The sequence below is a fragment of the Pseudorca crassidens genome, chromosome 2 (genome assembly GCF_039906515.1).
Source record: "Pseudorca crassidens isolate mPseCra1 chromosome 2, mPseCra1.hap1, whole genome shotgun sequence".
NCBI classification, from domain to species: domain Eukaryota; kingdom Metazoa; phylum Chordata; class Mammalia; order Artiodactyla; family Delphinidae; genus Pseudorca; species Pseudorca crassidens.
In genome coordinates this window covers 104,676,847-105,230,074 of record NC_090297.1, presented here as the reverse complement: position 1 = coordinate 105,230,074, position 553,228 = coordinate 104,676,847, and the positions used below count along the sequence as shown (strand labels likewise).

Here is a 553,228-nt window from a genome sequence, read left to right as displayed (position 1 = left end):
TTAACATCTCTACCATTGCAAAACGTTCCACTGAACAGACTAAAGACATCAGTGAAATGGTGGAGTAGGAAGCCCTGACATTCCTCTACTACTACAAACCAACAAAATACCTCTGTGAGAAATCCAGAAACCAGTAAAAAGACAACCACACCCCACAGGAACGTGAAGCCATCTTCATGAGAGTTGGCTACAGAATTTGCAGCTCTATCCACTTTCTCTCACCAGAGCCTCTCCATCATCCCCTGATCCACCAACACACATATGCAGCACATTTGGGAGGAAACACTCAACTCCCATCTTCTCCTTGGGAAGGGAAAGGAGTAGAATGTAAGTACAAATGACCTTCAGGGGACAGTCCAAGGGACAAGTGTCTGTCTTGCCTGTACTCCAGTACTGACAGGAACAAAGATGCCATGTTGAGGCATTTCAGAGCAAAGATATAAACCATGTACGAGGATGTGCAGCACTACAGACAGAAACTAGGTGGAGCCCCAGGATGGTGATTTACAACAACACCAGATAAGCTTCAACATTGCAGTGGGAGCTCCTGAATAGAAACAGGCAAATCACTTCAAAAAAATTGCATAAACAAGCCCAGAAAGGACACACAGACATTATACATTAAACACACACACACAGAGAAAAGACTTGAGAGATCTCCAGACTGTCTTGCCTGGCTGTGTGGAGAAAAACCGCCCTGTATGACACCAGACTGGGAGAGCTGACTGATGCTCTAGATGCCAAAATCCGAAATAGAACAACAACGACAGCAACAAAACAAGACATACAAACCGACAGGCAACCATGACATGTTTAAGGAAACAATTTCATCTCTAGATAATAAACCTAAAGAAAGGGAGTTATATGAATTGCCAGACAAAAATTCAAACTTACAGATCAACGAATTAACCGAGAGCACAGATAGACAACTATACAAAATCAGGGAAATGATGCATGAACAAATGAGAATATCAACAAAGAGATAGAAACCACGAGGAAGAACCAAACGGAAATTCTGGAAATGAGGAATACAATACTTTATTTGAAAAGTTCACTGGAGGGACTCACCCAGGCAGAAGAAAAAGTCAGAAAATTAAAAGATAGGGCTTTCATATTAGTGAAACAGAGGAAGAAAAAGTCAATAGAATGAAGAAAAATGAAGAGAGTCTAAGGGACTTAGGGGATACGATCCACTGAAACAACATATACAAATGGGAATCCCAGAAAGTGAGGAACAGAGGAAGGATCAGAGAAACTGTTTGAAGAAAAAATGGCCAAAGGTGTCCCAAATCTGAGGAGAGAAATAGACATACAAATTTAAGAAGCTCAATAAACTCTAATGTGGATATATCTAAAGAGACCTACATTAAGATATATAATCATCAAACTGTCAAAAGTCATGAATCAAGAGGGACTCTTGAAAGCAGAGGGAGAAAACTGAGTGTTACGTACAAGGGAGCTCCCACTAGATTGGTCAGCAGATCTCTCAGCAGAAATCTCTCAGATATAGAGAGTGGGATGATATATTAAAGTTATTGAAAGAAAAAAGTGTCACCATGAATATTACACCTGCCCAAACTATCCTTAAAAACAGAGGAGAACTTAAGACTTTCCCAGATAAGCAAAACCTGAGGGAGTTCATCACCACTAGACATATCTTTTTTTTGTTTGTTTTGTTTTGTTTGTTTGTTTTTTGCGGTACATGGGCCTCTCACTGTTGTGGTCTCTCCCGTTGCAGAGCACAGGCTCCAGATGCGCAGGCTCAGCGGCCGTGGCTCATGGGCCCAGCCGCTCCGCGGCATGTGGGATCTTCCTGGACTGGGGCACGAACCCGCGTCCCCTGCATCGGCAGGCGGACTCTCAACCACTGTGCCACCAGGGAAGCCCTAGACATATCTTTAAAAAATTCTGAAAGGCGTTCCACAAGTTGAAGTGAAAGGATGACAAATAGCAATACAAAAACATACAACAATATATAATTCCCTGACAAAGGTAAATATTTAGACAAATAAAGAGTGCCATACTATTGTGATGTAGGTGAGTTAACAACTTGTAAGTCTGGTATAGACTTTTCTTAAAAACAATTATAAATTTTTGTTAAGGATAAGCAATATAAAAAGAGGTAATTTGTGTCATAAATAAGATAAAGTGAGAGGGGGTAGGGATGTAAAAGAGTAGAGTGCTTACATATGATTTTTTCTTCCATTTATATTTAGTAACATGGGGGCAGGAGAAGTGGCTTAGCTGCTCACACCAAGATTCCTTTTACAGAGACAGACTATCTGAGCAGAGCTCTGAGATGAAAGGGAACCTGAGCTGGGGAAGGCACCACTTCAGCTACTCCATACAGCAAAGAAGAGAGAGAGAGAACACCCAAATTACATTTAAGCCTGTCAAACTTACCTCCTTGATTAATTTACAAAATATTTTTCCTCTAAGATTGTATATAATTTTATTACATACGATTGAATTTAAGTTGTTATCGGTTTAAAATAGGTTGTTACAGAGCGGGGGAATGAAGATGGCAGAGTAAGAGGACATGGAGCTCACCTTCCCCAACCAACACACCAAAAATATATATACATGTGGAACAATTCTAATGGAAAACTAACTGGAAACTGGCAGAACTGGTCCTATATGACCAAGGCTGCAGGAAAAATTCCCATGTAATCAGGTGGAAGAAAAGCATCGCATTGGGTTGAGACCTGTGCCCTTGGGAGGGGACTAAGAGGAAATGGGAGATCACAGGGGCAGGCATTTGCCCTGGGGAGTGAGTAGATTGAGCCATAGACTGGGCATCTCAGTCCTGGGGTACTCCAGGGAGGAGACAAGCCCCCTTGGCTACTTGGAGAACTGCTGGGACAGGTAGAAAGGCTGGAGGAGCCTAGACTCCACTCGAGAGGAGTGTGCAGGTGCTGGCTTGCTACCAGACTGGGCGGAGAGAGGTCTGCCCTAGGGACTGCCCCCTCTCTGGGCCCCCCAGTCTGAGCTGAGGGAACACACTGGACCCACTCACTCCAAGCCACAGCTTGGCACTGGATCTGGGACAACAAGGTCCTGGGAAAAGACTCCATCTAAAAGACACAGAGGAGACCCACAGGCCCAGGGAGAGGTCCAGTTGTGATGGCAACAGCCGTTGTTGGTGCTTTCTCAAACAGTGCCATAGAAGCAGCCCCGACTTCTGACAGCAACCCAGCTGCTTCCATTACCACAGCCACAACACTGGGATCCCAGGCCCAGGTGAAGAAATGCTCCAACCCTGCCCACTTCATGCCACAACCTTGCACTAAATCTGGGAAGACCACAACAGGGGAAAAGACTCAATCTTGGGTTTTGTCTGAACAGAGCTGTAGAAACCTGCACAGACAGCACATCAGACCTTGGTAAGTGCACAGGCACATGGAAAGAGACTCAATGTTGCTAATTATTATAGAAATGCAATTCAAAACAACGAGATATCACCTCACACCTATCAGAATGGCTATTATCAAAATGTCTACAAATAACAAGTGTTGGTGAAGATGTGAAGAAAAGGGAAATTTTATACACTGTTGGTGGGAATGTAATTTAGTGCAGCCACTATGGAAAGCAGTATGGAGGTTCCTCAATAAACTAAAAATAGAACTACCATATGATCCAGCAATTCCACTCCTGGGTGTATATCTGGAATAAATGAAAATACTAATTCAAAAAGATACATGCACCTCAATGTTCATAGCTTCACTATGTACAGTAGCCAAGGCATGGAAGCAACCCAAGTGCCCATAAATGGATGGTTGGCTTAAGAAGATGTGGGATATGTATATGCAATGGAGTATTACTCGGCTGTTAAGAGGAATGAAATCCTGCCATTTGCAACAATGTGAACGGACATAGAAAATATTATTCTTTGTGAAATAAGTTAAACAGAGAAAGACAAATACTGTATTCTATCACTTATATGTGGAATCTAAAATATAATACAAATGAATGTATGCTTAAAACAGAAACAGACTCATAGGTATAGAAAACAAACTAGTGCTTACTGAAGAGGAGAGGGAAGGGAGGCGGGGTAAATTAGGGGTAGAGGGTTAAGAGATACAAACTACTATGTATAAAAGAGATAAGCAACAAAGATATATTGTACAGCACATGGAATTATAGCTCTTATCTTGTAATAAATTTCAATGGAATACATTGTGTAAAAACACTGAATCACCCACCATGCTGTACACCTTGAAATAATATAATATTGTAAATCAACTATACTTTTCAATTAAAAAAAATTTTTTAACTAGCTGAAGGAAAACAGAAAAATCCACAAAAATGTGGAATAAAACCATGCACTCTTTAAAAGCCAGTGTGGTAAGGAAAAAATTATAAGAGAATTTGGAAAATATCTGGAGATAAATGAAAATGAAGCCACAACATCCCATCTCATGGGATGTAGCAAAAGGAGCACAAAGAGAGAAATTTATAGAAGTGAACACGTACGTTAAAAAGGAAGCAAAATCTCAAATAAATAACTTTACCTTACATTTCAAGGAATTACAATAAGAAGAAAAAAACTAAACCGAAATTCAGCAGACAGAAGGGAAAAATAAAGATTAGAACAGAAATAAATGAAATAGAGAATCAAAAAATAGTAAAAAAAAAAAAAAATCAATGAAACTGAGTTGGTTTTTTGAAAATATCAACAAAATTGACAAACCTTTAATGAGACGTAGTAAGAAAAAAGAGAAGACTCAAATATCTAAACTAGAAATGAATGAGGAAACATTACAACTAATGTCATATAAATAAAAGGAATTACAAGAGACTACTATGAATAATTATATGCTAGCAAATTGGATGACCTAAGAAATGGATACATTTCTAGAAACAAACAACCTACCAAGGATGAATCACAAAGAAATAAAAGATATAAATGGGCCTATAACTAGTGGGGAGATTGAAAATTAATCAAAACCTGTCAACAAAGGAAAGTTCAGGATTAGATGGTTTCACTGGAGAATTCTACCAAATATTTAAAGAATAAAACATCAAGACTTCTTAGTCTCTTTCAAAGAATTAAAGAGGCAGGGACACTCTCAAACTCATTCTATGAGGCCAACATTACCATAGTACCAAAACCAGATAAAAGATAACAAGGAAAGAAGACCACAGAGCAATATCTCTCATAAATATTGATACAAAAATCCTAAAGAAAATACTAGCAAACTGAATTCAACAACACATGAAAGGGATCATATTCCATGACCAAATGGGATTTATACTGAATGTAAGGATGGTCCAAAATGTGAAAAATCAATCCATGTACTAAACCTCATTAAGAGAACAAAGGACAAAAGCCATATGAGTATCTCAATTGATGCAAACAAAGCATTTGAAAATATTCAACACACTTTCATGACAAAAATGCCCCACAGACTAGGGAGGGAAGAAAACTACTTCAACATAATAAAAGCCATGAATAAAAAGCTAACAGCTAACATCATATTCAATGGGAAAGCTTTCCCTTTAAGATCAAGAACAAGTGGGCAAAGATGTTCACTCTTGTCATTACTATTCAACATAGTACAGAACCTTTAGCCAGAGCAATCAGACATGAAAAAGAAATAAAACACATATAAAATGGAAAAGAAGAATTAAAATAATCTCTGTTTGCAGAAGATATGGCCTTATATACAGAAAATCCTAAGAATTCCACCCCCACACAAAAAAACCCAAACCCTGTTAGAACTAATAGTGAATTCATCAAAGTTGCAGGATACAAAATCAACACTCAAAAATCAGGAGCATTCCTATATGTTAACAATGAGCAAACTGAGATGGAAATTTGGGAAATATTCCCACTAAACTACAATACTATAGCCTTAAAAAGTATAAAATTCTTAGGAATATACTTAACAAAGGAGGTGAAAGACTTAGACGTGGAAAACTGCAAAACATTGCTTAAAAAATTCCAAAGATGCTTCAGATTAATGGAATGACATCCCAGGGTCATGGAATGGAAGACTTAATATTGGTAAAATATAATAATTGAGAAGTCATTATGATGGTTTAGTACTGGCATAAAGATAGATATATAGACCAATGGTATAGAATTGAGAACCCAGAGATAAACCTTTCTATATATGGCCAAATGATATTCAAAAAGAATGTCAAGACTACACAATAAGAAGAATAGAGTCTCTTTAACAAATGTTATATGTTAACAAATATGTTAACATATGTTATGATATGTTAACAAATGTTATGATACCCATATGCAAAAGAATAAAGCTAGACACTTACCTTACACATGTACAAAAATTAACTCAAAATGGATTAAACAGCTAATTGTAAGAACAAAAACTATTAAATTCCTAGGGGTAAAGCTTCAGGACACTGGATTTGGGAATGATTTCTTGGATATGACACTAAAACCACAGGTAACAAAGTAAAAAATTGATTAAAAAGATGACAACAACAGGGCTTCCATGGCGCAGTGGTTAAGAATCCGCCTGCCAATGCAGGGGACAAGGGTTCGAGCCCTGGTCTGGGAAGGTCCCACAAGCCGCGGAGCAACTAAGCCCGTGCGCCACAACTACTAAGCCTGCGCTCTAGAGCCCGCGAGCCACAACTGCTGAAGCCCGCATGCCTAGAGTCCGTGCTCCTCAACAAGAGAAGCCACCTCAATGAAAAGCCCGTGCACCGCAACGAAGAGAAGCTCCCGCTCGCCGCAACTAGAGAAAGCCCGCGTGCAGCAACGAAGACCCAACACAGCCAAAAATAAATAAATAAAATTAATTAATTAATTTTAAAAACCCTAAAGGAGGAAGAAATACTACATATTACGTGATGTATTTAAAAAAGAAAAAAGATGACAACAACAAATTTTAAATCTGTACACCAAAAGATACACTCAAGAGAGTGAAAAGGCAATCTGCAGAATGGGAGAAAAGTTATAATTGCAAATCATACATCTGATACAGGGTAATATTCAGAATATCTAAGAAACTTCTTCAACTCAGCAATAAAAGTTAAATAATCTGGTTTAAAAATGGGCCAAGAGGTTGAATAGATATTTCTCCAAAGAAGATATACAAATGACCAATAAGCATATAAAAGAGTCTCAGTATAATCAGCAAGGAAATGCAGATCAAGCCACAATGATATACCACCTCACACCCATCAGGATGGCCACTATTAAAAGTTCAGAAAATAAGTGTTGGTAAGGATGCAGAGAAGTTGGAACCCTGTGAACAGTTAGTAGGAATGTAAAATCGTGCAGCTATTAAGGAAAGGAATATGGAGTTCCTCAGAAAGTTAAAAATAGAATTACCATATATCTAGCAATTGAGTTTCTGGATGTGTGTCCTAAAGAACTCAAAGCAGGATCTTCAGGAGATATTTGCACACCCATTTTCATTGCAGGATTATTCACAATAGTCAAGAGGTTGAAGCAACCCAAATGTCCACCAACAGATGAATGACTAAGGAAGTGTGGTATATACATATATGGAAGAGCATGCATGCTTAAGAAAGGAAAATCCTGTCACAGGCTACAACATGAAGAAACTTTAAGGATATTATGCTAAGTGAAATAAGCCAGTTACACAAAGACAAACGCTGTATGATTCTACTCATACTCAATATTTTAAGTAATCAAAATCATAAAAATAGAAAGTAGAAAGATGGTTTCTATGTGTAGGGGACAGGGGGTAGAATTAGCGATTTTTAGGTATAGTTTTAGTGCTGCAAGATGGAAAAGCTCTAGAGATCTGTTGCACAAAAATATGAATATAGTTAACACTATGGAAATGTACATTTTAAAATGGTTAAAACGGTAAAGTTAATGTTATGTTCTTTTAACCACAGTGTTTAAAACGTGTTATTGAACAAACTGCTTTACAAGATAATTTGTAAACCAATACAGGATTTTTAGAGTTCTGTCTGATTTTCAGAGGGCTCAATCAATTTGAGCACTTGCATTTTCTTTGATCTAACACAATTCTAAGAAGCCACCAGAAGTGGCAAAAAGGTGTGTATGTGCATCTATATATTTACATATAAATAAATAATATTTAATGTGTACATATATTTATCTTAATCACCATAATAGAACATATTTATCAACAAGAAAAATGTAAAAATTTGAAACAATGTTTATACCATGAATACATAAAGGAAATGGTTAAATAAAGAATTATGTGAATACTATAGAATATTATGTATCCGTTAGTAGGCAATGATCTACGTCTGTTATTATCAATGGCCTAGAAAATTATTTACAATATATTGTGTACTGAAAAATGGCAGTGTCAAAAATATATGAATAGTACGTACTATTTTTAAATATGACATACTTTCTATATTTTAATGGCATGTCCTAAGATGGAAAAAGCATCATACCTAAGAATTCTAAGTGTTGGGAAGAGTTTATTGGAGACATATGCAGATTGAGGATAAAGGAAAGGCTTGCATTTTCTACTCTATGTAATTCAGGGTTATTTCCACCTTTTACAATATATGTGCATGATTTTTGTAAATAAGGGGAAATAGATCAAAGCAGGCTATTTCCACAAAGCTTTGTGTTAACAAACAGATGCTGTAGAGTTTAGCCCAAAGACAATTTTGTTGCAACAGGAGCTGCAGAATTAGTGTTTTAATCAAGAAATACTCCAGGGGCCTAAAGGAAAATGGTATTGATGTGAAAATGATGATAAAATAGAATGAATACAGGAGATAGATCCCAACTGCCCTCCCCAGTTTAGGCTGCTGGGGGCTTGAGAAAATCACAGACGGAGGAAACTGTGATTTCTGATTTCCAGTCTGAACTAGGAGCTCAACACATTTGGTGATACCTTCATTTGTCCCTAGACAGCTCTCTGCTGAGTTCTTCTCTTCTTCATCTCCTTTACCTCCACTGTCCCTCACCTCAGCAGCTGACTTTACTGGGACCCTGAACCTTCAGACTGGCCCTGCCTTACTGGCTACTAACTACACTCACTGCTTCTCCTGCCTGCCAACCAGGTCATCTCCACTGTACACAGGCTCCTCCTTTGCTCCCCCCTGAGTGGGCCCCCTTTGAAGGGACCCCCCATCCTCTCCTGGAGGCTGAGCCAGGCTGTATATGGGGGTTTTCCTAACAGCGCTTGAGAATGGCCAGGACCCTTCCATCTAACAATCCTTCTTTTTTATTTAATTTTATTTATTTATTTTTTTTCAACTTTTTATGTTATATTGGAGTATAGTTGATTAACAATGTTGTGTTAGTTTCAGGTGTATAGGAAAGTGATTCAGTTACACCTATTCATGTATCTATTAGTTTTCAAATTCTTTTCCCATTTAGATTGTTACATAATATTGAGCAGAGTTCCTGGTGCTATACAGCACGTTATCTATTTTATATATAGCAGTTTGTTCATGACAATCCGAAACTCCCTAGAACCCTCCAGCCACTGTTGTGTTTCTTCCCTCTTTTCACATCCAACTTCTTGAACGTGTGGTCTGGATTTGTGATCTCCCTTCTGAATCCCCCTTTCACATCACAACCTTCTGGCATGTGGCTCCTCAGCAGTTCCCCTAACCGTTCACACTAAAGTGACCAAGACCTCCTTTTGTTAAATTCAGCATTTATTGAACTCTGCTCGGTATTTCACCTGTTGACCACAGGAGCTGCCCGGGGTGGGGGTGGGGAGGTGGAGTCTCCTCTGATTTTCTCAGGCTCTGGTGATACTCTTGCTGGCTCCGGTGATCTTTCCGTTTGCCTCAAGCGAGCTCAGCAGAAAAGTGGAAATGATTTTAACTGTGAAGTGGACACAACGGGCTTTAAAATATCCCACTCAACCCATGGAAAAATCAGGTGTGTCCTAAGGCCTATAGAAACAGAAGAAATGGCCCAAGATACAGTGAGCCTTTAACAAGTGCTCCGTAGTTCCTCTTATTCTTTATTCCTTCTCCTTTTCCCCAACCCGTTCTCTGCCCTTCTCCACCCCTCGTGCAAATAGCCTCGCTTTTCATTTTATTCTCGCGCACCTTCCCTGGATTCTTGCACGTGCGCCCAACGGCACCGCCCAGAAAACGAACTAGATGCATTGGACAGGGCGTGCACCTGCTGTGGAAATCCGCTGGACTGAGCCTGACCCAGCTTGGACCGAGGATGCCCTCCCACACGGGGGCTCAGGGAGCTCCGCACTCACTAGTCCCGCGCCTCTAGCGGCGGTCCCTGGAAGTCTGAGTCGCAAGGCCCCAGTGGCAGGGACTGACTCACTTGGGAACAGGCTCTGCCATGAGGTCAGTGAGGACGCTCCTCTGCCCAGGCCGTTCGCTCCCCTTGCTAGTCCTGCCCGTGCTCCTGGTTGACTCTCTTGGCAAGGATTTAATTTTTCACCCCGAGTGGGGCTTTGACTCCTATGAAATCACCGTCCCCAAGAAGCTGAGCTTCCATGGAGGGGAGCAGGGTGTGGCCAAGCACGTGTCCTACCTCCTGCAGGTAAAAGGCAAGAACCACGTCCTCCACCTGTGGCCCAAGAGGTTTCTATTGCCCCGGAATCTGCAGGTTTTCTCCTTCACAGAACAGGAGAGGCTCTTGGAGGATCACCGTTATATACCCAGCGACTGCAACCATATGGGCTTGGTTGAAGGAAATCAGGATTCTAAAGCTACTTTAAGTACATGCATGGGGGGTCTCCGAGGCATACTGAAAGTCAATGCCAACCATTACCAAATCGAGCCCCTCAGAGCCTCTTCCAATTTTGAACATGTCATATATCTCCTAAAGAAAGAGGAGGAATTTCCCAATCAGATCTGTGGCTCAACTGATGATGAAACAGTAGAGCAGTTGGCCGAGCATGAGAACAGGGCTAGGATACATGACTTTAGTGAGGCATATATGCACCAAAAGTACTTGGAATTAGCCCTGGTCTTTGATAACAGTAGGTATTTATATTTGAACTCCAAACTTACTCAAGTCATAAATGATGCCATTCTTCTGACTGCAATTGCAGACTCTTACTTTCAAGATGTCCGTACGAGAATACAACTATTAGCTATGGAAGTATGGACAGACAGAGACAAAATAGCACTTAATGCCCCAGTGATATCACAAGTTTTAGGCCAGTTTGTGCAATACAGATCACGTGACCTGAGTCGTCGGATTCCAGCAGATCGGGCACACCTATACCTTAAAAAACAGTTTAGTGGGGCTTCCCTGGTGGCGCAGTGGTTGAGAGTCCGCCTGCCAATGCAGGAGGCACGGGTTCGTGCCCCGGTCTGGAGGATCCCACATGCCGCGGAGCGGCTGGGCCCGTGAGCCATGGCCGCTGAGCCTGCACGTCCGGAACCTGTGCCCCGCAACGGGAGAGGCCACAGCAGTGAGAGGCCCGCGTATGGCAAAAAAAACCCAAAAAACAAACAACAAAAAAACAGTTTAGTGATGCGCTTTCACAGCACTGGGGAAGTGTATGTAGTACATTGCCTTCTGGATCTACACGTTCTATTCCAGATAAAAATATCCTTGGACCTGCCAGTTGGACGACTCATGCTCTGGGCCATAGTGTGGGAATGATCCACGATTACAAATACTGCCAATGTAAGGGTAGGCATAGTTGCATCATGGGCACTGGATGAACTGGGTTTAGTAATTGTAGTTATGCCGAATTTTATTCGCATGTAAGTTCAGGATTAAACTGTCTAACGGATATCCCAGGATTAGGTTATGTGGTAAAGAGATGTGGAAACAAAATTGTGGAAGAGAATGAGGAATGTGATTGTGGTTCAAGAGAGGACTGTAAAGAAGACCCATGTTGTCAGCCAGATTGTAAATTCAAAGAAGGTGCCCTGTAGCACTGGACGTTGCTGTCATAACTGTCAATTTCGTCCATCTGGATATACGTGTCGGGGGGAAGAAAATGAATGTGACCTTGCAGAGCACTGCAGTGGGACCTCAGCATTCTGCCCAAGTGACGCATATAAGCAGGATGGAACTCCGTGCAAGTACAGAGCCCGTTGTGTCAGAAAGGGCTGCCAATCCAGAACTGTGCAGTGTCCAAATATTTTTGGAGCTGATGCCATGGGGGCTCCTCTTCAATGCTACGATGCAGTTAATGTAATAGGTGACCAATATGGGAACTGTGGTATTTTAGGAGTTCGTCAGTATGAGAAGTGTCCCAGAGAAAAGGCATTATGTGGCAGGCTACAGTGTATAAATGTCGAAACCGTCCCTGATATGCAAGATCATACTATTCTAATTTCCACTCACCTGCATGAAGAAAATCTCATGTGCTGGGGCATTGGCTATCATCTAGCCATGGTACCTATGGGGTTACCTGACCTGGATGTGATAAGTGATGGTACCTTCTGTGGTAAGGAGCGGATATGTTTTTAATAGAAATTGTGTGAATAGCTCAGTCCTGAATTTTGACTGTTTGCCTGAGAATTGCAACGGCCGAGGCGTTTGCAACAGTAACAAAAACTGCCACTGCATGTATGTCTGGGCCCCTCCATTCTGTGAGGAGTGGGGGTATGGAGGGAGCGTTGACAGTGGGCCTCCAGGACCCCTAAAGAGGGAGGTGCCCGCCTCACTTCAGGTCGTGTCCATTATGTTAAAGCGCCTGATTTTCTTAATTATCTCAGTGATTGTTGTGCTTTTCAGGAAAATCATAGGAAGCTTATAAATCCAAAGAGAAAGAAACACCACCAATTAACACTGGAGCAGAACAATTCAAGACCAAAATGATCAAGAAACCAAAAAAGCAATCAGGCAATCCACTGTCACTCTATTACACAGGGTCATAAATTGAACAAGCTTCTCATTTATCCAAACACTTCTTCCTTCTTCCTTCAATTTATTTTACCTAATGTTCTTTGAGGTTTTGATCAGTAAATAAAAGGTATTCTTGGTTTGGAAACAAATCAGTGCATTTTTCTTTCCTGCTTCACTTTCCCCTTGGTTTGTGATCAAGTTTTGGATATCCTTAAAAGAATGCCCTAACAGCTTTTCGAACACAGAATGCTGTGCGTTTCATAGAATTACAGTGGATTTCAGAGTAGAGTCCTGTCTCTCAGTTCCCAGCAAACAAAACCATTGTCTGCTTTTCCTTCTGCCTCCTTCATGAAATCCTGTGTGTCTCTGCCCCGTGCTGAACCATAAATGGTAACTACCACATTTTATATATAGAATGCGATAGTTTGCAAGGGGTGTGTGTCCCTCAGTTAAGTATCTTCTGCTGTTATAGTCACTGTATGGTTCACTGTATCTCCGTAGAAGTGTGATCTCTGACTCAGTGTTTGGGTTGACCTCAGCTGGGTTGAGGACTCTAATCTACCGTAACTCTTGCATTGCACCACAGTCTACAAATGATGACAAGGTCTGTCAGTGTCCTGAGGACAAGGATCTTAACAGAATTCTGTGCTTTGGGTTTCTGCTTGCAGGGGCAAGTCTTTTGTGAATGTGTGCTGGGGGACATCTGGCCCCAGGTTTGCCACACCCCTAAGGAGATCAGAGGGGAGTGAGGAATACCTTCCATCCCAAGTACACCCAGGTCTGCCTCCAAGTGTTCTCCCCCACCCTTTTGCCTGGGAGGAGAGGAGGACTGAGTGGCCCCTTCAGAGGAGTCAGTGGCCACTTCTTGCTCAGCGAGGGTCTCGTCACCCCAGACCTGTGTGAGCCCAAGTGTTTTGGTCTTGTTCTGGGCTGAGTCCTCCTGCTGTTCCCTCACCTTCCCCAGGCAGCACTGCAGGTCCACTGTACCCCACCCCAATCTCCTCTTTTCTTAGCCACATAGTTCTTCTAACTAAAGAAGGTGTGGGAGGCTCACAATAAAGAGTGGTCCCCTTGGACTATCTGGGGACTCTTATTACTCAGAGGAGTAACACCGAAATAACCCCATCTTTGTGGTGATCATAATTTTAACATTTTTCAAGCTTGGCCATCATCAGAAAATATCCTAAAAAAAAAGGACATGTGCTTATAGCCTCAATACTGTTAATAGATTTGTCACTTCTCTTTTATGCTCCCCTCCACTAAATTTCACGTTTATTGCTCAGAAGCAGAAATATTTAGATACAAGGTATACCTTGTTTTATTGAGCTTTGCAGTTATGGTTTTGTTTTTGTTTTTGTTTTTTTTACAGATTGGATGTAAAACCCTGTAAAACCCTGCCTCGAGCTAATCTATTGGTGCAATTTTTCCAACAGCTATTGCTCACTTCATGTCTCTGCCACATTTTGGTAATTCTCGCAATATTTCAAACTTTTAAATTATTATTATATTTTTACGATTATCTGTGATCAGTGATCTTTGATGTTACTATTGTAATCGTTTTGTGGCACCACAAACTGTACCCGTATAAGACAGTGAACTTAATAAATACTGTGTATGTCTGGCTACTCCACAGACCCACTGTTACCCCATCTCTCTCCCTCTCCTCAGGGTTCCTCATTCCCTGAGACATAACAATATTGAAATTAGGCCAATTAATAACCCTACAACGACCTCTAAATATTCAAGTGAAAGGAAGAGTCACACATCTCTCGCTTTATATCAAAAGCTAGAAGTGATTAAGTTTAATGAGGAAGGCATGTTGAAAGCTGAGACACACTGAAAGCTGGGCCTCCTACACCAAACAGTTAGTCAAATTATGAATGCAAAGGAAAAGTTCTTAAAGAAAATTAAAATTGCATCTCCAGTGAACACATAAATGATGAGAAAGAGAAACTACCTTATCGCAGATATGGAGAAAATTTTAGTAATTTGGGTAGAAGATTAAACCAGTCACAACATTTCCCTAAGTCAAAGCCTAATCCAGAGCAAGGCCCTAATCTCTTCAATTCTCCAAAGGCTGAGAGAGGTGAGGATGCTGCAGAAGAAAAGTTTGAAGCTAGCAGAGGTTGGTTCATGAAGTTTAAGGAAAGAAGCTGTCTTCATAACATTAAAGTGCAAGGTGAAGCAACAAGTACTGATGTAGAAGTTGCAGCAAGTTATCCAGAAGATCTAGCTAAGATAGGTAATAAAGGTGGCTACACCAAACAACAGATTTTCAATGTAGACAAAACAGCCTTCTGTTGGAAGAAGATGCCACCTAGGACTTTCATAGCTACAGAGGAGAAGTCAATGCCTGCCTTCAAAGCTTCAACGGACAGGCTGAATTTTGTTAGGGGTTAATGTAGCTGGTGACTTTAAGTTGAAGCTAATACTCATTTACCATTCAAAAAGTCCTAGGGCCCTTAAGAATTATATTAAATCTACACTGCCTCTCCTCTATAAATGAAACAACAAAGCCTGGATGATAGCATATCTATTTACAGTGTGGTTTACTGAATATTTAAGCCCACTGTTGAAAACTACTGCTCAGAAAAAAAGATTCCTTTCAAAATATTACTGCTTATTGACAATGCACCTGGTCACCCAAGAGCTTTGCTGGAGATGTACAATGAGATAGATGATGTTTTCATGCCTGCTAACACAAAATCCATTCTGTAGCCCATTGAGCACAGGGGACTCTGCTCAATATTATGTAACAACCTAAATGGGAAAACAATTTGAAAAAGAATAGATACATGTATACATATAACTGAATCACTTTGCGGTACAACTGAAACTAACATGACATTGTTAATCAGCTATACTCCAATATAAAATAAAAAGTTAAAAAAGAAGTAATTTTAACATTCAAGTCTTATTACTTATGAAATGCATTTCATAAGGCTATAGCTGCCATATATATGGATCTGGGCAAAGTAAGTTGAAAATCTTCTGGAAAGGATTCACCATTCTAGATGCCATTTAAGAACGTTTGTGATCCATGGGAAGAGGTCAAAACATCAATATTAACAGAAGTTTGAAAGAAGTTGATTCCAACCTTTATGGATGACTTTGAGAAGTTCAAGACTTCAGTGAAGGAAGTAACTGCATATGTGGTGAAAATAGCACGAGAACTAGAATTAGAAGTGGAGCCTGAAGATGTGACTGAATTGTTGCAATTTCATGATAAAACTTAAATGGATGAGGAGTTGCTTCTTATGGATGAGCAAAGAAAGTAGTTTCTTAACATGGAATCTACTCTTGGAGATGATGCTATGAAGATTGTTGAAATGACAACAGAAGATTCAGAATATTACATAAACTTAGTTGACAAAGCAGTGGCAGAGTTTAAGACAATTGATTCCAATTTTGAAAGATTTACTGTGGGTAAGATACTATCAAGCAGCATTACATGCTACAGAGAAATGATTGATGAAAGGAAGAGTCAATCAGTGTGGCAAAATTCATTCTTTCTTATTTTAAGAAATTGCCACAGCAGCCCCAGCCTTCAGCAGCCACTACCTTGATCAGTCAACCACCATCAGTATTGAGGCAAGACCCTCCGCCAGCAAAAAGATTATGACTCGCTAAATGCTCAGGTGCTCCTTAGCATTTTATAGCAATAAAGTATTTTCTAATTAGGTTTGTACATAATAGACATAATGCTATTGCATACTTAATAGTGTAGTGTAAACATAACTTTTATATTCACTGGGAAACAAAAAAATTCATGTGACTTGCTTTATTGTGATATTTGCTTTATTGCGGTGGTCTGGAACCGAACCCACAATATCTCCAAGGTATGCCTGTGTATGTTTTATGCTTCCATCCTACTAATAAATGTTCTTAGGGTCTTACTTTTCACTCCAATTTGCTTATCAAGGTAATATTTTTGAAGACAACCCCCTTAAAAATGAATTATAGTACTTGCTATTATTACAATCTTTTCACACCTCTACATATGCATATTATTCAGAAAATATAGAAAATGGAAGCTAACATATATTGTGTATCTTCTATGTGACAAGCACTGTTGTACAGATTTTAATATATTGAGTTTGGTCCAGCAAACACATTTTGAGCACCACCCAAGTGCCAAGTGCCCAAGATAGAGATTAAGTCACATCCCTGTTCTTGAGAGTGGCATCTGGCCCACGAACAAATAATTTCCATACAATGAGGGGAATGCTATTACAAAGGAGGGGCTGGTTTAGGGCAGGGTTCACGGATGAGATAAAGCCTGGGATGAATGCACTGAAGGATGAAGAAGAGAGTTAATCATGTACAGACTTTTCAATTTAAAATTCTGTGACATAACTTCCATTGTGCTTCTTAAGCAAATCACCTGAGGCTTTGTAGCTGGCAGAGCTTGTCACAAATATGGAGAATAGATTGCCCAGGAAATGTGGAGAAGGGGAGAGTCCTCTATACCACCTGTCTCCTACATTGGGGATGAGTGGGTGGCCATAAACTCTATTGTCGTCAAGATAAGGGTTTCTCCAGACTGGTTGTAAAAGATAATGAACACCTCCTCGGTGACTCATTTCTTCTCTCACACTGATAGGATTTGTTCCAGTATCGTGGGATATTACAGGGCTTGCTTGCAACAGTACTCATGGTCAATATCTCCATCAAATATAATATGACAATGTCCAGGGCTGTAAAAATTTGCACCCTAGGGGGGCAAGGAGGAACTCTTCAATAGTTTCTTAAAATAATGAGGGGTTTAGGCTGTTTTCTCAGGATTTAGGACTGGAAAACATTTCAAGACTCTCCTCATTATATAATCACTTCAGATTTTTCCACATCCCTCTACCAGACTTTATTTTCACATTCTCTTAAAGCACCTTTTTAAAAAATCTCTTTCTCTGATTATTCCGTTAGGTACTCCCCACTCCCCTGCCCCTGCCTGATTGAGGTTCTTTTTCCATGCCAGTCTAACAGTACTAAAATGTTTAGCTGTGAAAAAGTAATTGACTTTTTTTTTGAATTTCCGAATTTTATTTTATTTTTACACATCAGGTTCTTATTAGTTATCAATTTTATACATATATAAAATATACATATATATGTATGTATATATGTATATGTCAGTCCCAATCTCCCAAATCATCACACCACCACCTCCCCTGCCACTTTCCCCCCTTGGTGTCCATACGTTTGTTCTCTACATCTGTGTCTCTATTTCTGCCCTGCAAACTGGTTCATCTGTACCATTTTTGTAGGTTCCACATATATGCGTTAATACACGATACTTGTTTTTCTCTTTCTGGCTTACTTCACTCTGTATGACAGTCTATAGATCCATTCACATCTATACAAATGACCCAACTTCGTTCCTTTTTATGGCTGAGTAATATTCCCTTATATATATGTACCACATCTTCTTTATCCGTTCATCTGTCGATGGGCATTTAGGTTGCTTCCATGACCTGGCTATTGTAAATAGTGCTGCAATGAACATTAGGGTGTATGTGTATTTTTGAATTATGGTTTTCTCTGGGTATATGCCCAGTAGTGGGATTGCTGGGTCATATGGTAATTCTACATTTAGTTTTTTAAGGAACCTCCATACTGTTCTCCATAGTGGCTGTATCAATTTACATTCCCGCCAACAGTGCAAGAGGGTTCCCTTTTCTGCACACCCTCTCTAGCATTTGTTGTTTGTAGATTTTCTAATGATGCTCATTCTAACTGGTGTGAGGTGATAGCTCATTGTAGTTTTGATTTGCATTTCTCTAATAATTAGTGATGTTGAGCAGATTTTCATGTGCTTATTGGCCATCTGCATGTCTACTTTGGTGAAATGTCTATTTAGATCTTCTGACCATTTTTGGATTGGGTTGTTTGTTTTTAAAATATTGAACAGCATGAGCTATTTATATATTTTGGAGATTAATCTTTTGACCGCTGATTTGTTTGCAAATATTTTCTCCCATTCTGAGGGTTGTCTTTTTGTCTTGTTTATGGTTTCCCTTGCTGTGCAAAAGCTTTTAAGTTTCATTAGGTCCCATTTGTTTATTTTTGTTTTTATTTCCATTTCTGTAGGAGGTAGATCAAAAAAAATCTTGCTGTGATTTATGTCAAAGAGTGTTCTTCCTATGTTTTCCTCTAAGAGTTTTACAGTGTCCAGTCTTACATTTAGGTCTCTAATCCATTTTGACTTTATTTTTGTGTATGGTGTTAGGGAGTGTTCTAAATTCATTCTTTTACATGTAGCTGTCCAGTTTTCCCAACACCACTTATTGAAGAGGCTGTCTTTTCTCCATTGTATATTCTTGCCTCCTTTATCAAAGACAAGGTGACCATATGTGCGTGGGTTTATCTCTGGACTTTCTATCCTGTTCCATTCATCGATATTTCTGTTTTTGTGCCAGTACCATATTGTCTTGATTACTGTAGCTTTGTAGTATAGTCTGAAGTCAGGGAGCCTGATTCCTCCAACTCCATTTCTCTTTCTCAAGATTGCTTTGGCTATTCGGGGTCTTTTGTGTCTCCATACAAATTTTAAGATTTTTTGTTATAGTTCTGCAAAAAATGCCATTGGTAATTTGACAGGGATTCCACTGAATCTGTAGATTGCTTTGAGTAGTATAGTCATTTTCAAAATATTGATTTTTTCCAATCCAAGAACATGTAAATCTCTCCATCTGTTTGTATCACCTTTAATTTCTTTCATCAGTGTCTTATAGTTTTCTGCATACAGGTCTTTTGTCTCCCTAGGTAGGTTTATTCCTAGGTATTTTATTCTTTTTTTTGGTAAGTGGGAGTGTTTCCTTAATTTCTCTTTTGGATTTTTCATCATTAGTGTATAGGAATGCAGGAGATTTCTGTGCATTTTATATCCTGCTACTTTACCAAATTCATTGATTATCTCTAGTAGTTTTCTGGTGGCATCTTTAGGATTCTCTATGTATACTATCATGTCTTCTGTAAACAGTGACAGTTTTACTTCTACTTTTCCATTTTGTATTCCTGTTATTTCTTTTTCTTCTCTGATTGCCATGGCTAGGAATTTCAAAACTATGCTGAATAATAGTGACAAGAGTGGACATTCTTGTCTTGTTCCTGATCTTAGAGGAAATGCTTTCAGTTTTTCACCATTGAGAATGATGTTTGCTGTGGGTTTGTCATATATGGCCTTTATTATGTTGAGGTAGTTTCCCTCTATGCCCACTTTCTGGAGAGTTTTTATGGTAAATGGGTGTTGAATTTTGTCAGAAGATTTTTCTGCATCTATTGAGATGATCATATGGTTTTTATTCAATTTTGTTAATATGGTGTATCACGTTGATTGATTTGCATATATTGAAGAATCCTTGCATCCTTGGGATAAATCTCACTTGATTATGGTGTATGATCCTTTTAGTGTGTTGTTGGATTCTGTTTTGTAGTATTTTGTTGAGGATTTTTGCATATATATTCATCAGTAATATTGGTCTGTAGTTTTGTTTTTTTGCAGTATCTTTGTCTGGTTTTGGTATCAGGGTGATGGTGGTCTCATAGAATGAGTTTGGGAGTTTTCCTTCCTCTGAAATTTTTTGGAAGAGTTTGAGAAGGATGGGTGTTAGCTCTTCTCTAAATGTTTGATAGAATTTACCTGTGAAGCCGTCTGGTCCTGGACTTTTGTTTGTTGGAAGATTTTTAATCACAGTTTCAATTTCATTATTTGTGATTGGTCTGTTCATATTTTCTGTTTCTTCCTGGTTCAGTCTCGGAAAGTTGTGCATTTCTAAGAATTTGTCCATTTCTTCCAGGTTGTCCATTTTATTGGCATAGAGTTGCTTGTAGTAGTCTCTTAGGATGCTTTGTATTTCTGCAGTGTCTGTTGTAACTTCTCCTACATGAATTCATTCTCCTAAATGACTTTCTAATTCATTAGAAATTCATTTCTGATTTTATTGATTTGAGTCCTCTCCCTCTTTTTCTTGATGAGTCTGGCTAATGGTTTATCAATTTTGTTTACCTTCTCAACGAACCAGCTTTTAGTTTTATTGACCTTTGCTATTGTTTTCTTTGTTTCTATTTCATTTATTACAGTCTGATCTTTATAATTTCTTTCCTTCTACTAACTTTGGGTTTTGTTTGTTCTTCTTTCTCTAGTTCCTTTAGGTGTAAAGTTAGATTGTTTATTTGAGATTTTTCTTGTTTCTTGAGGCAGGCTTGTATTGCTATAAACTTCCCTCTTAGAGCTGCTTTTGCTGCATCCCATAGGTTTTGTATCATCGTGATTTTGTTGTAATTTGTCTCTAGGTATTTTTTGATTTCCTCTTTGATTTCTTCAGTGATCTCTTGGTTATTTAATAACGTAGTGTTTAGCCTCCATGTGTTTGTGTTTTTACATTTTTTCCCCTGTAATTCATTTCTAATCTCATAGTGTTGTGGTCAGAAAAGATGCTTGATATGATTTCAATTTTCTTAAATTTACTGAGGCTTGATTTGTGACCCAAGATGTGATCTACCCTGGAGAATGTTCTGTGCGCACTTGAGAAGAAAGTGTAATCTGCTGTTTTTGGATGGAATGTCCTATGAATATCAACCAAATTTAGCTGGTCTATTGTGTCATTTAAAGCTTGTGTTTCCTTATTAATTTTCTGTTTGGATGATCTGTCCATTGGTGTAAGTGAGGTGTTAAAGTCCCCCACTATTATTGTGTTGCTGTCAATTTCCTCTTTTAGAGCTGTTAGCAGTTGCCTTATGTATTGAGGTGCTCCAATGTTGGGTGCATATATATTTATAATTGTTATATATTCTTCTAGGATTGATCCCTTGGTCATTATGTAGTGTCCTTCCTTGTCTCTTGTAATGTTCTTTATTTTAAAGTTTATTTTATCTTGTATGAGTATTGCTATTCCACCTTTCTTTTGATTTCCATTTGCATAGAATATCTCTTTCCATCCCCTCACTTTCGGTCTGTATGTGTCCCTAGGTCTGAAGTGGGTCGCTTGGAGACAGCATATATATGGGTCTTGTTTTTGTATCCATTCAGTGAGCCTGCGTCTTTTGGTTGGAGCATTTAATCCATTCACGTTTAAGGTAATTATTGATATGTATGTTCCTATTACCATTTTCTTAATTGTTAGGGGTATGTTTTTGTAGGTCCTTTTCTTCTCTTGTATTGTAGAGCTGGTGTGGTGGTGCTGAATTCTCTTAGCTTTTGCTTGTCTGTAAAGCTTTTGATTTCTCCGTTAATCTGAATGAGATCCTTGCTGGGTAGAGTAATCTTGGTTGTAGGTTCTTGCCTTTCATCACTTTAAATATATTGTGCCATTCTCTTCTGGCTTGTAGAGTTTCCACTGAGAAATCAGCTGCTAACCTTATGGGGGTTCCCTTGTATGGTATTTATCATTTTTCCCCTATTGTTTTCAATACTTTTTCTTTGTCTTTAGTTTTTGCCTGTTTGATTACTATGTGTCTTGGCATGTTCCTCCTTGGGTTCATCCTGCCTGGGACTCTCTGTGCTTCCTGAACTTGAGTGGCTATTTCCTTTCCCATGTTAGGGAAATTTTTTACTATAATCTCTTTAAATATTTTCTCAGGTCCTTCCTCTCTTCTCCTTGTGGAACCCCTATAATGTGAATGTTGTTGTGTTTAATGTTGTCCCAGAGGTCTCTTAGGCTGTCTTCATTTCTTTCCATTCTTTTTCTTTATTCTGTCCCATGGCAGTGAATTCTACCATTCTGTCTTCCAGGTCACTTATTCATTCTTCTTCTTTTTTTTAATTTTAGAATTTTATTTATTTTTTTATACAGCAGGTTCTTATTAGGTATCCATTTTATATATATTAGTGTATATATGTCAATCCCAATCTCCCAATTCATCACACCACCACCACCCCACCCCTGCCACTTTCTCCCCTTGGTGTCCATACATTTGTTCTCTATATCTGTGTCTCCATTCTTATGCCTCAGTTATTCTGCTATTGATTCCTTCTAGTGTATTTGTCATTTCAGTTATTGTATTTTTCATCTCTGTTTGTTTGTTCTTTAATTCTTCTAGGTGTTTGTTCTTTAATTCTTCTAGGTCTTTGTTAAACATTTCTTGCATATTCTCGATCTTTGCCTCCATTCTTTTTCTGAGGTTCTGGATCATCCTCACCAACATTATTCTGAATTCTTTTTCTGGAAGGTTGCCTATCTCTGCTTCATTTAGTTGTTTTTTCTGGGGTTTTATCTTGTTCCTTTGTCTGGTACATAGCCCTCTGCCTTTTCATCTTGTCTATCTTTCTGTGAATGTGGTTTTTGTTCCCCAGGCTACAAGATTGTAGTTCTTCTTGCTTCTGCTGTCTGCTCTCTCACAAAGTAACTGACTTTTTCAATAAACTTCCAGTAGGCACCAAGGGTAAAGTATGAAACTCCTTATTAGTTAAAATGGGTAGTAGGTGAGTTCCTGTCATCCTAAAGCTGGAGACAATTTTTGCTTGACCTCAAATGATGAAGCAGTGAAAAGCTCTACTATTCAACTCAAAATGGAGTTCATTGGTCATTTGAAGAAGAAGGCAAAGGATCATTGCCATCCAAGGTTCAATCAGGGAAACTGGAGTCAGAAAACATCCTGCAGATATGATGAAGATTTCTAACTGAAGTGTAACCTAGGTGTCAGCTTGGTGATCTAATTAAATTTGACTCAAATCCAAGTTCTATAGCTTTCCTCCAAAACTTCTCACATTTCCTTCAAGTTCTCAGGACTTACTTCTACAGAGTTGCACTCCGTTTCTAAGCTCCCTCAAAAGTAAGAACAAATTCTCTTTTGTTTCATATCAATCTGCTTCTGTAAGAAATCCACTCCAATCCTCTTGATCTTTCCTGTCCAGTGTGGTAGCTACTAACCACATGTAGCTGTTTAAATTTAAATTTAATTGACAAAATTAAATAAAATTTAAAATTCAACTCTTCATTTTCACTAGCCATATTCCAAGTGCTCAATGGCCATATGTGGTTAGTGGCTATTGCATTGATAGCACACTTTAGGACATATCAATCATCGCAGAAAATCTTATGGGGCATTTGTACTAGTGTGTCATGAATTGATGTGTGCTTACTGAATATTTCTGGATATATGTCAAGAGGTCATATTTCTACTTTCCATCAGAAAATTCACTTTGATCTAAACATTTTTAACCACTTTCTCTTTTCAGCAATGTACCATCTGTCTATAGAGATATATCAGTGTACATGCTTCCACTTGAAGGAGTTTCTTAGGAAGCAAAGTAGAATCATCACATAGATGACAATAAGATGCTTTCAAGTGGGTTTAGAGCATGAATTTTTCCAAGAGAAGAAGTAAAACATTTCTCCCTGAGAAAGTGGTAAATGTCAAAAAACCAACAAAAAACAAGCAACAAAAAAAAGTTAAGTGAAGCTTTTTTCTGGGAAAAAGAAAGATATGAGTGAGCTTGTTTGTTCTCTAGAAGAAAACATCTAAGAAGAAAAGGGGCAGGTTTGGAAGCAACTACTCTTTCTTAGGTCACTGGTCAGATTAGCACTAAAACCTCCTCAGCATAAGGTTATAGAGATGAGGTAGGCATGATCCCAGACCTGAAGTAGCTAAAAGATTTATTATGAATCAGGCAGAAAACAGAATTTAAATATAGGTATGTGCTCTTCACTAAGTGATGCTGGGAAAACTGGGCAGCTACATGTAAAAGAATGAAATTAGAACACTCCCTATCACCATACACAAAAATAAACTCAAAATGGATTAAAGACCTAAATGTAAGGCCAGACACTATAAAATTCTTAGAGGAAAACATAGGCAGAACACTCTATGACATAAATCACAGCAAGATCCTTTATGACTCACCTCCTAGAGAAATGGAAATAAAAACAAAAATAAACAAATGGGACCTAATGAAACTTAAAAGCTTTTGCACAGCAAAGGAAACCATAAACAAGACAAAAAGACAACCCTCAGAATGGGAGAAAATACTTGCAAATGAAGCAACTGACAAAGGATTAATCTCCAAAATATACAAGCAGCTCATGCAGCTCAATATCAAAAAACCAAACAACCCAATCCAAAAATGGGCAGAAGACCTAAATAGACATTTCTCCAAAGAAGACATACAGATGGCCAACAAACACATGAAAGGATGCTCAACATCATTAATCATTAGAGAAATGCAAATCAAAACTGCAATGAGGTATCACCTCACATCAGTCAGAATGGCCATCACCAAGAAATCTACAAACAATAAATTCTGGAGAGGGTGTAGAGAAAAGGGAACCCTCTTGCACTGTTGGCGGGAATGTAAATTGATACAGCCACTATGGAGAACAGTATGGAGGTTCCTTAAAAAACTAAAAATAGAACTATCATACAACCCAGCAATCCCACTACTGGGCATATACCCTGAGAAAACCATAATTCAAAAAGAGTCATGTACCACAATGTTCATTGCAGTTCTATTTATAACAGCCAGGACATGGAAGCAAACTGAGTGTCCATTGACAGATGAATGGATAAAGAAGATGTGGCACATATATACAATAGAATATTACTCAGCCATAAAAAGAAATGAAATTGAGTTATTTGTAGTGAGGTGGATGGACCTAGGGTCTGTCATACAGAGTGAAGTAAGTCAGAAGGAGAAAAACAAATATTGTATGCTAACACATATATATGGAATCTTAAAAAAAATGGTTCTGAAGAACCTAGGGGCAGGACAGGAATAAAGACACAGACATAAAGAATGGACTTGAGGACACGGGGAGGGGGAAGGGAAAGCTGGAACGAAGTGAGAGAGTGGCACTGACATATATACACTACCAAATGTAAAATAGATAGCTAGTGGGAAGCAGCCGCATAGCACAGGGAGATCAGTTCGGTGCTTTGTGACCACCTAGAGGGGTGGGATAGGGACGGTGGGAGGGAGATGCAAGAGGGAGGACATATAGTGATATATGTATATGTATAGCTGATTCACTTTGTTATAAAGCAGAAACACAGCATTGTAAGGCAATTATACTCCAATAAAGATGTTTTTAAAAAAAGATAAATACATAGTATGAATAAACTGCTTATCATAGTGCCTGACAGCAAGAAAGCACTTTGTACATGGAAGCTGGTGATAGTGGTAGCAGAAGTACCAACAGTGGCATTGTTACTGACCAGGGTTCTTGGCTTCCTTAATCAATAGAAATTCATCAGAGGCCAGACAAGAAATTCAGGCAAGGCTTTATTAGGGACCCTGCTGCAGCAGGGGGTAGCGGAGAACAAACAACAGGTCCCCTTGCTTGCTCGCTCCCTGAGTGGGGGCGAGCTTGTTCCTTACATGCGGTGAGGGTAGGGGTGTGTCCAGGGGTTGGGCTAGAGGGGTGGCTTAGGTGTTTTGCTCACCCCTTGGGTGGTGTTGTGTACAAGGGGCATGTGCAGTACCCTGCTTTTGCTCCTGACCCCCTGCTTTTGCTCCATGCTCTTCAAAAGTGGCAGTTGGGTTTTTTGGTCTCTTTGTATCTTTTGTCCAGAATTTGCCCCAACTGTGCATGCACATAGTTATTTTTAATCCCATACAGTTTCTTTGTATTTTGTTGCTTGAGGAGAGGTGTGTCAAGGTGCAAGCATTGCAGCACCGCAGCAAAGGGTCCCAGATCCCAGCCTGTCTCAGCATAAAGGCGTTCTTTTTATTTAACATCAAATGATGTTTGTATTTCTAAAGGTGGTAGAAGATGAGGTATTTAAGCACATGAGTGTCTATGTTGTTTGTTCCTAGTACATTTGATGTACCACTTTGTTACCAAACCCAGGTTCGGTTGCTTCTTGCACAAGAGCCAATAATTCGAGAGGCAAGTGTCAGTAGAAAGGAAAGGTGCTTTAATCAGAAAAGCCAGTAATCTAGGGAGAAGGTGGGCTTGTGTCCAGAGACCAACTCTGAAGATTCTGCTCAGCCATGACAGTTTTGAAAGGAGAAAAAGAAGGAAGAATCTCAATGAATCATTGACAGAGGAAGTTGGATTCTGCATCATTCCCCATTGCTTGCAGACTGGCTGACTCTTCAGATGTTACCTTGCCTGCGTGGTCAGACTGCAGGATTGCTAAGGGGACTGTTGAGAATAGAGAGCTTGTCATTTTTTAACTGCTTCATTCTTACTTCTTACTTCTTTTTATCTAGGAAAAGAATCAGCAAGTTAGACAAGACACGGTGTGCATTCAAGAGAGCATAAGTCAGGAGTTAGGTTAAATTGCCTAGTGAGCTCTTTCCTCTAATTAAGTTCTTTTAAGGTTAAAGGGGAACAGAAATGGGCAAACAGGAAAGGGGCAAAAGAGCTGTTTTCACCTTGAAACCTTGCCTGCTGTGCCTCAGCTGGGTTAGTCAATGTCCACCATTCACAGGTACAAAGCATAGCACAAGCAAAGGATCTATGTCAGTAATGAGTGTCGTGTTCCAAGATAGAACTGGGGCTTCTGCACCGGAAGCTGTGTCTCAATAGGGCCACAAGACCAGGTTGTGAGCACTTTTAAATGTCAAACTGAGCGGAGAGCTTATCTGAAAGCAACAGGAAGCCCCTGGAGATTTATAGGCAAGGAATGAAGTAGAACAGAAGAGTGGGGCAAGCAAGTGACAACAGTGTCATCTCAGTAGGGAGAGAGGAAATGCTATGTGACCACAAAAATGTCTGTGAACATGCACTGGGGGTAGAAAGACCCCTGTACCCACCAAGAGCATTGGAGTGCAGTCACACTGGCACAAAGTCCAAATTTCCTAGCTTGGCATCCCCTTCATCATCTGGGTCCTCTGTGTTTCCAGACATCTCCGCTTCTTCAGAAACCTCAGTTTCAGTGATGTGGCCCGTTCACCAGCCCACTAGCCAGAGGAGCGTGTGCCTTTCTTGATCATAGCTTCCCTGGCTTCTGGGCCCTGAATGTCTCCTTCTCTTCTACAGTGCTTGCTTGCCAGATGCCCTACAGTTAAGGCAAACGTAAGTGCTTGCTCTTGCTGCCACCATTCCTCTGCTCATCCGCCCCCTTCGCCTAAAATGTTGCCCTCCCCTTGCTACTGACTTTCAGCCCCCCTATTCTCAAGTTCCAGACAAGTTGCCATCTAACCTGTCCTGCATCCCCCTAGCCAAAACACCACTCCCTCCTTGTAATACCTAAAACTACCAATTTATGCCCCTCATCCACTCTTGTGAGGTCTTGAATTATAGCTGTTTGATCGTGCTACCAGTGTGGGAATTCTGCTAGTTGCTGAGGATGTCTGTTCCAATTATGTATTCCATAACCAGGGAGATTACTGCAGGATGGGCTTGGGGACACACTGGGTCCACTGTGAAGTAGTCCTGAGCTAAAACACCATTGATCACCCGACCTCCATAAACCCCTACTCTGACTGGCAGACCACAGTGATGTTTGGGGTCTCCTGGAATTAGTGTCAGTTCAGAGCCAGTGTCCAGTAATCCTCAAAGAGCTGATTACCTCCTTTCCCCCAATGCACAGTTACTCTGGTAAAAGCCCACAGCCCCTTTGGAGAAGGCTACGAGAGAGATTAACAGTATAAAGATTCGGCAGCAGGGAGGGATCCTTCCTCCAGGGCACTTAGCCTTCCCTCCGTTCAAGGGGAGCCAGGTCTTAAACTGGCTCAAGTGTGGGAATTGCTTCCTTTTGCCATCATAACTTGTAATTGCCTTTTGTTTGTGCGCAGCCATCATCCTGAGATCTAGCTGTGCTACTGGATGGTTTTACTACAAGTCCTGTTGCTAGGGATACTTCCAGAAGCTGAAGAACTGGTCTGATGCTGAGGTAAGAAATCTGGCCCTTGCTTGGAGAGGCTTCTCTAAAGCAAGGAGCCACCCAAAGCTCCAGGTATCATTCAACTCAGAGCCAAGGGTCCTTCCTTGGCATCCTGAGAAGTAACCTGGCTGGTGAAATGGAGAGTAGAGGGTTATGTGCTCAACTCCTTTAATTGTGTAAGCATTGATGGAGCATGTGCTATAGGCCCAGACCCTGGATGGGCTGCAAAGACATGAGGATGAGCAAGGAACAGCCTGCCCTCAAGGAGTTCACTGTCAGGGAGAAAGACAGAAAGACATAAATCCAAAGACGATGAGATGAGGAACTCACAGAAAGAACAACTGAATTGCCATACAAGATTTACCAGCAAGAGAGCCGTGTGTAGACAGCCTCAGAGCCACCTGACGGAGAGCGAAGCATTCCAGACAAATGCAAGGCCTCACTGTCTCCATAACCCAACAAATGTATTGGTTCTATTTCACTGAGGCTTTTCTAAGAGATACCCACATAGCCAGTCAGACTGAGTTACCTCAGAGTGTTGGGAGTCGTGCTGCTGTGTCTCTCAATTGTGGTTGTTAAACTGAAGTCACTGACCGGGAAGTTATGTGGGGAAATGAGGTGTGATCTGGGCCCAGAATGGCCTCAGAATCCCTGTAAATCAATAACTCAGAATGAGGAAGCACCTATCATGTGATAGCTACTGAGGATGCAAAGATCTTTTCTGGCCTTAAAAAGTGCAGAACTGGGCTTCCCTTGTGGCACAGTGGTTGAGAATCTGCCTGCCAATGCAGGGGACACAGGTTCGAGCCCTGGTCTGGGAAGATCCCACGTGCCACGGAGCAACTAGGCCCGTGAGGCACAACTACTGAGCCTGCGCACCTGGAGCTTGTGCTCCATAACAAGAGAGGCCGCGACAGTGAGAGGCCCGCGCACCGTGATGAGGAGTGGCCCCCGCTCGCCGCAACTGGAGAAAGCCCTCGCACAGAAACGAAGACCCAACACAGCCAAAAATAACTAAATAAATAAAATAAAATTTAAAAAGTGCAGAACTGATGCAAGATTGTGACATTTAAACAAAAAATTGCAATGCAGTATGAGCATAAGCGACTTTCCCAAGATTACACCGAGAATAACCAGCAGAGCAAACCCAGGGAAGTTGGCCCCAATGCAATGCTTTCCTAAGCAGATGTGAATGATAGCAAAAAATAAAAAAAGAGCCAAACACAGAAAGGGCCTCCCGGATTCTGTCCACTGAAAGAAGAAAAAGCTCATGGACAGCAGTGGACTTCTCCTCAGTTCTTGGGAAGCAACTTGGAGAAATCCTGGACAGATGTTTGTACTGCCTGTCCCTGGAGAGTCCAACACTAATCCTACCAAAACAAAGAAGAAGACATCTGGAGGGCTTTGGAATAATATAGACCTGAGTTTAAATCACGCTCTGCCACACATTAGTTGCAGCTCTACCTCGCTTTACCAGTTTTCTTCTGTAAAATGGGGATAACACTTTTATCCCATGGGGTTGTTGGGAGGATTCATGAAAAGAACTTGCAAAAAGCCTGTGGCACATGGTGGATGCTCAATTCAGGTTTTCAAGGCAAAAACGATCCACATGATTGATACCAAGCCTTACTTAGCACAGTTAACCACTCCTGAACCAGAGTGCAGAGAAGGTGCCAGGAAGGACCGGAGAAATTGACACCATGGCTGCTGTGCTCCTTGGTTCCTAGCTGGCATCTTAGTTCACAAGACTCTTGGAGGTGATGGAGGTGGCAGTTAAAACGACAGGAAGACCCGATCTTGGACAGAAGAGGCAGCGTTCTGAGTTCTAGCTGTGTGAACTGACAGGAAAGGGAAACATCATTTAAACAGACGGAGCCTGTTGCCTCTTCTGTCCCAGGAATCTTTTGTAACTGGTGCACTCACTACACATTGACTGGTAATCCAGCTTCCATGCATCACAAATTTAAAAGTCAAATGAAATTACAGGTATATGGATGGACCTAGAGTCTGCCATACAGAGTGAAGTAAGTCAGAAGGAGAAAAACAAATACCATATGCTAACACATATATATGGAATCTTAAAAAAAAATGGTTCTGAAGAACCTAGGGGCAGGACAGGAAGAAAGACGCAGACGTAGAGAGTGGACTTGAGGACACAGAGAAGGGGAAGGGTAAGCTGGGACGAAGTGAGAGAGTGGCATGGACATATATATACTACCAAATGTAGAATAGCTAGTGGGAAGCAGCCGCATAGCACAGGGAGATCAGCTGGGTGCTTTGTGACCACCTAGAGGCCTGGGATAGGGAGGGTGGGAAGGAAACTCAAGAGGGAGGAGATATGGTGATATATGTACATGTATAGCTGATTCACTTTGTTATACAGCAGAAACTAACACAACACTGTAAAGCAATTATACTCCAATAAAGACGTTAAAAAATAAAATTGAAATTAAAATTAAAAAAAGAAATTACGGGTATAAAAACATTCTGGTATTATCAACTGGTTGGTAAATTATCATTAAGCAGTCACCACATCTAATCCTGAGCAAGTTCAAAGGCAAACATGAGAGTAGCAACCACAGCCAAAACCATGTTTTTATTAAATTAATTTGTGTTATTATGTAGGCAGATCCTGTAACACAACCCCCAAAGAGCATAAAGTATATAGCTCTGTCTAGCTATAAAATGTGCATATATAAAATGATTTCTTTATTTGGGCAGTAAGTGTCTTGTTAGAGAACAGCACATTTTACAGTCAGTGGTTTCTTAGGTTTGTTGAAGTGCAGTATTATAATGTAAAATTATAATAATTCTATCCTCCTAACAACTCCCTTGTGTAGCCCTAATTATCTCCTCTATTTACAGATAAGGAAGAGAGGTGAAGTGACTTGTCAAGGTCACATACACTAAAAACAGGCAAGACCAGGACCCCAGGCACTTCCACTGACCCTAAAGCTCGTGCCCTTGCCTCGAGCTGCCTCCCCCTCTGAGGCCTGACACCTGTGACAGTTGTGTTTTCTCCCAAGGTGACAGGAAGTCTTCTGTGGGGCTTAGATCCCAAGGGGAGGTGGGGGCTGTGTGTGCCCATGTTGCCTGGTGCTCTAGGGTTCTGAAGTGAGGGCCGTGCTTTTCTTTTTTTTCTAATTTTTATTGAAATACAGTTGATTTACACTGTTGTGTTAGTTTCAGGTGTACAGCAAAGTGATTCAGTTTTACATATATATACATATATATATTCTTTTTTAGATTATTTTTTCTCATAAGTTATTACAAGATATTGAGCTCCCTGTGCTATACAGTAGGTCCTTGTTGGTTATCTATTTTACATATAGTAGTGTGTATATATTAATCCCAAGCTCCTAACTTATCCCTCCCCCACCCTTTCCCCTTTGGTAACCATAAGTATGCTTCCTAACTCTGTGAGTCTATCTCTGTTTTGTAAATAAGTTCATTTGTATCATTTTTTTAGATTCCACATACAAGAGATATCATATGATATTTGTCTTTGTCTGACTTCGGTTAGTATGATAATCTCTAGGTCCACCTATGTTGCTGCAAATGGCACTATTTCATTTTTTTTTTACGGCTGAGTAATATTCCATTGTGTATACATACCACATCTTCTTTATCCATTCCTCTGTCGATGGATATTTAGGTTGTGGGCTGTGCTTTTAAACTTCACATCTCCTCCTTGCCCTCAGCTCGAGTGTCAGTCGTATGGAAACGGAGCCCACCTGGCGTCTATCCTGAATTTAAAGGAAGCCAACACCATAGCAACGTACATAGGTGGCTGTCAAAGAAACAAGCCCATATGGATCTACCTGCATGACCTGCAGAAGGTAACCTCAGACTTGGCCCACAAATGGCCCCTTGGGAAAGCCAGGTAGATAGCCCCTCTCTGGGAAACAGCCCCAGGCCTACTGACACACAACAGGTTTTCTTCAGTCACCTGCCTCCGATTGATAGAGGCCAAAGCTTCAAGGTTAGGGAGGAAACAGTTTCCTCCACTTACAGACCTATCTAATTAAAGTTCTCCCACATCTTTGAACACAAAATTGCCAGCTCTTCAGAGCCTTTACAAAGAATTTTGTGGGGCTTCCCTGGTGGCGCAGTGGTTGAGAGTCTGCCTGCCGATGCAGGGGACGCAGGTTCGTGCCCCGGTCCAGGAAGATCCCACATGTCACGGGGCAGCTGGGCCCGTGAGCCACGGCCACTGAGCCTGTGCTTCCAGAGCCTGTGCTCCGCAACGGGAGAGGCTGCAACAGCAAGAGGCCCGCGTACCGCAAAAAAAAAAAAAAAAAGTTTGTGTAAGTATGTATGGGTATATACAAATAAACACACACACACACACACACACAGACCCGTTAGGAGACCAAGCTTAGTTAAACCCCCATTAGATCTTGAGTTAAAGTTGGAAACTTTCAGCTAAGCTTTTTGCTAGATGCTATCATGTTTTTTATGTTATCCTAAACTTTCTTCACTGGTCCCTCATTTTACCCACCTCAATACCTCATAGTAAGAAATGACATGTAAGGTTGCTGAGGTCTCTATGCGGGATCTGCAGTTTACAGATTCTTTGTGGGACTTCTATGTTAACCCAAAAAACCACAAAGAATACAAGGAGAAAACCCCCAGACTTTCTGTTTCTTTCTTTTTTTTTTTTTTGCGGTACGTGGGCCTCTCACTGTTGTGGCCTCTCCCGTTGTGGAGCACAGGCTCCGGACTTCCCGGACCGGGGCACGAACCCGAGTCCGCTGCATTGGCAGGCGGACTCTCAACCACTGCGCCACCAGGGAAGCTCGACTTTCTGTTTCTTGATAAACTTTGCCATAGATGTTACATATATTTTATACAATGAATTTTACATTTTTATATATTCACATTGCTATCAATCAGAGCTCTCTCATTCAGAGATAGGATAAATAGTTACATCAATTTCTACCAGATTTTTTTTGTAATTTAATTTTTTTACCTTCATGACTGAGGCTAATAAGCAGTCTAACAAATTGTGCGATGTCTCTAGTTATCAAAGAAATGCAAATTAGAATAACAATGTAATTTGACATCAGATTATTAGACTTTTGCTTTGTCTTAATGAATAATATTTTTAAGGATAAGGAGAAATTTCCCAGTAAATGAGGATGTAAATTCCTACAACTGAACTGTTTTTGGAAAGCAGTTTGGCAATAAATATCAATAACCTCAAAATATTCATGCCCTTTGGCCATTAATTCTACTTCTGGGATGCTAGCTTTAAAGAATAATTTTAAGTACAGAAACAGCTTTGCAAATAAAGTGGTTCATAGCAGTATTCTTAGCAATAATTGTAAATTGGAAACAATGTAAACATCAATCAATAAGAGAATTAGTAAGGTAAATTATGGTGCATTCTTACCATTAAAAAATGTTTGGAATGCAAGATGCTACACAATTGAATATATATTTTAAAGGCCACCACATTTTTCAGTATATAAAACTATTGTGATAGACAAAAATGATTGCACCAAAAGTAAATATAGTAAAAGATTAGTAATGTTTTCCTCCTAGAGATTAAACGGAGTGACTTTCTTATTTTCCCGTCTTTACACATTTCTGTGCTTTCCCAGTTTTTACAATGAGAACCATGTTTTACATGGGTCTGGGCTGTGAGCAGGTGGGCAGGCTGATGTGTACATGTCTCCCGTCTCCTGTCATTTGCAGGGGCAACAGTGGACGTGGCTCGGTGGGGCCACGTATATTTACAGAACTCTGTCTGGCAAGTCCGTGGGTGGGAACAAGTACTATGCTGAGATGAACGCCATGAACAGTAAGTTCTATTGCATCTCTTGCCAAATCGCGGCTCCTTCCCTTTCCCATTGAGAGCAAAGATGCACATTGACGCCTCTTTGCTCCATTTCACACCAGCAACTCTTTTTTTTTTTTTTTTTTTTTTTTTTTTTGCGGTACGCGGGCCCCTCCTTGTTGTGGCTTCTCCCGTTGCGGAGCACAGGCTCCGGACGCGCAGGCTCAGCAGCCATGGCTCACGGGCCCAGCCGCTCCGCGGCATGTGGGATCTTCCCGGACCGGGGCACGAACCCACGTCCCCTGCATCGGCAGGCGGACTCTCAACCACTGCGCCACCAGGGAAGCCCGAACACCAGCAACTCTTTTTTCCTACAAGGCAACGGCCTTGTCGCAGACATTATTTACCGACCATTTTACAATCTTTGCCATATCACCGTACCAGCGGTTCAGTTATCAATATATTCTTTAAATCCACTCACTTTTTTCTTTCTTTTCTTTTGATTTTTAATAACTCATTTTTAAATTGAAGCATAGTTGATTTACAATGCTGTGTTAATTACTCCTGTGCAGCAAAGTAATTACGTTCACTTTTCTTCTTAAATATGTTTATCTTAAAATTCTGTTACATACCATGAGGGGGAAATATGTCACATCTGGGGAAAACCAGGCTACAGGGAGTAAATATATGTGACTCCTTTCTGGCTTCTTTATAGTTAGGGTTCCGCGTGAGCCCTGGAAACCTCGCCTTTGCCTGGGTTATTTCCTCATTTGTTTCTCTGAGGATGCAGTGCCTGGAACCTCGGCTGCAGGCTGCACACAGTCTCTGCAGCCTCATTTCTCTTGCCTGCCTTCATTCTTTGCTTTTGTTTTGTTTTTTTTTAAGTCTTTGCTTTTTTAATGCTAATAAGCTAGGGTTTTCAGCCTTGGTACAAATGACATTTGGGGGTGGACAATGCTTTGTCTTGGGGCCTGTCCTCTGCATTGTAGGTTGAACATACCCTAGTCACTAACCAGCAGATGCCAGTAGCATCCACACAGACACAGGCTGTTACAACAAAAAGTGTCTTCAGACTTTGCTAAATGTCCCCTAGGGGGACAAAATCACTCCTATTTGAGAACCACAGCTAATAAGTGATATGAAAAGAAAACAGAATGTCAAAGATCAAAAGCACACTTGATATGAAAGAGAACATCCCAGTGGGTTTAAAAAGTCATCACAGTGTCACTAAGACTCCCCCACTAGCCAGGGGGTGGGTCAGGGACACAGCCTGGACTGAGGACTCAGATACTGGGGCTCAGGTGGAAAGGGATGTGGAACAGGGTTTACTGTTGTCTGAGGAATAAAGCTTATATGCACAAAAGAGTGAGAAAACTTTCTGACAGCAAAGGATGAATGATGGCCATGTGGAGACAACCTCTGAGGCAGAGCTCTAGGTAAACCCTCAGAGGTAAGTGGGTCATATCACAGACCAAGGAAGGACTTTCCACAGTCTTTCAGAGACTACAGCTGCTGCTGTTAAAGGAATAATTCATCTCAGATGGAAGGAACACACCAAGACCAATAGGTAGAAGTTACCAAATGTGGATTTCTATCCAAACTAAGGAAAAATATTTTGAACAATCAGCCCTGTCCAAAAACATACTGGGCTACCCCAGGAAGTAGTGAGGAACCCATCACTAGAGTGAACCAAGCAAAAGTGGACATTGTAGTTGTTGTTGTAGTTGCAGCATTAAAAGTGTTTAAAGAGGCTCACAGCACATGAGAGTCAACTGAGGAACATTTTAAAAATATGAATTCCAGGGATTGCTTCAGACCGACAACATGAGACTCTCTAGGACTGGATGCCCGACCGAGCTTCAAGGAAGCAACGGACCAGATGCCTCCCAAAGTCCCTCCCATGATCCTAAGATTTCACTTGGACAAAGTTCTCAGACAAAAATCTTTCCCCTGTCAGTCCGTGTTTACATCAGCAAATTTCCCAGCGACAAAGTTTCCTGTGTGGGGCTCAGAAGCCAGACGTCCACCTCAGAATGCCAGGCCATTGGACGCTACCCTTCCCTTTCGCCCAGCGCAGCTCTCCACTCTCAGAATACAGGCTCTCATGGCAGAAAAGTACAAGGAATGAAGCAAGGATTAGAAACTGGTGAAGGCAGAATGCAAAAGGACATTCCCTCAGCCTCGTCAATGTCACTTTATATTTGTATAACAGATTTAGCCTCACCAACTCAGTGGCTAAATTGTTTTTCTAAGATTCCCAAGTTTTTTTTAGGCCTCACACTCACATCCTGTGTGTGTGCCTGTCTGTGTGACTGGCCTTGTTCCTTTTTTCTATCTATTTAGAAAGACTCTGACCCTCTGGAAAATTGTATTTCATGGTGCCTCCTGACTTATCTACTGGTTCACCTTGAGATATTGAATAATGATAACTAGGGTTCTATAACTGAAAAATAAATTTCATATTCAATATAGTTTAGGTCAAAACCCTGGGCTTGGGGCTTCGCTGGTGACGCAGTGGTTGAGAGTCCGCCTGCCGATGCAGGGGACACGGGTTCATGCCCCGGTCCGGGAAGATCCCACATGCCGCGGAGTGGCTGGGCCCGTGAGCCAAGGCCGCTGAGCCTGCGCATCCGGAGCCTGTGCTCTGCAACGGGAGAGGCCACAACAGTGAGAGGCCCAAGTACCGCAAAAGAAAAGAAAACAAAACAAAACAAAAACAACCCTGGGCTCTGCATTCTGAATGCCTGGGGTTAGGAGTCCAGCTCCTGCTCTCAGTTGTGTGACCTTGACCAGATTTTTTAATTCTCTGTGCCTCAGATGCCACTCTGTAAAGGGGAAAAAATACTACTACTAATCATCGTAATATATGTCAAGTGTTTATCACGGTGCAAACTTGGCTCGTGGCTCTCGTGGCCTGGAGGGGAGAGTGCATCCCTGCACTTGCCCCTCTGGTGTTGAGGAATGGAAGAAGAGAGTGAAAAGAGACACCTCCCTAAATTAGTGCCCACAGGGGAGCTTGCTAACCCTCGGTTGTGTGATGCCTCATGCCATGTTCTCTTTGCCCCGCACCACGACAGTGCGCAGAATGCTTGTATTTCCATCTCATTTACACTCTGTGGCCCCGCTGTGGGGCCCGTGGCTGCAATAATGAGCAGGACCCATCCTCTATACCTCTTGAGAACCAGGCACATGAGGGGGCGTGCCTCACCCCGCCTTGTCTGGCTGTGCCCCCCATGCCCTCTCTCTCAGGGCTCTCATCCCAGCGACCTGACACACACTGGTACTGGTGTCAGGGCCAGATCTGCAAGTCAGAGCCAGGCAGACATCCAGCTGGGGAACAACTCATCATTCTATGGCAGACGACCCAGAATGACAAGTGATTCTGTGGAGCTTGGTTTCTGGAAGGGAAATAATTGGACCTCTCTTCAAAAATACTTCAGTCCTTCAAAAGTCCTTCCTCTCAGTCCTTTATAAATCAGTGGCCAGATGGGACATGGCTGGCTTCAGCAGCTTCCAATTCTTTGAACTTCAGGTGGGATCTTTGTATCTCCTCAGCTGTGGACGTCAGGAAAGATCACCGTCTGTTCCTTACAGCATCCTGTTTCATACGTGAAAGAGCCTCTTGTTTTCGGTTGGTTTATGTCAAGCCCTGCCTTCCCTCAAAAGCAGTGCTGGTGTACAGTGTCTGCAATTGTGTGACATTTAAATTATTTTTCTTTCTTTCTTTCCATTAGTACCTGTTTTAGTCAGGATTCTCCAGAGAAATGGAAGAAATAGAAGGGAGAGAGAGAGAGAGATTGATTTATCTTAAGGAATTGGTTCCTGCGATGGTGGGGTTGGCAAATCTGAGGTGCACAGAGCAGGTCAGCAGGCTGGACGTTCCTGTGAGTTGATGCTGCAGTCTTGAGGCTGAGGGTAGCCTGAAGGCAGAATTCCTCCCTCTTTTCCGTGGACCTCAGTCTTTTCTTTGAAGGCCTTCACTGATTGGATGGTTACTACATTATGGAGGGTAATCCGCTTTACACAAAGTCTGCTGATTTAAATGCTCATCACATCTAAAAAGAAAAATACCTTCACAGCAAAACGTAGACCGGTGTTTGACCAAACAACTGGGCACCACATCCTAGCCAAGCTGACCAGTAAAAGTATGTACCTTATCCATGGGTCCAAGCAAAACACCCCGAGGTCACTGATAAGCTCAATACACAATCAGACAGATTTAAAGGTCTGTTTATTTTCTTATAGATTTTTTGACTTTCCAACACTTCCTATGCAAGTACCTACCATAGAGAAAGAATCAAGATCCTGCCAGCCCTTGCTCAAGCCCCTTTCCTCTTCCTTCTCTGCCATGCTGGCGATCTGATCGTTGTCTCGGAGAGTATACAGAGCAGCTAGGACTGATGAGGCCCTTACTGCACTGACATTTTTAAGCTCAGGGACAGGGACGTCAACATTGGTATGACAGTATCTTCTAGCTCTAAATGTTCACCCCATAACCCCTTTCCATGGTACTCTCTTCCCCACCTCTAGCTGCCCTCAGCAGACGAGGGGTATGCATCTCCCACCGAGGAAAGAGCCGGGTCTTTGGCCATCCGGGAGAAAGAAACTCAGGAAAGAGTCTCTAGCCCTCTTCTGCTTCTGCATCCCTCTGCCCTCTCTCTATTGCCCTCATTCTCCTCAGCCACCTGCTTATTGTTCCATTTGCCATGGGGAACATTTACCAGCAGAGTCTCTACTAGGGTGATGTGGACCGTAAATTCCAGGGCCACCTTTTAACAGGTGGTTGTGTGCATAGAAGGCTGCTCTGTTGCACTTCAGTAGCGATGAGAGTGAAAAGGTGAAATACGACTCAGAAAACACACCCAAGTGTTTCTCCATTTCCTTCCTTCCAGTCTCTGCCTCCCACCCCCCCACCCCCTCAGAAGAGCTCCTCCCCGGCTGCAGCCCTGGTGTGATAAAGGAGAGATGGAGGTGACGTGCCTGGCCAACCTCGAAGCAGGCTTGAGTGGGTGGCAGTTTATTTCATTGTAAGCTCTGCAGCAGGTGCAGTGGAGCTGGCCTGGCCTTGGGTGCTCTTCCCTCTCCTGCTGCTGACAGCTCACGTGGTCTTGCTCGAGTCTCTTTGCCTTCCGAGGTTTGATTCTTTATGAAGTGGTGGCTCCAATACCGAGGAGGTCATTTTTTTCCTCCCTAGGTCAGGAATCTACTTGGCAATATAAGGCAAAACAGTATGGACTTGACAATTACAGAAAACATGGCTTTGGTGTGATCCCATGCCTGTTTTTTAGCAGGAAACGTCGCCAGAGAGGAGAGGACACGTGGCTTGGCCGTGCAGACCAGGCTATGCAGATGGCCACTCACTTCACCCACATGGCACTGCTGACTAGTAAACACAAAATCTTATACCCCAACCTGAAGATGATCCCCTATCACCTAGGCAGCCTAAGACTAGCTACCGAGCGCCGGCTGAAAGAAGAGAGGGGAAATGAAACAGAGCATTGGCCCTACCCACCTCCCCCTTCTTCTGTCCTTCCTTTCTTTTTCCTTCCTCACATCACAACCTTGTCACCATTTTGGTTGTCAAAGAAAAACATCAGAAGTAATGTATTGCTCCCCCGAAGCGTTAAATAGCTTGTTAACCTGAAGGATAAATCTCTTAACAGTGAGAGTTCAGATAAGGTGACAGGCAGATGGAAAAGGGTCATTCTTACAAGCATACAGTTAGGTTTGCAAAAAGCAGCCACCAACTCCCAGGAGGGCTCTGGGGCAAATCACTGTCAGAGAATCAAACAAAAGTATCAGATTCTATGATGGAGATGGTAAATAAATGGGGATTACCAGACTGACAGGAGCCATGTAAACCTTATTAGATTAAGTGACAGATTCTGTGGTATTACCTGTAAGAAGTGAAAGGATGTAAATGAAATGTGGATGACAATCCCCCCAAAAGGTAGAGGTTCTCAGTCTTTTTCTGACTATGACACATATGAGAGATAAAAGACACCATGGCTCACCTATCTCCCCTAATTCAGTTACACTTTCCAAAGGAAAAATAATACATCATGATAGTAAAGAAGTAGAGATGAACAAAATAAAAATCCAAAAAGTAAAAAACAGCAGATACACCAACACGAAACAAAAAGTAAAACCTAAAAGTCATTCTATAAATATATTAAAAGTATTTTAAATGTACTTAGAAAGAGTTCCAATTGAAAAGCCTCACCAACTGAAAACAATCTTGGTGATGTAGCAATAACTAAGCCCCCTCCCTGAAATTGCTGAAATGCCAACAATTTGCATGTACACGTGCACAGCGCAAGCTTTATTACCTTCCCATTGTCTTATCAGAAGGCTGATATGGTCCTTGGTCAACTCTAGAACTGTGCTGATTTTCATTTATGCATCTGGAATTTTAGTAATCCTTAATAATTCACTGAGTAGAGGTATATCATTCAACAAAATATTATTGAATGTATGCTATGTGCTAAGAACTCATTTCAGGAACTGGGAATCCATCAGTGAACAAAGAAGATAAAATTCCTTGCCATTTAGAGCATACACTTCAGCAGGGGTGAGGAGTGGATGTAGGAAAACAATTAACTAAACACATAAGTAAAGTACTATGAGATAGCGACAGAGGCTGTGATGAAAATATAAAGCCAGGACGTGGTATAGGGAGCAGGCATGTGTGCAGGTGTGTATGGAATAGTTAGTGTGCTTCTGGTCACAACTGACAGCCAGACTGTCTCAAGCAAAAAAGAGAATTTATTGGTTTATGTTATTCCACAGTCCATAAGTAGATTTGGGCTTCAGGCGTAACTTGACCAAAGGTTCAACAATGTCACCAGGATAAGGTTTTCTCTCTCTCGATATTTTTTGACGTTTTCTGGGAATTAACTTCATTATCAAGCCCCACCTCGTTGCAAGATGGCTGCAGCAGCTCCAGTCTTCACCTTATCAGGCGAGAACCACAGCCCTCAAACAAAAGCCTCCAAATCAAGCCTCACTGGCCAAGAGTCTCCTGCATGAGTTATGTGCTCATTCCTCAACCAATCACTATGGCCAGGAGGATAGAATGTGATGATTAACTTAGCTAAGTCATATTACATGTAACTTCACTAGAGCCCAGGGGTTTAGTCAGCTTCACCTAAAGGACAGGGCCAGGGCTTCCCTGGTGGCACAGTGGTTGAGAGTCCACCTGCCGATGCAGGGGACACGGGTTCGTGCCCTGGTCCAGGAAGATCCCACATGCCACAGAGCGGCTAGGCCCATAAGCCATGGCCGCTGAGCCAGCATGTCCGGAGCCTGTGCTCCGCAATGAGAGAGGCCACGACAGTGAGAGGCCTACATAACGCAAAAAAAAAAAAAAAAAAAGGACAGGGCCACTGCTAGCAGATATGGTGCCTTTGTAGGGATTATAAAAAGATGATGCCCCTCTGGGAAGACACTGCCCCATGGACCCACAGGACCAAAGCAGGCTGGATTCTAACCCCCACTTGCCCCCTTAGCCATATACCTTTGTGCAGTGCACAAGCTACACTGCCCTCATCTATGTGACCCTGCTGACACATGTGGGCTGAGTGCGGGAAAGGTGGTTCTCTACCTGGGGGCTAAGGGCCACCCTGTGGAAAACCCTGTCCTTAGACCCCACGGCAGGACCTCAGAATCAGATGTCTGCACTTCAATGCATCTGGACATGCATCTGATTTAAGAAGAAGAAAAATCAGGTCTATGTTGTTTCCCAAAATGTGCTCACTTATATAAGACTCCAGCCACAGCCTATGATAGTTTTTATAGTGGGAAGAGCAAAGGCTTTGGAATTAAGCCTCTCTGGATCTGACTGACTGCCTCAAACTGGCTGTATGAGATGGAGCCTGGAGTCTCTGAGCCGTCGTTTACTTTCTGTGGGGTTTGAGGATCAAACTAGTTAAAATGTGTAAAGAGTTTAGGATGGGGCCTGGCATAAGCATTAACAAATATAGTTGTCCTCTATGAAAGTCACGTGAGCTATCATAATTAGCTGCTTGACTACCATGGCAGAAACTAACATCCTCTGCTGGAACACGGGAGGACAGCCATCCGGGAGAAACCTTGGGTCCCAGAAAACTCTGTGTTATGGGTCTGCCTGGCATGTGCATGACCACATAGGAGGCAGTACAGTTGGCCTTCAGTATCTGCGGGTTCCACATCCATAGATTCAAACAACCACGGATTAAAAATATTTGAAAAAAAATCCAGAAATTTCCAAAAAGCAAAACTCAAATTTGCCGTGCACCACCAACTATTTACATAGCATTTACATTGTATTAGGTGTTATAAATAATCTAGAGAGGATTTAAAGTATACGGGGAGGATGTGCGTAGGTTATATGCAAATAATACATCATTTTATATAAAGGACTTGAGCATCCACAGATTTTGGTATCTGGGGGTAGGGGTGGGGATCCTGGAACCAATACCCATGGATACTGAGGGATGACTGTACAGACACAGGATAGTGAAGAAGGCACATACCAAGTCTTAATTTTTAAATGCAATACACGTTTCCATCAGACTTACTATATGTGAAGTCTGTAGTCACTGCATGAATAAAAACGGAGGAGAGTAATCTGAGAACATGAAGACTAAGCCAGAAGCCATTTATTTTAAGATTGAATAAAGGTGAAAATCTCTGTGATCTTGGGTAAGATGTCTTAGGACACAAAAAACAAGAACAATAAAAGAAAAAAATTATAAATTGAACTTCAAATGTTCAAATTTTGTCCTTAAAAAATACTATTAAAAAGCTAAAAAACATGTCACAGACTGGAATAAAATATTTGTTTAACATATATCTGAGAAAAGACTTGCAAATCAATAAGACAAACAACTCAGTATTTTTAAATGAGCAAAAGACGTGAACAGATCCTTCACCAAAGAAGATATACAGATGGCTGAAAACACATAGATGTTCAACATTACTAGTCATTAGAGCTCTGCAAATTAAAACCAAATGTGACTATCCCAGGAATATAAATGTGATTCAACCCAAGAAAATCAATGTAATACATCACTCTGACAGAATGAAGGAAAAAACCCAAATGGTGATCTCAATTGACGAAGGAAAAACATTTGACAAAGTCCATTGCCCTTTCATAATAAAAAAATCTCAGGAACTAGGATGAAAAAGAAACTTCTGAAACACGATAAAAGGCTTTTTTGAAAAACCTACAGCTAACATCATACTCAATGGTGAAGGACTAAACACTTTCCTCCAAAATCAGGCATGAGACAAGAATTCCTGCTTTCGCAATATTCAACGTTGTAAGAAGTTCTATCTGGATGAGTTAGACAATAAAAAGAAATATAAAGCATCCAAATTGGAAAGGAAGAAGTAAAACTATCTCTGTTCATGATTCTATATACGGAAAGCTATTAGAAAGTTATTAGAGCGAATAAGCAAATTCAGAAAAGCTTCACGGTACCAAATCAACATGCAAAAATCACATGTGTTTTCATACACAATCCAAATAAACAATGAACAATCCAAAAGGGAGATTAAGAAAGCAATTCCATCTTAAATAACAGCTAAAAGAATAAAATACTTGGGAATACATTTCACTAAGGAGTTGAAGAATATGTACACTGAGAACTAAAAACTATTGCTGAAAGAAGTGAAAAAAAGATCTAAAAGAATGGAAAGGCATCCCGTGTTCATGGATATGAAGATTTAAAATTGTTAAGATGTTAATACTACCCAAAGCAATGTATAGATTCAATGTAATTTCTATCAAAATTCCAACAGTGTTTTTTGCAGAAATAGAAAAGCCAATGCTCAAATTCACATGAAATTGCAAGGGGTCCTGAATAGCCAAAACAATCTTGAAAAAGAAGAGCAAAGTTAGAGTATTCACACTCTCCAATTTCAAAACTTCTGCAAAGCTACAGTAATCAAAACAGTATGGCATTGGCATAGAGATAAACATTCAAACCAGTAGAATAGAATTGAGAATCCAGAGATAAACCCATACATCTATGGTCAATTAATTTTAACAAGAGTGTCAAGACCATTCAATAGAGAAAAGACAGTATCTTCAATAGATGATGTTGGGACAAGTGGATTTCCACATGGAAAAGAATTCAGTTGGACCCCTACCTCACACCAAACAAAAATAAACTCAAAATGTGTGAATCACCTAAATATAAAAACGAAACCATAAAACTCTTAGAAGAAAATATGGCATAAATCCTCATGTCCTTGGATTTGACAGTGGATTCTTAGATACGACATCAAAAGCACAAGCTACAAAAGAAAAAAATGATTAATTAGACTTCATAAAAATTAAGAACTTTTGTGCATCAAACATTTCAAGAAAGTGAAAAAAAATCCTACATAATACAAGACAATATTTACAAATCGTATATATGATAAGGGTTTAATTTCCAGAATATACAAAAGAACTCCTACAACTCAGCAACAAAAAGACAAACAACCCAACTGAAAAAATGGGCAAAGGACTCAAATAGACATTTCCCCAAAGTGATACACGATGGTCAGTAAGTACATGAGAATATATTCAATACAATTAATCATTAAATAAGTGCAAATCAAACCACAACAAGATACTACCTCACACCTACTAGACTGGCTATGATCTAGAAAAACACAAAAAAGTGTTGGTGAGGATGTGAAAAATTGTACATTACTGGTTAGAATGTAAAATGGTGCAACTGCTATGGAAAACAATTTGGCAATTCCTCAAAAAGCTAAGCATAGAATTATCAAATGACCCAGAAATTCTGCTCCTAGGTATAAACCCAAAAGAACAAAAAACAGGGACTTGAACAGATGCTCGCACACTGACATTTATTGTGGCATTATTCACTATAGCCAAAATGTGGAAACAACCAAAGTGTCCATCAACAGATGAATGGGTAAAAAAATATTTTATATACATATAGTGGAATATTATTCAGCCATAAAAAGTGATGACGTTTTGGTACATGTTACAACATGGATGAAACTTGAAAACTAAGCAAAGTAAGTCAGCCACAAAAGGACAAATATTATATGATTCCACTTACATGAAATATCAGAATAAGGAAATTCTTAAAGATAGAAAGTAGGTTAGAGGTTACCAGAGCCTAGGGAGTCAAGGGAACAGGGATTTATTGCCTAATGGTTACATAGGCTCTGTTTGGGGTAATGAAAAAGTTTTGGAAACAGTGGTGATAATTGTACAACACAGTAGATAAAATAATGCCACTGAATTGTACATTTTTGAATTATTAAAATGGCCAATTTTATGCTATATGTATTTTGCCAAAAAATGTAGTGATGTAATATGCTCAGACCACTGAATTGTATACTTTAAATGTATGAACTACAAAGTATGTGAATTATATCTCAGGAAAGCTGTTTTAAAAAATCCAAAACAGGGCTTCCCTGGTGGCGCAGTGGTTGAGAGTCCGCCTGCCGATGCAGGGGACACGGGTTCGTGCCCCGGTCCGGGAAGATCCCACATGCCGCAGAGTGGCTGGGCCCATGAGCCATGGCCACTGAGCCTGTGCTCCGCAACAGGAGAGGCCACAACAGTGAGAGGCCCGCGTACAACACACACACAAAAAATATCCAAAACAACAGCAATGACAAAACCAAACGTGATACCACTACACATCTACTAGAATGGCTACAATGTAAAAGACTGTTAATACCAAGTGTTGGTGAGGAGGCACAGCAACCCTAACCCTCAGAGATTGTTGTGGGAATGCAAAATGGCGCTGCCACTTCGGAAAAAACACGTGGAGGTTTCTTATAACATACTAACAAAATGACTCAAAGATCCTTTCCTGGCTATTTACCTATAGCTCATTGAATCCTCAAAACAAAAACATACCACCTTACAGAAATAGTCTCTGAGATGGCAAGCTAGCTGCCCTTGATAATAAGTGGTAGAGCCAGGATTCAAACACAGGAGTGTCTGACTCCAAAGTCCATGCTTTCAAACACGATGCTGCAGATTAAACACATTCAATACTTCTTTCTCTGGCCCAGCCTTAGGAACATAGTCTACAGTCAGGTCTGCAGAGGCTGACCGCTGAGCCAAGAACAGCACCGCACTGAAGGTACAGCATTGTTTGCTCAGCGTGGCTGGGATCTATTCCCAGCGATGCTACTGCTGGCACAGATCTGCGTGTGTGGTCACAAACAGCAGAGACAGCAGGACTGGTCAGCACAGCTTCCCGTGATACAGTCACAAACAGGGATCAAGACGTCATATGCGGGCATGTCTGGCAGAGTTACTTTCAACAAACAGAAGTCAGAGTGACACATGAGGCAGAATATGGGACCCAAGTCTCAACAGCATCGGGGACGATTCCTATGAGAGGCTAAGGCTTAAACAGGACAGTGTAAAACACTGCTGGTCATTTTTTTAAAGATTTTTTTTGATGAGGACCATTTTTTAAACTCTTTATTGAATTTGTTACAATATTGCTTCTTAGGACAAAACTAATCTTTTCCTTAGCAAACTAATATGTGCAGAGTTGTATTTCCCTGACATTATTGTTCCTAAATAGTTTCAGTCACATATACTAATCATAACTTTTAACTGAAGTAATTTCTATTTCACAGAAAAAACTTGGGGTAGACAACTGGGGTTACACACCAGCATCTTCGCTGTCCTGCAGAGCTCATAAATACAATACAACTTTCTATAGCCATACTTTATACAACTTCTCAAATGGCAAAAATGAACACATTCTTTAATAGACCCAAAGATAGTCTATTAAAGTCTCTATATAGTTTCTCTGTGGCATATAAGAAGAAGCAAAAACATAGAAAGTTAAAATAATGCTTAGTAATTAATGTTTCAGTGCTCTGTCTTACTTAGAAATTTTGCAGTTATCCAATGAAATTTCATTTATTAATTCAACTTAATCCTAGTCTAAGGTTTTAACTTACCTAAACATTTTGGAAATTATCCTCAAGTTGACGTACTACAAAACATAATTGTTAAAATAAAATTTTATCAGAATAATGAGTCAATTTGGTGAAATACATTTTTCATATTTTTACATTTTTCATAACTGTAAGTATTAAGTAGAAATAATGACAGATTATTTGATCAGTAAATCTGCCTAAGTCTGGGAACAATGTACCTACAACAGAATAAAATCTACATTTATACTCATCTGTGATAAATCAGTGAAGACTTAGCTATTTTTAGTAACTAAAATTATTAAACTAGCTTCACTTGCCAAATATTTACCTAAATTGTGTGAACTTGAATTCTTAAAACATTTCTGAGTTATTCTGTGTAAGGATACTTTTTAAGTCTAAAACATTGAAAACATTAAAAGTTCAATTTCCTTATTTACTTGGAATTTTAGAAATATTCAGTTTATATATTTATATATATATATAATATATATATATTATATATATATAATATAATACTATATATATATTATTTATATATTTATTATAAGTTTATATAATATTTAGAAATATTCAGTTTATATATTTATCTCATTAGCTAATCAGACTAGAGATCCTTTAACTTAAGATAATTTATAATCTAATTTGTTAACACCAACCGGCAAGTAGGATAATTTACACCCTCACACAACTAGATGTAAAGATCTCTTGAATCGGATACATAGACATCCAGACTGAAACAAAGGGAGTTTACAACTTCAATTCTGGAATTTCAGCTATGAGTCAGAAAAAACACATAATTACAAAACTCACGGGTCCATTTCAAAGAGCTGTTCTCTTCTGCAAAATTCTTAATTACTTTGAGCTCCAGAGAGTCAACAGACAAACAGAAAAGACAAACAAACCAGATTCTCTGTCACCTCCCACCCAGTGAAATAAGATCTATCAACTATTAATCCATTTATAGAGATCATCAAATGAACAGACCATAAAACCAAACTCCTGATGGAAAAGGCCAATAAACTGGATTCTCTGTGAAGAAATGACCTGGGATACCCAACAGAAACAAAAATCTCTTTAAACCGTTAATTTATTTACAGAGATCATTAAATAGTCAGACCATAAATCCAAATTCCCAATAAGGAATAGTTCACCCCATCCCTCAAATATCGGTGACCTGTGCTCTGATTGCTGACTGCTGCTTCTCACCACAAAGGTGCAAACACAGAGGCCATTGTCCTCGTACCTCACTCCGTTTTTTACAACACCTCCCCTTTCAGCTGCAGTGACTTCCCAAAGATTTAAAGAGCAGGAACCCTTTCCCCCATCCCCCTTCATTTTTCTCTTTTTCCGCTCTTGGGAGCCAGACATCAAAGACTAGGACATTCAAAAGCAGCCATGTATGTGCGGAAAATTATTCATAGAAAGTGACTGTGTGTGCCCAGGGAAAGGCAAAGTCTCCGAAAACACCTGAGAAAACCTTAAGTTTACACCTCAGGCTGGTCTTTAGCACAGAGATAGCCTACAACAGTCAAAAAAAAAAGCAAAAACAATAACAAAAAAACACAGCAAACCCTGGAGAAGGGACAGAATCCAATTTCCAGAGCCACTGCATCGTCCAGTTTCAACCAAACAATCACAAGGCTTACAAAAGGAGCCTGGTATGTTTTGCTACGGTTCAGATTCTTTTGGCATTCCACAGTTACTCTGTGACTCAAATATCACTGTAGCTTTTCTCCTTCCAAACTAGAACAAGGCCTTCATTCTTTGACAGCCCTGAAACACTCAGCCTCAACTCCACACCATGTTACATAGAAAGTCAGCCTGTGTTCTCTCCCATTCACTCATAATTAACGAAGTACTACTTGGTGCCAATGACTTTTACCATAAATGCAAATGCAGCATGCAAATCTCAAGGCATTACTCAGAAAGTAATTAAGCATATTATACAGAAAATTTTCTTTTTCCCCAGATTATCAGCAAAATGAAAATACACTTTTAGAAGTTTTTTCAGAGAACGAGCAAACTCCCTAAATTAGTCCTATAAGGTACCAGGGGTACATGACTCTAGCTTAAGAAACACCTTTCAGTGTTTAGGTTCATAAGGCAAGTCTTTATATTCCCCCATCAGCCCAGGAGTTCTCTTCCTTCTTGTCAGAAGACAAGAACAAAACATTTATTTTGTTGTCAAACGCACTTGAGTTCTAATCCCAGGTATGTCAATTAATAGCTGTGTGACCTTGAACAGCTCATTCAATCTCTCTGAGGTTGTTTTTCTATCTGTAAAATAGAAAAAAAAAAAGGACTTTTTTTAGGATCATTGAGTAGATTTAATGAAATTGTTTGTCAAGGAAGGCATTAAATTGGGAGCACAGTCACATGTGTCCTATACTCCTGTAGCAAATCGTCTAAAGAAATAACACACTTGAATTGCTAGTCTCAGTAATATTATAACGATATCGCCTAAGGCAGTCATTGTCCTGGGATAAGAATCTAACAAATAGTTTTGGCACTTGATTAAAGTTCCTGCGATTCATGGTGAGCAAAGTTGTCACAGGGGAAGAGGTGGATCTTCTGCGTGAGCAGTTCTAGAACGAGGGAGACACGCTGTGCTCTGGAGAATGAGGGGATGGCCCAGCCTGTGGCTGACTCTATAAACTCCTGGAAGCAGCTCTCCCAACACAGTGGTTGTTCTTTGGGGAACACTGGCTGAGCATAAGAGGGGGACATGAGGCAGTGGTGAGCTGAGAGCCCAATCATGGGCCAACACCTGGACCAGAAGTGCTTTTCCTGTAGCAGTAGTCAAATACATCAACTGAACATACCTGACCACTCTCTAACAATCAGAACAGTAGGGAGACCAAGAACTGTAGCAGTAGACCAGTATCTGAGAGAGCTGTCTGCTCCTGTGAAGGATCCATGGACACCGGTGGCCTGGATGTTCAGAACCTCTGCTGATTTTTGAAATAGACTGAGTTTGAAAGGATCCTACTTGAAGAATTTTTTTTAATGGGAGCAAATATAAAGTGGCTTGCAAAATTTTTCACAGGAGAAGAGAGAGTAAATACAGCTTTATTAGGATTAAATTTTTCTGACTTCCAGTGTGATAACAGAGCAGGGAAATACCTTTAATGTGATTTTTTTAAGATTCTGCCTTTGTCTCAATGTCTCAACAGGCTAATCCTCTTCTTAGGACACAAGTGAACACAGTAGAGCTTGGGTTACAAAAACATGCCTATCGCCCACACTGGGGCCAAGCAACAGAGATGAGGGCTGACATGTGGAGCAGTCAGTGGAAAGCTCTGTTTGGCCAGACTGAAATGTGAGATGCTACAGACATAGAGGATAGACATGGGGGTGCGGGGTGGGGGTGGCGCGGTTGGGTTGGGATTTGTGGATTAACAGATGCAAACTATTATATAGAGAATGGATAAACAACAAGGTCTTACTGTGTAGCACAGGGAACTACATTCAATATTATGTGCTAAACCATAATGAAAAAGAATATGTATATATATATATATATATATATATACACACACAACTGAATCACTTTGTTGTACAACAGAAATTAACACAACATTGTAAATCAACTATACTTCAATAAAATAAAATAATGTGCAATGCTGAAAGAAGCTTCCCCATAACTCCCACTTGCACCCCATCTCCAGGGAAGAAATATTTAAATGTTGAGTGGAAATAGTACTGAAATGCTAGATAGAGCGGATATCAGAAAGCAAGAACAGAGGAGGCTAAGCTGGCTCTGCTCCAAAGCTGTAGGGAAATTCTTGGAAGCCCGTCAAACAATACTTGAAAATATAGACAGCTGCCCAATAATGTTGTAAAATTTCTCATAACTTCTCAGAGAACAGAAGGGAGAGCCTCAGCCTTATAGCAGTTTAGAGGATTGCCCTAATTCATAAGTCAAGTTGCTGACATACACAGGAAGAAGAAAAGAACTTTACGTATCCTGTTACAACCCAGCAGACTTTTGAAATGAGCCATGGAACAAGGTCCTGCGAGCCTGGACCTGGTCCTGACCTTGGAAAGGTCAGGCTCTTCTGGATCAAGTTCTCCAGAAGGAATTCAGAGAGAGCCATTATTGAAGAAATGTGCATTTACCGGAGAATTGATGGACCAACCAAATAGTCACTTTTAGTGAAAACTCAGGAGGAACAAGAAAAAGTGTCAATCCTGACTGTTCTTAGATAACAAATCAAAGAGCAAAGTTGGACCCGGAGGCACTTGAGGTTGAATTCCTGCCAACAAGGTCCTAAGGAATGGGAGAAACACGTCCCAACCTCAGGTCAATAATTTCCACAGAGAATGCAGTCATTTTCTACTGCTTAACAATTTATCACAAACTTAGTGGCTTAAAACAACACATTTGTTATCTCAGAATATCCATGGGTCAAGGGCTTCCACATAGCTTAGCTGAGTCCTCTTACTTGTCCAGAGGCAACACCCAGATCATAGGGGCCACCACAGCTCTCTGTCTTCTGACCCCCACAGACACTCAAACATGGTGGTCTGCTTCTCTGAAACTGACTAGAGAATCTCTCTCTTATAATGTAATATAAGCCCTGGAGTGACTATTCCATCACTATTCATCCTATTTGGTTGGCTAGAAGTAAGTCCCAGGTTCCATTTACATTCAAGGGGAAGGGATTACACAAGGGGTGTGACTCATTAGAGGTCACCTTAGGGCGTGTCTGCCATACACTAATACCATTCATTGTTGTGTATGTTTGTGTACATGTGCACATGGGCATGTCCACCTTGGTCTGTGTTGCCCCAGACTCAGACACTGAGACAAGGGTTCACATGGAATTGGGAGAAGATCCTAGGAAACCTGCAGGGGCGTGAGGAACTGAGATAGGGAAGGGAGGCAGCTAATAACGGGTGTGTGAATAAATTACAAACTATGGGCAATTTGAACCTTAATCCCTCTCAGGAACTCTGGAAGCCCGCCTGCTACACTTGCCTCAAACTTACCACACATTGGGGCAAGGGAATTGAGGTATTTATACACCAATAGCAGGCACTGAAAATGGTGAAGCCTGAGAGGATACAGGCAGAGCCAGACTGCAACTTTACAATCCCTAACGTCACAAGTGTGATCACTAGACTTCCACCCTGGTACTTAGCATCTAATTACCCTAAGAAAAAGCAAACAGAGAGGAGAGGAAGATGAAGGAATATGTCTGAACTAGTAAGTTAGTGGAATACCAGGTCTCTTCTTCTTATCTATCCCTTGGGGGCAGAATTTGTGAATCCAAAATTGTAAATATTTGTGTTACCGACCAGGGTTCTTGGCCTTCCCCAGTCAATAGAAATTGACTAGAGGCCAGACTAGAAATTCAGGCAAGTCTTTAAATCCGGGCCTCTGCTGCAGCAGGGGGAGCGGAGAACAAACAACAGGTTCCTTGCTTGCTCGCTCCCTGAGGGAGGGCAAGCTTGCTCCTTATATGGGGTGAGGGTAGGGGTGTGTCCAGGGGTTGGGCCGGAGAGGTGGCTGAGGTGTTTTGCCCACTGCTTAGGTGGTGTTGTATGCAGGCGGCATGTGCAGTACCCCGCTTTTGCTCCCAACACCCTGTTTTTGCTCCAGGCTCTTAAAAAGTGGCAGTTGGGTTTTTTGGTCTCTTTGTATCTTTTGGGTACAGAATTTGCCTCAACTGCGGCATGCACGCAGTTATTTTTAGTCCCATACAGTTTCTTTGTATCTCGTTGCTTGAGGAGAGGTGTGTCCAGATGCAAGCATTGCAGCACTGCAGCAAGGGGTTCTAGGTCCCAACAAAGGGTCCCGGGTCCCAGCCTGTCTCATTTGCAAATATTTTCTCAGGTGAAAATACAATGGGATGAGAACATTTTATTCACTATTCACAAGAACTTCTGGAAGAACTATTGAAGGCCAGAAATTCAGGCAGGACCATTCTCTGAGAGGGAAGCCGATAGAGCAAAAAACTATCCCTTCCAGGGAGCCATGCCAAACAGGGAAGGGAACTTGTTTGGAGCAGGAGCTGAAAAGATCCCTGGGCTTCCCTGGTGGCGCAGTGGTTGAGAGTCCGCCTGCCGATGCAGGGGACACGGGTTCGTGCCCTGGTCCGGGAAGATTCCACATGCCGCGGAGCGGCTGGGCCCGTGAGTCATGGCCGCTGAACCTGCGCGTCCGGAGCCTGTGCTCCGCAACGGGAGAGGCCACAACAGTGGGAGGTCCGCGTACCAAAAAAGAAAAAAAAAAAAAAGAAGATCCCTGAGCATGAGGGGTAGAGCAGGGACACAGCTGAGAGGGGAGACAGAGAGGACCCCTGGTTGGCCAGGCAGGCAAGGAGGGCCTTCGGGAAGAACAAGAATATCTAATAAGATTTCTTTAACTTATTTTTGAAGTATATAATATACACAAAAAAGTCTGCTTATCAAAAGTGCACACCTCAATGACTTTTCACAAACAGAACACACCTATGAAACCAACACCCAGACCAAGAAGCAAAGCATGACCGGCACCCTAGAAGCTGCCCTTGCACTCTGCGTCGTGGTCCGAATGTGGGTTGGAAAAGAATTTCCAGACACAATGCGGAATGTCAAGAAGACAATTTATTAGAGGGAAGGGTCGCTGCCAGAGCAGCAGGCCAACTTCTTGATAGGGAGAGTCGACCTTCAGCAAAGGTTTCTGGTCTGTTTTTAAAGCCAGGGAACCTGCGAGTCATCTGCTGACTGGGAAGAGTATGTATACTTTCAGTATGCTGAGCTGGAGAACAGCGGAGCATGTGCTAGGAGGGCTCTGGGACATTGCAATGGTCGCAGTGTGACAAAGTGACAGGAGTCCTGTAACTCTTGGTTCCAGCAATATTGGCCCTTTGAGTCTATCTTGTTCTTTGTCCTTGGAGCACCACACTCTGTTCCAGTCATGACCCCTCCCCAAAAAGGTAACCGCCAGCCTGACCTTGAACAATATGACCAGCTTTGCCTGTTTCATAGTTTAAATGGAATTGTACAATCTGTACTCATTTTTGTCTGGCTTCTTTCACTCAGCATTGTGTATGTGTGGCCGTTCACGTCATGCATAGTTGTATATCGCTCATTCTCATGCTGTGTAGTAGCGTATTCTGCAAATATGCCACGTTTTGTGTCCATTCTACTGATGATGGGCACTTGGGTAGTTTCTTGAAATGATTTAGTTCATGTTTTTGTGGGGTACAATGCAACCTTCTTCTCTGTCTCAGCACAAAATCTTTAATCAATGACGTGTGATATAAGGGGATTCTTTAAAGTGAATGCAAAGAAATGCCAGGTGCAGTGTTAGGGACAGTGTGGGGTAGAACAGAAGCCACATGAGAACCAGGCACATCAGGTTGACTTTTTTTTTTTTTTTTTTGATATCTTGAATGACTCATTTAGAATTCATTCAACAAAAGTGCATTCAAGTCACCTAGTCAGGCCGACTAGAACCAGGCAGATCTAGAGAGAGGTCTCTAGTGGAAATCTGTTGTATTTTTTCTTGTTTCTTTCCTTCTTGAGAAATTCCATATAGTTTGGAGCTGTTGATTATAAAACTCCACTTACGTATCAAGGGAATGGGTATGTGACCCAATAAAAACAGTTTAAAGTTTCTTTCTCTGGAATTTGAATGTTGAGAATTGAAATGTGTTTGGAATTGAGTTACCTAATGTACACCCTAACAGAAGGTTTGTGAATTCATGCTTCTGTGATTCCCAGAAGGTCCCCAGTTCCTCTCCTTCCCAAGGCTATAAATATTCCTTCTTTCTAGTGTGCTTAGGATTCTTTTGTTTGTCACCAAAGAACCTGAACTGTTGAAGCTCTTGTGACCTAAAATCTCTCCCCCATATGCCTACCTAAATTGTTTTGGAAATTTTCACATTAGTGATTCCTTGAGGGTCTACAGTGAAAATAGACGCAATACTACAGCTATTGTATGAAAGTATTGGGGAGGGAATCTCTAGTAAGCTAAAATTAATTACTGAAACATTAGTTGTCATAGATTTATCAGTTCTCATTTATCATTCCTTCATGAAGGGATAGAATATAGAATGGATAGTTTGGGGTTAGAATGAGGCAGTTTTGCACATGACACCCCTCCAGATGAAAATCTCTGGGCAACTGGGAGAAGGGTACAAGGGCGTAGGTAGTTGTCGGCTCAGTGGAAGGAGGCTGTTGGAGACAACTACCAATGGTCCTCTATATCCACAGGCTCCACATCCACAAATTCAACCAAGCTTGGACCAAAAATATTCAGAAAATAAAATCCAGAAAGTTCCAAAAAGCAAAACTTGAATTTCCCAGGCTCTGGCAAATTTATACATAGTGTTTACATTGTATTTATAGCTATTGACCTAGCATTTACATTTTATTGGGTATTACAATAATCTAGAGATGATTTAAAGTATATAAGGGGATTGCATAAGTTATATACAAACACTATGCCATTTTATGTAAGGGACTCAAGCATCTGCAGATTTAGGTATTCATGGGGTTCCTGGAATCAGTCCCTTGAGGATATCAAGGGACCACTGCATTGTCAACATACTGGTTAGGCCAGTTTAACTTATTGTATGTAGCCAGTAGTATGCCCTCCTATCCAGAACAAATGGCTCAGAAAGAATGTTTTCTGATTTTGTTTTTGTTTTATTTCCCCCCCAGTGATTCTCATGTCCAGCAGGTTTGGGAACCACAGAGTTAAATGACTTCTTATAATAACTTTGCATTAGATTTTACCTTGATATGTTTTTATTGCTCATTTTTAAGTGACATTAGTTTCCTGAGCTTTTAAAAGGTAGTGTGGTTCGGGGTAGATTTTCTACCTTTACTGAGCTCTCTCTTTTGTTTTTGTGCAGTGTTCAGAAATATGGCAGCTAGCGGTCTGAGATTTCCTGGCTCTGTTCCACTCCCCCGTGTTTACCTCGACCTTCTCTTTCCTTTGTAGCTGTTGTTCTTGTCCTACTCAGTTTTAATTCCACTCCCAGCAGTTTCTATTCAGTGTCCCTCCAATGCTGGAAAAGAGCTCTTGTTCTTACTAGAGTTCACATCCGGCTCCCACTTTGTAAGAATCAACTGTGCGTATCTCTTCCCAACTTTGTACTCATGTTAGTAGCTTGCAGTTGGCCATGGCAGGAGTATTTATACCATGGAAATCAGCAAGCACCACAAATTGGACTGTTAAACAATTACCAGCACACCACTGGCTATGCCGCTCTGGCTCTTGAGATCTTACTGGGGAGTTGGGGATTGGAGCTTGTACTCACTGGCACTGGGGTGGACAAAACTACTCCCATTTTGAGCTAATGCCCCTGAATTAGTCTGTCTGCTCTCTGGCAGTTTCTCATTGGCTGTTTAGAGGTTCTCTGGTTCTCCAGGTCCTCAGACACACCACTGCTGCCCACTGCTTTCTCCCTCACAGATGCCACAGCAAGTTTTATGACTGTTGGTTTATCCTCACCCACTTGTATTTTGGGGGTCACAGGGATTCGCTATCATTTAGTTTTATTGCAAATGTGTATGGGATTTTGGTTTTCCTCTACCTGTTTTGATGTGAGGATTCAGAAATTCAAAGACAATGCCACCACTGTATTCGCAGAATCTACAAGTTGGATGACTTCCAAGATTCGTTCTAGCTTTGAAATTGTCTGGGCTCAAATCACTGAAAACTCTTTTGTGAAACAGTGAATTGGACCCAGATCTGTCACTGGCCTCCCATGAACCCCCCAAAGGCCTCCTGGGGCAAGAGCTGGAGGGCTGTTGATCAGTCTCAGCAAAAGCTTTCATAGAAAATCCTTCTTAGCTACCAAGCCAAGCTTCCCCCTTTGAGCTTGATGACCTTTTACCTGCTTCACACAGACTCTGAATTTCCACCAGCTTCCTGGTCACCATTTAACTCATCAGATACTAAAGTAACACAATAAAACAAAACAGGGACTTCCCTGGTGGTGCAGTGGTTAAGAATCCGTCTGCCAGTGCAGGGACACGGGTTCCATCCCTGGTCCGGGAAGATCCCACATGCCGTGGAGTAACTAAGCCCGTGTGCCACAACTACTGAAGCCTGCTCTCTAGAGCCCGTGAGCCACAACTACTGAGCCCACGTGCCACAACCACTGAAGCCCGTACACTCTAGAGCCCATGCTCCACAACAAGAGAAGCCACCGCAATGAGAAGCCCACACACCACAACGAAGAGTAATCCCTGCTTGCTGCCACTAGAGAAAACCCGCGCACAGCAATAAAGACCCAACGCAGCCAAAAAAAACAAAAACAAACAAACAAAAAAAACTAAGTTTGAAATCTTTACTCTCCTCATGGACAGCTACTTTTCTGGAACTGCCTCCTCCAGAAAAGAAGATTCCAGGACTCAAGGTCAGGAAATATCTTCTCAGACTTAATGTCAGTTCCTCATTTGGCAAATAACATAATTTTCCACAGAACTGGACTGGAGAAAGGAGTAAATTTACCTTGAACATTGTGGAAAGGTATGTGAGATATAACTTTCAAATAATAATATTACTCTATTAGTCAGAGTTCTCCAGAAAAACAGAACCAACAGGATATACATATACGTGTATATATATATATATATATATATATATGGAGAGAAACAGAGAGAGAGAGATTTACTATAAGAAATTGGCTCATATGACTATGGAGACTGACAAGATCTGCAGTCAGCAAGCTGGAGACCCAGTAGAGCTGATGGTGTAGTTCCAATCTAGTCCGAGGAGTAGCAGGCTTAAGACCCAGGAAGAGCTGATGTTTCATTTTAACCCTGAAGGTAGGGAGAAAAACAACGTCCTGGCTGGAAGGTAGTCAGGCAGGAGGAATTCCCTCTTATTCAGGGGTGGGTTGGCCTTTTTGTTCTATTCAGACCTTCAACTGATGGAATGAGTTTCATCCACATCAGGGAGAACCATCTGCTTTATTCAGTTTATTGATGTAAATGTTAAACTCACTTAAAAATACCCTCACAAAAACACTCAGAATAATGTTTATCCAACATCCTGTGGGTCAGTCAAGTGGACACATAAAATCAGCCTCACAATTACTAACATTTATTGAGCAACATTTATTGATTGAGTACTTTCCAAGTATTAATTCCTTACAAATGATCTCATTTAATCCTCACAAGCTGTAAAATACTTTCAATTATTCTTCCAATTTTACAAATGAGGAGATTAAAGGTTGAGGTGTTAAATATATTGACTGAGGTCTCATAGTGAGTAAATAGCACACTATAAATAGCACACTATAAAATCTAGGATTTTATACTTTCCTTTCTGTTTTCCTTTCCTTCCTTCCCTCCCTCCTTTCCTTCCTTCTTTCCTTCCTTTCTTCTCTTCCTTTTTCTCTGTTTTCTTTCTTCCTTCCATCACAAATGATGGCCTCAAGAAATGAGCAGATCTTACTTCACATTAGCGAATAGCTCCTTATGTGTTGATTTCTACATAACAGCATTCGATTTGTAGCTGTTGACCCAAAAAAGGATGAATGAAAGCCTCTCATGAGGTAAGAAGTGAGAGAGTTTCTAATCATTCTCCCGTTCCATACTGTGCCAGCATCTCCACAAGAGGCATGAGCAAGATGGTGCTGTTTGAAAAGCTGTCACGTGGAGTCTGGAATGGATCTGCTGGGACTAGGGGCCACTGAGGGCTATGGTTCTGCCCAAATTAGTCAATTCTAGAAGTGGAGAGAGACCAACATTAGCTGTGGTGAATGGTCTGGGAAGTGTCTAGTGGGGGTGAGTCAGGCTCTGGAGAATGGGTGACCTTGCACAGATGAGAGGTATGGGAAGAAAGATATGAGAAGAACATTTCTTTGGGGAGTACACCATACAACATAATAGTGTATAAATAGAAAGTGAAGAGGGAAAGTGACTTTTAAATTAGAATAAAAGAAAACCAGTGTGGGGATGGGGGGATATTTGAAGTGAATTCGGTCACCCACTACCAGTTGGAGGTGCTTAGAGTTTTCTCTATTGATGTTATATCTTTTTCACCTTTAATATATCTGTTCAGAAACCATCCATAAGGATACACATGAAGGTGATAACCATGCTTGTGATGGAATCATGGTATGTTTTCTGTTTGCTTACCAGAATTTTTCAGAAATGAGTTTTGTCTTCATGTTAAGAAGAGAACAATCAAGGAAACTTCCTTTGTGGGAAAAAAAATCACATTTGCTGTCCAGATGTTTTGACTAAGAATACCAGATATTTAACAACAATTTTCAGGCATCAGAGAAGGAGTCCTAAGTCCTTGGCACCATCACTTGAGCAAAACATTTCATTTTTCTGTGCCTGTTTACTCCATTGAATGGCTTTAGTACTTGACTTTTTGTCTAGGTCCTATATCCTCATAAACAAACATGAACTGATTTCAAAATGAAGGGGGAGAAGTTTCCAATGGGCACAAGAGGAAATGTATTCTGCCCTCTCATCCTGGGCTTACAGGTCAGCCAAAAGCCAGACTAACCCAATTGTTATACAGAGAAAATCCTTTATCTCAAGTTACAATGAAAAATGACCTGCAGGTATAATGACTGTAGTTTGATTTCCTAGATTTTTAGACCCAGCAAAGTTGCAGGCTGCCAAGTTCCTTCTTTAAACTTCTTCGCCAAGTTCCTTCCAATGATTCTTCCTCTCATCTCTTGAAAGGTTAACAACATTCACACAACAGAATTTCCCTTGATTTTCCCAGGTCTAGCTAGCATGCATCAAATAAGATGCACAGGTTCTTTGGCAGGAAGAAATGTGGTAGTGGGCAGTGAGAGGAAGCTTCAGATAAGGCCCAGTGATATCTACAGATCCTTTTCAGCCTGTAGATAGTGGTTCATTTTCTCATCCTTTCCCAACACATAAGGGTAATAATAATATTCATTTATTAAACTCTTACTGTGTTCAGCACCTTGCAGGCATTATCCCATTTAACCATCACCACAACCCAATGATGCAGAACTATTATTCTCCACCCCTAGCAACTGAAGAAACTAATAGGAAACTGATTATAAGAAATTTTAAACGACAATTTCAGGTTATTCAAGTAGGATACGGAAAAGTTAAGATTCAAATCCAGATCTGCCTGGTTCCAAAGTCTATGTTAATACCTCTGTACTATAAGATCATGTAGCCATGGCTATGGAATTTGTGGTTTTACCAGTATTTATTCTCCCACTCTCAGCTCCCTCCCGACCCCACCTTGACAACCACTTCTATTTGTATCTGTTTTTATAAAATAGGTATTTTTGTTTTGTGAGTAAATATTACTTTACATTACATTAGCATTACCTTTAAGACACATCCACGTTGCTATTTGTGTGTTTAACGTGCTGTTTCTAACCATTTCATAGCACTCTGGGTTGTACTTCCAACCACATTTTACCCATTCTGCCTGCAGTGATGGACACCCAAATTACCTCCAACTCTCTGAAGAGTTCAGTTTTATTTTTCTCCACAGAGTACATTAACCATTAAATAATCTATCCTCTCCCAATTTAGCAGATATTAATATTGCTACCTCAGCTCTCTCTTGATTCATATTTGTATAGTATACTTTATTCTAACCATTCATTTTCAATTTTTATGTAGTAGTTGTGGTGCACGGGCTTAGTTGCTCCGCGGCATGTGGAATCTTCCCGGACCGGGGATCGAACCCGTGTCCCCTGCATTGGCAGGTGGATTCTTAACCACTGCGCCACAAGGGAAGTCCATTTCCTTAATTCTTTAAAAATACTACTTCATTGTCTTAGTGAGTCCAGTGTTGTTATTGAGAATTGCAATGCCACTTGACTTTTGTTCCTTTTCAGGTGATCTTTCTTACTAGAAATTTTTAGAATTTCCTCTTTTTCTGTATGTGCTCTAGATCCACTTTCTCCTTAACTCTCTTGCTTGTTCCCTGATAAGTTTTTTTCCAGACTGAGATGTGTCATCTTTCTTTAACTATGGAAAATGTATCTTTATTATTTCTTCCAATGTTTCTCCTTTGGGGATTCCCATTATTCAAATATTGATACTTCTACATTTATTCTTCCAATCTCTTAGATTTTTAAAACAATATTTTCTCATTTTGTTCTTTCTTGTTGGCCTTTTTTGAGAGTTCCCCAATTGAATATTCCTACTCACTAATTTTTTTAAGCTATGTTCCCATCCTGTAGTATTTCTCATCTACATAGTCTTTATTCCAGCATTATATAGAATTAGTTATACACGTAATTCTTTGTTGTGATTCTTATTAGTGCCCTGTAGTACAAAACATTCCTTTCCCTTCTTAAGGACACATAGGATGATTATTTTAAATTCTTGATCTGTCTGTTTCAAAAATTCTGTTCAGTGCGCTGTCTTCCTTTTATAGACCTCAATGTATCCTTATTTTGGCATATGAGTTCATGTCCCCTGGGGGTAATGGATACTCTCTAGTGCTGTGTGTTGTGGAAGCACTGAAGATCTGGCCCCAGTCTGTGTTCCTCAAGGCACATTTCAAATGAGTGGTGGGGATAAGCCCCAGACATTGCAGAACCACTGATGACCATCCTGTTTGCTGCCACTTGACCAGGAGACTCTCCTGACCAAGACTGCACAATTAAACTGCTGGGAAAACAACAGCACCTGGAGAAAATATTGCTGGGCCACCAGTTTGGGGTTTGAGAATGGAGGTTTGTTAGAATAATTGTCAGTGTATGATTGGTCAACCTGCAACTCTTTTCGTGAACAACGCACCGGGGTAGGGCTTTTGCAGTGTCTCTCCTCCCACTACCCCCTGCAACCATCCTTCCCTTGCAGGCTTCAGCCCTCATCCAACCTCATCCCTGCGTCTATCCCACATCCCTTGGTCCAGGGCATCCTTCAGACTCCTCAGGGATTTCTCATAGCTTTTTTTTCCTGAATTGTTCTTCAAATTTATGCTTTAGTCATTTTTCTAGTGTTTTTTGATTTAAGAAGAGGAATTCAACAACCTATGACAGTTTGCCATGTTGCCAAGCAGAAAAAAATTGGACTTGTTAAAATGCTATGCAAATATAAATTATGATAATAAGACAAATACATGATAATTATCTAACAACGAAATTCTGAGAGCTCAAAAAAAGAAAAGGAGATTACTTACGCAAATTGGTTATTTTGTGACATATTATTTGTTATTGACCTAAAATGACTGTGGGAAGTTAGTTTTGTTTTTTTTTTTCCAAACAGTTTAAATGTCTGAGAAGAAGAAGGCTGGACAATAAATGCTAGAGAAGCAGTGACAGGTGATCAGATGATGCCAAGGTTTTCTCTTTGAGACTCATGGGCAACTCCACCATCATTACACTGTCTTCCCTGTGCAAATATTGAATCTTTCCCTCTTGAGACTGGACATCATCTTGCTGGGTTTGCTCCCTAGATGATATAACAAATGCAAGGTAACTCCTGGAATGATGTAACTCAAACAAAACAATGAACACCAGTGCTCAATGTTTCTCTTCTGAGAAATCTCATCAGACTCCAGGCCCTTTCCCCTACTTTTCTCAGGACCTCTCAGCTAATTAGATAGGAATCTATGCACACTTCCTGCGGGCCTCAGTAGTCCTCCCTCACAAAACCCTGGAAGCTTTAGAATCAAAGGTCTGCATGTTAGCCCAGATAATCACAAAAGGCAAGACCTGGCAAAGGAGAGATTGGTTAACCAGTCACAAAATCATAAGTAGCTCTGACTCCTCCCCTCCCATAGCAGAATCCACACGTAGATGTGATGAGAGTCCTCGATCTGGAGATATAGCAGAGATATCTACTCCCAGCCATTGCCATGAACTAGTCACACACCCACAAGCCAGGTCACTTCACCTCTGGAAGCTTCAATGTCCAAATCAACTTAGAACTGTTGTGAGTACAGATTGCGTGTGAAAGCATTTCAAAACTGATGAAGTACCAGATATGCTTGTATTGAATTAGTATTATTATTAAATAAACAGGGTTCGTCTCCCCAAACATAAAGACTTGTCCCTAGGTCTACACGTTCTGTAGAAATAACTTTCCTCCACGCTTCCCGATGCCTAGAAATCTGAAAACTCCTTTCCTTTACATTGAGATCTAAAGTATAAATCTGCATGAGTGGGGATCTACTTCAATTTATCAGTCATAGAAACCTTGGCTAAATGCATCTTCAGGGCATTTGTTGAAATGAGGACTGTGAGTCTCTGAGGTAGAAGAGGCAGATGTAGCTAAAAATGGTAAATCTAGGTGCCTGGGAACGTTGTTTATTACAATTTTGCTCTCCTAAATCAGCTTTTTTGACAGAATTGCTTAAAAAACAAACATTGTTTTTGCAAGATTCACCCTAAACTTTCTAAACTTTTTAAACCATAATAATCAATTTTTCTGATTCCTAATGTTTATCTAGCACCTGACGCATTTTTTTTAACATCTTTATTGGAGTATAATTGCTTCCCAACGGTGTGTTAGTTTCTGCTTTATAACAAAGTGAATCAGCTATACATATACATCCTGACACATTTTTGATTAATCAACACTCTATCTTTCATCAACAGTTCAGCTAAAGAGCTGCCGTCCAGGAGTTGAAGGACCCCAAAATCTCAAAGCAAGAATAAAAATGTCTGTCCTCATTTAGAAAGTATCAAAATGTGAGTTTATGTAAGTGTTTGAGGGGTGTCTTCTTTACTATATTTCCTTCAACACTTTGGACAATTCATAGAAAAACCAATTACTTTATTGTGCTTGACTATAATTACTTGACTAAGTCAACTAAATTCTGTCCACTATGAAAAACTATCACCTGATGTTGTTATGCTATTATTTCCCCCAATTTATACTTCAAATAACATATTCCTGGTACTTCCTCAACCTACAAGCTTCCCTTATTCCAAAGAAACAACTTAATATTAGATTTAACCACATGGCATTGACATTTTTTCAGGTCAAAAATGGTTTAAGATTGGTGCAGATCATGCATAGATCCAGACAGCCTAGATTCAAAGCCCATTTAAGTCACTTGCAAGTTCTCAAACCACAGATGATTATACAGTTTTTCTAAACCTCAGTTTCCTCATCTGTAAAATGGGTGTAATAATAGTAGCCATCTCAGTTATGAGAATTAAATGAGATAATGTGCAAAAAGTGCTTAGCACAGTACCTGGCACACAGTAGTTTCTTAGTACATGCCAACTTAAAAGAGAGAAAGAAATGAAGCTGAACCATCCCATGTTTTCCCAATGCTTAGCACAGTGCTTAATCTGTTATCTATACTTAATAAAGTTTTTACCGGATTGGCTGGTTTTGGCCTTCAATTTTATCAAAATCATCTATTAGTATCCATAATTCTGTGTGACTATTGGGTGTTTTGGTCTAAGAGCCTAATGTTCCTATTCAGTTCCATCTATTTTCTCAGTGAATTGAGTGTTTGGGATGACCTGGAGCTCCAAATTTTAGAGGTCATAGGGAGGAGGAGCAGTTGTGAGGAGTGGCCAGTGATTTGGAGGAAAATCCTGTGGTTGTCAGGTTCTGTAAGCCAAATGAAAAATGTGTCTCAAGAAAGAGGGAGTGAGAATATGAGCCGTGTGCTCCTGAGAGGTCGAGTAAGCGGAAGGTTCAGAACCAAATGTTGGGTTTGGCAAAAAGGAAGTTACTGATGACCTTGACAAAAGGAATTTCAATGGAATGCAGGAGACAAAAGCCAAAATGGGGCAATTAAAGACAGAGTGAGAAGAAAAGATGTGAAACACTGAGAACAGAAAATACTTTAGTGACTTTCAGTATAGAGGGGAGCAGAGAGGCGATGGCACACTCGGTAGGACATATAGGGTCAAAAGGACATTTTTTTAAACATTTTTATTGGCGTATAATTGCTTTACAATGGTGTGTTAGTTTCTGCTTTATAACAAAGTGAATCAGTTATACATATACATATATCCCCATATCTCTTCCCTCTTGTGTCTCCCTCCCTCCCACCCTCCCTGTCCCACCCTTCTAGCTAGTCACAAAGCACCGAGCTGATCTCCCTGTGCTATGCGGCTGCTTCCCACTAGCTATCTATTTTACATTTGGTACTGTATATATGTCCATATATACACTACCACTCTCTCACTTTGTCCCAGCTTACCCTTCCCTCTCCCCACGTCCTCAAGTCCATTCTCTAGTAGGCCTGTGTCTTTATTCCTGTCTTGACCCTAGGTTCTTCATGACCATTTTATTTTATTTTATTTTTTTAGATTCCATATATATGTGTTAGCATACGGTATTTGTTTTTCTCTTTCTGACTTACTTCACTCTGTATGACAGACTCTAGGTCCATCCACCTCACTACAAATAACTCAGAGAAAACTATAATTCAAAATGAGTCATGTACCACAATGTTCATTGCAGCTCTATTTACAACAGCCAGGACATGGAAGAAACCTAAGTGTCCATCGACAGATGAGTAGATAAAGAAGATGTGGCAAAAGGGTAAAGATGGGATTGAATGCTGATAAGAGCAACCTAGTAGAAAGGGGAAAAATCAGGAAGAAGAGAAGAGACAATTGCAGAACCACAGTCTTCACACAGAGCAGAGGCAGTACAATCAGTGCACAAGTGGTGACATCAGATTTAAAACAGAGCAGGGATTGTTCCTCTAGATAAGAACTATAGGAAAGTAGAGTATGGGGTATAAAGGCAGGCAATTTGCTGAATTTGCTAATAAGAGATGGAGTACTTCTCTTCTGATGGTTTCTATTTTCTCAGTGAAAGAGGAGTCGAAGTAATCAGTTGAGAATGAGTAGAGGAGATGGGCTGAAGACAGAAGAGGAAGTGTGACTAGTCATTTGGGAGTGGGAGAGCAAATGAACTAGGAAAATGTAGTAGAATTGCCAGACTATGCTGAGGGTCCATTTGAGATATGCGGTTGTAAATGTAAAGCTAACCAGTTAATACCATACTGTGTTTTCCTTCAGCCTTGTTTAGCTGCTCAGATACAGGCACAGGGTAGACCAAGAGTGGGTTTAGGGCTTCCTTGATGGCGCAGTGATTGAGAGTCCGCCTGCCGATGCAGGGGACACGGGTTCGTGCCCTGGTCCGGGAAGATCCCACATGCCACGGAGCGGCTGGTCCCGTGAGCCATGGCCGCTGGGCCTGCGCGTCCGGAGCCTGTGCTCTGCAACGGGAGAGGCCACAACAGTGAGAGGCCCATGTACCGCAAAAAAAAAAAAAAAGAAGAAAAAAAAAGATGCAGATGTAGAGAGTGGACTTGAGGACACTGGGAGGGGGAAGGGTAAGCTGAGACAAAGTGAGAGAGTGGTATTGACATATATCCATTACCAAATGTATTGTAGATAGCTAGTGGGAAGCAGCCACATAGCACAGGGAGATCAGCTTGGTGCTTTGTGACCGCCTAGAGGCCTGGGATAGGGAGAGTGGGAGGGAGACGCAAGAGGGAGGGGATATGGGGATATATGTATACGTATAGTTGATTCACTTTGTTATACAGCAGCAACTAACACAACAATGTAAAGCAATTATACTCCAATAAAGACATTAAACACACACACACACACACAAAGTAAGCAGGGAAGATAGAGGTTATTAGAATTGTGCTGCATGAAATTAAAACTTTGGAGGTTGTATAGCGAGAAGGTCAAGAGTATGAGAATGGAAACTCATACTAGAGATTATCATACTAAGTGACTAAGCAGGACAGAGAAAGACAAATATCATATGATATTGCTTATATGTGGAATCCAAAAATAATAAAAATAATAATAATAAAAATGAACTTATATACAAAACAGAAATAGACCCACAGACGTAGAAAACCAATTTATGGTTGCCGAAGGGGAAGCGGGGGGATAAATTAGGAGTTTGGGACTAATACATACACACTACTATATTTAAAATATATAACCAGCAAGGACCTACTGTATAGCACAGGAACTATACTCAATATTTTGTAATAACCTATAAGGGAAAAGAAACTGAAAAATTATATATATATATATAAATAACTGAATCACTTTGCTGTACACCTGAAACTCACACAACATTGTAAATCAATTATACTTAAAAAAAAAAAGAGTATGAGTGTGGGATGGGAGGCTGAGGTCAAGTGGAGGACAAAAATCACGGAAGTGGGAACTTACGTGAGAGGGCAGCGTGGATGAATTACCTATGTGGAGATTCACATCTCCAAGAATGCTGAGGATTGAGGGTGGAAAGGAAGGCAGTGATCCCTGTGCTTCCATGTTCATGAACAAGGGTAGTGGAGCAGGACTGAATGTTGACTGCAAGAATGAAAGGCACTGGTTGGTCCAGACGGATGGCATGTGCTTGCAGAGAATGGGGCTTTTGAGAGGGGGGAGAAGAAAAATACTCTGGCGATATCAGCGAAGAGCAAAGAGGACATATGCCTTATTCCAAGCACTGCAGTACATTGGGTTCCTTTGGCCAGGGGTCCCATATTATGGAAAGCAAAGAGCGCAACCACCATGTGAGAGTTGCAGTCTGAGACAGAGAAAGAAGCAAAGGGCGTATTCAGAAAAAGGATTGGAAATAAGGAATTTTCAGTTGATGACAGAGCTTTGCCAGTGGCTCAGTGGAAGGGCATGGGGTGACAGAGCAAGGTGGGAGATTGGGTTAGAGCAGTAAGCACCAAGATGTATGGAGGCAAGAATCTAAAGATGATGGAAGACCTGGGAGACTTGGACTTCTAGGGGCAGCTGGAAGTTCTCTGTCTTCAGGAAAATGAAGTTGCCTCTGTTTCCCCTAAATCAGGAACCACTCTGACTGTTCTCTGTGCCCTGCACAGAGTCATAGTAGACAGAGGGGTTAATTGAATGAACTAATGAGTGAATGCATGACTCTTGTAAAAGATAGAGGAAGATCGGTGCAATGAGAGTGGGATGGAGGGAGAGATTCATTAGAAGATCAGAGGGCAGGAGCATTTTATTGTGAAGTAGAAGACCAAAGTGGAAAGAGCAGAATCTGGAGTCGAAAGACATGGTTGAGTGCCCAACCTGCCATTTACCAGCTGTAGATCTTTGGGAAAGCTGGATCACCTGTCCGCATATCACTAGCCTCATCAGTAAAGCAGACCTTTCCTCTTCAGGAGACCTTGAGCTGCAAATGACGATCACCTCTTTAGGGCTTCTGTACTTTTATTGTAGCACTTATTGCATTGCACTTGGAAATTGTATAGCGCTATACAAACACAAGAACGACAATAAAAACAGAAGAAATGGAGCAGGCTCTTTATCCTCTCTAATTCCAGCCCTTTGCCTGTATGCCCGTACCACTCCCAACTACTTAAAGGGCTACTATGAATAGATTCATTCCCTTTGGTTTTGAGAGATTTTCCTTATCATCACAATACATTAATAACAGCTAACTCGACAGAGAGCTTTCTCGACAACCAAGTGAGAGTAACTCAGACAAGGGTCCAAGACCAGGTTGGATTACCTTAGGATGTATTATAAGGAACACCATAGCCTCCTGAGGTGGCTGAACATAAACAAGGCTGCCACAAGAGCCCAAGAAAGGAGGGATCAGTGCCATCCTTTCCCATACATGCCCAGGAGCAGCGCAGGTATGTACATGTTGGAGAGATGATGTTTTTCTTTGATTTGCCCATGTTCTAAGTGAGAAGTTGTGCCCAGTTTTAGAAGCCACAGAGCCTCAATAAGCAGGGGCAGGGTTTCCGGAGGCAGAAGTCACTAGAATCCCAGTCAAAAGTTGGCAAGGCTTGGGAACAGCCTTAGAGAAGCAAGTTAACCTCTCAAGGTCTCAGTCACCTCATCTCTAAAGAGACAGCCCAGGTCTGTTTACAGAATTCCAGGATCCCAAACCTCTGGCACCTGCCGATGTCAGCAAGACACGTTTTACACCCCTAGCAGCACGAAGCAATGGAAATATCGGTACCAGGGCCCATGACATTCTCTCCACCACAGTTTGCACCTCTCCCCCCAGCCCCTGCTGAGACCTTCAGGACTCTGTGTCACCTGCAGTGTCAGTAAAACCAGCTGCTTCAAGTCACTGTAGTCAGATTCAAAATGGACGGAGGATAAGAAGTGTGTTTCTCTGCTCTCTGATTTCATGAAAGGGGGACATGAGATGTACAGATAAGAGTGTATGTGTGTGCGTGTGTGTGTACCATGTGCTCGTGCACAGAAGCACACACGCACTCCTTTTTTTTTTGCAAACACTCCCCAAGTCCAGCCCAAGGGCTCACAGTCTCCCAGCATTGATGGTAACACAGCTACCGCTAGCACCCGGACACCCCTAAACCATCCAGTGTACTTTAGGACTAGCCCTTTCTTCCTTCCCATTTCTACACTGCATTCCAAGAATATTTAGAGAAACACTTTTCGCCCAGTGTCTTCCCTTGCCTGGTGCCCAGGGAACCTGTGTGCGTGGATGTATCGGGTGGGAGGAGATGCCTTGAGCCTTCTTATTTTCTTCATGACTCCCCACCATCATCAACACTCTTCCCCACCCCCTGAGTACAGGCCTAATGTCCCAGCTCGGAATTTAACATGTTTTTCCATTTGTGAGGAAGGGATTGAAGTGGATTTGCTTGTCTCAATGAGCAACCGTTGGCTGTCCTCCAAGAGATAAACCCCAGTCCCCCTGACCTGCCCCCTCCTTCTGATGTCCTTGGTTCCAACACTTGGAATTATCATTCACATCTCCCTTTTGGTGTACTCACAGCTAATCCCATTTTCCATAGCCTGAATGGGTATTAAGAGTCCTCTTTATGGCTCTCCTTTTCTCTGTATGTCTATCCCCTCTAATCCAACTTGCATTCACTCTAAATCCACCATAAAGACGGCTCCCACCCCATGTGCTTCAACTGCCTTTAAAATAAGGAAGACCTTTGCCCTCCACTTCATGGTCCCCACCTGCTTTTCTCATTTGTTGTCCTCCTTCTCCCCTTCACTCTCTGCTCCAGGTGCCCTTACCTGTTCAATCACCCCCTGCTGTAGCACTGTCCCTGCAGCCACCCTCCAATTCTTCATCAGAAGACGCTCCACTTATCCATCAAGGTTGACCTCAAATTTAGCCCCTTCCATGAGGCCAGTCCTGATTCTCCCACACACAGGAAATCTCTGCTTCCTTTGAATTCCCGTGGGGTTTTGCCCATCTCCCTCTTGTGGCCTTTATCATATTCTGACTCTTGGTTGGGTTATATAGTATGTATGTGCTTATCTCATTCCTCCTACTGGTGGAGGAGGCCCCCAAGAACCTTGATCTCCGCCTTTCTCCGACCGTCCCCTTCACCCCACAGCCCTCCATAGCACAGTGCCTGGCACATAATAGCTAATTTTGTTTTTTTGTTGTTGTTGTTTGTTTGTTTTTTGGCTGTGTTGGGTCTTCGTTTCTGCGTGCGGGCTCTCTCTAGTTGTGGTGAGCAGAGGCTACTCTTTGTTGCAGTGCATGGGTTTCTCATTGTCGTGGCTTCTCTTGTTGCAGAGCACGGGATCTAGGTGTGTGGGCTTCAGTAGTTGTGGCACGCAGGCTCAGTAGTTGTGGCTCGTGGGCTCTAGAGCACAGGCTCAGTAGTTGTGGCGCACCAGCTTAGTTGCTCCACGGCATGTGGGATCTTCCCAGGCCAGGGCTCGAACCCGTGTCCCTTGCAATGGCAGGTGGATTCTTAACCACTGTACCACCAGGGAAGCCCTAATAGCTAATTTTGAAACACAAGAGAAGGAGGCGAGATGGAGTAAAGAAATAAAAGTCTGATGCATGTTCTTGAACCAAGCAACACCAGAACGAAACCAGTTCTAAATTAAATAAAGTGATTATTTTTTAGAGAAAGTACAAGATTAGATGGATACTCTTAACTCCAGTGGCCTGATGTTTCTGGAAACCTCTACATGTTAACTTTTCTTCAAGGCTCTGGAATCCATTTCCAAGTAATAACCCCCTACCAAGACATTTACAAAAGTTACAATGTGACTAATTCTTGGAAACTTTCCTTATGAATTGAGATTTCTAACTGGGAAGAGAGGGATGGAGTGAGCTTAGAGACGACAGAGGGAGAATGAGAATGAGAGAAAACCCAGCCAAGCACAGGACTGAGCTCTGGGTAGCCATTAGCTCTAGGTACTGGGAAGCTCTTCCACGAACATTTGAGAGTATAAACTCTAATTATCTGAGTGTCACCAAATAGGGCAGAGAACTAAACTTCAATTCTCTTTTGTCAGATACGAATAAACATTTATCACTTTGCCTCACTATCTTGTGATCACATGATCCATTTTGCCTCACAGCAGTCCTTTAAATTGACCTCTGTGATGGGAAAACGGGGGTTACAAGAAGCCCAGAATCCTGCGGATGACTGATGGATACATTCCATCCGGGCTACAATTCCTGTGGCATAGAGCTAAATGCATAAGCCTGCAGAGCCACCCTGTCACTCTTCCACGATCAGGAATCCTGTAGCCAGATGCAAGTCAAAGGAATTTGGTGGTACTCATGAGTGAAAAGACAGAATATTTCTAACAGATGAGAAACTGAGAAGTTACCCTGAGCACATCGCTTCACCAATGTGTGCCTTGCTTTCACCATCTGGAAAATGAAGAATACCTCTAAAGTAACCAGCTTTCAGGTGCTTTTTATGTGGAACAAATAGAAGGTGGGCTTGGTGAGTTCTTTACTTGTAGCTAGAAGGAGAAACTCCAGATCTTCTCCAGAGGGATTAGGAGTCAGGGTTGAAGAGAGGTGGTGGGTCCAGGAAAGAAACAGTTTTCTTCCCTCTTTACTGAATCTTTCTCCACTTTTTCTCTGCTCCAGTTTGGAATTGCCCTCTCTGTCTTCTGTATTTCCACAGACGTTGCTTGTTCCACATGTATTTAGCTATAAAAATGCCGGAGGGACATTTACTAAGGATAAAAGGGTAAATTCAACAGGAAAATACAATTCTAAATTTGTATTCATCTGATGTCTTTAAAATATATTTTTTAAAAAATGAATGAAATGATTGCTGTACTGTCTTTTGAGGAAACTAGCTAGAGCCCATTAGTGGAATTTTGATTGTTTTCTCTACTACACGTTTTCTACAGTCCCTGCTATCCCCTTGGCCAAAAGAGATGCTTGGCCAAAGGATGTGGGCATCCTTGCCCTGGAGGTCTATTTCCCAGCCCATTATGTGGACCAAACAGACATGGAGAAGTTTAACAATGTGGGGGCAGGGAAGTACACAGTGGGCATGGGCCAAACCCAGATGGGCTTCTGCTCAGTCCAGGAGGGCATCAACTCCCTGTGCCTGACAGTGGTGCAGCAGTTGATGGAGCACACGCAGCTCCCATGGGAATCTGTGGGCCGGCGGGAAGTGGGCACTGAGACCATCATCGACAAGCCCAAGGCTGTCAAAACAGTGCTCAAGGAGCTCTTCCAGGATTCAGGCAACACTGACATTGAGGGCATAGATACCACCAGTGCCTGCTACGGTGACACTGCCTCTCTCTATTCAGTGTTGCCAACTGGGTCGAGTCCAGCTCCTGGGATGGTACATGCTGCCAGAGGCATATGTAAGAAGGGAGCTGGGTTGGAGGCCAAATCCTCAGCTTCTCCTTTCCTTGGGTGGTTTCATTCAGGGAGGGAAGGACACCTTCTTCATACAGCTGCTGCGATCATCCAACAACCACAATGATAATAACCACTGAGACGTGTATAGCTTTATACAGTTAATCAGGGAGCATGTTCACAGAGTCATTCATTTGGTCCTCACAACAGCCTAGGAAGTGGCTGTCATACCTGATTTATGGGGGGAAAATGGAGGATCTAATATCTTACACGTAGTGCATGGCAGAAGCAAGACACCAAATCAAATTTGGTATATTTCCCATTTCACTCTTCCTGTTTCTCTAAGGTTTCTCCCAAGTCTCTGAGCGGGAAAGAGATTGGTGATGTTAAAAGATTTAAACAAGTTTAGGTGTTAGGGAAAAACACCCTGATAAAAATAGACCCAAAGAATCACAGGATAGACTATGACACAGAGTATTTCTACTTTCTCTCCCTTGCCTGGTTCCTAGGAGAGTTAGAAACCTAGGTCTGTCAATAATTGATGACAAGTCCCTTAACCTCTGAGAGACTCAGAGTTTTTGTTTGCCTACCTGCCTTACAGGCATTAAACAAGATATCAATGGAGATGTGAAAAAACAGTACCTGGGCAGACAAGGCCCTACCTTTACTAAGTTGGAAACCAGAATTTAAACTTTAGAAACCATAATAAACATTAATTATAAAATTAATTATGAAGTCTTGATGTTGGCGGTGACCCTAGAGACTATCTAATCCAATATTTTTCACTTTAAAAAGAGGCCAAGAAGAGTTTAATGGTTTGTCTCTGTTCATGCAACAAGGCAGTACAATTCCACACACCCATTCAGTGTTTTTTTTCAACTGCCCTGCGTAGCCTCGCCAACAATGATTCCATTGATTTGGCATGTTCTAGTCTCTACATCGTCAAACCTGTACTTGCAGTGCTTCTCCTGCTTGGCATTTGTATTATTACCTCTCCAGCAACCCCTACTACCGTCACCACCAATATGTCCAGCCCAGAATTTAGTTAGAGAGTAGAAGTGAAGGGCAAGGGACACACACCAGCCTTTAACCCAAAATCAGAGCCTATATTTGGGGGCATTAGCAGCTTCAAACATGTCATTTCAAATGAGTAGATTCTGCTGAATGGTTGGGTATTCCACAGGAGAGGGCTGCAAATGCATCCTTCTTTAACGTGATGTCTTGCGGGGGAAAAATTCAAACAAGCTATTAGGATGTGAATTGTTAATCTATACTAAAACAAAAAGCATATTTAAGCTTGAGTCTAATGGCAAATGCCAAAACAAGACAAGGCCAGCGTAGATGTGATCTCTGCTTCTGACCTGGCCATCCACCTGGGGACCCTCAGATGGGAGAAGGTGGTTCTGGGACTCACCAAGAAGGTCTGGACCACTCCAGAGAGACAGCAGGGTATGAGGGAAGGAAAGAGTGGTACTGGCTCAGATTGCCTGAGAGACCTCATTTTTTCTTGTCTTTTTTTGTTTTAAATGAAGGTAATTGAAACCAACAGTTAAGTACATACACACACACACACACACAAAAGGGTGAAAAGTAAAGAAAGTAAAGAAAATTTCCCTTTGACACCCCATTACCAACTCCCATAATTTAACACTGACAGTTTCTATGTATTCTTCCAGGAATTTTCTATATACCTGAAAGCATACCCTTATCTATTCATTTTTTAGCATTGTACACATTATTCCTCATCTCTATGATGTCTTAGAGGTCATTCTATAGATAGATAGATATAAGATAGACAGATAGATAGATATACACATAAGGTCACCTAAAGTCATTCTTTTAAAAGCCACATAATATTCTATTGATAGATATGCCAAACCTTAGTCCCATATAGATGGATATTTAGATTGATGTATGTTTTTGCAATTATAAATACTGTTTTAATGAACATTGTACAATAGCTTTGCACGCTCATGATAATATGTTCTAGGAATAGATTCCTAGAAGTGGAATTGCAGAATAGTTTGATCTAAAGGTTTGATAGAATATGCCAAATTGTTCTTCAACATGTTGTACTAAGGTGCATTCCTACAATATATATTATCAAACTTTCTAATCTTTGTCAGTTTAATAAGTAATATAATAGTATCATTGATTTTCCTTTGCTATTATAAGAGAACTTTGATATTTTTATGATGTTTATTGGCCATTTTTCTATTACATATCTTATGTTTCTTATGAGGCGCTTATATATGAATGAAAATAATCCTTTGTTGGCTTTATGTACTGTAAATACTTCCCCAGTTTGTCTTTTGAGTTTGTTTCTGATAGAAGGTTTTAATTTTAGACAGTCTAATTGACTGGTTTTTTCCTTAATGGCTTCTAAATACTATTCTATAGTTTCCTAATTTTATATACATATATAAATTTTGTTTATATATATTATATGTTTATTATATATTTTTATATATTTATGTATATAAAATTGCAGAGAAAAAATAACAATACTGTTTCGTTGGGGTTGGAGTTTGAGTTGTTATATAATCTTAAGAGAAGGTTCTTGGGTTTCAATGAATTTGGGTTGGAACCTTGACTCTGAATCTTTATCCTACCATCTATTAGCTGCGTGGCTTTAGGTAAGTGACTCAGGTTCTTTGGGTCTCAATTCCTTTGTCTATAAAGAGGAGATAACTGTATCTGACAGATAGGCTTATTGTGAGGACTGAATTATACAGAAATAATGGCTCTCAACACAGTGCTGGCATAAACCCTGGGGGCTTCCTCACAGTTTAGGTAGAATCCTAAAATTGCCGCCATGTTTCTCTCACAAACCCAAGTTTGAGGGCGGGCAGTACTATCAGATGAGAGAGGAACAAATAATATTCAAGACAACAATCATTTATTGAATAATCATCTGGCTACTATAGAAGTAGTTACTATGGTTCACCTACATTAAATGTGGTTACTTGACACTAACTCTTCTCAGAAGGAAGGTAATACCAGATTGTTCGAAGCACGTGGTTCAGGATCCAGTCAGAACCGGGTCTGAATATTTAATTCCGTATTCATGAGGTGGGTGACCTTAGACAAATTACTTGGATTCTCTAGAAGCCAGTGTCTTCCTTTGTAAATGTGGATAATTCCTGCTTCACTGGATTATTTTAAGGATTGTTTGAGGATAGCTCATGTCTATCTAGGATTTCAAATATTAGTTTCCCTCCCCATCCCTTGGCCTTCTATGATTTGAAAGAAATTTCCACTGTAGTACTATGAAGTGCTGTAAGGTGATCAGTACAAACCTAAATTATCTCCAGAAGTGCTAATTTATGAATGTTTCATTGAATTCAGAAACTGAATTCTGAATAAATGAGGATTTTACAGCTAGAGTCACAGAACGCTGAGTTTGGACATTGCATTTCAAATGTGTCATGATGAATTTCACTAGAACAAGTTCCATGGGGCAAGAATTTTTATTTTGGTTCAGTGATCTATCACCAGTACCTAAAATTGTGCCTGGCATACAGGAGGCTTTCAGTCTGCTTGAGATTTGGTAGTGATAATAATTATTTCTTGTCTCTCATTACAAGTCACTATGCCCTGGTGGTCTGTGGAGACATCGCAGTGTACTCCAGTGGTAATATTCACCCCACAGGCAGGGCTGGAGCTGTGGCAATGCTGGTTGGGCCCAAGGGCCCTCTAGCCCTCAAGAGAGGTTTGTAGTAAACAGTGTCTATGTGGCGCCGGGAGACTGTGCATGGCGCAGCCAAATACCTAGCTCCTAATTCCAAGTTGGCCCACCCACTATGCAGGGCCGAAATGTGGATCTGATGATGATATTGACTGTCTCCAAAAGACTGGACTGGGGAGCAGAGGGCAGGGAGGAGGGGAAGAGAGGGATCCGCAAGCTTGCCTCTTCTGCACCATCACACTTTGGGATAATGATGTGTGGAATGGCTGGCACTGGTGCTGCTGACAAGGACCCTTTGAGAGGTAAACTGACAACTGAAAATGAAAGAAGATAATTGAGTATAAAGTGAGAGCTTTCCTTTGAGACTTTTGGTGTCTATTCCAGATTTTTTTTAAGCCCATCTAGGTATGGAAATGGAAATATAAATCTCATTTATATAAAAGTGGCAATTCAATCAACTCCTTTTGAACACATGAGGGATGCTCGGTGGGCTCAGGCTTGGGCACGAGAAAGATAAAGACCAGGGGGCTGCTTGTATGTGGCTCTCCTATCCTCTCTGCTCAACGTGGGCTGCCTTGTACAGTCCCCGAATCCCTCTGTGTGCCTTTCCAGGGCTTAGAGCAACCCACATGGAGAATGTATATGACTTCTGCAAAGCAGATATGACTTCAGAGTGCCCACAATTGGATGGGAAGCTGTCCATCCAGCGCTACTTACGGGCCCTGGACCGATGCTACATGTTATACCATCAAAAGATCCAGAACAAGTGGGAGCAAGGTATGGGGCTCAGAGGGCAGAAGGTGGGGACCCTATTCACACGAGGCCAAGAGTATGTCCTAACCTCTTAAGACAAGGACTCTTTTCTCCTCTTCAAATGATCACAAGAGAATTGTTTCATGTCCCCTTCTTCTGACACCCTTTCCTGGGCCTGAGCTAAAGTCCCTTTGGAAGTCACCCAGAGTCAAGCATGAAATTGCCTCTAACTTGAGTTAAATGAAAGAAAGTAGACAATCCAAGTTCAAAGCTGAAGCCAGTGGGTGCCGGCCACCTGGGGAGGTACTGTGTGAATCAGAGTGACCACGTCCTATGGAGGCCAGGATTCGTTTCTGTTGAAGTCAGGAGTGATTTGACTCTTGGTTTATAGTTTGCCACCTTTTAAAGTCTGGTTGATGTTGAAAATTCTTACCTATATTTTCAGTATACTTAAGTGTTATCAGTGATTCTTTTCTTTGCCTGGTAGTGTTGGAAGTTGATTTTATTTTCACCTTACTTTCTGAAGTTCTCTGCTAAAAAATATGTACCAATTCCATAATCAGAAAAGAAACGAACCTTCTTTTAAAAATAAAGAGAAACCCATACACTTAAAAAATAAAGCGGGGGGGGGGGGTTCCTACCTGTTTAGCCATGCCCAGATGGGCATCTAAAAAAGGCAGGTTTCAGTGTGGGAAAAGGCATGTGCTGAAGCATCAGAGCATGGATGCTTTAGGGGTGTCCTGAAGCATCTTGCCTGTCTCTGCTGCACTGGGTGGGATGCTGGCTGCCTCCATGGGAAAGGAGTCGACTTGGACATCTCTGCCTCTGCCCAATAAAATTGTTATTGGTTAGTTGCTCTGGCATCCTCTGAATTCTTATGACATTCTAATTTTAGTCCTTAATCTCATATGGAATTTGATCAATGCCGCTTTGGATCTCAGCACCGAATTGTAAACTTTCCTAAGGGCAGGGGGTACATTGCTCTTCTCTTTGGAGTATGAGAGAGTCTGGAGTGTAGATCCAGAGACACCAGAACCCAAAGCCAAAGCCAGCTCTTTTCAAGCTGGGTGACCTTGGACACATGACTCATCTTCATATTTTGGAGACTGTTTTCTCCCCTGGAAAATAGAGAAAATAATACAGTACGAGGCTGATTTGAGGAATTATTTGTCATAGAGGTTGGCAATGGCAGATAGGAAGAAAATATTTGTTTCTTTGCCTTCTTTATGAGTAGAGTGCTTAGTAAAATGCTTGTAAAATGAATGAACAAACCTCTGTGTGTTTGCCGGAGGTAGGAGCCAGTTTTCTGGGAGACCGCAGCACAGTTAGATCTTGGAGAGTATGTCTAAGTGGATCCTGCCACATCCTTGCTTTCACACTTCTTCTTCCAGCTGGCATCGATCGACATTTCACTCCTGATGACTTACAGTTTGTGATCTTTCACACACCCTTCTGCAAGAGGGTCCAGAAATCCCTGGCTCACCTGATGTTCAATGACTTTCTCTTAGCCAGTGGCAACACACAGACCGGCCTCTATAAGAGGCTGGAAGCCTTCAGGTGAGGTCTCTTCATAAGAAGGAGGAGGCTTCCTCATGCCTTGAGTTTGGACCACCAGCCACTCCTGTGGGAAAAGACAACAATCCTCCAACACAGTAGAAATGACACCAAGTCCTCACGTGGGTTAGTGCGTTATTGTTTTCTCAGAGACCTCACCTTGTATCTTAGGGAGTACAGGGGCACTGCCAGAACCTCTAGATCAAGTGACTATAAGAAGCTTCGGCGAGTAATAAAAAGGGGAAAGGGAGTGTGGCTAAATTATTCAGGCAATAAACATGTTATGAACATCAACTATGTGTCAGACATCATACTAAACTCTGGGGACATAAAAGTGGATGTGACTCCATGATACCTGCCTAGAGGATCTCACAGTCTGTACAGAAAGAAACACCTAGAAGCAAATAATCACAATGCAGGATGGCAACTTGGGGAGCGTCTGGTCTCATTCCCACTAGCCATTGGCTTAATGAATGTCTTGCTTGTTGCCTCAAATCCCCGCACCTATGAAATAGAGATAGTCCAGCTCACTCCCCTTTGCTGTCGATAAAGCAGGGAGAATGCTGTTTATTGATGCGATACTCCAAGACATTCAGAAAAGAAGAATACAAAGAGTTCTCACTGGGAAGGGAATCTTTCCCTTTCTTCTTGGTATCTGTTCAAGTTTTGGAGTATTTTACCAACATCTGCCCCTGTTTCTAACTACTACTGCTAACCCTGCCACCAACATCCAAATTAGCACAAACACTGCTTCTAAGACCTACCCCATGGAAAAAAATTCTAACATATACCAAAGATAACAGCTTACTATCTCTAATATATGAAAGTCTCATCCATAACAAGAAAAACACACTAAGTAGAAAACTGAACAAAGTATATGGACAAGAAACTTCCTCAAGGAAGAAATGCACATAATCATATTTTTAAATGTGCATACCCATTAGTAACAAATATAAACAAGTTAATGTTTTCTTTAGATAGCATTTAAAATTTTTGTATACCCAGAATTGAGTCTATGAGAAAATGAGCAATAGTAAACTGATACAAAGATTTGGGGGAGTAATAGGAAAACATGAAGCAAAAGCCTTAATAGATGTGCATCTTTGGCTCAGTAATTCCACATGTTTAAAAGAACATGTAGCTATTCCTCAAAAAAATAAAAATAGAACTACCATATGACCCAGAAATTCTACTCCTGGGTATACATCAGAAAAACCCCAAAACACTAATTTGAAAAGATACACGCACCCCAACGTTCAGAGCAGCATTATTTACATTTGCCAAGGTGTGGAAGCAACCTAAGTGTCCATCAACAGATGAATGGATAAAGAAGATGTGGTACACATATACAATGGAATACTACTCAGTCATAAAAAAGAACAAAATTTTGCCATTTGCAACAACATGGATGGGCTTGGAGGACATTATGCTAAGTGAAATGAGTCAGACAGAGAAAGACAAATGCTGTATGATATCACTTGTAAGTGGAATCTAAAATACAACATACAAGTGAATATAACAAAAAAGAAGCAGACTCATAGATAGAACAAACTAGTGCGTACCAGTGGGGAGAGGGGGAGGAGCAACATAGGGGTGTAGGAGGTACAGGCTATTGGGTCTAATATAGACTCAAGGATGTATTGTACATCACGGGGAATATAGCCAACATTTTGTGATAACTGTAAATGGAAAGTAACCTTTTAAAATTGCATAAAAATTTTTAATGAAAAACAAATGTTTCCTAAAAAAAAACAAACATGTAGCTATTCTCTGTAGTATTTTAGCTAATGAGGACAGAAACGGGTCAATTGGTTAAAGTCGGGTACATCATATCATGGTCCATTTGGCAGCCTTTAAAAATAATGTTAGAGGGCTTCCCTGGTGGCACAGTGGTTGAGAGTCTGCCTGCCGCTTCAGGGGACACGGGTTCGTGCCCCGGTCCGGGAAGATCCCACATCCCACATGCCGCAGAGCAGCTGGGCCCGTGAGCCATGGCCCCTGAGCCTGCGCGTCCGGAGCCTGTGCTCCGCAACGGGAGAGGCCACAACAGTGAGAGGCCCGCGTGCCGCAAAAAAAATAATAATAATAATGTTAGAGAAGCTGACAATGTCATAGAGAAAATTAGTTAAGGAAGCATGCTAAACAGAATGTATCGCATGATTTTACTTTCCAATAAACTGTATAAAATTAGGAATGGATTCCTTAAGAAAACTATGACCTAAGTGCTCTCTCTGAATGGTAAGACTATTAGTGACAGTTTTCCTCTGTGTTTTCTGTATTTCCAAATATTCTATTATAAAAAACATGTGTCCCAAAGTCTTCTCTCCAGTAGCTGTTACACTTTTCCCCGTGCTGCATTCCTTCCCTCATGTGGCTTCTCGCCTGGCCTATTCCTCTGGCTGCCTCACAGGGGGCTAAAACTGGAAGACACACCAATAAGGACGTAGAAAAAGCATTTCAAAAGGCCTCTCTAGACATGTTCATCAAGAAGAGCAAGGCGTCCCTCTACCTCTCCACACACAACGGGAATATGTACACTTCATCCCTGGGCGGAGGGATGCCTGGCCTCACTTCTGTTCCAGTGAGTACGGCACGTGACCCCACCTCCTCTTACCCATGGCCTCTGGTCTGAGGGTTCAACCAAGTTTTGTTCCTCTTCTGGTTCAGAAGTTTTTCAAAAAGGAAAGAAAGAAGAAAGGAAGGCAAATGAAAGAAACAGGTTTCAAAGGTGTATGGGTAGGCAGATGTACCATCAGTATTAAACAGTGGTCTCCAAAGTGAAGTGCACGTACGATGCCAGGGGATGAGCAAGACCTATCTGGTGCAGCAGGAAAATAGTAGAACTTTTATGCATATTTTGATCTCATCCTTTAAAATCTCTGTACTCAGTAAAGCATGTTGGTCAAGAGATTCTAGCTTTAGAGCCCACAACCTGTGTTCAAATCTCTTTACCATTTATTAGCTTTGACCTTGGAAAAATATTTAACCTTTATGCGCCTTCTTTTTCCCAACTATAAAATTTGTACAATAGCAATACCTACCTTCTAAGGTTTTGATGAATGTTAAATGTCTGAAGCAATTAAAACAGTAATGCTCAGCAGGGGTCCAAGTGTTAGTTTTTATTTTTATAGATATTCTCTTTTGTGGATTTTACAAGAAAACACTTGTACTAGTACATGCATACAACATGAGAAAAATATATATGTATATCATTGGACTTGCTCAAATTATTCCTAATGAGGGTAGAATAAAAAAAGTTACAACTGCTGAAGCATTGCCAGTCAACATGGGAGCCTTGAGATGAGTCCAGTGGTCTGACCTTCACTTGGAGGTGCCTTCAGAGTTCACTGAATTCATCTTGGCTTCCTGGGTGGGGAGAAGTTCCTTTTACATCCCAGAGATTCAGTTATGCTCACTGTGGCTTCTGTATCTTAGACTTCAGCTGTTCTCCTCTTGGTAAGTTTTCCTCCTTCTGGGCCTACCCCCAGGGTCTTCCAGAAGCCCCTGTTTGTGTAGAGTGCCCAGAACCCATTGCTAGTTGCAAGAGGTTGACTAGACTGGTGGCTTCTTTGCAGTGCGGAACATAATGTTGATGTGTGGTTTTAGGTTTTGATTTCTTTCGCCGCAGTCACTCTGCCCAGGACTTGGCTGGCTCCAGGACTGGTGCCTTCTCTTAATGGCTCTGGCTTAGTGGAAAGTTTCTTTTCATTTCGGGTGCCCCAGGATGCTTCTCCAGGTGAGTCCAGTCTTTTGATCAGGCACTCCTGGCCAGTTTCATCGGGTAAAAGAAACCACTTTCTGCCTCACCACTACCAAGGCTCCCACCTTGACAGAATTATGTTGTGATTAAGAACAAAGGAAAGCCCTGAAGGGATTTAAGCAATAGAGTAAGTTTGTCTAGTTCATGTATTCGAAGCACTTCCCTGGTTACTACTTAGAGACTAGACTGATGAGAAACAAAGGTGAATGTGGGGAAACCTGTCAGATTGTTCCAGCAAATAGTCTAGGCAAGAGGTGATGGTGGTGGTTTGGTTGCAACTGGTTAAAGAGAAATGGATGGATTTGAGATATCCAGGAAACATTTGTGGATTATTTTGTGATGGATGTGATCAAGGGCATACATCTAAGCGCTAAACGGGATACACCTTGACTAAATGAGAGTCTGCCTGTATGTTTTGCTAACATTATATTTGCTGAGCTTTATCATTTCTTGACATTCTAAGCCATACATAGAGCACTTTCCCCTGGGGCGGGAGCTCCCACAGAGCCTGGCTCTCCATTGGACTTGTGATTGGTAGCAGTGATGACAATGAAGTAAGTTTAAGAGTCTTACTTTTGCTTCCCAGTCTCGCCGCACCCCCCACCCCCCACCGGAGAAGCTGGTATCCAGTACATCAGACCTGCCAAAATGTCTCACCTCCCGGAAGCATGTGTCTCCTGAGAAGTTTACAGAAATAATGGACCAAAGAGAACAGTTCTACCACAAGGGTAAGAAAAAAGGCAGAAAGAGAGGAAGAGAAGGCAATTTTTCTCAGATTCTATGCCAGGAGCTGAGAGCCAGGGATTCATCAGAAGTCTAGAATATAGTGGGTGAGAGTGACGACTTCTATCAGATATGATTGGGAGAAGGTTTGTTAGGTTCGAAAGGGGAAGAACTGGGTGGGGAAGCAGAAGACAGAGTTGGGAAGAGGTAGGAGGCAGCATGTGGCTTCCCAGCACTGAGCATAGATAACCACCCAAAACAGGATACTGGACAATGAAGTCCCCTGGAAGCCAGAGGTATGGTCTTTGAAAACACTATCTACGCAACAGTTGAAAAAGCCCAGATTTTGGAGCCGGATATCAAAGTCTAAGCTGAGCTGTGATAACTTATCAGCTCTTTATCTTTGAGAAAATTATTGAAGTTTTCTCAGTTGCCTCATTTCTAAAATCATACGAACTTTGCAGGATTGCCAAAGAGATTAATGAATGAATTAATGATAAATAAGTTATCGGCAAATATTACTGTCTTCTTTCAGCTACCCCCTTTCCTTACCAAACATAAAACAAAATAGTGCCCCCAAAAAGCAACAAAGGAAAAGTACACCAAAGCAAAAGTTAGGACTGGAGAAGCCAGATGGTCATTTTAAAATCAGGGTAACCATATTTTTTCAAGCAAAACTTGGGACACATGACTTGCCCTGAAAAGGAGACTGAACTTATGGAATTGAGAATGTTCCAGAAAACCTAGACCTAGTAGTCATTGATCTTATCTGGAACAGGGGACATGTTAGAGCAAAAAAGAAGCCAAAATAAAATAAAAATAGGACCTCTGAGATGAACGTTAATGGACAAAACTTTGAAATACTACAATGAATCAGAGTTGGAAAACTTAGGGCTAGGAAGGAAGTGTCTATTAGAAAACAGGATGCTCTGAGGTACACCTCAAGCTAGGTACCATTGGCAGAAGGACATGATGAAGATTTCAATGGAGGAAGGGCATGTCTACTGCAGAAAAACGGCATACTCCTATAGCAAAATTTCTAGTAGACAAGTCTTAGGTACTAGCTCCAAGAGAGCTGCCTCTGGTTCTTCTGATGGCCCAGTGCCCTACTGGGTGTAGACTAGGTGACCTCGCCACCCCTTGCAGCACAGCCAGGAGAGCTCCACGTGAAGGTCTAGGCGTCCCTATTACCATTTTCTCTTCCTCAACCCCATGCAGCCCTTTGTGAGTATTGCCTCTTCTCATTCCACAGTGAATTTCTCACCACTTGGTGACAAAAACAGCCTTTTCCTAGGCACTTGATACCTGGAGAGAGTGGACGAGCTGTATCACCGAAAGTATGCCCGACGTCTGGTCTAAAGGTGATGAGTGAAATTTTAGAGTGTAGGTGGCTTAAAGGTTTTCGTCTGGGTGACAGATGCAGTTCTGAGAGTGTGAACAGGCCAGAGAGGGTCCGTAGCTTCCAAAATGATCAGAGGTGGGGAGTTTGTACCACGAGGACCAAGTAAAACTCTTGGGGCTCTTTGCCCATGAAAGGCAAAAGCTGGGGGGAGGGGCACGTTCTTAAATCTTGAATCTGAAAAAAAGAGTCAACTTGTTTACCTGATCTACTCATGATAGGAAGCTCCCCTAGAAGCCTGATAGAAACAAAATTAGCATCCACAACAGAAGCAGGCAGGCTGTGAACCCGAACCTATGGAACTCATTACTCCAATGGGGCGAGTTGGTAACAAAGATGAAGAGCATCAGAGAAGGACACGCCAGTGTGTTGGAGAGACTCATAAGGAAACGGGGTGCTGGGGATTCTGTGAGAGGCAGAAGCCTTGGCTGGAGGGAACCTTAGGCTAAGGGGCTGTGAGCAATCGTCCCGTGTTGCGATTCCTTCTGGGTAGAAGAAGTGAGATTTGGGAAATAAGTGGGTAGGGGCATAAGGAGAGAAGAGTTTGATGGAAGTGGATGGAATCGGGAAGAGAAATAGGAGAATTCTTTATGGTACCTTTTAAAGGAAAATCAAAGATTCAGAATTAGAATCTTGTAGTGCATGGACCCAGATATCTGCCTTCAGTTAATCTTCCAAATTGGGAAGATAAGCAGAATGGAAGTGTGAGAAGCAATTTCTTTTACAACACATAAATCTCAACAGATCAGTCCCTGTGCCTGAATACTTCATCTACATTTTCCTGTTTTTAAATTTTCCCCCCTACTTTGGTATATGAAGGGGGAAGACTAAAAAGGTTTGCCAAGGGCAGGATAGGGAACAGGGAAAGATGAGGAAGAAGTCCTGGGTAAACCAGATACCCGGATAAAACAGGAAAACTGCAGGATAAAGGGTGTCCTCTGTTCACTCCTAACCACTGCCAGCGTTCTCAGCCCTGTGGGGCAACTGAAGTGTGCCTCTGGGATGTTAGGAGGTAAGCGAGGTTGGAAAGGGGGCCGACCGGCCAGGCTGCAGGGTATGGTTGAGAACGGCAGGCTCCTTAAGCAGACTCATCAGACTTTGGCGCTACCAGGGAGTCATCTGTTTGTTTGCTTATCTGTTGTCTGTTTGTAATATGGTTGTTAAGGGCAAGTCAGTGGCAAAGAGGGGGCCATTAAATGTGTCAAGCTAGTTCAGTCATCAGAAGCAGAGAGAGAGAGAGAGAGAGAGAGGAGAAAGAAGAGACAGAGGAAGAGAGAGAGAATTGGGATTTTTCAAGGGAGAGTTTCCAAATCAGGTTCCCTCCCTCTCCTGGTCCACATGCTTAAGCAGCATTGTACCAAGAAAAGAAAAGCTGGGCCTCATCCTTGTCTCACAGGAGCAATGAACCTACACCACTGAGATGTTAGCTGAAATAAAGATTGTATGTCAGTGCAGTGCTCTGCGGAGCTCTGCCTCTGCACTGCCCAGCCTGTTTTCCCATCACAGACAGGATGTGTCATGGGGACCCTGCCCACCTCCCAGCCTTGGCTTCCATGGCGTTGGGCTCAGGGCCCTCAGGCGTCCAGGTTTGTTGCTGGAAGGGCAGTGGAACGCCCCAGACCTCGGGATATCTTTAGGAGAGCCTGCCTCGGGTAAGGAGCAGGTATGGGGAAAGGGGGGATGCCCAGGGTGAGACTCATGATTGAATGTCCTTCTTTTGTTTCTTTATCTGTGGAGAGGTTCCTTGAAAAAGTACGCTATAGAATTTCTGCCCTCTCTCGATCGTATAAATGTCCCCCACTCTTAGCTGGTAAATAGATTGGATTGGACACAGCAGCCCCCAAAAGCACTGGCCCTGTAGAGTGAGGGGCCATCCTTAGGGGGTCCTTCATGCCTTTCCCTGCTGTAGTCACTGTCATGGGCTTGTGGTGCTAGAGGAGCCCTTTGTGAAAAGGGAGATGGAGGGATGGAGGGAAGGCTCAGCCTTGAATCACAGACCGGAAATGTGGCAGATCCGTTGTCTCCCACAAGATCCTGATAGCTTGCCTCTCCTTTGTTACAAGTTTGTTATTATTAAATTTCTGTGCTGTTAGTTCTTTCTTTGTTTCGTAGGGTTTTCTGTGAATTTCTAAATTTTAGGTTTGGTACTAAACTAATAGAACACAATTAAAAAGTAGGGAAGGAGGGAATAACTCCCATATTTCTTGGAAACCAGAACACAACCAGTGCAGCAGCTGTCATGCAGAGAAACCTGCTGGCCCTCCTGGCTCTGAGGTCCCACTCTCCCCACGCGCATGTACGCCCACAGCTGTGGACTTGCCGAGCGCTCACCTCACACCCTCCCTCTCTCCCTTCCAATTCCATTCTCTGAGAGGTACAGGGGGAACAAAGGGTGAAACACAGCCTCCACCGCCAGCTTCCTTCCCTGATCGTAAGACACCTTACAGACACCTTACAGAGCCAGCAGACAGGGGCCAGAAATGACTTCAGGATATGAGGATCAAAGCTCCTTGGTCCCGTGCCTTGTTGGTGTTACCGGCACAAGTGAGCACAGGGCAGAGGTGAATAGGTTACGTTTTGGGCTCCTGCAGCCAAAAACATTGTTTCAATCCCTAGCAGGAAACTCTTCCCTTAGAGGATGGTTTTTCCCTCTTGAGCTAGGGCACTGCTTCATCTAGGATCTTCTTGTAAAACAGCAATAGTTCAGGGGCGTGAAGTTATTTCAGTTATTAACTTATGTACTTGTAGAAAGTTTCCTCTGCCACCCCAGCAGGAAAGGGGCACTTTGGAGGAGGCAGGATGGCTTCTGTCAGTGGGGAGGAGGGCAGGCGTGGGCAGGCCGCCCTAGGGATAACAGGACACTGGGCACAGGGAGATGAGGTGCTGGGCCCGCCCACTTCACTGCTTGCTCCGGGCTGTTCGACTCACAACAGGCACCAGAAAATCCGAGATAAAGCCCTGCGAGAGCGCTAATCTTGCATCAGCTGACTCCCTTCCCAGGCCCTCTCCAGGTGCTCGCTGAACTCTTGTTCTCTTACACCAGCTGTAGCTGCCACCCAGCAGCCCGCCTTGGCTGACCCCCATTGCCTACTCCTCCTCAGCAAGCTGTTTGGGGGCCCTCAGTCTAGTTGGCAGCCCTGGCAGGACAATGTATGCCTTTCCTAGGATCTCTGGAGTAGTGTCTGTAGTCATGGGAGCAAAGCCCTTATTCACCTGAGTTCTTTTTTTTTTTAATTTTTATTTTATATTGGAGCAGAGTCGATTAACAGTGTTGTGTTATTTTCAGGTGTAGAGCAAAGTGATTCAGTTATACATATCCATGTATCTATTCTTTTTCAAATCTCTTCCCATTTAGGTTATTACAGAATATTGAGCAGAGTTCCCTGGGCTATACAGTAGGTCCCTGTTGTTTACCTATTTTAAATACAGCAGTGTATATGTGTCAATCCCAAACTCCCAATCTATCCCTCCCTCCCATCCTTCCCCCCTGGTAACCGTAAGTTCATTCTCTTAGTCTCTGAGTCTGTTTCTGTTTTGTAAATAAGTTCATTTGTGTCACTTTTTTTTTTTTTTTTTGCAGATTCTGCATAAAAGAAATGTCGTATGATATTTGTCTTTCTCTGTCTGATTTACTTCACTTAGTACCATAATCACCTGAGTTCTTGAGGCAGGAGACTCCAGACCTTGCCTTCTATCCACATAGTTTGCTGGGGGGTCTTTGTGGCCTGAGCAACCAGGACCTTCTGTGTCACCGAATGCCGCAGCCAGGCCTGCTGCCACTTGTGAGTCATTTGGACACTATGTGGGGGTGATATTAAAAATATTTAATGAGACTATCAAGGTGCTGCCCATACCGTGCATGCCGGCAGAATATGAGCCCTGGTTCAGCTGCAGGGCACCCAGGAGGGCACTGGTCATTGTCACCACTGCCCAGAGGTTTCCAGCCCCTTCCTCTCCCCCTCTTCACTGACCTTGATACTAAGCCCTAGGACTTCCTCTGGTACCTCCGGCATCTACTTCATTAAAACTGACTCCTGCTGGCTCTGAACAGAGCCCTCTCCCCCTGTTTAAGGTCAGCATATGAGGGAATGATTTTCCAGTTGCCCGGTCACCATTTTCACCCTAAGGTAGGCTACAATCATGCAGATAAAGAACTTACCTATGTGGGCAAAAAATCACCCAGGACAACCTACAGCAGGAGAGGACGGAGTGATGACTTGATAAAGGCATTGAGGCCTGTTAACGCAGCTCAAGCAAGAATACCAACATGTCACAGTATATTGACACAGATGTGGAGAGTGGTCCAGCCCACTGACCATGAGGCAACTTCTGGTCTCCAGGGGACATACTAAACACACACACACACACACACACACGCACACACACACATGTACGTACGTACGTACGTTTCTGAATCTCAGAGTCCCAGGAGCCAGCATTCGGAGGCCAGTTCCCTCCTGTCCCACTATTCGTCTGCCTCCCTCACTGAGCTTTCAGCAAAACTTCTGCTTCCCAGCCAAGACACACAAGAAGGAAATTCCACTCTAAAGTTAGGCGGTGCAGAGATGCCACAAACCACAGAGAAATGCGAAGGAGTAAACAGCACCAGCTGGATCTTGAACTTAATCTTGCCTTTTTAAATTTAGGAGAGTTTACGTGGGCAGCCACAGGACAGGGTGATACAGTGAATGTGTCCCATGCCTTCAAAACCTACCCACGTCTAGGAAGATATCTGGGGATGCTCAAGTAATTGGGGTTTCTAGAATTGTTTTGACCACCTCAGAGCACAGAATATGGTTTGTCTAGGGGCTTCTGAGAAGAGGCTGGGCGGCGGAAGATTGAGCTCAATTTTTAACTGATCAATCTCAGCCTACTTTTCTAGCTATCGATGGGCTCCAGCGCCCACCGCCCCCCCCCCGACCCCCACCAGATGCTTCTTGATCTCTTTCCAGGCAGAGAGAACGGGCTGTCTGATGTCAGGACACCCCACGTCCAGATCTGAAAGAACATTACCACAAGGGCAAAGGGAGGGCCGTTTGGAGCAGGGATTCTATGTAAGCGACTGAGACCTGGTCGTCTGCTCTTAAAGAAAGACACAGGGATGAAGAGACCAAGTGCCTCGGGCACTTCCCATACACCACTTTTTTAAGCCATTCAATCCTGAGAGGCGTCCTTATCCCTCTTACTGATGAGGGAACAAAGGCTTAGGGGAATTAAGCACTGTGCTCAAGGTCAAAGCAGCTCAAAGCCACCTTGCTGTTCGAGTTCAGGCCCATCCCCTTCCAGGTCTGCTACGGCAAGGCCCTAATACATGTTATGAGCTCACAGCTGAGGTCAGCACAGTGAGCGGTTACCGGTGGAGCTCTACCGACCTTCGGTTCAGTCGCAGCTCTGAGGCCACAGTGACGGGTTTGCTCCTGCCACTGTCAATTAGCTGCCCGGTTCTGGGCCTTCTTAGCCTGCCTTGTCTCCAAAACAGATGCTGCTGGGCGTAAGGTAGGAATGGGTCATCCCCTACAGACGGAGTAAAAAACCCTCAAAAGGTGAAACCCTTAGGATGCAGGAGTACCATTCTGCCATGTTTTGTGAAAATCATCTTTAAAAAAAAAAAATCAAGTAATATACTGCCCAGCCCATACTGAGCTGGCTTTGGGAACTCATCAAACAACCTCAGGCCCTGTGCCTCTACTCACACTTTCTTCCCCTTATGAAATCTTTCCAACTATCTCCTGGGAACCACCATCCACAGCTCCAATGACTTCCTCCGCTGCTCTCAACAGAATTCATATGCACCTGTTGTGGCACTTTCCTCACTGCTTCCAGTGGCCTCTGTGCGCTCTGTCCCCCCAGCAGATGGAGACTTCTGTGGGAGCAGTCTGAGCTTTAATCCTACTCCGCCAAGGCAGACCATCTAACCCCACGGCTGCCTGCGGATGCCCTCTGGTGGCTCTTCAGGGTAATGACAACACAAAGGTGCCCGGAAGAGTACGGGGTAGGCTCTTTATTGGGTGGTTATTGCTGTACGACAGGCGTCAGGTGAGACACAAGCAGCGTCAGCCCCAGGAATGTGGCTCTCCTCTCCCAGTGGGTGTGTTTCTTCAGAAAATCCCACGAGGCTGGGACAAGTGAGCCCAAGGTTAGAAGTGGAACTGGAACGCCTCGGTCGCGTGCTGCTTCCAGGGCTCCAGGCTGGGCAGCAGGGAGGAGATGCCCATGACGTGCCAGGTCTCCCCATCCGACACCATTGAGGTCTGGTAGGACAGCAGCTGCACCTCCGACTCTGCCAGGAGGCCTGGAAGTAGAAGAAACCCCTGGTTGGCACAGGGCTGGGGGGAAGGAGAAGCAAGAGGCTGGGAGCAGGCTCACAAGACTTGAGTTCCCAAGATCAATGTTGCAACGGGGGTGATGGTCTCAGAATCAAAGCGCTGAGACAGGGAACAAAGGGCTCTGCCCAGGTCCCTCGCTATTCTCCAGGCTTTAGGAACACCCTGGCCATCAGGCAAGGCAGGAGAGGGAAGATCAACCACAAAGAGCCAGAGCTGGACTTGCCAGCTGCCAGTTTTACCCAGACCATCAGCAAAGGGGAAAAGCAGGGGAAAGTTCCCCTGGGCAGCTGGCAACGATAGTGAAATTAGGCCCTTGGAGGCCTGTGGACACAGTCTCTGCCATACTTGGAAGTGCTCCAGAACTCCCAGGAGCCCGAGCGCCAGGGGACAGGAGCAGATCCAAGATGCCCACGACATCTGGAGGGGATGCCCTGACATGGTTTGTTGGATCAGGCTGGCCACCACCGGGCCTGAGGTCAGAAGGAAACCTGCAACTTAATTCTGAGCTCCTGGGATACAGCTCTACAGGCAGTTCTCAACTGTGTCCTTGCTGTGGTGAGCACCTGCCTATCAATAGGGGCTCTGGGGCCCTACCCCTGACGACCTTAGATAAGGCACTGAACCTCAGAACTCCATACCGGCTCCCCAAATGTCCTGGAACCTGCTGCAGATCCAGTGATGCCGGCAGGCATGGAGAGGGGCTGAAGGAGGCAAAAGTCCACGGAGCCCAGTCCCAGGACAGAGTCCTCAACACACACCCACCGCTGCCTCAAGGGCACCGGCCGGCCCGACAGGTCCCTCCTCACCAATCATGGTCGGCAGCATCGCAGGGTTGGAGGGGTGAGTCCTGAACATGAGCAGCGGCAGGCCCCGGTGGAGAGGCACCTCTGGTCTGAAGACAGCTCCGTTGAGTGCCTGCAGCACAGGCGTGGTGCCCTGGACCCAGCCCACGGCCTGGTAGGGGGCACCTGCCAGGGCCACGGTCAGGAGGCATTTCCCGCAGCCCTGCTCCCCTGGTGCAGCAGGGCTGTGGGAAGTGGTTACCTGCAGAGAGAAGGCAAAAAGGCACCGTGACGCCCACCCCCTTGCTAGGCCTAATCGCCAATTTATAGGGCTTCAGCCCTGCGGCCACGCCATGCTCAGCAATTCAGGGCGGGTGGCGGGGGGGAGAGGGCAGATGGGGAAGCCACAAGGGGCGGCAGAGGCTAAGAGGATGTGCGGCGAGCTCCCGGAGTCTGCAGACTAACCAGGAACCCGGGTGCCGTGGTAAAGGGGCACTGGTTGGAGAATCAGGGGCCGAGCACGCCGGGCTATCTCCCAGCTCCCAGCCGGGCTCCTCGATTTCCTCAGCTGTGAAGTGGGGCTACTGCTGTCCCTCCCACTCACAGAGCACTTATACACAAAGCACTTTCACGAGTATTAGTTCACTCGTAGCGATGCTCGGGGCCGGTGGTATCTGCACTCTGCAAGTGAAGAGATCACAGCTACTTCTCACAGGCAGACACTGTCACCTGCAGGACTGGCGCCCAGGGCTCCCGCTCGGGGAGCAGAGCTGCAAGGTGCTCTGAATGCAGGCGAGAAAAGCAGTGCTGACCCGGGATGGAGGGGATGGAGGGGAGGGGAGGGGAGGGGAGGGGTGCGCACATCGAGGCCGGACTCTTTCACCAGCAGCTTGGCATTCACCAGGTTCACCTCCACCTGACGGGAAGCATCCTTCAGGAGGCCAACGATGACGGCGGGGGTCAGGCAGTTCCCAGAGTTCTTCAGGGACAATCCTGGGGACCCAGAGAAGCCACCGTAAGGCCACTGTGTGTAGAACAACAAGGGGGTGGGCAGCACATCACTGGCCCCGAGCTCTGGGTCACGGCTCCTCACTGACCTGGGGGCCCAACTCCAGCCTGCCAGGCGGTTCTGCTTTCCTCTGCAGGCAGAGAGGTGGCCGGGGCGGGGGACACACGGGGGGGTCCAGGCCAGGACACCGGGGATGCTCTACACCAGTTTAAGAAGCTCTTCTCCAGAACCCGGCCTAACTCTGCTGCCCCGCACACCTGCCCCTGGCCTGTCCGCCCTGGCCTGCCTGTCCTTCCCCAAAGGGACACTTGAAGAATATCCTACCCTCATCCCTACCCGGCACTCAGGCCCTTGCCAGCCTCGGGAAATGGAAGCAGGAAGGGGCGACTAAAGCAGCTGGGCCCACTCCCCTGTCTTGTCTCCTTGAGGCCTCGGCACCCCGGCCAGCGAGGCCCCTGGCTCTGCCCCTGCCTGGTACCGGCAATGCTCAGGTTCTACCTGCCTCCGCTCCAGTCTCTCCCCAAGGGAGGGGATGCCCAATGGTCAACGGGGAGGACAAGCCCCTGCAGGGATCAGGGGACCGGGGCCCTCCCTGGTCTCTCAACCACGCCTGCACAGGGCTGGACCCACTGCACAGGCGGCCAGAGCCTGCAGAGGGGCAGACAGCGGGGACTGCTCCCGTCCCCACTCCCCAGGGGAGCAAATGCCCCTGCGGGCATCAGCCTGCCCGAGGGCCCACCTGAGGATGTCAGAGCACAAAATGTCCTCGCTGCCTGCCTCGTCTGACACCCCCGCCCCGGCTTTCACTTCACAGGTGAAGAACTCACAGCTCAGAGAAGGAAAAGTCCCACAGCAGGTAAGCAACAGGGTCAAAACCAGAATAAAATGTTCTGTTGCTTCACCTGGACTCCCTCCACCAATCCTACTGCCTCGCACGTGAAATTCCAAATCTTACGTAGGTCCCTCTTGCACCCCAAACATGCATGTCTTAAAAAGACTGCATCAACGTGATTTACGAAAATTAAGTATATCTCCCAATAACTTTTTGTACTCATCCTCGTCAGTAGCAAGCAAGCCATACTCAGACCAAACATGAAGCACGGAGTCATGAGAGCGGGGTCACCTCTGCGTCCCTCACTGGTCTGTGCCTGCAGCAGACACGCCCGGTGGGGTGCCGAGTCCATGCCCCTCTTCCCTCTCCCTCTGCAGAGTTCCCGGCTTACCCTGTGTTACCACCTGAATGGTCCCTTTGGGGGACCCAGCCCAGGCTTGCATCAGTGCCCCAAGAGCTTCTGCCAGACCAATCCAAGGCTTGGTGTGTGGAGAGAAGGCACTGGTGAGGGCCTGGGCGTTTACCTGCAGAGAGAGGGGAGCAGGGCAGAGGTCAGGAAGGGATGGGACAGGGCACACCTGCCCAACTCGGCCCCCAAGCAAGGTCTTACTGCTGAGACTCAGCTCCGCGTGGAGAGCCGGTGGCACGGGGCCACCCTTGCTTTGGGTGCCTGGGGGGTGATAACCTCCACTAGCCACCAACGAGGTGACAACAACGTGTTCCCACAGCTGAGGAGAGCTATAGAGCCAGAAGAGGGCACAGAAGGCTAAGACCACTTCCAACTGCCAGAAGGGAGTGGGAAGATGGGGAAAAGACACCTCCCTCTTCTCTGAACATGTGCCAGCGCCCCCAACCCACTCCACCGGAGACTTGTTTCTCCTGTGCTGGGGAAGGAAGATGGGTCTTTGACATAAAACGTATGGGGAGGGCTTCCCTGGTGGCACAGTGGTGAAGGATCCACCTGCCAACGCAGTGGACACGGGTTCGTGCCCCGGTCCGGGAAGATCCCACATGCCGCGGAGCGGCTGGGCCCGTGAGCCATGGCCGCTGAGCCTGCGCGTCCGGAGCCTGTGCTCCTCAACGGGAGGGGCCACAACAGTGAGAGGCCCGTGTACCGCAAAAAAAAAAAAAAAAAAAAAAATCACAATTTGTAAGGCTGGATTTATATACTTTTTTTTTTTTTGGTCCTGCCGCGCAGCTTGTGGGATCTCAGTCCCCCAGCCAGGGATTGAACCCAGGCCACGGCAGTGAAAGCGCAGAGTCCTGACCACTAGACCACCAGGGAACTCCCTGGACTCACACACTTCTGATGATCCTATCACTCTTTAAAAGTTGACTCCTGTGAAGTCCACCACAGGCCTGCTAGGCAGTTGAAGAAGGCAGAAGCCACATAATCTTCTGACGTTGTAAGTCTACGGTCTGGCTGGCTGGACCCCCAGCAGGGGCTTGATAACGAAAACCAGCTTGTTCTGTGTCAAAATGTTTATTCCATCTTGTGGCTCTGAGTTAAGTATCTGGCCACTTATGCTGAGGCAACTTGTAAAGAGAACCATCTAAGAAAGATTCAATTAGAAACCCGGGTTGGGGGCTTCCCTGGTGGCGCAGTGGTTGAGAGTCCACCTGCCGATACAGGGGACACGGGTTCGTGCCCCGGTCTGGGAGGATCCCGCGTGCCGCGGAGCAGCTGGGCCCGTGGGCCATGGCCGCTGAGCCTGCGCGTCTGGAGCCTGTGCTCCGCAACGGGAGAGGCCACAGCAGTGAGAGGCCCACGTACTGCAAAAAAAAAAAAAAAAGAAAAGAAAAAGAAACCCGGGTTGGATGCAAATCAGGCAGCTCTAAGATGTAATGAAAAGAAAACACGGACGCTTCTATTCCTGTTTTCATAAAGACACAACTGGCAGAGAATTAAAGAAGAGACTTGTGATGACAGAAACAACCAAGGAGGCGGGACCCCCAGCAGACCCTTCTGTGTAAGGGGCATCCTGGTGTGATCGCACCCTGCGGCCGGGTCCCCTTTGATCCTCTCCGAAGGGCACAGAAAGGGCAGTGAGTCCCAGAGCTGCAGGGGGAGAACTGAAGGGCCAGGCCACAGCTGGGGTGTGAAAGCCTGCAGCAGGCAGCAGGAAAGTGCTCATCTGAGAAGCCCCAAAGGCAGGCGTCACGCTTGGTCAGGTGCCTGCACAGGCCAGGCCGGTGCTTCCCCCAGGTCTGCTGAGTAAAAGGAGCGTCTGTCTTCTCTAGAAGATGAGTGGGAGCCTCCAGGAAGAGCCAATGCACTGGGGCACCAACCTGACCCTAATGCTAACCTGTGCCTCACGTCAGAGCAGAACTGGAGAGGACCCGGTAAAGAATGAGGGACAGAGGAGTTTCCCATGTAACAAATATGTCTTTCTTACAAATGCCTACTCTACCCCACCAGCCGTTGTGGCTGGAGAGTTCAATTTGCCTAAGTTTAAAAATTTGACTAGGAGATGTGACCCCTTAAGTAAGAAGGGGACATTTTGTGGGCCCATTTGACGGAGCTGGTGTTGAGTCCCCGTCATGAAAAGGCCTGGAATGCCACCACTCCCTGAATAACTCATAAGGGCTGCACCGCTGAGGGCTGTACCCTGCCTTGTGAGTGGACAGAAAAAAGAAAAGCCCAGCCCAGACTGGGTGGCAATGGTCACGGTGGCCCAAACCTCGCCTGGGTCCCCACCAGCCTCACGGGGGAGGAATGAACTGCTCAGAAGCCCACGGCATGCAAAGGGAGTGAGAAAGCGTGCCCTGTCTTGAGAAGCCCACAGACACAGTGCAGAGAAAGGGTGCAGACGTGGATGTGGATGTGTCTTTGTTGACCATCGAGCTGTGGCCACTGCCAGGCTGTCCCAGCCTGCCCGTCGCACCTGCGAAGGCTGCCCCCGAGGAGCCCTCCTACGGGACAGAAGTAGGCGCCTTTACTTTCTCAGGGTGTAGAGGCCACAGTGGCCTGGGCTCTTAAACCAGGGCTGGCAGGGTTGAACAAAGCATCCTGTGTCTCTCCTGCCGCAGTTCTGTCCTCAGAAGCGAAAATGCCTGTGTTGAGGGTCAGCCAGGAGGGTCAGGGACTACCCCCCAGCCGCGCCCCAACTCTCATTCATTATTGGTTAAATGCTCCAGGCAGAGCCACATGAACTGCAGAGAAGCTTACATCGTTTTGCTTTTGGTGGTGTTTTCTTTTTTGTTGTTTGTCCTCTGAGAATTTAGAATTTAATTAAGAACTAAGATATAAACTCATGAAACGTCAATAATAGTAGAGAATGTGGCTCACTGCAAAAGGGTTGGGATGGAGCTAGAAAGGCCAAGCAAGTCTTCGTGAAGGGGCAGGTGGCGTGCAAGCCCCTTGATGGACAGCTATGCCTTCCTTATTCACCTCCATATCCCCAAAGGGCTCTGACAGTATCTGGTACCCACTGGAGCTTAGGGACCATCTGAGTGACTGAGTGAATGAGACAGGACTTGAAGTATAAGTCAGGTTCAGGTTGGAAGAGGAACATGTACCAGGAAGGGCCCACTGTGAACACAGTCAAGAAACCATGATTTGGGGGAAAGAAAGGGGGCCAGCTGGCTTGGAGGGTTCCTATGGGGATGATGGGTGCAGGCTTCTGGGTAGGGCAACCCTGCTCAGGGTCCTAAGAGAGATGGGATGAAAGGCGAGCGCTCGGGGTCACGAGGTGAGAACGCCCTCTCAGGGCTTTCTCCACAGGCCGTCCCCCACCTGCCCCTACCTCGGGCATTCCGCCATCATGCCAGCCACACTCCTTCACTCCCAAGGCCTGTGGAGAACAAAGGAGCCTTTCTCCAGAGGCAGGGCACTGGGAAAAAACACAATCTCAGCAGTGAGCCTACAATATAAACAAGCTGAGCTGGCTCCTTGCTGCCGGGCCTCAGCTCTCAAGGCTAAGCAGGGGCAGCTCCTGCCACCCCACCCAGCACACTGGCTCAAGTACAGTCCCTTATCTTCGGCTCCCAGGGCTGAATCTGGTCCCAGCGACAACACGCCCTTCTGCAACTCCTCCCTCTGACCTCCGGGCCCAGCCCCACATGGCATACTTACTACTCCCGCTAGAGATTTCCCCTTCACCATGTCCACAAACTGGATGGCAATTTCCTCCCCGCAGCGGCTCTGGGCCTCCTTGGTACTGGCGCCCAGGTGGGGGCAGCTGATGACGTTCTCGTGGTCCACCAAGGCCCGGTCCCGGGGTGGCTCCTGCCCAGAAAGAGACACCTCTGGGTGGGTTGCTTCAGATGGCCCCAGGGAGTTGGAGGGGAAGAGGGCAGGGGTGATGCTGCCTCCTACTTCCGTTTTGTCTGGGTGGTCACTGGACTCAATAATAACCGTCTTCCTCATGAATGTTCCATCACAGCAGAGTAGACAGAGCTGTAGACCGGATTCCAATCTCAGCTCCACCACGTACTACCTATGTGCTTTTGGGCAAAATCTCCATCTCTCTGAGCCTCAGTTTCCCTATCTATAAAATGGGTTACTACTACCTACCTCCTAACACTATTATGGAGATTATGCAGTAATAAAGGAGGTTCTCAACCAGTGGTAGCTGGTATAGCTGATATTGGTTTTTCCCCTCTAGCCCCTGCCCCGAGTCCAGTCCACCCCTCAGCACTTCCTGTCAGCTCTTAGCACAGAGGCAGGCTCTTTGAGGGCATTCCACACGGGTGTTGCATCCTGGCTCTCACCAGGACAGGCGGCCCACCTGGCCACCCCTACCCACCCTCCAGTGCCCCTGCCACCCCTTCTGCTCACCGGGCACAATATAGGGGCCTTGGACCTGTTACTTAGGCCTCCTCTCTTCTGCATTCTCCCCAGGACTCTATCGGCTCCCACGGGATTTGGCCACATAGGTCTGTGAGTGCCGGCCGCAGAGCAGTAAGTGTCATGGGGAGGCCAAAGAGAGCGGGGGGAGGTGCTGTGTTAGGGAGACGGCGATATAAACAAGAGCCAGGCACACACTTGCCTTCAAGGAGCTGACGATGTAGCTGAGAGAGATGGCCAGGACCACAAACCCAACGCATGCTGTGCCCTGGGCAGGGAACAGACACTGAGTGCTACGGGGGGTCAGAGGGCCAGGGTCTTGCCAAGGCCACAAAGCTGGTAACCAGCAAACCCCCGCTGCCTAATCCAAAGCCCGTGCTTTCTCCCCAATCTCTGACGCTGAGGTGGGATTTTTAAGAGAGGTGGACAGGATTCGAGTGGAAATGCTATCAGGTGTGAGGGCAGGATGGGGGCAGTGGGTGAGCAGATGCTATATCTCTGCTCCTGCACAGAGACCTAGGGACAGCAGCCTCTGGGACCAGGGGAACACGTCTAACCAGTATTCTCGGCTTCCTTCCCTCTGCGGGAAGAGAGGAAGGGAAAGGAAAGCCAACATACACTGGGTGGAATGTCTTCTTGGCAGTGGGATTCATTTCACCAGAGATCTGTATCAATACCTTAAACCCCTCTCTGCCTGCCCGAAATCCTCCGCCTCAGAACTGATCTGCTGCTCTGTCTTCCTCTGAACTTATCAACAGGGTAGCCGTCCAGGAGCCCAAGCCCAGGAATGCATCCTATATAAACTCTGAGTTTTACAGAAGACAGCACGGCTGCCTCTGTACCAGGCTCTGCACTGGGCTCCTCAAACCACAGATGTGTTACTTTTGGCGACACAATTTCTCCCACTAGAGACAGGAAGCTCAAGGTCTTTGCACAGCTGGGCTTGCAGCCCAAGTCCCTCTGCTCTGGTCTCCCCTCTCCACCAGCACTGAGCAGGGACTCACCTCTGTGAAAACGTCCAGCGCGGCTCCAGCACACTGACCCGACTGCAGGGCCCGGAGCAGGGCGCCTTCGTCCACAATCCCTCCGCGAGCACAGTTCACCACACGTACCCCCTTCTTGCACTGGGCAAAGGTGCTGTCGTTCAGCAGGCCTGGAACGGAGGGAGGAGCTTTCCTGGGGCACTGGTGTGGGGATCCCCGTGCTCTCCCCACTGCACTGGCCACCGCACTGGCTCCATGGCCACCGCATCGGCTCCAAAGGCCCTCTCTCCCTCCCACCAGCTCTTCCCCACACACCTCCTTTCTGGGGGACCACGGTCTTTCTGGTCTCACTGCTCCCTTCTCAGATGCTCTGGGGCAGGAGATCTTGTCATGGATTTGGACCAGACTCAGTTTAGAAACATCCCAAATATCCCCGAGACATTAGTGCTGCCGGCAGTGGTCCCAGGAAGTACTCATGGGGTCGCTGGTCCTACATGTTGACCCAGCCCACCCAGACCCTGTGCATTTCTACCTAACTCACCCCTCCTCGGTCTGATGCAAGGCCATGTAACAAAACCTCACCGTGCTCCATGCTCACAGGATCTGAATGGGCCAGCGCCACAGCTGGTCCCCAGCATAGGCGGAAAGGCCAGACTGAGGGCCTACCCTTATCTGGTCTGTGGCTTCTGTGGCCAACCCACAAGGTAGGGGCACACCTACCTGTGGTGGAAGGCAGGAGAGGTGTGTGCACAGTGATAAAGTCACAGAGAGGCCAGATCTCCTCCAAGGGCACCTGCTGCACACCGAAGGAGGCCGAGACCTCTGGCGAAATGATGGGGTCATACCCTATGGTCTGGGGAAGTCAGAGAGGGAGAGTAAGTGTCACTGTTCATTATTAGCACTGGTATTATTAGTCACAGCAGCCATTTACGGAGCACTGAACCTATGCCCCGCACCACAGTTAAGCCTTCCCCAACACCTGTCTACCTCTCATGACAATACAACTGGGTTGGCACTATTCTTCCTTCATTAGAGCTGAAGGAAGTGGAGCTTACACACTGGAGGGGGCGGCGCCAGAGTTCAAAGGCAGGTTCGCCCACCTCCAAGCGCTGAACCACGAACGGGTGCGGGAACAACCGGTGCGCGGTTGGACCAGTGGAGCTCAGACGCCCTTGGAAAGTGGGGAGCCCACGTGAGGCGGGACAATCCTGCGGGAAGCGGTGACACGGTCGGAGGGCACGAGGGAAAGGGGGAGAAGCTGTCTGCAGCCGGAGGCCCCACAGGCCAGGAGACAGAGGCAGGTGCACCACCCACTTCAACAGAGAGAGGAAGAGATGAGGGAGGAGGACAGTGGTGGTGCTGAGCGGGTTACCAAGGAGACGGGACTCGCCACTGGGGAAGACGGTGAAACACCAGTGCTGACACCAGCGGGGAGAGTACGGTCCCCTCTCCTGAAGTTTCTTTTAACAAGACTTAAAGTGCGTCTCGTTTTGGAAGCCATAACTTGGTGACTAATCGCGCAGAGAGGTATAAATGACTAACGACAAATCCTTTCAACAAGGCAGGTTTGACTGGGATGGGGAAGGACATCAAGAGAGGGAAAGTGAGACATAAAGGCACCGTGGGTGGGGAGGACCCAGAAAGAAGCCTGGTCTGGGCTGGCTGGGAAGGGGGTGGGCCCCCAAAGCAGAGGGACCGCCCTGAGGCTGCGGAGAAGGAGGGAAGTTTGACGCCTGGGAGATGGGGACAGACAAGAAACTCAGGGGTGTAAACTTCATCAACCCTATGAAATCAGCTAAAGGTCATCACATATTGATGGGAAGAGGGAAAGGTGGAGAAGACAAAGCTCAGGAGAAGGAAGAAAGGACACAGACTCATAGCAGATAATGGCAAACATCTCTAGCATTCACTATGTGTCTCAAACCTCCTTAGGTACTATTATTTCCCTGTTTCACATATGAGGAAACTAAGGTGGAGGTTAAATGATTTAGCCAAGGTCCTAAGAGTAGCAAGTGGTAGAGCTGGGACACAAGTGTTCTGACTCCAGGGCCTGTACTCCTAATGCCTACCCTGTAATCAGGGGTGGAGTGAGCAGCCCACAGCCCCACCTGAGAAAACAGGAGTAGAATGAGATGGAAACATCTCTCCCACATCAGAAAGAATCTTGGGTGTCAGCCACACCCCTCTCAGCAGGGACAATGCTTTAAAGGTTGCCAAGGCAGCACAAGCAGCAGGGATGCATATGCCGCCAGGCGAGAAGCATCCACCTCTTGCAACAGCAAAGACCTACCCACTTTCTGCCTGGTCTGCCCAGGAAGCCTTCCCAGGGCTCTCTCCATGGGCTTGGTCCATGTCTCAAAGGCATGGATGTCCTCAAGAAGGCCGGACAGCCAACTGAGCTGGGCAGGCTGGCAGGACCCAGGATACGGCCTCTGAACCAGTGAACCAGGAGCCGGACCTGAGTCCTGCCTCAGTCACTGTCGACTGTGTGTCAAGGTGCAAGTCAGTGCCTCCAGACCTGGGTCCTCAACTCTACGTAAAGAAGCAGGTGGATGATTTCAAAGTCACCCCTGCTCTGACTTCCAACAATTCAACATTCCATGAAAAGAAAGCTCCCTTAGCCCTGAGAAAATGTTCAGAGTTGGCCCAGGATTAAACAAAAACAAACAGAAAGAACTTCAACAGTGGTCATCTCTAGGTGGTAGGGTTAATTTTTCTCTTTTATGCTTTCCTACGCTCGTTTAACTTTCCCCCACTGATCATGAATTTCTTTTGAAGTTAGGGAAATATACAAGTTATTTTAGAAAATAATGGCACAGAAGATCGCTATATCAAGTCAGCACTCCTAGAGAAGAAACTGAAAACGGTTATGAACAAGGTGTCACTTTGGGGTCACGTTTTTCATCATCAGCCTTGTGGGACAACAAACGCTGGGTGGGTCCCACTCCGACCTCCGGCAGAGGTTTAGGAGAAAGAGGTTGCCTCCCAGACGCCCTACGGGATCGTGAGCTCGGGACCGCCTGAGCCCCACGTGGCCATTCCCCCAGATGTAACCTCCTCGTTTCTCTTGGGGAGAATGAAACGCCCAGGGGAGGGGAGAGGATCCTGCCCTTGTCCTCACAAGTCTTCTTTGTCCGTGGGCTCTGAGACTGGTTGAAACAACGGCCCCGTTCATTTCTAAGCCAGATGTACTTTTCCTCATGTGGAGTGGGAAGAGGGTAGGGACACCAGCGGAGGTCACACAGCCAAGCCCGATGGAGGGGGTTCACACAACTCTATTGGCTCTGGGCTCCTAGGAGCCAAGAAGCAGCACAGGGCTGCCAGGAGGAAGGGTCTTGCAGGCCAAGCCTGGCCCAGTGCCCCCGCTGCAGCTGCCTGGGTCTAAAGGGAAGTGGACGGCGTGGGGTGGGGGCAAGAGGAGGGATAAGCGTCTGCCGCAGTGGTCAGCAGGCCCCGACTCAGCTTTCTTTCACAGAGAAACAGTACCTCGTTCATCTGCAGACAACCGCAGGGAAGAATTCTACCCTGTTCTCATTTTTCACTCAAAATACCCAGGGCGGACAGGAGCTGAGCTCAACTAAGGGCTGGGGTTCTTGTATCAGGGGACCACGTTGCCAGAGATAAAAAGGGTGATAGCAGGCCCGGGAGACCAATCCCGAGGCGCGTCCTAACGTATCCTGGCTAGGTCAGATGTCCTCACGTGCAGAAATCAGGACACTCGCGGTTACACACATCTATGATTCCTAGAGAGGAGCCTTGGGGAGCTGCATAAAGGGATGTCCCACCTCACCCCGTCCCAGGACTCCTGATGTTGGGGCGGCAGAGGAACCCTAGGTTTTCAAGCGGAGCTCCAGGGTGATGTCCTAGCTGCCGTCCTAGAAGGCAGCCTTGGGAGGCTGAGCACGCTGCTTCCGGTCCCCTGGCTGACCGTGGACGGAGGAGAGCAAGAAGGCCTTCAAGGTAAAGGGACTCCAACAGGGGAGCCTAACGGTCATGCCCCCTCTCTACCCCAGAGCCAATCTTCGGGCTTAGCGTTGGTGCTCTCCCCCAACACGATGAAACCTTACACAGAAACTCCGTATAAAACCAGAGCGATTCAAAGGGGCAGAGGTGAAGGCCCAGAGCCCCACCACCTGCTCTCTTTCTGGGCCCATACCCCAGGTCCTTATTCTATATCTGAAAATATTTGAACATCACTGCTCTAGGGCAGTAGGAATTCCAGGTACCAGACTGAGATGGCAGCCGCCTGTCCTGCGAATGGCTGAGCACAGGGACACGGGGCAGGGACTGATTAACGAGCAGGGGTCAGGAATAAAGACGGCGGTGGTGGAGTGGGGCAAAAATCACCAGGCTGGAACTCAGGAGGCCCAGAGTCTGAGCTGGACTCCACCCCTTACTCGTCCTATTATCTTGAGCGTATCACGTAAGCTCCCTGGGCCTCAGTTTCCTTATCTGTAAAACTGGGTTAATAATATTGACCCCAGAGGGTCATTGCAAGCACAGTATCTAACACAGCAGAGCTCAGTCAATATTAGCAGGACCTGAAAGAATCAGGGACAACTGGTGCCTCGGGTTCAACGTCCATCCCTCTGGGCTAACGTCAGACTCATCACAACCCTGGGCGCAAAGAAACTGTTAAGAGATGCTGGTCTGCTCCTCACAGAAAACCCTGAAAAGAAAGCGCAAGGCTCAGCCCCTGGTCGGCTGGGGCCTGTGGACCCACTCTAGGGGACAGGCCAGCTTGAATGCCTTGAGCCTCCAGAGTTATAACCTGTTATCCAGCAACACGATTGAGAAAAAGTTTCAAGCAGAAAGAACATCACAGAGTGTAAGACCCAAATGATTCAGAACACCAGCGGGCTGCAGGCTGCCAGAATTAGCCTGAAACCCACATCTGCACCTGTGGCTCAAAGCAAAGACAGCAGCTGCTCTAAGGTGGAAACCAGGGCTCCTCCTAGGCCTGTGCTGGCATAAGTGGGCTCTTCGCCCACCGATCCCCACCTGGCTAAGCTCCCCCTTCCGTAAGTGACCAGACAGTCCCAAAGAAAGGAAGGGAAAGGGGTGGTCCACCCCCAGTATCTGAGCCCAAGAAGGTCTCTCCTTACAGCTCCTGTGATGTGAAGGGAGCCCTTTTTTTTTTAAAACTATTTAATAGCTTTTATTCTGCACATTTATATAAGTAACAGTTTTACCAGGGAAATCGTTTTCACCCAACCACCATATATCTGAAAGCATTATGTTGAAGTATAAACTCAAAATGAGGCCAAGGAGGCTCAGTAATACTGGGGCTTATAGTGTAGGAGCTGAGACTTCCCCCGTCTGGAGGAGTTCCATGACCCTAGAAGAGCAGGTACTGTTGTCACTTGGAGCAAGAATGGTAGACAGAGGTCCTGCATCAGCTACACTTTTCAGTATTGGTGAAAATGAAAACTGTCCATCTGTTTTGATGCCTGTTCAGTCACACAAGAGAAAGCCATGAACGGTTTCACAGTCCGGTTTGCTTAGGGAGGACATTTTCCCCGGGCATGTTGGAAAAATGGGGAAAACCATGATTTCATCTGTTACACTTTTTTTTTTGCACACACGTTTCACCAAAACATTTTCCTTGTAACAAAATGAAACTATCCGAAGAGTCGTTTCGGATAGTTTAAATCCTGATACCTTAGAGAGGGTCAGATAATAGTTGTCCATTAGCAGCCTAATTAGTGATAAACAGCCTGGTGACAGATCAGGAACACGATGAGACCCCAGGTGCCAGGAGCGCAGAGGATGATAAAGATAACCTCTACAAGCTTTGCTGTTTCGCCCGAGCCAGCCCAGCCAGAACTACTCAGTGTCCCCTACGACTACTGGTCCACTCTATGTCTTTAATTAGGTTGTTCTCCCAAGTTACTGTAGCAAACCCAGTCCTTAATAATTGGACACCGTTGCCTAGGACCACACAGTAAACTCACTGCCAGAACCATTTCACAGTTTAAAGAAAGTGGTAGCCCATTGGGATGATGGATGTTCACAGACATCAGGGCTCAAAGGGCGTCTGCGTCTATGTTCACACGCCCTCTTCACATGCTGGCCAAGTGGTTATCCGGTCTTGCAGGTATATCTGCAGAGATGCGGGACTCACTCTCTCCTGAGACCATTCATTCTACTGGGGGCCAGCTCTGTAGCTCTGCCCCTCCAGCTTACACCTAGTGGTCCTCCCTGGATCTACTTCTTAGAGAGCGTGACTCTTCTATAAGACTTCTGTTTAGCTATTTGAAGGCCTCCACTGTGACTCCCAAGTCTTGATGGGTTCAGTGACCCCAGTGCCTTCAGCCCTTTCTTAGGAAACACAGACATGAGCTCCCTCACCATCACCTTCTGTCTCCAAAGCTTTCACAGTCTCCCAGAACTTGGGGTCTTTGACTGCTCAAATACTCACACAGGAGCTGATCAGTACACAGCATGAAGAATGTCACCTCCCTTGCTCTGAATGTCATACTTCTTTTAATGCTGCCGAAAGTCACATAAACTTTTCTATCAATCATATCACTCACTGTTAACCACACTGCCCTGTTGTCAAACAAAGGCCTCCTCCCCTAGAAAAAGCCTTTTATACTCACCTCTACACCCAAGTCTAGTTGCTCTGGAGGCTCATATGTAGGGCACTGATGTATCCCAAACAAAGTTCCTATTAGAGTGCCCAACTATTCTAGACTTCGAACGTCTTTTAGGACCTGATTCTGCACTTTTAAGTATTAACTACTTTTCTCCTTGCTTCCTGTCATCCACAAATGACACATCATCCAGGCTGTTGATGAGAATGGTGGACAAGGCAGAGCCCTGCACCATCCTGTACAATCTCCCTACAGACTGAGTCAGATCCTTCTTTCAACCAGTTACTAAACCCTTAGCACCACGCTCACGGTCTCCATCTTCACCCCGAGGGTATCATGAAAGACCTCACCAACGCTTGCTAAAGTCCACATCTGCAAACAATCTAAATGTCCATCACTGAGGGAATAGCCAAACAAAATCAATTTATCCCTACAAAGGAATTCCATGCAACAGTTTTAAAATATGGTAAATCTATTTATTCCAAGACATACGTTTTTATCTTAACGACATGCACAATAATCCATTCTCTCTAGAAATAGAATTCCTCTATAGGCATAGAACTGTATGCATTCCATATAAATGCATGGAAAAAATCTGAGATGACACAGGTCAAACCGACGTTACCTGTGAGGAAACTCTGACTGGTGTGGTCATTTAGGAGACCTCTATCTATATTTCAGTTTTTATGAGGATGCACTGACTTATTACATGAATACAATATAATTTTAAATAGTCAAGATATATGACATCTAGGGAGTCCCATGATATTACCAGTTTAATACTGATTTCCAAAGAGAGACCAAGACTAGTTTGAAACAACTTGTGTTTCGTAAACGCTAATCAGACAGCGTCCTGTTTGGATGCGAAGTCATCTCTTTTACAATTTGCTCAAGAATCTTCCTTCCTTGCCCTTTAGAAAATCTTGCTCTCCACAACTGCTTGAACATGAACCAAGGTTCAGATGATGCAGGTCAGTGATCTGCTGCCCTGAGACGAGATTAAGAATGTGTTGGGACCTGGAAACATGTTAAGGAGCTGGGTCAAAGTGAGCAGCTGAGCACGAAGAGACACCACTTGGGCCAGTGGGAAAGGACCAGAGCCAGGCTGCTCTTGAGGGGCTGGGGTTGGGGGGATATCCCAAGGTGTGTTCCGGGTTTTCAAAGAGCATGTCCCAGAAGCACGACGGTCTAGAGTAACCCTCCAGAGACATCTGGACAGAAGAAACCCCCCAACGAAGCAGCTACATGCTGCAACACACAAAAAAAGGCACCCACATCCTCAAAACCATGCTGGGAATAAAACGTGTGGGCATGTGGTGAGTGTTATGCCAGAGACACAGATCAACACTCAGAAGCAGGCTCTAGGCATCTCTGAGCTGGGCCCTGTCAGTCACTTCCGCTGTTGATGCTCAAGGTCCTACATCCCTCTGTGCCTCTAGGAAGCAGCCCTGGCAGCGGTTAAGTAGCTGAGTGGTGCCAAAGGAACAGACAAGCTTATCTTATCCATCACTTCAATTATTCAAGACATGAGGCGGGACTTCTTGTCTGACTTAAGTCACTGCCAGTCTCAAGTCCTTGACAATGAGTGTTCCTGAGCTAGAAGAGCCTGGTGTGCTGTGGCACCGTGCGGAAGGGGAGTGCATGTGACAGAACGGCTGCTGGGGCTGGCAACCATCCCAAAGTCACGGTGTCATCGATGAAACGCTCACCTGTTTGGTTACCTGTGCCCCGAGTTTTACTTCACCCTGACCCCTGCTTTTAGATGATCAGAATTTTTCATGAGCTGAACCTTTACCTTGATCCCTCACCAATGAGGAAAAAGGAGAAAGTGCTCCCTGTGGCTACGGCCCCTCACCACCCCTGCACAAAGGACGCGGCTTTGGTTTGTTTCCATGATCAATGGATCCACCTCTCACAGGGAGCCAGAAAAATGTCCCCGCCCTTCCCAGTGCGGAGGCTTAGAAACGATGTCTGGCTGTCTTCAATTAATAGGGTGGGAAGTAGAGGCAGGGGAGAGAAGATGTGGATTGTGGTACAATGGGTTGCCCACCTGGTTCTTGTCCATCGTCCATTTACTGCGAGCCCTTAGCAAAAACTTACAAACTCCAAAGGTCGACATAAAATTAAGGGTTAATCTATAAAGTCTCTTCTAACGCAATGAAGGTGGGAGGGACATACAGAAAGGAAAGAGCAAGGGAAAAAGGGACCATTCCATAGCAGCTCTATGTAAATTTTTCTAGAACTGAAATGATCTGATTTTCAAAACCATTTTCCTTAATGTTTAACTAAAGCTTTCCTGGCTGCAGTTTGAACCCACAATCCCTCCCTCAACAGTCACAGGAAACGTGGAGACGGCCACCAGCCGACCCAGCTGCTACACCTCTCTGGCCCACCTGGGCAGTCCCGTGGGCTTCCTCTCTTGGCCGAATGGCCTCCCGCCTCGGCAAGGTCTCCTGGATTGGCCCCGGGGGCTGGGGGTGGCACTGCTACTGATGACAACCCTCCCTCAACCAGAAGAACTACTGAGCTCCCAGCATAGGATAAGAGAGAGCCCTGGTGGGCGGCGGGGGTCAGGGATGATTTCTGAGAGATGTGTGAGGTCTCCTGGCCACCGTGGGCTCCACGATCATTTCACAGCGTATAGGCAAGCACCCTTCAATCTCTTCTGGACTATGGAGGGGGGCTAGAAGATGGATGGACAATTGCTCTGTTTTAATGTTATAAATTTGCTCCTGTTTTCTGAATTATCACAGAAGACAGAAGCAGCAAAACAGGGAGACCCTCGCAGAAGGGGAGGAAAGGAAGGGCAGGATACAAGACCCCTCTCAGCTCCATGGGGACTCAAGGCAATTACTCATCCCAGAGCTGAAGGACCTCCACCAAGCATTCCCAGATGTTGAATTCAAGGGTCTAGATCAGCAGGCCAATGTTCCCTCCCTCCCTGGTTTTGCCACCCATTCACTCAGGAGCTCTAAAGTGGGGGTCAGGCCCTCCTAGGGCAAAGCCTTTAGCTTCTCTCAAGCAAACCTGCCTCCTCCAAAATTGCTATGGGAAGCCCCACATCAAAGTGGTCTGGTGACCTCTTACCTTCATCCCAAAGGATTGCATCCGGGTGGCCACCTCTCTCCCAATTCTGCCCAGGCCAAGAATTCCTAGGATCTTTCCATTCAGCTCTGTTCCCATGAACTGCAAACAGGTGAAGAAGTGGAAGTCAGCACCCAAAGTGGACCTCGGGCACCCAGCCAGGTGGGGTGAGGCAAAGCCGGCTGCTCACCTTCTTCCGTTCCCATTTGCCATCCTTCATGGAGGCCGTCGCCTGGGGAATCTGTCTGCAAGGACAGACAAAGTCAGCGGGCCCACCCAGACCCTGCCAGCCCAGGAAGGAGGCGCAATGTGAGGGCTGCACAGCCACTATTTCTGCCGGGCACCCCCCCAGGGAACCAAGCTCAAGCTGGGTCTGGGGGGCTTAGGTTCAGAAACACCGAGGATGGTCAAGGGAGGGTAGCAGGGGGAAACCCTGGGCGAGACCTGACTTGGAGCCCTGGGATTTGTCTCCAGCTAGGTGTCTGGGAGGAGGTTCTGAGTCCATCTCAGTGGCTGGAGTATCAGCCTGAGTGACTCTGGGCATGTAAAAAGCAACAGCTAATCCTCCAGGGTTTGTAGGGATAATGAAATGGGGGTATTGGTGGATTTTGACAACACCAAATGTTCCAGAAATTCAAGAATTTCCATTTTCCTATTCCATCCAGAGACATAACCTACAACATCTTCCACTGTATCAAGGGACAGCTGAATACTTATTCTCCCTTGAGAGTTAGGCTAGACTGGGGTGGGCGGGTGGTGTAGTCCAGACACTTCCAACAACCACACAACCTCCTGTCCCACCACACACACACACACAGACACACACATACGCACACACACTCTCTCCACAGCTTATCTCCTATTGGTCAACATGGAGGTCTGAGTCTCTATGTGTTTTCTGGAGAGGACAAAGGAAGTTAGGGCAATGTGAGAGGTCAGAGGGCAAGATGTGTCATGTGGGACATGGCCCTCCAGGCTTCTCCAGAAGCTAGAAAGGAAGAGACAAGAAACAATGTTTAAACATCAGCTCATTTAATGCTCACAACTGCATGGGGGTGGAGTGTGGCCACTGGGGGTTAAATACCTTGCCCAGCATCACTCAACGAGAAGTAGCACAATCAATTCAAAGCCAAGGAAGACATCCTCACCAGTTAGCCTCCTAAGTATTTAAACGCAGGCGTTCCTGCCGGCCACAAAATTCAGAGGTGTGTGCATGTCTGCGTGTGTGAGAGAGAAGAGATTCCAAGATAACTCTTCCTGTATTTCCACTTCACTGACTTCTTATAAAAAGCATTCTTTCCTGTCTACACGTTACCAGGACACAGACTTCCATCTGAGGGTGAGGTTGATGGGAATCTGTTCTACGATCAGAGTCCCAGGAACTCATGGGTAAACTCAGCAAAGCTTACATAACAAGTTCATGGAAGAAGCTCCATCTCACTGCTCTGGCCCATGGGGCCTCATTTCAGGAATGTCATGTAGGACAATGACTTGCCTTGAGGAAGTGCTCCCCCTCAGCAAAGCCAGCCGGATGAGATGCCTCTGACCGAGTGAGACAGAGCCCCCGGCTCTGGCCTCCCGACCTCTGCCCACCTGACTGCAAGATGCCATCTCAGAGATGTGCGTGCAGCACCACGGAGCACAGGAAACCCTCACACCCTCCCTCTGGGCGCTCCACCCAGCTGGCCGTGGTGCCTCCCCAGGTTTCAACATTTCGGGATCCTCACCAGGCCAGTCTGGGGAGGACCATGACATGGGCAAGGGACCTCCCAAGAATTATACGGAGGCCGGCCCGACTTACAAGAGAAAATAAAGCAGGCACAACGGTGAAATCTACATTTGTTGTATTCTCCACTCTTTCTTTCCGTGTCCTTGTTCTTCTCCAGCACCTCAGGAACAGGCAAAATCTGTTCAAAGTCCCCCACCGTGAGGCCCATTCAGCCCTGCTCTCCACCCACATTGCCCAATGCTCTCAACTTTACCGTGCACACTTCCCACCCCCTCTACCGCTGCCCTGCCTGGAAAGTGGTCTGATTAAACCAGCACACAGGGGTTATGAGAGACTGGTGATTCCTTCTCATAGGGTGCTTCTTTCTTGGTTTTGATGATGAGTGAGGTCATGATGAGTGGCTGGCGACAGGGCGCTTCCCCTAAGTCATACCACTTTGCCTACTCCTTTAAGTAAAGCTGGTCTTGGAATAGGAGGAAGATTATTCCTGACTCGCAAGGGAAACACCACCTCCAGAAAAAAAGTGAGAGAATTAGAAAGCTGCACTGGGATCGCTCCCTCACCCCCCCAAGAAACCAAAAAGAAACCACCACTGAATTTAATAGCACAAGTGACACCAGGGCATCAGGCCTCAACACTTCTGCAGATGTTCCAGGAGATCCAGACAGCCAGCTTAGGGACCCCTTCCGGGCTGGGTCCCTCCTGCTGTGCAATTCTCCCTGTTCTTCCCTTTCTCCAACCTCCTCTCCTCTTCACTGACAAGTGAATATCAGTGAATACCTAAGATCTCAGGTAGAAATCTTGGGGAAGAGTTAGAACAAAGGTGAACTCCCTCAGATCCCCTCCCAGCAGGGAGGAGAATAGGTCTTGAGAAGGGAAAGGAATCATTTCTCAGCCCCAGAAGGTTTCAGGCCTGAGTAGTGACGTGAGGGGTCCTGGCTGCCTGGGTTCCTTGGTTTAAGGATCCACGGATCTGCAAAGGGACCCAGAGCATCTTCCCGCCCTCCCACTGGCTCCTTGCCCTTCCCACTGACCCACTGCCTTTTCAACAGCAGTGTTCATATAGTCATTTTACCACCCAGCACAGTAAGATTCATGCACATCCTGTGTGTTTGCAAACAACCTGAGAAGCCACCTGACCTTGGTGTGCCAGACCAGTGTAACGAATGTTCAGTTGAGGACTGACGGCCTTGAAGGTTCTTAGCAGCCTGCATGTCACCAAGCTGAAGTGTTTCTAAGTTTCTCGGGGTCAGTTTGCTTAGGGAGTCATAATAATTGACAGACCACAGACAGTGACTCTGCTCAGAAGTCAGGGACTTACCTGGCCAGGCACATGATCATCCCACAGGTGAGCTCCGCAGCGCTGAGGCTGTTCCCACTGGGGGTGCTAAAGATGGAAGAAGATGGGGGACATCGGTCAGCCAGACCCAGGATTCCCACTCCTGTCCCAGTGGAAAGACTAGTGCACGCTGTGCTCTCTCTCCCGCTCCATAAGCTTTCCTCTTCTTTTTGTTTGTTTTGTTTAGTTTTATGGGTTTTTTTTTTTTTACTTTTTAAAAAATTGAAGTATAGTTGATGTATAATATTATATAAGTTACAGGTGTACAATATAGTGATTCACAATTTTTAAAGGTTACACTCCATTTATAGTTATCATAAAATATTGGCCATATTCCCTGCATTGTACAGTATATCCTTACAGCTTATTTTATACCTAATAGTTTGTACCTCTTAACCCCCTACCCCTACGTTGCCCCTCCCCCCTTCCCTCTCCCCGCTGGTAGCCACTAGATTGTTCTCTATATCTGTGAATCTGTTTCTTTTTTGTTATATTCACTAGTTTGATTTATTTTTTAGATTCCATATGTAAGTGATAACATACAGTATTTGTCTTTCTATGTCTGACTTATTTCACTTAGCATAATGCCTTCCAAAACCATCCAAATGGCAAAATTTCATTCTTTTCATGCCTGAGTAGTATTCTATTATATATATATAACATCTTCTTTATCCATTCATCTGTCGATGGATACTCAGATTGCTTCCATATCTTGGCAATTGTACATAATGCTGCTATGAACGTGGGCGTGCACCTATCTTTTAGAATTAGCATTTTTGGTTTTTTTGGATATATACCCAGGAGTGAAATTGCTGGGTCATGTGGTAGTCCTTTCTTTAGTTTTTTGAGGAACCTCCAACTGTTCTCCATAGTGGCTGCACCAATTTACATTCCCACCAACAGTGTACGAGGGTTCTCTTTTCTCCACATTCTCGCCAACATTTTGAACTTACCTGTTCTTAGTGAAAACCCCTAACACCACGCCACTGCCCTGGGTTCTGTGATGTACTCCTGCCCTAACCCCAGGTCTGGAAGAAAACCCCTTTGCCCTGGCTTTATGTTTTCCTGCGGAGGGACCTCCATTCGAGAAACACACTCATCTCTCTACCCAAACTCATTTCTCCCGGGGCAGAGAAGTATCTCAATAGATTGGGAGAGATACGTGTGGCTCAGCCCTTCTCTCTCTCCCCTTACTTTAGGATCTACCTGCCTACAGAAAGACAAATCCCTGCTGTTCCATGCCATCAATCTTGTTTTTAAAAATTTTTATTGGAGTATAGTTGATTTTACACTGTTGTGTTAGTTTCATGCCATCAGTCTTATTGAGGCTGTACCCGTGACAGATACAGAGGTCAGCCCCTTGCCCACAGACCTTTATCAATTTGCCCAACCTGTCTTTTTTTTAGTAACAAAGCTAATATTTTTATCTTGTCCTGTTTGACTTTTCCTCCTATTTCTCAACAAGTTTTGCACTGAGAAATCATCTTCACAAGTTAAATCATAGGGTAATGTTGACTCTACCCATCTTACAGAAAGGAAAATAGAGATAATACCCATGAAACTATTTTTCTTTTCTCAAAGGCTTTTTCTTGTTGCTCTTGAAATAATTTATTAACACACGTGTTCACCCTCCTTTCCCTCTTTTCTTCTCTGGAAATGAAGGTTATAAGGTGAAAAGTCAAGAGATCCTATTTGTAAAAAGTTAAAAATCAAGATAAAAGGATTCTCAGACATGTATACACTGATGTGTATAAAATTGATGACTATTAAGAACCTCCTGTATAAAAAAATAATAAAAAAATAAAGTAGACCAAAAAACAGTTTCTTTCCCTTGAAAATACAGAACTTTTCAAAAGGAAATAAATAAAAATAAAAAAAGGATTCTCAGAGTCTGTCTTTCCATAAGAACACCTGGCTTCCTGACTCGCCCAGCGAATGACCAGGCTACATGGGATACAGGAAGAGGTGCGGGGACCAGGGGGCTGGTGCCTCTGGGTCCAGCGCAAGATTGGAGGATGGGTTATTGGTTAACATTTCGTCTGTTGGATATTGACCTCAGGCAGACGATTGGGTTGGTTAACCCCTACCCTATGGAGGGAAGTGGAGGGAAGGGAGGGGAAAGTCTCGAGAACACTGAGGCTCCCGAGGAAAGAGGAAAGGCTCGAGGACAGAGAAGTGGAAGGGGTTAACCTTGCCACACCACTTACATGCCAGACCGGGGCCAGAAATGAGTGTTGCCTAGCGCTGGCATGCTGCCATGACCTTTGCCCTGGGTTTCTGCAAAAACAGCTCTAAAGGGGACCCCTTCCCTCTTGGCTCTGGAGTAAAGAGAAACTGGGTTCCCGGCCCCCGAAGGGTGCAGGGAAGTGAGGAAGAGAGAATGGGAGAGTCCGTCTACTAGCAAAGGTTACACAGCTGCACAAGGGAGACCATAGTCAAGCAGAGCCGACAGAACCTGGCTTCAGATGAAACAGCCGAGGGGGAAGGGCAGGGCTGAAGCAGGGACTGAGACAAATCCACCAGCATTCTTCTGATTCCCCAACCAGGCTGCAGGCGTGCGAGCATCTAGGGGGCAGGTGTGTGAAACATTTTGAGATTACAAAGAGAGCCTCTGTGTCAAAAACCCGGGAACCGCTAAGCGGTGAGTGCTGTGCCCCTCTCTGGACTTGGCCTGGAGCGGGCGGCCTCCTGGACCACCACCCCACCACTTCCACGACTTACTTCATGACCAGGATGCCCTTCCTTGTTGCAGCCTCCAGATCCACATTGTCCACGCCCGTGCCGGCCCGGCCCACCACCTGCAGCTTCTTGGTCGCGTTGATGACATCAGAAGTCACCTTGGTGGCCGAGCGGACAATAAGGCCTTCGCAGTCCTGAGGCAGAAGAAGAAACACCTGGATCCACAGAGTTGGTCTCTGAGACCTCGTAAAGCCCTTCTGTCCAAAGTGGGAGTTCCTGCAGGCTGGCTGACTTTGGATACATTCAGGGAAAGGAAGGCACGTTTATGCACACACATCTGAAAGCCCGCGCGATCACTCATGCTTGGGTTCACATCCAAGCTCCAGCCCTGACAAGCTATGACTCTGAGCTTCGCCCTCCTTAAGTGTGTGAGGAAGAGATGAGACAGGAAGGTACAACGCCTGGCATGATATCTGGCCCCGCTCAATGGACATCGCTTCCTCCACTGGACACGGAGCTACTGATGGGAAGAGGTGGGATTGGATTCTACTTTGTAAGCGCCTATGCCTGGTACACAGAAGGCACTCAATAGATGAATACATGAAGTGAATAAGAGACAAATTGTTAAAAGAAAAACATTTCCTAAAACAGAAACCAAAGTAAGGGGAAGGGCAGAAAATAATTAAACGTGTCCATAGTTACTTGGAAAACCAGGCAATATAAGGCTAAGACTATACCTATGTGAAAAATCAGACTTTCTGGATTCATCACAGCCATTATACCTGGGCTAAGCCAGACCCCAGGACAATCTTCCTTAGGCTCACCCAGAATCCAGTGGTATCTTCTGCAGAATAAGGATACTGTTGCCAAACACCCGATGAGAATCCCCAGGAAATGGAGCAGGTGAGCAAATACACACTCTGTCCCAAGCTGGCTGTCCCAGGTTGGTGGGCAAGCAGCAAGGGTCACTGCACAAGCAGCAGGCTGGGAACCAGGAGGCTGGGGTTCTAGGCCTAGGGCTGGCAATGACAAGTTGGGTCACTGTACCAAGTCATGTCACCCCGTACCCTGGTCTCCTTCTGTAACATAAGAGCATTGGAACAGGTGGCCCCTGGGGTCCCTCCCACATCTGATCTGACACCTGTAAGCCACGCTGCATTTCCCCAGTGGAGCACCCAGCTCGTGGGTTCTCCCACGAGAACCTTCTCTCTTCCCTCCTCACCACACGGATTCTGGAGACAGAGAAAGGCCACGGGCATCTGGCTCCCAGGGTGAGGACCCACACTGTGTTTACTGTGTGCAAGCCCAGAGCCTTGGAACCAGTTTGGACAAGTTACATGCAGAGAGAGCACAGAGTTCTTTGCTCTCCACGGATGGAAGAAGAGGAATGAAGCTTACGTCGCAGCCTCTTTAGATCTGGAGGGCTTCTCAACACTGGGATGATTGTTCAAGAGAGGCTGCAGAATTACTTCTCTGGAGGCATGAATGCTTCATGCATCCCCACTGGCTGGGGGCTGTGCCAGACCGCAAACAGCTGGATGGAGGACCCTTCACGGGCACTCCAAGCCTTGTGTGTCTGTGGTTCTGAATAGAATGCTCCTTGAATGCTCGCTCCAAAGCTGCCAGCCCTTCCGCAAACCTTGGGAATCTGCTTCCCACAGGACAGACCCGCTGTGGAAGAGGATGCAGACTCCCCAGGAGTCCACCCCATTCCTGCAGACCCCGAGGACAAGCCCAGAGACAGCATGGCGTTTTTCTTTAACAAGCACGACCTCTGTCTGTGGAAGGATCTCCCTTACAGAGATTTATCCTGCAGTCTCTCTCTACTTTTCCCTCAAGGGTGTGTCCCAGCTTTCTGTGAAGCCAAGAAGTCTGAAGAGCCTCCAGTCAGACCAGCACAGATGTACATGCAGAGCTCACCCATCCCAAGTGGGAATCTGCCTTTGCAGACTCCCATTCAGCAGACGCTGGTCCCACACGATCCGGGCATTCCTGTGGCCAGAGTTCACGGGCTTTCAAGACCCTTTACACCCTCAACTACCCCTGTTTCTGTTCATTCAAACACATCATCAATTCATTCATTCAAGGGAATTCCCTGGTGGTCCAGTGGTTGGGACACTGCACTTCCACTGCTGAGGGCGCGGGTTCAATCCCTGGTCAGGGAACTAAGATACCTTGAGCCACACGGTGTGACAAAAACACAAAAAAAACAAAAAACAAAAAACCAGAATTCATTCAACCAGCATGCATTTACTGAGAGCCTGTGTGCCAACCAACCTAGCTGCCGCTGATCCCTCAAAAGCCCTGCACTCCAGGCCCGGTCCCCTTCTCGGGCCCCACGTCATCCCTCGGAGACTTGGCTCCCTGCAGTCCACTCCTCTCCTCTACTTATGCAAACCGCAGTCCTTTGCAAATCCACCCGCATCTTCCCTGCAGTTTGCAGTGATTATAACTTTCTTCTGCAGCACCCCAAGGTCCTCTCTGGCACTCCCGCAGTAGGAATCTCAACACTGCACCCACTCTGCTGTCTACTGTTGTCTGCTTTGTGCGTGCTCTATCTGTATAAGAATGCAGGCTGGGGGCTTCCCTGGTGGCGCAGTGGTTGAGAGTCCGCCTGCTGATGCAGGGAACACGGGTTCGTGCCCCAGTCCGGGAAGATCCCACATGCCGCGGAGCGCCTGGGCCCCTGAGCCATGGCCGCTGAGCCTGCGCGTCCGGAGCCTGTGCTCCGCAATGGGAGAGGCCACAACAGTGAGAGGCCCGCGTACAGAAAAAAAAAAAAAAGAATGCAGGCTGGAACAGGCATTTGCTTCCACTTGGGTCTCCTCCCCACTCCCAGTCCCACAGCTGCTTCAGAGCTGGAAAACAACAGGCCACTGTTCTGCTGGATTTATAGCTGTTCCGGACAAACTATGCAAACTCAGCAGTGGAAACCCATTCACGTTCCTCAAGTTCACACATGCTTCCTTTCCCAAGAACAGGCTTGGCCTTGGGGATGATTCTAGCAGTGCTCCTGCTTCTGACTTATATCACAGGAGAAGTCAGAGAACCTCTCCAGATCATGTTCCCCAGCTATAGAGAATGCAGGTGGGCGCGGTTTGGCACAATATGTGTGATCCTGATTAAGTAGATGGTTATTTAACTCTTGCAAACCAAATCCTAGTGTAAAGGCTAGAAATTTGCATTTTAAGAGAGCCTTTCAAAACATGGACTCTTGCATCGAGCTTTATTCCCTTCTTATCCTTTCTTCAAATTCTGAAATAAAGATACAAAGGTGCTTCAGTAAATTAAATGCATTCCCAGCGTGCGTTTAGAGGATTCTGACCAGCATTGCTAGTTAATGAAACAGAAGAAAATATCAGAACGCAACACATCTAGTAAGGGTATTCTTTCATGAGACTTTAGTGTATGTGTGTACACATATGTGTGTGTATAGTGAGTTATAATGTAAAATGAATTTCCTATTGTGGGCCATGGTCAAAGTTTAAAAGCCACCGATACATGCTAAGATTTAAATGTTCCTGCATATTAGGCTTATTTAAGATGTGACATCTGCTGATAGAAGAGGGGTACACAGTCTAATAAGAGTTTAGTTGAGTTCCAAACAAGATGCTTTATTATTCCAAGCCAGCATTTTCCAAACTTTTGACTAAGACCCACAGTAAGAAACACATGTTTAAGTTATGATTTTATACTCATATACCACACACACCACAAACACATAATAATTGAAACAAATTTCGTGACACAATACTTAGCCTTACTATCTGCATTGCTCTCTGATATTTCTTATTTTGTTTTTTTAAATGCTAATCATGACCCATTAAATGGACTTCATCACCCACTAATGAGCTGTGACTTGCTTCAAGTCTGAAAAGCATGGTTCTGGGGGATGATTGTACTTCCTGACCACAGACTGAGAGAGAATAAATTGTGCCTGCCCAGAATACCAAGGAGTGGGAACGGAGGCCAGGCCTGGTTCAGGCACTGGGCCCCAGTTTCTTTCAGTATGAAAAAGGTTTAAACAGGGGAGGGCAGGGGCCACTAACCCAGGCACCTCTCCATGCAGAATAACAAGAGGCAAGTGTGGATATGAGGATCCTCCAGTGGCCCAAGGAGACTAACCAGCAGTCTGAACCTAGTGCTTTTTACAAAGACAGACGTGAAGACTGGGCACTCCCAAACCGTCCAACAATGTAGCCAACAAACACCCCTCCTCTCCTGCCAGAAGTTTTCAGTGCCTTTAAAACGTCCTCCAAGTTCCAGCCCCAGATTCCCTGCACCCACCCGGCCAACTCTCAACACCATGGAAACCCTCCACTAGTGACCAGGGCCTCCCATTCTAGTCAATTCCACACTCACCACTCCCTCTCAACCCACCCTACCCCCGGGGTACAGAATTTTAATTTCCATAACAAAGCTGGGAAGCCCCAAGTCCAGGCCACTCTTCCCAACCCGGTGGTCTGGTGGAGGTGAGAATCTAGAGACCACTCCACTTCCTTCTGGCCACGGCCCAGAGCCAAGGCCATGATACCATCTGCACAAAAGAGGAGGTGACAAGTGTGAGGTGCCGTTTCCCCATCCAGTCCTAGGGTAGTCCAAGGATCACGTCCTGAGCCCTTGGCCCCCACCAAGTCCAGGCTGATCACCCACTTCTCTCCATTTGCAACGCCGTGGAGGAGGCAAAGGCTAGGCTGCCGGATGGTCTCATTTAGCACTCAAGTACTGTGTCATCTGGTCACTTGTCTCACCGTGTGTTGGCCAGGCTCCTAACTAGCTGACAAACTTCTTTAAGACAGGGACCAGGGACTTCCCTGGTGGCGCAGTGGTTAAGAATCCACCTGCCAATGCAGGGGACACGGGTTCGAGCCCTGGTCCAGGAAGATCCCACATGTCACGGACAACTAAACCCGTGCACCACAACTGCTGAGTCCGCGTGCCACAGCTACTGAAGTCCGTGATCCACAACAACAGAAGCCACGCAGTAAGAAGCCGGAGCACCGCAACGAAGAGCAGCTCCCTCTGGCCGCAACTAGAGGAAGCCCACAAGGAGCAAGGAAGACCCAACGCAGCCAAAAAAATAAAAAAGACAGGGACCAGTCAGAAACTTCTCTGCGTACAAGCCAGGGGCAGAATACAGTACCACGGGGTGGGAGAAGAGCGGCAGGGGTTCCATGGAGAAACACAGCAGGAGATACAATGGCAGTTATGAAGACCATGCGATTGCCTCACAGCTAAAGCAACAGTAGCCACCTCTGTGGTTTGATTTAAGGGACTCTGGAGAGGGTGGATCCGCGCTGAGACTGGTTGAAGTTGGTAGGAGGCTACACTGCGGGGTGTGGGAGTTTGGGGGCAGGGGAGAATACATCCGGACGGGTCGGGTAGAGACACCTGGGCGCTGGGCACAGTACAGAAGTAAGAAGTGCAGAAACTGGAGTGAAGAATTCACGAAATAAATGTTATAAGGCAGGAAGAGGCCACCAAACCTCGCAGGATTTTTACAAGCAAGTTAGAGAAAGATCTGAAGTAAACTGCACAAACGGTGATAACGTTCCTGAGAAAGATCTGCTAGGAAATATACGTTTCCTGGGGGCTTTGGGATCGGAATCTCGTCCGATCAGGCCATTCCTGACCCCGCCGAGCCCACTGGCGGAGACTAAGCCTGGACAGCGGCGGCCGAGGCGACTGCCGCGTGGCCGGCGCGGAGATCTCGGGCGCCCCCCGCCCGCCCCTCTTTCCTCCGAGCGCTCCCAGGCGGCAGAGGGGCGGTGAAAACTCTCAGCAGTCTTGCATCAGATGAAAGGCGGGTATGGCGTTTGCCGCTCCAGCCGGCCGCCTTCCCTGCAGCTTCTCCAGCAGCCACGGAACAGGCTGGGACTCCGCCGGGGCCCCCCAGGGAAAGCAGCACTTGGCTGGGCGAGCCAGGGCTTGGCTGGGGAAGGATCGCCGGTCCCTGAGCTCCAAGCAGGGAAGCCACTTTGGCGCCTCTCCCCCGGAGCCCCCGCTGGAGGTGGGGAGAGGCGGCGCCGGGCTGCCAGGGCCACTGAGCTCAACGGCCCTGGGAAGCCGCGCTGGCATCCCCCGGGCAGCCTGCAGGACCAGCTGAAGCAGCCAGCACTTTGCAATGCTGGCGGGAGGCATGCCAACGTGAAACACGCGGTTGCAAACGGAACGGAAAGTTTGCATCCTGCAGCTTGCCGCCCTTTGTTCCTCCCTCCTTCTTCTCCCTCCCCCCTTCCCAGCCCCCAATCTCGGGAGACCCCAAGACTGACACCAGCGATGGGGGTGAGGGTGGGGCACGCTGGGCCGGAATTGGTCAGCCAGTGTCCGCGGAGGATGCCTCGCAGCCCTAGTCTGTCTCCCGCTCGCCTAACCTGCAGCTCGGCTATCAGCTCCTCCTGGCTCAGGTTCTGCTTCTCCACCACCTGCAGCCCTCCATCTTGCAGGATCTTCCGGCAGCAAGGGTCCAGGCTATCACTGATAAGCACTTTCCGTAGATTTGCAAAGGCCATTGCTGGAGTCGGCCTCGGAATCGGCAGCTCTCCCTGGGCAGAAACACCTAAACGGAGAAGCTGCTGTTCCGGCTGGCTGGCTCGTGTAACTGGGCAGGATTCGCGATCTCCCGCTCCCCCTTATCTCCCACTCCTGCTCCTGCCGTCTCCTTTTGATTGCACAGAAACGCTCCAACTCTCTGTGACTCCGCCCCCTCCTCGCGGTTCGGAGCTTTCAGGTCCCCGCCCACCATATTATTCTCCGGAGATGAATTTCTCAATCTCAGCCGAAGCATGTATCTACACCTGGTGAGTATACAGAAGCACAATTGACGCTGAGTAGCTGATTCATATCTGAAATAAACTGAGAAATATTCGTTCTCGTCGTGAGAGAAATGTTTCATCTTCATTCTTTCCTCCTACGGACCCATTCACTAATTCCTTAACAAGCATTGATTGAACGCACCTACTATGTGCAAGGCACGGTGCTGGATGCTGAGAGGCTCGAACGTCAAAAAGACATAGCCCCTTTCCTCTGGTGGCCTAACATCCGAGGGTACCAAAGACACAGACACGGAAAGATAAATTTTAAAAAGCAGAGGGAAACCGTTTCTGAGACCTCACAAAGCAGTGATTACTTCCACATGAATGATGCAATGAGAATTATGAGGTTAAAAGAGAGCAAGGGCCTGGTGCCTTTGGACCAGCCAAAACGTTTGTTCAAGTTCAATATTCTCCTCTTCCTTTCTGATTATAAAAAAAAAAAAGAAGAAGAAAAGGAAAATGAGATGTCAGTCTGGCCTAGTTTATATATTGACCAAGGAGGTACTTCCCAGCTCTTAACTCCTTTATGTTGAAACCCCACAGCAGACATGCTTTTCCATGCCCCACCTTGCCGAATACTGGAAAATTCCATCTTGGATTATTTAAGGCCACCTAGGATCAGGGATGCTCATAGATGGATTAGAATTCAGTGTTTTAGACATATCTGGCCCAGTTAAGCGCTGTGTTCTGCAGCCCTGCACCATTCACAAAACTCAAGTGCTAGACCCTTATCCTATAGAACGACACAATGTCAATATTCTGACGTAACGAAACTTTGGACAGATAATTCCTAGGCACAAATCAGAAGTTAGACCAAATGCTCCCAGTGGGAAAGGAGATAATTTGGCTATTCTGTTTACTGGTTTGGATGATTTCTTGGTCCTACATTCCAGCACTCGTGAGTATTCCATTTCTCTTCCTCTCAGGAGGTGCCCAGCAGCCCTGGGGGTCCTGGGAGCAGATGGTGGACCTGGCCCCAGAGGCTAACAAAGAGACTTGGGAAGCACCCATTTTGGTTACCACTTTCACTCACCCGCTTCCAGGACTCACCCTCTGCTTTCATTCAGTGTAGAATCTAAAGCCCGCTGTCTCTAAAGGGTAACCCGCTGTCTCTAAAGACACCCCTTTACCCCAAGTCAAACTTCTCAGGTGGTGTTGAACTCACAACCAGAGGCCCTTCACACCTGTCACCTGGGTATTATTTTCTTTCTTTATTATGTACGCCCCACCTACTTTCAAAATGACACACAAAAGATACTTCTAAGACCATTAAGAAAATAGTTAACAGATAAGAGTCCATTTCCAGGTAGAAGGGAGGGTGTGTAAAAATTTCTACCCTAAGCAAGTCAGAAATATTCCTCTTAAATTTCTATAGCATTGTCCTCAAGTTATTTCACAGTGCCTTGTACAACGTATATGTGAACATTTCCCCCCAGGATCAGAGATACAACTTTATATCCCTGTAATAGTGCCTCGCACAGCGCTTTCCATATTGGACATTCAGAAGACGTTTCATTCAAAATTAATTTATCGAGCACCTACTATGTGCCAGGTACTGTGGCTTAACACTCGGGGTGTGGTGAGGCACAAGTCACATCCCTTTCCCCAGAAAAACAACATTTAAAGTGTAGCATTTGAAGGATAAATACAGAGGAGCTAAAGTGCTTTGGGAGCAAGAAGGAGACCCCTCAGCACAAACTAGAGGCAGCAGGAAGGATTCTAGAAAGGTTGCCTTTGAGCTGACACTTCGGTGTTCATTGAGGGCAGCCACTCTGAGAGGTCCAGGGATACAGAGATGAGTACAACCTATTCCGCCTTCAAGCCGCTCACGGTCAGCCGCCTACTCTTGAAAGCATATAGGATGTACAGTATAAGAAACAGCCAGGTAGAGGAGAAATAACATTTACAAAAGCCTGGAGACGTGAAGAATTATGAGACGTTCGTAATGGCTTCTCCAGGGGCACTAGCAGTGGGAGGTGCCGGGGAACAGATGAGACTGCAGAGGGACCAGGAGTGAAAGGCCTTGTCCTGAGAAGAGGTTTAAACTTGACTGGAAAGGTGGTACAGAGGTGCTGAGCCAATTTTTAGAAGCGATATGATTAAATGAGCTGTGGCTGAGCTGAGCCTCGATACTGTTAATGTAGACAATACCCCTCCCCATCCCACCCACCCCGACCCCTCACTCCATCTCCAACTTCAATTGGAAGTTGCAGGGTTTTCTTTTATAATGGTGGGCTGAGTGGGGCAAATGTTCTCTCTCTGTGTGTTATTGCCTCCATCCGTAAAACAGGAACTTTGGCCCTCTTGGAAGCATTAGGAAAAGAGTTCCGCCTTTCTCTCTAGACTCCTCACTTCCTCCCTTCCCCTGACCCCAGCCCCTTGGGAAGAGAGCCTGATCTGATTCTGAGTCTGGGGGAAAGGTTGAGTGTGAACCCAGGTCAGCCCTTTCTTGGCGCTCTCTCCTGGAGCTGGAAGCCCACAAAATAACGTGCACTCTCCTGCTTCCTTGTGTGTGTTGAATCCCCCAACGCAGGCCCCACTCCACGCACCTGAGGGTGCGGGAGCTCCAGCCGCTCAGCTGCTCTGCCTGTGGATGATAAGTTCCATGGACGAGGGGCAGCCAGGAGTAGGAATCCCATTTTTCTACTTGGAGCCCAGCTGCGATCTCCAAACCCACCTTGGGAATAATAAAACAGATATTTTGAGAGGTAGACGATGAATTGTCATCTGTAGAATGTGCACATCTGGATTTGAATTCCAGCTTCTCAAATTACTGATTATGTGACTATGGGCAAATGACATTGCCTCTGTAAGACTTAGTTTTCTTCTCTGTACTATGAGACTAGCACTGGGCTAGTGCTTATTTCACAAGATTGTTGTGAGGATTAAATAAGGCAGAGCACGCAAATGACTGCTTGGCTTTCATTCATTCAGTCAGTCAATATGTATTTATTGGGAAACGGTAAGCCGGGCACTGCTGAAGGTGCTGGGAATGAAGCTTTGAATGAGACAAACACAACCTCTGCCCTCACGGAGCTTATGTTGAAGAGAGAAAATAAGTAAATAAATAGATGAAAATTTTTAAAAGATAATCTCAGGGTGTAAGTACAATGCAACTGAGTGACGTGATAGAGGATTGGGGTGAGGGGACATCTATTTTAGTCGTTATGATCAGAGACGATCTTTCCAAGAAGATGATATTTGGGTTGAGACTGATATAAGAAGTCAATTATCCAAAGAAAGAAGGAAAGAGAATTATAGACAGAGCGAAAAGCAGAACAAGTCAAGGAGCACTCGAGGGACGTGCCCACCAATATTTCGGTAGCTTTTACTGTGTGTCAGGCACAGTGCCAGGCTCTGGGATAACGACACTGGGCAAGTCACGCGAGGCCCCTGCCCTCAGGGAACTCGCAGTCCAGTGTGTGAGAGCGTGTGCTGCATGTTTGGTCTATAGTGGACAGCCAGGAAAGCCTCTGAGGAGGCAGCACTGAAGCTGAGATCTGAAAGTGGAGGAAGAGCCCTGGAGAACATCTGGAGGAAAGAGAACAGTAAGAACAAAGTCACTCAGGTGAGAAAGAGCATGGCTTTTTCTAGGAACTGACAGAAGGTCCGAACACCTGTCATGTAGGGAGAATAAGGGGGAACGGGGCCTGAGATGAGGTGGGGAGGTCGGCAGGGGGCCAGACCATTCAGGCCATGGGAATAGTCTGGACTTTTGTGGATGCAAAGAATACCTTTTTTTTTTTTTTTTTTTTTTTTTTTGCGGTACGCGGGCCTCTCACTGTTGTGGCCTCTCCCATTGCGGAGCACAGGCTCCGGACGCGCAGGCTCAGCGGCCATGGCTCACGGGCCCAGCCACTCCCCGGCATGTGGGATCCTCCCGGACCGAGGCATGAACCCATGTCCCCTGCATCGGCAGGCGGATTCTCAACCACTGCCCCACCAGGGAAGCTCCAAAGAATACCATTTAAACTGGCCTGAGGGAAAAAAGGGATCACTCAGGTCTCTGAAAAGATCAAGTGCGGACAGAAATGAGTTCAAATGGTGTCACTGGTCATCTGTGTCTCTCTCCTGTCTCTGTTTGCCTCTGGGTTTGCTTCATTTCCAGGAAGGCAAGATGTGGCATAAATGTCACCAGAGAGTGGAGAACAGAATATTCGGCTGTATATTCTAGCAGTTTAGCATCCTGGAAGACTGCACTAGTCTTCCGATGGTTGCTGCAACATGTCCAGACCTGATCCTCATTGGGCCAACTTGGAACATGTATCTGTCCCTGAACTATTCACTGTGGCCAGCGGAAGGGACTTGCTGACTGGCCAGTCTTAGAGAAAGCACCCACTTCAGAGCTAGGGAGAGGATTTGTTCCATCGGAAGTGTACACTAATAGTGTGAGAAAAGTGGGTCCCCCTAAAAAATTCAGGGTGCTGAACCAAAAGAAGGGGAGTGGGGACTGGAGGACAGGCTGGCAATACCAATCGCTGACCACGACACCATGGTAAGGAGTTTGGATTTTATTCCAGCTAGGATGGGAAACCATTGAAGGATTAGTTAATAAGAAGGGGCAAGTATTATCTAAGTTTTAAAACGATCACTCTATTTTAACACACAAAAAAGCCCCTTTTTACAGTGTTGTTTTGATGATGATGATGTGATAACAATAAATACAAGGATATAATGATTAGAAGAGAAGTGGGTCCCTTGTTTGGCACGTGAAGCCAATCAGTAAGGTACACACAGGACTTGAAAAGGCAACTCTCTGTCAGTAAAACTAATATTAATCACTAATGGATGAATTTAATCACCTGAGAAAGTAAACCATCCCGAGAGAACGTAAATGCCTGAAATAGGAGTTTGGGGAACCACCAGATCAAATGAAGGCAAGAAGAATACTATTTCACCCAAATACAATGGAACGTTAAGGGGAAAAAAAACTCGTAATATAATCAATTGTATTAAAATTTTTCTGAAAGGAATATATTAATAGAAAGGCCGTTCTGCTTGTTCAAAAGGGTGATTCGAGGCAAGTCTTGGCTTTTACCCAGCACTGTTCCAGGAGAAAAAGAGGAAAACAGTGCATGTGACAGACAGGAGTGCCGAGGTCATTAGTAAGGTGTACTCTGATGTGGTACAGAGAGAATTCATCAGACAGTATCATCGTCTGTATAAAAATACCCCTGTTGACTATGCAACTCTTTTTCTTACCATTTTTCTGAGTAATTATTTTACTTTCCAGATACCCTGATGCCAGCAAGGGGCCACTGGGTGGATCTGTTTCTCAGCAGATCCCATCATCTTTGAGTCCTGTAGCAAAAAGAGAAACAGGCAGAAGCTAAAAGGCTGTTTTGTGAAGGGCGCCTGTCACCAGGGGAACGCTATGAGTGACAGGCGCAAGGGAACTGGTATGGCAGTCTAGTGGCAGGCAATCCCCTTTCACGAACACGGAAGCTTTCGGGTTTATACTCTGGTCTCTTGTGAGTTAGGCTAGCGAGAATCTCTGAAACTCTGATCAATACTAGGGGCTCTGATAAAATCAAATTTTTAAACTTATTGACCCTAGAATGAACCCTGAGCTACTACCTTGGGAGTCTAGTAGTCAGAGAGCTTCCTTCTGCTATCTCAAGCTCTCCCCTCTTTACCTTCAACCGCAATGTCTCGAAACCTCTTTAGGTCACTGAACTCTACAAGAATCTGATGAAAGCTACAAACCCTCTCACCTCCTAAATTGTGCAGACAGTTTTGGGGACTAATGAGGCTCCTGAAGCTCATTCATAAGGCTTACAGTATTCCATGAACCTCTTGCTAATGTTAAAAAAACAAAATTCAACCAAATAAACTTGAAGATCTAACTGCCTTTATTCAACGATGCACGAATGAGCAATATCCCATCTAACAACTAGAAGGGTTCTCCTGAGGGGTGCAAAATGGAAGGCTTTCATAGAAAAGAGAGTGGGACAAGGAAGTCATTAGCAGAAGAAATGAAAATTTTATTTGGGGCCAGGATATCTTCTTTTGGGGACCAGCAATAACCTTTATCACATACATTGCCTCTTCTTGGGGAAGGGAGAGGGAGACGGAGAGGGCCCACAGGACAGATTACCTCGTTGGTGCTGACCAGAACCTGGTCCCAGACTGGTTGGTTAAGATTACATTTCTAGGGAAGGTCGAAACTGTTATTAAGTCATATATTAAGTCTAGGTTTGGTATCATGGGCTTTAACACACTGATGCCATTTTGGGCCTGCGGTTTTCTCTTTAACATAAGAAACCCATAGTTTACATGAGTGAGACAGGGTAATAAAATGCAAAATAGCCACAGTAATAATACAAATATTTATGGATCATTTTTAAGTGCTAGATAAATATAATTCAGTAAATCCTCATAGCACCTTTATGAAGTAGGCACCTCTATTCTCATTTTATAAACGATAAATCTGAGACACATTGCTGCGTTTTCCCCAGCTTTACAATTTAGAGAAGTAAAAATGACTTAAAGTCACAGGCCAATAAATTGTAAAGTTGGGATTATAGCATTTCTTTAAATCTCTAGTTAAACTTCTAATTGTGCCGTCCTTAAATCTTTCAAAATGAAATGAAAGATCTTTCCACTTCTAGAATACCATATTCAATTTAGAAACAGCAGCACAAAAGCCTTGACTGTTATAACTATTGACTACAGGCAGAAATCAGGGATTCTGTGTCACCTGAGAAGTTGTCCAAGATACCGGTGTTTACCAAGAAATGAGAGTCATAGTGTGGTAGCAGAATAATGGTCCCCCAAGATGTCCACATCCTAAAGACCAGAACCCGTGAACGTTACCTCATATGGCAAAAGGGACTTTGCAGATGTAATTAGGTTAAGGAGTCTGAGGCAGGGAGATGATCCTGGGTTATCTGAGTGGATGGATCCCAAGGGTCCTCGTAAGAGGGACCCAGGAAGAGTCAGAGGGAGAGAGAAACCATGTGATGGTAGAAGCAGAGATTGGAGTGATGTGCTTTGAAAATGGAGGAAGAGACAAGCCGGGAATGTAACTGGCCTCTAGAAACTAGAAGAGGCAAGGAAACGGATTCTCCCTAGAGCCTCCAGAAGGAACCAGCCCTGCTGACACCTTGACTTTGGCCCAGTGAAACTGATTTCAGAATTCTGAACTCTAGAACCCTAGGAGAATAAATGTGTGTTGTTTCAAGCCAGCAAATGTGTGACAATTTGTTACAGCAACAATAGAAGTCTAATATACTTGGAAACCATGCAAAATGAAAAGAACAAAATTTTCTAAAAGAAACAAAATGAAATTCTAAAAGATAAGAAAGGTAGATGGAACATTAATGGTCTCCCTGTCCCCTTGCCTCTAACTAACCAGGGAATTTACATAAAAACAAACAAACCTCCTAGGTAGTTCTAGTTAAGCCTAAAGTGAGACAGGATGGATAGGACCAGAGAACTCTTCTCACCTTTCCCTTCCCATTCCTTAATCATCTATTTCCTGGAGCGATTAGCTGATTAAGGGTACCTGAGGCCAGAGATGAAAGAGAAAAGAAATGAAGGGCCGATCATCCCCCAACCAGTTCAAAAAGCTGGCTTTTGAACCATTGGAACGTGGCACTGTAGGCAAGTTTGAAGGAGCTATTTAAAGGAGGTGATCCTGAGTCACAGGGGAATGGAGCTCCCGTGCACTCAGGTGACAGAGGTAGGAGAGGGGAGGGGTGCACTACCCCCACTCCTCATTCATTCTTTCCACACACACTGTATAACTGAGTAACTACAACATATCCGGCAGTTGTAGGGCCCTAGCTTTCATGGAATTTACTTCTAGTGGAAGTGACAAGCATTAATCAAATAATCACACAAATTTGTTGGGGACATAAATATTCAGTCCATAGCACTGTCCAAAACCTTAGCATTTCCCCCCCAAAACCTGGGCTCCAATGTCAGGCTTCCTCAACATATACTTCAAGCCCAAGAGTCCATACTTCCACAGCTCAGTGCACAGCAGATTTCAGAATCAAATATACATGGATAAGATGAGTTAAAAATTCAAAGTCTCCCTTTATGCAGTTTACGTTGACTGTACTGCAAGGCATTAATCTTTCTTTTTTCCAGGCCCTTCTAATTTTATTTGATTTTATTATTCTTCCAGATCACATACTCCCCATTTCTTGCTTCAATAGTAGGGAAAAATTAGCCCTAGACTAAGCATTGTTTTGGTCTTGCCTAACAAAGATTAAAAGAAATATCTGAAAGGAGCAAACTGTTCCCAATTAACTTAACCACTTCCCAGAACAACTTGAGAATATATATAGAAACACAATAATAGTCAGCGTGCAAGATGGTGAAGTTTGCAATGTATAGAATTCAATTAAAATTACCAAGCAAAGAAACAGGAACATGTTACTCATAATGAGGAGAAAAATCAGTCAATGGCAACAACCCAGAACTTGACACAGATGATAGATTAAAAGGCAAGGACATGGGCTTCCCTGGTGGCGCAGTGGCTGAGAGTCCGCCTGCCGATGCAGGGGACATGGGTTCATGCCCCGGTCCGGGAAGATCCCACATACCACGGAATGGCTGGGCCCGTGAGCCATGGCCGCTGAGCCTGCGCGTCCGGAGCCTGTGCTCCGCAACGGGAGAGACCACAGCAGTGAGAGGCCTGCGTAACGCAAAAAAAAAAAAAAAAAAAAAAAAGGCAAGGACATAAAAACAAGTATGATAACTGTATACAATATATTCGAAAAACTAAAGGAAATATTGAACATGTGACGTATATACATGGATGATGTAAAAAGAGTCAAATCAAATTTCCAGAGATGGAAACTACAATGTTTGAGATGGAAAGTCTCAGGATGGAATTAACAGCAGACTAGACATTATAGAAGAAAAGACTGGTAAATTTGAAGACACATCAATATAAACTGCTCAAAATGAACTACTACACAGGATACTATGACTGGGAAAACATTAATAGTGAGTAGTTAGAAAACTTCAAGTGGTCTAATATAAATGTTACTGAAGTCCCCAAAGGGGAGGTGAGGGGTCAGGGGGAAGAAAAAACACTTGAAGTAACAATGGCCAAAAAATTTTCCAAGTTTGATTAAACTATAAATCAACACACTCAGAAGCTTACTGAACCCCAGGCACAAGATATATGAAGAAAATTACACCAACTCTCACACAATTAAGTTGAAAAAAAACTGACAAAGGAGACTTCCCTGGTGGTGCAGTGGTTAAGAATCCGCCTGCCAATGCAGGGGACACGGGTTCGAGCTCTGGTCCAGGAAGATCCCACATGCCGCGGAGCAACTAAGCCTGTGCACCACAACTACTGAGCTTGTGCTCTAGAGGCTGTGAGCCACAACTACTGAAGCCCATGTGCCACAACTACTGAAGCCCGTGTGCCTAGAGCCCATGCTCCACAACAAGAGAAGCCAGCGAGATGAAAAGCCTGCCCACTGCAACAAAGAGTAGCCCCCGCTCGCCACAACTAAAGAAAGCCTACGTGAAGCAATGAAGACTCAACACAGCCAAAAGTAAATAAACTTATATATTAAAAAAAAAATGACAAAGGGAAAATCTTAATAGCAGGCAGAGGGGGAAAAAACACATGATGTTATGTACAGAGGAACGAAGATAAGAATTATGGCAGACTTTTCATTAATGCAGGCCAGAAGAAAGTAAAACAACATCTTTAAAGTACTGAAAGGGAAAAAAAATCTATCTACCTAGAATTTTAAGGCCAGCAAAAGCATCTTTCAAAAATGAAGACAACATTTTCAGACATACAAAAGTTGAAAAATTAATCATCAGCAAACTTCCACTATAAGAAATATAAAAGGAAGTCCTTCAGGCAGAAGGAAAATGACACCATCTGGATCTACACAAAGGAAATGTTAATTATATGGGTATATAAAATGATGCTGCACAACTTGCCCAAAGTCAGGGAGTGGCAGACCAGGGACTTGAGTGTAGGTCTTTTGACATCAAGGTCAATCTATACCCACTACATCATGCTGCTGTGCATAATACTATGCCATTTATTTAATTAAAAAACACTGCTTACACACGTATTCTGTACAAAGTGCTATGCAAGTTTGGCAATATGGAAGACTCCAAGAATAAATAAAATACATGTATGGGACTTCCCTAGCTGTCCAGTGGTTAAGACTCCACACTCCCAATGCCGGGGTCACGGGTTCAATCTCTGGTTGGGGAATTAAGATCCCACATGCAGCACAGCATGGCAAAAAAAAAAAAAGAAAAAAAAAAACAAACCCATGCTCTCCTCCCAAAGGACTTTACATTCTGTCTGGGGAATCAGATGTGGAAAGGAAGGGTCTAAGTTTAGGGAAAGGCATGGGAAGTTCTGAGAATAGCCTGAGAATGGAGCTCCACCATCAAAATTGTAAATTAGAGTACTTGTATCATTGGTCCACTTTTAATTAAGAGCAAGACCACTTCATCCTTTAGGCATTACAGGCTCATGGCTCAGAAACTGTGACGGTCCTAAAAGAGTTCTTACTGACAGTTCAAACTGACTCTGACATTAGAAGATTTCTTTTCTTTAATATTTATTTATTTATTTTGGTTGCACTGGATCTTAGTTGTGGCATGCGGGATCTTCATTGCAGCATGCAGGATCTTTAGTTGTGGCATGCAGACTTTTTAGTTGTGGCATGCGGACTCTTAGTTGTGGCATGCGAACTCTCAGTGTGGCATGCATGTGGGATCTAGTTCCCTGACCAGGGGTTGAATCCAGGTCTCCTGCATTGGGAGCATGGAATCTTATCCACTGGACCACCAGGGAAGTCCCTGGCATTAGAAGATTTAAATGAAAGCATAACCCCTATTCTTTTATTTGACAAGCATTTATTAAGGGCTTTGTTATGAGCCATAGTAAATGTTGAGGATACAAAAATTGTATCATAAGGCACTATGATAGTATTATCTTCATCGTTTCATACCAGGAAAATGGAATGGATCATATGTTTAGTGGTTAGCTCAGAGGAGGACTACATCACCGGAGGCTAGCACTTCTGGAAGCCTTCATGGAATTGCTGGGCTGGGTCTTTAAGAAGGAATAGGATAGGATAGGACAGGCAGTGAAGAAGGGTGAGCCTTTCTAGAGGGTTCTAAGCACAAGTATGGAAGGAGCAATGTGCATAGGAAAGTGGTGGGGGGAGAAGGGGAAGGAACCTGGCCTGGCTGTAGTAGGCATTATTGTTGAAGAAGAAAAGAGATTAGTTTGGAAAAGTAGGTTATAAAAAAACTTTCTGTATCATGCGGAGGTTTTAAATTTAGAGACTGACACAGGACTCAGGCTGTTAATAGAGGGGGAAAATAAAGACAAGCTAACTGTAAATTCTAGTATCAAGCCCATGATTATATCTTCATTAGCAACTTGCTCAACCATCTGTATAACCAGTAATTAGGCAATGCATAAATGCAGATAAGCCATATGTTTCTGTGTTCCCCAGAAGGCAACCTCTTGGGAAATTAGATAGGCAGATAAAGTATAAATTGGCAATCTGATAATCAGAAGCTGTCCCAATGACCCCATATTGAGTTAAAGATGAGCTGATAGACATTCAGTTTGGTCATATAGTGGCTATAGGATCTTTGACAGATGTAGCTTACTGTCCTCACGTGAAGAACAGAGTTGTTGTGAACATGTCCTGAAGAAAATGGTTGCATAAATGCTTTGAAAATACACATCCTAAACAACTGTTACTTGTTGTTACTGTTCAGTGATGAGAAATAAGAGGCACTATTGTTTTGGATATGTTTGACAAAAAAAGGCAAATGTGTTCAAAGATGACCATTATTTTCTGTTATTCTATAACCATTTCCTTCAACCTGTTTTTCTTGAAGCCATTTTATGTATTGATCTCTGTTTTACTCCAATATCTCTTCTTGCTTTGCCCATCTGTACAAGGTTATAAAAGGTACCTCAAATACAAGTCAAACAAACAAAAGAGTTGATGCATATGACGTGAATATTGATTTATTCATTTATGTATTTGTTTATTTACCTTTATGGTTCAATTAAAATATGCCAGGAACTATGCAAATAAAAAAGATGCTACATCCTTAAGGAGCTCACAGTGTGTGGGCCACACAGTCAGGTAAATCAGCGACACTATTACCAAGCAATGTGGAAAGCACTGATGAGGGTATTCTCATATGCTCTGAGAAATCAGATGGGTTGTCTGAGCTGTGGGGCTGGGCTGAGGAAGCTCCCAAAGCCAGGGACACTGAGCTGAATATTGAAAGATTACTGGAGCAATCTACCTAGTAAGTAACTCACACCTGGTGCAGAGGGAAACTGCAAGTAGAGCAGTTAATATCAGAGTGTAAGATGTGAGGGAGTAGTGATGAGCAATGACACAAGAGAATGGACATTGGCCAGGTCAGGAAGAGCCATGCAATCAAAGAGTGTGTATGTTATCGACAAAGAGATAGGGAAGCATTGAAGGGATAGAGAATGTGTTCAGGTGGGGGGGTTTATCTGGAACATACATACATGCATGTATGTATGTATATACATGCATATATATATATATGTATATATATATGTATGTATGTATGACAGATTCTAGGTGTGGAGGTGTTGACAGCATTCAGTTATAAAATACCGTGGAGTCTTTGAACCTACTTGTATTGTCTGGTCTTTTTACTCTCTTCCTGGACCTCCTACTGAATGTCTTTGGACCTTTTCATTGTCTATAATCTTTGTAACATGAGAGTATGATGAAGAAAAAGATAAATGTGAACATTTTATGGTATTAAGCCTGTGAATGAGTGAAGTAGCTTTACCACTGACATCCAAATGACTTATGTGGTAGGGGTGGACCAAATAGGATAACGTATATAGAAGCAGTTTGTGAGCAACAGTGACCACCAAGTGATAGCTATTATTATTATAATATATATTTCGTGTCTAGATGCTTTGGTTAGAGAGATGATGATAACATAGGCAGCATTTCCAATCCACTTGGACAATCAAAGCACTATTTCAAGTAAATCTGGCAAAACCATGTAGCGAGGCAGGAAATTCACTGAAAGATCATAAACATAGTTCTGTGAACTTCTCTGGCATGAAATGCTGTGCATAGTGATAAGTTTGGTGCAGAAACATAGCAGAGAGCAAAGGGACAGCTTGTAAATTGGGATCTTACCCAAACCCTTAAGGGTCAACAGATGTCCACAAATAATTATCCAGAGAATGGAAAAACTGGCTTGTTGAAGTTTGGGGCTATTAATAATGCTCTGTTTCTCCAGTGATCCTTTCCCTCGGGGGAACTGGGAGTGGTTGGCATGCATCCTCATTACTCACAACTTTGTTCCTGCTGTGGCTGGCAAGATTGGGACGCATCATTAAACACACCATGGTTGGTACAGCAGTAGCAATGAAAGGTACGGGGAGTCTTCCTCAGGCCACCCCAGGAAGTTAGGTCCATTCAATAGTTAAGAAACATTTACAGAAGGTCTGTATTTGCATGGCACGTAGTAAGCGCTCAATAAACATTAGTCTCATATTGTAGCATACAGTAAGTACTGCATAACTATTGTTGTGGAAGGGATCTAGAAACAGACTTACCATGCTCCTGGGCCAGAACTTCTGCTACCATGTGTGCCTTCTAAGTCCACCACAGCAGATACTGCTAGCTAACCATCGATTCTGTTCTTCTCTAGGGCACACTACCTTACGGACACACACATAGACCATATTTCCAGCCTTCTTAGAGTTAGCTGTTATTACATGATTGAATTCTAGCAACAGAATGTAAGCAAAATTGATGAAAACCAATTCCAGTCCTGGCCCTTAAAACCTCCTTCATAGTTTCTGCTTCCCATAATGAGTGAGCAGGATGCTACAGGACCAATTCCCCCACAGAAACAACTATCAGATCTGAAAATAATGCAAAAATCATCTGTCTCATGGTATTGGAAAGTACTAGATAATGAGTAGTATACTCTTTGCTTGTATCTAGAATATACAAAGAACTCTTACAACTCATAATAAGAAGACAACCTGATTTTTTTTTTTTTTTTTGGTGGTACGCGGCTTCTCACCGTTGTGGCCTCTCCCATTGCAGAGCATAGGCTCCGGACGCGCAGGCTCAGTGGCCATGGCTCACGGGCACAGCTGCTCCGCGGCATGTGGGATCTTCCCGGACCGGGGCACGAACCCATGTCCCCTGCATTGGCAGGTGGACTCAACCACTGCGCCACCAGGGAAGCCCCCAACCTGATTTTTTTAATACGCAAAAGATTTGAACAGATACTTCACAAAATAAAATATGCAAATAGCCAATAAGCACATGAAAATATGCTCAACATCACTAGTTGTTAGGACCATGCAAGTGAAAACCCAGATTCTATTACATACCCACTAGAATGGCTAAAATTAAAAATACTGACAGTTCCAAGTATTGATGAGGACCTGGGTCAACTAGAACTCTCAGACATTACTGGTGAGAATGAAAGATGGTTACAGTCATTTTAGTAAACAGTATAAAATTGAGAATACACTTACCTTATGACCCAGTAATCAAACTCCTAGGTATTTACACAAGAGAAATGAACACACAAGACATACATCTGCACACCATAGCAGAACTATTCATAATAACTGAAACCTGGAACTCATCAAGATGTCCATCAACTGGTGAATGGATTAACAAATTGTGGTATATCCATGCAATGAAATACTCCTCAGCAATAGAAAGAAATGAACTACTAACACAATCATCAACATGAATTATACTGAGCAAAGGAAGCATGACACAGAAGAATACATACTGTATTTCATTTAGTATGTAGAATTCAAGAACAGGCAAAACTGATCTATATTGACAGAGAGTTGCCTGGGGCTAAGGGTTGGGAGAGGGGATCAGATGTAAAGAGGCATCAGGAACGTTTTAAGATATTGAAAATGTCTATATTGTGATTGTCACAGTGGATATACAACTGTACACAATTACCAAAAGTTCATCGAACTGTACCATTAAAATGGGTGAATTTTATTTTATGAAACCCTCACTTGAATTTCTCTCTCCTACTCATCTGCCAGCTAATGGTGGTACCCAGAGAGGTCTTGGAAGCCCTGTGTTGACAATGGTAGAGCCCCCATCATCCTGGCTCCCTAGAGAATGTATGGGACAGAACACTCACCAACATTGCTGAACAAGAACCTCACACTAGATGGTTTTGTGAGTGAGAAATAAATGGTTAGTGTTAGGTCCCTGAAATTTGGGGAGTTACAGAAACTACAATTTCTTTAAGTAATCTATCCCCAAAGTAAAACATACAGTCAAGACCACTTAAATTGTTCTCACTCAATTCATAGTATTTAAATTAGAGGAAAATTAATGATAACCTAAATGTCCAAAATAAGGGAACAATTAGATAATTGTGATATATTCATCCTATGTAACGTTTATTATATAACCACTTACATAATAATTATGAGAACTATGTAGTAACCTGGATACACACTCAAAGTGAGAAATGAAAAAGGCAAAACCCCAAATTGTGTCTATGCTATTTATTAGGAGGCCCAGACACCTTAACTTGTGTTGGCCCAAGTCTTTAAACATATTTAGGCCTCTCTGAAGAGACACACCTGGCATATATTTGCTCGTTGGACTGAGGAACCTATTAAGTAAAATTCCATCATAAGGAGAAGGGAATCAAATCACGGAAGCTCAGCACAGGAACAGTCACCAAAAAAGAAAATGTGATGACAAGAAAACTGTCTGTCATCTAGTTTGCCCTCCTTCAAACTCCAGACTCACAGGTGCTCAAGGAAGAATGGACTGCAAGAAAAAACTGGTAAAAACCACAAGTGCGGTTTCACTAAAACCTCCACGTTTGTACTGCCTTCTAGCCTGTGTGCCTGATTCTATCACAGTGGGTTTGTTGACGGAGTAGGAGCCAGCTAACCAAGGAGCTGAACTGGCTGATGCAAGAGGGATGAAAGAGGGAGGAAGTGGGGCAGTTTCTGAGGTTTCAATGGCAGCATCAGCAACAGCAGACGTTTCTAAAGGGAGACGCTAAAAAGCAGGCGGAAATTGGATATGGCACACGATAGCTGGGAGGATTACCTCCCGAAGACTCAAGAGATAGTTAGGAGGGATTTGAGTACTGGAATTTCCGCAGAATGAATAGGGGTGGAACCAGAGGAATATTATCTGATTATCGTTAGCGCGACCTGCTGTTCACCCCCAGGCTGGTCTCAACTGTAGACACACGATTTCTCTGTGTGGGCTTATGTTTATGCATCTGTGTGTTTTTCATTATCTTTGTAAAAAGAATCGGCAAACATTTGAATAAAGTATGAAATGGAACATATAAATTAAAACATAGTAAAACAGTAGGTTTATACATACTTTTTACTTTTGTTTTGATTCTGTTCCTGCTATTATTATTTTAATAGAAACTGATAATTACATATGTACATATAATTATATGTATAAAATTATATTTGCATATATATATATATCAGGGTCTACATTCAATCCTGTTCCTTTTAAAGACCAACTAGCAAAGTCATTCACTAGCTTTAACACGTGGTGCTTGATGGGAATTAGTTTAATTAATTTGATAACATAATAGGCTTCTTAATAAATGAAAACAGAAAGTTTGAAAAAGGCCACACCCTGGGGAAAAGACAAGAATGCAGAGACTTAATCCAGTTCAGATCACAAGACACAGCAGGCTGCAGAGATGTGTAGCAGAGAGAAGCATGGGAGAAGAGAGCTGTATTTGGGTGGAGTGGAATGGGGGGCCGGGTGGGCGTGCAGACTGCTCTGGAAAATATTTTACCTAAAGAGAAGCACTTTGCTCTTTTCCCTAAAGAGAAGCTCACTGTCCTGAAACTTCAAAGAAAGAGCACCTGACCTTGTGGGCCATATTGAGCTAGGATTATCAATTGACCTCATTTCAAAACTAGCCATGTATAGATGTGGGCAGAGGTCAGAGCCGCAGTGGGTCAGAAGAGTGGAAAGAAGCCTAGAGATCCTCTAGTTCATGAGTCACTCACTGTTGGCCACAAACATACGTGGCTTTTGGCCCACTGAGTGTTTCCAAAGTAATTTGAGCCAATATTGGAAAATTAAGTGATTTCACATGCTAATCAAGATTTCCATTTCTTTGGAAAAGTCTGAAAACATTGCAACACTGGTCTCAGGTACCCCCTGGGCCCACACATTAGCAGCTGTTCTCATTAGGAGGGAAGTGCTTGCCAGGTCCCCTGGGGCCCACTCTGGAGGCCGGGAATTGTGTTATTGGGGAATTGACTGGGGCAGAGCTGAAATGGCAGGGACTAGTTAAATTACACCCCAGAGCACTTGTACACCTCATGGAGTCTCATCCCAGAGAGGGCCTGAGTCCACCACCGTCAAACATTGCCTAGGCTCTGGGGAATCATATTGGCTCCCTGTGTGTCCTCCGGGAGTCTGTTTGGGATTTCAGAGGCTCTTTGGCCTGGAGTTGGTTTTATTCCTTAGTTGCACTAATGCTTGGCAACCAGGACAACTTATTCCTGCCTCCTTCTCCCAACACCTGTTCAGGCTGGACGCCAATAGCCATCCCATTATAATGGATCAATATTTACTCTTTCAACAATTTCTGGCAGCTTATAATCTGTCAATTGTACAAGGTGCTGAGGCAGTGACATCAAGCCATAGTCCTGCCCAGAGAAGACCTTAAAATGTAGACAGTGATTTACTGTGACTAAAATGTTCTTGGAGAAGGCGAGGACATATCTGACTTAGTAATCGAAATCTTTCCACCAGATGGCGCTCAAGAGACTCCAGTTTAACAAAACGACGGGGCGGAAAATAAAAGCAAAATTTACCCCTTGGAAGACAAATAGCGCTACCCCTTCCGTTTCACATGTGCTTTCATGTTCTGTCACGCCTCTTACTGTTACTTGTTCCAACCCCCAGGACTGTGAGTGTGGCGTTTGGACAGAGAGGAACTCCAGCTCCCACAGCGCACCCCTGACCTGCCAACCTTAATCTCCTGAAGGCAGAGCATTTCCGAGTGAGACCGGGAAAGAACAGGCCATGCTTGAGGTGTGCTCTGGGGAGGAAATTCCTCGTCGGACGGAGGCCTGATTCTTACCTGACCTCATTACCCAGCTCTGTGGCGTCCTTTGCGAACAAGCCACACCTCTCCTCTCTGGTCTCGCCCTCTCCCTATCTGCTCATCCAGATTTGATTAGATATATCGATTTTTTTAAATGTGCCATCTCTTCCAACTATTGATAGCTTTTCGAAACCTTTTTATGGATTATAATAAACTTATCAAAAGAAATGCAAAGAGAAATTAATGACTTAGAAAGGGTGTAATTCCTCCATAAATCAACTCTTGGACATATCCACTGATAACAGGTTGGCATATATTCATCTGGAGCAGGGTTTTTTAACCTCGACACTGCTGGTAGTGGGGCCAGAAAATTCTTTGTTTGGAAAACTGCCCTGGGCAGAGTCGGGTGTTCAGCCTCAGCAGTAACCCCACTCCATCACCAATACCCAGCTGTGACAACCAAAAATGTACCCAGTGCCAAGCAGTTTCATACTATACATGCTTTCCTGCAACTTCCTTTTTTCTCTTTTTTAACTTACTAACCCATCTTGGCCATCTTTTCCATTTCAGAACATCTGGATTTATTACATTCTTTATTGTATCATGATTTATTTAACCTGGTGTCTTCTATTAATGATCATTTGGATCATCTTTAATTTTCTTACTATTACAAATGTAGCTGGGTGAAAAAAATATTATTTAAAACCAAAACTGTCTGTTGCCGCTTTTTTTTTTTTTTTTTTTTCTCACTGCACAGCTTGTGGGATCTATCTTAGTTCCCCAACCAGGGATCAAACCCATGCCCCCTGCAGTGGAAGCACGTAGTCCTAACCAGTGGACCGCCAGGGAGTTCCCCACTTCTGCCTTTTATGGGAAGAGGAAAGTTATATTTCATATCAAAGGGAGAGCAAACATCTATACTGCCTCCCTTTTCCTTATAAGAAAGAGAGGAAGTCTGAAATATGAAAATCTCTACTCATTTTCCATGTTGCGAGAGCTTGAGGCCAAATTAATGGGGTTTTGAGTAGTCTGACCAATTATCTAAGCTTTAGATGGGCTGGGGACTGGGGAAGGTGTAGAAAGAAAAACTGCTCTGAATAACAGAGGGAGGCATTTCCCCTGTCCCAACAGAGCCTAAGGAGGCGGTAAGCCCTGGAAAGACAGCCTGATAAGATGTGAGCAAAGTCCAGAGGTGAAGGGAGGAGAGCAAGTGACCATCAGGACAGGAGTCCATGGGAAAATGCAGCCAGTGAGAAATTCCTCATGAGAGTGTCCAAAGAACTTTTATGTATGAGGATGTCTAACATTAATTTTTGAATGAGTCCATTTGTGTGGCTGTAAAAACCCCTTTTGTCATCTCAAACCTGTAAAAGTTGCTACACATCCAAATGCCTCGGGAGGCATTTTTGTTGTTTGGCTATGTTTTGTTTTGTTTTAAGAAGATGGAAAATCAGGGAAACGGGACTGAATGCCACGTGTAGGTTTGTTCAAATAAAAGAGACGAGACTAGCTGTGAGAGGTGAGACCCACGTGGGATTAAGGATTCAGACAGAGCCAGAACTCTGAGCAAGATAGAAGTAATGATGAGAAAATAAAACAGCCAAAACACAGAGATCACGTGGAGGGCAGTGAACGGCCGGCAGCGTTAGGGTCTCCTGTCAATTTCACTTAACTCTCAAGGCATAGAATGACTGCTGGCAGCTGACTCACACCACCAGGACTGCAGTGACATCCTTGTACATACAGCTTTATGTTCTTGTGCAACATTTTTTTGCTCATTCCACAAACATTTATTGAATTCCTACCATTCTCTGGAGGGAGCAATAAACAATAGTCAATGGTCTTAGATCCCTAAAGATTAAGTTTGCATTCTCTTAGGTAAATTGCTGGGTCAAAGGACATGACAATTTCAAAATTCTGAAAGATTTCAAAATGTTCTTTCCCACCCAGAAATGAGACTCTTCCAGGCTTTGTTTATATTTGCTAATGGTTTAATATGTTTCCTCATACTTAAACCTTATCTATCAAAAGTGTATACTAACGCATCATGTGAATCTCTAAATTGATTTTCTCCCCAAATGTCCAACTGGTTTTTTGGAGCCACAATTTATTCAGTAGTTCAACCTGCCACCATTGATTTGTGATGTTTCCCTCGTGGTATTTTAACTTCTGTGTGATAGAATCTGTTTCCATGCTATTCCTTCTGTTTCATTGATTTGCCTATCTTTTCTCATGCCAGAACTACAATCATTTTTTGCATTATTTTAGCTTTATGAATAATGTAATATCTGGGGAGGCAAGTACTCCCTCTTTACTCCCTTCTTTTGTTTTAAAAACTCTTAGTGATTCTTAGCAATTTATTCTTTCAGTTGAAGCTAAGAAGAATTTTATTAAATTCAAAAAACCCATAAGGATTACGCTAAAACCATCACCCAACTGAGGAAGTTGAAAATCTTTACAATAGTCAGTCTTCCCATCCTGGTATGTCTCTCCAGATGCAGGAAGGGTCTGCAATGGTACCCTAATTGCAAACTAACAAGTTGACCTGCAACCATTTTATGGATGTTGGCAGAAGACAGGAGATACCCAGGTCAGAGACAAAGGACTTTATTTCTCACAGCATTAGCAGTCGTCAGAGTATCAACATGTGTTATCAGTTTCCTGAGCCCCAGTTCCCATTGGGCAATGTGAAGAAGGCCAGGTACCACCTGCATATGCAGAGTTGCATTACAGAAGAACTTTGAGCTTAGGGAAAACACATCTTTACAAAGGACCTTTTTCCTGAAGGAAGATATTATCTTTATTACACTGGACAATAAACAAACCTGTCCTTTGCTCTGGATGGAGACTCCATCTCTAGCTTCCAAGGCTATTCACTATACAAACAGCCTGGAAAAGATAGGAACAAAAGCTGCCAGTTCTACAGCTCATAAGATGTGCAGAAATGGGTGAGACTATGAAAAGTTGTCTCCCAACACTTTCAGCCTATGATAATTCAATAGATAATGATAATAAGAATAACTGTAATATTGATAGTGAGAATAATGAAGAATGAGGCTTAGTTGATTCTAACTTTGCTTTATACTAGCTTTGTGACCTTGGGCAAGTTAATCTGCTTCCCTAAGCCCTAGTTCCCTCTTCTATAGAATGGAGATAATGATAGTACATATCTCATAAGTGTTGCTGTGAAGTTTCATTAATTAATGGCTAAAGGGTTTTTAAAAGATTAAATTACATTGTGAATGAAAAGCATTCACACAGCGTCTGCCACATAACCTGTGCTCGTGTAATATGGGTATTATCGTTACTGTTATCAAAAGAAGATGCTGAAGTATGTTGACCTTGGGTTTGGCCATTGTATTTCCTGTTCTTACTTAATTTTAACTATTTTTTTTAGTTTATTTTTTTGAGTTTTCTAGTGGATATTATCATTTGTTAAACAGTAATTATTTGTGTTCTCCTTTCTAAAAGCCACTCTTTTTATTTTTGTGATCTATCTTGATGCATATTAACCAAGACCTTTCAAGTGATAACAATATTAGAGATAGTAGATATATGATGAGATGACTTTCAACGATTCACTATTAAATACTGTTTCTCTTGCTCTGAAGTATATATTCTTTAACATTTTTAAGGAAGCCTTCTTGTATGAGTGGGTTTTTTTTTTAACAGACTTAATTTTTTCAGAGTAGTTTTAGATTCATAGCAGAATTGAGCAGAAAGTACAGAGTTACCATACGCCCCCTACACCCACCCATGTACAGCCTCCCCCCTGCCCCTGCCCTGTATCAACACAACACACCAGAGCGTTATGCTTGTTGATACAATGCACGGACCAACACTGATACATCATTATCACCCAGAGTCCATAGTTCACATTAGGTTCACTCTTTTATTTTTATTTTATTTTGGTAAAAGTCACATAATACAAAACATACTATTTTAACCATATTTAACTGTATAGTTCAGTGGCGCTAAGTACATTCGCGTTGCTATGCAACACTCACCGTCATCCATCTCCCAAATTTTTCACCTTCCTAAACTGAAACTCTGTCCCCTTTAAACACTAACTCCCCGTTCCCCCCACTCCCCCCACCCCTGGCCCCTGGCATCTACCAGCGTACTTTCTGACTCTATGAATTTGACTATTCTAGGTACCTCGTATAAGTGGAATCAAACACTATTTCTCCACACCCAAGAATATGAATAACTAGTTTTTTAAAGCCTTTATCAGGAATAGATATTTTATCAAATGCCATTTTAGCATCAACTGAATTGCTACGGTTTTCTTTTTTGACCTATCATTGATATTAATAGACTTTTTAATAATGCTTTTTCTTTGCATCCTTGATATAAAACTGCCCTTTCATCATGACTTTTTGATTAATGGTACTGTCACATTTGATTCATTGGTATTTTTGGTCAAGATTTTCATATGCATGTTCATAAATGAGTTCAACTGTAATTTTCTATTGTGATATGTCTTGTGAGACCATGCAAAGACCTTCCAAACACTCTGAGCCTTTCTCCCCTCAATTTAATCTTCTTTCTATTTAAGAAAATCTGTTTTTGACAATTAGTTTACCCCTTTCAATTTGCAAAGAATATGCTCTCTCAGCTTTTCTCATGGTTCTAACAGATAACAGACATTTAAAAAAGAATACAAATTATTTGCCAATTCTTCCATAAAATAAAAGAGGAGGGAGTACTTTCCAATTCATTCTCTGAGGTTAGTATTACCCTGATCCTCAAAGCAAAGACATCATAAAAAAACTACAGACCAATATCCTTTATGAGTATAGACACAGAATTCTTCAACAAAATACTAGCAAGCAAAATCCAGCAACATGTAAAAAGAATCATACACCATGAGCAAGTGGCATTTATCCCTGGAATACACAATTGATTTAACATGTAAAAATTAATTAAAACAATACACTACATGAATAAACCAAAGTACAAAAACCATATGATCATTTTAATAGATGCAGAAAGAAGATTTCATAGAATCCAGTACCCTTTCATGATAGAAATACTCAACAAGTAGGAATAGTAGGGAACTTCCTCAACTTGATAAAGAGCATCTATGAAAGACTCACTAGTAGCATCATACTTAATGGTGAAGACTGAATGATCTCTCCCTAAGATCAGGAGTACTGCAGGTGCTAGCCAGGGAAATTTGGCAAAAAGTGAAATAAAATGCATCCATAATGAAAAGAAAGAAGTAAAGCTATTTCTATTTGAAGATGACATGATCTTGCGTAAAGGAAATACTAAGGACTTTACTAAAAAAAAAAAAAAACTATTAGAGTTAATAAGCAAGTTGCAGGATTTAAGACTGACATTCAAATTATCTTTCAATACACTTTATGAAAGATTTGAAAAAAATAGGAAAACAGTTCTATTTACAACAGTAACAAAATGAATAAAATACGATTATAAAATAAGACCAGGAATTTAGCAAAAGAAGTGTAAATTTTGTTCTCTGAAAACTACAATATATTGTTGAAAGAACTTAAGACCTAATAAATGGAAAGATTTCCCATGTTCATGGATAAGAGGACTTGATCTTGTTAAGATGGCAATACTCCTTACATTGATATTCTGATTCAACTCAATACCTAAAAATTCCAGCTGGCTTTGAGCAGAGCTTGGCAAATGAATTCCAAAATTCATATGAAATGCAAGGCACCCAGAATAGCCCAAACAACCTTGAAAAAGAAGAAAAAAGTTAAAAGATTCATACTTCCTGATTTCTAAACTTCGGAAAAGACACAGTAATCAAGACAATTCAATGGGGGAAAGAATAGTCTTCTCAAGAAAATGATGCTGGGGCAACTGGATATCCACATGTAAAAGAATGAAGTTGGACCCTTCCTCACATCATTCATAAAATTAACTAAAAAATGGGCCATGGATCTAAATTTAAGAGCAAAAAACTATAAAACTTTTAGGAAAAGAAACATCGGGATAACTTTTTGTGACCTTGGTTTAGGCAAGGTCTTCTTAAATACGGTACTCAAAGCACAAGCAACAACAACAACAAAAAATAGATAAATTATAGTTCTTCAAATTAAACACTTTTTTACTTTAAGAATGCCATGAAGAAAATGAAAAGACAGTTCACATAATGTAAGATAATATTTTCAATCATAAAGCTTATTAGAGATTGTATCCAGAATATATATATATATATATATATATATATATATATATATAAAACTCTTAGAACTCAGCAATTAAAAACAACCCTTTTTTTTTTAAAGAGCAAAGGATTTTTTTTTTTTTTTTTTTTTTTGCTGTACGCGGGCCTCTCACTGCTGTGGGCCCTCCCGTCGCGGAGCGCAGACTCAGCGGCCATCCCGGACCGAGGCACGAATCCGTGTCCCCTGCATCGGCAGGCGGACTCCCAACCACTGCGCCACCAGGGAAGCCCAAAGAGCAAAGGATTTGAACAGACATTCCTCCCAGGAAGATTATATCAATGGCCAATAAGTACATAAAAATATGCTCAACATCATTAATCATTAGGGAAATGCAAATCAAAACCACAAGAAGATACTACTTCACACCCACTAGAATGGGTAATAAAAGAGAGAGGTAATATCAAGTATTGGTCACGATATGGAGAAATTGGAACTTTCATACATTGCTGATGGGAATGTAAAATGGTACAGCTGCTTTGCAAAAGAATTTGTCAGTTCCTCTAATAGTAAACAGAGTTAACATATGAGCCAGAAAATCCACTCCTAGGTAAATAGCTAAAAGAAATAAAAACATATGTCCACAACAAAAACTTGTACACACATGTTCATAGCACCATTATTCATAATAACCAACAAATGAAACAACCCAAATGCTCATCAACTGATCAATGGATAAATAGGGTATGGTATGGTCATACAATGGACTATAACTTGGACATAAGAAGGAATGAAATACAGATACATGCTACAATGTGGATGAACCTTGAAACACTACGTTAAGTGAAAGAAGTCAGTCACAAAATATCACATATTGTATGATTCCATTTATATGAAATGCCCAGAATAGGCAAATCTACAGAGATAAGAAGTAGATTGTTGGTGGCGTAGGACTGTGGGGAGGGGGTGGGAGGGGTAAATGGTAGAACGGAAAGTGACTGCTAATGGGTACGGGGTTTCTTTTTGAGGTGACGAAATGTTATAAAATTGATTGTGGTGATGGTTACACATCTTTGTGAATATACTAAAAAATCACCAAATTGCACACTTTAAATGGTGAATTTTATGATGTATGAATTATATCTCAGTAAACCTCCTTAAAGAAAAGATTCCAACATTCATCTTTCTCTTTTGTCCTATTTTGGAATATAGATTTATAAAGTGACTCAACTATTTTAACCTTGTTGCTATGAGCAATATATAGTCACAAGTATAATTCATATGATGTATGGTTACTGACGTGATATTAATCTGGATTATTTTTAGAATTCAGTCTCCAAGCTCAAAATTGTGCTGGGATCAATTTGTCATTGGTGGCATCCTCAAGATAGAATCTATATTCATCTCTATTATCTCAATACGTATCACAGTGCTAGACGTGCAGTAAGTGATCGATAATTATCTGTCAAATGGGCATTTAAGTAAATAAGGGGCTGACTTTACATTTATGGTCACTGTATGTGGGACTGAGGAAGAAGACAGGAGAGAAATAAGACACTGAAGTGGAAAGACAAAGAAAATTGTGAATTAAAAAAAACACACACACAGTGTGCCCCCCTTCTCCTACGCATACGTTCACGCTGAAGCAACTCACGCACAGATACAGATAATTCGCTTTGCTTTCAACTCTTTCTTTAATCTTCCCATACTCTCCTGAAAAGAGACAACTGGTATCTCCTGCAAGATGCTAAACTCTAGGTTAGGCTGCTGTAAGACTCATCCCTAAAATCTGAGTATTTAAAGACAATACAGATTCATGTTTTGTGTATGCCACACGTCCATCAAAGGGCAGTAGGTGGCTCTACTCACACTGGACCCAGGTTGAGAGGGCAACCACTGTCTGAAAGGTTGTCAGTTGTCATGTTAGAGGAGAAAAGAAACCTTTGGAGTGTTTCAGGGTGGCAATTCAATGCACTGGCCACAAACTTGTATCTGCTTATAATTCCTTGTCCAGTACTAGCTACATGGCCTTAAAAGGGAGCCAGGAAACACAATTCTATCATGGGCCTGGAAGACACATAATTGGAAACATTTGGCCAACAGCATCAATGACGACCACACTGAGTAATTCCATAATTCCTACAGAATTCCAGTATGCATACACCTGTGGGTAGCCTCTGTTTGCCCTCTCTCTGGCCCACTGCTGCCAGAGCTCTAACCAGCTATGCAGCATCAGTAGGTGGCAATGTTGGGAACTGCCATAGGAACAGGTCTGGGTAAAAGCTAACTTACCTAACACTGACCCTTGTGAAGTCTCACCTGCCTACCCCCTAACCTCATGGAAGAATTGATCAGCTATTCCTTGGCACCCTCCTGTATGCCAGACACACATCGATCGATGCATTTGTAACATTTCCTTCTATGTATTTGTCCACATGCCTATGTTTTCCTTAGCAATCTAATGATTATAAACATGTTTGTACCTTTCATACTTGGCACAGCACCTGGAACGAAGTAGAAGCTCAATTAACATTTGTGAAATTAAAGCATTTATGAATGAAGAGACATAGTCCAGAAAGGTTATAGACCTTGAGGTGTGTATTTCCAGCAACAGAGTGGGGTGGTGAGAGCAAAGGTGATGGACCCGCTCCAGGTGCACAAAGAAAGGCCTGTGAGGGAGAATATGTATTCAGGCCAGTGCTAATCCAGATAAATGATTGGCATCATGAGGGGACAGCAAAAAGTCCAGGGTGTCTCCAGAGGAGGAGAAGAGAGTTCCCAGGAGCCTGAGAGCAGGCAGTGGTCAGGGATTCATATAAGTGGCTGACACTAGCAAGGTGCATAACTTGACTTAGGAATGCACGTCCTGTTTCCAAGCACCTACCCTCACACCCTAGGTTAACTATAAAATTGTCCCAATGGCCCCTCAGCAGTGGGGAGGGCAGTTTCGATGCTTCCAGATTTTTCTGCCTGATCAAGATCCCACCCTGAGAGTAAGTTTCCCTATAATAAACTGACCCATAGATTACGTGGAGCTACGGCCTCGTTTTTCGGTCTCAAGATGCCTTCTCAGTTTGCTGGGCACTTTTGTTCCCTCCATCCTCCAGCAGAAGGTCTGAGAGCAGGAAGCATCCTCCTGCCACCCCCAGCACCAGGCAGGTGCTTAACAAAATTTTGAGAGAATAAACAGTCCTTGCCCTCCAGAGGCTTGCAATCTGGTTGGGGAACAAGGCTATTGTACATAATCTGTGAAATTAAGAGCTGTTAAGAGGCAGTCCTTCAGAGAACAACTGGGGAATGTGTTCCTTCCTTGCAGCTAAACCCAAAATTTCCTACAAGGCTTTACGATACCTAAGTGATTTGGAGGAAAATGCTAATAATATCGTTATTCTTAAGAGTTTTCGGGTAACCTCTTTCCTGTTTCATTTCATGTGTTTCCTCATTACCATGGTCATGTTTGGTTTCTTAACTGTGTTTGTTACCAGCACTGGAAGAATGAAGCCCATTTTGCACAAATGCATAAATCTGGTTTCAGTTTAAAAAAACAAAAACAAAAACATTATTTTTAGGCCCCATTCCATCTCAATCTTTTCAATGTTCTGATACACTGGCCCAAGTATGCTAATACTTTGGAGACAGCCAAGTCAATGACCAATCTAAAGGCAAAAATAGTTCTGCAGAGTTCAGACTCTCTAGGCCAAAGGTGATAACAGAGAAAACCAATCATGAACATTTTGTATATTGATCTCTAGAGTAGAAAGGCATGAGATCCTCATGCCATACCGGATTTGTTTCACTGTCTGCTATTTGGTCCTAACAGATTCTTTCCACTTAAATTAACACAGCTGCCCTTAGAAAAACGCTCTATGAGAAAACCCTTCCCTCTCAAGATCAATTATAAGAAAAGCCTTGCAGTTCCCCTACTAACACTGGCAGCAGGTCTCCGGCAATAATCTTCTTTGTTCTGGGATGTGTAGATTCAATGAAAGGTCCATATGTTATGGTATAGTAGCCAGACATTTGAAAAGGCAAGGTACACTCTAGTAAAAAGGGTATAACTTTGAGTCCTACTGTAGATGTCTTATAAAGAACCAGCTCAGGAGGGAAAGGAAAATTTCTTATGTGGCCATCCTTACATCTGCTTTTTTAAACATTTTATTTTGTTTTATTTTAATTTTGTTTCTGCATTCAGAACGTAAAAGATCTTAAAGTCTCAAAAACAAAGAAATGCTTTTTCTATAAGCCAAATCTTTTACAAACATTCGATTTCCTCAGAAAGAGAAGATAAGTTGGATCTTTATACTGAAGATTTCATCTGGCCAAATTCAAGAAAAACTTTAAACTGGGAGACACGCTTCAGGGAACCTGCCAGATCTGAAAATAAAACTAAAAGTTTTATGTATTTATTGTACTTACCAGAATGGCCAAAATGAAAGAAAAGATGGTGTTGCAGCGGAAAAAAAGCAACTGGAACCCTCAAACATTGTTTGGAGGTCTGAATAGCACGAACAATTGCCAGTATCTTCAAAAGCTGAGCAAACATATGCCATACGACCTAGCAAGCCACTCTTAGGCGTATACCCAGCAGAAACACATCGTATACTTACCAAAACACGTGTAGTAGAAAGTCCATGGCAGAGCTCTCCAGAAGATCCCCACACCAGAAAAAACACAAATGCCCAACAGAAGTAGAATGGATAAATAAATAGTGGTATATTCGTAATGGAATCCTATACAGCAAAGACAACACATAAACCACAACCTCACATAAGGACACGGATGAACCTCATAAACATAATGTTGAGTGAAAGAAGGCAAACAAAAGAGTTGTGTGTGTTTGCATTTATATAAAGTTCAAGGACAGGCAAAACTAATGTACAGTGTTACAAGTCAGGATAGAGGTTACCCTTGGGAGGGGGTGGTTACTAAGAGGGGGCGAGAGGTGGCCTTTGGGGTGGTAATAACCTTCTGTTTCTTAATCTGGATTTGGGGTACACAGGTGTGTTCTCTTTGGAAAAATTCATTGAGCTGTACATCTGTGACTAGTGTGTTTTTCTGTAAGTACTTGTACTTCAATGAAAAGTTTACTTTAAAAAGAAGTTTAATGATGAAAGAAACCTAAATGTCCATTGACAGAGGAGTGGATAAAGAAGATGTGATACATATATACAATGGAATATTATTCAGTCATGAAAAAGAACAAAATAATGTCATATGCAGCAACATGGATGGACCTAGAGACTGTCATACAGAGTGAAGTAAGTCAGACAGAGAAAGACAAATATCATATGATATCGCTTATATGTGGAATCTAAAAAAATAGTACAAATGAACTTATTTACAAAACAGAAATAGAGTCACAGATGTAGAAAACAAATTTACAGTTACCAGGGGGAGAAAGGGGAGGGAGGGATAAACTGAGAGGTCGGGATTGACATATATGCACTACAATATATAAAATAGATAACTAATAAGGACCTACTGAATAGCACAGGGAACTCTTCTCAATACTCTGTAATGACCTATGTGGGAAAAGAATCTGAAAAAAAAGTGGATACATGTATATATATAACTGATTCACTTTGCTGTACAGCAGAAAGGAACACAACATTTTAAATCAACTATATTCTGATAAAAAATTTTTAAAAAAAAGTTTAATGTAATTATAGTCTGTATGTCCCGAGCTTTACTAGGCAGTTTGATATAATTATAGCCCAGAGTCATGTTTATAATAATCATCATCTAAATCTCGATCCTCCATGCCTACAACTGCTGACTAGCAGGAAGGCTTTTGTTTTTTCATTCTTCATTTCTCCAACTACTTCTAAGAATTCCCAGAAATGTGTAACTTTAGTGGAATCACCAGTTTTGGTGGTCTCTTCCTCTGAGATTTCCAGAAGGTAGACCACCACCTCACATGTAATCAGAGCCCCTGCTGACCCTCCCCTCTGTTGTCCACCGCCACTTGGATCATCTCTGAGACCTGGTCTTGCCACCATTGTCCTCCTCTGGACATCTGAGTCTCTCCCAGTCTCCTGTGCTCTCTTCTCTCTTGGCCAGTATATCCACGTGTCCTGTTCTTCTGGGAGGACTACTACAGCTGTGCTCTGTGAGCCCTTAGAAATACAATTCTAGCATTTCTACCACAGCCCTACCCTGAGTCTCCAGTTGTTTTCCCAGGTGGCTCCCCGAGGGCTCCAGGCTGGTCTTCAACAAACCTCACTCAGCAACTACAGAAGTGAATTATTGACGAAGGGGGAGGGGGATGGCCAGCCTGTTGCACATGAGTGTCCTGTGACTCCAAGTGGAGGCTTTGGAAAGAACCATTAGGTCTTCCCTGTTGGGTGGCTTGGCTTACCAGCTGGAAGACTGCTTTGCCTAGATGACGTCAGCTCAGTTAGAACCCTTTTGCAGTGGGAGAGGTTTCAGTGAGACGGGCTGATGGTTTCTTACTTTAGATCAGTTCGTTCCTGTGTTGGCAACAGGGAAAACTCAGAGGGCGAGCAGAGTCTCCCACTATTTGCCCTGGTTAAGCCTTAACCACTTTGTGCACACCCCAATATCCAGCCTGCTCTCTCTCTCTATTGGTTTACGTCAGGAAGGGTGACCTTGGCTAAGTCTTTAACCACTTCTTTTTCAACTTCCTTAGGAGAAAAATCATCCCACAATGCAGTTGTTGATCAAATGAGGTCTCATGAAGGGGACTTGTAAAAAGTAGACTGCTGATGAGGTATATTCATCTTGGTTAATCCTTTTTGGAGAATGAAAAGGAGAATTCATCTGAATTCTGTAAGTGTCCGTTAGGGGGTGCCCTTTCATTCCAAATTCCCCCAGCAGTTCTATTCTAAATTCAGCAGGCAGAATTCCACTGCTTTTTTCTTAGGCTTAAGTGGCAAGGAAAGGGAGGGTACTGCCTCATGCCCTCTCAGCCTAGAAATGGGACATGGTTCTCCTTTATTATTTTTTTTAAATTAATTTTTATTGGAGTATAGTTTCTTTACAATATTGTGTTAGTTTCTACTGTGCAGCAAAATGAATCAGTTATACATATACATATATCCCCTCTTTTTTGGATTTCCTTCCCTTTAGGTCACCAGCACTTTACACTCTTCTTTTTTCTTTTCACACCTTTTTTTTTTTTGCACACACACACACACACTGTATCCTTTATTATCATAACCAGGAAGACTCCGTTTTCTTTATGCCTTTAGTAAACCATAACCTAAGGAATCGATTGATTCTGAAGCCCATTTTTATGAGATAATATTATGGCCAGCCATAAGTATCAACTACATCAGGGTGTGGTAATGGGGTACAAGCCACTTTGCCGGGGGGAAGCAAAAGGAATTAGCAGAGGTGGGAATGGTTATTTAAAGCCTATTTTGTGCTAGGTGTTTTACAGATATAATTTCACTTAATCCTCGATTACAGGGGTTGGAAAACTATGACCCAGAGGTCATATTCGGCTGGATGGCTGTTTTGTAAGTAAAATGTGATTGGAACATGGCCACACTCATTTGTTTACAAGTTGTCTGTGTGCCTTCACTGTACGATAGCAGCAACGATATGGCCCAGCGGGTCTAAAATATTCACAATCTGGCTCATCACAGAAAAGGTTTGCTGACTCCTGCTTTATAACCAGGTGAGATGGGAATTACTGATGAATAAACAGCAACTCAGAAAAATTCAGTAACTAGCCAAATTCACACTGCTAGGAAATTACGGGGTTAGACTTCGACTCAAAGCAGACCTTCTGTCCAAAGCCCTTGTTCTCCCTGCTGTTGCTGCACAGCAGCCTCCCCAGGTGATCCAGTGCCTCCACAGGACTGGAGTTTCACACCATGGATCTTATTTATTATCATGATTTCAAACCACTTTGCATAGTTTCCAAGGATCTGCACAATCTAATTTCAGCTTGCCTTTCCTGCTCCGTCTCCTCCTCCTTCCCCAGTGAGCCTAGCTCAAGTGACCTGGTGCCTTCGCTGTTTCCAAACGTGCCTTTCGCTTCCTTGCTCCATGTCTCCATTTCATGATTCTACTACCTCCAAATAAATACCCTCCCTCACTCTTCAGATCCTGCCTCATCCTCCAGGAATCCCTCCTTGACCGTCTACTCGGAAGTGATCTGTCCCTCTTCCAACATGAAGAGCAGTTCTCCTTCCTGTTGATATAGCACTTATGGTATTGCTGCCTTGGATACCATTTGATAGGCCTATCTTATCTCCTGAGAGTGAGAACTGTGTGTACCCCAGCCCCTGGTAGACAGTATCATCCACATAGGGACCATGTAATGGCAGGTCCATTGATCCATGAACATTCTTCCGTAGAGATAAACTCTGTTCACCCTTCCACACAACTCGGCATGTAACTAAAAGCGCAATATTGGCATCTGGATATGAGGTGTAAATGTGATAAAACGAAGAAAACTAGGGACAGGAAATAAGCAGCTTACCCTTATTTTTTAATCTAGGACTACAGGACTAGATGTCCCTTCAGGTGCCTTTCCTACAACAACACGAGGAGTAGCAGCACGAGATCTGGAGTCAGACCTGGGTTTGAAATCTGACTCTGTTACTCACTGGCTCTGTGACCTTGGGCAAATTACTGAGCCTCTCTGAACTTCGGTGTCCTCAGAGTTACCGCAGAAAAAGCAGTAATGCCTAACTGGTTTGTTGTGACGAGTAAATGAGGAGATACACTTAAAGCTCCTAGCCCAGTCTCTGCACATATGAAACTCTTAATAATGACCAGCCATTATTTTTCCAAAGCTCTGGCCCTAAATAGGCACCAGATCTCAGCATTTAGGACTGATTGGACCCTGTCCACCTTACTGCTATGCAGGAGCCATCTGTCCTGACCATGTGATCGAACAACAGTACAAAGTGGCTCGCTGCAATTTGAGGGGTCACCAAGAAAGGAGATGATGAATACCCTGCCCACAGCAACTAAATTTTAATAGAGACATGGGAAGCAGAAAAACAGACATGGCATCTCCTCTCTTTCTCTCCAAACACCGTTTATAGCAGGTATGTGTTTCCAAAATGGAGCCAGAGTTAGGAAAGAGTCATATGCGCTAGTCTGCTGATGTAATGCCTCAGGGTCTCTTGGGTAGGGAACTCTCTTTGGTAACAATAGGTTCCTTCATCTGCCACCTCCAAGAGAATCCAGTTACTTATTTTTGCTCTGTTGTTACCTTGGGGCTGTGGCTTAGCCCCACCCACCTCTTCCTTTCTTCCCTACGCTCTCAGCTGTTTATCAGTTCCAGGATACACTTAAGTTTTCAGATTTAAAAATGGACTCAACTATAGGATGAGGAATTGGGTTGATGTAAACGGTGTACAGATAGAGAAGCTCCTGATATCAACCATGGGCACTGAGTCCAGTCTGAGTCACTGAAATCGGTCGTTACAGCTCCTGGCTCTTTCCCCTTCTCCTTGGTCAGCCAACTTTCAATATGGTCCTTGAAAACACCTGGGGTTTTCTGGTGACCCTGAGGTTTTATCTCTGCTTCTGGTTAAAACTGCATTCTTTGTAACCATCGGAACTCTTAGAATAGTTATTCCCCTGGATTCTGTGCCTTTAAAACACTTCACATAGTATTTATCTCTAGAGACCCTAGCCTGGGACAAACTCTTGTTCTCATTTTCACATGGAGTAAACCCAGATATCACAACAGATGTAGCTAAGGGCATAATCCCAATTAACCACCTGGCCTGCATTCCTCTCCCCCTCCAAAAAGCAGTCTTGACATGATATAATAATAACTCTTCCATTTATTTTTAATGAGGACACAGGTTGACTAGTTCCTTTTTCAGTTGACCTTTTGAAGCAGTTAAACTGGTTTCTTTATATCAACAGCTGAAGCAAATGACCATGAATAAAATCTCACGGGGAAAAAAATGTGCATTATTTTCTCTTCGAAGTTAAATCACTTTAATTCTGGACAGACCATGTTCTAGGCAGGAGAATATGCTGGTATGATCCAAGCACATAAGACACAACCATCCTGGGACACAATTTCCCTTTTCATGGGCCTGACTGGAGGTAAACATTTCATGGGCTGGCGTGGGTAATCTCTATAAATAGCTATCAGCGTTAATGATTAAAGCAACTATTACAGAGCCCGTTGGCAATGGATGAAGTGTTTCTGGAAGCAGCCAGAAGAAACAAGCTCATACAGTACAGGCGAGGGAAACAAAGTTAGCAAAAGAAGAGAATGTAGTTGAAGCTCTGGACCAGAAAGCTTTCTGGCTGAGAGTAGTGGGGAATTAAGCCAGGAACTCAGTGCAGCTGGAGTACTGACTATAGGACCCAAAAAAGTCGACTTTGGGGATCAGGGCCAGGAAGAGGCTTAGTGAGTTTGTGGAGGAGGACAGCCCTCAGGGCTCAGACACCCGGGGCCAGCCAACACTTAGCTCTACCCTGAGAAAACCTGAGCTCTGCATCTACTCTGGGGTGTTGCCCACATCTGGGAAGTTTCTGCTGCACTAGGGATGAGAGAATGCAGCTGCTGAGGAGTTCTCTTGATACTGACCAGGGTTCTTGGCCTTCCCCAATCAATAGAAATTGATTAGAGGCCAGACAAGGAATTCAGGCAAGGCTTTATTGGGGCCCCTGCTGCAGCAGCGGGGAGTGAAAACAAGGAACAGTTTCCCTTGCTTGGTCCTGAAGGGGGATAGGGGTACGTCCAGGGGTACAGCCAGTGGGGGGCTTAGGTGGTTTGCCCACCCCTTTGTGGTGTTGGGTGCAGGGGGCATGCTTAGTACCATGCTTTTGCTCCCAGTTCTTCAGAAGTGGTAGTTGGTTTTTTCTTGGTCTTTTTGTATCTTGTTGTCCATAATTTGCCCCAACGGCCAATGCACGTTTTTAGTTCCTTATTGTTTCTTTGTATTTTGTTTCTCAAGGAGATGTTTGTCCAGGTGCAAGCACTGCAGCAAAGGGTCCCAGGTCCCAGGTCCCAGCCTGTCTCATGCTGTTGTGGAGAAGAGAAAGAGGAGACTACACTCCCCCTGGGATTGTGAACCTACTCTGTGCACACTGCAGCAAGGGCACTCAGTGGGGGAGGCAGGGAGAGGATAAATATGAAGCGAGATTCCTCCGCCAAGAAGCTTTGAGTTTAGCTGGGGAGACAGACCAATGATTTGTACAAAACAGCTCACGAACCAGTAATAGTAATAGAAAATAGTATAAAATAAAACACAAGTGTTTTGTGGCACAGTCTATCAGAACTCCAGGCATTCACGGGGTGGGAAATATGATAGTGGAAGGAGCAAAGAATTTAGAGTTAAAAAAATATCTGCAGTATAAAAGAATGGAGCCTCAGCCAATGAGCAGAGGCCTCAAGGGGCAGATCCAGATTCTGGATAATGTGGTGTCCCTTTAAATTAATATTATTTAATAGAGAGGGGTGACAAAGATGATGACTATTTCCATTAATGAAAATCAAATCTCTCTTTATGCTCTAATAAGGGATTTGTTATTTGCACCAAGTATAGCAGAATATTTTACTTATTTTTCTTTTGTTTCACAGTTTTTCCAGCATTCATAACTGGAAAGCATTAGTCACTCACACTCACCATGAGCAAAGAGAACTTACTTGGATGTAGTTACACAGTCTCATTCAAGATATGGGTATGGTTCTAAAAAAAATATTTTTCTTAAGTCACTGGTAGAGTCTCAAGAACACTCATGGTATGTGAAGAATGACTTTTATTTTTAATCTAAATATTTAATTATTTAATTCCATAATAGCAAGAATGTATTCACGCCATCACTTGTATAACCTATAGTGTGAATATAGATATAGCTTCTTTTCCATTACTTATTTATTGGCTTCTTACCAATTAAACATTTACCAAATATCTACAGTTTTTTCTCCTCTCTTCACTTTTCCTTTCCAACCAGATGACTTCATGGGAGGTATATTAAAGGAATTTAAATGTATATTTAAAAAAAAAAAAATCTCTGTTTCCCTGCACAATGTCACACACTGTTTGGTTTAGGAATTCAGCTGTCAGTTTCAGGTCCTCTTGGAATTGGGGCAGGACTCTGATTACACCAAGAAATATGCATGTGTAGATCACAGAAAATCTCAGCAAAGATAAATCTGCAGTCCTGGGAGTGTTTTTACATTTCTATCCAGGGAAACTTCCTTCTTCAGTGGGAATAGATCCAGTTTACATTTCATCACTTGTGTTGGGAGTGTTGGTAGAAACCTGAGTTAAATGGCACAGAATCTCGGGTTTATTCCCAGGATGTTTGAGTGCCTCTGTGGTTTGAGGCCTGGGGCAGCTGATCCTGCCTTTCTGGCTCTTACTTTGTAACCGTGCTCATGTCACTGGAACTCTAAAACTTATTTTCCTCATCTCCGTGGGGGTGTTAATGTCTATAGAATCTACTTCCTAGGGTCCCTTGAAGCTCAACTGAGATAATAAATGTGAAAACATTTCTGTAAACTGGACAATGCTGGCCATAGGTAGGCTGTTACCTTGTGAGTGGGGGAGAAGGTTACATTGGTATAGAAGGGCTCCAATGGGAATCCTGACTTACAACACCCCTCAACTTGTTGGCAAACACTTCTCTTGAACGCATGGCTCAGAATATATAAGGGAGTGAGGTGTCACTGGAAAGAGTAATGGCTTAGAAGTATGACCCTAGGTCAAGTCACCAGCACCCCCCTACACTGAGGTATATGAATTTGGGTAAATCACTTAATCTTCCTTGTTTCTTTATCTGTGAACTTAGATGTTTGGACAAAAATCCTTACATGTTCTATAAGTACGAAAACCATGCTTTCAGACTTTCTAAGATACTTAGGATTTGTTGCAATATGCCCAGTGCAAGCTCAAGGACCTGTTATCTTCCCTTAAGTGTCCTCTGGTGTCATACACCAGGCCTGACATATAGTAGGTGCTCAACAAATAAACATTGAAGATAAGAATGACCGTTCAATCATAGTAAATCAGTAGTAACTGATTTGTGGGGTAATTTTATACCTAGTTTTAATGCAATTTTATTCCTTTCAACAAAGATGAATGTTTAAATACATACCTCCATGTAATTAATAAGGTAATTAGTAAGAAATACTTTTCTAAAACTTATTACCTACATGAAGCCATGAATCCAAAAAATGATTCTGATTTTGCTTTGATGAAAAAAGGTCATCATGTCTTAAAAGAGATATAATATTTAAGCTCAGGATTTTCTGGAACTTAGTTCCATTGCCTCGTCTATGAGATTTCTTCTAGCCCTAAAATTTGAAGTAACACCAACTTTACTTCTATTCTTCCCCAACCTCACGCCCACCCCCTCATCCTGGCCTCATTTTAATCTTCCAGGATGCTCTGCAGTAAATGCCAAGTCTTTTCTAGGCTCAGAATCTTTGCACATAAGATTCCTTTAACCCTCCCTTCCTCTGTCATCTAGCTAACTCTTACTCCTTCTTCCAGGCTCAGCTTGAAACTTTCCCAGAAAATATTTCCTGACCCCTAAGACTGGGTTAGTAGCACCTTGGATGCTACTCTGACGCAGCTTGTCTGCATCATGTTATTTATCACATTAGATTGTCATCAGGCCATTAAGGTGAAAGGGATGAGAGCACAGACACTGGAGCTTTACTGCTGCAGTTCCGAGCCCACTAGCAGGGTGAATTGGGCAAGGGGGCCTCTTACAGCCTGCCTCATAGGGTTGTTGAGCGTATTAAATGATTGAAGGATTCGTATATGGAAACATATAGAACGAGGCTTGGTACACAGTATCATATAATGTTTGCTGATTCTGGTGTTAAATGTTATTATCTGTTTGGTCAAATTGAGCCCACAAGTTCCCTGAGAGTAGGAAGCATGTTTTATTCACTGTTGTACCCTAGCACTGTAAATATTCTGTAAATATTTGTTGAATAAATGGATTTATCTTTTCTGCTTCACTGGAACCATACTGGGGGACTTTCTTACTTGATAAACCTAGTGATGAAGCCACAACGCTTCAAAGAAAAGAGATGACGAGTGGCTGGAGGGTACCAGTTGTCGAGTCTGCTCAATGCTAAAGCAATCTTATTCGGAATAGGATAAAGTTTTAGTAACACCATTTAAAAAGCTGTGACTAGTGGTAAATTACAGGAAAACTAGCATGCCAACGGAAGTGATAATTGATGCTGTTCAGTGTAGACACAGTAAAAGAAAACAAAGCAGTTTCACTCCACACCCTCCTTCAACCTACAAGGACTGAGCCATTTTCTTTTCAGTCTGTCTCAGTACCCCAGTGCTGCGTCCACAATCCACATTCCTTACTTAGCATGGCTCACAATGTCATTCAAGTCCTGGGCTCATGCCTAAAAATATGATAGCCTCAATCATTATCATTCTGCATGAGCATCCTGTCCCACTCCCTACTCTACAGCATCTCCCTCACCTGATGCCCAGCTCCTTGCTCAGAAAACCTACTTCTATTCTTTAAGACTCAGCTCTGGTGTCACCACTGGGAAAGCAACCTCTGATGATCCCAATTTCTCCTGTGCCTCGATTGCTTGCTATGTGAGCTTAGTCACAGAGTCATCTCCTCATGTGGTATTATTCTTCCACCAGATTGCGATCAGGACATGCAACTTTCATTTCAGCATCCCTGGCACCGAGCAGTGTGCATGGAAGGGAGCAGACATACATTAACACAATAAGCGTCCAACTACTGAATGAATGGTTGGATGGATGAAGGGATGGATGGATGGAACTTCACCCCTCTCTTCTTCACACTTTCACTGTGAATGTTCTTATTCTTTCTTCTTGCCTCATGAGGCCTTAAATTCAGCCTCTGAGGACTACTTCTTAACAACCTTGGGTAAATGTGGCCTCTCAGAACCTCATTTTCCTTATTTTTGAAACAGAGATGATTAGTGAATACTAAACAAATAGATGGTTCCTGGTTTATAATAAGTTCCATGTAGATAATATCATCTGCAAATGACAGTTATGTTTCTTCATTTTTAATGTTTATACCTTTGATTTTCTTCTCTTATTGGATTGGCATAGATTTCTAGTACCAAGTGGAAGAGTAGCAGGACGCTGGGCATCCTCATCTTGCTTCTAACCTTAGAGAGAGGGCATCTAAAATTTCTCCATTAAGTCAGATACAGACTTATTTTAAAAGATTAGTGAACCAAGTATCTTTCTAATCTTTGGAGTACAGAGGTGAGTGAAATCTATACCTTGACATGTATACCCATTTTTGCTATGGCTCACAATTTATTTTTCTTCTCTCCCCATCCTTCAGGGATAAAGAGTTCCAGGCTATATGTAGCTCAGAAAAACAAAACAAAACAAAACCAAAAAAAAAAAACACAGTCTTTTGCTCATGTTCAGGGGAACATGTGTAGGAGGCCGACTATTTCAGAGCCAGCCCTCAGCCCAGGTAATCCTGGTGAAAATGTCCTCTTCCCTCCACTGCCTTTGATCAGATGGGAAATATTCTCACTTCCCCTCCCCCAAATTCTCCTCTAGGGAATAAGATATTCAATATCTGAACACATTCGATTTTAATGAAATATTCATTTTTACACATTATACTTTAATAGAAAATTTACTTTAAAAAAGTATATTCAATGGACTTGGAAGGCATTATGCTAAGTGAAATAAGTCAGAGAGAGAAAGACAAACGCTGTATGATATCACTTACATGTGGAATCCAAAAAACACAGCAAACTAGTGTATATAACAAAAAAGAAACAGACTCACAGATATAGAGAACAATCTAGTGGTTACCAGCAGGGAGAGGGAAAGGGGGAGGGGCAGGGAATTAAGAGGTACAAACTATTAGGTATAAAATAAGCTATAAGGATATATTATACAGAGGAGAATATAGCCAATATTTTACAATAACTATAAATAGAGTGTAACCTTTAAAAATTGCAAATCACTATATTGTACACCTGTAACTTATGTAATATTGAACAGAAACTATATTTCAATTTTAAAAAGTGTATCCAAGAGAGGTTGCCCACAAGTGAACCCTGATGCTCCTCTCAGCTGCTTAAAAAATACTTCTTTATTAAATGTACTCAACATATATCTTTTCTGCTATAAAAGCTGAGCGCTGTGCTGGATTCTTTGGACAAAACTATGAATAAGACAGTCATAGAACTTACTCTCATGGAGCTTGCATGCTAATCACAGGAGAGAAATGAAGCAGGGAAAACAGAGAATAAAGTGTTTCAAATATGAAGAAAATGAAAGACACAGAGAAAAGGGGGAGACTATTTTAGAGAGAGTGGCCAGAGAAAGTCTGTATAAGGAAGTGACATTTAGGGTTAGGATGGGAAGGAGCTCCCCTCAGAAAATTGGGACTGGAGTTGGAGGGCTGACTCCAGGCAGAAAAGGAGAAAAGGCCCTGATGTGGGAATTCAAGTTTTGGGACTTAAGAGGAAGCAGCTACATGCCACTAGGAAACGAAACGAAACAAAACAAAAGACCAAAAAACTATATGTTACCTACTAACAAGCGAATCAGGCTAAACAATAACTGTAAGGGTTGAAAATCTTTTTTTTTAAGCAAAAGAGCCAGTACCAGGAGGAAAACACGGCTGAGCTCTCCAAACATTCAGGCACTGACTGATGGATGCGTCCGTGTCATTTCAACCCTAGAAGGTGGTCAGTTCGCCACACCAGCCTGGATGATGGGATTAGAAAGCTGGCGCTGGCTGGCAACAACAGGGGGTCTACTGAGAAGAACACTTCATTGAGAGCTGTGGTTCAGGTGAGTCTATCCCTGTCCTATTTTCCCCTCCCTCTTTCCTGAGAATTTTCACCATGAGAAACACCGAAAAACGTTCAGAATCTCCGAGTTTAGTCAGAATTATTTCTCTTGAAATAGGCAGAAATCCTATTCAATTAGATAAGTGAACAAATCACATTATGATGGCGGGATGGATGTAGTTGTTCATGTAACTGAAAAGAACAGGGATAGATTAGGAATGGTTGAACTGAAGACCTCAAATAAACTCTTTCTCTGTTTCTCCCTCTCTCTGATCTTCTTTTCTGTTTTGCCTCGATGTTCAGGTTACGCCTTCCAGCATCTTCAGTTTGTGTTGTCTTTTCAATTAGCAATTCCAACAGAGAAAGCGGCTTCTTTAACCTTAGCTTCCGGGTCACATGCCCATGCCTGACCCCCCCCCCCCCCCCGCACAACTACCTGCCCCATCACTGGTCTGTGGGACGTGGGAGGTGCTGACTGACAGGCCTGGGTTACAGACCTAGCCCTGGAAGTGGAGGATGAAGAGGTAGAGATCAATTTAACTATCTCCACTTTACTTCTCAAGAAAGATTCTTATTGGCTATTTTCCTATGTGACCACAACAGCGATGGGAATCCGGGAGAGTTCCCAATTTGGGGACTACACTGCTTTAGGCTTCCACTTGCTAGTGTAGTTCAGTGGTGTGGAGTCCTTCTGCACTCTAGACACTGGCCTGGGGGGGTTCTGTCTTCTAAGGAAAGACCTTAGGTCTGATTCACTTTCCAGTCTTCAGCTTAATGACTGCCACTCTGACCTCTGCCTAGGGGCAATCTGAAGCAATTTACTGGGGGTGAAGAAGACTGACAGATTATGGCCTCTAGATGCAGGGCTGTGTCCTAGCGGATGGCTCTTTTAATCAGGGTGACCTGCTCTTGAGTGTCACTCCAGTGTAATTATTAATAGCACCCCTACTCACACTCAAAATTGTCCCATTTTGGATGATAAATTATATGGTCACCGTACTTAAAATGGGATTAATTCTTCCCTTCCTCAGACAGGAATGGCACAGTAGGAGGAGTCCGATGTCGACCCTGGAAACAGTCTTTCCATCATCAGGTTTTTTTTACCTTCATGTCTTTGCTGTCACTCTGGAAGGAGCAGAGCATTTCATTTCTCCAACCTGGCATGGCTCAATATATCTGATTCTTGACCATTTGAGTTTGCCAGCTAGAGGCAGAAAGAGCATCTTTTAGCCAGGCTGTAATTTCTTCCTCACTGCTTCTACACAGGCCCAGTTTGAACATCGCCATGTCTCTTTCTTTAGAACATTTATAAAAACTACAAGTAGCCCAAACCTTCAAAAATCCTGACGTGTGTCAATCAAGACGTCTAAAACTCCAGCCTTGAAATGCTGGGGTCTGAGACCTTTCACTCCGTTTTTTTGGTTACCATATCACAAGTATTTCCAATTTTCTAGCCTGGTGCAGAGCGATCCTTTCTACTCTCACCCTTCCTCAACTTAGCCAGTTACACATTTAAGGATCTGTACTACTATACCTCATGACCAGCTGTATAGAACTCTCTTGGCTGCAAGAGATAGAACTTAACTCAAAGTAACTTAAGCCCGAAGAGAAGGTTTTGTCTCATGCAGCTAAAAAGTCTGGGGGTATTTTGGCTTCAGGCATGATCAACAATAGGGTAAGGATTTGCTTGTGATTATATTCTCTCCCTCTCTCTCTCTCTCTCTCTCTCTCTCTCTCTCTCTCTCTCTCTCTCTCACACACACACACACACACACACACACACACACACACACACCCTCTTTTCTCAGCTCTGCTTCTTCTATTAGCTTATCCCTTGTACAGCAATGGAATAGATTAATTGGCACGTGTTGATCTTGTACCCATCATGATCTGCCACTCTGTAAACCACAAAGACTAAGGACTGGGAAGGGGGTTATTTTCCCAAAGCTGCTGTTATCAGAAAAGGGGGAGATGGATGCTCGTGAGGGTATGAAAAACAATAGATGTCCACCTTATACTTGAAAGCTTGAAAGGTGTAGGCGCAATTCCCCTTTTGAAAGGGGAGGCTGAGAACAGTTATGTAGCCTACCTCAAAGTAAAGATTTAAAAATAAAAGGCCAAGGTAAAATATTTGCTTACTTTAATAATAAAACCCAAACCCATAGTCTTAAAAGTTTAGACTTTTCTGAAGTTGCTGTGTGCTTTTGAACCTGTCGTCAAATTGGAAAACTTGACATCCATCCTCCAACAGCTGGGGAGCCCTTCTTTCCCTCCTTTTGTCTGCTTGCCTGTTACCTTCCCCTGAGGACAAGGAGGTTGGGAGAGGGCCCAAGACGAGGGAGAAAGGAATGTCATTTCTGTCTGGTCTCCCACTCTGCATACCTTTACTGGGAATGTGCAGTTTATTAATTTCAACTTCAACATCTTCAGCAATGATCCGTAACAGGCATTAGTTAATTCAACAAGCATTTGTTGAATGCCTAATCCCTTATCCTTCCTCTCTTCTCTGTCTTCACCCTCTGCCTGTCTCCTAGACCTTTCCCATCAGCATTTAAACATCCACAAGGAGCTCTCATCTTAAAAACCAAATAAACCCCCCACAAACAGAAAATCCTCCTTAGACCCTCCTTCCTGCCCAGCTACCTCCACCTGCTTCCCAACCAAATTTCACACACTAAGTGTCCCTACATACGACCTGCATTTTTTCATCTCCTGTTCCCTCCTCTGGCCACTCCTGTCCTACTCCTGCTCTCACTGGAACAAAAGAGTTTATGGAAAGAGCACCACTTTCTGGGAACACAGACATCTTTGTTAAATACCATGTGGTAATTGTCTGTGTGATGTTAACTGGTGTATGAGCTTCTTGAGGGTAAGACGTAGCTTGTAGTTAAGTTATTGATGGTTATTCTGCAGATATCTTACTGTTAAATATTCTTTGTCTACTCCAGGCATAGTGAATAGTTAGTGTTAAATAAATTTGTTAAAGTAACGAATTAACTTAGGTTGGCAAAATAAAATGAGGGGCAGGTTTGGTATGCGATGGAGATAGTGAGGTTTTAGGTATCATAAGCTGAAATTAGAAATGTAGGAGAGTGTACCATATTAGAAGCAAGACAGAAAGTAGCTTCAACCAAGGCCTGGTAGACCATGTTAGATGCTACAGGCAAGTGCATAATTTTTTTTTTTCAAGCTGAACACTAGAAAAGGTTGCTAGATTTGCCAAACCACCATTATCAATTATCCTTTTTTTTGGGGGGGGGAGGCACGCTTTCACTGGAATGTTACCAGACTGCAAACCATTAAGGAGCAGTCATTTGTAGGGTCTGGAAAATTCAAGGAGTACAGCCCCATTCATTTAGGTGGATGGTCAACACAGTGACATGTGCAACAGGAATTTTGGGGAGGAAGGTGATCATGTTTGTGTGCTACTCATCAGTCCTACACCTTAAATTAATCCAGCCCATTCCATGCCTGTGGTTAAGGACCTCCAAAGAAAGAGAACTACAGCAGAAAAGCAAAGTGGATCCACTTTTCTTAAATGTAAACCTAAATCCCTCATCCAGAAGTTCCAATTCATGCGCCTTTGAAATGTGAGAGGCCAAGTGGATATGACGGGTAATTATGACCTACTACCTTGTGAGTTTTCAAACACATTTTAGAGGACCCTAGAAATCCTCCTTAGGTCCCATCTCCATTCACTACACTCTGATCGCTCTCCTTGGGAGCGAACACAGCTTTTAGTCATGTAGTCTCTAAGTGGCCCTTCCTTGATTTTCCCACGAGCGTCCTGGGAATTAGACAGGAATTTGTGGAGGATGTTACAGACCCTTGATAGTCTGGAAGCGGAGTTCCTCTCTGGTAGCCAACGTCCTCCTTCCCTAACCCCCTCACCCCACGCGCTCGCTATATAGCGGCCACCACTTCTGTTTTGTAGGACCCAGGAAACTGAATCCTAAAGGTGAAAGGAAAAGATAAGCAGAAAGTCCAGCAAGTTCTTCATTCAGCAGCACACGGGTTTTTACGTGTCTTCTAGTTAATTCATGTAATTTGTTTTCTACCTCTTAATTACTTTTCTTGAAAAGATGCCTGGGACAAGGCCAACAACGGAGGAAGGAATGTCATCGGGTCAGGATCTGGGAACAATCAGCTCTTATGGTTTTAAGGATGAAGCGCCAAGGTCTTAAGGAACCTCAATTCCTGGTGAGCAGTCAAGTTCTTTAATCCGCCCCCAGCAGGATTCCGGTGGCTTAAAACAGAAAAGGAAAAAGAAAAATAAAATCTATTTTAAAAATCCCAGATGACCTAAAGCGAACCCATCCTCACCTTCCTCATTTCTAAAGAAAAGGCCTCTCCCCCCGCAGTCCCCCCGCACACTGCGACAGCTCAGCGACAGGACCCCAGTTACGAACTCCCGCGCAGGGACCCGCGCCCTCCGGGGCCGCTGGCTCGGCGTGCGCCGCGGGGCGGGGCCCAGGGTCGGATCCACGCGCCGCCCCCTTCCCGGGAGCGCTTAGGGAAGGAGGCAGCGCCTCTGCTCCGGGCCCGGGGTCCTAGTCTGGCCGGAGCTGCCTCCCAGGCGCCCGCTGCTGTGGTGGCAGGAAGTCCCCGGGAACTACAAATTGGGGCATGCTGGGAACATTCCCCTGCTCCTCCCAGGAAATGTCCTTTGTCCAGCCCTACAGGAAGCCCCAGCGAGGAGCCAGCCGGGCGACCAGCCAGTCCGCCAGCCAGCCCGCGGCCGCTGCAGCCGCCGCCGCCGCCGCAGCACAAGAGCAGACGCGCCGCGGCGCGGGGCTCGGGCCGGGGCGCGCGGTGCCCTCGCTCCTTGCCGCGCCCGCCGCCGCGCAGGTAGGAGCGTGGCTGCGGCTGGGCTCCCACGCCGCCAGAGGATGGGGCTGATCTGGACCCGACCCGACCGCTGCGGGGATGGGGTGTGCGCCCGAGAGCGGGTGGCGGAACGGCTGGGCGAACTTGTACCGCTGTCCGCGCCCTGGGGGCGCAGGGGCTCCGGGGCTCCGGGGCTCCTGGGCCCCGGGCGCAGGGTGGGTGTTCTTGGCGGCCCCCAAGCCCGGACAGAGCTCCCTTCGGGGTCTGTGGCGAGGGGCGGGGAGGAGGAGGCTGAGACGCGAGGGAGGAGGCAGCGCTTGGAGAGGTAGTCAGACCGTCCCGCCGACCACCGAAGGGGGCATCCGAGACCCTCGGAAAAACGAAGCCCAGGGAGGAGCTTGGGAGGCAAGGAGAAGGTGAAGGGCTTTGTGTGCAGCTGCGGACGGGGACCGACTGCGCTCCCCTCGCCTTGTCTCTCCGCGCCCCCAGCCCCACTCGGGGCTTTTGGGGGTGGGGGTGGAAGACTCCGAGGGGGGCCAGCGGGTCATCTTGGGTCCTTGTGAAGTGTGTTCTCCCTTTTTCTCTCCGCTCCATTCTATCCTGACTCAGAGCAGCGGCTTCGGCAGCCATCAGACTGGACAAATGGCACAATAAGGATGAGTGGGTAGATGGGCAGCAGCTCGTCGTCCTAGGGGTGGTCGCCGTTCAGCTCTGATAGGCTTCCCAACGCCAAATGTCCATGTCTGCCGGTGGAGCAAAGCCGATACCTTCACCCAGGGAGAACACCGAAGCTGAGGGCTGTGAGTGAAGGCACGGGGTGAAGTGCGCGTTGGGAGGAGAAGGCGAGTAAGAGGTTGAGGGCGGGAGCCAGCGGCAACAGGGGCGCGCTGTGTACCTTATGGCCACGCTTCGAGAATTGGATGACCACTTCCTCTGGGACTTTCCACGATTTTCCTTTTTCCTAACCGTCTCCACCCCCATCCCAAATAATGAATCACCCACCCATTGCTACGTGAGCATTAGACTGGATTCAATCTGGTGATGTTTTATCCTTGCTCTGATAGCTGGCCTATTTGTCTTTTACCTGTAAGGTGACATGAATACTCTGCGTCCCCTAGGGCGTTATCCTCCTCCCATGGGACTAAGGGTGTGGTAAAGGCAGTTGGAAATGGCTAGCAAGTTAATAGTCTTTGAGGAGCTGTGATGGGTGAATGGGCAACTTTGAACACAGTCCAAGTGTCCAAGTGTCACTCCTGTGTAACTGAACTCCCCCGCCTAAGAAGCCTCTGTTTCTCCTTTCTCCCCTCCCCTGTTTATTTTACTGCTCTACTCAAGTGTTTGCCTTCTTCTCTTAACAAGCCAACATAGGGATATTATTTAAAGTGGAATACACTTTAAGAGCCAAATGAACCTTGAAAAATGCCATTTGGGTGGTGAGGCAGGAGTACCCAAGGCTCATGGTAATCTGGTAGGCACAGAGCCCTGCATCCTATATAGGGGGATGCAGAACCTTTTCCACTGGCTTCTCTAGAAGAGATGAAGCATCTTGTGTGAGATAAGAACAGAGTGGGGAAAAACCCAGTTGTTGAGGTTGAGGGCATGAGAGTGGCGAAATGAAGAGAAAAGGCTCTGTGGATTCGGAAGATGGTTTCTAGTTGGAATATGTTGGCTGTGTGTGCGTGTGTGTGTGTGTGTGTGTGTTGGGGGTGGAGGTGGAGGTTGTCGTTGGGGGAACTTTGATGTTAGAAGTTTAACTGGGCCCCGAAGAGAATGTGGTGGCACTATAGTGAACAAAGGTCATAAATGGGAAGTCTGGCTACCGTTTACTTTATAGAAAGGAAAACATAGATGGTCTTCAAAAACGACTGGGCTTAAGGGAGTGAATGGAAAGAAATCAGACTGAGAAGAACTGGTGATGTAGCTGAATTGGCCTGGGAAGGGTGACCTCGGCTGAAGGTTGGACGATTAAGGCTGATGGGGTTGCATCGCATTTCCTCTCCCTCTCCCCCAAAGCCCTTTGGATTTCCTCAGAATCTACATATTTGCCCAATTTCTAATGTCTAGTAAAGGCAAGGAGAAAGGGTAAAAGCTGGTTAAAGGTGATAAATTAGGACGAGAAAGACCTTGCCTGCTCATGTAGAGTGAAAAAAAAAAAAAAGCTGCAATGTCATTAAGAGGTCTGGAGTGTGAACCTATGTTAATGCCATTTGGGCTTTTCCTTTGATCTAAGTTCCTACTTCTTTTTTCTTTTCCTTCATTTTTTTCCCCTCTCCTAACAGGTTTCTTAGTACATACTAAGTAGTGTTAATGTAATCAGAAAGGTAACTCCTAAGTTTAGCATTCAAAACCCTTAACAATTCAGTGTTTACTTAACCTCTATTCTCCGCTGGACCTGGGCCACCTCCTGTTACCTACCCATTCTTGCAGCAAATAGCTCCCCAGACATTCTTCCACCTGTGTGTCTCCATCAAGTTGAACTCCATGCCTGCACTGCCCTGATTATTTTCTCCAAATCCTAGCCCAGCTGGTGCACAAGTCTTGTAGAAGTCTTCCTAGACCTCCCAGTCAGGATTCATCTCATCTCCATGGTACTTTGCATCCTTTGGATGACACCCATCTCTGGTCTTCCTTGTGATAGTTAGATGATTTCTTTCTCCCCTTCAAAATGTAAATGCCTTGAAGGCAATGGCTCTCTCTACCCTGTCCTTTGTGCCTCTCTGTGCACAAAGGATGTTATTTGAAAAACATGAATAAATGAAGGAATGAGTAAAAGAATTAAAAGAATGCATATATCTTAATTGATGTCTTTCTTTTTCTGTAAAAAAGAGGATGGGGGCTTTCCTGGTGGCGCAGTGGTTGAGAGTCCGCCTGCCGATGCAGGGGATATGGGTTCGTGCCCCGGTCCGGGAAGATCCCACATGCCGCGGAGTGGCTGGGCCCGTGAGCCGTGGCTGCTGAGCCTGCACGTCCGGAGCCTGTGCTCCGCAACGGGAGAGGCCGCAACAGTGAGAGGCCCGCATACCGCAAAAAAAACCAAAACAAACCAAGATGAAGCCTTTCCCATAGACCTGTAAGAATTCATTGCAATTGTGGCTCTAAAGCCCCAATCTTAGAGTTTTTCCTTTTGCTCCTTCATTAGGAGACGCTAAATGGATCTATCACAGTGTCTAGTACAAAGACACTCATTAAAAATTTGTTGAAGAAGTTCTTTGCCAGCCTAAAATTTCAAGCTCTATAGGCAGGGTATGGAATGGATTCATCTCAAGGGGATAACCGATGACTTTTGTCATGTTCCTGGACTGAAGAAGCTAATGGTTTCTTCTCAGTTGTGAAGGTTCAATGCGCTTTCTAGAAAGTAGCACTACAAGGGTCATCTGCCACTTGCAACTAAGCCACTGACTCCCATTATGTCGATTTGACTTTATAGCCCAAGCAGTCTACTAGGATTAAACATGTGGCATATAGAAGTGCAAGACAGATCAGACTTTCATCAAACGTTCCTTAAAGACATTGCAGTTTTGTAGTTGCTCATTTATCTCTAACTGGAAAGTTTTTTATGCTGCTTTTTTACGTGATGACAAGAGTTACTATTATTGAACATCTATGTATCAACTGTTGAACTAGGGAATTTCTATGCCTTGCCTTAATCTGATGATTTACATATTATTATCCCTATTCTAAAAGGGAGGAAACTGGGGCTCAGAGAGGAGTTAAGAATCTAGCTTGGAGTCCCAGATTCTGGAGATAGACTGGAATTTAGGTCTGTCAACTCTCGAGCCTGTCCAGAACCGTGTGTCTTTGTTCTCCCTGGCAGAAAACTGCTGGATCTATTCCTTCTTCCTCTGAAGTCCTTCACTTTCCAAATTTCCTTCCAGGAATATTGTTGGGTTTCTGAATGCATCCTAATGGATCTCATGTGAGAGGCCCTGTTTTTTCATAAATTCATTATTTTTGTGCCCTCATAATCCCATATGGGCATCATTTGGAAAGACCAGGTTTAGAATTCATAATAAAACCTTTGGGCACAGAAGTGTTTACCTGGAATTCTTTTCCCTTTTTTCCCAGCCTATCTGAATTCTTTCTGTTCTCCCCCCAGGCCAAGTCTCACCCCTTCCGTAGACTTTCTTGACCACTCCAGGCCACATTTAGCCTTTCCTCTAACCTTTTGCATTGTCTGAAATACCTGAGGCTCAATGTCTTCTTGATGATTGTAAACTTGAACGAGCCTCCACCGTGTGCTGGAATATTTGCATATTCTCTACACATGGCATGGACTTCAGGTCCAGAACACAACCTGGCATATGGTGGGCTTTCAGGAACCGTGAGTTGATGATGAATTGGTAATGACTCAAAATGCAAAAATGTAGGCATGAAACATTGCTTGCGTGTTGCCAGTTTGTAGGAGAGGGATCAGAGGATCATTTTCTTAGTTAATTTTCATCCTTTTCGCATGACTGCCCAAAAATGTAAGCACCCTCTGGAAATACGTGAGAGCAGATCTGTGTATTGCTGAGTTGTAGGAACTTGATCAGTGCTAAATGATGATGGTGTTTTATTGATGTTGGGTAGCATGGGTGGGGCTGTTGCTTCAGTACCTTCCCCATTGCTGTCATGCACACCTTCTACCATATCTCCTAGGAAAGACCTCTTTGCTGCACATCAGAGAAAACTGGAGGGGTTTCCCTGCTTCTGCAGATATGGAAAAAAAAAAAAAAGGCTGGGATGAGGAAGGAAGATAGTTCCTTCTGTTTTTACCTCTGAGAAGAGTAGCATGATTTGTATGGGGTATGGAATTGGGTTTTATTGCATCATGTATTAATGCGGGTGCTAAAAAGATCAGCCTCTCCCTTTTGGGTGAAGAGGCTTTTACTTGTCACAAGATTGAACCCATTTCCTGAGGCGAAGCCCTCTCTTTCCCTGACCTCAAGGCCCCACAGTGCTTTGGAAGCCTCGGTCTAAACATAGTGTGCAGGGGTTGTTATAAGCACATTAGTCATTTTCAATGATAGGACAGTTCTTGGGGGTCCCTGCACTTGCTCAGCAAGTCATGCATGGTGCCTCCAGAGGCCAGCAACAGTGTTGCAGCCAGTGTGAGGAGGGCCACCTGCAACTCTCTAGTTTCCCCTTCCTGCAGAGGGTCAAGTCTGGGTCATCTGCACACAGCTCTGCTTTGCTAAAATGTGTGTAGTTAAGGGGGAAAGGGCCTGCATTCATTCAGAGAGGCATTTTACATATATTTTCTTCTGAGAACTTTGTCAAGATCTTACCCAAACTTACAAAACAGGAACAATTCTTTCTGGGTTTTATTAACAAGAAACGTATCGCTTTGGTCTCAGTGTCCTGCATATTCAGGAGGTTAGCGCATCTTTGACGCTTGATCATGCTTAGATAGGGCACTCTGGGAAGAACACCTTTCCAGTTATTGACCTAGAAAGTCAACCGTTTTTCCCCACACCTGGGAACCTTGGTGAATTTCAACGGATCACTTTTTTAAAAAGTAATCCCTCTAGCAGGTATTGATAGTGATTTCTGGTAACAGTAGGTGGTTTTGAAAGCCATGGGTTTTAAAAATTATGTCATTAGAATGTAATCTCCACAAGGCAGAACTCAGCATAATGGGTAGCACATGGTAAGCGTTCGAAAAAATTTGTTGAATGAACGAATACGTTATATTTTAAAACATTTCACCTTGATTCTTTCCTAATATGATGGCGCTGCCAACTTTTTATAATGAGTTGTGACAAAGGGTGTATGCTTATATGTGATATAAGCTGGGGAAAGGATCTTTTATATGCACATATATAATTTTTTTTAAAATAGACTTTATGTTTCAGAGCAGTTTTAGGCTCCCAGCAGTATTGAGCAGAAAGTACAGAGAGTTCCCATATGCCCACAGCCCACCCCATGCATAGCCTCCCCACTTCAACATCCCACACCAGAGTGGTATGTTTGTTAAAATCGACAAACCTCTATTGACACATCATTGTTACCCCAAGTCCATAGTTTACTTTAGCATTTACTGTTGGTGTTGTACATTCTTTAATTTGGACAAATGGGGCTCCCCTGGTGGCGCAGTGGTTGAGAGTCCGCCTGCCGATGCAGGGGACACGGGTTCGTGCCCCGGTCCGGGAAGATCCCACATGCCGCGGAGCGGCTGGGCCCGTGAGCCATGGCCGCTGAGCCTGCGCGTCTGGAGCCTGTGCTCTGCAACGGGAGAGGCCACGACAGTGAGAGGCCCGCGTACTGCAAAAAAAAAAAAAATGTGGACAAATATATAATGACATGTGTCCACCACTGTAGCATCATACAGAATAGTTTCACTACCCTAAAAATCCTCTGTGCCCCACCTAGTCATCCATCCCTCCCTTCTAGCCCCTGGCAACCACTGGTCCTGTTTGTCTCCATAGTTTCACCTTTTTTTTGATGTCATATAGTTGGAATCATACAATATGTAGCCTTTTCAGATTGGCTTTCTTTGACTTAGTAATATGCATTCAAGGTTCCTCTGTGTCTTTGCATGACTTTTCAGCTCTGAATCATATTGTTTATATGTACCACCGTTTATCCACTTACCTATCGAAGGACATCTCGGTGTCTTCTCAGTTTTGGCAATTATGAATAAAGCTGCTGTAAACTTCCATGTGCACGTTTTTGTGTGGAGACCTAAGTGTTCAACTCATTTGCGTAAGTCGCCAGGCATAAAATTGCTGGACTTTGTGGCACGAGTATGCTTAGTTTTGTAAGAAACTACTAAACTGTCTTTCAGAGTGATTGTACCATTTTGCATTCCTATCAGCAGTGAACGAGAGTTCCTGTTCTTCTACATCCTCACCAGCATTTGGTGTTTTCAGTGTTTTGGATGTTTTGCTATCCTAATATGTGTGTAGTGGTATCTCATTGTTTTAATTGGCAGTTCCCTAACGACATGTGATGTCGAGCATCTTTTCATATTCTTATTTGTCATCTCTATATCTTTGGTGAGGTGCAGGTTTAGATCTTTTGCCCATTTTAAAATCAGGTTGTTCATTTTCTTGTTGTTGAGTTTTAAGGGTTCTTTGTATATTTTGGATAACGTTCCTTTATCAGATACCTATTTTGAAAATATTTTCTCCCAGCCTGTGGCTTATCTTCTCATCCTCTTGATATATTTTTATATATATGAACTTGTCATATCTTTTTTTCTTTTTGGGAAATGTGAGTGTACCAGATCTATTTTAATATAAAACCAGTTTACCCCAGAAATGAGGAACCAAAGTGTGAAATAAACTTGAAGAAATGCTCCCCTACTTTTTAAAAACTAAGGTAAATGTCAGTTAAATTTAACCAGACTGTGGCCACAGCCTGAACTAGCTTGGGGGCAGTTACTATAGGAACTCTTTATTTCTGTTTCCCGGCTCCCTCATAGGTACTTGTGTTTGTTGATTGAATTAGTGGCTTGGTAAATAATTCTGGGCAGCTACTTCCTGTGTGGCAAGTACCCTTTTAAAAAACTTCTTTAAGAGCCTCCGTTTGTCTCATAGCTTAATTATGGACCCTTAGGAAAAGGGCTGACGATTATAAATGAGAAGAGAAATCAAGACATACATGCCCTTCCTGTCAGAGCAAGAAAACAAAACAGAACACAAAGCCCTTGAAAACTGCTAGAGAATAAACTTTGGTCTGAGCAGACACTGTAATGATAAACACAAATGTCTTCTGTATTCGATTGTGCTCCCTGCTGCCCTCTCCTCGCAAGCAACTTCTTATTTAGTCTCCTAACTGCTCTGTAAAGGTTGGATGTTGGTCTTTTTTCATCCACATTCGATTTCTGCTGGTCTAGTCCTGTCTTTCCTCCAGGGGTGGGAGAGAAGTGGTTGTCCTGTCCAACCAGGAGAGCCCAGGAACATTTCCCACCATGAATGCAAACATGGCTCTGGGCCACCTCTGTTCTTTGCTGAGTTGAGTGGTAAAGGCTTGGAGAGGAGGCAGGGCACACACAGGACTACTTGATGCCAGCAAGGGGTGCTGGCATTTGGCCGTGGGGCGCAGGATTCTTTTTCGAGAACGTTCTAACTGTTGAAGGTAATCACCACTTTCTCTCACATCTACCTATTTAGCAGGATAATTAGGCGTGCTTGGCTTCTGGTGCTGACAGGTTATTGGATCCAGTTAGGAGAGCTAGGTTGTTTCCAGGGCCCTGCCTTACCGGGTGTGATCTTAGCCAGATCACTAGATTGCCAGGTCTTGTTAGTTCTTCATTTTGAGGCTGAAGGAGAGAAATAATTATCCCTGACTTTATCCATTTAAAGGACTTTGACTATTAGTTTGGGATCAGCAGATATAAACTAGTATATATAAGAGGGATAAACAGCAAGGTCCTACTGTATAGCACAGGGGCTGTATTCAATATCTTGTAATAAACCATAATGGAAAAGACCATGAAAAAGAATGTATATATATGTATAACTGAGTCACTGTTCTGTACAGCAGAGACGAACACAACTATACATCAATAAAATAAATTTAAAAAAATAAAGTATTTGAGGGCTCATTTTCTGGGGAGTCATGAACGTGCATAAATCAGTATGTTCCCACCAGGACTTATAATTGGGAGGTGGTAGGGAGGGAGAGAGAGTAAACAATAAGGTACAAATTATTATAACTGTGATTATATTTTAAAAACTAACATTAGGCAGAATGAGATAAGGAAAAGTACCTTAAGGAGTCGTGCCAAGTGAAATAATAATAATGCTTTCTGAGCACTTAACACTAATCCAATAAGATACAGTTGTTTTCCCTGTTCTATAGATGAAAAAGCCCAGACTCAAAGAGGTTGAGTAACATACAGAGCTAGAGACTGGATTCACACGCGCGGTCCGGCTCCAGAATCTGAGCTTTTAACCACTACGAGTATTGCTTCACTCCAGGAAAGGAGAGACTGCATCAAACCGTTTTTTGAGAACGAACAGCATGGCAAGAGAAGAGAAGCACAGGGCGCCTTCTGGAAGGCTTACAGCATCCCTTTTTGTCTGAGGTTAGCTGGCAGAAGTCAGGGAGAGGTTAGAGAGCTTTGGGCTACACTGTTGAGGGCTTAGAGTGTGTGCTCCTGCGGACTCACTGGCAGAGTCAGAGGTTTCGGACACACTGGCAGAGTCAGTTAGAGGTTTCTGAGCAGGAGGGGAAATGGAATGGCAACTGTGTTTTCAGATGGATCCAGCAATGATATGTAGGTCCCTGTAACTGGTGAGAGTGTTTACTGCAGTGATGATGGGAAATAGAGGAGAGAAATAAAAGGAAGGACTTGGGGAGAGGGGAGCGGTCAGAGTTGACTCCAGGGTTTTCAACCTGATGATTAAGAACGGAGAGGCGTTAACAGAAATGGGCACCGTCAGGAGGAGTTGATTTGTAATGAAGATTTGGGAGGAAAACTAATGCTTTTCAATATGACTAGGGTCAGATGCTTTACAAATGGAAATTCGCTTAGTGTTTTCAACCACCTTTCAAGGTAACTTGTTTTTCCCATTGTATAGATGAGGGAACTAAGTCTCAAATTGGTGAATAACTGTACTAGGAGCATACAGTGTATCAGTGACAAACTTCTGTTCAAAACCGGGTCTGTTGATGCCTTACCATGTGCTTTCCCCCACTTTGGGCTGCCTCCTGTCCTGTGTCCCACGGGACATACAGGGCAGCACTTCAGGATAGAAGGGACATTAAAGCTCCTCAGTGGCGTTGCCTGGCGCATCGTTAGAGATGTGGACCTGGAGTACAGGTCAGGGGTTCGGTGGGGGGTGGGGAGTTTCACTTTCGTGGGGTCTGTAGACAGAGCAGGTATTTATTGAAAACTGGGGGAAGGGGCCAAACAATTAAGGGGAGAGGGAGAAGAAAATGTAAACAAAAAGCTGCAAGGTTGACCTGTTTTAGTAGATAAGAAGAGGGGCAGGGTGGCAAGGTAAGTAGAGAGGGTCTAGGACAGTGCAATATCTTGGATGCTAAGGAAGGAGAGAATTTCAAGGACAGCATCTGAACAGGATTTCTGTAGTCATTTGTCGAGTCTCGATTATATATGCCCAGCACTTTACAGTGTTGATGGTGAGATCAAAGAAGAGACCGACCACTGGACTGGAAGATGGAAAGTTATAGCTGATATTGATGTGAGCCAGACTAAACGTTAGCAATGACTATGATCTACTGAGATGTCTCACACCTGGGAAGCCCATGGTTCACCAGGAAACTGATGTCTGTGGTGATGAGGTTAGAATTTATCAGGGCTCATTGACACCAGCCCTCCTTTTCCCAATAGCCCGTAAGACGTGTTGCCCAAAAAATGGCACTGCAGAAGGAGATGTAATATTGCTTGATAATTGGCTTTAGGCATTTAAAAAGTCTCTGCAGAAGAATAAGTCTCTCCTTTCAATGAGAGAGTTTCATAGTTTGAATTTTTAAAAACATCTTTAAATATTCTTTTAAAAATGATAGTACTGGACTTCCCTGGTGGCGCAGTGGTTAGGAATCTGCCTGCCATTGCAGGGGACACAGGTTCGAGCCCTGGTCCGGGAAGATCCCACATACCGCGGAGCAACTAAGTCCATGCACCACAACGACTGAGCCTGCTCTCTAGAGCCCACGAGCCACAACTACTGAGCCCACATGCCACAACTACTGAAGCCCACGTGCCTAGAGCCCGTGCTCCGCAACAAGGGAAGCCACCGCAATGAGAAGCCCGTGCACCGCAACGAAGAGTAGCCCCTGCTCGCCACAACTAGAGAAAGCCCATGCACAACAACGAAGACCCCAACGCAGCCAAAAATAAATAAATATTTAAAAAGAAAAATAACAGTCAGTACTAATTGTTCAGGTTGATATGCCATAGGCTTTCTTTTCTCGCCAACTGTCTCTTTTATGATGACTTCTTTTTCTCTTTTTATGATGACTTCTTTTTCAAATGCTGTACCAAGGATATGGAATTATTAAATGTTTACCATAACACTCCATTAAGTCAATGCTAATTCAAAATGACTGCTTTTTTCTGACCAATGAGATGTCTGTTTTGTCTAAGAAAGACGGTAGATAACTCAAAACCTGTTAATTCAGAGGTCATTTCTGAGGATCCCCTGAAGGTAAGTTTGAAGAATATCTTTTATGTTTTTCAGTGGAAAAATATTTAAAATCAAAATAAAGGGAAAAAGCAAGAGTCCAGAAGAGAACAGGAAAAATAGGAAGAAAGAAGTTAGCATCAATGAAATGCTATCAGCAAAGCCAGAGCACTAAACCCATGAATAGGACAGAGCTCGTTGGGAGAGTCTGGTGCAGGGGAGATTGTACTTAAAAGGAATCAGGTAACCTGAATGGTAGTCCCAATTCTGCCACCAATTCACTACCTTTGTGAGTTCAAACAAGGCACTTATCTTCTCTGGTCCTCATTTTCCTTATCTGTAAAATGAGGGCTCCTTTAAAGAAATTTTCAACAAAAAAATTGTGAGATTCTCCCATTATCTGTGGAGGGAATCTCTTCATTTAGCTTGTGGTTGGCTTGCTCCTGTCCCCTGGCCCACTTCTGCACCACCTCCCACACAGAGAATGCAAAGCTATTCAAACAAGCAAAAAGATATGATAGAAAAGAGGGTGAATCTGAGAAACTGTATTTGTAGTCATGGGCCATGTTGGGTGAGTATGGGTTGGGTGGTACCCTTCCTTAATCGTCCTTAAGTGTGACCCGGACTCCTTGTACTGGGGAGTTTGTTTTACTCCCAGAATCCCCTTCTTCATCTGGGTATTTCCATGTTATTCTGTATTTGCAGGCAGGATGACTTTGCTAACACTCTGAAGATTTGTTACGAATGAGTTGGTACCTTTTTAATTTTAAAAAGATTTTAATTCATTTTCTTTTCAGAAGAGAAGGATTAACAAAGTGTTTCGTGTCCTGGGTAGGTTATGGCTTGACTAATGTGCTTTGACTCATTGCCCAAGTAAGCAATGATGGGAACTATAAAACCGGGGTCAAACTTGTATAAATTAGCCATCTCCTAGAGAGGCAGCGTGTCAGAGGCTTGAAGAGCAATTTAACATCCTCTCAGTGCACCTGCCACATAACACAAGGAAGCGAAAAGCCGACAAACGACTGATGGCCGGGGGCCCAAGTCTCCAGCCCGAATCTTTCGGCCAAGCCCCATAGACTATGTTGGGCTGTGCAGAAAGGGGACTGGAACAGAAATTGAGATGCCAGTGTCTCCTGTCTGTCCTCCACTGGTGCATTCACAGGTCATTCACTTAACCTCTCTGGGTCTCTGTTGCCTGACTCACCTGTAACAGGGCACTAGACTAAATCAGCAAACAGGATCAGGCAGGTTGCGTTTGCCAGGTGCCTCGTTCTGCTCTGTACCCTTTGAAACTTACTGGTGTTTTTGTCTATGCTACTGCCTGATTTGAGGTTTACTGTCACTATCTCCTCTTCACCGGCCCACCAAAAGATCTTGTGGTATACAGTGGTGAAATTGCTCTTATCCCCCTTCCCCAAAACTGCTCTGGATAATTTCGGAAATGATAGGAATGTATCATGAATCCTCTGTAGTACTGGTTTATAGCAGGGCTTTTGTTTTGTTTTTGTGCCATGAATCCTTTCAGAGTCCGGGGGAAAGCTGTGGGCCTTCTTATCAGAAGAGAGGTTCTGGGGACACATTCACATAAGTTATCGGAGAGTTCTTGGACTCTGAAGGCCCTCAGACAAAGAACCCAGGCCTAAGGAAAATACCATTTTTCTGTTTACACGCTTCTATAGGACTGCTGCTCTCTCCGGGAAATGCCAGGAACTAGAGGTAAAAGGATGTAAGGAACCCAAACAGTCTGGGCCTGACGACTGACTTAGGAACTATGGTGTTCAAGGTGTGAGTGGGTCCTGGCCACTCCAACCTCCTCCTTGAGACAGACGCCTCGCTGCCTGGATGAGAGCTGTGTCCTGTCACTGCTTCTGTGTACCATAGACTTACCATGTCTCCTTGGCTAAAACGGAAACTATCTACAAGCTTTTGGTTTCCAATATAAAGTGGGAGCATGATATCTTCTAGCTGTTCTCTTTGTCATGTGCTATGAGTACATTTGGATAGCATCCTTAGTGTTTCACTGAGAAGGACACTAATTTAAAAGTTCTCAGTTTCGGCTCATAAAGTAATTCTGTTCCTGCCAGGCTTCATCTCATGGAGATCACTTTTTCATAAATCACCAGTGTATTAGCTTCCTTTTCATCTACAGACACTTTTTTATCCCCTTAGAAGATCATCCTGGAGATGATGAATTATCAGTGTACTTAATCTGTTGGACCCTTGCATCATTTTGTCAGCTTGACTTTCCTGGGGATAAAGCATTCCGCTTGCAGAGATGTCATGACCAGTGCCCCCAGCCAGGTTTATTTCCTCTCCCTCTTTTTTTTTTTTTTGACTACGCCACATGACTTGTGGGATTTTAGTTCCCCAACCAGGAATTGAACCCAGGCCCTTGGCAGTGAGATCAGGGAGTCAGAAGCACTAGACTGCCAGGGAATTCCCTCCTCTCCCTGTTGCTGAACTAATGGTGGAAATAAACAAGCACTGGCTGTGGCAGCATCCTTCTTTGAGTTCTTGGGAAATATGCAAGTAGATGAAAGCGGAAACAGTTTTCTGATTCTATTTTGTATATTACAGCTGTTGCTCTATCTCATAAAAAGAAAAAAAGAGACTCAAAAGCATGAAACTTAAATTTCTTTCATCTCTTTTCCCCACTGCCTCTCCTCTCAATACCCGAGAGCTCTGTTCAATATTAGGCATCGTAATCACTCCTGACTTGGCATACTTTGTAAAAAGCAGATTAATCCTTTTGTGGAAGTCACTGACATTTTATTATGGTCTGCTCAGAATGTAAATGAATATAATCAACCTTAAATTTCAGAAAAAAAAAGATTTGTTATGTTTTCTATTTTTAAACTTTATTAGTAAGCTTCGTAGCAAATAGAAAAGTAAGATCACGTATACCACCACCCAGCTTCAACAGTGATCAATGTATGGCCATCTTGTTTCATCTGCATCCCTGCTACTCCCCTCTGTCCTGGAATTCCAGACATATCATTTCAAATGGAGCAAATTCCAGACATAGCATTTCACCTGTAAATATTTTCCTGTGTATTTCTTAAAAACACGAGAGTAATTCCTCAGTATCAAATATCTAATCCTCATTCACAAGTCCACAATTGTCTTATAATTTGTTGTTGTAGTTTATTTCAATTGGGATTCAAATAAGGTCTATCGCTGAGGTTGGTTGATACATCTCAAGTGTTTTGATTTGTACGTTTCTCTCCTTTTGTTTCTTGCCATTTTTATCATTTAAAAATAATTAATTAATTAATTTTTGGCTGCATTGGATCTTCATTGCTGCACACGGACTTTCTCTAGTTGCAGTGAGCAGGGGCTACTCTTTGTTGCAGTGCGCGGGCTTCTCACTGTGGTGGCTTCTCTTGTTGTGGAGCACGGGCTCTAGGCATGGGGGCTTCAGTAGTTGTGGCACACGGGCTCAGTAGTTGTGGCTCACGGGCTCTAGAGCGCAGGCTCAGTAGTTGTGGCGCATGGGCTTAGTTGCTCCTTGGCATGTGGAATCTTCCCGGACCAGGGCTTGAACCCGTGTCCCCTGCATTGGCAGGCAGATTCTTAACCACAGTGCCACCACGGAAGTCCAATTTTTGTTATCATTTCTGAAGAAACTGGATTGTGTCACACATTTTCCTATGATCTTGGTTTTGCTGATACTGTTATTTTTAAGGAAATAAGAGTAACAAGTATATAATTTTAAAAAATGTGTACTTGAGTGTATGTAAATGTTTCACTTTACGCTGAAAAAAGTCTAGCTATGGAGTTTAAAATTTAATCAGGCAGGAACAATGAAGCATCAGGTGATGTCCCTCCATTTTTATTCTCTCTTTCTCTTTGTTGGAAGACACCTTGGAGGATTATATGCAGAGGTGTCACTTACCCACTGCTGAAATGAACTGGGCTGGAACATGCCAGCCATTCTTTATCAACGATGCCAAACAGTTATTTTAGGCAGAGAATTGGAAGAGCCGTTTTTCCTGTTGAATTTGCAGTGGGAAATTGGGGTGATTGAATGTATGCCTCAAACCCTTTGGTCCCAACATTCCTCTCTCTCTATTCACTGTGATGAACATTGTCTTGAGGGCTGTTCATTCCAGTGGAAATATGATCACAGAATAACCTGGGTTGGAAAAGACTTCCTGAGGTCACCTGACCCCATCTGGTAAACTTAACGAGGGATTCCAACATCAACTCTCCCAGAACAAAGCTGTTTGTTAACAACTCCCATATCCCCCATAGACCCCCTTTGCATTCTAAGTCTGTTTTCTCTTTTGTCCTTCAGTGAAATAGATTATTAAATTGCTCTTGCTGCTGTGGGGTGTGTATGCCTGTACACACACATGTCTGTAGATCTTTAATTAAGATTAATTTTGATTCTTCCCTGCTGTCTTTTACAACGCACACACCCAGAGACCCCATTCCATTCTCTGTATATAGTAATGTTTTTTATGAAAAATAAGATGTTTTCCTGAGTAAATTTCGACATAGGATGGGATTATTGCAGAATGTATTTTTTAGCTACGGTGATGGTTAATTTTATGCATCAACTTGGCTGGGACGGTAGGTACACAGATATTTGGTCAAACATTATTCTGGGTGTTTCTGTGACAGAGTGTTTGGATGCCATGAACATTTAAATTGGTAAACTTTGAGGAAAGCAGATTGACCGCCATAATGTGGGTGAGTCTCATCCAGTCAGGTGAAGCCCTGAATAGAACAAAAAGACTGATTCCCCTGAGCAAGGAGGAGTTCTCCAGCAAAGAGCCTGCAGACTGGAACTGCAGCACCAGTTCTCCTGGGTCTCCAGTCTGCTGGCCCACCCTGTGGATTTTTGAGCTTGCCAGCCTCCATAAACACATGAGCCAATTCTTCATAATAATTCTCTTTCTGTATACACATCCTATTGGTTCTCTTTCTCCGGAGAACCCTGACAAATAGCGTGGGGAAAAAAAGACAAGTATGTGCCCCAATTCATTTGGCTGTCTGTTTTTGAAGTGATGTTTTATATTAAAGAGATGGAAAGATCACTGGAGAAGCCATCAGAAAACTGAGATTCTGGCCATAATTTTTCTAGCAAACTGCCTTTCAGTCTCTGATCTGGTCACTTTCCCTCTCTGAGCCTCAATTTCCTGTCTGTGGAAGGAGTTTCAGCAAACGGATTCCCAAGTATATGATTCCACGAAATACAGACATTGAACATTTGAGCCAACTACTGAGGAGTTATCTGAAGACAGTTTTTCTGAGGACTGCCCAGGTGCTAGATAAAAAACGACGCTGAGGGGCTTCCCTGGTGGCGCAGTGGTTGAGAGTCCGCCTGCCGATGCAGGGGACACGGGTTCGTGCCCCGGTTCGGGGAGATCCCACATGCCGCGGAGCGGCTGGGCCCGTGAGCCATGGCCGCTGAACCTGCGCGTCTGGAGCCTGTGCTCTGCAACGGGAGAGGCCACAACAGTGAGAGGCCTGCGTACCACTAAAAAAAAAAAAAAAAAAAAAAAGCTGAGGCTTTACATAGGTAGCGCTGGTAGACGATGCCAAGCAGAGCAGAGAAAAAAATCTTGAACAGAAGTATTCCCTGTGCATCAGGTAGAACATTCTATTTTAGTTAAATGTAAAATCTGGGACGAGTAAATGCCTGCATGAAAGCCTTTAGCTTCTGTGCCTTCTCATCTGAGGGCAGATGGTCTCACTTTGAAGCAGCTTAGAATCTGTCTCTGCATTGCAATAATTCTTATTTTGTGCGGGAGTTGTTAGGTGGTGGCAGAGACTTGGCAGCTGAGGCCCTACAGCCAAACTGAGGGGTCCTGGCCCAACCATGAGACAGGAAATGCCTGACCCCAAGGACATATGTGCTATTCTTGACCATAAAGATTGGAAAGAATCTCAGACTAGCTCTGGCCAATGGGGCTGTAAATGGATTTCTCTGTTGCCTTGGTTTTGAGCCTGTCTCTTTTTTCCAATAGGGCTTCCCTCTCCAGGTAGAAAAGCAGTCACCACAAGGAGGAAACCATATTATTTTAGCTTCTCCTGTCTGGAGAGTGGTCAATACTTAGCTGCAGTCATCTTTTAGCTGTGTCTGAAATTACCGTGCACCTCATGCAGCAGTCTGCCACTTGGGAGGTTGGCATTTGGGGTTGGACAGTCTGGGTGTGTGACTGGGAAGTCAGCTGGCCCATGGGGTGCAGACACATTCACCCCGTTCACTGGAGGCATTCCCTCCCAGTATGGTGAGGTGGAGTTCTTTGCCCTTTTCATTCTTTCTGACCACAGGCTCACCCCATGAGGAGGCAGGACTTCGATGGCTGTATCCCCTGAGAGGCTGGTTGACTGTTTACCCAGTGGGTGCCTGAAGATTGGCAAATGATGAACCCCCCGGAATCCCCGGTTAGACCCCAGTTATGGTCATGAGTTCAGCCTTTAGAGCCGCAGACTTAAATTGTTTTTCCAGCATTCTACGCAGCCAGGCGCCCCTGCCGGACTCTGCGATGGAAACCATCCCTGGGGAGAGAGTGGTGCGCAGGGGGCGTGGGAAGTGAAGGGAGGAAGCACTGAGGGCTTCGGGGGAGGCGGGATCTGAGCCGCGCCGAGGTAGGGAAGGGACCGCCAGAGCAGAGGGGACCGGAAAGGAGCTGCAGCCTGGAGGAGGCCGAGTGGGAGCCGCTCCTGGCCGGCCGCCTGGCCGCTTCCTTCCCCTGACATGACAGCCCCGCCGGCCTGGCTCCCGGCCACCTGGCAGTGGCTGTGGCACATGACTGCCTGTCCCGCCTGGGAGGGGGCGGGGAGAGGTCTGCTCTCAGGCGGTGGCTCCCCCAGCCTGGCCATCCCGCCTGCCCAGGGGCCGCAGGTGGGCCCGCTCCTCTCCGGGGGATACGCCCTGGCCAGCTGTCCCCTTCCCGGGGAGTGGGAATGCCATGGCAAGGAGCCAAGAGACGCTGGGGAGAGACCTGACAGTACCTAGGAGCTGTGTCACCTGAAGCTCAACTGGCTGAGCCTCAGTTCTCTTCACGTGGAAAACAGGGTGGATGACCCTCGGTGCTCACCCGACGGAATTACTGGAGTCAAATGAGAGGGATCCGCTCCAGTGCAGGGTCAGCTGCATTGGGCATCCCAACGGGAGACGACTGGCAGCAGGGGGCTGTGAGCGCCGCACTCCACCGCTCCCATTCCCGCCAGCAGGGGGCGTGACACGGGAGGTCCTGCGCACGATACCCCAGAGAAGGACGGCCAGTGGCTCATCTACCAGGAAGGTGGGGGAGAGGTGTGTGCTTGTGGGCATCAACGTCTTGGCAAGAAGCGACGTTGAATCCTTAAAGTGGTGGCGCTTTTGCTGTTGGAAAGGAATGGGTTTTGCGTTTCTATCGGTCCAGAGGGCGCTGTTGGGAGAAGGTGCCAAGAAGCTCAGGCACGTGAAGTTCTGATTCTGGCTCCGTGGCTGGCTCCACTTCCCCTTCCCCCACCTCATTCCCTCCCTCCCCGATCCTTCCTTCCAACATACGTTATCACATTTACTTCCACTGTGTAGCAATATCTTCAGACTGATCGGATTCGTCTTCCGCAGGGGGTTGAGCTTGTCTAGAAGGCGCTTGAGCCTAGTGACTTTATAGAGTTAGAAACATTACTCTTTTCTGAGTTGGGGGGGGTAGGGGGTAGGGGTAGGAACATGAAAATATTAAAGGTTCTGAAAACTAGAATTTGAGCAGTCTCGGCAAAGTTGGCTAATCCTACCCTGATGTGGTCTGCGCCCTAGAGAAGGGTTTGGTGGTGGCGGTCTTGGGTGTTTGGGAAGTTAACAGCTTGCTGTGGGAGTCTGCTAAACGAGCTGGAGTTGAACATGTCTAACGAAACTGACAGTGGTGCCTCCCTGGATTCATGCTCCTGCTTGTGGCATGACCAGGAGAAGAGGACTCGGGCACATTCACACCCAACCTCCTCATTGAACAGAAGCCCAGAGGGGCAAGTACTTACTGTAAGTCACACAGCACAGTGTCTTTGGTGGCCAAAACCAGGGCTCTCCTCATTACTGCTAGTTCAGTGATTAGAACCAGATGCAGAATGGATCTTATTTGCCTGACTACTCCCACTGTTATCTCTGTTTGGCTTTTCCCCCCTTTAAACTTGTACCCCTTCTTACTGGGGGGGAGAAGAGCTCCCTTATAGATGGTTTAAGTCAGGATTCGTTGCACCACGCATACTTCAGACGAACACTTCCTGTGTGCAGGATTGGTTATCAGCATCTCCAAACCAACATGGAACTGAACCTTTTTCCCTCTCCCCAGCTCACCTCAGCAGCCAGCCCCTCCCTGGTTCTTGTCTCCACGTGGTGGGCTCTTCATTAATAGAGCCTTGAGTGGCCAAGTCAGAGGAAGTTTTCTGTTCGTACTTGCCAAACACCATTCTCGGTGAATATAGCTGTGAAAAGGTGACCCCCAATTTGAGAAGTGTGGGTGTGTGTGTGTGTTCTTTAATCAAGTCATTGCCATAAGTTTCATATTATAACTACCACTTATTGTGTCTCTACAGTGTGCCAGCTGCTTTTCCACTAACCTTAGATGGTAGGTGGCAGCATGCTTGTTTTTATGGATGCAGAATCTGAGGTTCAGCAAGGTTGAGTCACTTGCACAAGGTGAAGGAGCTGACAAAGAACAGGATTTGAACCCAGGTCAGTTTAGCCACAAAGCTGTCACGGTGTCCTGCCACCTCCTCATTAGCCAACCCTGGCCTTGCCTCAGAAAACATGTTGCTAGTTCTTATTCTGAGAATGGATGGAACAAAATGTGCCTAGATAGCTAGTGACTGACAGTTCGATTATACTGGTGTGGAGATAACATTTCTGAAAATTAAGTCTTCTAGATTGAGCGAAGCACAACTCCTGTCCTTGTCTTCCTTTTTGCTGCTTTTGAATAATTGTAGGTTTTCCTATAATGTATTTTATCACGTTGAAAACAAAGTTGGCATATTTTGCTGATAATAATACATCTTTATTGTAGAAAAGACTGATGTTCACAAAAAGGAAAAGTTATCCCAAACAACACACCAGCTTCTGGTTAAGAATGTGGGTACTGGAGCTGGACTGCAGGGGCTTTGTCCCTGCTGTGCCACTTAACGATTTGTATGACCTTGAGCTAATCGCTTAACTTAAGTGCCTAGTTCCTCGTCTCTGAAGTTGAAAATCATACCCTGCTTCATTGGGCTGTTGTTAAAATTAAATGATGCAAAGCCCCTAGAAGTGACCAAGAGATATTTCATATTTTGGTAAATCATCTTCTGGTTTTCCTCTCTGAACCTGTGTAGACATGTGTAACTATATGCTGGTGTGCATATACTAATAAATGAGATGATTTTTAAACCAGCTAGTTTTCGTCTAATAATATATTGTGACTACCTTTCTATACCTCTAAATAGCCTTCTCCGTTACGTGATAGCTGCGTAGAATCCTATGATGTGATTGTGTGAATGGAGCTGAATCCATATTGTGGGGCATGCAGATTTCCAGTTTTGCACTAACATAATGCATTTTAAAACAGATTTGAGTAGATGTTGTACCATGAGTGTATCTCTCTAGGCAACAGGAGCTTCCTACTCTTTCCAGAACATACCTAATCCTCCCTCCCCTGGTGTGAATAAGGATCTGGACATGCTCCCTTTGGGAGCTCAGAGCCTCCTTAATCCTGAGTGGGGCAGCATTGTGAACTTCATAAGACAGCTCTAAATGGGGAACTTACTCAGATTCTGCCTCTCCCTGCTCTCCCCACTTAAATCTAAAAAAAAAAAAAAAAAAAAGTTTATTTATTTAATATCTCTGGTATGAACTATCTCTTGGTTCCCAAGAAATCAGAAAGTCCGCTTGTTCCATTTTTGCTGTGTCTGAGGTGATCTCTCAGAAGGCGCTCTGTCCTTCTTAAAAGGGTTTGGGGTAAAACCTTAAGCTCTCCTGCTTCCCAGGGTAGACCGTTAAATCCTACCCTTTATGGTGGAGGGCTGCAGTTACTTCTGCACCATTCTGGGTACCATACCCTGCCATTTTAGTTTTACGAATTTCTGGTGACACACTTATTTGATTTCCCTTATTGATAAAGCTCTTCTTGCTGGTCTCAGATTGGCAGAAACCATTGATTAGGTCCCCTTTAAGTCCCCCTCCCACCTCTCCACTGCTTTCAGCCACTAGCAAACCAACAGGTCACATGTTTGAAAACCTCCTACCGCCCATCTTCGGGGTGTGTTATATCTATGCAGACTCAAGGGCTGTACTTGTCTGTAGAGTCTGAGCTCCAGGAGGCAAGAGGGTGATGGGTCGAAGTGACTTGGGGTCAATAGTCCCTTGCGGGATAGACCTCTTAAAAGGTTTATGGCTTTAAAGGGATTTTCTCCTACAGCCTAATCCTGAGTGTTTGGGACCTGGCATTTTAAAGTTATACATTCTAAAGGGACCAGCTGTGTTCCTTTAGGACACTGCTGACTGCCCATCCTCAGTCCAGCCATTTTCCTGTGATGTTTAAGAGGCAGGCTTGATGTTTCCCTCTAATCTAGGGAGCATATCATCAGCTCTGAGAAAGGATATAATGTGCTATTTAGGGCCGTGAGTCTGCCAGAATTACGGAGGGGCTGGTGTGTCTTTGAGGTGTGCTGGAATGGCATCAGGACTTAGAAAGGGGAATACTGTGTGAATTCCACATTTGGACTACTCAGAGTATCGAGTCCCTGCCACAGTATTTTCCAAAGTGCTTTTGAATGTTTCCTTCTGACACCCTCCGTGTGTGAAAGGTTACGTAGCATTATCCTCCTTGCCCTGAGGAGGACACTGAAACGATGAGAGGTTAACTGACTTGCCCTGGGCTGCAGAGTAAGGCTGACTCCACCGGAAAGGCTGCTGCCCGTAACTCCTGCTTTCCACGCCGAAGCGTCACAGAGCCAGGGCTGCCTCTGGAAAGCCCTGTCAACAGAGGCAGGTAGGAAAAGCCGCATGGTCAGCCATATGCTTGCTAGTCCTTGCTAGTCCTGTTTGGGGACTGCCAAGGCAGAGAGAGAGCTGGACACTTCAGCGTCGGTCCAAGATCCTTGACCTGTAAAGTGTTTTGCTGCCTTGAGCTGAGCCGTAAGAGTGATAGACGGCAGACGTCAATTATTTTTGGCTCAGCTGCGCAGTCTTGGCAGGGCGCCCTATACTTTTGAAACGTAAACCTACAAAAGGGTTTAGGAATCTGATGTCATCGTCTCCCTACAACTCACACGTTGGCCTGTTCTGTAGAGGGGTGAACCAGTTGTGCCAGGGGACGTTCCTGTTAAGGGCTCTCTACAATTAAAGTATATAATAAGGCAAAATATTTCATCAGGCTATAGAGATGGCTTCTGATACAGAGGGTCCCTGCATCCCTTCCACCACCCCCTACAGACCTACTAAAGCTTGAACCACTTGGCTCACTGCTCACAGGAGAGCAGCAGATCCTCACTGGAGCCAGGATGCTGCTGCTGTTGGTGACACAGTCTTAGATAAGAAGTTAATATACCAATGCTTTTGTTAGTCTTGTGTCTCCAATGTACGTTTCCTCTGGTTCCTTGGAGGCCCCCTCATAATTAGCTAAAATCCTCACAAAATTGCTGTGGGTTTGAGGAGGGCAAGCTGCCCCTCCCCCCCAGCTTTACTGAGGTATAATTGACCTCAGTAAATAAAATATCGTATACAAATAAAAATCGTATCTATGTAGAGGAGGGCAAGCGTTAACTGGAGTAAGGAACTCATGGAACTTTGAAGCAGCACAATTGGTTTAATTCCCACTTTACTGCTTACAAGTTAGCCTTAGGCTAGTGGGGTCTTCTTTTTGAGCTTTAAGTTTTCTCATCTGTAAAATGGGAATACCACTGTTACCCCGCTGTTAAAGCTATAGAGCCGTGTTAATAGAATAATCCACTTCATATATGGAAGCAGATGGAATTGTAGTCCAGTGAGAGTTGACATGTGGCCTCATGAGTTGCCACTGTTCCTCTGCTACCCAGCCAGACCAGCCTCCTTTTTGCTCTATTTACCTTAAAGCGTGAGATGGAGCAGAGATCTGCCATCTGGGGCTTGGAACTCTGTACATTTTATTGGACTGTGCCATTGATTTTCATGGAAATCAAAGCCAGACCTGGTAGGGGGATGAGGCCAGACTCACGTGACTTGATCTGTGTGTTTTGTCTGGAGCAGGGATCCGTGGTCACCTCCCTTGTCCTGGTCTTCCTGGATGGAACGAGAAGATAAACGGGGCATGTGTGAAGCCCAGGACTCAGAAGACAAGGGGATGGACTCTGATTTTGAGAACTCTGAAGACAGGGAAGGGGACCCAGAAGACAGAGGAATGGGCTCTAACCCACATGATGCAGACAAGAGAGAATGCCACCTGGAGCAGGAGATGGGCTCCAACCCACAGGATGAAGCTCTAAGAGGGGACTCAGAGGAGAGGGAACTAGTGTCTAACATCTGCACAGGTGAGGAGAAAACGGCAGTTTCGGTGGAAGTTGCCGCATTCACATTTATTCTAGCTCCTCCAGAGTGATAACCAGGGGCAGCATTCTTAGGAGGCAGCTCTCTAGAGGACACCATTAAGCAGATTCTGTACCATCTTACGCCTGAGGAACGTCCTGTTCATCAATCTGGTCTGAGGTGGGCTGTACTGGTAAACATGGGTGAAGAGGGTAACTCACAGGCGTGCACTTTACAGCATACAAAATACTGCCATAAAGTAACACTTGTAACAGCACAAGAGGGAACACAGGTAGCATTGGGACCTACGTCCTGGCGTTGTTGGAGAGTTAGATGAGTTGCTTAGCACAGATCTAGACGTCTACAGTTACAGTCATCATCCCCGCTTGCAAATAAATAAACACAGTGGTAAGGGACCTGCCCAGGTTCATGTGGCTAATACCCAAAGTGCCCAAGGCCTCTCCTGAATCCCTTGCTATTTGTGATCTGGAAAGAGTAAACGCTGGGCCTCCATCCGCTTCCTTGGTTCCATCTTTGGGCTTTTGTTGCTTTATCCTGCTCTGTGCATGCCTTGGGGACAGAAATGAGCTGAAATACCTTATGATCAGGGCCGTGAGGTTACATTCCTTCCCCAGGACACCTCCCAGACCCCCGCTACTGCCCTCCCTTACAGTGCACAGAGCACGTGATCTTTCACATCCCAGTAACTTTCTTGGGTGTCCTCTGCTTGGGGATAAGCAGCCAGAGGCAGACAGATGTGTGTTCTGGATCAGCCTCTAAGTTGGACTCACCAGCTCTAGGCCCTGCACTCACCTCCCCTTTTTCCCAACCCCCCACCCTCCTTACCTAGTAAAGCCCTTAGGTTGGGGTGTGTTGGGTTTGTTGTTCCGCCTTAAGCAGTTGCAGACTGACCCATCATATTCAAAAACTCAGTTCGGAGCCTAGTTAGGCCGGGTGGTCTTTTCTTGTGGTTGGCTGGGGTGGCCTTGTCTTTTGAGGCTAGGGCCTTGAAAGGCATTGGTGGCTCTTGGAGTGGGCAGATGTCTTCCGAGATCCCAGAGAGTCCCACTTGGCCCAGACTTGACCTTCTCAAGCTGTCAGGCCTTCAGGTGGCCCTGGGGAACAGAGCCTCAGGTCCAGTGGGTGGGGCCTGGGCCCGGAGACAGCTGCCTGAAGAACTGGAAAGCCAAGGGGGCAGGTGAGCTCGCTCTCCTTTAGGCCTTCCCCAGGAGTCACCAGGTGGGAAGGAGGCTGGAAGTGGGGGTGGAGGAGACAGGGACCTTAGAGAGAGAGTTTGAGAGTCCCCGGGGAAGGGGATTACCCCGTGGCCCACCCTCTTATTGAGACGGGCTTCCTCTGGGTTTACCTGTTGAGCGCCCAGTATAGTCACCCCCACTGCTGCCTTTTCTGTTGCAGAGGGGCTGCTGAGCGAGGAAGAAGGGGTTGCTCTCCGTGAGGAAGACGATGACCAAGCTGGAGTAGCTGAGATGGCGATGTTCGCAGGGCTGTCTGAGTCCGTCGGCATTTCCCGGAGCCCCCAAGAAGAGGGGGAAGAGGAGCAGCCGCCTCCTGCCGTGCTTCCCTGGAGGCGGCACCTCTCCCTGGGGAGTCGACACCGGGGTGACAAGCCCGCCCACCGCCGATTCCGCCGGCTCCACCACCCCATGGCCATGGACCTCGGGGAGCTCGACAGCCTGATGGCCAGCATCATGGACGCGCCCACCATCTGCCCCGACTGCGGGGAGAGCTTCAGCCCGGGCGCCGCCTTCCTGCAGCACCAGCGCATTCACCGCCTGGCGGAGGCCGCCGCGGCCGCCAGCCTGGAGCCCTTCGGCTTCGCTGGCGAGTGCGGCGGGGTGGTGGGGATGATGGGCGTGGGCGTGGCGGGGGCCTTCGGGGCGGGGCCCGCGCTGGCCCGGCCCCCGCGCGAGAAGCCCTTCCGCTGCGGAGAGTGCGGCAAGGGCTTCAGCCGCAACACCTACCTGACCAACCACCTGCGGCTGCACACTGGCGAGCGGCCCAACCTGTGCGCCGACTGCGGCAAGAGCTTCAGCTGGCGCGCCGACCTGCTCAAGCACCGGCGCCTGCACACGGGCGAGAAGCCCTACCCGTGCCCCGAGTGCGGCGAGGCCTTCAGCCTCAGCTCGCACCTGCTGAGCCACCGGCGGGCGCACGCGGCGGCCAGCGGCGCGGGGCCGGCGGCGCTGCGGCCCTTCGCCTGCGGGGAGTGCGGCAAGGGCTTCGTGCGCCGTTCGCACCTGGCCAACCACCAGCGCATCCACACGGGCGAGAAGCCGCACGGCTGCGGCGAGTGCGGCAAGCGCTTCAGCTGGCGCTCGGACCTGGTGAAGCACCAGCGCGTGCATACGGGCGAGAAGCCCTACATGTGCTCCGAGTGCGGGGAAACCTTCAGCGTCAGCTCTCACCTCTTCACGCACAAGCGCACGCACTCGGGTGAGCGGCCGTATGTGTGTCGCGAATGCGGCAAGGGCTTCGGGCGCAACTCGCACCTGGTGAACCACCTGCGCGTGCACACGGGCGAGAAGCCCTTCCGTTGCGGCCAGTGCGAGAAGCGTTTCAGCGACTTCTCCACGCTCACGCAGCACCAGCGCACGCACACGGGCGAGAAGCCGTACACGTGCATCGAGTGCGGCAAGAGCTTCATCCAGAGCTCGCACCTGATCCGCCACCGCCGCATCCACACGGGCAACAAGCCGCACAAGTGCGCCGGCTGTGGCAAGGGCTTCCGCTACAAGACGCACCTCGCGCAGCACCAGAAGCTGCACCTGTGCTAGGGCTACGCCGACGGAGGCTGCGCACTGGGGGGCGGGGCGGGGGGCTAGATGTCCTGGGGACAGACCCTGTAGAAAGAAATGGGGAAGGGGGGAGGGGCAATCGGAGAATGACTGGGGAGCCTTGAGGTGTTGGGGGTCCTGAAGGGGAGGGTTGAGTAAGACTTATTCCTTCGGGGGTGCTGTATTTTGCCTGCCTCCTCCCTAAGGAAGAAATGTTTGGGAGGTGTGCTTGAGCGTGGCGACGTCACCACATACACGCTGTGGAGGATGAAGAGCGTGGAGGAGCAGGCACTTTGAGGACCTTGAGGAAGGGGAGTTGGGGGTGGGGGAGGGTACAGGATGACAGGCAATAGAGTAGCTTGGGCAGTGATGGGCCGTGGGAAGCGGGGAGAGCTGGGAGAGCGTGTGGTTGGAGTGAGGGTTACGGGGTAAAGTGAAAGGCAGGTATGAGTAATTCTGTCCTGGTTTCAGCAGGTATTAAGCCACTGTTGGCCCTGTCCCCACACATCAGCTATAGTCCCGCGAAAAGTAGAGGAGCTTTGTCCGTCCTACGGGAGTGGATATTTGTGTCCTCTTCCCTTCCTTCCTCTGAGCCACAGCTAGCTGCTATTTTGAGGTGTCCAGGGGAAACTGGGCAGAAAAGCTACGCACCCTCGTCTCCAGGGTGGAATCTCTGAGGTTTAGAAATTCATTCACAGCTGGTTTTCAGATCTGGGAAATCGTGGTCCTGCTCCTGGTTCTTTGCTACTTCCTTTAAAATAGTCTAGCTTCATGCTGGGTCAAGGTAGTCCGTATGGATGACCAGACCCCTGCCCCCGGTGTCAGGTGTGTTCCAGGCCCAGTATTTCTTTCAGGTCTCATCTGTGATCTTTTTAAGTGCTGGGAAATGGAACAGTCGCAGCTATGTGTGACTTTTCCTTTCTCAGGTCAGCTTGATGCTTGTTTCAAGTGAAACTCAGGCCATCAACAGTTGCCCCAGCGACCTGCTACAAAAGTCAGTTTGCTCAGAGTTTTGCTGGCCTTATGTGAGAAACCCAGGAAAGCAAATGTTCCCATGTTGGGGCGCCAGGCTCCTACGTCTCATTTGCCTTCATTTTGTATCTGTGTACCCCTCCCCCTCTGCAGTAATGGGGGAGATATTCGAACCCACACCCCCACCCATATTGATATGGGCTCTGGTCTGAGTAGAAATTTCTCTTTCCTGCACAGGGCGGCACAGTAGAAAGCTCAAGACTTTACACAAGGAGGGCACAAGCAGGGAGAGGGGTAAATGCAAATTTGCCACATAGCACAAGCAATGAATGTCTTCCGGTTGTTATATAAATGCCAAAATAGCACTTTTGTATTTCAAAAGTGCTTTTTAATGCTTGTTAGTTGTTTCACACTTCTTTGTGAGGTAGAACAGTATTATGACCCCTGTCTTAGGGAAGGCCTGGGGACAGGAGTGTGACAGGTAGTTCTGAAGAGAGGCTGATGACAGTGTGGATAGGTGTGGTCTGCCCTTTGGTGCTCTCCAGCTCAGCTGCTAGGAAGACTTACCTGTCGTGATTTCTATAATAAGGACGCTGAAAATTCTTAACGCTTGATGGAACACGTAAGGCTAGTCTAGAAGGGCCAAAGATGTCCTTGTTGACAAAGCTGGTCTTTGTCATGTAATTAGAGTGTCCTAGATATGTTCCATTTCTAGTAGGGGCTATAGTTAGATGACTCTTGTATAGACTTCAGTTACCTATGCTGAAAAATCCCTCCCTTAGGTTAGCCTTTAGAAGGTAGAGTTGTGGAAAGCAGTTTTGTTTCCTTTATTAGCAGTTGTTAACCTATACTTTTCATGGAAGCATCTTCACAAACTGTTGGACACACTTGAAGGAAAAAAAAGAAAAACCCACAAGATTGTTTTTACGGTTTTAGCAAGCTTTCTATGGACGCTGGTAATTTATACTTGATCAGTTGTATTCTAGCAAAGAACCTCTTTGGGGACTCTAGGAAAGCATGTTTTTGCCATCATAACACTTAAAAAAAAAAACCCCTGAGAATTCTGGGCTTGTATAATGCCTGTTGATCTTGCCCTCTTAATCAGTTTGTTGTTATTCACAAATGCAAATAGATTTTCAAACTATAGATAGTTTTGGAAGATACTAATTCCTTTTTATTTTAGTCAAGAGTAATCTGAGCAAAGCAAGCGTCCGTTATTTATTCTGACTCTTGTAGTCTGAATACCAAGTGTATGAGGCTCACATGAAAATAATATAGCCAATTTGTAGGTAATCGTATTACTTTGTGTTTTTTTATGCACATCTACCTCTTCCAGCTGTTTTAAGTTCTCTTGAGTCTGTGCCTATGAAATCTCATCCAACTTTTGATTATTCATGGGTTTATGATCCACATTCTGGGTCACTTGGTCTTTTGCTGACATTTTCGTACGATTGCACAGTCTCATCTGCATCTAGTGTGTTCCGTAGCAGCAACTTTCGAGCATGGGTTCAATGGGGAGAGGAGATTGAAGCTAATGTAAAATAATTTACCGGAGGTGGAATTCTTTGGATTTCACTGACCCACTCTGTTCTTTCTGTTACCATAGATAAGAAAGCCAGCCACTACTTCACTATCCCTTCTGTGACCACATCCCTGAGCAGAAGAAAACAGTCCAGGCACCAAACACCCCACTCTCATGGTGCAGCTAAAATGTGATTCCATTTTTCTTATAATTCTTCAAGGAACCTAGCTGCATTAAGTGAGGTTTAGTGCATTCAGGAGGTTGTTTCTTGTATCTAGTTTTAGAAAAATAGTATTTCTAAAGCAAACCCTGGTAACTGGTTCACCCTTGAAAATGTTACTCTGAAGATTCCTTCCACCAACTCATCAATGTTGGTGGAGGCAAATGTATCATTTATTTCCTGGGGAGTTTGGTCAAGTGCAGGCTGCCCTTTACTGAGAAGAAGCTAGAGCAGTTTTAAATAGGTTAAATGGCTTGATTAAATATTGAGCTCTGAGCTGGAAGGAGAAGACGAGAAGTTAACCCCTTGAGCCACGTGGCCTCTTCAAGATCCAGAGGCTGTACATATGTGAAAAAGTACAAATTAAGAACCTGTGTTCGTAGACAATCTGAACTGTGTTTCTGAAGTTTGTGCACATTCTCCTTCACTGTAATGTTATTTTACAGCTGTGTGTTAAAATGGTGAATAATTTAATGATCCTAAAAGTAACAGGTTTTGTGTGCGTGTGTGCTTGTGTATGTGAGAATTGCCTTATTTTCAGGTTTTATTTAATGATGGTTCCCTGGACAGCATTGTGGTGTTCAGCAACCAGTATGGAATATTTGTCATTAAATCCAGATCGGTCTTTTACCATGTCAGTCTCTCCTTTTTACTTGTCACCCATTAAATGTCACTCAATTCAATCTACGGAAGCTATGCTCTGGTAGAACAGGAGTGAGCAAACTACCAAATCCAGCCCGTCCCTCTGTATGGATAGAGTTCTGTTGGAATACAGTTCTACCCAGACAGCCTTCCTGACATAGTGTCCGCGGCTGCTTTTGCACTAAAATGGCAAGGCTGGGTAGTGGTGACAGAGGCTACGTGATCCACAATTCGAAGATATTTATGATCTGTATCTTTACAGAAGAAGTTTGCTGACTCCTGATTTAGAAGGTTCCAGCAGATCCTAGATCATCCTGGAACTGGCTGATGTCTAAATAGCCTGTGCATTGTAACCCATAATTCAGTGCAACACTTTTGCACTAATGTGGCTTTGGGATGTTGGGAATGTGTTAATGTTATACTGTTGTACCCATTTCCAAAGACCTGTCTTCATTCCTTGTAAGAAGCAATCTGTGGGGAATTTTGGCAGTAGGCAGGGGGAAGATAGTCACGGAGAAGGCAGGCAGCCTCAGGTCCCATCTCTGATCTATAAAACATGTATTCCTGAATCACATAACAAAGTATTTTCTCTCCCCCAGTTCTCGGAAATGCAGCTTAATGACTATAGATAATACTGAACGGAACTTATCAGCTAGACTGACCTTTTGCTCAAAATATTTTCTAGGGCTTCCCTGGTGGCGCAGTGGTTGAGAGTCTGCCTGCCGATGCAGGGGACACGGGTTCGTGCCCTGGTCCGGGAAGATCCCACATGCCGCGGAGCGGCTGGGCCCGTGAGCCATGGCTGCTGAGCCTGCGTGTCCGGAGCCTGTGCTCCACAACGGGAGAGGCCACAACAGTGAGAGGCCCACGTACCGCAAAAAAAAAAAAAAAATTTCTAGCTAGTCTCTGCCCATGGAGACAATGAGACAGCAGTTTGTAAGGAAGTGGTTCACAAGAAACAAAAAAGAGGAAGCATGATAATAAAAACACCTTAATTTCTTTTAATGAGCACAGCTGCCTCCTTGAGTGAATGTCCACAGCCCTTTCCCTGCCTAGCAGGGCCAACGGATGCTGGGTTCTGGTCCTGGAAGAAGGCAGTCAGTTCTGTGACTGCAGCATTCCTCCCCGAGCCTGACTGTTCTGGCTCCTAGTCTAACTCCTAGTCTCTGGGAACCTACATTAAACCAAGCATTTGAAGTACTCATTCAGTGTCCTGTGGGGACACAGCAGTAAACCTGGCCTTTGGTGCTGCACGGTGAGGGGATGCTCAACCTCAACTTCCAATTAGAGCAGCCCCTGTCCACGTTGCAGGTAGAGAAGGTGTATCTGGTCAACTTGGAATTCTCCAGGCTTGGTTAGTTTCAGACAGCGATTTTCTTAATTTAACATTAACTGCACAGTAGAATTACCTGGAGAGCTTTAAAAACAAACCCCCCCAACCCCACCCCAGAACACTGTTCAAGACATTGATTAATTGGTCTGGGGTGATATCCAAGTACCCGTGATTTTATAAAGTCTTCCCAGGTGATTTTAATGGGAATCTCAACCAGGGTTGAGAGGTCTGTAGGATGAATTAAGCACCTCCTTTCTTTCTTGGGGATTACGGTAGGTGAAACTCCTAAGCCGCAAATCCTTTTCTCTGCCTCTGTCAGAGGATATCTGTCAGATGCAAAGGGTATTGTCAGATGCAGCAGGCTCTGCTGCCTGTCTACCCTTGGTAGGCCTCCGTTTCACACAGGCCTTCCCCACATAGTTAAAGAGAATAAGTAAGGGCCAGGAAAAGTGTCTGTCTTTGCTGTTCATCAGATAATGCCCCAGGGGCATCGCAGGCTGCCACTGGCCCTTCTCTGTATTTGCCAACCACAGACTGCCTGCCTTCCTTTCTTTCTGACCTTCATTCCCTGTCTCGACTCACTTAACAAAGCAAAATTCCATTCATTTCTCTTTTTCTCAGCTGCGCTTGGCAGTCGAATTGTTTCCTAAATTTTGCTGCTGGAGGGAAAGGGGAGGAGGTCCCAGCTTGAACAGACTAGCGTCGTGCTCTTGTCTTTTCCAGCCAGAGCGAAGCAGTCCCTGCTGAATGCCCCTGTTTCAAGGTCACCTCTGCTAACCCAAAACACATTCCAATGGTTTTCAATTTCCAGCTGCCCTGATGGGATCCAGGTCACACTGTTCACAGCCCTCTGCATCCATTTGTGATGAGGTGACCTACCTCGTCACAGCAGCCAGGATGCTCAGCTTTGGAAACCAAAGAGGTAGATGGCAAGGTGTTCCATGTATCAAGCTGTCCTGTGCTTAAGAAGGTTGAAAAAAGGTATCAGCGTGTGTGCAGTGCTCAAGCTGGCATTCTCACATATATATTTGGAGGGATTTCATCCTGAGTGAAAGGACTGAAAAGTTCCAGGCCCCAACAGTTGCTAGAGACTTAGGGATTCAATGGAAGAAATTCAGTGCAAACATTTATTCACAGAAGATACTCCTTTGGGATGCTTTTCCTGAGCTATGAGGGCTGGAGTAGTTCTGCAGAGATGTTCCCATAAGATCCGTACACACATTCCTGGTGTATGGGCGGTGGGTCTCCCTCGTGCCCCAAAGCTGTGGCGTATTAAGAGTGGAGACCCTGAGAAGTTCACTCCGTAGCGTGCTGAGTGCGCACGTGCCGGGTAGTGCTTGATGCTGGGGATACAGGTATGAGAGGGAGAAGCTTCCATGTTCTAATACTCTACAAGGGTGAAGGGAAGACTGATTTTGTCCCCTGCCTAACATCAAACCCAGTTTCTTTGTGGTGATAATTTTGCAAACTGTAAGTATAACTTTGGGCATTTGGCCTCTGGTTGGGTTGGGGAGGAGGAACTTCTTCATATCAAGACTTCAAATGTTATGCCTAGGCAAGATGGTACTCCCAGCAAAGGCTCAGGATGGAGTAGATTCTCTGCGGAGGGCTTGTGTGACTGTAAGTTGGGGACACCACTGCTGCAAATCAGGTAGTGTCCCCTTGATCTGTCTTTGAGGGTGGGGAAACAGCGCAGTGTGTGACCTTGGAGAGACTAATGAAGGAAGGGGCTGCTAAGCGATCTGGCTACATGTTTCTTTTGTCAGGTCTGTCAGGAGGTGTCTGAAAAAGTAGGACTTTGATAGACAAGGACCACCTCAAGGCTTGGGCTGAGGTAGCTCTACTGCTCCCTGGGTCGACGCTAATGGACATAGTAGAGGTCATGGACCTCACCTCATGGCCACAAAGCCTCTGGGCTGAGGGAGCCACTGTCCAGCTTTGCTGCAGCCTGGGCTGGGCACTACAGGTGGACTTGATCTTGGCCTTGTCTGTCCAGTGGCAAGATGCTGGTGTGAGGTATGGAGAGAAGACCTTACAAAATAACACACATGAAGGTTCTTGGAAGGTTTAGGGGCTTGTATCATAGCTCCTGGGAGCCGAGAAGGAGGAGAGAGGCAGCTGCTTGCATGTCTGTGTTCTCTTGTATTTCCAGCTCCTGAGGCAGGGGGATGAGGGGATGGGAGGCCATGGCCGTCCCTTATCCAGGGACAGAGGGAGAAAGGAGGAACCAGTCCTGCTATCCCTTGGAGGGCGTGCGGTGCTGGGGAGAGGGCAAGGCATTCTGGTGTTCACTGGCTGCAGTCTGGAACAAGGCTTGGATTTTTCTGGGTCTCTGTTTCCCCTTCAGGAGACACTACCTCTATTGATTCTCCCTACTCTAGTGTCTCCTAATTATCCAAGAGCTTCACACCTGCTTGGGGCACATCCATAGCTCCATGTAAGAATGCCATGAGAACGCATCTAAATCAGCAGTAGGTTCTGCAGCTCAGCTCATGGGATGTCAGTGGAGGGTGGGACCTTGCTCAACCCCCAGCCTTGGACCTCCGCATTTAGAAGGGTATTATGTCCCTTTACAGATGAGGTGCCAGGTGCCAAGAGAGCTGGGGAAGGGCTAGGAAGCCACGTTCTCAGCCTTGGCTTTGCACAAACAAACAAATACTCAAGGGGAGGACTGTGTTATGGTGAAGGTTAGCTGCAGAAGTACGGGGTACCGGGGGACACGCAGCCAACTTACAGCTGCCCAGTATCATTGCGATGAACCTTAGAAATGGGCCACAACCTTCATTTTGCAGGTAAGGACCCAGGAAAGTAAAAGGATTTGCCTAACTTTCATGGCAAAATGGAAAGAGAACCCAGAGTTTTCACTCTTGTTTGTGGAAACGGTCTGCTTCTCAAATAAGAATCCTTTCTTCCCTTTGCCCTCCTCTTCCCCCTTCCTCAGGCCCCCCTCACCCGATTACTTTTGTTCCTGTACCATGAAGCCCCTGCCTGTCTTTATTCACGCAGGACCCCCATTCCACAAGCTGAGGAGGGAGGGTCGGCGCTGTATGGGCACCATAGAAAGTTCAGGCAGCTGGTGTGCTGGTTAAGCCTGCCCTCTGCCCTCTTTCCAAATGCTCTCTCTCATCCCCCACCCCACTGTTTTTCCTTAACAAACATGTTGGTAGGGCAGCCTCCTGGCTCTGTGCCCTCTCTACCACCAGGAGGCTGTGCTTCTCCCTACCCCCTGCTCAGCTCTGCGTTTCCAGGCCAAGCTCAGGGCAGCAAATATTAGGTCACCATTACAGGTGGGTATGGAGTCCAAGTTTGTCTTGCTTAGGGGACACTCATACTTGGACCACCTTCACTCCATTCCCTAAAATCCTGTTATTCTAGTCCGAGTCCCTTCCTTTAAGAACATTGTCTTCCTTCCTTCCTTCCTTCCTTCCTTCCTTCCTTCCTTCCTTCCTTCCTTCCTTCCTTCCTCCCTCCCTCCCTCCCTCCTTCCCTCCCTCCCTTCCTTCCTTCCATCCTTCCTTCCTTCCTTCCATCCATCCATCCTTCCTTCCTTCCTTCCTTCCTTCCATCCATCCTTCCTTCCATCCTTCCTTCCTTCCTTCCATCCATCCTTCCTTCCTTCCATCCATCCATCCTTCCTTCCTTCCTTCCCTCCCTCCCTTCCATAACTATCGGCTGAGTGTTTGCTTGGGGCCAGGTGTGCACAGGTGTCAGTGCAGGGTCCCCGTGGTGCCCTCCCAGAGTCCACAGTCTAGGCGGGGAGACAAGTTAATAAGCAGCCATGCTGGACAGTGACGGGTGCTTATCCGAGGGTCACTCCCCTGCTCCCCGGAAGGTGGGAGACTTCCTGCGGAGGTGCAGCCTGAAGCATGAAGAGCTGAGGAGGGAAGGCTGCCAGGGGACTGTGAATGTGCTGCAGGCAGGGGCGGCTGTGGTGGAATGCCGTCCAGCGACGGGTAGAGATGTGCTGGAAGCTGTAACGCAATCCCCCTGGGGTCAGCTGCAAACTCTGGAACAGTCACCAGTCTGTTCTAGAAACCTGAAGCTCCCCATACACAGTCTTTCCATAAGAAACAGAAGAACATGCACCAGTGAAGTCAGCTCTTCTTCCAAAACAGGTGCTGGTGGCAGGGGTTGGCCACGAGGTGGGCTGCTGGCCCTCCTAGCATGGACCCTGGTCATTAAGGTAGGAAGAGCCTGCTCAGGGGCCGGGATCTAGGTTCCTCCTCCCACCAGCCAGAGTGTGAAGTCACGGGTGTAATTGTGAGCAGGGCAGCTTCACAGGCCTGGGGCCAGTGCGGTGACCCGGGCCCGTGCTTGGCTTCATGCCCTTGGGGACAGAGTGGCCAATCCACTTTTTGTTGGTCCTCCCTTCCCCCGCTCCACTCTGTCGTAATGAGCCTGTTTCATGCCTTGAAGCACTGAGTCCATTCCCTGCTCAAGACCCCTGGGATCTTGGGCCATGGCAAAGGAAAAGCACTCCCCACGAATTTCCCCCAGAGACGCTTGACGCGCTAAGAAGCACTTGCTTATGGCCAGAGGGATTGCGTTGTCCTCACCCTGAGTCACTTAAGGGAGTGGGAGATTTTCTTCTGAATTCAGTTTTTAAAAATAGGATTTCCTTATTTTTGTAGTATAAAAACTCTTTGGACACGACATTGTTTTAGGTTGTGTATCTAATTTCCAGAAACTTAAAATCTTAGCAGCTAGGTTTTGTCTTCATAAAAGCCTTTTCCCTCTCATTGTCTCTTTGCTCACACACTCATCACTCACTCACTCTTCATGTAGTGCAGATGAAGTCATCTTTCTAGCCCTAACCTCCAGGGTCACTTCTCCTCTTTTTCCTGATTCTCATAGTGAAGATCCAGCTTCTTCAGCTTCATCGATGCCTTGACATTATCTCTGAATTCTTTCTCGCTTTGTCATTCCTTCTGCCTCCCTGATTCCCTTCGTTCCCCATCTCAGCAATTCAGCTGTTTGTTTGTGCTTTGTCTGTCTGTCTATTCACCACCCCCATCCGTCTGTCCATCGTGTGACCCCTTTGTGTCAGGCACAGGACTAGGCACTGGGGACACATAGAGATGAAATGGTGAGTTCTTGCCCTCAAGAACATAACCGTGTAGCCAGGGGGGCAGAATATATGCATAGCGATTAGATAGACACACGGTGCAGAGGTGAGAAAGTGGGGAGCTCTGGAGGATGAATAAGGAGTTGAGAAGGATGTGGTGGTAGGAGAGGTGGGCAATCTCGAAGCAGAAGGAACACCATGCATTGGCGTGGGAGCATGTAAGAGTGTGATATATGCCAGCAGTTCCCAGCATTATTGGCCTATTATTGGAGCCTAAAGTTGGAGAGTCTGGAAATAGGGCAGGGATTGGTGGGAATTTAGTCTGGTGAGGTAGGCAGGGGCTAGATCTTGGGAAGCTTTTATTTTGAAACTGAAGTATAGTTGATTTACAATGTTGTGTTAATCACTGCTGTACAGCAAAGTGATTCAGTTATACACAAACATATATATATGTGTTACATTCATTTTTTAAATATTCTTTTCTGTTATGGTTTATGATGGGATATTGAATCTAGTTCTCTGTGCTATACAGTAGGACCTTGTTGTTTATCCCTTCTCTATATAAAAGCTTACATCTGCTAACCCCAGCTTCCCACTCCCTCCCTCCCTCTCTCCCTTCCCCCTTGGCAACAGCCAGTCTGTTGAGAAGCTTTACATGTTGTCCTAAGACACTCAGGGTTATCCTAAGTGTCCTGGGGCTCCACTGAATGGTTTTATGGAAGAGAGTGACATGGTCAGATTTTATGTTGGATGGACAACTCTGGCAACACTGCTGAGAATGAATTTCATGGGTGACCCTCTGAGGCAGGGAGGCAAGGCGAGAGGTGATGAGGACCTCAACCAGGCTGTGTTACCAGGGAAGGAGAGGACACATTCGGGAGGCGTTTTGGAGGTGAAATTGATAGGACTGGATGATAGAGAGAGTAGGGGAAGGACATCCAGGTTTCTGGCTTCAGAAGGTGGGTCCATGGGGTATGTGGAGTGCTGTGGTCACACTCAGGCATTGCCTGAAGTAGTGTCCATTCTGCCTCAGGCTGGCATCAGCTGCCCCGTGTCCCCTTCGTTAACACTACATAAATCAAGCCTTTATTTCTTGCCTAGATCCTTGAGGAATCCTCTTAATCTCTTCCAATCCATCCTGCACATTGCTGCCAAAGTAACCTCCCAGGGACAGCCAAATGAGAATCTTCAATGGTTTCCCATTGCATAGTGAATAACCTCCAAGTTCTGTAGCCTGACTACCAATATTTGTCGCTGGGGGCAGGGGACACGGAGACATCCTCCTTATTCTTAAAGAGTCTAATTTTCCAGAGAAGGTGAGGCATGTTACATGTGACGTAGTTAAATGTCAAATGGTCTTTGGAAGGGGGAAGAAGGCAGAAGGCAGAGTGTCTCCCAGAGATGACCCAAGGTGACCCTGGTCTTTTCCCATCATGTTTTTCCAGGTGTATTTTCCATTCTCTCCTGCACCTGTGTTCCCTGGTCTGTCCATAGTGGTCTCATAGCTGCCTGGAATGACTCCCCTTTCCCACCTCTGTGTCTTTCCCGACTCCATCGCCTCTGCCTGGAATATATTTCCTCACATATCTGCCCATTGAAATCCTACCCATCTGTCAATACCCAGCCCCAGTGCAAGGGCTCTGTTGAGTCCCCTACCCAGATGGGACCCTCCAGAAGCACTTCACCTTTCTAAGCGCACTTGGTACATTTTACTGTGTACAGAACTTACCATGCCTTATATTTTATTGCTCCCACTAGACTGGGAACAGAGAAGGAAAACTGGAAGCCTTAGGTGTCAGTCCAGCCTGCAGATGTGTTTTGTTAGTTTGAACTCCTTTTTTTAAATCAAAATCAATGTCTTAAAAAAATTATAGCCTATACCAAATATACAGAAAAGTACAGACTATAATATCATGTGTACTTGGGACCTATCACCAAGAATGAACAGATTGCCTCAGATAACTTGCCACCCATTTTTTAAGAAGTAAACTATTACACATGCAATCTGAGTGCTAGCCCACACCATCCCATTCCTGGAGCTGGTTTTCACACTTTTTAGAATTTAGAATTAGTTGACAGTATTTAGAAATCAAAAGATTTCACATAAAAATTAGGAAGCTTTGCTTTCCTCCAAGAGTCAGAAGATCTGGTAACTTGGGGTATATTCCCACATGAGTCAGCAGGGACTCTGCAGCTGCCATCTCCCTGACGCAAAGTATGTGCTCTCCAGCACACCACACTCCCCGCCACTCCCTAAAGCCTCTTAGCTTAGGCTGCCTCACTTATACATGGCGCCTGGCTCCTGCAGGCATGTGCGTTTGCCATCTTCATGTAAAATCTTTGAAGTCAAAAAGCTTTTTTATTACTGGAACTGAGCCACTAACTCGCTGGATGACCTTGAGCAGGTTATAGACCTCTCTGTGCCTCCATTCGCTCATATGTCAGACTGGGATAAGAAGCGTACCTACTTTTGAGTGTGGATTGAGCATTATTATATAAAGTATTTAGAGCAATACCTGGCTCATAATTCTGCTGCTAAAAGTCCACAGTCTTTTATCCAAAACCCTTGGGGCTAGATGTCTTTTGGAATTCAGATTTCTTTTGGATTTTAATAAGGTAATAAGTGTATATATCATATATTACAGTCCATCCCGGCAGGATCCAGGCTAGCACCTTGGAATTAAACACACTGAAATTTCTGCAGGAGAAAAAGCAAGAACACACGTGAAGTGTGATACAGACTTAAACTGCTTCATCCATTTTGGGGTGGGTCAGGCTGCCTAGAAGCATTCAGGTCCTCGGGGAGAAGGCAGGTCCCAATCCCAGAGCTCCCAGACTTTGTCTCTTTCTTGGATATTTGGGTTTTCTTATGAGAGGAGAAATCGTGAGGTTGGTTTTTGTCATTGGTCTCGATCTGTTTGTTAATAAAGTAACTGAGAATTTTGTAGCCGCCCCGGGGTTTCTACCACAGCTGGCTCTGTCTGGCCTTCCTCCCGCTGCTTCAGGCCCCCTGCAGCTTTTCTGCGGGTCCTTCCCCAGGCCAGCCACCCAGCTGCGAGCTCCACCTCGGCCCTCTGAGGCCTGCTTCCTCAAGTCGGTTGAAGTCTAAGCTAAGTCTGGCGGCCTCAGCTGCCTAATCTCCCCTGGGCAAACCCTTCTCACCTGGCAGGCCCGCCCCCTCTCTTCCCTCCTCTGTCCTCCCCTGTCCCGGCTTCACACTACTCCCCCCTCCCCCGGCCCCCCCCCGCCCCCCCACTGCTCAGCCTCTTCCCTCTGCCTGGACCACCTCCTCTCCTACCCAAGGCCCACCCCGCCTCCAAGGCCGAGCTGAGGTCCCACCTGCTCCTTGAGGTTTTTCCCAGTAACTTCAGCTCAGCTCCTTTTTCCAGAGTCAGTATACACAGTCCTTAACCTGGTGGCTGAGCACTGACCTGCGCTTTCCTTCACTCATTCACCTGTACTCTCAGCAGTCACCCAGGTGTGTGTGGCGGGGGGTGGGGGGGTGGGGGGGTGGGGGGGGTGGGTGGGGGTGGGGGTGGGGGGGGTGGGTGGGGGTGGGGGTGGCGGGGGGGGGGCGGGGGCGGGGGCGGGGGCTTCCTTCTTCCCTCCGGGCCTCTGCTGTCTCCGTGCGGTGCTTCCCTGCATTGCACCTCGGGCCGCTGTGCACGAGCTCGGACCGCCCCGCGCAGTCCATCCTGAGCCCAGTGCCAGTAAGGATGGGGCTTCGGTGGCCAAAAGCTTCCCAGGTCTTTATGCTTATTCAGCTGAGACCAACAGCCGGCCAGATCCCATCTCCTCTTTCTCCGCTCACATCAACCCCCGGTTGTCCTCTGGTGACAATGCCACTTCCCTTCCCTGGGAGAACAGCCCTGGCGGTATAGCTGTGGGATTTCCCTGGGCTAAAAAACGGACGGAGGGGACTTTGTCCCAGACTCCACCACCGTCCTTTCCTTCCTTCCCTGTCGGTATAAACATGCGGGTGTGCACACCTTACCGGGTTGGCAGATGCTGCCTTTCGTGTTTTGTGCGCTGGAGGAAGGCAGGAAAGGAGTGTTTCTTCTCTCACCTTGTCTCACCCACTGCGGCCACTCCACCCTGATCCCTGGGTGCCATATCCTCTGTCTCTTGGGGTTTTGAAGGTGATGGAAACCTGTTCGTTTGGGCCAGAGTGTTTTTCCCCTTTCTCCTTAAGACTGAATGCTTACACTAGCTCCTTTGTGGTAATCAAATTCAACCGAATTCATAATCCGTAAATTCCCTGGGTAAGAAAGAGGCCATCTGGGTGTTGGTCGTGACTCTTGTTGTGTCCATGGTTCATAAAGATAGGCAACACCCTGGTCTAGAAGGAGAGAGCTCCCCACTCCTGGCACTGAGCCCCACGCCACCCCCTCACCTGCTTCAGGTCACGTGGTCCTTGTTGGCCTGGCAGTGTTTCTTTTGACTGTTGGTCTTCCAGTCAGTTAACGAATGTGTCATCATTTAAGTCCCCAAACATGTCTCGATTGGCCTCCCTTTCTTAGGGGCATTGAGAAGGATGAGAAGGCCAGTGATTAGGGGAAGATGGAGGGAGGAGAAAGAGGCTAAGAAGGTGAGGGAAGAGAGCATGCAGTATGAGGGAGAGTTTGCATCTGTCCCCTTGACTTTCCTAGGAAGCCATGGTGCGGCTTCATTGTGTGATTTGAAAGGTTGGAATATAGGCTTATGAGTTGCCAGAGTCGCCAACACACATATATCCAAGTGTGTTCTAGGGACCTTCAAGGACACTGGCATTGGCAGTGGAGGCTGGCTGCACCTCTGCTTCTCCCTCTCCTCCCAGCTGACAAGGGTAGGAAAACCTCCCAGATTCCCCCAAGGGGCTGTCCTTGGTCCTAGGGTGTCTCCTGCACAGCACCGGGCAAGAAGCAGGGGACCCAAGGGAGCTGGGCTCTCCCAAGGATCAGTACCCCATGTCCAGTGCTCTGCTGCACCCCCGACAAACCATCCACCACCCCGTCCCCGTTTTGCTATAAATTTTGAGCAGTTCAGGCTACACAATTCAGCGGACGGATAAGGGCTTTCAAGTCAGTCCATCTGGGTTAAACGTCCCGGTCTCATAGCAGTTAGTGTGACTGTGAACGAGTTTCCTTATTCATCAAAGGGAATAGTCATCCCTACCTCGTAGGTTTCTGGTGAGGGTTAAATAAGTGATATATGTCAGTCATCTAATACATGATGCCTGAAACGTAGTAAGTGCTTAGTCAATCCTAGGTTCCCCTTCCCGACACTTCTGCCCACCCCAGTCCCGAGCTACTTTTCTAAATAGGAGATGGTGATTGGGCGGGGTGGGGAATAAAAAGGGATGCAATCACGTAAACCACAACTTCCTCCAGATTAGTCATTAAAACGTTTATTACGTTCATTGAGCTGTGTGAAGGAATATGAACTTTTAAAAGAAAAGAAAGGCTTTTGCATTTAACAAAGGAAATGGAACTAACAGGCAAAACTCTAAGTTAAAAGAAGCCCGAATAGCTCAGAATCGGCAACTGAGACGGTGGCACAGCAGCTGCAGCAAATCACCTTGTCTGGCCGTCCCCTGGAGGGAGGGTAGGGCAGAAAGCTTCCCGTTGGGCCAGTGACAGGGAAAGGTTTCTGGTGGAGGGAGGAAGACAATAACATGATCATCTTATAAAACGGAAGCAGGAGGACCCGGGCTTGTGTCTGTGTTGTTTGCCGTATGAAGCCGGAAGGGGAGAGCGTGACAGACATCTCCTTACTATACCCACATCCACATCGTTGTCACCCCCCAGATCAGTGAGTCTTTGTTTTCAGGGTCTCCTTGTGCTGCTTCACCAGGGAGCCGACCCACTCCTTGGTTTTCTGCTTGGCTTCCTCCCAGGTGAAGAGGGGCTCATACCCCAGCTCTCGCTGAGCTTTCTTATAGGAGAAGGTGAACACACTGTTTGACAGGGTTACCAGGTGGCAGTTGAAGGGGGGTCGATATTTGTAAATTGGACTGAGCAAGAAGCTCACTATCTCCAGCAGGAAGGCAAGCCAATACTTCAGAGAAACGGGGAGGCTCATCCCGGAATCCAGGCAGAGGCCCCATTCTTTGCCCAAAGTGTAATTGAGGTCGTCATAGCTTTGGTGAGGTGTGCCGTCTGAGATGTAGTAGAACTGTCCTTGGATGCTTGGGGCCTTCTGGGGGTCCCGCAGGGCCCTCGAGGCCAGAATGTGGGCCCAGGCCACGTTGCCAACATAGACTGGGTTGACTCTGGAGAACTTGCAGTGATGGGACAGGATTCCATTGTTCTTCAGGGCACTGTCCACGTGGGCCAAAAGTAATGGGCTCCCCTCCCCATAGATGTACATGGGCCTTAAGGCACAAGTGTACAAGGTGCCGCCATTTTTAAGAGCCCACCCATTAGCTCCCAGCACAGCCTTCTCGGCAAGCTTTTTGCTGTATGGGTATGGAGAGGACCATGCCGTTTCAAGATGCTCTTCTTCGTGGCCGTCCTGGATGATCTCCCTGTAGGAGTTGGGCCCAGCCACCTCTATGGTGCTGGTATGGATGAAGACGGGCACACTGGCCTGGACACAGGTCTCCAACAGGAGCTGGGTACCTGCCCACGGGGAGCACACCGTCAGTGTCGGGAAATAGTCCAGAGCCAGCCGTGCCATGGACCGTGTCTGCCCCTAGCCCTCAGGGAGGGGGCTATTGCACATGAGGAGTGCATTCCTGTGTGTCTCTGGCTGAGATCAGCTTATGCCAAAGCCACAGGACGAAAGCAGAAATGCAAAGAGGCCAAGATTCGGAATCTGGAGATCCAGCATTTCTAGGCTTTTGGATTTCATGGACCAGGGTACGTACTTCTAATTTCAGAAAAGGACAACGAGTTGCCGCTTTATATTTCGCGGAGTAAAGAGATTTTAAAATGATCATTTATCATCTCTACCACCTCATTAAAGATAGGCTATTTTAACTTAAAAAATTAGGAGGTCATACTCTTAGAATAAGGACAGCTCTGGTTCTTAGGCAAAAGAGGACAGCTGAAGGATTCACATCACACACACACACACACACACACACACACACACAGAGTTGTATATAGGTAATATACACTCATAAGTACACATTGAATTGTTCGTATTTTTCTCCTTTTTTTTTTTTGAAGACCAATAAAAACTTGTCACAAGGACTTTTTTTTGAGTCACTGAGCAAATGATTGGTGGGCTCTGGGGAGAAGCTGGAGATCCAGACTCTGTTTCTGATTGTGTGTTTCCTACAAAGGCCACCGCTAATTGTGGCTGTGGCTTGTTTCAACAGGTATGAAAAGTCGGGGTGGCAAAGCTTCCTTTTGCTTAGCTTTCTGGAGCTAGCACTGGCCTTGTGTGTCGAGCCAGAGGACGAAGCAGAAAGGAGTGCACCCTCTGCTGGTAATATCTATCATGGGAGGATCTTGCAGAATCCCTTTATCTGGGTAGAATTTTAGCTCATGGAGGTCACCCAGAGCGCCTTCCTTACAAGAAGGAAGCAATCTCCTGGGCAAAGCATCATTTTTGGGTGGTATTTTAAAAAATCCTTTTTAAGGTCTTTGTGCAATTTGCTTTTCAGGAGAGACAGCCTCCTTTTTAAAAAATTAAATCTAGAAGCAGAGAAAATTCGGAGCTAATTTACCTGCAGAGGGAGAAATGGCCATGATTGTAAAGTATTTTCTAAACCTGTCAGTGATGCTAGTTTTAGTCAATGGAGGCCTCTAACACTTCTCAGGGATTTCAAATCCCCTGTTGTTGGGAGCCGTGGAGAGTAGAAATTATGAGAGGGGGGCCGAAAACTCAAGACTGGTTAATCTTAGCACCCTCCTGGCAATATAGGGGTGACCGGGGGTGTGGCTAAGTTGAAACTAGAAATGGTCTTTTTTGAAACAGTGCAATTTTAGGCTGGAGATGCAAAAACAATGAGTTGCTTTAGAAAAGGAGTCTCTGAGTAAACTAACTCTGGCAGGCAGGGCGTGGAAGGCAGATGTTCTGGGGTGCTGTGGTCCTAGAGAGATTGGCCTCCAGGGGTCAGAGGGAGGATACTACACAGCAAGCTAATAAGGGATTTAAGCTAATCCCTTGAGTGACTGTGTCTAGATTTAAAGTAAACTGGAAAGCCACAGTTCAGAGAGGGCCACCAAGCCCTTATGGGATGAGGATCTAAAGAGGGTGTACTTTGGGCACCTGGCTAGGAGCTACTCTTCAATAATAGATCTGGTAGTGAGCTGAAGAGATGGTATTATGGATAATGGGAAATTATTCGTATTAAGAAAATATTACAGGAAGACAAGTGCTGGCTAATTCTGTACTGCCAGACCACTGTGAACCAGCTTTGCCAGTTCTCTCATGGGGAATCCTTCTGGGGGTGGCATTCTCTTTACCCTTATTATCCTTCCTTTGCAGGAAGTCCTGCCCGAAGGAAACCAGCCCAGAGTTGTGGCCCGTCACTCCTAACTGACTTGGCGGTACCTCATACCACAGAGCTCTTAGTTCTTGGCTGTATGGTGACCCTCAACTTAGAGCCACACAGAAAAGCTAGCATGATGACCAAGGAAGAATTTGTAAGGTCTGGGTCCAGCCCAGTGGAGACAGGAGGTGGTTGGATAGCAACAGTTTGAGGTTGGAGCTGAGTCAACACTTGATTGGACCAGCAGAAGGGTTTTCGTGGCCTTTGGACTCACACAGGCGTGGGTTTAAATTCTAGCCCTTTCACTCCTCCCCAGAGGGCCTTGGACAAGTCCCTTAGCCTGTCTCAGCCCTAGTTTCCTCATCAGAAATACGGAGGATGATGGTCTTGAGTCTCTGTTGGTGGTGATGAGGAAAAATACTTGGTGCCCACCCAGCAGGTGTCTACCAGCCTCCTCTTCACTTATCCCACCTTCTGACCCTCACTTGCCCACTTCCCTTCAGCTCCTCCCCAGGATCCTGTACCTCTCACATTGACATTCATGATGGTCTCTCGCTGAACGGCGTTCATGACGTCGATGACAGAGGCGGTGTGGATGACCACCGAGGCACCCTGGCAGGCTTCCTTCAGGCACTGCTCATCCAGGATGTCTCCTTCCAGCAAGGTCAGCCTGATCTTGCTCTGGAGCTCTGTGTGAACAGGAGTCAGGTCACTGGAAGGCTTTCTGGATCTGGAAGATTCCTGGTAACCCAGGTCTTTAAGGACAGGTAGATTGGGGGGAATGAGGAGTGGGGAGGGGTGAACATCCCATGGAAGGACCAATTAAACAAGGCCACAGAAATCAGAATGTGTAGCATTTCTTGGGAAAGAGCAAACATCTCTTTCCGTCCCATCTCATTCTAAAAAAGAGAGTTTGAGCAGTGAGGGGTCAAGAGTGCCTGGAACACAAAATTGTTAAAGAGACTCATGGGGAGTTTATAAAATTCATTAAGGAGAGAATTTGCATTTAATTCGGTAGGGAATGGGGAATCCAGTATAGGTTTGGAATTAAAGGAGAAATGTAAACAGTTGTGCTGTAAGAAGCGAACCCTGGCTGCAGTATTATAACGTGGATCAGTCTAGTGGATATAAGAGAAAGCAAGGTGATTGAGGGATTAATTACACCGTCTGAACCACAGTTCACATGGGGAAGACTGGAACCAGGGATCCAGGAGTGGGAGACGAGAAGGGGAGAGGTACAAAAGGTTCAACTTTCAGACCTTACCTTGCCAGGTCCTGGTTCTTACTGGTGATGGGCTGGGAGGAAGAGTCAAAGGCAGCCTGAGTTTTTCCCACTTGAGTGATCAGAAGGATAGTGGCGCTTATTAACAGGAATTTAGGGTGGGCCCGAAGGATGGATTTAACTGAAAGAGCTCTTATTAGATATCATCAAAAGCAGATATCAATGCTGAAAATGAGCCAGCCACCGAGGGACTAACATTCCGGCCATCTAGCCAAGGGTTGCAGAGACAACATCAGGGTCTCTGGCTCCTCTGAAGCCCGCGGGAAGTGGAGCTACTGTGCACTACTGGTAACATCATCACCTCAGATGAGCCCACGACATAAACGCCACGCTACATACAGTTTGGATAAATACCCCGCACTTATTTTGTGCTTTTTATTTTGCACACGACCTTCAGCTTTCTGATTTCCTTTCACAGCTGTCTCATGAGATAGAGATTCTGATTTCCACTTTACAGGCGAGGAAACCGAGGCTCAGAGAGGGTGTGGTAACATCCAAGTCACACTTCTAATGAAGACTCTAGCCTGCCCCCCGCCCCGCCTCCCGCCCCCCCCCCCCCCCCCCCCCCCCCCCCCCGCCCAGGCTTCAAGCCTTGCTTGCAGGACGTCAATTTAAATGAAATTGGCAATGGACGGCAGAGAACAGTGAGAGAGAAATTCAGAGTGAAAAATTCAGGGCTGCAGAATTTCCTCCTTGGGTTACAACTTGGAAGAACCTTAAGCCTGCTCTCCTTAAGCCTCTGCAAAATTAGCTCCGCCCCAATGCTTCCACTCCAAAAAGGCCACGAAGTGAGAGAAAGGCAGAGGAATTAGCCGCAGAGTGGAATTTTCTGATTGTGTCCCCACGTCTGCCCTGCCCCTCCCTTACTCTGCCTCTCTTTCAAGGCTAACTTCAGCAGACCGGCTCAAAGGAATTGCTATGCCCTGAAGCCCAAGGCCAAGGGAGGAAAGACCTCTTACCCATTAGTATGCAGGGCCGCAGAGAGAACAGCAGAGGGCGCTGTGTATGCCTCGGCGGTGGAGCCCTAGCTTCCTCCTCCAAGGCTCTGTGGGACTTGGCCAGTGTTTTGCATAGACTGAATATGCAGTTGCTTACGTGGTGTGAACTGGATTGGAGGGAGGCCCAGAGAGAAGCTACTAGACAAACTAGTGATTAAGAGTACAGACGCTGCAGCCAGACCGCCTGGGTTCAAATCCAGCTTTGCCATTTTCCAGGTGGGGGACCTTGAACAAGTTAATTAACCTCTGCAACGTCTGCATATTTGTGTCCCCTCAAATCCATTTGTTGAAATCCTAATGCCAATGTGATGGTGTTAGGAGTTGGGGGGATCTCTGGGTGGTGATTAGGTCATGAGGGTAGAGCCCTCACGAATGGGATTAGTGTTCTTATAGAAGAGACCCCAGAGACATCCCTCGCCCCTTCCACCATGTGAGAAGGTGTAGGCTATGAACCCTGGAAGAGAGCTCTCACCAGGACTTGACCCTGCCTTGATTGTGGACTTCCAGACTCCAGAACTGTGAGCAGTACATTTCTGATTATTAGCTACCCAGCCTGTGGTATTTTGTTGCAGCAGCCTGAATGGACTGGATTCTTCTGTGCTTGTATTCTCATCTTTAAAGAAAGGAGGACACTGTTACCCATCCCAGAGGATTGCGATGAGGAACAGATGCGTTGACACACGTGAAACACTTAGCGCAGTGCCTGGCACAGAAAGAACACCGTGAGCGGTCTCTGTTATTATCCTGACAGAGGCCCCTGCCCCACCCATGACAGCGCATGACGTATTCACACTGGGGAGATGTTCCTCTTAGGTTGAGCATCGCCCTCTCTGGGCATAAGTTGTCAGACTGCCAATGTTGCTGAGATGTAGGGATTACAAACGGTTGATGTTGATCAGTTGTGAATTTAAAAAAAAAATCAGAGATGCTGTTGAAGCAGAGGATAGAGGAAATAGGATGTTTGCAGAGGTCAGGGGAGAGGAAAGGAGAACAGAGCGATGGGCAGGGTCCAGGAGAGCGGGCTGGGGAGGGGGGGGCTTTGTGTGGGGAGAGGGGTCCTCTGGGCAGCCAGGGCCTGCATGTAGACGGCCAGTCCACTGGGGCTGGGGAGGAGGACAGCGAATTGGTTTGGGGGCACATAAGGGGGAAATGGCAGAAACTGAAGATTCACTTTGCCAAGAGTCAGCCCTAGGGCCGTGTGATTGGAGTTCTAGTCTAAGCTCTGCTACCCATTAATCCGGGTAGCAAGTCACTTTACCTTTGTGGACCTCAATTTCCTCATTGTCCGGAAGGGTGTTACCCCTCTCCTACCTTCCTTACAGGGTTATTTTGAGGATCTGGGGGGCAAAACAGGTTGGAAAATACACTATACATCAAGCTTTTGCATTGGCACCATGGGCAGCAATCTGGAAAGAGAGACGTGAGGTACTACAGCAGATTCTGCAGTCACTTCCTTGTGGTGATGAGAAGAGAGGCGAATGATAAAAAGAGATGTATGGGGAATCCACGCGAGGTGTGTCTGCACTCATGCTGCCTCTTGTTAGGTTTCTGGCTCCCTTGCTGCAAGCCTGTGCACCTTCTGCACTCCCCTCTCTCCTGCTCCGTCTCTAATTCTCTCTTTCTCTCTCTCTCTCTCTCACACACACACACACACTCACACACACTCGCTTCACCTTCTCTTCCTTCTATTTCACCTTCACTGGAGATGCTCAGTGAAGCCACAGAAAGACCAGAGCAATCAAGAGGGGCGGGGACCCGCTGGTGGGGTCTCCAGGTTAATGGCACTAGCTCGCCCTTTGCAGATGGTACATAGCAAGTGACAAGTCAAAAATCATCAGAACATTGAAGACTTGTTGACAAGGGAGAAAACTGAAACATGACTTTCTGGATGAGAAGAACAGAGGCTGAAGTGGCTGGTCTACAGCCACCCTCTCTAATCCTGGGTCAGGACCAGAATCATCTCCTGACACCATCTGTGATTACACCGTGGTATTACTCCATCTGTAATCTCCTTTCTGATAACATGGGATTAGCCTTGATTTGACTACAACTTTCCTTAAATTGCTAGACAAGAACCCCCTCCCCACACCTATGCAGGGTTTAAAATGCAGCTACACACCCACGACTCAAGTTCACTTACTAGAAAATTCCTCCCGAACTTCTGGTCTGAAGACTTTGTCCAGCACCCGGATCTCCTGCAGCTCCTTCTCCTCTACCAACAAATGGACGATCCTCTGACCCAGAAACCCTCCTCCACCTGTCACAAGGCAGCTCCACCCTGCCATGGCCAAACCTGGGCACCGAGAAACACTTGCCAGGAACCAGAAAACCCTGGGGAGCAGTTTGGATGAGAGGTTGACACAGGAGAGAGCCTAAAAGAAATGTCAAGTGATTACATGCTCATAAAAACCCACTGTGTTCCTTCTACTCCAGTTTTGCAAAAATCCCATGCACCCCCTCCCAGGAGTAGCTGAAAGAAAATGAAAAAGCTCTAACCTGTTAGATTGTTGCAAGCCAGATGAGAGAGCGGGGTTCTGGTCTCCTTATCTCCCAAAGACAGGACTGGAGGGAGCTTTATGTGCTGTTGCCTCTGACTCAGCCCACTTCACCTTGAACTCTTACTCCATACTCATTGCTCACCCCTGGTCACTTCATCAAAAAGTGGTGAGCTTTTAACTTGTATCTCTCATTCCTCCAAAGCACAAGAAGAGAAAGCAAGCTTCAAGGTCACAGTGTGATAAAGATTCTTGGTTCTGCCCTCAACAGGACTCGTGGAGGTCAGTGTCCACTGTCTGGGATCCACAGTCTGTAAACTTAAACTAGACCGGGAGAAATCTCCCAGCACAGTGTGAATTGCTGCCTTGTGCAGTAAATACATCTGGGCGGGGCGGGGCGGGGCGGGGCGGGGCGGTGGAGGGTGCCTTCACTACGGAAGGCAATTTTCTTTCCCACCCAATATATCTGGAGCCTCAATTTCGACTTCCCCCTGGAGAGCTCTGGGTTTCTGGAGGAAAAGCACCATTGAAGGGAAGCTATCTGGTGATAACCACCTAGTTCTAAGATCTGTACAACGAGAGTAGGTGTATGGCTGTTAGCTTAACTAACACCATCTTTGTCCCTTACAGTTTTTCCTGTCCTTTCACTGACCCTACTCAGAACTGTGCAGTGAATTACTTCTCTGTTGTCAAGGGCTTTGTAATAGATATTAATAGATTTTGTTTAATAACTATTAGAGCCAGGTGGCCTCTATGCTCTGTTAGTCCCCAAACAATGATGAAAACCTTTGCTGACGTATTCTCGGTGCCCATGAGACTAGTCACCCCTTCATAAATATTAATGTAGGAATGCGCGTCCTGCTTCCAAGCGCTGACCCTCATGCCCTAGGTTAGTTATAAAGTTGTCCTGATAGCCCTCGGCAGTGCTGAGGGCAGCTGTGAATGCCTCTGGGTCATTGTTTACCAAACCCTCCTCTGTAAGTTACAATCTAATAAACTGATCCGTTGATTACGTGGAGCTGCCTGCCTCACTTTTCCTTCTCAAGATGTCTTCTCAGTTGGATGGGCACTTTTTCTTCCCTCTGCCCTCCAACAGTAGAGATCTGTAGCTGTGGGCCACCGTAGCTTTTATTATGAATGTTTGCACTCACCCCAGATTTTGGCTGCAAAACCACCCTCAGTAGATTCTTGAACTGAAGATGCCCGTATGCTTCGGAAGCCTGTGCCCAGAGATGCCCAAATACCACTGCCATAAGCTTTGCAAGATACTGTCAAAAAATTGAGGTGTAATTTACGTGTGTTAAAATATCGAGATCTTAAGTGTTAGTTCAATGAACCGTTACAATTATGTACACCGATGTAATAAACCACCCAAAACAAAATATACAACATTTTCTTCCCTGCAGAAAACTCTTTCCTACCCCTTTCCAGCCAATTCCCATCCTTCCGGTCTACCCCAGAAACAACGACACTCTGATATTTAGTGGATAGATACTCTCCTAAGTTTTCTTCTAAATTTATGGTTCTGGGTATATATTTAAATATAGAATCCATTTAAAATTAACTTTTGTACACTGAATACAGAAAAATTCACTATTGTGTTCCTTTACTGTCTATCCATTTGCTTTCACCAGTTTTTTTTTTTTTTTGGTTTTAATTATTTGCTTGTTTATATTTACTCTGGGTTTAATTTACACTTCTTTTTCAAGTTTCTTATGGTCAAAGATTGGATACTTGATTTCTTCTTTTTGACAGTGTGCATTTGCATTTAGAGCTGCAAATTTCCCTCTAAGCATTGTGTTAGCTGCATCCAACAGTTTTGATGTATTAGAATTTTGTCATCATTCAGGTAAAAATATTTTTCTAACTTACCTGTGATTTCTTCTTTGATGTGTGAGTTACTCAGAGCATGTTGTTTAATTTCTAAAATTGGGGATTTTTTAGGTATCTTGTTGTTATCAATTTCTAATATAATACTATTGTGGCCAGAGCATATACTCTGTTTGACTTTGATTTTTAGATATTTATTGAAACTTGTTTCGTGGTCCGGCAAAAATGGTCTATCTTGGTGAAATGCCGCATGCTCTTGAAAAGAATTTTTCACGTTTCCATCAGTTGTTGGGAGTAATGCTTTACAAAGGGTGGGTTTGACCCCCTACTCCAGGTCTCTCCCTCTCCCCATGTTATAGACATTCTCCTCTTCCCACTAGGGACCTGACTCCCAATGCCTCAAACACACTTGCTTAGGAAAGGTTGACCCTAGTCACTGAGTTATAGCATCTTGTTCCCTGAAGCTGTCAGCACTAACTAAAGGCCCTTGTCTTGCTGAGACCCGTAGAGCCTATCTGAGGCCACTAAAGTGCATCATACAGCTTTGCCTGCTCTAGCAGTGCTGTAAGTGAACAATATACATCCCCTGTCCTCTTCCAGGCTGGCGTTTGTATTCATTCCCCCAGGTGCTGGGAATGCTGGAGGCTGGTAGATTTCAGCTAGTATCTCTCTGGGAATTGCCTTCAGCCAAAGAGCCAACAGAACAAGAGTTCAGCATCTCTGAGTGGAACCAATAAACTCTACAGACAGTGAGAAATAAAATAAAGGGGAAGGCAGATGGGGACCACAACATCACCTTTCTTTTATTTCCAAACATCTTCACTGAGATATAATTTACATGCCATAAAATTAACTTGTTTTAAGTATACAATTCAACTATTTTAAGTAAAATTATGGACTTGTATAACCATGACCATTGTCCTGTTTTGGAACAGTTCTATCTCCCCCAAAAGATCTCTTGTGCCCATTAGCAGCCACTCCTCATTCCCACTCCCCAGCTCTGGGCAACTTTTATTTATTTTTTATTTATTTTTATTTTTTATTTTTTTTGCGGTACGCGGGCCTCTCACTGTGTGGCCTCTCCCGTTGCGGAGCACAGGCTCCAGACGCGCAGGCTCAGTGGCCATGGCTCACGGGCCTAGCCGCTCTGTGGCATGTGGGATCTTCCCGGACCGGAGCAAGAACCCGCGTCCCTTGCATCGGCAGGCGGACTCTCAACCACTGTGCCACCAGGGAAGCCCTCCAGCTTTATTTTGATTTCCATTTGCATGGAATATCTTTTTCCATCCCCTCACTTTCAGTCTGTATGTGTCCCTAGGTCTGAAGTGAGCCTCTTGTAGACAGCGATATGCATCTTGTTTTTGTATCCATTCAGCCAGTCTATGTCTTTTTGTTGGAGCATTTAATCCTTCTACATTTAAGGTAATTATTGATATGTGTGTTCCTATTACCATTTTCTTAATTGTTATGGGTTTGTTTTTGTAGGTCCTTTTCTTCTCTTGTGTTTCACACTTAGAGAAGTTCCTTTAGCATTTGTTGTAGAGCTGGTTTGGTGGTGCTGAATTCTCTTAGCTTTTGCTTGTCTGTAAAGCTTTTGATTTCTTCATTGAATCTGAATGAGATCCTTGCTGGGTAGAGTAATCTCGGTTGTAGTTTCTTCCCTTTCATCGTGCCACTCCCTTCTGGCTTGTAGAGTTTCTGCTGAGAAATCAGCTGTTAACCTCATGGGAGTTCTCTTGTATGTTATTTGTCCTTTTGCCCTTATTGCTTTCAATAATTTTTCTTTGTCTTTAATTTTTGTCAATTTGATTACTATGTGTCTCAGCGTGTTTCTCCTTGGGTTTATCCTGCCTTGGACTCTCCGTGCTTCCTGGACTTGGGTGGCTATTTCCTTTCCCATGTTAGGGAACTTTTCGACTATTATCTCTTCAAATATTTTCTCAGGTCCTCTCTCTCTCTCTCTCTCCTCCTTCTGGGACCCCTATAATGCGAATGTTGTTGTGTATAATGTTGTCCCAGAGGTCTCTTAGGCTGTCTTCATTTCTTTTCATTCTTTTTTCTTTATTCTTTTTTCTTTATTTTCTTTCTTTCTTTATTCATTATTTTTTCTTTATTATTTTCATTCTTTTTTCTTTATTTTCTTTATTCTTTATCCATGACAGTGAATCCCACCATTCTGTCTTCCAGGTCACTTATCTGTTCTTCTGTCTCAATTATTCTGCTATTGATTCCTTCTAGTGTATTTTTCATTTCAGTTATTGTATTGTTCATCTCTGTTTGTTTGTTCTTTAATTCTTCTAGGTGTTTGTGCTTTAATTCTTCTAGGTCTTTGTTAAACATTTCTTGCATCTTCTCAATCTTTACCTCCATTCTTTTTCCGAGGTCCTGGATCATCTTCACTAACATACTGAATTCTTTTTCTGGAAGGTTGCCTATCTCCACTTTATTTAGTTGTTTTTCTGGGGTTTTATCTTGTTCCTTCATGTGGTACAAAGTCCTCTGCCTTTTCATTTTGTCTCTCTTTCTGTGAATGTCTCTCTCCTTTCTTAGGATGTCAATTATCCTTCTTTTTTAAGTGGTTGCCCTAGAGTTTGCAATATACATTTACAATGAATCCAGGTTCACTTTCAAATAACACTATACCACTTCACGGGTAGTGTGAGTATCTTATAATAACAAAATATTCCTAGTTCCTCCCTCCTGTCTCTTTTATCATTGTTGTCATTCATTTCACTTATACATAGGCATATACATAAATATATACATATATAATTGTTACTTTATTATTTTGAACAGGTTCTTATCTGTTAGATCAACTGAGAATAAGAAAAATAAAAGATTTTAACTTCACATATTCCTTCTCTAATGCTCTTTCTTTGTGTAGATCTAAGCTTCTGACCTATACAATTTTCTCTTTCTCTGAGGAGCTTTTTTCAACATTTCTTGCAGCGTAGCGTTACTGGTAACAAATGCTCTCAATTTTTGTCTAAGAAAGTCTTTATTTCTCTTCAGTTTAAAAAGGCAATTTCACAGAATACAGAATTCTATGTTGGTGTTCTTTTTTTCTCTCAACACCTTGAATATTTCACTCCACTCTCTTCTTGCTTACGTGGTTTCTGAGAAGGATGTAATTCTTATCTTTGCTCCTCTATAGGTAGTGTGCTTTTTTTCTCTCTGGCTTCGGTCAAGACTTTTTTTTAATCTTTGATTTTCTGTAATTTAAAGATAATATGCCTGCTTGGTGTTCTCTGACCTTCCTGGAACTGAGGTTTGGTGTCTGACATTAATTTGGGGGAAATCCTTCTTCATTATTGCTTCAAATATTTCTTCTCTTCCTTTCTCTCTTCCTTCTCTCTCTCATATTCGCATTACTCATATAATACACCTTTTATAGTTGTACCACAATTCAGGGATATTCTGTCCTGGGTTTTTTTCCAGTATTTTTTCTCTTTGCTTTTTAGTTTTGGAAGTTACTATTGACATATCTTCAAACTCAGAGATTCTCTCCTCAGCCATGTCCACTCTGCTAAAGAGCCCATTAAAGGCATTCTTTATTTCCGTTACAGTGTTTTTGATCTCCAGCATTTCTTTTTGATTCTTTCTTAGAATTTCCATCTCTCTGTTTACATAACCCATCTGCTTTTGCATGTCTACTTGGCGCATTCGATCGTTTAGTGTATGAATCAGAGCTGTTTTAGATTCCTGGCTTGATAAATCCAACATTCCTGCCATATCTGAGTCTGGTTCTGAGGCTTGTTCTGTCTTTTCAAACTGTATTTTTTTGCCTTGTAATTTTTTGTTTAAAGCCAGACACGATGTACTGGGTTAGAAGAACTCTGGTCCATAGGCCTGTAGTGATGTGGTGGAAGGGTGTGTGTTGGGGAAGTGTTCTACAGTCCTATGATTAGTCTTGGTCTTTTGGTGAGCCTGTGCCCCTGGACTGTGAACTTTACTTCTCAATCCCCCCTTCCCCGCTAAAGTGGGACAGGATTCCTAGAGGGGGCAGGAGTTGGGTATTTCTGGTCTCCCAAGTTGGTTGGGCTCTGATAAAACCCTAGTAGGTGAGGGTCTGGTAAAGTGGTTTCTTTTGAGGGAAGGCCTTGTTAAGAACAGCATGCACTGGCATATATCAACATGGTTATTTTCCCTCTCCCCCTGCTAGAAGCTCTAGGGATTTTTTTCTCTGGTATTCACTGTGAGAACCTAGTAGAGTTCCTGTAAGTAAAACAAAAGTATTGGGTGGGGGGGTCCTCCTCTGACTGGGTGCCCCCAGAGTCTTTTAACTCTCAGACGTGTCCACACCTAGCCTCCAGCAATTCATCAGTTACAGTTCAGGTTTTCTGATGCCAGGGCTGGTTTTCACTGAGGCTTCTGCTCATAGATTTCTGCTCAGATAAATTGTGATTCTCTGTACCTGCCAGTCTCTCCAGTTTGGGGGGGTGGTGGTGGTGGTGGTGTGCCCTGTGACCTCACTTTTCTGAAGGATCTAGAGAAGTTGCTGATTTTTCAGTTTGTTCAACTTTTTATTTGTTGTTGGAATGGACCGGCAACTTCCAAGATCCTTACCTCCTGGATTGGGAAACAGAAGTCCCCCATATTGTTTAATTTTCATGATGAGAATCCAAGGAGGTTGGTATTATTATTTAGTACAGGAAACAAAAGATGTTTTGAGTCTTGCCAAACATCTTGAGGACAGTGGAGTCAGAATCTGAATCAACACAACCTGACCCTGGGGTGACTCCAAAGCCAATCCTCTTTATCAGAAAACAATGCTTATCTTTTAGATACCCAGTGTTCTGTTCAATTGTTGAAACTTTCCAATGGGGAAGATTTCTCTGCCTTCTTTATCCATGCATTCTAATGGAGGACATTTTTAGGGGCTGAGAAGTCTCTTCTGAGGTTTCATATGTATCTCTTCATGTGACTGTGGACATTCCGCTGTCCACACTTCTGATGCAATGAGAACAGCCTTTGGCACTATCTTTATAACATCCCTGCTCATCTCCCTTGGGATCCTGGATCTTAGATCTCGCCCTCTGAGTTCAGAAGGAAAAGGCAACTTAAAAAATGACACAAATGTGTCTAGGACCAAAAAAAGAGTACAGTTATCACCCAGGTAGATGTATACAGGGAGAACTTACACTAGATTCTCTTGTAAAGTAAGCTAACTCCATTATCTACATCCCCAATTGCCTTCTTGCCATATGCTATTGTGATTTGTTTCTCTTACCCCAAACCGGTCTGGAATGACTCAGTCAGGCTGCCACCTGCTGATTTCAGGGCTGAAGAGACTTCCTGGCCATCATGCCTGCTTAGAAGTCCCTATAATAAGTACAGTTATTACAGAGAAACTTGGGGAATTTTACTGCATGTTCATCAGCCAGCAAGATAGTCTGAGCATGCAAAAAAAAATCTGATTTATGAGATGGTGGTGGGGTGGTTAGGAGAGTGGATGTTATCTTACCAACGATTCCTCTGGTTTCAAACCTTATTTTCAAGGCTGCTTATTTATTCTTTTGCACCACAAAAGACAATGAGGTTCTGAGATATTCTTATCTGATCTCTGACGTAAGAGAATAACGAGACCAAAGTCATGGACTTAACACAAATTGGAAGAGCCTTCAACAAGTGGTATCTGAGGCATAGTTCTGTGATCTAGAAGTGGAATTCCAGAGAGTGAATTTCTAGGAAGTTCACCAAGCCCCAGTGGATGTGATGCTGAGTCCCAGCTGGCGACAGGGGTATGAGGGCTGAGGAACAGGGAAGAGAAGAGCAAAGTCTATCTAGGTGCCGTCCCATGCTACAAGAGGTGGCTGGGTTGTCCAGTTCTCTCAGGAGTCTGCCCGAAGCCTGCCCACTGTCAGAGTCCATGTTCCTGGAGACCCCTGGGTAAGAGAATATTTCTCAGACTTTAATTTCTTCAGTTGGTTGAGCTCTTTAGTACTTTATTGAGAAAGCCTACATCTATCTAGTAAAACTACCCAATGTGACTGAAATAAAGATGTCTCCTTTCTCATTTATTGGTCAAGGACTGGTATAGTCTAATTTGTTTCCAGAGTTCCTGAATCTCTTGTCTCTTTTCACTACCTCTCCCGGAGGTCAGTACACTACACAGAATAGACCTTATTTAACAGGATGCTGTGGCATCCTAGGTCACAAAGACAAATATTTTAGGTTTTCATTTGTTTTTCTGTTCTCTCATGTCTCTGGCATTGGCTCTGTGAACTAACGTTAGTTTCCCAAGATCCCTTGCAGTGGTGCATGAGTCAGGCTGTACCAGGACCACCCCCGCCCCATAACCCTTTTTGATCCTGTGAAGCTGCCATCTTTTCCAAGGCACATTGTTGCTACTCCAGTCAGTGTGTTGAGGGCCTTCTTCACACCCCTGCTCACTTAGGCCTCCTGTCCCACAGTGCAACTGTGACTGCTGTGTCAGCCAGGCAGTTGCCCTTAGACAGGGCACCTCCTTAGCCTGTCCCTAAGTTTTAGCATAAGCACCCCATCCTTGCTGCCAAATTAAGACCACTTCTTGGCCTCAAAATGACCATCAGCCCAACAATGCAGGAGCCAATTTTAACTTTTAACTGAATAAAAGGTTAGGATCTAACACAAGGGTCATGGTCAATTATCTTTTTCCTTTTATCCACCCATTAACAATGACATCTAACTTAGTCTCCCAGGCCTCTTTTCAAAGACCACAATCCTATCAACAGTCTACTACTCTTTAAGCGTTCTAACTACACTAGCTTCACTTTCCTTCTTTTATCTGGTTCATCTGTTCTGCCCTGTCTCATAGATAGGGAATATGATTTTTGTTGGGGAATATTTTATATGGATAGCTCTTCTGTCCAGAGTGCAAATTTCCATAGTTATCTCATAGAGATATAGAGGATATAGATAGATATAGAGGATGTAAAAAAATATAGCTATTTAAGTCACTACTGATCTTCCCTTTAAAGATCATTTACTTAGAGAAGAATCAAAGGAGTTGATTATTTGGAAGTCTGGGTGTTCACTTCCCCTGTATTCTGGGTTCTGAATACACCCCAGTATAGGCAAACAAGACTGTCTGATACCACCATAGTTTATTTTCTCTTTATAAATATGTAGGTGGCACATAGTCCATTCATTTGGGTTAGGCAGATGGCTATAGCATTAAATGTTATGACCAGAGAGGCTGCTGCAGGACGGTGTTCTCTTTCTGTGTTTCCCATGCTATCTAATGTTCTCTTGACCTTGGTTATGTGGGATAAGCTGGGCAAAAGTGGAACTGTACTATGGCGTGAGTTCACGCAGCAAAGTGTCGACCCAGGAATGATAGGAGACTTTTCATGTCTTTTGGCTTAGGTAGTGACAAGTTCAGCTTGGTTCTGTCATAACTCACTGTTTTCCCTCTGGGACTTCTATACTTCTCCATATGTGGCAGTGCAGTTTGATCCAGCTTTGTCTTTTTGGATTAATTCATTTAACAAATATTTACTGAAAGCCTTCCACGGTGTTGGGCATGGTTCCATGTGCTGGGAATGAAGAGGTGACCACAACTGATAAATGCGGCTGTGCAGCTGAAGATTAGCAATAAACAAACAAAGGATAAGTTAACTGCCGATTGTAGTAAGTGCTGGGAGGGGAAAAAAAAACAAGGTAATGCGATGAGTAAAGTAGAGCCTATTCTAGATAGGACAGTCAGGGAACTCTCACTTGATTGGGGCAGTGGCTTTTAAACTGAGATCTAAGTTTCTAGAAAGAGCCAATCATGGAAAGAGATTGGGGAAGGACATTTTATGTAGAGGGGATAGTAAAGGTGACAGTCTAGAGGCAAAAAAGAGTTTGGCTTGTTTAAGGAATAGAAAGGAGGCATTATGGCTGGGTCATAGTGAATGAAGGGGAGAGTGATAAAGGATTTGCAAGAACATGATCCTACAGTGCCCCGAAGAGCTGACGATCAGTGTAGAACTGACACTGAGTGGAATGGGAAGCCGCAGAAAGGCCTTAAACAGGTGAGGTATAGGATTTGCTTGTACTTAATAAATCTATCAGATTGTTGTATAGAGAACAGAATGTAACAAGGAGTGAGAGAACATGGGGAAACCAGTTATGAAGTTATTTATTTAGGGCACTGGAAATTGATCCTTAACTTTCTTGTTGACTTCAAGCGTCAGATCTTATCCAGCTGGATGCCCCTGCTCTAGAAGTCTATTTTTGCTGACTACTAGTCTGGGGAATTTTTACTCTGGTAGGGCATCTATTCATTTTTCCATCTCTCCTTTCACCCACGTATCTTCAGTCCATCCACCCATCCATCCATCCATCCATCCATTCATCTATCCGTTCATCCATCTGTCCATCCCACAAACGTTTATTGAGATGCTGCTATATGCCAGGCCCGGTACCAAGTATATAGTTTCTTGCTCAGAGCCATGTACAGTCTATTAGTGGTGAGAGACAAATAAATAAACATAACACATTATAATAAGGATTGTAATCGTATAATGTGCAAAACACAATAGGAAACACTTAACAAGTAGCCAGGTAAGAATAGGTGACGTTTGAACAAGGTCTTGAAAGATGAATAGGAATTTGCCAAATAATAATAATAAAAGCTACTATTTTTTTTAAAGGAACATTTATTTATTTATTGGCTGTGATGGGTCTTCGTTGCTTCACGCAGGCTTTCTCTAATTGCAGCGAGCGGGGGCTACTCTTCATTGCCATGCACAGGCTTCTTATTGTGGTGGCTTCCCTTGCTGTGGAGCATGGGCTCTAGGCTTCCGGGCTTCAGTAGTTGTGGCACGCGGGCTCAGTAGTTGTGGCACGCGGGCTCAGTAGTTGTGGCTCGCGGGCTCTAGAGAGCAGGCTCAGTAGTTGTGGCACACGGGCTTAGTTGCTCTGCAGCATGTGGGATCTTTCAGGATCAGGGATCGAACCTGTGTCCCCTGCGTTGGCAGGTGGATTCTTAACCACTGTGCCACCAGGGAAGTCCCAAAGCTGCTATTTCTTAAACACACTAGAACTCTGAACTTTACATACATTATCTCAATCTTTCTCCCGTCCTAGCGAGCTAGGTAGTATAATCCCCATTTTATAGACAAGGACATGGAAGAACAGAGAGATCAAAAAACTTTCCCAAGTCACAGTCCTGTCAATCCTATGTCTGTATGACTCCAAAGCCTATGCTTTTAACTATATTATTTCCCTATTATCTACAGATAGGAGTATAATTTTTGTTGGGGAATATTTTATATGTATAGCTCTTCTGTCTAGAGTGCAGATTTACATAGCTGTTTCATAGAAACGTAGTATATTCAAAAATTTTAATCCACTAGCTACTTCAGTCATTATTGATCTGCCCTTTTAAGATGTCTTCTTTCAGAGGAGGATTTTAGGCAAGAGAACAGCATATACAAGGCAGTGAGGCAAAGAAGAGCATCGGCACATTTGAGGAATATGAGGGATTTGGGGTGGAGTGGTTGAGGGTGCAGGGGATGAGCCTGTGGACAGGATGGGACCGAGGCAGGATGGCATCACACACCCTAGTAAGATTTTGTCTTCTTCCTGTGGGCGAACTCAGCAGTCAGTCCCTTCACTCTCTTTCTCTACATCCTGGAGAACTGGATCAGGTCCCGACTGATCTCAGCAACCGACCGGCAGCCTAAAAGAACCATGTAGTTAAAAAGCTCATTTCTCTAAAACCCCAGTCACCTACCCCACTGTGGGGAAGAGATGGTCTAGTGGGAACAAGCTTGACTTGACCCTTGTGCTCACCCTGATTAAATGTTATGTATACAGAACGAATCATCAAATTCTGATTGCACTGGGAATTATTTCGTGAGCCTGTGCCTGTGTCTTCTTTTAAAACAGCCATGTCAAAACGGCATGGTAAAAATGTAAAAACCACATTTCGGCCTTTTGAAAAATCACTTTGTGTGCAGTGGATACACTTGACCTTTATCTCCGTCGTGATAAGGCTTCAGGACACAGGAAGTATCTGTCAGGGAGGCATATGACTCAGGGAACGCAGACAAGATAGGGCGAGTGTTTCATACAACTGCCTTCTAAGAAAAAGTTTTGTAAAACGCAACACCCGTCTTTGGTGGAGGAGCGTCATTAAAATGCAAAACTGGGACTATCGCTGAGATGAGACACAGGGACTGGAGACAGTGACTCCAGACAAATGTCAAGAGAGAAGGGAGAAAGTGAGAACACGAGCTGGAGAACTGTAGGCGCAGAAGACAGTGAGAAATCACTGGTGATAAGAGGATGTATAATGTTTCCCTTGAAGTTCTTTCCCCATCTGTGGTGTATGCACCGTCACCTCCCAAAACCTAACTAGCAAATTGTATTACTCACAAAAGTATAACTAATGAGAGGGTCTTTCCCAAAAATGGAAGCGGAGGAAATGGTTGAGCTTCACGCCCACGTGGATTATAAGGGACAGAAACGGCAGGTGTGGAATGCATAAATAACCCGTAAAATGAATTAAGTCAGCAGAAGCAGGAATTCAGAGCCAGAGGTGCTCTCATCAGAACTGACAATGAGTTTGAGAGCTCGTTTCCACAGGGCAGACAGAATAGTGCAGCTTCAGAGCAGGCAGACCTCCTCAAGGAGCACAGAGATGCCAAAATATAATCTCTGCTTGTATATTGTAGTAGAAATAAATATTTAAGTTATGGAAAAATGTCTCAGTAGTTGCATCAAAGTGTTGTGATTCCATTTTGAGATGTGAAGTATCTGTTCACATTTAAGCCCTGGTGATATCTGTGTACTTGTTATACTTATCAGTATAAACTCATCAGAATGGGTCAGGGTCCCACAAGGTACCAGGGACATTGCCTTACTCTTGGTAGAGGTTCAGTAAAAGTTTAAGAGTGAATGCATAATTACAATGTATTCCTGCTTTTTCATTACTGTAAACTATGTGGATATTCACATGAAAAAGCTTTGGCTAAATTAAAGCAAAGTGGTTAATTCCCAGCAAGAAATCTGAAGAAGATTCATATACTCTTCTGATTTAGCCCCCTCGCCTTACGAGGGATGAGAGCTGAGTAAGGTGTGTGCAGGCTTGTGCTGATAATGATTTATATGTGCACATTTCACAGTTTTACCCTTTCTATAAATATAATTTCAGCAATTGGTCTCACAGTTAGAAAAACGTTAATTTTAAACTTCTTTTGCTTTCAACCGTAGTGCAAATAGTGTTCTCCTCCCAGGTCTGTGATGTCTCAGGGTTATAAGGGGAAAATAGCACACATTTCTAGGGGAATTAGGGAGGAGAAGTCATATGGACTGATCACCTCCTGGGTGCCAGGTTTGTGTCAAGGCGTCTGAGATGCAGTGTGCAGGGAAAAGCTAAGGGGTGACAGAATCTCTGGGGTTTCACATTATGATTTCTCACTTTAGTGAGTTCCACCAAAAACACAGCGCCCCCTTCAGCTGAGACCCCCTCTCCCCGGGGACTAGACTGTGGGGCGTCTTTCCTGGGGGAGCGACACACACAGAGGATGCCGAGGGATGGCCGTCAGCCTAGGTTTTCTATTCTTCCTCTTCCTCCCCGAACCCTCCTCTCCACCCCACATTTGGTTGTTGATTCGTAATTTTTCTATACATTTAAAACAATACATTCTCACTGTAGAACCATTAGAAGGAAAGAAATATAAAAAGTCAGGCATAAAAGTGTTCATAATCCTGTTTTTGCTTTCTTTTTTTCCTGCCCCCTTTAAAAAAGGGTGCTCTCCATACTCTATTTCAGAAAAAGATTTTCCAGCCACCACTTCCACCCCCAATGGTTGTTAAGTATAAACTTTTGGTGGAATAAAAAAGCTTTGTTATTGTGAATTCCCCCAACAGGCTTCTGTTAAAGAAGTTCAGATATCATTTCACAAGGACAGGAGAAAATATTGGGGGGAGCAGGAGAAGTCACCTCAATCTCCTGGAATCTGCAGAAACCATAGGTCTTCCCATCCCTCTCCCCACAAACCCCCCCACCCCCAAGGGGCAAAACACACCAATACGATATTTGTTCACACTTGTGTTCTCCCCTCCCTCATGGGAGCGACTTGGGTCATTTATTGCCTTATCTTCATAGGCTTTGGCCCAGAATGGACAGTCCCGGTCCTTGACGCCGTAATCCAGGTCCCTTTTTTTCTTTTAAACTGCTAAGTGGAAAGGGGCTGCTGCTGGCATTAATGCCGATCTAAGTTTTCTAGCTTGTACTACTCAAGCCCAAAAGGGTGAGTCTGCAGCCCCAGTGGACACTATGCAACTTGGACGCTGAGTACAAGATACTTGTCTAAATATCAGATCAAAACCAGACTTGAAAAGACCTGGACGTCTTGCCTTGTGCCTAGCACATGTCAGATGCTCAGTCACATCATCTACAGAAATAAGTTCACGGCGTGGAAGCAGTCTTGACTCCACTTCAGAGCTCTTGATTCATTATTTCCTTACTTCTGGAGGAGGTTTCTGTTATTACCATATTTTAGAATTGAGGCGTGGGTGGAGGTCTTATTGGGGTTCGTCTTGTCTGTCTCTCACATTGCAATTGATTACCATCTATAGCAGACAGTCAGAGACAGAGCTATTGGCCACTGGCATTTGGGCAGGACAATTCTTTTCTGTGAGACAGCTCCAAGCATTTTAGGATAGTTAGCATTTCCGGTCCTTGAGCACTAAATACCTCCAGTACCCACCCTGCCTCATTGTGCCGATGAGAAAAAAATCAACTGACCCCCCGAACAAAACGCCCCTGAAGAGAGAAGTTACCATCATTAGTTGAGAGCCACTATTTTACTCTCTGGGATTCCAGGCTTTGCTAAACACGTATGTTATTTTGTTTTGTTTTGTTTTGTTTTTGCGGTACGCGGGCCTCTCACTGTTGTGGCCTCTCCCGTTGCGGAGCATAGGCTCCGGACGCGCAGGCTCAGCGGCCATGGCTCACGGGCCCAGCCGCTCCGCGGCACGTGGGATCCTCCCGGACCGGGGCACGAACCCGCGTCCCCTGCATCGGCAGGCGGACTCCCAACCACTGCGCCACCAGGGAAGCCCAGCACGTATGTTTTTATGAGCACTGCTTTACAGTCATCTCATTTTTGACTGAAATAGCCTGGCTGTAACTTCGAGACGTTCATGCTTGTCTTGCTGTCTGTGGTTACGCAGGATGATGCGTCTCCTTCTCCCCGTTCTGTCCTCCTGTTTGTTTCTATCTCCCCAGCTCCTCCATGCTTCCCCTATGACATAATTTCTCTACTCTTCACAGTCCATGAATATTACTTAAAAGATGACACACAGAACCACATCTGACAAGCCCGATAGGATCTGAGCAGGCCAGAGTAAAACGGGACCCTCTTTCCCCAAATCTGAAATTGCATTTGCTTTTGTAGTAGATGTATCACATTTTGAGCTCGTGCTTAATCTTTGTCTGGCCCATTTCCTCCCTGTTCTTTCCTTTGGGCAGCCACTGGGTCTGGGAAAGGCGAGCTAGAAGGGCCACTGCTCCCGTTCTTTAGACGGCCTGTTTTCAGTTCTGAATCAGGAAAAGAATTGTAAAAACTTACCTGTCAGGGTCATGGAAGTGTGGAATTCGTTTTTTAAAATGTTCAAAACTTCCTCAACACCATGTTCACCCTGCTCCCAAGACAGAGAGAGAGAGAGAGAGAAAAGGAGAGACAAAAAGAGGCATGAAGGAACATTCTGACCGTGTGCTGAGTATAAATTCTAGGTGAGCTCAGAGCTGTGCTGGGGAGGATGGGGCTACCTGTGAAATTAGAACTATGTTGGGAATAATGGAAAGCAAAGAGGAAAATGTAGGGTGACAGCTCTTGAAAGTGGGCAACATGCTGCCGAGGAAGCATGGTGGAGCTGGAGAGGGGTCACCGTCCTTCAGGATCTGTGGCACCTTCCAACAAACGGCCAAGCTTGGGGGTTAAACCACAGAAATGCGTGGAAACGAATGAGAAGCGTGATACCTTCCGGCTGGTTTTCCCTTTGCCACTCTCACCTTGTAGGCAAGACCCCATAGGATGGGTCTCCCCAGAAAAACGCATTTAGCCCCGAGGGCCAGAGCCTTCAGCACATCATTGCCGGTTCGGATGCCACCGTCCAGGTACACTTCAATTTTCCCTTTCACAGAAGCCACCACTTCTGTCAAGGCATCGATCTGAAAAGGACAGACAAGTGTGGGTTGAGGGATTTCCCTTTTGACTCTCAGGGTGTCAGGGGACAGCAGTGCCCCCTCAGCATGGGCTGGCACCAGGAGGTCCAAGCGGGGGCGATGCCTAACTCTTCCTCCCCTTCCGTGCTTGAGGCTGCAGGTGCCTATCAAAGCAGTGCAGCCACATTCCCAAGGTCCAGGGACTTTCTGCAGGCTCCCCGTTCTGCCATTTTCTGCTCCGATAGAGATGGAGCAGAAACCTTTTTGTTCCTCTTCACATCCCCTAGGGGACATTTTCCATTTGTGGTGTTCACTTTAATGCTCTTCTTTTTAAAGAACATTTTGACTTTTGATTTTCTTCCACTTTTTCTGTGTCTAAGGTGGCACAGCTAGAAATGCTTTCCATTGCTAAGGCCCTAAGTCTTTTTGGCAAAACAAGTGTGATCGGCCATGACCCTAGCGTCTGGACCACAGCCTGTTCAGTGTAACTGCGCTGTACATCATTCCTAATACACCACTTTTGAGCAACTTGTTCCTGACTCCTTTGGGGGTTATCTGAGACATGGGATAGGTATGCAGCAGCAACATTGTAAAACTAGGGTTGAAGACTTCAAAAGACAAAATAGAAACAGCTGATCACTCTGGCCTGGTTGCTCCGCTGGACCTTTTCTCTCACCTTGTCTCTTTCATTCCAGGATCTTTGGTCAACAGGCCTTGTGCACCTAAGGTGCCCCAGACCAAGCTGTGTTCCTCCAAGTCTATAAGGAAGAGTGACTGCAGAGTCTAGGAGGAGGGTCCTGGAGGAAAAGGTTCTGGAACTGCCGCGGGGGCTCCTGTTCTGTGCCTCACTGAGGAATGACCAGAGAGGAGAAGTAGAAACTGGGCCCCTAAGAGGACTTGTGCTGCCGAAGGCGTCAATTGGAATTCTACCTGAACAAGATCCTTCGCTGAGACTGAGCAGAGTATGAAATCAGGGAGGAAAGAACTTTGTACTTTAATTTACAAGTGGAGGAGAATTGAATACGTCGTGACTTACATGTAAAGACTGGAGGGAATTCACATCCAAATAAGGGGTATTTTTACAGTCCCACCATGGTATTATTTGGAATATTTCTACAAAGCTATTTCTACAAATATTGCGAGAAATGAATAAATATACTTGTGCAAGGACTCTTCTAGTGAGCCATAGTGCACAACGGAGCTGACAGTAATGTGAGAAACAGAATAGGGAGTGAATTTCAGCCTAGGGTTCAGCGTGGTTTGACAGTTAATTTTTGATAATCCACAACAGGGCATTCATTAGAGCCTTCTGGCGATAAAAGCTGGCTGATCCTTTTCCCTGGTCCCAGGAGGACGTACAGGGGTGTTAGATATGGAATCTTATAGAGACGGAACTTCGCTCAGAGAGTCACATCCCTCACAAGGAGGGGGCTGGGTTGAGAAGACTGAGGAAATTAACCCCAGCACAAAATTTAAGGGGTGCCAAAAATATAAATAATATTTGAAGACAACATTTAAAAAAATCAAAGGGCAAACTTTGACCTGTACGCTGGGGGCTTGTTTTGATAAATAAAGTTTTATTGGAACCAGGGCCAGGATGACAGTGAGATGAGTGAGGCAGTGTTATGCAAGTGCAGGGACAGATCCTGTCTTTATTAAAAATGTTGATATTTTGTTCACCACGGATTTTTTTGCATTAAATTTCATTTTTTCAAACAGTGTATGAAACTATTATATACCTTACTCAGTTTTTCTGGCACCTTCTAAAATTTTGAGCCAAGGGTGGGTTTCCCACTAGCCTCACGCTAATCTTGGTGCTGTCCCTGGATGACCTTGGGTTTGGTTGTTAGGTCAAGTGGCTTGGGAGAACAACATGTTGATCAACGTGATGGGGCAGGAGAAATTCTTCTTGTTCTGGCGCCTGCCTTTGCCAACACTCATTCTCTATTGAGGAAGTGCAGTGGGAAAATTAGTCGGCCACTTTTTCCCACTCCTTACTCAGTCCTCCCCAAGGGGGCAAGACTAGCTAAACTGATTAGTGAGGGAAAGCCGATTGTATTATATTTTATTAGCATTTTCTCAAAAGTCAATACTCTACCCTGTTTGCTGCTAGTTGGTGAGGGCCTCTTTGCTTTCTCCTCCTATTGTCAGCACAGTTGGGACAGCTCAGGACCTGCTAAGCTCTTTTGCATCCTCTATTCTGTCAGTTACGAGGTGTGTGAGAGATAGCTTTGTGGGCATCCTTGCAGGAGTTGGGTGAGAGAGCTCAGCGTGTGTTCTGAAGACCTGTGTTCTTCTAAGGTCTTAGGTCAAGAGTTGGGATGGGAAGTAGGAGGCCTGACCGTTCCCTGCAGTTCAGCTCTTACGGAGAGTCATAGACAAGTGTGCCCCTTGCTCTCCATCATTCCATGCCTGTTTGCTATCAGGTAGAGCCTGGTGGAAAGGAGGAGGCCAGTGATTGGCACTTGAAACCCCTAAGCTTCACAAGCCTTGAAATGTACAAACTGGCTGATGTAGCTTTTCTATTTCCTGGAATTCTTTTTAAAGAAGTAATTGAGAATGTGCTAAAGATTTAAGGATGGTCACTGATGTATTGTTTAAAATAGTGAATGCTTGGAAGCAATCCAGATGTTCAACAATAGGAAGCTGGTCATATAAGTTGTCTATTCATACTACACACCATTAAAAACAAGAAAGCATATCTACTGAAATAAAATGAGCTCGATATATTAATACATGGAAAGAAGAAAATTACATAATATCATGTATAGTTTTCAAACCTAAAATGTTATGGCCACATTAAGTTGATTACCAAACTATTGTCAGTGTGATAGTGCTTTTTTTTTTTTTTGCGGTACGCAGGTCTCTCACTGTTGTGGCCTGTCCCATTGCGGAGCACAGGCTCCGGACGCACAGGCTCAGCGGCCATGGCTCACGGGCCCAGCCGCTCCATGGCATGTGGGATCTTCCCGGACCAGGGCACGAACCCGTGTCCCCTGCATCGGCAGGCGGACTCTCAATCACTGCGCCACCAGGGAAGCCCTGATAGTGCTTTTTATCTTATTCTTTTTGCTTATGTATATTTTATAGTTTACTTGTGGTGAACATGTCTTACCTATATAATAAAAAGGCCAAAAAAGACTTTAGAGGAAAAAAAACCACTTCCCTTTCTCAAAATGAGTCACGTGGCAATAGAAGAATCTCTTGAAAAATATAAGCTATAAATCGCTGTGAAAATAAATTAACAGTTGGACTTCCCTGGTGGCACAGTGGTTAAGAATCCGCCTGCCCATGCAAGGAACACAGGTTCAATCCCTGGTCCGGGAAGATCCTACATGCTGAGAAGCAACTAAGCCTGTGTGCCACAACTACTGAGCCTGTGCTCTATAGCCTGCAAGCCACGACTACTGAGCCTGCGTGCCTAGTGCCTGTGCTCCGCAACAAGAGAAGTCACAGCAGTGAGAAGCCCGTGCACCACAATGAAGAGTAGCCCCCCTTGCTACAACTAGAGAAAGCCTGCGTGCAGCAACAAAGGCCCAAAACAGCCAAAAAAAAAAAAAAAAAAGAATTAAAAAATATTTTTTTAAATAATTTTTTAAAAAAGAAAATAAATTAACAATTAACTCCCTTAAAAAGTTCTTTCCCTTCCTCCCTCCTTTTTTTTTTCTTTCCCCCAACTCCATCTATAAGGGACAAATTCATAAGTTAGGGGAAAAATTAGACTGTCCCAGATTTTTAGCAAAGGATTCATAGGGCATTTTTAAGTTTCACTGTGAAAGACAGTTATTTACTAGCTTCAGTTAGGCACTGTTTCTTCCTGGGATGTGTCATATGAGAAAAGATGAGGTTCCAATCCATGCAGACAGGCAAGCTTCCAGCTGAATGCTTCTTCCAGAAGGCAGGAGACCTCCATGCCTTGGGAACAACTCTTCTATCAGATTTCACCTTAAACACTTACTGTGTGAATTCAGACAAGTTACTTAACATCTCTAAACTCTAGTATCCTCATCTGTAAAGTACGGATACTAATGCCCATCTCGCAGGACTGTTTTGAGATTTAGAGATGACATACGTTGAGTTTGTAAAAATAGCCTGGCACACACTAGGCTATTATTAATGATTCAAAGTCCTTAACAATTCGCAGGTAGATATGAACACAGGTGGTTAGGGAGAGGGGAATGTGCACCAAATTGCACAGAGTACCTTGCTGTGGACACACATACACACACACAACAGAGCACTCACAAACACACCCAGGCTGAAGTCATCCTACTTACAGAAGCAGGAGCCTCATCAAGCTGCCTCCCACCATGGTTGGAAACAATGATGCCATGGACATTGTGCTTCACAGCTAACTCCGCATCCTCTTTTGTCAAGATCCCCTTAAGGATGATGGGCAATCGAGTCATGCTCTGAAACCAGGAGAGATCATCCCAGCAGATGGATGAGTCAATGGGGGACATCTGGAGATAAGGCATTAAACTTCCCTGTGGGGGAATAAAAGAGAACTTTAGTCCTGAACTCCTTCAAGACTCCCATCCCAAAGATGGGACACATTTGGAGAGCCACCAAAACCTTGAAAAGAGGGCCCACAAAACCCAACACTACTTCTAGCTCCTTTTCCTAACAAAATTTGTGTAAAAGACTTTTACTTCCATTGCTTATTCATTAACCATTACTTGTGTCCCTGCTCAATAATTATGCCAAGATCTGGGCACATAAAGACAAACAAGACACAGTCCTTACTTAAAAAAAAAAAAAAACAAACCTCAGAGTTTAGTAAGTGAGATAGATAAGCAAAAACATTTATAGGCCATTGTGATGTGTTATGATTGAGATATGCACAGGGTAACAAGAACTAAGCAATACTTCAATAACCTTAAGTCAGATATTATCCAATATTTATCTTGGCTCACCACGTGAGTCAAATATCTATAGATCCCAATGTGTCCCTGGAATCTAAGATTCCAGAAAACCTCAAGGCCAATTTGTGGTTAATGAGTAGGACTGTTGAGTCACTTGGCTGGGTATCAGAGCTGCCCGTTGGCTGAAAAGGCTGATATCACTACCTCTAATGTAGCCAAGGGATTCCAACTTTACCACGGCTTTCTCTCTCTGGGGAACTCCATCCCATCGGACTACAGTATTTTAATGGGAGAAGTGCCCTTTGTAGTCACCTTGTCTAAACAAGTGTGTAGCACTCTGGTGCCCCGTGGATGAGTTCTAGGTGTGCAGAGATATTTCCTCCCCAGTTTTCAAAGGAGGAGGGTGGGGCTTGGGCTGACTACACACCATGGGCCGTTCACCTTGGGTATGAGCATCCTCTTCAGATAGTCAATTTATCTAAGTATGCCATCCAGACTGAGCATTTTCTAAATGTGGCATAAAGTAGAAAATGTTGGAAGAACTTTTTAGTTTGCTCTCCTATTTCATGAAAAAATCCTCTCCCTAGCTCTCCCATTTCCCAGAACCCAGCCCTTCCCAGAACATTTCTGGGCTGCCAGGGATGGGAAAGAACATTTTGTCTTATATTCTGCTTGTCTGGAAGTTCCGGGCAGCAGGAACCACATCTGCTTCTTGAACTGCTGCATCCCTAGTGCCTGGCACAGAACAGGTACCCAATGACTTCTTGAGGAAAGAAAGAAAATAGGAAAGAGGGATGGAAATCTACCTCCTGTAACGCCTGCCCGCGTGGCTCTGGTATCTCTCCTACCTTCTCAGGTGATCCGAGATCTTTTAGCAGTAAGTTCTTCATCAAGTCCACTTGGTTTGTAATGTTGTGTCGTCTGTTGCCAATTTTGGGTACATCCACAGTGATTACCAGAGCTTTGAAACCCAGGGATTCTACCTTTTGGATCAGCTGTTTGTTTAGCTGCCTGTTTGGGTGCACATACAGTTGGAACCATCGCAGGCCCCCGGGGGCAGTGGCAACAATGTCTTCAAGGCTACAGCTGGCATACGTGCTGGTGATGTAACAGATACCGGCTGCTTGCGCAGCTGCAAAGCAAAGGACACAACTCAGGTTGGAGGGCAGAGGCATTCTGAACTGGGGTGAGATGCCCTAGGAGTCTGTGTTTCCTCTGGCCAGCTTGCCCTGTGAGTGAAGATAAAGCTTGACTTCATTCTGCTTCCCTGTCAGGCAGGCAGGCATTGCATGTGTTTGATCAGATTGTCTGGGTCCTCCTCTGTATAACCTGTCTTACAAACTCTGTGTTGCGTATTAAAATATTTCAGGCTAGAGATGACCTTGAGTTCCCAGAACGATTTGAAGATATTGCGGCTTTCAGATAGGAAATGGGCTTCTTGTGAACTCATCAATGAAGCAGAAGGGAATTAAAGAAGGCAAAGGATGAGAAAACGTAATTCCAATGGAGAGGGATTGCAGCAGAAAAAAACATGCTATCTGGAGTTAGAAGAACGCGAGTTCTACCACTTCTTAGCTGTGTGGCCTTGAGTCTCATTTTCTTTATCTGTAAAAGGGCGGGGTGGGGGGATAATAATACCTCTCTTACAGGGTTGTTGCAAGATTAAATAAGATACTAGCTATGGAAGCATTTTTTAAAATTATGAAGTGAGGTACTATACAAATACTAGGGATAATGGGGATGATGACGACGGTGACAATGATGTGCTGATCACATCTTTCTCATTTCCCACTTTAATCATTTTCAGGGGATTCCCCAACAGGTTAATGTCACTACCACCCTACAACCCATGGGCAGAGAATTTGACCAATCACAATGAATATTTTCAATTCCTAACGTCAACAGGAGGTACCCCATTCTCCTGCTCCACCCCCAAAACAACACAGCATACTCAACCATGAAGGTTTTGTAAAGCAGTCATATTCATACAGGGTATTCATATTTCAACTTAGCCAAATTTGGTTCCTAACCTGATGGATGTCACTTTCAGCTCTAGAATCCATGGATTCATTGCTTCCTATATCACAGAGTCAAAGGAAAAGACCCCAGGGAAGCCGTGGGCAACTTGAGCAAAAACAGATTTGGCTTCGGGTGAAGATTACAAATGAGGCACAGGAATATTTTTACCCCCTGCCCTTCCTTTCTCCTCTCCTCTCCTCTCCTTCTCTTCTCTTCTTATTTTTTAGTGGTGGCAGATGAGGGAAGAGAACTCAGGGGTACTAGGAAGGAAACAAAACCCAGTGAAAAACTTTTTGTCAAATAAGATGATCAAGTCAACGGAGGAGAAGGGAAATGGAACATTTGGACAAGAGCACCTGCCAGGGCCTTGTGTTAGGGCTTAACGTCATGACTTTCTCCTCATCCTAAATTCAGAGGCACACCGTTCAGTCCCAGCCCTGGCCCATGAGGGTTCAAAGAGAGCCCTACCCTTGGGGCCACACTGAGCAGCCCTTTCCCCCCAGATGCTGTGTCAGAGGGGCCAGTCAGTGCCCCTCTTCCTTGGGATGGCTTGGTGGGATTTTCACCTCCTATTCACCTGTAGCTCCCTCCCACCCTCACCATTCTTTATAATGGAAAATTGGTATTTCTCAATCTTAGGTGAAACGTTATGCAAATGTAGCTTTAAGTATTCCTTTTCCTACCCTTAATTCCAACCAGATTGCTGTCCCTAAGCCCCTTCTCTAGAGAAATTCTGGAGCTGTTTGCCCCTGCTCTGAAGGACACCTCTGCACACTTTAAGGCCCTTGGGAAGGGAGCCTCAAGGTGGGCTGGGTTCACACCTCTGGCTGTGCTCATTTCTCCATCAGGCCAGGCAAGGCAGTGGAAACCCGTGGGTGCGATGCAAATGGGGGTGCTGATCTCCTCCCCTTGGATTGTGGTCCGCGTGTCCACCTTTGACACATCTTTCAGGTACCGGGGACGGAGGCGGATTCTGTGCTGGACAACAAAGAGATTTTCTATCGGTGGGATGACTCACCAGCACGGAGGTGCTGCTTAGCGCTGGGACCTCCAGATTCCTGACACAGATCTAGACCACACTGGGTCCCGAGAAACCATTGGTGGAGTCAGTTGGCTGGTAGCTGATTAGGCAGCATAGACAAGCTAGAGGCTCTGCTCCTCCGGAAGCCTCTCCCAACCCCCTATTCCACATTAACCCCGCCTTCTCTGAACTCCCGATACACGTATGGTCCACGCTGTTCCCTGCCTTTTTCCATCAGAGGACTGTGTCTTGGAGCTGTGCCTCCCTGACCAGACTGTCGGCACTTGGATGCTTTGATTGATCCATCTTAACAAGGACTAGAAAGGGAAGGAATAAGCAGGACGGAGTTCCAGTCTCTTCCCTCTTAGGTTGGAAACAAATCTCTATAAAGCAAGAAAAGGTCATTGAAAGAGAACAAATCCCAGAGAATGACAATGACTTTTTTTTTTTTTTTTTTTTTTGCTAGAGGCTAATTCATTTGAAGATTTGACTTAAACACTACTTTAGAAGGTAGGGAAATTAACAAATAATAATGATATGAAACGAACTTTTAAGTCGAACAGATACTTAGCTTCAGGGTCCAGAAGTGCTTATTTTCCACAACATATTATTATTACTATACGTAAACTGAGGAAGATTTTTCTGGAAATGCTGATTGTGCAAATTTGGGTAGGAGCCTCAGTTACTTCATCTGTGAAATGGGAATAATAATCCAACTTTCCTAATAGTCTTGTGAAGACACAATGAGATAAAGCAATTGAAGTGCCTAGTATAGTGTTAAACAAGTATGAAAATACAGATAGTGTTCACCATGCATCCCATTTTCCAGTTTTCTCCTGATCTCTGTTATCACAGAGGTCAGCAAACATTCTCTGTAAAGGGCCAGATGGTAAATGTTTTAAGCTTTGTGCCATGCAGTCTTTGTCACAATTACTCAGCTCCGCTGTCGTAATGCCAAAGCAGCCAGGGACAATATGTAGATGACTGAGCATGGCTGTGCTCTAAAATAACTTACTTGTGGACACTGAAATTCTGATTTCATATAATTCGACATATTGCAATTCTTCTTCTTTTGATTTTTTTCAAGCAGTTAAAAATTTTAAAAAAAGCCCATCCTTAGTTTGTGCACCATCCAAAAACAGGCAATGGGCCCGACCTGGCCTGTGGGCTGCTCTTTACTGACCCCTGCTCTATCCGCTGCTGTGCCGCCCAACTCTTCTCCCTTGAATCAATCTTCTTTCATCCCCAAGACTCCTTAGGTCTCCATATTTCCTCCAGCCTTGAGCCCTCTCTCCTGTTCTGCCTCCAAGTCGGAAGTTCAGGAGCTCAGGAGACTTAGGTTTACCCAGCCAGCTTCTCCTCCCTGCCCAGGGGGCTGGAGACCTTGGGACTCTTGTCCTATCTTGTCCGGGGCAAAGTCGCCGTGATCAGCACGCAGGCAACTCACTTATGGTAGTTCTGCAGAGGCACTGAGACAGATTGTCTCTCCATCCATGCTCTCCCCAGTCACCTGTCTCCCGCCAAGAAAATCCCCCCAAATCCCAAACAACAACAGAAACCCATTATTATGTCTTGAGGACTCTATCTTCTTTGGAGGCAGAAACCAGGACTGCTACCTTCCAAAGAGCTCTCAACCAGTACACCTTAGCTTAGCAATAGAAAGGATACAGAAGACCAGACTTTTTAAATGCTGCGATGTTGTCATCCCGCGTGAGGCACTCATCAGCTCCTCCTTCAATAAAGTCCCAAGTTGACTTAGACAGCTGCTCCCGTGCATGGGCCTCAAAGTCTCTCAAACACACCAAGGGCATTTCTGGACCTTTAAAGGAAAAGCCAAAACGGACCAAACAAAACCCAATAAGAATACTTCCGATATAGAGGAGAGGGTGGCGGCAGGGTGGACTACAGCATGAAGCTGTTTGGATTCAACCTGAACCCCCTGTAACCTTTATCTCAAAGGAGGTGCTGCCAAAGATGCTGATTCCAAGCCCCAAAGCAGGTAGTCCTGCTGCACCCCTCCACTGTCCCAAGCCCCTCTCCCAATCCTGGTTATTGGGTTCTAAATATCCCTCAGGTCTGTCCCTTCATCTCTAGGCCCACCACCTCAGATCTAGGTGAGGCCCCACCACCTCGTATAAGATTATTACAAAAATTTCTTATCTTTGTCTCTCAGCCTTCAGATTCACTCTCCATCTTGTTTCCCTCCAGCTGCCCGGGATCTTTCTAAAAATGCAAGTCTCATCATGGCTCATGTCTTTCAAGTGCCCATGGCATGGCATTCACAGCCTTCCAGGACCTGGTTTCTGCTCACCATCTTCATTTCTTTGTGGCTTTTCCTGCTTTTGGGTCACGATGAGCATTTCCTGAGCATACCGGAGGTTTATTTCATATTTTTGTGCTCTTTTGGAAGGATATCCATCAGGGTGAGAAAACTGGGTCTGAACAGATACGAATGCCTGGAAGTTCTCAGGAATCTCCGGATGTGTGAATACGGAGCTGTAGCTGCGTATCAGGGATGAGGCTGACGTTTGCGACTCCCTGGTTGGGTCATTCAACATGGCTAATTTTGAGACCAAGAAAACAACCTATGCTCCCTCCATTCATTGCCATCCCAGTCTGAATCCCGTAAACCTGGAGCTTCTGGTACCACCGCCCCTGAAAGAGGGAAGAGGGCAGTGTCGTGGGGTACATCCTTCCAGTAGGGGCAAGGGCAGAGGGAACACAGTAGCTACAGAGATGCTGAAGGCACTGGTAACGGTCAGTCTCAGCTTGTAGAGCTTCTGTGTAAGAGGATTCCTCTAGGAAGGGTGAGGAAATCGGTAGTTCACAGTGCTGCGTGTCTTCCCAGCAGTTGGCAATGGGGTAAGAATTAGCCAAAGGCTCTGAGTAGAAACTGAGTGATTTCCAGGTTATTGTCTGAGGAATAGGGATAAGCCCCAGGGACTAGACGAGGGCTTCCAACACGAATGGGGCAGCTCCTCTAATGAACAAGGGGGCCAAGGAGGCCAGATGAAATGTGGGGTGCTGGGAATCCTGGTAGGGGTATGGCTGTGTCAGAATCTAGTTAAGTCATACAGGAAAGTAGTCCCAGACACCCACCTAAAGGGCTAAGCAGAAAGAAGTTATATGACAGATGAGAAACAGCCCCCGGGATGAGCCATGGATTCTGAGAGGAGGCCGGGAGGCGGACTTTGGAGCACAGCCACAGAGCTTTTTATAGCAGCACACCTTGTCCGTGGGTGGGCAGGGAGCAGTTGAGGTGCTGAGTTGAGTTTGACAAAATACAGCAACAATGTCTAACTTATCTCATTCCTATCTGACCCTTCAAAGGCTCAGTAACTTTAATCGAACGAATTAATCATTGTAATTATCCAACTGTATTGCAATCAGTTATTGAAACCACTGTGTGCATAAAAGAGTTAATCTAGCAGGCCTGAGAATGCTAGTCTTCAAAAGGCCTGCATACAAGGTTGGCCCTTGGCCGGAGTCTGGGACCTTGGATTTCAGGAGGGTTCCCACCATCTTCTGATAAGAATGTCTCTCTGTGTCCAAACTATTTGTACAAACAATGTGCTCTATGCTGAACGTCTGCTTTCCCTCCGAGAGTCTAGAATTTTGGTATGGGTTAGGCAGAGCATGTCCATATGACCAACCCCCAGCAAAAAACCTTGGGCACCCAGGCTCTGAAACGAGCTTCCCTGGTAGACACGATTTCACACGTGTTGTCACAATTCATTGCTGGAGGCATTAAGTGCATCCTGTGTAGTTCTACTGGGAGAGGACTCTTGGGAGCTTATACTTGGTTTCCTCTAGATTTTGCCCCATGAGCATTTTCCCTTTGCTGATTTTGCTTTGCATTCTTTCACTGTAATAACTCATAGCCTCAACTATCTGCTGTGTCCTGTAGGTCTTCCTCGTGAATCCCTGAACCTGAGACCCTCCCCGCCCCAGCACACCTTGGATCTTCAGGCAGTAGGACAGTGTGTGACACTGAGTTGCTGTTCATAAATATTCATTACTTGAATTTAACATTCCCCTGTGTGTCATCCCTCTGCCTTGTGCGATGAGAATACTCCATCAAGTTTCAACTCCCGATGTCTCAACAAATCCCTATATCCTAAACATCACACACTCACAGAAATGTTCTGCAGATTTCTAGCATAAAAACTCAACAATGGGGGCTTCCCTGGTGGCGCAGTGGTTGAGAGTCCACCTGCCGATGCAGGGGACACGGGTTCGTGCCCCGGTCTGGGAAGATCCCACATGCCGCGGAGCGGCTGGGCCTGTGAGCCATGGCCGCTGAGGCTGCGCGTCCGGAGCCTGTGCTCCGCAACGGAAGAGGCCACAACAGTGAGAGGCCTGGGTATCGCAAAGAAAAAAAAAAAGAAAAAACAAATACCCCCACAAAACTCAACAATGTTTATTCTAATCCAAGAGAAATGATACAGCTTCACTCAGAATTACTTGCCTGGAATAGTGTGAATTATATCATCTGAAAGCTGCTTGGAAATAAATAAATAACCCAGCACATTTATATATATACCAAACACAGTTTTATCATTTCTATCTACTATTTCCTCTTCCACCTACTATTTCCTTTTCGATTCCCTGTGAAGTAGACACAGAAGGTATTAGACTTTCCATTTTGCATTTGAAGAGAATGGGGCCTAGGAAGCAAGATAACTTGTGAAAGATCAGGCAGTAAATTATTACAGAGGAAGGTTCAGAATCATATCTTCTGGTAACTTCTAAAGGTAAACATTCTCCATTTTCAATTTCATGGTGCAGACCAAAGTAGTTGGTTCACCTAAATTACTTGTTATATTGAACTTAAAAGAATTTTGTAGGGACTTCCCTGGTGGTCCAGTGGTTAGGACTCCATGCTTTCAATGCAGAGGCCGTGGGTTCAATCCCTGGTCAGGTAACTAAGATCCCACATGTCACGTGGTGAGGCCAAAAAAAAAAAAAAGTTAGCATTAAAAAGAAAAAGGGGATTTCCCTGGTGGTCCAGTGATCAGGACTCCACCCTTTCACTTCAAGGGGCACGGGTTTGATCCCTGGTCGGGGAACTAAGACCCCACATGTGGCGTGGCCAAAGCGTAAAAAAAAGAAGAATTTTGTAGGGTGAAAATACAATTATGTCGCATTTTTCCTTTTCATAAAGAAAAATGCAACATCATTGTTGCATGAATATTTGTATTAATATCTATTAATATTTCATAGCATATTTAAAGCCTAGTAGAGTCCTGAGCCCATTATTTTTACTAGCAGTCCAATACAAGGCTTATAACTGAAGGGAAGGACAACTGTGTGGTTCAAAGTTTTTCCTATTTGGGAGTGAAACTAAGCACTATATGTTTTTATGTATTTCAGTTTGATCCATACAGGCTTTAAAGCCACCAGAAATTAAAGGGAGGGTGCACGTTGTCTAACGCGTGTTTTTTGTATTCCCATTTTATTTGATCTCCATTCCAGTATTTTTTCTTCTTTTATCTTCTACTCCAACTGGGAGAGAGGAAGAGAAAGGGGAGAAAAGGATGAAAATCTCTTGCTCACTGACCAGGAACTTAGCTCACTTAATCTGTTTAGCCTTTTTGTCTAGGGTAAAAAATGATGAGGTGCAACCTGTATACCAGTGATAAGGAAGCTAAAATCTAAGAGCAAGGGCACTCAGTGGTACCTGTGGCTAACGATCTGAAGTTCAAATTGTTTTCCTGGAGTGAGGGAAGGGGGAGGGACATAGACGGGCGCTGGCTGGAACTTCAAGGCAGATTTTGCTTTCTTCAGTATTACTGCTTGATCAAACGCGGTTCGTCTAGATAACAACCTGTCTTCCTTTGAAGTTTCATGTGGCGCATATGATTCATGTCGATGTCACTTTAGGAACACTTCCGCTTGTATAAAAAACACCTAGGCATTCTGTAAGAAATCTCAGGGGGTACATCATGGGGCAGGGCACTGAGATTCAAGGGGGAATCTCAGGGGCAGGTGGTTGGTCTAATTTAGGACCCTTTGGCCTGGTCCCCTGGGAACTTATGTCAAGTTTCCCAATGGAGCAGTAGAGATAATGCCAAGGCTACACTTTGGGGGCCTTGTTTGAGAGATTACCCTGTTCAAGGTTGTCTGAAAGTGCTTTAATCTCTTTGTGGGTGACAGTCTCAAGGAGAGAGGCTGCAAAGCCTGGAGCCATCGCCATAGCAACGGTGGCATTGGCCCAGGAGAAGCTACTGCAGGAGGAGGCCCTGGTAGTGGAAGGCGTGGGGGCAGGGCAAGGAGGGGGCCTGGGGCTACTGGAGCCACAGGCAGTGCTGGGACCAGGAAGACAGGAATCTACAACACCCGTGACTGAGGCAGATGAGCCCCCAGGGAGTCCCCGAGCAAGGTCAAGGTAAAGGGCTTGGATTCCCAGAAACATCAGGTCAGATATCAGAGTAAAGATGAGACCGGAATGTCCCTAACACTGGAGTGCTCTGAGGAACCAAGGGTGACATTTGTATAGGAATGAGGGGCTGGAGGGCCCAGTGGGTCTGACAGGAATGAGGGGATGGAGGGCCCAGTGTCGGTCTGACAGGCGCGAGTAGTCAAATGCCGCAAGCACGGACCCAGGGTCCTATCAGCCCAGGATCAGTTCTGGCCTTTTCCCTGAGCCCTCCCACACTGAACTGAGGACTCGGGGCCCCTTCCAGGACATGATGGCCACGTTTTCAATTTATTCTGTTTTGTGAACTAATAATCTGTCCTCTCCAGCCACTGCCTCACCACCCACTCTCATTAGCCCGTTTTCCTTCCCAGGCATTAAAACTCCCCTGGTGACCTGTAGGCATGTTCTACTATAAAGAGTAGTACATGTGGGTTCTTCAGAACCAATTCTGCAGTAGCTATGGGGAATGTCTTTGTTTTACTCTAGTTTTTAAACTCCTTAAATGTGAGGGGGGCACATTTATATTAATGTTCCTTCTGGAGCTGTCGTGACCTAAGTAGGTCATTCGTGACCCACTGTGCCACCTCCACAAGCCGTGATGACTGCCAATCCTGCCTGGCGAGGATGAGAAGACAGAACGGTTGTGCTTGATGGAGCTGAGAGCGACTTTAGAGCGATGGATAGACGTGCACAAGTTTACACCGAAGCGGAATTTAAAAACGAACCCGGGTTTCCTGTCTCCACGTTCAGTGTCTTTCTGACATAGTATGTGACTCTCAGAATTTCTCTGACTAGCCTGGCAAAATAACCTGGAATTGGATTCTCCTTATCTGGGAATTAGCTTCTCAGCATAGACCTAAGGTTTCTAGAGACTTATCTACACTGAATTTCATCACTCTAACGCCTCCTCTATTCTTTCTGACCCTGCTTGGTTAGCCAATATCGGCGAAAAGGGCTGAAGCTGGAGGAACAGAATAAGCTCTTGCTTGTGTAGTCAGTGGACCAGTGCTTGTGAGGGTCTGAGAGGCAGCCTGCTTCAGGGGAGGTTACTGACACTTAGCTCTATGAGCAGAGGCAAGTGACCTCCTCTCTCAGGACCTCAGCTCCTCATTGGAAAAACTAAAATTTTATATATTTTGGAATAATCTCTACCAGATTTTTTTTTTTTTTTTTTTTTGCAGTACGCGGGCCTCTCACTGTCGTGGCCTCTCCCGTTGCGGAGCCCAGGCTCCAGACACGCAGGCCCAGCGGCCATGGCTCACGGGCCCAGCCGCTCCGCGGCATGTGGGATCTTCCCGGACCGGGGCACGAACCCGCGTCCCCTGCATCGGCAGGCGGACTCCCAACCACTGTGCCACCAGGGAAGCCCCTCTACCAGATTTGAAGCTACCAGAAATGAAAGGTTGGGCTGTTGTCCATCAGGCCCTCATATTCTGTGTTTCCCCTGCCCATATAAACGCAAAGACCTCTCTTTAGACGGATCACGTTAGCATTCTCGTTCAGCACTTTGTGGCGATATAAAGTACAGAACAGGGAACTAGCCCATCGTTTGGGCTGGTTCCTAACACCAAATAGCTGGGAGCTCACAGCCTTTCTTCTTTCACCGACTTCGAGGCTCCCTTTTTAACCAGCTGTTCTGGCCCTGTGACGCCACCTGATGGCTTCAGCGGAGCTTCTCTGCCTGTCAGGGCGCCATTCCCCTTTTGGAGGAGGGTTCTCACCCAACCTGGGTTCCCTGCTGGCTGAGCAGGTAATCCCTCATCCTACATATGTATGTCTCTTCCTCTTTCGCTGATTTCTCCAAACTACTGGTTGATTTTTTCAGGAAATCTTTCTCACCCTTCTTCCCTTTCCCTAGTCTCTCCTGTCTCCTTCCCTTTTCCATCTGCAAACCCAAAATAACCCCCTCGCGCGTGGATGAGATTAGTGCTGTAGAGGCCCTTGGATTAAGAACAAAAAAGTAAACAAGTTTTGAAGTCACATTAGATTTGGGTAAAGAACCTCCAAAGCCTTTGAAAATATCCTCAGAGGCACCTTGAGATTCCATTTACTTCCGTTGCCACTGAACTCTTTCTTCCTCTAATTAAGCCTCTCTTCCTCATCATCAGCGTTTATGAACGCAAAAGAAACTATTTATTACACAATTTTCTTAGTTTTCAGTTTTAGCCTAAGACTAACAATACATGACTGTACACTCATTTTCATTGCAAATATGCCAACTTTCTGCTACTTGGCAAATCAAGCAGGTATTTTCAGTCACCTAGGACTCCAACCACTATTTTATCAGCCTTCTTTCTATGGGAAAATATGGGCTGAGTTCCAAACAAATGGCTTCCAAGGTTTGGAGTTTGGGAGTTTGGGAGCACAGCCGCATTGTGAATGGCGTGCTTTCCGTGGGGTGTTGGCGATCGTTTAGGGCAAACTGGGAGACACTGACCCAAGGGCTCATAGGGTGTTTGGAAAGATTGGGAATTTTCTTCTTCCACTGAGCAGTGGAATAATTTGATTACACAAAGACCCTTGGAGACAGCATGATGGCTCCTAAATAATAATAATAATGACAATAAAATTGCCACCATTTATGGAGTGCTTCACGATGCGTCATGCACTGTGTAAATTGTTTCATGTGCATTCATGTGTAATCCCCAAACACAAATATTATTATCCCCATTTCAGATGAAAAACCTGACGTTCAGAGAGATTAAAATACTTTGCCCAACATCACACATCTAGTCAGACATGCTGACTACCAAAGCTTGTCTCTTAAGCATCATGAAAAGAAGCAAATATATGTAGCCAAGTGTGGTTTGCAGGGTGAGAGCGGGCATTGAAAATGCCCTGGGCAGATGCAACTTCGCTTCCTTCCCTTGACAAAATCATAACTTGATCAGAAAGTAAGAAAACTTCGTCATTTAGCTGGTCATAAAAAATACCCTGGCAAGTTTAAATGAATCTTAATGGTCTCCAAAGCATTCTTCCATATTTTATTCCATTTGATGCTTATAATAACCCAGTGAGATAAAGGGCGATCACAGAGTAGAGGTACAAGAGTCCCATTTGATAGATGAAAAAATTAAAACTCAGAGAGTTCAAGTGAATTATCTCTAGTCACATGATGAGACTGGCAGGGCCTGACCGGGAATCCCTCTGACTTGCTCTAGATATTTTTTACTTGGCCAGTACGGGTTGTTAGTGATTTCGCTAGGATACATTCAGGTCTCTGTTCTGTGGGGTCAGAAGAGCTGCATAAAGTGAGCTTGGTCAGTTCCCACAAAATCTAGGCCACTGGGAAAGGTGTCCTGTGTGGAGATCATTGCCCTGCATCTTCATTTGCTCAGAAAGGGCAGAGTGTCAGAAACTACACAAAGGGTCAGGACAAGCTCTGAACTCTACTCTTTGCACTTCTGACTTGAGGTCTCATAGGCATAGCTATGTGTAGGAGTGGCAGCCATTGGGAGGCAGCAGGAGAGGGATGAGAAGGCAGAGCAGTGGGGATGGACCACACCAGGTCGGAGATGGAGCAGACGTCTCTCTGCCTTCCTCTAGCATCTCTCACCACGGTGTCTATCCAGATTGCATTTCTGAAGGCCACTGCGTTCAGCTGCTAACGTTACTCCATGAAACATTAGTAGCTGAGGTAGTCCATTCAGTCAGGATGACAGAGTCTCATAAGCTTTGTAACTTGGCAAACATGGGCTCAAACTCAGCTCTGCTACTTGCTCACCATGAACAAGCTCTTTGTGGAAGAAGACAGTTAATGCCTATCCCATAGGGCCTTCATGAGCACTAAACACTATAACCCGTGTAACGTTTCTAGAGCAGTGCCTTATATAGACTAGACCATCCATAAATGGTAGAACCGTTTGCATTATTTCTCTTGTTGATGGCATTCTCCTGGGAGGCTCTGGAGGTTGACAGTGGCTTCCAGATTTGAGTAATTCCGTGATGGCATCATTTAAACCCTGCATTGGATTTATCCATTAGTTCATCTCACAAGGCTTATTGAGTACATGCTCTCAGGCAGGAAGGCAGAGGCAGCCACTGCTCAGCACGTGCTCCCTGACGTTTCCTGGTTGCTTACAGGTAGGCAGGGTTTATATGACTAGTTCTGGTCAATGGGCTATGTGTGGAAGTGACATGTGTTCATTCCGGGTCAAGAATTTAAGTGCTGATATGTGACCCTCTATCTTTCTTTTCTTCTGTTACAACATTCCGGAGGCCATACCCACCAGAGGCATAGCTGTAGGATAAAGACAGCCTGGATCCCTGAATCACCACTTGGAAGGGAGCAGCCTTGGAGATCAGCTGACTTTGCGTGAGCAACAAATAAATATTTGCCTGTTAAACCACTAAGAATTCAGAGTTTATTCTCTACTACAGCATAGCCAAGCCTAACCTCACTAATATATCTAGGCATCACGCTAAACACTAGACATTTTAAAAAACTTAGACGATATCAACATCTGCTTTCAAGAAGCTTACAGTCGAAGGAGAAGACAGATTTCAGTAGCTGATTCTCTGTGAGTTGATATGATATAGAGTATAACAGAATTCCTTTTCTAGGGAGAGTTACCCAGGAATTTGGGAATATTCCCATTGTTTCTCAAAGGGTATCCCATAAATGATGTTCCACTCCATCTATTCTAGACAAACTCCAATTCCCATCTATCTATAAAATTAGAATACGGCTGTCTATCTCACAGAGATCTTGTGAGAATCAAAGGATCTTGTAAAATGCAGAATAGCCTAATGATTAAGAGTAAATACTTTGGGAGTTTTGTTTCCTGTTATTAGGTAGAAAATCACAAAAAGCAATTTCTCCCTTGATCCTGTTTCCAGACTCTCTATTACAATCCATTGATCTGTCTGTCTTTCTTTCTACCAATACCACCCTGTCTTGATCACTGTTTGGGGAAAGTTCTTCCCAGATTGATCTATAGATTCAACTTGACTCAATCACAGTCTCGGGAGGCTCTACATTGGAGGGAATTGGTACCTCGTTCCAAGCAAGCTTATTCCCCAGAGAAACTACACCAGCCCGATTGTTTGAGAAACATTAACTTCTTTGCCTTTTAGAAACAGTCCCAGTGTCACTGTTTTCCTCTGCCCATGGCCAGGAAGCAGTGATCAAGTTACAAAGCATATCTCGAGGGCAGGAACTGTGCCTTTTAGATTTTCCAGAACTTTTGCAAGTGGACATCTTTCGAGCTATTTTCCTTCCTGAGGACACCAATAAATACTCCTCCAGGTGGTTCTGAGACTTAACTTCTCTAGACATAGCCTTTTCTAGCTGTAGTGTCTTTGAAGCAAAGCCTCCCTTTACCAGGTCCCTCAGTGTCCTACTACCTGCCTCCACGTTACCCTTTTCTGCCACGACTCTCCCTTACAGGCTCACAGAGAGCACCTCCGATGCCTCCCGAAATCTCTGGCCTTTCTTCTCGCCCCACCTGCCAGCTCATCTCCCTCCCCAGTTCCAAGCACACAGGAGACACGCAGCAACACACCTGGTATTAGCCTCTTCCAGTACTTGGGGAAAGCTGTGTCCAGGGGCCGCCACGCCACTCCTGGCTCACGGCTGGCTGTGGCGGGAATAGCAGTTCCCGACCCACAGCCCCCTGAGGACAGAGAAGTTTCAAGGCTACAAGTTAATCTTTAATGGGAACAACATCACTGGCTTGGAAGCCAGTGAGCAAGTGGGCCAGAGCAAGGTTAACCATGAAACGAACTTGGCGAGCTTTGCCAAGTTACCTCACATTTAAGGGACGTTCATTGCCAAATTCAACCTCAAAATAAAAGACTCGTTTTTTTTCTCCCAAACCATATATTTTCCCAATTCTTCCAAGATGGTTAGAGGAAGGGAGTGGGTGATTTCAGGTGGAGAATTACGAAAGCCCCGTGTTGTAAAGGAAAGGCTTGTCTGGGGAGGTGGTGAGGGGATGGGTGAAGAGCGGTCACAGCCTGGGAGCCGGGAGCAAGGAGCAGTGGGGACCCAGCCAGGATGGACTGAGGGCCGCGCTGTGTGGAGCCCTCCAGGCCTGACCAGAGAGGAATATGAGAGGCAGGGAGAACCACTAATATTTTTGAGTGGAAAAATGACTCAGTAATCAGGCAGAAGCCAACACAAGAGTACATGTGAAAAAAAAGAATTCCCTAAGGGCAGTCCTGTGGGGTTCGCTAAAGGTCACTAATTAATGTCCAATTCGTCTGGGTCCTTCCCTCTGTGCTTCTGTGCCAGCCTTGCCACGTCCTCATACTGCAATAACAAACGGCTATTAAGTGCTGACAATAGGCCTGACACGTTGCATGCATTATTTCACTTGATCTTCACAGCAACCATATGGGTAGATACTATTTTCCCCATTTTTCAGAAGAGAAAATGAAAATTAAGTTGCCCAAGATTTCATCAGTAATGAGCAGAGTTGGGTTTTTTTGGTCACTGGTATGGCAACTTGCCCTTTCATTGGCTTAGTGTCCTGAGGTGCCCAAGGAGGAAAGGAACACAAGACTTTATCCAGAGCCCAGCTCCCTCTGTGAGCACATCTAACATACTCCACGAGAGCAAGCTGACCTTACTTTTTTTTTTTTTTTTTTTTTTTTTTGCGGTACGCGGGCCTCTCACTGTTGTGGCCTCTCCCGTTGCGGAGCACAGCCTCTGGACGCGCAGGCTCAGCGGCCGTGGCTCACGGGCCCAGCCGCTCCGCGGCATGTGGGATCTTCCCGGACCAGGGCACGAACACGCGTCCCCTGCATCGGCAGGCGGACTCTCAACCACTGCGCCACCAGGGAAGCCCTGACCTTACTTTTTAAAGGAGCTACGGCTCAGCAACGCCCAGCCCACGGGACGCGTACTGCCTTTTCAACCCATTAGCTTTCCACTGGTCCTCAGTGAAGACAAGCATAGACAGAACCCTCCCTCCTCCACTGTGAAAGCCCAGACTATTGAGCTCAATTCAACTCTTGAGCGTGGCTATTGGTTTTTCTCTTGGTATAGACAAATAATTGCTCACTAGCGTGTCCCAGCACCTGAAATGATTGCTAGAGGATGGCTTTCAAAGTACAAGTTCACATCAACAAAGCCGGGCTTGGATCACCCTCCAAGGACTTTGCCCCACAGGGAACTTCTTTCAGGACCTCAGGAGGAAGAAACCTGTAATTATTTACATGAAAGAAGATGGGAGGAGCACTTTTTGGAATGTCATCTCACAGGCTTTCCTGAGTTAGGAGTAATCTCCGGGCGCACAGAGTTGGGATTTGAATCTATCTTGTAGCCACCATTCAGTGGCATGTGAAAACTCTAGGCTATTTCAAGGATCACGGCAGTGGGATTTGACCGTCTTTTAGAATCTGTAGTTGGAGTGAAAAATAACTTTTCCTGGTGATTTGTCATACCTTCCCTGCTCAAGGCTCATTCTGCGTTTTCTTGGAGGGTAATTGCTACCTGTCATCTTACCACTAGATGGCAGTATTACCCCAGAAACGCCTTGCAAAGTGGCCAGACGCTGGGATCTGGAAATTCCTTTTCCACAGTGGTTTTCAGGCCCACACAATCAGCCTCCAGGCCATGCCCACAGTCAGCTTTCACATCACCTGGCCTTCTCACTGTCCTCTGATCCAGACTTTCCATTGCCATTTTCCAATCCCGGACAGCGTCCCTTCCTTCCAGGAGACATTACAGTGTTACGGGCAGGAACGCAGACGCTGGAGCTTCGCGCCTGAGCGCCAGCCTGCAGCCGCTTACTAACATCCACAAGTTACTTAATTTCTCCGTGCCTCAGTTTCCTCACAACATCCCCTACACTTTAATGAGAAGTAAATGAGTTAATATTTATAAGGTTCTGGTAGTAGGTAGAACAGTGGAGGTTCTCCTATAGCTCTCATAGCTAGATTCATACTTTGAATCAAGTTCAAACTAGGTTCTCAAGTTTGAATCTAATATGAAGTCCTGGGGACCTTTTGAGCTAAGCTAAGGAACTCACTGGGCTAAGGAACATTTTCTCTTCTTTAATGTCAGCCTTCACTGCTGTAGCCTAAGTGAGTTAATCCCCACGGGGGCACAGAGGAGCACAAGCAGAGCTATTTGAGGTGCTTTTGTAACATCCCTCGAATTCCAGAGAATGTGTTCATGACGGGCCCAACCTCGGATCTGACACTGGGTTCGACAGGGCAGTGCCAGTGGGTTTGGAGCACATTTCAAGATGAAGTTGTAAAGAGATGTTGGGGGGTTTTTTTGTTTTGTTTTGTTTTAGGTGGCCACAGGGTACCTATTGAACAATATGCCTGCTTAACTGGGATGAAGAGCAATGACGGGTCATTCATGAGCAGTCATGGCCCAGTTTCTTAGAGAGCAAACGTAGTTCGGCGAGCAGAAAGGCATCCCCCGCAATTCATCATGATGGGAGGCATCCAGGCCCTCCTGGTCCCTGCTGAGCCATTCAGCCATCTGTCATGCTTGAGCTGATTCCAGAAGTCGGACAAATCTGGGACTTTGAGGTCTGGGCTCAAGCCCACCAGGGTGCCTGACCCTTTGGAGCTGCAGTCAGGTTAATATTAACCTTGAATTGTTGATGCCTGAAGCCAACCAGTCGTGGGCGACGCTAAGGCAAACTGAGGGGCAGTTTGCATCTTTCTGCAGCGTCGGAGCCTCTTATAGGCTATGAGCCCAGCGGTGTGGCTGCCCCCCTCGGTGGGAGCCCTTGTGCCGTGAGTCACAGGGAGGGACGGGGACAAGACCCGAAGAAGGGCTTGCTGGAGAGTGTGGTTATAGGCCAATGACTTTTGTCGTGGGGCTGTATTGTTTGTCCTTGTTTTATAGGGTCTGAAGTAAGAAGGAAAATTCTCTCTCCCGCTGCTGAGTTTGCTACATAGATCAGATCTGATTGGAAGCAGATGGAGCTTCTGGGTATGGAGGTGAGCTAGGTAGCAAGAGCTGGGATTATGAACCTTACCAAGATCATGGAGAAAGTCGGGCACTGGGTACAGACAAGAGTTCAGGATCCCAGAATCTGCTGGGTGTCTGGGGTCACCGGCATGGCTGTCCACATGGGAGATGATGTGGGATCCAACAGCCCATTGATATGAGAGCCACTGGCATCTTGGGGACAATTTGTATTCTTCAGAAGGTTTATGTGGATCCAGGATCAAACATAGCTTATATATGAGTTAGGTGATAAGGGAGGGACGGTTGGCACAGGAGAGAAATCAGTAATGTCCTCCCTAAAGACACCTCATTCATGACATGGCTTTGCTCAGACACCAGGGTGCGTTACAGCTGCCCTGTGATAAGGTGTGTAAAGGGCCTCTCACTGTGCTCAGTAGCAGTAAGTGCTCAATAAATGGTAGTCAGTATTATCCTCAACAATAGACAATAACATTTAGAGGATATTTACTATATGCCAAACAGTGTTCTAAGGGCTTTGCATATATTAACTCATGAGGTAGGGATCATCTTTATTCCCGTTTTACAGATAAGGAAACTGAGGCACACAGAGGAAAAGCAACTTGTCCAAGATCACACAGATGGCCACCAGCAGAGCCAGGATTCAAAGGCAGGCAATCTGGCCCCAGAGTCTACACTGTTAACTATTATACTATTAATTCATACTTCAGAGAGCAGCTTATAGGAGACCAGAGGAGGAAGAGATTGGGGTGACCAAGGAAGTGGGGGACCTGAATATACAGCTGTTTCAGCTGGCCCTTCAGCATAAATTCAACTCTATTTTCTGCCCTCAAACCCAGTCCTTGGGTCTGAAATTCAGCCCACAGGTCCTGCTCCTACATGGACGGGGGTAGGGTATTCAGCTGAGGCCCCAGACTTGCTGAACCCAGAGCCAGTGGGCCAGCTAATGAGGGACTCCTAGGGAGTGTCTGTGCCTTCCCAGCTCACTGGCTGACCTTTGCCCCTGCTTGCACCAAAACACGATGTTTTCATGCCTCTGCCTGTACTTGCTGTTCCTTCTTCCTGGAATAATCTTATCGCTCCTGACTTGTCCTTATGATTCAGTTGCTGTGTCTTCCCAACCCTGAAGCCTCCCCCAGTGCTGTCAGGCAGAGCCGGCAGTGAGTGTGTGTGTGTGTGTGAGAAACACGTCCCACTGTATTCCTGTTGGTCCATTATGGTGGTGGCTTTTGCAGGACTTTCAGTTCCTTGAGGCCAGGAACCGTGTTGTAGCCACTCTTGAAACCCACTGCCCAGCAGAGCCTGGCGCCCAGTAGGCACATGACTAGTATTTGTTGTAGAATTAGAGAACAGATATTGATATTAAAACCTGCAATCGCAGACGGAGAAGCAGGTATAGAATGCAGTCAGCATCATCCCTTCCCATCTCTACCCAGTGTCTCCCTCCTCTCTCCTTTCCATCATCTGTCTTACCGGAAGAGCACGGCCAATTTAATGCAAAGGTCAGGACAACTTTGGTTCCTGGACTGTTGACTGACGTTCACATTTCTGAAGCTGCAATGACCTCAGTAGATCTAGGGCCAAACTCCACGTGAACACCCTGGGTTATGTTGGGACAACCGGCTTCACAAGGTGGTAGCTTTATTTGGTCCTAAGATTCTGATCAGCCCTCCAGCCCCTTGCCCACAGACAGTACCGCTAACTCCCGTTAGAGCCCAACGTTTTGGTTGCCGAATGAGATGCACCAGGTCCAAATGGACTAACTAGCCTGCTATGTCACTATGGGTAAGAGGAGTCCCTAGAGCCTCTGAAAGAAGCAGCCTGAATCTGCCCTTCTCCTTCCCCCTTCGTACACTGAATTTGTAGGTTCTCCTTCCCTGAAAGTCTTCAGCAGGTGCTCAGGACTCATTCCTTGAATAAGGCATATTCAGGACAGGCATATTCAGGTTCCATGAATGGGCTGCCTGGTTGTTCTTATATTTTGCTGGGAGGTGGCAGCAATCACTTGCTGTGCTTCAAAAATATCTGATCTTTGAATGGATAAAGACGATGTGGTACATATATACAATGGAATACGACTCAGCCATAAAAAAGAATGAAATAATGCTATTTGCAGCAACATGGATGGACCTTGAGATTATCATACTAAGTGAAGTAAGCCAGACAAATATCATGATATCCCTTATATGTAAAGCCAAAAAAAATGATACAAATGAACTTATTTACAAAACAGAAAGAGACTCACAGACACAGAAAACAAACTTATGGTTATCAAAGGGGAAAGTCGGGGGAGGGATAAATTAGGAGTTTGGGATTAACATATACACACTACTACGTATAAAGTAGATAGCCAACAAGGACCTACTGTATAGCACTATACTTAATATTTTGTAATAACTTATCAGGGAAAAGAATCTGAAAAAGAATATATACGTGTGTGTGTGTGTGTGCATATATAACTGAATCACTTTGTTGCACACCTGAAACCAACAGAATATTATAAATTAACTCTACTCCAGTAAAAAAAATCAGACCCACAAGCTGCTGAACCTACTTCCTAGAACCATGGGTTGACTATCACTTTAACCACGAGACTACAGCTGAACCCATTGTCCCAGCCCCCCCCCAATTATTTCTATTAAGGATTCACTGTATGATTCTTGATGATTTAAGACCTAAGGCATAAAAAAAAAAGAAGTGGAAGAGAAGGCAGGAGTGGAAACAGAACACAGTTATGGTCTCCCAGTAGCTGAAACAATCTTAGGTTTCATTTTTTAAAAAATAAGAATATAGTTTACACACAATAAAACAAACTCGTTTTAAGTGTACAGTGTGATGGGTTTTGACACAACTGGTGTAACCCCTGCCAGTGTCAAGATATTGAACATTTTCATCACCACAGAAAACGTCCTTGTTTCTTTCCAGTCAATGCCCTCTCACCCACAGCAGAGATCACTGCTCTTATTTCTATCACTGTAGCTTAGTTTTGCCTGTTCTAGAACTTTAAATTATTGGAATCAATTAAATGATTGTTTATGGATGGATAGCTTCTTTTACTCAACAAAGTGCTGTTGAGATACATTTATGTTGTTGCTTGTAATGAGTAGCTTATTCTTTTTTTTACTGCCAAGTATTGCTCTTTTGTATTAATATAATACAAATTTGCTTATCCATTCACCTGTTGGTGGGCATTCGAGCTGCTCCCAGTTTTGGGATTATTATGAATAGAATTGCTGAGAATGTTCTTTTACAATCCTTTTTGTGAACATGTTTTCATTTCTCTTGGAAAGATGCCCAGGAGTAAAACTGCTGAATAACAGAGTGGGTGCATTTTTAACTTTGTAAGAAAAAGTTCTCCAGAGGGGTCATGCCCTTTCACACTCCCACCGCCAGATATGAGAGTTTTGGTTACCACCTAGTCTTCATTCTATTAGCTTGTAGTCACTACTCAGAGAAACAGGTCAAAGAACCATAACACTGGTTCTTACAAACAGATTTCAGAGAGTGTTCTGTTCCCAAGAACTTGAATACCCTCGATAAGAAAAAGGTCTTCCACTCATTGGGACCTTAGACCCAGCATGCAAACTTAGGAAGGATGCTCAAGGAGCAGTGAAAGGGGAAGGTAATAGAGCTCAGCCCACCATGCAGGATCAACCCAGCAATCAATCTGATGACAGATGTTCAAGCCAGATCACCCTCATCTCCAAGAGTGATCTTTGTAACAAGTTACTCTCCCATCCCTGCGTAATCAGAGAATTTATTTGTAATCTGTTAGCTAATTGTTCCCATACTGAGCACAGATCTTAACTAAATGCCAAAGTGACGTTTAAATTTCTGGTCTCCATTATGAAACAGCTGATAAATTACCATGCTTATATCCTGCCAGTAGAGTTTAATTTGATTTGCTTAAGATTGCAACTGATTTCTAAGATCCCTAAACAAGATATGAAGTAAATATCCCAAGATACAATGTAAAAGCTATAGGAGATATGGATTTGCAGCAAGGACAGGGGCATTGCACTCCAGATGCAGAGTATTTAGCAAGTCACATCACTTCTGTTGGCTTCAGTTCCCTCAAAAGCAAAGTGGAAACAATTCCTATTTCTACCCACCTACCTGGTAGGTGTGGGTTTGAGATTCAAATGAGATACAGCTGCATCCCTGTAAAGTGAGTTTGATCAATCAATTCCTTACAGAGTTGTTATAAGAATTAGGTCATGTACATAAAGCACCTATGGGTAATGAGAGCCCCAGTATTAAGCAGACTACTTGTTTGAGTTGTCCATCAACCAGATGGTAGTTTTCTCAATCAAATGGCAGAGTTACTCATTTGCCAATCAACCTTTGTTGAACTAGGCACCACGTCCTGCTGATAAAGCTCACACAGTGACAGCAACAGTACCTGGGCTGTGATTTGTAACCCAGTTTCAGCTGTTTCCCTTTTTGTTTATTCTTCATTGACCCAAATGTAAAACACATCTTTTCTCTTTCATTAAGGTCATTTCCTCTTATCTTGTATCATATACAAATAATCAGGGTGGTCTGTTATTACTTATCTGAATAAAAGGGTTTATTCTAGTCTCTACCTGTACTTTTACATTTCTGCACTACTTGTATAGAGTGGCTTCTGATAGTTTTACTTTTCTTAAATTCACACAATCATTTTGTGTAAGTGCAAACATGTGACCCAATTACCTGTTCTACTTTGTTCCTGTGCGAATATATACATATTGAAACACATTTAAAAAATCACTGTTTTAAATAGAGATCAATGGAACAGGAAAGAAAGCCCAGAGATAAACCCATGCACGTATGGTCACCTTATTTTTGATAAAGGAGGCAAGAATATACAATGGAGAAAAGACAGCCTCTTCAATAAGTGGTGCTGGGAAAACTGGACAGCTACATGTAAAAGAATGAAATGAGGGCTTCCCTGGTGGCGCAGTGGTTGAGAGTCTGCCTGCCGATGAGGGGGACACGGGTTCGTGCCCCGGTCTGGGAAGATCCCACATACCGCATAGAGGCTAGGCCCGTGAGCCATGGCCGCTGAGCCTGCGCATCCGGAGCCTGTGCTCCGCAACGGGAGAGGCCACAACAGTGAGAGGCCCGCGTACTAAAAAAAAAAAAAAAAGCCAAAAAGGATTGAAATGAGAACACTCCCTAACACCATACACAAAAATAAACTCAAAATGGATTAAAGACCTAAATGTAAGGCCAGATACTATCAAACTCTTAGAGGAAAACATAGGCAGAACACTCTATGACATAAATCACAGCAAGATCCTTTTTGACCCACCTCCTAGAGAAATGGAAATAAAGACAAAAATAAACAAATGGGACCTGATGAAATTTAAAAACTTTTGCACAGCAAAGGAAACCATAAACAAAACGAAAAGACAACCCTCAGAATGGGAGAAAATATTTGCAAATGAAGCAACTGACAAAGGATTAATCTCCAAAATTTACAAGCAGCTCATGCAGCTCAATATCAAAAAAACAAACAACCCAATCCAAAAATGGGCAGAAGACCTAAATAGACATTTCTCCAAAGAAGACATACAGATGGCCAACAAACACATGAAAGAATGCTCAATATCACTAATCACTAGAGAAATGCAAATCAAAACTACAGTGAGGTATCACCTCACACCAGTCAGAATGCCCATCATCAAAAAGTCTACAAACAGTAAATGCTGGAGAGGGTGTGGAGAAAAGGGAACACTTGCACTGTTGGTGGGAATGTAAATTGATAGAGCCACTATGGAGACAGTATGGAGGTTCCTTAAAAAACTACAAATAGAACTACTATATGACCCAACAATCCCACTATTGGGCATATACCCTGAGAAAACCATAATTCAAAAGACACATGTATGACAGTGTTCAACTGCAGCACTATTTACAATAGCCAGGTCATGGAAGCAACCTAAGTGCCCATCGACAGATGAATGGATAAAGATGTGGCACATATATACAATGGACTATTACTCAGCCATAAAAAGAAACGAAATTGAGTTATTTGTAGTGATGTGGATGGACCTAGAGTCTGTCATACAGAGTGAAGTAAGTCAGAAAGAGAAAAACAAATACAGTATGCTAACACATATATGGAATCTAAAAAAAAAAAAAGGTTCTGAAGAACCTAGGGGCAGGACAGGAATAAAGACACAGACATAGAGAATGACTTGAGGACATGGGGAGGGGGAAGGGTAAGCTGGGACAAAGTGAAAGAGTGGCATTGACATATATACACTACCAAATGTAAAATAGATAGCTAGTGGGAAGCAGCCGCATAGCACAGGGAGATCAGCTCGGTGCTTTGTGACCACCTAGAGGGGTGGGATAGGGAGGGTGGGAGGGAGACGCAAGAGGGAGGAGATATGGGGATATATGTATACATATAGCTGATTCACTTTGTTATACAGCAGAAACTAGCACACCATTGTAAAGCAATTATACTCCAATAAAGATGTTAAAAAATAATAATAAAATAATTAATTAAAAAAATCAATGGGGAAAAAAAAAGTAAACAATCACCGTTTTCACCTTTATATTACAGTTAGGACATTATATTGATTCTCATAATAATGTGCATAACTGACTTTCTTGTCAATGAATTTAAGTTTAGAGTAGTAAAGGGGGCAAAAACTAACGTAATACAAAGAGGGCGTTGGGTCTGGCGGTGCTGAGAACCTATGTTGTGGGTGAATTGGAGCGTCATCTTTTCATTCCCATGGCTTCTCTTTTTGCAGGCACCACTCTCGTTAGAGATGCAAACCCTGCAGTACAGAGTGGGGTCTGCTTGGGACCCTCCCTCTGTCGGTGAGACCCATACAGTATTTGTATGCCAGCCACTGTCCTGTCTTTCCACTAGATGCCAGCAGTGTCCCAGGAGACTGGCTGTCTGTGCTGTGCCTCATTGGGAGTTTACAAAACAGCACAAGCAAAGTGGCTCCAAGTGCACTGCAGCCCTCCTGGAGTCGGAGGGCTGCTGAGGGCATCTTGATCACTTGGTTCCCTACCTGCTCTGACTTCAGAACAACAACAGGTCAAGCGTAGGCACACAACGACGTACCAGGTGAGATCCAGAGCGTAACCACGGATGAGATCCCAGCTCCTGTGCTAAGGGCCTCTCTGACCCACCCACTCACCCACCCACCCACAGAGTACATCTGCTGGAGACTGACCGTAAATATTGACCTTTCATTAAACATGTCATCACTGCCATTCACTTAGTCTCAAGAGCACCAGCACAGAAGCCAGGGGGGCTGGAGCTCAAGATGGGAAAGAGCGAACCTGTGATTTTCCAACCCCTGGAAACCAGTGCTCTGCACTCTGCCCTGAGAGCCCAGGATAAGGCTCTGTCTGTGCTGAGAACTATCTTGGTCTTGGGTTTTGCTGAACAGACTTGAAAACAAATGAGCACTCTCTCGAAGGAAAACTATGTCTCCTCTGAATTCGCAAGGATCTGATGATAACATGTAGAGACACAGAAAGACACTGGCAAGTGATATAGGGGAGCGCCGCCCTGTGGCGCTTTAGTGATGTTCCTACAGAATACAGTAGCCACCAGTCACATGCGGCTACTGAGCAACTGAAATGTGCGATTAGGAAGTGAATTTTAAGTCTTACCTGATATTAATTAGTTAACATTTAAATTTAAATAGACATACAGGACTAGTGGCTACTGTACTGAACCGGTAGATAGAGAATACGAGACAAAGGCATTAATCAAAGGCCTCCGGAGTGTCAAGCCCTGCACTAGATGTGTTTATGTGTATGATACATAGATAACTCACACAGATGCGTAATACAGGTGTGATTACATGTAATTTAAATATATGTAAATGAGTAACAATCTCAGAGAGGTAGTTGAGGTTGGACGTGGAACTAGAGGCTGTTGTTTTTGGGAAAGGATGAGTGGACAAAGGGGAGAACTTGCCATAAGAGAATAAGATGAGCCAACTGATTGGGGCCAGAGGTTTTCTAAGCCAAAGACATGAAAAGGAGTCGCTTTCCACCAAGACGAAGAAGTCAAGGTGTAAGTGCCGAAGTAGTAATGAAAGGAGGGTGACCAAGGAAAGACTATGGAGGTTATCAAGGCCCTTTCTCTCCATCAGGAAGGGGAGGGGCAAGCACCCTGCAAAAGACCTGGTGGTGGTCAGTCCAGGAAAGGAAGAGGAACTTCTTCAGCCTGGTGGGAGGCGGGTGCGGTGCGAGTGGCTGGGAGCCAGGATCGCTGGCACAGACACCCGTGGAAGCTGCAGCATGAAGGTGTCCACTCCTCTGGCCCATGAGCGAGGAGAAAGCCATGCAGCTTGGAAGCCGGTGAGCAAGCTGACACCTGGATAGCGAGAGGAATTTTCAAAGACCATTGGAATCTGCTGGTTTAATACTTTTCCCATGCAATTTCCTTTTAATTTTTACTTACTTAAATAATTTTTATTAAGAGGGTAAGCAAGGCATTTGGGTCGCACCTCTTCCAAATTGTATCTAAGGTGCTCTGGGAGAGAATCCTTCAGTGTGGTCAGAGGAGGACAGCTCATTCAAATATCACATGCATTGTGTTACTTGATCTCCAGATCAACATTTTGTGGTTGGTATTATGGGTTTTACAGCCGAGGAAACCGAGGTTCTGAAAAGATAAGGGGCTTACTTGCGTCATCCGTTAGGAAGAGAGGGGCAGACCTCACTCTTACACCGAGATCTCAGCACTTCGTGTCTAGTGTTCAAATTCAATGGAATTAAACACATTCTGAACACGTTCATACTCTTGTTTGTAATAACCGAATAGACAGATGATGGGCAAAGAATATTGTGAAGACATTGTTTTTTTAATAATCCCTTGAATACCTTACCTTTTAGGTACTAAATAGCCCCAGGTTTCAAGTGTTTGTAGCAGAGGGTAGTTTTGAGCCATCAATCTGAGTGGAAGGCCCGCACCTTCCATGCTCCATTCTGCAGCATGGCTACTTATCAAATACTAATAATGATGATATTTAACTAATAATAACATAACCTTCGACAGGCCTACATCCTGATTAGACAGGTGCAGCTGTGGCATCTACCGAACCAAAGCAGAAATGCTGTTGTGTGTACTTGGCTTTTGCTTTAACGAGGAAGTTGCTTACAGCCTTATCACTGACGGTGAAGCAAAGAAACAAGGAGAATGGTAAGGTGAGCTCTTCATCCGACAGGTATCTAGTGAATGCCTCATGTGTGCCAGGCACTGTTGCGGGTGTCATCCATACTCTGGTCACTCCAGGGCTCAGTGGTTCCTCAGGGCGTCCTGGGAATTTCAGAATTTCAGACTCACTAACTTGACATTTAAGGTTCTTCTATATCTAGCCTCATTCTGCCTGTGAGGGCAGCCACATCTGTCCCTGTACACACGATCCTGGCTGAGCTGGTGTTGCTAGCTGGCTACGTGGCCGTCCCTCACTGCTTCACAGGCAGCCCTCCAAACCTGTGCAAACATCCCAGAGAGCAGGAGAGCATTCTTGCATCCAGGGTGTACACGTACAAGGGTCTCACACGCAGAATTCTTTTATGACACCAAGTGGCTCTGCCTGTGGCAAAGCCTCCGGGAAACGAAACTGAGGGAAATTCCATGAAGTCTGTTGGAACTATCACAGGCAACATGAATGGCTGTAAATCCTATCAGTAGCTAACAGAAACGAGAATTTGGTACCTGCTTTTTGGCAAATTGATCACTTAACAAATCAATGATTTTATAAAGCTGCATTTTTTGGTTGATATGTTTTCAGCCGATTGGTTTTTGTGAATTGCTTTTTGGCAAGCTGGTTTTGCTTCCAAGTTCCTAACATTCTCCAGTCTTCCTATCCCCTTAAATCTCCCTGCTTCCCCTCAGCCTAACCATCCTGCCACCACCAGACATGGACTATGTATCTAGGAATATACATTCCCTCTTCCTCTCCAGGGAAGCCCCTTCAGGCCTAAGGAGGAAGCATTTCATTGTCAGACTAGCTGCCTGGGACGGTGACAGTGATGGGCTGTTCCTGGTTTCATCATGGTGAGCCTGGACACACCTGAAGATTTGGCTTCAATCTGATTGGTTGAGGTTTGTACCTTAATGGTTATGAAAGATTTTGAGTATCATCTCTGGTGACCACCATGTTGATAGCACATCCTCTTTTAAAGAGATAATCCCTGTTGTTGGTAAACGGATACTGTTTGCAGAAGCTTCCTACACTCTGCTCCCTTCTGACTGTGAGTGCCTTAGGGCAAACCCCATGTCTATATTTTTCACTGTTGCATCTCTAGTGACTGGCCCAGTGTCAGACACCCAGAGGTCTAGTGGTTAAAAGTGAACTACGGCAGGTATAAAAAGAAACGAAATTGAGCTATTTGTGATGAGGTGGATGGACCTAGAGTCTGTCCTACAGAGTGAAGTAAGTCAGAAAGAGAAAGACAAATACCGTATGCTAACACATATATACGGAATTTAAGAAAAAAAAATGTCATGAAGAACCTAGGGGTAAGACAGGAATAAAGACACAGACCTACTAGAGAATGGACTTGAGGATATGGGGAGGGGGAAGGGTAAGCTGTGACAAAGCGAGAGAGAGGCATGGACATATATACACTACCAAACGTAAAATAGATAGCTAGTGGGAAGCAGCTGCATAGCACAGGGAGATCAGCTCGGTGCTCTGCAACCACATAGAGGGATGGGATAGGGAGGGTGGGAAGGAGGAAGACGCAAGAGGGAGGAGATATGGGAACATATGTATATGTATAACTGATTCACTTTGTTATACAGCAGAAACTAACACACCATTGTAAATCAATTATACTCCAATAAAGATGTTAAAAAAAAAAGCGAACTAGGACAGGTCTGGATACAAAGCCCACTAGATATGTGACATTGGTGAGTCCTTCCACCTCTCTGAGGTGTCTATCAACTGGGGAAAATGACAACAACCATCTATCTCATCAGGATGCTGGGGGAAGGCATGTCAAGTGATTTGAAAAGAGTGTGACACAGAGTGAGCACTCAGTAAGTGTTAACTATCACTGCTGAATGCATGAATGAGAGAATGAGTGAATGCATGAATGAGTGAATGCATGAATGAGAGAATGAGTGAATGCATGAATGAGTGAATGAGTGAATGAGTGAATGAGAGCTGATTTGATCCTCACCACTATCCTGCCAGGTCAGCATGATTTATTTTTATTATTTTTTTAAATTATTTTTTTTTTTTGGCTGTGCTGCGCAGCACGGGGGATCCCAGTTCCCCAACCAGGGATTGAACCTGTGCCCCCTGCAGTGAAAGTGCACAGTCTCAACTGCTGGACCACCAGGGAATTCCCCAGGTCGGCATTATTATATGCAGATAACCCATGCGTCACTTGAGCCTCCATGCCCTTTGGAGATTTAAGTAAACTGTGACTTATACCTCAATTCCAGAACTGAGTAAGCTTGATCTCTCCATAGAATTTCCTTGCTTCTTGTCCTTATATTCTTACTGTTTTCTTTTCCTGACCCTCTTGATTCCCCTCCAAGAACCCCATATCAGATCCATATTTCCATAAGAAATCCAACCATACTTAGCCTTTTCAGAAGTGGGTCATTTTACTGAAATTTTACATCAAGTCAATAGCACCCACTCACCTCCCCTGCCTGCCCCCCAAGTGTCCACCACATTCCCTGGACTTTTTGGACTCCAACACTTTTTCCACTTGACCCTCCTCCTAACACCACAACCCTGGAAAGTGCCGTCCAGTTCCCGCTCTCTGGCTGCATCATTTCTCACGGGGAGAGGTCTTGCTGGGACAGTCTGCTACTCCTCAGCCTTTCTCTCCCTCTGTCTTAGCTTCCACCCAGAATTCTGGTGAAAAATGTCCTCAGTCTCAAGTCCATCTTGTTTTGAGAAAAAGATTTCTAGCTTGTTTCAGATCACGTAAACAAATCCCCTTGTGCAGAGCTTAGTGAGAAGACAGTATCTGGTTTTTTTGTTTTGTTTTGTTTTAAATTTTTATTGGAGTAGAGTTGATTTACAATGTTGTGTTAGTTTCTGCTGTGCGGCAAAGTGAATCAGTTTTACATATACATATATCCACTCTTTATTAGATTCTTCTCTCATATAGATCGCTACAGAGTGTTGAGTAGAGCTCCCTGTGCTATACAGTAGGTCCTTATTAGTTATTTACTTTATATATAGTGGTGTGTATGTGTCAATCCCAACCTCCCAGTTTATACCCCCCGCCTCCGCTTTCCCTCCTGGCAACCGTAAGTTTGTTTTCTACATCTGTGACTCTATTTCTGTTTTGTAAATAAGTTCATTTGTACCATTTTTTAAGATTCCACATATAAGTGATATCATGTGATATTTGTCTTTCTCTGACAGCATCTGTTTACTTGCGGCATCCAGGTTGTCAACTCACTCCTCAAGAGGTTGCTGACATGGAGAGGGTCCCTTTCACTGCCGGCTGAGACCCTAGTTCCCCACACTGGCTTCATCCAATCCCAGTCAGGCAGCAGTCATGGGAGAATCCTGGATGGTCAGGGAACTGATCAAACATGGTGGCATGGAGGGTGAAAGGTGACCTGGATGATGGGCAGAATTCTCAGCTACATCTGCTGCTGCTCTTCCTATATCCCAACGGGGAACCCAATTAGGTGGTGGTAGGGGGATATCCCTAAAAGTCTCTGTATTTTGTAGAGAAGAGAAATGGTGCACTTTCAAGCTTTTTTGCTCTAGGGTCGGATAGCTCCTCACTCTGGCTTCTCTATTTTCCATCTGTAACTTCAGGAGGGCTCATGGATAACGTCAGTCACAAGAAGCCCATCTTACTGCAACTAAAACAATGGGTAGGCATTTCCATCTCAGAGTTTTGAGCAATTGTTTGTTTTTCTGGAATCTACCCACCTCTAACGGGGCCTGCTAGGTACTGAGGCTGGGCAGCAGGTGGTCCTACCTGAGTGGTCCCATGCAACCTGTGGGTCCTCCTGACCACAGATGGGCAAACTGGATAGGACCCAGGTCAGATAGGCTTTGATGGAGAGGGAAGAAAACATGTAGGAAGGCCCACCAGAACCACCAGAACTCCAGTCTCTGCAGGCTGAGCCCCGCATGCAACTGGCCCTCCAGCCTGCACTGGCTTCTCTTGTCTCCACACAGCCGATGGGCCTTGTTCCTATACCGACAACTTCTCCTTTCTCCCAGTCTCTGGGGAAGACTGAACCACTTCCGGAAGCTCATGTCCCACCAGACCTTGCTCCAGGAGGCCCAATTTTCCAAGGTGGCCTCTTGAACCATGTCATGTGGCTTACTCTTTGAGCTTATTTATGAAAATCCTTTCTTCTTTCTAGTATTGCTTATGCTCTGCATTTTCTCCTTTTCTGAAGGTGGGTCTGGTTGAGGAGCCTTCTCTCACTCTTTGTCCCAGAAAGTCACGGCCCAGCTAGTGGGGAGGTGGAGGAGAGCTTCCCCTACCATCACTCCCAGCTTGGCTGACTTGCGGATGCACTCTCTGTTATCAGTACAGATCAGTTCATTTCCCAGGTCTCTTGAGATCACAACCCTAACTTGAGTCTCCCCCTCCTCTGCCATTGGACATACTTCAGTAGAAACATCTGAAAAGGACTGGCCCAGGAGAAAGGGGCTCACCTGGCCTGCTTTGCTCCTAAGTCTTAGGCCAGAAGCACGAACAAGACTTTGGTGCTCACACATGTTCTACCTCACCAGGAAACTTCACAGAGATGTGCGGCCCAAAGCCTCAGATCATAACAAAGTACTTTTTCAGCTGAGGCTCTGTCCCTAAATATCCCTTAGAGACTTGGACCTTGTGGGAAGGTTACAGTCATAATCTGCAGCCAACAGAATTCTCCCTCTGCTACTCACTAGCCATGGAACCCATGGCAAGTTACCCAACTTCTCTGAGCCTTGATTGCTTTATCTGTAAAAGGAGAATTATAGTTTGTATTTCAGAAGGACTCTTATGAGGATTAAATAGGACAATGTGTGTGGATAACCTAATACAGCACCCGCTATGTAGTAGGTCTTCTGCATTGGCTTCCTGTTTGTCTCTCGTTAGACATCACACTGCATTGTGGGCAGCAGGGCAATGCCTCATGCTCCCAGCTTCTCCTACATGTTCTCTTCCCTCCCTCGTCAAAGCCTATCTGACCTGGGACCTATCCCCTCACAGCTCTGTTCCCAGAACTGATGAAATAATTCAAGCTAGGGTGAGATGAAATTCAATGGACATCACTTTCCTGTATTATTTTATCAGACACTGTAGGCTGCACACACCAAATTCATCTTCCCACCGCCCCCACCCCCAACTTCTTTCTTGCTAATAGAGCCCTGATTTTTTTCAGGTGTCTGCGCTCTTTCACGTAGCAGTGTGTCCAGATCCCATGCCCAGCTCAAGGGTAAAAGCTGATTAGTCTACTCAGAGGAATTCCATTCTCTAAGCCAGTGCTTAGTTTGGAGGTGGACATATAATCCTGTTCCAGTCAATGAGTGTGAGGTGATGTTTGCTGGGGGAGCTTTTTTTTTTTTTTTTTTTTTTTTGCTGTACGCGGGCCTCTCACTGTTGTGGCCTCTCCCGTTGCGGAGCACAGGCTCCGGACGCGCAGGCTCAGCGGCCATGGCTCACGGGCCCAGCCGCTCCGCGGCACGTGGGATCTTCCCGGACCGGGGCACGAACCCGTGTCCCCTGCATCGGCAGGCGGACTCTCAACCACTGCGCCACCAGGGAAGCCGGAGCTTTTTTTTTTTACAATTTTATTTATTTTTGAATTTTATTTTATTTTATTTTTTTATACAGCAGGTTCTTATTAATCTATTTTATATACATCAGTGTATACATGTCAATCCCAGTCTCCCAATTCACCCCACCAGCACCACCCCACCCCCTGCCACTTTCCCCCCTTGGTGTCCATACATTTGTTCTCTCCATCTGTGTCTCTATTTCTGCCCTGCAAACAGGTTCATCTGTACCACTTTTTTAGATTCCACATATATGCATTAATATACGGTATTTGTTTTTCTCTTTCTGACTTACTTCACTCTGTATGACAGTCCCTAGGTCCATCCACGTCTCTACAAATGACCCAATTTCGTTCCTTCTTATGGCTGAGTAATATTCCATTGTATATATGTAGCACATTGTTTTATCCATTCGTCTGTCAACGGGCATTTAGGTTGCTTCCATGACCTGGCTATTGTAAATAGTGCTGCAATGAACCTCTCTGTGCTTCCGTTTCCTCTTCTGTGTGAGGGCTTTAATGATAGCAGTTACTTTAAAGAGCTAGAAGGATCCAATAAATGAAAAAATGTGTGTACAAGATTATAAGGGTGCCTGGCTCTGAGTTGGAGTGCAATCAACGTTAGCCACTGTTGTTCTAGGAAACTGCAAACCTACTGGACTGGAGGGAGGCGATTATTCTGTAGCATCAAAATGATCAGGAAATTGAGAACTTAACCTTTCAAACACTGAAAGCCTTCTTTATGTTCAAGGATTTCTTTTCAAAAGAGATGTCTATAATCATTGTCTCTACTTTTCCTTCTTTTCCAATCAGGCTCTCGTTTCTCCTCCTGCAGTTCAAATCCAAGGTTGAATTCTCAGGTCACCTCTTGAGCTGTCAGCGGCCTTGAGGTAGGAGGTCACTAATTTCTTTAAACTCCTTCTTCCTTCTTCCTTTAGAACATAATTCACTCACAGGTTTCCTCTTACCTCTCTGGCTACTCTTTCTCAGTCCCCTTGGCTGGTCTGTCCTCATTTTCCTGATGTTTCCATGTTGGAGCATCCCAGGAATCAACCCCGCAAATTTCTTCATCCCAGAGATGGAAATTCCATGTTTCCAGTTTCTCAGGCCACTTTCATCAGGGCTATTCCAACAATCAGTCCACTGACCCATGCCCACACGTCCTCTGGATGCATGGGGCCTTTTTGTGGCTGTTCACTCTGCCTGGGCTTCATCGGGCTGCAGTGCTAGAGAAGTGGGTAGCACTTGTGATGGTGTGTGAAGAAAGAGGCAACTAAACCAAGGACAGTGAGAAACACCACAAGGAGGCATGTTTAATCTCCCCTCCGCTTCCTCCTTTTCTACGTCTTTTTCTGTTCCGTATCCATCCTTTTCTGTCCTGTGGATGGACTCCTTACATACGTGCTGTGAGTTCATCTCTGAATCCCTACAACACTCACACCACTGCCTTGAGCAGAACGGTATCTGCTGAATAAATAGATGGAGATTTTTCTTCAAGGATCCTTTCTTACCTAAGGCATCCAGCCCGAAAGTTTTATTTTGGTGGAAACGACAAAAGGGGCTTGGGTGAAATGACTAAACCACATCAGTCTTCTTTCAAGAAGGCATAAATGTGAAGAGGAAAAGAGATTTGAGAAGGCAGACATATGGCTTCTCTTCCTGACTCTAATCTGGTTCCACATTCTGGAAAATAACCCCAAAGTTCCCTGCCTTTATTTTTGTTTATCATGAAGAATGAAACTGAGTTTAAGTGGGTCAGGACCTCACATACCAAGTAAACAGGGAATCGGAATTAGAATGCTTGGTATTTGGGCAGGGAGACGGGGGGGGGGGGGGGGGGGGGGGGGTGTAGAGTGAGAGATCTAATGCTTACCTTTTTTTCTTTTTAATTATGAATATCACAAAGTCAGATAAAAACCCTTGCTTCTGTCCTCTTCCCAATGAAGATTTATGAGATTATCCTAGTGGTTGCTTGCTGGAGCTCTGCAGAGAGAAATATTAGTTTTATAAACAGATACGATGCCCACAATTCCATATGAAAATGAATTTAAGGACCAACCGGGACAGGCCCCAAAGCTGCACAGAGCCTGATGAGTGAACAGAACCACATAATATGGTTCTCCAGAGAGTGGGGCAAAAGGAACCGATTGTCTTCCTAAAATATACCAGCAAGAATGCAAGCCTTAATTAACAAAGCCCAAGGTTGATTTTTCTTGCTGCCTTTTTCTCCAAGAGACAAATAATAAGAAATGAATGAGGTTGAAAGCAAATGAGAACCATATTTGGAAAGCAAAGCATAGTCTAACTTTTGGCTGCGCTGGTTGCAAAGACCTAAAGTTCTTTAATCATCTCAGTGGAGATGTAGCCAAAAAATGCAATTTGACACACACACATACACACACACACATATTTCCACACCATGCCCTCCTCCTTTTTCACTGTAGATGAATCAAGATGGTGGAGACAGGACATGATGAGAACCATTCCTGCTCTCCACCTACTTTATAAAAGGCTTTGGCAATCGGTAATCTTTGCTGCCATGGTCTGGGGAATCCATCTATCAATTCTTATTCTTTAAATGTTCATTGTGCACCATGCGTTGGCTGCAAGGAGCAAACAAGCAGCTGGAATAGGTAATGTACTGTGAATATGCCAAGATGGCAAACTATTTAAGATCCAGATTCTTCTAACATGATTCTTCTAGAAGAAGATGAACCAGTTTGGCCTAAAAGAACATTACTACAATCGAAGGTGGGGACAGAATGGGAGGGGAAATGACAACTTTATGAGAAAATAGTCTCTTATTAGCTAACAAACTGAGGAAACACAGAGGGTTTTCCTTGTGTCTGGGTTAGCCAGTCCACCTTCACACAGATGCAGAACTCGTGGTTGAATATAGTGGTGTGATTTCAAGATGGTTCAGTACACAGTCCATTTCACTTCACCTCACAGTACCTCAGAGTCTGCTTTAAGGCTTGAAAAATTACTCTCATCTTTGTTAACACAGAGACAGAAGACATACCTATCTGGCTTTCTGGAAGTGGGCTAAATGAGATATGGGCTTTTCTAATGAAGCCTTAGGTAAATATTAAATAAATCTGGCATATTGTAGGACCATTTTTACCCAACTCATGATGTTTCTGTTTGTTAAAGGGAGCTCATTTAGTGTAACTTTTGGCCCCGTCCTCTCAATTACTCATATTTCCCCAGGGGAGGATGGAGTATCTTAACTGACTGAAACATCTGGGCGTGCTCAGCTCAGCTCCACCCTTCTTCCTCTCAGGAGTGAGTGGCTCACATAGAGGAAGGAATCTCTTCCAATCTTCTAGGGGAGGGATCTTTTTCCTCACTGGGGTACAGGGTTGGCAGGTCTACCTGGCTAACAGGGAGCCACATCCTCCACCCTGGCCTCTATTAGAAATGAAGGATATTTTTGTCTCCATTGGCCAGGCTTTCATTTTATTTGTCAATTTGTACAGAACATGGGCAGGAAAGAGGGGTGTTATATATTGGGCTCCCTCAGACACCCCAACATATTTTAAATATAAAAAGATCTGAATGGAGAACTTAAAAATGTTAGTTCTGATCCTGGCTTTGTCTTTCCTCAGGTGTTTAAAATTAGGAAGAAAAATAACTTCTTTATACTTCAGTTTTCTTGAATGTCAAACTAGTCCATAAAATCATTACCTTATAATTATATGTGTAATAGGATGTCACCCCAAGACTTATGTCTATATAACACAGTGTACTGTTAGAGACTTTTTTTTCAGCCGGAGAAGATTTCAGGGCTCTGTAAAGGCACCTCCTGAGGAATCTCTGTTAGTTACATAAGAGTTTGCTGATCAGGTTATAATTTTCCAGAGAAGGATATAATTGGACCTCCTGGCTTTTCAGCCTTCATAAGACTGCCCATCTCCTTGAGAAGGGGAACTCTGGCAAGGGGTTATGAATTATTTGCAAAAGGATCCCCAGGGCCTTCTGGGAAAACATGGCCTGAGATCTCAACCTTATGTCCCAAGAATCAAAGTTATGGTGATCCACTGGAGGTGGATCAGGCTAATCCTAACCTAGGCCAGGGATAGGGAAGATCCATGAAGTTCCTGAAAATGAAATTATCTTGAGGAAAGCGGGAATTGAAGTTGATGGCCTGAGCTCAACACAGAGCTGATGGTCCATGGGTCAGCTAACAACAACCACACTAATGCTACGTAAAAAACAACCACACACATGAGTGGCAAAACCAATAAGCACTATTTAGGTCAGGAGTCTGCTAGTCGACTACGGGTTAGTGATCTCTGCTGGGCTCAGCTGCATGGCTGTGCTGATCTCCAACAGGCTTGTTCAAGTATATATGGGTCTGTTGGAGCTCAGCTATTCTAGTCTGGCCTTGGCTGAGGTAGCCCAACTCAGTCCACAAGTGAAAATGCATGAGGCTTCTTAAGGCCTCGTCTTAGAATTGACACACTGAGATTTCCCTGGTGGTCCAGTGGTCAAGACTCTGCCCTCCCAATGCAGGGGGCCTGGGTTTGATCCCTGGTCAGGGAACTAGATGCCGCATGCCTCAACTAAGAGTTCGCATGCTGCAACGAAGATCCTGCACGTGGCAACTAAGACCTGGCACAGCCTAAACAAACAAATAAACAAGTAAATAAATAAATATTAACAAAAAAGAATTGACACACTGTCACCTCCTCCTTTTTCTGTCAGTCACGGCAAGTCACATGGACAAATCCAAATTTAAGAAGGAGGGAAATATACTCTGCCCCTTTAGTGGGGCAATGACAAAGACATATGGCAAAGGATCCGGATGTAGGGAGGGGTGAAGAATTGAGACCAACGATGTGATCTGTCAGAGTGGGGTAGGAGTGCGTTTAGGCATAGTTTCATGCTGGGAGCTCCTCCAGACACAAGCACTTAGCCACCAATGTTTGCGCCCTGGAGGTTAGTGGCTGAGCTGGGAAATGTGAGCTCAAAAGAGTTGTGATGGGCTTCCCTGGTGGCACAGTGGTTGAGAGTCCGCCTGCCAATGCAGGGGACACAGGTTCGTGCCCCGGTCTGGGAAGACCCCACATGCCACGGAGTGGCTGGGCTCCTGAGCCATGGCCGCTGAGCCTGCACGTCCAGAGCCTGTGCTCCGCAACGGGAGAGGCCAACAACAGTGAGAGGCCTGCGTACCACAAAAAAAAAAAAAAACCCCAAAAAACAAAACAACAACAACAAAAAAGAGTTGTGATCTTTGCATGGAGGACTATAGTGACCTAGGCAAGGGCATCACAACAACAGAAGTCAAGAGTAGCCGTCAAGTCGTGAAGGACCAACAGTGATTGAGGGGGATGCTCAGTTCTTTCTCTAGAAGATAATCATAAACCTTCTTACAGCCACGTAACCTCCTGGAACTCATGGACAACCTGAGGGTGTAGGCAAGATGCTGGGGAGAGGATTAAAAAAATGAAATTCTGGACCCCCCAATAATACAACTTGCATGAGCTACTGGAAACTTAATAGAGATATAGCCATAAATGTACCCTGAATTGATGACACAAATAATTTCATGTACAAATGAAAACCACTCACACATGGATTTCTCTCTCTGCCACTCTCCTCTTCTTCCCTTCATTTTCCTTTTTATTTTCTTCTTAATTTTCCAAAGTTTATAGTTACAGATACTGAGGAAAGGGAAATCATGATTCCTATTTGGAAAATGGTCAGTGGTGTGGATCAGAGGAATTACAAGTATCATTCTTTTTCTTCTCTTTCTAAAATCTGTTTTGGAATAATCCTTTCACCCCCACTTCCAACAGTTAGGTGTGTGATGAAAATCTAACCTACAAGGCTTCATTCAACCAGGGCAATGATTTCATGTTTCCCGTCTCTTGTTCAGATGAAGTATCCTTTCTTCCTACAAGGCCATAAACAATCTGACAGGAGACCCTGGTGCTGGCTGGCTATGTGTTTGGAAAAGAGCAGAGATTTGAGAGCAGAGGATACTCTTCTGCCTGCGCTGCCCCCCCCGCTTCCCCTAGTACATGGGGTCTTCCAGTACATACCTCTCCCATGTCACCACATTGTCCAAAGTCTGGAGTCACAAAGGTTAATGAGCAAACATTTTTAATGAACAAAGAAAGAATTACAGATCTTGTTTGCTGAGCAGGGCACAAGGCCATCTCAGCCTACACTGCCTGCTCATCTCTATTAAAGGAAAGGACAGCTCTGCTGCCCAGCTGAAGACTGGTTCTCAGGGGTCAGTGCTTTATTGACACTCGTAAAGAAGAGATGGAAAAGGAATTCAATGGTTTGTGAACATCAATGTGCTTTCATACAGGGAGGATACGAAGACTGGGATAAGGTATTGTAGAAAAAATATTTGCTTTACATGGACATAGAGAACAGACTTGTGATTGCCAAGGGGGAAGGGGTTGGGGAGAGGAATGGAGTGGGAGGTTGGGGTCAGCAGATGTAAGCTATCATATATAGAATGGATACACAACAAGGTCCTATTGTATAACACAGGGAATTAATAGCCTATGATAAACCATAATGGAAAAAAATATAAAAAAAGAATGTATATATGTATAACTGAATCACTTTGATATATAGCAGAAATTAACACAACATTGTAAATCAACTATACTTCAATAAACAATCATTAACAAACATTAACTTTAGTTTTGTTGTTTTAATTGTATTTATTATTACATAGGTAACAATATCGTTACATGGTTTAAAATTCAAAGGTACAAATGTTAGCCTTGATAAATTCTTCCCTCTAATCCCAAGAATGTATGTTTTAAAGTCATATAAATACAGATACAAATCCTGGCTTTACTGATGATTAGTAGGGTGAACAGGGTAGGGAACTTAATCTCTCTGGCCTTATGTAGTGGGAATAGAAACACATACATCATAGAGTTGTTATGATCAAATGAGATGACATGAATAAAGTACTTGGCATGATGTTGACACTGGATAACCATAAACAATAGCTAATGTAACAACTATTCACTTCACAAAACACAGACTCGGGTGGGCAAAAAAAAAGGACTTTTATTTTTCCTATTTCTAGGCTTACTTTCTATCTTGAGTCCTCAATCAAACTGTTACAGAAATGTTAGTGCAATTATTTTTGTGTAAAACCAGTTAAATTCAGTGATTTCCAAGCCATCCTGCGTTACAACTGAGTCACAGGTGAGATTTCCTTCTCCCTCTTTCACCTTCTCCCTGCTTGGTCTTTGTGCCAGTAGGGAGAGGGCTACCCAACCACTGCGTGGCTGCTGTCATACTTGCCAACATGGTGTTGAGGGCTGGGGAGGGGTGGAGTCTGGGCACCTACTTCTCAGCCTTGATTTGCCTTGGTGCTCTGATGGCTGGCTGCTTCAGATGGACCCTGTCCTGTAACCATCCAAGATACACTCGCACACATCAATCGTCCTCTGAGATGCAACTGCACCCTCCCAGAACTTCACAGCAGTCCTGTTCATGGGTTGCATGCTCCTGATGTGGCGTTCCCTTGTGCTGGTCCCAAGGACCCATGGGCTTCCTCTCTCCCAGATATCTTTTGTATCTCCCTCAGGAGCCTTGGGTATTTTCAGATGGTCATCCACAGCCCTTCAGGGATACAGAAAACTCAGAGTAGCCTCTCACTCCATTATGTTATGCCACCATTTCTACCTCACTGTTGATACTTAACAATGGGTCATGCTTGCAGTCTCTCTCTGGACTTCATGCAGGTTGTAAGACATAGGTCCTCTCCATTCTCAGACCCCCAGTAGAGAGCATGCTGTCCAGTAATCCTGGTGAGGAGGAGTTTTTTTTTTGTTCTAACAAGGCATCTGTGGGTTAAGGAGAAGAGAATTGGCCTTGACACGAGATGACCTGGGTGAAGTCCGGACACTGCCTCTTCATTGCCTGGTCACTGAATCCCTTTGAGTCAGGGTTTTTTCATTTCAAATTAGAAACAAGGCTCATAAAAATACCTTTCTCTTAAGTTTGCTACAAAAATTGTCAGGTAATGTTTCTGAAAGTGGTTTAGTATCTGTAAAGTTGACTAAAATCTCAACTATAGTTTTCCCCAATCGTCCACCCAACTAAACTACCTTACTGTTGAAGGTCATGCAAATAAAATGGGAGGAGAAAAGTTACCAGACATTCTGATAAGATTACTCAAGCAATTATAGATGTTGAAACAAAAGCTGATCATGAAGCCAACATAAACAGGTAATTTACAAGGAGAAGAGTCTGTGAACTTCTGGTGTTTAAAGCTAAATTAAATAGGATTTCAATAATAATAGCAATCCCTTAAAGAAACTTAGAGACACTTAGCTGTGATCTGATATTTGACAAAAAAATTTTATATACCTGCTACGGACTTAACTGCATCCTCCTGAAATTCGTGTGTTGAAGTCCTAAGCCCCATGTGATGATCTTTGGAGATGGGGCCTTTGGGAGATAATTAGGTTTAGATGAGGTCATGAGGGTGGGAATTAGTGCCCTTATAAGAAGAGACATTAGAGGGCCAATACGGTTATTTCTAGAAAGAATGTAGGTAAGCTTCTGCCAGTTTTCAAATATGCATATGGTAAAGAGGTGACTTTCTTCGATCTTTCTGAGAAACTCAACCAGTTCTTTTCTCATCCTCTCTAGTAAGTCATCCATTTTTTGAAAACAGCAACAATATCATCCTTCTTTTTGAACGATATGCAGACCCTAGATGAGACCTATCTAGGTTTCCATTGTTGTCTTTCAGCTATTGTTCTGTCACTCCGTATCTGCGTGACTTGGGTTTTTACCTAACTCCCCTGAGCCACTCAGTTTTCTCATCCATAAAGTAGGGAATGTGCCTGCAGGGTTGCTGTGAGTATTAAAGAGAATGTGGGAACATCTTTACCACATTGCTTGATTCTTAGTACATGCAGAAGGTATTGTTAATTTACGCAAAAGAAAATGGAGCCTCAAAGAAGTTAATCATCTGTGGCTGGTGAGAGGGAGCTGGGTTCTCCCAGGGTCTGGGAGGATCTGAACCTGTGCAGACACAGACCTGAGACTTCCAGGAACACAGCCACTTCCAGGGAAGCTCAGGGCAGTTCAGAGACGCTCAAGGACTAGCGGGACCTTGAGTCAGGGAGATAAGCAGGAAGTTGCCCTGAAGCTGTGAGCCAGTTCTCTTCTAAGACCTCTCGAGTAAAAAGGAAGGTGGTCTCATATCAGGACTCTGACTCCAGAGCCTAGGGGTCCCTCTCCTGTCCCGTACATGCCCTGGTTTTGCGCACCCAGACAAGAGGCTCAGTGCTGGGACATGGCCACAAAGGAGGAAAATGAAGGCACAGATTCCTAGGAGTGTGTATGTGTGTGTTAGAGGGTGATTTCAAACCTAAGACCTTGAGAACAAAAAGAGGAGGAGGGAAACCCCAGCACAAACACCAATACCAAGGCCAAGGGCAGGAGAAGCAGCCTGAAACGAGGAGCAGTTTGCAACTGGAGGGGAGTAGGAACAGCTCTAGAATGAGGATGGGAAGGTCCCTGGCAGCTGCTGAAGGTACCACTATAGCCTTCAGGTTCCTGAGAGGTCAGCTGGAGCACAGGACACGCATATGCAGGGCTGGTTCATGCACAGGCTGAAGCCAAAATTTCATCTCTTTAGCTATCCTCATGCTGTTCCTTCTCATCTTGGCTCCTCTGTAAAACATCCAGCAGAGCAGTGCCCTGCACTTCGAAGGGATTAAGCCTTTGTTGACATGAATTGAAAGTCGTTGTTCATGGGGCTGGGGTGGGGAGGGGGGCTGGGCTTCACCTGGAGCCTCCATGGAAGGTCTGCTTTACCTTAAATTATATTCAGAACAGTAAATAATTCTTAGAATGTGTTTCACAGGAGCAGGACACTCATTTTAGTGTCCTGGACATGGTCCAAGGGATTGTAGTCCAAATCTCCACTTCATGTGTTCATGTTTCTAACATTGCTCGGAAAGGTCATTCCCGGGTTGCAATGGATTGTGAGGTAGGAAATAAGAACTCATTCTCAGCTCCACCACTGACTCCTCCTGTGGTTCTTGGTCTCTGAGCAAGTGATCTCCTGACGCTGCTCTCAGTCACTCCATCTGGGAAATGGGAAAAATAAACTCCCTCTTGAAAACATGAAGATGGATTAGAGATGATATTTTCAAAGTGATTTCCCAGATAGGAAAAAGAATGCTGCATATTTCATAGATGCTCCCAGGGACAAAAACACACACATGTAAAAGCCATCTTCTTTCCTCTGGAACTGAGAAGAATCATAGAACTTGAACTAGGCAATTTATTTCTAATGTTTGAGAGGGTGTGGCTGAGTAATCTAAACAGTTGGTCATTCCCAGTTACTATCCATAGGGGGTAAATACTAGTGGAATCAGCTGGCTTTAGAAGGAGGCAGTAAATCCCCCGATGAAATAGTTCACTCACCCCTAGTCTTGACTCTGGCTCAAGTCCCTCCGCTAGGGCTTTAAAGTCTGCTGGGAAGCTTTTGGTGTTATACCTCGCACCAACACCACCTTGGGGTCCAACAGACCTTATAAAACTCTCTCACCTATGCACAAGCCTGCTTCTGCTCACCATGCAGGGAAAGCACCCACTGTGTGCTCTTCTGGTGAGCCCAGGGCTCAGTCGAGCTGGAGGTTCCATGTAACATGGTCTCCCCAAAGCCTAGCTCGAGGCTTGGTACATTGTGGGTACCCAGTGGTAACTGTTAAATGAATGAATGAATGTGCCTGCTTTGGGTAGCTGAAGGTTGGGTGAGCTCCACTTACCCTCCCCTGAGCAAAGAGACGACTGAGGGCATACTAAAGGGACACTGGGTGGGTACCCAAGGCTGAGGAGGGGCCCTTGATAATAATGCTAACACATGTTTAGCACTTGCCGAATGTGCCATTTTTTATGTTTTAGCTCCCTTAATATTCACAACAATCCTAAGAGGTATGTACTATGAGTATGATTCCCACTTTACAGATGAGGTCAATGAGGCCCAAAGGAGGCTTGTAACTTGCCTAATGGTTCAGATAGTGGGAGAGTTTATCTGAATGTAGACATTCTCACTCCAGACCCCACCCCCTTAACCACTCAGTTCCGGTGAACATGGACCCACAGCTCTTACTGGGGAGCAGACTCCTGGAGATGACATGGTCCTGCACCGTGTCACTGTCCTCTGCGACCAGCTAGCACAAGAACAGAACTGAGCATCAGCACTCAGCTTTACGACACCCCAGGGTAAGTTGGACCTGGTGTTTCTGTTTTCAAATGGGGACCTGAGGCTGCAGAGCAATCAGATGTCTCATTCAGAGTCACCGGGTTTGGTGCGGCAGAGCCGCGATCAGAAAACAAATCTTCTGGCCTCTGACATGCAGCTCCGATCTCTGCAGTCAACCACTGGCACCAGAGATGCCCACCTGGGGCACCTCTCAGCCCCACCATCAGCAGGCCGCTCGGCCCAAAGGTGACAACCGCTGCCACACTTGGTAATCAATCGATAAACACCTGCTATGAGGGAAGGACCTCAGGCACCAGAATAAAAAGTCAGACGTGGAAGAGACTTAAGCAACGTTTAATCCAACCCTCCATTTTACCAAAAACTGCAGCAATGGAGGCCGCTTGCTCAAAGTCCCAAACTACTCGGTAGTGTGGAGAGTGGAGCCCAGGTCTCCTGATGAGATGCCTCACGTGCCTTTGCTACTCTGCCGTGCTGTGCCGGGCAGTAGCAACGGACTCTGCCAAGGGCCTCTCCTTACTGCCTGGGGAGCCGCTCTGGTCTGGGAGCAACTCCTCACCACACCCTGTGGCTGTCAGCGCACAGATCGTAAGCCCTGCCTTGTGGAGTAAGGCAACCAGCCTTAGAGAGTCTCCCCAGGCCTGTGTATAAAAATGATCCTCGGGCTTCCCTGGTGGCGCAGTGGTTGAGAGTCCGCCTGCCGATGCAGGGGACACGGGTTCGTGCCCCGGTCCGGGAAGATCCCACATGCCGCGGAGCGGCTGGGCCCGTGAGCCATGGCCGCTGAGCCTGCGCATCCGGAGCCTGTGCTCCGCAACGGGAGAGGCCACAGCAGTGAGAGGCCCGCGTACCGCAAAAAAAAAAAAAAAAAAAAAATCCTCAGCAAGCCATCCGTCCCGACCATCCCCCTCCCACTCCTCACATGAAACTTAATTAATCATGTTTGCATCTGGATCCAGACAAGACAATAGCAGGGATGTGTTTTTGGTTAGGAACTGAAGCTGCATTCACAAAGGAATGTTGATTAGTTAGTGGTCGGTATCATTTTTCATGCCTTTTTAACTTACAGAAAATTTTAATATCAAAGCATTTCTCCCTGCACCGCACATATCTATTTCTCATAAGTGCATTCTGCTGGCATAATTTTCTTTTTCTTCCTGCGGGCTCTGTTTATGAGATGATCCATCAGGTTGTCTCAGAGTCTCCATCCAGCCCTTCATCAACGGGAGGCGTGCCAGGTGAGCCGTGAGCTACAGCCCACAGCCTTCCCCCATGTGGAAGGGGGAGGAGAAAGCCGGGCTTAGGCCAGGGTTGCTCAGGGAGATGACCGCCATCCACGGCAGGGACAGCAAGCTCTCCTTCTGGCCTGTCTCGGGCCAGACTGAGGCCTTATTATAAATGCTGCTGCTCTTTAGAACAGGGATGGACCCCTAAAGGGAAGAAGATGTTCCAGACTTACTCTAGACCCCCAGACGTTGAGATCAATCTGAATACCTCAATCCAGTCTTCACTGCAGCAGGAAAATATCCTCAATCCGGGAGAATCTCCTAATGCAGGAAGCGTGTCTTAGTGTGTACAACATGCCCACATGTGTGGGGCATGTCAAGTCGCAGATGATAAGTCATGGCAGCAAGTAATGTTGGAAATATGTGGCAGAGTGGGAAATCTGTCTGTCCCAGCAGCCCTCAAGCTAGATGTGCCTTTCAGGCAAAGGTGATGGAGGAGTCATGGGAGATGTGAGGCACCTCTTCCTTTTGTTAAGTGGCCTTTTCTGCTCAGTTCCAAACCTGGCTCAGACACCAAGAGTACAGTTGTGACAGGACTGACCAGTGGGGGCAAAAAGAATAAGATGTTCTAAGATGCTCAGATGCAGACAGACCCTCCATCTGTTTTAGAAACCATCAGCGTCATATGGTCACTGATTCCCCAAATGCCATTGGCCCCAGGGGATGGGAGAGGGCTTGTCCCAGGGAAGGTTCATGGCAAGAAGATCAGGAAACTCAGTATGTGTCTGGAGCACATTGGTCCCCGAAGCAGCTGGGTTTGCTATTTGAATTGATCAGATAATAGCCCCCAGTAGTAATTGCTCTTACTACTGACTTTGGCAAAGAAGGTTGATCGTGAGGTCGGACATTGAAGCTGGTGACTGACCTGGAGACTGAGGGTACTCTTGGATAAACAAACGGCAAACTCACATTCCCAGAAATCAACCAATTAATTAAATTACTGTTTATTCAGAAAATAAATCAAGTGCCAATTGTGTGCCAGGCATCGTGCTAGAGGTGGACCACACTGGTCCCATCTACCCCAAGGCATCTTCCTAAGGCATAACCCTGGGGTTGGACAGGGACAAGGGTGGGTGTGGAGTTGGAGCCAGCCTCAGCCATAGGAAATATTTCAGTACGTCTGTTTTTATACTAAGAGGCGCAGATGGTATGAAGCAGAGGTCTGCAAACTATAGCCCTTGAGCCAAATCTGGCCTGCTGCCTATTTTGGTAACTCGTTTTATTGGAACAAGGCCACATCCATTTGCTGTAATATCGTCGGGGCTGCTTTCACGCTACCCCAACTGAGTTGAGTAGTTGAGACAGAGACTGTGTGGCCTACGAGCCCTAAAATATTTATGATCTGGCCCTTTACAGAAAAAGATCTGCTGTTTCCATGCAGAGAATCAGTGGTTCAAGAGGAAGTATGCTCGGCTTTCCTGAGCTCCAGATCCAAACCACAGACTGGCCTCCTCATTAGAAAGTCCTTTCGTCTTTGATATTTTAAATCTCCGTGATTCCAGCCCCCTGGTGGAAAATGCCTAAAATATCAAGTGGCTGTGATAGGAAGCAAAGAAGGATAAATGTCTTAAAACTTCTGACCCCACAATATAGTTTAGAAGCCAGGGGAAGAGGGCAGGCTCTCAAACTGCATGGGGCCTGATCCGAATTCAGAACTGTGACCCTCCTCGGTTACTGACTTAAAGACAAAGGGTAGACACTGGGGGAGGTTTGCATGGAGTCTAGACTGCATCTGTGGAACACACCAACATCAGGTAACCTACACTCATTTATTTTAGAATTTGTAAGTATTTATGTATTTGTTGATTGATTTTGACCACAGATAGAGGTAAAGCCTGCAAAAACAAAACACACATTTGGGGTATTGTGAAAATCTAAAAATGTCCTTGTGGGAAAATTAAGCATTATGTGAATACTCACTTTTATTAGCATCTGGGTAAAAAAGTAAATATTTTTTTGTGGTACTTTTGGGCCCCTGGGGCAGGTGAATAGATGAAGAATGAAGGTCAGAGGTGTTAATTTTCTTGCACAGGGTCACACCACCGTGAGTCTGGTTACCCCAAGTAAGCCGCACTTAAAAGGCCACGTCTCAAACGTTCTACTCTCAGCTTTTCTTTTCAGGAGGAAGTTTGGTGTGCTGGAAGCTTGGGTTCAGAAGGTGGCCCCAGGACGCTGCTTAGAGCTGGGCTCATGAAGACTCTCCCAGGCCACCCTCCCAGATGCCTGTGTCCTCAAATCACACATGAGGCCATTCCTGGGACTCTTCTCTGGCCCCCAGATCTTTTTCCATTCTTGCTGGGATGCTAAGTCAGAGTTTCAGAGTATCCAAGAACTTGCCAATACTGAGTGTGCCGCGGCACCTTCTCTTGGATCTCTGCCTTCTTGGACTGTACATGCCATGGTCCAGGAGGGATGGGCTGGACAAAGATGAGGAAGGTTGTGGTGTTCACACAACTCATGAAAGTCAAAGAAGAGGCAGCATCTAAATTTTCTGGGAAGATTTCCAAGCTGCCAGTGGGGTCTGCAGTAGAGTGGAGGACCGTGAGGGAACACTGACATCCCCCAAGGCTACAGTGCCACTCAGCCCAGCCCAGCACAGGTTACTGAGGGCCTGCTTGGTGACAAGCCCATGTGAGTGCTGACTGATGGGGAATTTGGGAGGAACAAGACCCCGCCTTGCCTTAGAGGCTCTCAGTGGGGACCGCTGGCCTGGCCAGCGGAGGGGCGGATGTTGCAGTGAAGCCTGTAGTAGGGGGATTTGAGGCGACACCGGAGCTCCAGTGGGCACCCACGGAGAAGTCCTGCCATTGGCAAGGCCTGACCACCTGGTATCCAATCACCCCTTCCTCACTCTTAAAGCCCCTTCCGACTCAAAGTCTTGGAATTATCTCCTAATCCTCAATCTTATAAAATGGGATTATCAATAGAAACATGAGGGGGTGGGCCTAGAATACCCAGATTATCCCTCAGAGTTATCTCTCAGAGTCAGAGTTCCCTCACAAAAGCCTTGGGAGAGAGGCAACCCTATGCCCATTTTACAAAAGGGGAAAGGAACTCAGGAAGGTGATCTGATGGGCCCCAAATCACACAGATTAGAAATGGTGGAGCTGGGAATCCCCTGGCTCTGGACCCTAGGTGTCCACAAGGAGCCCCAGGGAGGCCTGGAAGGGGAAGGCTGATCACAGAAGAGCAGCTTGGGGGCTGGGTCTCCCTCACAGTTGACCAGGATGACCCCTGTAGACAGGATCCCTCCAGCAGAGGGAACCGGTAGGGGCTGAAATTCAGACTGTGTTCTAATCCCTAAACCATGGGTCCCAGCATCCCAGGCCCTCTGGGGAAGGGCCTCTTCTCTAACATGCACAAGAGGGACACCGGGGGCTGGTGCCCGTCCCTGCTTGTGGGTGGACACATAGTGAGGTCAGGTGTGGGGAGGGATAGCAGATCCACCCCAGTGTGTAATGCAGGGAGGGCTGTGGACCGATCTCGTGCAAACCTATTTCATTTTAGAGCTTTTCTTGTTGTGGCTTTACCTGCTTCAGTCACTTCCTCTCTTCATCACACGCCTAGATGAAGTCATCCAGCGGAACATTTACCCATAAACTATTTTTTCCAAGACCAAGGCAGGAGATGAAAAAGAGGGAAGATGAGTGACAAGAATAAAGCAGGTTGTCAATTTAGACATGTAAAAAGATTGTCGCCAACACAATTTAGAATTATCCCCTTTCTACAGTTGAGGGCAGGATGAAGTTCTAGGGAAGAAGCACCCACAAGTATTTCTTGAGCCTTGCGGGCTGAGTATTCATTAAGCCTGTACTCTTAAGTGACGACAGAACAATTAGTGATGAAACCACTGGAATTCATCAAAATCATAAATTTGTTTTCACCAACCTGAGGTCCCAATGAAGTTTAATATCTTTTCTTTTTCAAGCCCCTCCCACCTACTCTGTGAACAGTGAAATCCAATGTCCTCTTCTTTGCCCCCATCCTCACCCTCAATTGTCTGGGAATGCTGAGGACTCACAGTTTAAAGACAGAAGACCTGATCACTTGACTACTGCTGTTTATCTTGTTGCTTTTGACGATTCTCCAAGCTTAGAAGCTAACTTGGGTTAGGCGGGCGGTGTTCCCCCACGTGCCTGTCCTGATTATAGAGATTTTAGGTTCACATTCTCGTGTTCAGCCATCTTTCCCTTAAACGCGGCTGCTGTGTCAAGAAGTTGATTCTGGAGAAGCTTCTAGCATCAATCACACCATGCCATGTCAACACCAGACCTCTGCTGTAATTCTTTTGGCTCTTATATTGAGCAGGCTTCCCTTTTTCTTAAGTTAATTTTATTTCTGGGGCCCAAGTGTGTCTCTCTGTCCCTGGACCTTAGTTGGGGGCACCCCAGTCCCCCTCTCAGGTCTTCCTGTTTTCAAATCTTGGGAAGCAGGAGTTGGCAGCCTTAGCATCTTCTCTCCCAGAAGGTTCTTGAGCTCCTTTTACAAATGGATACAGCTCCCCTTCAGGGTTGGATTTGCATGCCAGAGGGTGAAGGGACTTGCAACCTTGCCCTAGTAACAGAAAGTTCTCTTATCTCCCAAGGTCAGAACATGGTAGGCCTCCAGGTTTACATAACTGAGGAAGACCTTCGAATTCCTTTTTTTCCCAGAAAAACGAAATCCCCTAGATGACCCGGAGTCTCTACTCCTAGAAATGAGAAAGTCAATCTTACCTCTGTTTTCAGAGAAGCCCTGCTATGTATACTAATAGAATACTGTGGCAAATTGGGGGACAGGACAATTGGGTGACAGTAAAATCCATACCCTGGGCTCCCAGCCTCAACTTCGCTTCCTAGCCACACCCACACTGTTCTTGCCCCTTTTCCTGGCCTCTTCCTAGTAACATCATCCTTCAGAGCGGGGTTGGAACTTTACCTCCTAAATAAATCATTGCCCCACCACGTTCAGTGTGTGTTATCATCATTCCCATTTTACAGATGAGGGCGCAGATCCAGGGCAATTAAGTCACTTGCTTAGCATGCCTCCGTCTAACGTGTACTAGGTCCAGGACTCCCACGCAGCTCTGAGCTCTTAAGTCCCCAGCGCCAGATGTGATTGTGAGAGACTTCAGACTGGTGTAAGGACCAGAGCGCCCAGTGGCCGCCACCAGCCCCCATCCCGGCGTCGCGCTGGGGGAGGCGGGGGTGCGGGGGTGTTGCAGAGGGACCGCCGGGTCCTCAGAATCTCAGGGCACTCGGCGAAATAAAGCCCGGGCTAAGACACCTGGGGACACCCTCGCCCGGCTCGGGCTGCCAGCCACGGGAGAGAAGGCGCTGGCAATGGCCCAGAGAGGATCCCCCGCAAGAAATATATCGCGTGCTGACATTTTTATGACCTGGGCCCGCTTACAAAACACAGCCCGGTGCACAGCTCCGCTTTCCCTGCCCAGCTTGAGATCACATGCTCGGCCCGCGGCTGCCACTTGGAGTCAGGAAAGCCCATATATTTCCCTCCTCAGATAGGCCTAGTGGTTCTCGTCAGGTGCAGAAAGCCAATAAATCACCGGCGAGGTCTCCGTGTATCTATCAGTCAGGAGGCTTGTCATCTTCCCGACCTTGATCCACAGGAAAGCCGCCAGCAGGCGGGGCGGGGCCGGGGTGCAGTGGGGGCGGAGCGAGCAGGGCCGCGGATACCTGGTGGGAGCGGGCGGGGCCCCGCGAATGTTCTCAGCTCCCAGGGTGGGGCGGAGATTTACACCTCCTCCCCCTCCGCACGCGCTTCCTTTGGCTTTGAAGTTCCACGGCTCCGGGTGGCGGGTAGGGAGGCCAGTCCCCCAGGCGGGGGCTTTAATATTCCCATCACGTCCTCAGTGCAGCTCCTTTGGGAGGAATGGAAGCTGTAAGGGAAGTTCTGGGCGACCTCCCCTCAAGGCTGGGGGCGTCTCACACCCACTGCCCTGTCCTGACATCCCTGCCGGACCCAGTGCGGACTGGCCAAAAACACAATGAAACAGGAGCAAAGGGCTGGAGTGCCAGGACCTCTAGCAGAGGGCCCCCTTGGGGAAGTCCCTTTCCTGTGTTCAGGTTCTTCCAGAAAGCTGTAGAGTGGATGTGGAATCTGAGGGACCTTGATTCAGATCCCACCTCTGCCACTTCCCTCTTTGGGACTTTAGCAAATGTACTTACGTGCTGTACTTTCACTTTCCTCGGTGTGTGAGTGGGAATACAAACACCTACCTCACACGGTTGCCGGCAGTTAAATGGGGCAATACATGCAAATTGCTTAGTCTGTGACCACACGTCGTAGAGCCACAAAAAGATGAGAGTTGCCTTTTTATTATTTTCTTTGCCTATAAGATGTTGATTTTGGACTACATGCACTCTAAGACCGCTTCTAGCTGTAAGTTGCACACCTGGTACTGCTCAAGCAAAGGGGGTGTTGGGCAGGGCTGCTGACCAATCCCACCCAGCCAGGAGCCGGCTCAGGCCCCCGGGATCCCCAGTTCCCACGCTGACATTTACCGTGAGGATCCCAGAGCCATAGGTCTGGGAAGTCTGACTACGTTTGATGAAGGCCTTACTTGGGAGGCATTTGGAAGGCTCCTTGTACGTCCTCATCACCTCTGGGTGAGGGGCACCACCCGGTGCTGGATGGGAGACCCTGAGTTTTGGAGGTGAACAGGGAACTGCTCTTGGCCATGTGGTCAGCTGGGCATCACAGACTGGAACCCAGTGGTGTTTTTCCTCCCAAGGCCAAACCAACATGTTCAGGGACCACATTCATCAGGTAGAGGAGTAAAAGCAGGTTTTGATCATCTCCCATGTGAAAGCCATGGAGAATCAGTCATTTAACCATTCTAGGTCTCAGTTTTTTCAACTGCAAATTGAAGAGGTAGGAATATCAGTATTTTTCAACAGGAAACTGTTGGCATCTGGGGCCAGGACTGTCCTGCACTTAGAGAATGTTTAGTACCCCAGGCTGGCCATTAGATGCCAGCAGAACCTCCAGGCACCCAGGGACAATCAAAATGCCCTCATGTTTCCAGATGCCCCGCATTGAGAGCCACTGGGTGATCCCATTTCCCCTCTAGTCCTAATATTGTATCAGTTTAGGAGTTCTGCTTCAGGTACTAACCAGTTACGCCACTGTGACTTTGGCCAAACTAGTCAATTTTTTATGAAATCAGTATTATAGGAACAATCAAACTTGTCCTGTACTGTCTATGTCACAAAGCTATGGTGAGGATATGATTTAAAAAAAAAAGGGGGTGTGAAAACACTGAAGTGGTCTCTGAAGGTAAGGAACTATTATTATTATGAGAAAATAATGATAATAGTACCTTATCAATAGGTTCTAGACACTGCATGTGTATCTATTTAATTCTAAAAGGAGTCTTTGAGGTAGGTTTTAGTATTTTCATTTTACATATGAAGAAAACAGATTAAAAGGGTAAGTGATTTGCCCAAGGCCATGCAGCTAGAATTTGAAGCCAGACTGTCTGAACACAAAACTCGTGCACTAAATAATGTCCTCTACCTCCTGTTCAGGTGGGTCAGAAAGAGCTTGTCCCAAGATCAGCAACGTTCTCTGTCCATGAGCAGTTACATAGGAGCTAGGTTGTTAGATTGTTGCTTCCAGGGATGGAATGAGAACAAGGGGAGCCAGTGATCTTAAGAAGGTCTCTCTTATAAGTCACCCTGCCCTCCTGCCTCCCTTTAGTGTGACCCTCCATTTTTTGTCTTTTGTGCCCTCCTTGCCTCCTCTGTGAGAATGAAGCTTCCTTAAAGTCACTTTAATCTTTTGTATAGCCCATCACTTCCCCACAGCTCTGTTCCTGCTGTCTACTGTACACACACACACACACACACACACACACACACACACACACCCCACAACTAGGGTTGCTAGATTTGCCAAAGAAAAATATAGGATGCCCAGTTAAATCTGCATTTCATATAGACAGTGATTTTTAAAAAATATGTGTCCCAAATATTGCACAGGTCATACTTATACTAAAATATTATTCATTGTTTATAGGAAATTCAAACTGAATTTGGTGTCCTCAATTTGTCTGACAACTCTAACCAAAATCCATCATATTCCAATGCTCCCCAGCCTTCAAGTCTGTCAGCACAGAGAGCCAGAGAGGAACAGGACTCTGCACAAGACAGGCAGAGAGACCCCAGAACACAGAAGTCTGTGTCCTAAGGGCCTTCTTGGTCTAGCTAAAAACAGAGAAATCACGAAAGTTGATCTCAGGTGGCCTCGGCCTGCAGCAGCTTGAAGCAGGATTTCGGTTCCCAGCCAGAGGCTGAGGTTGTGTCGTGGCAGTGACAGCACTGAATCCTAGCCACTAGATCACCAGGGACCCTTCGGCTTTGCAGAAAAGAATTCCCACAAAGACGGAGAATAGTGAAACAAGTAAAGTGTTTATTAGGAGGAAAAAGAGTACAGTACATGTGGATAGACACATGGGTGGTCTTAGATAGACAGTTGCACCCTTGTGGTAGTTTGAATCACGTTTATGGGGCATTTCTTCCAGGTTTCCTTTGACCAATCACCTTGCTTTGCCTGGTTCTGAGTCCGTATTTGGTATATCTCAGGGTCCTCCCCTGTGTGCGTGCTCATCTCTTAGCCAAGATGGATTCTAGCAAAGAGGCCTATGGGTAGTTGACATCATTTACTATGAGGTGGCACCCCTCCCTTCTTGACCTCCAGGGGCCTTTTCTGTACACGTGTAGTCGGGGAAGTCTCCTTGATTTCGAGAATGAGGAATATATGGTCCTTTATCTCTTATCTGGTCAGGGCCCAGCCTCCTCCATCATCCTGCTTTTATGGAATTTCTGCTATTATGGAATTTCTGTCCACAGGGGAGAAACTGTTCAGCCTGGGGCCCACATATCTCCTGCCTCAGAATCAGCTGTTAGACACTTGTCTTGAGTCTCAAGTCAGCACCCTCTGGAGAGTCATGCTGGACGCCATCCTCTCTGGCCACCTGATATCCACTCATTTCCCTCCCCAGTCCGTCCTTTTCACGTTCTCTCAGGTACCCTCACTTGCCTCCATCTCCAACGTTGATCCATTTTCTCAACAATTTGCGTCTGAAGGACTGCAACAACCTCCTACCTGGGCTTTCCGTTTCCATTCTTGATTTTGACTGTCCATCCTCCACACTGATACCAGAGTGAAACTGCTTTCTTTTGAAATGAATGTTTCCTCTGATGAGCATAGTAATCCATGTTCATTGCAGAAATATTAGAAAATTCCCACAGGAATAAAGGAAAAAATTCTAATCTTCCCTGGTTATTCTTCCACTCAAAATTTGTGCCAGGTTCTCATTTTCTACGCCATATGATCCGAACTCCAATATTGAGTAATCAAGTAAGACCCTTGTGATTTAGCGTCACCTGCTTCTCCTGATTCTGCCTGACACAGTCTAGCTCATACCCCAAACTCCAGCCATACAACAGCCTTCCAGTCCCCTACACAGTGACCCATGCTCTTTGTCTAGGCCTTTGCAAAATCTTTTAATTCTCCTTCCTGTAAGTGGCTTCTTCTGCTATGAACTAGCGAACTCCTATTTGTACTTCAGAACCCAGCTCCAATGTTACTTCTTGGAGCTTCGCCTCCCAAGGCAGACCTAGAAATAATCTCCTTAGTGCTCCCATAGTCATCTATGCTTTCACAGTACTTGTCAACACCTTTCTTATGGGTTTTTTAAAAAATGGTATGTTGAAATTATTTCTTTACACATATGTCATCCCATCTAAACTGTGAGGTTCTTAAGAGTAGAGACTGGACTTACCTGGTGGTGCAGTGGTTAAGAATCTGCCTGCCAGTGCAGGGACACGGGTTCCATCCCTGGTCAGGGAAGATCCCACATGCCATGGAGCAACTAAGCCCGCGTGCCACAACTACTAAGCTGGTGCTCTAGAGCCCATGAGCCACAACTACTGAGCCTGCATGCCACAACTACTGAAGCCCTTGCGCCTAGAGCCTGTGCTCGGCAACAAGAGGAGCCACCGCAATGAGAAGCCCGCACACTGCAATGAAGAGTAGCCCCCGCTCGCCGCCACTAGAGAGAGCCCACGTGCAGCAACAAAGACCCAACGCAGCCAAAAATAAACAAATGAATAAATTAATTAAAAAAGAAAAAGAAAGAGTAGAGACCTTGTATCTCTGAAGCCTAGTAAAATGCCTGACCCAATTAGGAGCTCAATAAAATGCTTGTTAATCATTAAATTACATAATTAGTGGTGCCCTTTCCTTTCTCACATCCTTCACGCATTCCACCAATGGCCTCATACAAATTGTTCTACCAATTAAATAGCTGATTTAAATGCTGTTGTTGCTTAACTCTTGCCAATCCAAATACAGTATAAACATTTGTAATTTTCCACAGTGGCTATTTCAGGGCTAGGCATAAATATTTGCTGAATGACTGAATAAGCTTCCCACAGACCTAGTAGGGGATGCAGCTCACAATAAATGGTAAAACATCCTGGTTAGGGATTCAGGGGTCTGGATTCCAGTCTCTGCTTTTCCAAGCTGTGTGAGTTACCATGGCTCACTGGGTCTTAGTGTCCTTGCCTATAAAATGTGGAGGTGGGTCCAGGGGTTCTCCTGGTCTTTTACATCTTTAAAGGGCAGTGAACTTATAAATAATCTTACCAGCTGGGACTGAACATGTTAGTGATGATGGCTAACATTCATTAACTAAGGGCTGTAAATGAATGCTTTCATTTGATCCCCCCAAAACCCTACTGGTTGACCACTATTATTAGCCCTGTTTTACAGGTGATACAATTAAAGCACATAGAATTTAAATACCTCTCAAGATTAATCAGTTAGTGATACAGCTGAGTATGAACTCAGTAAATCTGATTCCAGTCCTGGCTTCTTGAACAGATCTCAAAAGTCCCCGACATTCCCCAAGTCTCTAAACTCATTAACACAAAAGCATAAGTTGGGCTTCCCTGGTGGCGCAGGGGTTGAGAGTCCGCCTGCCGATGCAGGGGACACGGGTTCGCGCCCCAGTCCGGGAAGATCCCACATGCCGCGGAGCGGCTGGGCCCGTGAGCCACGACCGCTGAGCCTGCACGTCCGGAGTCTGTGCTCAGCAACGGGAGAGGCCACAGCAGTGAGAGGCCCGCGTGCCTCAAAAAAAAAAAAAAAAAAAGCATAAGTTGCCAGCCTCCACAGCTCTGTATTAGGCATGTAGGGTGTCTAAGCCCCATACTGCTGCTAGCAGGTTTCAGAGGTTACATGAGCATGACAGAGTGGGAGGAGCTTGGACCAGGAACTACAAAACCTGAAAGTGAGCCCCAGGTCTGTGTCGGGCCAGCTGTGGGAAGCTGGGGCCCCAAACTCAGTGAGTCTCAGTATTCTCCTCTCTAAAATGGTAACAATCCTAATCATGTCTGTACCTCCCACCCCACAGCACTGTTCTGAGGATCAAAAGAACAAGAGTACGTGAGAGTGCTTTGTAAATTGCAAAGTGCCACACAAACAGGAGTTATTATTATTTCCAGCTGGGGTTGTCTGGGACTACTTCAATAAGGGCATTATAAATGATTGATAAGACCTTATGTGGTATTTGTGCTTTAAGAGAGAACAAGTCTGAAGTCAAATGACTGAAACTCTGGTATGGAATGTTGGTTGCAGCATCTAGACAGCGGGATTTGGGCAAGTGAATAGGGGGTTTGGGCCCAAATCCAAAAGACCAGTCGGCTTAACTTGGATTCCAAGGTTAGGAATTGCTATTAAATGTTGATTACTATTTATTCATTGAACAGGTCAAAGAAAGTAATAATACTAGCAAATATTTATTTGAATGCTTACCTTGTATCAGGCATTATTGTAAATATTTTATATCTCTATATATTTAATTCTTAATCCAGTGAGATAAATATCTCTATGGGGAATATGACTATCCCATTTTTCCATATGAGAAAAATAAGGCTCAGAGAAGTTATGAAGCTTTTCTAGGGTCACACAGCTAATAAGTGGTGGAACTTGGATTTGAACCCAGGCTTTCTGACCCCTAAGCCAGAAGGAACAAGGAAGGGATGGAAAGAGGGAAGGAAAAAGGAAAGGAAAGAAGGAAGAAAGGAAGGATGGAAAGAAGGAAGTCTATATACTGAGTACTCCTCGGGTGTATTTTTCTGAGACCCTACTAGACAGAGATCTAGAACCCAGTAATGTCCAAATGAAACATGTCCTGACGGAGTCAAAGAAAGATCTTTGGGCCTATCCTTGCCATAAGGTAGAGCGTGTTCATCTTCACATCTATGGACTGCAATGCAACCACTACCACCGTGATGAAAATACAAACTGAGCGCTGTGGAAACGCGGGGGCGGGGGCAGGCAAGGGTTGGGGACTTGGCAGAGGTGATGTCTGGGTGAGTCTTCGAGAATTCATAGGATCCAGCCAGGCAGAGCTGGGGGAGGAGGCGGGAGACCACATAACGTGGGTGGCGCTACAAGTAATCCAGTAGTATTACATGGAAAAGACAGTGGGGGAGAGGCAAGGTATGAGGCTAAAAGTGCAAGTGAGATCCAGGTCATGTGTGCCAGGAAGACTCCCTGACAAGTCAAGAAGCTTGTGCTCCATCCTGTAAATGACAGAGAGCCATAAATGTCTTAAGCAGAGTTAGGTTTTTAATTTTGATATTCACTCTGCCTAGAGTAGGGAGGCTGGATATGATGGGTAGAGGGCAGGGCAGGAGATAGCAAGAGCGTTCAAGATTCGATTCCACTACTCCAGAAAAGAGATTATGAGCTCTATAACTAGGGAAGTCACAATACAGCTGACGAAGGGACTTCCCTGGTGGTCCAGTGGGTAAGACTCCATGCTCCCAATGCAGAGGGCTTGGGTTCGATCCCTGGCTGGGGAACTAGATCCCACATGCATGCCTCAACTAAGAGTTCACATGCCACAACTAAGAAGTCCACATGCTGCAACTAAGACCTGGCACAGCCAAAATCAATCAATAAATTATAAAATAAATATTTAAATAAATAGAGCTGATGAAGAGACTGAAGAGATATTTAGGAGGTAATTTTAGACGCATTTAGTGATTGGACTGGAGTGGCTGGCGCTGGAAATGTCTCGGTTGATACCTGTGTTTCTTGATTTAATGACTGGAGAAACCATGGCACTGCCAGCAGGGGTTTGGAGTGCTGGAAGAGGGGCAATTCAGAGAAGTGGATTTGTCCAGTAGCAGACTGGAAGGAATAAACGTGAAACAGTGGGAAGCAGTCTGGGCTAGAGAGATTCATTTGATTCGTTAAAAAATTATTTATTAACTACAGTGTGTCAACTAGGTGTTAGACTTGGAAGTCAGGCTAGAACAGGTTATGTCGCAGTGACAAATAATCCCACATCTCCGTGGCTTAAGAAAAAAAACAAAAGTTTATTTCTCAGTCATACTACATGTCAAACGTGTTGTTCAGGGGCTGTGTTCTACATCCTCACCCAGGGACCCAAGCTGACAAAGCTGTAGCATCTTGTAACTTCAGCTTCTAGAACACGAGTCCTCCTCAGTCACCTTGGCAAGAGAAGAGAGAGACTAAAGAATCCCACATGGCCTTCTACCCCCTGAGCTGGAAGCGACATACATCACATCTGCTCACATATCACTGCCAGAGATGGTGTCACGGCCCCACCTAAATGCAGGGGCTGGGAATTGTAAAGGAACAAATATTATTTGTGGTGAGCATGACTGTCTCTGCCACGACAGTGAGAGGCCCGCGTACCGCAAAAAAAAAAAAGATACGAGCTAGGAGCCGATAGCCTCACTCAAACCAAAGGTCTGCAAGGAGGTCCAGGGTGACACATGTGCAGAGCAGCAGTGGGATAAAGACTGACGCTTCCTCTACATTTGGCGATCAAGAGGGGTCTGGAGAACATTTCAATAGACATGTTTCTGTGGAGTGAATATTTAACCAGATTATTGTTGTAGAAAACATGGCGACTCTAGAACTATGTGGGAAAGGGCTGTGTTCCCATAGCCCCTAGATGTATTCTAAAAGTAATGGTGGCAACTCAGGGAGTCCATCTGTATCTTGCAATATTATTTAACATGCTTGATAAATTTTTAATTGATGACTACCTAACTGGCTAAGATAAGACCTGTAAAAGTACAAGCCATGATCACTGAAACGGCCCTCAAGCTTTGTAAACTGTCAAACGAAAAGATATGTTTACCTATTATTCATTAATATCCTTGTGGAGTAGCAATATCAGCACTTGAGAAGTTTATCCAAAGTACAGTTATTGCTAACTAATAATCCCTTGGATCTAATTGGGAGCTCACATTTGTGGTTTCTTATTGTCCCAGGAGAAGAGGGTCTCATTACTTCCTTTCCTCTTAAGAAAACTGACCTAAGGAATAAATGACTAGTCCATGATTTTTTGTTGTTGTTGTACGCGGGCCTCTCACTGCTGTGGCCTCTCCCGTTGTGGAGCACAGGCTCCGGACGGGCAGGCTCAGTGGCCATGGCTCACGGGCCCAGCCGCTCCGCGGCATGTGGCATCTTCCCGGACCGGGGCACGAACCCGTGTCCTCTGCATCGGCAGGCGGACTCTCAACTACTGTGCCACCAGGGAAGCCCCATGATATTTTGACCATACAGCTGTTGTGAACTTCTGGGAAAGAGGAGCATTGAAGGGACATTTGTTGAGTACCTGTTACATGCCAGGCAATTCCCATACATAATTTCCCTCAATCTTCACAACCACTCAGGAAAAGAGATCTCTTTTATCCTTATTTTATATAAGTGGCAAAATTGAATAGAAGGCCCCAGTTTGCAGACTCCAGGGGCTCTGCCCCATTTGCTATCAGCTGAGTGGAGCCTGAAAGTGGGCCCCCATTTCTATTTCTCGCAGGATTTCTCAGTTCCCATCAGTCCAAAGCCAAGAGGAGGCAGATGAAAGGCATCCCGGACCTGTGGACAGCTGCTATGCCTTCCGAGGGATGGACTTCCAGCTTCTAGCCACATGCACGAAAGGGGCTGTTTCCATCTGCCCACCTGTCAGGCTTCCCCTTTGTTGGGCTTCTTTCCTCCTTCCTTGGAGTTTCTTCAATAAAACATTTCACTCCCTTGAAAAGTATCTCTCCTGGGCTTCCCTGGTGGCACAGTGGTTGAGAGTCCGCCTGCCGATTCAGGGGACACGGGTTCGTGCCCTGGTCCAGGAAGATCCCACATGCCACGGAGCGGCTGGGCCCGTGAGCCATGGCCGCTGGGCCTGCGCGTCCGGAGCCTGTGCTCCGCAACAGGAGAGGCCACAACAGAGAGGGGCCCGCGTACCGAAAAAAAAAGAAAAGAAAAGAAAAAAAGAAAAGTATCTCTCCTGTGTGGCATGAGGAGGGCCCAGTATGGTTCCATTTAGCTCACCGGGGATGAGGAGGCATCCTCCCTTCACATAACTCTCACAGCAAGTGGTATCTGTTTCCTCTACCTCAAAACTATGGAAAAAAAAAAAAAAAAAAAAACAAGTTCTGGTTAACCTACTCTTCCAACCTACAGATCTCTTGAGTCCCACTCCCACAGTCTCTGCATCACCCTGGATCCTTAGACTCCTGACTCCCAGAAAGGCTGAAGGGAGGGACCGAGTGTGGAGCCACCTTCTGGCCATGCATTAAATCGCACGTTTCTTAGTAGATGCTTCAGGGAGGCAAGAGGCTCTGGCCTTTCTCTCCAGCGGGCTACTGTCACCTCCCCACAAATACTCCTGGAAGAAGCAGAATCAACTCTGCCCAAGAACCTCTGGGGTGAACGGACACATCAGTAAATCCACACGTGGGGAGGGACAGATCAAACTTTCCAAACTGTACAGAAGTTTGGCTTTTGTCAGGCTCCCCTTTCAGCACCTTCCCTTCCCCATCCAGTGCCCAAGGCTGGATCCTCTCCCTGTGCCTGTTTTAGTCTTTCTTCTTTAAACTCCACCAAAGGACTGACCAGAGTCATCTGGGAGGCTTGAGAAAGCACAGATTGTTGGGGCCCATGCCCAGAGTCTCTGATTTGCATTTCACTGAGAATTTACATCTTACTGAATTTCCATTGGTTCTTAACACCGGTTGCAAATTTGAATCACTGTTTAAAACTATATATATATATATATATATATATATATATGGCGTATATCTGTGTGTTAGGGGGGATTTCGCAGACCAATTAACACCCCCGCCCAAACCCAGGGCGATTCTAAAATGCAGTCAGGCTGAGAACCTCTGTAAATTCACACCAGATCTTCAACTCCCAGGGGTTTTTCATCCTGAATAAAGAGATTTAAGAAAATTTTCATCATAAACCAGCTAGACCATAAGAAATACATCTCTAAAGTTAAAATTTCAGGTACTTGTGCAGATTGGGGGAAAGGGTGGAAATTTATCAAAAGAAGTCAACCTCCCTGGTATCCCTCATATTACATTGCCTGCTTAAGCTGCCAGAATAATGGAGTGGTAACCAGCATGCAACTCTGAAGACAGGTTCCAGCTCCAATCCTTCACTCACTATGTGACCTGGGCCAGCTATTTAACTTCTCTACACCTCAGTTTTCACATCTGTGAAATGGAGACAATAAGCACACTATTATATAAGGTTGTTACGAGGAATAAATGAAACAATTCAGGCTCTCACACATAATTAGAATTTCATCAAAGACAACTACTATATTACAATTACTATTGTTATCACTATTGTTCTTTTTATAACTCTTTGGAGCAGCCATGCAAGAGCTAGTAGATTCTTATCCTGACTCCAAGCCTGAGGACCCTGCTCTGTGAGTTGTAAGATGTGTGGATTTGGTGCCTGAGAACCTTTCCACTTCCAATTTCAACTCCATAACTTGTTACTGGTCTGTGATCCAACCCAACTACCATCCTTGTCAGAATGTCCACCATAATCCTTAAACGCTACCTGTCCAGACCTAACACATGACCTTGTTCCCTCACCTGCCCTCACATCCTGTGGGACCTCTCTCTAGGAATGGTACCTCCATCTACCACCTACTCAACTGCCCAAGCTAAAAACCTGGGAGTCATTTTAGGCTCCTCCCTCTTGTTCACTGCCCACCACCCACTACCAAAGCACCAACTAACCAAACAAACAATTACTTACCAGGTCCTGCCAGTTCTTCTCATTCTTAAACCAATCTTTTGTGCATGTCCTCTGCTGCTGCCCCTGTTCAGGCTCTCACACCTGGACTATTCTAACAGTCCCTTACTGGTCTCTATCATTAATTCTTAGTTCTCCTATCTCATGTACCATGTTACCACTAGGGAAAAACAAATATAATCATGCTATGCCCCTGCTCAAAACTCTCCAGTGGTTTTCTATCATCCATCAGGTTGAACTGGGCTTTCAACACAGACATCTACAGGCAACACAAACTCAGGGTATGGACCATTGGTAAAACAATATACACTCAGCTGTTTGCACTGTGACCTGCCTAGGTATGTGGCTTTTCAAACCTCTGTGCAAACCAAACAAAACATCTCTTAGCTGCGAAGCCCTCAGGCCACCAGTCTGAACCACTCCTGGTCTATCATACAAATTCTAATTTCTTTGGTATGTCCTGCAAGGCCTTTCCTGGTGTGGGTCTTGTTACCTTTCTAGCCTTGTCCCAACTTCTCTCTCCTTGCACCTTATGCATGTGTAATCCTGAATTACTAGTAGTTCCCTGAATAGGTCATGTGCTCTTGCACCTCATGTTTTTGCTCATACTGTGCCTTCTAATAGAATTCCCTTCTTCTTGGTATCCTGGGCAAATCTAGTTTATATAAGATAGTTCAGTTCAAAGGTTAGCTATGCATGGTTCCCCAGACTAACTTAGTCCTCCTCCTACTCCTATCTGCTAATCTGACAATGACCACATGCGTTGAAATTACTTATTTCATTTCATATTGATTCCCTCCACTAGTCTCATAAACACCTTAAAGCCAGGGGCTGTCTTTTAATTTAAGTATCCCCAGCTCTCAGTATGGTGCTTGGCATAGAGTCTAGTGAGTACACAAATGGAGGAATGGCATCAGCTAACATTTCAAGTGCTTCCTGAATTCCAGGTACTGACCTCAGCATCTTACATACATTATTTTATAATCCCTGTATTGAGTATACCTAAACGGAGAGAAAAGAGGCAGGTCTAGGATGGGTTTATCTGTGTAATGTACACATGGGCTGTTCCTAAGAGCTTCATGCTCAGATGAAAGTGATTAAAAATGTCTGCAAGGGCAATGTTTGAGCATTTGGGATGCTCCAGAGTGATATATGATTACCCTCTCCTACTATATTGAAATTATTAATTTTATTCCCTATAAGGGAGTAAAGTCCATGAGGGCAAGTACTGCAGTTTCTGTCTCAAAATTCTCAGCACCTCATATCATACCTGGACATAGTGGGGCCTGTGTAAATGTTAGATAAATGAATGAATGGAAGTTCTGGTAGATCTCTTACTACATGTGTTCGGGAAGCTCTGAAATCCTGGATACAGGACTCTGGCAGGCTCAGTGTTTTCTCTGACTTTTCCCTTCAGAAATGTGCTGGGTACCTTGGGTATGTATATAGGTTATGTATTATTGATCATAAATAAATGCTGAATCTGAGAAAAAGGGAAAAAGAGAAAGATGGGCTAGAGAAAATGATATTAAATATGGCAAAGAAAGTAATAAATAGAAGAATAAGGAAATTAGAAAGCAATTGCAAACATGATTTGAAGATCAATCTTCACATTTCACTTGCCACACCAAAAAATATTCCTGCAATTAAGCTACATGGCCACGAGATGTCAGTAAAGTAATAACGTGTCTCATCAAGATTTACCAATCTCTGGAATTCCAGACTACAACATTAGGCTCAACCTCCTACAGAGGTTTATAATTACAAAGTTCCTTTGTTATAGTGATGGGGAAAAAAGTTTATTAAAAGAGATAACATTAAGTAAACAAAGTAAGAATCAAACATATTATACTTTTCAAGGAAAATATAAAAGTACACAAATTCTACAAATATCTAAATGTATTTCTTGATTATGGTATAATAGCTAAAATTCCTAGCTCGAACTTCAACTGTTGTAGTCCTTTTAGCAATTTCTGTCTAAGATTAAATAGAGATATTAAAGTTGGTTCACTCACCTATTCAAACTATTATCAATTCCTTCCTTCCCACTTGTCATCCTGGCCCCCTTACCCCCAACCTCCATCCTACCCCTCACTATACACACACAGCTGCATGACACTCAGAGTTTGCTGTAGAAGCTTCTGTGTAGAACATAATAAATTAATGCTTACTTCCATAGCTAATTCTCATGCAATTCCCTGAGTGAATCTCTTTTAAGTATGTCTAATTTACATCTTCTTCACATGAGGAAAATAAGATAATCCAGGTAAAGTGTTACAATTTCATTCCCCAACTGTCTGATCAATCATATTAGGCTCCCTCTCTGTCCTCCCCCAACCCCATTATGTTTTATCAACATCTTCATGCTTTAATTTTTTGGAAGCTATACAGTGCTGAATTTTACTCATCAGCCCTAGTTCAAGGTTTGGCTTTAGTAATCCCCTTGCAGCTGACAGTGAGGTAGTGGCCGAGCTCTGACCTCTGAGCCAGACAGAACTGAATTTACATCTTAGTTCCATCGCTTCTTTCTGCCTTTGTGAAAGGTAAGTGTATCCTTCAGAATAGGAAAGGTTATGTTGCATAACAAGCAGCTCTAAAATTTCAGTGGCTTGAAACAAAAGGGTATTTCTCACTCACACTGCATGTCCAGATCAGGTTGGCAGAAAACCTCTGCTCATTCTAGGCACTCAGGGACCCAGGTTTTTGCAGCCTCCTTCCTCTACATGGCATAAGATGTCTCAAGTTATCCACAGTCATCTCAGTTGGCAAGGAGCTGAGTCAGAGGGTTTTGTATTGTCATCTAAATACTCTGGCTCACGGTTGTTCTGGACACAATTCATTGGTCAGGGCTTATCATATGGCCATGTCTAGCTTCGAGGGTGTGAGGAAGTACAATGTTCTATGTCTCCAAAGGAAAGGTGAGCTGAGTATTGGCCAGCAGTAGAAATACCTGCTAGCGTCTGGCTTCACTCTCCAAAATTAGTGCTGCCTTCTTAATATGGCAGAACATACTCATCCCCTCCCCAAGGAGACAGCTGAAATATCCCAGGTCAGGTATTAAATTCAAAGTCTAGGATCTCTGAATGAAGCATAGAAGTCCCTTCCTCATGGTATCTTACATTTTAATTTTTATGTCAGGTCTGGATGTGGCATCTTTTTATCTCAAGAGGTATGAACTAAAAATCCAAGTGATCTGTCCCCACTCCTCAATTCATAGTGATAGACTAGGGGCGTGGTAACCTCAATAAACACCTCATTCAGAAAAAAAAGAAGAATGGAGACACACAGCAAATACTGGCCTGCAAAAATTCTGAACCCTACTGGGTTAACCTTTTGAGGCTCCCTGCTTGGAGTGGAAATGTACTTTGATTAATCTTTGATTCATCAGGTTGAAAGAGCTCCCCATCCATTTTTCTCTATCCCTTCTGTATCCACCCTATGGGATGTTCTTCTTGTTCTTTTATCCCTCTGACTACATCTAAAATAGGCATTAGGGAATATGATTTCTTAGGGAACTGAGAATTTATCCCAGTCTACTTCCTGCCCTAGATGACTAGAAGCCCAGGTCTTAACAGTCACCATCTTTTTAGTCAAAGCCCATGATTCCTTGATGTATAACTCTCAAAACCTCACTGGCCTGAAACTCCCCATTTATTGGATTTCAGTTAGCTTTATGTGCTGCTAACCACACCCTCAGTCCTTTCTGAAAGATGGCTTCCATATTTGCTCTTTCTTTTCTTTCTAACTCCCATGTCTATCTCTAGACTTAAGTGTCACATCTTTATTTTTTATTTACTGGGTACCCCACCCTTCACTGAATATTTAAGACACTCTACTCCATTCAGAGGTTTTAACAACTGTGTATCATGACCATACCTTCTATTTGATCCTTCCCATAAGGCTGAATTTTAATTAGCCTTTGTTGATCACAGACTTTCTTATCCTTATCTTTTATGGTTAAGAATTGAGAAGCAGTTGATTTTGCAACCCTTCTAGTCCCTGAAGTTTTAAGTTTTCTCTAGCACCTTGCTACATATTGCCAACTAAAACCAGCACACACTACAATATTCTGTTTTCCAACCTCTCCTCATGGATCTGAAATTAATTAGGTGCATGATATGCCTCCAAAATGACTGAAGGTGACAGTTTTATCAAGTGCTTTCCCATTAAATAACATGGATTGTCAACTTCCCAGCCTCCAACATCAGTTTTCTTACCACCTACCACCTGGTCTATAAATTAGCCAATGCCACACATTTTGGGGGTCGCATTGGAGGGTTTTTTTTATTGTTGTTGTTACAATATCACCCTTCTTCCAGCTCTAACATCTATATCAGTCATAATAGTCTAGGCTATGCTTTGGTAAACAACAACCCTAGAATTTTAGTGGTTTGAAACAACAAGGTTGTGGTTACTCATATACGTTCAATGCAGATTGGCAGGGAAGCTCTGCTCATTGTAATCCCATAGAAAACCAGCTGATGGAGGCTCTGCCACCACTCCCGAAACATGGGAGGCCCTTACCCTGGGTCATAAATGCTCCAACCTAGAAGTAACTCACATGACTCCCCCCTGCAACTCAATGGACAGAAGTAGGCACGTAACCAAACTACACTCAAAGGGTCATATCCTTAATCCATTTAGTGGTTTTTGCTTTTTACTTTCTTACCATATACACAAAGCAGGGCACTGGTGACAGTGTCTGCCGTACTACATGGCTCCTCTATGCACTTCAGTTTATTCATTTATGAAAAAAGCAAGATGATATCGCATTTGTGTTTTGGAGAGGTTCCTGCTGACTTTAGTAAGGGGAAGGGATTGGGTGTGGAATGGGGAGTGGAGCACAGGATGGAAGTAAGGAGGCCAGCTAGCTAGGAAGCTGCTGTGGTAGTCCAGACGAGAGAGGATAATACACATGAATCAATGGATTTGAAGATTATGAAGATCAGTCAAGATCGACAGCGACTAGAATAGGATAAGCTCCAACTCATAAAACAATTCCAACTGCAGGTCAACAGAAGAAGCTTATATTTTTCAGCAATGGTAAGGATATCATACTCTGAATGACACCCAGGCTAAAACTGAACCACCAACCCAGAAAAAAGCAGCTTGACACACTCTAACACCAAAGAGTGAATATTTCAGAATGTGGAGAACAGCTAAAATTTTTTGTCAACTGCTCCCATTTAGTCTTGCTCATTGGGTTCTCGTTTAAACCATAGTTTGTAACCTCAGACTCCAAACCTTGCAGCTAGCTACTCATGGCTGTAATTTTTACCCTAAATTTACAGGAACAGATGCTGGATATATTTTTCTATCTCTCTATCCTTACACTGTGCTTCTTTCATTTTCCCCTCAAGGTCTCCTTTTGGGATTAATGAAAACTCTGTGTGCTGGGAAAGGAGGCCCTTTCCATTTTCTTACCCAAATTCCTCCCCTGTCAAGTTCTCTAGTTTCCTGTGAAAGAGTTATTGCCACAGAATCTTCAGATTTCATTATTAGGTTTGGTTTTGGTTAATGTCTGTTAATGGTCTTGAGAGAGGTGATAACTGCATATTAATGAGATTCACAAAGGAGCCAAATTGAAAGCTGTTGCAAACTCCAGTGGTGACAGCAATAAACTGGAGAGAACTGACAACCAGGGACAACAAAATGTGGTGAAACACACATTGTGGTACAGATACTTCAGGGGAAAGAAGTGGGAGTTCAGACATTTTTTTTTTTTTCTTTAAAGGAAAGAAGCAATGTAGAAAGCAGCAGTCAATAGAAGGTCTTAAGGATGAAATGAAAAAAACAAATGCCAAAGTTGCAAAAACTTGTCACTGAGAGGGGAAGTTGAGAAGGTTGTGGTAATTCCACTGATATCCATCTCTGTCCTCCACCTTACATTTCTCCCCCATCAATGATGGTCACATGACCCAGGTCTAGCAAGTCAGTGTATCCTAGAACACAGTTTCTGGTTCTGGTGTAGATATGTAACTTCACTTAGTCTAACGAGACTCACTTCTGGGATAGTTTTTGTTTAACTGTAAGTTATACAGGTAATATAAACCTGTAGCTGTCAGGGTACACCTAATGGAGAAGCCCTGGCTGTGACTGAAACCACAAAGAAAAAAAGCAGGGATGACAGTGGGTGTGGTGTGGGGGGAAGAAAGTGAATGAGCTTTCTGGAACCAGTCATGCCTGAAGCTGTAAACCTTGTTCAGTTATTTGTATTAACAAAGTCCTTTCTATATGGAAGCCAGAAGCCAGTTTCAATTCGTTTCTTCATCTGCAAATGAAAGGGTACTAACCCAAGATATGTTTTCAAACATATTGCCTTTCTTCCTTTATATCATTTACTCTCTAGCCATACTGGATAACTCCAATTTCCAGAGTATTTTGGAGAAGTTATTCTTTTGAGGGCTTGCTTCAAGCAGTTTCCTTCTCTTGAAATGGAATAACACCCATCTTACTAGGTTTATTTGTAGAAAACCTCCCAACTTTATGATCCAAGTAAGACCATTTCTTTTTGGACATCCCTCCTGAACACTCAGCAGAATGTCACCTTTTCTTTCTTTGCTTTACTATATGAACAGACTAAGAGACTTTGAAAAAGAAGAACAAAGTTGGAGAATTAAAATTATTTGATTGAAAGATTTACTATAAAGCTACAGTAATCGTGTCGGTCAGGGTTCTCTAGGGAAACAAAACCAATAGGGGGACATACCTATAGATAGATAGACAGATAGATTTATACAGGAGAGAACCCTGACTGATACATATATTTTAAGGAATTAGCTCACATGATTGTGGGGACTGCAAGTATGAAATTTAAAGGGCAGGCTGGCAATTCGGGCAGGAGTTAATATTAAGTCTTGAGGCAGAATTTCCTATCCAGGAAACCTCAGTTTTTGCTCTTCAGGCCTTTCAAATGATTGGATGAGATCCACCCACATTACTGAGGGTAGTCTCCTTTACTTAAAGTCAACTGATTGTAGATGTTAACCACATCTACAAAATACCTTCACAAAAAAAAATCTAAAAAAAACCCCAAGAAAACAAAAAACCTTCACAGCGACATCTAGATTAGGGTTTGTTTATATAACTGAGTACTATAGTCTAGCCAAACTGGCATGTAAAAGTAACCATCACAGTAATCAAGACAATGTGGTATTGACATGAAAACAAACAAATGGATTAATGGAATAGAACAGAGAGTCTGGAAATAGAAGTATACACATATGGATAACTGATTTTGATAGAGTTCAAGGGCAAACACAGTAGACCAATACACAAAAAATGAACCTCTCACCACATAAAAATTTAACTCAAAATGGATCATGGACCTAAATGTAAATCCTAAAACTATAAAATCATAGGAGAAATCCTTTCTTACCTTGGGTTAGGTAAATATTTCTCAGATATAATACCAAAAGAACAACTCATAAAAGGATAAGTTGATAAATTAGAGTTAATATAAAAATTTTAGACCCTATTAAGAGAATGAAAAGCTAAGTCACAGACTGCAACTGTCCGCAAAGCACAAATCTGAAAATGACTTGTGTCTAGTATTTAGAGAGAACTCTCAAAATTTAACAGTAAGAAAACAACCAACACAATTAAAAAATGGGCAAAAGGTGTTAATAGATACTTTGCCAAAGAAGATATTTAGATGGCAAATAAGCACATGAAAAGATGTTCAACGTTGTTAGTCCTTAAGGAAATACAAATTAAACCCCAAACGAGATATTACCACATACCTATCAGATTGAGGAAATAAAAAGACTGATCCTACCAGTGCTGGAAAGGATGGGGAGGAACTTGAACTCTCCTACACTGCTGGTGGGATGTAATATGGCCCATCCTCTTTGGAAACAAATTTGGGAGTTTCACAGATGGTTAAACATACACCTAGCATATAATGTAAACATTCTACTCTTACATACTGGCCCAGGAGAAATGAAGTCATTTGTCTAGATAAAGAGTTGTACATGAATGTTCATAGGAGCTTTATTTGTAGTAGCCCAACACTGCTGCAAACAACCCGAATATTTATCAGCAGGTGAATGGATAAACAAACTGTGGTGTAACCATAGAACAGAATCCTTTGCAGGAAAAAAAAAAAAAAAGAAAAAAATATACTACAACATGAATGAATCTTATGCCAAATAAAAGAAGCCAAATTTTAAAAAAAAGTGCATTCTGTATGATCCTATTTATATAAAATTTCTAACAAATGCAAACTAATGGATTGTGACAGAAAAGCAGATCAGTGGTTGCCTGGGAGTGGTAGGGAGGAACGAAAAGGAACGGTTACAATGAAGCCCAAGGAAACTTTTGGGGGGCGATGAATAAGCTCATTATCTCAATTATAGCGCTGATTTCATGGGTATACACATATGTCAAAACGTATCAAGTTGTACACTTTAAATATGTGCAGTTTATTGTGTGTCAATTATACCTCAATAAAGATGTTAAATAGAAAGTCAATGCAGGCTAATGACAGAGAATTTCAAACAAAGTAACTAAAGAACTCTTGGAGCTGAAGCCACATATTTTTCAGCCTGCAAATTCTTTAGTGGAATTTGCAATCTCAGGTTCTGACTGTGCCACTTTTAACTCTTCTGAGTCCCATATCTATCATTTGTAAACTGGGAGTAATAATGCTTTTTACTCTGCTGCCTACCTCAAGGGGGTCACCGTGAGGGCCAAAAGCGATAACGCACGTGAAAGTGCTTTGCAAACGACAGCACACTACACGAGTGTTAGCTATTCATTTAGTTCTTATGTAGCATCTGCATGCTATTCTTGCCCAATATATACGCTTCATGCCAACTCAAGTCCTAATTGCCCGTATATAAAGTGTAATTAATTGTACAAGTTACTCCAATAGCACTGAAACCCAGTATTCAGGGCATGACACACCCTAAATACATAACAGATTTTGGAAAAATTCAGTTTCAGCCTAAACTAGGATGAAGGAAACAGACAGATGCCTTCACATGTATGCCAATCAAGGGAGGCCCACCCAAACAGGATGGAGTCCAGGGCGAGGGAACACAGCCAGTATACAAGCGTTTTTTGTTTCCTGCCAGAGGCTGTTACAGGGAGCAGTGACCCCATAACACAGATGGCCCTGATGTGCTGAGAGGCTCTCTTGTATTTAGAGCCAAGCTGACAGGGAGATTAACTGCTTTATCCTTGGCTCCTCACAGTAACCAGCCAGGATAATGGGGCCACAAATCACAGTCATTTAGCTAAAGTTAAAGGATGACCATAGAAATAGGTAAATAGGACTTCCCTGGTGGCGCAGTGGTTAAGAATCCGCCTGCCAATGCAGGGGACACGGGTTTGAGCCCTGGTCCAGAAAGATCGCATATGCTGAGGAGCAACTAAGCCCGTGCGTCACAACTACTGAGCCTGCGCTCTAGAGCCCGTGAGCCACAACTACTGAGCCCGTGTGCCGCAACTACTGAAGACCCAGCGCCTAGAGCCCGTGCTCCACAACAAGAGAGGTCACCGCAATGAGAAGCCCACATGCATCGCAAAGAAGAGTAGCCCCCGCTCGCCGCAACTAGAGGAAGCCCGCGTGCAGCCACGAAGACCCAATGCAGCCAAAATAAATAAATAAATAAAATTTAAAAATAAAAATAAATAGGTAAATATTCTCAGTGTCGCCCTCTTATTCTCCCCCTTGGCATTGTTATTTATCTGATCTGAAATCACAGCTGGTGCTTTCCTCATAATTTGAATTAATTTGCAATTATTGAAATTTTCTCCCTAATCCTCTGCAGGGACCTTGAACATGCTGGACCCACTATTTGAGCCCAGCTTTCCACTGCCGACCAAGGGAGGGGGAAACGCTGTGGGGCTGGACTACTTGTGGGCAGGGCTGCGTAGGATCCCGCACAAAAGCAGGGTGAGCATTTCCCAAGTGAGCTAGGCCTGAAAGGAGCACCTGGGAAATAAAGCAGGAAGTTTGAGACATGACTAGATGGGAGGAAGGACGGTATGGTGGAGGTATTGTGTGTATAGAGGGGACGAGAACAGAATTAGAGAAAAAAGTGGGAAGAAATCAGAGAATTAAGTGGCCTCGAAAGCTGGGTGGCCAGTAATAAGTCAAGGAATAGACGGATGAGAAATCTTACCAACAAATGTCTCAGACTGGCACGGCCTTTTGTTTTTTGGGGGGACTCCATGCAGCTCACTGGCTGGGGCTGGTTTACTAGGAGATCAAGGGCATCCATCACCAAGGACCCCAGAGGTCCTTCAGCAGAGGCTTCTCTGGCTGGGGATTTCCTCATCCAGCCCTGAGGCTAGGAGGTTTGGGCAGGCAGTGTGTGGAAATTCATGGGTATCTTTACAAGCTCTAGTCATTGCAGCAATGACTGCATCTTGAAAGAGTAGAACTTGGCCCAAGGGATCCCTTCTGGGATTTGGAAATACATTTCTCCATCTCCTGAAATATGAATCCTGATTCAACTGAGCAATGCTGGGAGCTTGGAATGCCCGAGCAGGTTTTGCTGTCAGGAAGTCCTAAAGCCCACTGAAGGGGTTCCTGGTAGGACTTGCCTTTTCCATGGGGAGAATGATGAGTTGAGGGGTGCTGGGAAGGCCCACTGTAAAACAAAACAAAACAAACTCCTCTGTAGGTGCTTCAGAGTTTATCATTAAAGATTTATTTATTAGTGTTAAGTCTTCCATCTTTCTGTAATCTTCTTCTGGCAAATTTCTAAGAGGACGAAGCCACCAAGTCTGAGACCCTCAGTGTACATTCACTGTTGTTGGAGGGGTGACTGTAGGTCTGAATCACCAAAGCCCTGTGTCCAGGGAACTCCTGTGGGGGACAAAGACGTAGCTAGTGGAGGGGACAGGGAAGTAGTCAAAGACCAAGCCCACTTAGGGTAACTTTTTGCTCAGTGTCAGGAGTCCATTGCCTGCCTTCATTAACTGGAAGTTATAATTGTTTAGTAAATGTGATATCATTAAGCTTCAGACAAAGGAGCACAGAGAATAAGGATACTCATAACCAGATGGGAGGCTCTTTCTGTGATGACTGGTAAAGGCATGGATTCCAGGCTTTGGCAATGAGGAGCGCTTTCCTGGCTAAGGCAGCCCCTACAGGGCCCCAAAAGGGTGAGCTCAGCTCAGCCAAGCCAGGCGCACCTCCACTGGCAACAAACACCCTTTCTCGTGTTTCTCCAGTGCCTCTCACAAAGCCAGCCTGGGGATGCTGGCCCTGCCAGATGTCAGTGCACTGTTCGGGGACTGGCTAAGAAGCCCAGCCTTGAAGGAATGCAATTGGAGACATAAAATGCATGAAACCCTTCCAGATACTGGAGATTCCTTTTTGTCCCATGCCGTGAGGAGGCCTTCCTTTGAGCCAAAGCCGCTCCCGCGAGCTCCACGATAAATGAGTGAAAGTGGGCTTCTCCAGCTGGGGTATGTGTACCGTGGGTCCATGTGACAGCTGGCTAAGTGGTATGGGGACCTCAGGATAATCATCTGCATCCTCCTATGGGGACAATTTTACTCCATAGGAAATAGTTGAAAACATTCTTCTGTGTGCAATATAATCAAAACTGTATATGAGATCTCAAAAAAGTAATTTCAAGCTTTCTTCCTGCTGCTCCAAGCCTCTCAGACTCCCAGGAGTCAACCCTCACAGAGTGACAGCCTAACCCTCAAGCCCACCACGGTTTAAAGGGGCTTCTCAGAGATCCTCTGGGTCCCTACTAGCCATTTCTGAAATGAATTCTACTGATAGAATATAATTCTTTAACTTTAAGGATTTGAATCCCAGTAACAGGAAGACAGTGACCTCCATCCCCAAATACCTTGGGTCAATAATCAGCCACGTCTACTTCAGCGTGAACATAATCCACCAGGCTCTAAAACCAAAGGCAAGACTTGGTGAAGGGGAGGGAGAGGAAGACTGCATGAGAAGCTCACCGTCAGAAAGGCTGGTGGTATCAGAATGTATTTCCTTAATTTCATGACTTTGCTGAAGACCCATCTTAGAGTCACATGATGCACTAGCTCTGCCTGCACAGCCCAACCCAGTATTTGCCCACAGCCTTGCCCAGAGAGGTGGCCTGAAAGGGTTTGAGCCTAACTTCATTATATACAGCTTGAAGGGATTATTCCAACAGTTACAAGAGCTAGGAAGAGAGGTTCTTATTTAGCAGAACGACCACCAATATTGTCACGGATTTGCCATCGGACATTTCAGCCTGCCCAAGGGAAGATGTGGGTTTTGTGCAGCATGAAGCTCGTACAGTTGGGGGGACGGCGTCCTACTTAAGAAAAAGGATGCAAGAGTAGCTTACCTTTGCAAATTTACAAAAACATATGAAGAACACATTGTTAGGCTCTCCCAAGGCCTTGGAAGGGTTCTGCACAATTGAGGGACTGAAGTTTGAGCCTTGCTTGTTTGACAATAATCTACCCCTGCTCCTAGGCTTGCATATATTTATGTATTTGCTGGGGTTGGGTGGGGTGGTGGTGGTGCAGGGATCGCTGGTGATATATTATTCTCTCTCCCAGATGTAACAATCTGTATTTTTCCAAGCTGCATCTCATTTTATAGCTTCCTGCCCAAATTTTCCAGTCTCTTTGGATCTGTATCTATTTCTCCTTCTGGCCAGGCTTGAGAGCAGCTCCTCGGGAGATGTTCAGGGGCATTCAAACAATGGGCTTGGCCCAGAAGCATGGAATTTCCTGAAAGACAGCAGGCGTCTCTGGTGGGTTGTTGGGACAGACTGATCAACAATGTTTAATGCTGGAGATGGAGTTGTACCAGTCCATGCCAAGAGGCTTTCAGCTCATATGGAAACCATCAGTTCTAGTCCCACCCATTAGCTAACTTGAAGGCAGCCAAGCCTGGGGACCAGAGCTGCCATGGCCAAGAACAAAAGTACCACATGCCCTAAACCAGCCAAGAGTGCTGATGGGAGTTTCACACTCCCAAAGACTCTCCATTCTCCCATCCAGTTACCAAAAAAATGGGTATAATAAAAGTGGCTGGATTGGTTAGTACTCACACACATTACACTGCAGTCATGATGGAACTTCTCACAAATTAGTTTTTGTTGCTTCAGGTTTACAATCCTTCAAAGGCCTTCCTTCTGATAATTTCCAAATTCTAAATACTACTGTCTTCCTCTCATCTTAGTCCTTCTCCAAGATCAGATTGCATGAAAATTATGTTGGTTTCTTAGACGTGCCCTGCACTCTTTCTTTCTCACCTTCACACATACCTTTGCCGCTCTCTGGAATACTCAAATATCCTTTTCAGTTAGTTAACTCTTACTCTTCCTAAGCTCTCAACTTGGGGATATACTCTGTACTCCCATAGTACCCTGCGTACTCATCACTTTTGACTATCATCTCCTATTTAATGCTTACCTTCTCCACTCAACTAGAAGCTTTATGTTCCAGCTTCCTACTCCGGCATAACAAACCACCCAAACCTCAGTGGCTGAAAACAGCAGTGATTTTATTAACTCTTACGATGCTGCAGGATGGCTGGCCTCAGCTGGATGATGCTTCTGCTCTAAATGGTGTCAACGGGAGTTTCAGTCACCTGGGGCCTGGACCAGGTGGACATATCTAAGGGAGCTTATCCACACAGCTATAGTTGGTGCAGGATGTCAGCTAGACTCTCAACTGGAGCTGTTGATGGGAGTGCCTACATGTGGCCTCTCTATGGGACTTGGACTTCTCACAGCACAGTTGCTAGATTCTACGAGGAAGAAAGTAGAAATGGCAAGCCTTCTCAAAGCCTGAGCTCAAAAGCTCCAGGATATTGCTTCTTCTGCATTCTATTGGTCTATGCAGACATAAATTCAAGGGGAGGAAAAATAAACACTCATCAATAAAGGAGTGGTATGTACATATAGAAAGTGGGAAAAATTGGTGGTAGCCATCTTTGGAAATTCTCTAGCACACTCTGAGAGCAGTGACTAGGTCTGTCTTGGTCTCCAGCATTTAGCCCAGAGCTTAACCACTAAGAGTCGGCACCTCGTCCATTTGGTCAAAGCCTCTCTTCTTTGCTAATGCTTACATTTAGTCTCTGTGTTTGATGTATGCCTTACTCTCCAGACCATGTGGGTTGACTTTCCCTCTTGATGGTTTGTCAAAAGTCAAAGTAACAACCTCAGTGATCTATTACTTAAATAAGAGATTTATTACTCATAACCAAAAGGGTACCTGATGCAAAAGGAACACATATGCATTAACTCAAAGTAAGGTTCTGATTGCTGTTCAGCAGATTATTACAGCCTCCAGGAACAAATCCTCTTCCACCATCATCCCCATTTGTCTTGCTATTACCTCTGACCACCAGAGTATAGCCAAGAATGAGGAACCAGAAATTGAGGTTCTGCACCCAGATGACATACACCTAGAACCTGGCCACTACAGGTTTCCTTGGGCCAACTTCATGGTTTCTACAGAACTTGGTGAGTGTGATTAGAAATGTGTCCTGGCCTCTCTCTCATTGGTTACAAGGACATGAGATGCCTTTCATCACTAGGAAGGAAGAGGAAGTGGTGAAGTCAGTTATTGGTGGAACTACAGGCAGCAGATTAAGTATGGGGTTGGCTGCCACCATAACAAACCTAGCTGGTCTCACAGCTGGTACAGGGGTAACAAGGAATTGAGACCACATATATCATCCTAGGAACAGAGTGTTTGGGGGAGCAAAGACTTTGCTTTTCCTCATACCTTCTGCTGCAATACCGACTCAGGCTTAAACTTTTCATGCTTCCTCTCACCCAACTCAAGATACACAAATGAGGTGAACATACTCCTCAGTTCAGGACACCCTCTTCAGGTCATCACAGACCATAAAATTTTGGGTTTAAAGTTCTCTCCCTTCCATGTTTTAAAGATGTTAATTACCCCTTTGGCTTCTTATTTTCAGTGTTGAGAAGTCTGATGTCAAGTAGGTACTAATTCTTTCATTGACAATCTTCCTTTCTCCCTAGAAGCTGAGTTTGGTATTGTTAATTTGCATTATACTGTGTTTTAGAGACAGTTTTCTTTTTCCTTATCAATCCTGTTCAGAGTTCAAGCCTGAGGAGCAAGGCATTTACCAATACATGAAGTTCCACTAACTGGTACAGAGGGCAGATGGACAAGAACATCCTGTGTATTCAAAATTGCAAATGCTAAACTTTTTGGAATGTATGGATACATACATATGGTAAGCATTTTAAAACGGGCTTTACAGACTACTATAGGTACTCAGTAAACACTGGTGAGTGAGCAAATGATTGAATGAATGAGGAGCACACCGCCTAGCATGCAGTAAATTCAACGTAGCTAATTACTATTAACAGAAGTGCCGTATAAGGAAAGCAAGACACAAAAGACTTGATCCCTGCCTTGAGGAGTGCTTAGTCTAGTTGAAACAGGTAGATAAATGTGCAGTACTTATCACGTCATAATATATATTTGAAATTCTGGAGCATCACAGAAGAGGGAGCTACTAACTCTCAGAGAAGCCCTCCAACCGAAAATAGAGCTGAGTTTTGAGGATAGGATAGGATAGGATTGGATAGGAAGGAAGTCCGGTAAGTGCATTCCAGCTAAAGAGAAAAGCTTAATCCAAGGCCCAAATGGGTATGTCATCTTTAGTTTGTTGTGAGTAGAGAGAAAATGAGAGAGAGAGAGAGAGGAAAAAGTGGAAGAGGAGTGAGAGGTTATCTTCAGTAGGGAAGTGAAGGCTACCTTGGTCGCCCCAATCCCCAAACAGTGCTCTGAGTAGGTTTTATAGGTGAGGAGTCTGGGCTGAGATTGGTTAAGAGAGACACCAAGGTCACCTGGATGTGAGAGACAGAGACAGGGTATAAGCCTGACACCCACCGAATGGTGTTAAGGACCAGTCTCCCATTTTGCAGAGGATGAGTATAGTCATGAGGCGAGACGAATCCAGGGATTTGCCCAAGTCCTCAATCTGGCCTGGGAAGTGAGCAGATCTAACTCGTGAAAGTCTTGGTTTTTCCATTAAAAGGGTTTCCCATAGCAAATTCTGAATGCAGTCTGAAATCAAGCAGTGCTAAGAAACATGCTCCTTTGGGGCATAAGTGCAGCTTGTGCAGTTTAAACCATTTGTCTTATGAACAGGAGAAAACTTATGGTTAAATATTTTCTCTGGAGAGAAGCTAATTGGAGTTTGTACTCTGGTTCTTCCAATAGCACTAGCAAATCTAGGGCCATTAGCCAGAGCTCACCTAACTTGGCCCAAGGAAAATCCAGGGCTTGCCATCAGCTGAGGTTGCAAAAGCTGTTTTAGAGAGAGGGCTCTCTCATCTGAAAACGATGTGTTTCAAACCCAAACTTGCCCCTTTTCATACCTGCTTGAAGCTCCAAAATTTGACATTAGGAAGGCATATGAAGTCACAAGGCAGAATCAGGCCTGTTTTGACAGAAAAGTGATCTTCAAGAGAAGCCTCAAAACGCAAAGCAGTTTAGGGCAAGAAAAAATATTTACACTCCAATTTCTTTATCTGTATAATTTTCTAATGGGTCTTAAGGGAGCTGAGGATCACTGCAATTTCCAGCCGAACGAAGCTGGTTTTAGCCAGGTTAAAACGGCTTGGTCGCCCTGACCTCTAGGAAGCTTAATATCAGGTCTAATGAAATGCAACACGCCTCTGACATCAGAGCCTGTCTGACCACACATCAAAGGGGAGGAAGTAACTGCTTTGATCCTCTCAGTCACTGCTCTCTACAGAATGTTCTAACAAAAGGAGGAGGGGGCTGCGGGTGGGTGTTGGGCTCGGGGATTTTGTTTTTAATTTCTGCTGTTAAAGTTCTTCCTGTTATGGAGAACTGGGCAGACAGGGCGTAGGGAATGTGGAAATCAAGCTTTGAGGGATTCTCCGAGTGTGATTTCTACGGACCGAGGTCTCAATCTATCTTCTCCAAATGCCTCTCCTTCCAGTACTATGACTCCTGAATTCTAATATTAATGAGTTTCATTTATGTAGCTTGAGTCCTAACTTTCATTAGAATATAAACCTCTCCTGGGAAAGGCAATAATGTAAGCCATATTATCCTACTAAAAAGTGTCATTTTTACAAGTCATTTCAGATCTTGTCACTGTACTAGTTACAACTGTTTTGGCTCCTGGTGACCACAGGGTGAAGACTGAATGCCTTATAGTGGGACACACGTTCCCTCCATGACCTGGCCCTGGTCCAGCCCCTGGTCTGTGTGTCTGCCTCTCCTTGCCTGACACATTAATCTCCAGCAGTCCCAAACTGCCTTGTGGCATTTCACTCACATCTGTACGATTGCTGGCCCCTGCCTTAGGACAGGCTGTTCCGCATCCCTGTGGATTCAAGCAACCAGGGATGGGGTACAGTTGACCCTTGAACAACATGGGTTTGAACGGCGGGGATGGGGGTCGGTGGGGGGCTGTGGAGGGAGATCTTCTGCAGTTCAAACCCGTGTTGTTCAAGCTTCAACTGTATAAATGAATGAATTTTTAAAAGTCTCATCATTGTGTATCTGCTTTCTTTCTGTTCTGCAGGTTTTTAGGGAAGGGGGAATGTGAAGAAAAGAGAAGAGAGGGGCTAGGGCCTCTCCACCGGGGAGGGCAGCTGGAAGAGGCAAGTCGTGATATTTTCCGGCACGCTGGCTGGAGTCTGGCTACGTTGGGATGATTCCGATTCTGAGGTAGCAGGGATATGACTCAGGGCTGATGTTCTAATGTTCTGAGGGACAGGCCTGGCACTTTACTGGGGTGAAGAGGAGAGAAAGAGGAGGCAGGAGCCACAAGAGGGTGTTAGAGCTGAGGAGGGAGAATACAGCTTAGGAAACCCAGCCTAGGGGTGGGGGAGAAGGGGCTGGAAGGGTGCTGCCCACCTGCAGTAGTATCAAAGGCAGACAGCAGTTGCCTGTGAACTTTTTAGAATCCAAGATGCTGAGTATGTTTCTCCTCAGTAACTAAAGAGTCCACATAAAATGGGAGGAAGTAATCTGCTAAAAACTTGAAACATGAGGAGGTGGAAGGTTAAATTCTGGTTGAAGGTGTGTGTGCTGGGGAATGAGGCTAGTTACAGGGTGGGGAGAGGATAACTAGTGTTGAACAGGTAGCACTCCCCTTCTCTCCCCTGAGCTTTCCAGGATCCATTAAGGGAAGGAAATGCTCCCCAGGTGCCCCTCCTTCCCACCGGTTTCTGAGGGAGGATGTGTTAGTGGCCAAGGTTTCTCCAGGACCTAGACTTTGAGCATCTGCCACAGAGGGATATAAGTATGGTAGCTGGATGGATAGGAGTAGAAAACTGAGACAAGGGACCTGAGGGCAGGGTGGGGTTTCCTCTGCTTCTTCTGTTCCTGTAGCATGGGCTGTTTTCACCACTCACCCTGGGAGCACCTATGTCCCTCATCCACAGACTGAGAATGGCATCTATCCAGCACCCTGAATGAAACATCTGGATGGGGAGGCGTTCTGTGCAGTGGGCAGAGAGCAAGCACTTTGTGATCAGGCAAACGTGGCTTTGCTTCTTCCACAGGCCTTGTGACTGTGGATGTACCTAAGCAATCTGAACTTGGATTCCCACCCGGAAAGTGGGAGTAGCAATAATATCTATGTCTTGGATCACTGTAAGAAGTAATTAAATGAAGGCATATAAAGCACACAGAACAGTGCCTGGCACAAGTCTGTGTATAACATGTTGTACAGGAGGGAGCTGGACCTCCTTCCAAGGCTCTGAGAGGCTTTGCGTGGACACCTTGGATTTTGGCTTCTCTGTATTGCCCATAGTAATGAAGACCGAATGCATGTTTTCACCATAAAAAAAGTGCAGAGAAATATTTCAAATGTACCAAAAGCCTATTTCCGAAAAAATAAAGCATCCCATGTATCTGTCTTTCTCTGTGCTTTTCTTAGTTCAGCATTGCAGCAGCCATCAAAAAGGGATCAGAACCTTGATTTTATTCTATTGAAGACCTAATCATGCTCATTGAAGTCTATACAGATAAGAATCCCTCAGAGGTAATATTCTCCCTTCTCAGACTGGGATGCATTAGTACCATTTAAAATGCATATGTGTTTACCCTTTAAAGTGAACTCTCTAGGAAGGGGAATAGTTCACCGTCAGAAAGAAGTGGTGGGGGGTAGGGGGAGAGAGAGGAGAGAGAGAGAGAGAAAGAGAGATACTGATTTTTAGAAAATAGGGCTCAAGGCAAGCTTTGAGTACTAACACTTTATTGGATGGTGTAATCCCAGATCCCAGAGCAATAAGAGCGAGGGAAAAAGGGAAGTGAGGATGGAAAAGTTGGCAGTTGGAACGCTGGCATTAAAATCATCAGTTTCTTTTTAAACTTTAAGGTTTCAAGCATTATCTTAGGTATTTTTAGCTTCATATTTGTTGTTGCTGTACTTCTAACTGGGAGAGCCTCTGTGTGGTTGGTTTTAGCAGTAGAAGCTTTAATAGAGAACTGGGTCCTGATCCTGTTTGGGTCAAGATGTCACCTTGCCTTTCTCTTGGACTAGAAGAGTGGTTCTTAATTTGGAGGGGATTTTAGGTAAACTAGGAGTTCTGACAGCACACCTGAAGGAATGAAAAGCCTCCAAATCCCACTAATGACACCATAATCATATCACTACAACAACGTCTCAAAATGCCTATAATGCTGTCCTATGGGGGCTCTAAGCACACAGTTTCCCTTTAGTTCTGGGTGGCTGTTAATAGAAGCAATTACTGCCCTGGTTTTGACTTCTCCTACCTACCCCCAACACTCTGTGTGTTCTGGTAAAGGTCACAGGCTTAGCTCTTGCTCTCAGTGATCACTTCTTACAAGATCACATGCCCTGTTCAGTTCAGTATTCTGTTGATAGCATTGCCATAAAACCCACTCACATATAGCAGAAATAGAATTCACATCTTAGTGAACACTGGCAGCTCATCTCTGAAGGGTGTGCATAACCCTGTTGAGTTGTGACACACGGTTGAAAAATACCAGACTAAACGGTAGACCAACTCCCTTCTAGACCTAACATCTATTTTTATAATTGCAATAGCAGAGAGTATGACAAAGCAAGTTCATGAAGAACAACCCTAAAATCCAGAAGTCTCCTAGTCAAGGTTTAATCTGGTGGAAACCCTGTCTCCTATTTAAGGAGCACATGTTTCAATGAACAGTTGGGTTTCAATTCCTACATGTCCTTGTCTGAGAACCACATCCTTCGACATTAACCATTCTTTTTTTTTTTTTTTTTTTTTGCAGTATGCGGGCCTCTCACTGTTGTGGCCTCTCCCGTGTGGAGCACAGGCTCCGGACACGCAGGCTCAGCGTCCATGTCTCACAGGCCCAGCCGCTCAGCGGCATGTGGGATCTTCCCGGACCGGGGCACGAACCCACGTCCCCTGCATCGGCAGGCGGACTCTCAACCACTGCACCACCAGGGAAGCCCGACATTAACCATTCTTGACATGCCCAAGTTATCTTTTTCAGGGAAAAAAAAAGTGGGATAATTAGTAGACTATTATTTAGTTTGGATCCTGTTTCCCATAATCTCTCTGCTACCAACTAGCCACGTGATTTTGAGCAAGTCATTCAAATTCCTTCCCCTTCAAGCCTTCAATCACACAATGTGACAGTTATGGTAGCTGCTCTAGCTTCCTTTCTGGTCCATTCTGAAGCTATGATTCATCACTGTCATAGTCTTGGACTTGGCCCTCATCATCTCACACTTAATTAATCCTACTCTCCCAACCACAGGCTCCCCCTGTGCCAAGTGTGTCCCTGGTCCAGCCTCCCCCACCTGCTGCCAAGGTCTCTTTCTAACCATAGATCTAAGCATGCCTTTTACTGCAAAAACTTTATGATAATACCCCTTCAATAGCTTCCAGTTGATCATGGGGTAAAGATTAAACTGCTAGTTTGGCCTTCCAGGACCCCTAATCTTGCCCCTCCCCAGCTTCATTTCTCATCACTCTTACCCTCACACCTGTCCTCCAGGCACCTCAGCGTTCTTTCAGTTTCTCTACCTCAGGACCTCTGTACATGCTTTTCCCTCCATCTATAAAGCTCTCCTCCACTCAACCCCACCCAATTCCTCTTTACCTGGTCTTTAACTTCTTTTCCTTTAGATATCATTTGAAATGGTCCTTTCTCCAATGAAGGCTTCTCTGACCATCCTTCCTGAGACTTGATCAGACCTCTTGTTATGCTACTTACATTCCTGTATAGGTGCCTACACTTATTTCCTATAACTCACTGCCACTTGTCTTTATATGATTTTATTGATTAATGCCTAGAATGCATGTTGCTTAAGGGCAAGGACTACGTCTGTTTTGCTCACTATATTCTTCCCAGGGCTTAATACAGTGCCAATTGCTCAGGAGATATTTGTTGGTTGAATAAGGCAAAGATGGATGGGTGACAGACAGATGATGACCTTTCCCAACCTGGCCTGGTCCACCTTTCCCAGCTCTATTTCCCATACTCTCTGCCTGTACTTTTCTTGGTGTCGCCATGTCTTTTGCATTCCAGTCACTTCAAACTACTCATATTATTATAAGACGATGCTGTGTTAATGACCTCTACAGCTGTTTATCTAAGATCAAAATCCCTTTCTATGTTACATCAATCAGTTGCTAGAAAGATGATTCTAGTGTTACAATGAAAAGATTACAGTCTGTTTCAGGGAATGAGCAATAAGGAAGAGATTTTGGTTTGGAAAACTGAAGACACTTAAGAAGCATGTTAGTTCTTTACAAATACTTGAAGGACTCTCATGATGATTAGGCTCATTGCCCACAACTTTAGAGAACAGAATCAGAAATAAAAGGTGGAATCTACAGGGGAACAAATTTTGGCTCAATATAAAGGAAGAATTTTATGATAAATATATGTGGCAGAAAGGAAATGGGCTACCTCAAGTGTTCATGAGCTCTTTATCACTAGAAGGGTATAAACCAAGGTTAGAAGACCACTTTGAGATGGCTGGATTTAATGACCTCCAAGGCTGCCCACCCTTGGTTCACACATTCTTCCTGTGGAGTAATGTTCCTGTTAAACCAGCATCTGAATGGGACCTCCAGGAACTCTATGGGTGTAATGGAGACCAATCAGTGACTTAAATGCATAAGCCTTTTATTTTAAATTTTGACAAAGGGCTTAGGTGGAATGGAGAAATGATCTCTCAATTCAATTCAAGTGATCTCTCTGCAGGCAGAGACCAATATAGACAATGTTATCTCCCACAATGCCACTCCATCCTTTTTTTTCCTTTTTAATCTCCCAGGGAACCCAGTTCTCATGCAAGGTGTGCACAGGCTTCTGGAGCCCTCGACACTCTTCCTTCTGCTAAAATCTTGGCTGCACCTAGTGGTAAGGCTTGATGTTTTGTACACAATGGGTGCGGGGTTGGGGTTGGAATGAGTGACTGATGGGGATGTTCTTGTCGCTTGAATGGCTTTCCTTGCTCTTTGACTTGATGTCGCTCCCCAGTCTTGCTCTGTTGACTAGGAGCTATTGGCTTGAGTTGGTGATGGCATCATTCCACTTTGCACCTTTAAGAGGTCTGCCTATACCAACCCACATGGTATTAGCAAGGAAGGGATTTACTGCTTCTCAAACTGTGCATCATGGAGGCCAAGGGCTTCCAAAGAGGTGTTCTGGGAGTCGCTACAGGCAGCGAAGTAAGACAGGCTGAGTTGTCAAGGATCCGACTCCCTCTGCCCACTCACTTATCCCCATTTTCCTATAAACTCTTCAACACTGTATCTACACAACTTCTTCTTTCTTATAGATTTTGTGTAAAGTTTACAAAAGAAAAATTTATGTTACTAAAAATAATAGGAAATCTCTTCTACTTCCCCTCATTTTACAGCAAATCAAGACTGGATAGTGCAAGTTGCCCCCAAGTTTACAGAGCCGGCTCTGTTAGAACCATAACCCACACCTCCTGATGGTCACACTGGGGCTCTGTCATCCCAAAGGAGTGTAGTCTTCACCCATGGGTACCTTAGTGGTCAGGCCAGAGTTTCCTGCCCCATTCCCTCTTTACTTATGGAGAAATAGGATTGCAGTGATTCCAGAAATCATATTGTGTATTGTTGCCTCATTCTTGTAAAAGAGTTAGTTTTATAAACAGGACAACTGAATCCTGGAGAAAGCACGTAATTTATTAAAAGTACATGAATTGTCCAGTGATGACAAAAAGAAACACCAGTCACTCTCTTCCCTCTTTTCCCATGCTAAATTTAGTGTTCTGTGCTTAAGACATTAATGTTACAGGAATACATGATGAGTGAACACTTGAAGAGAAGTAAACATTTGACCATCGTCTGAGTGATGTCTGCAGTGTAATGCTCAAAGATGACAATCTTGGAATTCTGATTCAAGTGAAATGAAAGCACAGACACCTATTACCCTAATTGTATTAATTAAATAATTATGTTATTTATTTGGTTGCTTAACTTTTCACTAAAATGTAAGTGCCTTGAAGGCAGTGACTATGTCTGTTTTGTTTATTACTGTATTCCAACATCCAGCTCACTGATGGCACAAAGCACACACTCAATAAATAATTGCTATATGAATAAAAATATATTTCTCTACCAGCAGCCTTGAATCTTAAAAGTGCCTAATTATATCAGTTAATTATATCAGTTAATAATATCCCATATGCTGTGCGAGGTTTTGCTTCTCAACAACAGTGTTATTATTATTATTAGTGCATAACCATATAAGCTATAAATAGACAACAGAAAAAAAGAAGTAGTTGTTCTAGGCCCGTATTCACTCTACAGTTGCTTTATTGGTGATTGCTAACTTCAGTAATGAAATGTTTTTTCTATTTAATAATAAACTGTTAACAATTCTCTGAGTTTCTGTCCTGCTACCCAGGAGACTCCTAGTCTAAGTATATTTAGTCAAATGTAACCCAGATTTCCTGAACTAGTGTCCAAATCTGCAGCTCAACCTGTCATTTATCACAGAAAAACAAGTCTACAGAAGGTGATAACAGTTACTGAAATGAATAGTGTAGTGGAAATGTGCACTCCAGTTACTCATTTATTGAATGTTAATAGTGAACTAGTAACTGCAAGAAGGTATGGAACACAAAATTCCTGCCTAGTGTGTGATAATTCTCTGATGACATAAGAAATAAGCAGATTTCATGGTTCTCTGGGGAGACTGGGAGAACATAGTTTAAGGAGACCACACAGAAACATCGTCCAGTCATCAACATAGCTCCTCAGAAGGAGATGATATTATTCCCACACTATGACCATATGAGGTTAGGAATTAGAAAGCCATTCCTAGGATTTGCAGGAGGATTTCAGAGAAGTAGATCCTCAAGTCCAATTTCCACCATTACTGGATAAATGCAGCCCCCAAGTTATCCACAAAAAATTGAGAACCCTAATTATATAGGTTACATACAGGTCAAATACCATTGGGTTGTGGCTCAGCTTGATCTATGTAGAGCTAGCCTACTTCAAAACTTAAGCTCCTGATGAAAAAGTCCAGTTATGTACTTTCAGTGTGTATTTTTTTAAGGATTATGATGTCTTGACAACTGTATTTGCCTGGAGTGTTATTTGGTCTGGTGGTGGAAAACCACTGAAACCTCAGGAAACCTGTACTGATAGGGTGTGGAGGTACCCCATCTCAAATGCCTGAGCAAAAAATGGATGGTCTCTTTAAGGGTTGGTGCCTTTTCAAAATTAGTTATACTGAAGAGACAGAGACGGGGAGAGATGCAGGGAGAGATAGAGAGAGATATCCTCTAATGCTCATGTCAGTTCTTAGAGTGATGTGTTTCAACGTAACATGTGTGCCAATTTTGTGCCCTTCTCAGCCACTTCTCTTAGGCACTCTGGGTGGGTACTCTGGAGTCGGGAGCCCCTTAAATTCTATCTTATTCTGTAGTACACATAGAGGCAGGGTCAAGTGTGGCTGCGAAATATCTACCTGCCAAGTTGCTCCTACAATTGGAGATGAGTCTTCTGGCTAGTTTCAAGCTGATCATTCTACCTGATTCTTCTTTGGAAACCAGAAGACAAATCTGCCCAGTTGCTCACATTGTATGTGGATCCTTCTGACTAAAAGTTCCAAAGGCACAGACCTCTTTGGATATGGACTATTGGCTTGGACAGCTTTAACCAGGGTGAGGGCTGAACTGTCCTCCCCAGAGAGTGCTGAATGCTGGTGGTTTGGGCTGGGTAAGGGCTCTTCTTCTACACTGGTGTTGGAAATTCTTGTCCTGTCCTGTAATCTGTAGAGATATAGAGCTTTATGGAAAGAAGAGAAATTTGAAAAGAGGCATAATGGTTAAGTGGAAAGACAAAAAGAAAGAGAGAGAGAGAGTTTCCAAAAATCAGAGAGATTGGGAAGAGAGAATAAAGGGTTAGTTTGATCAAGGAAATTCTGCCGTGTAAATCTTAGTACAGCCTAGCAATTTAGAGTTCTCACAATATAATTGGCTCTAAGACCAGAGAACTTACTAGCAGGAAAATATCGATCTTTCTTTAATATCATCATTCATAGGAGCCAAATCTAAGTATCCTTATCCTAAAATAAGAATTATAATATCTTCCTTGCAGGGATGTTAGGTGAATTAAGCTGTATAATGCATGTGAATTGTGAAATAATCTATAGGTACTATGCGAGTATTATACAATCTAAAACGTCATCAAAAATATTGTTTTTGGGCTTCCCTGGTGGCGCAGTGGTTGAGAGTCTGCCTGCCGGTGCAGGGGACACGGGTTCATGCCCCGGTCCGGGAAGATCCCACATGCTGCGGAGCAGCTGAGCCTGTGAGACATGGCCGCTGAGCCTGCGCGTCCGGAGCCTGTGCTCCGCAACGGGAGAGGCCACAACAGTGAGAGGCCCCCAAAAATTGTTTTTGTTGAGATCTAGATTATGATGTAATGGTCATGGTAGGGGTGAGTGACAACATGTGTATTTCCTATAGGTGACAAAATGTCTAACATGAAAATTCAAATGCCTCTGGAATTAAAATTTTCAATTTATAGCGAACATATCATATATATATGAATTATATAATTTAATTATAATATAATATTTATTTGTATTATATATCATAAAATATTTAAGTTAATATAATTATATACATATATAACTTCAATTATTTCCAACAGGTCCCAGATCTTAAAGATCATGACTATTGAAGATATCTTTCTATCAGGCTCCTGAAATAAGTATTTCTATATGAACTGTATACCATAAGTTGCTAATCTGTTCCTTTCAGTGTTTTTTTTCTGATGATACCTACCATGATTTGATCATAGTTCAAGCTTATCTTTGATGAGTCTATCTCAGTGTTAACATAATTCAAGTACTAGCCAATGTTCATGAAAGAAAACTTGTTAGGCATAGATTTACTTTCTTTTAGCCATGTTTTAATCCTATGAAATAATTCTGGTCAACTACCTTCTCCTCCCTGCAACCCTCATAATCACATTCCTCTGCCTCTCTGGAGCAATGTCCTATGAGCAAAGGTTCCCAATATTATTCCCATCGGAATGACAAACGGTGGTTACATCAAAAAGGCTTTTTGGAAAGGGAATTCCAAGCACTGAACATAGACCACACACAAGAGGAATTTCCTTGATTCACAAGGACTGGGTGGGCTATGCTACCCAACACATATTCCACTATCTGCGGCAATAGGTCCAGGGAAGCATTCTACTGTGAGATGACACTGTACAACTTTTTCATTGCAGCTCATGAAGACAAGATCATTTTTCTGCTTTGCATTTCACATTGTATACATTTAATGTTTTAGCCTTCTGCCCATGCTATCTCATTACCATCATTATCAAAACTTGTGATAATTCTACCCATTGTCATCGTATCTATGATGCATCTATTTTTATTCTGCTAGGCTTCCCACAGAGTGGGCTGGAGCTCATGGCTTTCCACACTATCTGGCCTCCCACCCACAGCAATGAAGACATTATCTTAGAAATTAATATGGTTCACTCACTGGCAGATTTGGAGAGATAAAAATGGGAGTCCAGAGGATGAGTCCTCTAATGCAAAGGTGAGACAAAGGGTGTGGTTAAAAACAAATAAGTGAGTATTGTGCCCCAATCCTACCCAACTTATAAAGCCCTGTGCCAGTGTGTTCTCCTCTGAGAAGTTCACCTTAGAATTTGCTCCATGAAAATCACATTTCTTTTAACCTCCTGAGATCTCTACCTTTCATGCATATCTTATTTTCTATTTCCATATTTCCTACTCTCCGAGCTCATCAAGTTCATTAAGGGACATGGTAAATCATCATCTGCCAGGAAAAATGTGTTGAGCATCTAGGCGCTGTGCGAAGCACTGGGAGTATAACAGTGAACAAGGCAGCTGAGATCCCTGCCCTCAGGGAGCTCACAGTCTAATGGGGAAGGAAACCCAACAACTCGACAGGCAACTGCTGTAACATGGTGTACACTTTGATGTGATGAAATGACTGTAGAACAGAAGAAAATCATGCACAAAGCCCCGACAAGTCTCTTGGGATTCAAGATTAAATTTCCCTCCCTTCATTTAAAGCAAGAATGGCAAACCCAAATGTCTGCAGGAGCCAGGTAGATAACATTAATAAGACAGGAGAGGGGAGTGGACTATACAGACCTGGAGAGTCCACACTCCATCTCCAGGGCTTGGGAGCTACTCAGCTCCAGCCAATTGTCATGCAGGCCTGGATACTGGCCCAGCGTTGCCATATCTAATTTTTTTCCTAGGAAGCAAGCAATTTGGACTTTTTATGTGAAATCTCCTAATTTTTAAATGTTGACAACTAATTTTCTGTTTTGTAGGCTCAGATCTGGCCTGGGATCTACCAGTTTGCACCTCTGATTCAGGGCTTCCATTGAAGCCGTGCCTCTCAGGAGGACCCTGTGTGCCATGCCTCCTGTGCTTGAATCCCAGAGCCCAGGCTACCATCTCTCCCTCTCTCAGCCCCCTCTCCTCTCTCCATCTCCCTTTCACACCCTATTCCAGTAAGTGCCAAAGGCTCTCAATCAAAACTATTTGGGGCAGAGTTGACACCTACAGCTCATGGGAAAATGGGTTAACCTTTGAGAAAAGTCAGAGATACAGGGTCCCTGGGAGGTGAGGATGTAAGTGGAGTGGAAGAGACCGGTAGGGAAGTCTCTTGAGTTTTGCATCATGGGCAATGCTTTCCTTTAAAAAGCATTAACCAAGGTCAGATTAACAAGTCAACACTGAAACTGTAGCCAAACAAGTCTCCCTAATTGTGGGGAGAAAGCAGAGAAGGGGCCAGAGGAAAGAGACCAGCGGACGAGACTGACTCCAAAGCCTTCCCTTCTCCGTCCCCTGGCAGGCTTGGGGCATATTTGATAAGGTGAAGGGAAATTGCAAAATTAGAACTGGCAACTTATACAGAGAGGCCCAGTGCAAGGCCGTGGGCCTCAGGCGGGCTGAGAAAGTTGAGGAATTGGGGGGGAAAGAGGATTTGGCAGCCTGACTTCCTGTGGCTATATCCAAGGCTAATTAGTTTGCAGTGTTCTGTGTGTGCCTGAATGGAAATGATCCCAGTACTGAGAGGCACGGGGGTGAGGAAATCAAAACCACATGCACCAAGAAAGAAAGGGGAAGGGATTGGTGGGAGAGGAAGGCAAAGGGGGAAAACCTGTCCTTTCAGCTACATTTTCTTTTTTTCAGGAGAGGGCTCTCATCATTCTGTTTCATGATCAGTAAATCACCACCACAGCCCTGTCTATCACATCGCCCATCTGCTGCAGAACTCATTAAACATCAAAAGATGGCCTATCATTTCTGCTTAGTTAGAAGTCTGACTTACTAGAGGTCTAACCAGGTAGGGGTTTGCATGTTTTTAATAATAGCTTAAGGAACTTCTTAACACCCCATAAATTACTTAATGCAACAAACTCTTCCTGTAGTCCAGCCGGCATTTGAAAGTTGCTGAACCAACCCAGACCAACCCCATGGCAATGGCTTTTTGGCAGACACATTCCAGGAGACAGCAGAGTTAATGCTTTAATTTACAATTCTGAGCCCATTATTAAAGACGAGTTACCTTGCTGTGTATGTCCTCCCCGGAAAGTGCAACTCAGAATTCCATTGTCTTTGTATTTCTGACTCACCGTCTAAAACGATACCTTGGCTGGGCTCCTACATGTATGTGCTGTGGAGTCACATTGCCAGGCACCTCACAGCAACAGGAAATGGTCGAGTTGAGAGATGGATTCAGAACTAGGGGCAATAAAAGCAGAACCCTACCCCGACTTTCAGGGTACAGGCTCGGCAGATACTTAAATCAATAAATGTTTATTGAGTGCCTACACTGGGTTAGATCTGAGACATACAAAAAATGAATTTGGACATTTTGACTTCCCTTAAAGAGTCCACAGCATTACAGAGAGGCATAAACATTTTGAGGTTTAAAAAAAAAATGGGAGGATGACATTTCCTCCACCAGCACCCTTTAGAAGTTCCTTGGGCACTGGGCGCATCTTGCTGTCACTGCTTGAGGCCACCTAGCCTCCTATGTGCTCAGCCCTGTGAGGAACACAGCCTGAGTAATACAACAGCATCTGCACAAGAGAAACTTCAAAGAGGTGGAACTCTGGGAATCATGTCTTCTCTAAGAAAATACAGGGTCAGGAACTCAGCCCATACCTTCTGACTCCATTTTATTTCCTACCCACTGGACGAGGACACAGAAGAAATTTCAACACAGGTCTAAGCATTATTCCCTCTACAGAGCAGTCTGTCTGGCATGAGGCTAATATTGAAACAAGTATCAATAGGGATGGATACCATGCTATTATTCTACTGTTTATGGCATGCCTGCATTGTGCCAAGAACTGAGCCATGCTGGCAAAGATTATTAGGACACAATCCCTCACCTCAGAGAACTCCCCTGCCTGTGGTGAGACAAATCCCACCCCGGTAAGAGAAATGACCAAAGTATTAAGAGGATTCTACGGTAACAGGAGAAGGTGCTCAACTCAGACACGTGTGTGAGCAGAAAAGGCCTTCTTAGCAAAGATGACGCATCAGCTGCGTCCTAAGGAACCAGCTTGCCTGAGGTAGGGAAATGGACCACTGTAGCACCAATGGTGTGGCTGTTTGCAATCATCTGTCTCCCAACGCCTCAGATGACTTCAATATCATTGTCTTTACCAGACAATTAATGAACAATTACTGTGTGCAGAAAACTGTGCTAGGTACCCTAGATTCTAAGATGACCTCTATTCCTAAGTGACACACAATTTAGGAGTGATTAATGGATAAATAGATAGGTAGATAGATAGATAGAGATTATAGATAGATAGATGATAGATAATGGATATATAGATGACAAAGACAGAGACATGACGGTGATACCTAGCCTGCACTTTACTTTCATGTGGCAGTACCAGTTTCAAGGGGCTTTAAACAGTGCCTCATTTTACCCTCACTTTCTCGAAAGGGAGCTAGGAAAGACATTACTTTATCCACTTAGAAAATGGAGAGACTCGTGGTAATGCATACTTCAGGTGACGAGTGCACAGGACTCATTGCTTGAAGGAAGAAGGAAAGGGAGGATACATGTGGATAAAGTGATGGAGAAACAGGCCAGGATAGTGATGTTTCCAGGGGAAGCAGATGAACTGGTCAAGCTGAGGTGGGGAGAGAAAGCCATCGTTCTGAGCACCTGGACCAAGCGCAGCTGTCAGTCTTGGAGCACACTCTCACGTCTGGCGGAGGCAGTCCCTCTTGTGAAGGCTTGGAGGCCTGGGTAAGGGGCCAGGGACACACCATTAACAGTTACGTTGAGAGACACAGAGGTGGAAACACTGTAAGTAGAAATGGTCTGTGAGAGGCTGCCCTGGGCTGGCCCCTTACACTGCGACTGACAAGGTCAGAAGCTGCTCCGGGTGAGGTCAGCATGGGCCAGGGGCCAGGACATCACTGCAATGACTTTCCTGCCATCTCTCCTCTTCACCCTTACATGCCAAGTCCCACAAGGTTTAACTCTAGACCCTGCTTCATGCTCCTCCTCCAGCAAGCTTTCCTTGACTTCAACAGCTGGGTCAGAGGCCCATCTGACAGTCACCACAGGGTCCTGAAGCTCTCAGTGTCTCTGTCTCTCCCTCTAGACTGTGGGCCTCCTGAGGGCAAGGATTATGTTCTTATAGTCCCAGTACTTTCTACAGTGACTGGCAAAGGGTAAGTACTCAAAGTCTGTTGAATGACTAAATGAATGAATGAGTTTGTGTACCTAAGAAGAATATCACCAGATCTTCCAGACAATGACATCTGTGCCTTCTACATAAATCGTCTAGTTCCTGGAGTCTACGGGATACCTTTTTTTTTTTTTTTTTTGAATCTAAAAGCTCTTCTCTTTAGAAATAGGCTAGGTTCCAAAACACGATTTGTGATGGTCTTTTTGATATGTCAGCTTAGCTAGACTCTGGTACTTAGTGATTTAATGAAACACTAATCTAGGTGTTGCTGTGAAGGTGTTTTGTAAATGGAATTGAAGTTCATAATGGGTAGATTTTTAAATAAGGGAGATTCTTTCAGATACTCTCAGTGGGCCTGATTTATTCAGTTAAAAGTCCTTAAAAGCAGAGCTGAGGCTTCTCTGAAGAAGAAATTCCACCTGTGGACAGCAGCTTCAGCCTGGCAGCTGCCCTCCTGACAGCCTGCCCCATGGACTTGGGACTTGCCTAGCGTACCCCCCCAATCACGTAAGCTAATTCCTTACAGTAAATCTCTTAATATTTATGTCCTACTTGTTCTGCTTCTCTGATTGAATCCTGACTGATACACTATAAATTCAAAAGGTCTGAAAGGGTTTGAGCTTGCATTTCCCCAACGTGTTTTCAGTAAATAAGAAGATGTCAGGCTTTCACAGCTTTAAATCATTCTTGCTGATACAAGAATGTATCAGCACTCTCCTTTTCCTTCTTGCTGATACATTCTATCATGTATCTTTGCCTAACAGGGACCTGTTTGATCTACGGTAAATCCATTGATCTAACCCATCCTCTCAATCATTTCTGCAGGTGTGGTGAGAAACAGATCTCCTTAGCATCAGACCGGGCTGCTTTGCCACCTTGAAGTAGTACAGATTTGAACTGGTTTTAAGGCTACAGAACTGTCCATGACTCTTGAGTTTTCAGACCCAATTCCAATGTGTGTATGTGGAGGGTTCCCCGTACAAACAAGCAAGTCTGGGACACCAGCAGGGTGTCCAAGAATTCATCTCAATCCTGACAACTATCTACCCGGAGATAGAATCAGATTCCACAGGTGAGAGCTCAATCCCACAAGACCGCCCTCCATTTCAGATGCCAGCCACAAGCCCAGGTTTTTACCTGTACTTTGGACCAAGTAACTATAAATCAGAAGTTCTCACAACCTCCTCCCCAGCTTCGGTTACTGTGCTAGAGTGGCTCACAGAACTCAGGGAAACAGTTTATTTACTGGATTACTTGTTTATTATAAAAGGATATGATAATGGATACTGATAAACATTGGAAGATATGCATACGGCAAGGCATGGGGAAAGTGCGTGGAGCTTCCATGCCCTATCTGAGTGCCACTCTCCCCAAATCTCCACATGTTCACTAACCTGGAAGCTCCCTGAACCCTGTCCTTTTCGATTTTTATGAAGGTTTCATTACATAGGCATGATTGATCAAATCATTGGCCACTGACAGTTGATTCGATCTCCAGACCCTCTCCCCTCCGCGGAGATCAGGGGTGTGGGGCTGAAAGTTCTAACCCTCTAATGACATGGCTGGTTCTCCTGACAACCTGCCCCTACCCTTGGGTGGGATCCCCAAATCCCCTTCCCTGAGGCATTTTCAGAAACTGAGGACCAGAGACCAAATATTATGCCATTGTTCTTATCGCTCGGGAAATTCCAAGGGTTTGGGGAGCTGTGAGCCAGGAACATCTGAATGACCAAATATATATTTTTCCTATAAATCACAATATCGCAATGACCTACTCCAGGAGTTTAAGTAGCAGAACTTTTACCATGCTTAGTTCCAAGTTCTGGAAAAACACGCCCAGACTTCCCCAGAATTAAAAACAACCTAATTGACACTGTTTGGTTTGGGCCAGCTGAATGATACTGGAAGGAAAGAAAGAGCTTGGATGGCTGGTGGCAGATAAAGCACCACGTTCTGTAATTCTCTAGCTGCACACTGTAAGTTTTCCATTTCATCCGTCTCTGCATCTCTTGCTTATTATTGTCAATTGCGTAGGCACAGCCCCTTTCTCAAGCTTCATGATTCACTCTGCCCTTTGGGATTGTTTCTACTATCTAAAAAACTAATTCCATAGGCATGTATAACCTTCTATTTATTTTCTTACCACCTTCTACTTTTTAAAATTATCTCTACTTGCATTTTGTCGTATTTGTACTCCTCTTCTCAGTAGACATTTTAATAGTCTCATCGCTTTCGCACTTCTGAGTTATATGGAGTCAAAAATGTTTATAAAACATCTCCAAATCATGCACAAATGCAGCAACTCTACTAAATATTAAAGAATGAATGGTTGGCAGAGACCTAAATGGCAGGGCATTGGCCAATAGCGCCATCTGTTGGTCCTGGGTAGAGTTGGCGTCTATTCAGCTTTGTTCTTATTTATAAAGCATTACAGTTGACCCTTGAACAATGCGGGGGGTTAGGGGTGCTAATTGCCCCCCTTGCTGTCAAGAATCCACGTAGAACTTCACAGTGGGCCCTCCATACCCTTGGCTCTGCATCCATGGGTCCAGCTAACCATGGGTTGTATAGTACTGGGGTATATATTTATTGAACAATCTGGACTCTCGCAGTTCAAACCGGTGTTGTTCACGGGTCAACTGTATTCCTGTGACAGCTCATAGGAGGGGGAACTTCTGTCCTGATTTCACAAACCCTAGAAATACCTGCTTCCTGTGAATGTTCAAGTTCTTATGGTAAGCTCCACAATGGTCACCAAGCGATGAGAGCTGGGCCTTTTCGGAGGCCAGGGGAGCTACACAAGGCAGAGCTGCATGAGCTACTCACTGCCCCCCAATGCTGAGGCTCTTTTCAAGTGACCTCATGGTGACCGGGATGAGGGCCACCACCCAGACCGGAGGTTCTCTACTCTGGCTGCACATCAGAACTTCTGGGGTGAGGCACAGACTTTGGTATTGTCTCTAAGCTCCTGCAGTTGATGTTGGCGCATAGTTGGGACTGAAAACCACTTACCTAAAGGCTTAAGAGAAAGACATGGAAGAGCTGATGTTCCACACGTTTGTCCACATTCCTCACCCCAGAGTCCAATCTTTTTAGCCACACTGCCATTTCCCAAATCCACTCCCAGGAGATATTAGAGACCAAAATTGTAAACATATTATAAATTTAGCTATGTAAAACAAAATTTATATATAAATATATAAAAAAGACAAGAAAGTTCACCAAAGGATTTAGTTAGATACGAATAATTGTGTTTTGTATTTGTCCGTATTACTTATTTACTAAAAGGATCATTATTACCTTTATTATCAGAAAAAATATATGTAAGTTCAAAAAAGTATGAACCAATCATTCTGTTACTAAAATATAGGCAAATTAAAGAAAAAGAGATAGAATAGCTCAGGGAGAAAGGGGTGAATGAAGCAGACTGTCTCTACTGAATATACTCACTTCTACTTTCCATTCTTTGCTTTATCTCTGCACCACGCATGACTGTGTTTTCTTTTAGTTATTGATTACTTATCATGCTGAAAGAATGCTGTATACTCAGACCAGGCCTCTCCATGACTGCACCTGGGATGAAAGCTATTCCCTAGAGTAACAAATTGGAGCTAAAATTTGGTGAGTAGACCTCTTAGAACACATTGGTCTGCGCATGGAAAGGGGCAGTGGAATAGGCACATTGTTTGATGTTAAGATGGTCACTTATTTGCTGCACCTTTTATGTCTAAAAATTAGACCTAAAGAGTAGTGTTGCTTTAGACCTGCATTTTCTCTGCCTCAAAAAAAATAAGTACACCACAGGTGAACTTCATATCCCTTTTAGAGAAAGGAGAAACCAGGGATGGCTTTTGCACACTGGCATGACAAGGTAGCTTTCCACAATCTCAGGAAGGACCATGGGTCTTGGCCACAGCAGCATGCCAGCTCAAGGTCGAGACAGGAAGCTGAATGCAAGTTGTCCAGTTCTTAGAAACTTCCTGAGAATTTCATTAAGGGCTTTTTTCATGAGATGTTCAAGCTTAACGTTTAGCAATGTTTTAGTATGTATAAACACAAAGCTTCACTCAATGGAAGAAAATATTGCATTGACAAATCTATCTACCAAACATTTCTGTGCCCATAGATTGCACCCTACGTTGATTGATATGCCATCTCCTGACACATTCCTCCAGACTTCTGTGACCATTAGAATCTTGAGTTGAATGGACCTAGGATTGGATCCAGCTCAGCAGTTCCTTAAACCAGGAAAATAACCTCAGATGTTAAATGGCTCTGAGCAAGTGCCTTAATCTTCCTGAAACTGGGTCTTTCTGCAAGAAATGGAGTTGCTGTGATCATCAAATAAGATAGAGTATGAGAAAGAGCTTTGTAAACTATAATGTGCTTTGTAAACTATAAGGTGAGGCGATATTATGAGAACTGTTCCTCACTCTCCAAAAAGAAAGTGTTCCCCCAAGCAAGATCCTTCTTTTTCAACACAGCATGCTCATGCCCACCCTTACTCAGACTGCCCCTCTGTCTTGCCCTCTCTTCCTGTCCAAATTCTACCATTATTCAACACCCAAATAAATTTCTACCTAGTCCAAGAAAACACTTTCTGACCAGTCTAGTTGTCAGTGATTTCTCTCTTTTCTAAATTTCCCTAGCACTTGCCACTGATGCCAAAGAATGTATCAATTCAGATAATTTGTCTTGCCTCCTGTTCTTTCATGTCTTTCCATCCTGTCTTTTAACCCAATTTTTTTTAAAAGGTGTTTTATAGATATAAAACATACATACAGAAAAGTGCCCATGTAGCACAAAGTAATCCATGTAAACACCACCCAAATCACTCATGGGACCATCACAAAGATTCATAAACAGAACCTTACCAGACACGGCCCCTACTCTTCTCTCCTGACTTCTAGTGCCAGAGATTAATTTCACCTATTTTTGAATTTTCTATGATGTATGTATTCTTTGATGTCCGGCTTCTTTTGCTCAACATTGTGTTTTGATAATTATCCATGCTGTTGTATGTGGCAGTAGTTTCTCCATTTTCATGGCTGTATATTTCTCATTGCAATGGATATACCACGATTTACTTCTCCATTCTACTGTTTGAAGACATTTGAGTTGTTTCCTAATTTGGCTATTTGAAAAAACACTGCTATGGACTTTCTAAGATTTGGTTTTTTGTAAACACTTGCATGAATTTGCTTGGAGTGTATGTATATAGGAATGGGATGACTAGGTCATAGGATATGTGTATGTTCAAGGTTAGTATATATGAACAGTTTCTCAATGTGGTTGCACCAATTTATACTCTCAGTAGCAACAACATGTGTCCAATTACTCTACAGTCTCACCAGCTGGTATTATCTATCATTCTTTTAAATGGTAGACAACCTGTTGGTATATCATATATTTCATTGTCATTTCGATTTGCATTATCCTGATAACTAATGAGGCTGAGTAATTTTTCATGTGTTTATTTGCCATGTGGACATTCTCTTTTGTGAAAAAAATAATGTCCAGTTTTTACTAGGTTTTCTGACTTTTTCTCATTAAACTGTAGGGAATTTTTATGATATATATATAATACAAGTATGTCCCCCCATTCCATGGCTTTCCTTTTCATTCTCATAAAGGTGTCTTTTGATAACAGAAGTTACCAATATTTCAGTATTTTCCTTTATGGATAGTGCTTTTTGTGTCTTGTTTAAAAAAATCCTTGCCTATTCTAGGATCATGAAAATATTCTTCTATGTTATTTTTTAGAAGCGTTACTGCTTTATATTTCACATCTAGATTTAAAATCACCTGGAATTGATTTTTAATAATGTGTGAGGTAGGGGTCAAGACAGTTTTTTCTCATATGAATTATCTAATTGTGCATCATTGATTAAAAGGAGCACAGTTTCCCACTGCTTTGCCAGTGATGCCCATGTATGTGTGTGTCTGATTCCAGACTCCCTGTTCTGTTCCATTAGTCCACTTGTCTATCCATGTGCCACCATTCACATTAAACTAATTATTATAGCTTTATAATAATTCTTACATGTGGTAGAATAAGTGTTCCAACCCTAATCTTAAAGATTTTCTTAGCTATTCCTGTCCCTCCACATTTCCATATAAAATTCCCTATAAATTTTGTCTACTCCTAAAAAGAAAATCTGTTGGAATTTCAGTTGAGATTGCATTGAATCTATAGATGAATTTTGGGGGAGAACTGGTATCTTTACAATATTAAGTCTTCTAATCCTCGAGTCCGTTTTAGCTCTTCTTTAATTTCTTTCAATATTGCTTTATAGTTTTCTGTGTAAGGTAATATACATGTTTCACTATATTTATTCCAAGGTAGTTGATGTTCTTCTCTTCTAAGAATTTTGTTTAAATTTCATTTTCTATTTGTTTGTTGCTACCATACATACACTTACTTTTTGTTTATTGTCCTTGAATCTAGTAAGTTTGCTAAATTAACTTATTAACTCTAAAAGTTTGTCTATAGATTCCTTTGGGATTTTCTAGGTACACAATTATGTTATCTGCAAATAATAAATTTTACTTCTTTCTTCCCTGTGCTTATATGTTTTCCTTTTCTCATTGCACAGTTGCATCATTGGACTTGTAGTACCATGATAATTAGGAGTGATTGAGAGCAGGGTTCCTTGTCTCATTCTAGGCTTGAGGAAATCCACAATATTTCACCATTTGGTATGATATTCGTTGTAGATTTCTGATAGATGCCCTTTATCAGGTTAAGGACAGTCCCGTTCATTTCTATTCCTAGTTTTCAAGGAGGTATGTTTGTTTTCTTTTTGCTTTTTTTCATGTATTTTTAATCATGAATGGGTTTCAATTTTACCACATAATTTGTGTCTACTGAATACATAGGAAATTATCTCTATCCTGTATTATGTTAACAGAGTAAATTCAAGTTTTATTCATATTTTGTTGTTAGCAATATGGACTGGAAGGGATGGAATACCTTTGTCAGGTTTTAGTATATACATGGGTTATACTGTTCTCATAAAAATGAGTTGGGAATTGATTCCACCAACTCTATTGGTATAATTTCTTCCTTAAATATTTGATATAATTCACTAGTGAAACCATGTGGGCCTGGAGTTTACTTTGTGAGAAGATTTTTTTAACTAACAAATTCAATTTATTTAAAAGATAGAGGGCTATTTGGATTTTTAAATTTTATTTAGTGCTCAGATTGGTTAATTGTGCTTTTCAAGGAATTTGTCCATTTCATTTAAGTTGTCAAATTTATTTACATAAAGTTGTTCATAATATTCCCTTATTATATTTGAATGACTGTAGGATTTGTAGTGACATCTTCTCTTTTATTCCTGATATTAATTTGTGTGTATTTTTTTCTACCAGTGGTGTCAGGGGTTTATAAATTTTGTGATTCTTTTCAAAGAAGCAAATTTGATCTTTGTTAAGTTTCTCTATTATCTGTTTTGTATTTTACGGTTTTACCTCTTTTTTTTTTCCTTATGTCTACTTACTTTGGGTTTAACTTATGTTTTTCTAGCTTCTTAGGGTAGAAATATAGATCATTGAATTTAATCTTTTCTTCTTTTCTCACATAAGCATTTAATGCTCTAGATTTCCTTCTACGTTCTGCTAAGTTCAGTTACATCTCTCCAATTTTGATATGTTGTATTTTTATTATCATTCAAATAAAAATAAATTTAGTTCCTCTTTGAGTACTTCTTTAATTTTGGGCTATTTAGAAATATGTTTTTAAATTTCAGAATATTTGGACTTTTTTAGAAATTTTATTGTGGATTTCTAATTTAATATTCTTTTACTAGGTAATATATTCTGTAAAATTTCAGTTTTTAAAAAATTTGCTGAGCTTGTTTAATGGTCTATTTTGTGTGTGTGTGTGAACATTCCATTTATACTTGCATATGTATTGTGTAGTTGAATATAGTGTTTTATAAATATCAATTATGTCAAGATGGTTGATAATGGTTTTCAAATCTCTATTACTACGAATCTTTTTGTCTAGTTGTTCTACCAATTACTGAGAGAGGAGTATTAAAATCTTGAATTATGATTGTGGGCTTCTCTATTTCTTTCTTTTGTTCTGTCCATTTTTGCTTCATGAATTGCAGAGCTCCCTGGTTAGGTGCATACACATGTATGATTGAATGTTTTCCTCAACATGACACTTTTTATCAGATTGATAAGATGCTCTTTTTTATCTCTGGTAACACTCCTGGTCTTGAGGTATATTTTATTTGATATTAATATAGCCAATTCAGCTTTATTAGGCTTAATGTCTGAATAAACATCATTTTCCTTCTACTTTGAACCTATCTGTGTTTTTATGTTTAAAGTGCATTTCTTGTAGACAGCATATAGTCCGGTCTTACCTTTTTACAGAGTCTGACAATCTATGTTTTTAAATGCAGTGCTTAGCTCACTAATATTTAGTGTAATTAGTGATAGGGTAGGATTTAGGTCTATCTTTTTTTGTCCTGTCTTTGTTTCTTTTTTCTCCCTTTTTTTTTTCAGGAGTAGGGGTTAATTCAATATTTTTAGCACTTCTTTATAATCTCTTTGTTGGCTTTTTAGCTGCATCTCTCTGAATTGCTTTTATTTATTTATTTTTATTGAACTATAGTTGAACTATAGCTGATTTACAATATTGTGTTACTTTCTGGTGTACCACAAAGTGATATATGTGTATGTGTGTGTATATATATATATTTTTCAGATTCTTTTCCATTACAGGTTATTACAAGATATTGAAAATAGTTCCCTCTGCTATACAGTAAATCCTCATTGCTTATCTATTTTATATATAGTAGTGTTTATTTGTTAATTCTATACTCCTAATTTATCCCTCCCCCCACCCCTTTCCCCTTTGGTTAAGTTTGTTTTCTATGTTGGTGGGTCTGTTTCTGTCTTGTAAATAAGTTCATTTGTATTATATTTTAGATTCCACATATAAGTGAAATCATATAATATTTGTCTTTCTCTAACTTACTTCACTTGGTATGATATATATATATATATATATATATATATATATATATATATATATATATATATATCTCACATCTTCTTTATCCATTCATCTATTGATGGACACTTAGGTTGCTTCCATGTCTTGGCTGTTGTAAATAGTGCTGCTATGAACATCGGGGTGCATGTATCCTTTTGAATTAGGATTCTTGTCTTTTCCAGATATATGCCCAGGACTGAGATTGCTGGATCATATGGCAACTCTATTTTTAGTTTTTAAAGGAACCTCCATACTTTTTTCCATAGTGGCTGCACCAATTTACATTCCCACCAACAGTGTAGGAGGGTTCCCTTTTCTCCACACCCTCTCCAGCATTTACTGTTTGTAGACATTTTGATGATGGCTCTTCTGGCCAGTGTGAGGTGATACCTCATTGTAGTTCTGATTAGCATTTCTCTAATAATTAGCAATGTTGAGCATCTTTTCATGTGTCTATTGGCCACCTGTATGTCTTCTTTGGAGAAATGTCTATTTAGGTCTTCTGACCATATTTTGATTGGGTTGTTTGTTTTTTTGATAATGAGTTGTGTGAGCTGTTTATATATTTAGGAAAGTAAGCCTTTGTCATTTGCACAGTTTGCAAATATTTTCTCCCAGTTTGCAGATATTTTCTTTTCGTTTTGTTTATGGTTGCCTTCGGTGTCTACATTGTTTTTATTGATTGCTTTAGGAATTACTATATTCCTCTATAACTTAGAGAGGTTTTTTTAAATTTAATTTTATTTATTTTTTTATACAGCAGGTTCTTATTAGTTATCCATTTTATACATATTAGTGTATATGTGTCAATCCCAATCTCCCAATTCATCCCACCATCACCACCACCCCCACCCCTGCCACTTGCCCTGCTTGGTGTCCATACATTTGTTCTCTACATCTGTGTCTCTATTTCTGCCTTGCAAACCAGTTCATCTGGACCATTTCTCTAGATTCCACATATATGCATTAATATACGATATTTGTTTTCCTCCTTCTGACTTACTTCACTCTGTATGACAGTCTCTAGGTCCACCCACGTCTCTACAAATGACCCAATGTTGTTCCTTTTTATGGCTGAGTAATATTCCGTTGTATATATGTACCACATCTTCTTTAACCATTTGTCTGTTGATGGGCATTTAGGTTGCTTCCATGACCTGGCTATTGTAAATAGTGCTGCAGTGAACATTGGGGTGCATGTGTCTTTTTGAATTATGGTTTTCTCTGGGTATATGCCCAGTAGTGGGATTGCTGGGTCATATGGTAGTTCTATGTTTAGTTTTTTAAGGAACCTCCATACTGTTCTTGATAGTGGCTGTATCAATTTATATTCCCACCAATAGTGCAAGAGGGTTCCCTTTTCTCCACACCCTCTCCAGCGTTTGTTGTTTGTGGATTTTCTGCATATTCATTTCTGATGTTTTTCTTTTCAGGTCTAGAATTTCCATTTAGCACTTTTTAAATAGTTACCATCTCTCTGCTGAGATTCCACATTTCTTCATTAATTATACTCATGCTTTAAGTCTTTGGAAATATTTATAGAGCTACTTTAAAGTCTTTGTTAATGGCAATATCTGGATCATGTTAGTGTAAGTTTCTATTGATTACTATTTCTCTTAATCACATTTTCCTGTGTGTCTAACAGTCTTTCATCACACTGTAGAGAATGGATATTGTTATCTTCCTCTGAAGAGTTTTTATTGTTGTTTGGTTTTGGTTTTTTCCTATCAAGGAATTAACTTGGCTGGACTCAAACTCCAAACTCTCTCCCTTATGATGTGTAGTAGCTAAAGTCTCTGCTAAATTCTTTCAGACTTCCATTGTTGCTTTTCACTGGGCTCCTTGGAGTCTGCCCCACACATGGAAAATTCAGGGGTCATCCAGGGATTTGAGCAGAGTTTAAATGCACATTTTGGGGCTCCTCTCTTTGCTATCACTTTTTTGAGATGTCCTTTCTCTCTAGCTGCTCTAGTAGTCCCAAACTCCATTTAATGACTCTTCAGACTAGTAAGACTGATGTTCCCTTATTGGATTCTTGTTGCCCTATACTGGATGGACTGAAGAGTACCCTCAGGCAAAAAGCATATAAAGGCAAATCTCCTCCAGAAAAAAATGCTATCTGGAAAGGACTGTTTCCATTCCAGTTTTTGTCTGCTTTTGGTCACTATCCAGTGCCTTCAAGTAGGGTTTTTTTTCCTCCATAATTTATCATTGTTTTCTACAGAAAGATTTATTTAATATAAGTTACTCCAAAATTATTGGAGTAGAACTAAGGGAAAGGTTTCAGATTATGGACTATATTTCTTTTTTGGGTACAGGACTATCTAGATTTCTTATTTTTTCTTATCTCACATTTGATAAATCATGTTACTCAAAGAATTTAAATTGAAAATTTCAAATTTATTGGCATAAAGTTGTTTGTAATATCTCTTATTACAAATAAGAGATAAAATAGATTTTATCTATTAGATTAAATATTTTGAATTAGATTAAATATTAGATTAAATAATAAATATTTTGAATTTGTATGTAACTGAGATTAAATATTAAATATTTAGATTAAAATTAGATTAAATATTTTGAATTTATATGTAACTGAGTAGGAAACTAGAGAAAATTGCATAATACTGCCCAAATCTAAATCTAAAAGCTCTTTTAAAAATAGTGTCTGTGACGTTTATTTATATTTTTTTTATCCATTTCACTTCAACTTGATAAAATTTAAATGACAAAGAATGTTAATTATATATTTTTCAAATTGTAAAAGTTTTGGCTGTTTAAAATTTCTAATATTTAAAAATATTATTATCTATAAGTCAAAATATGGTTGGATTGCCCTCTTCATAAATTATATATCCTTAAAATTACCTAAGCCTTGTACTTTTCTCTTTAGTAATAAAGAAAGTCCTTTGAAAATGGTACTATAGTTCAATTATAAATGAACTAGAGTATATTACCTAAAAAGTAGTTTTCTTGTAAAATCTAGATTCCAGTTTTTCTAGCCAAAAGGAAAAATAGCAAAAAGATGTTGATTTAAAATCAAATAAAAGTTTAAAAGGCTAGTTCTGTGAATTTTAATTCTCAAGTTACAATCCATGGTAACCTCATCTGGGAGGTAAACTTTACTTGATACTCAATAAGAGAAAGTTTTCATACACTTCTCAAGTATCTTTTGTTCATTCCCTTGTCATTACCCATAATTCAGTTATCACAATGAATCCTTAATTCATTATTTGAAACTTATACTTAGTTTTCTACACTTAAAATAACTTCATGTTTTCTTTTCCATTCAGCAAATATCAATTTCACCATTCCTGTTTTCTATCAAGGGGTGAGGTCAAATAGGAAGAATGAGGTTAGGTCTGTGTCTTCTTCAGTGTAATGAAAAAATTGCTTTACTTTATCACAAAGGACATTACTCTATTTTCTTTTTTTGTAAGTCAGGTTTATTGAAGAGTAATTTGCATTACTCTTCAATAAAGGTAGTAAAATCCACCTTTTTTAGGTACAATAAATTTTAACAAACTCAGACAGTCCAGTAGCCACACTACAATCAAGATACAGAACATTTGTCTCAACCTAAAAGTTCCCTTATGCTCCTTTGTTGTCAAATCCCTCCCTACATTTCCAGTCCACAAATAACCACTAATCTGGTTTTTATCCCTATAATAGTTTGCCTCTTCCAGAATGTCATGAAAATGCAATCATGTAATTTGTAGCATTCTGAGCCTAGCTTCTTTCACTTATAATGCATTTGAGATTGATTCATGTTGTTGCATATATCAGTAGTTCATTCTATGTTACTGTTGAGTAATATTCCACTGTATGGATGTACCACATTTTGTTTATTCATTCACTAGTTAATGGACATTTGAATAATTTCCAGTTTTGGGCAATGATGGATAAAGCCCCTATAAACACCTATGCATATGTTTGTGTATGGACATACAGTTTCATTTCTCTTAGGTAAATACCTAGGATTGGGATTGCTGAGTCATATGGTAATTGCATATTTTGTTTTATGAAAACTGCTAGCCTGTCTGCCAAAGTAGCTGTACAATTTGCAGCAATGTATGAGAGTTCCATTGTTATGCATTCTTGCCAGCCCCTTTTCTAATAGGTGCTTATCTGATTGTTGTTCAAGTTTGCATTTCCCTTATTACTAATGTTGTTGAGTACATTTTTCTGTGCTTTTTTTGCCATTCTTATATTGTCTTTATTGAAATGTTTGTTCAAATGTTCTGCTCAGTTTTGTGTTGTTTGTTTTCTTATTACTGAGTTGTAAGGGTCCTTCATATATTTTAAATATGTGTTTTGAAAGTATTTTCTCCTAGTCTATATTTTATATTTAAAATTTTTAAAAGTATTCAAATATGATACATTTTTAATTTTGATAAAGTCCATTTTATCAGTTTTTTCATTTATGGGTTGTGCTTTTTGTATCCTAACTAATAAATATTATCTGACCCAAGGTCATAGAGATTTTCTCCTATGTTTTCTTCTGGAATTTTTCAACTTTTAGGTTTTTACATTTCAGTCTGTGATCCATTTTCCAGTTAAGTTTTGTATATAGTTTAATGTATGGGTCAACATACATTTTATTTCATAGGGGTGTCCAACTGTTCCAGCATCCTTTGCTGAAAAGACAATTCTTTCACCACTGAATTGCCTTGGCCTACTTCTGAATTCTTCACTGATTTTTATGTATTTCATTTCACTAATACCCCACTGTCTTGATTAATGTAGTTTCCTAGTAAGTCTTGAAAACGTGTAATGTGAGTCCTCTAACTTTTTCTTTTTCAAAATTGCTTTGACGATTTTAGTTCCTTTGATTTTTCTCATAAATTTCAGAGTCAGCTTATGGAGTTCTACAAAAGACCTGCTGGAATTTTGACTAGAATTGCATTGACTCTGTAGATCAATTTGGAGAAAATCTGACATCTTAACAATATTGAGTCTTCCAATCAATGAACGCAATATATCTTTCCATTAAAAAAATTTTTTTAACATCTTTATTGGAGTATAATTGCTTTACAATGTTGTGTTCGTTTCTGCTATTTAACAAAGTGAATCAGCTATATGTATATATTCCCATATCCCCTCCCTCTTGCATCTCCCTCCCACCCTCCCTATCCCACCCCTCTACGTGGTCGCAAAGCACAGAGCTGATCTCCCTGTGCTATGTAGCTGCTTCCCACTACCTATTTTACATTTGGTAGTGTATATATGTCAATGCTACTCTCTCACTTCGTCCCAGCTTACCCTTCCATTTATTTTAAGTATTTTGTTTCTCTCATAATACTTTTAGGCTTTCAGCATACAAATCCTGCACATATTTTGTTAGATTTTTCCCTAAGTATTTCAAGTTTCTATGCAGGCTCTGCATAAGCAATCATGTTATCTGTGATTAGAGATAGTTTTTTTTTTCTTATTTGTATGCCTTTTATTTCATTTTCTTGCCTTATTGCACTGATAAGGACTTTCAGTATGATGTTGCATCAAAGTGATGAGAGTGGGCATATTTACCTTGTTCCTGATATTAGTATCGGCATTCAGTCTTTCACCATTAAGTATGATTTTAGCTGTAGGTTTTCCATAGATGCCCTTTATCAACTTGAGGAAATTACCTGTAATTCCTGGTTTACGTAGAGTTTTCATCATGAATGGTTGTTAAATTTTGTCAAATGATCTTTGCATCTAGTGAATGATCATATGGTTTTTCCCTTTAATCTGCTGATATGGTAAATTATATTTGCGTGACTTTCAAATATTGAACAATTTTGCATTCCAATGACAAACCCCACTTGGTCATGGTGTATTATCATTTTAATATATTGCTGGATTTGATTTGCTAATATTTTGTAGAAGTTTCTTACATCTGTATTCATGAGGAATATTAGTTTGTAGTTTTATTTTCTTATAATGTCTTTGTCTGATTTTGATATCAGGGTAATGCTGGCCTCATAAAATGAGTTGGGAAGTTTTTCTTCCCACTATGTTTATTTTTCTTTTTAGAACTTATATGACATCTTGCTTAAACACAGAATTCACCAGTGAGGTATCTGGGCCAGGAGTTGTCTTTTGGGAAGGTTTTTAAACTATGAATTCAAAATTTTTAAGTAAGTATAGGACTGTACAGTTTATCTTGAGTAAGTTTTGCTGATTTGCATCTTTCAAGGAATTAGTTCATTTATCTAATTTGTCAAATTTATTGGTGTAAAAGTGTGCATCATATTTCCTTACTATCCTTTTAATGTTTCCCACGTTGAGGGTAACCGCTCAAATCTCAGTTCAGCTCTTCTAGCTTTGCTAGGTGGCCTGGTGTCTGCCCTATGTAAGTGCGGTTCAAAGTTCAGTCAGAGTTGTAGGCAGTTGGGGTTCCCCCTCTTGGTCTCTGCCCTTTTGGGGATTCCCCTTAACTTTTTACTGCTGTGCTTGCCCCATATTCTGGTTCTTCTCCAGTAAGACTGTGGGTTTCATAATGGAGTTTTAGCCACTCTGCCTGGTGCAGACTAAAGTCTGAAAACTATAAAATCTGGAAACTCTTCTTCCATGTATTAACTCTCTCCAGTAGCTTCTTGCTTATAATAGCTCTCCAGTGCCTTTAGATAGCATTTTTTAAAACACATTTTGACATGTTGTGTGTGTGTGCGCGCATGTGCATGAGTGTGTGTGTATGTATGCGTGTGCACATAGGTTGGTCTGTTAATAAATACTCAGATATTACTGGAGGTGGAGCCTGTACTCTTTTTTTTAAAATCACTGGTACTATAACCCCAATTATTAAGTCTGTTCCATATGAAGTATAATCCTTTTCTAAAGGATCAAGATGGTGAGAGAAGTCTTCCCTAGATTCTATAAATCAAAGATAAATCATCCCAATAATTTCAGATTCTGCAGCATTTTCTTGAGTCATTAAAAAACTGTGGGCCTCAAGTAATGATCCAGGAACCTCTCTTTCTAGCTTTAAAGGGAATAAAGTTTGAGTCCTCACTTTATTGCTCTTTGCATCATGCTTTCATAGGAAACAGTACAAGAAATACTCCAGTCACATGGAAACTTATTCCAGAGAGAGGCTTTTACCCTGAATCCTGCCTCCTTTCCTGTCCTTCCCTGCTGGGCTAAGCTGGGAAACCTAAAAGGATATTTGAAGATCCCTTTGTTCACTTTTCCTTAAGCCCAGAAGGAATTCTACACAATCAGAGACTTGTTTCTTTACTCCAGGTCCATCTGGTTTGCTCTACCTTCCCGGCCACCAAAAGGTCCCAGAACGTTTACATTTCTAAATATCTCCAAATAAGATAAGGAGGAAAATGGTAAATTGATTAACAGTGGGGCTTCACTCTACATCTGTAATACCCATCTATTCTTCCTTCCTTCATCAATAAACAAAATGCTTATTCATGCACCAGACATCTTGATAGGCAAAGAAGGGTCAATGATAGCTAAGACATAGTCCTTGCCCCCAGGTGCCTTTTGTTTAGCTATGTAAACAAAAAGTACAGCAACATGTTACAAGCTTTGTGCTGGAGGGGTGGACAGTATTGGGAGTCACAAAGGAAAGAGTGGACAATTCCATTTGGGGGGTTCGGGTGAGACTCTGAGTACGCATTGGCAAGGGGAACAGAGATGAGGATGGGAAAACTAGCCATTTAGGTATAGAGATCACATGCCCGAACCCATCTGGTGTTTTCAGAAAAACTGCAGAGATGTTGGTGCCATTGCAGCATGAGTGAGAGGTGTGGCAGGGGAGGAGGCTGGGGAGGTAGGAAAGAGTCCCAACAAGGAGGGCTTTGTTGCATGATTAAAGAGTTTGGACTTCATCTTGCAGAGTGTACTAAGCCATTAAAGTGTCTTAATCAGGAGGATAGCAGGACCATATATGTGTTCTAGGAAAATCCAATGTTCATTCCTGTATGTTCTTGATGTCTGTCAGGGTCCCTCCCTGAGGAGGTGGTCTGATGGGGATAAGAAGCAGGGTCAACAGAGAAGAAACATGGTCTTGAGAACCATCTGGTCTAAAATTAGACTACAGTCATCTATTGTGCACTGCACTGAACCTCTTTTCATGCCAGATACGGTCTGGGGACCAGACCTGTTTGGACATGGCTTGGGTGAGAAACCGGTTGTCTTTTCCAAAGACAATTTGGATTTCAGGAGGAAAATCACAGCATCAGAGTTCCAAGCAAAGGGGCATTACAAGCCAGTCAGATTGCACAAAAATTACTGCTGCGAAATAACCATAATTAAGTCTTTCTGCCAGCATAACTGGGAAGGGAGTTGAGGCCATAGGTTGCTGGGAGTAAAATTTGGAAGTGTTATCAAATACTATTACTGTTTGGAAATTAGAAAGAAAAGAATGAAAATAGAATTCATTTTTCTTTTGGGAAGCAGGACTAAGAGGTTCAGGCAAGTTCTCTGGAGCTCTGAAATGAACAAAAAAAAAGGAAAATACGGAGCTGCATGTAATGGCACAGGAAAAGTGTCTCTCCACAAGCTTTGCTTTTCTTCCCAGAATCAGAAGGTGCCCAGTGAGAGTTGGCGCAGCTGACATGACATTTATAATGTGGCAGTGTCTGCCTAAACCATTTGACCTACATTAATTGTAACATGATAGTGAAGTAAAACTAAGAGGTACCTCCCTGGAGTCTTCAGAAGCAACCCCACCTGTTCCACATTGTGCTGAGGTTCCCTGCAGGAATGGCAGTACCTGGTGCATTGGGAAACAGGAGACTTAAACAACACCTGGTTTCAAGTCCTAGCTCGACTACTTACTAGCTTGAAGTTAAGCCTGCTTCTTCAACTATAAATTGGAAATAATGGCACTTATCAACATGCTCATTACTAATTAGTTAATAAAAGTAAGGATTCTTTGTTAAGCGTTGCTCAGATGTTAATTAATAATAATATTGACTAGATATTGATAGTATCTCGAGCTAAACTGTTGAACACAGTAGCCACAAACCATATGTAGCTATGTGAAATGTGGTGAGTCTGAATTGAGATATGTTGCTAGAGTTGGCACCAAAAAAAAAAAAACTCAATGATTTTTACATAACTTATATATAAAATCATAATATTTTAGATATATAGTTACATGAAATATAATTAAAATTAATCTCTTCTGTCTCTTTTTACTTATTTTAATGTAGCTACTAGAAAATTTAAAAGTATGACTGTGGCTTGCATTGGGGATTTGTGTTACATTTCCAATAGGCAGTATTGAACTAGGGTGTTTCCTGTCCATGAAACAAGTGATATGGAATGTGAGGATTCTGAGAACCATCTTTCAAAGTGAAGTCAGGATATATACGACACATTTATCCATCTCACGAATTCATCCACTTTTAAAATTCATTTCACTTACACACTTTGAGCATCTACCTTATGCCAAGGACTGGATACAGCCTAGTTGTGCCCTTTGGGAGCTCACACTGTGACTATGAATGAGGTTGGGGAATTCCTATGCAGCCTACAGCATTCCACAGTCATCAGTTTGTTTTGTTCTCCTCCTACACTGTTGGTGGGAATGTAAGTTGGTGCAGCCACTGTGGAAAACAGTATGAAGGTTCCTCAAAAAACTAAAGATAGAATTACTATCCAACCCAGCAATTCCGCTCCTGGGTATATATACCAAAAAAAACCCCAGAAATACTAAGTTGAAAAGATATATGCACCCCAATGTTCGTAGCAGCACTATTTACAATTGGCAAGACATGGAAACAACCTAAGTGTCTATCAACAGATGAATGGATAAAGAAAATATGGTGTATATATATATATATATATATATATATATATATAATACAATGGAATACTACTCAGCCATAAAAAAGAACGAAATTTTGCCATTTGCAGCAACATGGATGGACTTGGAGGGCATTATGTTTAGTGAAATATGTCAGATAGAGACAAATACTGTATGGTGTCACTTATATGTGGAATCTAAAAAATACAACAAACTAGTGAATAAAACAAAAATAAGCAGACTCACAGATATAGAGAACTAGTTGTTACCAGTGGGGAGAGGGAATGGAGGAGGGGTGACAAAGGAGTAGGGGAGTAAGAGGTACAAACTATTGGGTGTAAGACAGGCTCAAGGATGTATTGTACAACATGGGGATTATAGACAGTATTTTGTAATAACTGTAAATGTAAAGTAACCTTTAAAAATTGTATAAAAATTAAAAAAAAAAAGAATGTGTTTGGTTCTGACAGGGTAGCACCCCAATATATCCTCAAGGTAAGAGGACACAACGTGATGCTAGGAAATCTATCTTTGTCTGAATGTTCTCCTTCTTGCTGCAGCCAGCGGCCTCTGAGTGTTTCAACGTTGCATATGGACCTGAGTGAAGGGTGGGCTTTCAGGAGGCACTGTTAGCTGAGTCTGTAAGGATACTGTGCTTGAGAGGCCAAGGTCATAGGTTTGTTCCCTATACGGGTCACTTCACTTTGCTCTGATCCATGCCTCAGACTTGCCCCTGCAAACCCCATCCAGCTGCCTTGTAAATATCTTTGAATCACTTGGGGGACAGGATGAGAGCACGTAAAGGGAGCAGGGCAAATCTCTCACCATGGCTGGAGCAACAGCTGAAAACATTCTTGACCAACAGTGAGGACTCTTGGGAGGAGGGCCCATGTAACTTAGTGTATCACTGCACAGTGGACCCAATTTAAACCATTTTTCCCCTTCACATCTCTACGTGAAATCATTGACCAGGGTGGAGCTAGTAGGACAAGGCTCCTGGAGATCACAGCTCCTGGACAGAGCAGAACACATGCAGCATTCACTGGGAATTCAGATTTTTTCCTAAAGATGATATTGCCAACAAGCACATGGGGTCTTCGTGTCTGACTGACAGAGATCGTTTAGACTTGGAAATATGGACACCTATCTCTTGAGTGACCTGCTGGTAATATTTACATCCACATTCACACAGAAAGGTGGTGTGTTTTAATTCCAGGCTAAGGTTCAGCCCCGTACACCTCACTGAAGCATCGCTGACAGAAAGGCTGGTCTGGGAACTCCAGCTACACAAATAAATACTGGAGCAGGGCCTAACAGGAAGACCCTCACTACCCAATTTTTTCCAGATGGCAGTGATGGATGGCTGTGTGTTTATGTTTCCTTGGTTTCCCAGGTGACTGGTGTCCTGGTTTCTACTGGTCACTGCTTGATGAGCTTTTCTTCGAAGATGTGAGCCACCTACCCCAACAGCCCAGCTCTTGGCCTGCAGGTCTACACCGCACTCAACATCGTCAAGAGGTCATTGTGTTTCTTGGATGGCTAGTTAACTCTTTTCTCACCACTGCTTCCCTGAGCCTCTCCTTGTAAATTTTCAGAACTAGTACAGCAAGATTCAAATCTAAAATCATATAAAGAAACTTGCGGTAGGCAGAATAATGGTCCTTCAAAGATGTCTACATCCTAATCCTCAGAAGCTGTGAATGTGTTCTGTTTCATGGCCAAGGGGAATTAAGGTGGCAGATTAAATTAAGGTTGCTAATCACTTGACCTTAAAATGGGGAGACTAGCCTGGATTAACCAGGTGGGTTCAGTGTAACCAGAAGGCTTCTTAAAAGTGGAACAGAGAGGCAGGAGGAAAGATCAGAACCATGTGATATGAAGACTGGACTTGTCACTGCTGGAGGAGGGGGGCCACGAACAAAGTGGTGGCTTCTAAGAAACTGGAAAAAGCAAGGAAAGAATTAATCCCTAAAGGCTCCAGAAGAAAACTCAGCCCTGCTGACACCTTGATCTTAGCCCAGTGAGACCCTTGTTGAACTTCTAACCTATAGAACTGTAAGATGAAAAGTTCATACTGTTTTAAGCCACTACGTTTATGACAATTTGTTACAGCAGCAATAATAGAAAACTAATACAGACCTAGACAGGGTGAACACTGGCTGGGCCTCCAAATTCCACTTGATATAAGAAGTCCTCCCTCCTTCAGCATGATGTAATCTAACAGAATACATTCTTCCCTGGGCATGCTAGAGGCTGGTGCACACACACTGCTTCCCACAAAGTTTTGGAAAGTGAGGGATGATGGAACCCTAATCACCAAGTCCTTTTGATTCCTTGTGAGTAGGGAGAATGAGCATGGGCTTTGGGATCCAGCAGACCTTGGTTCAGGTCCTGGCTCTGCTATTTAATGCCTCTGTGACCTTGAGTGAGACAGCCTCTCTGTTGTTCAGTTTCTTGAGGGGGACGTTACACCCTCACAGGGTTGCTGTAAAGAGTAAATGAAATAGTGTGTAAAGTATCTCAGGGCATAGGGGGAAGGTAGAAATACAATAAATCGTTTCCTCTTCTATCCTCTTTGTAATTCTTTCTCAGATCTCTCCTGTCCTCTCTAATCCTGTGGCCCTGGACTGCATTTACTTTCTTAATATCCCTTACTAGGACTGTTTTGACAGCTCCCAAAGGGCTAATGGCAGACTTCACTCCTTCTCGACAGCCCTCTAGAATTTTTTTTCTAGAACACAGATTTTCTAGAACACGACACCTCTCCTGCTGCCAATCAGTAGCTCCCTGTTGCCTATGGATTGAAAACTTTGAAGTCGTTTGAATGGCTTGTGTGCATCCTTCACAATTTCATCTCTGCTCCCTTCTGCATGACAGCCCTCTAGCCTAGCTTCTCTCCTTGTCATGCTTTTACTTACTTCTGTCCCTGTGTGGCTTAGTTGTTGTTTTCTATCTCTGGAACGCCAGCCTCCTCTCCTTCACCTAGAGAGCTCCTTTTATCTTTTGAGGTCTGGTTCAAATGTCCCACTGTTGCAGAGACTTTTCTGATTCCTCTAAGAATTTAGCATGGCCTCCACTGTTTCCATCATACTATGTACATTATGGAACTTATCAGAACACATTTTGATTAGTTAATACACCTGCCTTTCCCTCTATCTTTGATGACAGAGACAGTGCATTTCGCACCTTTGTTCTCAGAACTTTGCATATAACATATATTCAATAAAATATATACTCTGTTTTTATGGGTATGGACGAATTAGTGAATGAAAAAATATGTGAACAGCCCACATCTTTAAAGCCGTTGCCATAGAATTCAATGTTACCTTTCACATCCCAGGTTAGGTGGCCCCAGGATGGCCTTTCTGTGATGTTACACACACAGTGAGTCGTCTAAAACAATAAGATTATTGAACAACTTTGCATTTGTTCCTTTTGCTTTGGCTCCCCAAAGGATGTTACTCTTAAATTCATAGGAAATACGTTTTTGAGTGCCAATGAAACAGTAAGCCAGTAATTCCAATATAATGGTTGTGGAAAGATATGAAATGTTTTTGTCTACCTGGTCAACTAACTCCCTCTTTTCTGGGAAAGTACCTTCTTTCTCTTAGGAATTGCTTCCCCCGCCCCCCACACCAACTATCACCATGGAACTCGAGTGAGGACTGCCTGTCACACTGGAGAGGTAGGGACAGAACTCAAAGCTATCCAATCAGAACCTTCTCTGCAATTTTAAAAAATTGAAGCTGGAAGGCCTCTTTTCCCCTTCCAAAATGCACTTTAATACAATAAGAATATCATATTATATATTGTTCATTATCTGATTCCCCTGCCATAAGGCAGAGTTTCTGTGTTTGTACAGAAGGTCTTGACGAATATTTGTTAAATGAATAAATAAATGCTGGGAATGTATGAGCTAAGGACTTCCAGGAGCCGTGAAACCTGCCATCTCAAAGAAACTGGTAGAGAACACGCAGAAGGAAGCAAAGAAGTAAGACAGGGTCCCAGTAGGTTCAAGTGTCCTAGTTCTGCTCCTTGAGGTTCTTGGAGCTTCTGTGGCTCATACCTTCCATTCATCCCTTTCTTTTGGCTTATGTTCGTTTAACTTGGGGTCCTGTCACTTGCAACTAAGAGAGTCCCGACTGATCTAAAAGTTTTATTGTAATAAACTGAACTGGGACAGCCCAGGAAAGTGACCTGTGGAGCTGACTTGGGGTAGGATATGAATGCATAGCAGTCAAACTCCTGGGTGTCTGAGTAAAGGGACATTTGAGGAAGATTCATGCTGCCCAGGAAGAGAGAAAAAAACTACAGTCAATGAAGATTTACTGGGTGAGATCACATACGTGTTTCCCTTTCCCTGTTAATTCTATTTGCCCCATCCTCTGACACCCTATCAGGGTCCCACCAGAGAAACAGAACCAGCAGGAGATACATATTAAGAGACTTATTGCAAGGAATTGGCTTCTGCAATTGTGGGACCTGGCTAGGCAAGTCCGAAATCCATGGTGCAGGTCATCAGCAATTTCGACTGATTGAATCAGGCCCACCCAGATTATCTAGGGTGATAGCCCTTACTTAGAGTCGGCTGACTGTAGACTTAAATTACATTTACAAACTATATTCACAGCAATATATATATATATTATATTCAAAAAGATAATATATATTATCTTTTTCTGAGAACTCCCTGTTTATACATACACACACGCACACTCACACACACACACACATTTATTTATGTTTATCTTTTTCTGAGAACTCCGTTTATAACTTAATTAATTAATTGTCTCTTTGAAGTAAGAAAATTAACAATTCATCTGTCATGTTTGTTTTGAATATTTTTACCAATGTATTATTTGTCCTTGGACTTTGGCTATGAATTATATATAAATGTTTTGAAGTTCTCAAGTGTAATATACTAGTTTCCTTTATGGCTTCTGGGTACACTGTGTGCTGCATGTCTATTTTCTTGGCAGGACAAGCAGACCTGGGATTCAAAAGGTAAAATCAGGGGCTTCCCTGGTGGCACAGCGGTTGAGAATCTGCCTGCTAATGCAGGGGACACGGGTTCGAGCCCTGGTCTGGAAGGATCCCACATGCCGTGGAGCAACTAGGCCCGTGAGCCACAACTACTGAGCCTGCGCGTCTGGAGCCTGTGCTCCGCAACAAGAGAGGCCGTGATAGTGAGAGGCCAGCGCACCGCGATGAAGAGTGGCCCCCGCTTGCCACAACTAGAGAAAGCCCTCGCACAGAAACGAAGACCCAACACAGCAAAAATTCATTAATTAATTAATAAACTCCTACCCCTAACATTAAAAAAAAAAGAAGGTAAAATCACCCTTCATGCTAAAGGATTATTTTAAGAACCATGGAGAAATGAAAATGTATAAGGAATTTTATTACAAAATGCTTCTGTTCTGGGTCCTAAGGAGATCCTGTCTCAGCTCCTAAAAGCTGGCAGGGTGAAGGGGGCCAGGCAGTCTTAACTGAGGATTTCTTAACTTAATTGAGGTTGGGTTTCAATTCCAGCCTTGGGAGAAGCCTTATCTCTCTAACCATCTCCCTTGTCAATGCACGGATCTCACCCAGCCTGCTTGCTGAGAAGTCTGAGAAGAGGAAAGGTCCCTAGCTATGTGCAGCCACAATTCTGACTCACACTGGATGGTTCAAAAGAAAGTTAAGTTCACTCCTGGAATCTTCCCACATGTTCTGTATCATGAAATGAAAAATAAATAAGGATCATCATTTGGAGAAGACAGTGTCCAGGCAAGTTAAAAGGGATAGACTGGCTCAAGCTGCTGGCCTTCCATCTCCCTCTATACAGTCATAACTTACAAAACACACACCACCTTAAGGCACATTGCTCCCAAAGTGTTGGGGGCTGTTAGAAACAACAGCACTGACTCCAGCATGATCATTGCCACTGATTTCCTATCATCTCATTAAGAACCACATGTGAAGTGAAGGCCAGCTTCTTCCCAGACAGCAAGTGTCCCAAGTGCCCCATATGTACGGTTATCGTGAGTTATCATGTCTTGTAGTTATCATGTCTGTAGTTCTGTTTGGGCCCATGCTGGCCTCTTTGCTGGTGACATCAGTGTTGAGACAGGATGACAGAGTTAAAAGTAGGGTTAGAAGAGGATTAGGTGCTGGAAGCAAGCGTGAAGAAATTGCCCAAATCCAGCCCCTGAAGAAAACCCGAGTCATGGAATAGGCCAGAATTGGACAGTAGGTTACCATAAGAGAAGACACAAGATTGGAGCAGAGGCAGAATCAGAATCTGTGGTCAAATCCAAGGTCAAAGCCACAAGGAGTTAATACAAAAACAAAGTGCAGAAGTCAAGGAGCAGGGATAGTCCAGTTAAATTCTCAGGAACAGAACAGTCTCTCTTAGAAGCCCCAGTGCTTTGCCCCATGGGCACGACTCTTAATTTCGAAGGCATTTGCTGCAACCTTCAATTTCAGAAATAGGAAAACTGCTGGCAGCACTGCAGTAGGAGCGGCAACTATGCAGACACAGACCGACTCTGCCAGCAGAGCACCACAAGTCCAGGAGGGCAGGCGTGGTCCTGAAACATCAGTGGTCAGGTGTGTGTGGGAACAGCTACTGGGGAGACCCCAGGCATGTGGTTCTCTGGGCTCTGTGCCCCTGCTTCTGTTCCTTGGCCTTACTCCTACCGTTGGCTAGAGCTCTTTAATTATATTTTATTCTATTTTCCCTAGCTGAAATATTGGTTTAACTTTTCTTTTTTGATTTCTAGTTGTGTTTTTAAAATTACAAAAGTAATGCCTGGTCATTATAAAATATTCAAGTAACATAACAGTATGTAAAGCAAAAAGTGAAGTCTCTTCCTTACATTCTACTCTCTCCAGTGGAAATCAATGTTAAAAGTTAGATTTGTATATGTTTAGACTCTTTCTAGGTACATATATATACCTAGGTTATTTTAAAAACATAGGGTCACACTGTTTATACTGTACTGCAGCTTGCGTTTTGTAACTCAATCATACCTTACAGACAGCCATTCCATTTCAGTATATATATATATATATATATATATATATATATATATATATATATATATATATATATATACACACACACACACATATATATGTATATACACACATCTACTTCATTTTTGTTAATGCTGCATAGCCGTCATAACAAGAATATGCGCTAATTTTATATTGTATTTTATAGTATAAGTAATGTTGCCTTGAACATTCTTTTAGTTTTTATTTTTTTAGGCCACACCAAGTGGCATGTGGGATCTTAGTTTCCCGACCAGGGATTGAACTTGTGCCCCCTGCAGTGGAAGCGCAGAGTCTTAACCACTGGACCACCAGGGAAGTCCGCCTTGAACATTCTTGTACAGGTATTCTTGCTCACTATAGAGTGTTTCCATCGGATAAATTCCTAGAAGGGAATTGCTGAGTGCATATTTAAAACTTTGATAGGTACTGCTGACGTGACTTCTTTGTTCCAATTTATATTTTCACCAACAACGTGTGTGAGACCCTTTCCCCCCACCCTAATTATCACTGGATATTATTATTTTATTTCCCAAACCAGAGTCTAATTTGATGTGCACTCCAGGCTTCGATGTACACTCCAGGTTATGGGTGTTCTGAACCTGGCACTGATCTTTAGGTTGTGAATGCTGCTTTGGCAGGCTAGAAACTCCAGGTTTGGGCCTCTTGGGTTCTTCTACTACTACTTCTACTCTTTTTTTTTTTTTTGCAGTACGCAGGCCTCTCACTGTTGTGGCCTCTCCCGTTGCGGAGCACAGGCTCTGGACACGCAGGCTCAGCAGCCATGGCTCACGGGCCCAGCCGCTCCGCGGCATGTGGGATCTTCCCGGACTGGGGCACGAACCCGTGTCCCCTGCATCGGCAGACGGACTCTCAACCACTGCGCCACCAGGGAAGCCCCTACTTCTACTCTTATGTTCACTGGGGTGTATAAAAATTTGATATTAACAATTCCATACATTTTACAGTTTACCTAGTATCTTCCCCACCTTATTTTATTTAATCCGCACAAAGTTTCAATGGGGTATGTAGGGAGAGAATTTTTATTTTGGGGACTCAGAGCTGTTAATGACTTTTTTAAGTTCACACAGTTAATAAAGGAAAGAACTAGGACTTGAATACAAGTCTCTTAAGTTCAAAATCCATGTTCTGGCCACCATTTCCCCTTCCGGCTCTCTAGGACAGACAGCCATCAGAGTTTGTGTTTCCGATCAGTAGCTTTCTATCCTTTTGTTATGTGTACTATCTCTAGAGAAGCTTAAGTTTGTTTGTTGGTTGGTTAGATGTGGGGTTGCTGTCATTTGTGACTTAGGGGTATCAATTTTGCTCATAAAATGTTTTTTCAATTTGAATATTCTGGTATGTGGCCCAAGGTGACCCAGGGTGACATCTCCAGGAGAAGATAACTGGCGGGGTGCCAAGAGGCCTCGTGGTGACCTTACCTAGCAAGTGTCAGTGCCAGAATTGGAAGCAGGCCTGTCTGACTCCAAAGCCGAAACCTTTTAAAATTTACTCTAGCTACTACCTCATATAGAGCAAGATGCTCAGGGCAGAAGATCAATGCATTCTTTCTTTATAGGCAAATTACATGGGAAGCCAGATTCTCACAAGGTTGCATGCTGAGCATGGAATCAGAACAAGGAGGGTTCAGGGTCTTAAGAAGCTAATTTCAGCTCAAGTAGCTGAAGGCCAACTTACCCACTAGGCGGGTCACACACTCAAAACCCAAGAGGCTCAAAAGACTGAAACATAGATGAGTCGAGCAGGTCAGGGAGCAGGTATGATAGGGAATAGTGGAGACTGTGGCAATCTGGAGAGTGAACGCTCTTCTAAAGGGAGCAGCTGCTGCTTTATAGCTCCAGCCCATTGTGGACAGTTTAGCTAAGCCAGGTCTTCCCAATTTTTCAATAAAAGCTACAATCCTATATTTTCCTATGTGAAATTAATTGACAACTTTTAAAAATACTGTAACTCAACACAGTGTAGACAAAGCAAAATTTGTATGTGGGCCAGACTTGGCCTATCAGGTGCCAGTCTGCGAGCTTTCACTATAGGAAAATGAAAGATTTTCTTTTACCAAGAAAATCATAAAGCTCAGAGCCATTTAGAAAGGCTTCTTTGCCTCTAAAAGATTAAGATCGGCACTCTTTAGATTTTCCTTTTATCCTCTGGGATCAATCTCTGTTTATAGTCGATCCCCAGATAGGATAGAGTATATTCCATTCCCTTTCCTCTTACTAAATTACACCTACATTTCAGCCATGTCTCCTTGGGAGGATTCTTGGCTCAACTTTTGGTTGGATTGACACGTATATAGTCAGTCCCTTGCATTCTTATTACTGCCATTATTTTTTTGGGAGTTGTCATTATTCTTATATGACACAGCTAATCACTGCGACTGAGTATGAATTTTACTAATTCAACTCTCAGAGGACAACCCAATTTTCAAATTCTTAAAGGGTCCTTTACTGCTGCCAAATTATAGGGACAAAAAAGCTGTTTTCACCTTTTTCAGACATTAAAAAATGTTTTTAAGTATATAAATATAACTTCATTGGCTTACAGACATTTTTTAGTGAGTGATTTATTCTTCTAAGAAGATTTGGGGGAGTTGCAGCTTATAGGAGATGGAGGAAGAAATAGAGACACTCTTCTAGATACCAAAAAAAGCAAGAGGAATTGATTGGATTTTAATTCAAAATGAAGACTGAAGTTTGCTTCTAGATCTCAGTGATGTTAGCATTGACCCTCCTTCCCTTCAGTTGAAGAGACAACTACTCCTGCCTCATGACACACAGCAGCTTCAAGACCAGTTAAACTATCACTGGAAAGCGGAGGAGGAGAAAAACCTCCCAGAAATGGAAGGCAGCTCCGCCCTTTAGGCATAGCATGCCAATCAGAAAGACACTGTAATGCATCTAGCACATTTCCGGCAGAAAAGAACATGTGAATTTAATGGCATTCGGGTACAGGGGATTCTATCAGCATCTTTCCTTCATAACAGAACTATTAACAAGACACTAATTCAAGATTTACTAATCAGACTTCCCCGCTATACATTATGTTGCCTTTAGTGTTGAGACACGACATGTGGTGACACATTACAAAATAAATGACATTTAGCCAGAACCTAAATAGCTAGGAATCTAAAATAACCAGATCTCATCTCCCACCCCATAGTCTTGTAAAATGATAATGATGCCAACCCAAAAAAGCCTGACATTTTGAAAGTTTCTAAAGTTTCTCCAAATCATCATAAACATTTATTTCTTCTCTTGTGAAATGTGTGTTCATTGTTTTTATGGGAAGCTGATTCTTCGAAAATTAATAACCTGAAATATGAGACTTCCAAGGCAGCTTTAGCAAGAAAATTTCCCATATTTGCTTCTTGACTATCCCACCAGATTACCAAAGGATTTTGTGGGTTTCCACTTCTTAAACTTGGGTGGTGAAGAGCACAGTTAAACAGACATGGGCTTGAATCCTGTGCACTTAACCCTAGGATCTTGGGCAAGTTCATTAACACTCTGAGCTCAGTTTCCTCAAGAATAACAATACTTACATCACGAGGGTATTTGTGTGGGGACTGAATGAAATAACGTATGATGATAACATACCATAGAGTAATTCTTTAATAAATGGGACTGCTAATGTCTTCAACTCAACCACCTGTTTAGAGGGCAATCCATGGCAATGAGGCATAGAAAAATGCATACTGCTCTGAAGGAACCCTCTCTGCTGGAGACAAACTGCAACCACCCAGGAAACCCTGAGAGATCAGTCTAAGACCATTTATAGAAAAGGGCTAAGTGACCACCATACGCCATCAGTTTGGAAATTGAGAGACATTGTAAACGCAAGAGGGAGGAGATATGGGGATGTATGTACATGTATAGCTGATTAACTTTGTTATACAGCAGAAACTGACACACCATTGTAAAGCAATTATACTCCAATAAAGATGTTAAAACAAAGAAACAAACAAAGAAGCACACAAATGGCAGGGCATTCTTACTTCCCCATTCTCACCTGGTCCCAATACTGAGGAGCAGAGCTGGGCAGAGGGAAACCAAGACCAAGCTCCCCAACTTCCTGCCCAATGCGCTTTACAACCTGCGAGCTGCAGGCTGAGGCATCACAGCCAGGCTGAGGATGGTGGATGCAATTATCTCCCAGCCCTTTGAAGCTTCAGCCAGGAATATTTGTTGTCACTATCACATGTGATTATGACAGCAACGTCCTCCTGCAGAAGACAGAACTCTTTGTCCACCACCCGCCCTCTGTCACTGCCAGAGAGCAGGAAGTGGGGAGAGGGGCTGGCGCCCCTCTCCTCTTGGTCCAATTTCACACATTGGTTTTTCGGCATTAATAAATTGGTTACATTTGCCCCACATTTGGCAGGCGAGGTTTCTAATAACACTCTGATCCCTTCAGAGAACATGAATCACTGGCATGCGGGGGGCTCTGGTTACCTTCCCCCACTCTCTGCTGCTAAAGGTCCCACACATTAGCAGGGGTCAGGCGCTCGCCTGGGCCGGGGCAGAGTCTAGGACAAGGGCCATGGCTTCGAGGCACTGTCACGGAGCTCAAAGATTTTCCCTCAGAGGGAGAACAGATAACTTTGAGCCCAGGCAATGTGCAGCTTTCTTCAGCTGTCAATCCTACCTGGTTTGCATATAGATTGAGAAAACGTGTGAGATTTTACCACAAGAATCAGTCCAGAGAATTCGAGGCGGGGAGTGGGGGGTGGGTAGTGGGTGGAGAGGGGATGGGAGAGAAAAAAATGTGGGATGCAGATGTCTGAGAGTTATGTGCTGCCCCAGCACCACTTCCTTTGTGAAGCCGGGAATCTTGAGGGATGGATAGCCTTGAAAGAGGACAGTGTACGTTTCTCAGAGGCAGCTTTTCTTCTTGAAGAGCAAGTAGGTGTGCAAAAGTTCCATGACCAAGGGGAAGTCGTGAGAAGAGGTCCAGAATTAGGAGGCAGCCACAACTGCAGCCTTGGCAGGACAAATAAAGGGATAAAAGAAGGGGAAAGAAAGAAACTAAACAGAGCATGGGCAGGCCTGGGACAAACACAGGGAACAAACTAGGGGGAACCGAAGGAGAGAACAATGGAAAAAGAGAAAAAGAGAATCGAGAAGAGATGGAGAGGAAAGCAACTCTATTGAATCTGATAGATATTTTACGCTAACCTCCAGCTGGGGGAAAGAAGTGTTTTTACATAACAAGTATACATCAAATCCAGTTCCTGCCCCCCAAAGAGCTTACAGATCAGTTAAAAATATCGGCCACAAAACTCATCCTGGAACAGAATATGTCAGGATGTAAAACAGACATCAGTGCCATGAGAAAGAAGGGCAGAGGTTATCGTGGGGACGCTTAGTAGACGAGGTGGGTCTTGAGAGTCTTCTAGAAGGCAGGTGAGTTAGGCACAGGTGTGGGGTGGGGATTCCTGGTAGTACAGAGAGAGGAGAGGATGAGAGGGAGGAGGGGAACCGCGGGTAATGAAAAGACAAATAGAAAGGAAAGGAACATGAAGTCTGCCACCCACAGCTGCCTTAGTTACCACACAAGCCACAACTACCTTAACACTTTTATTCAAAGGAATTCGAATTAGAAACTTCCTATGGGATCCAGTAAACTCACCCCCAGCGGCTCAGCTCCAGGCCTGGAGGGAAGGAAGGGAAGCAGCTCAGTGCACCCTGAGCAAAAACAGGCAACTATTCTCTCCTGAAGGCACCAGGCTGGCCTCAGACAGAGGTTCCCAGTCAACCCACCTAAGGTCACGGACACATCCGAGTCTCACCTGGTAGATTCCCAAGCGCCCTCTCTCTGTGCCATATCCTTCACTCTGTGATTTTCACATTCCCAGGAAGGAAGATCTTTTCCTTTTCTGTTTTTCCCAACTTTTTATTTTGAAAATTTTAAAATCTTCACGAAGGTTGAAAGAATACCATACTGAACACAAGGGACACTTGAATTGTTTCACCAGTTATTAAAATTTGATTCCATATTCAGTGGTGTGCTGATAAACCTGGTCTCTGGGGGCAGGGGAGGAAGCCCTAGTTGTAGCATGTGCCAGTTTCTGTGGTGTAAAAAACTCTCACCATGACTGATTTCAAGCTAATTTTAAACCATTAGTTTAGCAAATGGCTTGCAAAACTCCTGAATATTTATCTGCTCTCAGGAGCTGGTAAGAGCCGGTTCCAGTATACCATATTTTTCCTGAACTATTTTAAATAACTTGCAGATATCATGGCACTGAACCAAATAATTTCAGCATGTGTCTCCTAAGAATAAGGACATTCTCAAACATAATCACAACATCATTATCACACTTAAGGGAAAAATTAGCAACATATTTCATAGTATTATCTAATATGCATTTCCTACTAAAATTTTCCAAATTGTTTCCCAAATGTCTTTCATAGCATTTTTAAAAAAATCAAGAATCCAATGAAGCCTCCATATTGCGTATGGTGTTTGTTTGTTTATTTTAATCTAATCCGACTGCTTTTTCAGCTACAGTTTTTTTATGACCTTGACTTTTTTGAAGAGTCCAAACCAACGGCCTATAGAATGTGCCACAGTCTGCGTTTATAAGGTTGTTTCTTATGGTTAGATTTAAGTTAAATATTTTTTAGTAAAAATAATCCAAAGGTGGGCTTCATATCAAAAGGCTCGAATAACGTCAGATTGTTCCACTATTGGCGATGCTCAGTTTGATCACTTAAAGTAATAACCACCAAATCTCTCCAAACCAAACCTTCTCCCCTTTGTAATTAATAATCTGTGAGGAAATATACTGATTCTGTGTGAACATCTTGTTACTCAAGAACTTTTTACTCAGTGGTTAGCATCTGCTGATGATACTTGCCTGAACCTATTATCACAGTAGGGGTTGAAATATAATGATTCTCTAATTCTATCACTCTTTCTGCATTTATTAGGTAGAATCCTTTTTTTTTTTTTTAAGTTCTTTGTTTTTCAGTATGACTGTGGACCCATGGGCTTTTTTTCAAAAAAATTCAATGGATTTTAATCCATTACTGTCATTTTCTTTTTGATGTTCAAATTATTCCAAAGTTGGCCAGTGGGAACCACTTCAAGCAAGATCCTGTGTCCTTTTGACATGACCTCATTAATCTTTAAGTATTTCCTTTCTTCCTGGCACACCAAGATTCCCCAGGCTCACTTGTGTTTGCCCTGCACCAGAATCAGAAGCAGTTAGTTCTTCAAAGAGCCCTGATTTCTTTAGTGGGAAATGATATTTAGAAATCAAGATCTGGGTGCAAGGTGTGCTCATTGCTGCAGTGGTGTTACTGGTTGTAGATCCTTTTGGTTGACATGGTCAGGGGGAAATACATACAGATATATATATATATATATATATATATATATATATATATATATATATATATCAGTGTGTGTGTAATTTATAAACAGAATATAATTTGTATATACATAATTTACAAATATATATATATATATATACACACACATACATATATACATATACACACATATTGAGTTCCCTAACCCCCAGTATCTCAGAATGTGATCTTATTTGGATAGGGTCTTTACAGAGGTAAGGAAGCTAAAATGAAGTCATTAAGGTGGGCTCTAATGCACTATGACTGGTGCCCTTATGAAAAGGTGAAACTTGGGTACAAAGGCACATACAGAGGGAACATGATGTGAACACATAGGGAGAAGACGGTCATCTACAGGCCCAGGAGAGAGACCTGGAACAGTTCCTTCTCTCATAGCCCCCAGAAGGCACCAAGCCTGCGACACCTTGATTTTGGACACGGCTGCCAGATTTTCTGTTGTTCAAGTCACCCAGTTTGTGGTACACTGTTATGGCAGCCCAAGCAAACCAATACACTACCATAAAAACTACCACAAATTTAGCAGCTTAAAACAACACATATTTGTTCTCTCACACTTCTGTCAAAGGCTGGTTATGAATCTCACCAGCGTAAAATCAAGGTATCAGCAGGGCTTTCTGGAATCTCTATGGAAGAATCTGTTTTCTTGCTCATTCAGGTTGTGAGCAGTATTCAGTTCCTTGTGGCTGGAGCATTAAGGTCCCTATTTCCTTACTGACTGTCAACTGAGGGCTGTTCCCAGCTTCTGGAGGCCGACTGCATGCCTTTGCCCATGACCCCTTTTCTCTAACTTCAAGACCAGCAGTGGCAGGTTGAGTCCTTCTCATAACTTGACTCTCTCCTGCCTCTCCCCCCCTTACCTGCTCTTCTGCCTTTCTCTTTTACGTTTGAGGGCCCATGCAATTTCACTGAGCCCACTCAAGATAATCTGGAAAAATCTCCCTAAATTAAGAATTAATCTTAATTCTATCTGCAAAGTTTCTTTTACCATGCAAACACAGGTTCCAGATGTGGACAACTTGGGAAGGGGGGCGTTATTTTGCCTACTACATGACGACATCAATACATTTAGTTATTTGCTTTGTCCAACAATATGCATAGAATAGTTTTAGGATTCCAATAGCACTATAATTATTAACAAATAAGCAACTAAGTAAAATTAAAATTTCTTTGAAGTCCTTTTTATCCCTACACTGAGAAACTTCACATAGAGCATTATGTTCAGAATTTTACTTGAATCCTTTTGTCTGTGTGGTTAGATTGTCAATTTTTTTTTTTTTTTGCGGTACGTGGGCCTCTCACTGTTGTGGCCTCTCCCGTTGCGGAGCACAGGCTCCAGATGTGCAGGCTCAGCGGCCATGGCTCACGGGCCCAGCTGCTCTGCGGCATGTGGGATCCTCCCAGACCGGGGCACGAACCCGCGTCCCCTGCATCGGCATGCGGACTCTCAACCACTGCGCCACCAGGGAAGCCCTAGATTGTCAATTTGATAAACAATTTGATGCATTTGTTTCTGTTTGTATTAAAATGTAAAGTTTGTTTTATTTTTTATCTTTTCACACAATTTTATTTTGTGAATAAGTAAAACATTTATACCACTTGGAAGCCAAAACTATTCGGAAAGATGTACCTAGAGAAGGCTCATTTGCATCCCTAATCCAACTCCTAAATTCCAAGGACTGGTGTGCCGGGAGCCGGCTTCTCTGATTGCTGTCACCGATGCTATGTAAGTCAAATCTTTGACATATTGATAGCAAATATCCAAGTACAAATCCATCATCATTTTCATCAATTACAACCACTTATTGCAGATCAATTACTGAGAACAAAAAAGAACAGAGCAGTCCCTGTCCCAAGGTATGAGAGTCTCCTTGAATAAACCTGGAATGCTGCAGAACAGGTGAGGGAGGCTCAGTACCTGACGAAAGGTTTAACTACATGGGGGTTAGGGCCTCAGGATGATCCCCCATTGATTAGGGTCCTGGAGAAAGGCTTCAGGGAGGACGTAAGACTTGATTCAGAGCACTTTAAGAAAGGAAAATGGCATGAGCAAAGGCAAAGAGGTATGTTCCAGACTGGGGAACAATTAGCCAACCAGCTTGGAGGAGTGGAACAAACACTTGAGCTGGAACTTGGTAAAAGGCATCCAGGTTCAAATGCTGCCATGTGACCATAGGCAAGTCATCACTCAACCTTTACATTTCTCAGTTTCCTCAACTAAAAATGGAAATAAGGCTAAGTAGAAGCCATTCTCAGAATAATTTGATAGTAACAGAGTTTCTTTATGGATATACTGGGGGTGGGGAGCATGGAGCTGGAGAATCAGGTCTGAAGCAGATAACGAAGGACCTTCATTACCAGGCTAAGAAGTTTTAATTCTATATTATAGGAGCCAGTGGGAGGATTTTCTTTTCATAAGTAATAAATAAATTTATTGTTTTTAAACAATATAAACTGTGGTTAATAATATGATATTTATTTCTGCAAATTATTGAGTTGGCTAAAAAATTCATTCAGGTTTTTCTGTAAGATCTTATGGAAAAACCCGAATGAGCTTTTTGTCCAACCCAATACTTTTTTAAAAAATTAAGCCATATGTACTAATGATCTTTCCATGCTAATACATTTTCTTCTTAACCAATGCATAAGTATTTCACAGGATAAATTAATAAAACCTATTTAGCAATTTCCCTACTGAATACATAGGGGTTTTTTTGTTTGCTTTTTAAAGACTTTTTTGATGTGGACCATTTTTAAAGCCTTTATTGAATTTGTTACAATATTGTTTCTGTTCTATGTTTTGGTTTTTTGGCTGCGAGGCATATGGGATCTTAGCTCCCTGACCAGAGATCAAACCTGCACCCCCTGCATTTGAAGGTGAAGTCTTAACCACTGGACCACCAGGGAAGTCCCCATAGGTTGTTTTTAATTTTACAACATTACAAATAAGGTAGTAATGTATATCATTGTACAGTAACCCTTGTGCCTTTGTTCACACAAAGGTACCTCCTTAGGAAGGGTATTTCTTGTAGTGGCTCTAAAGTCTCAACATGCATCAGAATCATCTCTCCAGGTGATTTGTTGAACCACAGATCCTGGATGCCACTCCCATAGTTTCTGATTTAGTAGCTTAGGGGCTGCACCTGAAAATTGCTCAGGTGATGCTACTATTGTTGGCCTAGCTTAAACTTTGAGAACTGTCTTTCTATACGATTGATTCCTAAAATTAGAGCTGTTGGGTAAAAGCATATGCAAATTTTTCACTTTAATGAATCCTGCACATTATCTTCCACAAAAATTGTATCAGTTTACTTCCCCACCTACAGTGCATGAGCATGCCCTTTCTCACACCCCTGGAAACACAGGCTATTGTAACTCTTTTACTTTTTTTGCTAATTGAATGGTAAAAAAAATGGAATCTTGGGAGATAAGATTGATGTTGTTTAAGGGTACAAACTTACAATGAGTAGCAAATAAGCCATAGTGATCAAATGCAAGTATAATGAATATAGACAACAATATTGTACTATAATTATGTAATGATAAATATAGCTACAAAGGCAATCATACTGCAATATATAAATGTATCAAAGGAACATGTTTTAAATTTACACAATGTTATGTCAAATATATTCAATTTAAAAAAATGGAATAGAATCTCATTATTGTTCTCTTTTACAGTATCCTGAATACCTTTTCATTATTTTTTACTGTAACTTCTAGTTTTTTATCTTATAAGCATAATGTTTATTGCCAAAAATTTAAAAGCTCTGAATAAGCAAAAAGAAAATAAAGTCATCCATGATTCCACCACACATAGATCACCCATAGTAACACTGGGTGTATGTTGTAACTTTTTTTTTCATTTAATAACATACTGTGATCATTTTTTCCATATCATGTCATTAACTGTTCTTCTCCAACGTCAGCCTAAATGGATGCATCATACCAATGGAATGTTTCTGAATGGGAACTGACACTTACAAAATGACTCTGGGAAGACTGATCTAGGAGCAAGATTTAGAATGGGAAAAGCCTGGAGGCAAGGAGAAGTTAGGAAATTATTGAAATAATACAGGAGAGTGGTGACAGTGCAAGTAGACGACAAGGAATGAATACAGGAAACATTAGGAAGAAAGAGTCAACAATCTTGTGAGCATCCGCGGTGGAGTGTGAGGAACAATTCAAAGCTAAGCCCAGCGGGCGTACCCTGGTTTCAGAATCATAAACTTGAGAGATGCCTTGAAAGGGACAGAGATCATCTTTCCTATCTTTGATCCATTAATTTATCTCAGTGTAAAGGTTTAGGGGATGGAAGTTAACTTTATAGAGGACGAAATTCATTTAGGAGTGCAGCAGTCTTGAAATCCCAGAGCCCAGTCTTCACGTCTCATTTCAATGTAGAGAATAATTATTTGAGAGACTATGGTGAGGTGGAAAGACCACATTCTTGAGTATTAAAAAGAGGGCATAGTGCTTCCCTGGTGGCGCAGTGGTTGAGAGTCCGCCTGCCGATGCAGGGGACACGGGTTCGTGCCCCGGTCCAGGAAGATCCCACATGCCGCAGAGCGGCTGGGCCCGTGAGCCATGGCCGCTGAGCCTGCGTGTCCGGAGCCTGTGCTCCGCAACGGGAGAGGCCACAACAGTGAGAGGCCCGCGTACCGCAAAAAAAAAAAAGAGGGCATTGTGCAGCCTCTTAACCTCCTTGAATTTTTTTGTCTATAAAATGAGAATGATAATATTTACTTCATTGAGTTGTTGTCAGAATTAAAAGAGAGGATATATGTGAAATGCTGGTCCACAGCTAGCAAATGTTTAAGAAGTGGTGGTTTCTTTCATCACTGTAAGAATAGCAATAATGTTAAGTAACAACATCCCTATAAATCACCCCACAACTTGGCTCCTAAATGAAGGAGTGTTCGTGGACAACCTAGGCAAGTCTGTTTGACAATGAAATGAAACTCATCAATGAAATGAAGTTAACTCTGAAACAGTCCCTTTTGTAAGTAGCCCTCTGCAGTGGCATGCAGAGTGGGCTGCGGCTTACCTCTTGAGCTGAAGCTCTGGGGATGTGCTGTGGGGTGGCTGGAGATATTCCATGTGTGCTGGATTCCTCCAGAGGTTGCCTGAGAACACTGCAGAGATGTGCACAACAGAAGCAATGAGGAGTTTAAATCAGTACTGACAGACTTGGTCCTTTTTCTTCTCTCCTTCCCCTTCTACCAGCTCACAAGGAACTCAGGCTCAATATTTAGCTCTAGCCTCCGGGTACGGGTGCCGATTGTAATAAGTCTGCAGGCAAATCAACCTCTCTCAGCTGTGATCTCCCTTCCTTAAAGTGGGGATGTTACTTCCTAGAGTAAGTCTGAGAAGCAAATGGGGTATTGCATTTGAAAGTGCTTAGCAGGGTATCTAAGAGGAGTGGACACTTACTGTTGAGTTTCTTCTGGGAACCTCTCTAACGCTACCTCTCTATAGGCCAGCAGTAAGTAAACCATCCCAGAAAATGTAGCTGTTTCAGCTGCTTGGCAACCACTTAGTTGTATGATTAACAGAGGCACCAGAAAAGCCATCACCCTCCCCGCTCCCCAACCACCACCCCCCCCAGCAAACTCTCTGACATAGCAAGAAACACGAAATATCTACCCTCCTAACTTAACTCTTGTCCCTCGAGGTTGAGGAAAAGAAAACTTAAGCTCAATCACCAACACCCCATTTGCCTTAGGTGACATGAAACGCATTTCTGCACGGCAGTCAACAAATGTTTCACCAGAGAACGTGGTGCTCTGCCAGAGAAAGTGAACCAACATTGATGCATCCACTATCTACTCCTACAGGTCAAGCCCTCTCATATGAGCTGTATAATCTTATTTACACAAGCCCACGGGCATTATTATCCTAATTTATCAGATGAGGAAACAAAGACTCAGAAAGATTGAGATGCACAGCATAATAGGTGGTAGCTACCTCCCCCTTTTCCATATTTCTTTTAATTTAGTTTCCCAACATATGTTCCTATCATCTTGGTTACTTTACAGACCAACAGTCTTCCAGCCCACGTGAAAGAAGAAACAATAAAGACCATATTTCCATCTTTGGATCTGTCCAGTTTCATCCAATCCTAAACTAGTCACAAGTTAAATTCAACACATGCAGTGTTAAACTCTACTATCCACTATAGTATTAAACTCTGTAGCTTTACTATGTACTATCAAGCCTACATTGATGAGACAGTGAACAGGAGAGAATTATATTTTTTAAGTTAAAACCTGACTTGTTTACTCACTTGCTAAAGACAAATTTTCATACAGGATGAACCAGTTCCTGAATTTTTTTTTTTAAAAGACCATTATGTTTTTAAGATGAAATGAATGGAAATGTGCTGTTTCCTGCTGCCCTGTCTCCCTGCTCCTTTTCTCTTTCTCACCGTGTGTGCGTCTGTCACGGGTTTCTTCTGTCCAGAGATGCTCACAGCTGTTTCCCTTCCTCTCTCTTAAGCTCTCTAGGGCAGCTTTCATTCTTCTACCTCAGCACGCCTGGGGCCACGTGGAAACTCCCCCACGGTATGATTGCTTCCACACTTTTCTAGGCTTTAAAGAGTATCAGCTGAGAACAGCTTATTGATCCCAAGTGGGGAATCCTCCCTGGCAGAGCAATTTGCAGTTGATGAAGGAATGTTGAGGCAGCCTTCTCTTCTTCTGGCCCCCACCTCCACACCCCACCTGCAGGCTGACACCCTCCAGCCCAGAGCTCATCCTAGCTAGTGCCTCCTTTTCTAAGTATTTCTGTGGAATCTGACTTTTCTTTCTCAAACACTGATCAATTTTTTTCTTATTGAAGTATAGTTGATTTAAAAGATTGTTAATTTTAGACATACAGCAAAGTGACTCATTTATTTTTTTCATATTATATTCCATTATAGGTTATTACAAGATAATGAATATAATTCCGTGTGCTATATATAGTAAATCCTTGTTGCTTATCTATTTTATGTATAGTAGTTTGTATCTATTAATCCCATACTTCCAATTTGTCCCTCCCTCTCTCCCTCCCTCCCTCTCCCCTTTAGTAACCATAAGTTTATTTTCTATGTCTGTGAGTCTGCTTCTGTCTTGTATAGAAATTCATTTGTACTATTTTTAGATTCTACATATAAGTGATATCATATAGTATTGCAATATTTATCTTTCTCTCTGACACTTCACTAAGTATAATATTCTCTAGGTCCATCCATGTTGCTGCAAATGGCAATATTTCATTCTTTTTTACAAATGAGTAATATTCCATACACACACACACACACACACACACACACACACACACACACACATCTTCTTAAGCCAATTGTCTGTCGATGGGTATTTAGGTTGTTTCCATGTCTTGGCTATGGTAAATAGTAGACACTGATCATTTGAACCACTTGATCATTCCAGTTTTAAATTAGACCTCTATCTAGTTTAGAAGTTTTATTTTGAAACCCAAATATGGAGAAGAATCAGTTGCTTCCCAAGTGCTTAAGTCCCAGGAGACATGGATTATACATGCTCAGGTAGCATCATACCTTCTGCTACCCACCAACAGAAAAGCGGTGGCGGGGCTAAGGCAGAGCAGCAGATGCTGTTGAACACGTTATTCTCGGTTAACAGGGACCTGCTGTGGTCTTAGTGCTCAGCACCGAGTGAAGGAATGAGGAAGGTAGCAAGCAGTGTTGGAGTGCTCACTTTGCTCCAGGCACTCTGCTAGTCATGGTCAAACATGGGGATTTATTAATACTGTCCATAACCTCTCTAGAAGATTCAGCCTCACGCTCCTAGAAAATGAAGACTTTCCAAGGACCTTTCTCCTATCATTACTATTTTATCAATGAAAAAACTGAGCTCAGAGAAGTTAAATGGTTTGCACAAGCCCACGCAGCAAACAAGTGGCAGCAACACAGGCAACCCAGTCCTCTGCCTCCAGGTTCAATGCTCTTTCCGTTTCTCCACCACTGGCAAGGGTTCCATTGACTCAAAATTCACACTGGAAATAAAGTCAGTGTGTTGGATTTTCCATTTTGGTACTGCGATGTCTGCCATTATTTTATTTGGTCAACATTCCAAAAGTGACGCTCCTTTTCAGCCCAGGTACTGACTATGAATGCAGCTGCCTGGTTTGCAGCCTCAATATTCAAACTCTCTGGATCCCCTTAGCCCACTTTCATAATGACAGGCTTTCCCTTCACAAAATAGAACTTTCATTAAGCAGCAAAACTACAGATTTACTTATATTAGCATAAGTTCACATTTTAAAAGGCTAATAAAATTTGGAGCAAGATTTTAAAAAAATGAGTTAAAAACAAAGATGAGTTAACCTCAAACTTAAGCCTTTCCCTCTTTCCATACTCCGCTTCAAAAAGGAATGGTTAACTGTTCTTTTCAGCTACGGTATTAAGGTCATAAATTATTCTTCTTCCTGACACTCAAAGTCTGCTGCAGGATTTTTCCTCTAAGGAAATATGTCACTGCTAGTCAACAAGAAAGACTGTTCTTTGCTTTTCAGTGTGTGCCCTTTCTACTTTATATAAAAGGCTTTTTGTTATTATTAAAAGTGGAACCAAAAATCCTAACCTATAACAGAATTAAATTTTACAATACATTGAAATAAATCATCATACAGATTTTAGAGACATTATATAATTCATTCACAAGTATACAGACCATCTAAAATAGCCTCCCTCCCATGAATGTTTTATCAATACCTCTGTTCCAGTATCTTTTCATCTCTTTGGTGAGTAATTTCTAAAGCATTGTTTATTTACTCTTCCGGAACAATGGCCCCAGAACCAAATGGCAGACCAAAGAATACAGTGAAATCAATAAAGTGTAGTAGGTGGTGCTCAGGGTGAAAACATCTAGAGAAGTGATAAAAGATACACCAACTGGCCAGTCATCCTGCAAGAATTTACTGTGTGCTTGTTTGACCTAGGCTATTTGATTGCAGGACCAGCTAGTTTAAATAAAGAAGGAGACAGTTGTAAGGATATCAAGATCTCAGGTGAATTGGAGCTGGAAATTGGAAGGCCACTGGGGGCTAAGACAGCCCTTCGCCCACCTTGCTCTCTGTGGGACAGCACAGTGAGGCGCAACAAGCATGACAGCATAGATAAGACTTTCAAGTCCACGGTCTGCCACTTCCTAATTCATCTGGACAAGCTAACTCTCAATGTTGATTTCCTAATCTGTAGAATGGGGATAATAACTACCTCAAAGGGTGACAGTGAAGATTAAACGAGACGATGTTTGCCAAGTGTTTGGCACAGGACCGTACTCAGAAAATGCTAGTTTCCTATTGCCCTCATTTGTGCGAGGCTGTATACCAAGTTTAGAAGCATCACATCTAAAAACAGTTTTCATGGCACGTGGAAAGCAAACCATTAGCATTTACACTGCTGAAAATCCAAGAATTCTCTACAACACAGAGAGAAGATATTAAACAAACAGACACTTTCCCAGCATCTCCCTTTTTCTGGCACCAAATAACAATATTATTAATTAACATTTACACAGTGCTTAACAGTATAGAAACCATTTTTATCTAATGTCTCCTTCTGTTCTCATAATGACCTTGTAAGGCTGATATACTTATTAGCCTCCGATTACAGCTGAGGTTAAATAAGCTGGTCAAGGCCACATGGCTTATAATCAACACATTGGGATTCAAGCCTGGCCCTTCAACTCTAAAATCTGTTATGCTTTTCAGTGCAGTCACCAGAATCTAATTAAGTTCAGTATTGACTATTTCAGGAACTGATCGCCCAATTTATTACCTGATTCCCCACCCCCTTCCCACCACTGCACAAGGTAAAGTCCAAACAATGTATTATGGCTATTAAAAGTCCTTCACAGCTTGGTTCCAGCTTCTCTTTCCAGCCTGGTAGAGCGTATTAACCAAGCACACTGTACTCTTCTGTGCCTCTGCGGGTTTGCTCACCTTTTCCTGTCCTAAAAGTGTCCCTTCTAGTCCAGTGATGTTCCACAAAACTTTCAAGGTCCAGTTCAACTGCTGCTCCCTCTAGAAAGCCTTCCTCTTAGCCCCACACCAGGCAGAATTATTCCTTCCCTCCTCTGGCTTCCCTAGAATGTGTTCACACAGCTTCAAACTAGAGTAACTATAGATGGTGACAGGAACAAAAGTTTTTTCACCTTTGCATCCTCAGAATCTATCACAGCACCTGGCACATAGTAGATATTCAATAACTGTTTATTGAATTGAATTTGTTGAACGTTCCAAAAATTGTGTAACCACAACAGAATTGGTCCTGGAAGAACGTATTTTGGTCATGACGATTATTTGCATATACTCTGCCTACCTCAGAGCACTGTAAATGAGGTCAGAGTCCTTTTCTTACTCGTCACTGTACCCCTGACAGCACTCACCATGCTTTGTTCTTAATAAACACACAATAACATTCAAGAAATGGGAATTCTTTAATATAATATAAAGATATGCAATAATTACATGAAGAGAATTGTGAAGTATAATAATTAAATTTCATGTCTTCTGGTCAAAGGGCATATGTACTTTGAAGGCTTACCTTGTAGAGTGTGCCCAGGTAAGAAACACCTGGGCACACAATCCCAATTGTGGAATGCAAAGCGCAGGGAGCTTGGTAGCTCTGCAGCTCACCATCCCAAATCCCCCACTATGCCAGGAAAGAAGCAATGCTCTGATCAGGCACTAGTTTCAAATAATTTCTCCAAGATGGCGCAAGGTACCTAAGAACAAGTGGTAACAATAATTAAAAGCAAAACCAAACAAAGTACGTGTGAGCTGGGCCCTGCTATTATATTACACAGTGATCATCCTACTGCTAATTTATAAGAGGCAGGGAAAGCAGTGGTTAAAGCAGGAACTGCCTCTGCTCCAGTTTCCTCACCTAAAAAAGGAGAATAATGCTTGTAACTACGTCATCAGGTTGACGTGAAAATTAAATGAGTTAATATACTGAAAGAGCTTAAAACAGTGTCTGCCACATAGAGTAAGAGTTTGCTTTTCATTATTATTGTTGTTGCTGCTGCTGCTGTTATTAATGACAGAACAACAGGGCAATTTCAGGGGGAAGATGCAAAATGTTCGCCAACCTCAACCAAATTCTAGGCCAAAGTCACTTTGTTTTACTGACCTAGATTTCATTACCAGACCTGGATACTAAAGGAAATCATTAGGTATCGTTGACTTTGCCCTTGAGTGGATCTGAAGCCTCAGAAGTAGTTGGAGATCTTTCCACATCTCCAATGGGCTTTCTGGATTGGATAAAGTGAAAGATTAAAAATTGAGCCCTCCCCCTTTCTTTCCCATCCATCTCCACTCTACCTCACCAGTGCCTGAGAGCACTCTGTGCCTCTCTGACCATTGTCACCCCCATTCTTCCCCTGCCAATTGTATCCCACTTGTCCTTGGGTCCTTTAGCCCTTTCCCTGTGACCATGAACCTCATTTATCACTCATTTGTCTGCATCCGTATGGCACGTATACAGGTCCCTGTACTTTCCTGTGTGTTAATCTTATTTCTCAGAGAGCAATGAACTCTGCAAAGGCAGGCCAACCACCTGCCTGGTGCACCAGGTTAATCTGCGCTCTGAATTCCTGCTGCCTGTCTGTAAGGAGGTGCATGATTTTACTCTGATATTTCGCTCTCTTTAGAAAAAAATTTTAGTGCCTGTGATGGGTTGAGAGAATCTAGTCATGTTTTACAAAAGACCTTAAAAGAAAATGTAGAGTAACACGTACCAGGTATTGTCCAGATGTTTATTTTAAATAACTTTTTCCTAGGTGTTAATTTTAAACCCTCTTCTGTTTTCACAGAGGGTACTGCTCCTTTGACATATGTCTTAGAAAGGAAGAGTTCTTCCTTCCCAGGTAGCTGCACGGCCCAGTCCTACCCAGTTTTGAAACCAGTCTGACAAAGACCAATGTTTTCCCAGGGGCTCAGACCCTTACCTGGTAGGTCTGGAACCTGTCTTGTCGCTACCCATCTGCACCATATCTGGTGTACTTGATGCTGAGCCTGACAGGCCATAGCTATCCCTTTCTCCCATCAGAAGGCCCAATTTGTGTGACGGGGCTTCTCCCTCTGTTTCCTACAAAATACTTCCCTTGTGCGCTGGCATGTTTCCTGGTGCCCCAGCTCACTTAGTTAGCCAGCCTGACTCTGTTCATTCCCCCTCCATGGCAGGGGAGCAAGGCACTGCCAGACAAAAGGCTTCAACTTTCAGTGCTCTTATGGGACAAGTTAAGATTATCGAACATTAAGGCCAAGATCAAGGTTAATCCACTGCAGGGAAATGCTTATGATGGAATAGTAACCCAGAACCAGGAACTCAGAACCAAGCTTAACTATATGTTACTATGCTATACTGACTGCTGCCAGATTGATTCATTACACTGGACCTTCTCAGAAAGCAATGGCTTGAGTCAAGTATGAATTCACTGACCCCTGCAGTGGGCAGCTGGGCATCCTTCTGAGGAACTCCTGAGCCAGAGCTGATTCTAGCTTCTCAACTTTCACCTCCAGCCCCTACCACAGAATCCTGCACAGCTTAATGCCAATCCCTCTGAGACAAGATTTTCTAAGGTTTTCCTTCACGGGAACTAGAGCTCAAAAATAAATCTAGGAGTAGGAGGATACACCAGTCCTCGCATGCTACCTGGAGGCTCCCGCCTTAGCACCGCACCAAGTTAAGAGTCCTTTAACGGAGTTCCAGGAGCTGCCACCGGCTCATCAAAACAGGGTGCCCTGGTATGGTTCTCCAGCCCTCGTCCCCCTAATGCTGTCATTTCCAACTAAGAAAGTTTTTATTCGCTGGGCCTGTTTGCCAAAACTCATATAAGTCAGAGTGCACCACTTTGCAAGACTTAGATTTGATTAATCTTAAAAAATTTAGAAGCTGCATGAGTGGGGTTTGAGATTAAGTGTGCAAAGATGTCTAGGAGCAGCCTCCCCACAGCCTTCGGATTGAGATGGATGAGGCGCAATACTGGGTTTGAGTTGCCCATAATTGGAAAAGCGTGTGCCCAAAATATCACATTTATCCTCCTTTTCTCCAAGAGCCATAACTCTAAGGCCTTCCGTTAGAACCTCAATAAAGTGAATGTCTTCAACTTTAAGGGTCCCAGATACTCTCGGCGTTTATGATACTTACAGAACAGGGTTAGGAATGCTGCAGATAAAAGGTACTGTGCAGGGAGAGGGGGGTCAGTTTCCTAAAGGGATCTGGCCGCTAGGCTTCCCTGAGAAAGCAGCACAAAACTGTCGATGAGCAGCATTTGTGAGTGAGTGAACAATAGGAGGGAGTGTGAACACACAAATCCAATTTGCTAACTCCGGGAGGGAGGCTGTGCCCATAGCGGTCACGGCATCCTCCCAGAAGGCACCCAGGGCACAGTGAGAGTTGCTAGGGGCCAAATTCTAGGGCCTCCATTCACACTCTGTTCTACATAAGTGGACGTGGTTCCTGAAGCTTTGCCAACGTGGTGGCTTGTGAGCAGCAGAAGCCAAAGGAGAGACCAAAATGTGAGCCCCAGGGGCAGGTTCATACGTCTGCCCTCTCGAAGCCCTGAAATTGTGCCAGTGGCATCCGCATAAGAAGCTGAGGGATGACATTCATATAAGCATTCAGCAAATGCCAAGCACCTGCTCTGTGGCAAGTCTTGGGCACGGTGTTGTGAGGAATGCAAATATGTACAAGAAACATTCACCTATCTGAAGAAGCATGCGGGGTCTCTTACCTGGCCACGACTCCGCTGCCTGACTACGACTTCAGTGTGCCAACACCTAATCTGCTATTTGCTCCCTGACCACCTGTCCCCATCCTTTTCCATTTCACCCACCCCTGCTTCCTTAACTCTTCTTATTTTAAATGACATAATGCAGACCCCAAAACAGAAACAACTGTAGATTAGACCTTGGACTTCAAAGCTCTCCAGAAAATTAACTTTGTTCTTTGCTCCCTTTGGAATACTTAAATGTTGACATTTAAAAGTTCTACTGGGGCTTCCCTGGTGGCGCAGTGGTTGAGAGTCCACCTGCCGATGCAGGGGACACGGGTTCGTGCCCCGGTCCGGGAAGATCCCACATGCCGCCGAGCGGCTGGGCCCGTGAGCCATGGCCGCTGAGCCTGCATGTCCGGAGCCTGTGCTCCGCAACGGGAGAGGCCACAACAGTGAGAGGCCCACGTACCAAAAAAAAAATAGTAATAAATAAATAAATAAAAGTTCTACTAGTGTTTTGTGTGAGTGTGTCTGTATTCACACCCATCACCCATACACAAATAATTCATAGGGGATGTTTCTAGTTAAGCACAGGCCCAGTGCTATAAAACCAACTTTCAATGTGAATCATAAATTAAACTTAAGTATTAAAAAGTTGGCAAGAACCTTAACACGAGATTTTATTTTCATTACAAGTCTGTTGAGTTTGAATAAGGGTCATGCGTAGTAGCTAAGCGGAAGAGTGCCATCTCAGAAAAGGAAAAGGGGCTGATTCCTCTTGTTTATATTTTCGAAGGTATAATGCAGGGTCTAAAGAGATGGTATCAATTAGTACAATATTCTGACCACTCATTGGAGCTGGTGGAGTTGGTAACACAAAGAATGAAGGGGCAGGGACTTCCCTGGTGGCGCAGTGGTTAAGAATCCGCCTGCCAATGGAGGGGACACGGGTTCGAGCCCTGGTCTGGGAAGATCCCACATGCCGTGGAGCAACTAAGCCCGTGCGCCACAACTACTGAGCCTGAGCTCTAGAGCCCACGAATCACAAATACTGAGCCCAAACGCCACAGCTTTTGAAGCCCGCGCGCCTAGAGCCTGTGCTGCACAACAAGAGAAGCCAAGCAATGAGAAGCCCGTGAACCGCAACGAAGAGTAGCCCCCGCTTGCTGCAACTAGAGAAAGCCCACGTGCGGCAACAAAGACCCAACGTAGACAAAAAAGAAAAAAGAATGAAGGGGCAAGTTAACAGACACCTGAGGATCACAACAGGGCAGTTCACAGGTACCAGCCTATCAACACTCCCTGGGGAACTGCGCAGAGTGCAGCATCCCAGGCTGCCCTGAGGTCCTGAGTGAAGAGGTCTGGGGGTGATTCTGATGTAGGTGGTCAGGGGGCCATAATGAGAAACTCACATGCTTAGTGAAAACCTGCTCACCAATCCTCCGTCTATATGAAGGGCACACAGGGGTTCATGTGATTATTCCTTCAATTTATTCTTAGGTTTAAATTTTTGTAAAATAAAAAGTAAAACAAAAAACCCATCCTCTCACTATGTGCCTAATTCTCCAAACACCTCCACATCTCAGAAACATAAGCAAATAAGACAAAGGGGAGCTGGAATTTACCTCCAGCCCCTAGTTCTTGGCTCAGTCCAGATCTATGTGTGCCTTGAAATTCCTCTACACTTGTTGAAAAGCCACATAGGGGATGCTTAGTCAGAAGCCTGGCCACTTTAGATCAGACCAGATGACAGACTGACAGCGTATACTAAGGGGTACTTTTGTGCCGGACCCTCCAGAGGACAGAAGAGGGGCCCTGCCAGATCCACAGGTGTAGATGCCTTTTCCCCACTGGGTGAGGAGCCGCAGTCAGAAATTCTTTTCCTAGGGGCTAAGAACCCAACATATGTGACTGATTAGAGCTAATATCTCATTTCTAATTCCATTGATTCCTTGAAAAGAGCATGTCTCAAAGACCATGGCTATTCTTAGCAATTTCAACTCCTCCCCCACGGTGCTCACTGCCTCCGAGACAGGGAGAAGGTGGCCAGCAGGGACTCTTTTTTTTTTTTCTTTTTTTTGCGGTACGCGAGCCTCTCACTGCTGTGGCCTCTCCCGTTGCGGAGCACAGGCTCCGGACGCGCAGGCTCAGCGGCCATGGCTCACGGGCCTAGCCGCTCCCGCAGCATGTGGGATCTTCCCGGACCGGGGCACGAACCCGTGTCCCCTGCATCGGCAGGCGGACTCTCAACCACTGCGCCACCAGGGAAGCCCAAGGACTCTTGTCAGACGTGGGCAGCGAGGATTCCTGCCCCTTTCCAAGCGCCGGTGGGACACGATGTCCAAAGCACATGTCTGCAGTCAGAGACACAGACCCATACGGGGGTCTCTTCCGCCTCCTGTCTTTCCCGTTTCCAAGCCACAGCTGTGGTAGAGCCACCATTAATAACGAGAAGGCTCCTTTCTGGGCTCAAGAACTCTCCGACTTCCTCATCCAAAATGCATTCCTTCTCCCTGGCCCTTTAATCTTCCTGTGGTTTGGTAGGAAATCCTCCCCATGGCCTTCCTTTTTGTTACCGCAGGGAATAAAGGAAAAGCTTGGGTCCCATCCAGCTGAACAAAAGATTTTAGTCGTCAGAGTGAATTTCTCAATGTAGACATAGCATTTCAGGAGGCCTGACCCTTGTACCCCTCGGACAGAACTGAGGAACAAATAGAGTTGGACTTGCCCAGTCAGCCCTTTCGAGCTGTGTGGGGTTCCACACAACACCTCGCTGGTTTTCCCTGTGGTGGCCTCAGTGAGTGTTTATTGAGCTGAGTTAATCACATGGAATCCCCCTCAGCATTCTTCATAGCCAGCCCTTGTTTTTGAGAGGTCCTGTGGTTTCACAGACAACACCTCAGACCCAGAACAAATGACCTGATACCTAGCTCCAGCACTGCCACCAAGCAGCTGTGTGATCTCAGGCAAGTCTCCTGACTTCTCTGAGTCTCACTTTCTGCATCAGTGAGAACAAGAGCCTTGAATCAGAGCTACTCAATGTTTTCTATGACCTCTTCAAGGTCTAAAGAGGGACAAATAAAGATCTGAGTCAATGCCGTAAGTAGACATTTCCACCAAGTTGCCAAAGGCCACCATATATTTCTATGTTCTGGTCTCTATTCTTCTGGCTTTGAAATAGACCAAGTTGAACGTAACCTCATGGTTCACATTTGTACGGCAAAAATCAGAGCCCCCAAAGCCAGCACTGGGGATAAAATGATGATAAATGGAAACTAACTCTATCATCCAAAAGTACCCCCTCAAACTCTGAAGAAATATTGATAATAACTCTCCATCTGCTGAATAAATCAGAACAAGACTGGAGATCCTACCCGACATTGTTTGAGCATGGAGGACAGCCAGTAAAGTACTAGGGTTTCATGAAAACTGATCTCAGGAGGACTGACATAAATAAAACATGTCAAAGTTTTAAAGAGGAAAATGAAAATAAAAGGGATAGCAGAAGTGTTTTCTGTTTATTATTATCCTCATTGTAAAGAACTTTTGTAGAAACAGCACAGGTCTAGGAATCAAGACGCTTGCCTTCCAATATAGTCTGTACCACTGTTTCCCACCTAAACTTTAAGATCATTTCACCTCTACCCAGGCTACTTCGCCTGGTGATGGTGAGGCGCGAATAAAAAATTAAATAAAACATACAAAAGTTCTTTGAGAAAAAAAGTGCCTAAAACCTAAGATACTATGTGAATAAACTGCATGGTTAATTACAAATAACAGTAGTGGAATAACTCCTCCAAGTACTAGAGTGAAAGAGCTGTGGAAGGCAGAGCCTGTAGGGCGCCCCCTGCAGGTTGTCCCAGATGCTGGCACCAGGCTACAGCCCAAGATTTCCAGCCCTACGGGACCCTCAGGGGATCTGAGCTCAGCTTGTGCTAAGCAGCGAGACCTGTGGTGAGGATGAGTAGGGGGGGAGCTGAGTGAGAAAGCTCAGCTTAGTCTTTACTGCCAAGATTCCTACAATGCTATTAAGGCCCACCGGGGTCCCCTCCCCACCAAGTCCCAGATCTGTTGGAAAGGGCCCAGATTTTTAAAAGTGAGGCTGTTAGTTATCCTGGCCTCTTGCTCTCTTTGATCTAAATACTCTGGGGGAGAGCCCAGGTTCTCCCAAAGTCCTCTCAAAGCGCCAGGTAGCCCTGGGTGACGGATGGTCAGTTACTACTTGGAGTGTGAGAGGGGTTAGGGAACCTCTACCAGTCTGCAGACCTGTTGGCTTATATAGAGATTTTTGGTGCCTCCAGTGAATATCTGTTATGTTCCCCACCCCCAAACAATGTAAATGTAGTCTACAGTCTAAATGACTAATCAGCCATATAATGGACCAAAATATCTTCTTAGGCTAAAGTAAGAACAGCTGTAATGATTGTAGTACATAGCTGGAAACTCAAACTGGGATAAGGCCAATAATTTATAGTTATCTCTGCATGTTTACATAAATGTGGTCAAATGCCAGGATTGCTAGCATGTACCATATGGAAAATAAACTCATTCTTTTGGGGGAAGAGAGGGGTGCTCTCTTAGATATTCTATCTGAGAAAGAGCTTGAAAATACATGGCATAGAAAGTAGAGTGTGCAATCTGAGATACAGATGATAAACTTCGGGAGTTCAACACCACAAAAAAATTTCTCCTTTTTAAAAGTTGTGTTTTCCAAATTTCTCCTTTTCTTTATCCTTCTTTCCCAGATCCTGAGCTTCTGATGCTGATAAAATGTCTGAAGCTGCTGCCTCAGGGGCACACACTATTCTTCTCAGGCTTCTTGGTTCGTGGGTGGGGTCACAGGAGTGTCAGAGATTGTGTTTGACTTTCTAATATTGACGCAGGGTAAAGTGATTCCCCAAAGAGAAAGAAAAGGGGATTGAATTATCACGTGCCTTGTCAGCCATGATATGGTCCATTTCCACAGCTTTTAGGGCAAGAAAGTTGTGTTACTTGAACAAAATAGGTATTCCAAAGAATCACAGAAGTTTAGCATTTGAGGGAAATTTAAGAATCGTTACATTTTACTGACAAAAACTGTTCCCCAAAGAGGTACAGTGGCTTATTTGAAATGTATTAGTATCAGAGCCATGACTTCCACTTGAAAATACGTATAAAGAGGAAAAATAAGTGAAAGAGGAAGAGGCAAAGGAAGGAAGTTGTTGGTTTTGCAGAGAGAGAGAGTCAGAGACAGAAAGAGACAGAGACAGAGAGAGAGAGAGAGAGGGAGGGAGAATAAAGAAAAAACTAAGAGACTTGAGAGAAAGAAGAGGCAGTCTTGTAAGAGGGCAGAGGCAGAGCGGTTGTTGCACAAATAGGAGGAAAAGGCCATGGTGTATATTTAATAATATCCCACGCTTCCCCTCTTTGACTTCCTTTGTGTGCTAACCAACCCTCCAACTTGCCAGATGGCATATCTCAGAAGAATCCAGATTTCTGGGCAATCCCAAGCATTGGAAAGCCTGCCACCAGCTTTAACAAATAGATCTTAACAAATAGTCTAATTTGGACTGAGTCTAGAAGAGACCTGAGAAATCATCTTTTCATTTTTTGATTTTTGTGGGTTTTTTTCCCCCAGCCACACCTAAACCATTCCAGAGAGATGAAACTCTCTAGTGATTCTATTCCCAGAAGGAAGCGGACTGTCTTAAAGCATCTGGCCTGGTGCCCTCATGTTGTCACAGTTCATAGCTCATCTTTCTCTGTGCCCTGGGCAGATGATCTGAATATAGAGTTTACGTGAACTTCAAAGAAAGCTGGCAGGATGGAGTTGGGGCCTCACTGCTTTAATCAAGATGGATTCAAAACCTTTCCTTATCAAGTAGAAAACTAAAACCAGCAATGGAGAATTAATTGACACTGACTAGAAAGGAAATGGCAATTGAAAAGGTGCAGGAAGCTCAATTATATTTAAAGTGATAATACCCTCCTAGCAGTTGATGACGGATCAAGTTTACTTCTTGCCTCCATAAATAACATTAGCACATGGAATTAGATAGCCTGCTATAAGGCACGAGGAGTGTGGGAAAATGTGCAAAAGCTCAAAAACCTTGTTTCCGCCTGCATGTCAGGATAATGATAGTCCTCCCTCCTTGACTTGAGTCTCCCTGTTCAAGCTTCTTTGGTTTATAGCGGGAGCTGCACCAACTGGCCACTCCCCCGTGACTCTGCATCTCAGTGGGACATCACTCAACCCTCCACCTGCTTCTTCTCTTCTCAGGTTCTTCTTCACATGGGGACCATCCACATGGGACGCATCAAAGGTTGACTTGGGTTCTAAGTTGTTTTTCCCCAAGTTGGTCTCCTTTGGGAAAGCACCAAGTCGGGCACATAGTAGGCGCTCAAAGATGCTTCTTGAGTAAACGAGGGAAAAAGAAACTATCACTCCTGTAACCTCACCCCAGCGCCCAGCACCATGTTAAGCACACAGAGAATATCTGAGCCTTGTTCACAACATGGGGACAAGATGGAGCCCCTACCACTCTAGACTAAGCAGCTTACCGAGTCCCTGGCTGAGAAGACACTGAAAGCCACCTGGAAGTCTTTCAGTGCCAGAGCAGGAAGAAGAGTTGGGGAAGAAAGAAGGCAGACAGGGGAAGAGGTGCCTGGAGCCAGTCCTGGCCACGAATGTCTCACCAACTTCTTCACGGACTATTTTTTGTTGTTGTTGTTCTCTCCTTCTTCTAAAACAAAGAAACGATTTCTAAGACCTCTACTTCCCTCAGCATCTTACAGACATCAAAGGGGGACTTTGTTCAAAAATAGGACCCAAAACGAAAGATAAGCACTAACATATTGAATGTTTTTCACTCTCCCTTAGGGAGTTTTTTCAAATGACACAAAGAACATCACCCCCTTTCCCCAACCTACTCCCACTCCGAGTCTGCTGCTGCTTTTGCTGTTCAGTCCTCTCCAAGTAAAGATGCGATCAAGGGGAAGATATGCACAATATGCTAGGACTTTCCTCTCATGTTCTAAGGGGCAGCGGAGAGGCAAAAGAAGAAACTAGACAGAGCTAGTAAAGGCAAATCCCTCTAGGAACATGTACAGTATTTTAAAAAATATTTTTCAAAGAAGATAAGCGGTCAGTAAGCACATGAAGAGATGTTCAGCATCGTTAGTCATTAGAGAAATGCAAATCACAACCACAATGAGATATCACTTCCCACTCACCAGGATAGCTAAAGTAAAAATGACAGAAAATAACAAGTGTTGATGAGGATCCAGGGACACCAGAACCCTTCTATATGGCTAGTTGGAATATAAAATCGTGCAGCTTCTTTGGAAAACAGTTTCACAGTTTCTTAAAAAATTAAACACAGACTTATATGACCCAGCAATTCCATTAAGTTTATACCCAAGAGAACTGAAAACATATGTGCACACAGAAATTTGTATACAAATGTTCACAGAAGCCCTATTCATAATAACCAAAAGATGGAAACAACCAAAAGATGGACCAAACGTCCATCATCTGATGAATAGATAAGATGTTCTATATCCATACAATGAAATATCATTTAGCCATAAAAGGAATGAAGTACTAATACATGCTACAACAGGGATGAACCTTGAACAGACGATAAGTGAAAGAAGCCAGATACAGAAGCCCACATACTCTATGATCCATTTATATGAAATATCCAGATGGGAAAACACAGGGACAGAAAGTAAATTAGTGATTGCCAGGGGTTGGGGAGAGGTGATAATGCAGAATGACTGCTAAGGGGTCAGGGTTTCTTTCAGGAGTAATGAAAATTTCCTAGAATTAGATAGTAGCAATCGTTGCACAACCTTTTGAATATATTTAAAAAAAAACATTGAATTGTACACTTTAAAAGGGTAAATTGTATGGTATGTGAATTATATATCAATAAAAAAGATATTTTAAAAGATCCTGGTATTTCTTTTTTTTTTTGGCGGTACATGGGCCTCTCACTGCTGTGGCCTCTCCCGTTGTGGAGCACAGGCTCCGGACGCTCAACCATGGCTCACGGGCCCCAGCCGCTCTGCGGCATGTGGGATCTTCCTGGACTGGGGCACGAACCCGTGTCCCCTGCATCGGCAGGCGGACTCTCAACCACTGTGCCACCAGGGAAGCCCGATTCTGGTATTTCTTAAAGGACATTAAGGACTCTGCTGGGAACTCTAATATCAACTTGAAAAGTCTTTCTAGTTCCAGTGAGCACCAGCCTCCTCACCCCTCATCTCCCAACTCCAATCCCAATGCAGCCCAGATCCATAATCCCTAGCTATCTACCCCTAAAGGAAAAAAAACAGGAGGACAGATAGCAATCAGCAATTGGAGGTGAATTCAGACTCATCTGACTTTTGCAGACATTCCCTGTGCGGAGGTGGGGAGGAGGCTGGACAGAGGAAGAGGAATAATGGAAGGTGAACTGCCATATCCCTAGAAGTGGCCACACAATGAGTGTGAAAGGAAGGCAGTGTCTCCAGAGAGGCCTCTCTTGAATCCCTCTCCGAGTGTTGACTCTACATTAGTGCGGCCAGCATAATCCGCTTTAGACACAAAAGTAGTTGACGGAAGATGGGAGGTCAGCTCTGAGCAAATGTGAGGCTTGTCTGCCTGCTGGGCTCCTGCCTGGGTTCCCACTTTGCTGGCCTAACTTCTCCCTTTCTCTCTCCTAGGATGTGTGACATCCTCTGAAGGGATGCCAGTGTATCGCATGATTAGTTGCTTATTTAACTGTTTTTAAAGTTCAACTCTAAAAAACCAAAATGATATCTTTAGAAGAGGCTAGGGGACAAAGTGAGAGAGTGACATGGACATATATTCACTACCAAACGTAAGGTAGATAGCTAGTGGGAAGCAGACGCATAGCACAGGGAGATCAGCTCGGTGCTTTGTGACCACCTAGAGGGTTGGGATAGCGAGGGTGGGAGGGAGGGAGACGCAAGAGGGAGGAGATATGGGGATATATGTATATGTATATCTGATTCACTTTGTTATAAAGCAGAAACTAACACACTGTTGTAAAGCAATTATACGCCAATAAAGATGTTTAAAAAAAAAAAGAAGAGGCTAGGGAACATTTTTACTTTTTTTTTTTAAATAGCTTTTATCTTGCTTTTCCTATGCAAATCATACCACTAAAGAAAACAAAACTATCTGGGTACTTAATTAGAATATTTTAACAAATTCACAAAGAAAGAATAATAGAATTGGAAAGTCAGTGTAATCTTAATGAACTAACAAATAGAGTGTTGGACATCAATGACTACTAATACCACAAGGATAGACATTGAGATGTATATGCCTCCTGATGAAGAACATATCACCCACGAGGTTGTCATGACCAAAAGGTTAGAAGAAAAGAAGAGAGAACCTGGATTGGATAAGTGGAAACATAGAAGAGGAACAGACTAAGCTTTGCTCTGGGGAAGCAATCAGTAAAATTCAGACTGTAGGAAACTGCAGAAAAGTGATCCAATTTCTTCATTAAGTGAATTGTAAGGAAAAATAAGGTCATGGTGGGGAAAATCTATGCATTAAAAGATGTTTAAAAGATAATTTAGGGGAATTCCCTGGTGATCCAGTGGTTAAGACTTTGCCTTCCAATTCAGGGGTGTGCGGGTTCGACCCCTGGTCAGGGAGCTAAGATCTCACATGCCTCGCGGCCAAAAAACCAAAACATATAACAGAAGCAATATTGTACCAAATTCAATGAAGACTTTAAAAATGGTCCACATTAAAAAAAAAATCTTAAAAAAAAGATAATTTAAAAAACAGGTAAAATGAAACTAGTGTTTAGGAACATACACTTAGGTGATAAGACTAAAGAAAAGTGGTAAGTGGTTGCAGTGAAAGTTAGGTGGGCTGGTGGTTACTCTAGCAGGGAGAGAGGCCATGGTTGAGGGGGAGCATTTAGGGGGCTTCTGGGGTGACTGGAAAAATTCTCTTATCATGGGTAGTGTTTATAAGAGTCCCAGCCTTAAAGCAGTGATTTTAACCTGCACGTTTGCTTTTTATGGTTTTCTGATACTTATTATAACAGGAACAAAGAGTTTTAAATAAAATTTAAATGAATTAAAGTCAGCTATGATGGGAGAGATGGGAAAGAAAACCCAGAAAATAGAAAGAATGATACTAAGAGTCACATTTCTGTGACACCATTACTTTTTATGGCAAAAGCGAGAACTCATTTCTTTACTACAAAGGGGACTGTTGGTGGGGGCTTCCCTCTTTGAAATGCACACTTATTTAGCCACCTAGAATTCTTGCAATGGAGTTAAGGTGGAGATGGAAGGGTTAGTAGGGAAGAGACTGAAACAGAGACTGGCTAGGTGATCGTTTGTGTGGGCTGGGGGAACGGGAAACATCTTGAGACCACCATTTGGTAGAGGCCTGGGCAGCAGCATGGAAGGCATATGGCATAGTATCTGCAGTGACCCCCACCAGTGAGACACCAGCTTCCCCAGGAGCAGCTGGGGAAGTCAGGACCCGTGCGGGGAAATGTCAGCCATGTCACAACCTTGGCAGCACAGAAGCAAGGCCTCTGTGTCTGCCTGTCCGCATGTCTGTCAGCATGATATTTTGGGTCAATAAATATTCACTAGGATGCACCATTTCAGCTGACCTATGCTACCCCCTCTGCTGCAGGAGAAAATAAACAGGGCTGGTAGGTGCAGAGGACTCCTGCCCCCTTCAGAGCTGCCATTGTGCTCTGTGTGTGAGCCAAGAGCTCAGGCAAATGTTTGCCTCCTTGAGTCCGTTGGGACTTGTGCATCTAATATCTGGCAAGAACCCAACTCCTTCCCTGTGTGTTAAATGGTAACATAGTGCCATCGACATGTCAACTCTGAGAGAATAACATTCAAGGGGAGGTTAGTTCATCAGTGAGCAACTCTCTGTAACGTGCCAGTGGGAGGATTACCCTGGCATAGTTTCTTTTTTCCTCCTCTGTGCCCTCAACATCTATGTCCATATATCTGTTTGCATTTTTCCTTTCATTGCTATTGTCTAGGTATCTGTGTTCACAGCCAGACTGGGAGCCATTCAGTAAACAATAAATGTTCAATAAACATTTACTGAGCATTCTTATGTGCAAAGCATGATGCTAGATAAAGTGGCAAACAAAAGAGTACCTCACAGACCTAAGAGATATTAAACAAATATACAAATAAATGCATCATTACACATGTTGCGAATGCTGAGAAGGAAGAAAAAAAAGGTAAGATGAATGATTACATAAGGAGATCCGTTTGATATTGCCACATCAGGGAAAACTTCAGTGAGAAAGAATAAGTAGGGATTGGTCAGCCTAGGGATGCAGACTGTGCTGCTGGGCAGGGAGTGTGTCCAGAGCATGAGGGTGAGAGGGACAATGGTGCAAGCCAGGGATGGAGAGGGATGGTGCAGGGTCATGATATGAAGAGCCTGGTAGACCTCGATAAGGTCTTAGATTGTTTACCTAAGGTCAAGGGGAAGGAGCACACGTTTAGAACTGGAGGACTTGTTAGGTAACTAGCACAGTGGACAAAAAGAGTGATGATGGAGGTATGGACCACAGTGGAGTGATGGAGAAAAGTCAGCCTCTCACTGTTGTGGCCTCGTTGCCTCGTTGCCTAGGACAGTCAGCAGATCTGAGACGTATCTGGGAGGCAGATTTGTTAGGAATCTTTGGTGGATGTGAGTGGTAAGGGTTCATTTCACAACTTTGGGAAAAAGCACCCAGGTAGGTGAAGGTAGCATTTACTAGCAAAACACAATATCCAAACAATACAAGACTAGCACATAAACGCACAAATGCTAAAGCATGACTAAACGCATTTCTGAATATCAATACAAACGCTCCAAATAAAAAATTAGCAAATTGAATCCTAGTGTAATACTAGTAGCTAACATGTATTAAGCATATAAATTTACAATGGGCCAAACACTGTTTTAGCTATATTAACACATTTATCTCCACAACCACAACATAAGTACTATTATTGTCCTCATTTTACTGACGGGTAAATTGTGGTTCAGAATAATGAGCTACTTTACCTGTATCAACATGGATGACTCTCCCAGACATAATGGTAAGTAGAAGAAGCCAGAGACTTCTTTCTGTGTACTTGTTTTTACATATGATTCCATTTAGTATATGAAGTTCAAAAATAGGCAATACTTGAACGGGCAATCCTATGGTGTCAGGATAGGGGTTACTCTGTAGGGAAGTACTGACCGGAAAGGAACATGAGGGAGCCTTCCTGGGAGCTGGAAATGTTATTTTTCTACATCTAGGTGATTGTTGTGTGATATACACAAACCAGTCTGTAAACTTAAGATCTGTGCACTTTACTATATATGTTTTACCACGATTTTAATAAAAGGCAATGACAACCTTGGAAAAGATATTTGGAGGACATGTAGAAGATAAAAATAATAATATCTTTATACAGAGCCCTAAAAATTAATAAAGTTAAAAAAATCAATCTATTTGTAGACAAAGGACATAAACACACAGTTTAAAAATAAAGAACTATAAGTGAAAATAAATATATATAAAATATGTTTAAGTAGTAAAGTAAAAAATACAAGGTAAACATTGAGATATTTTTCTCCTAACAAATGACTAAAATAAAAACGGTTGATAGTATCAAGTATTGTGACAATGTGAGGAAATTCATACTCAATGCTGCACATGGAAGTACAAATTATTACTAATTTTTTGAAGCCAATTTCACTGCATGTATCAAAATTCTTTCCACTAAATATACTTGAAACAGAAAATTTCCCTAAATTAGGTAGTTAGTGAAAAAATAGATAATTTGTGAATAGGTGATTAGTGAAAAAATTGCGTATTTATATAACGGTATGCAGCCTTTATTGTTTTTGTTTTTGATTTTTTGCGGTACGTGGGTCTCTCACTGTTGTGGCCTCTCCCGTTGCAGAGCACAGGCTCCGCACGCGCAGACCCAGCGGCCATGGCTCACGGGCCCAGCCGCTCCGCGGCATATGGGATCTTCCCGGACCAGGGCACAAACCCGTGTCCGCTGCATCGGCAGGCGGACTCTCAACCACTGCGCCACCAGGGAAGCCCGGTATGCAGCCTTTAAAAATAATAATGATCAGCATTTATTAGCATGAAAAGATACCCAAAACATATTGTTTAAAATTTTTAAATTGGGTACAAAATCATATATAATTATTATGTGTATCTACATACAAATTTGTGTGTATATATATCTATATATGATAATACATATACATGAATAATGTACATATTATATAATTATAACTCTATTAGATGAATGGATGAGTATGAACCAAAATGGTAAGAGTAGTTATCTGCTGGTAGAATTATTGGATGATTCTTATTTCTTCCCTAGATTTTGTCTGTATTTCATGAACTTTTTATAATGAGAATATATTTCACAATCATATTTATGTGAATACATATATATATTCACAATAAAAAAGAAAGCACATCTGGCTAGATTTCCTTGCAATTTTCATTTCCAAGCTCCATCTGCCTTATTTTTCTTTCTATTCAGTAGGTAACAATTCATACAGTGCAGGGGTTCTTACCTGGGGCACTGATTTTTCTCCTAGGTAGTAGTTGGAGGCTTCCCAATATCTTCTGAACATAATTTCTGAGCTCTGGAGAGTTTCCCACATTGTAACCACCAAGACACAGCCAGAAGTCACTGTCCTAGGCTCCCTCGTTGCTGACACCAGACATGTGATAGGTGTTGCCAACCAGATGCACCCACGTGAGTCCTCAGCTTGGAAGCTAATGCTACAAGGAGGCTGACATGAATGTCGTCTATCCCAGGTGAACAGGACCACAGGGGCTCAACGGTTGAGTTCCTGGCATTATCAATGCAAACGGAAATGTCTCTCTGAGAAGCAGAGTTGTTGCCAAGTGTTGGCAGCAATGGTGTTTTCACTGGAGCAAATTCTACAGCGTAATTTGGTGTGGTTTCTGGCCTCACTATTTCTAAGTCTGGCTCTCTTGGCCTCCAGAGGATTCTGTGAGTTGCTTAATATTTTGAACAAATTCTTTTTCTGCCTAAACTAGCAGAGTGGATTCTATTATTTGCAACAAAGAACTGTGTCTAACAGTATTACCTTCACCTCATTTTACAGATGAAGAAATTGAGTCTTTAAAAATGGAGAAAATTTCCCAAGATTACACAGCTAGTAAATAATGAGACAAGACAGAAGTCCAAGACTTTTGAGTCAACTTCTAGGCTCTTTAGGATTCTAAAATTAAGATATTCCAACATTCACCATGAAGGAAGCTCATCAATAAAAATAAATTTTACCATTTAATGAATGATTTCTATGCCAAAATTGCAAATCAGCTGTGAGAGGGATCCTAAAGATCATCTAACCACCCTAATTTACAGATGAGGAGACCAGGGCTCAAAATATGATGGAATTTGCCCAGTGGCACTCAGGGAGGTAATGGCAGAGCAAGGAGAGACAACCAGGTTTGTTGATTCCCATTGCCCTTATATCAGTGAAGGGTGAAGCCATTTATTAACCTACAGAGAAATGCTTATATCACGTAAGTCCAATGCTTAAATGAAAATCTTGTTTAAAGAAGATTAAATATGTAAAAGGAAGTAATTATTAAATTTATGATGAATAACCACATTGAAAATATTGCCAACCCGTTACATGGATACCCTGAACTATACCACCATCACCCCCTTTGGGGTGTGTAACTTGGAACCCTGAAGTAGCTTTTGAGAGAAACCTTATGAAACTGGGAAACTGAGATCCCATTTCCACTTGGTTATGAAATGAGAATTTAATCAATCAGGTTTGATGTAAGAAAATTGTCCTTCGTGAAGAAATTGGGAAAGCTGTTAGATCCCTTGTTGATTCAATATAAAATTGTAAGATTGAGTGTCTAAATATTTTAAAATAAAAATATTTGGGGACAGATATTACTATCTGCACATGCATAAATAATATTTTTTGTTTCAATAAAATCTAAGATTTTACCCTATGGGCTATTTCTATTGCCTCTGGGGGTGGGGGGAAGTCTTGCTGCATACAAGGAAAACTGAAACTTTAAACTTGTGATTCATTTCCCTTTAAATCATCCAAATATTACTTTTTATGGGCTATGTAATAGCGAAACAGTCTCTAAGGGGTATTAAAGCATTTCAAGCCTTGCTTCCCTTTAAATAAAACAATAAAATAAATGTTAAAATGGAGGAGGTAGGCTCCAAATGATTCTACTTTGTCTACAAAAATTCTGATCAGTCCAAGATCTAAAATGTCTAAGTGGTTCTGAATTTTCTAAATTCTCCTTTTCTTGTTAAGAATTGACCCTTGTTGTGGAGACTGCCTTGAGTGCTTAAAATCTCTTCTTATCAGAAGAATAAACTTTGTCCCTGAAAACAGAACACCCTGTTTTTTCTCCATCAGAAATTACCTTGAGGTGTTTTAAGGTGAAAAGTATTATACCAATCTAAACCATATGCTTGTTTACATCCAATCTAAGAGATTGGATATAAACAATCCAAGAGACAATTATTAAAAAATTGTACCTAAGAGAGTCTACTTTTACAAAGCCATCAACTGGTTCAAATAGTGAAGTGTGCAGTTTATTAAAGGCCAAATTAAGTTAAATCACACGTTAATACAATGTGGACTCCTTCCCTTCTTTATCACTATTTTTGAGATGAACACCTCTGAATGGTTGAAAGAAATCAGGTCACTTTTGCCTTAAACCCTCCTTTATCTTAGCTCTCCCATAACTTGGGTAATTCGGAAAGAAGTTTAAGAAGTCTAAGATTGAAGAAGCCTTTTTTCAAACAACAGTTTAAGACATTGTGCCAGTTTCTATAGCAGAAGAAATCACCATAGGGACGTCCCTGGTGGTGCAGTGGTTAAGAATCCGCCTGTCAATGTAGGGGACACTGGTTCGATCCTTGGTCCGGGAAGATCCCACATGCCGTGGAACAACTAAGCCCATGCACCACAACTACTGAGCCTGCGCACTACAGCCCACAAGCCACAACTACTGAATCCATGCACCACAACTACTGAAGTCTGCGCACCTAGAGCCTGTGCACCGCAACAAGAGAAGCCACTGCAATGAGAAGCCCGCGCACCGTGACAAAGAGTAGCCCCCGCTTGCCACAACTAGAGAAAGCCCATGCACAGCAAGGAAGACCCAATGCAGCCAAAAAATAAATTAAAAAAAAATTACAAAGACAATAACATTTACTTATATATATATATAAAAAAAGAAATCACCGTAAGTTCTCCATTTCTAGGCTATTGGAGAACTGATCATTAGAATTTTAGGCTGGATTTTGAAACTGAAGACAGACTGGCAGAGGTAACAACACAGCATCTTAAGCAGAAGTCAGAGGAAACCACTCAGAAATTAACTAGTTCATTCCATTAATATTTATTCAGTGCCAAATATGGACAGGCAATATATTTGGCACTGATGATACGACAGCAAACCAGAGAAACATGTGTTTTCAAAGAAATTGGATGACTAGAGATTTGTTCGATTTGGTAGTAACAAACACTGATTCTGGGACCTTTTAGTGGCATGTTTTATATTTTCAGAGAAAGGAAACATGGAAGTACAAATAGCCATTGATGAATCTTCACTCTTAGTCCTGAGATATTCAGTCAATGTTTTATATACCCATAGTGCTTTCCTTATCTGGGATCCAATAACCTCATTTATAGTAAATATGATTCACTCAAATTTCCACTGCCCTACTCACTCCCAACTTGTCTTTGCCTCGTGCTTCACCATGAAAATTAAAGTCATTGAACTTGTACTCTCCTGACTCTTCACTTTGCTACCTTCGAATTTGTCTAGATCATACATTTTTAATGCAATCCCAATAAATAACATATATAATATATCAGAAGAAACTTGAAAATGATATTAAAGTTCAAGTATAAAAATAACATGTGTGGATACTCAAGGAAATCTTGAAAATAAAAAGAAATAAGAAATAATTAGCTCTACTAGATAATGCAATATATTTTGAAACTTCAACAAGTAAAAAGGTTTGCTATTCAATAAAATGGAAAATCAAAGGGACAGAATAAAGAGTTCAGAAACGGACTCAAGTATCTATGAAAGTTTGGCTTATGATAAAGGTGACATTTCCAACTGGGTAAGGAGGGAAGGGAAGAATTCAAAAAATGATTTTGGGCAACTGGCTAACCATTGGAAAAAATATTAAAACTATATTTCTCTCAATAAAAAAATAAATTCCAGATGGATTAAAGATATAAATGCATAAAACAAAAGATTTGGAAGAAAGCATGAGGAATAACAGAGACTTTACCTTATCTCCTGAAACACTGAAAAAAAAAAAGACAAATATAGGAAACAATGATTTTAAAACACTGGCTATCAGGCAACAAAAGACAGCAGTCTCTGAGATGGAAACAAATGAGTCCCAAGATTGCCCCAGTTCACTGCATTAAGAGAGTTTCAAGGCTGCAGAATAAGGAAGGGGAAGCCAGTTATAGTCCAGTGATCTCTCTGAATTGAAAAGATGCAGCTGGGAGTCCAGGAAGGCCAAGGTAGTTAGAGTTTAAGGGTAGAGTACTACAGAGAAAAGAGCTACACAGCGAGAGCTCTGGAGATCTTCAGAGGGTCCCCTTGCAGGTAGAGACCTAGTAAAAAGACACAAATCAAATTTCCAGGGGTGAAAACTACTACACACATCACATCTTCTTTATCCATTCATCTGTTGAAGGACACTCAGCTTGCTTCCATTACCTTGGCTATTGTAAATAATGCTGCTATGAACATTGGGATGCATATATCTTTTCTAATCAGTGTTTTCACTTTCTTTGGCTATATACCCAGGAGTGTAATTGCTGGATCATGTGGTAGTTCTATACTTAATTTATTGAGAAACCTCCATACTGTTTTCCATAATAGCTGCACCAGTTTACATTCCCACCAACAGTGTTCTAGGGTTCCCTTGTCATGTGCCAGTTGGCCATCTGTATGTCTTCTTTGGAAACATGTCTATTCAGGAATATTGTAAATCAAGTATACTTCAATCCAAAAAAAAAAAAAAAAAAAGTAAGAAAACCCCAAAGAACAAAACAAAAATGTCTATTCAGGCCTTTTGCCCATTTTTAATCAGGTTATTTGTTTTTTTATGTTAAGTTATATGAGCTGTTTATATATTTGGGATATTAACCCCTTATCAGACATATCATTTGCAAATATTTTCTCTCATTTAGTAGGTTGTCATTTTGTTTTGTCAATGTTTTTCTCCTTTGCTGTGCAAAGGTTTTTAAGTTTAATTAGGTCCCATTTGTTTATTTTTGCTTTTTTTCCCTTTGCCTAAGGAGACAGATCCAAAAAAAAAACCCACTATGACTTATGTCAGAATGTTTTGCTTATGTTTTATTCTAGGAGTTTTATCACGTCTGGTCTAACATTTAGGTCTTTAGTCCATTTTGAGTTATTTTTGTATTTAGGGTGGGAAATGTTCTAATTTCATTCTTTTACAGAGAGCTGTTCAGTTTTCCAAGCACCACTTATTGAAAAGACTATCTTTCCCCCATTGTATATTTTTGTCTCCTTTGTCCTAGATTAATCAATCATATGTGTGTGGGTTTATGTCTGGGCTCTCTAACCTGTTCCATTGATCTATGGGTTAGTTTCTGTAACAGTACCATGCTGTTTTGACTGCTGTAGGTTTGTAGTATAGTCTGAAGTGAGGCAAGGTGATACCTCCAGCTTTGTTCTTTTTTATCAAGATTGCTATGGCTACTCGGGGTCTTCTGTGGTTCCATATAAATTTTAGGATTGTTTGTTCTAGTGAAAAGTGTCATGGGTATTTTGATAGGGATTGCATTAAATCTGTTGATTTCTTTGGGTAGTATGGATATTTTAACAATATTAATTCTTCCAATCCATGAACATGGGATATCTTTCCATTTATTTGTATCACCTTCAACTGCCTTCTAGTTTTCATAGTATAGGTCTTTCACCTCCTTGGTTAAGTTTATTACTAGGTATTTTATTCTTTTTGATACAATTTTAAACAGGATTATTTTCTTGCCTTCTCCTTCTGAGAGTTCATTATTGGTGTACAGAAAAGCAACAGATATCTGTTTCCCCCTTTCTCTTCTGTGTCCCCTGCTAGGGGTGCAATCCCAACCTGACTGCTCTCCTCTTTTCCCACTTGACTCCATGTGAATCTTTCTTTACAGCCTTGGTTACAGAAGAGCCTTTCTGCCAGTCTTCAGTTTGTTTTCAGCAAGTGTTGCTCCACATGTAGATGTATTTTTGATGTGTTTGTGGGGGGAGGTGAGTTCAGCATCCTCCTACTGCATCATCTTGATTTCTCCTCTGAAGAAAAAATTTTAAAAACACATAACAAAATGTGTTGAAAATACACACAATGTATTTAAGAATTAAAGGGTTAGCCTAAAATGATAAAGTTTCTTAATATGAGAAAGGAAAAAAAAATGAGCAATTTATGGAAAAATTGGGGGAAAATGTTATATTAGTTATACATTGCTGTACTATGGATTACCCCAAAATTTAGCAGCTTAAAACAACCTACAAACATCTACTATCTCACAACTTCTCTGGGTTGAGGACCTGGAGTGCCTTATCTGGGAGGTTCCAGCTCTGTGTTTCTTGTGAAGTTGCAGTCAGGCTGTCAGCAGGACCATAGTCTCTGTAGGCCTGACTGGGGGAGGATCTGCTTCAAGCTCACTCATAGCATTGTTGTCAGGCCTTAGTTCCTTGGTGGCTGCTGGCCAGAAACTTCTTCCCATATGGGCCTCTCTCTAAGCTGCCTGGGTGTCCTCATGACATGGAAGCTTCTCCCAACGTGAGTGATGAGGGAGAGACAGACAGACAGAGAAAGAGAGAGAGAGATCTCAAGACAAAAGCCACAATGTGTTTTTTAACCTAATCTTGGAAGTGACACACCATTACTTCCACCATATTCTTTCTTTTAGTCACACAGACCTATTCTGGTACATTGTGGGAAGTACTATACAAGGGTCTGAATACTAGGAGTTGAGGATCTTAAGGCCATTTTAGAAGCTGCATAGCACAAATATGAACACATAGTTCATAGATCAAGACATACAACCAGCCAATAAACATATTAAAAGCTGCCTAGGGGGCTTCCCTGGTGGCGCAGTGGTTGAGAGTCCGCCTGCCGATGCGGGGGACGCGGGTTCGTGCCCCGGTCCGGGAGGATCCCACATGCCGCGGAGCGGCTGGGCCCGTGAGCCATGGCCGCTGAGCCTGCGCGTCCGGAGCCTGTGCTCTGCAACGGGAGAGGCCACAACAGTGAGAGGCCCGTGAACCGCAAAAAAAAAAAAAAAAAAAAAAAAGTGACGGCAGAGATTAAATGAGAGTGCAATGTAAAAAAAAAAAAAAAAAGCTGCCTAATCTCACACATCATTAAAGAAGTATGAATTAAAACAACAATAAAGATATTTTTCATATATTAGACTGACAAGGATTAAAAAGTCTGGTTTTAACAGTGTTCAAAGGATGTGAAGAAATAGGCATATAGATACACTCACTCTAAGATAGGAGTATAAACTTTGGAGGGGTAATTACTGATAGCTTTCACCTAGATATTCAACCTCTAAAATTTTATCCTATGCATATATTTGTACAAGTACACATACACACAGTAATGTTCATTACAGTATTATTTGTAAAAGCAAATAACTGGACACAGCTTCAATGCCTCTTCCTTGAGTACTAGACTCAAATGAATTATGATAACCCATTCATTGACACATTAGCCAGCTATTAAAAGAGAATTCTAAGATATATTATTAGGTTAGAAAAACAAGGTATAAATTGTAAGAATGGCATGCTGCCATATATACTATATATGCACACACACACATATATATATATACACATTCAGCTCTGCTTTCTTCTGTCTTTACAGGGTCAACTTCTCCACCTTTTCTCCTCATTCCACAAACTCACTCCCCCTTTGGACTCTAATCCCTAATTACCCACTCTATTGTGTCATTTCTTTTTCTCTTCTGGCCATTTTCATCTACCTACAAATGTGCTCATCCAAAAGTACTGCCCTCCTTTCTGTCCCCACCCTGTCATCCCAAGCTGTTGACTTACTGCTTTCTTTTTCACCACTTCACTTCTTGATGGAATGATAATAGCTACAGCCAATTGAACACCCACTGTGTGCCAGGCAGTAAATTCTTAATGTATAAGTCACTTAACCCTCAAAACAACTCGATGAGATAGGTACTATATTTTATAGATATGGAGACTGAGGAAAAGGGAGGTTAAGTCCCTTTTAACTCTAAGATCACAGAGTTAGTAAACAATGGAGCTGGGATGCTAATGCTAGCAGTCTTATTCTAGGGTCTGTGCTTTTAACTACTGCTTCCCCTAAATAGGTTTTTATTTGTCCCCCACTTCTTCCCATTAATTTCTCAGACCTTGCAATCTGGCTTCTACTCTCTAGCTCAATTAACGAAATAGTACAAAAGTTTGTTTTCAAACTTTAGCCTACTAAATCTCTTTGTGGCATTAATTCTGATAACTCCCTCCCTCTTAAAGTACTTTCATTTATTTTTATAAGACACTCTTCTGTTTCTCTTCCCACTTCGTTTACTAGCCTTTTATCATTTCCTTTGCAGATTCTTCTTTCTTCAGTCACCCTTTCCAAAGGGCTGTTCCTGAAGATTCCATCAGTGATCCTCTTCTCCATCTCCATGCCCCTCCTGAAGTGAGGTCCCATTCCATGCCACTCATCTCTAACCCTGCTTATTCTGTGAACTCTAGGTTTATACTCTCTTCAGTGGATATCTACAAAGGGGTGTTTCCTGATCACCAAACCAGTAACTCCAAAAATCTCAAACCATATCCATCTTCCAGCTCCTGTTTTTGTCTTCCTTATACTTGTATTTTTATCAATTAGGTCGCTCAAATAGAAACTGCAGAGTCATCTTTTAATATCATTCTCCTCCTTCTTATCCGCTTGCTTTAGTTCAGGTTGTCTGACTATACAACTATACTATGACATTACCTTCATGATTATCTTCCAGTCTGTCTCACTTCCAAGATATACTTCACACTGGTGCTAGAATATTCTAAAAAAAAATCTGTTCCCTCTACTTCCATATTTAAAGTCCCTTGATGTCTATTCATAGTTAACAATGACAATAAAAACCCAACCTCCCTAGCTTATCATTCAAAGAATTAAATTATCTGCTTCTACATACCTTTCCAGCCTCATCTCCCATCAGTCCCTCTCACCTGCCCTAAGCTGCAGGTTCCTAGAACTACTTCCTTGTCGCCAAGCACATGTCCCCATGTTTTCACACCACTAGGCTCTTGCACTTGTTATTCCCTCTGCCATGAGTTGCTTCCATTCTTTTCATGGTTGGAAAATACCTGATAATATTTTAAGACTGGGTCAAATGGTGCTTCCCTCATGAAGACTTCTTTAGATTTATTCGTCATTTTATTCTTTCATGTCGACCTGACATTATATACATTTATCTATTATAACATTTGTTATAGTTTACTTAAATTACCTGTTTACATGTCCATCTCCCCACTAAACTCTGGACCCATTGTTGCTAGGCCCATATCTTATTTAATTTTATATTCTCAGAACCAGGCACACAAACTTCTGTCTGTGATTTTGCAGAAATGGTAAATATCTTTGGAAAATATTCTAATTGCATCTTAGGTATGTTTGCTAAAATATGGGCTCAAGTCATACTCTATCCAATTTGTAAAAACACACAGCCAAAACCTATTCATCCCCTAGAAGTGAGAGATCCATAAGTTCATTGGATTTTGAGTGAGATTTTTCCTCAGTTCCTATTTTATCTGGATCATTTTACTCAATAACCCACACTAACAAGCAAGTAATAAGCAATAAACTTGGCTTTGTCTATCAACAGGTTATTTTAGGTAGTCTTTGCAGGGAGGTAAAATTGGCAAAGGTTTAACGATAGATTAAACACAGCTGAAGAGAGTATTACAATGAAATAGAATCAGGGTCAGCAAATCTTTTTAATAAAAGGCCAGATAGTAAATATTTTAGGTTATGCAGGTTCAGGCTTCTTCATAAGTAGTATTCAACTCTGCTGATGTAGCACAAAAAGAGCCATGGACAATACAAACACAAGTGAGTGTGGCTAGGTACTAATAAAATCTTTATTTATAGGTGCTAAAATTTGAATTCTATGTATTTTTCATGCATCACAAAACATTATCTTCTTAAAAGTTTTTTCAACCATTTAAAAATATAAAAGTCAGTCTTCATTCATGGGCTGTAAAGAGGCAGTGATTCAGGTTTGGCCATTGGGCCATAGTTCACTGACTCCTGAACTAGAAAAAAAAAATGGTTCTGTGCACAATTATCTAGAAATACAAATGGAGAGACAAAATGAAAAAATACACAAGAGATGGTAAGATACATAGAGAATATAGTGAGAAGGTCCAAAAGACGTTAATTGTGAGGCCCATAAGGAAAGGAACGAGATGACTAAGATTTTTCTAGAACCGATAAAAACACCATCCACAGGTTCAAAAAGTCCAACGCTTCCTTAATGAAATAAGTTTTAAGTTTATATATAATGTTGATATATCATACTGGAACTCTGGACCATCAAAAAATAATGAAAGAAATCATTAAAGCACCAGAGAAAGACTTAGACTTACAGCTGATATTTCAACAGCAATAACAGAAACCAGAAACCAGTGAAATGATAACCTTAATAGGAGAAAACCAAATAACTGCCCACCTAAAATTATTTAGCCCCCAAATCCATCCCTTGAGAATGAAAAATAAATGAATTTTTAGACAAAACCAGAGTCTATCACAAGTTTTATATTTATATAAAACTATAAAGAAAAACAAGGAGGGGGAGGATTGTGATGAGAAAGGTATACACTGTTCTGCGGGCTGGTAATGTGCTATTTCTTAATCTGAGCAGAGGTTACCCATTATGTGCTTATTTTTATACATTTAAGTTTTGTACATGGTTCTATATGTGTGTGGCATCCCAAAACTTGAAAAGGACTTTAACAAAAAATAAGCCAGTCCAGCTAAATAACACTATCACTGAATTCTGCTTCACTTCATAAAAACATGATTCAGAACAAATTTTGCCCCTTTGCATCGTATATTATTCTATAGTCAACACTGAATTCCATATACAGGAATCACCCACAAAGCTGACTGATAAGGCCCAGACTATTTAGATTCTCAAAGAGTCTACATCCAATAAATAAGAAATGATGGGAACGGATGTTTCCTACAAAAATATCTGACTTTCAATAGTATCAAGCCAGTCTTTTCAACCTGTTTTCCAGTATTTCAATCAATACTTTAAATTTTGTAATAGATGATTTAAATTAATTTTAGTCTTAATTTTTCAGATAAAGAACTTGTATTCACATAATAATAATGAAGATAATAGCTATCACATACTGAGTGCCTGAGTTTTTAATGAGAGTTTAAAATGCATTGTGTTCTTGCTATGTTCTCGTTGCATCGTATATATGATCTCATCTAATCACCACTGCAACCCTACAATGTAATATTCGTAACTGTTTTGCGAATGACATTTACAGAGATTAGGTAACTTGTGTATATATAGCTAATAATCTAATGACTATTAACTAGGATTTGAATACAGATCTTTTATATTTCAAACACTCTGTCACGAACCCAGCACAATGGTACATATGGTAGAAAATGTAAAAATGGCACAACACAGTTGAGAGTGTTAAGAGGGTTACAGACATGATGCCATGCCTTGAGGAACATGTCGATATCCCTTCAAGCCTGAGATGCTATTACTCAAGCCAGTGGAGAAGATGGTGATCACACCACTGAACAGCTAGAGAACATGCCAGACACCATACAATGAAAATCGAAGGTGTGTGATACAGAAGCAATATTCCGCCTCCTTCTCTTTATTACTTTTTTTTTTTTTTTTTCTGGCTGCACCACGCAGCTAGTGGAATTTTAGTTCCTCGACCAGGGACTGAACCCGGGCCCTCGGCAGTGAGAGCACAGAGTCCTAACCACAGGACTGCAAGGAATTCCCTACTTTTAACTTTTAAATTCATGAGATTTCTATCTGTGACTGACTTCCACGTGTAGCTTGGCCATGAACTATGAATAATCATCACTTCCATGGCTACCTCTAGGCATTGTTTGTTCCTGTAACAGAACATTGGGCTTTAGCTATTTCCATTGTTGTGATTAGACCCAATAGTGTCTAACAGAGCAGTGGGTTGGGAGCAGGTGGAAATAATGAAGACCTTCCTTGGATTATGGACTAAAACAATGCTTCTTAATCAGAGGCAACCAGTAGAGGTAAAGAATGCTGCTAAACATCCTACAACGCACATGACAAGACCTCCATCCCCACCTCCCCACCTCCCCACCACCCCAGCAATGAGAATTATCGGGCTCAAAATGCCAATAATGCAGAGTGGAGAAACCCTGGCCAAGAAGAACCTCTGAGAGAAACTTAGAAGAGAATTTGGGAATGTGCCTAGTGATTACAAAATTAATCAGGAGAAAGCAAAAGCACATACACAATTGGTTAGAAGAGATGATAAAAGATCTCAATTTATAGTGGCAACCAGAAAGATAAAAAATTACCAAGAAATGGGCACATTTTTGTTTTTTGGTTTTTTTTTTTGCGGTACGCGGGCCTCTCACTGTTGTGGCCTCTCCCGTTGCGGAGCACAGGCTCCGGACGCGCAGGCTCAGCGGCCAGGGCTCACGGGCCTAGCCGCTCCGCGGCATGTGGGATCCTCCCGGACCGGGGCAAAAACCCGCATCCCCCGCATCGGCAGGTGGACTCTCAACCACTGCGCCACCAGGGAAGCCCAAAATGGGCACAATTTATAAAAATAAAACTTTAAAGTCCTACTGAGAGAACACACACAATGAAAAAGTATATCATGTTCTTGGAAAGTAGCAAGCAATATCGTAAACATGCCTACTTTACCTAAATTAATCTATAAATTTAACATGCCCCTGATTTTTTAAATGCCAAAATGATTTGTTTAACAACTCTATTGGAGTATAATTGCTTTACAATGGTGTGTTAGTTTCTGCTTTATAACAAAGTCAATCAGCTATACATATACATATATCCCCCTATCTCCTCCCTCTTGCGTCTCCCTCCAACCCTCCCTATCTCACCCCTCTAGGTGGTCACAAAGCAACAAGCTGATTTCCCTGTGCTATGCGGCTGCTTCCCACTAGCTATCTATTTTACATTTGGTAGCATATATAACTCCATGCCACTCTCTCACTTCGTCTCGGTTTACCCTTCCCCCTCCCCTGTCCTCAAGTCCATTCTCTACGTCTGCGTCTTTATTGCTGGCCTGCCCCTAGGTTCTTCACAACCATTTTTTTTTTCAGATTCCATATATGTGCATACGGTGTTTATTTTTCTCTTTCTGACTTACTTCACACTGTATGACAGTCTCTAGGTCCATCCACCTCACTACAAATAACTCAATTTCATTTCTTTTTATGGCTGAGTAACATGCCATTGTATATATTTGCCACATTTTCTTTATCCATTCATCCGTCGATGGACACTTAAGTTGCTTCCATGTCATGGCTATTGTAAACAGAGCTGCAATGAACATTGTGGTACATGACTCTTTTTGAATTATGGATTTCTCAGGGTGTATGCCCAGTAGTGGGATTGCTGGGTCGTATGGTAGTTCTATTTTTAGTTTTTTAAGGAACCTCCTGTTCTCCATAGTGGCTCTATCAATTTACATTCTCACCAACAGTGCAAGAGGGTTCCCTTTTCTTCACACCCTCTCCAGCATTTATTGTTCATAGATTTTTTGATGGCCATTCTGACTGGTGTGAGGTGATACCTCATTGTAGTTTTGATTTGCATTTCTCTAATGATTAGTGATGTTGAGCATCCTTTCATGTGTTTGTTGGCAATCTGTATATCTTCTTTGCAGAAATGTCTGTTTAGGTCTTCTGCCATTTTTGCATTGGGTTGTTTGCTTTTTAATATTGAGCTGCATGAGCTGCTTGTAAATTCTGGAAATTAATCCTTTGTCAGTTGCTTCATTTGCAAATATTTTCTCCCATTCTGAGGATTTTCTTTTTGTCTTCTTTATGGTTTCCTTTGATGTGCAAAAGCTTTTAAGTTTCATTAGGTCCCATTTGTTTATTTTTGTTTTTATTTTCTTTTCTCTAGGAGGTGGGTCAAAAAGGATCTTGCTGTGATATATGTCATAGTGTTCTGCCTATGTTTTCCACTAAGAATTTGAGGGGGTCGGGCCTTAAATTTAGGTCTTTAATCCATTTTCAGTTTATTTTTGTGTATCGTGTTAGGGAGTGTTCTAACTTCAATCTTTTACATGTAGCTTTCCAGTTTTCCCAGCACCACTTATTGAAGAGGCTGTCCTTTCTCCATTGTATATTCTTGCCTCCATTATCAAAAGTAAGGTGACCATATGTGTGTGGGTATATCCCTGGGCTTTCTATCCTGTTCTATTCATCTGTATTTCTGTTTTGGGGCCAGTAACATACTGTCTTGATTACTGTAGCTTTGTAGTATAGTCAGATGTCCAGGAGCCCAATTCCTCCAGCTCCGTTTTTCTTTCTCAAGACTGCTTTGGCTATTCGGGGTCTTTTGTGTTTCCATACAAATGGTGAAATTTTTTGTTCTAGTTCTGTGAAAAATGCCATTGGTAGTTTGACAGGGATTGCATTGAATCTATAGATTGCTTTGGGTAGTAGAGTCATTTTCACAATGTTGATTCTTCCAATCCAAGAATATGGTATATCTCTCCATCTGTTGGCATCATCTTTAATTTCTTTCATCAGTGTCTTATAATTTTCTCCATACAGGTCTTTTGTCTCCTTAGGTAGGTTTATTCCTAGGTATTTTGTTCTTTTTGTTGCAGTGGTAAATGGGAGTGTTTCCTTAATTTCTCTTTCAGATTTTTCATCATTAGTGTATAGGAATGCAAGAGATTTCCGTGCATTAATTTTGTATCCTGCTACTTAACCAAATTCATTGATTAGCTCTAATAGCTTTCTGGTGGCATCTTAGGATTCTCTATGTAGAGTATCATGTCATCTGCAAACAATGACAGCTTTACTTCTTCTTTTTCGATTTGGATTCATTTTATTTCTTTTTCTTCTCTGATTGCTGGGGCTAAAACTTCCAAAACTATGTTGAATAATAGTGGTGAGAGTGGACAACCTTGTATTGTTCCTGATCTTAGAGGAAATGGTTTCAGTTCTTCACCATTGAGAACGATGTTGGCTGTGGGTTTGTCATATGTGGCCTTTATTATGTTGAGGTAAGTTCCCTCTATGCCTACTTTCTGGAGGGTTTTTGTCATAAATGGGTGTTGAATTTTGTTGAAAGCTTTCTCTGCAGCTATTGAGATGATCATATGGTTTTTCTCCTTCAATTTGTTAATACAGTTTATCACATTGATTGATTTGTGTATATTGAAGAATCCTTGCATTCCTGGGATAAACTCCAATTGATCATGGTGTATGACCCTTCTAATGTGCTGTTGGATTCTGTTTGCTAGTATTTTGTTGAGGGTTTTTGCATCTATGTTCATCAGTGATATTGGCCTGTAGTTTTCTTTCTTTGTGACATCTTTGTCTGGTTTTGGTATCAGGGTGATGGTGGTCTTGTAGAATGAGTTTGGGAGTGTTCCTCCCTGTGCTATATTTTGGAAGAGTTTGAGAAGGACAGGTGTTAGCTCTTCTCTAAATGTTTGATAGAATTCTCCTGTGAAGCCATCTGGTCCTGGGCTTTTGTTTGTTGGAAGATTTTTAAGCACAGTCTCAATTTCAGTGCTTATGATTGGCTTGTTTATATTTTCTATCTCTTACTGGTTCAGTCTTGGCAGGTTGTGCACTTCTAAGAATTTGTCCATTTCTTCCAGGTTTTCCATTTTATTGGCATATAGTTGCTTGTAGTAATCTCTCATGATCCTTTGTACTTCTGCAGAGTCAGTTGTTACTTCCCCTTTGTCATTTCTAATTCTGTTGATTTGAGTCTTCTCCCTTTTTTTCATGATGAATCTGGCTAATGGTTTATCAATTTTGTTTATCTTCTCAAAGAACCAGCTTTTAGTTTTATTGATCTTTGCTATTGTTTCCTTCACTTTTTCATTTATTTCTGATCTGATCTTTATGATTTCTTTCCTTCTGCTAACTTTGTGGGGGTTTTTGTTCTTCTTTCTCTAATTGCTTTAGGTGTAAGGTTAGGTTGTTTATTTGAGATGTTTTTTGTTTCTTGAGGCAGGACTGTATTGCTATAAACTTCCCTCTTAGAACTGCTTGTGCTGCATCCGATAGGTTTTGGGTCATCATGTTTTGTCATTTGTTTCTAGGTATTTTTTAACTTCCTCTTTGATTTCTTCAGTGATCTCTTGATCTCTTAAGTAGTATATTGTTTAGCCTCCATGTGTTTCTATTTTTTACAGATTTTTTCCTGTAATTGATATGTAGTCTCATAGCATTGTGGTCGGAAAAGATACTTGATATGATTTCAATTTTCTTAAATCTACCAAGGCTTGATTTGTGACCCAAGATATGATCTATTCTGGAGAATGTTCCATGAGCACTTGAGAAGAATGTGTATTCTGTTGTTTTTGGATGGAGTGTCCTATAAATATCAATTAAGTCCATCTTGTTTAATGTATCTTTTAAAGCTTGTGTTTCCTTATTTATTTTCATTTCAGATGATCTGTCTACTGGTGAAAGTGGGGTGTTAAAGTCCCCTACTATGATTGTGTTACTGTCGATTTCCCCGTTTATGGCTGTTAGCATTTGCCTTATGTACTGACGTGCTCCTATGTTCGGTGCATAAATATTTACAATTGTTATATCTTCTTCTTGGATTGATCCCTTGATCATTATGTAGTGTCCTTCTTTGTCTCTTGTAATAGTCTTTATTTTAAAGTCTATTTTGTCTGATATGAGAATTGCTACTCCAGCTTTCTTTTGATTTCCATTTGCATGGAATATCTTTTTCCATCTCCTCCCTTTCAGTCTGTATGTGTCCCTAGGTTTGAAGTGGGTCTCTTGTAGACAGCATATATTTGGGTCTTGTTTTTGTATCCATTCAGCCAGTCTATGTCTTTTGGTGGGAGCATTGAATCCATTTACATTTAAGGTAATTATCAATATGTATGTTCCTATTACCATTTTCTTAATTGTTTTGGGTTTGTTATTGTAGGTCTTTTCCTTCTCTTGTTGTCTCCTGCCTAGAGAAGTTCCTTTAGCATTTGTTGTAAAGCTGGTTTGGTGGTGCTGAATTCTCTTAGCTTTTGCTTATCTTTAAAGGTTTTAATTTCTCCATCAAATCTGAGTGAGATCCTTGCTGGGTGGAGTAATATTTGTTTTAGATTTTTCCCTTTCATCATTTTAGTTTTATTTTTTTAAAATATAAATTTATTTATTTTTAACATCTTTATTGGAGTATAATTGCTTTACAATGATGTGTTAGTTTCTGTTTTACAACAAAATGCCTTTCATCATTTTAAACATGTCTTGCCACTCCCTTCTGGCTTACAGAGTTTCTGCTGAAAGATCAGCTGTTAACCTTATGCAGATTCCCTTGTATGTTATTTGTTGTTTTTCCCTTGATGCTTTTAATATTTTCTCTTTGTATTTAATTTTTCATAGTTTGATTAATATGTCTTGGCATGTTTCTCCTTGGATTTATCCTGTATGGGAATCTCTGAGCTTCCTGGACTTGATTATTTCCATTCCCATATTAAGGAAGTTTTTAACTATAATCTCTTCAAATATTTTCTCAGTTCCTTTCTTTTTCTCTTCTTCTTCTGGGACCCCTATAATTTGAATGTTGCTGCGTTTAAAGTTGTCCCAGAGGTCTCTAAAACTGTCCTCAGTTCTTTGCATTCTTCTGTCTTTATTCTGCTCTGCTGTAGTTATTTCCACTATTTTATTTTCCAGGTCACTTATCTGTTATTCTGCCTCAGTTATTCTGCTATTGATTCCTTCTAGTGAATTTTTAATTTCATTTATTGTGTTGTTCATCATTGTTGGTTTGCTCTTTAGTTTTTCTAGGTCCTTGTTAAACGTTTCTTGTATTATCTCCCTTCTATTGCCAAGATTTTGGATCATCTTTAGTATCATAACTCTGAATTCTTTTTCAGGTAGACTGCCTATTTCCTCTTCATTTGTTTGGTCTAGTGGGTTTTTACCTTGCTCCTTCATCTGCTGTGTGTTTCTCTGTCTTCTCATTTTGCTTAACTTACTGTGTTTGGGGTCTCTTTTTCAAAGTCTGCAGGTTTGTAGTTCCCGTTGTTTTTGGTGTCTGCCCCCAGTGGCTAAGGTTGGTTCAGTGCAGTGTGTAGGCTTCCTGGTGCAGGGGACTAGTGCCTGTGTTCTGGTGGATGAGGCTGGATTTTGTCTTTCTCATGGGCAGGACCATGTCCGGTGGTGTATTTTGGGGTGTCTGTGACCTTATTATGATTTTAGGCAGCCTCTCTGTTAATGGGTGGGGTTGTGTTCCTGTCTTCCTAGTTGTTTGGCATAGGGTGTCCAGCACTGTAGCTTGCTGGTTGTTGAGTGGAGGTGGGTCTTAGCATTGAGATGGAGATCTCTGGGAGAGCTTTCGCTGTTTGATAATACATGGAGCTGGGAGGTCTCAGGTGGACCAATGTCCTGAACTCGGTTCTCCCACCTCAGACGGACAGGCTTGACACCCGCCCAGAGCACCAAGACCCTGTCAGCCACACAGTTTTTGGGAAGTCTGAGGTCTTCTGCCAGCATTCAGTATGTGTTCTGTGGGAGTTGCTCCACATGCAGATGTATTTCTGATGTATTTGTGGGAAGAAAGGTGATCTGCACGTCTTACTCCTCTGCCATCTTGAAGGTTTCCTCCAGATTTTTTTTTTTGAAATAGACAACCTGATTCTAAAATTCATTTTAAAAACCAACAAGGAAAACAGGAAAATTCTGAAAGAGAAGACTAATGAAGAAGAACTATTTCTATTAGATAATAAAACAATTTTTAAAAGCTACGGACAATTAAAATAATGTGATACTGGCATGACATAAATGGTACGGACTAGGAATACCAAAAAGAGACACAAATGTCATGGAGATTTTATATATTGTAAAAGTAACATTCAAATCTGTGAATAAAAGATATCTATTCGGGCTTCCCTGGTGGTGCAGTGGTTGAGAGTCCGCCTGTCGATGCAGGGGACACAGGTTCGTGCCCCGGTCCAGAAAGATCCCACATGCCACGGAGCGGCCAGGCCCGTGAGCCATGGCTGCTGAGCCTGCATGTCTGGAACCTGTGCTCCGCAACGGGAGAGACCACAACAGTGAGAGGTCCGCATACCACAAAAAAAAAAAAAAAAAAAAGATATCTATTCGTATTGGTAAATTTTCTATGTGCCCTTGAAAATAATGGTATATGTAGTTTGGGATACAGTGTTTTATATATGTCAATTAGCTAAAGTGTGCTACATAAGTTTAAATACTCTCTTTTTCTGGATTTTTGTCTACTTACTCTTTCAGTTATAAGGAGATGTATATTAAAATTTTTCACACTAAAAAAAAAAAGATATGCATTCAATAAACAACATTGGGACAACTGGGTAGCCATCTGGAAAAACAGAGTTTGATTTACTTGTCATTTATATGAGTACCAGAAGAAACCATGGAATTTCTTAAAAACAATATCAAAGTGGGAAAAACTTATGTAAGTATGTCACAAAACCAAAACCCAGAAATCATGAAATAAAAGGTGAACATATTAATATATGTAAATAGAAAAGAATGACAAATAGGAAAATATATTTGCAAATTATGTCACATGGATCTAATCTCCCTAATTTATAAAGGAAATTCAAATGGCTCTTAAATTTGTGAAAAGAAACCAACCTCACTTGCAATAAGGGAAATATACAAAAATGATTTACCTTTCCCGCCATCAGATTGTCAAAATTCTAAAATTTCTGTATTTATGTGGGTATGGAAAAACAGGATTCATGTGGGTACGGAAAAACACCCATTTATAATGATGGGTGTATAAACTGACAAATCGGCCGGCTTTGAGCTAGACAGCCTGATGCACGTACCTTTTAACCAGGGAAGTTCACTCTACGTATCTACTCCCACATGTGTAAAACGTTTTAAGTTATTCAGTGAGTCACTGTCGATAATTTAAAAGAATGGTAAGATCCCTAAATGTTCATTGATAGTAACCATAAAAAATCAGAGAGAATATAAATGTTCATTAATTGTGGTCTACAAAATTAGAGCACATTAAAGATACTTTGTAGCCATAAAAAGTACTTAAGGAGCTATTTATGTGTGAATATGGACCAATCTCCAAATCTCCAACATATACTGTTAAGAAAACGCACAGAGGAGAGCAATGTGTGTAGTATATCACCATTTGTCTAAAAATGGAGGTGGAGAGATACATGGACACACAGATATATATTTGATCGCGTGCATACAATATCTCTGGAATTATACGTATAGAAACAAATAACTTTGGTTGTTTCTTCAGGGTTGGTGACTAGGTAACAGGAATAGGAGCAATACTTTCCGTTCATTTTATATACTTTTATACCTTCTAGATTCTGAACCAAATGTGACTATCACCTATAAACAATCAACCAACTAATCAGTCAGTCAATAAGAAAATTTAAAAACAAATCCAGCACGATCAGCATGGTCTTCCGCTGTGGCCAGCAAAGTTTCTTGCCCCTTTTTCCTACCTCCCCTGGCCTTTTCCAGGCTGTCACTGCTGAGGAAAACTGGGAATAGAGAGTTTAAAACATGGGCTTATCTTTCCTCTGTACGTACCAAACCCAGGCTAGAACTCTGCATGGGTTTGCAACAGCCTGCTTTTAAATCCACAGGGGTGGAGAATTTAGCTTATTTTTAAATTGGGTGGAATTCAGAAAAGAACTGCCAAAATGATTAAATAGACTGGAGAGACTGGTTCATAAAGAAAGATGAAAAGACCTAAATGTGTGTAATTTGGCTAAAGGACAGCAGGGCCAGGCCGTGGTTAGAGCATACAAGTATCCAAAGCGTTCAATCACCAGGAAACGAGAGGAATAGTTGAGGATGTTAATAGGAGAAGGACGAAAATATGAAAAGAAAAACAAAGTGTCTCCGTCTTTCTGTCTATCTCCAGAGCAGCCTCTCCAGGAAAGCCATGGATGTTCCTTGGATAACATCCTAGGAAAGCTTTTCCTTTGCAGAGTTACAGGCCCACACCAGCTCCCAGACCAGAGGTTGAGATGTCACCGCAGAAGCGTTTTATCTCTACCTAAGCTCCCCTTCCCCACTACCCATCTCCTTGAACCGCTGCTGTCCTGGATCCAAGTGGGCACTTTGCTTGCTTTTACTCTCTTCCCCATGCATACTCAATGAGGGTCAGTCTTTGGGGTGGGGTGGGGGGTCTGTGCAAAGTATATTAATCATTCATTCATATTTCAAAATCTTGCTGGGTGCCTATAATTAGGCTGGAGAGCAAGATTGCCATTCGTTGCTACTCTCAGGGAGTTCACGACAGCTTATGAGAATTCTGCCAAGAACTGACCAGTGAGATAACCAGGTTGACACAGACCAACTTAGCAACAGCACTGGGCTGTGCATTAAGCCCATCTCCTTAATCAGCCTCTTACTAAGCCTATCGCTGGAGTATATACAAAATTTACTTTACTGCAATGCCATTAAAAATAAGTACCATGGGGGTTGCTTTGCTCTTTTGTCACCTCCCTGCCTAGCCTTTTTAGCTGCTATATCTACTCCATTCCTTACTTTTCCTATTAACTAAACTTCAATCCATATTCCTTTGAGCTTGTGTATCAGTGTGTCAGGTGTATGTTTAAGGGTGTATATATTGATGAGGGAGTATATACAAGCATCTATGTGTGCATGTATACTCATGCACCAGTCTGTGTGTGCACTTCTGGGCTCATATTCATGTATGGCTGTGTATCTAAGAAAATGCACGTATGGGTAGGAAGAGCCAAAAATAAGATGAGTCAAAAATAAAATTTAAGAAGCACTCTGGTAGGGATCCCGAAACTAATACCTAAGAGGATATTTTAAAACCACTTGTGGTTTATATTTATTTTAAATGTTCCCCATTTATCAGATGAAGGAATTGAGCTGTGGCTGAAATGTGAGCCCGATGTGCTTATTACTGGCAGAAGCAGGCGAGGCCACACCCCTGTGGGCAGAAAGTAGGGTCTGGGGGAATAATCATTATAACTCAATTATCCTAGGAAAGAGGCAGCTTCTGCATCAGGAGATGAAAAATTGGCAGTTGGGCCCTTCACTGTGGGTAAGGAGCTCTCTCTGGGCTCTGGTTCTCTTGGGAAGAGGCTCTGAAAAGTCTAGAAGTGCTGAAGCGTGTTCCTAAACAATGGAGAGAAACTGGACTCTGCCACATGCAACCAGGTCAGCAGCTAAGCAGCTTCGTAGCAAAGGAGGAAGCAGGCTCATCACTGCTGTGCCATGATTAGGGTTGTCTGTAGATTACAGAAAACCCACACACACACGAAGAAGTACAGAACTAATTATTCCGAGGATTCTGTGGTGACTTCACCAAGTAACTGGTGACTCCACCTCCTTCTCTCTGCTCTACCATCCTCAGCATTTGCTTCCAGCCTCAAGACCACCTCATGTTCCAAAATGACTGCTATCAATTCTGTCCTCACATACTCAATTTCAGGTATTAGGAAAGGCAAAAAGGAAGCATCTCCTAGTTGTATCAGCTCCAGCAGGAAGCCTTTCCAGAATTCCACCTCTGTTGCATTAGCTAGAACTTAGTCTTGTGACCATACCTAGCTGCAAGAGAGGCTGAGAAAGGTATCCTTTTAGTCTGGTTCATCATCATCTCAAATGAAATTGCTTTTCTACAGTGAAAGAAGAGGAGAGAATGGATATTGGATGGAGTTTTTCTGCAGTAGCTGGGCAGAAATGTGGCCTATAGCAAACTGCATGAGGATGTATAGTTGCCAGCTAAAGGACGCTTTTGGTGTATGCTTCCTTTTGGTTATACCTGAGCCTGTACCAAAAAAAGTAATATTAAGTTCTGTTCTTGGCTGCTCTGTGGGGTGTTAAAGAGAGTTTCTGTGTCCACTCTTGGGCAGAGGGGAGAGCAGCACTCAGATGCTTTGGTGGTGGCTGCAGTGGCCACAGAGAGCTTTCTGGAGCAGCAAAGCCACTTCACACTCAGAGACAATGTGTCTACGCTGTTACTACTGATGGCAGTGGGGGGGCGGGGACACAAGCTAGACATCTCCTGGAGACTCCCTGAGACATACCAGAGGGTATACCACCTCAGAAGTCAGCTGGGGTCCTACTGTCCCACAGGTGAGGGTTACCTGGTCAATGAACTTTGTGCTGAACCACATATGTGACCTCATTTATAACCATGAGCAGGTGAGACCTGGAGGATATTTGAGTGACTTGAAGTAAAAGACATACTCCAAAATCATGTTTTGTAAAGAAGGAATTGGTTAACAAAATGTGGAGGCATGCATTTTAGACTAAGTTCTGCCTTTTTTAAGTGAGTGCTAGTTGGTGCTCACTTTGGTGATTGGTAAACTTGGTGATTTTCAAAGCACATTTCATGGAACGCTTGTTTCATGGAATACCTCAGAGGCCTGAGTGAGGCCAAATGAGCTAGGTATTGGTCCCCAGCTCCTACCGCTTACATGATATTCATGTTTTTGCATTCCACATAACTTTGTATTTGAAAAACAATTTCCACTGCTCAAAAAATTAGAAACTACTGGCTTAAGTATTAAACTTATTAATAGTGATCATCAGTAAAGCTGGTCTAATGATATCAAACGCCGCAGTATTGCAGAAAAACTGAATAAAAGGACATGAGTATACCTACTCTTCTAAGAAAGAAACCCCAGCCTATAGCAACACTAACTGAGATAAGCAATACCAGTCACCATGATTTAAGTACTAAAATAGGTTCTGAACATCATGAACTAAACTATTTAGAAGGAGAGAAAGGGATTCTCCATGAATTCAAGTTTTGAAAATTCCTGTTTATCCATCTGAGAAGATGAAAGTGGTGGTGGGGGGAATGGACAAATGAGTGGAATATATAATAAAAATCTGATTAAAATTTTCCAAGTCATGAAGGATACAGAAATGGGGAACCATAGATTCTTTAACCAAATCCTGGAATATGAGAAGCTGATGAAACTCCTTGAGTTTGAAAGAAGCAGATACACCACAAAGAAGAAGAAGTACCACCCTATGAAGCAGGTGGCGAATTTGTGAATCCTATTATTTCAAGTGAGCACACAAGGTGACAGTAGAAATTGGACACAGAAAAGATTTAGATACACGATGGGCCACATCAGGTCTTCAGGTCCTGACTTCAGTGAATTGCTCTTGGAAACCTGAAATAGGAATTTGAGGTAAGCTAGAAATGTCTTGAAGTCTATTTTAACCTTTTGGGGCCAGTATTTTGTAGGGTAATCATTACTTTCCACACACAATCCCATAATTCTACTTTCAGACTCAGATACTGGTCGGGGTGGACCACAGACTGACATGGATTCTTATGAGTGTTTATATAATGGGAAGTACTGGCATTTCCTCCACAGCCAGGTTTTGCTAAAGCAGTGGGGTATAACATCAATCAAAAACACAATTTATAATATACTGCTGTTACTCTCAGTGTAAGAATATATGCCTGATTTGTCTGATTGGCTTTGTGCTTTGTTTACCATAACATGGATGATAATTACGACAAGCGTTTATGTCACACTATGTTAATAAGAGCGCTTTTAGTAATCACCATAGGCAGGTCATTCCTCCTGATTAAAAGTGAAATGTCACTGAATGCTGGCTTTGTACAATGAATTAAAATATTATAGCTATATACATATAGTTTTTATTAAAACTACTTTTGTTACTGAAATTCCAGCAGGAAAAAGATTAATTTTGTTACTGCAAATCCAAGCCTCTATCTTCTAGCACTGCATTTCCTTCTGAAACAATGGTATCTGGGACACACGAGGTTACTTAAGAATATAATTATTGCATGACAACAGAGCTGCCTGCAATTGGGACTTCGAGTAGGTAGCATATCATAATCAGCAGCAAGAGATAATGATTCATGAAAGAGAAGAGCAGGCTGTGATTCAGGATCCTCTGGAGAGACATGAGTAGATCCCCTTAAGACGGACTTTGCTCCAACACTGGGAGAAGTGTGGCCCTTCACAGAAAAGAAGGGGATGGCTGCTGAATTTAAAAGCTGCAAGTGACCTTCCAAGGTCATCTAGTTCATCCCCTTCAGGCAGAAACCCTTAGATGCCATAGTAATTCGAGGATAAGGCAGCCTGAGAGAGAGAGGGCGCCTGCATTCCAGAATCACTCCAACATTAAGAACTTCACTGCCAAGAAATTCTTCTTGGATTTAAACATAATTCTTCATTTCTATGGCTAATTTGCTTTTGTTTTCTCTTTTCTTCTCCTGAGAGACAAATAAGCTGGTCAAGTAAGAGTAAAGAACCAAAGAAGGACAACCTGCCTAGAGATGGTGAATTCAAAACTAGAGAACTCGTTATGTATCCATTCTTTCCCTCAGGTCTGAAGAACAGCAGATGCTTTTCTTGGCAGGCAGAGGGCACTGGCAGGGGGCAGCTGGTCTACCTGTTTCTAGATAACTAAAATTCTTTAAGGCTCAGGGTACAACACACCAGGAAATCATTTGCTAGTGCCTACCAAAAAGAAAAAGAAAGAAAAGTAGACAGAAGGGGAAGGAGAGCAGCAATGTAAAAGTCTATAAAAATACTGAGCTCCATGGGTCTGAGCCTGGTGCTCGAGCATGGGGGTGAGCAGGAGGTCTCTTTTTCACCCAGGTAATGACTGTATAGGCCCCATAAGGAGATGGTTAAATCAAACACTGAGATGACTGCTCTTAAGAGGGGAAAAATATGTCAATCACACTTTGCCTTTGACACAAGGAAATTCCTTGAAACTGAGAATGGAGAGTGGAAGGGAGGGAGAATGTCTCTTGATGTGGGTGGCCAGGAAACCAGGGGCCAGGAAAGCATGAGAGGAGAGAGGGAGAGAGAGAGACAGAGAGGGGAAAAAAACACAAGATTGAATTCTAATCAAAATGCTATGAGGCGTTCACACCAGGCCTTGAGAGAATATTAACAAGGTTACCCGAGGGGGGGCCTTTAGCCCCGGGAATTATTAGTGAATATGGAATTATATTTGCACAAACATTACCAGATGCAAGGAGCTAAATGTCCTGCAGATGTGGAAGGAGCCAGCGTATGTTCCAAACAGGCAGCAACTTTATTTGCTTTACCCTTCTTATGAGAGCCTGGGCAGCACATTTCTGAGGGGTTACATTTCTGGAATGACCACCACGCCACTAGGCCCTGTTTTCGAATGGCTGCTTGCACCAGCCTTGAAAATACCTCTGCCCGGGACCACGTGGAGTGGCCCTGAGGTACAGCATGCCTCCACCACCTCCACGTATCACAGGGCTCCAAGGGGGTCATGGGGCTCTAAGAACGGATTTTCTGAAAGAGGGCAGAGTTCAGAGTCAGGTAAATCACAGCAATTTCAAAGAGGAGCTTTGAAATCAAATGTAACCAGCTGACATTGGGGTGAAAAAACAGCAAAATTCAAGAGAAACAAAGAGCTCCTTCTGAGGTGCTGCCATCAGATCCTCAGGACTCTATTTGATTTCGATTCCCCACTGCTGAAGGGGACACATCCCACATCTGTGGGTGGACAAGCTGCTGCCTTCAGGGAGTCTCCTGAATTTGTTACCCCGAATCCCCACCACCATCTTGCTCACTTCGAGGAAGACTTGCCAGTAGGGGGGACAGAATTGTTCTGCACGTTGCTATCACAGGTAGGGGCAGTTGACCACGAAGCTAATGGCCCGAGACCCTTCCAAAAGGCCCTGCTAGGGGCTCTATCAGTGTGTGGGCATGGTTATGTGTTTTTATAAAGTTTACAAAATTAAGGTATTTAACGCCAACGAGTTAATACTGCTCTGACGTCCCCTCTGTCACACTTGCTTTTGTGTAAGTTGGCTTCAGAGTTGAGTTGAAGATACATTCAGCTTGAGTAGAGTGGGATGTATTATGTGTGATACACACTGCTTCTGTGTATAATGGACCCTAGCCACCCAGTTATAGGAGTGGAGTCCAGAAACACTCCTACCATTGTCTGTTCACTCAAGGAGCTGAGACCGAGGTATGTCATGCTGAGGTGTGAATGCATCCCATAATGACCAGCCTCCAAATTAGGAGGATAATGGAGGAGAAACAAGATTTGACATGTATAGTCAGAAGCTAGTCCGGGAAGGCTAAATCTTACAACACTTTCATGAAAAACCTTTGTAGAAGTTTTCCCAAATTTGACAACAACCGTAAAATTTTGCAGGACAGTAGAAGAAACAAGTTGTGCTGAAAAAACTTTTCCTAAACTATCGGTAGTTAAAAACAAATTTTGATGAATCATAATAGAGGTAAGTTGAAATGTTTCCATTCTCTCTATACAACGTATTACAAAATTTTGGTCATATGAAGAGGCCATCAAAATATATACACAGACATACACACATAGCAAATAGAGATATTTGAGGTAGTTAATAAGTTAAAACATCATGATGTAATGTTTGTGGATTCTGTGATATTTGTGGTATTTATTGGTTTGCTGGGGTTTTTAAAAGCGTGATTTCTTTTCTCATTCTAAATAAATATTTGCTTTAATTTGATAACCAGAATTGTGTATTCTTTTTCTTAAAGAAGGCCTCCAATATTGTAAAAGCTTCAGACTCAGTATAACCCAGATTTGCCTCTGGTGCCATGTACCATGTAAACATACTTTCTTTTATTTCACTCATCAACTTATAAGGTAGTCCTTGTTTGTACCATTTTAAAAAGGAGGAACCGGAGACTTTTAGTCATGCAGCTTCTAAATAGATTTGAATCCAAGGTCTGTCTTATGCCAAAGGAAGTAATGAATGCTAGTCCTAACCATATTCCCCACCCGGGGGCACACTGCTTCCTGAAGTCACCATTCTGGGCTTTATCTAGTCTGGTGTAAATGGGCTCTACTGACGCCTCCCCTGCCACCCTAACCATCTGCCCCTGAACTACCTCATTGTTAATAGATCTGAAAGATCTCACTGTCAGAAAACGTTTCTTCATTTCCTTTCCATTACTCTGAAACGTGCCCTTGTGGACCCCTCAGTCGATTCCTCCTTCTTGTGATATTTGACAATTTTTTGGTAGTGTTTATGCTCCTTGGAAAGAGACAAGAAAGATATTTCAAAGCTTCTGGTCTGAAGGGCATATTGTCTTTGAAATCTTTTTTTTTAATTGAAATTCAAAACACCGCCCCCCGTCCAGGAAGCCCACCAGATTAATTCCAGGCAGCAAAATTCCCCTGCTAACCTCTCACAGTCCCTTTATAACTTGCTATTGGCTAAACGCAACCACACTGGACGTGTTTGCTTATATTTTTTCTTATTAGAAAACTCAAGATTAGCAATGCCTTACAATCTTTACAACTTAAACGTAAATGCATATTTGGTTTCCAAATTTTTTGTAGGAACTCAGTAAAATGTTTACACTATATTAGGTAAGGAAGTAAAGCCTGTTTTTTTCTTCAGCACACCTCAGTATCCATCATGTTGCTTTCAAAATGAAAACTATGCAAATTCGTTTTGTGTAAAAACAGAAAACCTCACTTCTATGGTGGAACAAAAGTTCATCAAACTCCCCGTCTGATTTTCCCAAATTCTAATGGATGGCTTTAGCTCTTTCAGTGTGCACTAGTGCTTCAGTATCTCTCTCTGCAAAATAAGAATTGTGTTATTTCTTTCCCATTTACTTCACAAAAGTCTCATGGGGAACAAGAGTTAAATGATTAATGACCGAAAGCTCTTGGACAAACACAAAATGCTTAATAAAAATAATCCCTCATTGCCACAGTGATAGGCACCCATGACCTGATGCTAAGCCTTGACCGAGATTGAAGGCAATTCAGATAAACTGTGGGCCCTGTCCATGAATCCAGGTTCCTTTTCCCCTTGTGAGGACACTCTGGGGTCATGTTCTTTGATCTCCTCCACGAACAGGCCCCTGTTCATGACCCTCCCAAGCTCAAACCCAACCCCCAAGTAACATGAAATCTGGCTTCCTGGTCGTGGAGAAGTAACATGTGAGGAACTGTAAAATGCACCATTGCGAGGGCAATATAATTTTATCCTCCCTTTCTCGGGGAACGCGCCTGCTCAGCCCACACCACAATATTATTAGGAAAACGATTTGAGATCAGAACTCAATTTTTTGTCTAGTTTAGGCCCTTCCTGAGAGAAGCCTTTGCGTAGCTACGGAGTCTCTAGGTGAAACAATGTTCCCTGTCGTGACTGAAAGAACTGGGGTGTGCTTGAAGAGTAAATACATCTCTATGGGTAGAAACTGCAAAGGTTATTTTACAAGGGAACAAGGGATTCTGGCATATTCCTAGTTTATTGTCTTGAATGAACGTAATCTATTCCTGGTCTGCAGGTGTAATACAGCCATGTGAAATCGCCCTGGACTCAAACCTGATCCCTGAGAAATTCAGAAAACTCAAGATGCATACTTACTCAACTGCCTTGTCCTAAAACAACTTTCTTTTTATTCCCTTCCGTAAGAGAATGAAAGAAAAATAAGAGAGTTCCTGTTAGAGAAATGAACCACTAAGCTTCGTTATGCGTTATGAAACAGCATAAGTAATATGAAGTAATACAAGGAGCTTTGGCTTTGGAATCAGATAGAACTGACTTTGGAATCTCAATAGTGTCAGTTACCAGCCGTGGGATCCTGAACAAGTTATTTACACTCCCCTGAATCCATTTCCTTGTCTATAAAGAGAGACTAAAAATCTCTCTATCACAGAGCAATAGTGAAGACTGGATTAGATATTATATAAAGTGCCTGGCAGAGAGCCTAACGTAGAGTAGACAGTTAATACACAATAGCTAGTCATAATCGTAACAGTGAAAATAATACTATATTCCTGTACTACCAACAAATCTATTATAAAATTCAACAAATGATTTGGAAGATCTATGTGCCGGGCACTACAGGGGAGGAAATAAAATGACTCACACAAAATGAAACCTACCCTCAAAGATCTGACCAGTTAGTTTCAGTTTTGAAAATGTTAGTAAAAACATATCTTTTTGTATTTTCTGCTTTTGCTTAAGGTATATGCCAACCATAGCATATGTCCTTAAATTGTATAGGTTATAACTATTATACTACAATACACTCATTCCTCAGAAACACTGTATACCATAAAATTGCAGGTTAAAATAGAAGGGAGATAGAGAAATAACATATTCAACTTTGTAACTAAAAACAGTAACAGTCATGTGGGAGATAACTTGAACAGCTCAGGAAAAGCCAATCAGCTGGAGGTTGCCTCAGGGGAAATTTTAAAATGCATACAATGCATACAAATTTCTCCTGCTTCTGCCAAGATGGAGTGTCAGGGACTAGGTTTGCTCTGCTGTGTAAAAAACAGCAACAACAATAACAACAAAAGGCTTGGACAAACATACGAATCAAACAATAGCTCTCAAGATACTGGAAATAAGCAATGAAGGTCAGTGATCTCTGAGAAAGCCCTATGATTGCCTAGCTTACTGTCTGAACAGAGTTTCCAGTCTGCGATGCAGAGAGAAGAGTTGAGGAGATAGAGCTGGGAGTTCAGGTAAGCCAATGTGGCTAGAATTCTCAGAGCAGAGAACTGGAGAGGAGAGAACTGCACAGAGAACTGAGAACTACAGTGTCCCTTTCGAGGTTTCAGTAGGTAACTGATTAAACATGTCAGTGAGTAAACTACCTGAGACTAGGAAATGAACCGCCTTATGAAATAAGAGCAAACTATTCAGGGGTTCATACAGGGTCAGGAGAGTGGCCATTCCCATCATCCAGAGTGGAAAATGTCATAATTCGTGAAGCTGAGGTTAGTAATAAGATTCTTGACTCAGGAATGGGCAAGAATTAAATATTGTTCTGGTCCCACCAAACAAAGCCTAGAAGCAAGACCCAAAAGTATCAACTGTTTCCAAATAACTTAACCATATCCCAGAACAAAGAAGGACAAATACCGTACGCTAACACATATATATGGAATCTAAGAAAAACAAACAAAAAAATGTCATGAAGAACCTAGGGGTAAGATGGGAATAAAGACACAGACCTACTAGAGAATGGACTTGAGGATATGGGGAGGGGGAAGGGTAAGCTGTGACAAAGTGAGAGAGTGGCATGGACATATATACACTACCAAATGTAAAATAGATAGCTAGTGGGAAGCAGCTGCATAGCACAGGGAGATCAACTCGGTGCTTTGTGACCACCTAGAGGGGTGGGATAGGGAGGGTGCGAGGGAGGGAGATGCAAGAGGGAAGAGATATGGGAACATATGCATATGTATAACTGATTCACTTTGTTATAAAGCAGAAACTAACACACCATTGTAAAGCAATTATACTCCAATAAAGATGTAAAAAAAAAAAAAGAATATAAAAATATCCGACATCACGCAAGATAAAATTCATAATGTTCATTATCTAATCAAAAATGTCCGGACATGCAAAAAATCAGAAAAATAAAATCCATAATTAAGAGGAAAAACCAATTAATCAAAATATACTACAAAATGACATAGATGATAGCACTAAATAAATAAGGACAGTAAAACAGTTATAACTGTATTCCATATGTTCAAAAAATCTAAAAGAAAGATTGAACATATTAAAGACGTGGAAGTTTTTTTTTAATTGAATTTCTACAGATAAAAACTAAAATGTCTAAAATGAAAAATACCCTGGATGGGATTAACAGCAGATTAGACTTCATGGAAGGAAAGTAAGTGGACTTGGAAACAGCAATAGAGACTATCTAAAATGAAGCATAGAATTTTTTTTTTTTTTAAAGAAGAAAAAAATAAACCATGGGACAACTTCAAAATGCCAACTATGTGTGAAATTGGAGTTATTAAAGGAAAGAAGGCAAGGAGGAAATACAAAATATATGAAAGAGTAATGTCTCACGTATTTTTAACTTTGATGAAAAATATAAACCCATAGTTCCAGGAAACTCAATGGACTTCAAACACAAGAAACATGAAGAAAACTACACCAAGGCACATAATCAAATTGTTAAAACTAGTGATAAAGGGAAAATGTTAAAAGAGTCCTGAGAAAAATGATTCTTTACATTCAGAGAAACAGCAGTAAGGATGACATAGATTTTTAGATAATGTAGAGCATCTTTAAAGTATTCAAAGGAAAAAAAAACCTGTTAAATTAGAATTCTGTAGTCCATAAAAATTCCTTTAAAAATTAAAGTAAAATACTTTTTCAGACATATAGAGGCAAAAAAAAAAAAAAAAAGACTAAAAAATGATCTATCGGCGCTTCCCTGGTGGCGCAGTGATTGAGAATCCGCCTGCCAATGCAGGGGACACGGGTTCGAGCCCTGGTCTGGGAAGATCCCACATGCCGCGGAGCAACTGGGCCCGTGAGCCACAACTGCTGAGCCTGCGCGTCTGGAGCCTGTGCTCCTCAACAAGAGAGGCCGTGATAGTGAGAGGCCTGCGCACCGCCATGAAGAGTGGTCCCTACTCGCCACAACTAGAGAAAGCCCACGCACAGAAACGAAGACCCAACACAGCCAAAAATAAATAAATAAATAAATTTATTTTTTTAAAAAAATTAGGAATCTGAGCTAATGTTTTAAAAAAAATGATCTATCTATGATTACCTCAAAAGATAGAAGGAAAAAACATTTCACAAAATCCAATGTCCATCACTGATCAAAAAAAAAAAAGTTTCAGCAAACTAGAAGAAAAGAAAACTTTCTCAACTTGATAAATAGCATCCACAAAAACCTACAGCTAATATCATACTTAATGGAGAAAGACTAAATACTGCTCCTCTAAAATCAGTAAAAAAGTCAAAGATGTCTGGGCCATCACTTCTGTTCAGCATCATACTGGAGGTTCTAACTAGTACCATAGGGAGGGAGGGAGGAAGGGAAGGAGGGAGGGAGGGAGGGAGGAAGGAAGGAAGGAAGGAGGAAGGGAGGGGCGCTCCCTTGGGAAGAAGTAAAACTGCCTTTATTCACAGATGACATGATCATCTATGTAGAAAATCCTAGGGAAGCTACAAGAAAGCTACTAGAACAAATGAGTTTAGTAAACTTGCAAGATACAAGATCAATACACAAAAATCAATTGTACTTCTATGTACTAGCAACAATTAGAAATTTTAAAATACCATTTAATATAAATACAAAATAGTAATAAACCTGACAAACGATGTTTAATATTTATATACTGCAAACTACAAAATATTGCTGAGAGAAGTTTTTAAAGACCTAAATAAATGGAGCAATACACAGAATTCACGGTCACAAGATTCAATATTGTCAAGATGTCAAACAACAAGGTCCTACTATATAACACAGAGAACTATACTTGATATCCTGTGATAAACCATAATGGAAAATAATATTTTTTAAAAAAAGAATGTATAACTGAATCACTGTGCTGCACAGCAGTAATTAACACAACACTGTAAATTAACTATACTTCAATTTTAAAAATGTAGGAAAAAATGTCATTTCTCTGCAAATTGATCTATAGATTCAATGCTCTCCCAATCAAAATACCCACAGGCTTTTTTGTAGAAATTGATAAGCTGATTACAAAATTTATGTGAAGTTGTACACCTGAAACTAACATAATGTTGTAAGTCAACTATACTTAAATAAAAAATATAATAAAAGTTAGGTGAAATGACAAGGCCCTAGAATACTTAAAACACTTGGAAAGGCAGAACAAAGTTGGAGAACTTATGCTACCTGACTTTAAGACATCTTGCAAAGCTGTAGTAATCAAGACAGCGTGGTACTGGTGTCAAGGAAGATAGATAGGTCTATGCAACAAAATAGAAAGGCCAGAAATAGACCTACATGCATATGGTCCACTGATTTTTAAAGGTACAAAGGCAATTAAGCATAGAAAGACAGTCTTTCCATAAAAGCTGCTGAAACACTTTTATAGTCACATGCAAAAAAGTGAACCTCAATCCATAACTCACACCATATACTAAAAACTCAGTATGGATTATACATCTAAATGTAAAACATAAAATTATAAAACTGCAAGAGGTTATTTATTCGCTGAACCATTTAAGTTACAGACACAAATCATGACAATCCAACCCTAAGTACTTCAGCAGGTATCAGAGAAATTAGGTGATTATTCTATGGGTTGGCCAAAAGTTCGTGCGGGTTTTCTATGTTAAAGAAAAACCCGAACGACCTTTTTGACCAACCCAATATCTTTCCATGTTGTTATCACACCAATAAAATTAACCCTGACACAATAATATTATCTAATATACATCCCATATTTAAATTTCCTTAATTGACCTAATAATGTCTTTATCTTGCTTTTTTTTTTCAAACTAGGAAATCTAGGGTTTCAAATCAAGTCTTATGCACTGCATTTAGTTTTCATTTAGTTTTCATCTCCTATGATCTGAAAGAGTCCCCCTCCCCCAAGTCTTTAACAATTTTTATGGCATTGACCTTTTTCAACAATCCATGCCAGTATCTTGAAGGATATTCAACAATCTGGATTTGTCTGACTGGTTCCTCAAGTTTGTATACAGGTTGGATATTTTTGGCATGTATCCTACATAGGTGATATACACTTCCCACTAGAGCATGGTAGATATACCTAATGTCATTTGTCCCATTGGGCATGGTAAGTTTAATCATTTGGTTAAGAGGAATTTGCTGAATTTCTTCATTGTAAAGATATCTTTTTCCCTTTGTAATTAATAAGCAATCTGTGATGTAATATTTTGAGTTGTATGGATACTCTGCTCTCCAATAACAGTTTACCATTGGTGATCTCTTTTTGCCTATTTTTAAAATTGAGATATAACTGACATACAACATCATATTAGTTTCTGAGGTACAAAACAATGATTTGATGTATGTATATATACCGAAATGATCTTCACAATAAGTCTAGTTAACATCCACCATTGATGAGCTTCACCTGATTCAATTATTGCACTGATGGTTGCAAAATGATAAATTTGTACTCTTATCATCCCTTCTGTATAACTTTCCTCCCACCTCCTGCCTTGCTTTTTTGTAGTATCACTATGGACATAAGGATTTTAAAAAATTCAATGTGTTACATTATTATATTAATGCGTTGTCTGTTATTCTTTGGGATGCTCAAATTGTCTCAACTGTGGCCATTAGCAGTCCCTTCAAGACCTCGTCTGTGTCCTTCAGACATGTAATTTTTAGTCTTTGAGCACTCCCTTGATTTCTGGTACTATATATTCTGGGGTTATCTTATGCTTTCCCTGCTCCAAACCTAGACCTGACCATCTGCCCAAGAAGCCTTGTTGTTTTTTGACAAATGGTATTTAGAAACTAAGACCTAATTTCTAGGTGTGCTAGACACAGAGTTCATAACGGTGTCCTCCAATTTCAGGGCTCTTTCTTATCTTTCTTCACTGCATATTTCGAGTTCCCAAGTATCTCTACACTTTTTTCTTGCTCTGTCCTACAATGCAAATAAAATTATTTCAGTACTCCAACACCAATGCTAACAACAAACCTACTAAGTTCCAGATTTTGTTAAAGATCTTTAGACTGCATCCCATTCAGGTTACTGTGTTCAAAAGTTACCTTAATTCTTTTTAGCTGCATGGTTATGTTTATCAACTTGATAAACAGGTTTATTTTTTTCTGATGGTATTCAATTTTAGGGTTAACTTCTTTCAGGCTTTTCTTTTTTTATTAATTTTTATTGGAGTACAGTTGTTTTACAATCTTGTGTTAGCCTCCACTGCACAACAAGATGAATCAGCCATACACATACAGCTCTCCCCTCCATTTTGGACTTCCCTCCCACTTAGGTTAGTACAGTGCATTAGGTAGAGTTCCCTGTGCTACACAGTATGTTCCCATCAGTTGTCTATTTTATACGTAGTATCAATAATGGATAGGTGTCAATCCCAGTCTCCCAATTCTTCCCACCCCTCCCCCTTTCCCCCCTGGTATCCATACATCTATTCTCTACATTTGTGTCTCTATTTCTGCCTTGCAAATAAGACTTTCAATCTTTTCAAATTAATTTATTTTTGAATTTGTAAAACACCTATGTAATTTAAAAATTCAAACTACATGAAATATATACTCAGGGATATCACACTCCCCATCCCTATCTTATTGGGCTCATTACCTACCCCTTACCCTATATCAAGTACCACTGCCATTTTTTAAAATCTTTCCTCCGTGTCTGTTTTGTGCAAAAATAAGCAAATACACATATTTTTATTTCTCCTTTCTTCTAACACAAAACATAATATACTACATATACTCAGATACACCTTGATTTTTTTTGTTCGTTTCACTTAAGAGTATATCCTGGAAATCACTTCATACCAGTTCACAGAGGTCTTCCTCACTGTCCTTTATGGCTGCATCATACTACATTGTATGGATATACCATAGCTTACCAGTCTCTTGTGGAAGGAAATTATGACGTTTCCATTTTTTTTTGCTATCATAAATATTATCACAATGAATAATTTTAATTATATATTGTTTCTTTTTTTGTGGCAGTATATCTCCAGAGTATACATCCAAGAGTGTATTAGTTTGCTAGGGCTGCCATAAAAAAATACTACAGACTAGGTAGCTTAAACAACAGAAATTAATTTTTTCACAGTTCTGGAAGCTAGAAATCCAACATCAAGGTTTCCATAAGTTTGGTTTCTTCTGAGGCCTCTCTCCTTGGCTTGCAGATAGCCACTTTCTTGCTGTGTGCTCACATGGTCTTTCCTCTTTCCGTTTGTTGTCTGTGTCCTAATCTCCTCTTCTTACAAAGATACCAGTTGTATCGGATTGGGGTGCACCTATAGAACCTCATTTTGCCTTAATTACCTCTTTAAAGGTCCTTTCTGCAAATACAGTCACATTCTGAAGTACTGGGGGTAAGAACGTTAATATATGAATTTGGGAGGGGACACTATTTGGCCTAAAATCAAGACTAAATGCTAGGTGCTGTTAAATTGCACTTCATTGGTTTATACAATTTTGTACTACAATCAAGCACTTATTTTTAAATTTCTTAAAATACAGCTGAAAGAACTACTGCTTAGCAGTAGCCACACTAAAATTTTTTTCTTTCATACCGAAGGTTATAATTTTATTCCAGCTATTCTAGCTCTCCTTCCCTAGGAAAATCAAGTTTGAGTTCTACAAATTCCACGTTATTTTCTTATTTATCAATTGCATATGAGATACTTGATGTTGTAGAAACATCTTTGGTAGCAGACCAGATTGGGCTTTAAATTGTTATGACTCAGATATTTTACCCTGAATCCGGATACTGTTTTACAAAGAATTCTTGCCCTGAAAAAAAAAAAAAAAAAAAAAAAACTCTTCTACTACAGTAATGATTCTGAGAGTGGGACATGTGGATTTTCTAAACTAAAGAAAATTTGTAAAGCTGGGGATAGAGCCAAGTTTTCCAGTCTATGTGAGGAAAAGAGGAACTGAGCAGACTCTATTCCCAAAAAACTTAAAATGAGAAGCATAGATTGTATTGTCCTTAGACTTGTCCTTTGCATTATAGGTGTAGCTTGTAAAAATAAGCCCTCATTCCAGGGATTATGACCTCATGGGAAAGATAGTAACATTGCAAGAGATTTACAGCTATCTCTGGGCTCCTACATCTTGATACCACAGAGTTACGTCCTCTAGTTCTCACAGGTGAGTAGCCTATAAGGTGTATTCCCTTCCCCTCCATCAGTCTGCTCGTATCAAACAGAACTCTGCCTCTGACTGCTCCCTCCCATGGTCTTCTTTTGAGAATGGTCTCATATTCTGGGCTTTACTTTACAAGTGAAATTTTATCGCCAAACAGTTACAACCAAGTGTTCTGAATCTTTAATCTTTTTTAATTACAAAAGAAAACATCATCACTGTATCAAATTTACATAGTTCAGATGTCTATGAAAGCAAAAAGTAAAAGTCCTTTCTTGAACCCCAGATGTAACCTATGATAGTGTTTATATAGTTATTTCTAAAAACAAATTTCTAGTGATGAGAGCAGGTGGGAAACGCACTCTCATGCACTGTTGCTGTGTGTACATATAGGTTAACATCTTTGGAGATAAATGAGGAGATAGTTCTCAAGATGCAAATACACATAACCTCAGAATTCACTTTTGGAAATTAACCCTGTAGATATTAGATTTATTTTGTCACGTGTACAAATACTTACTTACAAAAGTGTTCACTGAAGTGATGTTTGAAATAGTAACGATCTAAAAGCAATCCAAAATGTCTACCAAAAAGAGATCGTATAAACAAATAACGATACTCTCATTTAATGGAATACTATGAAGCATATCATTTTCTTTAAAACTGAGTTATACACGTTTGCTGATACGTTAAGATGCTCATGACACAATAAGGGAAAAAATGAAGTTGTAGAGTTTGTAGGGAAGAAAAGCATGCGGGTTTTGTGACATCTTTGTCATATGCACAGAATACTTCCGGAAGGATGCATAACAAATGACTAACAGTTCTTCTTTGGGCAGCAGGATTCAGGATCTGGGATAGGATATTGGAGAAGAGAATTTTTACTTCTTGTTTTGTATTTTCCTTACAATTTGAATTATTTTTGTTTACCATGTGCATGCATTCCTTTTAAAATTGAAAAAAAAAGATATTTTCAAGAAGCCATTTCCATGTTCTTGTGCATGACTCTTACCCACAGTTCTCTGTTAAGTAGATCATGATGCATTTGTTTCTCACTGTTTCCTGAAAGTTTTCTTTTTTCTACATCTTTCCTTTTCAGTAGCCATTCTACATAATGGAAGAAAATGGCTGAGTTTTGTCTAAATTATAGTAGGACTGGAAGGGAAAAGAAAAGCAAGTTGGGTTTTGTCTCATGTAATTTTTTTGTGTTATAATAAAACATCTAAACTCTCAGGCAACACACCAAGATAAGCTTAAGCAAAAAGTAAAAAAGAGCAAGAAATCTGAGGTGGAGAGCTTGGGATGGAGATGCACAGAATGTCTGCCTCCCCGACCATGATTCTAACATTCCTAATTGTTTGTTATATGTTTACTTTCTATACCCTGGAGACCAGGAAATAGTTTTCTCATACCAAAAATTACATTACAATTGTAAAATGTGCTTAGTTATTTTGTTATTGGAGAAGAGTTGACGATTATTTGAGAAAGATTAAGAATTACTAGAACTCACTAGAACAAGGCTTTATGAAATAATATCTGACCATCTTGGACCTATAAAATTTTTTACAGCCACACGGAAAGATAAATATTGGTTAACCCGCACACTAGCCAAGGTGAAAATCGGACAGCACTGGACACAGGGCCATCAGCATCTTATTCCGAGAACTCACAGCTGTGTTTCAGAGCTGAAACATATGACGGTTGGCCATGTCATTCCACAGTACTGACATCTTCTAAAAGTACTGGATGGCATATGTAAATTAAAATAAAATGAATATTTAATTTCATTTTTAGAATATTTAAAAGTATTTTGCAATTCCCCTGGAGAAACTGCAGGCTCTCTGGACTGTTGCAAAGCCAGGGCTAGCGATCCCTGCCAGGGAAGACGACTGACGCCAGCTGCTTCTGAGAAGTCAGGGATGGTATGAAATGGCACCAAGACGCGTCACTGTCACTTGTTTGATTGGAAAAAAACGAATCAAGCAGTTGACTTCTCCAAGTAGGTACCCGAGCAGTGTTATTGTTCAAAGATTTCTTGAAGGCCTGCATTGCCAATTCAGTGAAAGCCATGCCTAAGCGCTTCCCCCACCATCCCTGACCAATTCCAGCAATGGAAAACCATCTGCATCCTGGCTAAGCCCAGAACAATTGAATTCTCTGTGCAAAAAGTAACCATTCCTCCCACCATTCCTGTGTCCCATCCAAACACTGATGTCTGCTTCAGTCTGCAAGGGACTGAGGGCATAGGCGGTTTCTGCTTTAGTTGTGTGAAAACATAAACTAACATCTGCAACTCACTTTAGAGTTTTCAAAGCATTTTTCCCTCATATATCCTATGTTTCTTCTTTATACACAGCCAAAAGTTAGAGGGCAATTAAAATATAATTTTTATATGTACGCAACCTACATTCCCTCCTCAGCCTCTCAAATCAAGTTGAAAATGTCACTGGTGAATATTAATTTGAGAATTGTGGGAACATTTTTGTTTTCTTAGAAATAATAAATTAAAATTGAAAATGATTTTTCAGCCTTCCAAAATGACAGCTTGACTTCAGATGTTTCAAAATTTGCCCAAACTAGTACCTACACTGTTTTATAGTATTCAGTGCAATTAAGCAAGTATTTATTGAGCACCCCCTGTGTGCAGGGCATGTGCCATACAACCTCAGGCAAGGCTGGTGGATGCTCTAGAAGGATCTTAGGAGTCCTTAGGAGAACACAGACAGTCTTGCGACTGGGGTAGGGTATGAGAGACTCTATAAAATATGGGCGCACATGGCGCTGAAGGAAGCACCAGGAGGGGTGCTAACCCCATCTTGGGAGAAAAACATGTCTCATGCGGCTTTACAATAGATAGCCACCACATCTTCACAGTACGTTAAGGAGAAACATACTGTTTGAATTATGGAAAGTGGTGTGAAAGCATCTTGTTTGGGGAAAGCAAATGAAAACATGCATATTTCCCCCTTGGCTTTGTCCACGTTCATCATGTTTTCTTCCAAGTCCCTCCCTTATCTCACCATGAGCTGTGACTCCTCTTGAGCTGTACAGGGTGCTGGCTCTAAACAGATTCATGGGAAAGGGCCTGAAAATGCCTGTGTCATGCCAGGGCATGGGAGGCAGTGAGTGAAGGGACCAGGCAGGGACAGCAGGACAGTGGGGAGAAGGCATCCACAAAACAGCTGGCTCTGGTTAGCAAAACACCCGATGCCAGGGATAGGCAAACCTTGATAAGGATCAGACTACTCAACTGAGATATTACTTTTGGGATTCTCTACTCACCACCCCTCCACTGCAACGCTGTCCTCCAGGCAGGGTTAGATTCCCCTCTCTGGGCCTCCACCGAAACCCTGCTTCCCTCCCTGGTGACATTTGCTTGAGGTGGGGCAATCTGATTCTCTGTTCACTTGTCACCCCTATAAAACTTTAAGTGTGTGTAGTTCAAGACTTTTCTTTCTTTCTTTTTTTTTTTCGGTACATGGGTCTCTCACTGCTGTGGCCTCTCCCGTTGCGGAGCACAGGCTCCGGACGCGCAGGCTCAGCGGCCATGGCTCATGGGCCCAGCCGCTCCGCGACATGTGGGATCTTCCCGGACCGGGGCACGAACCCGTGTCCCCTGCATCGGCAGGCGGACTCCCAACCACTGCGCCACCAGGGAAGCCCCGCAAGACTTTTCTTTTATCTCCAGTATCTACCACAGTGTGTGGCTCAGAGTATCTCGCAGAAAATATCTTTTTTCTATCTTTTAAATTAAAAAACACTAGAAATCCCCAAAGTAAAATTCCATGGCTTAAAAAACACTACATAGAGATGTAAAAGTTACCCTTTCATATCCTCATTTTTCTTCTGCTAAAACAGATCTATCAATATATATAGTAAATATTGGTTGAGTGAATAAATGAGTGAATAAATAAATCTAAGAGTTGAAGAGGCTGAGGGAAGGAATGTCAGAAGTTAAGCCAACAATCCGAAGGATCTCCCCATCTCAAGATCCTTAACTTCATCACATCTGCGAAGTCCCTTTTGCCATATGTTTCTGGGCTTTAGGATGTAGACATCTCTGGAGTCCATTATTCTGTCTACCATAGAGTCTGTGGAACAGAGAGACAGAAGATCTAAGTCTTACTAAGTCCAGACTCTCCTTCTAAGGAGCACTTTGACCTCATTCACTTTCTTTCTTTGGATCTTAGTTTCCTAAGCCACAAACTGGAGAAATTCATTTAGCAAGTATGTTATTAGTCATGCACTTTCTAAGTTTTAGATACAGGATAAAACAGACAAAAGTCCCTGTTTTTATGATGCTTACATTCTAGAGAATGAGAAAGTAAATTAAGTAAAATATGTTAGATGGTGATAAGCATTGAGGGCTGGTGAGGAGACCAGAGTGTCCAGAGCAGAGCAAGGTAAAAGGAAGGCAATAGGCAAAGGAGTCAGAAAGGGAGGCTGGGATGGAGAATACAGATCATCTGGGCCTTATAGGTCTTGGGAAGGACTTGGGAAGCCACTGGAGGGTTTGAGCAGAGGAGTGACCATGATTTACAATAACACACTTTTTTTTTTTTTTTTTTTTTTTTTTTTTGTGGTACACGGGCCTCTCACTGTTGTGGCCTCTCCCATTGCAGAGCACAGGCTCTGGACGCACAGGCTCAGTGGGCCCAGCCGCTCCGCGGCATGTGGGATCCTCCCAGACCGGGGCACGAACCTGTGTCCCCTGCATTGGCAGGCGGACTCTCAACCACTGCACCACCAGGGAAGCCCAATAACACACATTTTAATGGGTTGCTCTGGCTGCTGGTTGAGAATAAACTGAAGGGGACAAGAACAGATGCAGGGAGACGTGTTAATACCTTATTCCCCTATCTTCACTCCTCTGTACGCCTTTCTATTTGCATATCCATGCTTCCTTCACGCGTGTAGTTATCCCTCTTAAGAGCATCCTGCTCCTCTTTCCAATTTGAAATTCCATTCACCAGTCAGCTCAGTGCTCCTCTCAGAGCTGTCGGGGCACTTGGGGAACTTGGCATCTTTGGGTGAGGAAAGTGGGGCAAATACCCTTCGGAAGCCTGTCCAAGGTCATCCAAATAGTAAATAGTGGACCCAGGGCTGTCCCTAACGTGTGATTTGAAGGAAATTAAAAGATCTTCTTGCTATAAAGACACTTTCCCTGGAATAGTTTGTGTTTGCAGTTTCCCTCATTAAATTGTGATCTGGAAGAGCACAGATAGTATCTTATTCGGCTTTGTGTACTTAGTGCTTAGCGTGGTGGCTGGCACGGGATAGACACCCAGTAAGTTTCTGCCAGATGAGTAAATAACAGAATGTCAGGCCCTGAAGAGTGTGTGTTATTAGCATCATGTTGTCAAACTTCACCCCACTGCCTCCTGGTGTTGAGTGTCAGACAAACGGAAATGTCTAAGAATCTATGAGACCTAGGCTGAGTGTTCTAGGAAGAGAGACTTATTAACAAACGGAGCCACAGCAGGATTGGAGAGGGATCCTCCTAACCCAGTACAGATCAGAGCCAGAGGCCCCCTTCTTTACCTTCCCTCCTTGATTCCCTAGTGGTTCTAAGACAAGAGGGATAAAATAAGTTCTAAAGGGGTGTTATTCTCTGAGGAGGAACCACAGTCCTATTTTGTGTGACCTGTGCCCTAGGCATGTGGATTTTGTTTTTATTTAGGTGACTACAGTGACAATAGAATTGACAGGTGTAGCCGGGGCTGGTGTGGGAGCTGTGCATGTCGACCAGAAGGGATGTCCCAAGAAGTGCATCCTTGTTCTGTCAGGGGCTTTGTGGACTCATATTGAGTGATCTGGTTTCCACTTTTTAGAAATTGGGGGACCTGAGTTTACACTACCATGTCCATGCTCTAGAATGGCACCTATACTATTGTATTTTAGCAAGTTTATAAGAAATCTTCCCTGCAATACTCAAGCTTCTCCATGGTGGAATCCATGTCTTTATCCTCCATGGTTCCCCAGTAACTTAGACAGTCTCAGGTTAACAGTTGGTGGTCAATAAGTGTGGGAAGAAGGTAGGAAGGAAGGGTGGGAGAGAGGCAGGGAAAAATGCTGGCTTTCCAAGTCCTCTGTCTCTGAGGTTTCAGAGTGGGAACTAAGAAACTACAGCCAAGAAAAGAAGGCGGTACATGTGATAACATAGAAGAAGCATTGCATGGTACCTGTAGTGACACAAAGATTACACTTTTAGTCCTTCAGTTTCATGGGCATGCAGTAAGCATACGTTAAATGATTTTTGAATGAGTGAACAGTATGAATCAATAAAAGTAACAGCACATTTGCTGGACAACCTTTACAGTTAAATGATCTCCCATCTCCTCCAGTTCTTACTCTGCCTCTAGGTTCTCTCCCTGGCACCAAATTCCAAACGCCATCTCCCCCTACTCCAATGCATGTGATAATATCAGAAGACTCGTTTTTCCACCTTTGTTTTGGATTTATCATCTAATGATTTTCTCACTAACAACACCCTTCAAGTTAGTCAGTTTGGTTCGATTCCTCCAACACGCTACTCAAGACACAGTTTCTGGATCTTTCACAGATTTAGAATGAAATGATTAAATAGTCACCGAGGTCCCAGTGGGACCATCTGTCAAAATGTGAAGATAGTTCAGCCTATCAGCCTGTAGATGTATTTCCAAAGCACTGGGAGATCTTTGGGTTAAACATGTAACACCTGCTTGAGTGTAAGCTTATATAGTTAAGGGCAGGAAGGAACCTTGAACATCATCTGCTTCAACCACTCCCATTTTTTCAGATAAAAAGCAAGCTGAGAGGTTAAGGACTTTTCAGTGTCACTTTACAAGTTATGGCAGAGCTGGGACTGGGAATAAAGTTCAGTACACCCATTGCCTCTTGGGACACAATCTCTTCTCACATAATCTTTCCTCTCTTGCTTCCGGTTGCTTCAACCCTCCTGACGGAATTTTATCCTCTGAGATGCAAAACTGATATCAACAAATCCTTAAAAAGAGATGCCAGCAAACAGAGAACTTGATGATAAATAGGGAGATGACGCAAGCACAAGGACTGAATCCAGAAATAAATCATATCTTCACATAGTGTTTACTGAAGTTGCATTTTGAATAATTTCCATAGAAATTATTTTACCCACCACAGGAATGTTACTCCCTCCCACAGGGATTTGACCAGACAGAAAGAGAAGCAGAAGGGAAGAAGAGCGGTAATTTAGATTTATATATAAAACATTAGCTGGAACCTAAGTAATAAGCCTCAACTAATCAGAATATTTTATGCATTCTGCCTGTTAGTGGAGAAAGCAAACCACAAGAAAGCAAGCATATATCAGAGATTTAAAAAATGCTTCTAGGGCTTATTTTAGGCTTTACATTTTTTTCCTAATTCCCTGCACTATCTTTAAAATATCCCACTGCACACCTCCCTCCTTCTCCTCACGTGTTCATTTGTTCATTTAATCAATCTGCCAATATTTATTGAGCCCTTTTCTGATGTCCCAAGTACTCTGCTAAGTTAGAGATGAAAACATGGTTTTCCATCAAGTTTAATGCCTGCTTAAAAGTTATCCTAAAAACAAAAGTTATCCTAAGAAGACTGGGAGTTTTTTCACTTTTTTTGTTGTTTTACAGTTATATTTCTAGTTCTATAAATGGATAGTTCTGTACTGAATATTTCCATTTGGCCGTCCAGGTGCACTGTGTACCATTTTGCAACCTGTCGTGTACTTCTTGGGGAGTAGGGGTAAGGACTGACCCTTATGGAGCAGATAAATCACGTTCCTTTGCCCTGGAGTTCAGCAAATGAGAGGAACCGACAGGTCAGAAGATCACAGTGTGGGAGGAGAGACAGGCACGGCTATTCTCATTCCCCACACCTGCCAAGCTGTGGATGGACAGTGGCTACATTCCTCTCCTAAAGATCACAGCATCTGTTAGGTAACCCTTCCTAAAACTCTTGGATTAGCAACTGTCCTATAAATCATTGTGATTGACAATTACAAAATAATGAGTATATTTCTGCGAAACAACAAAAAGCAGTGTAGTTGGGAGGTAAGCAAACTGCTACCTAAAGTAGCTACAGAGGATGAAAACAGGTCAAGATACTCTTCCCACCTACCCTTTGAAAAGTGATCTTCGAAAAGCCACTTCATGATCACAGTTGGGTGAGAAAAGGTTCATATTCTCTGTTTTTCGTAAACCTAACCCTGCCATGCCAGGATGACAAGTAGGCCCAATTTTATTCGGTTGAGAGTAGCTGCCTGGGGCACAGTCTTGAAAAAATTGTGAGGCCTGTTCTCAATATCTGTGTCAGTATCTGCCAGGGATGTGGGTCAGGGCATATGCTTGAAATACGGATCCTGACTCTCATACCCATCTCTATACTTCTAAATGAGTCTGATTTGGGACAGTTAGATTCTGGGACAAAAACTAGTTTCTAGAATCACAAGAGTTACAATTTATGTCATTTAGCCCTCCTACTTTTTACTCATTTTACACAAGGAACAGAGGCATATGAAGATGAAACGGTTCACTGAGATCAGTAATGGAACCACCATACAAATTTTCTCCAAATTCATGCTCGGTTCTACTTATTAAGGACAAAAAGTGAAAAAAAAAATCACTGATTGCAACTGTCAGTTGAGTTTTGGAAAGTCCAAGAGAATCTAACTGGTTAGAGATGGGATTTGACAGAGACAGTGAGGGTAACACCCTCCCTGTTTTTAGAGAGATTAAGCTATCTTTTGGTGTTTTTAGAAAGATCAAGACCTAAGGATTATGTCTGACTTTCAGTGGTCACAGCTAGGATCCTAGAATCACACCAGACAGGTACAGAGTGGGCAGGAATCTGATGTAGTTTGATTACATAGACAAAATAGAAAACAGCTTATCTAAAGACACTCCAGGAAGCTTTTTGGAGGCCTTGCTATAGTTCTTTTTGTAAAACATAAATCCAGAAGAGGGAAGCCTACTCACCCTAGTTTTGAAGTAGCTGAGAGCAAAGGGTGGTAATTTAAAAATAGCATGAGTGTGCAGATAACATATGGATCTTGTCTTTAGGGCCATACCACCTGGAAAAGATATGGCATGCAAAGAGACATAACAAAGTAAGATGTTCCTTCAAAACTTTAATTTGCTCATTGCTAAGCTCCATTTCCTCCACGGAACATATGTCCTAAGACTGCGGGTGGACAGTGGGGATGGGGGACATTGAAAAAAACCTCTTACATTCCTCCAAAATTATGCTCTCCATTCTAGATCCATACTTAAATAAGGCAGCAATTCTCTGTCTTCTTCGAAGATCTGTATTCTAATGTTGAAAAGCAGTTTGAAAAAGAGTATGGAGAGAAAACATGAAAAATGAACAGGAATCCCAGGGCCTGCAACACCCCCATATAATCAGTCTTCTTCCTGGTACTGCACACGAAGGATTCTACAAGTAATGGAGTCAGTTGTCTGAAGATCAATAACTGTAAATTATTCACTTATGTCTGCTCTGGCTCTCCCCATCCTCACCACCTTCTCCCAACCCTGATCAAAATGTCTTCATTGTTGTGGAGTAGGAAAGAGTCCTTAAGGTAAGAAGGCGAATCTAGAAAAGACTATGGCATTGGCCCTTAATTTTAAGAAAAAGGTACTCCAAGAAAAATTCTACTTTGCTATCCACATCACCCAGCCTCTCCCTTGATTTTATTTTTTTACCTTCCAGGAAAAAAGTGATAGTAATGCCACCCTTCAAGCACCAAAGCAGCCTTCCCAAAGACCAGATAAGCCTCCTGATTACTACCCTCATACAAAGAAGATGCTACAATTTGCGCTTCCCCAAAAATTATTAGGGAAAAACAGCATCTTTTAATGTTAGGGGTGGAGAGATGAGAGCATCAACCCTTTAAAACTCAGCCATTTAGTTGCTCTGACTTTGAAGCATGACAAGGATGTGCCCTTAGGTCAAACTGTTCCTTGCTTGGACCAGCCCCAGCCTTAGCTCCTTCAGCTTTACCGTGGTGTCACTTAAAGGAGAGCACTCATCTGGAGATCAAAGTCCTTCCTATTCCTGCTCTTATTTGTTGTGTGATTTTTCATTAAGGTACTTAATATCTCTGGACCAGTTTCATCAAATATAAAATGAGGGGTAGAACTAGAATTAAGCCAAAGGTGTAAAAGAACAATCACCAAATCATTATTTTTGTTTCCCATGTATTTTAGTGACTCTTGGAAACTATCTCACTCTAAGGGAGACTCTGCCTCAGTGTGATTTAGGTCACAATGAGTCCAGCATAAGACAGTATGGCCAGAGAACTGTGGCTGTACCCCAGATTATGAAGCAAAAGGTTTGCCTTCATTGTGGAATCTCTCCCTCTGTATTTGAAAAACATATTCAATATAAATGAAAGGTCAGAGGTGAATGGATTGTGCTTCAAGTAAGTTTTGAACATAGATGCCATCTAGTCTTTGCATTCTGCAAAATTCTTCTTTAAGTGAATAAATGTGTAGGGTAACTCTCCATTACCTTGATCAGCATCTAATACCAACCTGACACTTAGAATTAAATTAGAGAAACAAAATTGGATACTTTGAGACTGGAGGGCTGATTATACTACCAGAGCTAAGAGTGGATTTAAACTCTTTCCTTATCCCATTTAAATCTAACTAGATATAAACTCTCCATTACTGAGGAACAGAGGTGTGTCTGCAGAGGTGGAGGTTCCCCTTGATGTTCTTGGTCAAGGAAACCTAATCCTTTCTTCTGACACACATGGTTGCAATAGAAAGCGTTCCCCAACTGCCAGTCTGGTTTTAATCTATTGTTTCAAGTAAGATGGGATTTTCAGGGAATGTTAAGGAAAGAGCAAAATTACTAGAACTTACTATAAAATAAAACTGTTGATGAGAAATCAAATTTTAAACAAGTGTTCAAAATTCTAAGCATGAACATATGCAGACATACAGTGCATGCTACAAGTATACGAAAATAAAAGGTTTTAATTTTAAGTATATCTAAAGTCTGCTTTCAATACAACATTTACATCTCATTTTACTAAAGCTCTTTGGCTTACCAAATGAGAGCCATGGTAAATATTGCCAATAAATACAGTGGTGCTTCATTTAAACAACAATGTTGGACAATGAAATATTCCATAAGTGAACTTCCCATGTAATCAAACTAACCCTGCATTATACAAACCTTTAAAATGTTAACCATTTTATATGGAAACTTCTCAAAAGTTACAAATTTTTTCTTTAAAAGGTACACTGAAGAACATCTTTTCCTGAAGATTCAGGATTAACATTTACAATACTCATTAAAATATGCTGAATATACTGCACTTCTTAGAAGAGCAGAAGATGGTGAGCTTAGATGATGGTGAGCTTTTTCGTGATACTTTTGCCAACACCAAAAGGTTTCAGACCGCCATTGTAAAAAAGTGCAAAAGCAGACAAAACTAGCTTGCTTTTAATAGGTCTAGTGTCTTTTCTGCTGTCAGCTGTCCCTTCTGGCTAAAAGCATACCAACCTGTCAATTAATTGCTTACTTTGTCAAAATAAAATTTAGATTTAAAAGATGTGCCTACTTTGTGCAAGGTACTGTACTAGGTGCTAGGGAAATGTAAGAAACGCAAAAGAAATCATCATGCTGGCTGAGTGACAAGAGTCACCAGGTCACCACTGTGGTGGGAAACACAATTTATTCTAAGTTTGAAAATAACTTTTTTTTTTGAAGTACAGTTGATTTACAATGTTGTGTTAGCTCCAGGTGTGCAGCAAAGTGATTCAGTGTTATACATATATATATATACACACTTTTTCAGATTTTTTCCCTTATAGGTTATTTAAAAATATTGAGTATAGTTCCCTGTGCTATACAGTAGTTCCCTGTGAAAATAACTTACTTTAAAAAATATAGATATTGAAGTGATTACACACAGCTGTCCTGATATACATTCTTCAATGGGAGTGTCTTGGAAATATCTCCCATGAAAATATTATCAGTCATGTATGTGAGTCTTCGGAGATAAAAGACTAAACTTACTGCTTGAGTAAATAAAGTGCACAGGCCCTGTGACAGCTTTCTGTCAAAACCCTCATATCATTGCTAGGCTTTATCTTATAATCCAGGTGGCTGAGGATGTCAGAAGTCTAATCTTGCTAATTCCTAGGGTCATCAAATCTAATTAATATATCTGTAAAAAACTATTTTAATGCTTTGCTGTATATATGAGTGCAAAACATTTAGGCATTTATAAAACTGCATGTTTACAAGAGATACCTTGTATCTTTATAAAGATCAATCATCACTTCCACTGGCAGGGTCTCTTTCCTGGATTTCAGTAATACCTCATTTTGGGGGCTTTTAAACATTATTTGGCTACTCCTTTCAATTTCCATCATCCGGCTACTTTTATTCCACAAACTGTACCTTGTAGTCTCAAAAGATTTCCTTGGATTCAGTTACCATCTGTTTTGTAGCTCAGACCTCTCTCCTGAGGTCCAGACTTATCTAATTAGTGTCATATTTGGAAGTACTACAAGCACCTCAAATTTAAAAGAGACAAAACCAAACTGATTAGTTTTGTTGAAGAATGGCATTTGATTTCCTTAGTTTTATCCTTAGTTTTGTCCTCATTCCTACAATTCCTTCCCTGCTTATTTCTGTATTACATCACTTATGCTTGAACTTCACCAGTACTATGTGCCACTCTTAAGAGATTTTTACTGTATGTTTTTAATTGATAAATTGATAAGTTTTGTCTTACCTTGTTAGATTTCAATTCCATTAAGAGTAACAGCATCCTTACTGCATTTATCTCCTACCTCTTCCTAATGAATAAATACAACAAAACACATAAAGGAATTCTGACGAATCTCTCCCAATTATATTTTTACTGATAGATTTTTGGGTGCACTAACAGAAGTAGGAGTACCATGTTAACTCTTCTCATAATTTAAGGCAAAACTCTGAACAGTTTCTTCTATCAAGTGTCATCTTCTTTCTGAAGCCTTCCTTGGACCAGGCTGAAGCACCACAGTCACAACCACCCCACCTCCCCAGTCTCGGCATTTGCTTCTTTTAACACCTCAAACAGTGCATCATTTATTTATCTGCTATCCCATTAGCCCGTGCACAACTTGAAGGCAAGATATACCTTTCTTTGCACCTTCAGTACCTAGCAGATGGCAGGGTTCAACAAACGTTTGCAGATAGAATGCATTAAAGAGGCCACATAGGTCTCAAAAGACCACTTACTGCCCTCTAACAGGATTGGGGAGGTCCCACTCCTAGAGAAACTTCTTAAAAGCTTGCCTCAGGACGGCCAGGATACGAAAGGCAACTCACTTGACTTTCTTCCAGTTTAAAAGACACTGCTACTAATATCCTCGTAGGAGACTGTCCCTTCACGAAACCTGCGCAAATACTAGGTCTCCAGGGCAAATACTAAAGCCAAGCCCCACCCAGTTCCTGACCCCGCGACCCGCGCGGCGAAGACCGGACGCCCCCAGGCACTGGCACAAAGGCCCGCCCCCCCCCCGAGGGCAAGTGCGCATGCGCAACAAGCAAAACCGCTGCGAATCTGGGGCGTCCTCTCTGAGCAGATGTCACTCAAGACTAGACGGCTCCGCCCTTTTCAAGATGGCGCTGCACTCAATGCGGAAGGCGCGTGAGTGCTGGAACTTCATCCGGGCACTTCATCAAGGACCCGAAGCTGCTCCCGCTCCCCAGGTAACCGAAGCTGGCCCTTCTTCCACTAGTTTCCCATCCCGCTAGGTCCTTCTCATCCCGCTTTCCTCCCTCCGTTTGCTTCTCCCTTCCCGTTTCCTCTGGAGACTACCAAACCCTTCGGCTCCTAAGGTCGATTTGCCTAAGACTGCCTTCCTACTCGGAGCGTGGCGACGTTGCAAGGATTCGCGGTGACGTAACGCGCCCCTGGTGGGAGGAACGCGCCGCCGCTTACCCACTTAGTCTCAGCCCCTCCCCCTCTGAGCACCCTGAGAGCGCCGCACCTCCGCTCTTGCCCGGCGACGCGGGGAGCCCAGCAGTGTGTGAAGTTATACGATACCAGAGGTTCGGTCCCTCCGGCACTGCACACCTTGTCTTGATCCCGTTGCTGCTTTTACTCTCCTTTCCCTAATAGCAAGCCAAGGGTCCAGCGGAGAAATTAGAGAAGATGTCTCGTTAGGAATCGACCCGTTTAAGTAGGTGCACCCTCTTGACGTCCTCCCTCAGGCAGTGCGGTACTTGAGCAAGTGTCAGTGCATCTTCCACTCTGATTTCTCCTCATTACCGCGAAGTAGACCTGTATCTAGGAGGTTCTATGAAAGAATTTCAGCAAGCTGCCAAAGGCGTCGTCCTGTCCTGGCAGCACTCCTGTTACCATTACTCTGTAGTGTTGAGAGCATGGACACGGCCTTTAACCCGTCCCGTCAGTATTTAGAATTTTACCCTCATAGCAAAAGGGAAAAACAAACAAAACAAATACATATATATTTGTTTATATATATAATATATATAATATTATATAATATATATATTATATAATATATATATGTATATATATATACACTCTTTCACTTATTCAGATTTTTACTTCACCCATTTACTAAACGTCTTGCAAGTGCAATCTCAGTGGTAGGCACTTTGCCATACATCTCTTGGGAGATAGCTCTTGGGAACTAGGGAGATCTTAGGGATTCTGTGACTATTAGGTGATTTCCTGGATTTTGTATGGTAACTGGTGTATTAGAGCACTAGACTGAAAGTTAGGAAACTAAAAGTCCAGGGATTTGTCTGCCACTTGCTAGCTGTGTGGCATGACAAGTCATTTAATCTCGCTGGACTTATTTTCTTTAGCAAAATGGGTTGGACTGATTGACAGTGTTCCTTCAAGCTTTGGAAAATCTATGGCTTCATGATTGTGAAGCCAAAGTAAAGCAGTGAGATTAATTATGAAAAACAAGATTTAAGTTCAACTTGTTATTTTAATCATCCCATAAATTACTTAACTTTATGTACCTAAGTGTCCTTCACTGATATGGGCCTCACAAGATTCTTGTAAGGATAGAGGATATTACGCTGGAAAGTTATTTGTCAAAACAACTATTTAAATGTTGTTTGAAATTTCAGGCAGCATTGTTAGGTAAAAATTGATTCAAAATTAGATAAATACATCAAATACTCCTCTCTTTGAAGTTTGAGGTTGGATTCTACAGAACCAGAATTGGTTATTATATTTATGGCTAATAGTAGCATATTAGAACCTGTGGATTCAGAGTAACTAAGTCTTATTTTTTTTTTTTTTTTTTTTTTTGCGGTACGCGGGCCTCTCACTGCTGTGGCCTCTCCCGTTGTGCAGCACAGGCTCCGGACACGCAGGCCCAGCAGCCATGGTTCACAGGCCTAGCCGCTCCGTGGCATGTGGGATCCTCCCGGACCGGGGCACGAACCCATGTCCCCTGCATCAGCAGGTGGACTCTCAACCACTGCGACACCAGGGAAGCGTTATTTTTTTTTAATTGGAGTATAATTGCTTTACAATGTTGTGTTAGTTTCTGCTGTAGAACAAAGTGAATCAACTCTCTATATATATATATATATATATATATATATATATATATCCCCTCTGTCTTGAGTCCCCCCACACACAAAGTAACTAAGTCTTAGACCCAAACTTCCTCTTGTAACAAACTCAAGAGTCGAGGATGTCATAAGAAGTAGAGAATCAAAAAGAAAAGAAAAACAAACTACAGCCCACTAATGCTTGTCCTAGGAAGTTTAGGGCATTAAATCATTATAAATGCTAAAGAATAGAATTCTTAAATCTCTACTGTTGTTTCAGTGGCATTTATGAATACAGTTATCTTAATCAACTGTTAATCTAGATGGTATCAAGTTGTAGAATTTCCAGAACAGATTAGTGTTTCAAAACCTTTAATTTAGCTTTGAGTAGAATATGAATTAAATGTAAGCAAGAGCACTTCTTAAAGCATAGTTCTACATATAAATTAAAATTTTTTTTTTATTGAAGTATAGTTGATTTACAATGTTGTGTTAGTTTCTGGTGTACAGCAAAGTGATTCAGTTATATATGTATATATATTATTTTCATGTTCTTTTCCCTTATAGATTATTGCAAAATATTGAGTGTAGTGCCGTGTGTTACACAATAGGACCCTGTTGTTTATCTATTTTATATATAGTAGTTCGTATCTGCAATCCCAAACTCCTAATTTATCCCTCCCCCACCCCCTATAATTTTCAGTCATTAAAATTGATGGTTTGAAAGACTAGTGCAGTCTTTTGAAAGACCAATTGAGAAAAGATATAAAATTGCATTCATAGTGTAACTATAATATTATATTTGCAAATAAATATTTATATAACTATATGTACAAGAGAAAAAAAGACTGGAAGGAAACAACTATTCTTAACATTTTTTGTTTCTCTTTGGTTTTCCTAAATAGTGGATTAAAAGTGATTTAAGTTTTCTTCTTTAAGCTTGCTGTATTTTTCACATGTTCTAAGTTGAAGATATATCACTTTCAGACCCAGAATAAAGTTCTAAAACATAAATCTTCAGATAAATGTATAGTCATTATATCATCTGTGATATTGTAGCTCTCTGAGAGAGATATTTACTTTCCCACAGTGCTATTATTAAAATGGCCTTAGAAAAGTTATTAAAATGGCTTTGGAAAACTAAAAATTTATGGCCATTTTTACTGTATGTATCTTCTTTTTCTCTTGAAAAGCTTCCTTTGAAGTCAAAGAGATTTTGTGAACAGATGCAGAAATATGTGAAGGAAGAATTGGATCCTTAAACCAGATGCATTAGACATTTTTATGATATCTCATAACCTTTGTAGAAAACAAAAATTATTTTGCAGGGGTGGAAAGAAATGTATATTTATCACATGAGTGATTCTATCAAAAACTAACAAATAGCAATTTGCTTGTTATTAGTTTTGGCTGCACCAGTTACTCCCTGAGGTGAAAAGCAAAAGCGTATGAGCCACAGCAGTACTTTGCTAGAGTAATGCAATTCCTAGGTTGTTTTCATGTTTCCTTAAAAAAGCAAAATCTTGGGTAATAAGCTTGGCATTGGGGACCTTTAGTTATCTCAAGAGCAGGCTTTTGCCCCTCAAGGCTAAATGTAGAATCAAGTTTAAAATAAAAACTAGAGAGAAAACAGAAATAAAAGTGTATCAAGGCATACTCATTATGAGATGTCTACAATTTATATGAAAGTGATTTATTTTGCCAGGTGTTACCTCACAGAAAACCGCTGAGGTCTGACAAGACGAGAGTAGTCACAGAGTCAGAGGAATGAAGATCTGACATGTTATGTTTAAACGATAATGGCGTTAGGTAAATTTAAGCCTGTCATCATTGACCAAACACAGAATCCAGACTTCTTTAAGCACTAACTCATGATTGTATTGTGCAAAGAGTGAAATATTGACGATTAGAAGACTTTTGCAAGAATATTTGTAATCATTCAGGTGCAGTGTAAAGTGTCCACATTTTTATCACAGTTGGACAACACACTTCATTATTAGCTGCCCCAACCTGGGTTTGGCCAGTATTAACATACTGTTTCTACTGTTTATGGCCGCTAAATGTAGCCATTCAATGAAGGAATTGTGCCTGCAAAAAAATAGGCAATGTATTAAATTTTTTATCTTGTATTTAGTTCTCACAACAAGGCTTTTTAAAAAATTGCTCTCTTTTTTTTAGCATTGTTTTAATTTTAAAATAATTTGAGATACACAAAATTGCAAAATTAGTACAGAGTATTCCTGTATACCCTTCACCAAGCAGCTTCTTCTTGCACAATATAATACAATTATCAAAGCCAAGAAATTAACTTGGGACAATTTCAAATTTCACCAGTTTTTCCACTAGTCTCCTCCTGGTTTATGATGAAATCTGGGATCCCATATTGCATTTAGTTGTCACGTCTCCTCCAATCTATGGCAATTCCTCAGTCTTTCATGACCTTGGCCTTTTTTAAGAGAATTGGTCAATTATTTTATAGAATGTCTCTCAATTTGGGTTTGTCTGATGTTTTCTCATGATTAGACTGAGGTTATGGATTTTGGCAAGAATACTCCAGCAGAGATACTGTTCACAACAAGGCTTTAAGGCAGGTATTAAGGCCTATTTTAAACATACGGAAAAAAAGTAAAAGACCTTATTTTAAACATATGGAAAAAAAGTAAAAACATATTTTACCTTTTAGTTAAGTGAAAGCTAATTAATTATGGAATTAGGATGGGAAAATTTACTGTTGGCATTTCACTCCATATTTTGCAATTATAATGTGTTATTATAGGTTTCTGTGATCTTACTGCATTAAACTGGGGTAATGTTCCCAGTGACTTTTCCCTTAGCTTTTCTCTGCCTTGTATTGTTCATCCAACGTGCAACATGAGCTACTCAGCCTGGAAGGCTATCAGGAGCTGCTATGGCCATCTGGGAATTTTACTAGTTGCTAACTGTGCCAGTTTGATCAGGCTACCTCATCTCTCTGTGCTTTTCTTAAATAAGGTTGTTGCGTGGATCCACTCTAAAGCTCCTTTTAAGCTTAGTCTATGAGTCCATTTGTTTAAAATGCTTTTTAGGTTGATCTTTCCTTGTGAACTGACTTAGCTCATTCAAAACAATAATTATTTCAATTTGGAAATCTCTTTCCATAGCTGATGGAAACTACTGATGGTAACCGCTGAAAATATAGAGGAGGAACAGTCGATAAATGCTGAGCATTTATGCTAGCAAGTCTTATGGCAGCCACAGCCAGGAAATTATGAAGAGGGTGAGGCTGCTGACCCCCAGATCCTTTCTCAGTATACCTGTTGCATGGCTGCAGGTTACAGAACAGTCCGCGGAGGCTTACGCATATATATAGGACATATATATTTGTATATTTAAGCCTGTATGCATGCATATCCCTGTGTCTTTCGAGAAGGAGCTAACATTTAGCTAAGGCTTGTTATGTGCTAAGGCTTCTTGCTATGTACTATACACACTTTATCTTATTTACTTCTCACAAAAATCCTGTGAATATTATTCTATCCATTGTATAAAACAGGAAACAAAGGCTCTGAGAGATTATTTAGTAATTATAAATTATTCTGGTAATTTTCCCAAGTCAGAGAGCTAGTAAATGGCAGTGCCAGGATTCACACTCAGCCTTGCCTGTGCTTTTCCCACTCGACCAGTAGTAGTCTCTTATCAAATAAAATCTTATGTGAATCCCTCTTAGATAAAACAGATAAAAGTAGAGCTTTTCTGATTTAAGGAATAGAAAAGTAGCTACAGCCCTGCTTGCTTGGCCCCTCCCAGCCCCGCCTACCACCTTCCCTCCACATACAACCAGGGACCACTGAGATGGTGCCGCACAGTGTTGGCCTTCTTAAGATGAAGTTTGAAAAATACTTCAGCTTCCTTAACATCGTAGTGAGTTTGTTGGCTTAGGACCACGTATGATGGATGGATTATTTTTAAGGAGCTACTCTGTAAATGAGTAGTTTGGGAGTAATTACTTTGGTATGTATGTATTTTATCAATAAAATGCAACCTTTCTTCGTTTATCTTAAGCTATGAGAGAACTTGAGATAATAGCAATCAGTTTTCTTTCCTTCCTTCCTTCCTTTCTAACTTCTTTCTTTCATTCCAAACACAGCTTACTTCTGCAACATACGCTGATGTTTGTGCACAAAGATGATGCTATGGACCACTCCGTCACTATTGTGACGAACCCGGCCTCAAGTCTCCTCCCAGAGAGCACTTACTCCAGTTCTGCTCTTGACTCTGTTTTACCACCACCAATCAGGGGTTCAGGAATTTCTCTTCTAGAGACTGCAGCATGAGGCCTAAGCCTTCTTCCTGAATTTCCACAGGAGAAATGTACTCGCTTAGGATAGAAGCTGCTCTGGCCACGTGAGACACTAGAGGCAGAGTTAATTTATAGGCACAGAGATGATACACCGACTCCAGCTTGACTGAATTTAACTCTGCTCAGCCATTTACAGTTTTCTCTATATATCATTTCTTAGCAATACCTTATCTTTTATTCCCAGTCAAAGGCTTAACACTTTTTCTTAACTTCCCTGCTTACTGAACAAAGCAAGGTCATACCTAGGTTCGTACCACCCCATCACCTGACTTCTAATGGTCCTGTAATCATTTATCAAAATTTGTCTACAACTCTCTTTTTTCTTGGCACTCAGCCTTCCTTGCGTTGAACCTACTTCTGGTTGGCTAAGAACTGCCTTTTTTGTTTGTTTTATTTTGTTTTTGTTTTATTGGAGTATAGTTGCTTTATAATGCTGTGTTAGTTTCTGCTGTATAGCAAAGTGAATCAGCTATACATATACATATATCCCCTCTTTTTTGGATTTCCTTCTCATTTAGGTCACCAAAGAGCACTGAGTAGAGTTCCCTGTGCTATACAGTAGGTTCTCATCAGTTATCTGTTTTATACATAGTGGTGTATATATGTCAATCCCAATCTCCCAATTCATCCCACCCCCCTTCCCCCCATGGTATACATACGTTTGTTCTCTACATCTGTGTCTCTATTTCTGCTTTGCAAATAAGTTCATCTGTACCATTTTTTCTAGATTCCACATATATATGTTAATATATGACATTTGTTTTTCTTTTTCTGACTTACTTCACTCTGCATAACAGTCTCTGCATCCATCCATGTCTCTGCAAATGGCACAGTTTCGTTCCGTTTTATGTCTGAGTAATATTCCATTGTATGTATGTACCATATCTTCTTTATCTGTTCCTCTGCTGATGGGCATTTAGGAGAATTGCCTTTTTGAGTGCCCTTTTGTCTCTTCAAAAGCACAGTCGAGCTACCCTGATTTCTAACCAACAGAGGTTCTCACAACTTCCACTTTTACATTCCCTGCCCTCTAGGCTGGGACACCAACCTGGGGACAGACAGAGATGTCAGTTTCTCCACCACATTCCTGTCCTGGTGTTCTGGCTGTGACTCTATAGTGCCAGGCAACTCCATCATGGATGGAGCCCTAAATGACCTTGTTTAAGGTTCTTGGGATAATAGTTGTAGATTTTTCATCAAGGCATTCAAAAACATAAAATAAAATAACAAATCTCACCTTGTAAAACATTTTCAAGTGGAATCTATTATTTCCATTAATAATAATATTCTGTTCTAATACAATACTTTGTAGTTTTCAGAATGCTTCACATATTCTCATTTAATCCCGAGGACACAGTGTTTCACTGTTTAGCCATCTAAAATTTTTACTCATTGATTAAGTTTTCATTATATCTTCCCATTTTTTTTTACCAGTTTTATAGTGATGATGAATCTAAATAAGTAAATATCACTATTCTTTAAAGTTTTAGTTCAGTGGATATTATTTTCTTATTTGTACTAAAATTGAATTAATGTTTAATTCATTTTTGGGCCCTGATCTGATAGGACTGTGATAATTTCAGTTATTACTAAATACGATGATGACAGGGGGAGATGGTACCAGCACATATTTGTAGGATGCTTACCATGTACCAAGCACGGTTTGAAGCACTTGACATGCATTAGCTTATTTAATCCTAACAGCCCAATGAGGTGAGTGTTAATATTAGCCCCATTTTGGGCTTCCCTGGTGGCGCAGGGGTTGAGAGTCCGCCTGCCGATGCAGGGGACACGGGTTCGTGCCCTGGTCCGGGCGGATCCCACGTGCCGCGGAGTGGCTGGGCCCGTGAGCCATGGCCGCTGAGCCTGCGCGTCCGGAGCCTGTGCTCCGCAACGGGAGAGGCCACAACAGTGAGAGGCCCGCATACTGCCAAAAAAACAAACAAACAAATATTAGCCCCATTTTATAGATGAGGATACTGAGAGGTTAAATAACTCACCCAAGGTCACATAGCAAGTATTAGAGCCGAGATGTAACCCCAGGTAGTCTGATTCCAAACTCTGTGTATTAAGTGTAATAAAATACGTTAAATTCCGAAACAAATTACCCATGTTAATATGCTGATAACTGCCATGCAAACTTTCAAATCTGTTCCATGAAAGCCATTTATATATCTTGCCATGGTGACATGCAGAGTAGAAATTACAAATCATCCTTTGTTGTTGCTGTTCCTACAGTCTTGTTTGGCTCAATGAATTATGAGAAAGGAGCAAAGCTGCCTTGTAAATTTATCTCCGTGTCTTTATTTGGCTACTGCCACTAGGATTACCCTGTGTAAAATAAGGGCTTTTAACACATAAGTCCCAAGGTGCGTGCAGGAAGTTGTATTTATACACAGTCTATAGCTAAAAGGTCAACCTGTGCACCGCTTTGCAGGCAGAGGGAAGGTGGTGAGTGCTGAAGCTTACGGATGGCCAGGGGACCACTATCTAGGGTCTAGTTGGGATTTATAGCTAGAGTACTTTCTTCAAAAGTAACAGAGGTGCAAAGTGAGAAGATGGGAAAGATTAAATTAATTAGTGTTGTGGGCCATTTCAACAAGGGATAAGTAAGAATTTTATTCTAAAAGATTCTCATTCCAAAAGGTCTTAGACGAGTCTGTAATTAATTGAGTTAAAGTGAATTATTACCAATTACTACATTAATTGGGATGCTGTTGAGCCTTTACAATTAGCAACAATGAACACTGAGTTTATTTTATACTCCAGACAAAGGGCTTCTCATGAACATTTCCTATACTCCCATGAACATTTCCTATACTCCCATGAACTTTGCATAGACCATGCTATTTTATATTCATTCAGCCTCACTCTTACTATATTACTTTGGGCCCCTTTTGGGAAAATAGGAGAATGTAATTGTGAAGGGAAATGGAGCTGTTTACTTAAATCCCTGATTTGAATTCCTGTCCTCCCATGGGGAGAATGTTCTGAGCAGCCAGTTAATGAATTTGCTGGAAGAGAGAAGAGCCTCTTGGGCTGGGGGTAAGTGTGTAGCATGAAAGTGGAGTCCCGAGGGAGATGTTAAGGACCAGACTACGTGGAGCCCTTGCCAAATCCGGGGAGAGAGCCAGGTTGGCCCTCTGTGGTTACTGGGTACCTGGCCATCTTTGTTGTGAAGGGAAGTCCTTCTGTGCAGGCAACGTTGGCTTCTCCCATGGCTGGCATGTTTCCAGACACCCTCATGCCACCAAGCTGTGAAACTCAGTAAACCAGAGAAGCAAGCGTCTAGAGGATCAACAGTCACATCAACATCATACTTGTCTTTTTATTTATTTATTTATTTATTTTGGCTATGTTGGGTCTTCGTTGCTGCGCGCGGGCTTTTGCTAGTTGCGGTGAGCGGGGGCTACTGTTCGTTGCGGTGCGCGGGCTTCTCATTGCGGTGGCTTCACTTGTTGTGGAGCATGAGCTCTAGGCACGCGGGCTTCAGTAGTTGTGGCATGCGGGCTCAGTAGTTGTGGCGCATGGGCTAAATTGCTCTGCGGCATGTGGGATCTTCCCAGACCAGGGCTTGAACCCATGTCCCCTGCGTTGGCAGGTGGATTCTTAACCACTGTGCCACCCGGGAAGCCCTGTACTTGTCATCTTAAAGTTGACTGACTTCTTACTAAGAGAAAGTATGGTAGAGCAAATGGGGCATGGCTTTTGGGATCAGTCAGGCCTGGCTCCACTACATGCTTTCTTGTCTGTACAGTATTAATAGTAATACTCACATGGTAAGAACTTAATGTGGATTCGAGATTCTGCCATATGTGTAAAGGCCCTTGGCCAGTGCACAGCACCTAGTGAGTCCTCTGTGCTTGATGACGATTATTTCTTCAATAACATATAATTCTCCTCAGCAGCCTTTCTCTCCTCTACCCTTATCAATCTTAATAACTTTTGATTCCTCCCATGCCCACACTATCCTCCCCCCAACCTGCAAAATAAAATCAGTCTGACCAGATGAACCTCCCAAAAGCAGTGTGCTAATTATGTTGTTCCCTTGCTCAGAACCTTTGGGGGCTTCTCATAAAGCTTAGACTCCTTATGCCCCCACCTTCAAGACCTTCCACAGCCCAGATCCAAAATACCTCTCTAGGCCATTGCTGTCCTACATGGATCCTATGCCCTGGAGTTAAGAGAATTTCCAAGTTTGCTCAGAGCTGTTTCCTTTTGCTTCTTTGTTAACGTCACTGTCTCTTCTTGGAAAGACCTTTCTTCCCATTCTAATTGGTCTGTATGCCACCATTCTTTAAAATAAAAAACAAGCAAACAACAAAAACAAAACTCATAGGTTCCAGAAAACTTTGTTCTTAAGCTGGAAATGATTGCTCCCATTTTGAAATTTTACAGGGCTTTGTACCTTTCTTATAGAAATTAACAAATCCTGCCTTATATTCTCTCTGTTTATAGACATTTGCTTTAGCACAGATGGAGAGCCTGGGTTTTTTTTGTTTTGTTTTGTTTTTTTGTTTTTTATTTAGACCTTTTGTGAACACTGCAGCAGGAAATAGTTTATGATACACACGTTGTTCCACAGGTGCAGCCTCAGGCTGCCACTCAGCAGGCCGACCTTACCAGGGGAATGTTCCTGGAGGCCACCCCCAGTTGTGAAAGACGGAACAGGAAGAATTCTTCCTGTTGAGCCCCGGCTATGATAACGAAATGTGAGAGAAAATGAGTTATCACTTAAACCTTTGGCATAATAATTCCTGTAACAGAAAGAGGTCAATAAGTATCTATTGAGTGAATGAATTCAGTGAAAAATAAATCTAATAAGGCATGAGAAAGTTCATACCATTGGCATTTAGCCTATTGTTAATTTAAAGCACACACTTTTGTGTATATTTTTATGTATTCAAATACAGAAGATTTTCAATGTTCGCTGCAGTTAGTAAGTGATCTTCTTATTGCCTAAAGTATACAGATGTTTATAAGTGACTGGGAGATAATACTGGTTTCATTTCAATAATTTGCCAAGTAGGCTGTGAATTTCCAACTTGTTGCTATAACTGACTTTTACAGTCACTCTGGCCCTAATTGTATTTTTCATAGGTGTATCTAACTATACTGGGGTTTGCTACCTCTATATATTATACTAAAGTTTGTAGACTGAGGATTAAGATGAGAAGTTTTTAGTTTGACCTTAGTTTTGCCTCAAGAGGCTGTCGTGCATATTATCTATACAACAACCGACATCGTGCTTTATCCAGAGTGTGCTTTCAACGCATGAAGGAAGTAAAAGGCTCATTTATTGTGGCAACATTGCCTTTTTTCTTAGTTGTTCATTTTAAGTCCCTTTAAAGCAACCTGTGAAGGCATGCCTAGGACCTTTGCTCTATAGATTTTGGTATGCTCTGCAGAGATATAGAAAACAGCCCTAAGTCTCACTGCACTGTTCTACTGTGTAGACAGGCCATTTGTAAGCTTCCCATCTAGTGCTATTTCATTTTTCTTTGCACCATGATAAGAGAAGAGTAGTATGATTGAAGAATTTATGTCTACAGTACAAAGAACTTACATTTTCTTCTTTTAAAGTGGCCTAGTGGCATTTTAGTAGTTAAGGAAAGTTTATTGTCATGCTTGCTTACGAATTTATCATTTACATGTTTAATAAAACCCGAAATCAACCTAGCCTAATCATAGAACGGTTATAGAATGTCATGTCTGTTAGACGGGGTTTGATTGCAGCATCTTCCTGATAAGTCCGTGACTATAGTGGCCAAACATCTTGTTAAACCCAGAACCAGTTGTACCCATCAATCTTTAAAATGTCTTGGAAATTCCAATGTTTCAGCATCCACATGACATCTCCCACATTGTTTTTCACATTCTAAAATGGAACAGAAATTCTTTAGCAGACCATGTGTCCTTAATTTTGATTGAGAATATATTAACATATCTATGACTCAAAATAGAGACACAGCTTATCCCTTCATCTTATTTTTCTGTCTAAATAGCAGACTTTTGGTCAGTCTTCCATGACTCCTGTCTTCCTGAGAGTCAGATGCCTGCCTTTACACGGACTGTGGAGGTAGGGTCATCCAGCTTCCATGTGGACCACATGTTAGAAGGTATGGGGAGAGAGAGGAGTGGCTCTTCCAAAAAAAGTAACAAAGCCAAGACCACTGAGGGGATTACTGTCAGCTGAGTAGCACTTAAATTTATGTCTTTAGAGAGATCATCAAGAAAAGCCTGTAAAGTGGGAACATTTTTTAAAAATCAGGGAGTTTTAACCCTTTGTAGTCTCAAATTGAGAGAGAGACCAGAGTTGAAAAATCCAACAAAGAGAGAGACAAGAGAAGAATCATTAGAGTGTGGATCTAAGGATCAAAGGGCTAGAGAATTTCAAAGAGAAAATGAAGAGCAAGATAGTGCTATGGCGGGCGGCGGGGGAGGGGTGATGAATTGGGAGATTGGGATTGACATATATACACTAATATGTATAAAATGGATAACTAATAACCTGCTGTATAAAAAAATAAAATAAAATTCAAAAATTCAAAAAAAAGATAGTGCTATAGTATGATAAAGACTAAAAATTATCCCTTAGAGTTTATAATTGGTGTATCACTAATGACATTAGCAACAACAACAGCTTTAGAAGAGTTATTGGTGCAGATTAATGATGGTGAGATGAGAGGTGAGGAAGTTTGAGGAGCCTGAATGAGAAGGAAGTGCCCAGAGAGGGAGAAGGGAGCTTTAAAGAATGGCCTGACCAAGAGAAGTTTTTGGAGGTAGGGTCTTTTAGGATGGATCAGACTTGAGCATGACTATAGGAGCCAGTGAAGATGGAGAGACTGAAGATACAGGAAGAGATGGAAAGAAATGCAATCCAGAGCAAATGATTGAACACTAGGTGAGACAGATCAACTCTGAGACTAGGAGAAATGGCTGTGGGTCTAGATGAGTTTGCTGGCAATGGGAGGGGAAGTTCAGGAACTCTAAAACCTGATGGATATAATTCTCTCAGGAGGCTTCAGTCCTGAGATGATGGAGTAAGTTAGTGCTTTAGTAGATGGGTACTAAAGTCAGACTGCCTGGGTTCAAAGTCAGGTTCTTCTACTTGGTTACTGGAAGTCGTTGGGCAAGTTACTGAACATCTCTACCTCATTTTCTTCATCTGTAAGATGAGTTAAAAGCTTGACCTCTGTAGGCAGACTGCCAGATTTGGAGCTAGTAAGCTCCCCCACTAGCTAGCAATATGGCCTTGGCAAGTCACGTAACCTTTCTGTGCCTTAATTTCTTCATCTGTAAAACGGAGACAATGATAGTGTCTACCTCACAGAATTACTGTAAGCATTAAATGAGTTAATATTTATAAGTGTCTAGAACAGTACCAGGCACATTGTGAGTACTATAAGTTTTTAAAAATTGTTCAATAAGCAGTGTTGAGAGTTGAGGGCCTAAGGAACTATAACTTAAATTTATAGGTAGATTCTGCATTGTTTTAAGATTTTTCACCTAAAGTGCTCAGCTACCAAAGTATATAAGTGAAGAATGAGCTTTCTAGCCTTGATCCAGGACTGGAGTTTTTTCATGGCTGTCAGGACATTATTTATGACAAGGGGAGTTGAGGTTGCTAATGAGAGCATAGTCCATGTGATTGACCTTGGGGCCAGGCTGGGTAGGGAAGAAGAGAGATCAGATGGGGACTGCTGCACCAGGAGAGAATGGAAAAATCAAAGGCTCTGATTTCTAAGTGAGCTTGGAGAGCAAGTATAGTGGGAATAAAAGCATGAAAGAGTTGAACGGCGGAAGGTCGTAGACTGAGTACAATATTGACATTTATGATTTCAAAAACAGAGGCATTCTGGGTGATGACAAGGTCCAGGGTGTGACCATGGGACCAGGTAGTTGAGGTTGAAGAGTTCAAACAAATGTTTTGAATGCTAGAATATTGGATGGGTAATCTCCCTGATAATTCAACTCTTTCAGATGATGGAAGTTAGGGTAGAAAGAGAGCCAGCTTGCTAAGCCTTTAATCAATTTAGGAGGTGGGGAGAATACAACAAAGTGCTGAGTAAGTGTAAACATCTGTTCTTCTCCCATTTATATCGTCATGTCAGACATTTTGGACCATTTGTACCAAGGTTTCCTGAACTATTAAAAGATTCCGTTCAGTATATTATTTGGATATGTCACCTGGTGAAGTATGTCCTCATTTCTAATTCATGGAAGTAATAAGGTCATGAATATTGTACATATATTGATATCTTAACAAATATTGAGCACTTACTATGTGCTAAGTGTTGGAGATAGACCAATGAAGAACACAGACAAAATCTTACATTCTGGAGAGAGAGACAAGTAATTAAAATATATAGTATGTTAGATGATAGTAGCCGATATGGAGAAAACTAAAGCAGGGGCAGGAGATGGTAACTGCCACAGGGTATTACAGTTTTAAATTGGGAAGTCAGCAAAGGTTTCTAAGAAGGTGAGATCTGAGAAAAGACCTGAAGGTGGTGAGAACATATACAAGGTAGATATCTGTGGGAAGATGGTGCCAGGCAGAGGAAACAAAAATGGAAAGGCCATGAGGTGGGAGACTTACCTGGCATGTTTGAAGACCAGCAAGGAGACCAGTGTGGCTTAAGAAAAATGAGCATTTTCTTTATTTTATGAATACTATATAGTACTTACTATGTTGGACACTTTTCTGATTACTTTGTACATATTAACTCATATAATGCTCAGAACAACCTTATAAAGCAGCGCTATTATTGGCCCCATTTTACAGATGACGATCTGTAAAACAGATGTTAAGTAACTTGTCACACTGACAACAAAATGCAGATAGTTAAAAAGGGAAAGGAGCCAGGGTCCTAACTTCAGGTTGGTTTTGCATTATGCTGTCCATTATAGTAGTAGGACATGGAGTCACATGGCTAATAGGAAGGTGGAAGTAGAGAAGTCAACTGTATAGAATCTTAGAAGCAACTGGAAAGACTTTGTCTTTTACTAGTATTGAGTTGCAAAGCCATTGGAAGGCTTTGTTTGGAGAAAGAACGTGGGCTGACACAAGTTTTTAAACTTCACCCTGGCTGTTACGTTAAAAATAGAAGCACACAATAGAAGCAACGTCTTGTAATTAGACGTTAGCACAAGATCCGAGAAAGGGATGATGGTGGCTTGGACAAGGATGAGTAGTAAAGATGGTTTCATCAAAGATGAGAAGTGGTCACATTCTTGATATTTATTTTAAAGAATATAGAGCCAATGAGATTTTTTTTTTGTTACTGATTAGATGTAGGATGAGAGGAAAGAGTCAAGATTGATTCCAAGGTTTTTGGCTAGAGCAACTGGAAGAATGAATTTGCCACTTACAAAGATGGTAAAGACAGCAAGAGGAGTAAGACTTTGGGGGTGGGAGGGAAGAGCAGGAGTTGAGTTTTAGACGTGTGGAGTTTAGATGCCTAGTGAGCATTTAAGTGGAGAAGTCAGGTAGGCAGTTGGATGTATGAGACCAAACCTCAAGAGATGTCTAGATAGAGTTATAAATTTGTAAGTCTTCAGACTGCTTAAAGCTATGAGATTGGGTGTGATCATTTAGGCAGTGTTTTTGGAAAGAGAAAGGATGTCCAAGTACTGAGCCTTGAGCATTTCAACATTAAGAGATTGGGATGATGAGAATAACCAGCCAAGATAGTAGTAGCCAGGTAGGTAGGAGTCCAATTCACATGCGTCTGTGCATATGTGCACATGTGCACACACACGTGCTTGCAGATGCATATGCACACCATGTATCATATATGAAGATAGAATGATCAGGAGTACCAGCTACTTTTCTTCACTGATTACTTGCAGGAAAATTTAATTTCTCTACGTGCAGGAAAATTTAATTGGGAAGCCACATTATTAAATAAGGTAGCTTGATGGGTGTGGAATCAGAACAAGGTGTGGGAGGGTGTTCATTGGATCACCTCATTGGCTAGTGTAAGTAAGCTATGATAACCCAAAGCTCCATCCCCATTTTGGAACATACATGCTCCTTGGGCAATATATTCCTGGCTGTTGTCATAGCACCATTTCCCTTGGACATCGCTTTAAAACACATGGCCAAAGTTTTCCCAAAAGAACTGCTTTTTCTAAGCTTCCACCCCTCCAGGAGGCATATTCTTTCTTTAGATATGTTAATGTACCTCATCTTGTTTCCATTAAGTCTTGTCCTCAGAGTTCTTCTGCTTTTGGGGGAGCGTCACTATTTCCTTTCATTAAAATATGGACCTTCTGGGCTTCCCTGGTGGCGAAGTGGTTGAGAATCCGCCTGCCGATGCAGGGGACACGGGTTCGTGCCCCGGTCCGGGAAGATCCCACATGCCGCGGAGCGGCAGGGCCCGTGAGCCATGGCCGCTGGGCCTGCGCGTCCGGAGCCTGTGCTCCATAACGGGAGAGGCCACAACAGTGAGAGGCCCGCGTACAGCAAAAATATATATATATATATGGACCTTCTACCTAGCAAAATATGTACATAAATTCTCAAAACTTTGTGTACAGTTTTACAAGGCCATGAACCCAGGTTAAGAACTCCTACTTTAAGTTGACCTATCTGTTTTGTTGACTCATGGAAGGTAAACTTATTCTCTTCTTTCATAGCCTGCTTCCAGATTGTCTCCTCTACCACTTACTAATTACAAAGCTGGTCTTATGATCTACACCATAGGACTTTTGTGTGAAATTGTTTCATAATGAAGTATTTCTGGTACTTCAGCAAGTGAAATCTCTTGTCTCTTCTTGTCTGAAGAGGGAGGTAGACTGTCATACCATATGCCTACGTGTTTAAATGGCTTCATAGTGAGGTTCTAGTGTATGCTTATACAATAACACAAATGTGTAAGGCTCACGATAGCCAATTCTGAAATTCAGCCTTTAGTGGAGGGTGTGTGAATCTTACTATAAAATGCTGCTGCTTAAACATTTAAGTGTATATATATATATATATATATATATAATTAAAGTTTGAAGGAAATAGAGGAAGATTGAAAATATTTGCTTGAAAGGTAAAAAAAAAAACAAAAAACAACTGTCTAGAATATTAAGAGCAACACCCATCTGAACTTCACAGAAAGTGTCATGAGAGTGCCAGTGATTAGAACTGATCAGATATTTGGCTGTCCTTTTCAACCAGAAGATGGATTTAAACCAGATTACCACATCCACGGTTTAGTTTTGAAGAGAGGAAAAAAAAAAAAAAGCCAATTATTTGTCTCTTTTTTCAAAGGCCTTTTTTGTATTGTAGATCCCTGAAAAGCTGGTAGAGAAGCCAGCCTTTCACATCCATTAAGGTTAGCTCTGAAACTGTTGAATTTGATCTCTTCCATTTGCCATCTGGATACAGTAGAGAAAAAGCTGTTCTGCACTGGGTTGCTGGACACCATCCAGAAAATAATATGTCAGGGGCATCAAAGGCTTGAGGCACTTGGTCCAGTCTGTCTAATGATCACAGGCAGGATCTGCTCTCCAGTTTTGTAGTATGTTTTATTTTTGCAGTGACAATATATATCCCAGTAAGATAGATCACAAGGATTACTGCCAACTTGTCAAAGCCAGGATTCTTCCATCAGACACTTCAAAAAAAGGGCCAGTTTTAACTGGGCAAAGCTTGATTCCCAAAACTGAGGAAGCACCATCTCATCACAACCTATACCCTTTCTTATGGAGAGCACTTAATGCAAGGAGGATTTTAATTCCTAGATTGTTTCATCTCACACCCAAATGCCAAATTTAAAGTCTCCTTAAAATTGACCTCATTTAAAGTTGTATTCCTTACCCTTTTTATATGTGGGCCCAGTATCTGGCCAGCTAATGACCATGCTGGCAGCTTTCCAGGATTCTGACAACCACATCTCATTATTCACACCAACTGGAGCCAATTGTGGCTGGATTTTTTTTTTTCTTTTTATTCTGTTATTTAAAAATGTGGATAGGAAGCAACAGCAAGCAATGGCATGTCGTTTGGTCTCCTCTGGGATTGGGGAGGAGCCTTGCATAATAGAACCTGTAATATCAGGGAGCATATGGCTGTGTTTTAAGGTAGCTGCAGGCCATCTAACTCTAAGCTCTGATACAGCAAGCTTAGTTTGGGTCTTTGCAGGATGTACTTAGGGATGAATTTATAGCTTCTACAGTAGGTAAAATCGTAGAGCAATTGCCGTTTTGCCTCTTACGCCAGGAAGGGGTGGCAGGAGGAGTTTCAGAGCCCTAACCATGGACATTACTTTTCTTTGTGGACAGGAATGGTCGACAAGCTGACCCTAAATACTAGGGCCACTCCCAAGTCTCCCACGCTGACCTAGGAAGCTGGAGAATCCCTGTCTGGGTTCTGGCCAGCTACTGAAGGGGGTGTCGTGGACAGCAACACTCTGGTTGTGTGCCTTGTGCCAAAGTTATTATTTATTCTGCTCCAAACTAGTACTGTCCGCACGCTCATCTCATCATCCAGGGGCTTTACTCTCAGAATCTTCCTGTTCTTCTTTGCTCTCTTCAGATATGGTATTGAGAACAACAAATAGTTCTCCTACGCTAAGAACCACAGACGCAATCTCCAAACCATACATCAAGCAAAGCAGTGTTGATGACTCTTAGCAGCATTATCCCTGCTAAGCTCTGTGCACATGCTCACAACTTCTCGGCTTCCATGTGGTCACTCCCAGGCTGGACTGTCCCTTTCTGCAGTTGGCGAGTTGTTTTTCCTATACTTTTTGCCTGCTCTCAGATCCCCTTCCTGGCTTAAAAACAAAATAAGGGCAAGGCTGTGATGTCAAGTCATTATTAGAGCCAGACTTCTGGCTCTAATAATGACTTGACATCACAGTTATTTACCCGCTCTGTGCCTTAGTCACCTTACCTGTAAAATGGGACTAGTCATAGCACCTACTATTTTGTTGTTATAGGTTTGTTGTGACAGTTAAGCAAGGAATGTGAAGAAAAGAGCCTGGCACAGCAGAGTGCTCAATATACATTACTACTGTCGTTGTTATTGTTATTATTATTTGATGTACTTTAGTATGAATGGATTTCATCATGTTTACCTCAACCAAGTATTTAGCATTTTGAGCCCTTTGTTATTTATTGAACATGAAAAGATTTTTGAGTTCTGCCAAAAGAATTTCAGGGATTTGCAAGCAGGACAGATTGGAGCAAGGGAGGTCCTTCAGGTCACATTTATTGCCCTGGTGGCTTTAAAGCTGCAGCAGAGTATAGTGTGTTGGAGGAGCTGAGTGGCCCCATTCCCTGCTGGAAGGTAAGCTCCAGGGTGCAGGGATTACATCTTTTCCTTCACCGTTGTCTTACCAGCATCTAGAATAGTGCCTGATCTCAGCTCAGGCCCTCACAGACTCCGGTGATTTTTTTTTTAAAGATATTTATTTATGTTTGTCCTTAAAAAAATTTTTTTTACTACCATTATCTGTCTGGACCCCTTCTTAGTTTTAAAGAATCCCCTCTGAGTGAGCTTTGGTGGATATGATGGCCTATGAGAATTAAAATACTGTTTTATTATCAACTTAGCATGAGCCTGATACCCCAGTGTGTAGCTCTGGTAAACTTGATTAGGCCCGAGACTCTTTACCTAAATCCAAACCCAAAAGTTGGGATGTGAGTTACCAGCTGCCCGTGATAGAGGGTGCAAGAGATCAACTTGATCTACCGAATGAGGGAAGAGAGAGTCTGGGGAGCCAGACCTGGCCCCCAGGCAGGCTTATAGGGATGACAGAAAGGGCAGGATTCATCTGGTAACAAACATGACCCAGGCACAGTCCTTGAAGCTGATCAATTCAATGAGCCGTTCTTTGACCCAAGTAGGGAACAAGAACAGGGGAAGAAGGGAGGCTCTCCTTTCAGTGAGCATTACCTGTCATAGCAGAAATAAGTTGAAACCCGCTGCTATGTGGTAGGACCCCATTCAGCAGGTAAGAATAGAAAATCAGGAACCAACAGAGACAAAATTGGAGATACCAGATAGGCTAAAATATAAGCAACACTGTAGTTTTGTGGAAATCAAGGAGTGTTTTTAACATATGATAATAAAGAGCGTCAGTTGGTAGATTCAGAGAGATCATTGAAGAACAAGATGGAAGGGGCTGTTGGAGTGAAAGATTAAGGGACCATTACTGGTTTTAGAAAAGCTTTAGTAACTTGGTGGGTGAGAAACCAGATTATGGGGAGTTAAAGTGGTGGTGGCAACAGGGTTCTCATGGCAATATTGGGGAAGAGTAGGGAAGGGAGAAATAACTCCAGATAGGGCTAGACCTCTTTTTATATTTCTACACGATAGGAAAGAATGTGTAAAGAGATAAAGATTTAAGATGGAAGAAAGCAAAAGAAAACTGGATGGAGAAATAGTCTTAAGAACACAAGAAGGGATAAAATCAGCACAGTGGGAGAAGGTTAATCTTAGAGGGATTTTCCTCTCTAAAACAAAAGAGGAGAGAAGATGGTTATCTACATGGAACTATTTGGCAGTACAGCGTAGAGAAGATGATGCCACATATTGAACTCAGTAAAGAACAGGAGTCATCTGATAAAAGGAAGGAAGCTCCTGGGGCTTAAGTAGACTAGAGGTTTAAAATCAGCTCTAAATAAAATGGACCAGTGAATTGCGAGGCGTGGGATGACAGTCATTGTACTGCAGAATTCTCAAGGGCAGGGACTGTATTTTATTGCTCTTGTATCCCCACCGCATAGCACAATGTTTGGTGCGTGGTTAGTGCTCAGTAACTGTTTGAATGGATGGGTGCAAGGATGGATGGGTGGATGGTTGCCAGGAAGGAAGGAAGGAGAGATGGTTTGTTATCTAGATGTGCTTATTGAAAGTTTATTTTAATTGAATTTAAACTACTCTTGACCCCTAATGAGGGCCTAGATGAAATTAAGTATAATCATTAGACTAAGCCCATAACAGTTTGCAGTTTGGAAACAGGACTGAATAGACGGAACCTTTTCCCTAAGCCCCCAGTTTTTTGTGTTGGTTTTCCTTAGGATGAGGGATGGCAGTGGTATTTTGTTTTGGCAATGCTGGCTGATAGGGTGAGTTGCTAGATGTAGCACACATTATTCTGCTGCTTGTAGCTTCTGGCCCAAGTTCAGAAATGTCATATTTGGGCCCATATTTGCAGTTTCAATGGCCCCCAAGGAACCTGCACTTTCCTGCTTTTGCCTCCTCATCCAAGTTACTAAATTCTGGTAACTTAGATAGTTCAGATGTCCTTACTTAAAACTGAATGACTAGCATGTGTGTTAGGGAGGCTTGGAACCCATTTTAGGAATCCTGTATCAGATGTAATAAGGGAAGATCCAGATTTCACATTTAATGGCTTGTGCCTTTACTTCAGTAGAAGACTGAAGGGAAAGGAAGACAGGGACAGACAGCACTTGAAAAAGAAAAGAAAAAAGACTTCCAGTCTTTTATTTTTCTAAGAGAATAAGAAAGAAACTGGTGATGACATTCTCATGTAGTCAGAAATTATATATGGAGCACCTGTGGTATGCAGAGGCCGTCTCCTTCAGATGAGGCTAGTAAAAGGTAACTTGTTCACTGGGAAAATTGTTTTATTATCCTTTATAAAAAGTAGCATGGGCTTGTTTTGATTTTAAATCAGTGGACTAATATTCCAAATTGATTATTTCCTAATAAAGGGAGGTTGAAATGATTCTGAAACATAACATTTCTCCTCCACTTGCCAGTTAACATTAGGAGTTTGCTATTTCATTACTACCAGGGACACTAGTAGGACCAAAGCATTTTTCTCCACGTTGCTTTTGGTTGTTCGGAAGTGTCGCAGTGGAAGCCCTGGCCCCTTGAACCATAGCAGCAGCAGGTCAGCAAAGGAGGAACTAGGTTTCAAAATATTTTGTTTTAAGAGGTTATTTGTCGTGTTGAAGTCATCATACAACATCTGATGTTGATTTTGAGATTGTTAATTTATCCTTTTTAAGGATTCAGATTAAAAAACATAGCCACATTTCCCCTCAGTTTTCCCATAAACCCCATCCCCTAATTCAACTCAAAACATCCTGATCCTGCAGCGTTCTGCTGTGTTTGTGCCCCTGCTGGATTAGGTGTGCTCCTGGGTGCCTGGTGGGGTGCACACAGTGCTTGTCTTCCAGAAAAAGGAAATAGTGCTGTATTATAGGTTAGACACACTCTACCTAAGGGCAGAACTAGTCAAAAATCAAATTGAATTTACACTATGAGCTCCCTGTATACTTGTGAAAGCCTTCTAACTGCACCTTGTTAAAATAAAATGTCAGGAAATTATCACATAAAATCTACTCTCAACCTTAAGGTAAGATTGCTCGCATTCTGAGGAGAGTTGAACCACTTTATAAGAGGTTCATAAAAATAGTTTTATCAGCACATTTTATTCTAATAGTATTTTATTATAGATTCAACTAAAATTACAATACGTTAAGAATTTGGAGAGGTGTTCTGATGGTTGTAGGTATTGTTGACTAAAAGATGCCTGGCATTTACCTAGGTAACCTGGGAGGGGATAATTTGAAAATGCCCTGCTAGTCTTGTAAATATCCCTTCCTCATCCTCTTCTTCCCTGGGGCTACTGAGTGCCAGGGAAGGTGAGACCAGACTTCCAGCTCCTGCATTCTATAAGTGGCATATAGTTAGTATTCATTTCTACCTCATTTATATACATGTATAAAACCTCCACCCTGTTGATGTTAAGAATGTTAGGAAACATGGATCTTGCCCTTGAGGATCTCACTGACTGGTGAGGGTAGTAGACTTGCAGGAAAAGTAAATTACAGTACAACCACATGCTGTAATAGAGGGAGAACAAAGCATTGTAGGCACTTATAGGAACAAGTAACTCAACTTACCGTGGGAAGATGGAGAAGACTTCATAAATGTGGTGACATCTGAACTGGGTCTTAAAAGATAAATTGAAATTTGGCAGGTGGAGAAAGGCACACCAGGCAGAGAGGAGTGAATGGGCAAAGGGTTAGAGGTTAGAAAGAATATGGCTTCTTTAGGTAACTAAAAGGAGTATACAATTCATGGAGTAGAGCGGTGGAAGAAAAAGGCTGAAAAAGTACACTTGGGTCTTATTAACTCAGCAGAGCTGGTGGGATAGGGACCAGCAAAAAAGGCAAAATTGCTCGAAACATGAGAGAACTTGCAAAATACTTTGTTATGTAAATCATCTGATAGGTCATTGGGCTATTTTTTCTGCAACAATACTTTATTTTTTTTTTTTTTGCGGTACGTGGGCCTCTCACTGTTGTGGCCTCTCCCTTTGCTCAGCACAGGCTCCGGACGCGCAGGCTCAGCGGCCATGGCTCACGGGCCCAGACGCTCCGCGGCATGTGGGATCCTCCCGGACCGGGGCAGGAACCCATGTCCCCTGCATCGGCAGGCAGACTCTCAACCACTGTGCCACCAGGGAAGCCCCCCAACAGTACTTTAAAAAAAAAAAAATTGTTGGACTTCCCTGGCCGCACAGTGGTTAAGAATGTGCCTGCCAATGTAGGGGACACAGGTTCGAGCCCTGGGCCAGGAAGATCCCACATGCCACAGAGCAACTAAGTCTGTGCGCCACGACTGCTGAGCCTGCATTCTAGAGCCTGCGAGCCACAACTACTGAGCCCATGTGCCACAACTACTGAGGCCCGCGCACCTGGAGCCCGTGCTCCGCAACAAGAGAGGCCACCGCAATGAGAAGCCCGTGCACCTCAAGGAGGAGTAGTCCCTGCTGTCCGCAACTAGAGAAAGCCCACACGCAACAATGAAGACCCATTGCAGCCCAAAATAAATAAATTAATAAATTTATATTAAAAAAATTGTCATCAAGATGGAAAATAAAAAAAGAAAATCATATATATATATATATATATAATACTTTAGTATAACTCAACTGATGACATTTCAATAGCATCATTTTTACCCAGTTGGAGTTCTGCCTGTCTACACAAAACAGCTCCGTTTCACTTGGTACATAGATTTCTTGCTCTTCTTCATTATTTGATGGTTAAGACACAAGCATTTGCAATTACTTTCTCAGTAACTATGATTATTTAATAGTAATATCAAAAAATAAGTCAGTGTTATTTTTCACAAAAATGTACAAGAGTTGAGGCAAGCAATAATGTCACTTGTGGTAGCAAGTATTTTATCATTAATCATTATTCAATATATAGTAATTTGTCATCTAAGTAGTTGAAAAATAGTGTACTACTTTCAAGATGTACTTTCAAGCCATATGATTGAAATTATTGAAGGTAAGAGCAGTACTCTGTTATTTACACTAATTATCTTACCTACTAATATTTAGTCATAAAGGAGAATTATGTACAACATAAAAAATTTCCAGTTGGAGAAGAAAAAGGAGTCTCAAAAATGCAGAGGTAAAGTGCATTTAAAATCATTACAGTTTGAATGTAAGTGCTGATTTTGTGGTGAAGTTGTTGAAAATTTTTCATTTTTGATCAAGGCATGTTTATCAAAATAGAATATACCCATATAAAGAGATAAAATATATAAAAATAAAATCAGACTTGAAAGTTTATTGGAAAACAGTGTTTACTGTAAAAGGGACGTGATAAATAGTCATTGGTAGATAAAGGCAGGTTTTTGGAATTGGAAATCGAACTAAAATATAAAAGAGAATAATTATTTTGGTTTATATATTCACAACTTGATCAGCACAAAAAAGCACAAATTCCAAATGAAGCAATTGGAATTAGAGAAATGAAACAGTGATGCGGCTTTACCTTATAAATGAGATAACTGTTTCTTCAGCTTATTCAACAATAAATGAGACAATTTAAAGCAGAATCAAAAACTGTCATCAATTTGTATAAACAAATCAGAAAAAGCAAGGCTCCCTTAAATAAAGAAATATTCTTGAATTTTGTTATGCACAATGGGAAAACTGACTAAGGAATGTAGAATTATTTTGTACATGTATACACACACACACAGTGAGTGCAAATCAGAACTATGATGTTTCCATTAAACATGAATAGAAAATCGAATGTGGGGTGGTGAAGTTTTAGAGGAAGAGCTAAGTACTCGACTGTGCAAAATTCTAAGATTTATTAACAAGTGTGAGGAATTGGAAACTCTGAAATGACCCCCATACTGACACTTCTTTGACAACAATCTCTGCATCTACATAAGTTACCAGTTTTTTCAGAACTTATATAAAAGGCCCAAAGATGTGACAAGCAGAAAACTGTGTGGCATGTCAAAAATACGTTGGACTGTTTGTTCTCTGACATTGTGGGCTATCATCTATAACTTCTAGAGATCTTTCAAATATAAAGAGGGATGGTGATTTAATGATCAGCTGACACTTGTTTCCCAATGTGAATTTTTCCCATTTTTTCCCCAAGCTTATTTCATACAAAGCATTATAAGAATTCTTTCTAGGGAATTCCCTGGCAGTCCAGTGGTTCGGACTCCGCGCTTTCACTGCCAAGGGCCTGGGTTCAGTCCCTCGTCGGGGAACTGAGATCCCACAAGCCGTGTGGCACAGCCTGCCCCCCCCCAAAAAAATTATTTCTAAAGAGCTTCAAAGAAAAATTATAGACACGTTTTCTTGGTTTTTAAAATAAATAGTTCACTGTTTATTATCTAAGAAAATCTATATCTCAAAACCATTTGGACTGGGGTAATTATGCCAAAAAATAATCTCTTAAGGTTTCAAAGAAAAAAAAGTCCCTTCAGAGGAGAACAACAATAGATCACGGCAGTTCAAATAGTGTGTATCATACTACTTCATCAGAAAAATGGTGCACAATCAATATTTTTTTGACCAAAGGAAATGGTATTTGCTGAGTGTAAATTTACATTTTTTTTGAGTGATTACAGCACAGGGAAAATTTCAGAGGTACTTTTTAAATGGAAGGAATAAATGGAGCAAAGCTAACTATGTACAGTAATTTTATGGAATCAGTGCAAATATGATCCTAGAATTTTGTTTCTCCCAGAACAAAGTAACAGCATCTCACTTAGGATTACATCCCTGTAGTTGATCTTAGCTGTTTGTTTATTTGATGTGCTCTACCCAATAATGCTTCCTGCACCTCAGCACACTACCTATGTATTATATGTGAGGTTGTGGTTTGGCCAGTCATCATAGCCAATGCAGAATGCTCATGTTCTACTCTGCCTTGCCCCAGCATGGGCTTGTGCCGCTCTGGAGAAGATGCTCAGTAACCTGGCAAGTTACAGATTCTGAAAGACTCACCGTATCAGTTTACCACATAAGCCAAGTGTATTCTCTAAGGCTGCCATAACTAAGTACCACAAACCAGATGGCTTAAAACAACAGAAATTTATTCTCTCACATTTGTGGTGGCTAGGAGTCTGAAATCAAGGTGTCAGCAAGTCCATGCTCTTCTGCAGGGGCTCTAAGGAAGAATCCTTCCTGGATTCTTCCTGGACTCCTTCCAAACATTGGCATTCCTTGACTCGTAGCTACGTCACTCCAATCTCTGCTTCCTTCGGCATGACCTTTTTTCCCTCTATGTCTCTATTGTGTCTTCTCCTCTCCTTATAAAGACACTAGTCATTGGATTTAGGGCCCACTCTGATCGAGTATGACCTCATCTTAACTGATTACATCTGCAAAGACCCCATTTCCAAGTAAGGTCGCATTCTGAGGTTCTAGATAGACATGAATTTGGGGGGCACATATTCAAGCCGCTATACCCAGCAATGGAAATGCTGTAAATTTAATCTGACCTAGAATAATATCAGTTGATATATAAATTTTTTTTACATTTTGGGTTTTAAATTATAGATCCTAAAGATAACTCTTGTGGTTTTAGTTGAATATGATATTGGCTCTAATGCTAGGATGATGAATGAAAAATAGCATGTTATAAAATATTAAACATAAGGGGCAGTGGTTGAGAGTCTGCCTGCCGATGCAGGGGACACGGGTTCGTGCCCCGGCCCGGGAAGATCCCACATGCCGCGGAGCGGCTGGGCCCGTGAGCCATTTCCGCTGAGCCTGCGCATCCGGAGCCTGTGCTCCGCAACGGGAGAGGCCACAACAGTGAGAGGCCCGCGTACCAAAAAAAAAAAAAAAGATCGTTCAGGTAGTGGTATGGAGGATATAGAAGCTACTGATACAGCACAGGTGAGGTGATTGGGGATTAGACTATGTTGATAGAGAGGGAGAAGTGAAATTTTGTTGGATAACATCCCTGAAGATTTAGCAATTGATTAATGTTAATAATAATAGCTAATTTTTTCCAGCTTAAGATATAATTGACATTTTGTACATTTAAAGTGAACAACCTAATGGTTTGTTACATGTGTGTATTGTGAAGTGGTTACCTCAATGAAGTTAGTTAACACACCCACCACCCCGTATAATTATATATATATATATATATATATATTTGTATATATGTGTGTGTGTATATATACATGGTGAGCACATTTAAGATCAATCTTAGCTAATATTTATTGAGCACTTTCTATGTGCCAGGCACTACTCTAAGCACTTTTTATGTACTAATATACAGTAAGTCCCCTACATAGGAACGGATCCCGTTCTGAGAGCGTGCTAAGTCCAATTTGTTTTTAAGTCCAACAAAGTTAGCCTAGGTACCCAACTAACACAATCAGCTATGTAGTACTGTACTGTAGTAGGTTTATAATACTTTTCACACAAATAATACATAAAAGACAGACACACAAAATAAAGAAAACATTTTAAATCTTACAGTACAATACCTTGAAAAGTACAGTAGTACCAGCTCTATCACAGCTGCTTCTACGCTTGCTTCCAGACATCCTGGGCTTGAAATAAAGATACTGTACAGTACTGTAATCTATACAGTACTGTACAGTAAAGTACACAAAAGCACAACCACTTGTAGAGGATGCACGCACGTGACTACTCCAGACACACAAACTAACTTACGTGATTGGACACGCAAACGCATGTTCACATCTTTGAAAGTTCATGACTTGAAGGTTCGTATGTAGGGGACTTACTGTATTTCATTCTTATAATAATCCTATGAAATAGTACTATTAAAATGTTGATTTCAGATGAAGAAACTGAAGCACAAATACTTGCCAAAGATCACATATCTAGTGATTGAAGGAGGCAGGATTTTAACTCACAGAATCTGGTGAGGGTAAGGAAAGAATCTGGGGTGACTCCTACAGTTGGGAGACTGAGTGGATGGTTCTCTCATTAGCCAGGATTGAAAATACAGACCAGCTGGTTTGTGGGGAGCAGACTGGAAGGTTATGAGTCAATAGATTTGGTTTTGGATATAGTATTAAGTTTGAAGAGCTGCTGGTGGGAAATCCAAATGGATGTGCCTTGTAAGTAGTTAATAATAAGTACTAGAAATAATATTTAGTGTTAAAATTTATCTTTTCTCAAAAAGAAAATACTGTGTTTTAATGTATACATTGTGCAGCTGCGGTAAAACATGAAAAATTGGTGATACGATCTCCGAGCTCTAAAAAACTAAATGAGTGCTTTTATCCAGGTGAAAAATCTTTTTGGGTGTATTCTCATGTCCTTTTTACACTGTTAGGTAAGTAAGTAGCTATTTTACCTGGAATTTTATGGCATTTTTCAGCCAAGCAGAAAGAGGAGAGGAATTCATTTGTTATGATTTGTACCCACCGATCACAAGTGAATTTACTTCATTACAAACTCCCCTTACCCTCTCACCCTTTGCTCCACACATTCCACCAAATACACCCCTGCCTGCTCTAACCACGGGATATTCCAGTTCAAACCCAGCAGTTTATGGGAACTGCTTTTGTTGAAATCATTAAAGAAAGAAAGGCCTGTGAGTTCTCCTTCCGAAGCACTGCCTGTTTTCTGTGTCATTTCAGTCTCATTAATCAGCGTTGCAGCAAGGTAGACATTGTGCTGTGTATTTTACTGTCCCCAGCACAGCAGCTCCTGCGTCTCTGCCCCCAGGCCGACGCATTGGGGAAAAAGAGAGAGGGAAACCATCAATCTTCCCAGTTGCACATGTCAGCAGTGATTCTTTCCGCCTTCCTGTTGGCTGTCTCTCTCACCACCTGTGTTTAGAATTAGCACTGAAGCTGCTGCCCAGATGAATAAGAACCACTGTCCCTGTCACCTGCCCTGTACGGGCTACCACTTCTAAATGAAAATAAGAAGTACACAGGGCAATTATCTTTACTGTGAATGGTGCAAGAGAAAGAATCACATATCTCCTTAGAAGTTCATTATAACATAAAATTAAAGCAGATTTGAGGTCGTACATTCTAGGAGGTAGCATCATTTATTAGATCAGAGGGGTAAAAGCAAATAATTTCTTGAGTGCCTTGCTGTATTCTCATAGTCTCCCTCTGAAGTATCTACAGAGAGTCTGGCCTCGAGGGGAGGCTGCATGCTGGCTCCAGGCATCCACTCTGTCCTGCAGTGGATCCCTTGCCTTCACTCACCCACACCAGCTCTCTGGACCAAATGAAGTATATACAGCTGAATTTGATCTATTTATGTTCAAGTCCTGACCCCACTATTTATTAGCCATGCACTACTCACTGAACCCCTCAGTTTCAGCTGAGTGCCTCAGTTTCCTCATCTATAAAGTGCCTCAGTTTCCTCATCTATAAAGCAGAGTTGATAATACTACCTACCTTATAAGGCTTTTTGTGAGGATTAAATGAGATAATGCATTCATAGCTCTTGCTAGAGTACTTTGTACATAGTAAGCACTCAATAAATATTAGCCATTACTATTGTTAACCTCATTGTTCAAATAATAAAACTGAGGTTCAGAGAGATTAAATAATTTGTGGAAGGTGCTAGGAGATGTAGAAGGAATTTGAACCTAGCACTGTCTGATCCGCAAAACGGATGTCTTTTCTATTACACTATATTGTTTCCGTTCTAGTTCCATCTTACAAATAACTTCATGTGTGAGCTTAATAAATCACTTCACTTTTTCATGTCTTTATTTCCCATTATGTAAAATGAAAATGATAATAACTGGCTGACATTCCTGCTGGTATGAAACTCTTGTAATTATATGTCAATTAATTATCATCAAGTCATATGCAGTAAAACTAGGCATATTTTTTAAGTTTGGCTGCAAAAAATGTTCATGCCCTTAAAAAAAAGTTAAATAGTACAAAAGTGTCAAAAAGGTAGTCATTGTGTATTCCCAATCCTTGGGGTAAGTTAAATGTGTATTCTTCTTCCTTGTCAGCAGTCATCTGTTTAACCAATGTTTATATAGAACCACTGTGGGCTAAGCATTGTTCTCAGGCCATGAGGAGGGTGCTATTATTATACTCATTTTACAGACAAGGAGGTTCTGTGACTTGCACAAGGAAACACAGCTAGTATGTGCAGAGCTGGTATTGGACTTGGTGCTCTGACTCCAGAGTTGGGACTCTTCACCTCCACTCTGCTCTCACTACTTACAGTCTTCTTATCTGCTGCATGGTATTCCATCATATAAAAAAGAAAATTACTATTTATTTTATATGTTCCCTACTAATGGACATTTAGTTGCTTGTAGTTCTTTTGTTATTAAAGAGTCATATGGGGAATGCCAGGTGTCCTTACATTCTAGTATGATTATTTCTGTAGGACAGATTTCTGTATGTTGGATGGTTGGGTCACAATATTTAAGCACTTAAAATTTTGACCACCATAAATGATCAGATAATTTATGGAGAACATGCTAGGCACTAAGCACTTTACACGAATAAACTCATCACAATACCCCCCCATCTACCCTGTGAGATTGGTATATTATTATCCCCATTTTGTAGATGCTCAAGAACATATAAGTAATAGAGCCAGGACTTCAGCCCAGGCAACCTGGTGCTAAATCCTGCTGCTTAACCATGGTAAATAACCAGACAAGTTATCACAGTCATATTTTACTGCTTGACTTTGTCATTTTTCTAACTTATTCTAAAGTTGACTTAACAATATGAGCTGACAGGAGGGTCTGAACAGAAGCAAATGCTTCAGTTGAAACAACCCTGGGGGTTGTATCAGTCTACAGGTTGGATGATGAGAAAGAGAGCCATGGGTCACTGGAAAATGAGACTTCTTTCTCCTAGTAGTGGTCAGGATAGTCAACAAGATTTTTTTGGTGAAATATCTTTATGCCTGGAAAATAACTTTAGAATCTTTTTCTCTGATTTTAGTATTAGTACCTTGTAAGAAATTCACACTGTCTCTCAAAGGTTCAGAACACTTGAGAAGTCATGGAGTTATTTCATTTGCTGGGTATAAAAATTTCTGGCAGGGCTTCCCTGGTGGCGCAGTGGTTGAGAGTCTGCCTGCCGATGCAGGGGACACGGGTTCGTGCCCCGGTCCGGGAAGATCCCACATACCGCGGAGTGGCTGGGCCCGTGAGCCATGGCCGCTGGGCCTGCGCGTCCGGAGCCTGTGCTCCGCAACGGGAGAGGCCGCAACAGTGAGAGGCCCGTGTACTGCAAAAAAAAAAAATTTCTGGCATCTTGGCTTTGCTTAGCCAAGGCCACCAGTTGTTAGTCCAGGTTTTCCTCAACCAGCTGAGCTGACCATGAGACCTGCCTACAGCTGCTTGAGTGTTGGATTCAGACTCTCTGTAGGGATTGGAGGGAGTTAGAGAGTTTGCCACACAGGGAGATGGGTAGAAAAGAGCATCCTATGCAGAGAGAATTTTGTATTTTATCCATGACAATTCTGATGTCAAAACCTTCTTAGTGGGATCATTTTCTTAGTGCTGTCTGGGCTACCCGTGCTTCTTAAATCCCTGAGCCATAAGGATTTATGGAGCTGGGCATTGTTAAGTCAATTTACCTAAAGGTGGAAGACGGTGTGCTTACTTGTCGCAGGTGTCTTTTCTCACCAATGTAGACACACTAGCCACATCTTCATAAGCTGTTGACCATAATAATCTGCTGACCTTCATGTGATACTAGAACTGCCTGAAGTCAAAGGGGCCTCTGACCATGCATTAATACATAAATGCTCAGGGATTCTGTTACCTTGAAATGTAAATTATAAGCAAGTGAACTTTTCAAATTTTTACACTCTATTTGTGTGTGTGTGTGTGTGTGTGTTCCCATGTTTCCAGTCAGATTGGCAGTTTTGGAGAATAATTATGTAGTAGTTGGCTTGGAACAGTGGTTTTTCAATCCTGGACACACAAAAAATCCCGATGCTCACGCCAAATCCCAAACTGATTAAATCAGAATTTCTGAGGATGGGACCCAGGCATCGTTATTTTTTTAAAGCTCCCAGGTGATCGCTGTACAGATAAGATTGAGAACTGGTGGCTTAGAAGGTATCTTCTCTTTTTTATTCATAGTGTTTTCATCTGTACCTCATTTTATATAGTTGAAGTGAACTTTAAGACTAGATATTGGTGTCCCAAAGCCCGTCTCAAACTGGAGCAGGCATCAGAACCCCGTGGAAGGCTTGTCAAAGGACAGATTGCAAAACTCTTGTCATTTCTTTTCCTGGGATAAGTCCACCCATAGAATTTCTGAGTCAGTAGGTCTGGGTCGGGGCCCAGGAATCTGCATTCCTAACAAGCTCCTTGTTTGGCTGATGTTGCAGGTACGGAGACACGCTGTAGGAACCCCTGCTCCAATGCCTTCCTTCCACCTTCCTTCTGCGCCTTTGTTGCCAACAATGGCGGCTGGGGCAGCCGCCTCCAGGACAGTCCATATACACACAATTCGGTGTTAGGAGTGCTAATCATGCTGAAGGACGTGCCCACACGTTGCCCCACCTCCAGATTATCATACATCTAATTTTAAAAGTCTCTATGCAAATACAAGCTGCTCTTCCTACCAGATTGCTCCCCTTAAGCACTTTCTGCTTTAAAATCAGAGCCACCACAGGGTAGGTAATTCTCTAGTATCCCAAAATAGAACTTGGATTTCACTTTCCCACAGAAACAATTTTATGAATGGTGTTTAGGTGCAGCTGAAATGGTGCTGTTAAAACCATTCTTCAGAAATACTGTGGGTTCAATGAGGCTTCCACGGGCGGCCTTCCAGGACCGTAACTGCCATTTAAAGAATTGAGTGTCTGAGTTTCAGAAAACCAATTTTCAAACAAGCTCTCAGAACATAACTTGTTTAGGAACTGCCTATAACTGGAACATCTGGTTCATTTTGTGTATAGTTATTTCGCCCTTTACATGGAGCCAAAGTGGGGAGTAGGAGTGGGAGATTTGTCATTTATTCCACTAACATTTATTAGATCCTCACAATGTACCTGACACTGCTATATACTGGGGATATAAAGATGAAAAAGGCAGCCCCAGCCCTAGAGAGCTCATATTCTAGGTGGGAAAATATTTCCTAAGCAAATAAGAAAATATTTACCAAGTTACCCATGTGATATGTGCAATAATGAAGAACCGATGAAAGAGGGATCTGTTCTGCTTGGAGAGAGAGACTGACTCAGTATGTGTGTGTGTGTGTGTGTGTGTGTGTGTGTGTGTGTGTGTGTGTGTGTGTGTGTGTGTGTGTGTGTGTGTTTGGTAGGGAGAAGGTATGTTTAAGAGGTTTAGAATCAAGGAGAGATTGTTAGGCCTTGAAGACCACGGGGAGTTCTCCAGGCAGAGAAGGGGGCGAAGGACATCCAGGATGAGGGAACAGTCTGAGTGCAGAGGGGAATGAGCGATACAAGAATGGCAAGTAACTAGGTCAGCTTCTCGTGGAGGATGATGGAGGACAGCTGGGAAGGGGATTAACTGCCACATAAACTTTGAACCCTAACCCAGAGGAAGAAATGAGAAGACTTAATGCATAGAGCTAAGTCTGTGCGTGCGGTATGTGCATTGTTGTCCCAGACTTTTCTTTTGAGAACTTTCTTCTGTATATTTCCCACTACCCTGAGGAAGAACATTTTTTTTTTCAACAAACTATTAATATTTTTTAAATGTCCTGAATCAAGTTGTTTTCAAACCTGTGCTCCAGGAAGCCCCTCAGAGGCTGGCAGGGGTGAGGGCGGACAAGCCCGCAGGGGGCTGCCTACTGGGGCTCCCTCACTGACTCCTGTTATCCATACACCAAGCATTTCTTTGGGCTCGTCTACATATTAGACATGTCTGGTAAGAATATTACATTTGAAAATGGGCATGTAACTAAAAAAGAGACATCTTAAAACCACACGTTTAGTAACAGTCTGAGGACTTAGGTGTGGAGAGCCAGATCTCTCAGCGGCTGTAAAAGGAGGAATGTTCTCAGACAGTCAGCTGAAGACGGGACCACCAGACAGGCATGGATCTGTGACCAAAGATAATGGGTAGGATATACCTTTATTTGGCCACAAAAGGCAATGATAAAATCGTATCTTTCCAGCATGATCTCTCTAACACTTTGAGATCAATGTTCATATTTTCTTATGAGGAAAAACTAGTATTTTTATAAGCATTTCAGATCATTCTTTATACTTTAAAAATGTTAGCACTTCTTGATCTCTTGCCTGTATTTACTGTTCCATCCAATATAAAAATAAATTATGTAGTGGTGGTTAAGATGTTTATGTCAAGAATTTGACCCTGGATGGTTTGGTTTAGGAAGCAGTATTGTCATTAGAAATTAAAAGTGTTTCTCACTACATATCATATTATAATTATTTATGTTGTGTTTAGATAATATATTAATCTAGTTTTAGTCACTTTTCCAATAAAAACTAAAAGGACTTGCCAGTTTATTCTGTACCTACATATAAGCTTTGCATTTAAACATAACTTAGCTGCCCTGAAGTGACAATGCAGTCTTTCCTAGGAGGCAAAGTCCCCAGATTTTGTATTTCATCATCTCTGTGTGATGGGGAGACATTCACTGAGGTGCTATTTGACAAGTAAGAAAGAAAACCGGAAAAAAAGGCCTGAAGAAAATAAGCCCACAGAGATGCTGAGGTACAAAAGAAATAGCTGCAGAAGAAAAGAACGTGATGAATATGCAAAAGCGTCATGTGGTCTGGTGAGCAGAGCTCTGGAGGTCTGGATTCTGGCCCCAGGTGTGCCACCAGCTGTGTGCCTGGGCCTTTCAGGAAACGACTCTGTGGCACACCTTCCCTTTCTGAGAGCGTGTGTGTGGAGGGGAGGTGCGGGCGGGAGTGAGGATACTTAAAGGCCAGACCAACCATGAGGTCAAGAAGTTCTAAACTGGATGCAGCCCTGTGCACAGGAAAGGGACAGAGCTCGGTGTCCAGGGCTGAGAGCTGGGTTCCAAATCTAACCACCTGCCTGTGATCTTGTGAGGGTTACTTAACCTTGCAGTGTCCTTCCCTGGAAAGTAAGGCCAGTAATTCCTACCTCCTTCACATCCGATGAGGTCCATGCAAGTGCCAGGGAATGTTTCTGATAGCTAAAGTTCAGCACAAGAATGAAAATCCATCTGCAAAAGCATTCTACTGCATGATAGAAGGACAGCTCAGTGCACCGAGGGAAAATAGATGCACAGCTCTTAAAATCTGGAAGCGGCTTAAATAAGTCTGTAAAAAACATTTTTAAAAAACCAAGTTTATTCCTTTCAAATTATTTCACTGACCTAATAATACGTTGCTAAGTACTTCTCATCTATGCTTTTATGGAACTCACGGTCTAGTAGATTAGTCACTCCTTTCTCCTTTTTTCTTTTTAAAAATAATTTTTTCCTGCAGTTTTAATTGTTGGCCGACATATTGCTTCTTGTTTGAGGGTGACATAAGACCTGCTTTCTCTTACATTGAATTAATATTTACTATGTTGATTCCTAGGTCTGAGCATCTGGTTTCATTTCTAAGCAGAAATGAACCCAGTTTTTTTTTTTTTTTTCTTGGTGCTGAGTCAGCTTTTTCTCTCCAGACCCAGAGCCCTCTGTACTTTCTGGAAGAAAGAGCTGACTGTAGCAGAACAATGCTGAGCTGTGGCCAAAGAAAGCTTCAGAGAAGCACCTGGATCCTCCCAGCCAGGACCGAAGTGCTAATTTTCTATGCCGGGTCTCCTATGTTTCAGCTCTTATATCACTAACTGGTGGTATAGACATTTTCAAGAAAGTGTTGAAGACAGATGCGAGGGGCCTAGGATTGAAATAGTAGGGTGACATACATGATAGAATTGAGAAGCACCAACAGAGAGCTTCTTAAGCTGTATTTTTTATTTAGAAGAATAAATAGACTTACAAAAAGAAATTTTCAACCAAATTAGTTGTTAATGTTGTTGATTCCTTTTTTATCGCAATCCATGATAACATGCCTTTCATGGAACCAATTAGACATAATGCTTGCTCAGCCAAGTTTTTGGTCTGCCGTCGAGTATAGTTAAAACAGGTGTGATGAGTGCACAATTGATGCTACAGCTGGACACAAGCAGGACTTTGTAATAAGAATCTTGAAATCTTTAGTTGAAGTCTTTGGTTCCCACCACCATACCAAAGTTGAAAGTGTTTCAAAGCTAGTAGGCAGCCTTCTTTTGATGTATTTTATTCACTTGGGATTAAAATCAGAAGCTCTCTTTAGTTAATCACAAAAAATATCTTTTGCCATGATTAGCAGCTTGGGAGTTTTTAATTGCTTTTGGGTGCAATAATTGAAATTATGATAATTATGAACTTGGGATATGCTCAGTACCTTATGACAGGAGCGCTTTTAGCTACATCTGTCAGATTGATAAGTTCTCTCTTTGATACAAACTCCCACCCTGTCTTCTGGAATATATCAAATCCCAGGGCTGAAGCTGCCCATTGGTAATGCTGATTCTGTTACAAATTGAGCCAATGCATGTATTGATTGGAAGTGGCGTTTGCTAAGGAAATACACCTGAAATAAAAATGAAGACCTATTTTGTAAAATGCGCCTTTTTTTATTCTCTGTGCATTGCGATGGGATTCAAGGTTGATGCCCTAGACTTCCCCATGAGCGAATGCCTGTGGGCTAGTCTTGAAGCTGTCTTCTTTGTGGTTTGCCTCCTGTCCACTGGGAAGCCCATGCTCCTTTCATTTTCATTCTTTTCCAACTCTAGTGCTTTTGAACACAGAACCCCCATCCTCCCACCACCCAAACTCCACATTCCAGCCCCATGATTTCATGGTACCAGGCATATCTCCCCTGCCATGCTGTCAGGCTGCCTGCTGACTCTTGCAGGGGGAACAGACGGGAACATAAACTCACCGCAGAAGTGCAAGACACTCTCTGTATATTTTTAAGACCAGGAATCCAGTTCTCATTTAGATCCTGTATTTTTTTAATAGCTCCTTGAAAATTGAACAAAACATTTCTTGTTGCTCTTACTTCTTGATAACATCATTCCCTCTGCCTGGATATGTAGAATCACAGAAACTAGAGAACGAAAAAGATGTATTAGATCATGTCTAGTTCATTCCCACCGGTCACAATTCTTTTTTCTCATAGTCTGTCCTCTAGTGCTTTTCTCTTCTAGTTTTCCCAAGAATTAGTTTCTCCATTTCTCTCAGGGAATAATTCCTTAGTTTGAACATGGACGAATTTGTGTGGAAATATTCGTATTTTTTTCTCAGCTTGATATTATTGGCCCTTATAATCCTTTATATGACCATAAACAGTCCCCTTTCATCCTAGGTCAAGCATTTCTGGACGGCATTTTTTTTCCTCTTCATTTATTAAGTTCAGAGCTTGTTTTTCTGCTTTGCTTTCTCTCTTCATCAATCAGTCCCAAAAGCCCATTAATCATTTTTTACCTCACTGAAAGCTCCTTTGCTTATTCCCATTTCAGGGACCCAGGGCTGGTTAAGGGCCTAAGGTACTGAAGGAAGCCTCACTGATATGTACTTATTCTATGCTAACGCTTCTCTCTCCCTTTCTTTCTCTTTCTCTCTCTCTCTCTCCCTCCCTCAGCCTCAGTTCTCAGCTACAAACTATTTTTAAAGTAATGTCTCTAAATTATGATTTGGGGAGTTAGTCATTTGACAGCCTCATATGTGTGTATGTACATGTGTATGATTTTAAGTGGTAATATTATATTCTCAGTTACTTAAAAGGTATTTTTCATATTCTCAGAGCCACAAACCTCTTAGGTCTCCTGAGTGCTTATATCAAGTACAATTCTAGATCATGGAACTATGATGTAGCATTCTATTTTAGGGCTGTTATCTCAGAAATAGAGAGGAAAATAAGCAGATATAGGAAAACAGACTGTAGGATTTGAAATTCTTGGGAAAAGGGAAGGGCAAAATATAAGTAGTCTTGGCACTCACACATCTAAAGTAGATTAGCTCTTAGGAGCTAATATTAGATATAAAGATAAAGACTTTTTTAAATGTTACATTCTTTTTTTAAAAAAAATTCAACTTTATTGATGTATAATCGACACATAAATTGTAAGATATTTAAAGTGTACATATACCATGGTGATTTGATATACATTGTGAAAAGATCCCCCCCACCTAGTTAATTATTAACACAGCCAACACCTCACATATTTGTCTTTGTGTGTGTGAGAGAGCATTTGAGTTCTACTCTCTTAGCAAATTTCAATTATACAATGCAATGTTATCCTGTAGTCATCGTGTTTTACATTAGATCCTCATAAACTATATGGTTTTCTAGATGAGAGGACCCAGTATTATAAAGATGTTGGTTCTCCCCAAAGCAATCTATGGACTTAATGTAATCCCAATCAAAAACCCCAACAGGTTGCTTTTTTTTTTTCTCTTGGAACTTGGCAAGATGACTGTAAAATGTATTGAGAAGTATAAAGGACCAAGGGTGGGTTAGATACTCTTGAAGAAGAAGAAGAAGAAGAAGGTAGAAAGACTTGCTCCACCAGGTCCCAAGACTTATTAAAAAGGCAGCTGCGGTACTGGTGCAGACATAGACAAATAGACCATGGACCAATGAGACAGAATAGAAAGACCAGATACAGACTCAGACATATAGAGATAATTGGTTTATGCTGAAGTGGCATTCCAGAGAGCAGTGGGGAAAGGATCTTTTCAATAAATGGCGATGGAAAAATTAGGTATCCATATAGGGGGAAAAAAAGGAGAGAAAATAAAGTAGATGTCTACCTCACACCATATGCAAAAAACTCCAAATGGATACAGACTTAAATGTGAAAGATAAAACTTTAAAGCATGCACATACATATGCTTTATATATGTATGTATGTATATACACACACGTATCTTCATGAACTCAGGATATTAAAAGATTTCTTCTATGACATAAAAATCTGGTCAAAAATTATATATTTGAAGAACATCTCTTCATCAAAAGGTAACCTAAAGGCAAATAGCCACATAATGAGAGAATACATTGGCCACACATGTAACTGACAAAATGTTAGGATCCAGAATATACAAAAATTCTTAAATCATTGGAAAGATAATCCAAGCTGAGAAAACTAGGCAAAATAACTTGAATAGTCTCTCCACAGAAGAGGAAATAAAAATACCAAAAGCCATGAGTTCTCAACTTCTCTAATAAATAATCAGAGAAATGCAGTTAAACCATAATGAGATTCTACCCTATATCATCAGTTAGCTAAAAATAGAACTACTGGCAAAGTGTTGGTGAGGATGTGGAACAATAGGAATTGGTGGTAGAAACTGCAAATTGTTACGTACTGATACTTAGGAATAGTTTAGCACACTGTAGTACAATTGAAGGTACATATGCATACCTTATGATCCAGCAATTCAACTCCTAGCTACGTACACTGGAGAGACTTGGCACTTAATACACAAATATATGTGTAGAGAATATTCTTTTTTTTCCCCCATAACTTTTTTTTTGCAACAGAAACGTTGCAAAATAATGCAGTGAATGTAATGAAGTCTTAATAGATGGTGTTTAAGCAAAACATGGTAGCTAGTGGAAGGAGCATACATGAGCTTTGAAGTCAGTAATACCTGACTTGAAATTTCAGTTCCACCTATTAGTTGTGTGGCCAAAGGCAATCTATTAATATTTGTGAGCCTCAGTTTTCTTATCTGTAAATTAGAGGTAATCATATGCCTACCATATTATATATTATAAGGAATAAATACATTAATGCATTAAAGCACTGAGCATAAATGCCTGAAACATAGTAGTTGTCCAGTAAATTATGGTTGTTATTAGTAATTTTTTATTATTGTTAAAAATGATAATGATGTATTTTATCATTTATCTGTATTAAAGACAGAAAATATTTTTTAAAAATTTGTTGCACTGGGCTTCCCTGGTGGCGCAGTGGTTGAGAGTCCGCCTGCCGATGCAGGGGACGCGGGTTCATGCCCCGGTCCGGGAGGATCCCACATGCCGCGGAGAGGCTGGGCCCGTGAGCCATGGCCGCTGAGCCTGCCCGTCTGGAGCCTGTGCTCCGCAAGGGGAGAGGCCCCAACAGTGAGAGGCCCGCGTACCACAAAAAAAAAAAAAAAAAAAAAAATTTGTTGTGCTCAAAAGCTTACAAATACAGAGGCACATTTTTTTTCTTCTCATTTTCTATTATAACTTCAATAATAGACAGTATAGACCAATGGGATAGCATGACCATGTCAAAAATGATTTTATAATTTAAAAAATTATGCAGAATTAAAAACTTCGTTTGAAGAAATAAAAAACCAACTATGATTTTATCAAAAGTAAATGGATACTGAAGCGTGAAAAAGTTAAATAACTTTATCAAGAAGCAATATCAGAAATAGAGTATAGGTTTCCTAATTTTTAGCCCAGATCCTGCACATTAAATTATAATATCAGCAATTATTTTTATTTTTTTATTTTATATTGGAGTACAGTTGATTAACAATGTTGTGTTAGTTTCAGGTGTACAGCGTAGTGATTCAGTTATACATATACATGTATCTATTCTTTTTCAAATTCTTTTATTTTTAAAGAAAACTGAATTAAGTAAGAGTAGCCTTTAGCCCTAATGCTAAGGCCTTCATTGCCTTAACTGCAAAATGAATGAAGTCATGTGAAAAACCCCTGGAGCCCCTTTAATCTCCAGTGAAATTTGATTCTATGTCTGAAGTCTCTGCAACTGACCACCAGAACCACAGTCATCTTTTCCTCTTGGGAACTCTTTTCTGTACCCCACTATTTACCTTTCCAAACCAGTCACAATTGTGTTGTAATACTGTACGGTTACTTTTATTTTCATAAGCATATCCTCTATCTCCAGTTAGATTGGAGATACAGACCTTTTCTTACGTGCCTTTGTGTTTATAAGCTTTTGAGTGCAAAAAAAGATTTTTTTAATATAATTTCTGTCTCCTAATAGTACCTAACATAGTGCTTTACAAAATAAATGCATTTAAGGATGATGACTGTCAGATTGCAGTTAAAAAAAATTGCGTAGCCATCAAACATGGGCATAGGATTCATGGATTCTGCTTCAAAAGCAATGTTGTTTGTTTTCCTTTGTTCCAGAAAGATTCCGTGAAGCGCATATTTTCTGGCATTCAGCCTACAGGAATCCCCCACCTTGGCAATTACCTGGGAGCCATTGAGAGCTGGGTGAGATTACAGGACGAGCATGACTCCGTGCTGTACAGCATTGTTGACCTACATTCCATCACTGTCCCCCAAGACCCAGCCGTCCTCCGGCAGAGCATCTTGGATATGACGGCTGCTCTTCTCGCCTGTGGCGTAAACCCAGAGAAGAGCATCCTTTTCCAGCAATCTCAGGTCAGCTTCTCAGATTAGAACTGAGAAAACATTTATTTTCAGATTGAGGAAAAAATCGAATGGTTTATATAACTCCTGTTTTTGATTTTTTTTTTTGACCCTTCAAGTGTGACTTCATCAAATGCGACTGTTTCATTTTCATGTTTTCCCTATATTCATATCATTGAGTATTATTATAATGCAATAGTATTTTCAACTTTCCCTCCACTGTACTAGGTAAGTTTATAATGCTTCATAAACCAAAAAGTTGTATCCCATTAGTACTTCTAACCCTGGAATTGTTCTTCTGTACTGGGTTGCATTCAAACAGATGAATTCAGGCTGTTGACTAGTCTCCTGGTGATGAGGGATAGAATTTAGCGACTGATGGTTTTACGTAACTCCGATGTTGCTTTATTGGGTATTGCATTTGGAAGGTCTATTGGATAATTCCCATTGTTCATTCTTCGTATAATAACTTTTGAGAAGATTTGAGAGAACTAGCTGGGAAATTGGAAGACAATGTCCAGTGTCTTGAGTCCAAGCCAAGAAAGACTTTAGAACAAAGCCAAAATATTTGACTCATATCTTTACTATGGATGAATCAGTTTACTCTTGGACAGGCAGATAACCTGGACTAGAGACAAGGCGCTTAAGAGACTCCCTAGCAAAGAAGGTGAAAATTTTAACTGGATCATGCCCTTATCACATGTCTGCTTTAACCTGGTGACAGAGCCCCAGCCAAGGAATGGTATGTTATACATGTTTTGGCACATGTTAACATGTATGCACGTATGGAACGTGTTATACATGTGATCCTTTCTTGATCATAAACTTCTGACAATCATTATTTTTGTATATATTTAATCACCCACAGAACTTAATGTAATGATTCACACAGAGCAACCATTTAAAAATATGTAATCAATGAAAAGAGTATCTTCAAAAAATAAATGCAGTTATCAACTTAAACTTGTTACCAGCTTAGAGATAATGTGATAGAATAATAGATTCTAATCATTAAAATGACCATAAAGGCAATTTACCTCAATTTCCTTTTTTACAGTTGGTCAGGAAGCATTTCCTTACGTATGGCTTTTCAGATTCAATCCTGGACAGATGTAATTGTTATCAAGTACTTGCTTATATTGAGCAAACACCCACCTCCCTGTAACTTCTAGCCACTCATTTAACTCCTCGCTAAAAATACATATAAATCAACTCTGTCTTCCACATGACTGCTCTTCCAAACTTGGAGACATTAATTGTGCACCATCCTTACCCTCCAGGTCCTTGTTCCAATAGGCCTTAGCTTCTTCAAATTAGCTTACCCTAGATCTCTCACCCTCTTGGTTGTCCTACCTCAGAAGCACTCCTACCTTCTCTCTGAAAGGAAGATGCCTCTCATATTTCATGAAGCAATCTTTATCTAAACTCTTCACATCCATCTCTGAAATTATAATGCTGGTCATCTTTAGAGCCAGTTTTGGAATCACCTAATGCATTTTCCAAAGCATACCATCTTCACTCCATCTTAGCTGTTTTTGATACAAGCTCTCTTTTGATCCTTATGTGATATTCTTTTTAAAAATTGTATTCTCAGTACTTATTTCCATACTTCTTGTAGGTGAAAATGTCTAATCTCCACAAAGTAACCACTTGTCAGTTGGTTTTTAAAGTGACCTTTAAAATTAAAGGCTTATTTACAGTCACATCCAGTACTTGCACTTTGAGCTCATAGCCCCAGAAATGATTACCATATTCTAAAAATGTTCTCCTTTGTAAAGGATTTTTGGCAGTGACCTCCATAAATGTATAAAATTTGCAGTAATTGAGGTATCTTCTTCCACATGGTACATTGTTGTTCAAAATAGCAATTGAAAGAGTAACCCACAATATGGGAGACTTTGTAAGAACGTTCTCATAAGTGAGGGATAAAAAAATTCACCTTCCCTTTGGTTTTTTTATGTTACAAAATGAGCTCACTGGTTCCCAAACTAGTGAGCTCATTATGTGGGTCTAGGTCAGAGAGTGGAGGCAACTGGTGTTGCCTGTTTCCTCAGTGGCCTCTAAATTGGCTCCCAGTTCCCCCTCCTACCATCCCTGACTTCAGCTCCCTTGGGGCAATTTCGATAGTTTGCCAGTAGAATTTGAAGGAAGTACTCATCAGCCCACATTCCACAATTTGTCCCACAAAGACAGTATTAAAGACTTCCTCAGGTGTCTTTCTGTCCTCAAGACATGCTTGGTCTGGGCCATTTCCTTCTTTAACTCGGGCAACCAACCTTATTACAACTCAGTGGATGGACTGGATATTTTATCAGATTTTCTTTCCTTTTTAAAATATTTAATAAAGAAAACTTTAAATATATGCAGAAGAGTAGAGAGAAGAGTATACTCTACCCCCATCATTTACTCACATTTTGTGATTTGTCTCGCCAATGTTGTTTTCTTTGTTGAAGTATTTTATAGCAGATACCACACATCATGACATTTCATGCCCTAAATATTTCAGCATGCCTCTCTATAAACTAAGGAAATTTTCTTACATAACCACAATACTGTCATCACACCTAACAAGTTAATGATAATTCCATATTATCTTCTAATACCCAGTCCATGTTCAAATTATGCTGATTCTTCCAAAATGTCTTCCAAAATGTTGTCTTGTTGGAATGATGATCCAACCAAGGTCTATGCATCACATTTGATTATGGATCTTAAAGTCTCTTTTTATTTCATGCCTTTTGATTTGTTGATCAAGTTTTATTTCCTGGGAAGTTAATCCTTCTGCACTTAAAAAAAAATTTTAAACTTTGGTTTTTATGCTCCCACTTTTTTCTTTTTTTTTTTTCCTGATGTGGTATGTATTTTTTTAATTGAAGTATAGTTGATTTACAGTGTTGTGTTAATATCTGCTGTACAGCAAAGTGATTCAGTTATACATATATATACATTCTTTTTTATATTCTTTTCCATTATGGTTTATTACATAAATATTGAATATAGTTCCCTGTGCTGTACCATAGCACCTTGTTGTTTATGCATTCTATATATACTAGTTTGCATCTGCTAACCCCAAACTCTCACTCCATCCCTCCCCCACTCCCCTTCCCCATTGGCAACCACAAGTTTGTTCTCTGTGTCTGTGAGTCTGTCTCTGTTTTGTAGATAAGTTCATTTGTACGCTTCCACTTTTTTCATGCCTTTGATATGTTAATCAGGCTTTCATTTATTTGCTATAAAATTAGCTCTTTTGGACATAAAAATAAACCTTAATTTTTTGTGCTTCCTCTTTTCACTAATCTGTGTTAGCTGATGTTTAATGGCTATAAACTGCCATCCTACATAGTTGCTTGTCACCATTTATAATAGTTTGACTAGAAACGATGCTTACTTAGTGCCTACGGAGTGCCTAGAAAGGAGTGCCTAGATATCAGTTCCTCTAGAATGCTGTAAAGCTTCAAGCGGTTCATGGAGGATGATGGGAAGTTCTTCCTGATGCTTTATCTTGAAACTGTGAAGGCATGTATTGGCTTTTGCTTCTTAGGACCATTCTCAAGTAGAAGTATATTAACTAAGCTAGTCGCCTTGAAACAATGATTATTTTAAAGACCTGACCCCATATTTGCCTTGTTCTAGTAGGTGAAAGAATCATCATGGTGTTTGTATTTTATGTCTTGCTATCCAAAAGCCAATTAATTAACAACTGTCTTTATCAACCTGTGGAGTTTTCAGTAGAGGGGGATTGAGAAGAAAATAGAGCATCTTTAAACGTGGAAGATTTACCAGCCGTTTCATGTATACGACCTTTCTTTTAATCTTCAAAGCAGTGCATGAGTTAGGCATTACTGTTTTTTCACAGATGAATACATTAAGGTATAAAGAGATTAAGTAATCAGAAAATCTCTGAGGGTGCCTGGTACTTAGTAAATGCTTAATAATATCTTCTTAATTAGCTACCTGAGGTCATAACAGCTTGTAGGTGGCAAATCCAGGACTCTTTTTTCTTCCTAAGGCACTACTTTTAGAAGCTATATAGACAGTTTCTGACTTACAGTGGTTCAACTTATGATGGTTTGAAAGCAATATGCATTCAGTAGAAGCTGTACTTTGAATTTTGGATGTTGATCTTTTTCCAGGCTGGCAATATGTAGTACGATATTCTCTTGTGGTACTGGGCAGCAGCAGGGAGCTGCAGCTCCAGGTCAGCCGCGAGATCACCAAGGTAAACAACCGAGACACTCACAACCGTTCTGTTTTTCACTTTCAGTACAGTATTCAATAAATTACATGAGATATTCAACACTTTATTATAATATAGGCTTTGTGCTGGATGATTTTGCCCAACTATAGGGCTATTGTAAGTGTTCTGAGCACGGTGAAGCTATGATGTTCGGTAGGTTAGGTGTATTATATGCATTTTCAACTTAGAATATTTTCAGCTTAACCATGTGTTTATCAAGACGTAACCCCATTGTAAGTTGAGGAAGATCTGTACTCATGGGGAGAGAATATTTTTCGGTCTCCCACCATGCCTTTGCCTCAGGAGCTGATGGCAGAGGGGCAGTGCAGAGCCAGAGCTGACCTGAAGACCCTGGACTACTAAATTACCCTCTCACTCCTGCTTCAGTCTCACAAATCGATGGTCCATTCCCCACATTGTAGCCACGGTCATCTTTCTACTTAAAATACATCAGCACCTCTCTCCTACCCTCAAGGTAAAAATTTAAACTCAGTTTCTAGAAAGCCCTTCAAGCATGAGGCCGCTGAGAACATCAGGTCAGTGTTTCTTCTACTCCATCACTTTTTATCACAGGTTATTTTGTGTTCAAATGATCTGATTAACTTTTACCAATAATTCTTTAAAGCAGAAGTTAGAGTATTTTCTTCTGGTTTTTTTGTTTGTTTGTTTGTTTTTATATATTTATTTTATTTATTTATTTTTGGCTGCGTTGGGTCTTCGTTGCTGCGCGTGGGCTTTCTCTAGTTGTGGCGAGCAGGGGCTACTCTTTGTTGCGGTGCGCGGACTTCTCATTGCAGTGGCTTCTCTTGTTGCGGAGCACAGGCTCTAGGTGCATGGGCTTAGTTGCTCCGTGGCATGTGGGATCTTCCCGGACCAGGGCTCAAACCTGTGTCCCCTGCATTGGCAGGCAGATTCCTAACCACTGTGCCACCAGGGAAGCCCCTCTTCTGGTTTTATTTTGAGAAAATTTGATAAATCAATTCTTAACTTATAAAACATAAATTAGAGGTTATTTGTGTAATTTTAACAAGGTTTTTTTTGTTAATTTCTTTATATTGGGAATTTTGCAGTACATTTATGCATTTAGTTGATCACTGAATATGATAGGAATTTAGAAAATAATTAGAATTAAAGTGTTGGGAGCCAATACCAGTTAAAATTAGTTATAACTACATCTCCTCACAGACAATTGTTTCCAAGTAAAATGAAGAATTTTTGAAATTGTGAGTTAGAGAAAAATACTTTTTATATTATGTAAGGGCTCTTTTCATGTATATCCATTGTGTTAAGCAAAGTACTTACAGATAAATATAAAGACTAGTTCCCCAGGTGCCATTGTTGGACACCAGAGTAAGTTCTAGTAATTATTTGAAATAGGGAAAGAGTTTAGCTATGTTATAATGCTGATTTTACCAATAATTTTTATCTCCAGTCCTTTGCATTCTTTCTCAGCGGTCTGACTGGAACGATTTAGACTTACTGAAGATTTTTCTCATTATTTTCTTTTTCTTTCTTTCCCACCAGCCTCTAGTCATGGTGCTTCCCCTACAATATGTTTGCCATATGTGGGGAATTTTACAGAGCCTCTCCTCTGAAAGGTGTGTGTGTGCACGTGCGCATGTGTGTGTGTGTGTGAGTGAGAGAGAGAGAGTGGGAGGGAGAGGGAGAGGGATCGCCTGCTTATGTGTGTGCTTGGCAGAGGTTTCCATGCCAATGCCAAAGTCAGTGGTCTCTTATTTCTAGCAGGCCCGAGTGCAGATCCAGTCTGATTCCCACAGCTGCCTCTGAGGTGCACGTTTCCACATCTTTAGTTGTTACTTTGCTTGGGATTGAATCACCCTGCAGATGGAAGATAAAAGCTGGAGTTCATAGCTTTAGGCACTGGCTTTCTGCCAAGGCTGGGAGAAAAGGACAGTTTTCGACCATCAGACATCATGTTACAGAGGGTCCAAAACAGTCCAGGGAAGAGTCCAGGGAGAAGAATGGAATCTGCAGCTTTGGAATGTGGCCTCATTCTCTAATTAGAGGTAGGTTTTGTTTCCCAGGAAACTAAAATCAATAATAACAATAAAGGAAAGGGGGCTATGGAGGAACCAATTTCCGAATAAGGGCCAAAGGAACTGACTACATGAATCTTGGCTCACTGAATACAAACAAAAGTGGTACCTGACCCATTCGTTGTCCCTTATCTTAGAGGTAAAAAGCCAAAGCCTAAACTAGGACAGAGAATCTTTTGTGTTTTCACTTATCCTAGTAATTTTGGAAGCATATTTGAGTACATATTTGTATTTGTTAAACTCTCAAGTTGTTAGGCTACCAACAACAGGTGTACATTCAACTCGTAATAGGAAGGAAGCAAACAGACCTCTATATAGGTTAATGGTCTTGAGGAATCTATTTGTAAAATTGGTGTCACCTCCAAAGTTTCCAGGGAGAGACAAAAGTTCTAAATGGCCCATGGCATAAATAATAAAGAGAAGTTAGGAGAATTATTATATAACTCAAACTCCTCATGTTATATTTCCTTCTCTAAAAAGTTTCCACTAGTACCACTTCCTTGCCTAGATCTATACTCATGTGTGACTTGATGAGAAGCTGTAGTATTTGTGCTGCTTGCATCCTGGACTACAGGGTTAGGTCATATCTTAATGACACCTCCAAGAAGAGTTATTTTTTACTATCAGGGCAGTAGTGGAAAGAGTATGAGCTTTGAAGCCAGATACAGTTTGAATCTCACTGTGATCTCTTCTTGTAGTGACACACTGGGCAAGTTACTGAAGCTCTCTGAACCCCCTTTTTAATGTCTATAATAGGGATATTTAAATAATATGATGTATAATTCCTGGCAGATGTTAACTTTCTCTCTCACTCTACATCACCAGACACATATTGTCCCCACCCTAGGCTCCTTGATTTGTTTAAGGGTAGAGCGGATTTGGAAGGTGGGGATCAAATTAATGACAGTGCCTGTCTTTATACTCAATAACAAACTATTTTCACAGGCGTTTGTTGTCAAAGGTTTTTCAGGACTTTTTAAGAAATATTTCAGACATTCAGAAAAATATGAAGGCGAATGGCTGCTTTTTGAAATGCTAACCTTTTGGCATAGTTGCTGCATGTAGTTTCTGGGGTTTTTTAAAATTAATTTTTATTGGAGTACAGTTGCTTTACAATGTTGTGTTAGTTTCTACTGTATAGCAAAGTGAATCAGCTATACATATACATATATCCCCTCTTTTTTGGATTTCCTTCCCATTTAGGTCACCACAGAGCACTGAGTAGAGTTCCCTGTGCTATACAGTAGGTTCTCATTAGTTGTCTGTTTTATGCATAGTGTCAGTAGTGTATATGTGTCTATCAAACGTTACAAGTACAGTCGAAACTTTCTGTTTAGCTCTCTCTAACCCCATTATGTTTCCTGCCTCCCCAGAGGTAACCACTATACTGAATTTAATACTCATCATTCCCATGTACGTGTTTCTATTTGTATTGCATATAATTTGGCCATAACAATCCATATCATTTATTTTGTATGTTTTAAAACTTTATGTAAATAGCATCATGCTGCACAAATCTTCCTGCATCTATATTTTTGTGTGCAACATTAGTTATGTGTTCGAGATTTATTCGTTTTGACTGCTCTACAATATTCCATTGTCTGGCTCTATCACAATTTATTTATCTATTTTCCTGACAAAGCGTATTTAGATTTTTTCCAACTTTTTTGTTACTGCAAATAATACTACAGTGGGCATACTTCTATATGCTTTTTGTGTACATCTGAAAGGCTTTTCTAGGTGTACATACATAAGAGTGGAATCATGAGGATATATGACATGTATATATATCATAAGTGTTAGTGGCTATTGCTAGATTGCTCTCCAAATTGGTATTCCAATTTACATTCCCAACAAGTGAAGAGTTTCTTTTGGTCTATGGCAATATTTGTAATAATTAGACATTTTACTTTTGCCATTATAAAGGATAGAATATGCTATCTTATTTTAATTTGCATTTTTGGTTTTGTGAGCCTCTCTATCATACCTTTCTTTTCTATTTCATTAGTTTCATTGTTTCCTCTCTTGCTTCTGTTTTCTTTGAAATTACTTTGTTGTTATTTTTCTAACTTCTTAAGTGGACCTCATTAATTTTTAGCCATTCTTCTTTTCTAATATAATTATAAATACTCATTTCCTTCTAAGTACTGTTTTATCAGCATCTACAAAGTTGTGATATGTAGTATTTTCACTATAACTCATTTGTAAATGATTTCTAATTTCTATTATTTCTTGTTTGATCTGTGATTTATTTAGAAATATGTGTTTTAATTTCCAAATACATGACTCTTTTTCTAAAACCCATTTTACCCACTTGAATGACTAAAATTAAAAATACTGATAGTGCTAAGTTTTGGTAAGGATGTGGAACAACATGAACTCATACATTGCTGTTAAGAGTATAAAATGACAATTTCTTATAAAATTAAATATATACTTACCAAGTGACACAGCAGTTTCACTCCTAGGTATTTACCAAAGAGAAATGCAAACATTGCCTGCAAAATGACTTATACGTAAGTGTTCATAGTGTTTTTGCTCACAATAGTTCCAAACTAAAAACAACCCAAACGTCCATCAATGAATAAATAAATAATGGTAGAATATTCAATCAATGGAATATTATTAAACAGTGAAAAGGAGTCTGTAACAACATGAAGGAATAGCAGAAACATTATGCTGAAAGAAGCCAAGAACAGAAGAATTCATATTATATACTAACATTTATATGATATTCTAGAACAGGCAGAACTAATCCATAATAACAAAAAACAGATCAGTCGTTCCCAGGAGCAGGGATGAGGGAAGGGTGAGGAATAAACTGCAAAACTGTGTGAGGGAACTTTTGGGGGACATTGAACTGTTCTATATCTTGACTGGTGTGATGGTTACACATGTATAGATTTGTCAGAACTCTGTGGACTGAGCAGCTAAAGTGGGTCCATCTTATTGTTTGTACTTTATGCCTCACTAAAGTTGACTTAGTATTAAAAAAATTTTTTTAATGAGTAGGCACTTAGGATATATAAGTCAAAAGAAAAGAAGAACCCACAGAACTGTGTGAGAACACTACAGGTTTTTCAATATAGTTGTCATTCAAGCATTTAAAATAACAAAGGCAAAATAAATATGGCATAAAAATTTCATCTGAGCTTTGAGTCACCCATTCACAATGAAACCAAGAAACAACCTGCTCACAAGTTTAGTCAGTAAACTAATTATTTTGTTTGCTGTTGTAACATGTTCCCTAAACTTCTTGTAAAACCAGCAAAAAGCCCCATGAAACCAAGTGTTGCAGCTGTTGACCCCACTACAAGGAAAGTATAAAAAGAGAGTGGCTCTGGGACTTCCCTGGTGGCACAGTGGTTAAGAATCTGCCTGCCAATGCAGGGGACATGGGTTTGAGCCCGGGTCCGGGAAGATCCCACATACCACGGAGCAACTAAGCCCGTGTGCCACAACTACTGAGCCCGTGTGCCACAACTACTGAAGCCCACGTGCCTAGAGCCCATGCTCCACAACAAGAGAAGCCACCGCAATGAGAAGCCCGCGCACCACAATGAAGAGTAGCCCCCACTTGCCGCAACTAGAGAAAGCCCGTGCACAGCAACGAAGACACAACGCAGCCAAAAATAAAAATAAATTAATTTTTTAAATAAAGAGAGCAGCTTTGCCGAGGACAGTGCTTTGAATTAGACTGAAGGGATCTTTACTGCCAAGAATTTTAGGGAATTTTAGTCAAGAGTTGAAAAGAGTTTAAAATAAGAATATGAAAATCATCTTATGATTTAAGACTTTCATCATTTTTGTTTGTTTTTAGATGATTTTGTAATTCATGTTTTTCCTTGTTTAAACATTATTTATCCAAATCAAAACAATAACAAATATATGTAGGGAGAGACATCATTTACAAACATACTTTGTACTTATTTGTTATATACTACAGGATAAAGAACACAACCCAGGGTTGTGTTGTTTTTTTTTTTTTTTAATGAAGCACAATGTGACCTCTAATTTACCTGTGCTTAGTCTTTTCTTCTTATACTTCTTTACTATTCTGATTCATTGATATATTAACTGCTCATTCCTTTTAATCTCCAGAATTCTGTCCTGAGCTAGGTAGGTAGGTAGGTAGGTAGGTAGATAGGTAGATAGACAGATACCTAGACAGATACATAGATAGATCTATTCCATATTTTTTATTTTTTTCTGCCCTCTTGAAGTCTCATCTACTTCTATAACTTTCAGCCATTTTCTCTCAAATCTTGTCTCTTTCCCTGAACTTTCTTCCTAGTTTTTTGTGTTTCTAGCAGTCTTCTAGACTTCTATCTCTGGATATCTTTCCAAAATCTCAATTTCAACATATCTGAAACCAGATCTTTCCTTTTTACCTCTAACCAGCCCCTCCACTTGAATTTTTAAAATAATTTGGGATGAAATTCACATAACATAACATTAACTACTTTTTCCCAACCTTAGATATATGTTTATATTTTTTCTTTACACAGACTTTTTTTTAAAACTGAGGTAAAATACATGAATATAAAATGTACCATCTTAACCATTTTTTAAGTGTACAATTCAGTAGTGTTAAATATATTCATGTTACTGTGCAACCGATCTCCAGAACTGTTTCATCTTGCAAAACTGAAATTATGTAGCCATTAAACAGCTATTTCCTCCCCTCCCCCCAACCTCCAGACCCTGGCAACCACCATTCTGCTTTCTGTCTCTATGAGTCTGACTGTTCTAGATAATTCATATGAGTAAAATCATACAGTATTTGTCTTTTTGTGACTGGGCTCATTTCACCTAACATACTGTCCTCCAGGTTCATCTATGCTATAGCATGTGTCTTAATTGCCTTCCTTTTTAAAGCTGAATAATATTCCATTGTGTGTATATATCACATTTTGTTTATCCATTCATTCATCTGTCAATGGCTATTCGGGTTGCTTCCCCTTTTTGGCTATGTTTAATAATGCTGTTGTGAACATGAGTATACAAATAGCTCTTTAAGATCCTGCTTTGTATTCTTTTTTTTTTTTAATCAAAGTATAGTTGATTTACACTATTGTGTTAGTTTCAGGTGTACAGCAAAGTGATTCAGTTATATTAATTCTTTTCCATTATAGTTTATTACAAGATATTGAATATAGTTCCCTGTGCTATACAGTGAATTCTTGTTGTTTCTTTTGTGTATAAACCCAGAAGTGATATTGCTGGATCACATGGTAATTCTATTTTTAATTTTTTTAGGAATCACCATACTGTTTTCCATAGCAGTTGGACCATTTTACTTTCTGACCAACAGTGCACAAGGGTTCCAATTTCTCCATCCTCATCAACAGTTGTTATTTTCTTTTTTGTATGTGTGGGTTTTCTTGGGGTTTGTGGGGTTTTTGTAATAGTAGCCTTCCTAATGGATATGAGGCGATATCTCATTTTATAGTTTTAATTTGCATTTCCCTAATCACTAGTGATGTTGAGCATCTTTTCATATGCTTGTTGGCCATTTGTATAACTTCCTTAGAGAAACGACTCTTCAAGTCCTTTGCCCATTTTTTAATCAGGTTGTTTTTGTTGTTGTTGAGTTGTGGTAGTTAGTCTTTATTTTCTCCCACTTCACAGGTTGCCTTTTCACTTTGTTATGCCCTTTGATGAATAAAAGTATTTAATTTAATGTAGTCCCCAAAATCTTCAATATTTTTTAGGACCTAAGTTTTGGGGTCTATCATATATACACACATGAAAATTTAACATAAAATTTACTCAAGAAATAAATTTTATAAAAACAACAATAAACTGTCTGCCGTCTTGTCCTCTACAGAATAGCTCTCTTATTCTTCCTCAAGGTAGGAATTGCTGGTGGGGGGGAGGGGCATGTTTATGGTAGATTGTTATCATTCCTAATTATTCATGTTCATTCCTGTAAGGACAATGATCAGCAGACTTTTTCTGCAAGAGCGTAGATAGTAAATGGTTTAGGCTTTGCAGGCCCCATGTGCTGTCATCACCCTCTTCACCACCACCTCTCCTCCTCCTCCTATTCTTTTTCCTTCTCCTTCTTCTCTTTTTTTATATTTGACTACCCTTTAAAAATGTAAAAACCATTCTTAACCCATGGGCTGAATAAAAACAATCCACAGGTCAGATTTGGCCTGTGAGCAGCAGTTTGCTAACCCATATGTATGAGGATTATATGTCCTCATCCATTGCCACATGACTGACAGTGCCTTCAACAGGAGAAGCATCTGTTCCTACTCCACTCATGTTGGGCTTGTCCACATGACTTGCTTTAGCCAATGGAAAGCAAGTGAGCATGTGATACACCATGCCCAAGCAGGATCTTTGCAAGCCATTCCATGTTTGTTCTGACTCTCTTGCTCTTCCTTCCTTCTAACTCCTTCAGTTTGGGTCCTGGAATGAGAAGGTATGTAAAGCAGAGGAAAAGCCAGCCTACAGCTACTAATATGTGATGTGAATGAGAAAGAAACCATTGCTGCGGGCCGCTTATTTAGGGTTGTTACCCAGCCTAGCCTAGAAAAAGCTGACTAATATACTGCTCTAGGTAAAGAGGTACATATGTGTACACATACACACACATATACACACTAAGCAATAGGACTTAGACGGAGGTGACTTTTAAGTCTGGAGCAGGCTTATAGAAGCTACTTATTTAGCTTTGTAAATATTGAACTAAGAAAAAAGTATAGAAGAATCCAAACGTGTACAGATAGATATTCATTGGCAAACATAAATACTGACAGGAGGCAGACCAGTTGTAGAGAGTGAGTGAGAGTTTATCATTGATAACAGAGTTCTTTTAATTTAAATTGATCCCCAAACAAGGTTCCTGTTAAGGGGATTTGTGATGAGGATGATAAGAGTCTAATAAAAATAACTCAGCATGAAATTGCTAGTTTCCGAGAGGAAATGATCAATGGGAATTTGTGAGTCTGAACAGTCTTCCAGGTGTCCTAACCAAAACTTATAGTACCTGATTCCTGGGAAGATAACATTTATATAGGAAGTAGTAAAATCCTAAGGGACACTTAGACATTTGATCTAAGATTTACTGAATCAGCTAATTGCTTGAATGGCTTTGATTGATACCTAAGGGACACTTAGACACTTAGACATTGGATCTAAGATTTACTGAATCAGCTAATTGCTTGAATGGCTTTCATTGATACCTAGCAGCTGTATTTTTTTGGAATCATGCTATCCTGTACTCTCCTTGCTAATTAAATGTTTCTGAAAAAAGTTTCAATTCAGCAAAACACAGGGGCTACTATAACAGACATTCATGTTCCCAACACCAAGGATGAATATTGTTGACATTTTGTCATATTTGCTTGACTTCCTATATTAAACAAAGTTGAAGGACCCTTTAATTCTTTCCTTGCGCACTCCTTTCACCCCTCCTCCCTACATCCCTTTTCTCGATCCCCAGGCAACCAAATCTTGGACTTGACCTATATCAATCCAGCCAATTTTTCACACTTGTTTTCATGTGTAATCCCATGAATAAATATAATATTTTTAATTGTGTGGTTTAAAAACAAAATGATACAAGTGGTGCCGTATTGTAGAAACTTTCTGCAATTTTCTTTTTTCACACAGCGGTATGTTTTTTGATCTCATGTTCATACATCTAACTCTAGTTCATTTCTTCTATTTGTTGTATAGTGTGCCATTATATAAATAGGCCACACTTTATTTAGACATCACCCTATTAATAAACCTTTAATTTCATTCATGCATTCATTTAATAAATATTTATTGAGCGCTTACCATGTCCTAGGTCCTGTGTTATGTACTCATGTTACATCAGTGAAGAAAACAGACAAAAATCTTTGCCACCATAGTACTTACATTCTGTTGGGGTAACACAACATAAATAATAACTATAATGAATAAACCAAACATAAAGTATATTAGAAGGTGATAGGTTATATAGAAAAAGATTAAGGGGAATTGGGAGTGGCACTAAGGGAAACATGTTGCTATTGTAAACAGCGTGGCTTGGTGAACCCCCTTGATAAGATAATATTAAAGCAAAGACTTAATGTGAGGGAGTTAGTGACGTGAATATCTGGGGGAAGAGAATTCCTATCAGAGAAAAGAGTCAGTGCAAAGCCCCTAAGGTGGGAGTATGCCTGGTGTATTCAGGGAACACAAGGAAGTCAGCATGTCTGGAGAAGGGGGAACAAAGCGGGTGAGGAGGAGGGTTGGAATCCAGACGTCACAGGGTTGAAAGGGAGGAGATGATCATGATAGGCCACTGTAAGGACTTCGGCTTCTACTCTGAGGAAATGGGAAGTGCAGGATTTGGAACAGAGAAGTGACACAGTCTATGTTTGTTTTTGGTTTTTTTGTGGTACGCGGGCCTCTCACTGTTGTGGCCTCTCCCGTTGCGGAGCACAGGCTCCGGACGCGCAGGCTCAGCGGCCATGGCTCACGGACCCAGCCGCTCCGCGGCATGTGGGATCTTCCCAGACCGGGGCATGAACCTGCGTCCCCTGCATCGGCAGGCGGACTCTCAACCGCTGCACCACCAGGGAAGCCCACAGTCTATGTTTTAAAAGGGTCACTTTGGCTATTGTTAAGAATAGACCGCATTGTAGCTAGGTTGGAAGCAGGGAGACCAGTTAGCAATCCAGGTGAGAGTTGATCGTGCCTCAGACCAGAGTGGTAACAGCAGAAGAGGTGAAAGTGCTAAGAGATTCTGAATATATTTTGAAGGTAGAAGCAACAAGATTTGCAGATGGATTAGGCATAGAGTATGAGAGAAATAGAGGAGTGAAGAATGACTCCAAGGTTTTCGCCTAAGTAACTGCAAGGGTAGAGTTGCCACCAACAGAAAGGACAGCTGTGGTAGAGCAGGTTTGGGAAGGAAGGGTCAGGAGCTCAGTTCTGGGTAGACTGAATTTGAGATGTCCATTGGATATCCACACGAATATGCTGAATGGAGAGTTGGATATATGAATCTGGAGTTCAGCAAAGAGGTCTGGCTAGAGTTATACATTTAGAAGTCATCAGTTACACAAATCGTAGTTAAAGCCATGAGATGAGATGAAATCGCAAAGAGAGTGAGTGTAAAAAAGAATGTAAATAAAGAGACAAGGACTAAAACCTGGGTGTCTGCAATATTAACGTCAGGGAGAAGAGAAGGAACCACACAAAGAGACTGAGAAGAAAAAGTATTGAAACTGGGAGAAAAACTACAATAATGCAGTGTCTGGGGAGCCAAGTGAAGAAAGTGAATCAAGGTGGAAGAAGTAACTAGTTGTGTCAAATGCTGTTTACTATGTCAGTAAGATAACAACTTTATCTTAACCATTAGCATTGCTGACTGGTGAGCGGTTGTAGTGGAGCAGTGGAGGTGAAACCTGATTGGAGTGGGCTTAAGTGAGAAGGGGAGGCTCGTCAAACACAGCAGCAGCTCTGGCATCTTTTTCTTCATTGATGAGAACCCATTCTCCCCACTCACGTTTTGAAAGGATCTGGAGTTGGCTTTGATTTGAGGGCCATCTATTCCTGTGGGGAGAAAAATTCCTGTCTGGAGGAAAGTGGAAATCATGCCAAAGATCAGAAAATCAGGACTACTCAAACTACATTATCTTTATTGCCACGGAATAAGTAATGGATGATGCATCAGAGAACAGTTGTGATGAATTCCACCTGCATAGTTTTTTAAATAGCCTTATTGAGATAAAATTCATACACCATACAATTCACTCATTTAAAGTGTACAATTTAATGACTTTTGGTATATTCACAGAGTTGTGTATCCATCGCCATAATCAAGTTTAGAGCATTTTCATCACTCCGTGATGAAACCCAGTACCCATTGCCCCTCTCCCCTCTCCACGGCAACCTCCGATGCACTTTGTCTCCTATGGGTTTGCCTTTTCTGAACATTTCATACAAGTGGATTTTGTGATTGGCTTCTTTCACTTAACATAACGTTTTCAGGGTTCGTCTATGTTGTAATATTTATCAGTACTTCATTTGTTTTTATTGTGGAGTAGTATTCCATTGTATGGCTATACCACATTTTGTTCATTCATTCAGGATGAGTCAGTGAACATTTGGGTTGTTTCCACTTTTCCAGATGTTTTCCACATGAAAATGCTACTCTGAACTTGTGTATAAAGTTTTTGTATAGTTACATGTTTTGGGTTATCTTGGTATACATCTAGGAATGGGATTGCTGGGTTATATGGTGACTCTATATTTAACATTTTGAAGGACTGTTAAAGGGTTTTGAAAGTGGCTGCACTACTTTGTATGAGAGTTCTACCACCAATGTACAGAGGGTCCCTGACTTAGGATGGTTCAAACATACAATTTTTCGACTTTACAATGGTGCAAGAGCAATAAACATTCAGCAGAAACGGTAGCTCGAACTTTGAATTTTCCTTTTTATTTTCCTGGGCTAGCGATACGCAGTTTGATACTCTCTAATGATGCTGGGCATCAGCGGCGAGCCACAGCTCCCAGTCAGCCACAAGATTACGAGGGCAGACAACTGACAGACACACTTATGACAGTTGTGTACCCATACAACCAGTCTGCTTTTCGCTTTTAGTACAGTATTCAATAAATTACATGAGATGTTCAACACTTTATTATAAAACAGACTCTGTGCTAATTTTGCCCAACTGTAGCTGATGTAAGTGTTTTGAGCATGTTTAAGGTAGGCTAGGCTAAGCTATGATGTTGTGTATGTTAGATGTATTAAATGCATTTTCAACTTAGGATATTTTCAACTCAATGATGGGTTTATCAGGAAGTAACCCCATTGTAAGTTGAGAAAGATCTGTATAAAGGTTCCAAGTTTTTCATTTCTTTCCCCAAATTTTTTTGTTGTCAGTCTTTTTTTAAGTATCCTAATGAGTATAAAGTGGTATCTCAATGTGTTGTTTTCTCAATGTGGTTTTGATTTGCAATTTCCTAATGACTAGTGATGTTGAGCATTTTTTCATGTGCTTATTAGTTATTTGTATATCTTCTCTGAAGAAGTGTCTTTTCAAATCCTTTGCCCATTTTAAATTGGTTTATCTGTCTTTTCATTGTTGAATTATGAGTTTTTTACGTAGTCTGGATACAGCTACCTTATCAGACATGATTTGCAAGTAACTTCTCCTACTTTGTGAACAGTCTTTCACTTTCTTGATGGTGTCCTTTGAAACACAACATTTAAAAAAAAATTTTTTAACATCTTTATTGGAGTATAATTGCTTTACAATGGTGTGTTAGTTTCTGCATTATAACATAGTGAATCAGTTATACATATACATATGTTCCCATATCTCTTCCCTCTTGCATCTCCCTCCCTCCCACCCTCCCTATCCCACGCCTCTAGGTGGTCACAAAGCACCGAGCTGATCTCCCTGTGCTATGCGGCTGCTTCCCACTAGCTATCTATTTTATGTTTGGTAGTGTATATATGTCCATGCCACTCTCTCACTTTGTCACAGCTCACCCTTCCCCCTCCCCATATCCTCAAGTCCATTCTCTAGTAGGTCTGTTTCTTTATTGCCATCTTACCCCTACGTACTTCATGACCTTTTTTTTTTTTTCTTAGATTCCATATATATGTGTTAGCATACGGTATTTGTTTTTCTCTTTCTGACGTACTTCACTCTGTATGACAGACTCTAGGTCCATTCACATCACTACAAATAACTCAATTTCGTTTCTTTTTATGGCTGAGTAATAGTCCATTGTATATATGTGCCACATCTTCTTTATCCATTCATCTGATGATGGACACTTAGGTTGTTTCCATCTCCGGGCTATTGTAAATAGAGCTGCAATGAACATTTTGGTACATGACTCTCTTTGAATTATGGTTTTCTCAGGGTATATGCCCAGTAGTGGGATTGCTGGGTCATATGGTAGTTCTATTTGTAGTTTTTAAGGAACCTCCATACTGTTCTCCATAGTGGCTGTATCAATTTACATTCCCACCAACAGTGCAAGAGTGTTCCCTTTTATCCACACCTTCCTCAGCGTTTATTGTGAAACACAACATTTTAAAATTTTGATGAAGACCAGTTTATCTGTTTTTTCCTTTTGTTGCTTGTGCTATTGGTGTCATATGGCCTAACAAATCACTGCTTAACCAAGGTCGTGAATACCTACTCCTATTTTTTTTCTAAGCAGTTTATAGTTTTGGCTGTTATACTGAGGTCTGTGATCCATCTTGAGTTAAGTTTTATGTATAGTGAGAGGTAGGGCTACAACATCATGCTTTTGCTTGTAGATATGTGCCTGTAGATGTTCAGTTGCCCTAGCATTATTTGTTGAAGAGACTATTCTTTCCCCCAATGAATTGTCTTGGCATCTTTGTTGAAAACCAATTGACCATAAAGGTAAGAATGTAATTCTGAACTCTCACTTCTTTTCCATTGATCTATATGTTCTATCCTTATACCATACATTTTCTAAATTACTGTAGTACTGGATATTAAACCAAGCTTGCATTTCTGGAATAAATCCCACTTGATTATGTTGTGTAATACTTTATATATGTTGCTAGATTTAATTTGCTAGTATTTTGTTAAGGGTCTTCGCATCTATATTCATGTCATTGGCCTATAGTTATTTTTGTTGTGATGTCTTTGCCTGGTTTTGGTTTCAGTATAATACACACCTCCTAGAATGAGTAAGAAAGTGTGCCCTCATCTTTTATTTTTCCGGAAGAGATTGTGAAGAATCCGTATTAATTTTTTCAATGTTTATGGGAATTCACTAGTGAAATCTGCCCTCCACCCACCACCTAGGGTTCATTTTTGTTGTTGCTATGTTTACTTAGTGACTTTTCTGCCGCAATTCTGTAAAGTCTGTCTTCATAGTCATGTGTGGCCACTGCAGTCTCTGCTGGGTTAGCTTAGTACTCAGATAATGATTGAGCAGAAATGTCTAAATGCTTTGGTCCTATATTTTCAACCCTTTGCTGAGGGGCTTACACAGGGCCTCAAGATGAGCTAGAGGTAAGAGATTAGGGTCTTCTTAGATCTTTCCTGGACGTGTGCACAGCCCTGCACATACTTGTGGCCTGCTGGAGGCCCAGGAATGTGTCAGGTCTTTTAAAAGTACTCTATACGCATATCATTTCCCAGCTTTTCTCCTTAAGTTTTCTAGACAGCCTCTTGTTTTCTCCTACTGGTATCAGCACCTCAGGCAGCTGTAATATTAAATCATTGCTGATGATTATATTTGAAAAGCGTCTTAGGGCTGGGGCTTTTCCCACTGAGTGAGCGCTAATCAGGTCAAATAATAGCCGGCCCTGCAAATGGGGCTTTTCCCCATTTTCCAAATGGAGAGCTGTCAGACAGGTCGAGTAGTGATGATTCTCTGGGGCTGGACCTTTATGAGGAGCTCCAAACCCTCACATTCCCTTCCAGTGGCTGCTCTGCTGCTGTTTTCATGGCTACCACAGATATGGGGAGAGGCTAATGGGAATCGGGCAAGTTAAAATGCCACAAAGCTCTCTGTTTTTACTGGGATTTGGATGTTTTTCTTAAATAAATACTCTTCAGATTATTGCAAGCCTTTGGCTAATTTTCCAGAGTTTTGTAAAAGTTGACTTTGACAGTTTTTGCTTGTGTTCTCATTGCTTTTATGGAAGAACAGATTTTCAGAGGTTGTCGCTCTGCTATTCCAGAAGTGCCTCCACCTCATTTTAAACACCAGAAATGTTTTAACTTTTATTCAAGGCCAAGTATAGTTAGATTTACAAGCCTTTTACCTATTTTCACAAACTGAACACACCCATGTACAAGTTACATGGGTAACTTGCATTGCTCTTTATGCCCCTTTCCAATCACTAAACATCCCTTCCCTAAGATAACCTGGTTTTAAACTTAATATAATTTGAACCATTTAGTATACACTCTTTTATGTCTGTCTTCTTTCATTCAACATTAAGTTTGTGAGATTCTTTCCTGTTAAATGTAATTCAGTCTTCCTCATTGCCGTAGTATTCCGTTGAGTGAATATACCACAATTTATACATTCTCTGTAGGTGGACATTCGGATTACTTACAATATGGTGCTGTTACAGCATACTCTTGCACAGGTATTTTTGTGAACGTATGTAAACATTTCTGTTAGGTATATACCTAGAAATGGAATACCTGGGTCATATGTTACATGAATGCTGAGCATTAGTGGATACAGTCCGTTTTCAAAGTTGGTGGACCAATTTACATTCCCACAGCACTGTATAAGAGTTCTGTTTACTCAATATCCTTGCCATACTTGGTAGTATTTTGGGTTTTTCATTTTAATCATTCTGGTGAGAGTGTAGTGGTATCACAGTATGACTTTAATTTGCATTTAATGCACTTGGCCAATTTGTATAAGGTTATCTGCTTTTTTCTTATTAATTTGTAGGTATTCTTTTTTTTTTTTTTTTTTTTTTTAACGGTACGCGGGCCTCTCACAGTTGTGGCCTCTCCCGTTGTGGAGCACAGGCTCCGGACGCACAGGCTCAGCGGCCATGACTCACGGGCCCAGCCACTCCGCAGCATGTGGGATCTTCCCGGACCGGGGCACGAACCCGTGTCCCCTGCATCGGTAGGTGGACTCTCAACCACTGCGCCACCAGGGAAGCCCTGTAGGTAATTCTTTACATAGTCTGTGTACCAGTATAATCTGTATAGGTTTGCAGATAGCTCCTCCCACTCTGACTTGCCTTTTTTCCCTCTTTTAATGGTGGTGTTTGATAAAGAGACATCATTAATTTTAATGTAGTTTCATTTATCAAGATTTTTGCTTTATGTTTAGTACTTTTTAGATCGTATTAAAAATCCTTACTGACCAAAGGAAAGATGCAATCAACTGATTTAATTTTTTCTGCAAATTTTTAAAAATTTTAAAATATTTAGGCAGAACATTTTAGTCTACCCTGAAGAATACCAGTGTTTCCCCATGAGTGTATTTTACAGATGATTGTCCTCTTTCATTCACAGAATCACCAGCAAAGCATCAAGTCTTAGACAGCTCTATTCCAAAATATCTTTTATTCCTTCCTTTCAAACCCAGCAATTCCACTGAGTATATTTCTTACCCCATTTATTTCTAATCACCCTGTCTTCTGTTTTCAGAGATAACAGAACTCATTAGAGTTGAAGTTCTCTCACTTTCTGCTCTCCACTCCTATCCCACAAGATAGATCCTCATCTATATTTATTTCTCCTCCTCCTATTTCAGTGGAAGATGTAGGTCTCTCCCACCTTAAAAAACAAAACAAGGGCTTCCCTGGTGGCGCAGTGGTTGAGAGTCCGCCTGCCGATGCAGGGGACACGGGTTCATGCCCCGGTCCGGGAGGATCCCACCTGCCGCGGAGCGGCTGGGCCCGTGAGCCATGGCCGCTGGGCCTGCGCGTCCGGAACCTGTGCTCCGCAACGGGAGAGGCCACAACAGTGAGAGGCCCGCGTACCGCAAAACAAAACAAAACAAAACAAAATTTTTATTCTTAATCCCTACTAGTTACCTTTATTTCTATACTCCTTAAAAAAGAAATGTCTTACACATGTGATAAAATTGCATTGAACTAAATACACCCACACAATGAGTACATGTAAAACTGATGAAATCTAAATAAGGTGGATGGATTGTATCAAATTCGGTTTCCTGGTTGTGATATTGCACTATATTTATGCAAGGTGCTGCCACTGGGGGAACCTGGGTGAAGGGTGTACTGGATCTCTCAGTATTATTTCTTACAACTGTATGCAAATCTATAATTATCTCAGAATAAAAAGTTAAAAGAGTCTTTCTAAAAGTTATCTATAGTCATAATAACTACCATTTATTGAGTGCTTACTGTGTGCTAGGTACTGTACTAAGCACTGTCAGGTGGATACTGTTGTTAATCTCATTTTATAAATGATGAAACTGAGGCACAGAGAGGTTAAGTCATTTACACAGGGTTACCCAGCTACTGAGTGGCAGAACTAGCATTCAGATCTGGTAGCCTAAGCTCAGAGAGAGAGTTCTTATCCACTCTGCTATACTTCTTGTACATCTGCCTTCATATTCTGCCTCCTAGTCACGCTTCAACCCACCCCTCTATAATAGATTTAGCATTCATCCCAATCACTCCCCTGAACCTGCTTTTGCCTGGATCACCAACAAGTCCATTGCTAAATCTAATGGATTCTTTTTGGTCCTAACCATTCTTTCTGCAGCCTTTGTTATTGTTCATACATTCAACAGATATTTATTGAGCACCTACAGTGTGCCAGATTCTTGTTTTACAACAGTGAACAAGATGAGCAAAACTGCTGTTAACTGAAGAATACATGTCTTTACTTGTTATAATTAGGAGGTCAGAAACCTTTAATCACTGCTGACTTATTTGTGGACGGTCAACAGACCACCTTATTGTTCCATGCTTTTGTTTCTCTGTGGCTAAACCAGATTATATTGTTATTTTGTTTGTGATTTCACAACATAAGGCAGAATGTACTATATTTAATACCATTTTCACTTTTCTCCAGATAGAAATCTGACCTTTTCCAAGCAGTTGCCATGAATATGAATAAATTAAGAGAGCTAAATCCTAAAGTATACTACCTTCTAGTGTGATTATTAATGATATATTAATTTATGTTATAAATTATAATATTATAGATAAATTGTGAAAATTAATTGCCTTTGACCTTTTACTTAACTTTTTCCAAATAGGGATAATTGAATTAATTAATGCCACATTATTTGGAAACACCAGGAAGATCTCTGCAGAATATTCAATAAGTTTCATTCCATATAGCCAAATAAAAAGCTACTGGAAAATACTTGACTTCATGGAGACATCATGGTAGCTGTTTGCATATCACCAAAGCTGAGCTCTTGAGCCCTAGTTGAAGGAAAGGAATCATCTTGTCTCTTTCCACATATCCATGGTTATATTCTGTGTTTTTATTCCTTTCCCCAATTCAGTAAAGAAGCAAAAAAAAAATCTCTCCTACTTCTTCATGTCAAAAAACAGCTCTTGTTTTATTAGTTCTAATGGGAATGTGTTTTGCTTGGTGATTGGAAGCAACTATAATCCTCTTGCTTCCATCCAGGGTTACTGTTTCTGTCTGATAGCTGTTTGTTTACAGCAGCAGTTAGCAATTTGCATGGACAGTGCTGTCAAAGTCACTGCCCTCAATGAATCCCAAATGCCTCTTGGAAGAAAGATGACAGATTCAACCCAGCGACTTGCAAAACTTTAAAAGCGATTCCTTGTCAAACATGTGAAAAACAGCTCTTCCCTCTCCATGACTTGAGGAAAAAAAACGAGAAATTATCTTATGCCAGATGGCGATTCCTTGCAAGTAAAATAGGCCTGGGCTGATTCAGCTTCATTCCTTTATGTTCCATTTGCAAAACCCACAAAGAACACATTTGGGGCCACTTTTCAGAGCTGGCAACAGCCTCTGCTTTTTAAGGAAATCAGATGGGCACACACACAAAAAGCCACAATGGATGAAGGGCTCGGAATCCCCAGGGTCCAGAAACAGGATGCATAGGCCTTAAATTCTAGGTCACCAATTAGAACCTGGCCTGGACCCAAGAATCATCCCAATTGTTGCCAGATTTGGTGACTTGATTGAATTTGGTTAAAACAAAAACAAATTGGGAAAAGGTTATATTTTCTTGTTGACTAAACCTCTTCTTAAAAGAAAAAAAAAAAAGGAAGAAATAGAAACTATCTAAAAACATGCTTTCAGATGATAAGTGATTCCTAAATTTCAAATTTCTGTGGGTCTAAAGGACTCAGTCTTTAAGTCCAGTACCTTTCTTTGCCATTTACATGTAAGATATTACGACTGCTTTCATATATTTAGAATTCGTTTAGAGAGGATTTGACCAGTGTGCATGCGTGCATGTGTGTGTGTGTGCATGCGTGTGTGTCTTCTTAATTACATTGGCTTGTTAAATTGACATATAGTTGACTTATTATATTAGTTTCAGGTGTACAACATAGTGATTCAACATTTTTATAGATTACACATCATACAAAGTTATTATAAAATATTGACTAGATGCCCTGTGCTGAAATAGATGCCTCAGGACATAATGAAACCCTCTCACTGTCAGCTGCTAGCTAGGGATGTTGTGAAGAGAATTTAAACACTAGAATAGTAATGGTATTGGGTAGTTTTGAAGATGTCTTCTTCATCTAAAATTCTATGCATTATGAATTAGCCCCCTTAATTTTTTTAATTACCCTCATTTGCGGTATTTTTAGCCAAGGTAATACCTGTTGTCTGTTTGGTTTTGCCTTATATGCAAGAAGATATTGACCACCTTTGTTAATGTTCTGTTTTATTTCTTCAGGTGTCTGAACACACACAATTAAGTTGGATCCTTACCTGCATGGTCAAACTACCCCGATTACAGCATTTACACCAGTGGAAGGTAAATGCCAGTGATCTGATTAATAAACAGAAAGAAGTTCAGTTCCCAGTGCAGCTATTCTTCCTCTTTCTGTTTATTTTTGTGTTAGGCTCTGGGAATCCTGAGTTTGCTGGCCTCCCTGGTCTGTTACTCTAGCAGCTAGCTAGACCAGCATCTTTAACCTCACCGCCTCAGGGTATGAAACAGATAGTAAGAGGGTTCTCTAAGATTCTTTCCAACTGAAAAACTGGATGAAAATATCCAGCTTATTAATTATTTGATTTTATCTGTGCATGGTCGGTCCTGAGTGACCTTTACATAGACTTGGTAATGACTTTGAACATGCCACATTCTAATTAACAAACAATCACCATTTCTGGATTACTGGACTCTGAAGTTGCCTCCACCGGAATTAACTGGCATTAAGGCCAGAACGTTTTCATTGTGGGGAGAAGAGACAGCATATTTTATTTAATATTTAAACAAGTTGAGTCCAAGCAACAGTTCAAACCCACAGAAAAATTAAGCCTGTTCTTTTTCTAAGAAGTTCAGCAGAGAAATATAAATTGGGTAATTCAAAGTACTTTACTCCCATGTATTTTTGCAATTGGATAACCTGAGGGTAGGTGGCCCACCACTATGTCAACACTGATATCAGTATCAAGCATCTTTCCAGCATATTTTCAGGGCCATTAATTTCCTCAAAAGGCTTTGATTTCCTATTTAGAAGGCTTCACATATGCTGCAGAGAGAAACAGACAGAGCTTTAACATGGCAGTGTCTAAATAGGAGGTACTGGTGATGCTGCAGAATCGTTACCTGCCAGGAGTTAAAAACAAAATTTTGTAATGTTCTCTACCGTATTTTGGTTTGGGGCAAGACTTCCCCATTTTTTCGTAATATGGTAATGCTAAGCTGAACACTGAACGCTGAAATCCTTTTATAAGAACTGATTTAATGGGAAATGCTCCCACTTTTTTTTTTTTTTTAATTGGCTGCATTAGGTCTTCGTAGCTGCGCACAGGCTTTCTCTAGTTGGGGCAAGCAGGGGCTACTCCTTGTGGTGGTGTGCAGGCTTCTCATTGCGGTGGCTTCTCTTGTGGAGCATGGGCTGTAGGCACCTAGGCTCAGTAATTGTGGCTCGCGGGCTCAGTAGTTGTGGCGCACGGGCTTAGCTGCTCCGCGGCATGTGGGATCTTCCTGGACCAGGGATCGAACCTGTATTCCCTGCATTGGCAGGTGGATTCCTAACCACTGCACCACCAGAGAAGTCCCTCCCACTTTAAAATAGTGTCTAAGGACCTCCTGGTAACACGTTACTAGTGAATGATTCTGAAGAAGGCTTCTACTAGTCCATGATTTCTTATCTTTGGGGAAAACATGGCTTTCAAAGCCAGTCTTAACTGTAGAGCATGGTATACTGCCTTCTATGGTCATTCCTTCATTAACAAATACTGGTGATGCCTTCTGCTAGTCTCATATCACACTAAGGCCTGGAGGTATTACAGTTACCAAGATGGATGAATGCAGCCCCTTTCATGAGGCTTATAGTTTATTTGGGAACAGACAGGTAAACAAACAATCAAAGTGTAAAAAGTTTTAGGAGGGAAAGGTTCCAGTTCTATGGGAAGAGCTAAGAACCCCTAGGTTGGTTTTGATTGGGGCAGTGAGGGACAAAACAGGGGGGAGGAAGGGTAGGGTCAGGGCTGGAGAGGTCAGGGTTATTTGGAGGATTGATGAGATAGCACAGATGTGAGGCATCTGGGGCCCATAATAGGCATCCAATAAGTAATAGAGCTCTCCACACCTCCCCACTTCCTTTGTAGTTTCAAGGTCCAGTATTCTAATATAAAAAGACTATAAATCTAATACAGTAGCAATTTTTTTAATTTTTTTTGAGGTACGCGGGCCTCTCACTGTTGTGGCCTCTCCCGTTGCGGAGCACAGGCTCCGGACACGCAGGTTCAGCGGCCATGGCTCATGGGCCTAGCCGCTCCACGGCATGTGGGATCTTCCCGGACCGGGACACGAACCCGTGTCCCCTGCATTGGCAGGCGGACTCTCAACCACTGCACCACCAGGGAAGCCCGACAGTAGCAATTTTTAAAGACTGGGTTCTTTTCCCATTTGCTCATTTCCAAATTAAATTTTTTTAAGGGAATTCCTTTACTTTTATTTATTTATTTTTGGCTGTGTTGTGTCTTCGTTTCTGTGCAAGGGCTTTCTCTAGCTGCGGCAAGCGGTGGCCACTCTTCATCTCAGGCCTCTCACTATCGCGACCTCTCTTGTTGCGCAGCACAGGCTCCAGATGCGCAGGCTCAGTAGTTGTGGCTCATGGGCCTAGTTGCTCCGCAGCATGTGGGATCTTCCAAGACCAGGGCTCAAACCCGTGTCCTCTGCATTGGCAGGCAGACTCTCAACCACTGTGCCACCAGGGAAGCCCCCCAAATTAAATTTTTATTATAATTACCCTATGATCATTGCAAACTGGCCTTTATCATGAACGTAGTAATAAGGTGTACTGAAGGAATTGTATGATCAAACTTTCAAATTTCCTATGAATGGCCTATAGCATTAGTAGTGCTGTAAGCCGGAAACTACTTGAAGTAACTAGAAAAATTTGTAACTAAATTATGGAACATTAAGATGATTAAAGAGAGAAGCTGTTGTTTTCAGACCCAGTCTCAAAGGGTGTGTCTGCATTTTGGTTGGGGAACCCCGAGTTGTGAGCACGTGAGTTTGGTCCTCAGAATCATGCAGATTTATAAATTGAGTTGTTCATTTCATTCAGGAATCTTTGGATTTCAGGGAAGTGATTCATATTAACTCAACAAATAAAACTTATCTACACACCAAAATATACCAAAATATCCATTTATCATTTTACAAGATATGATATACCTAGGCCTTAGAAGCAATTACCAGTGAACTGCACACAATAGTCCCTGCTAATAAGTAGCTCTGCTCAGAAAGCCAGATTCCCTGCAGCAAGGGAGTTAGTATCACTAGGGCTCACATTCAGCACCCAGTGCTCGCCAGTTGTTAAATATTTCTAGTATCACCTCCAGTGTTTCCATCAGCTTCCCTGTTAAGGAAATATTTTGATTTATACCACCTGTACTGTTTATTGGATCACTTTACTCTCAGGACAGATAATTAGGATTGGTTAGATGAAATTTTCTCTTAGTTTCATTGTTTTTAATGCCATGATTTTCTGGTTTTTTGTTTTGTTTTAATGTGATTTTAAGGGAACATTACAGTTTTGTCAATAGCAGAGTGTGAGACTTTCTGGGAAGTTTCCACAAACAATTTGATGTTAACTAATGTTAATTTATAAAAATTTAATTTCATGGTTTTTTCTGACCTTCCCTGTGAAATCTAGAATTTATCTGATTTGGAACCTAGAAAATCTTATGTCCTTACTTCAATAAAATGAAAAAGATATAGTGGCAGTGCAGGATCGTTTCAAGAGGCAGTGGGGAAGCAGATTCACCTTATTCCTGCCCAAGGCTGGAGCATGGAGACAAGCCAGCCAGAAGATGGCCAGAGTTAACTAACAGGAACTGAGATAGAATGTTGTTACAGGTGGCTTCAAATCACCCCTTGCTTGCTTTAAAGATTTCCTAATTTAGCATTATAATTAGGTTCATGTCGGATTTGTTTCCCTCCTCTCTTTCCACCCCCGCAGGCAAAGACTGCCAAGGAGAAGCAGAATGGAACCATGGGCCTGCTCACCTACCCAGTACTCCAGGCAGCTGACGTTCTGCTGTACAAGTAAGGAGCAGAGTTCACCCCTCGTCCTAGATGTAGTCATGCTGACAAGAGAATGTCTCACCTATCTCAAAAAGATTCGGTTCACGGGGAAAGATGGGTACAGAAAGGATCAGACACATGAATCTATTTGTGTCTATTCCCTGGTAATAATACTAAATTATAGAAGTATGTTTTAATGTGAAACTAATAATATTAAGAAGTAGCCCTTAGGGCTTCCCTGGTGGCGCAGTGGTTGAGAGTCCACCTGCCGCTGCAGGGGACACGGGTTCGTGCCCCGGTCTGGGAAGATCCCACATGCCACGGAGCGGCTGGGCCCGTGAGCCATGGCCGCTGAGCCTGCGCATCCGGAGCCTGTGCTCCGCAACGGGAGAGGCCACAACAGTGAGAGGCCCGCGTACCGCAAAAGAAAAAAGAGAAGTAGCCCTTAAATAGCACTTGCTATGTGTTGGAAACAATTATAAGTGCTTTACATACATTAACCCATTTAATCCTCACAACAACCTTGTAAAACTATACCATCATCATCCTTAGTTTACAGATATGCAAACTTAGGCTCAGAGTGGTTAGTAACTTGCTCGAGGTCATGTGCTAGCGAGGCTTGGACCCAGGATTTGAGTCTAGAAAGTTTGGGTACAAAATCTGTGCTCTTAACCACTATAGAATATATCCTTCCCTAGTAATAATTACACTTCAAGAGTTTTAAATGTTGATTTCTTGTATAATCTAGACTCTCAAGCAATGCTGTCCCATAGAACTTGCTGCAGTTATGGAAATGTTCTCTACCTGCGTGAAGACCATAGCAGGTAGTCACATGTGGCTATTGAGCGCTTGAAATGTTGACAGAGGAACTGAATTTTAACTTGTATTTAACTTTCATTAATTTCAATTTAAATAGCTGCCTGTTGTAGTGGCTACTATATTGGACCTGCAGGTTGAGATCAAGTTTTTCAATATGGTATAGGGTGCCCTCACTTTTCTTGGACCCATAATCTATAAGTCAGCTACCGCTGCTACTTACAGGTCTCAAAACTATACAACTAGAGGATACGTGCGCTCTCTGGAGGGCTGGCCAGGGCTTCTGACCCCATTCCTCTCCCCGATTCTTCCCTCCGATCCCCACATCACCTCCCTCGGCCCCCATTTGGCCTTCTAGAGATAAAGCCTCCCAGTCAGCATACAGTCATGGCCAAACCTTGCTACTGTGAAAGCTTCTGAGGAAAAAGAGAAACTATATGGGTCTTTTTTACCCCTTTCCCCTAAAACCTTGACCCCATAAAAGTGATTCTTCTGGGCTTTCCTGGTGACGCAGTGGTTAAGAATCCGCCTGCCAATGCAAGGGACATGGGTTCGAGCCCTGGTCCGGGAAGATCCCACATGCCGCGAAGCAACTAAGTCCGTATGCCACAACTACTGAGCCTGTGCTCTAGAGCCTGTGAGTCACAACTACTGAAGCCCACGTGCCTAGAGCCTGTGCTCTGCAACAAGAGAAGCCACCACAATGAGAAGCCCATGCACTACAACGAAGAGTAGACCCCGCTCACCGCAGCTAGAGAAGGCCCGCGCGCAGCAATGAAGACCCAACACAGCCAAAAATAAATAAAAATAAAATAAATTTATAAAAACAAAATAGTGATTCTTCTGTGGTAAAACTAGAATTCTTTGCATGTAAATGTGATAATAGCATGGAGATGACAGTATATGTACCTTGTGACATGACCTCAGAGCCCTCGTGCAATTATGATGGAAACAGCTAGAAGAATAGCTGCTTAACTTTACATATAAGGAATGTCCATTAGTACATGCAATCTATCTTTAATTCTGATTCAAACTTATGTGTTAGGATTATGTGTCTGTTTGATATATTAACTTGAATGCTGGACCCCTGATAACATTTATTATTTATAATAAGTAACTTTTGACTTATCCTGGGAAATCTAGAACACTTTTCTCCAGAAGCAGCAAATGAAAGTCTAATGAGGGTCTAATAACATATTTCCCAGTGAAGTAGCATATTTACTTAGAAAGGTTCTGTAAAGAACTTTGATTTTGTCACCTGTAAAGATGAGAAAAATCATTATTAAAGGATTAAAATGAAATCTGTCACTTGGCTATGATTGATGATGATGTCTTTGACTATTACAAGCTTATGTCTAGTTTCGTTTTCAAGGGCTACTTCTCCATAGAACCAAAGGCTGATTTTTCAGCACCAGGATTTGGAAGCACACAGAACAACAGATTTCTTCAACAGTTCAAGAGCTATAATGGGGGAGTCCTGTGAGTTCAGGGCTGTGAAAAAGAGTAAACTTGAACAAGAATGACTGCCCTCTGTGATACCATGGAGCACAGAGTGGGAAGGAACTTTAAAGGGCCTCTTCTTCGACTCCCTTGCTTTACAAATGCGGCCCAGGCAGGTTAAGCAATCTGCCCAAGCCATGCAGCCAGACAGTGGACAGAGGAGCCTCAGAGCGTGACTATGGTCTCCCGAGGCCAGTGCTCACCTTCCTTAAGGAGCCAGTCGTTGTGTTAGGAAACAAGGTCATCACATGAACAACCAGAGCAATATAGATAACATATAACAAAGTGATGATGAATTTATTTTTATCAGGAGCCCGAAAATACAATTGTCAGAATGATAAAAATCCTGCAGTTTCTTTCATTCATAAAGTGCATTAATGGGACATAGCTCAGGGGGTTATTAAACAGATTATGTATGAATTGATATCACCTAGTATATACTCAATACAAACATTTTAAGAGTGCAAGCAACATTTTAAAAGGCTGATATTGGCAGAAATATCTCCTTAACATCCCCAAATCGGTCATATCATCTACCTTTCTTTCAACCCAAGCCTGAAGTTGAGAATGTCCTCTTTTCTTACACAAAACAATAATTATTTCAGAGGGGGCAGGTAAACACCAAGAGCTTTCCGATAGCTTCCTGTCTGTCTTACTCTGCCCAACATCAGCAGGTTCTCACAGTCGGTTAAGGATTCCAAGGATAAGTACTTCTCCAGCCTCAGTAACCCCAGCCTACTCCCAGTAGCAAAAAAATTCCCATACTATAAATATTCCTTCTTTAACGCTTATTGATCTATTTGGTGGTTAGAATATGTACTAAGAATGCCATAAGATGCCTTTCTTTTTCCTATTTTCTGAAAAGAAAATTTTCATGGCATATGTTTTTCTATCCCCATCAGGCTTCTGATATTTTATATATAACTTGTTAAACAGACAAAAGTATTTTTCTACAAAACTAGGTAATTATCAGTATTCAAGATGATTGTCTCCTACCTTAGCCTAGAAACTATCTCCCTGTAATGTCACGATTAGATCAAAGATGTGGAGCTGGTACCTGCATGCTCCTTTTCTAAAGGGAGATAGCCCCACGTTTCTTTCCTGTCTGGTCTTAGGCTGGACATACTGCTACCAGCCACCATGCTCCCATAGACTCTGTTCCTCTGAGCTTTTTCCTCCTGCCATCTTCCTTCAGACTATTCCCCAGGGCGCCACTGCCACACCAGGGCATATGTGTCATTTGGACCACTGCAAAGTGTGCAGACAAGTACAATAAAATCAGCTCTGTCTACTACAACATTTATCTGCTAACATACAGTTCTCATCTGTATCACTGTGCTTCCTTCCAAGTTTAGAAATTTCCTAATTGCTTGATAATAAGTAGCAGAGGCAGGACTCAAACCCAGGTCTGATTTTTAGCCTGTACCATTGTTTTGCCTATAACAGAGCTCAAGCACTTGGGGTTACTTTTTGTTTGGTTTTGCTTCAGATATTTCTGGATTTTGAAAAATATCATAACTAGAATGTCTATGAATATATACATTATAAACATAGATAAATACAAAAAATAAAAATAGATACAAAAAACATTCATATTTTCTCTCACCAGAAAATGTGTATGTGGCCTCTTCATAAAATGTTGATGTGCAGGGCAGTTATAGATTTCATGTTTGCTTTTGTCAAAATCAGCATGAGAATTGAGTGGTACATGGTGGGGTGGAGAACAAACAAGAGGGAAGGGAATGGAAGAGGAGCCTTCCAGATAAGTGTTTGAGAGATTAATGTAATTGTTTTGGCAGAACTTCGTAAGGAACCCAGGAATGGAGACCTGAGACCATCTTAAGCTTGAGAGCATAGTAAAATAGCAGGTATCTGAAGAGAGACAAATACTCAAAAAAAAGTTTATAATTTTTTATTTTATATCTACATTATTATTCTGAATATCTAAGTTCCAATAGCTAGATATATATATTAAGTAAATATTTCTCTCTCTCTCTCTTTCTCTCTCTCTCTCTCTCTATATATATATACACACACAGATATATATACACACATACATAGTTTTTATTAACATACAGCAAATACTTGTTAAGTAACTGTAAGGCCACTAATCTAGAAAAATGCACTGTGCATGGACTTGAGGGAAAGGGAAGAAGGAATTCACATGTGAGCATTATTTGCTAGGTGCCATACTGGGGGCTACACATACGTTATCTATTCAGATTCTCACAACAGCTCTGTAAGACAGTTAAGTGGTGTTATTCCCATTTTACAGATAAAAAAATGGAGTTTGGGCTTCCCTGGTGGCGCAATGGTTGAGAGTCCGCCTGCCGATGCAGGGGACACGGGTTCGTGCCCCGGTCCGGGAGGATCCCACGTGCCGCGGAGCGGCTGGGCCCGTGAGCCATGGCCACTGAGCCTGCACGTCCGGAGCCTGTGCTCCGCAACGGGAGAGACCACAACAGTGAGAGGCCCGCGTACCGCAAAAAAAAAAAAAAGAAGAAGTTTTAGAGAGGTACCACTAAGTCTGCTCAACTAGAGATGAGCGTGATTACCTGGGCTACTCAGTTTCTCTTTCTCAAGAACTAGAACAGAGAAATACAGGAAGAGGATAAGAAGATAATGAAAGCAAAAGCTGAAATGACAAAGGAAAATGTGGAAACAGAGGCCTCAAGGAACTATGAGTAAGCAGAACCAAAACCAACCCCAAGCCAAGAGTACAGAGAGTAAGATGATTGGTCGGAAACGTCAGACTTGGTAATTCCAGAGAGAAGCTGAGTTGCTGTAATGTCTGAGGATCAGACCACTGCCATTGAGAACAGTTGAGATAATTCATTCCTAAAACTGCTTTGGAGACATCTAGTTTTTGCATTACATTCTTTCTTTGTGAAGTCAGTGTGTCCTGAATGTTTATGAGATTCTGAAAGCTGCTGGCCAAATGTCATTTCAGTACTCTGCTGAGGTTCACATACTTACCCACAACAGCCAAAGCAATCATTTCTTCTCTTTCTCTTTCACTTTTGAGCTATCAGACAAGCGCCTACAGTAAACCAGAACCCTACTGGAAAGCAGTCTGAGAAATGTAGCTTACAGGCTGCTAGCCCCTGAAAATCAAGAAATAACGTAGAAGGAAACAATGATGCTGAGAGGTCAAGAGACAATCCAGTACACTCTCCTAAAAGCAGGGGGAAGCTATTTGTGCGCTTTTAAGGACAGAGTGAAATGATTTGATTTGTACTTTTAAAAGAACTAATTAAAATACACAGAATGAGTTATAGGGGCACAAGAGCAGCCAGGGTAGTCTATTAAGAGGCTCTTTCGTTAGCCTATTTAGACCATGATGGTGACAGTGAAGATGAAGAGAAGAGACAAATTTAAGAGATTTTAGGATGTAAAGTGGATAAGATTTCGTAATGGATTGGATGTGTATGAGAAAGAGCTATCAGGGATGTCCCCAGGTTCCTGACTTATGCAGCTAGATTGATGGTGTTGCCATTCATTGAGATAGGGAATACTGTAAGAGGACTAGCCAGAAGAATTTATAGCTGCAGTTAGTGTTCTCTCTCCTCTTGGAAGCTAACTCCCTAGAAGTTAAAACCTTCTTTATATCTCTCATAGTACTGGCACCAGGCCTTGCATAGCATAGGTCTTCAATAAATAATTGCTAAATTAAAGAGTCATTACAATATAGCCAACAAGCAACCAGTGGTGGTGAATTCATCCTTTACAAAAGGAAAAACGGCACCAAACTCCTATCGCAGCCAGGCTGGTTAAAGGCAGTAGCGCCGAAAATGCATAAACACAGCCAAAGAAGTAGGAAAAAAAATAAGAGAACAAATCTCTGTGAGCAGATATTTGTAGGCAATGATTATTCATCTGGACACTAATTCTGCCAGAGGGGTGGGGTGGATCCCAAGTAAACGTAGATGCCACAAGGAACTAAGCAAAAGAAAAATGGTTTAGTCACCAAGGAAGATGATCAGACGCATTATTGTGTGACAGAAGTTGTAACAATCAAAATTATGAAAGACTTTTGTTTTATGTTGTGTCTAAGAAAGTACAGTCAGGGTAAGTAAAAAAAAAAAAAGAAAATGGGGAAAAAGAGAAGACATATTAATATGGAGATCATTATGTAGGGTATAAATTTTAAAAGAACAGCACTAAATTATTTGAAGTGAGAGGAAGAGTGTGAGTAGAGAGGTTGAAATGTGAAGAGAATCAGCCCCATAAGTGAGCAGAATCAAAGACAGACTGAATTAATGTAGAGTGTAAACTCAATGGATGAGAAGTAAGGGCCAAGATAAATTACAGGAGGTGAAAGGACCAGCTGGAGCAGAGGGAGGAAAGACTAGAAACAAACAAACTAAAATCAGATGAAAAAGCCAAGTGGAGCAATAGGTCCAGGTGAAAAAAATTAAAATTTTTTTAATCCTTTTTTGAAAAAGAAAAACCTCACAGAATTGTAAGAAAAGAGGCTAGGATCCGACATAAGGCAAAGACACATGCAGAGTCATTATGAAAACTAAATGTGTTTTCTGTTTAGTTTGGTTGCTTGGTGAATCTGGAACCATTTTGACATGTGGAAATATTCATTTTGATGTGCTTAAAGTGTATTGATTATGGTAATTGTTTTTTCTGTGTTAGTTGCTGTCCATTGTGATTTCCTATGGGCTACTGTAATTGCTTTTTAACCTGCCCTGTTGGCTAATTTGGTTTGGGGGAGTCAAGGTAACCTCTGCGTGTCAGCCTCACTATAATTACAAGACAGGAGTGCAAAGTCCAGTCAAAGGACAGGAATTTAGGAAGGTGGGCGTGTGCACGTACATCTCAGAGAGGAGCACGTACAGGGTTGTGGACAGGAGGGAAACATAAAAAGGAACATTTTTGTTTTCGCCACTTGTCAAGCCAGTGACTTTCTTCTCCAGGCTGTGTGGAAGAGAGCACTGGACATGGCCTAACAATCATTTTGTAGAATTTCCTAAATTTATTTACTGACCTTAGAAGAAGAGAAACTACTTTCTGATCCTTTGTCATGGTCCCTGGATTTTCCCTTTGCCTTCATTATCCTGTCTCTGTTTTCCTTAAATTAAAAGACTCCTTAGAATTCCTATAACATACCATTTATATTTGGGTATAACCTAATCAGATATATAAACTATCAGTTTGAAATATTTCTTCTTCCCAAATCAGGATTGCTGCCCAGGTCTGTGACTGTCTCTGGGATTTTATGTTGATATTTATGTTCGTGGTATGAGTCAGCTATCAAAAAGGAAAATGGTCCTGGTTTGAAAAAGGCCACAAGGTACCTCACATCAAGGTCCCTAATATACCTTTCTTGTATCATTTTGTCCTTCATGGTATCAGATATTAATGACTATATGTTATAGCCAGTGTTGATTGAGCTCTTACTATCAAGTATTGTGCTATGCTTGGTTAGCTCATCTAATCTTTGAAACAACAGTAAGAGGTACACACCATTCTGATCCTCATTTTGTAGAGGAAATGGAGGCTTAGGAACAGTAAGACACTTGGCTATGGTAACTCGCTAGTAGCTGTTGGAGCTATGATTTAGATTCAGTCTGATCATAAGCTGATTTTATTATAATTTTTCTCTTGGTATATAACTATATACATTATACTTACTTCCTCTTAAGATCATTCATTTATTGAAGAAATATTTGTTGAGTTTCTCCTACCTACCAGGCAAATCTAGTAGGCGTTGGAAATAGATTGAAAAGCAAGACAAGTTCTCAAAAAGCTTATTTGATAGCAGGAGAGAAAATAACATACAATTAAATAAACAAACAAATGAAGTAAAATAATTAGACTAGGGTTAATACTATAAAGAAAATAAATAAGATACTGTGAAAAAGAATAAGAGGGGGAAGCCAACTGTGGAGGTGGTAGTTAGGGATGTCTTCTCCAAAGAGGTGATATTTAAGCTTAGACCTGAAATCAAGGCAACAATAGGCAGGATTTAAGGGAGGAACATTCTGGTAGGATAGAAGAGCAATATGTTCAATAGATCCAGCTCCCTGCCTTAAACACTTGAATTGTAAACTTTCCAGGATACACCATTTTGTTTTCTGTCTTCTGTAGACCTATAGGGTCTAGTAGTAGGAGAGTCAATGGTCTCTCACAGGTTCATTTCAATGTTCTACTATAATTTAAGCATTCTCTATTCAACAGGAAAAAATTAAAAATCACTGCTACTATTTCTGTTCTTTTTAACATATTGGTGCATTTCCTCCAAACCAGTTTTTGAAGTTAACATTCCTTGTTTGCACACTGTCTACCAGGCACCAAACTGTGAGCTTTGCATGCATTATTTTACTCACTCATCAAGCAACCCCATGAGTAGGAACTTATTATTAGTCAGCTTTAAAAATGAAACAGATTTAGGTTGAATACCTCTCCCAGGAACACGCAACTGGTGAGTGGCAGAGCAGGAATCTGACCCCAGAACTGCCTGACAGCAGAGCGCCCCCTCTAACCGCTATGGCCTCTCCTTTATCTGAATTTACATTATATGTATTTTCCAAAAAGCTTGCATCCTGGGTTTTTGTTTATTTTTTTTGGCTTATATTTTCCCACATCATTAAATGTTTTCTGTTTTTATTGATTTTAATGTCTTCTTTGTTTTCTGCCTTTTGCTATATAGATTGTGGTTTTTTTGCTTTTATGTATTCCAATGGTTTGGAAGGTGTGCTTTCTGTTTTTAATTCTAGCAGTGACCATCTTTAAACAAAGACCACCCAAATGAGAAAACAGCCTTTCAGAACTTGTCACAGCAAGAGACTCAGCCACCATCACTTGTGTTCCACAGGCAAGCAGGGGAGTACAGAGGCCTTATAGGAAAGAAAGTCTTCAGGGATGCTCTGTTTAGAGGTTGTTGCCACGGGGAAGCTGGAGGCTGACTAACTAGAAACGAGGCATCTTATGTGATTGGTTTGGGAAGCATATTTGACTTTCTCTGGTTGGTCCTGAGTTGGACAAAGCTAGGACAAAGAACTGGGACGTTGGCAGTCATTGACCAAGTCTTGACCATGCTGGGCCCATTGCTGCAGAGACTGTGGCTTGGCCTCCTGAGCTAGTTGCTCCAGAGGTTTTGGGTCAGTTTTTTTGGCCATATAATGTCTGGCCATTGTCCATTTCTATGCCAGTTTCTCTCTTTTCAAATATGTGTTTTTGAATCTTTTGCTAATCATTCCAAATAAAAATGTTATCATGATATCATGTGGTAAGATGGGTTATTAATCACACTTGTAGATCCTCAGTCAATACTCACACTTCGTTTTGATTTTGTAAACTAACCTGGGATTTTCAATAGATTGTTGTTATTTAAATGGCTTGATTTTAGACTACATCATTTTCTATTTCAAATTGTAACCAAAATTTAGACTTTATGTTTTTTAGTCTTTACAGCCAGTCCTTATACCTTGGCATCTCCATTTCTGAGTTCTTTAGTCTGTAGATTTGCTTCAAATTTTTTTCCAGTCCTTTACATGCCTGAGAATTTCTTTCTGTTCAGCTTGCCTCATCAGTAAAATGGGATTAAGTACAATAACAATACATTAAAAGTGCTTAACAAAGTGTACAGCATATAGGAAGTGTTCAGTAGCTATTAGCTACTTTATTATCATCATCATCATTATTATTATAGTTCACATATAAAACACAGCTTGGCTAGGTTTTTAATACTTTTTTCTCACAACCCTATAAACATTGTTCCATTGTATTATCAACCTGATTTCTCTTATTTTTGTCTTTATTTTCTGACTGTAGCCTATAGGATTTTTTTCTTTACCTTGTCATTTAAAATTTCTTCTGGTTGTGTTTTGGTGTGATTCTCCAGTGTTTTTTTCCTGAAACTTGTTGAGTTCCTTCGATACTCAGTTTTGTTTGCTTACTTGTTTATTCTTAGTTCAGTAAATCCTCCTTCTGTTTGAGGTTATTGCTTCGTTCAGATGATCTTGATGTCTTCCTGAGGAGGACCATAGTCTTAGATCAGAGGATGGTCCTCCAACCTGTCATTTGCTCATCACACTTCTTTTTTTCCTCTTGCTCTGAGTTCCTGAAGAGCCTCAAGTTTCTTATCCATGTCACTGATATGACCTGTCCTTAGGATTCTGCGCCTACTTCTCCCATTTCTTCTATTATGTGTTTGGTTTTATTTCATCATTTCACTTTCCCTTCATTTTATTGTTTTCTGTCACCACCTGTGTTTTTCTCCTTTTGTGATTTCTTGCTCATGTCTCATAACAGCCATGCATTTTTTAATCCTATTGAGGTTACCCAGCAATTTTCTTTAAAAAACAAGACAGAACTAGGGGCTTCCCTGGTGGTGCAGTGGTTGAGAGTCCGCCTGCCGATGCAGCGGACACGGGTTCGTGCCCCGGTCCGGGAGGATCCCACATGCTGCGGAGCGGCTGGGCCCGTGAGCCATGGCCGCTGGGCCTGCGCGTCCAGAGCCTGTGCTCTGCAACGGGAGAGGCCACAGCAGTGAGAGGCCCGCGTACCGCAAAAAAAAAAACAAGACAGAACTGTTTCTTGTAAAAGTGCTTTTCAAATGTTTGACCTTCCTCAGGGTCTGAAGGGTAAAGTTCCCCTTCCTTTGTTCCATGATATTTTTCATAGGCCCTGTTATTGGGGCCTTTTACTTGTCTGTTTGATCAATTGATTTTTATGTGTTGGGTTTTTAAAATCCATATTGGAACAAGAAAACTATATTCAAATAGTGTCTGCCCATAGACAAAATCTATGAAAGGCCCTTGTGTCCACCTTCTGTCTACCTGGACGCTAGTTGAATTCCCTGCTCAGAATTCAACAGGAGAGCAGAATAGTGCACTGTGCACCTAGCGCAATTGTTTGTGTTGCTCAACTAAGCAACACAACAATACTATCTAAGGTTAGTATTTCTGTCTTAGATTTTCTCCTACTCCTGTCTGCCTGGCTCTTTCATTCTCTGAGCAGATGTATCACATGAAAAAGAATAGTCACCAGGATACACTGCTACGAGGTCTCATCCTGCTTCATTCTCTCACCTTCAGCACTTTACTTTTTAATTCTTTCACAAGCCTTTTAGGAGGCTTCCCTGGTGGCGCAGTGGTTGAGAGTCCGCCTGCCGATGCAGGGAACACAGGTTCGTGCCCCGGTCTGGGAAGATCCCACATGCCGCGGAGCAGCTGGGCCCGTGAGCCATGGCCGCTGAGCCTGCACATCCGGAGATTGTGCTCCGCAGGGGAGAGGCCACAACAACGAAAGGCCCGCGTACCGCAAAAAAACAAACAAAAAAAAGAAAGTCAATGAAAAAGAAGCCTTTTAGTTTGATGCAGTCCCATTTGTTTATTTTTGCTTTTGTTGTCCTTGCCTGTGTCCTTGCCAGATCCAAAATAAATATCCCTAAGACGAATGTAAAGAAGATCACCACCTATGTTTTCTTCTAGGAATTTTATGGTTTCAAGTCTTTAATCCCATTTTGAGTTAATTTTTGTATATGGTGTAAGTTACTGGTCCAGTTTCATTCTTTTGCACGTAGCCTTCCATTTTTCCCAACACCATTTATTGAGGAGAGTTTTTTTTCTCAGTTGTATATTCTTGCCTCCTTTGTCATAGATTAATTAACTGTACATGCATGTGTTTATTTCTGGGCTCTCTATTCTGTTCCATTGATCTGTGTGTCTGTTTTTCTGCCAGTATAATCTGCTTTGATGGTTGTAGCTTTGTAGTATAGCTTTAAATCAGGGATAAAGTAGCTAGTCTTTATGATAGTCAAAACTATCTTCACTTCCTCATGCTCTACACAACTATTTTCAATAAACCAGTAGCTTGTGGACAGTAATTCACAAGGAAAATAATATCTCTTCCAGTTTTTCAAGGACCACTAATTAACCACAAGGCTAGGAGGTTCTCTCTATAACAAAGTACCATAGTTTTCTAGCAGTTTTTCTTTTCTGTGGTTGTTTTGAAAAGTTGCTATTCTACTCATATGTACAATTGTCATTTAAATATTCAAGTTTACTTTAAGGCTGCTGCTTTCACAGGCAGAATATTAAACTTCCTGGATCAAGATACTACAGCACTTTATTAACTATACTATCAAATGTCAACTCCCAGCCAAACATTAAATACTTAAAGTCACCTGCCTCCTTCCCCACTAATATTTCAGTATAACATTTTCCCCATCAAGACTTCTCTATAATGGTTAATTCTTCCCTTGTTTGATGTACCTCGTCATGATCCAACACTGCAATCTTTATATATGGGACTAAACTAATTATAAATAAAGTCCTTATATGTTGATAATTTTCATTTTACATCTTCATTTTTTTTTTCTTTTTTTTTTGCGGTACGCGGGCCTCTCACCGTTGGGGCCTCTCCCCTGCGGAGCACAATCTCCGGATGCGCAGGCTCAGCGGCCATGGCTCACGGGCCCAGCCGCTCTGTGGCATGTGGGATCCTCCCGGACCGGGGCACAAACCTGCGTCCCCTGCATCGGCAGGCAGACTCCCAACCACTGCGCCACCAGGGAAGCCCCATCTTCATTTTTTAATAAAATAAAATATTACAGCTAAAATCAAGGTCTCCTTTGTTCCTTTCCCCAGACCCATTCTCTTTCCTTCTTTAGAGGCAGCTATGATCATGAATTTGTAGAGGAGCTTCCAGTATGTTTTTATACTTACGTATGCATCTATAAACAATATATAATATTGTCATATGTACTTTTAAGATAAATGTTCATGTACCCTACACGTCTTCTGCGACTTGCTTTTTTTCATTCAACATTGTTTTGGAGATCCATCAACATTGTACTAATAGATATTGTTCATTTAAGTTCCCCGCAGTATATTAATTGTTCTGTGATTACAATTTACTTGAAAACGAAAGGGCATATTCCAAAAAGATCTTGAGTTACTCGCTGTGTGACAGGGAAGGAAAACTCTTGCCCCAAGAGCTTTCTGCCATCTTTGATGTGAAGAGTGGGCTGGAGTGTCTTTCAAGTGTGAGTGCAAGCTCTGAAGTAAAAAGCATCTGGTCAAAGCTAGGATAATATGTGCTAACTGGGTGAGGGGAAGAGGAGTGGTTTAAAATACACTTATGCTTGGAACATATGCTATATAAGATACCATTCGTCCCTCCCAGCAAGATCCTGTCACCCTGCTGTTGAAGGCTGTATTCTTCTGCTATGGAAGAAACAGAACTAGAGTAGACAAATGTCTCCTTGCCATTTGTCTGATACACAGATAAAGACTTGGGTCTCAACACTCCCTCCGTAGCTGGTGAACATTTGTTGAACATGAGCAGTGAAATAGGCATGGGAGATGCAGCTGCTTGCAATATCATTTTAGTATAAGCAGGAGCCTTGCTGAGTTTCTCTGTCTGTCTTTTATTAAAGGTCCACACACGTTCCTGTTGGGGAGGATCAAGTCCAGCACATGGAGCTAGTTCAGGATCTAGCACAGGGGTTTAACAAGAAGTACGGGGAGTTCTTCCCAGTACCCAGGTCCATTCTGAGTAAGTAACAAACATACGATTTTTCAATCAGGGTGCATTTTGAAGAGAGGACGGGATAACGGACTGAGAAGCTTGGAACTTTCTTGGGACTAAACTTGGCTTCGTCGTGCACAGATTTCAGGATTTATAATGAGAATCCCATCTTTTTCTGTAATGTAGGACTAGTAGACCTCATTGGATTATTGACTAAAATAACCAAAAGTTTGAAAAGTATGGGAGAGACTAGAAACTACAAATAATCATTTTCATTATAGAGTATCATATATATATATATATGTATGTATATATATAAACATATCTCATTTGGTAGAGCAGGTATCTTTCCCTATTTCATAGATGAGTAAACTTAAGGATTGGCAAGCCTGACTTTGTATCCAAGTCGCGTATCTAGCTGGTGGCAAAGCTGGGCCCTACATTGAGCTCTTCCGGTTCCAAAGCCAGCTGACCTTGCCTTCTCTATTCACAGTAGAACAAAAGTCATAAGAGTGAGAACTGCTGGATCATAATCTAGATAAAACAAGAGGGCATTGATCATCCTCGCACTTTGCCTTCTTAAATACACAACTGAGACAGAATGTACAATCTACCTACTGAATCCAAAACCTCATCTGCTTGCAAGGCTATGCTAGTCTGGAATCTTCTCAAGAAAAAAAGCTGTAAATCTCTATCAACATTTTGGTAGCAGTGTAAACTTGCGGCAGGGGCGGAGATCACTGAACCTAAGCTCTGCCCATCTTTATTAAGGTGGCTGCATTTTAAAGAGTATAACATGTGCCTAGTGTCAATTTAGAAGCATAAGGTGGATATAAATTACTAAGTTATTCCAACAGTTCACACAAATAAATTCAGGGCACCCCATGCATTGAAATCAACCTTCTTTTAGCAACGAGGACTATTCTAATGCTTTGGCTAATTGTTATTTTACCTATTTCAACTTTATATGTTTCTGTAATAGCCATAAATTAGGCAATTATTAATAACACAAGTTTTATGAAGCACAGCTTAACATCTTGATTCTATCAGAGCAACAAACAAGTCACTTCTGTCACTCTTGCGTGTGTGTGTGTGTGTGTGTGTGTGTGTGTGTGTGTGTGTTGGTAGTTACTTATATAATCATGGGTAAAGAAATGGAAGGATGCCGCAGGTTGTGAAAACTGGCATGGGGGTAGGAAAGGCAGTGGTTGTGGGCAGGGGGTGATTAGCCAATAAGGAAGAGCAGAGAAGAAGGAAATAGACAATACTTTTTTTAATAGGTATGCACAGCAAAAACAGTATGATTGATACAATTTCATTTGTGTAAGATTATATGTTTTGATGTTTATATATGCATTAACAGATGCATGAAAATATGATCAAAATATTAACATTTTATTACACATTTCAGACACCTTTACTTTCATGCTTATAGAAATTGCTAATTTATTATAATGAGTATAATCAGATAAAAATAATAAAGCTATTTGGTGTTCTTGGCACTTTTTAAGATCTAGACACTGACATTCCTATGGGTGTTTTACTGTTTTGTTTTGTTTTGTTGTTTGACTTTTGTTTCTGGTACGTGTGTGTTGGTGTTTTTGCCTAGCATCAATGAAGAAGGTAAAATCCCTGCGTGATCCGTCTGCCAAGATGTCAAAATCAGACCCTGATAAACTGGCCACTGTCAGAATAACAGACAGCCCGGAGGAGATAGTGCAGAAGTTCCGCAAGGCTGTGACGGACTTCACCTCGGAGGTCACCTATGAGCCAGCCAGCCGAGGGGGCGTGTCCAACCTGGTGGCCATCCATGCAGCAGTGACAGGGCTCCCTGTGGAGGAGGTGGTCTGCCGCAGCGCTGGCATCGACACCGCTCGCTACAAGCTGGTGGTGGCAGATGCTGTGATTGAGAAATTTGCTCCAATTAAGAGGGAAATTGAAAAACTGAAGACGAACAAGGACCACTTAGAGAAGGTTTTACAAGCTGGGTCAGCAAAAGCCAAAGAATTAGCGTATCCCGTGTGCCAGGAGGTGAAGAAATTGGTGGGGTTTCTATAGGAAGTTTCAACGAGTCACAAAAAGTCTTTTCTATCTTGTGGTCCACGCACTCCTATTAAGGCAGCTTTCCTCACAAGGGAACGATTATAGTTTGGGGACACACAATTTGGTATACCTGATCATTGGCTTCATCTGATGAATAATGATTTGTAGCCTTCAAATAGAGCAATGTTCTAAATCCCATCAGCGAAATTCTGTGGGAAAAAAAAAGAGCAAACAAAGAAGGCATAGCTATCTGAATCCTCAATTATGTGAGGCACACTCGGCCTCATTTATTCACACAAATGTGATTGAGGTAAGTAGCAATTTGGCAAGTGGGTGTTTCATTTGTGTCTCTCTCTGAAGTCCTTACTGTCACAGGTGCTCACTTCATCTATCCCACCCCTTTTAAAAAGCAATAGGTAGACGTTTTAGGCTTATAATCCTTGGGATGCCATTTGAACCAATTTGTGTTCAGATCTCCTAAAAATAGGTTGATGATTATCATTCATTTGTCACTGAGATGGTACCTGCTTTATTGTGTTTAATCTATTTATTTCCCAAGAGACCACACTGACTATTCTAGCAAGTGTTATTTGGGTTTTTTGCTTGTTTTTTAAATTCAGAGATACATCGTATGACCTTCTGAGAAGGTTGCATTATTTCAGCTTGATTTATTTATTGTACAAAAGCCCGAGTCCATACATTATGTTCTTAATAAGTACTTCCTTGCATTTGTCTCTCAGTGTAATATCACCAACCCACTGTGAAATCTAGAGGAGAGGAATTGCCGTTTTACACCTGAGGAGCGTGAAGCTTAGAGAGTACAATTAGCTTGTACAGTATCTCTCCGTGAGTAAGAAGCAAATCCAGGATCAAAACCATTACTCCTTATTCCTAAGAATAGTGCTTTTTTCATCAGTACAGAAGTCAGAAGTCACAGAAGCCAGCATGTTCTTGTTTTGAAAGTGGGTACTGGAAATATAAGACCTGAACTACTGACACTGTTTATATCAGCAAGTCAACCACTAGCTGCCAGCTTTAAACCTGGATTCAGCCAACCTTGGTCACATTTGTTACTCAGAATCCCCAAGGCCGGTCCCAAGTCCTGTCTCCTATGCTTGTTTCAGAGACACTTCAAAGTATATTCTGCCCGACTGCAAGAGTAGTTGGCCTGACAAGTCAGATTTTCCCAGTGAGCGGGAGCTTCTCGTCTTACCTTTACCTCAGCCTAAGTAGTAGCAAGTCACTCTAAAAACTACCTTCTCCGCACATCCCTTTCCCACACCTGAAAGCAGAAATGATCATTGTGACTCAGCGCACCACGGCCTGATTGATTTTGTAACAGAAATTACTTGTAAGTTTTTTGCCAATTGTCACCATTTATATATGAGTGACGAGCATGTTGGGCAAAGAATTTTTACTCGTTTCCTAAGAGAAGAAAGCAGAGTGGTCCTTTTATCAGAACAGATGTAAATACACCTAACACTGCATCCCAGAATCCAAATTAAAAGACCCTTTTTGGATCTCTTCTTGGAATGGGTTGTCTAGAGTGGGCTCTGAGGAGCCTCTTTGGCATTATTTTCTGCAAGCCTCTTTTTTTGTTGTTGTTTGGTTGGTTTTTTCCTTTCAAAGAAACCCTAGTTTGAATACTGGAAAATGACTAAATTAAAGGTGGATCTATCAAACTGTCCGTGTGTTTTCTTTACCCCCTTGCCACACCTTTCATCCAAAGAACTAAAGGCACCATGGAAAGAATCTCAGAGGAGGAAAACTAGATGACTTGTGGTAACTTCTAAGGAGCAAATCCCTGTACAGAAGAGGTTGGGCTTGTGAGAATCCTGTTGTTGTATGAAAGTGACCTGAGGACTCATCAAGTCTAATATCCAAGTCCATAATGATGGAGAGAGGTGTCCCTTGATCTCAGGAAGCTGATAAAAGAGCCAAGGCTAGAACCTAGATTTGTTTTTACACCCTTCCACTTGCCATTTACAGGACTCAGCACAATCTTCTTATCGAGATGAAAAACTGGAGAGAAATCCAACTTGTGACTTACCCTCTAGGTGATTTTAATTGTTTTTTTCTGTATGTTTTGTGGAGAGTTGAAATGAAAAACACCTAGATGGTGGTAATAATGCTCAGGTAACTTGGTGCTCTGTAGCTCCACCTACTGACAAACCATACTTCAAACCCGCCTTGACAGACTGTCACTCAAAATACAATGGAGGTATCTTGCCGGTTGTAGGTGCCTCACAAACATCTATCAAAATAATGTCAGAACATGGGCTAGAGAGTCCTAATGAAGTATGGATTTTTTTTGTAAGAAACCTTCTTGATGCAGACCATAAAAATGCTCATCATAAAACAATAACTAACACCTGAGTCCTCACTAGGTCTCAGGCACCATTACTCAATATCTTATAACAGTGTTTTTCAAAGTGTGGTCTCCAGACCAGCAACATGAGCATCACCTGGGAACTCATTAAGGATGCAGATTCTCTGGCTCTACCCCAGACCTACTGAAGCAAAACTTTGCAGATGAACCCAGCAATCCATTTTAACAGCCGTCCAGGTAATTCTAATGCATGCTAAATTTGAAGAACCACTGCTTTTATATATATTCTCTCATTTAGTCCTCATAACACAATAAAGTGAAACTATTATCAATCTCATGTTATTAAGGATGAAACCAAAGCTGCGGGGGTGGTGAGTAATTTGCCTAAGATAGTTCAGCTTCCAAGAGCTAGTCAGGTCGTCTGATCCAGAGTCCCACTAGACCACAGTGGCTCCTGCACAATGTCTCCTGCTGTATGTGGGGTAATATGCTCTGAAGCTGCACCATCCAATATGGTATATGCCCATTTAAATTTGAATTAATTCAAACTAAATTAAAAACTCATTTCCTCAGCAGCACTTTCAAGTGCCCAGTGGCCTCAATAGCTATTGACTAGCGTATTGGACAGTACAGATGAGAGTATTTCAATCATCACAAATGTCTCTTGGACACTGCTGCTTTAAGGCATTCAGCTTATTGATTTTGCTTATAATAGGTCAAGCACATAGAGTTGAGGAATCTCCCTGGAGAATTCTTTTTTTTTTTTTTTTGCGGTACGCGGGCCTCTCACTGTTGTGACCTCTCCCATTGCGGAGCACAGGCTCCGGTCGCGCAGGCTCAGCGGCCACGGCTCACGGGCCCAGCCGCTCCGCGGCTTGCGGGATCTTCCCGGACCGGGGCACGAACCCGTGTCCCCTGCATCGGCAGGCGGACTCTCAACCACTGCTCCACCAGGGAAGCCCTCCCTGGAGAATTCTTCAACTGGAGAATTTATGAAGGTAGTAAAAGGATTAGTTGAGAATGACCTTATGGTTTCCCAAATTTAGTATCTATAGTTTCTTAGATAATAAGAGCACATATTACATACTTGCTATATGCCAGGTACTTTGTGTGTTTATATGTGATATCTCATTTACTATTTATATCATAAGATAGAAACTATTAGTGCTATTTCTTCAAAAAAGTAAAGAAAGACTCAGTAACTTGCCTGAAGACACACGTTATTATTAGTCTGTAGTTTCTCCTAGTTAGGAACCCAGTGGTATCTTAACTATAAGTGTGCCCAAGGAAATGGTGTGCCCCTTCTTGACTAGTCTAGATTCTGTTCCTCTCCTTCATGTCCCATTGTCTTAGCCCTCACATCTCCCTCCCTGCCTTCTGTCTTCCTTCAATGCTCTTATAATTATTCCCCCAAAGGTCTTGTTTCGTGCACACAGCACAGTCTTTAGGCTGCTTTCTCCCAGGCTTTGTTTCCTGCGGTTCACTCTGTCCAGCACTGTGTGCCTGTGTTACTAGGTAATGGGACTGTGCCATGGGATAGCGCTTGGTCTCCTCTTTAACATGATGACTGTGTCTGTTCTCATCGACTCTGTGTTTTCCCTGTGTGACCAACATTCTCTTTTCACTCTGTCAGCTGGAGGGGACTTTTGAAATATTTTTGGCTGGGAAGAGTCAATTCCTCTCTAAAATTGAGCTGAAAACAGATTGCCTATTGCTAGCACGTAACATTTTCAAACACCCCCCCTAGACAGACAAGCTAGAGGCTTCACCGTTAATCATTTAAGCCCTCATATGTTAACTTTCAACAGTTCTGTTATATTGGCTAGGCTGGGATTATCTTATTTCTCTAGGAAGGAAACTGGGGCTCAGAGCATTAGTGACTTATCCTCAGATATGTAATTCAGCATTATGACAAAAGTTTATGTAGGGCCTGCTTTGTGAAAAGCACAGGGGAAATGCAATATGCCTATAACTTAGAGGAGAACACACAAGAGATACTAGCTAGCACATGTTGGTTGAGCACAGGAATGAGCACTTAACCAAGATGTTTAGGGAAGGAATAAGACAGATATAGGATAGGAGAAAGGGCTTTCTCCTATCCTAGGACACAGAAACATGAAATTTGCATTTAGGGCGAAGCAAATCCATACAGTATGTGAACAAATTGAGAATGGAAATATTAGATTGAACCATATGAAATTGTCAGTATTTGATTAGTACCTTTTTACCAACAAAGCTGGTCGTTCCATGTGGATCCACCCGATGTATCCAATGGACAAGCGTTTTGTGGAGTGCCTGTTTTGCAGGCACCATCTAAACACCAAGAATTAGAAATGAGACACAGTCCCCAGCCTCAGAATCCTCCCTGCCTGTGTGGAGATGAACATGGAAAGCCAGTGAGAGGTAGAGTAGCAACTAGAACCAAAGTCTTCTGAGTCTTGTACCTCCCCGGAATACATCAACTCAGGCATTCACTCTTAATTATTTGAAATACAGCTTCTAAATGTTGCACTCAGTGGCTCTCGAATAGAATCCTTAGTATTGGGTATAACCATGTTGGCTCTGTGGAATGAACTCGTTTCTTTTAAACGTTCCTTCCCCACTCCTACCCACGTACACATGGTAAAACAGGATGACAGTCATCATTTTCTAGAAGTGTTTCTGAAAAGCAGATGATGACGTGACTTTATGTGACTCTATAATAAAGTAATCTACTTTTACCTAGTCACTGTCTTACTCATCATATCCACCTTAATCCCTTTTTCAGTTAAGATGTTCAGATACAGAGTCTTCCTGGGAAGAAAGCCACATCCCATGTCCTATCTGTGAGTGCAGGATGAAGAAACACGTGTGCCTGGCCTTTACCACCACATCTCCCTGCACTTGCCTGGCCCACGGGGAAGCTCACTGACAGCAATGGTTAGTTCAAACACATAGTTTGAGGATCAGTAGGAACAAGGGTGAAATCTTTCCTTGAGTGCTTGATCTGAGAAGAAGCCAGGCCTGTTCAAGGACCAGAGAGAGGAAGGCCCTCATTTCTCCACTCTACCCCCACCTTCTGAGTTAGACCCTACTGTTGGAATGCTTTCTGTTTGTTTATTCCTGTGGCTATCAGAATGACCTTGTCGTTTTTGTGCATGGCTATTTGTCTATCTAGTACATTGGCAACAAATAAATGCTCAATAAATAGTTGAATGATTAAAAAAACCAGCAACGTAGTTTGTCCAGAGAGTTGCTTGAGTTTTCAGCAGCCTCCACCACTAAAAGGAGCTCCTGTGATAATTTTTTTTTTTTAAAAAACTGTGTGGCTTGTCCAGATATGACCATGGGAGCCAGATCTGGGGAGAGAAGTGTTCCCACCGTGAACCAGCCAGCCAGTGAGCAAGAAAGGCGTTATTCCTACACTAGAAGGGGAGGTGAGTACTCATGGGAATTCAAGGCCAGAAATTGCTTTCTGATGGATTCCTCTCCTGAGATTAACAAATAGTGGAATTTCTGAGCTTGGTGTCTCCTCAATGATTATTACATTACATTGTTTTCATGCTTGCCTTTTCTACTCACTATTTTCTAGTCATCTTTAAAACCCCTGCAAGCTCAGTACGAAGACAAAGGATGCCCTGGTGATTCGTGTGCACATCATGCAGAATGGGCATGTGCTTTTGCTCTGGGGTGTCTCTTCCCCACTCCCCATATCTAAATGGACGCCCAACCTAGCTACTGCTGCTGCTTCTCTTACCTATTGTTTCTACTTATTTTCTAGAGAAACAAATAAACAAGACACCTTTCAACTTTGGCATTCTTCTAACTCAGTGCTTCACAACTCCCACCCTGCTGTTTCAAGATCTTCCCTGATGCCTGTGTAGGTTTCATTTCTCTTCAAGTCTCCATGTCTCACACCACGACAGCCAACATAAGCTACCTCCGCCGGTTCATATTGTGTCTGGGCATCTGTGTATTCCTTCTTATTTCCTTCCCACCGTTCTGCAATAACTACCACTGTGTTATCACTCCTACCCACTCTCAGCCCCACTCTCCTTTCGGCACCAGCCACTATCATGACTTCAGTGCCGTTCTCACACCTTCCAGAATTTCATATTCATCAAACCACCTGTTCCTCCATATTCCTCCTTTGAGGAAAGAACATTCTGGTGTCCCTTTGATGTACTGGCCTATTGACGTGTCAAGGTAAATGGAAGAGTTGTTGCCTTTTGATTCATCTTAATTTCGAAGTAACAACCTCTGTATTAAGCATAAATGCTTCTCCACCCCACCCCGTCCCACCACCCCTCCCAGAAAACAATATGTGCAGATACACAAAGAACTCTTATTGTATTTGTGGTTCAGATTTTTGTCACTTTATATGTGGGTTTGCCATAAAGTTGTGGCAGAGACTGCTAACTATGCCCCAGTATCCAACCTCTGCTTCTTCCCTTTTGGAATGGAACTCTCACCCTTAATTTTAGTAGAGCACACAGTCTCAAATGTAGAAACTACATTTCCCAGCCCACCCTGCAGCAAGGTATAAATTTGTTCTAGCCAGTGGTACGTGGGCAAAAGTGATATGTGCAATTTCCAAGTCACATCTTTTTTAAAGGAAATTTCTTCCCCCTCCCACTTCCTGGAACGGCCCATTGATGAAAGCCACAAGAGAAACATGGGGAGGGTCAAACCCCAGCTGGGGTCCCTGAACTTGGCAAGCAGCACTGCCTTTCTGTCCTGGATTGCCCACCTACCTCAGGACTGTTATGTGAGAAATAAACTTTTATCACATTTAAGCCACTGTAACTTGAGATCTCTTTGTAATAGTGCCTTAGCTATTATCCCAACTAATACACTAATTCTTACTGGCCTTTCTGTCTAATGTCTTCCTCTGACTGGATTACTTCAGTTCAACCAGCATTTTGTGTGAGCCTTCTTTGTGGTGAGGCGGTGGTTTCCAAAGTATGGCTCCTAGACCAGCAGGGTCATCCTCGCCTGGGAACTTGTTGAATATGTGGACTTGTTAGATAGTCCACAGACTCCATTCCAGGTTTGCTGAATGAGAAACTCTGGGGGTGAGACTCAGCAATCGGTTATAACAAGCCCTCCAGGTGACCTGGATGCACACTGATGTTTGAGAACCACTGTACTGGGGGGATAAAAAAGGAGTAAAACCCGGCCTCAGTCAAGGAGTTTACATTGGAGTGAAAGGGGCGCAAGTAGACAGTCAGCCATAAAAACATAATTATTGTCTTGACTTTCTGCTGTTTCCTGTCTGCTCACCTTTTTCATCAGATTAACTCAAGATAATTTAACTCAGATGATTTTTTTATATATGTGATTATTTATAGACAGCCTAAACATTTAGGTCATTTGGGTCTATGCAAATCCTAAAAGGGAAAATAACTGAAGTTACACTTGTAGATAAGTGTAGATAAGTTACTCTGTAGAGTAAACAGAGAATTGGTCATCAATATTAGAAGCAATGAGAATCTCCTGAAGGCAAGAGAGACATAAGAAAAGGGAGTTATTTTACACCGTGGGTAGTAAAATCATACTACTTATTACCCTATAGAGGGTTATATGGCCTAGAAATAAAAACAGTTGAGTGTGGATTAAATTTATGAGTGAGAAAGTCATAAAATTACATGAAGCACAGGTTAGGAACGTTTAAATTGTTTCTGAAAGTCTCAGACGTCAGTGTCATAAAAGAAAACTACCGTGTTTGCTGTCACCACTCTTATCATCCTGTCATCCATGTCCAGAACTCTAGACTAGACCAGACGAGGCCATTGTGGTATCGGTGGTGGGCTGGAAAGGCGAGCACCTGAGAGTAAGGAATCCTGTACTTAGCGCGTTTTGTATAAAACCCGTACACACTTCAGATCTGATGGGTGATAAAGGTGGAAGAGATAAGGGAGACAATTGATGTAGTTCATAAAAGAATTTGTTATGATTTCAGATGAAAGCCAGTTTGACATTATTCTTATTAATGAGGGACAATCCGTGGGAATTCCCTGGCAGGCCAGTGGTTAGGACTCAGCGCTCTCACTGCCGAGGGCCTGGGTTCTATCTCTGGTCGGGGGCCTAAGATCCCACAAGACCAAGCCACGCAGCCAAAAACAAAAAGGGAGGGGGACAATCCAGATAAATCTGTAGATAATCCAAAAGCTAAATAAAGTATTATTACCACCATACACAGCAAACTGATCTTAGGTTTTTGGTGCAGGAGCTAAACACTCGGGATAATGCACTGATATTGAAGAAGTGTGAGCACGTCCCCACACTAGCCAGTCTTGAGACTCAGGAACTCTAGACTCTGTGATAATGAAGAGGTGGCAGTTAGCGTTGCCCAGCTTCCCCAAAGTTATTTGAGTCTTTAGAAGAAAGGGTTTAATCTCCCCACCCACTATTAGGAACACAACATCCTTTGCTGCTAGAAATTATGTTAGCCCTGACTGATACGTTTTCAAAATCTTGCAGTGTCTTTCAACGACCATCCAGTTTGGTAAAATACAGCCATTTTATTTCCTTCATTTCCTCCTTTTTCCCTTTAAGGATATTTCATGCATCTTCTTCCCCTAAATACTGTCAGTCAGGATTTCTATTTCAAATAATTTGGAGTCAAAAGCATTCAGCAGTGTGAAGGCAAGTGAGCTTTTTACTGCATTTTTATAGAGAGTGTATTGAACTGCATGGGGCAGGCTAGAGAGGGGCTCCTCTGTGAGGCTCCAGCATGCCCCACCGGTGCACCCCAGCAAGGACTCATGTTACAAGAATTACGTCACAGTAATCTGCTTATATTGGCTGACCAGACCCACCAGACCCCTGTAACCCACCAGACCAGGCAGGTTAACTCCTTCTTCATCCAGAAGAGAGAGTTTATGTGACTCTAGAAGTCTCTTTTTTCTTGTGAGTTTTCAGTCTTTTCCAAATTTACCATATGAAGAAGTGTTTGATAAACTATAACCATATTTCATCTTCACAAACCTGTATCAAGCATAAGAACTGTTATCCCCATTTTACAAATAAGTTTTCCCTGTGTACTTCGACACCCCCTAGTCTATTTACTGCACTTGAAGTTTGTGCCATAAATTACTATTATTTTTATCTTATATGTACTTGTTTGTAAGTGCCTTTCAGTGCATACCATTGCAAAAATATTTGGTTTATCTTTTATTATTGTTTTTGTCTTGTAAACTACTCATAGTTTGGAGCACAGTACTGGGCATAGAGTAGATGCTAAATAAATGCTTATTGATTGAAAAGAGAAGAGAGAGAGAGTTTAGGGGCTGCCAAGTTCAATGGCTCCACGAGACAGATAACTAAGTAAATTCATTAACTAATTTAACAAATATTTTTTCCTTACTTGCTATGTCCCACGCACTGCCCTAGACACTGAGGATACAGTGGTGAATAAAATTGACAAAAATCCCTACCCTCTCTGAATTGACATTGTAGCAGAGAGAGACAGACAATGAACCAACAAGGAAAGTAAATGGTAGGTCATAAGGTGATGAGTGCTATGTAGAAATATAAAGAAAGTGGGGGTGGAGTGTGTTATGGATTGAATTGTGTCTTTTCCCCCACCCCCTGAAATTCATAGGTTGAAGCCCTAGCCCCCAGCACCTAAGAATGTGATTTTATTGGGAGATAGGGCCTTTAAAGAGGTAATTAAGTTAAAATGAGGCTGTTAGAATGAGTCCTAATCCAATCTGACTGATGTCTTTATAGGAAGAAGAGATTAGGACATGTAAAAAAAAAAAAAATCAGGGATGCTCACACACAGAGAAAAGACCATGTGAGGACTGTGCAGGGGGAAGGTGTCCATCTGCAGGCCAAGGAGAGAGGCCTCAGAAGAAACCAAACCCACCAACACCTTGATCTTGGACTTCCAGCCTCCACACTATGAGAAAATTCATTTTTGTTGTTTAACAGTCTGTGGTATCTTGTTATGACAGCCCTAGGAAACTAATATGGAACACTTCTTTTAAATAGGGTTATAAAGGATGGTTGTGCTGGACTTAAATTTAGGCGGAAAACTGAATGAGGTGAGGAAGACAACCATGTAACATCTGGGGAAAATCAGTGCAGACAGAGGGAACATCAAACCCAAAAGCCTTGATTCAGGAGCCTGCTTGACGTGTTAAAGGATAGTAAGGAGACCTGTGTGGCTCCTTGATAGGGGATAGGGGTAGATGAGGTCCGGAACTGTAGCACGGTCAAGACCTCACAGGCCATTGTAAGGATCTTGGCTTTTACTTTAGGGCAATGGAATTGGGAAGCCATTGCAGGTTTAAGTTCTAAAAGTTTCATGTTGGCTACTATGTTAGGAAACAGACTATAGGGGTCAGAGATGGAAGTGGGGAGACCAGTTGGGAAGGTATTTGAATCATCCCTATAAGAGGGAAGGCTTAGAGTAGGGTAATAGTGATCGAAGTTGTAAGACATGGTCAAATTTGCGATATTTGTGAAAGTATAGCTAACAGGAGTTGCTGATAGATTGGTTGTGATATTTGAGAGAGAGAAAAAAGTCAAGGGTAACTTCAAGATTTTCGACCTAAGAAGTTAGAAGGATGGAGTCCCTGGTTACTGAGATGGGACAGACTGCAGGAGGAGCAAATTTGGAAGGTTCAGGAATTTTGTTTCAGACACGTGGAGATGTTTAGTGGGCAGTTAGATATTTAAAACTAGAGGTCAGGGAGAGGTCCAGGCAAGAGATATTAATTTGGGAGTCTTCAATATACAGGTAGCATTTAAAGCCAAGAGTGTTGATGAAATCTCTAAACAAGTAAGTGTGGACAGAGAAAAGGGGAGGTCAAAGGACTGACCCCGTTTCAAGGTAGAAGGAAATGAGAAAATAAGCAGCCATGGGACCGAGAAAGACCAATATGATAGAAGGAAAACTAGGAGAGAGTGTTGCCTTGGAAGACAAGTGAAAGAGATGTTTTCTGGAAAGGGACTAATCTGTGTCAAGTAAGGTAAGGACTGAAAAAACACCATTGGATTTAACAATTTGGGGGTCATTGGTGACCTTGATCAAAGCAGTTTGTGTGGATGGTGAGGTCAAAGTTGAATAGGTTTAAGAGGAAATGGCAAAAGAGAAATGAGAGATGGTGATCTTGACAGCCCTTGCAAGCAGTGATGCTGTAACAGGAAAAGGGAAATGGAACAGTATGATATTGATACGGACTCAGGAGAGCATTTTGTTACTTTTTAATTGTGGGGGGCAATAATTTCATGAGTGTATGTTGTTGAGAATGGTCCAGTGAAGAACAAAATTTGATGATACAGGAGTGAGTGAGAACAATTACTGAAGTCCTTGAGTGAGAAGGGATGGGATCCAGAGCACATGAGACCAGGTTGGAATTAGATGGGAGAACAGAGAAGAGAAGGAAGAATATCTGGATGCACATGAAGGTGGATTTTACATGTGGTAGAAAAGCAAGTAGAAAGTCTCTTCATTGCTTCAATTTTCTTAGTGTAAAAGGAATCAAGGTCTGCAACAGAAAATTAGGATGAAGAAGGACGTCTTGGAGGTTTGAGGAGAGAGAAGGGGGAGGTGTAAAATAGTCACATAGACAAAAGGAAAGGGAATGGACCAGAGAAACGTAATAGAATTGCCAGGCCATATGTAAGGGCTCTCTTGAGACTAGGGAACATGAATTCATGAGAGCAGCCAACATAGTTGATTGTTTTGCTCCAGCCTCATTCCACTGTGTGGGTATAGGTGGGGTGTAGGAAAACTTGGAATTAACCTAGAACTGGGCTTTGCTAGGTAATTGCAAAAATAGGGCAAAGTGGCAAAGGACCTAAGTATATATAACAATTAGCCATGGCACCCAAATTAGGCAAAGGTGAAAGTGAGAGCGTGAGGGATATGGAGACGGTGAAAAGAGGGCAAGATCAATTGATTGAAGGTCCCGGTGATGTCAAAGAATTGAGGGAGTGAACTGGAAAGACAGGAGATGTTGGTCTGAGCTTGAATTCAAGATTATGGGCAAGCAATTCTTGATACTGACAAAGTTTGAGGTATGGCCTGAGGAATGATTGTTGATATAGGGAGGAAAATATTATCTCTGCATAAGAGAAGGTCAAAACTGCAATATTGCAAAGATCATTTACTTCACTGTGCAACCACAAAGACTATGCCCAGAGTAGCATGGAAACAGTGAGTGTAAGCCAGGAATTAAATCTTTAAGAAATGAAGGAGAGTGGTCTTAGGAGGCTATAAGCTAATGACATGAGTTCCAAAACCAGGGGGTTGGGGAAGACAGAGAGATAATGATCTTGAAGTATCTATGAGAAGCAAAGGGGATACTTATTCCACCTCCAGCTGCCAATACTGCATATAGGCTGTATCACAAGATTTCCTGTAACTCCAGCACCTCCTAGGTAAGAGGCCTGGGCTGGATAGTGAGCATGAAGTTTTTCCTCAGTCTGCGCTTTGGAAGATTATACTGGGCACATTCAGAAACATGTGGTTGGCCACTGGACAGTTATTTCTTAACCTGTAGATGATCCATTATCATTTAAGCCATCAGCAAACTTCTGTAATTCTGCTGTTTGGCCCTACTAGTCTGATTCCTAGTCTAAATGCTGTGGTTTTGTTGTTTTGTTTTGCTTGTTTTTGTTTAGAGGGGTTGGTAAGGTGAAGGGCCTGACAGTCAATTAGTCCAATTCCTCTGAGCCCATCTTAGTCCAATTCCTCTGAGACCATTCAAAATAGGGATGCTGTCCTGGAACAAGCTCTCTCTCAAATAAAGGGACCCTTGAAATATCTGGAATATCCAGGCACCCCTGTAGGAATCTGCTAATTTCCTGCAGCTGCTTTGTTCTGGAGGTCTAGAGCCACTGGATGTAGTTGGGACCGGCCCACAGTTGCTTTATGCCACCACTTTGCTTGCTGTGTATGTCACAAGGACACCATCGAAGTGACACACTCTCTCTAGGCAAAGATGCTGCTTTGCACTTGACGCTCCTAGCTTTTGTACTCATCTTAGCCAGCAAGGAGGAAAATAGTATTGGAGTAAGTGATGATGCCATCTTTCATGTGGCTGGTAAGCTATCCCTAAAGACATTTCCAAGAGAGGCATTCCAAAAATGTTTTGAACAATCATTTGAATACAGGGTAGAATCCCAGGGTACTTCTTTGAAGGACAACTCCAATTTGAATAAATAAATTCTGGTACTTAAAAGAATATATCAGTCTCATTGCTTTCTAGTCAGCTTTCAATCCTTTAGAAAAATTTTAACTGATCCAAGGAAAGAGCCCTGCCTAGTGACAGTTGCTATTCACCATTATAAGATAACAGGCAGGACCTGTGGCTGAGACAGAAAATACTTCTGACTTGGTAGATTTAGGATCGAACTCAACACTGTTTGGCCTCCAATCTAGCCAACATTCAATTCAAATATTTGAGAATTTTGAACATGCTAAAGCAGAAACACAGTGAGGAATCAAAGGATGAACTATTCATGGTTAGGAAGGCCAGCATTTTAAATGCTTGTGTACTGTGCTTTATGTCTAAGTGCAGGGTGATAATGAGATGGCTCCTCAAGAAAGCAGAAGGTCTTTCTATTTGGAAAGCCACAAAGAATGATGGACAACTTGACCTTGAGTGCCTATGCTTGCCATGGAGAAATTTTAAATGAAAAACATAAAAAGAAGTGAAAAACAGAAAGCTCCTTGAAAGTATGTTTTATATCTTTTTTTTTTTTTTTTTACATAGTGTTACACATGCAGATAAACCTGTGTGATACCTTGGCTCCTATGGGAAAATCCAGTTGATTGGCATACCTTTTCCAAACACAAAACCTCCTGTAAGAATATATTAAGAATATATTAAGAATATATTAAGGGTGGCACTTTCCTTTGGCCAAATAGCATGAATTTATAGGAAATGGTATCATGGATGTGCTTGGAATAGGCCAAACTAACTAGGGCCCAAGTGGATGGAAACTTTGTGATGGTTTCATTAGTACTCACACAAACCTACTGAGCTTACAACAGAGAAACTAAAATAGCTATGGGTGGTGGGGGTGAGGTAGGAGGTAAAACGGAAGAGTCATTCTCAGGTCAACACATCCGCTTCTCTGTGCTTTCATAGCCTAATGTGGGAAGGTACCAGAGGAGAGGATATTGGTTCTCGAGAGGATCTGGGCAAGATAATATATGGCCCGATGGAAGAAGCAGTCTCAACCGAAATTTCCCTACCCCTGAGCCACTATTGTCCCTCTACCTGGCACTGCCCAAAGGGATGCCTGCACATTAAATTTCTCTAACATTTTTCATCATGAGTCTTCCCCCTCACCATACTTTAAGATGATTCATAATGTGCCCAGAAATATGAAAGACATTGTATATAAGGAAAGTGTTAGCACTGAGTTTCTGATCTTGTACGTTACAGTTTAGTCAGTGAGATAAAACTTAAATCCATTAAACATGGTCAGTCCCTCACAATCCAACAAAAATAGTTTTGCTTTATATGACACATTCACTCAAAAAATGTGTCATAGGGCTTCCCTGGTGGCGCAGTGGTTAGGAATCCGCCTGCCAATGCAGGGGACATGGGTTCGAAACCTGCTCCGGGAAGATCCCACATGCCACGGAGCAACTAAGCCTGTGCACCACAACTACTGAGCCCGCGTGCCACAACTACTGAAGCCTGCATGGCTAGAGCCTGTGCTCTGCAACAAGAGACGCCACCTCAATGAGAAGCCCGCACACCACAACGAAGAGTAGACGCCATTCGCCTCAACTAGAGAAAGCCCACGTGCAGCAATGAAGACCCAACACAGCCAAAAACAAACAAAAATAAATAAATAAACTTATTAAAACAAACAAAAGAAATGTGTCATAGAGGGGTTTTTAACTGAATGAAGTTAAATATCCAATCCCTTTTGTGCTCCTTTGCTTTATACTTCTTCATTTGTCCATTCATTCAACAAATATTCATTGACACTTGTTATGAGAAAGGCACTATGCTGGGCACAAGGAAAACCTTGGTAGACATAACATATTACGGATTTAATACCTATCAATAACACCCCTGAGAAAACATGATTCATTGTGATGCATTCTAAACAAATGATTTTTTTAACTTGGTTATTATCTTCACTTTCCCTTCCTGAGGTAACTTTTCTTTCTTTCTTTGTTTTTTTTTTAACATCTATATTGGAGTATAATTGCTTTACAATGGTGTGTTAGTTTCTGCTTTATAACAAAGTGAATCAGCTATACATATACATATATCCCCATATCTCCTCACTCTTGCGTCTCCCTCCCACCCTCCCTATCCCACCCCTCTAGGTGGTCACAAAGCACAGAGCTGATCTCCCTGTCCTATGTGGCTGCTTCCCACTAGCTATCTATTTTACATTTGGTAGTGTATATATGTCCATGCCACTCTCTCACTTCATCCCAGCTTCCCCTCCCCCCACCCTGACCCATGTCCTCAAGTCCATTCTCTATGTCTGCGTCTTTATTCCTGTCCTGCCTCTAGTTTCTTCAGAACCTTTTTTTTTTTTTAGCTTCCATATATATGTGTTAGCATACGGTATTTGTTTTTCTCTTTCTGACTTCACTCTGTATGACAAACTCTAGGTCCATCCACCTCACTACAAATAACTCAATTTCATTTTTTATGGCTGAGTAATATTCCATTGTATATCTGTGCTACATCTTCTTTATCCATTCATCTGTTGATGGACACTTAGGTTGCTTGCATGTCCTGGCTATTGTAAATAGAGCTGCAATGAACATTGTGGTACATGACTCTTTTTGAATTATGGTTTTCTCAGGGTATATGCCCAGTAGTGGGATTACTGGGTTGTATGGTAGTTCTATTTTTAGTTTTTTAAGGAACCTCCATACTGTTCTCCATAGTGGCTGTATCAATTTACATTCCCACCAACAGTGCAAGAGGGTTCCCTTTTCTCCACACCCTCTCCAGCATTTATTGTTTATAGATTTTTTGATGATGGCCATTCTGACTGGTGTGAGGTGATACCTCATTGTAGTTTTGATTTGCATTTTCTAATGATTAGTGATGTTGAGCATCCTTTCATGCGTTTGTTGGCGATCTGTATATCTTCCTTGGAGAAATGTCTGTTTAGGTCTTCTGCCCATTTTTGGATTGGGTTGTTTGTTTTTTTGTTATTGAGTTGCTTGTAAATTTTGGAGATTAATCCTTTGTCAATTGCTTCATTTTCAAATATTTTCTCCCATTCTGAGGGTTGTCTTTTCATCTTGTTTATGTTTTCCTTTGCTGTGCAAAAGCTTTGAAGTTTCATTAGGTCCCATTTGTTTATATTTGTTTTTATTCCATTTCTCTAGGAGGTGGGTCAAAAAGGATCTTGCTGTGTTTTATGTCAGAGTGTTCTGCCTATGTTTTCCTCTAAGAGTTTTATAGTGCCTGGCCTTACATTTAGGCCTTTAATCCATTTTGAGTTTATTTTTGTGTGTGGTGTTAGGGAGTGTTCTAATTTCATTACTTTACAGGTAGCTGTCCAGTTTTCCCAGCACCACTTATTGAAGAGGCTGTCTTTTCTCCATTGTATATTCTTTTTTTTTTTTTTGCAGTACGCGGGCCTCTCACTGTTGTGGCCTCTCCCACTGAGGAGCACAGGCTCTGGACGTGCAGGCTCAGCGGCCATGGCTCACGGGCCTAGCCGCTCCAGGGCATGTGGGATCTTCCCAGACTGGGGCACGAACCCATGTCCCCTGCATCGGAAGGCGGACTCTGAACCACTGCGCCACCAGGGAAGCCCCTCTCCATTGTATATTCTTGCCTCCTTTATCAAAAATAAGGTGACCGTATGTGTGTGGGTTTATCTCTGGGCTTTCTATCCTGTTCCATTGATCTATATTTCTGGTTTTGTGCCACTACCATACTGTCTTGATTACTGTAGCTTTGTAGTATAGTCTGAAGTCCAGGAGCCCAATTCCTCCAGCTCTGTTTTTCTTTCTCAAGATTGCTTTGGCTATTCGGGGTCTTTTGGCTTTCCATACAAATTGTGAAATTTTTTGTTCTAGTTCTGTGAAAAATGCCAGTGGTAGTTTGATAGGGATTGCATTGAATCTGTAGGTTGCTTTGGGTAGTATAGTCATTTTCACAACATTAATTCTTCCAATCCAAAAACATGGTATGTCTCTCCATCTGTTTGTATCATCTTTAATTTCTTTCATTAGTGTATTACAGTTTTCTGCATACAGTCTTTTGTCTCCTTAGGTAGGTTTATTCCTAGATATTTTTTTGTTGTTGCTGCAGTGGTAAATGGGAGTGTTTTCTTAACTTTTCTTTCAGATTTCTCATCATTAGTGTATAGGAATGCAAGAGATTTCTGTGCATTAATATTATATCCTGCTACTTTACCAAATTCATTGATTAGTTCTAGTAGTTTTCTGGTAGCATCTTTAGGATTCTCTATGTATAGTATCATGTCATCTGCAGTGACAGTTTTACTTCTTCTTTTCTGATTTGGATTACTTTTATTTCTTTTCTTCTCTGATTGCTGTGGCTAAAACTTCCAAAACTATGTTGAATAGTAGTGGTGAGAGTGGGCAACCCTGTTTTGTTCCTGATCTTAGAGGAAGTGGTTTCAGTTTTTCACCATTGAGAACGATGTTGGCTGTGGGTTTGTCATATATGGCCTTTATTATGTTGAGGTAAGTTCCCCCTATGCCTACTTTCTAGAGGGTTTTTATCATAAATGGGTGTTGAATTTTGTTGAAAGCTTTTTCTGCATCTATTGAGACAATCATATGGTTTTTCTCCTTCAGTTTCTTAATATGGTTTATCACATTGATTGATTTGCATATATTTTTTTAACATCTTTATTGGGGTATAATTGCTTTACAATGGTGTGTTAGTTTCTGCTTTATAACAAAGTGAATGAGTTATACATATACATATGTTCCCATATCTCTTCCCTCTTGCATCTCCCTCCCTCCCACCCTCCCTATCCCACCACCCCTCCAGGTGGTCACAAAGCACCGAGCTGATATCCCTGTGCTATGCGGCTGCTTCCCACTAGCTATCTACCTTACGTTTGGTAGTGTATATATGTCCATGCCTCTCTCTCATTTTGTCACAACTCACCCTTCCCCCTCCCCATATCCTCAAGTCCGTTCTCCAGTAGGTCTGTGTCTTTATTCCTGTCTTACCCCTAAGTTCTTCATGACATTTTTTTCCTTAAATTCCATATATATGTGTTAGCATACGGTATTTGTCTTTCTCTTTCTGACTTACTTCACTCTGTATGACAGACTCTAGGTCTATCCACCTCATTACAAATAGCTCAATTTTGTTTCTTTTTATGGCTGAGTAATATTCCATTGTATATATGTGCCACATCTTCTTTATCCATTCATCCGATGATGGGCACTTAGGTTGTTTTCATCTCTGGGCTATTGTAAATAGAGCTGCAATGAACATTTTGGTACATGAGTCTTTTCGAATTATGGTTTTCTCAGGGTATATCCCCAGTAGTGGGATTGCTGGGTCATATGGTAGTTCTATCTGTAGTTTTTTAAGGAACCTCCATACTGTTCTCCATAGTGGCTGTACCAATTCACATTCCCACCAGCAGTGCAGGAGTGTTCCCTTTTCTCCACACCCTCTCCAGCATTTATTGTTTCTAGATTTTTTGATGATGGCCATTCTGACTGGTGTGAGATGATATCTCATTGTACTTTTGATTTGCATTTCTCTAATGATTAATGATGTTGAGCATTCTTTCATGTGTTTGTTAGCAGTCTGTATATCTTCTTTGGAGAAATGTCTATTTAGGTCTTCTGCCCATTTTTGGATTGGGTAGTTTGTTTTTTTGTTATTGAGCTGCATGAACTGCTTGTAAATTTTGGAAATTAATCCTTTGTCAGTTGCTTCATTTGCAAATATTTTCTCCCATTCTGAGGGTTGTCTTTTGGTCTTGTTTATGGTTTCCTTTGCTGTGCAAAAGCTTTGAAGTTTCATTAGGTCCCATTTGTATATTTTTGTTTTTATTTCCATTTCTCTAGGAGGTGGGTCAAAAAGGATCTTGCTGTGATTTAGGTCATAGAGTGTTCTGCCTATGTTTTCCCCTAAGAGTTTGATAGTTTCTGGCCTTACATTTAGGTCTTTAATCCATTTTGAGCTTATTTTTGTGTATGGTGTTAGGGAGTGATCTAATCTCATACTTTTACATGTACCTGTCCAGTTTTCCCAGCACCACTTATTGAAGAGGCTGTCCTTTCTCCACTGTACATTCCTGCCTCCTTTATCAAAGATAAGGTGACCATATGTGCGTGGGTTTATCTCTGGGATTTCTATCCTGTTCCATTGATCTATCTTTCTGTTTTTGTGCCAGTACCATACTTCCTTGATTACTGTAGCTTTGTAGTATAGTCTGAAGTCAGGGAGCCTGATTCCTCCAGCTCCATTTTTCATTCTCAAGATTGCTTTGGCTATTTGGGGTCTTTTGTGTTTCCATACAAATTGTGAATTTTTTTGTTCTAGTTCTGTGAAAAATGCCAGTGGTAGTTTGATAGGGATTGCATTGAATCTGTAGGTTGCTTTGGGTAGTATAGTCATTTTCACAACATTAATTCTTCCAATCCAAAAACATGGTATGTCTCTCCATCTGTTTGTATCATCTTTAATTTCTTTCATTAGTGTATTACAGTTTTCTGCATACAGTCTTTTGTCTCCTTAGGTAGGTTTATTCCTAGATATTTTATTTTTTGTTGTTGCAATGGTAAATAGGAGTGTTTTCTTAACTTCTCTTTCAGATTTTTCATCATTAGTGTATAGGAATGCAAGAGATTTCTGTGCATTAATATTATATCCTGCTACTTTACCAAATTCATTGATTAGCTCTAGTAGTTTTCTGGTAGCATCTTTAGGATTCTCTATGTATAGTATCATGTCATCTGCAAACAGTGACAGCTTTACTTCTTCTTTTCTGATTTGGATTACTTTTATTTCTTTTCTTCTCTGATTGCTGTGGCTAAAACTTCCAAAACTATGTTGAATAGTAGTGGTGAGAGTGGGCAACCCTGTTTTGTTCCTGATCTTAGAGGAAGTGGTTTCAGTTTTTCACCATTGAGAACGATGTTGGCTGTGGGTTTGTCATATATGGCCTTTATTATGTTGAGGTAAGTTCCCCCTATGCCTACCTTCTGGAGGGTTTTTATCATAAATGGGTGTTGAATTTTGTTGAAAGCTTTTTTCTGCCTCTATTGAGACGATCATATGGTTTTTTCTCCTTCAGTTTCTTAATTTGGTTTATCACGTTGATTGATTTGCATATATTGAAGAATCCTTGCATTCCTGGGATAAACCCCACTTGATCATGGTGTATGATCCTTTTAATGCGCTGTTGGATTCTGTTTGCTAGTATTCTGTTGAGGATTTTCACATCTATGTTCATCAGTGATATTGGCCTGTAGTTCTCTTTCTTTGTGACATCTTTGTCTGGTTTTGGTATCAGGGTGATGGTGGCCTTGTAGAATGAGTTTGGGAGTGTTCCTCCCTCTGCTATACTTTGGAAGAGTTTGAGAAGTATAGATGTTAGCTCTTCTCTACACGTTTGTTAGAATTCTCCTGTGAAGCCATCTGGTCCTGGGCTTTTGTTTTTTGGAAGATTTTTAATCACAGTCTCAATTTCAGTGTTTGTGATTGGTCTGTTTATATTTTCTACTTCTTCCTGGTTCAGTCTTGGAAGGTTGTGCTTTTCTAAGAATTTGTCCATTTCTTCCAGGGTGTCCATTTTTTGGCATATAGTTGCTTGTAGTACTATGTCATGATCCTTTGTATTTCTGCCATGTCAGTTGTTACTGCTCCTTTTTCATTTCTAATTCTATTGATTTGAGTCTTCTCCCTGTATTTCTTGATCACTCTGGCTGATGGTTTATCAATTTTGTTTATCTTCTCAAAGAACCAGCTTTTGGTTGTATTGATCTTTGCTATTGTTTCCTTAATTTCTTTTTCACTTATTTCTGATCTGATCTTTATGATTTCTTTCCTTCTGCTAATTTTGGGGGGTTTTGTTCTTCTTTCTCTAATTGCTTTAGGTATAAGGTTAGGTTTATTTGAGATGTTTCTTGTTTATTGTGGTAGGATTGTATTGCTATAAACTTCCCTTTTAGAACTGCTTTTGCTGCATCCCATAGGTTTTGGGTCATTGTGTTTTCATTGTTATTTGTTTCTAGGTATTTTTAAATTTCCTCTTTGATTTCTTCAGTGATCTCTTGGTTATTTGGTAGTGTATTGTTTAGCCTCCATGTGTTCGTATTTTTTACAAATTTTTTTCCTGTAATTGATATCCAGTCTCATAGCATTGTGGTCAGAAAAGATACTTGATATTATTTCGATTTTCTTAAATTTACCAAGGCTTGATTTGTGACCCAAGATGTGATCTATCCTGGAGAATGTTCCATGTGCATTTGAGAAGAATGTTAAATCTGCTGTTTTTGCATGGAATGTCCTATAAATATCAATTAAGTCCATCTTGTTTAATGTGTCATTTAAAGCTTGTGTTTCCTTATTTATTTTCAGTTTGGATGATCTGTTCATTGGTGAAAGTGGGGTGTTAAAGTCCCTACTATGATTCTGTTACTGTCGATTTCCCCTTTTATGGCTGTTATCATGTGTCTTATGTACTGAGGTGCTCCTATGTTGGGTTCATAAATATTTACAATTGTTATATCTTCTTGGATTGATCCCTTGATCATTATGTAGTGTCCTTTGTCTCTTGTAATAGTCTTTATTTTAAAGTCTATTTTGTCTGATATGAGAATTGCTACTCCAGCTTTCTTTTGATTTCCATTTCCACCCCCTCACTTTCAGGCTGTATGTGTCCCTAGGTCTGAAATGGGTCTCTTGTAGACAGCATATATATGGGTCTTGTTTTTGTATCCATTCAGTCAGTCTATGTCTTTTCTTAATTGTTTTCTTAATTGTTTTGGGTTTGTTATTGTAGGTCTTTTCCTTCTCCTGTGTTTCCTGCCTAGAGAAGTTCCTTTAGCATTTGTTGTAAAGCTGGTTTGGTGGTGCTGAATTCTCTTAGCTTTTGCTTCTCTGTAAAGGTTTAGATTTCTCTGTCGAATCTGAATGAGATCCTTGCTCAGCAGAGTAACCTTGGTTGTAGGTCTTTCCCTCTCATCACTTTAAATATGTCCTGCCGCTCCCTTCTGGCTTGCAGAGTTTCCACTGAAAGATCCCCTTTTAACCTTATGGGGATTCCCTTGTATGGTATTTGTTGTTTTTCCCTTGCTGCTTTTAATATTTTTTCTTTGTATTTAATTTTTGATAGTTTGATTAATATGTGTCTTGGCATGTTTCTCCTTGGATTTATCCTGTATGGGACTCTCTGAGCTTCCTGGACTTGACTGACTATTTCCTTTCCCATATGAGGGAAGTTTTCAACTATAATCTCTTCAAATATTTTCTCAGTCCCTTTCTTTTTCTCTTTCTTCTGGGACCCCTATAATTTGAATATTGGTGCATTTAATATTGTCCCAGAGGTCTCTTAGACTGTCCTCAATTCTTTTTATTCTTTTTTCTTTATCCTGCTCTGTGGTAGTTATTTCCACTCTTTTATCTTCCAGGTCACTTATTCGTTCTTCTTCTGCCTCAGTTATTCTGCTATTGATTCCTTCTAGAGAATTTTTTATTTCATTTATTGTGCTGTTCATCATTGTATGTGTGCTCTTTAGTTCTTCTAGGTTCTTGTTAAATGTTTCTTGTATTTTCTCTGTTCTATTTCCAAGATTTTGGATCATCTTTACTATCATTACTCTGAACTCTTTTTCAGGTAAGACTGCCTATTTCCTCTTCATTTGTTTGGTCTGGTGGGTTTTTACCTTGTGCCTTCATCTGCTGTGTGTTTCTCTGTCTTCTCATTTTGCTTAACTTACTGTGTTTGGGGTCTCCTTTTCACAGACTGCAAGTTCGTAGTTCCCGTTGTTTTTGGTGTCTGCCCCCAGTGGGTGAGGTTGGTTCAGTGGGTTGTGTAGGCTTCCTGGTGAAGGGGACTGGTGCCTGTGTTCTGGTGGATGAGGCTGGATTTTGTCTTTCTGGTGGGCAGGACCATGTCCGGTGGTGTGTCTGTGACCTTATTATGATTTTAGGCAGCCTCTCTGCTAATGGGTGGTGTTGTGTTCCTGTCTTGCTAGTTGTTTGGCATGGGGTGTCCAGCACTGTAGCTTGCTGCTGCTTGAGTGGAGCTGGGTCTTAGCGTTGAGATGGAGATCTCTGGGAGAGCTTTCACCATTTGATATTACGTGGAGCTGGGAGGTCTCTGGTGGACCAAGTCCTGAACTTGGCTCTCCCACTGAGGTGACTTTTCAATCCTACTATAAAAGTACTGAAATTATTTTGGTTGAGTGAAGTACAAAAATAAACCAAGTTTGTGATGTAAAGGAATAAATGAAATCGGCATTTTCTTCTGCTCCTAGAAACATGAGGACTCTCCGCCTGCTCTGGGGGTTCCTGTTCTTTTGGAAGCCCTCAGCTGGTCTTTAGCAGCAATGATGACATAAAGGAAAATTACATTCTGATGCAGAATTCAGCCCCTTCATCTTTCCCCTGTCTCTACAGCATGAAGCTAGGGGCCCATAGAGGATCTAATATCAAAAGGAAGAGGGTAATACCACTACATGGAGAAAAAAAATAATTACCAAATTTCCTGAATAGTACACAGCTTTTAAAAAAAGAAGAAGCTGAGCCCTTTGATAGCTTGGCCCTTGGTCTGCCCGTGAATGCCTTAAGGATTATATCATCAGACTGACTCCAGCAGCCCGTGCTATTGTTTCAGAAGGAGGAAACAGCGAGGAAGGGGTGGGGGGAAGAATAAGGGGATGGCTGGGAGCAGGGCTGCACCTTGGGGAGGGGAGAGTTCGATTTTGAAAGTGCAGTTATCAGATGTTAATGGTAGTGAGG

The 553,228-nt window shown here is 42.6% G+C and overlaps 8 protein-coding genes across 15 annotated transcripts; 5 read left to right on the top strand and 3 right to left on the bottom strand.

Annotated features, from left to right (window-relative positions):
• The first annotated feature begins 10,255 nt into the window (after positions 1-10,255).
• On the top strand, positions 10,256-12,762 carry ADAM30 (ADAM metallopeptidase domain 30). The gene is given in 5 exon segments (XM_067710321.1): positions 10,256-11,179; positions 11,395-11,804; positions 11,806-12,346; positions 12,348-12,634; positions 12,636-12,762. Coding segments are annotated over 5 exon segments (2,289 nt in total).
• A 3,255-nt stretch (positions 12,763-16,017) lies between these two features.
• Positions 16,018-53,799, top strand: REG4 (regenerating family member 4). The gene is given in 5 exon segments (XM_067710308.1): positions 16,018-16,156; positions 28,410-28,507; positions 32,200-32,337; positions 34,199-34,304; positions 53,651-53,799. Coding segments are annotated over 5 exon segments (630 nt in total).
• An 18,591-nt stretch (positions 53,800-72,390) lies between these two features.
• HMGCS2 (3-hydroxy-3-methylglutaryl-CoA synthase 2) lies at positions 72,391-84,511 on the top strand. Its single transcript, XM_067713500.1, is given in 12 exon segments — positions 72,391-72,609; positions 72,612-72,679; positions 76,262-76,386; positions 76,975-77,139; positions 78,507-78,672; positions 81,080-81,096; positions 81,099-81,220; positions 81,222-81,250; positions 82,298-82,343; positions 82,345-82,408; positions 83,035-83,157; positions 84,405-84,511. Coding segments are annotated over 12 exon segments (1,206 nt in total). The 5' UTR covers positions 72,391-72,435.
• Positions 84,512-90,537: 6,026 nt separating this feature from the next.
• On the bottom strand, positions 90,538-121,368 carry PHGDH (phosphoglycerate dehydrogenase). The gene is made up of 12 exons (XM_067727444.1): positions 121,074-121,368; positions 114,742-114,893; positions 112,003-112,068; positions 109,143-109,197; positions 108,956-109,054; positions 99,993-100,125; positions 99,294-99,442; positions 97,576-97,728; positions 93,892-94,024; positions 92,522-92,652; positions 91,684-91,921; positions 90,538-90,843 (listed from the first exon to the last, which is right to left on the bottom strand). The coding sequence occupies exons 1-12, from the start codon at positions 121,209-121,211 to the stop codon at positions 90,689-90,691; spliced, it is 1,602 nt and encodes a 533-aa protein (XP_067583545.1). The 5' UTR covers positions 121,212-121,368; the 3' UTR covers positions 90,538-90,688.
• A 45,527-nt stretch (positions 121,369-166,895) lies between these two features.
• On the top strand, positions 166,896-197,001 carry ZNF697 (zinc finger protein 697). Of its 4 annotated transcripts, none has more exons than XM_067727442.1 (3): positions 166,896-167,333; positions 190,584-190,864; positions 192,276-197,001. In XM_067727442.1, the coding sequence occupies exons 2-3, from the start codon at positions 190,621-190,623 to the stop codon at positions 193,652-193,654; spliced, it is 1,623 nt and encodes a 540-aa protein (XP_067583543.1). In that variant the 5' UTR covers positions 166,896-167,333; positions 190,584-190,620; the 3' UTR covers positions 193,655-197,001. The 4 variants fall into 4 exon arrangements, with proteins under 4 accessions (XP_067583543.1, XP_067583544.1, XP_067583541.1 ...); XM_067727443.1 differs by lacking the exon at positions 166,896-167,333 and adding an exon at positions 185,187-186,954; XM_067727440.1 differs by lacking the exon at positions 166,896-167,333 and adding an exon at positions 185,187-187,061.
• An 11,876-nt stretch (positions 197,002-208,877) lies between these two features.
• On the bottom strand, positions 208,878-216,556 carry LOC137211221 (3 beta-hydroxysteroid dehydrogenase/Delta 5-->4-isomerase). The gene is made up of 3 exons (XM_067713487.1): positions 216,251-216,556; positions 212,355-212,519; positions 208,878-210,007 (listed from the first exon to the last, which is right to left on the bottom strand). The coding sequence occupies exons 1-3, from the start codon at positions 216,393-216,395 to the stop codon at positions 209,196-209,198; spliced, it is 1,122 nt and encodes a 373-aa protein (XP_067569588.1). The 5' UTR covers positions 216,396-216,556; the 3' UTR covers positions 208,878-209,195.
• Positions 216,557-226,905: 10,349 nt separating this feature from the next.
• Positions 226,906-443,071, bottom strand: HAO2 (hydroxyacid oxidase 2). 2 transcript variants are annotated; one of them, XM_067727434.1, is made up of 10 exons: positions 442,526-443,071; positions 441,945-442,008; positions 369,596-369,683; positions 242,167-242,305; positions 240,287-240,438; positions 238,295-238,578; positions 236,859-237,068; positions 232,429-232,587; positions 231,986-232,055; positions 226,906-228,084 (listed from the first exon to the last, which is right to left on the bottom strand). In XM_067727434.1, exons 2-10 carry the CDS (start codon positions 441,978-441,980, stop codon positions 228,029-228,031), a joined length of 1,194 nt encoding a protein of 397 aa, XP_067583535.1. In that variant the 5' UTR covers positions 441,981-442,008; positions 442,526-443,071; the 3' UTR covers positions 226,906-228,028. The 2 variants fall into 2 exon arrangements, with proteins under 2 accessions (XP_067583535.1, XP_067583536.1); XM_067727435.1 differs by lacking the exons at positions 226,906-228,084; positions 369,596-369,683; positions 441,945-442,008; positions 442,526-443,071 and adding exons at positions 228,098-230,984; positions 252,412-252,531.
• On the top strand, positions 442,754-530,676 carry WARS2 (tryptophanyl tRNA synthetase 2, mitochondrial). Of its 4 annotated transcripts, XR_010941028.1 has the most exons (7): positions 442,754-442,909; positions 484,445-484,702; positions 509,336-509,416; positions 513,084-513,169; positions 526,860-526,978; positions 528,561-529,304; positions 529,735-530,676. XR_010941028.1 is itself a non-coding variant. In XM_067727436.1 (6 exons), the coding sequence occupies exons 1-6, from the start codon at positions 442,820-442,822 to the stop codon at positions 529,007-529,009; spliced, it is 1,083 nt and encodes a 360-aa protein (XP_067583537.1). In that variant the 5' UTR covers positions 442,754-442,819; the 3' UTR covers positions 529,010-530,676. The 4 variants fall into 4 exon arrangements, 3 of the variants coding, with proteins under 3 accessions (XP_067583537.1, XP_067583539.1, XP_067583540.1); XM_067727436.1 differs by having other exon boundaries at positions 528,561-530,676; XM_067727439.1 differs by lacking the exon at positions 442,754-442,909 and adding an exon at positions 455,075-455,200 and having other exon boundaries at positions 528,561-530,676.
• The last annotated feature ends 22,552 nt before the right edge of the window (positions 530,677-553,228 follow it).

Bases quoted from the DNA above. Each gene is read 5' to 3' on its own strand.
- ZNF697 (XM_067727442.1), top strand. From the start codon at position 190,621: ATGGAACGAGAAGATAAACGGGGCATGTGTGAAGCCCAGGACTCAGAA. The intron at 190,865-192,275 runs GTGAGGAGAAAA...TTTCTGTTGCAG, and splicing joins AGTGTCTAACATCTGCACAG to AGGGGCTGCTGAGCGAGGAA.
- PHGDH (XM_067727444.1), bottom strand. From the start codon at position 121,211: ATGGCCTTTGCAAATCTACGGAAAGTGCTTATCAGTGATAGCCTGGAC. The intron at 109,055-109,142 runs GTGAGCAGCCGG...ACCTGTTTGCAG, and splicing joins GCAAATGGGAACGGAAGAAG to TTCATGGGAACAGAGCTGAA. The intron at 100,126-108,955 runs GTAAGAGGTCAC...TGACTTCCCCAG, and splicing joins TGCAATCCTTTGGGATGAAG to ACCATAGGGTATGACCCCAT.
- WARS2 (XM_067727436.1), top strand. From the start codon at position 442,820: ATGGCGCTGCACTCAATGCGGAAGGCGCGTGAGTGCTGGAACTTCATC. The intron at 484,703-509,335 runs GTCAGCTTCTCA...TTATTTCTTCAG, and splicing joins TCCTTTTCCAGCAATCTCAG to GTGTCTGAACACACACAATT. The intron at 509,417-513,083 runs GTAAATGCCAGT...CCACCCCCGCAG, and splicing joins AGCATTTACACCAGTGGAAG to GCAAAGACTGCCAAGGAGAA.
- HAO2 (XM_067727434.1), bottom strand. From the start codon at position 441,980: ATGCTGTTACTCTTAATGGAATTGAAATCTAACAAG. The intron at 237,069-238,294 runs GTAGGAGAGATA...ATTCCCCCACAG, and splicing joins ATCTCGGATCACCTGAGAAG to GGAAGTTTAATGCCTTATCT. The intron at 232,056-232,428 runs GTGAGAGTGGCA...TCTTGGGAGCAG, and splicing joins TATGGGGTCTTGCCTACAAG to GGTGAACATGGTGTTGAGGA.
- LOC137211221 (XM_067713487.1), bottom strand. From the start codon at position 216,395: ATGGCAGGGTGGAGCTGCCTTGTGACAGGTGGAGGAGGGTTTCTGGGT. The intron at 212,520-216,250 runs GTAAGTGAACTT...CTGTTCACACAG, and splicing joins AGTTCGGGAGGAATTTTCTA to AGCTCCAGAGCAAGATCAGG. The intron at 210,008-212,354 runs GTACAGGATCCT...CCCCGTGGGCAG, and splicing joins CATGAATGTCAATGTGAGAG to GTACCCAGCTCCTGTTGGAG.